This window comes from Sus scrofa, chromosome 16 (assembly GCF_054392235.1).
Source record: "Sus scrofa isolate SSC_HxYL_T2T_F1_AM1 chromosome 16, Sscrofa_HxYL_maternal_Yorkshire_Landrace_v2.0, whole genome shotgun sequence".
In the NCBI taxonomy this organism is placed as follows: Eukaryota; Metazoa; Chordata; class Mammalia; order Artiodactyla; family Suidae; genus Sus; species Sus scrofa.
Window position 1 is genome coordinate 29,228,746 of NC_139398.1, and position 487,587 is coordinate 29,716,332.

The window sequence follows — 487,587 nt, forward strand, 5'->3', positions numbered from 1 at the left end:
CCAAGCTGTTCTATCTCCTTCTTGCCTTTCCATCTGCCATCACTGACGATATATAAACATTGGTTCTACTACAATGAATTCAGGTGAATTCTGCTCTCTTACTATGAGAACTGACAGTTTCTTTACTTGAAAGTATAAATTCTTATTGATAATCTTCAACTATTCATGGTCTATTGAAAGTAAACTGAGGTAGGTAAAAATACAAATTGAATTCTACATTTTCAAACTAAAAAAATAATTTGTTAATTTTTTGTTGAGAAAAAGAATATATATATTCTTTGGGTCACTTTGCTGTATAGCGGAAATTGACGGAACATTGTAAATCAACTATAATAGAAAAAATAAATATCTTAGATAAATAAAAAATAAAATGAGCTTTGTGCATTTTTTAGGAACATGCAGTAGAGATCTAGAAATCAGTTGAATAACAGATCAAGGCACTATAAAGTATAAAATGTGGGAGAACTGGACAAGAACCAGCGAGTGTTGAACTGAATGAGAATCAGAAGCACAAGATTAAAAGAAGTTGTTTTAATAAGCTGTTTTAAGAAATTTAAAAAGAAGACTCCAAACCACACACACTAAAACTTTTTAAATGTTACTTTTGTAATCATGGTACCTCTCATCCATCGCAACTCTAAGTTCGTAAAGGAGACAACGCATATCTTTCTTTACACTATCCTCAGATCTACCATAGTTCAGCTACACCACACACCCAATTAGAATGCTCACTCTCTGATACCACCTACCAAAGGGAAACGGTAGGGTTCTTTCATTTCTAGCTCATTTTGTCGTGTTTCCTATGAACATAAGCCTGTGTGTTGTAAAATACCAGGGTAGGATAGTGGAAGGAGCGTAGATTGATACGTAGACTAATGAAATTTGGCTTGTTTCTGAAGACATGAAATAATAAAAACTCATTAAACCAAAAAGACTCTTGTAAATATTACCTATATTAAACACATACACCCTGGCACATTAAATACCTTGATGATTTGTAATACTAATAATTGTTTAAAGTCTACTCTTCCTTCAGCGTTGTTGCAGAGATTTACACAATTTTTCCATGAAGTATTACTATATCTCAAACCAAAGGTAAACAGCATGAGTCAAGAATCAATTGTTCAGGTTTAACAAATGTTCAAAAATGTTTATTGTCACTTTGAATTTATAGTCACTATTTGGAAGTGTTAGCAACGGAATCTAGCACTTTGAGCACTGCACCAAAATATAAGAGGGTTGGGAGTTCCTGTCGTGGCTCAGTGGTTAACGAATCCGACTAGGAACCATGAGGTTACGGGTTCGATCGCTGAGTTAAGGATCTGGCGTTGCCATGAGCTGTGGTGTAGGTAGTAGACGCAGCTCGGATCTGGCAGTGCTGTGGCTCTGACGCAGGCCGACAGCTACAGCTCCGATTCGACCCCCTAGCCTGGGAACCTCCACATGCCGCGGGTACGGCCCTAGAAAAGACAAAAAAATAAAGAAATTTAAAAAGTATATAAGAGGGTTGAAAGATGACAATTTTATGGAAATCCAGTCACTAAATCAGATTTACTAAAAGTGTACATACAGAAAAAGCTTATGATGATTAAAAAATTTTTAAAAATTTAATCCCTTTACGTTAATAATTAGTTTTAGATAGCACTCCAGCAATCCAGCGAGATGCACTATTTTAATAAAAATATTTTTAAATCTACATTTAAAGAAAACAGAAAATTCTATATTAAATGTAATTTGTTTGAGGATAGAGAGGGGAAAACACGTGGAGCGATGCCTCTTCCTTCATTTCATTATCAATTGATCTTTGACATTCATCTTTTCACTTAAATCTCTCTGGGCTAAAAGACAATCTGAGCTCTTTTCCTGCTTTCCCTCTAAGGTCTGTGGAAACTTGCCGCCTTGATAGCACATTATTGAATTTGCTTTCCCCCTTCACCTACAGAGTCACCATGCCTATTTTTGTGAACACCCACAGAATCGCTACAATCCAGTGTGCATGATTTGGTTACCTGACTCTTATGGCTATGCTCCTAACCTACTGAACTAGCTTTCAAGATACTATCTTTTCTTTTTAATGTCTATGTTCTTGAGGCAATGACTTTTTAAATTTATTTTCTAACCTTTCTTCCAAGTCTTATCATATCAAAGAGATGAAACTGTCTTTTTTCCACTGGAAGCTTTCTCAATAGATACCCAAAAATTTATGATTCCTAATCGATTAATCTGGCTCAACTCCATAGTGCCAAAAGCTAATAGAATAATGGTACTTAATTTTATATTATGTTTGATAGTTAACAAAGCAACTCTATAAACTTTATTTTATTTGATCATCACAAAAACCTTTGAGGTGGGCAGGTCAGATATGATCACTGCTTTATAAGTGAGTAGAATAAAATCACTGTGTTAGCACAGCTGATGTAATAGCAGAGTTGGAACTAGAAGCCAGTTCTCAAACCCTTGCTCTAGTTTTCTCTTCCCTAACACTCATAGTGCATATTATACATGGAAAACTGTGTAAATATCTCTCATCTTACTTTTATATGTTTATGCATTCTAGTACCAAGATAGAAGGATTCTCAGTTACGCAAATAAATTGACAAATAAAGATTCTATGTCTTCTGAAGTTGGTGATATATAAGGAATGAAAACTAATTTATATTTCCCCAATATAATTAATGTTTCAAACAGAAAATTTTGTGAGAATATTTATTTTCAAACTATAAATATTTAGTACGGGGCCTTATTCTCTAAATTCCAATTTTGCATTTACTTTCAATGCAATAAATTAATGTTATAAAAGCTTCATGTTATTGAAGATATATATTTAGTGAGTAATTTCACTGAAGGAAGATTGCTACACAACTTGTTAGTTTTTGATACTTTATATATTTGAACATTATACACAAGTATATTATATATGCTATTCATCCCTGATACCTTATCATGAATGTTGGGTATTAACATTATGAGAAAAATGATGCTTCAGTATAAATATTGTTGAAAAACTGAAGACAGCATAAATGGGCAATCACTGCTGGAACACTGTAGAGCCTTTTCAAATAAGGAGCAATCAGAAATCATGCATAATGCAGTGGTATACCAACTAACAACAGATCGCAAAGATCATTTAATCTAAAGTTGGACAAGACTCAGAAAAATCCACCTGGTAAACCAAACCCAATAGTTTGCAGTAATCCTTTAAGTCCAGACAAGTGTTAGTTGAAGCCAAGGATTCATATATAAATCTGAGACCAAAGAACAAACAGCCACCAGAAAAAAAAAAAAAAAAAAAAAAGTGCAATGTGGCTGCATTCTCCTAACTCAATGGGAATTTATTAGGGCAAAAGGATGGAGAAGTGAACAATTATCCAGTAAATTGGTCTTCATCAAGAGAGTCAATCTGGATAATTGAGGCTTTGTGATCCACTTCCACTTGAATTGTCCTCAGCTCACTCAAAATAATATGTAATTATGCAACTCAGTGCTTTAATTCTCAGTCATGAATTCATGGCTAAATGTGCATTAGGGGTGTGGGATTATATTAATATAAGATGATTATAGAAATCCTGAAAGTTAACTTCTTTTGTGATCTTTTTTTCTTTCTGAGTTTATGGTTTCCCACTGTCTTATCTGCCTCTATATTAAGGAAGAAACTCAAATGTTAACTAAGGACTAAAATTGAATTAAAATAGTCTTCTCCCTACCAAATATATCCAGATTGATTTTACATTGCTTTGATGTATCCAATTAATCATATCTTAAATACAGAAATGGAAAGATATTTAAGTTTAACAGACATCACACACCCCTCAAAAACTGAGTTCAGAAAGGATCTACTGACCTTGTATATATCTGGCCTTTATCATATTTACTTGGTCTGTTCTTAAAAATTACACCCCAAATAGCTTAGCATTTGTCCTCAGGAAAAGAAAAAGCAGAGCAAAGGAGGACTAAAAGTCTACTCTATTCATTTTGGGTGAGTCATAAGTCAACATTCCAAAATAAAGACTATTTTATGCTATTTCTCATGAGATAGAAAGAAGTGTTCAGAGGATATCCCAATAAGAATCAGTTTTTGCAGGTTTCATAACAATGCTGTTTACAATGCTGTAAATTTCATTATTTCTTCAGGTTTTCTCCTATACAAAAGTACTAAATACCTCAACTTGAAACATTTAATTATTAAGGTCAGAAAATGTTCGTTTTTAGTATTATCATTATTGGAATAGGTTCTTCGAAGCTGTGATAAAATTTTTCGAGCAGAATTTAAATTAATATAATTGAATAAATTACTTGTTTATAATCCATTTTCTTCTTCTGGGTCAATAAACATTGAACACATGACATGTATTAGGCCCAATGAAATGTATGCTAGATGTGAATATGAGCAAGATGTGGTCCCTAATCTCAAGGAAAAAAAACACATGACAACACAGACACACACACACACACACACACCCCTTTTCAATATAATACAACAGTAGTTTTTGTGCAAAAGATGCAAGTAGAAGACACACGAGGGATGATAACCCAGTTTGAAGTAGGGATAGGGAGATAGCACAATGTTTAGGCAGCCTCCTTAGAATAGATAAACCTGAGGTTTGTCTTGAAACATAAATCAATATGTTCAACAAACATAAGTGTGCAGTTGTCACCTGCATGCATCTGAGAATCAGTGCCTTGGATTTTGCACCCTGGCCACTTCCTTTGCTTCACCCTACTTTAGAGGCTCAAAAAGAACATAATTTATATCACCGTGTTAGGCATTCTGCTTAAAACAGATTTCATTGGAATTACAGAAATTGGCTAATTCCTAATTTGGATTGTTTTATGTGTGATGTGGTAGTCAAATTCAGAAAATTATAGACACAAAATTGCTGAATTTATTTTTGCTCCATTTATGGTCTTAAATAAACATGCATGCCAGAAGTCCTCTTTCCAATCAGGTCTTTAGAGACCCAATCATTCATCTCAGTGTTAAAAAAGACACTTGAATATATTGGTTGTTATTCTCATACATGGAATATCTATAATCTCAAAATTATAATTCTTAGAGAGACCATATAATTTATCATGCAAACCAGAACACGTTTTAGAATGAAAGAAAGCACTTTATAGTTGTGCTCCAACAGCAGGCATAAGCCAAAACTGTCACGGGAAAAGCAGGACATACAACTACCCTAATTATTCCCATAATTCTCATAAATTTGAGAATTATGAGAGAGGCAGCAGCATCTTTAAAAAGGGAGGAAGCTCCCTCTTCAAATCACCTCTCTAAGAGACCTAGAACCAAGCAGAGACTTCTTTTTGCTTTGCCCTCAAACAGCATGGATTCTCTGTAGTGTTTGTCTATGCATGGCTTTCCCAGATAAGGGAGCCATGACCGCAGACTTAGATGTATTTTGATTGTCCATCCTCAACCACTCATGTGAATCAAAGGCAGTCTGGGGAAAGTTAACCTCATATGAACAGACATATCTGAGTAGGTCATATAAGACCATGCTGTGGAGGGCAGCTTTCACTCAGCCTATTGGACAATATTGACTCTGAATTACTTCTTCACAAATTTTTTTCTTTCATTTGTCTCCCTGACCCATCTCAGCTGGGTCATTTTTTAAAGGTGACCAAGTTAAAAAGAAGGTCCTATTGCTTATATAAAAAAGAAAACAAAGACGGAAAAAAAGAAAAACAAGCCCAAAACTAAAAGTAGATTATTTGAAGTATCTCTTCCTTCTCTTCCTTCAGAATCTTGAGATATTTAAAGGGCAAAGTGGGGTCAAAGATGAGTGCAGTGTAAAGAAAAGAAGCAATTTAGAATGTACTTTGAGACTACTTCTTGCTACTTCTCTATTTTTTGCCCATTGACTGCCTCTTTGATATTTGTCTTCAATCTTCAATCAATCACTCTCTTTGGATAACAAGGCACTAACTCCATCTGATACAGAGAGCTCTAAGATTGACTATAAGACATTTTCTTCCTCTATTTCCAGAAGAACATGGAAGTAATGTACCCAAAGGCCCTCGTAAGTCATTAGGATTTCTCTGCTGCCTCCCAAAGGGCTCGCTGTACTGGTTTTACCTTGTGGTTGAATTACTACCTGCAGGATACCACATTTCACTACTGTTATTCACCATTAATTCAGAACCTTAGATATTTTATATACTGGGGAAATAAGAATGAATTAGGCATGCTTTATGTCATCAAAGAGACTTAATATAATCACTTCGGGGAATAAAATATCAAGATCAGGGGTTCCTACTTTCTGGACTTTCAAGGCTACAAAGCAGGAAAATCCCATCACATACAGTATTAGCTAGACATGAAAGTAGGAGTTCAATAGTTCTCAGCATTGGGAGACAATCCACCAAAGGCCAGACTATGGTCAAACAGTCACCATTTACTCTGCCAAATTTCATCAGCTATCATCGTTTCACTTTGTGTTTTTATGCTTAGGGTCTCACAGATACAACAGCTATGCTATTTATTACAACAGTGCATCATTAGCTGATTGTTTTGCAGTCCCCTTGTAAAGACATTTTCTTCTTCTCAAAATATGTTAGCATAAGTAACCCTGGAACTCAAATTTACAAAGCCAATTTTGCTTAATTAATAATTTTTCCTTTATCTACCCTTGGTTTTTTAAAATATTTTTAAAATAAGTGGTATATTCCACAAGGTTTAAAAATTAAAATATTTTAAAAATGAAAATAGCACAAAAGTATATAAGAAGATCCTCTGCACCTTGTCCTTTCACCCAATCTCCACATCTCCAGACACACACAATAATCACTATCATTAGTTTTGCATCTATACTTCTAGAACAATTTTTCGTTTGTTTGTTTGTTTGTTTGCCATTTCTTGGGCCGTCCCATGGCATATGGAGGTTCCCAGGCCAGGGGTCTAATTGGAGCTGTAGCCACTGGCCTACGTCAGAGCCACAGCAACGAGGGATCCGAGCCACGTCTGCAACCTACACCACAGCTCATGGCAACACCAGATCATTAACCCACTGAGCAAGGGCAGGGATCGAACCTGCAACTTCATGGTTCCTAGTCAGATTCGTTAACCACTGCGCCACGACGGGAACTCTCCCAGAATTATTTTATGTTTAATACAAGCAATTCAGGAGTTCCCGTCGTGGCGCGGTGGTTAACGAATCCGATTAGGAACCATGAGGTTTCGGGTACGATCCCTGGCCTCGCTCAGTGGATTAAGGATCCAGTATTGCCGTGAGCTGTGGCGTAGTTTGCAGACGCGGCTCGATCTGGCCTTGCTGTGGCTATGGTGTAGGCCAGCGGCTACAGCTCCAATTAGACCCCTGGCCTGGGAACCTCCATATGCCATGGGATGGCCCTAGAAAAGGCAAAAAGACAAAAAAAAAAAAAAAAAAAAAAAAAGTACAAGCAATTCAAACATATATTCTTAACTACTCATTCTTCTTTTAGCTTAGATAACATAATATACACATTTCATTGCTTTAGGAGTTTACTAATTAATTCTATAATTTTTTCTCTTTTCAAATTCATTAATCCTTGATTTTCATCTTTCTACATTCTTTTAAATTTTTATTAGATTATTTTGCTAACCCCTTTCTTACTTTTGAGTTGAAGGCTGTAGCAGACACTGTAGTGTTCATCAGTTGCGTTCTCCTCTTCTTCCTGAGCATCTAGCTCAACTCTACATGTCGCAGCCTTCCTCAAAGTTGGACATACCCAAAGAAGTAATTTCAAGTTAATGGAATGTGAAGGAAAGTGATGTGATCTTTCTTAAAGTTGGCTTTTAAGAAGGATTTGCATCTCCTCTGTGGTCCTTCCCTATTTCCTGGATGATGGCAAGTTATGGTGGAGACGACAGAACCACAAAATCAAAGGAGCATGGATGCCTGAATTACTGCACTTAGGTGAGCCCTCAAAAGCCAGTAGCATCTAACGTAGTGTGCTGCATGAATACGAAGTAAACTTCATTATTTGATTCATTTTATATTTGTATTACATGTTAAGTGTGTTTACCTCTTCTGATATATAGACAATACAGTATTTTTGATGAATTGTTTATCACTATAATTTATAATTTGTGCATACCCATTGTGCTCTATATTTTGTGATATCTATTTGCTCTCTATTATGAGCAGTGATAAAATTAGCATTTTTTATTCCTTGTCTTCTATCATAACACTTTCCAATAGAATTATATATTTTCCTTTTGCTATAACATATGCTTATAAGTTTTACCACATTTTACTGAATGGAAGAATCCAACTTTTCACATATTAGTATTCTAAAATTGAAATGTGACTTACAATCAAAGATAAGTTATAAATGTAATTGGTGATATGTTTTTCCTTACTCAGTGGCAGAGCTCAAAATAGAGCATTTTACAATTTAGAGTGTCTTAGATGTGATTTGAACTCTATAAGATTTCTGATATTCAGCTGTTTGGGGATTATAAAATGGCAATTCTATATTTTTGACCTAATATATTTTCCAACTTTAAATAAAAATTTGAGACTCAGTTATTATAAATGAAGCCATTATCAAACACAGTTCTTTCCACCTTCTTTCACCCTTCCTTTCCCAATGCTTCTAAGTGAAATCATTCTTCCTGTTATAATAAATGAGATTTTCATTCTATACCATCACTCTAATCCCCACATTTATTTTGATCTTTGTTCCAGAGTTAGATATATTCATTCAGTGCTCACTTCCAGCCTTTTGCTGATATTTCCCCAGTTGACTCTTGGTTGACCTACCAGACAAATCTGCAGCTGTTCCTTCCTCTGTTATCACAAACACAGACACACTGCTTCCTGAAAGCACTGCACGTTTCTGTGAGGGCCCACTTACTCTCCTCAGGGACAAACTGAGTCCAGAAAGGCTTCTGCCTCTAGATCTGCTCAGTCTAAGTTCAGGAACATTATTAAAACAAAGGCTAAAGCTTTTGCCACTTCAGGAAGTGTTTATTTGCTTCAATTTTCTGAAAATAGAAATAGGCCTCCTTTTCCTAGGCCTTCTCACCCTTTTTTGTGCTTCTTCCCTTTAATTCTTTCCTTTAACTTCTCTTCTTCCCTTTAATTCTTTCTTCTTTCATGGTTTCCACCAGATTTCAGATGCTCATGGCAGTTCCTACCTATATGATTGAGTGTGGCATTATTTCTGTCTCCCAGTTTAATTGCAAATAAAATTTGCAGCCTTCGTTTGTTAGTTTGTTTTCCATCCTTCTTATTGCTCCTTTTATGATTTGCAGGAGAAGCGTGAGAATGCCAACTTCTGAAGCCATGTTCAAACCGGAAGTCAACTTTATTTCAAAGCAATTCTCCATCTGCAAATGTGATGAGCCAAATGTAAAAGAAAACTGTATGATTTAGAAGTAAACTAAATTTGCTTGACAATAATTATTATAATTTGGAAAAGCAATTTACTTCTAATCAATCTCAAATCTTCATGTGTTAAAAGATAATTCTATGTGATATGCAACATATAACTTGATGCAACATTTGTACACAAAAACATTTGGTTATTTTCCCTTGGAGTTATTTAGTGCTTAATAAGCAAATCCAAGACACCCTTACTTCAAAGAAAAAAAAAGTAGTATTAAAAAAAGTCATATGGGAGTTCCCATCATGGCTCAGTGGAAACAAATCTGACTAGTTTCCATGAAGATGCAGGTTCCGCCTCTGGTTCAGTAGATTAAGGATCCAGTCTTGCTGTGAGCTCTGGTGTAGGTTGCAGACCCGGCTCAGATCCTGTGTTGCTGCGGCTGTGGCATAGGCCAGCAGCTACAGCTCCAATTAGACCCCTAGCCTGGGAACCTGTATATGCCATGGACGCAGTCCTAAAAAAGACAAAAAACAAAAACAAAAAAAAAAAAAAGCATATGTATTTTCTCAAAGGCTCAATATGTCTCTAAATTGAAATGCCACCTTAGCTTTTTTAATGATTTCTTTCTTTAACCCATCATTTAACATCTGAAACAATACATTTTCAGTTGATGTAAAGAACATTATCTGTACATTTGTTTTTTTTTTAAATGCTAATACCCAATTTGAGATACTCTGAAAAGAATATATCCACTTCTCTATTAAATATGGATCAATAACATTCAAGGTTAAGAACATATCAGTCAATGCAGAAATAAAATCCTCAAAAAGTCCCCACAGCATTAATCTTTACATCATTTAATATATTCCTGGGAAATGATCCATGAACAGTAAAATCAAAATAAAACACACAAATTTGAGAGCTCTTGATTGCAAAAATTAGTTTTATACAATTCTATATTCATGGGATGATTTTACCCAGTAGAATGTAGAAATATTGGCTCATTCTTCAAACCTATCGTCTAAACTATTAAAATGACCCTATTGTTGTTTCCATAATTTACTACCATTTCTTAAATATGTAGTTATATAGGTAATACATTGCAGATTCTAAAAGAAATTCCCAACACTCTTGAAAACAGATTAAAATAGATCCACTAGTGTGTGGGCATTTCTTCTCAGAAGCTAATTTTTGTTGCTTTTGGGCAGAATAATGCAGCTACTTGACCAAAGAAGAGTTATCATTTGCAAAGAGCATACATCTTCAAGAGGAGTACATAAAGATTAGTGAGGAAAGAAGGCCCACCTGAGCAGCAAGGAGGATTTGTAAAATTAATTCACGGATGATAAAAGTCATATTTAAACTGACTGCATATTTTGTTACTGCTTCTAGACCAGAAATGACAAAGAAGTAGTTTGCATGATACCAATATTCCTTTCCATAGCCCTGGCCGACATTGCTAATTGATGACAGCAGTCGCTCTGTCTTTGAATGCAGCCTCATCACTTTCTCAACATGGCATTACAAGTAGCCACCTCCAAGCAATCAGACTTGACCTCACTTGGAAACTATCCTCCAACCCTACCTATCGCAGCATTATCCACCACAGTTTTCTTAAACTAACCAAGTCAGACCTGCTATCTTTTGCAAGCCATACTTTAGATCTGCTTAAGAGTTACTCAGGTCTAAGAGCTTTAAAATGGATAATGAGCCTTTGGAAACACTAATCCTTGAACTCTAAAGTCTGGGTAGACTTCAGTTTATCAAAACCACTGTTAAGTGCAAGACAGACTATAGGACATTGCTAACTCTAAGTTCTGCCAAGAGTTTAGATAGTGTCTGGGACCTTAAAAAGGAGAGGGAAGAACAGAACATTGTAAATCAACTATAATAATAAAAAAAACAAAACAAAAAAAAAAAAAAACCAAGGCATTCCCTCTGTAGCTCAGCGGTTAACGAATCCGACTAGGATCCATGAGGATACAGGTTTGATCCCTGGCCTCACTCAGTGGGTTAAGGATCTGGCATTGTTGTGAGTTATGGTGTACCTTGCAGACAAGGCTCAGATCCTGCATTGCTGTGGCTGGCAGCTCTGATTCGACGCCTAACCTGGGGACCTCCATATGCCATAGGTGTGGCCCTAAAAAGCAAAAAAAAAAAGAAAAGAAAAAGGAGAGGTTAGAAAAGGAAGGGCTTCCATTTAATTCACATCTATTAATTCCATCCCTGAGTTGTCTCTGGATTATTGCTGCCTGGGGCTATCCTGCTGGAATAACTCTGACTGTAAGAGCACTTCTGGAGAGACTTGACATTCCAAGACTCCCGATGTATTGTGGAGCCATGACAAGTGGAAAGTGCGCTTGGGTCATGAAGTGGAAAGAACTTCACACAGCACATCTGGATTCAAACTCTTCTGCTAATATGTGTGAATTTTAATAACTTCAAACTCTTTGGGGGGAATTCCCATTTCAGCTCAGCGTGTTACCGAATCTGACTAGGATCCATGAGGATGCAGGTTCAATCCCGGGCCTTGTTCAATGGGTTAAGGTTCCGGTGTTGCCACAAGCTGTTGCATAGGTCGCAGATGTGGCTCAGAGTCCACACTGCTGTGTCTGTGGTATAGGCCAGCAGCTACAGCCTCTGATTTGACCCCTAGCCTGGGAACTTCCGTATGCCACCGATGTGGCCCTAAAAAAGCAAAAAAACAAACAAACAAACAAAAAAAAAACCCTCTTTGGGTCTTTTGCTCTAAATGGGTGAAAAAATATTCCTCACAGACTTAATATGAGGATTAACTGAAATAATACATTTTAAAAATATCAGGTGAATAGCAAACCCTCAACATATTTTAGCTTTCTTTTATATTTTCATTTTGGTTCAAGAGTGAAAAGGAGTCACAACTTCCCATTTTGTCTCCACCCAAGAATTTCCAAACTACCCCACTTCAAAGTGTCTGAACTGTGACCCAATGACATAATGTATAATAACAGCAAATAATAACATTTTGCACCAACTGAGCATTTACTACATGCGGGAGATGGGGGGGTGGAATGTATCTAATCCTCACAATAAACCTAGAAGCTGGGTGGAATTGTTATTCTCATGTTACAGATAAGGTCAATAAGGAGACAGAAAAGAGAAATACAGTTTCTATGATCTTGGGACTTGTAAATTACAAAGTCATTATTTGAATCCGGAAAATCTGTCTCTTCAATTTTAACTACTATAATTATTAATAAGTACACATTTCCAGTTTCACTCTTACTTCCCAAACTAAAACTTTTTATTGTTTCTATCAACATCCTGACTTTCTTTGAAGGAACAAATAATGTGAAAAATTGTAGTCTCTGCAAAGAAAAGGAATTCTCCAATAATTATGACTGCTAATATCACTCTTGTTGTTACTCATACTATTGGAATGTAGCCAAAACCAATAGAAATCTCTTGACCAGAATGTATCACCAGACACCAGGGTCCTTTCTGCCTCCAGAATCAAGGCAGGTTTTGGACAGGACAAGAAGTTTGAGCTGAAACAGAGAATTATTTATTGCACTTTATTTCTAGTGACTGATAATATTCTTCGGAAGTGGAAAAATTGGGAAATAGTTGAATCTAAAAATCTGCTCTCCTATATTTGGCTCAAATATTGGTAAATCTCATCATGTAAAAAATAAATGAACTCTTTGTCGTAGCTGAGTATCTTGTAGGTTACTTGTTTCTGCTTTTGTTAGTGAAAACCAAAGACAAAACTCTCCCTGTCTAAAATAATTGAAAATAAAACATCACAATCAGATGAGCCTTTTTTCTATTCTTCGTTATCTACAATACTAATAAGAATATGGTCCTTACAAGGTGCAAACAATTGGATTCTCTCTTTGTTTTATTCTTAGTGAAAAGTAAAAATTACAAGCTCTATGAATATTTTAAGACTTCTGCCATAAACTGAAAAGGGATTTTTATGGAATTATACCCATGCTTTTCTACTCTCAATACCTTAAATTATAGTGAAAATCATTCATATTTCTATTTTTCCATTTCCTAAAATAAAGGACTTGTATTTTGTTTGCTTATGGATTCTGTTTTTTTTTCATTGTTGTTGTCTTTTGCTTTTCAGAACCGCACCCGCAACGTATGGAAGTTCCCAGGCTAGGGGTTGAATTGGAGCCGCAACTGCTGGCTCCACCAGCCACAGCAACACAGGATCCGAGCTGCGATGGCAACCTACACCAAAGCTCACGGCCATGCCAGTCCCTGACCCACTGGGCAAGGCCAGGGATCGAAACCGTACCCTCATGGATACTAGTCAGATTCGTTTCCGCTGTGCCACAATAAGAACTCCTAGAGTTTGTTTTAAAGCTAGAGTTACAGCTTGCTTATAGTACAGCACCAGAAAAAAAAAAAAAAAAAAAAGAGAGAGAGAGACATGCTTCTCTGTGACTATACAAATAATATGGAACAGCTGAGCTCACCTCTGTGAACAGGTTCTACATTTAATATTCTCAATGCGAATGTGAGCAGTTACAATAGCTACAAATTGTCACTCCCATTTCATGTAATATTTGTACCCTACCCAACCTCTCCAGCATGAAAGATCTCATGGCCTGCGGTACATGAACCTATTGTTCGTTCGTTTTTAGTTTTTTCTCGAAAGGCAAAAAATGTTGAACATCACAGTGCATTCAGATGTTGAGACACCTGTTATGTTCTGATGTTTTGACATGAACAATCTGTAGAAATCTATTTTTTCCATTGCACAGGGAATAAATCACCCTTGTCAGAAAATTATTATTCTAGTTGTTCCAGCCCCTTCATATCAGAAATCTACTTACTTTATACAGCAGTTAATTTCTCTTAATAATTTTACTCAGGATTTCACTGCTGCTTTTGATATTGCTACTGCTGCTGCCCCAGCACTGTAAGTATAATCAATAGCTGAATGGACCCAAAATTAAATCATTTAATGGATTTCTGGTTGAGTTCATTTAGGTCACTAGGTTTCCAATCCTGCTGGCAGCCAGCATGATTTTATATCCCTCTATTGTCATAACAATACACGTTTCCACTTGGCTGCTATCCTATGGCATGTCGTGCCAGGTCCAGCTCAGCTGTGTTTTCTAGAACTATACAGAAAAATTTGAATTAGCTATAGTCAAAGATATCAACAAAAATGCTGGTGAAGAACATATTGTTTCCTTCCTCCAGAGAGTGCTATTCTAAGAAACCACCCTTACCCTATAAGCACATACTCAATGAAAGCCTTACAGTAAGAATGCATGTATAAAGCTGAGGCACAATGAAGACTTGCAGCCTCAAGTGAGCACTGTACAACTTAATTCTGTACAGCCTTTGTCTGCTGATCTATTCGGTATACAGGACTAGTCAGAAGAGAAATATGTCAAATAACATCACTAGTCACACACAAAAGTAAATTCAAACTGGAAGTTCATAATAACTTCTTTGGCCATTTAATACTAGACTTTCAAAGGAATTTTCATGCTCATGAAATGGCAGTTTCACTGCCGTTTTTTCAGATTGCTCTTTGTAAGTAATTTGACCTAAAGAGAAAGGAGTCAGTTAAATGGTAACTTTTAACCTCTAGAGTCCATCTCTGACCTATCTGCTAAGATATCTCACAAGGGTTCCACTGTCATCTTGTGAAAACCTTCTTTCATAAAACCTAGAAGACATAAATTAGGCACGCATGTGTGCCCCGGATGAGCCCCTGCTGGCTAGGAGACAACCCACAACTTCAAGCCCTGTCTCACTGCTCCTCCCTATATGTGCCATCAGCACCTGACTTGACCTGTGACTTAAGCCTCTGACCACAGGGTGACCAAGAGGCTCTTCTCTCACATGATCTGGAGACTAAGACCCTTCCATTCTCCTGGATATACATAGGGAGGACAAAAAGCCCTTAGAACAGCCAATATCTTTCAGGAAGGAAATGTTTCCTCATTCAATAAATCTCAACTGGGGGCCGTCTGGCTATCTCCCAACCTCCACATCCCCCTGGACATAGGGCAATATCTGAAGCTATTTTTGTTGTCTTAACTTGGGCAGAGGTGCTAATGTTAGTTAGCAATACACAGGACAGCACACAACACAGGACAGCACATAAGAAAGAATCTTTCAGCCAAAATGCCAATAGTGCCAAGGTAAAACAAACAAACAAACAAAAAAAAAAAAAAAACCTTGCAGTAATTACCCAATGCATGGAATCTTTTGTGCCAGGCGCTGGAAGGTGCAGGATTAGTCTTAGGCAAAACTGTGAAACAGTCTCATGTTTATTTTCTTAGCAGCTGCAGGATCACTGTGGTAACTTCTTTCTACAGATGCCCAGCCATAAAAATTCTGAAACTCTTCTACAGTCACCCTCCAAATTAGCCCCAAAGCCCATTGTCTCAGGACTCATTTTCGTAGTTCTGGAGACAGCTAAAAAATCTAATATTTTAAGTATTTCTGGTTCATTACAATAAACAATACTAATAAAACTGTGAAATTTTGATGGAAAAGGGCTAAAGACAAAGTAGAATAGATATTAAACACTCAGTTTAATACTCACACACACACACATACACCTTCCAATAGAAATAATCCATAGCTACCACAATCACTTGAAGGTATCAAATTATGGTTTTACTAAAAGATGACATTTCTTTTTCATAATGGTTCAGACAAAATATACTTTCAAAGTTATCATTTCTTTAATTCTTAATGGCAAGTCTAACAACTCTTAGGTCTCCAAGCTGAATAAAAAATCTTGACAATCATCAGTGACCAAGAGAGCTATCATGTATTTGCTTCCAAGTGAAAGTTGTTTAACTAGCTGATTTCAAACACAGCCAACTTGAACCAGGAAAAATAAAAACCACTCTCTGCAGAGCCTGCGGAGCCTTCCTTGACAAGCTCCACACTTAGCCTTAAGAGCCATCTAAAATTCCACTGACTTCCAAATGTACACCTTCTAGCTAGACCATTTCCCGGATCTTCAGCAAACAATCTACATAGTGTCAACTCAATCTCATTGTGCAGTTGCCTTAAAATCAGTTCAAACTCAGATCCAAAAGTAAATGCATGATCTATGCACTCTGTCCATCTAAACGGAAAAAAAAAAAATGCTGTCCTTTTGTCACACCCTACAGTTGTGTTTAATCTCAGTTGTATAATCCCAAAACCTAGAAAGAGATCTCCCTTCTCTTCTTCCCATAAAGCAAATCTTTATCATCAAATCCTATGAGTTCTCTCATCAATTTCTATCACAGCCCACCACTTCTCATTGTTTTTCCTGATCTGACTCAAAGCCAAGCACCATTATCTCTTGATGGTGCTGGCCTCCACAGTTCCCTCTGGCTTCCCAGTGCTCTTCAAGAAATGCCTCAATCTATCTCACCTTGCTGGGAGCTGCACCTCCCTAGCTTTAGATGCACCAACAGCCCAGGCTGGCTTTTTTCTTCTCAACTGAACATGCTTTTGCCTTCCTTATAGACATTGTACCCACTGCTGCTTCATTCTGAAATGTTCTCTTCTCACCCACACTTTCAACTAGTAATTCATATTCATGACCCAACTTAAACTAAAATGTTCCTTTCTTATATAAGACTCCCCTGATATGACTCTTGCCCACGACCACCCATAAAATCCACAACTTAGCCTAGGTTACTCAAAACATGCTCTTAAAACAATTTCAGCTTTTTCCATGTCATCTTATTGAAAAAGATAAGTTACTGTTTGATGTTTGGCTTCTCACACTAGACACCAAACTCAGCATTCTCGCCTTTGTTTTAGTTGCATAGTACACTGTAAATATCCACTTGTTGAAAAAAAAACTGAATATGCATTATTTAGATACAACATACTTATAACACAAAGTTAAATGTTTTGTGAAAAAAATGCAAATACAAGATCAAAAAATTATTACTGCCTCCTTTTCTAAAGATTAAACTTTAATTTTCATGCTATATAGTGAAATGGCATCATTTATTCATGGGATATTATAACTCAAGCATTCATAAATCAAGAACACATGGGCTGTAAGATGTTCACAAACAACTTTAAAATTGTATTCAAACCTTTTGTATAATGTACAGTTTCCTGTGAATAGAGTTCAAAGCTTTCATCAGATTGTCACTTTGATACAAGAAAGGTTTAAAAAAATGTTATTAGCATCTAACATTTTAACATTTGCTATTAAAATATCACTGTTACTGCAGTACTAAATGTGGTTGACAGTGTTAATGATAGATATTGTCTCTTTAAAATACATTTCTGACATTATTTGAACTGTATAAATACTTGGTTTGTGGAAAAGAAACACCATAGATCAATGAAATAAGAATGTTCTTTTCAATAAATGGTGTCAAGTAAATAAGATGTATATATTATATAAAAAGTAAAAAGTAAATCTTACACCACATTCAAAAATCATTCCCATATGAATTACATACTTAAATCTAAATAATAACAAAATTCTATGTGATAACTTAAAAGGATGTCTTCATGACTCTGAAGTGGCCAAAAGGTTTTAAAATAGGACACAAAAAGTATTCAATGAAAATGGAAAGACTGATAAATCAGACTACATTGAGAGTAAGAATTTCTCATTAAGAGAGCATTGAGTCAAAAAACGTAAGTAACAAATATGTTTATGATACACTTGGCTCATGAAGGATTTCTATGCAGAATGTATAAAGAACTTCTAAAATGTCAACCAAAAAAAAGACAAAAATCTAATTGGAATAATGAACAAGAGACTTGAGGAAGAACTTGAGAAATATAGGACATCCAAATGGTCAATGAATATATGAAAAGGCACTCAGTATCATTATGCACCAGGGATATATTCATTAAAACCACAGTAAGAATTCAATACATTCACACTTGAATGAATAAAACTGAAAATATGGACAATCCTGAGTATTGGAGAAGAACTTACAACTTACACACCAATTTACACTCCAACACTGCTATCAAAAGTACAAATTTGTATAATAACTTTAAAAATGGCTATGGCACTGTCCTCTAAAGTGCCCTGTGACCCAACATTTCTACTGGTATATAGCCAGAAAAGAGTACTTATGTGCCCTAAAAGACATGAATATGGATATTCATAGCATCATTGTTTATAGAAGCCAAAAACTAAAAAAAAAAAAAAAATTCCATAAACAGTAACATAAATAAATTATGGTACACTTGGAAACTCTCTAAAATAATCTCTAATGAAATGGAAAATATATTCAACTTCAAAGTAATAACTAGTGCTACATTCAAAAACATGGTTAATCTCATAAAGAAAATAGTGAGCAAAAGAAGTCAAAAAACATAAAAAAGTGCATAGTGTATGATTCTATTTATAAATAAAATTCAGAAGTAGAGAAAACTTATCCATGATATCAGAATCCAGGATTTTGTTTTCCTACATCAAGAAGGTAGCTAGCAAGGCTGGGAGGGAGTAAGAGAGGCGTGTTTTTAGTGCCTGTGATACTCTGTTTATTAATCTGGATGATAATTTCATGGATGTATTCACTTTGTGAAACTTTACTAAGAGGTACATTTTATATTTGTAAAGTTTTATTTTGTGTATGTTATACTTACATACATATTTATAATTTTAATATATTTTTAAAAGAAAGCATATTTAACTCAAGGGAAAATATCTGTATTAATAAAATAAATATATGATATGGTCTTATATGGGGTTGGCTGCTATTTTTTCTTTTTTATTTATTTATTTTTTTAAACTGAAGCAATGTTTTATTGTGACCACAAAGAACCAATTCACAGAGGCATTGACACACAGAGATTGAACAAATGTCTCTTTGAACAGAGAGGTAGCAAGCCCACTTTTTCAAGTTCTTAAAAACAAGCACTCAAATCAAACAAAGCATTGGAGCAATTTAAAAAAATATTATGCCATAATGAAGAAATATATATAAATATAGTCTATACTTGTAACAAGGCCTTTTGATCTATAACTCTTGGCAAAGTTCTTTGGAAATTATTATAAATACAAACCATAAAGTGAAAAAAATACTTTCTTCAGAAACAAAGAACAAATTTCAAAGCAGACAATACCATTAGGCCCGTGAGAGCTAGCTGAATATGGACAGATATTCCCCAATACCCAACAGAGCTTCTCTTTTCAGAGCTACAGTTCTGCTCCAAAAGGGGCCACGATGCATGAGGGGGCATAATATATTTCAAACATCGCAGCATATCCCCGTGAAACCTTAATAAGGTCAAATGAAGGACCCTCTATAAAAAAGGGTGTCAGCAATACCATCTAAATAACACAAGCTCGAAGGAGCAGAGGAATTCAAGGGCAGCACAACCCCTCTCTTTTATCCCCCTCCCCAAGTGTTCTTGGGTTTCATCTTCCTTCATCTGTAGCTGAAAGATGCTCATTCCTTTTGGTTCTTTGTTTCAGGAATTTGGAAAAGCAATCTATGAAGAAAATCCTCTTTTGGGGAGGGGTGCTATTTTTTATTTGAATCATAAAATGTAACAGTCAATTATCGGCCACTACAGAAAGTGATTGAATTAGAAAACTATTTTTCTTGCCCTAGGCACTTAGATCTAAAACTAGAGCATCTGTTATAAACAAAACCAAAAAAAGCAAACAAACAAAAAACACAGAGGGTAATCTTCAGGAAATGGGACTTTCTTCATTTGATTTGTCTTAACTGCTCCATATACAACTCTCATTGGATAATCAGCAAGTTAAAAATACTTAACTTATTCAACTTAAAAAGGAAATAGGGAGTTCCCGTCGTGGCTCAGTGGTTAACGAATCCGACTAGGAACCATGAGGTTGTGGGTTCGATCTCTGGCCTTGCTCAGTGGGTTAAGGATCTGGCGTTGCCATGAGCTGTGGTGTAGGTCACAGACACGGCTCGGATCTGGCATTGCTGTGGCTCTGGCGTAAGCAGGCAGCTATAGCTCCAATTGGACCCCTAGCCTGAGAACCTCCACATGCTGCAGGAGCAGCCCTGGAAAAGGCAAAAAGACCAAAAAAAAAAAAAAAAAATTTAAAAATAAATAAAATAAATAAAAGGAAATAATCATCTCCAATGAATATAAGAGCTAATTATATAATGAAAATACACACTCTCATATGCAGGAGAATTATAAAGCTAGATGGAAGTTATATAAATTTATGTGGAAGTATGTAGACTTCATTCATTGATAGGGACACTAAGGTATATCCATTTTTAGGTATAAATCAAGGGGGTTCTCGACTCACAGGTTCTGTCAATTTGGAACCCTTAGTAGAACTTGTCTCTCTTTTCTCATCTCTACCCTGATGTTGGATCTGTCACTAAAAGAAGGTGACAAGTATATATGAGTGACTACCATTATGCCTGGGAATTGTATATGAATTCTTAGCTGCTAGAAGGTCATGCATTCGTTGATTCACTCAAAAAGTATTTATAAGGACCTACCACATGCAGGCAGTCATGTGCAGGAATCCTTGCCTTCCAGGAGCTTGCATTCTAGCAACCAAAAGGAAAAAAAGAGAGAGGAAGAGACACAGAGTCAGAGAAGAAAGTAACCAAGTAAATAAAATATTTACATACTGTGTTAGGTCCTATAAAAGACATAAACGGGAAATGAAATATAGAAAATTACAAAGAGGGCTAGTTTTAGCCAAGATGTTCAAGAATTGCCTTTTCTAGGCAGATTATTTAATTTTATTTAATTTTTTTGCCACACCCAGAAATTCCCAGGCCAAGGATGAACCCACACCACAGCAGTGACAATGCCAGAACTTTAACCCACAATGCCACCAGGGAACTCTAGCAGATGATTTTAAAAGTGAGAGCTAAAAGATAAAAAGTGGGTGGAAGTGAGTGCTGGGCAATGCTACAGTAACAGAGTAAAAAGAACTCTTATTGAGCACTTAGGTATCACCCAGCACTATTCGAAACATTTCACATTTAGTCCTCAGAGAAACTGTGACATTGAAATTATTATTTTCATCATTTTCTATACAGATGAAGAAAATGAATTTAGGCATAGAGAAATTAGGTGATTCTTTTTCATGAATGAATAATATCCCATTGTATGTGCAGATATATATCTATATACGTTCTTAATCCATTCATCTTTTGATGGACACTTGGATTGCTTCTATATTATAAATAATGCTGCTATGAACATTTGGGTGTGCATATCTGTTCAAATTAGTGTTTCCTTTTTCTTCAAACCTTTATGCACTAGTGAATTGCTAGGTAAGATGTAAGTTCTATTCTTAGTTTTTTGAGAAATCTTTACAATGTTTTCCATAGTGGCTATACCAATTCACATTCCCACCAGTAATGCACAGGTATTCCCTTTTCTCTACATCCTCACCAACATTTGTTACTTGTGGTCTTTTTTGATGATAGCCATTCTGACAGGTTGAGGTGCTATCTCACTGTGGTTTTGATTTGCATTTTTCTGATGATTAGCAATGTTCAGCATCTGTATGTCTTCTTTGGAAAAATGTCTATTTAGGTCTTGTGCCCATATTTTGATTGAGTTGCTGGTTTTTTTGATTCTGAGCTATATGAGCTGAATATTTGGGATATTAACTCCTTATTGGTTATATCATTTGCAACTATCTATTTCCTATTCAGTAGTTGTCTTTTCCTTCTGTTGATGATTTCCTTTGCTATGCAAAAGCTTTTAAGTTTAATTAGGTCCCACTTGCTTATTTATTCTTTTGCCTTAGGAGATAGGTATAAAAATATTACTATGATTTATGTCAAAGAGAGTTCCACCTATGCTCTCTTCTGGGAGTTTTATGGCTTCCGGTCTTATAATTTGTCCTAGAGGAGAATCTTATTCTTACTGCTTTTGTGTGGAGAATAGATTATAAAATGTAGGAGAAGGGACAGAGGTCCATCAGGCCCAATTGCTATAGTTCAGGAGATAGATGATGGTAGCCTTAGTAAGGCAGAAGGAGATGAAAAATGGGAAGACAGGATGATTTCAAAGCATATTTTGAAAGCAGAATTGACAGACTTTGCCAAGAAATTGGAAAACTGATATGAAATAAGAGTCCATAATGTCTCACAGGAAGATTCTAGTTTGAACAGGAGGGTAGATAGAGTTTCCATTTATTGGAGTAGACGGATAAAAGACAGATTGTCTAACAAGAATCAGGACTTCTCTTTTTCAGTCTTTGTTTAGTTGAGGTATCTATAAGACATCTAAAAACAGATGTCAAGAGCAATTGAATATGCAAGTCCAGAGCTCAGGAGAGCTCTGGGTCAGAGCTATAAAGGGAGAAGTCATCAGACTATGTGAGGAATGTAAAGCCATGGAGGTTTCTATGGTCTGCCATGGAGAGAGGAGAGAAAGAAGAAAAGGTCCAGGTTGGTGGAAGAAAGATTTTAGTGTGGACTGAGAAGGAGGGTCTAAAAAGAAGGCTGAGAAAATGTCTTATGGGCAGACAGAAAACCAGGAGAGGGCCAGAAAAGGAGCACATTTAAGGAAAAAGAAAATGAACAGTTCTGTCAGTATTATGCCAGTATGAGGAAGAGATAAGAGTCTATTGGACTTGGCAGCATTTTGTGGAATGTTATGGTCAGAAGCAGATTAGAGTGTTGGAGAATGAGTGGGCATAGAGACAAGAGAAACTGACAATCTTTCTAGCTGAGAACAATCCTCAGTGTCCCTAGTGTAGATTTTCACAGCCCCTAGGCACTAGGAAACATTTTTCCCAGTAATAAATTTAGAAAGTTTTTTCACACTAGAAAATGGAAAGCATTATTCAAATAGCAAACAACATTAATCTGGTTTCTATGTAGTAAGAACTGAATAAGGAAAACTATTTAAGATAAATTACCAAAAATCACAAAAAAATTGTTCTTGTGGTCATTTTGACTGCTATGGTATTTGATGCAGTACAAAACCAGACACATATCACTCAAACCTAGCCATGGTGTACATAGGCATTCAATCATTCTACCAATATTTACATCCTACTGTGTTCTGGGTACTGGAGTGGACATTAGGATTCAAAGACACAGAAGCAAACAAAAAATAAACCCTCTTCACAAAAAGCTAAGAGTTTAGAGGGGGAAAGAAAAAAAATCACCCATACTGGGAAATTTAATTTCATATCAGAATAAGAGTATAAAAGCAGATGCAACAAAATGACAAGCTAAAAAACATATTATGATATGCCTTTAATTTGATATTTGAGCCCATTCCTTCACATTTTCAAAGCAGTTGTCAATCATGTGAAGTAGGACCATTTCTATAGCTATTCTGAACAATGAAGTAAATTATGCTAACAGTATGCCTACTGTATTCTAAATAATTATAGTCTTTGGACAGAGGTACTACTCTATACATAATCATGGCATTTTACAACATGCATTTTCTTGATCGCTAAAAATATATGGACACAAATCTGTATCTTTGCCTACCCTGATTCACTTAAACTTCTAAAACAAAAATAAATTAAAGCACATCAATAAATGGAATTTTTAATACTATTAAGTAGATTAGAGATATTTTATTTATGGATTAAGCATTTTAAAAATATTGTCCAAATACCTATAACCTATATAAACTACAATATCTGTACAAACTATACATTATCATTATAATTTTTCAAATATGCTTGTATTTATCATCTAAATATGAATTCTAATGAATATATTTCCTTTTAGAACAGTTTGACTATTCTAAGGCATTACTAGCCATAGCTAAATTCTTCATCAATGACAGACATGAGTTTTCCATCATTCATTTAAAATTACCCACCTTCTTCAGAAAAATGAACAGCTTTAGCTGCCCAGGTAGGAGAATAGCCAGGTAAAGAGTTTGTTCATTTCTATGAAGTGAAATTCCATAGAGAAGTTTGTGAAATTCCATAGAGAAGTTTTTGAAATTCCATAGAGAAGTTTTTGAAAGTGTAACTCAACTAAAACTGCTTTAATGCCCATGAGCAGGAAAACAGAAAAACAAATTATGTTCTGTCCACACAGTGGAATAATAATCAGCAATAAAAAGAAGCAGAATCTGTATAAAAAGATACAGATTATATTTCTTCTGTTACATGGATGTGTCTCAAGCATATTGTGTGAGTACATATTGTATATTTCGTTTGCATAAAGTTCTAGATCAGTTAAAACTAATCCATGGTGACAGGAGTAAGTAGTTGCACCTGGTGGCAATGAATGACTTAATAAAAAGAGCCATAAAAAAATTTCCTGGGATGATAAAACACTACATTTTCATACAAGTATGTGCAATTATCAAAACATTAAATTGAAACACTTAAGATCCATTCATTGTAGGAGTTCCCGTCGTGCCTCAGTGGTTAGCGAATCCAACTAGGAACCATGAGGTTGCAGGTTCAATCCATGGCCTTGCTCAGTGGGTTAAGGATCCGGTGTTGCCGTGAGCTGTGGTGTAGGTTGAAGATGCAGCTCCAATCCCTCGTTGCTGTGGCTCTGGTGTAGCCCAGCGGCTACAGCTCCGATTGGACCCCTAGCCTGAGAACCTCCATGTGCTATGGGAGCGGCCCTAGAAAAGGCAAAAAGATAAAAAAAAAAAAAAATCCATTCATTGTACTGTATGTATGTCATTCATAGATTATTTACATAATAAAAGGCTTTTTTTTAGTAACCTAAAAATAGAATGATTGGGATAGACTGACAAAAGGCAAAGTAACACACACCTATAACAATTTCTCTTTAGAATTTGTACATCATTATGTCTTCTGAAATTCCCTTTATTACTATTAGTCTTATGAAATTTAAAGGAACAAAAATTACTAACGATTTAATATCACGTCAAGTTTTAGTCTTTTCTTTTTATTGATGGAGGTGTTTAATATTCTTTTTTCAGAGAGATCAACTGGTCCTTTGATATTTCTTTTAGGGATGCAAAATTCCCTTACTTGAAAAAAATCCTGCATCAACAATTTTGGAAATAATGAAGAACACTGTTTCTCATTTTGACTTTTTCAATTCTTTTCATGGAACACTTAACTCAATTAAAGTTGTTGACATGCCAAAGTCCCATTTTTAATGTCACAATACAGTGATTGACCTCTTTTACTCCAGGGTGTTCTTTTATTAATCATGTTTATATGGTGTATGTTGGTGCAAGCCTCCAAATGACAGGGCCCTTGTGATTGACTGTTAATTAATTGATTTCACCAAAAACATCTCCTCAATATAGCAGGCTATGGAATGGTGAAACAAATACTAGGATGTAATGTTTTGAAATTCAGATGTGCTGTACTCATTACAAATTAAGTAATAGTGGGTAGCTCATTAAATTATCACCCAATGGATATGGGATTAATAAATGAAAGGGATGGAGGAAGCTAGACACCTCTGACAAGCTCCTATCTGAATGGAGAGTTCCAGAACAACTTTCTTTCCCATGAAAGTACCTCTCAAATTGGAGGCAGAAGGCCACCAGTAAGTAGTACCGTGATAAAATAGCCAGTTCCATTTCATTTAAAGTATTTTCAAAGAATTTACACATTTGTTGAAGATATGCATACAGTGTGGTATATCCAGAAGGGTTATTATAATTTTTTTCATCTCCAAAGACATTAGCACACCATGAATGCAGATTGACCTTTTGCCCCATACCAATTTGCTCATCTTCTCAACAGGACAGCAAGTCAATTGCTCAAGTTCCCTGATGGGAAGTGCCGACTTTAGCATGCCTGATATATGCTGTTTAAGTTATAGGTTGTAGAGCTCTGAGAAAAAGCTGGAAAATAAAGTTTGAGCTTTATAAGAGATAAAAAGAAGGATCACTGTCATAGCCCAATTGACTTTATAAATAATGCTGGAAGGGAGTCCAGCATTGTTACCACCGTGTTTACATTTTTAAAAAATATCTAGGATTTGCTTGCTTGTGAAGCTTTAACCTCAATCATAAATCCTATCCAATTATAACATGTGAAAAAGTGGTTGTTAGCTAAATAGTAGATCTCATTATACAGAACATGGTACTTTATCTTCGCATTACTATCATTGTTTTCCCCAACTTGGTTCCATTTAAAAATTGCTTTACTTTTGGGGGGAGGCGAGGCAAAGACCTAGCCTCCATGATATAGGCATTCATTAATTTTATGTAATATTGCTGATATATATGAAAATAAAAGTAAATCTACAGTAGGCAACCAAAGGAAAGTAAATCTGTAAACTAACATCTTCTTTTCCAAATGGTATGTTTTCTCACCTTATTGAACTGAATTAAAAACCAAAAAAGCTCAACCTATCCTTTATTTCAAATCTAGTTTATTAGCCATTGCCATATCAATACAATGTATTATGTTATAGATTATCATTCGTACATGGAAGAGCAATCTTACTAGTTGTATGGCAAAATCTCATTTCTGTGGATGGGGTCAAAATCAATGTCATGATGTAGAAAAAAATAATTTTTCTAAATATTTGAAGGACTTTACTACAAGAATACTTCAGGGAAAGAAGCTTAAAGATGCACCAACTATCTTCCAGGAACGAATTTAAACATGAGAAGATAAATTTATTTCATAGGAGTAGAAAATCTTAGTAGATGCCACCTACAAAGAGAATCTCTTCTGTTCTAAGGACCACAAATGAAAATATACATAGAGAGAGAAATTTTGGTCTTTACTTTTGATAAACTCTGAAGCTACTTGAAAAGATAAAATATGCAGCTTTAAAAATTAGGAAAACTTGGAGGACATATTTAGAATGGAAGAAACAGTATGGTAAAAAGCAAGTTTATGTATTTTTTTTTTTTTTTTGTCTTTTTGCTATTTCTTGGGCCGCTCCCGCGGCATATGGAGGTTCCCAGGCTAGGGGTCCAATCGGAGCTGTAGCCACCGGCCTACGCCAGAGCCACAGCAATGCGGGATCCGAGCCAAGTCTGCAACCCACACCACAGCTCACGGCAATGCCGGATCATTAACCCACTGAGCAAGGGCAGGGACCGAACCCGCAACCTCATGGTTCCTAGTCGGATTCGTTAACCACTGCGCCATGACGGGAACTCCAAGTTTACGTATCTTATGAAAAAAATATTGGTGGAGAAAAGATTGCTTCTTTTCGTACAGCAGATATCATAGAAGTGATAATGGTGACTTGACTCTTCAAGAGAATAGGAATTTCAACTAGGACATGAAGAAGGCAAAATATTCAGGCAGCAAGGAGAGCAAAAAATTAGCAGATGAGAGAATAAGCATGCACTGTGATGGTCTTTTGTAAATGTGAAAAACTTACGTAAAGTTGAAAGTTTACCACTATTGACCTACAAGTGATGATGGCAAAAGAGAGCAGTGTGGGTTGAAAAGAAATCACAGTTGAGGAGCAAGCAGTGGTGATGTGTTTGAATAAATAAGGTAGGATCGGAGGCACAAGGAAAGACAGATACATTTGATCATAAATATTCATGAAGTATTAGGAAACTTTTGTAGATCCTAAGGGAGAAGGAAAATCCTAAGAACACTGGAAGTTCCCATTGTGGCTCAGCTGTTACGACTCTGACTAGTATCCATGAGGATGTGGGTTTGATCCCTGGCCTTGCTCAGTGGGTTAAGGATCTGATGTTGCCATGAGCTGTGTTCTAGGTCGCAAACATGGCTCCAATCTCACATTGCTGTGGCTGTGGCATAGGGCTCCAATTCTACCCGTAGCCTGACAATTTTCATATGCCATGGGTGCAGCCCTAAAAAGAAAAAGAAAAAAAAAAAGTAAATCATAAGAACAGTATTTTATTTATATTCATCTATCAACAGTGTTTTATTGATATTCATCTATCAGCTAGTGAGAGTGCCTGGGAGACAGGGAGGTCAATTATAAAGCTCCCGCAGCACTTTTTTGTGATCATAAGAACCTGAAATATTCTGGTTCAGTTCAAATTTGTTGAGTACCAAGTGTGATCTAGACACTGCACTTGGCTCTGGGAGTGAAAGGATAGCAGAAATATGCCATGGAGAACCCCATACAATGAATACAATTCTCCTACAACTTCACAAGTGCTGTGAGAATGCTGTAATTATGTTTCTATAGAGCAAGAGAAGAGGCCCTTAGCCCTGGCAAAGGTTGCAGGAAGAAAACTCCTAGGAAGTGATAAGATAAAAGCCATAGCAGTAACTTTGGAAAAATTTGACAATTTCTAATAAAGTTAAATATTCAGTTACTGTATGGCCATGCAATCCCCTAGGTTTTTACACAATAAAAATAAAAATATATCTGCACACACACAAACAAAAGCCAAAGAAATAGAGAACATCTAGGAGACTAGCAAAGACAAAACTTGCTCCACATGACATAAGAGGTGACTGCCTTAATTCAGAGGTGATCTTGAAAAATTCAGTTACAATTCCTCACAAGGACTTGAGTCCAGGGACCTGGGACAAATATGCCAACATTGATAGAAAAAGAATTTGAGGTAGATGAGCTTAAGAGACATTTATGCGGTGTGAGCTTTTTGCCAGTCCTCATTTGCCAGCCGGCCAATCTATGTGGGCCTACAAAGTACTATATAGTTTTCAATTCAGTTGCATTAAAACTCAACTCCATCCCTATGTTCAAGGGCTGTTAGCCTCAATCAAGGAACTCTTAACAGTTGGTAGACTTCACAAATCAGAAGGAACAAGACAATTTCTACAAAAGACTGTGATTCTTGGAGTTGTTTCCTCTCCTCACTTTATAATGGTACCATTAGTTAGACTTCCAGACACTGCGTAAAGGGAAACCATTCACTCAGGCTGACATATATAAGGCTAGCCAAACGGCTAACTGTAGTACCTGAAATAAGTTGAAAACAAAATGTAAAATACACTCACAGTGTATCCTAAAAAGCCAACAAGGAAGGTTTTTCTCAACGAGACAGATTTGGAGAAAGGTAATTATGCAGGCGATTCAGTGCCTACTGAAGTATGTGCTCTGATAACCCGCCCTCTCCCTGCCATGAGAAAGACATTCTAAAGGGAAAAGTGAGCTTAAATCAGTGACAGTTTCAACACATGCTCCCCTTTCTTCCACGCTGCTGTGTGAAAGCCATTCTTTCTCACATTTTGCAAAGTTGAGAGAATGAGGATATCTTTGAAAGAGTCCTACAGAAGGAGAACATGGGAGGCAGGAAAATGCTATACCATTGAAAATGCTGCCCTCAGCATCACCTTTCCCTTCAGCCCGTTTCAAATGTAAGGGAAAGAAATTGCCACGTGCGTATGATTCACACAGGAACCTCCTAGTGGTCTTTTGTGGCTCATAAGTTATTCTGAGGATATCTCTAGGGCATTGACCTTTTTTTTTTTTTTTTCTTTAAATCACAGCTAGATCTCAAGATCCATGAAACAAAACAGATTCATGGAAAGTGAAGAAACACTGAATAATACAAAAAAGAATACCCTCAAAATCAGCATGAAATTTGTTATGTGTCATGGTGTTCTAACAATTTCATTTGGATCTTCTCTATTTCTTTCGTGTCAAGCAATCAGGAAAACCAAACACGAGAAGTGTTAAGTAAACTACACAAACCACTTTATTCTGCAGAGTTCAGGGGTGCAAGATGTTCAGTCACTTGAAAATAATACTTTGTACCTCACTAGTATCTTTAGGTCAAGGGTCTTGGAGTATTTACAAGCATGAAATACCTCTCTCAAACTCTGAATCTGCCCATGCTGGAGACCAGCAATTTTCAGGGAGATGCAGCAGCACAGCATGCCCCACTGCATTGCAAGTCACTTGTGGAGGCAGAAATAAATCCCAAGGCCTTCTGCTGCCTGCTCTCTGCTCAAAACATGATTTGACATTGCTGCCCTCATTTTGAATCACTGGTTCTTCAAATATTAGGAGAAGATGTAAGCTCAAAGATAAGAAATCTGTGGAAGTAAAACTTTGAAGCTGAAGACAAAAAATAAAAATAAAAATAAATAATGTAAAGATGCCCAAACTCTTCCCATTCAAAATATCACTTCAAGGTTGGTGTGGTCTCAAATCCCATGTGAGGTTTTCGCCTTAATTTATGCAGGAAAACCCATGTTTTATTTCTCTCTCTTTCTCTGTCACCCTCTCTGTCTCTCTTATATTTCAAGTTTTAAAAAAATTCAAATAAATGATCCCCTGGATATTTCTTTTCCAGAAACATGGGGGTGGGGGGGGACTTCCAGGAAATAAAATAGCACCTACACGCCACAATAAATGGCAAGAAGCCTATGTACCAAAATCATGCGCCTGCCCTCTTTCCAAAGAGTTCTTTAGACACTCACAACTCACAGTTCATTTAATTTAATGTTAAAAAGTCTAGCTAGGAAGTGCTATTTTACAGCAGATTGGAAGTAACAAATTAGAAGGAAAGAAGGTAGATGACTACTTTCAGGTAATTATAAATTATAAGCTAACTTTTTTTTGCAAAATATAAAACAACATACATCAAAAAAAAGTCAAGATCTTTTCCAGATGTTCTTATTTTGCTAATGATTTTTTTTAAAAAAACTGTATTGGTTATTTATTATTGCAGCTTAATATAGCACATATTCATTTTCTTACAGTTTCTATGGATGAAAAATCCAGGCACAGACCAACTGGTTCTCTGTTTAAGGGGGTCTCAGAAAGCTGCAATCAAGATTCAACTGGGCAAGATCTGCTTCCAAGCTCAGACAGTGCCTTTGGGGAGGTTCAGTCTACTGAATTGAGGGATGGACCATTTTAGTGGTTGGTGGACTTAGGCTCTCCTCAGTCCCCTGCCATGTGGACCTCTCTGAATTAGTCAGGGTTCCCTAGAGAAACAGAATACATAGGATTTATATAAGTATATATATAGAGAGAGACTATTTTATTTTAAGAAATTGGCTCAAGTCATTGTGCAGGCTGCCAAGTCCAAAATCTGCAGGGCAGGCTGGCAGGCAGGAGACCCAAAGAAGAGTTAATGTTTCAGCTCCTGTCCTGAGGCTGCCTACTGATAGAATTCCCCTTTCTTCTGGAGACCTCGATATTTTCTCTTAAGGCCTTCAACTGATTGGACAGGGCCCACTTGCATTATAGAAGGTAATCTGCTTTACTCAAAGTCTACTGATTTTAGATGTTAATCACATCTAAGAAATATTTTCACAGCAACATCTAGTCTGATATTTGACCAAACAGCTGGGTACCATAGCCTAGCCAAGTTGACAGATAAAATTAACCATCACACTTTCCAACATGACAGTTTGCTTCATCAAAGCCTAGAAACCAAGAAGTCAATAGAGAATCTGTTACAAAATTGGAAGTCAGGGTCTTAATATTTGAACCACAGAAAATCTGTCATATTCTGTTGGTTAGAAGCAAGTCACTAGGCCTACTCAAGGGGAAGGAATTATATGAGGGCATGAGCACCAGAAGACAGGGATAATAGGAAGCTATCTTGGAAGTCTGCTTCCCAACTGACCCAATTTTAAAATACTTATTTAAAATTTGTGTTGGAGTTCCTGTTGTGGCTCAGTGGTTAACAAATCCAACTAGGAACTATGAGGTTAGGGGTTCAATCCCTGGCCTTGCTTGGTGGGTTAAGGATCCGGTGTTGCCATGAGCTGTGTAGGTCGCAGATGCAGCTCAGATCCCATGTTGCTGTGGCTCTGGCGTAGGCCAGTGGCTACAGCTCCGATTAGACCCTTAGCCTGGGAACCTCCATATGCGTGAGAGCAGCCCTAGAAAAGGCAATAAATAAATAAATAAATAAAACTTTGTGTTAATAAAACATTTTTATCTATTTTAAAAATTATATATTTATTTAAAACTTGAGAAACAGAAAACTACTAAAATTCCACAATTTACAGGAAGCACTTTTTTTTTTTTTGTAATGGCCACATGTGCGGCATATGGAAGTTCAGGGCCAGGGATTGAATCCGAGCCACAGGTGAAACACCGGATGCTTTTAACCCTGTGCATCAGGCTGGGGATCATACTCGCACTTCTACAGTGACCTGAGCCTGCTACAGCTGGATTTTTAACCCACTGTGCCATGGCGCAAACTCCAGAAAGCTCTTTTAATATCCCTTCTTTATAATTTTTCCAGGAAGTTAGGATTATACTGCAAATATAATATTAATCATAGAATTTATCATCACTGAGCAGTAGTTTCTCTTGATCTTTCAATATAATGTGATATAGGCAAAAACCTTTGGCGTATTATTAAGCAGAAGCAGGTTAATAGCAACATACTAGAAGGACATAAAAATTAAGAAGCCATATGGTTCGGTAGTTTTCAGCTTTTTTTATTATGCTAAAATATACATAAGATTGTGTTTCTCATTTTAACCATTTGTAAGAGTACAATTCAGTGGTAGTAAATACATCCACAATACTATGCAACTTTCACTACTATTTATACTATTTATACCCACAATATTTCATGACCCCAAACAATAACTGCCTCTTCCTTCCTCCCTCTAACCCCAGGTAACCTCTATCCTACTTTCTATTTTTATGAATTTACTCTAAGTACCTCATTATCAGTGGGATCATACAGTACTTGTCCCTGTGGGTCTGACTTGTTTCACTAAGCATTCTATCCATATTGTAGCATATATCGAAAGTTCAGCCATATATCAAAATTGTATTCCTTTTTGTGGCTGAAAAATATTCCACTGTATCTGTATACCATATTTGGTTTGTCAGTTCATTTGCTGATGGATACTTGGGTTTTGTTCATCTTTATGCTACTGTGAATAACGGTGCTATAAAATGGATGTAGAAATATCTGTTTGGGTCCCTGTTTTCCATTTTTTTGAATATATATCTAGCGGTGGAACTACTGGGTCATATGATAGGTTTGTTTAACTTTCTGAGAAACTACCAAACTGTTTTCCAAAAAGTTTCTAGACTTCTGAATTTCAGTAATTTAAGAAACAAACACACAAAAATTTACACAGGCTTGTTCTTAATTTTGCCAGTTAAAAAGTAAAGACTTTAAAAATCTATAAATAAAACTTCTCTTTCATTACCATATAAAACAAAAAAAGGGTTATCACCAAAAAAGCAGGTAAATATAATCTCAGCATAAAGAATCATAGTTTAAACTTTCTCATTATTCTCTTATGTATTTTTTAATTTTTGTTATTATTTTTTATATTTTGGTTTTGTTTTAGGTCACTGGAAATTTTGTTAGGGACTGGCAATAGGCTATAGGGTAATAATTCTAAATCACTGATCTAACAGAACTTGTGTTTTAAATCAGGAAACAAGGCCCCGGAGAGATTGGAATTGAGATTATATAAATTGTTGCAAGCTAACCTGGGTACATTCCCCTTCATTTCAACCAAATAGCCAGAGACACCAGTGAAAATAACCAAAATAATAATATTAACAATAGTACTTGGATACCCAGTGGCTGGTAAAAGTGATTAAGTTAGTTGAGAATTAAAACCCAGAAATGCTCTGTACTTAATCTTCTGAAACCTGGCACTTATCTTTAAAATTTTGCCAAAATACCAAATTTCTACTAAGTCTTCCTCTTGCTTCTTTTGGCCGCCCGGCTAGTCCCTTCCATCCACACCTCAGCGTGACCTCCATCCACCGTGGCCAGAGAGGTGCTACAATGGCTCTCATCCCCTCTGTCACCACGCCTGTACCACGGTTCTCTCCACTCCCACAGCTCCATTCTGATGAAACTGTGGGTGATCCGGCCTTACAAAATCACTACCTCTTTCACACCTTTTGATTTGTTCTAACAATTCTTGGACCAGAAGCTTTTCCTCAAAACATTAAAGGTGCTTGAAGTGTAAAATAATTTCTTCCTATACTTTTTTTCAGAAGATGCATTGTTTGCCCAGTTAAAATTACATGTATGTGATTAGAATATTCCAGAACTCCTTAAGTTTTAGATTTTAAACATTATCCTCTTAAGTCATACTTGGCAAAAACATTAATAACTGTGAAATTATAGTTAAAATTTGCAAGTGCTTACCCCAACATGCCCCTCAAAATCACCCAGGAAGTTTTCTAAATGAAGTATTCCAGGAATATATGCCAGACCTCCTGAGTAAGAATCTCTGAGGGAGTGGCTAAGGAAAATGAATGTGATAAAAGATCTCCAAGGGATTTTGATATACAAGAAGATTTGGGAATCAATATTCTAACAAAGTGACCAAAAAAAGGTAAATACAGAAATCTGCATGAAATGACAGAAGTAATTTATTATTAAATTGCTTCTCTTGGCTGGAAATATAATAAAATATCCCCCTGTAATTCCTAGTGTATACATAAATGGATTAAACTGGTTAATGAATTTATCTGATATGCCACCTTTGCAAAGTTTCCCATTGAGTGATTGATGGCTGAGCGGTACTGAATTCCTGGGGGGAAAATAGCAACTTACCCAGGCTTCAGAAAATGAGACCTTTGGTTAACTGCTTAAAGTTATTTATTAAAAAAATTATGTCAAGAAAGGTACTTTGCTAGAGTACAGTATACATACAAAAGCTTAACCAGTGAAGAGGTGTTGCTCCTGAGAAAGGGTGGAATATTGGCAACTGAGGACATTGGAGAGCCAGCTCAAAACCTAAGAGACTTTGGGGAGGTAGCTCTCCAGGGTCTTTCACATTTCTGCATGTCTTCTGAGAAGATTAATTGATGGCTTTTGTTCTGGACTATCTTTTCAGTGATGTCTGCACAGTCAAGAGCCTTGGAAGATTGAAAAAAAGATTTCCATTTGCGGCAGAGGGCAGGTTAGTTTTCCTGAGCAAAATAATAAAGATAGTATCTCTCCCAGGGACAAAAGCTGGGCAGCTTTACTTGCCACAGTCTGTAATATTAAGATTTTGTTAAACTCCGGGGTTCCTCAGCTGTGACACGCACCCCTCAGAGTGGGATCATAGCATCCCCAAAGCCTCACCCCTGTGGGACTGATGGACAAGGTAGCCAATGCAGAGATGAAACCTGGGCCACCTGCTGTGTTGTGCTATGAGTAGTAATGACCTGTGTCTCTAATCCAGGAGTCTGTGTCTTCTGCCAGCATCCGTGAAGCTGTATCAGGCTAACTTTTTAACTTGCAATTAGAGTAAAATCTCTGATGTTTCACTGTTCTTGACAGATTCTTGCATTTCTAAGTTTTGCTTTATAACTTATGTCATATTTCTATGCCCTTCATGCCATTTCTGGTGTCTGTTGCTGCCTTCCAATAAAGAATTCTTATTCTACCTCCACTATACAACGTGAGAGCAGAAACTTCAAATGAAATTACTGAACCACTGAGCCAGTTTCTGACTGAATACAGGCATGTCCTATGGCAGTCCTCTGCTTCAGTAACTCTGAGAAAAACCCAAGTGCTGTCCTTTACTACATAAAAGTGAGGTGGTTGACTTTTCCAGCTTTTTGTATGATATTTATGGTTCTCTGCTGAAGGGAGAGAGCCAGATGCACTTCATATAGGTCATATAGAATTCTCTGTCCCCAGATAGTGGTCGTTTTAAATACAAAAGCTTTGACCAGTGCTTTACACTGGCAGCAGAATCATGGTGGCTTTTTAAAGTGCAAGGGGCATTAGGTAGCTAAGGACTGGGTGGAAGTATGTCAGGCTTAAAATAGCTCCACATGGGAGCCAAGTCATCCTGGCAGCTTTGCTTCACAGAGATGAAATTCACAACCATTGTTTCCCTCTTAATCTCCACCTCATCTCTATGAAAATCAAAGAAATAAATATTATTTTCCTGCTGTAGAAACTGATTGGCAAAGCAGTAATCTACTTGCTGTTTTATTCATCATTGGTTAGGCTGAAATTTACTTCAATTGTTTGAAACTATTGTTCTGATAGTTTGAAAGCTATTCATTTTAATGCTAAAGATTCAAAAAAGAATATATATAGCTTCCAAATCTTTAGAGACCAGCCTTGCAAAAACTACAGATGGGAGTTCTACCTGCCATAAAGAAATAAAGATTGTTTTCTCTTCATAAATCTATGGGGCATATTTTTTCAGAGCTAGAAGTGGAAAATCCATAAAGAATAGATTGGTCAAAAGTTAATTTCGATCCCTTGGGGAACTGTTTAATTAACAGAACAATTCACCATTCAACCCACAACTGTTTGCAAAGTGTCTGCACTGAGCCCTGCAGGGTTCGATGCTGGGGAATCAGTGTTATATAAGACACTCAGTGATAACCATCTGGGCAGCCTGGTAGAGAGGTGATGAAGTTTACTAAAGAAGTTAGCCAGGTACATGATGGATAGGCAGTGCATCTTCCAGAGGAAGAAATAGCAGTTTTCAAAACTTATAAGCCTGAGAATCTAAATAGAAGATGATGGTGGATTTGAAAATGATGGAGGAATTTGACTTTATCAAGTGAAAGTCTTATAGCCTTAAAGTCTTTCATTTAGCTTATCAAGTTAGAGACTTGATTATGCATAATGCATATCCCAAAACTGATTTTGATGTAATCACAATACCAGCAATGGGACTATTAACCAACATGTTTTATTTAAGACAGTTCATCTTATGCTAATAATTAGAAAATGTCAAAGGTACTAACTATATCTTACACTATATACATTCATTGGGCCTAATGTGGATTAAAATGTAATTTTAACAGACTCCTGGGATATTTTATACATAGGACTGTATAAAAACTGTCTGTGATTCATCAGAAAATCAATCAATCCCACAAGTTCAGGAAGGTGCCACACCAACACATCAAAATATTATTATTAAGCATATAAACTAGGATTTTAATTATGTATACGAAGTCCTAAAATGGATTTTATTACATTCAAAACTATTTTACTTGAACTAGAGAAGAACACCATGGATTGCCCAAGAACTACTGGTTTATTCTATGGGTAATATATGTCTATTCAGAGCTACATAAAGCCTTGATTCAAAGAGAATCTCTGCCTCTAGCTCATATATGGGAATAATTATGAGAAAGGTAAGATTTGAAAGCTGACTTCCAACCTTCCTTCTCTTTGCCCATCTCCTACTTTGTTCCCTTGTCAACTCAAGAACTAAAACTTCAAAGACAAGCCCTTCCTGTAATACCATCACACACTGTGCCAAGGCACCCAGGGACACCATCCAATCAGTACCCCGCATTCTGAAAATACCTACCTGTCCTCACACTCACTCATGTAACATTAGTTATTCCTATGGAATATAAATCATGCTTCACTGGTTAGTCCTGGCAGAAGACTTCCAAAGGATGAGACTCCAAACTGTGTCACAACTCAGTTGTTGGCTAAAGTCTGCCCCCAAAGGCTATGAATTCCAAGGCACTTCTACCTCCGTGCTGATCATGCAAAAAAAAATGTGTTCCCCAAATTCACATTCTTATTGAGGCCCTAACCCAAATGGGAAAGTATTTGGAGATGGTGCCTTTGGAACATAATTAGTTTGAATGAAGCTGTATGAGGCCATCACTATGGAATTAATACCCTTATAAAAAGAGACCAGGGAACTTGCTCTTCCCCAAGCCCCACCTGGCACCAAGTGAGGATACAGTGAGAAGGCAGAAATCTACAAGCCAGGAAGAAAGTTCTCACTAGAAAACAGCAATGGTCATCTTGAACTTCTAGCCTCCAGAACTGTCAGAAAATAAATTTCTGTTGTTTTAGCCAAGCAATCTCTTGTATTCCATTATGAATACTAGAGCATGAGCTGGTGAGAGTACTGCACGTGAGAAAAGTGGTGGCAGCACTCAAAGGTGGTCCTCCAAATGGATTTGCAGGTGCAGGTCATGAGAAGCAAAGGACGTGGAATCCAAGGGGTTCACAAGAAGAATCAGTAAAAGGGACCCATGGGGATCTGGGCAGAACTCCCATAGAATCTTGCTACAAGAGTTAAGAAGAAAAAGGGACTGAATGGAAAGCAATGATTCTGACTGATGACCCAGGACACCTTGTTTACTCAATGCAGGAGGGAGACAGAGTAGCCACTACCTTCATTTTAAAGAAAGACAGCCAGAGGGGGACTCCACTGTACCATGGTAATAGATATCTAAAATATAATGTAGTATAATGATTTCATAGTTAATACAAAGTTGTAGCAGACTCTTTGTGGCCTGGGCATTAACCTAAATATAAAGATAATCAGAGCTCAGTCATGTTAATACTTACTGCAGTCAGGCTGGTTTTATTACAGGCTGGGAACACTCCTCTTGTTTAATAAGGGATGGAAATAGATGAAATGATTCTCATCTTCCTATCATGAAGAATATGAAAATGATCTTGTGCTGTATTAGTCTATTTCCCTCTCCAAAATCAATTTATTCAATTTAATCAATATCATTTGCTTCACCCTTTTCTGACCTCAAAGGTTGATGTATATGAAAGTCATCAACAAGCCCCTTTATCCTCTTTCTTCCAGGTCTTTTTAAGTATTGAGAGGTACTGGTAGGCAATTTGAAGGGAGGAGGAGTATAAGCCAGGCTACTTATTCTTTCTGCTAGGTGTTTTTGAGTCAGGGGATGCCCTATAGTGAAGGACACTATTTATCTAAGGCAGCTTTCTCCATATAGCTGCCCACTTAGGGATGGCAAGAACCCTCTTCTTACTCGCCTTGGGGTATCTCAATCTCCTGTTGATTCCTTTAAACTCTGTTGACACCTCTGCAAGTTATCTTGAAATATCAAGTGTATATGTGTGTTTCAACTGACTAATAAAGACTTTCTATGATTGACACTGTCAAGCATCAAAAGAAAAGAATTTCATAGACTGGACTCATTTGTAACATATCACTAATACATAGTATATTTATAATAATTGTAGAGTAGCCAGTGCAGAAACAAAACAATTTTTTCCCACTTTCATGAGACTGGCATTATATATGTTTAAATGCCTAATAACTCAAACTACATACTATTCCAAAATCATTCCCACTAGGAAATTATTTCTGAGGATCATTTGGACAATGACAGCCATCACCAAAGAGGGATGATCTACCAACTTGCCATAACTATTATTTTCATTCACAAAATACAGTGGTTCATCTGATGTTGTCAAACCTCATGATACTTATACACCTTTTACTTTTTGATATCATTCAAATTCATTGCATGGTGTAAAGCACTTACTAAACTGGAATCAGAACTCAAGGTCAAAAATATTTTTGAAATACAGGGGAATTAAGTAGATTTGTATAATTTTTAATTCCTGTTGGAACTCCAATAACCTGCACTGCATTGTGCTATGCATTGTGAATGTCCAAGAGGAGATACACTGCTATACAGAACTCTCTCTATATATATATACAACCACAGAACTTTTCATTGTTTCCATAAAATACCTATTAATACCTCTCTTGCAAAATAAAGATTTGGTATAACCCTGTTTGAGAAATAGCACACTATTGAGTAGTGGCTCTCAGTCTACCTGTCTGAGCCATCCCCCGGGCTGCCAGCAATTTTAGGGCAGAGACTGCTTCTGTATTATTACCCTATGCCCTGCAGTTCTTTCTGTGTAAAGAAATCCCCCTGTGATTCTCTATCACAGACACCATTTATTAATTCTTAGCATTCATCACTCTCCACAATATTATTTGTATGTATCTATGCCATGGCCCCATGCTGGGCTTATGTAAACACCAAGTAGGAAGAGGCTTCATCTGTCTTTTACTCTGCTATACAGTGCCTGGAATTCAGTAAATATTCAAAAGAATAAATGACTCACGCAGAAGACATGGTCAATATTTTGTCAGTTGGGTACAATTCAACATGTGTATGTGTAAGCTGATGCACTCAAACTGCCAGACAGCCTACTGGTCTGGGGATTGAAAATGCTCTCCTTAATGTAGGGCAGGCTGCAAGTTGCACAATCATATTAATGAAGTTTTGTCTTTGGGCTTTGACTATGATTACAAATATAAATAGCTTAATTATGCAATGCAACTACTATGTCACATAGCATCTTTTTAGAGAAAGCAGAGGAGTGAATACATCTATAAGCTGAATGCAATCACTGTTACTATTTCTTCTGTAACCTGGGTCATTACATGTTGTTCAAGTACATGTCAAATGTATTGGTGACAAGATTGATTAAAAGATGCTAGATCAAAAGTTATGAGGCTTAGGAACAGAGAAGTGTGTATTAGTATTAGTTTTTATTTTTAGTAGGCCTATACTGGATAATTCTTTGTGAAGACCTTTCATAGTTATAATTATGTTGGATGATGTAGCAGATATAAGGGATATTAGGTATATTATATATGATATAGCATGCACACCACAATATTTCATCACAAATGGCATTCATATAGGCAAGTAAGTGCTGATTCCACTGAACAACAAAGTGGGTCTCATATGTTATCCACCAACCATCCAACAAACCCATATCTGCCAGGAAACCTGGATTTAAAATGCAGCCCTATTAGTAAACCAATTACTCTAACCAAGGTTTTGATTAAGTGTACTCAAAACAGAGAAGATTGGCCAGGGGACTTCCCATGCAAAGAGAAATACAGATCAGTGCTAATCTGATGTTTATGTGTAAAGACAGCCTTGCACATTGGACTTGTATTGACATCATAAAATACATTCTACCCTAAGAGATGTCAATACATGAATAAAGTTTCTGAAAGAGATTTTTTTAATACTGTTTTTTGATTCTGTTGAATCATTGTATATCTTTCCTCTTTTGCTTTACCTTCTCAACTCCTGAAAATGGAATATTTAATGTTTAATTCTATGAAAACAAGAGTAAGGACCTATACTTGTAAACACTAAGACATTGTTTCTATATAAGTACTTTGGTGAAAATTATCAATATTACTATGCTAAGCATTTTGCATAGGTATTGAAACTCCAAAAGATTAAATATCTACATTGACCAAGTCAGTATTTTTAATTTTACTGGTTGAATGGTAATTCTTAGAACTTCTCAATGAAGCACACAGCAGCAGACAGACCCTGAGAAGTAGGGCATCACTTTTCATGGAATGCCAGCCAAACCAAGGCGGCAACGTAGGAGCTCAGGGCAACAACTGTCTGTTTAGGGGTAGCTGCTCTGGGGTACAGGCTTGACCTTCTTTTTTGGTCTCATTGAGATTACCAGAAACAGTCTTTGAGCACCTTAATACTGTGTATCCATTTGAAACTGACAGGGACCACTGTTAGCCAGGATTTCCAGCAGATCTCCCCCATGACCAATGCTTTCACAGTAAAATAAGACCAAGAAAGAGGTCCTAAGGAAGGGAATACCTCATTCTGTTGGCCACAGAATGAATCAACCATTAGCAGAGAAGGAGAATGTACAAAAGAGGAATGCAATGGTTTCTTTCCTGCTGGTTTCCATGTCTTTGACTTCTGCCACATTGAAAAAACGAGCCACACAATGTATTCTTCCCTGCCCAGACCTACCTAAGTCATGACTGAGGCCCTCTGGATGTTTTTCCTCTAAATTAGCTCATCAGAGATAGGTCCACTTAGTGCTAAAACTACGCCCCCAAAGCCACATCTCTCCCACATCACTAAAGTTGACCTCCAATATAATTATGTGTTTCTTAAACTTAAAAATCAAGATCATCAATAAATTTGTACTATTATAAGGGTGTAACTTATGAAAAATAAGATGTCATTATTAACTTTCAAAAACAATATCACTAAAATATAATTGTATACCATGTAAACTAAGTTACAGATGAGTAAGTCCTTGGATAAATATTTGTGCTGTAGAGAAACTATCTTCATAAGTTAACCAATGGCTCAACAGCCCATTTGAGTTTCACCTTGGCTGGTGTAGATTTTACGAATTTTGCTTGAATGAAAAATTCTGTATGTCAGATGCTATCATGTGTACCCATCCATTTAAAATCCAATTTAATGAAGTTGTCGTCCATATGTATACTTACTATTTGAATTACCTGTGCAGGGCTATATATCCCTAATAAATTTTGACATCTAAAAATGGATTTTTTGATTACTTTAAGACATTTCAAAATAAAATAAAAATTTTGTAGCCTGTTTCCTTTTCATACCACTAAAACAAATGTGAATTATTTTACAAGGAGAGGGGAAAAAAGTGGGTCAAGTAGCAATAGGCACCTCTGGTACTTAGAAAAGGATTCCAGACACCCTGATTTTTGACAGACTGTACTTGTTGTCTAGGACTTGGTTATTCTTGACACCAAATGTTTTCTCTACAAGCACTTACAGGCAATGGATTTGAAAGTGCATTGTCTCAAGTGGAAATTCTTTCAAGAGCAGTATTTCAAAGATCTCTGTACAGCTTTGCAAATGGCCATATTAACAGTTTAGCTTATAAGGAGTATAGTAATTTATAAGCCATTGACATCATCTCACCATTTTTCTAAAGCTAAATATGAGCCAAACTCTTATGGAAACCAATAATAATTTTCTGCTTCACTGAAAAAAAGCTGTAGTACAATCATCTGCTGGAATCAATACATTTTGAAAAATCATAACTAATTTTTTAAAGAATCTGTTTGAAAACATTTTATTCCTGTACTAATATCTACTAAATACAGACATGACATTTATGAGCTAGACCCACAATTTCACAACCCTGGTACCAGGCTACTATTATTTGTCAATCTGATGTATGCATGCCCTGAAAACTTACAGAATCCAAGAGCCACTCCAGAGTGACAGTCCATGTTTATGTAGATTTGGGTATAAAAGGAATAGATTCATTTTATTTAAAAAGACAGGGGGTTCTATTTTTCTGTCAAGTGAATGAGTCCCTTACATTTAGTTAAAATATGTGGTTTCACTGGAAACTTCCAAAGAACTGGAGAGAACCAAGTTGTCGAAATGTAGCGTTGATAGAGGGTATTCCTGCTCAGCATTAAGAGAAGAGAGGGATAGGGAAAACATGGCAGGAAAAGTGCTCCATACATTTGAAACTTTAATATTTCCCTTCTCTCCACAACCTTCCAAAACACAGTTGCTTCTTCTTGCCTTTGTTTGTATCGTCTTTACAACATTTATGCTACAGTAAGTGCACAGTCTACCCTTTTGTCCTTTTTGCCTGTCAAAAGGGTCCCATGAATGTTCTTTGGCTCTAAGGACAGCCTATGAGATTAAAGAACTTAATGAACATGATCAGAAGGATCCCTGATATTCAGAAATGCTGGCTATAAAGCAAAAGGGCACGAAACTTTGCTTTTAGTAATAATAATAACTATTATTTGCTTAGAGCTCCTTAGGGTCTGTGTGCTAAGATTTTCTTTGAAATCTCACAACAATATAAGAGATAGAAACTATTCATACTTTCATTCATTCAAATAAATGAAGTCACGTACCCCTGACTCAACAGCATCACACTACATGCAGAGCGTACTATGATCACCCAAAGATACATGACCACTGCCCTTACTGCCTGTAGAGCAAAACAGTGTCACATATGAGGCAGTAGAGTTAACTTTATATCCTCCCAACTACTTGGATGTATAGACTTAACCATGTCTCCCATTATAACATACACAAAGCCTTTTTAGCTAAATAATTGATCAGATGTTGAGGCTTCAAGCCAAAGACCCTTATTCAAAGCCCTCCACTGGGCAGGTGTGAATTTGTTCCTCATGGTAAACTTGGGGAAATCATTTATTCTCGCAGAGACCCAATTTCCCAATTCTAAAATGACCTAGTATGATTAGGTGATCTTTGATTCCCTTTCAGCTATAGAATTTTAGATTTCTTGATGGAAATTATTTATACATAGCAGATGGGCTCGGCAAGATTTTTAGTTTAAGAAACCTATGAAATATGACATGTCCATTTACAACTAAGGATATGGACAAAGCAGAGTAGTTTACAGGGCAATGGGGTCAGTGAAAAAAGGAACTCATTCTGTAACATGATTTTCTTTCACAATTCAGTCCTGTCCTTGATATTGAGCATGCACTTTGAAGACCATTGCCTGCTACTGTCTCAGGTGGTGAGACTCCTCTACTATATTAAAGGTAGAGAAAGAGAGAGGGAGAATTAAGAAAGAGAGCGGTAGAGGGTGTGATGAAATAGAGGTGGGCCAAGGGACCCATTTATTGAACTATAAAACAAACAGAGGAATGCAGGAGTTTAGAGAACGGATAAAGGGAGAAGTGACACTGAAGAAAGTGTCACCAACATAAAAAAAACTTCTTCCTTAATCTTTTATGAAGGCTTTCTGGGCTGAAGGGTATTTGGGAGATTAGTAAGTATTATGGAAAAGCATAAACTTTGAATTCAAATAGACCTAGGTTTAGAACCAAGCTATTTGAACTTGAAGCTGTGTCTTAACAGAGCCTCCATTTCTTATTTAGAAAATAGGAATGAAAATATACATTTGAAGTCTAAATATTTAACATATAAAAAGATGATGATGTTCAGAGGCATTCATAAACTACATTTCTAGCTGATGTCTTTAGCCTAAAAAAGTACAAATTTGATGAGATTAAGTAATCTTCCCCAAATCTCAGGCTAGTTTGTGATAGAGTCAACCACCGGAAGAAAAAGAAATTCTTCCCCACTCCACACTGCCCCACTTCTTCCTATTTCCACCCATATTGAAACCCTGCTCCCACTGCAGAATACCAAGAACATTAAAAGGACTAATCTAAACCTGTACAGATACGTATTTTCTAAATAATGTGATTATTCAAATTTTTATGCACTACTATTGTTATCTTGCATACTTGCATTTCTTTCCCTGATATCTGTTTTGTATTCTTCATCAAGAGTGAAAAAACACATGTAGGATCAAATAACATATAATTTAACTTACTATATATTTGCACCGCCATTTCTTGGATGTACTTTATGACATTACTAGGGGTCAATTACTTTAATCAAACTCCTTTATGAACCTGATTATATCCACGAATACCAAGTCTTTTCTCACACAATAACTCCATTATTAAAGAATATAGTCCTATAACACACTGCTTAGAAACCTCAGCCAAACCCAACGACCATGTGATAGAGCAGTCTCATGGATTTGTTCGTTAAGACCAACCCTGACAAAAAGATTTTTCTTTCTGCATCTGAATTTACTACTGTAGCTCCTCTGTACCACAGCCTACCCCCTCCAACAAACACAGGAGCTACCAGAAATAAATGCCATTAACTCCCAACCTCCAATCTGACAAACAACTACATCTACCCTTCTTCATCATCAGATTAACACTGCATCTTGATGTAATGTGGATCCTTTCACCCATGATATCATAACCCTCTGTTGTCTCAGGCTAATGACTTGGCCACTTATAGCTTCTATCTCCAGTAGGGTCAACATCTTTTCCACTGTCTCCTTCATGTTAGCCTTCATGCACAGCCTCCTGCTGTCTTGGAAAATCTCTCTCCACCCCCCATGCTGCTACCTCCACATACTGCCTTATCTCTTTCCTTTCCTTGAGGGACAAATACCTTAAAATATTTTAAAATAAATTTTATTGTGGTATAAGTAACTTACAATGTTGTATTAATATCAGGTGTACAGCAAATTCAATCAGCCATAAATATACATATGTATCCATTATTTTTCAGATTCTTTCCTTATATAGGTTATCACAGAGTATTGAATAGATTTCCCCAAACTATAAAGTAGTTCCTTGTTACTGGTCCATGTTGCATATAATAGTGTCTATATGCCAGTCCCAATCTTCCAATCCGCCCCTCCCCCTCAATGTTTCCCCTTTGGTAACCATAAGTTTGGTTTCAAAATCTTTGACTCAGTTTCTGTTTTGTGAATACTCCCTTTTGTATCATTTTTATTAGATTCCGCATATTAGTGATCTCATACGATGTTTGTCTTTCTCTGTCTGCCTTACTTCACTTAGTATGATAATCTCTGGGTCCATCATGTTGCTGCAAATGGCATTATTTCACTCTTTTTTTTATCACCAAGTCCACTGTATATGTGTACTAGATCTTCATCTGATCCTCTGTTGATGGACATTTAGGTTGCTTCTTGGCTATTTCTATTTTCACTTTTATTTAATATTTGCTCTCAATTCATTTCATTCTTACTTCTCCCTTCACCAATTTATAAAACATTAGCCTATGTCTTCCTTTTACTAAATCTATTAGAGTCTTTTCAGTCCTTACGTGACCTAACTGCAGAATTTGTCACTAATTTTTACTTCCACTGTCTTAAAACAGTCTCCTTTCTACTACTTTTAGGACATCATAGTCTACAATTGCTATAGCTGTTATTCGGAATAATATCAGTAGTAATAGCAGTGGCATTTGATGACTTCCAAACCTCTCTCTCTCTGGCCCAAATACTTCTTTTGAGCAGGCACCTGGAACTTGGTTTCCACATCTACATTTAAATGAATCTGGTCCAGAAGTTTACACATCTTCTCTTCCACACTACCACTCTCCTCCTCTTATGCCTCTTAGTTCAATGAATGGTATCACAGTCCACCCCTTTGTGCAAATGTAAGTGATCACTCTTTTCACTTCACTTTCCACATCCAGTTAATCAAATTCCATGGACTATATTTCCTATTTACATTTGAAATTTACTTTATTTCTTTCCATACTCAACACCACCCTTCCAGGTCAATGCACTATCATCATGACATATTCAATAGTACCTTAATTGGACTCTGTACTCTCAGTCTTACCCCTTCTAAAACATACATTTGACTGTGTCACTCCTCTACTTAAAATAATCAATGCCCATAGGCTCAAGTCCAAACTCCACTACATGTTCATCTCCCCATAACTTCTTAGCCTGCTGTTTCCCTTTCATTCTTTTGATCTTATTTAGATGTCACATTCCAAAGTCTGAATCAGGTTCTACCCAAATCCATCATAGCATCCCAGGTTCAATGTCTGCTCTGTGTCAGAGTACATGACACGGTAATTGTCAGTTAACTTGTCTACAATGCTTATGAAAAAAGCAAGATCCAGAGTTCCTTCATGGCTCAGTGGTAACAAACCTGACTAGTATCCATGAGGATGCAGGTTTGATCCCTGGCCTCACTCAGTGAGTTAAGGATCTGGTGTTGCCACAAGCTGTGGTGTAGGTTTCAGACATGGCTTGGATCCTGAGTTGCTGTGGCTGTGGCTATGGCCAGCAGCTACAGCTCCAATTTGACCCCTAGCCTGGGAACCTCCATGTGCTATGGGTACAGCCCTAAAAAGACAAAAAAAAAAAGACCCAAAATAGTGGAGCTCTGGCTATATTGCCACTCCTTATCCCAGAGAATCAATTTTATTTTTATATAAACTGCCCAAGCTTATTACCCAAACCATATGCCCCTGACCCACTACTTGCTTTGCTGGCAATGGTCTAGTGCTCCAGGCCACTATGAACTCACTCTTCTGGACACAAATATTGGGACAAAAACTTGGACACAATGATATAGAACTCAGGTATGAGAAAAACACATAGGCACACACTCTCCACTGAGCTCTTTTCATTTAGCTGTTAGATCTTTTTCTTCCTCCCTCTAATTTTAGCATGTTTTAAGTCCTTAGAAAAGCTATCCTATTTTATCCAAATACACTCACAATGAACTCTCTCTCTAGACCTCAATAACACATGCATCTTCATGAATGACTCTATATCAATATATGAAGCTTGAAGTCATTTCTGTGTTCTGGATCTGCATCTCCATCTGCCTACTGAATACGTTCACTCAGATTTCACTTTCACCTCATACTCAAAATATCTCAAAGAAACTCAAATTTCTTTATCCAAACCAGCACTCTGTATCATGGCCTTCTGAATCCCTGTCTTCTACATGCAACATGCCAAGATGTACTTTCTCAGTTTTCTTCAATATTTCCTACTTCTTATTTGTTTCCCCTCTTTTTATAAACACAGTTTATGTTTGTCATATATCATTGTTTTTGGCTACCCAGTACCTGTGAACACTTGTATCAGTTTGCTAGGGCTGTCATAACAAAATACCATAGACTGGCAGTTGAAACAACAGAAATTTATTTTCTAATAATTGTGGAGGCTAAAAGTCCTAGAACAAGATGTTAAAAGGGTTGGTTTCTTCTGAGGCCTCTCTTTTTGGCTTGTAAATGGTTGTCATCTCCCTATGTCTTCACAAGGTCTTCCCTCTGTGCATGTCTATGTCCCAATCTCCTCTTCATATAAGGACACCAACACATGTTGGACCAGAGTTCATTCCCATGACTTCCCCTCACCCTAACCTTTTATTTTTTATCATTATTCTTATATTTATGTATTTATTTATTTATTTATTTATTTTGCTTTTTAGGGCTGCACCACAGCATATGGAAGTTCCTAGGCTAGGGATCGAATTGAAGCTACAGCCACTGGCCTCCACCACAGCCACAGCATTGTGGGATTTGAGCCTGACTGTGACCTACACCACAGCTCATGGCAATGCTGGATCCTTAACCCACTGACAAGGTCAGGGATCGAAACTGCATCCTCATGGATCCTAGTCGGGTTCGGGTTCATTTACCACTGAACCAGGGAGGGAACTCTCTACTTTTTTTTAATCTTTATTTTTTTGTCTTTTCTGGGCTGCACCTGCAGCATGTGGAGGTTCCCAGCGTAGGGGTCCAATCAGAGCTATAGCCACAAGCCTACCCCAGAGCCACAGCAATGCAGGATCCGAGCCACATCTGCAAACCACACCACAGCTCACAGCAACACTGGATCCTTAACACACTGAGCCAGACCAGGGATCGAACCTGCATTTTCAAGGATGCTAGTTGGGTTCTTTAACCACTGAGCCAAAATGGGAACTCCTACCTTTTAAAGTCTAGCCTTTTAAAGATTCATATCTCCAAATACCATCACATTCTGAGTTACTGGGTTTCAGGATTTCAGTGTATGAATTTTAAGGGCACACAATTCAGCCCATAAAAACATTCTTCTTTGTTTTTACATTTGGGAAATCTCCTACATTATGAATTTTTCTTACCACCATTGAAGCCAAATTCCCAGACTCCCTCGCATGTGACTTGCATGTGACTCACAATCTAGTGACACACAGAGTAAGGGATCTGATCAGTGTACTCTCGGAAAGACAAGGCTGATACATCTTGTTTCCAAGGGCACAGTACCAAGATTCTAGCCTTATATCTGGATGTCAAGCCATGGTATCAGTATTATCTCTCCTGGAAAAGTTTTGTGATATAATTTTGGGCATTGTTTCTGGAGAGGAAGCCCCCACAACTAGTTTTCAAAACCTCTCAGAGAACCTGTGAGTTACATTATATCTTTTTTAAATTTTTTAACCTAAACTAAGAATCTGTCTTTGCATTTGCAATTAAGGACGTCAATGGCTACTCTGAATTTCAGAGTGACTTATATAAGCCTTATTCTGGTTGAAGTATTATAAAAGACACTTATCAGAATCTATCAGTTATTAATATTAATCTCTCAAAACTATCTTCTTTATTCTTGCTTTCAGTGATTCTAAAAACAACTATAAGCATCATAATTTGGACTTTGTCAAATAAATCTTGCATCTGGTCTTTCTGACTTTTTCTCACTCACTAGTAACAAATCCTGCATATTATGACCAGGTGGATTTTTTTTCAAATGCACTACCCCACTTTAAAAGTTCCAAAATTATATCTACTACCTGTAAAATAATGTTGAAATGCTTTTTATATGTCATTTAAGTCTTCCAAAACCTAACTTAAATATATTCCACCTTTCATTATAAATCCTTGCCTTCTTCCAGAAAAATAAAATGGAGCAATCAAAATCCACTGAGCTGGAGTTCCCATGGCGCAGTGGAAACAAATCTGACTAGAAACCATGAAGTTGCGGGTTCGATCCCTGGCATCGCTCAGGGGATTAAGGATCTGGCATTGCTGTGAGCTGTGGTGCAGGTGGCAGACACAGCTTGGATCTGGCATTGCTGTGGCTGTGGCGTAGGCCGGCAGCGACAGCTCCAATTAGACCCCTAGCCTGGGAACCACCATATGCCGTAGGTGCCGCCCTAAAAAGACAAAAAAAAACAAAAAACAAAAAACAAAAAAAAATTCATTGAGCACATGGCATTTTGAAAAACCTGTTGATAAAACATTTTTTCTAACCACACATACAACTCTATGGGCTTATTACCCCCACTTACATGCATTTGAAAAATCTGAGACTAAGAAAATTAATTAAGTTGCATAAAGTCACACAATGAATAACACACTGGGTTTTGATACCAATCTCCTCATGTGATTCCCTCTGCTATTTCCCATACATTTTTCACCCTCTCAGCTTTTGCTTATGTTATACTTTGCTTACATTTGCTTAGAGTATTCCACCAATCTCTCCTTTGTCTGCCCAAATCTTACTCATTCAGAGCCCAGTCCAAACCCTGCACTCTCAATGAAGTTTCTTTTATGTCTCCAGCTGATTTTTCTCCTCAGAACCAGCGTAGTATTCATTATCTGTATTCATTATTTATTATTTGATGTCAACATATATTGTCTCATATTAACCACTTTATATGCATTTGCTTTCCTTCCTATTTGTGAAAATCCGAGCTTATGGGGGTGAGGTCGCCATACTCTGCATGTCCCTAAGTATTCTACATGGTTCTATGCACAAAGAGAGTGTTACTGTACAAATTGAATAGTCCGCATTCTTGGGCCATGATCAAGGATATTAAAATCATGTTTTACATTAATGTTGATCTTTAGATGAGATTACATCACGATTGCCTAAATGAGCATCTCTTTCATAGTACCTTCTTTAGAAAGGGGAAAAAATTCTCATGCATTTTTTATCATTTATTTTTAATTTGTCAAGCCAACTACATTCTCAAAAGTATTTTCAGTACCCAATTGAATAGATAATAAACCCTAATTTCACTAGTAAGCTAGGTGATTTTCGTTTGATTGAAAAAAGCAGCCTGTAGTCAAGCAGCGGAAGATGATGTGTCACAGTTTACAAAACATCATTTTTAAATATTTTAGAAAGCAAATCTTTTTGCCTTTGCATCCTAACCCACTGAAAGCAATGGAATTGCACAAAATTTTGAGATGGATTTTTTTTTTTTTTTTTTTTAGGCCACACGTTGCATGGCATGTGGCAGCTTCCAGGCTAGGGTTCAAATTGGAGCTGTAGCTGCCAGCCTAAGTCACAGCCATAGCAACGCCGCCGGATCCTTAACCCACTGAGTGAGACCAAATCTGCATCCTCATGGATACTAGTCAGATTCGTTTCTGCTGAGCGACAACAGGAACTCCCTGAGGTAGATTTTCTTAAATAGCTTTTAAGGCCAAACAAATAGAAGCATTCACTCACTAGAACTAGTTTACATTTCATGCTAATCTACAGAACACAACCATACGGAACAAGGCACTCGACTCCTGTAATTAGACCATCCATGGCCAAAGACATCAGAAATAAGATGTACAGAGATGTGTCGGTGCATGACAAAATCGAATTTGCTTTTTTAAATTTAAATGACAATATTAAGTGGTCCAATTAACTATCCTCATTTGTGTAAAAGTCCAAGCTCCATTTTATCCTTTGTGTGTGAATAAAGTATAAAAAGAATGACTATGGTAACTATAATTGTGTGTTTTTTCCTCAGGAATCTGAGTATCCTTCCCATCATTGAAATAAAATTCTAAATTTTAGTTTTCTAAATATCAGCAAAAATTAAAAATTATTTTAAATCTCCATACAAGGCTGGTTGAAACTAAACATCTTAATTGCACTAAAGTTTAAATTTTATTTTAAAGGGTACATCACAGAGCTCCTTAAAAAGAGAGTCAACAATATTCACTCCCCAGTGATTGTAGTATTGTTGCTTAGAAATGGAGGCTGGGAAATTTCAACAAATCTTCTCCTTTATTTACAGTGTAGCCCATGTCCACGTAAATATTTGCCTGGTGTCTTTCTGTGTCTAATTGATGTGAGTAGACTGTCTGTGAGAGTCAAATCATACATTCTGGAGAGTCTTTGTAAATAACTTGGCTCACAACTAACCATGGTATGATAGGATATGAAGATAAAAAAGCTGAAATGAATACATTAATTATGCCCCAATTCAATTATACTACCATATAGATCTAGCCATTTCTAGAAGCCTAGGTGTTCAGAAGAAATCATCTAGTAACCTAAATAACTACTCTTAGAATAATGATCATTTAAATTATATTTTTATTGCTCATCTCTTATTACAGAAATAGACTAATATAAGTTGGTAAAGATATAACCATATGTGCAGGTGACAGGGTTAAGTAATTAGGAAATGTTCCTCAAAGGACCCTAGCATATTCTCCATCATTGCTTTCTTTCAACCTGGACACGGAAAATTCAGGGTCCAAAGAACAGGAGCAAAAAAAGAGAAAAGATGGAAGGAGATAAGGTTTAATAACATGTGTAGGATGTCTAAGTCTCTCCTCACCTGGTATATCTTTGAACATCCAGAGTTACATATAGGAATTTCACTTGTTAGAGAGATTGAGCCCTGTAACTATTCCTTTTGCAAGAAAAATCAGTTCAGAGCCCCTATGTGCCAGGCACTCTTCTATACACTGAGAATTCAATGCTGTGGCCATAACCAGCAATGAGAGATTACAGCTCAGCAAAGAAGATATTCAACAAGCAAACTGTTTCACAAACTGCCAATTAATAATACTTATGCTAAATGGTGAAAAGGATAAGTAAAAAGTTTTACATAGTCATACACCAGTTACACTTAGGTATTCCGAAAAATTTTCCAAGAAGGTAATATTTAAGATGAGGTCTGACAAATAATTAAAATTTAGCTTTTCAGTGTTCCCACTGTAGCTCAGTGGTAACAAATCCAACTAGTATCCATGAGGATGTACATTTGATCCCTGGCCCCCTCAGTGGGTTAAGGATCCAGCGTTGCCGTGAGCTGCAGTATAGGTTGCAGAAACGACTCTGATCTGGTGTTGCTATGGCCATGGTGTAAGCTGCAACTGCAGCTCCGATTCAACCCCAAGCCTGGGAACTTCCATTAGCTGCGGGTGCGGCCCTAAAAAGCCCTAAGAATTTAGCTTATCAATGTTATATACGTTTATGTATTTGAGGTCACTTTATTGTTTTGTTTTATTTTAAACATGAAAGAGCCTCAAGATATCCAAAAGCTATTTAGAAGGACCCAGTCAGCAATAAGAGATTAAAGATAAGAGAAAGTTTCATGCCATTGTGGTCAGAGAAGATACTTGAAATAATTTCTATACTCTTAAATTTGTTGGCGTCAGCTTTGTGCCCCATTATGTGATCAATTCTTGAGAATGTTCCATGTGCACTTGAGAAGAATGCGTATTCTGGTTTTTTTGGATGTCGTGTCCTAAAAATGTCAATTAGGTCTAAGTTTTCTAATGTTTCCTTTAGGATCTCTGTTGCTTTATTGATTTTCTGTCTAGAGGATCTGTCTCTTGATGTGAGCGGGTGTTAAAGTCTCCTACTATGATTGTATTGCCATCAATTTCTCCTCTTATGTCTGTTAGTATTTGTTGTAGGTATCTTGGTGCTCCTATATTAGGGGCATATATATTGATGATTGTAATATCCTCTTCTTGAATGGATCCTTTAACCATTAAATAGTGTCCTTCTTTGTCTTTCTTTATGGCCTTCGTTTTAAAGTCTATTTTGTCTGACATGAGCATTGCTACGCCTGCTTTCCTGTCTTATCCATTGGCATGAAATATCTTTTCCCATCCCCTCACTTTCAATCTATATGTATCCTTTGCCTTAAGGTGAGTTCCTTGTAGGCAGCAGATTGAAGGTTTTTGCTTTTTTATCCAATTTTCCACTCTGTGTCTTTTGATTGGAGCATTCAATCCTTTGACATTTAAGGTGATTATTGATAGATATTTATTTATTGCCATTTTAAGCCTTGCTTTCCACGTGACCCTATGTTTCTCTTTTCTTCTTTTCTTTTTCTGGTTGGATGGTTTCATTTATTTTATACTTGAGTATTTTTCTTTTCAGTTTTTGTGAATGTAACGTTTGGCTTTGATCTCTGGTTGCCCTGTTTCTCTGATTTTGTTTTTAATTTATTTTTTATTGTTATTTCCCCCAACACACATTTTTTTCCACTGTACAGCATGGGGACCCAGTTACACACACATGTATACATAATTTTTTCTCCCATTGTTGTGCTGCGTTGTAAGTATCTAGACATAGTTCTCAGTGCTACAAAGCAGGATCTCATTGTTAGTCCATTCCAAAAGCAATAGTTTGCATCCATTAAACCCAAGCTCCCAATCCACCCCACTCCCTCCCTCTTCCCCCCAGGCAACCACAAGTCTATTCTCCAAGTCCATGATTTTCTTTTCTGTGGTAAGGTTCATTTATGCTGTATATTAGATTCCAGATGTGAATGATGTCATATGATATTTGTATTTCTCTTTCTGACTTACTTCACTCAGGATGAGAGTTTCCAGTCCCATCCGTGTTGCGGCAAATGGCAATATTTTGTTCTTTTCTATGGCTGAATAGTATTCCATTGTGTATATATACCACATCTTTCTAATCCAATCATCTATCAGTGGACATTTGGGTTGTTTCCATGTCTTGGCTATTGTGACTAGAGCTGCAGTGAACATGCGGGTGCATGTGTCTTTTTTAAGGAAAGATTTGTCTGGATACGTGCCCAAGAGTGGGATTGCTGGGCCATATGGTAGTTCTATGTATAGATTTCTAAAATACCTCCATATTGTTCTCCATAGTGGCTATACTAGCTTACATTCCCACCAATAGTGCAGGAAGGTTCCCTTTTCTCCACACCCCCTCCAGCACTTGTTATTTGTGGACTTATTAATGATGGCCATTCTGACTGGTGTGAGGTGGTATCTCTCATGGTAGTTTTGATTTGCATTTCTCTAATAATCAGTGATGTTGAGCATTTTTTCATGTGCTTGTTGGCCATCTGTATATCTTACAAAAACACAATACCTTTTAAAATTGCACTCCAAATAGTCAAATACCTGGGAATACACCTGACCAAGGAGGCAAAGGACCTGTATGCTGAGAACTATAAAACATTAATCAAGGAAATTAAAGAAGATGTAAAGAAATGGAATGATAGTCCATGTTCCTGGATTGGAAAAATTAATATTGGAAAAATGGCCATACTACCCAAAGCAATCTACAGATTCAGTGCAATCCCTATCAAATTACCCATGACATTTTTCACAGAACTAGAACAAACAATCCAAACATTTATATGGAACCACAAAAGACCCAGAATCGCCAAAGCAATTCTGAGAAACAAAAACCAAGCAGGAGGCAGAACTCTCCCAGACCTCAAGCAATTACAAAGCCACAGTAATTAAGACAGTGTGGTACTGGTACCAAAAGAGACATACAGACCAATGGAACAGAATAGAGAATGAAGAAATAAACCCTGATACCTATGGTCAATTAATCTTTGACAAGGGAGGCAAGAACATAAAATGGGAAGAAGAAAGTCTGTTCAGCAAGCATTGATGGAAAACCTGGACTGCTGTATGCAAATCAATGAAACTAGAACACACCCTCACACCATGCATGAAAATAAACTCAAAATGTCTGAAAGACTTAAATATAAGACAAGACACCATCAAACTCCTGGAAGAGAACATAGGCAAAACATTCTCTGACATCAACCTTATGAATATTTTCTCAGGTTGGTCTCCCAAAGTGACAGAAATAAGAGCAAAAATAAACTATGGGAACCTAATCAAACTGACAAGCTTTTGCACAGCAAAGGAAACCAAAAAGAAAACAAAAAGACAACTTTCACAATGGGAGAAAATAGTTTCAAACGATGCAATGGACAAGGGCTTAAACTCTAGAATACACAAACAACTTATATGACTCAACAGCAAAAAAGTCAACAACCCAAATGAAAAAAGGGCAAAAGACCTAAACAGACATTTTTGCCCTGTTTTTTAAGTATGTTAACACCTTCCTATATCTGCTTACTTTAGCCTGATAATCATATAGGCTCAAACACATCATTAAGATTAAAAAAGAGAATCTATTCTTTCTTACTTCCCTTACCCACATTGTATGATTTTTATGTCTTTTTTTTTTTTTTTTAATATCTTCATGTATGGACCTGCATGCTGGCTTTTTTAAATGAATGCCTTCCAATTGTGGTTTCCTCCATCCTAGTTCTTCTTTTTTTTTTTTTTTTTTTTTTTCCTAACTTAGAGAAGCCCTTTCAGTATTTCTTTTAGAATGGGTTTCATATTGCTGTACTATTCCAGCTTTCGTTTGTTGGAGAAATTTTTTTTTTTTTTTTTTTGTCTTTTGTTGTTGTTGTTGTTGTTGTTGTTGTTGTTGTTGCTATTTCTTGGGCCGCTCCCGCAGCATATGGAGGTTCCCAGGCTAGGGGTCCAATCGGAGCTGTAGCCACCGGCCTACGCCAGAGCCACAGCAACGCGGGATCCGAGCCGCGTCTGCAACCTACACCACAGCTCACGGCAATGCCGGATTGTTAACCCACTGAGCAGGGGCAGGGACCGAACCCGCAACCTCATGGTTCCTACTCGGATTCGTTAACCACTGCGCCACGACGGGAACTCCTGTTGGAGAAATTTTTTATTTCCCCTTCTTTTTTAAATGATATTCTTGCTGGATAGCGTATTCTAGGTTGCAGATTTTTTTCTTTTCAGTGCTTTAAATATATCTTGCCACTGCCTTCTGACCTGTAGTGTTTCTGTAGAGAAATCAGCCGATAGCCTTATTGGGTTTCCCTTATAACAAATGCTGGAGGGGGTGTGGAGAAAAGGAACCCTCTTGCACTGCTGGTGGGAATGTAAGCTGATACAACCACTACAGAGAACAGTATGTAGGTACCTTAGAAGTCTTTACATAGAACTACCATATGGGAGTTCCCGTTGTGGCTCAGAGGTTAATGAATCCGACTGGGAACCATGAGGTTGCGCGTTCGATTCCTGGCCTTGCTCAGTGGGTTAAGCATCCGGCATTGCCTTGAGCTGTGGTGTAGGTTGTAGACGAAGTTCGGATCCTGCATTGCTGTGGCTCTGGTGTAGGCCGGCAGGATTAGACCCCTAGCCTGGGAACCTCCATATGTTGCGGGTGCAGCCCTAGAAAAGGCAAAAAGACAAAAAGAAAACAAAACTACCACATGACCCAGCAATCCCGCTCTTGGGCACATATCCAGACAAATCTTTCCTTAAAAAAGACACATGCACCCACATGTTCACTGCAGCTCTAGTCACAATAGCCAAGACATGGAAACAACCCAAATGTCCACTGATAGATGATTGGATTAGAAAGATGTGGTATATATACACAATGGAATACTACTCAGCCATAGAAAAGAACAAAATAATGCCATTTTCAGCAACATGGATGGGACTGGAGACTCTCATCCTGAGTGAAGTAAGCCAGAAAGAGAAAAACAAATACTATATGATATCACTTATATCTGGAATCTAATATATGGCACACATGAACCTTACCACAGAAAAGAAAATCATGGACTTGGAGAATAGACTTGCGGTTGCCTGGGGGGAGGGGGAGGGAGTGGGGTGGATTGGGAGCTTGGGTTTAATGGATGCATACTATTGCTTTTGGAATGGATTAGCAATGAGATCCTGCTGTGTAGTAGCACTGGGAACTATGTCTAGTCACTTATGATGGAGCATGATAATGTGTGAAAATAGAATGTGTACATGTATGTGTAACTGGGTCATCATGCTGTATGGTAGAAAAAAAATTGTATTGGGGAAATAATTATAAAAATAAAATTAAATTTTGAAAAAAAGAGAGAGAAGAACTAATGGATGGTGTAAGTCTTCCGTGAAGTTCAATGGGAAGTAGAGTGACTGACTTTAGCTTGGAGAAGAGACAGCTCCTCTTACAGTTTGTGCCAAATAATTTACAATTTGAACTTCGCTATACTATTTTTTTCTTTTTACAACTGCACCTGCAGCATATGGAAGTTTCCAGGCTAGGGGCTGAATTGGAGCTGCAGCTGACAGCCTATGCCACAGCCATGGCAATAGCAGATCATGAGCCATCAAACCAGCATCCTCATGGACACTATGTCAGGTTCTTAACACGCCGAGCCATAATGGGAACTACTTCACTATAGTATTTTATTCATGTGTTAACTTCCTGATATGATTTTAAATGATTTTAAAAATTCTTTCATACAAGAGAATTAAACATATAGGAATCCACCTAGGAACATCTCTGGATATCTACCCTGTTGCAAAAGGTTGAATATACTCTTCTTGAGACTATTCTTTCACATAAAATCCACCTGCATAGTTTATAAAATTATTCTTTATGTATAATATAAGCATTCCACTCAGTTTCTGCTAGCTGATATGTACAAACTTTAGTCCTGACTGTGGCCCTTGAGCATCTGCATGAGCTAAAACTTCACTAAATGTCCACATATTAGTATTATTTTTTTGTTTTAGCTCTATTGGGATATAATTATATATTAAAAATTGCACACATTTAATGTATACATTTTGATGAGTTGGACATATGTATATACCCATGATACTATCATTAGAACCAAGGGTCTAAAATGTCTATCACCTGCAAAAATTTCCTTCTGCTCTTTTGGGGGTTTTGCTTTGTTTTATTTATTATTATTATTATTATTATTTTAAGAACATTTAATATGAGCTCTATCCTCTTAATAGATTTTAAAGTGCCCAATGCCATATCCAACCTTTTTAGGAGGGTCTATGTAGCATTTGTGGGTTCTCTTTATTCAGTTTTACATAGCTAGCTTCCATTCATATTACACATGTGGCTAATGAAACCAAGATATATCAAAGCATCTCTCCTTAATACACCACCTTTTTAATGCATAGCTCAAGAGCTAGTTTATTCATAAAGTCAAGGTACTGCAATTCACACTGGAGTTTCTTCTTGTGAATTTAACACTACACATTCTGTTCAAAGAATTTTAAGTTTGACTGTGAATTATCTTATATGGAATACTACTTCTGGTGCATGTAAATGTCACCTCTAAAATAATTCAGTGTGTTCTTCCTTTTTTTAAATGGCTTTGATTTTTCTCATCATACCTAGCACGATTTGGGCCACAAAATAAATGCTACCTAGATATATTCTGTTTCAACTTCATTATATTCCACCTATTCTGATGGACTGGTCAAAACTCTTGATGTTATTGCAGCTGTCTAGATGTTAAATGAGATTTACAAGTGAAGTTAATAAAATCTCTCAAAGAAATAAGGGCAAATTTTGTTGTACAGCCGTTTCAGAGTTTCACAACATATTGAGGTTGACCATTACTAAGAAGATCTTTAGCTTGTCTGCATGTAATTTGAAGTCACATTTAATGCCACTGTGGATGTGTCCCCTGTAAGCATAGACTGGATTTATAGATTTGTTTTCATCTTTTATCAGAGCATTGTTTTATATCATACTGCTGAGATGGCAGAATGGTAATGGTTTTCTCTTCTGTATAGTTAATGGAAAATTTTTACTGCTTTTAGATTCCTTATATAACTACATTTTCTTCAGGCCTACATCCATTTGACTGTCCCTAGTCTGAAAAATGACCTGTAATCTCTTGTGAGTATTTGTGTGGGAGCATTTCTAGATGACCGACTCAAGATCTTTTCAATGACACCACAGCATATTGAGTCATATGCGGTTTGCCAAGGCTTTGAAATGTAGCAGAACAAGAGTTGCTCTTATTCATTGTTGCATTCTTATCTAAGCTAAGGAATATGTATATAATCAATCTAAACTTACTGCACCACTTACTTCACTTGATTGTAATAAAAAATGGATCAGTAGAAAACAATCAAATAGGCTGCTACAAATTTGGGAAGTTTACTTAGAAACTCAGTGATATTCTTATGACAACCAAAGTTACCTCTCAATAATATTTCCAGGTGAAGTAATTTTGTGAAGCTGATTAAACCACATCATTATCATTGGGAGATATATATTGAAAACCCTTAATACTAGATTTTACTCAAAATTTTGAAATAGTTCTTGTTTCATATACTTACAGTCTACATGTAGAATAAAGTTCTTGAAACCTTATTTCTCATTAGTCCTTCTGTTAAAGAAAATACTATCCAAATGAGAAAAAGACTTAATGTAGAGACTGCACCACTAATAGCACCACCTACTAGATCTTTGAATAACAGCAATGGAATCCACACGGACCACCACAATTTGAGTCTTTGCCTTTCTTTCCAAAAAATGATAGTGAATGCGCCTTGGTTTAAAACACATGTTCACACAAAAATCTGCACATAGATGTTTAAAGCCACTTTATTCACAATTTCTAAAATTTAAAAGCAACTAAGATGTCCCACAGTAATCAAACAGAGAAATAAACTGTGGTACATCCAGACAATGGAATGTTACGCAATGCTATAAAGAAGCAAACCATCAACTCATGAAAATATATGGAGAAAACAAATGCATATTACTCAGTGAAAAAAGCCAATCTAAATGTCTACCTACTATATAAATCCAGTTACATGACATTCTGGAAAAGACAAAAAGACCAGAAACAATGTATCGGTGGTTGCATAGGTTAGTGGGAGACAGTGGAACGCAGATCATTTTTAGGACAGTAAAAGCACTCTGTATGATTCTAGAATTGTGGACATATGTCATTATACATATGTCTACATAATACATATGTCTACATTATACATAAATCTATAAAATGTACAAGAATGAACCCTAAGGTAAACTATGGAGTTTGGGTAATCATGATGTGTCAACATAGGTTCATCAGCTGTAACAAGTGTGCCATTCTAGTGGGGAATGTTGATGGTAGGGGAGGCTATGCATATGTGGGGGTGGGGTGTATATGTGAAAATCGCTATACTTCCCACTCAATTTTGCTGGTAACTTAAAACTTCTCAAAAATTTAATTTAATTAATTTAAAAATAAAATAAAAGTGATTCTGAAATGTTAAGTTTTTTCTCTCTATTGTATGTGTTGAAGACAACCTTTTGCAGGCATGGCACCAATCTCTACCTTGCCTTCTTAAAAGTCTCAGCAAGAAAGTTTTATGTTATTCTTCCATAACCCCTCAAAGCATTACAAAGCTTAATAAAAAGAAACACAAGTAGTAATCTTTAGAGGGATCAACATATCATTTTCAAAAAGATTTTATTAGAGTTCTGAGCACCAATAGCAAAAATGATGCTCCTTAAAAGTGAGTTGTATTATATCAAAACTTAAATTTTTTTTCTTTTTTTTGCCTTTTTTAGGGCTGCTCCCGTGGCATATGGAGGTTCCCAGGCTAGGGGTCTAATCGGAGCTGTAGCTGCCAGCCTTCGCCAGAGCCACAGCAACATGGGATCTGAGCTGCGTCTGTGACCTTCACCACAGCTCACGGCAATGCCAGATCCTTAAACCACTGAGCAAGGTCATGGATCAAACCTGCAACCTCATAGTTCCTACTCAGATTCGTTAACCACTGGGCCACAATGGGAACTCCTTAAATTCACTTTTTCCTTGCAAAGAATGAACACATAATAAAATCAATTTCTAAACAAATTATGAAATATAATTATTAGGATCAACAATAGGAATAAAGAATTAATATTCTTTATTTGCTCTTAAAGCTCAGGTCCTGTCAATAATAAAAAATTCAGTGAAGAAAAAGACTCATTCTTAACTAACTAAAGAAATACTCTAGCAAATATAACTAGAACAACATGTCCTACACTGGTAAGCAGCAAACAAGTGTTTACTAAGAACAATTATACTTGTGTTATTTGCAAGTAACTGTTCTATGATAATATCAGTACTTCAGAGAAAAATTTATTTACCAAAGTCTATACAGATCAAAACAATGGCATTACAAAATATTTTCTCAGAGTTCCCATAATGGCGCAGTGGAAGCAAATCTGACTAGGAACCATGAGGTTGCAGGTTCAATCCCTGGCCTTGCTCAGTGGGTTAAGGATCCAGTGTTGCCCTGAGCTGTGGTGTAGGTCACAGACATGGCTTGGATCTGGAGTTGCTATGGCTGTGGCATAGGCTGGCAGCTGTAGCTCCATGATTGGACCCCTAGCCTGGGAATCTCCATATGCCAGAGGTGCGGCCCTAAAAAGCAAAAACAAACAAAAAAATAAATAAACACAAAATATTTTGTCAAACAACTACCCAATAAAGTTATTTTGCTTAAAATAGGAAAATGTAAAAGAATGTCCTAACAAATGCTGTAAAGGATAAGAAAAGGGAACCCTCCTACACTGTTGGTAGGAATTGAAGTTGGTACAGACACTATGGAAAACAGTATGGAGGTTCCTCAGAAAACTAAGGATAGATTTACCATATGACCCAGCAATCCTACTTCTGGGCATATATACAGACAAAACTATAATTCAAAAAGATACATGCAGCCCTATGTTCAAAGCAGCACTATACACAATAGCCAAGACATGGATACAACTTAAATGTCCATGAACAGATTAATGGATAGAGAAGATGTGGTACATATATATAAAGGAATATTATTCAGCCTTTAAAAAGAATGGAATAATGCCACTCACAGCAACATGGATGCAATCAGAGATTTCTCACAGCAAGAGAAAGAAAAATACCATATGATATGACTTAGATGTGGAATCTAAAACATGACATAAATGAACCTATCTATGAAACAGAAACAGACTCAAGAGAACAAACTTGTGGTTGCCAAGGGGCAGGGTTTGAGGGAGGAATGGAGTGGGAAGTTGTAGTTAGAAGTGTAAGCTATAATACATGGAGGGAATAATCAATAAGATCCTACTATATAACATAGAGAACTCTATTCAATATCCTATGATAAACCATAATGGAAAAGACTATCTTTTAAAAAGAGTATATATAGGAGTTGCCATCGTGGCACAGTGGTTGACGAATCTGACTAGGAACCATGAGGTTGCGGGTTCGAATCCCTGGCCTTGCTCAATGAGTTAAGGATCCAGCATTGCTGTGAGCTGTGGTGTAGGTCGTAGACATGGCTTGGATCCCGCGTTGGTGTGGCTCTGGCATAGGCCGGTGGCTATGGCTCTGATTAGACCCCTAGCCTGGGAACCTCCATGTGCCGTGGGAGCGGCCCTAGAGAAGGCAAAAATACAAAAAAAAAAAAAAAAAGTGTGTGTGTGTGTGTGTATACACATATCTGAATCACTCAGTAGAAGTTAACATTGTAAATCAACAATACTTCAACTAAAAATGCAAAATATTTTTAAAAAGAAAAAACAGACAAAAAATGCCCTATGTCGTATTTGGGCTTCTTCAATTAGGAATGACCAATATCATCTCCAAAAACATTTCGTTTTATGGCTGCATCTGCAACAAAGGGAAGTTCCTAGTCCAGGGATGGAATCTGAGCCTCAGCTGTGACTCGAGACACAAATGTGGCAACACTGGATGCTTCTAACTCACTGCACCAGGCTGGAGATTGAACCCACACATCCTTAGAAACACGAGCAGTCAGATTCTTAACCTACTACGCCATGGCAGGAACTCCTCCAAGAACATTTTTGGAGTCGTTTTTTTTTACAGAAGTATTGTTGTCTATACTTGCATGTATATGTTGCTATTGATGTTGAGTCTGTGGTATGAATGGGAACATTGAAATGGCAGTCCTTGACACTCTTTCATTAACCTTGTTGAGTGCTGTGCCATGCCATGCTCAGATGGACTGTTTAAAAACTGCTGCTTGATGATGCTGATGATGATGATAATGATGATGATGATGACCATGACCACTGGTAGGTTAGTTGGGGACCTTCTGCTGTCCCCTAAATATGATTTCCTCCAGTTGGTCAATAATTTTCCTTGTCCTACTAATGATAAAGGGTAATTAAAGTATATACTAAAGATTTTAATACCTTTTAAAAATATTAGTCTTTGCAAAGCTGATAAAGTTAAATTGTCACTACAGTTAGAGAAGCTCATGTAAGCTACTATTTGCAAAAGGAAAAGGCATTTGTATTCAGGAAAATTTTTTTTAAACAACAGAAATAGTGTCTTTGTTGTACAAGAACATCGAAAAATATTAAATATATAAAGAAAAATCCATTTTTATTCCTCCTTCTCTCTCCAGATTTTTTTTTTCATTAAAAGAGTAATTAATAGTATAAGTTACCTGCAAACATTTTTCTGTACACTTAAACTGTCTGTGGATGCTGGTGAAAACTCCAGTTGGTAATCACGTACTTGGTTCCACCTGGAAGGAGGTGAAGATATTCTTGAACTATCATGTCCTTCTTGTTTTAAAATGCTGCGAATTATCTCTGAGGATAAAATAGCACACTAGCAAGACAGCCTCTCATATCTTCCTTGGTATCCCTCATTCGATACAAGACATTACATAACTCATAGAACTTGTTCCGTTGCTTAGACCTGAAATTAGGGAACGAGGCTTCCTGGTTATCAAATCCCATCTCTTGTCAGTTTACGATGTTTTTATCAATAAAAGTCTTGCTGCCTGAGCATTAAGTCAAGGTGGCCTGACTCTCAACGAGATAGAATGGCAGCCTATAGGGAGCAATTGAGCTGTTCATAAGATGCCCAGGTTGCCGCTGAAGGGCCACCTGCTGTTTCACAGCCTCAAGGAGGCTCGATTCACTGCTCATTCTTGAAATAATTTAGAGCAAGGGCACCTTAGCACTTGGCACTTCAGTCAATGGAAATAATTAAAATAGTACTATTAAAGGATTGGGAAAGATTTTTTCTGCCTTTTAAAGGTGTGTTTTATTAGTGTAGGGTAGTTCTAAAACATGTGTCCATAAAACTGTCCTTTTGCCTCTCTCTTTATTAGAGGTTCCATTTCTTTTACAAGTACAAGCCTGAAAGATGAGAATGTTGTTCTTTGCATCATGTAACCAAGGTCTTTGGTCTTTCATTATCCTTATTTAGAAGGAGATAATTTTTTAATTATTTGCTTGAATTTTTCCAGTTCATCATCAGATGAGTGTCAGGTGTTGAACACTAAATAAATGGTAATAAAAGATGACTTGATTGAAAATGCCCAACTCTGAGCATCTACAGCTGAGATGAATTGGTTTGCACTCCATGTCCCACTGGAAGGTCAGAAGAGCTCAGGGGGTTGGTCCTGAGTTCTCGTAATTCAGAAAAAAAAAAAAAAAAGAAAGAAAGAAACAATCCTGATGAGCAGAACATCATGATGTGATACAGAATTTCTTCTCATTATAATCAGAAGCAAAAAATGTTTGATTTTTATTTCCAGCGTCTTGGAAAGTAGAAACAAAATTTCTGACTACTCAAAAAAATAAACTAGATGCTCCATTGAAAGAAGCTAAGGATTGATTATGCGTTTTTATCATAGGGAAAAAAAAATCAGTAAACAATGAAGACCTATCAGTTAATAAATATGGAAGATAAAGATTTAAAGGGATAATGAATACAAAATTGAACAAAGAGTTGAAAACCAATTCTCTAGTTTTTATTTTTTTTTATTGTATTACTATTATCTTTTTGTCTTTTAAGTCCACAACTGCAGCATATGGAGGTTCCCAGGCTAGCGGTTGAATCAGAGCTGTAGGTGCCGCCTATACCATAGCCACAGCAATGCCAGATCTGAGCCACATCAGCGACCTACACCACAGCTCATGGTAACACTGGATCCTTAACCCACTGAGTGAAGCCAGGGATCAAACCTGTGTCCTCATGGACACTAGTCAGATTTATTTCCACGGAGCCAGGACAGAAACTCTCCTAATTTTCTAATTTTAAAACCTTAGGAGAAGCTGATATACTCAGAATTATGACCACCCAAATCTACATAATGCTATTTCTGCATAGATAATTCACTCTAGTTTGAATAAATTAATGTTTAAAAAATGCAAAAAATAAAAAGGTGAATGTTCAAAGAAAATAATAAAAAAATTTATAATTAAAATTACCAAAAAATATTGATTTGTAGATATTAGCTTTATAAAGAAAAGTCCATAAATGGCTCATTATTAATAAATTTTTAATAAAACTGGGATGCTAGAGAGTACTTCTCTCACTTGCACCTGAAGCACTGGAAAATACAGACTAAACCTTCAACACAGTAATTTGAGACACACCTTCATTCATTTATTCCACATTCAAAAACTGCTTAACGTGTGCCAGGCACTGTGCTAGGGACCCAGAAGCCACCTGGTATGAACACAATCCCTGTTCATCAGGATTGACAATGTTAAGAGAAACAGTGTCCTCTTTCTACAATCAGGTAATAAGATAAATGATTACAGAAATCTTCTAAGTGCTGTAATAGAGGCACACATGTAATAAAGTTCTTTGGTCTTTCTGAAACAAACAAAAAAAATGGCTAAACATTCAATTTTGAAGGTTGAGTTGAAATCTGCATAGTGAACAAAAGCTAAAAAGAGAGGGGGATGGGGAAAGATGCTTTCTAGAAAGCAGACACACAGCAAGTGCAAAGGCATGATATCAAATAAAGCACCATGATTTTGGGAACTGTACATAGATCTTAATTGTTAAATGCAAGACTCTTGTCTTGGCTATAGTCTGAAAGAAGAGCCAGATCATTAGGGCTTTCACATTATTCCAAAGTTCTTGGATTTTAGTGAAAAGCCAGGTCAGGGTTTCAATAAAAATAAAAAGTATGAGATCATATTTATGTTTTAGAGATTAACCCCTTGGTTTGAATGGCTAAATGAAAGTCCAAAACTTAGACTGAGTTTTTAAGAAACTTTCTTGCAATCCTTGAGTGTATGATTAAAGCGTGGTTTAAGATAAATTCTCCTTCAGGACTATCTTTGAATGGAAATGAAACAATGAATTTACCCAGTATCAAAGACTGCTCCAGATGGATGAAATCCTACAGATTATTTATCCTATCCCAACTCTTCTTACTAATTTATTCATCTATTAGTTCTCAAATACTTACTGAGCATCTACAAGGTACTAGACAAACCCTCCACTTTAATGAAGCCTATAACCTACACTATCTAGAGAATTTTAAAAATTGTTAAAATAAATTTACATTTATACAGGTAATAATGGTTATAATTCTATGAAATGCTATCCAGGAGTCCCATATAATTGGTGGATTTGGAAAAGACCTATTTGAGAAAATGATTTTGAATTGATAGCTAAGGAATGATTTTGAGATGATTAAGTAAAATGTAAAGAAAGGAAATAATGTGCAAAGGCAATGTTGCAGAAAAGGTCTTAGTATGTTACAGGAATGAAAGAAGCTGGACATTTTTAGGGAAGGTGAGCAAGCGAGATGGTGGCAAGGGAGATCCTGGGGAGTTTGGTGGCAGTGATCAAGGAAATAGAGCAGGGTGAAGGAATGCAGCCAAGAAAAAATCTGTATAAGTTCAGGTCTCATGATTTCTAGTCAACGTTCTTTACTTTAGAGCCTAGAAACAAAAAGATGTGGTGGGGATATATATACATATAGTATAATTTAGTATCATTTCATATCGCCTACATCAGGAAAAAAAAATCTTACTTCTAGCATGCAGCATTACATTTTTGGCACTTTTTTTCCCCTTAAGAAATATATTATACAATTTCATGGTCAGTTGTGACAAAAACTGGATCTACTCTGGCTGGCCATATCATTTCCCAGAACTCCCTAGTAAGAATTTAAATAAAAAAATCTTTGAAGACTATGACTTAAATATCAGAATCTCACTAAGATTATGAACAGGAAAAAACAAACAAACAATGTGACTAATAAGTCATTCATGGATTCAAACTATCTAAAATAATTAAAATTCCCCCTTTCAGCAAATAAATCATTAACTACAGTTTTGCTATTTTTTTAGCGATCTCATTCATATTGCTACATGAAGTTTCACTTAATATATGCATATGATTATGTAGATCAATGTTTACATTTTTGCATTCTTATAGAGATGCAGTGATAATAGGTGCATAAACAAATTATCCCCTTGTTACAGGAAATGTTTGTGTATGGATTGTAATAACACAGATGAATTGGTCAAAAAATCGCTATTCCCAATGTTCTTTTTCATTATTTGTGGGTGTGGTAGAACTAATATCCCAGGTATCCTTCCCATTAGAATGAATTTCCCAAGCTTCTTCTCAAGTAAGTAGAATGTTGTAAAGTGTTAAATTTCCATTATGCGAAGAGAAATGTGTGATTCCTTTTTAGACAGCTTTTTACTCAAGCAACTCAAAGAAGGAATTTATTTTTCACCACTCCAAACTTGTCATTTATTTAGTCCTCAGTGGGGAATAGTGTCTTTGCTTTGGTGGAACTGAGCAATTTGTAGAGGAAAGGATTAAAGTCCCTGTAGTAAGTTTTGAAGCCAATCTTTTATAGATCTCCGGCACATTCAATGATTAATTACCTCCAAAGATAAATACACTGTTTGTAATCTTTACATCTAAGTTAACTCAATTTTTATATCTGTCATTACCTTTTTTTTCTAAAATGATAATGTTAATTCTATTCTTGAAGAATATAAATTTTGATGGTAAGCACTGTAGACTATATGGTACTGACAGCATGCACAAATTTCTGCATGACTGTGAGTTTTAGATTTCAGGCATTTAATGGAAAAAGGATGATAAATTAGATTCAGGTGTTTTGATTGTATCTGGTATCTTTGGCCATGAGCACTGCATGATCTACTATACCTAAGAACAAAACAGAACAGATATATTGTAACTGTGAGCTTTTGGGATATGTTTTCTATTAAAATATTTGGGGCCCAAATTTGGCTTGAAATCATTCTGCTTTTCCTTGGGTGGGGGATGGGGTCCAGGAAAAAAATATTAAAAAATATTTCTTAGTGCTACCATAGACCTGTACAGATAGATGAATAGATGATATCTATATTCTGCAGAGAGATTATAGAGAAATAAATACTATTACAATGAAGGAATAATTCTAACACATAATTTCAAAAGTGGCTCTATGTTGTCTTAAGGCAGTTATTTACACACTCAGGGCCCTCAGTTTACCTACTTTGTAGGGTATGTGAGTTAATGAATTATCATATTACAAATGCCAGCATTAGTGAAAATTCTTTCCCTTTTCTCCTTACTTTCCCAGTGCATGAAGGAAGAAATAAAATTTAAGAATAATACAAGCCCCTAGAATCAGAAAGAAGGAAAAGAAAATCAAAATAAGTAGGAATTTTAAAGAGGAGAAGCAAAGCAGTGAACTATATGGTAAATACCTGAACACTACCACAAGTTTCTTAGGAAAAATTTCTCTTAAATTCGTGCTATGAATTGCTTATGCCAGATACATCAAGGGTAGTTAAACATAGAAGAATCCACACTATAGTAACAATTCAAGTTATTTCAAGCAGAACTTTTGAGTCTATTCACATACACCCTTCATCAATGAAACTGTTGTGTCTGGTTTCTAGTAAAAGATTTATTACATTAACTAAGGAGCTTTAAGATGACGACCACTCTTCTGAGCCTTTAGTGCTTTTTTTTCAGAAATTCAAATAATATCCTAAACTCAGGAGGACAGATTAAGCTCAATGGTGTATATCCATTTAAGAAGAAAGGAAAACATATTTCTTGGATCTACATAGCTTGAGACTCTTAAATCAATATCTAAGAATCTTCTAAACCTAGTCTGTACATAAACCATCAATCCACAAACTCCTAAAAACGAAAAAGTATGCTACTATGTGATTCTGTGTGAAAAATCACTCCAAACAATTTTAATCTCTTGCAGTAGGGGAATGCATTTGATTTTTCACTACTGGGAATCAGAGCTATTGGATATTTTTCTGTAAGGGACAAGTTAATGGACAAAAATGATCCCCTTGATTCACATTCAGGAAATAACTGATGTAAGGGAGCTTGATTTCAATCTGACCACCCCATGTGCAGGATTTAAAAATCTTTGTGCCTCAAATCAGTAGTCATCCAGATAATAATTATCCAGGTACAATCAGTTTCCATTACCATTTGCTAGAACTCAATTCTTTCACTTCTTTTTGCACTTTAATTTTTAAGAAACCTGATTTATAGAATGAGACAATAGTGTTTGGCCTTTTTAAAAAAAAAAAAAAAAAAAGGATCCCATTATTAACAAGTCAGTGACAAAATAATAACAGTTAATGCTAAAAAAAAGCAAAAGCATAAATTCAGGTCTAAGAAGAGAGTACTCATTTCTAAGTCATTCAAGTGATCTAGAATATGTACATATTATTATTCCATTATTAAAATTGAACTCTTCTAGAGAATTCCCAAACTTTTAAATGATATCTGTAGCTTATTTAATGACATCCATTTGATAAACATTGGCATAATGCTTTAAACATCCCAGGTACATCTGCATTCTAAGAAGAGACTTTTAAAACAGAAAAGACTTTAAGAGTAAAAAAAAAATTAATCTCCAAGGTTGAATAACAGATAGTGAGAGAAGTATTTGAGGCCTATGTGGCTTTCCAAAGGCTTTCTGAAGGCTTGGAGGAAGTCATTGATGGTATTCTCTTCCCATAAAACATGTTCGGAAAATAGTCTCTCTCTTAAGAGTTCTTAACATAAACAAAATACCTGAAGCAAAATTTAAATATAGTGCCCGGTTATTAAGATCTTACAAAATCTTAACTGGATATCATATCCAAGAATGTAATCTCTCACGTGTCTCTGTTAAAAATCATAAATTCCATTTTCTTTTGTAAAGTAATCTGGTATCTATAGCTTTGAGAGGTAGGGAGGGATTTCTTCCACCCAACTCAAAATTCATTTCCAGATAACAGAAATAAGATTGCCACCTGAAAGTTTAATTAAGCATCAACATCAAATAAACTGAAACACATTTGTGTAAAGCCAGGTTAAGTTCTAGAAGTTCTCCCTGGAATCAATAAGATTTGACTAATGAGTCAATGAGAAGGCAAATTGTTAGAAACCTAAGCGCTTATGAGACGAGGTAAAAATAAATGAATTTATAAATAGACATCGATAGTACTTACCCAGATTTTTCAATGCCCAAGGCCCTGACTCAGTTTATCAGCGTATTATGTATATATTTTGGATATGGATGCTCTATGCTAATTTACCAGATGCTACTGTGAACTTGAGTTTGGCACTTGCCATCTGCCTCTACATGGAATAAATCATAAGCCACTGTAACTGCTGACCCACAGCGCCCCCTGAGCAGAGCTCAGGATGGACCAGGAGTGAGGCACTCTGTGCTCTGGGGGAAAAAAAAAATGGAAGAGCAGGTCTTCAGATAGTTAGATATTTTTAGAAGATTTTATGAACCCACTTCTTGCATTTCCTCATCTTTAGAAAAACACTAAAACCCTTCCAGGTGGTGTCTGCACCTCATGACTAGTAGTAACCTTCAGGAGACCAGCAGCAAACTTTGTAAAATGTATGCATGGCTGCAGGCACCTCCCCCTTCAACTTCATCACTTATATCTTGATATTTCCCCTTTTCTCTCTGGGGCAGTATCTCAGAGCTATCTGAAATACCACCCAGGGTTAAGTGGACAAGACAAAAGACACCATGGTCCTCAGTGAGTGCCATCACTCCCAACGGTGGGCTGGTTAGCCCTGAGGGAACTCAGGAAAGAAACAAAGAAGACTGGCCCACAGCTGAGGTGCATATCAAAGGAGTGATTCCAAGGAGCTCAGACCTTCACAACTTCCCATAGAACCTGGTTTTCTGTAAATCTTTTTCTGTAAATCTGGTTATCTCTAAATCTTTTGTTTGTACTACAGTCCCTTTGTTGCAAAAACTCATATATTCTTGCTTCCTCCCTCACCTTCTAGGACTGGTTCCTCAGGGCTACTTAAGGTGCTGTCTCTTGGGCTTAAGTTCTAATTTTGCCCAAAATAAAAAAGTTGAGGTTCATTTCAACTTTCAGGTTGTGCATTTTTTTTTCAGTCAACACCATCAAACCTCAATGAATTGCTAATTCTTTCTGTTGCAGTGACTTAGTAATCACAGCAATTTTGTGATTATAATGTGGCTTCTTAAGACACATATCTACAGAGAATAAAATTATGGATCACAGGATATGAGTGTTCAGGACCTTGGCCAGTTTGCTTCTTGCTATAAATAAAATCAATAGATACTCTCCTTTTATGCATCAATGTGAGTGAATTTAACATAAGCCCAGCATGAGAAAGAGTCACTGTTGTTACTTCTGAAAACCAGATTTCTGAACCTCTAAAAGCAAAAGATTAAGTAGTACAGTGAATGCATCTAGGCAGAAGCAACCTGAGGTCTCCTCTAGACAACCAACAAACCTGACTAGATCAGTGACATTCTGATCTTGGCACATCTCCTTGAATTCTGGCTTGTGTAGGTTAAAGATGAGAGAATTGGCAGAAAAAGAAAGTACAGTCCAAGGAGTCTGAGATTACGAGTGATGTCAACAGGAGAGTTACCGCATGGCTCAGCGGAAATGAATCTGACTAGTATCCATGAGGATGCAGGTTCAATCCCTGGCCTTGCTCAGTGGGTTAAGAATCCAGCGTTTCTGTGAGCTGTGGTGTAGGTTGCAGACACGGCTTGAATCTAGTGTTGCTGTGGCTGTGGGGTAGGCCAGGGGTAGCTTCTATTTGACCCCTAGCCTGGGAACCTCCATATGCTGCAGGTGCAGCCCTTAAAAAAAAAAAAAAAAAGAGGAAAAATGTTGATAGAGATGGAGTAGGCACAGGTAGTTGTAGAAGTCAGATCATAGATAGAGAGGGAAATCTAGGGGATGTTGGGAGATCACTGTTAAGTTAATAATTGCCTGAGAAAGCCATCAGAACAAGGCAGCCTTGCTTGACTAGTGGAGGCGTGAGAATTGCCTCAGGTCATAGGGTGGGGCATGGGATGAGGCCTGCATTCGGACATAGGGCAGGAGTTGAGGACCACACTTCTGCCTATTTGAATACACACCTTCCCGGATACTAAGGAGGAGCTACTACTTAGAGGAAGAGGGGGTCTTTTCAGACCACCACTCCCCTTGGATAATAAAACTGTAGCCCACTGGATCCTGGGGGCAGAGCTTCCTTGCCTGCCCTCTTGCACCCCTCACAAGTGTCTTATCCTAATAAATCTACTTCTTGCCTATCACTTTGTCTCTCACTGAATTCCTTTTGTGTGGAGGCATAAAGAACCTGAACCTCAGTAAGTCCAGACATTGGGTGAGTGCTAATTTAAAACCTGGGTTCAAGTCCCAAACTGGGTTTAGGCTGGGTTAGAGTCCTGGAATGTGGGTTCATGTCCCAATCCGGATTCTGGATAGGTTTCTGGCCACTGTTAGTGCTGTCGGTTTCAATGTCAACAGTGAGATGCAGGAGAAGAGAAGGAAGATCCTAAGGCAAGGTTTGATAAAGTCTAAAAGAAAACAGACTTTGAGGGACCTTATCATTACTCAGTTGCTCTAGTCCTGATCCATTAGCTACAAAATAAGAACAGTAATACCTAATTCACAGAGTTGGTTTCCTTGGGGTAGGGAGAAGGGAATTAAATGAAATAGTAGATGTCAATTTCAGAGAATGACAAAGGTATATAATAGACAGTTTACTTTTTCTCCTTATCATAATTTCATTCAAGTGTATCTATATTAAAGCAGCCTGCACTGGTTTTGTAGAGAATTTGAAAACAAGCAACTCTAGTTTCCATATAGTCCTTTTCTGCCAAAGTGCCTGTTTTTCTCATAATTTTTGCCTTCTACCATGAATGGAGGAAAGAAATTTATTCTCAGGTGTTAGACCTTCTTAATCAGCATTTCACAGAATTGAAGGCCCTTTGAAATCTTTTTGTCCAACCTATCATTCAACTTGATAATTAGACTTAATCCATTGATAGTATAGTTGATTCACTATTTTGCAAGTGGTTTTAAAATTGTCAGCTAGAAGAGAGCTCTGTTTGACCCCAGACAATGGATGATTACTTTGGAAACCCAAGCATTTTAGAAAGGACACATCAACCCAGAGATTTCCCTCTTAAAGCAAACTTCCACACAGCACTTATCCAGTTTTCCCATAGATTCCTAGGAAGACAAATATTGCTAGAAGTAGCAAAAGGCTTTTGTTCTTCTCCTAATCTTTGGTTTCATCAGCCTTTTCCTAAGCAAAAAGAAAAGTGTACTTTAATTCTATGCCACTTAATTTTGGACATGTGTTTCCCAGTTTTAGCTGTGTTTATGATAGATCATTTTATTGATACAACATCTTGTTTCTATTACACTGTATCAGTTTCACATATAAGAAGGGAAGTGGCATAAAAGGTCATAATTTATCAAGAAAGAGAATAAAAGAAAATGTCAAATAAGAATAGTAACTATGTGACAACTTTACTGTATAGAGCACAAGTAACTGGAGGAAATCAGTTTTAAAGTTATAATTTAATTTAAACCGCAGTCTGGTGACTCTAGACAGAGGAAATTTAAAAAAACAGATTGTGGCAATAATGAATACAAATTCAAAAAAGGACCAGCTCCTAAAAATTCTACCAAGAACTATGAGTCAATCCTTAAGAGAATTTCTATACTAAGGTGCTAGTTATGAAACCATGCCATATCTCCACACAGCCGGGTAAACTCTCTTACATGGCTTAGTTGGGGAAAGAGATGCTTTACTTTATAACAATAATTAGCATTAGTGGAATGCCTACTGTGTGCCTGGCCCTTGTCTAAGCTTTCTATTAAATCAGTTCATGCACTACACAATAGCCCAATGAAGCAGATACTATTATTTCTCCTTTTCACCATTGTGGATGTGAACGTACAAAATATTTAGTGTCGTTACCTAAGTATAGTCAATTTGGAAATGGCAAAGGTGAAACTTACACCTAAGCAATTTGATTTTAGAGCCAAACTCTTAACCAAGTTACTATATTGCTTTTCTATTAAATACAAACATTCTTGTTATCATGCCATATGCATTTTATGGGGTGATGGGGGTGATATTTTCTGTAAGATCATATGCTGAAAACAACATTGGCTCTGAGAAAAAACTGGGTGGGAGCGGATCACTGAAAGACTACTATATCCAAAGAACTAACCAAAACAATATCAATCCTAATAAAAACACAAATGCATCTAAAATATGCTTGACATTGGCATCCAGTATCACAGTCAATTCTTTCCAACATGAAATGTGGCACTTATACATTTTCCTTTGAGATATACTTCTGGGAGGGCATTTGCCTACATGCATACAGACACATTTATCAACATCAAAAATCTCCTGCAGACCATAGTCTCTTTTTGTTAATCCTTTGTTTTAATAAGGGAGGAAATGCCAGCACCACCCCCTTCACATGCACTTGCATTTTGCTATAGCTTAACCTGTGGAGTACAAGTGTGGCTTGCACTAAAAGAAGACATGTTGGTAGAGTTTCAGATCTTTTTATAAGGGCTTTACAGGTTGCTAAGGCATTTAATTATGAGAGGTCACCTCAATCACTTAAAAAAATTAACACCCTGAGAAAAATCATGTGTAAATCAACATCTTTCACACTATACCAATATAATTTCCCTATTTACTAATCACCTAAGAAGTAATCGCTGTTAAGGAAACACAGGTCATGGAATAGACAAAACTGTGACTAGCTTTGATTGATTATTCTATATATAAAAAATGATAAAAGTATAGTCCTATTTAAATTATCCTAATTATAGTGTTCTTCATATTTTACAACAAATACGTTTGATTATCTACCATTTATGATGCACTATACAGGGGGCTGGGGGTATAGTGAGCATATGATGGGCCTGAACTCTCTCATCACAGAGACCAAAATATCTTTTGGGTTTTTCTTTTTTTTTTTGTCTTTTTGCCTTTTTGAGGGCCACTTCCCGAGGCATATGGAGCTTACCAGGCTAGGGGTCTAATCCGGTAACGCTGGATCCTTAACCCACTGAGCAAGGCCAGGGATCGAACCCGCAACCTCATGGTTCCTAGTCGGATTCGTTAACCACTGCGCCATGACAGGAGCTCCTCTTTTGGGTTTTTAAGAAGATATATACAAATCCTGCTGTGACTCTAAGCTATCATGACTTTACCAGAGAAGGATGAATTTTGGATTGTTGTACTAATGGATGAATTAACTTTTCATATTTTGGATTTTGCATCCAGTCAATGACAAAGCTCCCACAGCACACATCTACATGTATTTAAAAACACAGGAAACAGATGAGCACAATCCAAATATGCATTCCTCAACCTGCTGATTGTGTTTTTTTTAATATTATGGTGAAATACCTCATCCATCTGACATAATATGCAAACATGCTCTTCTGAGTGACTTAACTGTCCTAGAAACTAAAATACATTCCAATTTTGGAAATCCTATTTTGAAAGGAAAGAGTCCTTCTAATATGATAATATACTGCTTTTATTTCTTAAATAAAAATGCAGTCCCCAAAATGTTGCCATGCTTAGATAAAATCAAGGAATCTAACAATGCCATTTCCTTTTAAAATTTTTTTTCTTTCTTTCTTTCTTTTTTGGCTTTTTTTGTTGTTTGTTTTGGTTTTCTTTTTGGCTTTTTAGGGATGCATCATGGCCTATGGAGGTTCCTAGGCTAGGGGTTGTTCAGTGCTGGAGCTGCCAGCCTACGCCACAGACATAGCAGCATGGGATCTGAGCAGCATCTGTGACCTACACTACTGCTCACGGCAATGCCGGATCCTTAGTCCACTGAGCAAGACCAGGGATCGAACCTGCATCCTCACGGATACTAGCCAGATTCATTTCTGCTGAGCCACAAGGGGAACTCCTAACAATGCCGTTTCCAATCTTTTTCCTATCCTAACCTCTTCAAGTTGATTTCAGACACTGGGCTCGCTCATGAGAATAGTGTATAACATAACTCTCACTTTCAATGGTGATCTCACCTCCTGGGCCTGTTCAGATCCTTCAACACATTGACAACAAGATAGCATTAGGCATGTTCAGGAGATTTATTGTGTGAAATCACATACAGAGGGTGAAGGGTGAGGGAGCAGAAATAGGTGGGAAGAGATTTCAGGTCACCACGCAGGTCTGATAATTGTGAAAGGAGATACAGAAGTAAGGATTGAGTAGGAAGAACCTCCTATCACAGCACAGTACTAAGAAAATCTCGGCCAGGCTGAAGGAGAATCCCTGTCTATCAGAAGAGTCCAAAATCAGAGAGGAATAGCCCCACTCTTGTACCTCTGCCAGGCCCAGCCATTGGCTGGTAGCAGGCTAGGGGAACAGTGGCCTCAGCATGTAGGCCTTTAGTCAGCTACACCCCACCACAGCAGGCCCTTGAGAGCAGTGCACTTCCATCACCCCCATACCAACTACATTTTTGCAAGAATTAACTATTCCTTCCTCCATCTTAATGAGAAACAAACAGCAAGGGAGGTGGGGTACCCATCACTTAGAAAAGTAGGTCTAATTCCACTTTGGGGGAAGCAGCAGGAGCTGGCATTTGGCTGAGGTTTCTGAAACTCTACCCACTGACAGAGACAGTGTGGCCAGCTTCTCTGTGGTTCCAAAAGCAGGGGAAGCATCCTGGGAGGCAATCGGGTGACACCACTACTAATTTCTACCTGCTCTTATTGGAAGATGTCATTACTCTCAAGATGTCAATCACCACATATATACACATTCATCAATCAGAATAAAGTCGTTTATTGCTACCAACTATATCCTTAGAGTCTTGTCATTAAAAAAAAAAAAAATTGTGAAGAGTGCTGCTGAAATCAACTTTAAATAACACTGATATTTAAAAGATGCACAGCAGTCATCTCACCTCATGTTCCTTACTTAATGCTCACGATGGCTCCCAACACTATGCTTCCACTACCCTGCCCTCGTGACATCATAATATATGCTATCAGATTTTATGTATAAAACAGAACTTGCCATCTTCTGTCTATAGTCACATTTATTGCTATCACATAATTTCAAATAATTATTTTGTAAATAACCTGGTCTCTCAAGCTAGAAAATTTTAAATGGACTTCTCTTCTACTATCAGTCTTCATAACTGTTTAGTCACCAGAGTCCTTTGAGTAATCTGTAAGTTAGCACCTAAGAAAATGCCTAACAAAATGCCTAGCACATAGACAAATATTCAGTACATCTCTAGTTGATTCTAAATAAAGTGATACCAATTTATATTAGGTAAGTGAATTAATAATTATTTTGTAATAGAATATTTTTCTAATTTAATCAATCAGAGAACTTACAAGTTATAGTTAGTGCCAGATCATTAGAGAACTTTCCGACTTTTTATATTAGACCTTAAGCCAAGATAAACTATAACTTGTGACCTTTGTGCCACAAAAACACACTGGCTTTATGGTGCAAAGTCTGTAAAACTCCCTCTATCCACAATTGTTATACAAATCTCCCTAACTCTTTGGCAATATTTAGAACTTCTGAATGTATTATATCTTCTAAAGAATTGTCAGAGAAGGTAAAGTGGAGAGTCATAGCGGTGCTCTGGATAATCAAATTATTAGAATATGTTGGAATCTAAGGTCCAAGTACCTTTTGCAAACCAAATAATATAATTCAGACTTCTATCCATAACCTATGAAGCGCTATCTCGAAGTTTGTTTGTATTTTCAGGAAATACATATTTTCATGGATAATTCTATTTCAAAAGCCTGTTCCTCATGAATTTTGCATCATACTAAATGTGGAACTTAGTCCTTTCCTTAAACACACAGGCACACGCATACACACACACACCCAACCAAAACATCAACAAATACTCTGTGGTAGGTGACTTGTAAGTTGGCCTGCAATGACCTCTTGTACAATTCCCTCCCCTTGAGTATAAGCTAAACCTAGTGACTTGCTTTTGACCGACAAAATACTGAAAAGGTAATGGGATATGACGTCTATGTGTAGGTAATAAAATATTGTTTTTCATTATTTTAGCAGACTATAGCCTTTTGGACTGCAGACTTCAATGAAGCAAGCTACAATATTAGAGAATATTGGCAAGGAACTGAGGGTGGCCTTCTAACAGCCACTAAGGAACGGATGTCCTAAGTCTAACAACTTGAAAGCATATATTTCCTCTGTCAGCTTTCAGATGAGACCTTAGTCCTGGCCAATACTTTGCAACCCTGTGATAGACCTTGAAATAAAGGACTGAGCTAAATAAATCATGCTCATATTACTGAACTATAGAAACAGTGAGATAATCAATGTGTGTATATATATCTATATATATATTTTTTTTTTTTTGGTCTTTTTGCCATTTTTTTGGGCTGCTCCCACAGCATATGGAGGTTCCCAGGCTAAGGGTCGAATCAGAGCTGTAGCCACTGGCCTACTCCACAGCCACAACACGCAGGATCTGAGCCACATCTGCAGCCTACACCACAGCTCATGGCAGCGCCAGATCCTTAACCCACTGAGCAAGGCTAGGGATGGAACCCACAATCTCATGGTTCCTGGTCGGATTCGTTAACCACTGAGCCGTGATGGGAACTCCTCAATGTATATTTTGAGATACTAATTTTATGGTAATTTGTTATGCAAAAGTAGGTAACTAATACCCATAAAACACAAAGTCAAATATACATTTGTCATTTGTATTTAGCATACTTTTACAGAGACTTGGGAAGGCTAAGTAGGAGTTTACATGAAGATGTAAAAAAATTGCAAACTGAGTATTAGAAATTGTAATCACATATATGCACTATTATATGGCATTTGTCTTTTTCTTATTTGATTTAGTGTGAGAATCTCTAGTTGCACCCATGTTGCTGCAAATGGCCTTTTTTTTTTTTTTTTCCTTTGTCTTTTTGCCATTTCTTGGGCTGCTCCAGCAGCATATGGAGGTTCCCAGGCTAGGGGTCTAATCGGAGCTGGAGCTGTCAGCCTACGCCAGAGCCACAGCAACGCAGGATCCAAGCCGTGTCTGCGACCTACACCACAGCTCACAGCAACGCCGGATCCTCAACCCACCGAGCAAGGGCAGGGATCAAACCTGCAACCTCATGGTTCCTAGTCGGATTCGTTAACCACTGCACCATGACGGGAACTCCAAATGGCCTTATTTTGTTCTTTCTTATGGCTGAGTAGTATTCCATTGTATATATGTACCACTCTTAATCCATTCATCTGTCAATGGGCATTTAGGTCATTTACATGTCTTGTAATGTCAAACACAGCACAGGAGTTCCCTTCATGGCTCAGCAGAAACAAATCTGACTAATATACATGAGGACGCCAGTTTGATCCCTAGCCTCACTCAATGGGTTGAGGATCTGGCATTGCCCTGAGCTATGGTGTAGGTCACAGATGCATCTCAGATCTGGTGTTTCTGTGGCTGTGGCATCATAGGCCAGCAGCTGAAGCTCCAGTTTGACCCCTAGCCTGGAAAACTTCATATGCAGCAGGTGCAGTCCTAAAAAGACCAAAAAAATAAAAAATAAAAATAAATAAAATATGGCACAGTTGAGCCTATTTACAAAACAGAAACAGACTCACAGACATAGAGAACAGACTTGTGGTTGCCAAGGGGGAAGAGAGAGGAAGTGAGATGGACTGGGAGTTTGGAGTTAATAGATGCAAACTAAGACATTTAGAATGGATAAGCAATAATATCCTACTATAGAGCACAGGGAACTATATACAATCTCTTGGAAGAAAATATGACAAAAGAATGTATATATCTGTATGACTGGGTCAGTTTGTTGTACAGCAGAAATCTCACAACACTGTACATCAACTATAATTTTTTAAAAATCAAAAAATAAACAAATAAATAAATAAAAACCTAAAAAAAGAAACTGTAATCACTCCAGCACCCACAATGAGAGTTTTGTTTATAAGTCGCTTTATTCTTTTGTTTTTATTCATCTATCCAGCAGCTATTCCCTCACTCTCTTCCATTTCTCTTGCTTAACTCTTCACTCTCAGATTTAATTTCAACTCTTTTCGCCTCCCACTATTCGTTTATCTCTATGCTCTTTTTTTAAATATGCAAGCAAATCAGGAGCTCTTCTACAGAAGGGCATTCCAGAAACAGACCTACCTTCTTTATTATTCATTTATTTAATCAACGGTCATTTATTAAATTCTTAGTAAATGCCAGGCAGTATTCTCTGCACCAGGCGTGTGGTTCTATGTTAAAAAGACTGGGTTTGTGCTCACAAGGAGCTTATAGTCAAGTTGGTATGATAAATATTAACAGTAAATGAATAATTATAAATTATAGAAGTTCTTCGAAGGTAATAAGCATGTCGTTTGTCAAAGCATGAAGGGGACAGACCTGCTGATTTTTTTTATATGTAACTCTTAAAATCTCTATCTTTTAATATAACATTTGAGACTTGAAAAATGATAAGGAGTGAGGAAGGGACATCTTATATAGAAGCTCTACAGGGAAAAGATTGTGAATAGACACTCTGAGGTAGGACAAAGCTTAGGGTATTCTAAGAACTAAAAGGTGGACCATTAGCTGACACAACAGGCTCAAAAATAAGGGGGAAAAGTAAGCAGAAGTCAAAAATAGCCAGGCTCCTGTAACTCATGGTGTGGAGACTGCATCCAATCCTATGTACCATGGGAAGCCACTGAAGAACTTAAGGGGAGAAAAAGCAAGATTTAATTTATCTTTTTAAAGAATCATTCTGAGTGCTGTGTGAAGGATGGTTTGGAAGAGATGTAAAACACAGGCATATGGACAAGTCATGAAGGAACAACTAAAACAATAAGGAGAAAGTTGTGCCATAGATAAGAAAGTAGAGATGAAATTGGGAAGAAAGAGGCAAATTCAAAGATTCTGGTAGAATTAACCAGTTTGGTGAGGAAGGCAAAAGAATCAAAGATAACTCTCAGATCTCTAAACAATCCTGAAGACAGTTGAGATTATACACAGCACATTTTTTCCCTTTGATAGACAGGGACATGGAGTTCTTTGAAAGAAAAGAAGTGAAGTTCCCAGTGGCACCCCTATATTGCTATTTGGTATTTTATCAAACCCCTTCATTAAATTACTGGGTTTCCAGAGTTCCAGTCGAGTATCAGTGGAAACAAAGCTGACTAGGATCCATGAGGATGCAAGTTCAATTTGTGATTTCGTGTTGCCGTGACCTGTGGTATAGGTTACAGCCACAGCTCAGACCCCATGTTGCTGCGGCTGTGGTGCAGGCCGCTAGCTACAGCTCTGATTGGACCCTTAGCCTGGGAGCTTCCATATGCCACAGGTATGGCCCTAAAATAAATAAATAATAAATAAATAAATAAATACAATACTGGGTTTCAAACTGCATCAAAAACTATGGTGACACATCATTGCTGTCCTCTGTTCCTATTTTACATAAATGGTAAAAATTTTGGCTTTAATTATTTACATTATATCTTGTTGCTCCCTCATGTGCAGTGAAGCAATATGACATAATTTGTCAAGAAAAGAGAATCGCAAAAAAGGTCAGGTACCACAGATGTTCCAAAGAGAGCTTTAGCCCAGCGTATCACATAGCTGGTATTCAGCACTTTTTATGTGCTAAACAGTTGACTAATATCACTGCTGAATCTCAAAAACTTTTTCCAGGGCAGATAAACTCGATCTTCCTCACTTATAGAAGAAGAGAGATAAAGAGGTTAGGTGACATACATCCAAACAGTAGAAAGAATCAACCTCAGAGCTAGGGAAAGCCCTCAAAGCATCTTAATCTTAATTATACATTCAGTATTTTCAGAGGAAAGTAAATATCATTAATGGATGCCTATGAAGTGGCTGAAATACAGTGAGGAATTTTGAGAGAATAGGGTAGAAAGAGATCTAGCTTTATTTAGTGGTAACTGTTCACCAGGCCTTGCGCCGTGTGGCCTCAGTTCCTATTAGCCAACTGTAAGATCTTTCAGGTAAAAGCAGAATAGAAGTGTACCAGCTTGACAGAAAACCATGATGCTCTGCTTATTAATCAAGAGGAGAGAGCAAAATAATTTTACTGACGAAGCAGTATTAACTCCATGGATGCTTTGAAAGTAGAGCTCTAAGGACATTTCATTGCTGCAATGAGAAGACTGGCGTATAAAGGAACATGTAAAAGAGTGTGTATAAAAATCTGACAGCGGAGTTCATCTATGCTGAAATACACAGAAAAGCCTGCTTTTTTAGTGCTCTGTTAGTCTGACTTCAGTGTACATGCCAGTTACCTGCAGAGCTTATTAAATATGCTTATCCCACTGTTCTTATGCCTAGAGATTCTGTTCTGATGGGTCAGGTCTGGGTCAGGATTCAAGAATCTGGGCTTAGAAGAAACTCCTTGGAGCGGGGGCAGGGGAAGGGGGGAGGCAATGTAGGCAGATATGCTAGGTTGCTGTCCACCCTGAGGCTGGGCACACAGTCCAGAGATGGCGGCTGCCTGCTGAGGTGATACCAGCCCTCCTTCCCTCCTTCAGCAGTGTCCTCCCTGAATACCTCTGACTGGATGGGTTCCAAGTCTCACATGTAATACTTTAATAAGCCGTCCGTGTTATCTCCCATGTAAAGTATTTCCTGAGCTCCCCCAAGCTAAATGAGCTCCTTCATGCTTCCAAATCTCCTTTTTAAAGACTTCTATTATAGCATTTATCAAATTATATTATAATTATCTTCTTAAGTGAATGGGGGCAACTTGAGGCAACTTGAAAAAGGCTTGTTTATTTTTCTATCTCCGGGACTGGACATACTTCTTGGCATGAAGCAGGTACTGAATGCAATTTTTTTGCATGAAAGAATATAAGTGTATAGTGAATGAAAGAATGAAATTATAGCACACCGGGTAACGGTTAATGCTTCAAGTCACATGGGCACCCAGCCAATTAACAGCTAGCCGAAAGGGTGTCTTAGGCTGCTAAGGTTACCCAGCATAACAAAATACCATAGACTGGCTGCTTAAACTACAGACATTTATTTCTCATTGTTCTAGAGGCTGAGACGTCCAAAACCAAGGTGCCTGAAAGGGAGGTTTCATTCTGAGGTCTCTGCTCTTGGCTTCTAGACTGCTACCATCTCACCATGTGCTCCCATGACCTCTTCTTTGTGTGCTCAGAGAAAGTGAGAGAGGGGGTTTTCTAGTCCTTTCCTTATAAGAGAACTAATCTCATCTCGAGGGTCCTACCCTTATGACTTCATTTAAGTAGAATTACACTTTTATCGCCTCATCTCCAAATACCATTATATTGAGAGGTAGAGCTTTAACATAGGAAGTTGAGGAGGACACAAACACGTCATCTATAACAAAGGGTAATAAATGCACTGCCTAAAACTTGCCTTCTAGCTCCAGTTTCTTCCCCTTAGTATGAAACCACTTGGACTCCCAGATTCTGCATCATAAAACAAGGAGTTAATTTCCCTATTACTCTTTCCTCAATTATTTTTGAGAAAGTATACTGAAAATGGTAAAACATTACACACAGTGTGGTTAATATAAGGTGATTTTAATTTGGAGGCTGCTGCAGTCTGTAAAGAATATCTAAATTGCTAGCAGCATCACACAGTAACTCAGCAGGACTGGTGATCAGTAAAGCTTGTATTTTCTGTTTGGATGCTTAGAAATTTTTGCCACAGTGTAATTTTTATTAATTTATTTGATTAATTTGATAAACATAATTTAATCTGTACAAATAATTGTTATTAGCTTTGTAGGCAAACTCTTTAATGCGAATGCAGAGGGAAATTTTGTGTATTGCATTAGCTTTTGTTTGTATTTTTTGGCAGTAACAACACACGGCTCATTCCTTATTGTGGGGCTATACTGAACCAAAACCCCGTTCATCACTCCCTTGTATGCAAACAGCCAATCATACTCTATTTGCTCTCTGGAAAGAAATTTATACTGTCGTGTCATCCTCAGCCTTATGCAGGAAAGGGCATGACAAAGAGGACATATATTCGTGTAGGGTGGTAAGAAGAAGGAAGAGAGGAAAGGACTGGCTACTTGTCACCTGCATTCTCCTATTAGCCAGGTAAGAAGCCTGTCACCTTGGAAAACACATAGGAGAAAAAGGAAGAGAGATCAAACCATTAACTTGCAGTGAGGTCAACTATGGCAGCCATCATATTAGATGTCTTGGTGGAGTGGAAAGGGGAAAGGAAGAAAATGAGGCGGCCTTGAGGTGCTTACAGAAAGAGCACCATAGGAAAATCTCAGTTATTCATAACTGATAAAGTATGGCTGACCTCTTCCGTAAAATGTCAGGGACTTTTTCTCTTGCTTTCTCATGATTTCTGTCATGTATTGCTTGCTTTCTTGAAAGCTTGTATTCTTTTCCTTTGACCACTCTCTGTTATCAGTTGTGTATAAAGAAAGAGAAATAATGCTTTGGGAGAATTACACGAAAGTATTCCAATTTTATCATCTTGGCACAGAGTATATCCAGTCAACCCAGCTCTGAAAAAGTTCATGCTATAACATTTTGAACTAAAGTGACATGGAGAAAGCCAGTACAATGAGTACTCCTGTGTCTAAAGAACAAAGACAATTATGACCACTGACCCATGGGCCCAGCCACCTAAAAGAGCTGCATGCACAGATGTAAACAAATGCTTCCTAAAGACTTCTTGCTTACTGCTTAATGTGCTATTTTTTTTTTTACTTTTAATCCAATGTTATTCCATCACTTATAAGTTCGCCTGCTCTCAAACAAATAGCCAAACAAAATGGCAGTGACAGGAATGGGGAAGAAATGGAACAAAAGCTTTTTCTAAGCAAGAGCCCAGTACAAATGTTAAGGCAAATGGTATAATTATAGGTTCAGGATTTTTAACTGTTTCTGTAACTTTCACATGTATATGAAGCTCTGGAAAAGCAAGGTTCCCTAATTTAGGAAAGTGTGTTCCAGATTTAACCTGCCCTTGCTTGTCATTATGCACCTGAGTTTTTTAAGAATAATTAAAAACTAGAAAGCAGACAGCATTATTATCATTATTAGAGCTACTGCTTTTTAAAAATAATTTCAGAGGTTGTAAGAGTATTTCCAAATATACCTCCTTCTTTTTCTTCTCCCTCTAGAATGCACTTTCATGCCTGCATCTCTTTCAGAGCACTTATTTTCCGGGATGACTAAGAACCGCAGTTAGCCACTGGAGTACTCTAAAAGTCCCTCAGTGAGTCACTTTTCCTTGTCCTCATCTTGACCTCTTTTAGGCTCCGAGGCTCCTGATCTTAGAGACAAATAATCTTCTCTTCAGCTGTTACCTTGCTGAGTTTTGCGTCTTTGAAATATTTAAATGTAGAATGGAAAAAATTACCCTACTCTCTTAAGAATTTTCTGTCCACCGACCCCCTTCTACTTTGCTCCCTGGCTATAGAGTCCCATTTTTCCTTCTTATATTTGGAGTTGAACCCAGTTTCTCTCCCCTACTGAAAAATTCTCCTTTACCACTACAGGCTCACTTAATAAAATTTGCAGTTTCAATATATATCTAAATAATTGTTCAATACATAGTGAAAAACATACACAGAATCTCAAGAGTGAAATACGTGCAGTGTTCATCTGAAGGACTGAAAGGACCTCAGTACAGGGAAAAGAGACTGTCAAAGAGTAAGTGTTAAGCCATAAAGGAAAGTGAGGCCCAGATGATAAAGCATGCTCTATGTCATGCTAAAGACCAAGACAGCAGGTGGCAGCGCCAGAGAATATAGGAACTGCTGCCACAGCAAGGTGAGGGGGAAAAATAACTAAATAAGAAAGTGTGGCAATGAAAGGAAGTGAAAGAATTTGAGAGATACTAAGGACATAGAAAAGACAAATTGTGGGAATAATTTGATTGGTGGTTAGAGGTTTAGGAAGCAAGAAGGAAAAATAGAGAAAGAACCTCTGGTTTTAGGCCTACATAACAAGATAGAAGACAATGGTCCCATTTTCTGATATCATCTGGAAGAGAAGCTGTTTAGAGGAGGCATAAGGGAAGATTAGGAATTTCAGTCTGGGTCGTGCTGGTTTTGAGGCATCTGTAAGAAAGACATCATGTGGACCTGGTCACTAGAAAACATGAATATTGAGCTCAATAGTGCACATAAAACTGAATAAAAGACATCTCCCAATCTGAATTTTAGGGTAGAAAAAATATAGAGCAGAATACTTCAAATACTATCTGAAAATTATACTGTTCAATGATTCAAAATTACACTTTCCAGATATTTGTAAACCATGGATCCATATGTAATGACTGCAGTTTTAGTTGCTCATATCCATTCATTTAAAATTTAGATGCTAGACTTGAAACACGGAAAAAGACATAATCCTATTAAGTTTGTGTTCTCAAACTCATGATGAACAGAAATGTCATAGGAATTGCGTCTTGTCATAGAAACTGGGATGGTCTTCTCTCACTCTTACATGAGATATAAGACACCCTTGATCCAGATTCGGTGGTACTATAGATGGAAACTTTGTGTCCTCTCAAAATTAATATGCTGAGGAGTTTCCATCATGGCTCAGCAGGCTAAGAACCCAACTAGTTTCCATGAGGATACCAGTTCAACCCCTGGCCTCGCTCAGTGGGTTAAGGATCCTGTGTTGCCATGAGCTGTAGAATAGGTTACAGATGCAGCTTGATCCCATGTGTCTGTCGCTGTGGTATACGTCAGCAGTGACAGCTCTGTTTCAACCCCTAGCCTGGGAACCTCCATATGCCCTAAAAAGATGCAGCCCTAAAAAGACCAAAAAAAAAAAAAAAAAAAAAAAGGAATTAATATGCTGAAATTTAACCCCCAATGTTATGGTATTTGAGGTGGGATTTAGGGGAGATGATTAGGTCATGAGGGTAGTGCTCCCCCAAATGGGATTAGTACCCTTATAGAAGGGGCCCTAGAGGACAACCCCACCTTGTAGCCTTGTGAGGACAGAGCAAGATGGTTATCTATGAACCAGGAAGAGGGCACTCATCAGACACCAAGCTGCTGGCATCTTGATTTTGGATTTTCCAGCATCGAGAACCGGGAATAATATTCCTTTGTTTATAAATTACTCCATCTATGATATTGCAGCTGGTATAGCAAAGATGGTCAGGTTATAAATTATAGGTTCACAACTCATCAGCTAGATAAGGTTAGAAAGTTTCTCAAACTTTCTGTGTCACCCTTTTTTTTCCCCCACAGGGTTTGTTTGGTTTTCGGTTTTGCTCATATGGTTGTTATGAAGATTAAAACAGACAACTTGCAATAGTTTCTGTCACATAGTAAATCCAATAATAAGTATCAGTCATTATTGGTGCTACCCAAGTGCATTCAGGGCACATAAGCCAGAAATTAGAGTCTTGATGTTGTTTTTCATCTGTTTTTGAATTATATGGGGACATGCAGAAAGACTGAAAGACTGTGGTTACTTTGGCAAATCAAAGATAAGCAGTCACCAGACAATACTGCTGATATCTCTGGGTTTATATCTCTCAACATCTCACATGACTAATATCATTAAGTTCCTGTTGTATAAAACCGCGGATTCAATGGTAATAATAATAATAATGATAACATCTCATAAAAATATACTCAAAAACATCTTTTAAATACATGTAAGAATGAATGGCAGGCTAATAGAACCAGGTATGAAGCTTAGAACAGGCTTCAGTTGACCCAGAATAAGAGACTAAATTCAGAGTTGTGAAAATGGGGACTATAAATTCCAGAGACAAGTTCACTAAGAGAAATAAGGTTCAGGCAAAATAACAGATGAGTAGAGAGCAATATTGTAACTTCTATACTCTGGAGAAAAGTATTTATGGCCCAAGAAGCCAACTTAACCCCAATGAATTTCCCACCTGTGACTTAGGGAGCTGAGGTGAAGGGTAAGGGTAAGAAGAAATATTACCTCTTGAGCAAAGGCACATGAAGGAGAAACTTACCACATATCTTTTGCTGACTTTGGATAATTGCTTGCCAGCAGATGGCAGGCTGGAAGACCAAAAATCATCATTGAAACTGAAAAAGTTTATAAAATTTTGAGTAATTTCAGGTTAATTTCACCAATATTGCACCATGAAACATGAGGCATTATAAAAGACTCCTGATAAAGGAATGAAAGAGAAGAATAAATGCTGCATAATCACCTGATTTAAGCTGGAGTCAGGTTCTACAGTTACACATTAAACATGAAGTCTCTCATTACACCAGTTATACTACGTGAAAATCAGCATGACTGTATGACGTGAATTTCTCATCATGACGGCCACTTGAAAAATGTGGACACGCCTGCTCCGTAATGAGAGCTGCTTTAAACCATGCTGATCCAAAGACAGATGAGCTACATCATATGAAGCCCGCTAGATTTACGAACTTCTTTCAACCTGTACAGGAGTTGAGTACTTCCCACTGGTTTGGATGGCGCTCATCTTCTATACTTGATTTCTTCTTTGCTCTCTTCTGTAAATAGGGGTGCAGTGTGATTAATTCTATTCCGAAAGGACCCCTTCAGTGACAGCACAGGTCCAGAGTGTGAGTACAGCACTGGCTCTGGAAAATGAGCCTGCTACGGTCTGGCATGAGCTAATGCTGCCTATATCATTCAAAATGACTGGCTCACAGTCATGGATGTGTTGGCTCCAATTAACCTGTTCCATAAATACATTTTAGTGAAGTCAGAGTAAAGAGATTAATGGATTTCTATTTGGAAATATTATTTGAAATTGACTGGCCCTGGGGTAGATTAGAAATACTGCAATTGACCACAAGCACAGAGTCATGAACTAATTATTAAACTGGCAATGTAATAAAGAGAAACTATTCCTACCTTTCATTCCATCATCTATTGAAAGCCATTGCAGAGGCATAATAGGCTGTGTGTGTGTTGAAAAAAAGGAGGTCGCCACAATATCTTCATATACATATTTTATAAAAGATTTATGTACATTACAATCCCATAGTGATCCCAAGGTAGAAGTGACCTGGAAACCATATTTAGATTCTTCTTAGTTACCATGTTTTGAAAATGCAATGAAAAGATACATTGGATATTTGTTTCATGAGAGACACTGAATATTCAGGAAGTATGAAAACTGAAATTCAGTTTACTACTGATCTATCCATATAACATGGAATGGTTAGATAGGATTGAAAGATCTTGTATCTACAAAAATTAATATTTATGGGACCTAACAACTATCATGGTGCATATGAGACTAGTCTTAATGAACCAGAGTAAATTAAATTGAACAAAATATCTCAGCAGATTTAGTCAGAGTCCAAAATCAAGTAATATCATACTTTAGAGCCCAGTGTTAACATAGAAAAATGGCTGGTTCTAATCTCTTCATGCTTATGAATTAAAAAGAAAAACAGTATTTATTTGGCATCTCTGTTTGTCTGATCACAATGAGCTTTATCCCTACCCGATTACTATGAGATCGCTGTGTGCTACCCTCAAAGAGAATTCTGTTATTTTCACTTGGCAGCAACAGTCATAAATGAGAGAATTATTCTTATTTGATTTTTATTTGACTTCATAAACTCAATTTTTCCCTTTCTAGTCTTGAAATAATTGCATTATTGAACTCTATCTGACTGAGAATTGCTAGGAAGGTCATGGGTATCTGGGTTTGTCAGCCATTGCATACCACTTTCAAGTAACTCACTTTGCTGTTTACTAATTCAGAACTGAAATAAAACTATAAAGTCCTAAATCCATATAATAACTATGGAGGTTATTAAAATATAAAAGCACTTTGCTGTGCCCCCAGTGCACTGGAAACATCAACTGAGAAGACTAAAGAATTAAAATTAAGAAATGTCCAAAAAATTAAATCAGTTTGCATTGTGCATTCCCCTAAATTTATGCCATTTCTGTAGCTATTAATACAAGGAATTGAAAATACTTTGATAAAAATCAAATCACTTCTGCTTTATAAAGCAATAATAAAAAATATACATAACGATGAAAAGTCAAAGAATAAAAGCACTAGTACATACTACAGCTAATTGTAACAACTACAACACTGACTGTAGTTTTCAAGTTTATCTAAAGCTGCCATCCTTAACATATCCTTTTCTGACATACATGTTAGAGTCACAGTATGGGGCACTTTCAAATAAAATCACTTCATGTCTACACTGTATGGTAATACTATCTGTTATTATTGTCTCCAAGTCATTATCAAAGAAAAAAATTATGTTTTCCCTTTAGAAATACAGAGGTAATTGAGTTAGAATGAGGTCATTAGGGTGGGCCAAAATGCAACAATACTTGTGGCCTTATAAAAAGGGGAAATGTGGGCATAAAAGCAAACATGCACAAATAGAAGACTATGGGAAAGGACAAAGAGCATGATGTGGGGGTGGAGAATTGTCATGACTCATTGCCAAGCCAAGGAATTGCCAGGAAACTACCAGGAGCTAGAAAGAGGCAAGGAAACCTTCTCCTATAGGTTTCAGAGGGAACAGAACTATCCTGACACCGAGATTTCAGACTTCTCATCTCCAAAACTACCAGATAATGAATATCTATTGTTCTAAGCTCCCAGGGTAAGATACTTTTTGTTTGTTTGTTTGCTTGTTTGTTTTGCATATGGAAGTCCCCAGGCTAGGGGTCAAATCAGATCTACAATTGCCAGCCTAGCCACAGCCATGGCAATGCTGGATCCCTGACACACGGAGTTAAGGCCAGGGATAAAACCTGCATCCTCATGGATACTAGTGGGATTTGTTTCCACTGACGATACTTTGTTAATTCATAGACTTTTCAGTATAAAGCTAGCGTCCTTTATGTTATCAATTTCCTATAAAGAATGTTCTTTCTTTCAGAGAATTATACCATTTCCCTATAGTGAGGTGGTAACAAGGGAAAAAAAGAGGCAGAAATGTCACAACACCTAAAAACATATAAAAAGACTAATTAACTTTACATTTAAGTGCAATAATAGAATGCTTAATATATATGTCTTGAAAAAATTTGAAAGTTATTATATTTAAAAGTTCAAGCAGTTCAAATTACAGAATATTATTATCAAGATACAGCAAATTTCAAATCTTGAAGTTTTTACAAATTCAAGTTGCCAAGAAAGAATAAAACCTAGATCCACCCACAAGTGGAAAGATTATTTTTTTTTCTCTTTTAGAATATCATAAACATATTAAATAATAGGAAATTCTAATAAATAAACATGCATACAAAATGTCCTGCCGAGGCCTAGCAAAACCCCCTACATGAACATTTTCACTTTTAACAGACCTCTACCAGTAATTTCATAGAGGAGAGGAAGTGACAATTCTTTTTTATCAAAATAAATTTTACATGTTAGCATACCCCTCCTCCAACTTCCTTAAAACTTTCATGTTTGTAATAATTACCAGTCTGTTCAAGGAGACTGCTTGCATGCCAAATGCTAAAAACAAAGCTGGTGTGGGAACTATCATACCAGGATTTAATTCAGGCTATCACAAGTCAAGGTCATGCTTGATCCAAGCTCCCAGAGGTGCTAACAGGCAACTTTCAATGGATTCAAATTATGGGCCAGATCATTAAGCGAGCTGACTGACTCACTCATTCTTGCTATTAATAAAGAACTCATCTTGGAGATTTTCCGCACGGCTGTATGGATAACCTGAATTTATGTGGACCTCAGCAGTTCAAAGCCTGAATTCATTTTCTTGAAACAAGCAGAATCTGAAGTTTATTAGCATGGAAAAGAGTTCTCTTTTCATTAGATTATGCTGAAGTGCTGTCCATTACATAATATGCCACGCATGTGGAACCTTTAGAATAAAAATTGTGATTGCCACTCAATGGGGGAGTATTTCTAAGATGTGACAGATTTTATAACTGTGAAGAAGGAAATATCTGCCTGTCTGGGTCTCTTAGCCTTTCAAACATGCTCTTTAAATTAAAATTATAGCACATAGAAAACTTCATTACCTGTTTCACTTGCAGATAATTGTTTCTCCTCTTTGAATATGTGCCCTTTTCAGGATAAGTGTTCTGGACTACACAGAGCTGAACAAGTGGTAAATGAGATTCCTCTGCTTTCTGTTGGATGTCCCAAAGCAATTTACCTACAGTATTATAAATCAGGTAGAAGAAACATTGACCTAGATTTAACTAAGTTTTAAGTAATTTTTTACTTATGGCTTTAATAAATACAAAGATGATTAAGTGATTTAAAGTCTCTCCCTGCCAATTTTTATTTAAAAGACAGTGAAATTGAATCAAATGAAAATGCTAAATTTAAAAGAAAAATTATAGATAGGTTCATGGTCCTTAAAATTGTTTAAAAATTTAAAAATGACTCACGCATACACCGTCCTTTTTAATACTCTCATTTACTCATTTTTAATTCAATTATTAAGTAATTGTTTTTCTGAATATTAGTCATATCTCAGTCAATGTGGGTGATAAGAAAATCAGCCTGACTCCTCAAATAATTAACTCTAACGTCACAAGAATAGAGAATTATTTAATATCTTGTAGTAAATGTTAGAAAGGACATACAAAAATGTACACCGGCGATGTCAAAGAGGAAGTCTCAGCCTCTCAGTGAGAAGATGGCAAGAGGAAAGTTTTAACAGAACAAGACATAGTTGGTTGGCATCTTGAATGACAAAGCTTCAAAAAGTAAGCAAAAGTAAAGAAGGACACTTCATTCAAAATGAAACACCATGGCATGGGAGTTCCCATTGTGGCTTAACAGTAACAAACACAACTAATATCCATGAGGACACGGGTTCGATCCCTGGCCTCACTCAGTGGGTTAAGGATCTGGCTTTGCCATGACCTGTGGTGTAGGTCACAGACATGGCTCAAATCCCTCATTGCCATGGCTATGGCTGTGGCTGGCAGCTCCAGCTCTGATTCAACCGCTAGCCTGGGAGCCTGGGAATTTCCATATGCCACAGGTGCAGCCCTAAAAAGATCAAAAAAAAAAAAAAAAAAAGAAAGAAAGAAAGAAAGAAAGAAAAAGAAACATCATGGCATACAAAATGGAACTTCAAAGAGTTTGACATGATTAGAGCATAGATTTCAAATAGTATAATTGAGGAAAAGAAAAATTAGCAAGAGGACATAAGAAATAGGTGAATCATGGAAAAATGCATGCAGAAGACCTTCTTTTATTAGCAATGTGATGTCATCGAAGGGCTTTATTAGGGCCTAATATAATTTTATTATTAAAAGATAGTTCTATGAGTTTGTTTTTTTTTCTTTTTAGGGCCACATCTGTGGCATATCGAAGTTCCCAAGCTAGGGGTCAAATCAGAGCTGCAGCTACCAGCCACAGCCAATGCCAGATTGGAGCTCCGTCTGTGACCTATATCGCAGCTCACGGCAACGCCGGATCCTTAACCCAATGAGTGGGGCTAGGAATCGAACCTGCAACATCACGGATACTAGTTGGATTTGTTATCACTGAGCCACAAAAGGAACTCCAAGAGACCATGCTTTAAAGGTAAATTTACAAGTTTGCTAGGATTGCCATAATGTAAAACAACAAAAATGTAGTTTCTTACAATTCTAGAGGCAAGGAACCAAGATCAAGGTGTCTGCAGGTTTGGTTCTTCTGAAACATCTCTCTCGGCTTATAGATGGTGGCCTTTTCACTGTTGTCCTCATACGGCCTTTTCTTTGAGTGCGCATCCTTGGTTTCTCTCCCTCTTCTTATAAGGACACCAGTCATAACAGATTAGGGCCTACCATAATGACTTTATTTAACACTAAGTACTTCTCCAAAAGGCCCCTGTTCAAGTATAGTCACAATCTAAGGTACTAGGAGATGGGACTTCAACACATGAACTTGGAGGAACACAGTTCAGTCCACAACAGTAGAGTAGTACAGGAACCACTAGGAGGTACATCATCCCTTCCCCTTCTACAGTCAGTTTACACCATGAACTTCTAAGCAGCTACAAACAAATTAATGAAAGGGTATAGGTGCTAAAATCAAAGAGATCATTATATAAGGGCTATTATCTTCAAGAGGCATAAGGAAGCACCAGTCCAAGAAAGCAGGTTTTTAATGATTGGGCAAATACTAGAATACACATAGCTAAAGACTAAATCAATAAATGAAGATACTAAGCCAATAAGTTCTTCCAGAAATCACTGCAAACAGAGATGGAATGTATGAAAGGACAATTACGTGCCATGGCTCAACATCTGTCTAACAGGAGCTCTAGAAAGAACAGAGAAAATTATAGGGAAGAAATTGCCAGAGCAAGAAAATTTTTTCAATCTCAGAAATGAAGACAAATAGAATACTTAAATTAAAAAGAGGGGAGTTCCTGTCATGGCTCAGCAGTAATGAACCTAATATCCATGAAGACGCAGGTTCGATCCCTGGCCTTGCTCAGTGGGTTAAGGATCTGGCGCTGCCATGAGTTGTGGCTTAGGTAGAAGCAGCTCGGATCTGGTGTTGCTGTGGCTATAGCATAGGCCAACAGATGCAGCTCCAATTCCACCCCAGCCTAGGAACTTCCATATGCTGTGGACGCAGCCCTAAAATACAAATGAAAACAAAAAAAAAAGCTACTGAGTCCTGAAGAGAATGCAAATAAACATATCCATAATCAGACACATTGTGACTGTGGTGACATTTTAGAATCCCAAGAATAAAAAACACATTTCTTAAAATTTTTATAGATATACACTTCCTAAAATCTTCTAGAGAAAGAGAAAAAGAATAATCAAATTACATTAGATTTAGAAATGCCTAATAAAATATAAGATGCCCAGTTAATTTATAAATTTCAGATAAACAATAAATGGGGTTTTAATACAAGTATATCTCACAATGCATACTGCATGGGACATACTTTTATTTTAAAAAAGTATTTGTTGTTTATCTGCAATTCACATTTCACTGCATGCCCAATGTATTTATTAGATAAATCTGATAACCTTAATTAGATTCCTCATTTACAAAATAACATTGAATTGATATTGCCAATGTTCTAAAGAATATAGAATTTCACATCCAGTCAAATTATTATTCAAAAAAAGCAAATCATACAAAAATTACCCCCGAAATTGCTAAAGGATTTGTATAGCTCAATAGTTAAATGTAAATATTAGTAATTTTAAAATAATAATTTGGAGCTAAAGTACAAAGCTATTAATTTGGGAAGTAGATGAAGAGCTTGGACAGGAAATAAGGGCCAAAAGAACATAGTAAGTTTCTATCTCATTGATGAAGGGCGTATAAGAGACTCTAAAGTGCACAGAATAAGCACTGAATAAAATTTTGTTTGAGTTGTGACCAAGTACTGGAAGACTAATAATAAAACCAGTCTTCAGGTAAAGATTGCTAATATACAAGTAGAAATACAAGTCTACAACTAATGAAAATGTGCCATGCCAGAAATTTAGACTTGGGTGTCAAATACAGATGACAAATAAAAACACAGTTGGGTTAAGATTGCCTAATAAGAGTTTATAGACTAAAAAGAGGGCTAAGAAGAGAATCCCTGACACCAACAGTCTTTACCAGTTATGAGAGAGATAATCAAGGATTACCAAGTGTGATCAGAGTCAGAGGACAATGAAAGTCAGTGGAGCTGTGGAAGACATAAGGGTGAAGTTTCCAGAAAGAAGGAATATTCTTTTGTGTCAAAGGCTGCCACAAAATCAAGGAAAATGAAGAATGTAATTAGAGTTGATTTGGGGATTTTTGTTTGTTTGTTTTTAAAATTAATTGATTAATTAATTTTGGCTTTTGAGGGCTGCACCCATGGCACACGGATGTTTCCTGGCTAGAGGGTAGAATCAAAGCTACAGCTGTCAGCCTACACCACAGCTCACGGCAATGCAGGATCCCCAACCCGCTGAGCGAGGCTGGAGATCAAATCCTCATCCTCATGGATACTAGTCAGATTTGTTTCTGCTGTGCCACAACTAGAACTCCTAGAGCTGATTTTGAATATGCGATCATCAGTAATTTTACTACAATTGGGAGGTTGCTTGCAAAAAGGATGTGATCCTCTGCTTCTTACTGTATCAGCACCCTTTGCAACATGTCTTTCACCTCCTCCCATCGAGACATGGACTCTTGAATTTGGCTGGTCTTGTGACTTGTATTAGAAGCAGTGCTGTGCCAGTTCTAACCCTAGGCTTGAAAAGGCCTCCACTTCCACTTATTCTTTTGGTATCCTACATACCAGACACACAACTGACTAAACTGACTATGAATACATTCATGAACCCAGATAAGACTAGAATAATCACCCAGATGTTCCAAAGATTTGTGAATATTAATAAGCACATTATTTAAGCCATTGAATTCTGGGGTGGCTTGTTACATAGCAATAACTAACTGATATAAACAATTAAACTAGGACTAGTTGCTGAAAAATAATGCAATGGACTAATGGAATACAGATTTGAGGAAAAAGACACAGCTATTGTAAAATATTCTTGGAAAACTTCTGTATGAAAGAAAAGGGGAAAGCTAAAGTCAAAAAAGGGAATTTATATTTAATTAGTGTCTTGAACTGATGGAGAATGAAAGATTGGGGATAAAAGAAAGGTAAAGAAAAGAGTGGTGAAATACCTAGGAGGGATGAAATCTAAAACGCAGATGAACCAATTAGCCTTGGAAAGCAGAATGGGCTGCTTGCTCTTTTTCATGGCTGGGGGAATAAGGGTAAGTGCTTAAATGAAATGACTTAAAAGTGCAAATAAGTTTGTGAATGGACAGATGTTAAGGGAGGCATGGTTGCTAACCTTTATTTTTTCTGTGAAATAAGAGCAAATAGCATGATTTTCTTAAGAAAGCACAATGATGGAATTGGGCAGGGAGGGGTCTTGTAAAATAGGGATTAAGGCTGGGTTTCTCAAACTTTACAGACATTTCAGACTAGATAGTTCTTTGTCGCAGGAAGTGGTCACAAACACTGCAGAATATTTAGCAGTATCCCTGGCCTTTCAAACTCCATGCCAGTAGCACTTTTCCTGTCCAGCTGTGACAACTAAAAAGGTCTCCAGACATTGCCAAATGTGCTCTGGGGATAAAATCACCCCCAGTTGAGAAATGGGTTGAGAATGGCTCAAGGGAATGGAGAGTGAGCTAATCAAGGAAAAAATTGCAGATGTCTGGGGAACAAAAGTCAGGTCCTAATTGATCAACTTAATTACGAATATATTCTGCAACATTTTCAAAAATGCCCACTTGATGTCACTTGAAAACTCTCAAGCTTTATTTTAGTACTGTTTCCAAAGATTTTCATACTAAATTTTCTCTTTGTGCTTAAGAGCTGGACCGTGGGTTTTCTAAATAGAGAACCCTATAGCGAATACTTGGAATAAAATGCACTCTTCTCCAAAAATAAAATGTAAGTTTTTTTCTGTTTAAACCATCTCTCTTCATTCTACCTGTCAGTTACCAAACTCTTTGTTCTTTATAAGCAATAATGAGTCAAGGTTTTTTATCTTGGCCTCCTTACTAAAACTCTTTTTTGCTCAACCCCAAGAAAGTCCTTCAGAGTAATATAATCTGATGTGATTTGTTAGAGGTATAACTGTGGCTTCTGGAGCCTTTTCCAACAGCTTGTGTGCAAGGTGACAGGTCTGAATATTAAACAAGAGCAGGGGAGGTGATACCTACACTCATTGCTGTAAATTGTGCCTTCATTCATAAAACCACTTTACTTAGCTGTAATTACTCTGCTACCCATTCATGCAAGGGAGGCATTCCGGAAGCAAACTCGATTGGTGAATAAATGCAAATTAAATGACAGGGACAGAGGTAGGCATATCAAAACTGAGAGGAGGCATTCAGTATGCAAATTCCCAAGCCTGTATATACAACCATTTACAACTCCTGCCTTGGAATAAATTGAATAGCAGTAAAAGCTACTGACTTTCTCCACCATTCTGATTTTGAAAGCTTGGGTGGCAGAAGGATGGGAGTTGGTTCCCAGCAGAATTACAGAGCTCAATAGTATAACTGTCAAAATCTCTTTTAAAGGAAAAGGAGCTATCAGCACTATCTGTGTTAAGGAAAGTCTTTTCTTTGTTGATAGCGTCTATTTGAAGAACTGGCATTTAACAAATATGTTAATTAAAGCTCTAGACTACATGCAATAATGTTTGTCATGCATTTTGTGACAAGTTCTATTGTGTTTTTATGTTAATATTATTCTTCTGTAGATTACATCATTTCTCATTCAGTCAAATCAAAATGTTGAATCTAGGCACAGCATCTAAGTGAGAGAAAACCAGGGCTTTTTTTCCACTTAACTTTTGTTTGATTCTGAAGGGGACGACTACCAAAAAAGTAGAAGTATTTATTTTATCTAAAGCAAGCATGACCTCTGGTTAAGTATATTTTACTGAGAAAAAAATAAACTAAAAAGGAACGAGAGAAGAGAATAAACATGAAAATAAAAGGATAGAAAAAAAGAGAGAAGAAAACTATGTACTTGTTTCATTATTCTGGGGAGAAAAATGGAACTCTTAGCTACACTCACTCTTTGCAATAACACCTTGAATTGAGATTCTAGTCAAAGAGCAATTTCCATTTGTTATGTATATACATGCATTTTTCATCTAGTATAACACAGGCTCATACAGCACAAGATTAAGATAAATTGAGGTCTTTCTTTTTTCTTCTTAATTTCCTTCCTTATTTCATATACAAAAAATCTGCCTGAATATGAGAGGTTTGACCTAAATACCATTTTATCAAGAAGGGTGCCTGAAATTTACAATGTGAAAATAAAGGGGGTGCTTTTGATTTCCCAAAGTTCAAATCTGGGAAATATTAGCATAAGCACTTTGATGATCATGACAGTAAGTCTAGAGAATTAATCTCTAAAGCAATCAGAATTCAGATCTTCTACAGCTTTATAGATCAGAATGACCTATTTTAATTAATTATTCCAGATACAAAGAGATGGCTGCTTTACATAGAAGACTGGAGCTGTTACCTGCTTTCAGGACTGGGTTACCTTGAGTGAATTGCTCTCAAAACCTGACTTCATATGCAATTTTTTGAGTGATCTTTAAATTGGAGAAAAGTTACAACATGGCCCTGCTGGGCACAGCAACATGGATAAGAGTTACACTGCCTGGGTACCAACTCTGTCTGCTTTGCTTCTTAGCTACTTGATAGTGAACAAATTACTTAAACTCCTAGTGTCTCAGTTTTTCATATAAAATGTGAACAATCATACTATATTCATAAATAATCCATACAAATATGAACTGGAGATTGGCCCTTGCCATCTGCCTCTACAGGGATTGTTTCAAAAGCCACTGCAGCTGTGGACTCTTGACACCCCCTGAAAGGAGCACAGGGTGGCGATCAGGAGTGAGGTAGTCTGAGCTCTGGGAAAACTGGAAAAATAAGCTTTTGTATAGTTAGGTATTTTCAGAAAATTTTAGGAGCCCAATTCTTGCATCTCCTCCTATCTAGAAAAGCACTAAAATCCTTCATGACGGAATCTGCTCCTCATAACTAGCAGTAACATTCACGAGACTAGCAGCAACCTTCTGCAAAATGTGTGCTTGGGAAGTTCTCCTTGTTGCTCAGTGGGTTAAGAACCGACATGGTCTCCATGAGGATACAGGTCCGATCCCTGGCCTCACCAGTGGGTTAAGGATCCAATCTGGCATTGTGGCAAGCTATGTTTCACAGATACAGTTTGGATCTACTGCTGCTGTGGCTGTGCTGCAGGCCAGCAGCTGCAGTTCCGATCCGACCCCTAGCCTGGGAACTTCCATATGCTGTAGGTAAGGCTCTAAAAAGGAAAGGAAAAAAAAAAAATCTGTGCTTGGTTCCGTGTACCACCCCCATTCACTTTTCATATATACTGACACTGCCCTCTACTTCTTTGGGACGGTTTTTTGGAGTTATCTAAAATGCTGCCTCATGGGCTACAGTCCTCATTTTGCCCTAAATAAAACTTAACTCTCAACTTTATGTTGTGTATATTTTTTAAGTCAACACAAACCTATTATTACTTGTATAACTATTATTATTGTATATCTATTATTATCTGTAAGGACTTTCAGATATATTTCACAAATTAAAACAAAAAGATATCATACCATGGAAACTCAGTATTTTAACTCCTAAAGAAGCAATTATAATTTGTCTCATTTCACACAGTCTACTTGTTTCAACTGTATACGTGTATAAATATAGATTAGATGAAATAAAACAGTAAGTAATACTTGGTTTTTGTTAGTTTGTCTTGCTTGTGTTAGTTTGTCTTGTTGTCCCTTGGCATAAGGAAGTTCCCAGGTCAGGGGTCAAATCAGAGCTGGAGCTTGCCAGCCACAGCCACAGCCACAGCAACATCAGATCTGAGCCGCATCTGTGATCTGTACCACAGCTCACGGCAATGCCAGATTCTTAACCCACTGAGCAAGGCCAGGGATCTAACCAGAGTCCTCATGGATGCTTGTCAGTTTTGTTACTGCTAAGCCATGACAGGAACTCCCACTAATATATTAATACTCAATGACCACTTACCATGAGACATACACTGTTCAAAATGCTGTTTTAGACATTATTTAATCTCCACAATCAAATTATAGTGTGGATTCTTTTATTGTATTTCCATTTTACAGATAATAAAACTGAACTTGCCTGAGGTCAAATAGTAGGTTGCAGAGTAAGGATTCTAGCTCAGGATATAGGGGCTTGCTATCTCACCATTAATCAGTACCCTAGAATCCAAGATTCCCAGCTTAATAAATGTTACCTATTATTGTTGTTCTTTTTATTTATTAGCCTTATTTTTGTCTTTTTTGTTGTTGTTGTTGTCTATTTTTATCTTTTTAGGGCTGCACCTCTGGCATATGAAGGCTAGGCTAGGGGTCAAATCAAAGCTACAGCTGCCAGCCTATGCCACACCCACAGCAACGTCAGATCCGAACTACGTCTGCAACCTACACCACAGCTCACAGAAATGCTGGATCCTTAACCCACTGAGTGAGGCCAGGGATCAAACCCGAAACCTCATGGTTCCTAGTCAGATTTGCTTCCACTGTGCAACAACAGGAACTCCTAGCCTTATATTTTTAATCATCTACTTCAGCATGTGGTAGAGACACAAATATTTGTTGAGAATTGAAGGAATAAATAGGTGAATGAATGATAATATATAAAAACTGAATCAAATAAGTAAGTACTTTTTGCTTATTCAAATCTGAAGAGGGCTGGATGAAGAATCATTTTCATAAATATTCTAGATATTTTCATATATATTCCAATCATTAGTTTTTATTTGCCTCCAAAACTAAATCTTTAGTATAGTTAATAATGATGTATTCTTTTTATAGTGGCACTATTTTGCATGTTAATTAGCTTCAATTTTTCTAAAAGCCACCATTGGGAAAATATTTTTTCCCAAGCTTCTAGCAATAGAAATAGTTAAAAAAAAACTTAACTAAGCCAAAGAACTAATATTTCTATGTGAGAACTGGCATTTAATAACTTCTTTGGACCATTTTTTAAAGACGTATTAGAAACTAAAATCACTACCAAGTCTCAAAAAAAAAATCTATGAATGTGTAAGAATGTTGTTTTATCCAGCATTTTCAGCCATCATTAGCCAAACTGTCTTCATACTTTCTGAAGCTAAACCATGTCTAATGGTATCCCCACTAATAGCAGAAAGACATTTGAGTAAATTCATTTTTTAAAGGATCATTGAGTGCCGTAGCTAGTTAAGCCGGAAGCCCGAAGTAATCAGGAAGAGCCTTGCTTGCCTTCTCCTATGGCTTCTTCATTAGCTGTGGTAATAATGACAATAGTTAGTTCATAACTAGTACATTGTTAAGGCGATCCCTGGGGTGCTCTTATACACTCTATTTAATTTTGGCTTCCGGTTTGGTCAGTTTATTTTGGAAGCCAATTGCCTCCCTGCCATTCCCAGCTCTCCTGAGTTTGCCTAACTTATAGAAATCAAGCTGTTTTCTTTCTGCTTCATGCATCAGTGCTAACAACAGCTAAATATCTGAACACTGAATTCAGTCTTCAGTCTTAGGCTATGTGAGCATCTGAAAATTTACAACTTTTTTATTTATTTATTTCTTTGACTGTGCCAGAGGTATGCAGAAATTCCCGGGCCAGGGATCAAACCTGTGTCACAGCAGTGACAACACAAGATCCTTAAATGCTAGGCTACCAGGGAACTGGTACAACTTTATTTTAAAAATCAGTCTTTTAGCTTAAAAAGTTAAAAGAACAATCATACCCACTTCTATCCCACATCGATGTATTTATATTTTAATTCTTGCATTTGACTTTGTTGCTTTGTTACAAAATATTTGTTCTCAAGTCGTTCTGGAACTTTCTGATGAGCCATAAATACCTTCAGTACCTCACAATTTGTCTTAAATATTTTTTACACCCCCGCACCATCACATGTAGTACCTAGATAGTTATCTAGTAGGGCTTCAAACATACACAGTAGGCATCTACTAAATGCTCATTAATTAGCAGCAGCTTAACAATATGAGAGTGGCTGATACTGCTTAGCAAACGTAGATACTGAGAAATCTGCCTATAGTTGTATTGTTTTTAACGTTCACATTTTCCACACCCAAAATGTATTTATGGTCCTTGGGCAGACAAATTAGTTTAGTTTCCAGACTACACACAACATATTACATTACTGTAATTTCTCCAGTCATTCCTTTTCTGCGACAAATTTTCTTAACGTCCTAAACCTATGCATCTTCCACATATATCCTTCTAAGAAGGGTTACTATGAAAAATGGAAATGGAAAGAAGAGGTAAATCTTTTGAATAATTATGGAATAAAATGGAGTATTGTTTTTATGCTTGAATGGTCCAAATTAGTTGCACACATTGATTTATTATATTGATGATCAATACAAACTCTGTTTTATTTCTGCTCAGGGAAAAAATACTGGGAAATAAAAGAGTCTAATCCCTGCCCTACTGCAATTGATGTCAAAATTTTGGAACAAGTTTTCAGCTTAAAACTTTTGAATGATTATAGAAATTATTCTATAAAGTTAGAAGGAAATCAAAATCTGTATTCAGAGAGTCCAGTGATATTCCTATATGCTGCTATTAAAATTTTTAAAAGTAAATATTATTTTTGGCATTTGTTTTCATTTAGAAAAAGTTTTATAATGCTACTCTCCCCACTTAGAGCATGAAATGATTTCAGACTTTAAATGGGAGACTATGGAAGCCACAGACTCTTCTGTATTTTTTAAGCAATTTAATTTCCCCCTGTCCTGATTCAATTACAGTAACATAAATTATAACAAAAATTTAATAAAGTGGACAGTTAAGTGGATTTAATCTATTCTCTTCAGAATAAATAAGATTAACCAGATAAGATGCAGATTTGAAAAGTATTTTAACTGATAAGGTAAATCAGAAATCAAAAATAGTCCTCAAACTACATAGTCAGATAATTAAGGAAAATAATTTTAAGAAGAAAATAAAGGGTAACAAGCAATATAGTACCAATTTCTTTCCTTGTAAAATAATTAACCTTTGGAAAGGCTTTCTGTCAATGCAGTCTTTGTCAGCTAAGAGACTCACACATTCCTGAAAAGCAAATAATAGGCTGCAAACCTTGGTTGTATTTAGTCTCCAGGGAAGTAAGACTTAGTCAAATTTTTCTTCCCATTTTTGAAATCTGAAATTTCTTTTCGAGGGGTTATTACTTTTTTTTTTTATTAAAGTATAGTTGATTGACAATGTTGTACCAATTTGGTTATTACTTCTTATTGTTCTGCAGATTTATGCAACATATTAAAATCATGAAAATAAACAGATAGAATCACAGAGAATTTACAGCCATGCAAACATGTGGTAACAATAAGAGTTCTCCATTATACAACTGTCTGGGAGTAGATTTAAGTATGAAGAATATAGGTGGGAAAAAACATTATGGTTCATAAAATACTTTAAAAAAAATCTTTCTTACAGAAACTGAAACTTAAATCAGTACATTGAATCAGTATATTAGCACTTTTTTGGAAAAAAGAAAATATTCAATAGATAACTGATGAATAAAATTGTAGAACAGACTACATACAATACATTTAAAATTCACCTCTCTGGAAGAAATGTGACACAAATTAATTATTCCAAAGCACCTGACTTTTTTTCTTATTTAAGATAAAAACTCCTTTTCATTAATGAATGAGCTAATCATTTTGCTTACTGTGGTTAAGATTAACTTGGGATTCAAATTAAATATCATCACTTTGGAGTTTCCATCGTGGCTCAGTGGTTAATGAATCTGACTAGGAACCATGAGGTTGCCAGTTCGATCCCCGGCCTTGCTCAGTGGGTTAAGGATCCAGCATTGCCGTGAGCTGTGGTGTGGGTCGCAGATGTGGCTTGGATCCCGCATTGCTGTGGCTCTGGTATAGGCCGGTGGCTACACCTCTGATTGGACCCCTAGCTTGGGAACCTCCATATGCAGCAGGAGCGGCCTAGGAAATGTCAAAAAGACAAAAAAAAAAAAAAAAAAAAAATCATCACTTTTCAGGAATAACCCTGAGCCAATTTTGAACATTATTATCTATAAGCCAGTATTATCACCTATGACTGCATCTTTTATGGAAAGGAAAGTGATGAGCCACCTATTGCTAAAAAGTGTTTGGCCTCAAACTCCCAAATATACTGCTTCAGGTGTTACAATAGAGAAGACATGGGGACTATGGCAGCAATTGTTTCATTAGGTAGGAAGGGCTTTTAGAGTCAGTGATTATATACAGTTTATCAAAATCAAGATAACACCAAAAGCTCTTGATAACCAATGAAACTGCCCTCTAATAAGAGGTCACAACTTGAAGGACAGGAACATTAAAAACTTTGGGTGGTTCACTGAGGAATGATTCTGAGTCTGGTTAGCCCTTAAAAATGAGTAATCTTCAGTATTATGAAACAATAGGGAAAATACATCTGAATGATTCAACTTGAAATGAGTTGTCAACTGTTTTATGATAAAAGAACTAGGAGATTTCTTTAGTGTTAAACACTTAAAATTCCATGAAGTTTATTTTATTCAACTCAACTTAAAAAAATAGGGAAAACAGTCACAAATGTGAGTCACTGAGTATATCATTTTAGTTCTAAGGAAATTTAGGAAATTAATACATTTATTAATTTATCTAAAATCAAATTGCATATATTCATTGCATTATGAATGGTTATATCAAAGTGAAATAATCTCATTTCTCCATGGTGAAATTATTTTTCTCTTTTCCTAATTATCTCATAATGACTGAAATAAACTTCATGAACAGGAATGCTCATATACTATCTATATGTTTTCTAAACAATCTCACAACTTAAAGTTTTTAATGAGCATTTGAATTTCCTAAAATATGACATTTATAGTGAACCAAATTTCAAGAACATAAAAAATACTTAGTAATTGACTGCCTTGGATTTAGAGCCTCCCAGGAAATATAAATTTTCCTTCAGGAGTTCCCATCATAGTGCAGCAGAAATGAATCCCACTTGGAACCATGAGGTTGTGGGTTCAACCTCTGGCCTCTCTCAGTGGGTTAAGGATCCAGAGTGGCCATGAGCTGTGGTATAGGTAGCAGATGCAGCTCGGATCTGGCATTGCTGTGGCTGTAGCGTAAGCTAGTGGCAACAGCTCCTATGAGACCCCTAACCTGGGAACCTCAATGTGCCATGGTTGCAGCCCTAAAAAGACAAAAGATAAAAAAAAATAAAATAAAATAAATACATAAAATAAATAAATAAAAAATAAAAAAATTTTCCTTCATATAACATTTCTAAGTTAAACATGAATTGTCCTTGTTATCATTCTGAATTTAGGAGACGTCCCTTAGTAGGCATCATGATTGATTTAATAATAGTAATTTATATTATATAATACTCATCTTTCTTTCTTTCCTTTTTTCTTTCTTTCTTTTTATTTGGCTCTGTCTGTTTTATATAGAAGTTCCCGGGCCAGGGATCAAACCCGCACCACCACAGCAGTAACCTAAGACACAGCAGTGACGATGTCAAAGCCTTAACAAGGGAACCCCAATACTCACTTATTTTTCAAACAGTGCTGCTGGATATGTCAAAATTGACTGTGAACCCCAATAAGCAGATGTCCAGACTAGAACCTGAGGTCCAAGAGAATTATTATTCCAACTTCCCCCACTCTGGTTGTTATATAAAGATCAGTACCTGGAATCTCTCCGAAGATTTAAAAATATTGAAAGCCTCCTTTCTTTACATTTTAAACACAAATACACATCAGAATGCTCCAAAGCACTGCCTCTTCTTCTTCCTCCCCACCCCCCATACACCAAACCCCATAGTCATAGACGGATATAGTAGCCTTGACAGATTAAATAGGTTGTCCTTGACACTGAAGAGATCCTTTCTCCAACTGCATTTAGTCAACAGCTCTGAAGAGGTTATAAAAAAGATAGATTTGATAGATGATAGATAAAGAGATTATAATATATATTTATATACTCACATATATTTTTATATGTGTATGTAATAGGGGCTAGGTGGGCACATAGCGCTTAGCAAGGTGGTTAGCATGGGCAGTTAGCACAAGATTAGCGCTCGACCATTAGTGCTCCACCATTAGGGCAGGACCCTTTGAAAGCTTGCTCAGCCAGCAGTGCTCCTCCCAGCAAGGTGCAGTGAAGAAGAGGTCTCAGTCTTCTCTCTGGGTGTCCTCCAGGCCCTCCAGCCTGGAGGCCCTGCAGGTTAGCTGGAGGAGGGTTACCTGGAGGAGGAGGGTTGCCTGGGGAGAGGCTGAGGGCTATATCCTGTGGAGCTCCCCACTGGCTAGGCCAAGATCCCACCTCCACAGTCTAATGGTGGCAGCAGTCTCCTGGGCATCTCGCTCTCTCAGTGACATCAGGGCAGGGTGTAGGGACATGGCCCAGAGGGAGCCAATATAAGATCTGCCTATTCAGCTGGGCCTGGGCACTGGCCTGAGGACTCAGACTGGGTGTTTGATGAATGCTCCTGAGCATGATTACTAGTAACCAGTTACCCTGCACCCCACCCCCCAATTTAGACCCTGAAGGGCAAAAGTTGATGGTTGGGACCAAACCATGAACATGTAAGATGAGGGATAATTGTGTAGCTTTGCTTATGTGATTTTTTAATTGTTAAAAGCCACAAGGAGGCATGGCGATGGCATTTCCTTTCTTATATATTATACCTTTAGATAAAAAGTTGTAGAACAGAGAATAGCATTTGTTTTGATAGAGGATTAGAGGAATGCTGTGACCCGACCATGTCCTGACCTACATGGACAGCTACAAGGACAAAGCATCCAACACCAGGACGTTTGTAACAACTAACTACTTTTTCTCACCTTTCCTATAAAAGGGCTTTGTGGAAAGCCTTGGAGGAGTTCGGGTTTTTAAGGCATGAGCCACTTGTCTCCTTGCATGGCCCTGCAATAAACCTTTCCCTGCTCCAAACTCTGATGTTTTAGAATTATTTGGCCTCACTGTGCATCAGGGATAGAGACTTGCATCTGGTAAAATGTATATATGTAAACACATATAAATGGAGATACACATGTATGTATATCATGCGTGAAAGCAAACCACAAAGTATTATTTTTGAATGGTCCTTGAAAATGGTCTTGTCAGTAGGATAAGATAGACATTTCAGCAGGAGGACAACGGGCACTTGGGATTTGTTCCAGTCCTTCCTTGACACTGGGCAGATGGAAGGGCTAAAGAGCATGCAGTTTGCTTTACCATTACAGTGATGTAGGAAAGCAGTGGGTTCTGAGACCCATATATCTTCCTTTCTGATAGACATCGATGGTCCTGAGGCACACCAGGCTGACACGGTGTTTTATGCACACAATTCCATAGCAATTCTGCCTAGGGTATGAATCTGTTAGGTAACAATGGCTCTCAGATTCACAACAAAAGCATTGGCTTCAAAGACTCCTCAGCAGCAGTTTCCTATCATTTGCATTTTTTTCTTTTCTTTTTTTTTTTTTTTTTTTTTGGTACACAGATACTTTAATAACATGCTGCTGAAGTTTTGAAGGAATTTCAATTTACACAAATGAAGAAAGGGAGGAAAAAATAATACTGATAATGATACCAATATAGACCCATACTCAAAAGGCCTGTGGTGGCATTGTGTTTATTGTAGTGTTAGACATCTTATCAGTTATCCTTCTCAAGGGGTTTAAAAATGGGCTTGGAGAGTTTGAACTAAACTCTGTTGACATTTATCAGCTACAGTTTAAAATATATTGGTATATTTTTCTAGAGAGAAAGAAAGGAAGAAATTGAAAGTGATTTTTTTTTTTTTTTAGGACAGCAGTTTTACTGACCCTATGGAAAGCGATTTATTTTTAGAGAAATGCAGAGTCCAACCTTTTATGTTTCAAGACACCCTGGCATAGTGTAGACCTTCCTGTTATCTTTTGCTTTTGCTTGTCTCCTAGAGGCAAGTCCCTCCACTCAAGAGCTAAGAATAAGGGGAGTTTTGGAAGGAAAAGACAGGCAGGAACCAACTGGAACTAAAGCCTTTAACATCCATGAAGTGATTAAAATGCAGCCATGCCCACAAGACCACACTTCGGCTATCAAACAGACATTGACAACTTCTTTGAACTCAACGCAAAGGTATATGGGGGAACATAAAAATGTTTAGGTTTGGGGTGTCTCCACGAAATAGACTCAGATTTCTCAACACAAACTGGCAGTGTTCACATATTACCCAGAGCTAACAGCGATCCCACCCTTCATTTGTTCTCTGCCGAATCAAGTCGAGGGCAGCATCCAGGAAAGCAGCATGCTGCCCAGGTGTAAAGGATAACTGGTTACTTTATCAATTTGTGATGGTTCAAAACTGGCAAATCAAAAAAACACACTGTACTGCAGAGTACACACATTTTAAGCCACTGCTGTTACTGATCGGAAACACTGTTTCGCAAACTAGGTTGTTTCTTGAAACTAGTTTTCAAAGAAACTAGTAGAGAGAGGAAGTTTGCTCACATTTTACCTTTTGCCATTACACTAAAGAAATATTTAGTTTAATTATTTTTCTGTTTTATCTGGGGGGGGGGGTTCCAGCCAGGGCAATGGGGAGGTTAGGACAGGAACGTTCAAGTAAAATAAAAATAGCGCCTCACTGTCATGTTTGCTTTAGAAGTAAAAGGGCAAGGAAAAAAAGAAGAAAAGAGGAGACGGGAGGATACAGGAGGAAAGAGGAAGAGAAGGGAAAGGAGACAGGAAAAAGGAGGAGACGGAAGGAAAGGATGAGCTCTTATTCTACTTGACTTTCTCTTTGCTAAATTGCTAAAGAAACCACCACCAGACTCAAAACAGAACTAATAATTGCAACCAAATGTAAGAATATTTATATTTTTAAAGATTTACATTTCAGTTCCCCATCTAAGATTCCTTTCACATACTCCCGTGCAAACCCATCTCTTAAACTAGCAGTAATCTTAGTAGTTTGTTTGGCTGTTAAAGCATCAGAGAAATGCTTGACAGGGCATCCTAGGGCCACAGAGAAGCAGAGACGGGTGACATCACAAAGGATGATGTGCGATGCCCTTGGAACATCTAGCTTGGTGAGAGCAAGACTGCAGTGTGCTGTCACCAGCACAAAATGCAAAAGGTGCAAACATATGTCACTTACTATTGTAATCTAGCATTAATGAAAACATGCAAAAACTTGTCTATTAGAAAGTTTATTTGCTATCTCAAATGGCATGAGCTCTGCATCCTGAATAGTCCTTGGCACAATGTGTGGTGGCAGACAAGGTCATGCACGAAACTAGAGAACAGAAAAACTATTCTCTATGTGGTTGCCCTCATGTTATGTTCATCATCACCACACATTTCTAGCATCCATGATTTCCAAGTGTCAATATAATACCTAGAAATGCAGTTTTAAAAGATTCTTCCTTATGTGATAACTACTTAAAAGGTTATCAAGTTACTCAAAGGACTGAACTAAAATGTTCTCATTTTGCATTATCATGTCAGGTATAAAATGAAATGACTCAGTTAATGTTTATATTATTTGTACTATATCTGTTTTAAAACAAATAAATGTAATTCCCCAGAAGTCAATCGTCCAATTGTCACCATTCTCCCAAATACCCAGTGCGGGGAGGGATTGGTTAAGGACACTTGTTTTATACAATTCTAGAACTGAATTAAGAAGGAGAATAGGCCGACAAATAGTGTAGTTTATGTATAATTAATAACTGAATCTGCAAGGTCTTTGATATATATCATATTTTTATCATTCTACACAATGAAAAGAATTATCTATATAACTCACATATCTGTCTTCTTTTATTCCTATTTTTCAAAAAGGGATCCTATAATCTAAACTAAAAACATTCTTTATTACTCAAAAACCATTTAGACTATTGACAAAATATATGCAAAAAGGTCAATAAGATGCTTTTATCTTTCGTAATTGGAACAGTTATAAAATGGGGTGAATTTTCCAATGTGTTCATTATTTACATCATCTCCATTTCAAAACATATCTGCTCTTCGTTTCCTTTCTGGTTTCTCCTTGGCTATTTCCAGTCTGCCAAAGGCTGAGAAATCAGAAAACCCAGGTTCCTCATAAATAGGGTTAAAGAGCCCCTCAGTGAAATCCTGAGGGTCCTGTTAAGAACTCAGCCACCAAGCCCCAGCCCACAGATTTTTCTGGAAATTCATCATAAGCAACTGCTACAATCCAGAGGCCTTTTCCAGCATTTATTGAAACTTCAAACGGTTAAAGTTGTCAGATAAGTGACTCCACAATGAGTAAGCAGCTGTGTGTGTATTTCTTTTTTAACGTGTATATTTCTTCATTTAAATGAGTACTTGCCATAAGTGCTTCTTAGGCTACAAAGCATTCTTAAAGAAAAAGAAAAGGTCAGCACTAAGCCAACATGATTAAAAAGAAATATTCCATAATGAGAGGTTCTATTGCTACTTTACAAAGCATTAGGAAACCGCATTTGGGATATTAAAACAATCTGGGAAAAAGTGTGGAAAAGTACAGAGAAGTGCTTCTAAAAGTAATACAGGGTCTTAGTAACGTAAAGAGAGATTAAGTGAACAGATAACATTCATCTCATCAAAACCTACTTGTGCCGACAGAGAAGAATAACTTAATAGAAAATAAATAAACCATCTGAAGGAGAACCACCAAAGAGAGAAAACAACTAGAGATGCTACTAGTCAGAAACAAAACAAAAATGACAAACTTAACATCTTACAATAAATGTCAAATGAAGTAATATTTCTTAAGGAGTAAGTGCAAGGAAATCTTGCAACTGTACATGTAATAAGGTCACTTTTTCTTCCCTCTCCAGGAATGATCATAGAAGTTTATCTTGTCCTCTTTCACGATCAGTTAAATATCCATTTATTGGTTCAGAGGACGGCCTGAGGAACCAAGATATCCGTTGTATTTTTAACTCACAATAGTTAAAAATTGTCAACTCTTCTAAATTAAAATAATCCACATACATTTTTTGAAATGTTCTCCAACTGTTTTGAGAGTAAAATAAGACAGATTAAAGAAAGGAAAAGGAAAAGGAAAAATGGATCTGTGAACCTGACCACCAACTGAGTACATACGTACTAAATGCTCAGCATGTATCCTTTCTGAAGACAGAATCCATTAAACATTATTTCAAAAATTCTGACCCTCCTATGGGTCTGTGACTATGCAAAGACCCAAATTTCAGGACCAGAGAAAGTTTATTTATTTATCTCCAGAAATTACATAAACAATAACAGAAACATTTGCAATGCTTTCAGTAAGAATCCAGAAAAGAAGAGAATTTATAAAAATTGTATTCAGTCTGAGCATTTCCCACTAGGCATGTGACCTATGAATGCCCACTTAGGGAGAGCGCCACTTAGAGTCTTTCCAAATCATAAGGTTATTAGCGATTCCTTGAGTTAAACAATATAAATAAATCACAGCTCATGGTGGAATCTGGTCCAAGTACCTTTTTCTGCCTCCCAGAACCATCACTGTAAAGCTTCAATCTGCTTAATATTAGTAAAAGAAATCACCAGTGCATATCCAGATGATGCATAGCCCCATGTTTAATAACTTTTTAGATACTTAAAAATATAAAACATATCTCCCATTCTCAAGAAAGCTCCAATGTATAGGTGAAAGAGTAAAAAATCATGGAAGTTGAGAAAATAACAATGCTATTTAAACAATCAATCATCAAGAATGCTGGCATCTGAATTAACAAATATTTAGTTAAAATTTCTACTTGCCCTTCAGAATTTAACATGGTATACCTTCCAGAAAGGCTTTCCCCAATTCTCCTCTCCCTTGACTTAATAAAGTTAGGGACATTTAATATGTGGTCTTATTACATCCTCTGCTTACTGCAAACAAAGGACTGGTATTTAACATGCTCTTCTTTTTTTTTTTCTTTTTATGACTGCAGCATATGGAAGTTCCCATGCTAGGGGTCAAATCGGAGCTGCAGCTGCCAGCCTACGCCAGAGCCACAGCAACAGCAGGATCCAAGCTGCATCTGAGACCTATGCTGCAGCTTGCACCAACACCAGATCCTTAACCCACTTAGCGAGATCAGGGATCAAACCCAAATCCTCACGGATACTATGTCAGGTTCTTAACCTGCTGAGCCACGTTGGAAACTCCAACATGCTCTATTTTAAATTTCTCGTCCACATTATCTGTTCCTTGAAATAATGGATTGTGTCATTTTCATAGATAAATATCTGACAAGGAAAATACAACTTTATAGCTAGGAGGTAGGATGCAACCAATAACTGTTTATTGAATTAATAAATGATTTACAGTGTTCACTAAATACATGTTCCTTAATTTTGTTGAATTACCAAATACAAGAATAATAAGAAGTAGTATGATCTCAGAAAAATAGAATAATTTAAAAGGAATGGCGGGGAAGATATCACCTAAACTTTGTGGCCATATCACTTAACTGGTTTTATTATTTACTTTGAATACCATGTTAGTAAACAGACTTTACTCCAGGTGACACTTGGATCTCTCCAAACTCAAATCAATATATACAAAGTCAGAAATTTCTCACCATTTCAACAGTATTTTGACTTCTGAATTTAAAAATCATACATTTACAAATTCTGACTTTATTAAGAAAAGCTCATGTTTGCATTTAGAAGTTCTCTGACAAGAATTCATATGCACAGCATATAAAAGACAGAAAGAATTTTTAAATTTTAAATATAATAATTTAATTAGTAATTCCCAGGGAACTAACAATGAAAGAAAAAATTTCTAATAAATTTTTAATGTAGAGGACCCAAGATGACTTATTTTGAATTACTGCTTACAGCCACATCTACTACTTAAGCTCAGCAATTGGAACATTTGAGTGATGCAGAGATCAGATAACACAATAAATACTATTTAATAATTCACTTTTTGATACAACCAGTCAACTCACACATCTTAGGCACTTACTATGCACTGAGTGTCATGATAAATCATTTTGAACACAAAGATGAATCTTAAAAATAGACAGATAGGAGTTCCCGTCGTGGCGTAGTGGTTAACGAATCCGGCTAGGAACCATGAGGTTGCGGGTTCAATCCCTGCCCTTGCTCAGTGGGTTAACGATCCGGTGTTGCCGTGAGCTGTGGTGTAGGTCGCAGACACAGCTTGGATCCTGCGTTGCTGTGGCTCTGGCGTAAGCTGGCAGCTACAGCTCCGATTCGACCCCTAGCCTGGGAACCTCCATATACCGTGAGAGCAGCCCAACAAAATAGCAAAAAGACAAAAGACAGATATAGTCCAGTCCCCATGAAGCTCACCATCTTATCCAATCGAAAGAGATGGGTATTAATCACACAATTGGCAAAATGATTGTAAAATTACAGTGTGGTGTAAATGATACTAAGGAGATGTGTTAAAAGATCAGAGTCTGTCAGAGTCAGAGAAGGTTTTACTGAGAAACTCACAGCACAGCATGCTGGAGGAAGATGGGAGGTGCAAAGGAAATTGCAGATAGAGGGAGTGGTGCATACAACTGACCCCCGGTAGCAAAGAGTGAAAGCATCTGAGAAGCTGAAGGACCACTGGTATAGGAGTTCAGAACACAAATGTCCTGTAGATGGAGCTGGAGGGATAAGGGTGATTCAGCCCCAGTCTTACCAGGGGCAACTAAGAATTTTTTCTACTTTTTCCTAAGAGCAATGGCTTCTGCTGAACTTTCCTAAGCAGAGTGGTAACAAGATATCCATTTTGAGCTAATCACTCTAACTGCAGAGTGGTGAATAGACTTGAGTGGGGGTGGAGTGTGTGTGGAAAGACCATTTAGGAGGCTTCTAGAGTGGTCCAGCAAGAGACTATGGCAGCTTGAAGCATTGTATCTGTGGCAAAGAAAGCAGAGAAAGACATTCAGGCAAAAACCTCAACAGAACTCAATGATATACTGAATTTACTTAAGGTGAGTGAGAGGGAGCAAAAAATTACGGATAAGTACTCAGTTTATCTGACTCCTTTTCCTTAGAGATAGAAGTAGATAGATAGATAGATAGATAGATAGATAGATAGATCTATATACATGTATATTTTAAACATTTTTTAATGGCCACACCTGTGGGGTATTAACCCTAGCCACAGCTGCAACCTACTGTGTAGCCACAGCAACACCAGATCTTTTAACCCACTGCGCCAGACTTAGGATCCAACCCATGACCCCATGATGACCCAGGCCACTACAGTCAGGTTCTCAAGCCACTGGGCCACAGCAGGAACTCCAGAAGTTATATTTTGAAGGAAAGCATCTTGACAGTTTTTCAGCCCACTGTCCTCAGCAGGTACTGTGTGAACAAACCTTTCCTCTCCTCTCACATCACATTCAGGATAGGAGGTGATGGATAGACAGCTGTCACATCATACACACATGCACACATACACCAACACTGGACAACCCACATCTAATGGACTCTATTTATTAGCAACCAAAATACATTTAGTCTATTTAATCAAAATACAATATTAAAATAATCAAGGATTCTTAGCAGATGAACACAGATCAATTTGAAAAATCGTTGTCTCTCTTTGCCTCCTTTTCTACTGGGAATGCTGCTGCATGAATACCTGAGGCCAGAGCCAGAGCAGCATCTCACAACTACGCAACAATGTGCCAGAAAAAGAAACGCACACACAATGAAGAATGAAAGAGATCCTGGATCGTTGTGCCATTATTGAGCCATCCCTGAAGCCACAGACCTCAAGGTCACTTATATGAAATAATTATAATCATGATTTTTTAGAACAATTGTTAACATCCACCAGACAAAGCATACTTCTGAGGCTGAAGTGCAAGCAATATGTGACTCAAATAATTCAAATAAAAAGGAAAAAAACACATATTGGAAGGATACTTATGGGACACACTTGCAATTCTAGATAATAAATACTGGAGTTCTTGTCATGGCTCAGTGGTTAATGAATCCAACTAGGAACCATGAGGTTGCAGGTTTGATCCCTGGCCTTGCTTAGTGGGTTAAGGATCCGGCATTGCCATGAGCTGTGGTGTAATTTGCAGATGCAGCTTGGATCCCGCATTGCTGTGGCTGTGGCATAGGCCAGCAGCTACAGCTCTGATTGGAACCCTAGCCTGAGTACCTCCATATGCCGTGAGCGTGGCCCTATAAACCAAAAAAAAAAAAAAAAAAAAAAAAGGAATTCTAGATAATAAGTATTGTGTGTTCTCAATTAAAATATTTTACTAATCTATGTTTACGAAAACATGAATATAGAGTAAGAATTCCATAATCCACTCTTTGGAAAGTTTCTAAAATGCCTTTGCTAATATTATAAAGGAAAAATCTTAAAGAAATAGGAGTTTTATGAAAATTCTCATGACTCTAAAAAGAAAGAAGCAACCTTTCTTTGTTGACACTCTGTGTGTGCATCTGTTATACTTATTTGTACATCTGTTCTTTCATTAAAGGATGAGAGAGTTTTTTTTTCTCCAAGGCTATCAGAAATCCTACCAGAAACCTATTTATTGAATTTAAAAAGTGAAAAAAAGGATCCCTACATTAGGATCCAGGAGAACTTAACTCTGAATTTGGTTTTCCATGAAGTAGATGTGTGGTCTTGAACAAACCACTTAGTTTCTCTGGGGGCAAGTTTCCTCATCTGAAATGCAGGGGGCTGGTTAGTAGCATAATTACCTGTCACAGGAACCTTAAATATATGAAATGAAGTCAAAATTCCTTTCATCTAAGAAGAAATGGAGTGTGCAGGGCTGTATATGCTTAACTTCACCCTCATATTCTTACTACCCCATCATCTTATTACCTACTACCTATTTATTGCCCCAAAACCCAACCATGGGGAAAAATAAGATTTTTTTGCAACCATCTTTTATGTACCTTCCAGCTCTTAACAGTGAATGAAAATGGGGAAAAGGAGGGTGAGTATCTTTAATTAGATTCAGTGCAAGATCGAAGTCCCTGCAAAACAACAAAAACAAAAGCAGGATAAACTAATAACTTCATTATAGCCCATGAAAATTTAGTGATTATTAGACTATACTTTTCTGTGCCTTCATACTCCCTTGAGTAAAAATATCAGTTATGTCATTGGCTTCAAGATAAGAAACTCAGACCTCTCTGCATTTGGAGATATTCTAATCTTTGTATAAAGATAGAGTAACAGATTTTCTGGAATGCCAGGGACCTGAACCCATAGAAAAAATGGGAATTTAAACATTAAAATTCTGGTCCAATTCATATACTCAAGTAGATCTAGTCTGTAAAACCAAACAGCATACCTTTGAAGTGGAAAAGTAAAAGTAGAATATAATTTTATTTTGTTTAGTAATTTGCAGGCATGTAATTATAATTTATGTCCAGCTCTCAAAATTTAGCTTGAATACTACTGTTAATTATGATTCTGCTCAAATAGAGTGACACTTGAGTATCAGAGGCCCTGGTGATTTCCATGTAGAACACTGCCCCTGAAACACAAAATCCCAAGTAATTGCAATTACTCTGGTTAATCCTCACTCCAGCAAAGTTACTTAGTAGTCACTGTTGCATTTTTCTGGGAAACATTCACCACAGTAACCTAAAACCTTTCAGATAGTGTAAGAATTTATCAGAGGCCTAAAGCATTAAGCAATCCAGCAATAGCATACATATAAGAAAATGATAAACAAATGAGAAGATAAATGTCACAAATAATTTTTAAAAGGGAATTCTGTTATAAGGCATACGCTACATTATGCTCCCAAAGATGAATACTTATGTCAAAGATGATTTTTTTATTTTGGTCTGTTGAAGTGTCATCAGCAAGCAGCAAGCAGAATAACTCTGACACCATTATTTGGTTACCTGGATTGTGCACCCTCTATTGAACAACTTATACAACCTTTACTGTGGTTTTAAGGCTTAGTTGCCCATTCATTAGGTTGACAAACTTGTCAAAAGCCTCCAGGACTATGTCAGTTATGTCACAAACACTTACAGAAGTCACAGCACATTCCAGGGCTCTACTGAGTCCTGTCAACCATTGCCAAAATGACAAGAAACCCTCCTGGGGACGAAGAGCTGAGGAGAGAGATGAGCCCTCCCACTCAGATCCTGTTGACTTGCCAACCCATTTATATTGGTGCAGCTCTGAGCAATTCTGCCTCTGCTGCTTGAGTGCCTTAGTCTTCCTGGATGCATTTTATGATGCATTTTAAGAATGCCTAATTCATCTGAATGTTTTGGCAGACAAGATGAAAGCTGATCAGCCATAGTTTTTGATGTTGCAGCCAAATGCTTAAAACCATATTTTGACACAGGACAGTTAAAAACAAATGCATGTTTGTGAAAATCAGGAAAACAAAATGAAAAAATAAATCCAAATAAATAGGGCCAAGAAAATTTCAGATATAAGAATTAACTTATTTTGACCCCTATAAAGAAACCTGGAATTCAAATAGCTAAAATAAAAGAGAGCTGTATTAAGTATTTCCTTTATCAAAAAATAACCGGAAGATTGGCAAAAAACAGGTAGCTGGCAATAAAATAACCTAAAATATTTTTAGTTAGACACTATAAGTGACTCCTTGTAAGTGTTTTTGACATAACTGACATTGTTCCAGAGTTAGAAATATTTTAATAAAATGGAGTTCCCATCATGGTGCAGCGGAAACGAATCTGACTAGGAACCATGAGGTTGCAGGTTCGTTCCCTGGCCTCGCTCAGTGGGTTAAGGATCTGGCGTTTCTGAGAGCTGTGGTATAGGTGGTAGATGTGGCTCAGATCTGGTATTGCTATGCCTGTGGCGTAGGCCTGTGGCATAGGCCAGCGGCTATGGCTCCAATGAGACCCCTAGCCTGGGAACTTCCATATGCCATGAGCGCAGCCCTAAAAAGACAAAAAAAAAAAAAAAAAAAAAAAAGAAAGAAAGAAATATTGTTATAAAGTTCAAAATGTTTTAAAAATAGAATATTTAAGACGCATATATCACATGAAAGAAAGATGAACAAAGTGACCCAGAGTAATAAAATGGCTGAGGATAGAACTATATGCAGGAAAATATGTTCTTCTGTACTCGCCCCTGAACTACCATCACTAAAAGCCTAAAACTGCACTTCCCAGAACTCCTTGCCAGCTGTCTTCCAGGTAAGTTCTGAGAATAGGAAGCACTTGCATAAGATTAGGAGAAAAGGAAAGAACACAGTAGCAGTGTTAGTGAAAGCGGGGGCTCCTGGGGCCCCACGCAAAACAAGAGTTCTAACAATGTTGGCGGTGAGGACAGATTCCCTTTTACTTCTCCTACCCGTCCTTCAGTATGGTAACCAATTTACCACATCAAACCCCAGTAAAGTGCTTTCTTTTTACCTGATTTAAAATGGCTTATAGGAGTTCCCACCGTGGTGCAACAGGTTAAGGATCTGGTGTTGTTTCTGCAGCAGCTCAGGTTCAATCCTCAGCCTGGCACAGCAAGCTAAGGATCCCATGTTGCCACAGCTGTGGTGTAGGTCTCAGCTGCAGCTCAGATTTGATCCCTGGCCTGAGAACTTCCATATGCCTCAGTGTGGCCATAAAAAAATGGCTTAAACATCCTAAAAGTTGTCTCATTTACTTACCACTAAATTAAAAGGGAAAGAAATAAAGCCCTTTCATTCCACTAAACTCTTGAGTGGTTGATTATAAAATTTTCTCATACTCATGATATTAAATGATTCTAATAATATTCCCCAAGCACTCTATTAAGTCTACTGGGAATAAACTTTAGGAAGCTCACTGCTTCCAAATAGGTTAATTTATATTGGAGAAATTGTCTATTTTTCATGAGACACATAGAGTATGCGGTTGCTTTTTAGTATCATCTCACATAGCAATTTTAAATATATAAACAATTTCCTTTGGTGACCTAAAAAAGGCCAAATGGGCATAGGACACAAGGATGTTATGTTTAAAGACAAGCTAAAAATCAATTTGCAGCAATGCAATATACTTGAAGACATCTGGGAAATAACGTGACTGCAGAAACTTGTTGGAGTACTGCTATTGAAGATGACTGGATCAGTGAGTCCCTAAAGCTAAAAGTCAGAGCTGAAAATAAATGGAAGCTTGGAATGTCAGTAAAAAAGCAAACGTCACAGGAAATTCACACTGGAAAATAATTCATTTTATTGCTCATACTTGTCCATGTAAGATAGCTCACATACGTTTGTTTGCTCTCAGTTTATTTTTAGGGCCTGTATTGTTTCAAAGGGGAAGTGAAATGACTTGGAAAGGTGCACATAATGCAGCAAAATAAGAATAATCAAGAACAATTAAGAAATAAACAGAAAAATGAAGAGTAAGAAAAGAATGTGGAGGCAGGACAAAAAAAATGTATGTAATACATTTACTAAATCAATGCATCAAATTTGACATAAAACTTTCTAGCAACCAAGAGGAAGATGCAAATATGAGTCATAATAGGTTTCAGGAATTCCTGTTGTGGGTCAGCAGAAATGAATCTGACTAGCATCCATGAGGACACAGGTTCGATCCTTGGCCTCGCTCAGTGGGTTAAGGATCTGGTGTTGCCGTGAGCTATGGTATAGATCAAAGACTTGGTTTGGATCTCACATCGCTGTGGCTGTGGCATAGGCCAGCAGCTAGAGCTCTGATTCGACCCCTAGCCTGGAAACCTCCATATGCCATGGCTGTGGCCCTAAAATGCCAAAAAAATTAGGTTTCAGATTCTTACATATATATACATATATATATATTGCTGTACACCTGAAATTAACATTGTAAATCAATACAGTTCAATTTTTTTTAAAAGTAAAAAAAATAAGTTTCATATTTTCTATAAAATAGAAAAACATAATAACAAGTACAACTATTTCTAATTCTGGAACAGGAGGTAATAACAGTAATAGTATCGTATCAAATATTTGTCTATGCTAAGCAATGTCCTAAACATTTTACATGAATTAATATATTTAATCTTAGCAGAAATCCTAAAGAAGTGTGCTATCTACCTTTTACAGAAGAGGAAATTGAATCAAAACAAGATCAAATGCCAGGCCAAAGGTTTTCAGATGGGAAATGCAGGCGCTGGAATTGGATTCCAGTCAGTCTGGCTCCAGAGTCCATCTTTTTAATCACTATATTTATAAATTCCCCAAATAACAAACAAATATTCTTTTTTTTTTTGTCTTTTGTCTGTTGTTGTTGTTGCTATTTCTTGGGCCGCTCCCGCGGCATATGGAGATTCCCAGGCTAGGGGTTGAATCGGAGCTGCAGCCACCGGCCTACGCCAGAGCCACAGCAACGCGGGATCCGAGCCGCGTCTGCAACCTACACCACAGCTGGCGGCAATGCCGGATCGTTAACCCACTGAGCAAGGGCAGGGACCGAACCCGCAACCTCATGGTTCCTAGTCGGATTCGTTAACCACTGCGCCACAACGGGAACTCCCAAACAAATATTCTTAAAGTAAACTCTGGGATGAGTTCTATAGGGTCACTGCCTAATGTCACAAGGCCTATGGCATTAGGCTAAAACACAAATCCAAAAAATCACTTCTAGAAATTCACAGGCCAGTTATCCAGTTCTCTGTTCTTTTGCTTTAATCTAGGCTGTTACTCAAAGAATGTAAACTCCAGCATCTTCAGGGACCAGATAGGTAGCTTGAGTCAGCGATAAAAGCCAGAGGTAAGCAAAAAAAAAAAAAAAAAAAAAGAGAGAGAGAAATAAGGAAAGGGTTTTTGTTTGTTTGTTTGTTTGTTTTGTCTTTTTGCCATTTCTTGGGCCGCTTCCGCAGCACATGGAGTTCCCAGGCTAGGGGTCGAATCAGAGCTGTAGCCGCCGGCCTACACCACAGCCACAGCAATGCGGGATCTGAGCCTCCTCTGCAACCTACACCATAGCTCACGTAACCCACTGAGGGAGGCCAGGATGGAACCTGCAACCTCATGGTTCCTAGTCGGATTCGTTAACCACTGAGCCACAATGGGAACCCCATTTTTTTGTTTGTTTTTGTTTTTGGACAGGGTTTAAAGAAGGAACGCTTTCTCAATTCCAGGCGTTTGTTGCCATGTCAAGCACTGCCTGATTTTTTACTGTGTCCAGAGAAATCCAGATTTTATGAAAAATTCTGAGTCCCCTGTTAAATTGTGAGTGTGTATGTACACTGTATATACTAGACAGAAAGAATCTGCCTACCAGCTGGATTTGACCAAGGATCTCTAGTGTGTCACCTCCGCTTTAGCACCACTGGAGAAGAGGTTCTCAAATTTTATCTACATCAGTATCTGAGAGGAGTCTGGATGTCAGGAAAAGTGAACTTCAAAACCTGGTCCTCACCTCAGGAACTGGAGCCCCTTATGAAGAGAACATCAAGCCTCTGCTGTTTCCCCCTCCCCACTTCCCCTACCTCCCCACATTCCATTGAAAATCACTGATTCACAGAAATGAATTTACTGCTTTTCTCTCAGGCAGTCCTCCAAAAGCACTGCTTTTCTCTGCCAAGCTTTTAAAAATATTGAGAGGTTGGGAATTTGGCATTATACTCCCTGTTAAGTACCCAGAGTACCTACCATGCAGCTATTTTAGGCTGCCAGGTAAATGCAGTGTGAGTTAAGCCTCTCTTCCTATTCTCCTATGAAATTTGAGTTGCCTGACCAATCTCACTCAGGCAAACTAAGGTTTTCTTCAGAATGTAATTCAAGGTTCATTTAGTGATAACAGAGGATGAGAGGAGAGAGAATATGAATGAGTTTCAGTGGTTTTACATCTTAAAACAAATGTTAGTATGACAGTCCCTCCACTCATCCTACTTTTTTTTTCTTTTCTTTTCTTTTTTTTTTTTTTTGGTGTGAGGGTGCCCACATCTGTGGCATATGGAAGTTCCTAGACTAGGGGTTGAGTCACAGCTGCAGCTGCAGGCCTACGCCACAGCCACAGCAACACCAGATCAGAGAGCCTCATCTGTGACCTAGCCACAACTTGCGGGCAATGCCAGATCCTGAGCGAGGCCAGGGATTGAACCCGCATCCTCATGGGTTTTTAACACACTAAGCCACAATGGAAACTCCCTCATCTTACTTCTCTCAGTCACTATTTTACTAAATCAACCATGTAGCTGTTAGACTCAGGAAAAGTGATGATAATATATAAAACAATGTAGGAGTTGGGGTGTGTAATTTTTAGTGCATTCACAATATCCCCAAGTCCTAACAAAAAATACTGAAGGAACCAGAGAGGAGCTAATAGCCATGATATGATTAAAATACAATGCAGTTAAACTACATCTCCACTCTAACCTTAGTGTTACTAGTCCACACCATCACTTCCAATCATAATTTTTCTAAGATCTTTTTTATTTAGACATAGATTATGTAAAATATAAGCATAATAATCAACACCACAGCTCTCGTGCTATATTGCTTTCTACTGGGTGCCTAACATGGCATAAATCAAGGGAAACAATCTGGTGAATGTCAGAGGGCTGTGCAATAACATGTACACAGGTAGAACACTGAAGTCTTTAATGGGAGAGATCCCAACCAAGCAATGGATTAAAGAAATTAAAGTTTCTTTTAGAATAAGGTATGAAGCTACAAGAGACAGCTATATCCCATTCTCCGGTCTTTCATATCAGAGTACCTATAACAAAAGTGCACTAACTATTTTAACACATGATGAGCCCTACAAGAAATGAGGACCTCAACACATGTTAGAGCAAAATGGGGAAAGTATTTGTTCTCCCAAAGCACTCCTTGGTTTCATTATGCTCTTCTCATGTGGAAGGAAAAAGGTATTCATTGTAGCATTATACGTAATTATAGAAACTTATATATATATATATATATAAACAATAAGGCAAGGATGAAATACATTATATTACAGCAAATATTATTCAGCCTTATAAATAATACACTTCCAAAAGTTTCTCAATGATGAGAAGGAAATGCTTATCCTACCCCAGTAGGTGAAAATGACAGAAGATAAAACTGTTTACGGAGAAAGATCTCACAGATGCCAAACCAGATATGGAAAATATATTAACTGCAATTACTTCTAAGTGGTGGAGTGAAAGGTGTGGTTTTTTTTTTTTTTTCTGTTTAATACAAATTTTCTATAGTGAACGTGAAATTATTACTATAATTGGAACCCCCAAAATCCAATCTCTTAAAGAACAACTGGCCGTAAAAATATGGGTGATGAACAGACTGAGGTTCTTCTTGCCATGAAATTCTGCCTCCCACAGTTTAAAAGCAAAAGTACAGTCTGGTAGGGTAACCAATCAAAGTCCTTATTAGCCTCTGTCTACATGGGTCTGTTTTAGTCACACGCAAAGCACTGTCTATAAAGGCCTAGCCTAGCAATGCTAAATGACCACAAATACCATGAAGAAATAGCCTTCATTTCTCACAGGCTGCATTTTCTCCATTTACTCTCAGAAAAAGATAGCATCTACTCAATTTTTGTCAAGGCAATTTTGTGATGACAGGCTGATGAAGTTAAAGTCATTAGTATTTCTGCAGAACTATTATAAATGTAACTCACATACTTCTGTGCTTTTCACCAAATCAAGGTTATACTTGAAGGGTATAAGGGATATGAGAGGACTTAGAAGAGAATTGTATTTCTTTCGAATCAATGTTATAGAAATGAATTATGTCACTTGTAACTTCTTTTCCTGTAATATTAAAAAAGACAAAATCTTATACTGCAAAAAAACTTAAGTTGGCAATTTGCAATTATTAGTCATTGATTTTGTGCAAGCACTGCCTATTTCAGTATGTTTCTGTGGAGATAAGATATATTTAAATATTGAAACTAAAGTTGGCTAAGCCTACACTTCTCTGATTAAATAATACATCAATTTCATCTATGTTTTCTACTCCTTGCAACCAGGAAGTATTAGTCACTAAAACCATTATGATATAGAAAATCATCTTTTAAAGTCGTCTATGAGGAAACGAAGAGACCAAATTAAGGTTTAGACTAGTTTTATTATAAAGTCCATCTGATGACAAGTTATAGAATGTCAGTTGTGTATGTTTAAGCCATTTACGTTGGCACTGTTGGCCATATTTCACAGAATAGGTAAGTGTGGCTTAGAAAGTTTAACTTGTTCACGGTCACAAAAGTCCAAGCTTTGAAAATCAGCAGCAATGTCCACCCTGGACCCATATTCAAAGAACTTCAGAAAACGAAGGATTAGATATTCAGTTAATCTTAATTTACAATTGTGCCTTCACAGCTCTCTCCTTCACTTATCTTTACCTGGATTGTATACTGGCTTTCTTCTCTCCCTCACAGATGGTTTCTTAGACAGAACCCTCACATCTCCAAATGTCTACCATATTTTCTCTCTAAAAAAATTCCTACAAAACTTCTGATTAGTCCTGAACAAGTAAGACCTTACCCCATCAGACCAATCAAGTATGGTCAGTGAGTAGAGTATTGTAAGAAAATGGAAGCTCAATCTGAAGCCATATGGTTTGAGTGGAGAAAGAAATAGTTCTTGGAGGAGGGAAGGTATTCTAGGTAGCAAAATAACTGGTATCCATTCAAGTGCAATACATGATAAGTTATAAATAGACAGAGTAGGGTTTGTGATTTAAGCCATATTTTTAATTCATTTATCTTCACCTCTTTTTGCCACTTAACAGCAGAGACTTTACACCACTATACAGATACGAATGATATTGAAAGAAAATAAAGACAAATTTTTGGATTTTGAAATTGTTAGTACATTTTGGCATATAGCCAAGATAACAATCTTGACACCATGGCTTTTGAATGCCAGAGTTACCATGAATGAATAAGAATAAAATGTTCTTATGAATTCCAATGACTTGGCTTTAAATATCAAGAGCAAAATCACAGAGGAACCAGAATATAAAGATAATGCCGTAAAACAAAGTACTGAGGAATCATGATAATTTTCCCTTACAGGGAAGAAAAAAAGAAGATGAACAGGGGACTACTATAAAAAAAGAAGTAACAGGAGTTCCCATTGTGGCTCAGTGGTAATGAAACCAACTCGTATCCACGAGGACACGTGTTTGATCCTTGGCCTTGCTCAGTGGGTTAAGGATTCAGCATTGCCGTGAGCTGTGGTATAGGTTGCAGATGTGGCTCGGATCCCACGTCGCTGTAGCTGTGGTGTAGGCCAGCAGCTATAGCTCTGATTCAACCCCGGGCCTGGGAACTTCCATATGCCATGGGTATGGCCCTAAAAAGACAAAAAAAAAAAAAAAAAAAAAAAAAGAGAGAGAGAGAGAGAGAGAAGTAACAGAGTAAATTTCACTGAGGTTCAGATGCTGAGAATTTCCCAGTAAGTCTCTGGGCCTGAATAAATCCTTGGAAGGAGATATCAGGATAATAGACATTGTGATAGAACACTTCAGAGGGAGCAACCCCTGAACAGAGGGACAGGTGCTTTGCTTTCCCAAGTTTAACTGAGATTGATAACAAACCTTTCAGGAAAACCAGAGAGCCAATGGGAATTCCCAGGGGTTGATGCATGTGTCTAGGGTCCTGAAAGCAGAAAACATAGAGGATCCTTTCCACCCCACCATGGGTACAGAGAAATAACTGAGTCTCTTGAGTAGAAGAAGGTTAGTAAATGACCTCTCCGTCTCAGAGAAGAAGGTAAAGTTCCTGTAGCTAACTTCTGGAGACCAAGGTGGAAGGTGCAGTTGGGATACAAAGGTTATACCTAAAAACATAAGGGACAAGTTACACCTCAGCAGAGACCAATAAAGACCTAAAGCCTTTATAGACCAGAGGTATACCTCACATCCCATCCCCACTACCAAGAATATAGAGAAGTCAGCAAATGCAGTTGCTACCATGGAAAAAGGAATGCATGAAGAGGTTGAAATGGGGGTAATTCTGAATTGAGAGATTATTTAGCCCAAAATGACTGTTTAAAATTGGTTGTGATTGGAGTTCCCGTGGTGGTTCAGTGGTTAACGAATCTGACTAGGAACCATGAGGTTGTGGGTCTGATCCCTGGCCTTGCCGTAGGTTAAGGATCCGGCATTGCCGTAGGTTGCAGACGCGGCTCGGATCCCCCGTTGCTGTGGCTGTGGCGTAGGCCGGTGGCTACAGCTCCGATTAGACCCCTAGCCTGGGAACCTCCATATGCCACGGGAGCGGCCCAAGAAATGGCAAAAAGACAAAAAAATAATAATAATAATAAAATAAAATAAAAATAAAATTGGTTGTGATGGGCCAAAGACCTTAGCAGATACTTAACCAAAGAAAATATACATACATATGGCAAATAAGCATAGGTAAAAGATGCTCTACATAAAATGTCATCAGGGAAATACAAATTAAAACAACTATGAGATGCCACTGTACATCTATTAGAAGAGCCAAAATCCAGAACACTGAAAGCATCAAATGCTGGCAAGGATATTTTGAAGCAATAGAAACTCTCATTCATTGCTGGTGGGACTGCAAAATGCTACAGCCACTTTGGAAGACTATTTGGCAGTTTCTTACAAAGCTAAACCTGCTCTTACCATGAGATCTAGCAATCATGTTTCTTGATATTTACCCAAAAGAGCTGAAAATTTACATCCACACCAAAACCTGCACACAATGTTTACAGCAACTTTAGTCGCAATTACAAAAACTTGGAAGCAACCAAGTAGGTTGATATATAAATAAACTGTGGTTCATTCAGACAATGGAGTATTTAGTACTAAAAGAAATGAAATACCAAGCCATGAAAAGCCATGGAGAAAACTTAAAAGTATATATATACACATTTTTTTGTATGTTTGGCTGTGCCCACCAAGCCAGGGCAAGGGATTGAACCCGCACCACAACAGGGATCCAAGCCACTGCAGTGACAACGCCAGATCCTTAACCCACTGCGCCACAGGACAACTCCTAAATGTATGTCATTAAATGAAAGAAGCCAATCTGAAAAAGGCTATATACTGTATGATTCCAACTATATGACATTCTGAGAAAGGCAAAATTATCAAGATAGTAAAAAGATGAGTAGGTGCAGGGGGTAAGAAGATGAAAGGATGAATACACAGAACACAGGATTTTTAGGGCAGTGAAACTACTCTGAATGGTACTATAATGGTTGATTTATGTCATTGGACATTTGCCCAAATCCACAGAATATACCACACCATGAGCTGAATTCTAATGAAAACTATGGCCATGAAGTGGTAATGATATGTCAATGCAGGTTCATGAATTCTAGCAGTATACCACTACGGTGGGGTTGCTGACAATGGGGAGACTGTGCATGTGTGGAGGCAGGGGGCGTAGGAGAATCTCCATATCCTATGCTAAATTTTGCTGTGAATCTAAAACTATTCTAAAAATTATATTTAAAAATATATTTTATAAAATTGGATGTGACTGGGTTACCTTAAAATGGCTAGAATAAGTGCCCTACGATGAAGCAGAAATGAAAACCCATGAGTTTAGCTGGATTTAAAGAAATAAGCACATTACATTTTTGGCACAACCTAGATTGTGACTGTGTAAAATTAATAACAATATAAATACATAATTTATGCATATATATGCATTTATGTGCATATATAAAATCAAATATGGGGTATTTTATTTAGAGGTCTAAATTAATATAATTTTAATTATGAAAATACTTAAATGGATTGAATAGCTTCTTTCTTAACTAAGCATTACCCATCCATGAAATTTTTTTGAATTATGTGGTAATTGGCTGAATAATCTCCTTTACATTTCCTGAACAAAGGCTGGGATTCAGCATTTACTGAGGTAATGAGATAATGAATGTATGACTATGTACAGTTTGTAGCACAGCAATGAGCAAATACAAGAAGGAAAGTATTTTGGCAAGTTGATGATACCAGGTGTTTGTTCTGATTGAATTTTCACTACATTTTCTGGTAGTTTTGGTACCATATAAACAATTCTTTAATAGACTCTCAACTATTTTATATAAATTTTATTGTTTCTGCTCAATTTTCTGACTATTCCCTTTAGATGGTTCTCATCCATCTCCCTCTGTCATCACCCTTGAAGAGGCTCCCTCAGCAACAACTGTTGGTGATAATTATGCATAGACCATAAAATGATGACTAAATTTTATCCTACTTCCTTCACAATGAACCAAATTCAAAGTTAATGCAGATTTCATGATTTTTATTACTTACTAATAATACAATCATGAAATGCATTTACATAATACATTATATACTTAAATTCCATTCTTATTTATTCAAAATACTGGCAATATAAGGCATTTTAATTCTTTGAACATGATTTACGCAAACACACCATTAACATAGTGATAGAATGCAAACACAAGTTTAAAAAGCAGTAATAGAATAAAACAATTCTTAAGCATTTTAAAAATTAAAAGAATATGTCAAATAGAATGTAAGAGGGAAATATCTTGCTGTAATATGAAATACAATGAGATACTTTAAGATAAACTGATTAAAACAAGTGCCTCATAGACATTAATCTTATTTATAATGTGAATTATTACAGCAAATGTTACAACAAAAATCTGTAAGAAAAGTAAATTTCAGTTGAGAGCTTGCTGTCTTTAAACAGTGATTAATACATTAAAAGGTCAGTACTTTTTTAAAAGAAAGGAAAAAAAATTGTTTGTCTTAATGGTAGCATCTCTATAGTATATATCTTTTTCTATGTTCAAGCTGCCATATGAGTGAATAAAAAAGAGAAAGCACAATCTTGGGAAAGAAAAATAATATAGTCATATAATATTAGAGTTTGAAGTCTTTCTTCTTTAATTATTTCCTCAAGATAAACTCACAAAGAGGTGGCCCAAAACAGCAGTGAAGACATCCCTGTAGCTTTGTCTTTCTGCCTAGTGACAAAAAGTGTTTCAGAGAAATTTCCACCAAACTGATTAATGTCATTTACTACACAGTAGCCTCATCAAAAGGTAACCAAATTCAAAACATACCATACTGCTTACTTAATCAAAAGCTAAACTTAGAATTTTGGTTGGGTTTTTTCTAATACTGTGCAAACAGAAGAAAACTTTAAATGGAATACTTTATTACCACAGATTAATTCCTTATAAACAGTCCTAGCATATTACTTTATTTCTCATTAAAACTAAAACTTCCTGACAAGGAAATTGAGGCACCAGAAGAAACTTCCTAGTAAAAGATAATTGAAGATGGAATTGTGTCATCAGAAGAAAGAGAATAGACTACTTAATTCCTCATCTTTCTTTAAAGACCAAAGGGGTTTCTCCTTACTTTACATTCTATAACTCTGTAATTTTCAGTAAGTAGCAACAGTGAATATGTGAGGATAATGTAATTAATTTTTAAATTATTTTAATTATTTTTATCAAACACTTTTTTACATATGCCATAAAATGTTTAAAATACTTGATATTTATGAACCACTTTAATCCTCATAACAACACAAAAAGGATTGTGTTATTATGCTACTATGTTACACAGTGAGGATTGGGTCATTAATAAGGCGAGAAACCTGAGACACAGAGTGGTTGAGGGTCTTGCCCAAGGATACACAGTTAACAAGGGGCATGGCCAGTGTTCACCTTGGCAGTGTGAATCCACAGTCTGTACCCTCAAACATGCACATAGTCAGGAAAGTGTGCATGCATTAATTCTCTCTGACAGAGTAGTCCATCTTATTCAATCAAATCCTGCACTTAAAACTACCTTCATAGTTTCCATCAGAATTTTTCTAGGGTTCACAGTTAGGATACATTAGTGAAAAGAGTTATAAATATATTCTCTTTATGTTTCCAGACACCATGCAACCTATTTTCTAGCAACCTTAGTAATGCCCCCCCGCCAACACACACACACACACACACACACACACACACACACACACACGAGTGGAAGAAAGCGAATTCCTACACAAAAGATGCAATAGCCTTGACGTTTTGGATGACAATACTGTATGCACAGGATGTTTTTCTCCCCAGACAACAACTTCGCAAGTCAGGTCTGCACATATTTCCAACACGTATATCAGAGTCAAGTGTCTCAGAGTGAGATTTTGTAGATCTGCACAGCAGAACACAGTTGACACACTGATTTCAGAAGGACTTATATAGTGTGCATCTATCTCAGGGAGTGTGGCTTCCATTCATCATGCTGACTTTTCATAGAAAGAATTATAACTTAAAAAATAGTCATGGAACTTTCTATGCATTTAACTAGCTCAAAATTTTTTGTTCCTTGGGAATCTAAAGCCATTTCCTTTTTTGGCTGTGAAGAATCATCCTGTTGTGTTTTTCGTTCTCCATGTCACATTTCTGCTGCTGTAAAATGCAGACCTTGGAGAGGATGCTTTGTTTGCTTTTGATGGCGGGAGCACTATATTTAGAGTTAGAGACTGAAACTGGGTCTTAATTTTGTCACAGGCTGGCTGTGAGGTCTTGAGCCAATCACTCACCATCTCTGACCCACAGAACCCTTATCTGTAAGAAGGCAATAATATTGGCGTTTCCCACTCAGAAATGTTGCATAATTAAATAAAATCCTGTATGGCATGGGGCAATTTAAAATTAATTACTGGTATCTAAATACGCATTTTGTTAATAACTGCGAGAACAGCAACTAATAGTCAAAATTTGTAAGCATCTGAAATTTTGTTCCTAATTGACTAAGAGAGGAAGCAATAATGATTTAACATAAATAAGCTCCATGTTTATGATATGCAACTGGCTACAAGTGGCTTTCCACCATCATTGTTTTCTCCAAATAAATTCAAGCAAAGGCCTTTGGATATCCCAAGAAATTTAGACAACTAATTCATAGAAAGTTATGAAAATGCTATTCTTGCATACTTTATCTTCTTATTCTATTCAATTCCATTTTTTTTCTTTTTTAATTTTTATGGCTATTCTATTCTATTTTACTTTTTACAGCCACATCCGTGGCATGTGGAAGTTCCCAGGCTAGGGGTCAAATCTGAGCTACAGCTGCTGGCCTATGCCACAGTCATAGCAACATGGGACTGGAATTGCATCTGTGACCTATACACAGGTCAAGGCAACACCTGATCCCTGACCCACTGAGCGAGGCCAGGGATCTAACCAGCATCCTCATGGATACCAGTCAGATTCATTTCCACTGAGCCATGACAGGAACTCCCCATTCTTGCATTATTTTGAGACTATTACATCAAGAAACATTGTAGTGGAAATTTCACCTTTACCAACCCAATTTCTTTAAGCTTAGAGATCTAGGGAGGCAACTAAATTAGGTACTTCCTGAATATCCCTACTATATTTAGTATATGTGAGAATTGCATTCATAAGATCAAATGGTGCCCTTCCACAATGCAAGGGGAGAATTTGGCCTTCAGGAACTTTCCACAAGTTTGAGAGAAGAGAAATAAATTGTCATATATTTATGACATTTGGCAGGCCAGACATGCTACTTACATGAGCAGGCCAAGAAATTCTATTTGAATGAATTTAGCTGAAAAATAGACTCTAACAGAAATGAAACCCTTTGATGTGCCTCCTGGAAAGTCCATTTATAGTGCTTCCACATGAAAATGCCCCGTGTCAAAGGGCTTCTCAAGACAAGACTGCTTTGGCCACATGCAAAATGAAGAAGCAAGCAAAGGTTTTAGTGATAAAACCTAGCTCTACTTTCCAGCGATTTTTGGCCCACTCTTTAGGAAACGCTTTCTTATCCCTAACTAGCATCTTGTTTCCCACTCTATCGAATGAAGATTTATTTCTGAAAAATGTATTTCTAAAAGAAAACAGTCACTTATTGTTACTCCTCAAGAGATATTTATACTTAAAAAGGGAAGCAAGGCCTATCCAAGAGTAAGATAGTTTAGTCAGTGGATCTTTGATGTTTAGGACATAATATTGAACAAACACACATTTAGTCATCCTCCTTCTATTAAAATCTGATCTGGGTCTTAAGATCTCCTTTTGAGGAGGACCTACTCCTAACGACAGGGTATCCTAGAAACCCCCAGGTAGAAAACAGAACATGATACTGTTTTTTGTTTGTTTGTTTGTTTGTTTACCAAATTGAAAGCAGATAAGATCAGAGTCATGTTTAAATATCTCTTCTTTTCCCATAATAAATTATCACTAGAAGGAATTAGTTCCTTATGAAATATATACTTATTGGTACAGAAAATACTGATACTACCTTTTATTTCTTCAAATATATCTTGGTTTGACATTCTAGTCGTGAAAGACTGAGTAACAATTAAAAACTAGAGTTTAACTGGTAAATATGTAGACAACCTCTACTGGCATGCCATATACAACATCATACTTTTAGCGCTGAATGAGATTCTAGAAAAATCAACATTTTTTAAGGGAAAAAATGTAGATTTTTCTCCTCATCCTCCATGTTGCAATTATGTTTCGGGATTGAATTTCTTCTCAAATATCATCAAAATATGCTATTAAGTAGTCTTACTTTAAACAAAATCTCCTTAGGAAAAAAAAGTTAGCATAAACTCTTTATAGCATACAACAATCTAAAATGTTTTAGTTTCTACTGAATTTCATGAAGTATTTACCCATTATAACTTTTGCCTCCACTTGCTTTATTTTTGTTGCAGTTGTTTAAAACTGTTTAATTGGACTCAATTATTAATATATGATTGGATAAATGTAGCTAGGAAATACATAGATTTGTATGTTTTCTATTCACAAATATACATTTTAAAAAATAAAAGTCTAATATAATCTGTAAATCCTTTTCTTTTCAAAGAGGATGAATATCTGAGGAAGAAAGCACGGTAATTTGTAGGTAGTTATCATACCAAAAGAACATCAATTGCAAACGCCATGTTAAACAAATGAAATACAGTAAATTAAGTGAAACTACTTTCTGTAACACTTTATGCCTCTATCTGGTAATTTTGAAGAAGGCACCATAGTGAGGCTCATTTTAGTACAAAGCCATATTATGCAGATGTACTACATTTATTTATTTTTCTTTATGAAAAAAATATATAAAACTTTAGTCTGCCCTAGTTCTACACTAGGAATAGCACAAAAAGCTTTTCTCTGTCTAACCTGCCCATTCCTTTAGGTCTCTCTTCACATTTCCTCTTGCTCATGCTACCCAGTGTTTCAAACGTGCTTCTGAACCCTGGAAGCAAGGGGGGTGGGCAGAGGGATGCCCTTTGTTCAGCCCTTTCTATACGTCTACTTATCTCCTCCATCATCCTCCAAGATATTATTCTATCAAATCCCCTTCCTCTGCACCTTCAGGTGTTCCTTCTCCTGAGCCTTTGCATATAAACAAAATGATACATTTCTTTTCTATTTTAAGAAAAAAGAATCTTTTAGAATCTCTTTTTCTTCTGGTAGGGACCTATGTATGTTCTTTTCAACACTGATTTCCTCAGTGCTGCCGCCCTTTAGGCAGCAACTAACTATTCCACTCCCTCTCCTTACAATTCAATTCATTCCTCACCCTTCCTCCTCAGTTTTCACCCCACCATATAGCTAAAAGTGCACAGAACCAACTTAAGGCTTCTTTCATCCTCACATAACTTGACCTTTCACAGTCTGAGGCATTTACTTCAAGCATCCTTTTCTTCTCAAAACTCCTTTCCCATTTTCTGAATTCAGTTCTCCTTCTGAATTTCTGATCACTTAATATAAGTCCTCTGCTAGACGTCTCTCCTTACCCACTCCCACAAATGTTGTTGTACCTTAGGACTCTGTCTTTGGTCCTCTTCTTCTGTCCAGAGATTCTCTTCCTAGCTTTGCCCATTCCATTTCTGTTACATTCACTAATCCTTCTTCCTACACCCACCTCAGAAAATCTGTTGCTTCTCAAGATTCCTTAATGGACCTCTTTGGTACTCGGCTTTAAAATGTCATCAGTAAGAACAACTGCTCATTAAGTTGCTAGATGATTAAATTAGATGGTGCATGTGTAAAGCCCTTAATATGGTGCATGCTTCAATGCCAATAATCACTGGCTATGTTTTTACAGTCTCTTTATAGACGTGAACCTCTAGCCAATACCAACTGTAAATAATGACTATTCCAGTAACTCCCAAATCTCTCTATCAGATTCTACAATCTCCACTTACTACCATGCTAAGAGCTGTTCTCTCTTTACTTATGAAGCAAATCTTTATTAAGATTATGTTGTGTGTGAAGAACTCTTTTAGACTTACAAAGTTGAATGAGATAATAAAAATGTCTTTGAGATCAAGTTGCTGACAGCCTGTTGGGGAAGCTGGACAAGTAAATAGAGATATTATATTGTAGTGAGGTGACAAATAGGAAGGTATACAGGTGTAGAATTAGAGCATGGCCATTCTTCACCACAAGTTAAAAATCTGGCAATCATCTTCTACCCTTCACTATCACAGAAGAAAAGGGATCAATGAATAAGAAAGAAAAGAAATCAAGTCCTGAGATACTGCTTCCAAAATAACTCCTGAAACCTACCCACTCTTCTCCACTGTCACTTTTACTGCTTTATATCAGGAACCTCTCTTCTACACTATTTATCCATTGCTCCATCTTTCTAACATATAAGCCTAATCCATTTGCTCCTTTACTTAAGTTGTTCAATGGATCTCTACCATACACATACATATATAAAAAAAGTAAATCTGTAGATGGTAGAGAAGAACTAAATTTACGTCTCCAGTTTCATCTGACTTACACATATGCCATGCTCCAGACAAAAGATACTGCATTTCTGGAAACACCAACAATTCATCACTTTGCAGTACCTTTGCATATACTCTTTATCTGTGCAGTGACTCAATCTCTTCTCAGAGGGACCAGAGGTGGTCTGATTTCATGCTAGCCAAATAATTAATGGCGGGGGCTATGTGTTTAGAGAATCAAAAGAATTCAGAGAGAACAACAAGCCAGGATAGAGTCTCCATAGGCAACATTAAGTCTAACACCAAAGCTAGGGTAAAGTGGTATGGATACTGTATCCTGGCAATGATGATGTTCAGACATGGTGATGCATTCTATGGTAACTGGCAAAAATACCAAAGGGTGTTTACAGCCCATCTTTTTTTAACTAATATCTGACATGTGGATAAAGTAGGTGGTCTTATAAATATAGGAGCAAAGCATTCAATGATGCAAATTTAACTTCTGTCTAGGAAAATATTGCTAATGTTTTCTACATCTTATCTCTCCCCTTTTTTATAAATACTTCCCTAAATTCTCCCCATTCTTCCAGACAGAGTTTGTTCTCTCTTAGGTACTTTATTCTCTGAATAAAAGAACCCATAAATTCTTTTAGATCTTATCAAATTGTATGATTGTTTATTAGTTTCATGTTTGTCTTCTCAATTTGACTATCTCCAATAACAGTTCATATTGTTCATGACAGACACTTCATAAATCTTTGTTGAACAGATAAGGGAGTAAGTATACAATAAATACCATCCTTCCGCCCTGTGAAAAGGGTTAGTGTTGAGTAGATTGCTGAGTAGGTGTCTACACATGAAACTCTCTTCTGCAGTATATAACTGAGATGTAAATGCATGCCTAGTTTGAAGATGGAATGTCTGGCATAAGGCCACCTTCATGATTTGTCCTATCAGCTATATCTTAAGAGTACCAGTATGTCTTCTTTTTCAGGATACCATAAACAAGACTTCTACAGTGAGCTCTTCCTTTGGCTAAAAACTATCAAGCTTTCTGTTTCATCATTATAAATAAAAATATAAAGAAAATACACGTTGAAGGTAAATGTCTGAAGTTAACCAAATCTTGTGTCAGTTTTTTGTTATTGTTGTCATTGTGGATTGTTCCTTTTCCCCTTCTCACAGATTTGTGAACCTCCAAAGAATAGTTAGTTCTTGGTTGCAAAACTGCAATCACATCTCAGCCTTTCGCACATGCTTTGGGCATTCATTTACTGATCTTTATGATATCGTGTGAAACAACTGTGCTAAATTAGACTCAACTCTTCTGCAGAACTTCAGTAGGGAATTGTAATGCATCTGCATAATATGATGTTGGGACTGAATTGGGCCATCCTGCAGTACCTTTTTTAAAATTATAAGCAACGGGAACAAACTGTTAGGGAAATGTCCCTCAATTCCCTCAACTATGCATTTAACAGATTTCCACTATGTGGCTTTCTGTTCATTAACATTCATGCAGTTGACTGTAACCTCATTTGTTTCAGTGTTTGCTTTGGATTTGCCTGCTGAAATATTTGCCTTTCTTCTTTTTCTTACTGCTGCTTCTGTAGCTTTGACTATTCCTTTTGATTTTAGCAGAATATAATAGAAGGATAATTATTTATAGATACAATTTACAGAAATTTTTTTCTGAAAAGAAATATACATATAAGGCCACTCTTTACTAATCAGAAAAAATTTGTAAAAGATATACATATTGTAAAAGATATACATGCTGAATTCCCCAATCTCCCAGTTTTATTTCAAACAGAAAGAATTATCAGTACCTGCGTTTACTATTGTAAGTTGTTTATTCCTTAACAAAAAGTCTTCTCGGAGTTCCCGTCATGGCACAGTGGTTAACGAATCCAACTAAGAACCATGAGGTTGCGGGTATGATCCCTGGCCTTGCTCAGTGGGTTAACGATCCGGCGTTGCTGCGATCTGTGGTGTAGGTTGCAGACGCGGCTCTGATCCTGCGTTGCTGTGGCTCTGGCGTAGGCTGGCAGTTACAGCTCTGATTAGACCACTAGCCTGGGAACCTCCATATGCTGCAGGAACGGCCCAAGAAAAGACAAAAAGACGAAAAAAAAAAAAAAATAGTCTTCTCTCTGAATCTACCTATAATCTGAGTGATTAGTTGGTAGCGCATGGGCTTTATGTTTTTGTTTTTTCTACTTAAGATGATAACTTGCACAGAAATATCCAAACTATCTTTTTGGTTCCCTTTGTAATTAAATTGCACAAATTTCTGACAGCTCACACATGTTGAACTTGGGAATACAAGGTTAAAGTGTAGCAGTCTTTGCTTGAGAAAATTGGGCTGACCCAAATATGTATTTAATTTATGCCTTAGGTTCCATTATGATTATGCCCTAAATTATTTGATAAACACTATACAGCATCATAGACATTCTAAAACATTTTAATTTCATCCTGACATTCTGTCTTTTTCCTCTTTGTATCTATACAGATTTCCTAACATAAAATAGATGCAAAATTATTTTGTTTAAAAAGACAAAGATAGAAAGAAGGAAGGAAGGAAGGCAGGAAGGGAGGAAGGGGGGAGGGAGGAAAGACGGAGGGAGGGAAGAAGGGAGAGATTCAGATGAGGTGAGCAAAGACAAGAGGAATCTTTGCTTTTCCTTCCAACGTATTTCTGTACTATTTTTGGAAGTCAACAGAGAATGGCCCATAAATATTTCCATATAAATAATTCCCCAGATTTCTTCCACACTCTCCCACATCAAGATGAAAATGCATCAGGAAGCTTTACCATGACCACTGGTTCATAGCATCTCACCTACTGATACATTGCTCTCCATATTTATTCAAAGTTTTGAAAAGAAATATTTATGCAAAGGAGCATATATAAGAAATAGGAGGAAGAAAAAATCAATAGTTTCTGATGACTTATAAATTATGACAGGCAAAATGGAGAATAAAAGAGAAGAAGGTAATAGGAGGGATTTTGTAAAGGCCCTAGGTTTACACCATATAATGTGTACCAAATGGGAAATTCGGAAGAAAGAATTTTTGGAGAAAAAATGGTAAGTTTGATTTAGGCATGTATACAGGGAAAAGAAGAGTTAAATAAGAGCCTGGCGCTATTTTGACCTTGGATCACAGTAGAGACTATGAGCATTCTCCACATAATTATTACAGGAGACTGAAGAAAATCTACAAAGGAATCCAAAATTAAAACTCTGGAAGCCCATAGAAAATATTTGGACAGATTTGTTTTGGTACAAATAAATTCCCATTAATAGTCTAGAGGATTTGCCTTTAAAAAAAAAAGTACAAAGTTAATTTACTACAATGTCATTTAAATTAAAAGGACTAATGGCATTACTAATTATGCCAAACTAAACAGGTTCTATCACTCTTTAAACTAATTTCATTTCTAAATACCACTGTCATTTATCTATAAAAATCTATGGTTTTCAAAGGCAGAGGAGATATTAGAAGTTTCATTTAAAAGGTGAGGAAACCACAGTTCCCGTTGTGGCTCAGCAGAAACGAACCCAACTAGTATTCATGAGGATGCAGGTTAGATCCCTGGTCCTGCTCAGTGGGTTAAGGATCTGGCATTGCCATGAGCTGTGGTGTAGGTCACAGACTTGGCTCGGATCTGGAGTTGCTGTGGCTGTGGTGTAGGCCAGCAGCTGTAGCTGTCATTGGACCCCCAGCCTGGGAACCTCCATACATCACACCCATGGCCCTAAAAATAAATAAATAAATAAATAAACAAAAGGTGAGGGAACCAAATCTCAGAAAAATTCCATAATACCTGAGGACTGGGGGCCTATAAATGGTAAAGCAGGAAATAAAAACCAGGGCTTCTTAATTCTACTTTAATTTTTACCCATATTACTTCTATCCATTCATTTTTGGTAGACACAATAAATATTTGTGTAAAAAATAAAGAAGTTAGCCTCTCTGTCCATTACATCAAAGCAGATACAATTTCAAGGGGCAGTCTTCTAGCATCAGAGAAGTGTTAAAATACTGCTTTTATCAAAAGCTTTTGTAACAGGATGTTTGACAAACTGCACTTGTCCATCAAAATCACAAAATGCCATTTAGGCAAGAATAGTGGATGATATTACAAGCAGCCTAAAAGCAAAGAAAAGGGGACACCCAGCTGTGCCTCTCCCCCTTGTGAGCAATAGCTAGTTTGCTGTTTTTTCACAGACTATTCCTGGGAAATAAAAGTGGCGGTATTCTTGTTTTACTGAAAAAGAAACAAAAATCAGAAAAAGATAAAAGGATTTACCTAAAATTACGCAGATAGTCCATTAAGGAACAAACAGAATTCAATTGCTTTTGGCTATCCTTTCCAATAGGTTGTGCTACCACCTATTATATAAATGTAAACAATTAAATTGGAGAGTGGCTCAAAAGCAAATGAAATCTCCTTAATTTGCTTCTCTAACTATAAAAAGAACACATGTTGAAGCTTCACTATAATGTGATTCACTGTGGTGCAGCATTTAATACACTAAGTTCATCTTTAGAATTAACTTCAGGAGCTTGTCCACTAGACTTCTCAGATAAGCTGATAATGATACGAATTTGACTCACCATTGAGATTAAGCCTAAGAAAGCTGCCACAGCAAATTAGGGGCTCTTTAAAGAAGCTAGTAATCAACAATTCACTTCTGCTATAATTCTAAATCTGTCTACAGGACTCAAACATTTTGTCATTGCCATATAATCTTATCTAGTCACATCTATAGAATGGGATAATAATAGTATTCTGCCTCATTGGTTTATAAGAATTAAATGAGATAATATTTTAAAGCATTTAAAATATAAGTACTTGTTATATTTAAAAAAAAAAAGAAATAAAACAAAGAGTTCGTTTTCTTCCACACTGTACATTTAGTGTACTTAACTATAAAATTTGCCTTTTTTTTTTTCAAACTTAGGCTATTTTTTAACAACCAAAAGGCAAAGGAAAACATTAGACTAAAAAAGTATTTTTAACAAAGGTCACTTAAGGATCTTATCTCTGAAAAAGAAAAGCTTTCCTGTGCTGAAGTGATTTTTTTTTTTTTTTTTTTGACACAAAGGGGGAAGAAACAATTTTCTCTATAAATTTCCAGAAGTGTAAAGGAACATAATGAGTAATTAACTGGAATTCCTAATTAACTGTATATGGAGCAGTGGGTGCTTCTTGCTCTATTTTATCATCCAGTAGCATTTCCAAGAAGTGACATCCTCTTACACAAGGGTCTAAAATGCAAATTAATTATAATTCTGATGGCCTTGAATCTGAGCAGAAAATGACACAAAAGTGTGAAGTTTCCTTGAATGTCCCTGAGGGTTTAAAGGTGTAAAAGTATTAAATGTGTATAAATAGTATAAGGAGGCTGCTGCATCCCACTTTCCCAAGTTAGAAATTGACAGGACAAACCCAAAAAGTGGCCCTTGATGCTAATTGATATTCAAGGTATGTGGTGAGCTAAGCAGGCATGATTCAGAGCTGAAAAATCACTAGACCTACTGAACGCATTCAGATAAGGAAATAAGAGTAAAAAGCAGGGCTTTCTACTTAAAAACTTTGAGATCTCAGTGTGTTAGTCTATTCAGGCTGCCATTACAAAATACCACAGAGTGAGTGGTTTATAAACAACAGAAATGTATTTCTTACAGTTCTGGAGGATAGAAATATGAGCTCAGCAAGCCAGCATGGACAGGTGAGGTCTATTTTCTGGATCTCAGATTTCTCACTGTGTCCCCAAAGCAATGACGGGATGAGGAATCTCTGGGGTCTCCTTTATAAGGGCCTTAATTCCACACATGAGGCTTTATCCTCACAACCTGAACACCTCCCAAATGACCTACATCCTAATATAACATCATTTGGGGGAGGGTTAAGATTTTAAAATGTGAATTTAGGGAGGACACGAACACTCAGCCTATATAGCACTCAATCTAAAGTAAAACATTTTTTTTTAAACTATGGTATTAAGTTTCATCTGAGTTCTAAGTGGCTGAACCATGCTATGTAAAGATTGTCCTAAATATAAAGGGTTATTACTCCCACAATTACATTATTTTGTGAACAGAAAAACAAGTAGTAAAAGGAAAGAAACAACTGAGACTAAGTTAACCAGACCAAAAACAAGTAGATACTTTTCAGTTCATAGTGTTGTGTCATTTCTAACCCATAGTTTCATTCATCAAATTAAGTATCTGAAAAAGCAACTTAAAACTTACAAATTGAACTTTTCCTAATTCAGTTTCACATATTATGCTTCCGAACCTCACAGTTTTGTCCCCAATTTATAGGATACTGCTAAGGATGCAGTTGAAGCCCCATGCCAATGTTGATTCAAGGAACAGTTTAAAATGCCATTCCCACAGCAGATCCAAAGATATTTCATGACATTATAAAATGTGAAAAATAGTTCAAATTCTGAATTCACAGTAACCTGGATTCAAACACTGACTTTCATTAAAATGCCTGTAACTTTGGGGAGTTCTGTTGTGGCACAGGAGGTTGAGAATCTGGCAGTGTCACAGCAGCTTGGGAAGCTGCTATGGCATCAATTCAATCCCTGGCCCAGGAACTTCCATATGCAGCATGCATGGACAGAAATTAATTAATTAATTAATTAATTAACCAACTCTTGTAACTTTGGGAACATTTTTTAACATGTTTAATCACAGCTTCCTCATCTATAAAGTTAATATAATAATGTCAGCCACATAACTTTGTGGGAAATAAATAATTTATGTTAAGAATTTATAAAGTAAACACTAAGCATTTATAAGGTAAACAGCTTCCAAAAAAATAGAAGCTATTTTTATTGACCTAAAAAGGGAAAAATAGAATTTACATTAACCATGTTAGTCTCTTATCACAATGTGTACGAAATGATGAAAGCACTTCACAGATTCCGCTGAAATTAAATAAAAGTGCTTCTCTTTAATTAAAGGGAGAAGATATAAAGCCCTAGATTAAGGACTCCTACCTCCAGATATCTGTGTTTAATACCTATAAATGCTTCTAGTAGAATTTTCTCGGTTACCATCTCTACTGAATATGTTATCATACAGCAATAATTTCACTGCAGTTTAAAAGCCCTTTTGAGTTGCTTTTCTCTTACCATTTTTATAACAAGGGATTTCCCTTCGTATTTGAGGACAGTTAGCTTTAAGTTCAGGAAGAAATGATTTACCTTCGATGTTTTATTGCATGAGCTGTCTAGTTAAGGTCAGGTTCTCCAGCTTTCTGAAAAGATTAGAAAGCTGGGATGGTAGAGGTGAATCGAGGTCTTCCCTTTGGCTCAAGTAATACTCTCAGTTTATATACTGAAAGTTTCCCTGGGTAAATTAACATACATACCCAATGACAATATCTAGAAGTTCAGTTGGCATGATGAAGCAACCCTTATTTCACATTGTTTTGCTGTTTTCAAGGTGAGTAGCTATACTCCTGATTTTTCTATTGGAGACTGAATTAGGGATGTAGTTTCTATGTATGATGTTGGCTTATTTAGAGTACTAGCCTAACAGCTCAACATAGAGAGTCCACAGAAGTAGCTTCTAAAGTACAACTATACAATTTCTTCAAGGAAAATGTGGATGTTGGAATAAAATTTAAATTGTATATAACTTACCTGACCTAACTTTTATTGTCATAATCAAATTCTCCATGAATTTGGCTCTCCAAATTTTTTTAATGCTATTCGATATATCAAATGGACAGAAAGCTAAATGAGGAGCAAAGAATTAAAAGTATCACCCTCTGTGCCTCTGTATTTCTTTCTAATTAAGAGAGATGTTAATTGAAATTAGAGTGACACAGACTCTGCAGATCTCCTGAGTATCATAATTGGTTTGTGGAGCTGTCGCCCCAGGTCATTCACTGGAGTGATTCCTACCTGGGTTGGGAATGACTGAAAATCTTCACCTAAAAAGCAGCTTCACGCTTATGAAATAGGATTGCCAGTGGAAAAGCAAATATATCTACATCCAAATTAGATTTTCATTAAACATTTACAGAGAAAGTATTCGAGGTCAGATGCTTTTACTAATCAATTCACCCTAGTGGTTCTTTCCCCATGCAGTTTCCCTTAACTCAGTTTGATCACATCTAAACCTTTGAATGGCTTCACTTCACCCACAGAACCAAGCAGAACATTTCAAGACTTTGGCACTAGATTCCAACCACCCTTCATATTTCTCTTTTTACATCCACACTGTGTTTCAACCAAACTCTATTCCTCATACCCGCATACTCCTGTGCCTTCCCACCAAAGAGGTATGTTCACATTAACACATTTAGTTCACTGCTTGTTTTCTTTTCTCTGGAATAACAAATGTTTACCAAATCCAACCAAACCTCATCCTGCAAGACTCAGACCAAATACCATGTCCTCGAATAAATCCTTTATTGCTCCTCTTCACTGAAAATAATATCATCCCCTTTGAACTCTCCTACCTCTTTATCTATATCTCCCACTGACTCCTCCCTCTTTACCTAAGATGCTAAGATCCTTGAAGAAGAAGATTATTCTTAAAATTCCTAAGCCCCAATATTTATCCCATGTTAGTTACCAATTGAGTGGTCATGGAATAAATTGTGGATTTGAAATAAATTACAAATTAACAATTACAAATATGTTTTTAAAAGCTTTACTCAGGAGAGTTTTGAGGATAGTCTGTATATCTCTCTTTGCATTAATTTAGAAAGAATTTAAACAAGGATAATTTAAGTGAAACAAGACAATACAAAACACTGAGTATATCTTATAAAAATATACAATATATACATGATGTAATGTAATAAAACTAAATGCCACATTAAATGTACATTTGTCTTTCTTTAAAAATATCAAAATTCTAATAAAGTCTTTTGTCTTAAGTCTAACTTAAGTCAGTGAATATTAGCTTCTGCCAAGCAAGGCAGAATGTTAGGAATTAAGTATGATGCAATTCTTACCCTCAAGGATTCCATTAACAAAACACACATTCCAACAAACTAATACAAAAAAAAGAATATTCAGATTTCAAGAGGGTGTACAAAAAAAGTTATGATGGTTTAAAATTTGGAGAAGAAAGATGCTATCTTAGTGTATTTGAGCTGCTATAAAAAAAAAAATACCAGAGTCCAGGTGCGTTATAAATAACATTTATTTCTCATAGTTCTAGAGATGAAAAGTCCAAGATCATGGCATGCAGACAGATTCAGTGTCTGGTGAGAAGTTATTTCCTGGTGCATAGATTGTGGAAGAGGCAGGCTAGCTCTCTAGGAGTTCCCTTATAATGGTACTATTGGGCTGCATCCCACAGGCCAAGAAGGCGCTGTGCTTGCCCATCTTCAAGACTGAAGAAAGAAACCAGAGTCAGCAACAGAGAAATGAATGGCTTAATGGATGGGGGAGCTTACACGTCTGAAGAAGGTCCTGGAACAATACCCCACCATGTGTGGCAGGTGGAGGGCAGGGCATGGTGGCAGTCTTCGCTCCCCAGTGGAAAGGGAGATTGCCATTTATAGGGGGAATTATGTCAGGTTGGTTCATTAGCCACCAGCAGAGGGGCACACCCCCTCACTAGCCCTTTGATAAGCTGTCACTAGCTGGGGCCTGTGGCAGGTACATAGGAAGGTCAGCATGTGAAGCAGGCACTGGTCAAGCCAGAAATGTACAGAGAGCAAGAAAACAGCAACCTTGAGTGGCCTGACTGTACAGGCACTAATCCCACTCATGACAACCCCACCCTCATGACTTACGCACTCCCCAAAGGCTTCACCTAATACAGTCACATTGGACAATGTGAATTTTAGCAGAATTCAAACATTCAGTCCATTGCAGATGCCTTGCTTGAGAATTTGTGGAATTAAAACAAAATGGGGAAAATAGAAAAACAATGGGTCTAGACAGAGACTGAGGCAGATAGAGAATTTGATGCAGAAAAGAACATAACCTAAGATACCAAGGCAAGACATTTTCCAGAATTATTCCAGTTTGCCAGAAATGTAAGATGCAAGTGGTTAGTAATTACGCTAATAATACCTAACATCTTTTGAGCCGTTCTCAAGCGCTGCATATTGTTATTAGAATTTTACATACCTTAAATTCACTCATCTTTTATAACAACCATATCAAGTGAGGATGATGTTTTCTTTTAATAGATGTGGGGGTGGGGGAGAGGTGGAGTGGGTAGAAATGAGAATTACAATTTAGAAGATAAGTTGAAATCATCAGGTAATGCCTGATCCTGTTTGTAGAGAACTGGAATGCATTAGGTGTAGGAAGATGAAGATAGTGGAGGATATAACTGAGGGTGAAGAGATACCATGGAAAAGGCATGAGAAGGCTGTGTACATGTGTGATGGGAGAGGAGTACGAGAAAATTATGAAAAATTTGGGTTTATTGGAGAATGCCATGTAAATGGGTTACAGTTTGGCAAATAAATCGTGAAGAGCTTATATGCCAGGTTGAGTTTTTCTCCTATAGGGAGACGTAAGGGTTTTGGAAAAGAAATGATGGATAGATTGCCACTTTAAAAGGGTCACCTTTATGTTGCGTGGAGAGTGACTGTGAAGAGAACCAGGGTGCAGGCAGGGAAACCAGATAGAAGCCAATCAGCCCTAATGTTCCAGCAAAAGATGATGAGACATAGACCAAAAATGATGACCGTAAGTAAGGACAAGAGGAAAAATGTGGCAAACTGTATCACCCCAAAGTGTCTGCCATAACTCTCATCCCACAACTCCAAGTCCCAATGTGGCTTTAATACTTCCCTTGTAATTACAGTAGAAGAGACACTCCATGCCTCTGAGGTTAGGTCATAAAACATGATACAGCGTCCACCTGGTCATCTTAAAGTACTTGCTTTTAGAACCAGGCTGTCATCCTGTGGGGAGTCCCAGATTCACCTGATACACATAATCCACACAGAAAGCCCACATGTAAATGCCACCCAACAGCCTAGCTGGAGGTTCTAGCCATGCTATACCATTGACTGCCAGAGGTGAGTGAAGATGCCTTCTAATGATTTCATTCCCATCCTTCCAGTCTCCCTAGACACCATGAAGCAGAGACTAGCTGTCCACTATAGTTATTTCATGCTCACTGAGTTTGGAAATGGTCTGTATTGAAATAAAAGGGAATTGACAGATATTAGAAGATAAAATTAAAAGGCTTTAATAGTTCCTGAAAACTATAGCTTGAAGATTTGAAGGTTCTGAAGTTATAGAGGACAAAAGCCAGGAAAGAAAGGGATTTAAAGCAAATGTCTTCATCTTCGTCAAGTTGAATTCCTGATAAAATGGTCCAAAGAGAAATGAATCTGACTAGTAACCACGAAGATGCAGGTTCAATCCCTGGCCTCACTCAATGGGTTAAGGATCCAGCGTTGCTGTGAGCAGTGGTATAGTTTGCAGATGTGGCTCGGATCTGGCGTTGCTCTGGCTGTGGCATAGGCCAGCAACTACAGCTCCAATTCAACCCCTAGCCTAGGAATGTCCATATGCCGTGGTTGCAGCCCTAAAAAGACAAAAAAAAAAAAAAAAAAGAGAGAGAGAGAAAATTGAGTAATTTGGTGTCTCTTTAAAATATAAGAAATCTCATTAAAAATATTCATATATGTACCAATAAATTCCATTTCAATCTAAGAAAGTATCTGGAAATATATCAGTACAGACAGGTAACACAATTTCTTTCCTAGAAAACTAAAATATTTGAAAATATTTGGAACCTAATTTAGGGACATTTGAAGGAAGATTATCTCTTGCTTTCTTTTTCCTATTTTTCATGATTCCTATTCATTATGAAGAAATATATGTTATGTTTCCAAATAATCTGTCCAAACTTGCAACAGCCAAACTTTTATGATATATGACTTAGTAGGAATATGGCTAGATTGGTAGATTTTGAAAATTTATTCCTTAGAATGGCAGTCTTAAACAAATGGGCCCAACTGCTAAAACTGCTAAAGAAACACTTTTTAAAGTAATGATTTCATAAATCTTGATTTATTCTCAATATGTTTGGAGTTGGGGGGGTCAGTTCTGCTAGATGATTTCTCTTCCTTCATCAAAAGGTAATATCTAATTGTTTTCCTGAAGAAAATAAGAAAACAAGAGGATTATTTTCTCCTTGGTGCCAAATTACCTGCATGTGATAGCCAGCACATGACAAGCATCTCACTGAAAATGCGCTCAGTATTTTCCCTGCACAATTACTCTAATTCAAACCAAATATAAAAAAAAACATGGATGGCAGCATATCATCCAGATCCATGACACGTCACTTGCATCAGACTCTGATATTTACATGTCCTTTCTTTCTGTCCCTAAATACAGCTGATATGACTGATTGTTAAAGCTACATTTAGTAACCCTTAATGGCCAATAATTAAGTAATTACTGAGTAACAAAATGGATACACACTTAGCAAACAGAGAATAGTGCACTTGCTCACTTTAGTAAGCCTCCCGGGAATGTGATCCTGAACAATAAGAGAGGATGACAAAACACAAAATACCTCTCTGTCTTAGAACATCATTATCATGGTCTCTCTGCCTCACTCCCCCAGACCTCCCTCTTGCCAAAAACTATCTCTAAATAAATCCACTGCCAGGATTTGGGGATTAAATTGATGAGTCATGGCCAAAGAGATGTACTCATAGAAATGATTAAACTGGTAAATCCATAAAAAAGCAGTAAGGTCAATGTACACCATATCTAAAATAAAAACTGTTTTAATCATATACATTTTATGGAGGAAGCTCAATATGTACACACTCTGCATGTGTGTATGTATGTGTATGTGTTTTTAGGAGCTATCTCCTAATTTCTTAAATATATTACAGAGGTATGAGTTACTGTAGTTTCTATCTTCATGCTTATATTCAAAACCTTCAGTAACATACTTTTTAAAAGTAATTGATGGCCAATATTGTGTAATGTAATAGAAAATACCTCTTTGTTGCTAAGCTAAATGGACAATTTGGAGCATACATATTCATAAGGCTTTGGAATGTTTCCAATAAATGCTGCATCATGTAGGAAGAAGAATGGGCTTGCATTAAGCATATTTTGGTAATTGGTAATGCAACCTCCCAGCTCCCCTGGGTGTGCAACTCTTGAGAGATCATCTTCCAAGCCACAATGATTTCACAAGCTCTAATGCACTGGTTTTACATAATTAAATTTTAAAGTAAATTTAATGAAATTCTCAAGAATCTCAGAAAACAGGTGTTATTGCTGCAGAGTAGCAAAAATGAATTTTCACATGTTTCTTCCTTCTTCTTACAGCTGGACTTTGTACTTAAAGCAAATGCATATACACTTAGTTCCGTTGAAAGGGACCTCTATCGTAAATAAAACAAGAAAGAGAGAAAGAAAGAGATGTCAAGAAAAAATAAAGTGTATTAATTTCCTCAAACACAGCTGAAACCACAGCTTATTTGGGGGATTTTCACATATAAATAGATTTAATCTGCTAGTCCTTCTTTCCTCCTGGAAGAGAAAGGAATTGGAACTCTAAACTGTTATGGAAAGCCAGAAGTTCAGATGGTTTAACAAAACTGTCCTGCCAGTTCAATCAAATTTCTGTTAAAAAAAAATATTTTGAAGAATTTCATATAAAAGGCCTGAGTTAGGAATTGTATTTTTGGAATTCCCATTGTGGTGCAGCAGAAACAAATCCGACTAGTAACCATGAGGTTATGCGTTCAATCCCTGGCCTCGCTCAGTGGGTTAAGGATATGGTGTTCTGTGAGCTGTGGTATAGGTTGCAAACACAGCTTGGATTCTGTGTTGCTGTGGCTGTGGCCGGTGGCTGTGGCCAGCAGCTGCAGCTCTGATCCAGCCCCTAGCCTGGGAACCTCCATATGCCGCAGAGGTGCCCCTAAACAACAACAATAACAACAAAAGAATTGCATTTTTATTGCATTCATTCATGCAATACTGTGCTAAGCAAAGGTTACAAAAAAATTATTATGACTCTGTATTATAACAGAAGAGTGTTACCTGAAAGAGTCCAAATGAGGAGATGTTTATCCCTGCCCTTAAAGACAATTTTCTGATAAGCTTAAATATAGCTCATTTGGCCTGTGGTGTTCCCCTGGTGTTTCCATTGTTCCTGTCATTAGCCAAGGATTAACTAAGATAAAGGGATAGTGGCAAGCTTTGTCCAAAGTTTTCAAAATGCCCACATAAGAGCAAACTAAATACCTTTGTGTGTGACCTAGATTTGGTAACTTGCTTACAAAGGACAGAGGATGGAAAATGAAGAACAGAGTACATGTTTCCTAGGGCAGTTATACCAAAGTACTACAGATTAGGTAGCTTAAAATAACAGAAATGTACTGTCTCATAGTTATGGAGTCTAAAAGTCTGAAATCAAGGTGTCAATAAGGCCACGCTCCCTCTGAAACTTTAGGGGTGAATCCTCTCTTGCCTCTTCCTAGCTTCTGGGGTGGCCATCAATTTGTGGCTTGCAGCTGCATCACCCTGATCTCTCTCTCTGTTGTCACATAACATTCTCACATATGTCTCTGTGAACACAGGTGCTTCACATGACACTTTTCTTATAAGGATACCTGTCATATCAAGTTAGGTCTCAGCCTAATGATCTTATCCTAACTTGATTAAATATGCAAAGACACTATTTCCAAATAAGATCATATATACAAAGTCAACAAATAACAAATGCTGGAGAGGGTGTTGAGAAAAGGGTACTCTGCTTTGCTGTTGGTGGGAACACAAATTGGTACAACCACTATGGAAAACAGTATGGCAGTACCTCAAAAAATTAAATATGGAACCACCATATGATCCAGCAATCCCACTGCTAGGCACATATCCAGACAAAACTTTCATTCAAAAAGATACATGCAGTCCTATGTTCATTGCAGCACTATTCACAACAGCCAAGACATGGAAACAACCTAAATAGCCATGGACAGATGAATGGATTAAGAAGTTGTAGCACATATATACAATGGAATACTACTCATCCATAAAAAGAATAAAATAGGAGTTCCCATCGTGGCACAGTGGTTAACGAATCCGACTAGGAACCATGAGGTTGCGGGTTCAGTCCCTGCCCTTGCTCAGTGGGTTAATGATCCGGCGTTGCCGTGAGCTGTGGTGTAGGTTGCAGATGCGGCTCGGATCCTGCATTGCTGTGGCTCTGGTGTAGGCTGGTGGCTGCAGCTCCGATTCGACCCCTAGCCTGGGAACCTCCATATGCCGTGGCAGCGGCCCAAGAAATAGCAAAAAAGACAAAAAAAAAAAAAAAAGAATAAAATAATTTGCAGCAACATGAATGGAACTAGAGAGTCTAATACTAAGTGAAGTAAGTCAGAAAGAGAAAGACAAATACCACATGATATCACTTATACGTGGGATATAAAATATGGCACAGGCGATCATATCTACAAAACAGAAACTGATCACAGACATGGAGATCAGACTTGTGGTTGCCGGGGGAGAGGCGAGGAGGTGGGATGGATGGGGAGTTTGGGGTTGGTGGATGCAAACATTTGGAATGGATGGGCGATGGGCTTCTACTGTACAGCACAGGAAACTGTGTGATTGGGTCACTTTGCTGTACAACAGAAATTGAAGAAACATTGTAAATCAATTATACTTTTATTTTAAAAATCATGTATACAGGTACAGGGGCTAGGACTTCAAATTATCTTTTTTAGAGGACACAATTCAACATATAACAAATAGCAACTTTTCAATGAATAAACCTGGCAAACACAACTTTAGCCAAGTGATCAATGTTAATACTACTACTGGCAAGTCATGTTGATATTGACAGGAATCAGAACACACTACCCCCAAATATGGCACCTTGGCATACTGGATATTTTATTAAGTTAAAGGAGTTTGAGAAACAGCAAGTGCAGAAAGGATTTTTTGACCTTCCTCTGAAGTGGATCATAAATTCCTTATGCAAGATGTACCCTCCCTCTACTCAGAGTATCCAAGATGGAAGGACGCTGAAAGGAACCTGAATGAACAGGCCTTCCTGAAGTTTCCCCAAGTTTACTACATGTAACTCATACCTTCTTTGATCTATCACATTTTCCCACAACTTTTCCCTCTTCCTCAAACCTAACATAAAAATGGACAGATCTTCATTTCCTTAGAAAGACTCCCAAGTCATGTAAAATTTATATTAAACAAATGGGTATGCTTTTCTCTCTAATCTCTCTTTTGTTATAGAGACCCGCCCAAGAACTTAAAATGGGTAAATAAAAGATGTTTTTTCTTCCTCTGTAATATCATGCACTCCCCTGATGAGATGTCATGAGAAGGTACTTCACATCTGTGGTACTCTTCCCCCAAACTCTAAGCTACTCATGACAAACACCTCATAGAATCAAACTGAGGGACATTCTACCAAGCACCTGACCAGCATCTTCTACGCTATCAAGATCATGAAAAACAAGGTAAGATTTAGTAACCATCACAGACCAGAGGAGATTAAGGTGACATGAGGACTAAATGCAATGTGGAATCTTATACTGTATCCTGAAACAGAAGCAGGATATTCATGGAAAAATTAGTGAAGTCCAAAGAAAGTCTGTAGCATAATTAATAGCAATGCTGTTAATGTTACTTCCTTAGTTTTGACAAATGCTCCATGTAAGATTAACATTATAGGAAACTGAATGAGAGGTATTTGAACTCTCTGTGCCATATTTACAATTTTAGTGTAAGTCTAAACTTTTTCCAATTTTTAAAAAAGCTTTTTAGAAAAATAAAATAGTAACAGTATTTATGCCCCTTTCAGCATATCAGAAGTTATCAAGTTGTCCATTTATAGAGACGGTCTGTTCTAATTAGAATAATGGAGGATTTTTATCCCCTCTCTTTCTTCAATGGAGATGTTTCCTTCTATAAGAGAGATAAACCTGAAATAATGGAAAGATGATAATGTGCAAATATTTTTATGACAATATATGTATATTCAAAAGAGGGATTGCACAAGTAGTTGAAAACAATGGCCCCGGAGCACAGATTTGTGAACCAAACAAGCTATCTCTGGGATCTTCCCTCTACAGTGTATATGACTCCACAGTACTATGTCACTTTTCAAGTGGATTATTTTACTTGGCTCAGTTCTTTCCTCTATGAGACTAAAATATAATATGCCTATATGGAAGGGAAACAATAAAGATTAAAGAAAAATTTTATTCTTTCCAACTATACTATATATGTTGGTAATTTTTGGCACAACTTACAGAGAGAGAAAGGAAGAAAAATTGACTGTAACACTGCAACACTGGCAACAATATTTTTAACCCTTCAGTTCAATGCTGATGGTGCAGGAGTAATGACAAAGTCAAGAGGCAAATAACTAGACACTTTTCTTCAGAATGACAATAACTGAGCCACTAATGACCTTTCCAAACAATTATGTATCCATCTAGCACCTTCCTTAATACTTCCCAGTATTGTGAGAACTATTATATATTACATGTTTCCATATACATGATCTAATTTCAAAAAAAAGGAAGATGGAGTTCTTTTATTTGGTGCAAACAACAGTTGTTTCCAGTGATCAAAGCTAGTTTCATGGTTCCTTGCAAACTGCTTCTATTGATCTGTTTGAATACCTTTCTCAGGATAAATGTCAAAAATTGAAGAGCCTATGGGAAGAGAACAGAATCACTTCAGTCATTCCTATCATTAATAATAATATCTTGAATAGAATTCAAAACATAAGGTCCAAGCCAAGTCAATTACACACTTGAATTAATGTATGGATAAGCTATCAATGAATTTGATGACTGTGATAAGAGGTTAGAGCACTGGAATGGAGATCATATACAGCCATATGGAAATTACCTATTCATCTTACACACCTGCTTTTTCTAAGTCCTCCTGTGGACAAGTCTTTGCTCCTTCTCTCTGTAGGCACTTAGTTGACAATTACCATTCCTCACATTTCAGTTCAGAAATTTCATTATCAAGGATGTGTTTCCTGCACAACCAGATTTTACTCTACCCAGATGTCTTTGTCAACTGTAGCTCCTTGCAGGTGGAGACTGTTTCATTTCTCTCTAAAACTCAAGGACTAGCACTGACACATAGAGGTAATGGACTCATTTGGCCAATCTAAACTGAAACTTGTGAGGCACTGGTAATGCCAAGCACTAATTCCTTCTTCTTGGAGAATATTTTATGTTACCAATATTTCTTTTTGTCATTTTTTCCTCCTCTATCATATTCTTTTTGCTCTCTATTCATTTTATTCTTACAAGCACTGTAGGTAAACTTGACCCAATACTAGCTTTTGTAAGATATGTCCCCCCACTAAATAAAATACGTATCCATGTATTTATGTCTTCTCTCTGCTTATTTCACCTCCATTATGATAAAACAAATTTATTTATTTATTTATTTTGCTTTTTAGGGCCTCACCCATGGCATATGGAGGTTCCCAGGCTAGGGGTCAAATCGGAGCTACAGCTGCCAGTCTACATCACAGCCACAGCAAAGCAGGATCCAAGCTGCGTCTGCGACCTACATCACAGCTCACGGCAATGCCAGATCCTTAACCACTGATCAAGGCCAGGGATCAAACCCACAACCTCATGATTCCTATTCGGATTTGAGTGCAGCACAACGGGAACTCCTGATAAAACAAATTCAACCAAAGTAGTTCTAGCTCCCAAGATTACTCTATCAATTTATAGTTAACTTCACTAATTAAAATTTATCTTCAAATAGATGTGCAATGAGTACCTATAGGGGAAATGTATAGGCATGTGTAGTTAGTTGGGGAACTACCTTCATGTTCTGTATGAGCCCACACTCTCTTCACTAAGGCTTTTCTAGCCTCTCAAAGAAAATAAAAGCAAGTGGGGAAAATCAGAAGGAGAGCAGGCTTTTAAAGAATCTAGTGGGTCAAGGATGTGCTGGCCTTCCTGGAATGACATTTTCTTACTTTGCAAAGGGATGTGAGCTGTGGTAATTTGTAAATGAAAGCATCTGTAAATGAATGAATGCATCAAACACAATGAAAATATGGTATCCAAGATTATACCATATTGCTCATTGCAGCCACTTCCCCAGAATTTGTTTCTCTACCATCTGCACCAGTTCTATTCCACTATCAGACACAAGGCCCAGAAAAATGAAAGCCTCTAAGAATATCTTATGAAAGGGGCTGTGTGAACAGTTATTACGCTTGTGTTACTTCCTTTATACCCTTTTTTTAATGAAAAAGAAGAAACCTACATCAGAAGTAGTACTTAAAATTCAGTTTGGAGAGGCTTCTGGCCTCTACTGAGTAGCTTTTCCCCTTAATCCCATTCTTTTTTCTTGTTTGCTGTCTTAATAATGTGTTTGGGCTAAAGGAAAGCTAAATTCTCACACCCATGTCTGAGGGGAAAAGATTACTTTTAAGGGAGTAAATGGATAACTTCATCTAGATTTTACAATGGATATTTTATAAGCATGATCTAGTAATACCATTTTAATACTGATATGTATTATCCAAAATATACTTTTTTCACTGCAGATTATTCCTTCTAATTTTATTTATGAGTGATTTAATTCCACTTGCAATGTGTTAAAAGTTGTATTTATTTTATTATAAATATCTAATTTGATAACTATATGTCAAAATTCATCCTAAGGCAGCTAAAATAAGATTGAATTTCAATCTATTTTGCATAGCTGAGCCCAGATGAACTATATCAGCAAAATGGGAGGAAAGCACCATTAGATGCCATCACAACTCTCATTTTCAGAACTTTTAACATTTGTTTGCTACAGAGCAATGGATCTTACCTCAACAGACTCCTGGGCTTCAAATGCTGAACTTATATCCTGGGCCCTAAAGGTAAAATTTTTATGACATCTGTGCGTTTCTGTAATTAGATCCTTAGCATCTGCAACACATACTTTCCCCTTTGAAATGTGTCTTCAGAAGAATAAATAATACATTGAAAATTTTAAAAAGTATGCAACCATGTGTTGCCATTGCTCTGATGAAAATCCTCCAGGAGTCTGGGAAATGGGCTTAACCAATCTTTCCCACTGACCAATTAAGTCCATGGGCAGGCTAACTTTATAGAAATCTTTAAACATTTCAAGGGGGTTGATGATTTCTAATTGATGTTCCAAGTATCGCCACTGTTATTCACCCACTCATTCCTTGATGCTGTTAGAAGAATGGTTATGCAGTGTGCTAGCTGTATACAGTCATCACACTATCCAAATAGTGTGATTATCATGCATTCATTGAAGCATGATTTATGAAGATATCATCTCCATGAATTTACCCAAGAGAAGTTTAAGTTTCATTGTTATGTTACAACATGAACAGAGAAAACTTTTGTAAAAAAGCCTATCCAACAGAGACCAGGTCCTCTTTCAACATGTGTTTCCTTTCCTGTTGACAGGTTTATTTTTAACAATTTAATAGATGCTTTGCAATTTATGTGCCCCAGTTTGGGTACAAGATATTTCTCTAAATTTTTCCCAATTTGCTAAAACTTAAATGATTTACACAAGAAATAATAACAAAACAGAAAATACAGGTAAACACTATTCTTTTCTGCATTAATCTCAGTTAAGATTTTTTTTCTTTTAAAGTCAGTTCAAACTAGATTCCCATTTGTAAATTTCAACGACTCCATAAGAGTGAATAATTCTAACTACATGGAGGGAAAACAACCTAACAAAAACGTGATTTATCTTTGCAAAATTACCAGGGTGACATAATATTACTTTGTTTAAATTAAGCGATTATGACATAATGCCTAAAGAATGCTACAATGAAGAAGTCATTCATTCCTGCTATTTTGTAAACGTGCAGATGCTTTTAAATGCACCCAATATACAATGTTCTAAATCTGTCAAAAAAAACATTTGACACAATAATGAATTAATTTTTAAAATAATGTTATATACTTTGCAATAATGAGTTTACAGAGATAAACATGTGATTAAACAGAAAACAGTCTGCTAGTTTAGCTCAATTGAAAGAAATCACACTTGAATATCTTTTATGATAAGCAAGTTATTAAAAAACAGTGTTTTCTACCACATTAATAAAGCCTCTATTAACCAAATTTTTATTATTAATTGGTGGGAGGAGTTATATAAATTTTTCTTGAGAAATCAGGGATAATGTTAAAACAATATCATTTTTAACGTAGAAAACGTGATGAGTTTAAAATAGAGATTAATGGGAAAAAGGGGGGAAATTTACAATATAAATGTGATACTCATTTCTTACTTTTTCTGTCCATGAACCTAATAAATGAAAAGGTTAAATTCTCCTGAATACTTAGAAATTTTTATTTATTTATTTGTCTTTTTGTCTTTTCTAGGGCTACACCCACGACATATGGAGGTTCCCAGGCTAAGGGTCTAATCGGAGCTGTAGCTGCTGGCCTAGGACAGAGCCACAGCAATGTGGGATCCAAGCCACACCTGTGCCTGTGACCCACACCACAGCTCATGGCCACGCTGGATCCTTAATCCACTGAGCAAGGCCAGGGATCAAACCCGCAACCTCCTGGTTCCTACTCGGATTCGTTGATCACTGAGCCATGACAGGAACTCCAGAAATTATTTTTAAGTGAGTTAAAGGCTCATGTTTAAGGTAAAATTTATATTTCTTCCTTTAATGCTTAAAAATTCTTTTACTGACTGCTGTGAAATGAAATTAAATGTTTAGAAGCAAACCCTTTCTGAATTCCTAAATATCGAAAAGTTAAATTTGCTCTGGATTTTGAAAGGTGAAATATACTGCCCTGTATTTCCAACAGATGTTCTGTTGACTCATGTGGGAATGTGATCGCCACACTGCTGTGTGATCAACTTTACATGGAGATTTCTGACAGTCCAGTGGAGCTGCTGCTGGATTTCACTCTGGAGACATGGAGGCAGTCACACCATGCACTGTGATGAGTACAGTGTGTCCTGCAGTGTGGATGCTGGGACTCACAAGCACCCCGAACAAGACCAGAGATCTATCTAACAAGACCAGAGATCTAGAGATAGATCTCTGGTCTTGTTCTAGGTACTTGTGAGTTAAAGAACAAGGGGTGCTCTCAGTCAAAGAACAAGCCTGGTGTTGGGAGTACACACGTACACATTTGCATTTTAGCTCCTAAATGGAATGTTTCATTGTCATTTGCACTCTCTTTATATTAGTTTATATTATGTAAGGATTTGTCCTTTTTATGGTTTGATATGTTTTTGAAAAGTTTCCACCTCCTAATTTTTCAGGCATATAGAAGTTCCCAGGCTAGGGGTCAAATCAGAGCTATAGCTGTTAGCCTACACCACTGCCAGAGTAATGCCAGATCTGAGCCGTGTCTGCAACCTACCATAGTTCACTGCAACACCGGATCCTAAACCCACTGAGCGAGGCCAGGGATTGAACCCCTGTCGTCATGAATACTAGTCTGGTTTGTTATCACTGAGCCACCATGGGAACTCCAAACTATAAAGATTTTTAAGATAAAGATAATACTTCTTGATATCTAGTCCTTAATCCGATGTTGTTTTATTTTCAGTTTATTTTTTATTTATTTATTTATTTATTTATTTATTTATTTATTTTTTGTCTTTTTCCCAGGGCCGCTCCACAGCATATGGAGGTTCCTAGGCTAGGGATCAAACCAGAGCTTTAGCCGCTGACCTATGCCACAGCCACAGCAATGCCAGATCCAAGCCATGTCTGCGACCTACACCACAGCTCACGGTAATGCTGGATCTCTAATCCACTGAGCGAGGCCAGGGATTGAACCTGCGTCCTCATGGGTGCTAGTCAGATTCCTTTGCACTGAGCCAACAGGAACTCCTAATTTTAATTACTCTAAGTATGCTGAACAGAAAGTAGAGGGGCATGGGGTTCAGCTGTTAGAACAGTCTCCAACTGCACTTCTTAGTCAATCAATGGGGAAAGACCACATTTTTCCCCCAAATCTGTGCAGATTCATACTTCTGTTACTATAAGAAAAATGAATTTCTGGGAAAACAAAATGAAAAAATAAAAAAGCAAAATGCAAGCTTAAGTAATATTATTGTATTTAATGGATATAAAATTACTACTTCAAATTGTTTTAAAAGGTTCTGGACACTTACTCTAAGTTACTGAATATGTCTTATCACAATCTGGTGCAGAGAAGCCAGAAAATCAGCAAACCAGCACAAGTTTCTGGGTCTGATCTATGATTATAGCTCATGAGCTTGGCCTCTCTATCCAGTGAATCTTTCCTCTGCTGTGGATTAAATCTGGTTTTACTACTATATGTTCTCCTAGTTTTTTGTATTTCTCCATCCCACAATATAATTGAATAATGTGTTATATGACTAATCCCTTAATTGCATCTACCCTGTCCAGAGGATACAAGTAGGTTGATATTGTTTATACAAATGTAAACAGAGGTGGACTTACTTTGAAGCTAATGATATATCAGGTTGAGGTCTGTTTGCTTACAGAGGCCCCAGTAAGGGGTGGAAGCTACAGAAAGTTACAGTGTTCGAGGTGAGGAAAAGACCAAGGCTGCCGTCAGTAAGAATTACTGTATGAACATTTTTGGCAAATTGCCTAAAGGGATCATAGACAAAGGTACCTGACGCTTGAAGAATACCATGCACTACTTTTTTCATCATAAATAATCACTTTGGTACCTAATTTTATATTTGTAATTTTATATTCTTTTTCTTAAAGTAGGTACCCAAATTACATAAGTTTCAAAACCTCACAAACTCTGGATCTGCCTTATGTTGAATGCTTTCTACACAACAACTAGCACAGTGCCTTGCCTGGCTGGAGAAAGTAGTCCATAAATATACACTGGCTGAATGGGAAATGAATAAATGATCAACTAACTAGTTTAGAACTCCTCAGCAAGATTCCTGTGGGAAGACCCACGAGGGCCCTAATTAGTCTCCTAGAAACTCTTTGACACCAGCCTACTTTCAATAAAGGTATTACTAGTAGAATCCATCTTCATATAAGGTTCAGGAGGATATTTAAGGCAGAGTTTTTCAAACTATAGATTGTAGCCTCTTCGTAGTTTATAAAATCAATTGGGGGGCATTAAATCAGAATATATTTATTTTTACAGTGGAACAGAATGGAAAAAAAGAAACAATGAAATGGTATAAATGGAATGGAATGGAATGAAAAATACCAAGAATGCATCACAAGAAATAAGGGTGAGCGTTGTTTTATAAAACGTTCATGTCAGTGGTGTTGGTAGATGTGTGTAGGTACTAAAAATATATTTTTCACATTGGGAAAAAACTATAAATTCAGAGTGCAGGACTGCTCTGTAGAGTTCTCAGATTAAAAAGGATAAATCGAGGTTGTTTACAACAAAAACTATACCTAAGAATTTTGGCTTTTGGTGGTTTGTTGCTCTGTTTTGTGTTTTATATTTTACACATACACTCTTTTGTTGAATCATCAATATAAGAACACATCAGAAACCCTTAGTTTTTAAGATCTCTAAGAAAAGACACTACAATGGTCTCCAGGAATATCATATAGTAATGACTCCTAAGCCCATATCTCTAGCCTTGGCTACTCTCCTGAGATCCAAACACTAATAACAACTGCCTGCCAGGCACATCCACCTGGCTACAGACACCCCTAGAAACAGAAGTGGTTACTTTTCCTTAATAAAACTTATTTTTTCGCCTCTTCTCTCTACACCAATTAACATTCCCACTGCACCCAGTAATATGACTGAGATACATGGAAGTCATCCTAACACTCTTCATCACCTCTAGTCAATAACAATAACTGCCTATTATCAAACCATAACAGTTCCCAAATCTGTCCCTTTCTCTCTACCCTATGATTGCTTCTATACTGGTTCCCGGGCTAGGCTACAGCATCAGTCTCTCTCTTTTTTTTTTTTTTTTTTTTTTTATTTTCCCACTGTACAGCAAGGGGATCAAATTATCCTTACATGTATACATTACAATTACATTTTTTTCTTCCCACCCTCTCTTCTTTTTTTTTTTTTTTTTTTTTGTCTTTTGTCTTTTTTGTTGTTTCCCACCCTCTCTTCTGTTGCAACATGAGTATCTAGACAAAGTTCTCAATGCTATTCAGCAGGATCACCTTGTAAATCTATTCTAAGTTGTGTCTGATAAGCCCAAGCTCCCAATCCCTCCCACTCCCTCCCCCTCCCATCAGGCAGCCACAAGTCTCTTCTCCAAGTCCATGATTTTCTTTTCTGAGGAGATGTTCATTTGTGCTGGGTATTAGATTCCAGTTATAAGGGATATCATATGGTATTTGTCTTTGTCTTTCTGGCTCATTTCACGCAGGATGAGATTCTCTAGTTCCATCCATGTTGCTGCAAATGGCATTATGTCATTCTTTTTTATGGCTGAGTAGTATTCCATTGTGTATATATACCACCTCTTCCGAATCCAATCATCTGTTGATGGACATTTGGGTTGTTTCCATGTCCTGGCTATTGGGAATAGTGCTGCAATGAACATGCGGGTGCACGTGTCTCTTTTAAGTAGAGTTTTGTCCGGATAGATGCCCAAGAGTGGGATTGTGGGGTCATATGGAAGTTCTATGTATAGATTTCTAAGGTATCTCCAAACTGTTCTCCATAGTGGCTGTACCACAGTTTACATTCCCACCAACAGTGCAGGAGGGTTCCCTTTTCTCCACAACCCCTCCAGCACTTGTTATTTGTGGATTTATTAATGATGGCCATTCTGACTGGTGTGAGGTGGCATCTCATGGTAGTTTTGATTTGCATTTCTCTTATAATCAGCGATGTTGAGCATTTTTTCATGTGTTTGTTGGCCATCTGTATATCTCCCTTGGAGAAATGTCTATTCAGGTCTTTTGCCCATTTTTCCATTGGTTGATTGGCTTTTTGGCTGTTGGCTTGTTTAAGTTGTTTATATATTCTAGAGATTAAGCCCTTGTCGGTTGCATCATTTGAAACTATTTTCTCCCATTCTGAAAGTTGTCTTTTTGTTTTCTTTTGGGTTTCCTTTGCTGTGCAAAAGCTTTTCAGTTTGATGAGGTCCCATGGGTTTGATTTTTTTTTTTTTTTTTTTTTTTTTGGTTATTTCTTGGGCCGCTCTCGCGGAATATGGAGGTTCCCAGGCTAGGGGTCCAATCGGAGTTGTAGCCACCGGCCTACACCAGAGCCACAGCAACGCGGGATCCGAGCCGCGTCTGCAACCTACACCACAGCTCACGGCAACGCCGGATCATTAACCCACTGAGCAAGGGCAGGGACCGAACCTGCAACCTCATGGTTCCTAGTCAGATTCGTTAACCACTGCGTCACGACGGGAACTCCCCCATGGGTTTATTTTTGCTCTAATTTCTATTGCTTTGGGAGACTGACCTGAGAAGATATTCATGAGGTTGATGTCAGAGAGTGTTTTGCCTATGTTTTCTTCTAGGAGTTTGATGGTGTCCTGTCGTATATTTAAGTCTTCCAGCCATTTGGAGTTTATTTTTGTGCATGGTGTGAGGGTGTGTTCTAGTCTCATTGCTTTGCATGCAGCTGTCCAGGTTTCCCAGCAATGCTTGCTGAATAGACTTTCTTTTTCCCATTTTATGTTCTTGCCTCCCTTGTCAAAGATTAATTGACCATAGGTGTCAGGGTTTATTTCCGGGTTCTCTATTCTGTTCCATTGGTCTGTCTGTCTGTTTTGATACCAGTACCACAGTGTTTTGTTGACTGTGTCTTTGCAGTATTTCTTGAAGTCTGGGAGAGTTATGCCTCCTGCTTGGTTTTTGTTTCTCAGGATTGCTTTGGCGATTCTGGGTCTTTTGTGGTTCCATATAAATGTTTGGACTGTTTGTTCTAGTTCTGTGAAAAATGTCATGGGTAATTTGATAGGGATTGCATTGAATCTGTAGATTGCTTTGGGTAGGATGGCCATGTTTATAATAATGATTTTTCCAATCCAGGAGCATGGAATATCTTTCCATTTCTTTACATCTTCTTTGATTTCTTTGATTAAAGTTTTATAGTTCTCAGCATATAGGTCCTTTACCTCTTTGGTCAGGTGTATTCCGAGGTGTTTGATTTTGTGAGGTGCAATTTTAAAAGGTATAGTATTTTTGTATTCCTTTTCTAATATTTCATTGCTGGTATATAGAAATGCAACTGACTTCTGAATGTTAATCTTATATCCTGCTACTTTGCTGAATTTATTAATCGGTTCAAGGAGTTTTTAGGTTGAGTCCTTAGGGTTTTCTATGTATAGTATCATGTCATCTGCATACAGTGACAGTTTCATCTCTTCTCTTCCTATATGGATGCCTTTTATTTCTTTTGTTTGTCTAATTGCTGTGGCTAGGACTTCCAAAACTATGTTGAAGAGCAGTGGTGAGAGTGGGCATCCCTGTCTTGTTCCAGATTTGAGTGAGAAGGCTTTCAGTTAGCATCAGTCTTCTAACTGGTGTCTCATCCTGGCCCTCACCCTGCCAGTCTTTCTTTCCGTGGACTCCGGATTGATCTTCTCAAAATACACACTTGATCACATGACAAGCTTGTTTAAAATATTCAAGCTGATTAAGGAGTTTATTTCCAGAGGAGCCGAGCTCCAGCAGTGCGTGGCCCTAAGAGGAACTCATCTGACCCAAGTGATCTGGTAACCCAGTGATAAAACAGAAGGAAGCACAAAAAATACTTCATCCATTACAGACAGCGTGATGGGAACATGCACAGCACAGGCGCAATATAATCTGTCATCCAGAAGAAGTTCTGTCACGACCTAAGTTGCCCTTAAATAAACCTGTTTAATACCGTCAGGAACTAGGGGAGTGAAAATAGTGGGAACATCAGATTTTCTAACTGGATATTTCAAGTGTCAGCAGTTTAATGTTTTCTCTGAGTTTATTATGGTCCTTATTAAATCTGACAGATATAAAGAAATACTAGCCGAGGAAAAATGAAACCCATTGTGTGCCAGTGATCTCAATCTTTCTGAACAGTAAACTTAGATATGTTAAATAAAGCTTCATCAGTTTTTACTCTTAATTTTGTCACCTTGTGAAATAAAAAAACCATCTATTCATTCAAGAAATATTTGATGCACGCTAACTATGAATTTATAAAATGAATGACACAACCCCTGCCTTCAGAAAGCTTATTTTCCGTCCTCAAGGTAACGATGTGGATGATCCTGACTTCAGTCCCCCGTACAAGGAGACCAACTAGCAACTATCCATAGACACAACAACCAGGGATTCTTTAGTGCAGAGATAACATTCACCAGAATAGATCATATGTTAGGAATACCAAAAAAAAAATGTCTCGGTGAATTCAAGAAGACAGAAATTATATCGAGTAACTTTTATGACCATATTGGTATGAAATCAATAACAGAAGACAAGCTGGAAAACTGATAAAAATATGGAAATTAAACCACATACTCCTTAACAATAAATGAATAGAAAAAGAAATTAAAAATAGAACTACTGGAGTTCCCATCATGGCTCAGCAGTTAACAAACTCGACTTGTATCCATGAGGAGGTGGGTTCGATCCCTGGCCTTGCTCAGTGGGTTAAGGATCTGGTGTTGCTGTGAGCTGTGGTGTAGGTCACAGACGTGCCTTGGATCTGGCTTTGCTGTGGCTGTGGTGTAGGCCAGCAGCTACAGCTCTGATTCAACCCCTAGCCTGGGAACCTCCATATGCCATTGGGTGCAGCCCTAAAACAAGCAAACAAACAAAAAAATAGAACCACCATATAATCCAGCAATTCCACTTTGAAGTATATGTCTGAAAGAAATGAAGTCACTATCTCAAAGAGATATTTGCACTCCCATCCTGTTCACTGCAGCATTGTTTACAATAGCCAAAACATGAAAAAAACAACCCAAGGGTCCATTTGATGAGTAAATAAAAATAATGTGATATATATATATTTTTTAAAATATTTATTTATTTATTTCAACCATTAAAAAAAGAAGGAAATTCTGCCATTTCCAACATGGATAGACCTTGAGGGCATCATGCCAAGTGAAATAAGTCTGACTGAGAAAGATAAATACTGTAAGATACAACTTAATGTGGAGTCTAAAAGAATCAAACTCACAGAAACAATAGACTTTTGGTTGCCAGGGGTGGACTGTGTGCATATTGTCGGGGGCTGTGTACAGCAGAGCAGGGAGAAGAATTGGTAAAGTTGGTCAAAGGATACAAACTTCAAGTTATTAAGATGAAAAAGTTCTAAGGATGTATTTGCAACTTCGTGACTATAGTTAACAATGCCATATTGTGTATTTGAAAGTTGCTACAAGATCGTAAAGGTTCTCACCACACACACACAATTGTAACTATGTGAGGTGATAGATGTGTTAATTAACTTTATCGTCATAATTATTTCTCAATATATAGACATAAGCCATCATGTTGTACACCTTAAACTTATACAATGTTATATGTCAATTCTACCTCAATAAAGCTAGAGGGAAAAAGAAAGCTTACTTTCTGGTAGTTAAAAATGTATCTGGAAATATGTAATTAGCACAGCAAAGATGTCTATAATATTTACTACATTCCAGGCTCTGTCCTATGAGCTTAACATGCATTACTTCATTTATTCCTCACAACAATCTGTGAAATAGATTCCATATTATCTCTATTTTACTAGTGAGGAAAATGAAGCACAGAGAGGTTATTAACATTCTCAGGGCCATACAGCTAGCAAGTAGCAGAACTAAAATTGCAACCCATAGATTCTGGTGCCACAATTCTGTACTGCTTGTCAATGATAAGTCAAAAAATACAAACATGAGGAGGCATTATGGGAACACAGTGCAGATATATCTAACTCAGATTTATTAGAGAAGGTATGGAGAAGTTATTTTAATAGTAATAACTAAAATGTACTAATACACAGTGTGTTTACTATGTTCTAAGTATTTTGCATATGTTGACCCATTCCAATCTCACAAACTCCACAAGGTCAGTCCCATTATTATCCCTATTTTACTAATGAGGAAAATAAAGAGTTTAGTAACTTATCCAAGGCTGCACAGCAGTTAAGTGGTTGAATCTTCGATGGTAGAGAGAGTAGAGCTTAGCCTTAAAAAATTGCTTGGCATTGGAGTTCCCGTCGTGGTGCAGTGGTTAACGAATCTGACTAGGAACCATGAGGTTGCCAGTTCGATCCCTGGCCTTGCTCAGTGGATTAAGGATCCGGCATTGCTGTGAGCTGTGGTGTAGGTCGCAGACATGGCTTGGATCCCGAGTTGCTGTGGCTCTGGCATAGGCCAGCAGCTACAGCTCCAATTAGACCCCCTAGCCTGGGAACCTCCATATGCCGCGGGAGCGGCCCTAGAAATGGCAAAAAGACAAAAGAAAAAGAAATTGCTTGGCATTAGTCAAACAACCAGGTAAGTGACCAAGAGCATGGGCAATGAAAACAACCTGTGAAGGCATGTGGGGGAAAAGAGGAGTACGGGCCACGCAGAACAGGGCACATGCTCCCAGCAGAGGAGGCACTGAAGTATGAGGTATGGAGTGAGAAGCAACAGGACAAGCAGCCCACGGGGAGGAACAGTGTGCCATGTTTAGTTATTATCTGTGGCAATAAAGGGCTTCGAAGAGCTTTCAGACAATGGACTGAGAGGACAAAGTTTTTATATAGACTGGACCATGATAATTGTGGATTAATTTGAAAAAAAAAAACAGAAAACAAAAAACAAAAAAACAAAACTAAGAACAAAGCTGGAGGCCACATAAGCTGCCCAGAGGATATATTTCTAAAGTATAACAGTGGTAATGGACAAACTAGAAAACTAGCAAAGAAGTAAAACTAGAAAAAATTGCCACTCTCAGACCATAGCCTCTTGCCTTGTGAATGCTTGATTATTCTACACCACCACCCACCTGCAGCCCCCCTCTTCTCCTTCCTTTCTACTACATTAACAGAAGTCATTCAGCTTAAAGCTGATCTCCCCACCTTGAGCAGTTCTCTGCAACTCTTGGTTATCAGGAAACTTGCACTCAATTACTATCTTTTAGGGCTCCCACTAAAAATTATTATACTTTGTATCAAAAAAGATAACATAATCAAAAGTTTGAATAGTACAAATTTGGTGGACCTTTCCATGGATTCTGTACTTCCCAATTCTGTTTCTTATTCATATATAATGAATAGAGAACGAGTTCCTGCTTTTTTCCCATATGCTCGAGGTAGTTTGGGTAAAGGAGTAAGGGACTCAACCTCTGCACTTAAGGAGTTTTCATCAAAGTGAGACACTATGTTAATTAACAGCTAAAACATACAAAAACAAAGTAAAATATAAAAAATAAAAAATACTAGGAGTTCCCATCATGGCTCAGTGGAAACAAATCTGACTAGCATCCATGAGGACGCAGGTCCGATCCCTGGCCTCGCTCAGTGGGTTAAGGATTCAGCGTTGCCATGAGCTGTGGTGTAGGTTGCAGACGCGATTCAGATCTGGCATTGCTATAGCTGTGGTGTAGGCCAGCAGCTACAGCTCTGATTGGACACCCTAGCCTGGGAACCTCCATATGCCATAGGTGCGGCCCTAAAAAGACAAAAAAATCAAAATTAAAAAAATACTTAAAAAAAATTAAAATATTTTAAAAACACAATACATAGGCAAAGATTGGTATGATTTGCTTCAGGCTGCAAGTAAGCAAGAATCGTAGTAGCTTCACCAAAGAGGGATTTATTTTTATGACATAACAAGAAGTCCAGAGGAATACAGATCAAGAGATAAATAAAGAACGTATGATCTGTCTGGCTTTGTTTTTCTAAGTTTCCTTGGTTTCGCTTTTCACCCTCAGGGTCACAAACTGGCATGTCTACCTTGAGGCATCTGATGTCCATGCTTTGCAATCATGGCAAGAAAAATGATAAAAAGAAAAGGCAAATGTCCCTTTCCATCTAGAAAACAATAGTTTTTCCAGAAGTGCACATTTGAGGATTTTTTATTCCCTCTCATTGCCCAGAACTGCTCTCAAAAGAATTTGGAAAAGTGAGTACATTTACCTGTAGTATGGTTTGCCCCCATTAAAATCAGGAATCCACTGGTAAAGAAAAAGAAAAGAATGGATACTGAATAAGTAATTAGCAGGATCTACCACCATGAGAAACACATGCAGCTGAGGGATGGATAGTGAGATAGGAACACAAGGAGGGAGTAGAGAGGAGAGATACAAGAAGCATGTGAGAGGAGAATGTCACTGAAACATCAGATGCAGCCTAAAGTAACAGTAAGATGATGACAGAAACACATCCGCTGCATTTCACAATCAGGACATCCCAGAAATGTTTGAATATAAATGGAACTAACCTAATAAGGGAAGAATTCAAACAAGTTAGTGCATCCAAAACTATAGGCACCAAAATAAGCAGCATTAATATTCCTGATAGAAAGATGTAAAAGAGGTTAGGGTAATAGTTTATCCTAGGGGGAATGGCAAAAATAGCTTTATGGTCCATCTGGAGAGAGTCTGACAGGATGCTCCCTAGGCTACTCAAGTTTATCAAAATGGCCCCTGCTTATGGGGCTGATAAAAGAAAATAAAGGAGGCTTTATTTCCTTGACAGTTTCCTGTCCCTAAAGCAGTATTATCATCTACTGCAACGACAGAATGGGAAGAGGGCCTCCCTCAAACAATTACATATTCTCTAGCCATGTTCTCTTCCTTTTACATCTAGATTATAGCAATCATATTAACAGCTGCAATTGCAAGGCAGGTGGTCAACTGATCAGATAGGCTGCTTTTACAAAGTGCACATTCCATTTGAACTAAATTTTTATAAACTTTAAATTTATAACTAAATTTCATAATTTGTATCCTAAATAATTACTCATATTTTTAAATCAAAAGGCATTGATATAGTATCACTCTTAACTCATGAGAGCATACTGGGAACAAAAAATATGCTTTGAGTATTTTAACATCTCTTTTGTTGGAAAATGAGCAATCTTCTAACAAGGAGAAAAGCTGCAGAAATATTACAATGATTTCCTTGAAGTTATCCTGTATAAAGTGTCCTAGCTTCCAAAGCACAGACTACTTGTTATGTTAACCAATTATTCAAAGCCTAATTTGTCACCTCAAGTATATTTTGCACCTAGAAATCCTAATTAAGTTTCATGTTGAAGATAAAAGTAACTTCGCTTTTTCAGATTTTCCTTCAGTATAGAGGCTTAAGTATCTTCCCCAATATTACATCTATTAAATTTTACCAAATGTAGGGTATTGGTTTCTTTAGCCTCATATAGTAACTTAAAAAAAAAAAAAAAAAAAAAAAAAAACACCATGGTCAACCCACCATTTTAAGAAATGCCTATGATATGAATGATCTCAAATTTAAGTTCTTAGAATACCTCTATGCCCAGAATATATGTTCCCCTTTATCACATATAGAAACAGATATCACGTGGAGTTCCTGTCATGGCTCAACGGAAATGAATCTGACTAGCACCCATGAGGACACAGATTCAATCCCTGGCCTCACTCAATGGGTTAAGGATCTGGCGTGGCCGTGAGCTGTGGTGTAGGTCACAGACGTGGCTTGGATCTGGCATTGCTGCGGCTGTGGCAGAGGCTGGAAGTTACAGCTCTGATTCAACCCCTAGCCCGGGAACCTCCATATGCCGCAGGTGCGGTCTTAAAAAGCCAAAAAAAAAAAAGAAAGAAAAAAAGAAATATGAAATATAGTATAGTATCTTTATAGTATCACATTCAATGGAATTTAGTAGTCTTCCAGGTTAAACTAAATCCAGTTATGAGAAAACAGAGTTTTTTAATAAAATCTACTAGATTGAAATCTAGAGAAGTACATTCCTGATCTGTTTCAGCTCAAGGGGCATTTTAGAGGATCCAGATAACTCACTATGTGAGAAATAATAGATAAAAAAATGAACATCTATGATGATGTTCAGATCTTGTAGGGCAAAATGATTTATGATTTCTCTGAATATTTACAGTATTAAGTGGAAAAAGTAGGAACAAAAAAAGAAAGAAAGAAAGGAAAAGGATAGATTTCAATACACTGTAGGAAGATATTACTATCATTAGAAATATCCAATCTTGGAGTTTCCATTGTGGCTCAGTGGGTTAAGACCTGACTAGTATCTATGAGGATGCCAGTTTGATCCCTGGCCTCACTCAGTGGGTTAGGGGAGTGTTGCCACAAGCTTCCACATGGGCTGTAGATGTGGCTGGATCCCACATTGCTGTGGCCAGCAACTGCACCTCTGATTCAACCCTTAGTCCAGGAACTTCCATATGTTGCAGGGGTGGCCCTAAAAAGAAAAAAAGAAATATCCAACCTTAAAATGAATTAAATAGTGAATTCTTTTTCATTTGAAGGTTTCAAACACTTGGAAACCAACGCTAAATTGGTTGGTCAGATGATCCTCTAATAGGAGAACTACCTCTTCACACAGCCCATAGGGTGCCATTCACATTTTTTTCTTGTGTAAATGAAATCCCACTGTCCCACCTCTATAAAATAGTTAAGAAATTTAAGTCTTCATTGGGTAAGAAGATAAAAGTAATGTGAGTCGTAGGAACGCAAATGACAGGGTTTAAAAAAGAGAGTGAACCTTTAGCAGGGAGAAATACCACATGAAGACTTAGTAAACCCAGGGTATAAAAGAAAAGAGGTTAGCCAGGAATCCCAAGATATCACAAATGTGTAACCACACAAATAGTGGGCTTCTAACAGAAAGGGGTTTGGAACAGGGAATCAGTGTTTGGAAGAAGTCGAGAATAAATGCTATTGGATGATGGCATGAAGGCCCCATGAAAATGTGTTTAAGTTTTATCACCCCAGTAAGACTACATGTTATTGAAAGTTCTGACTCCCTCATACTTTTTACTCTATCCCCCACTAGTGCTGAAAAAAGGAGTTTTCACATATTAGAATTCAAAACACAGTTGCTGAATTGAACTCTTCATGTTTTACATCATGCATGAGTTTAATACAACATACGTCTAGCCAGATTCTCAGTGTGTAAATTGTACCACTGGCATGAGGAAGGGACTGGAAACCTGCATTTGCCAGCCACTAGGACACCATTCAGAAAAGTACAGCTTCTGTGGCTGAAATGAGTTAATATCCTGCCAAATAGAAAGAAATGTGTTCTCTCCATATTGCCAACAGATTAATTTGAATGCTTGTGGCAAAAACCACTGAGACCATTTGATCAGCATTATAATTGATCAATGTTGCAATTTCATCAAAGGATATTATAAACAAGAGCATAAGCAAAATTCCTATTAGATATAATTACAAGTATACTTAGAAATGAAACTTAGATTATACAAAAGAGAGAAAAAAGTATAACAGAATGTAAAGCTAGAGCTGAGTATGTAATAGCAGATGCTTCAAATTTTAATCAGAGAATTGTCGTCATTGATGATATCTAATAGATTTACAAAATATTACTATTGAAGTCAAGTTTGGGATCTAATATGTACCATAGTTAGTGCCCAAGAAGTATATACTGAATGGATGTCATGCACTCATTTATTTACAATACACAAATCACAGAGCGTACTACTTAGAGAGAGGGATAAAAAGCAATCCATTCATTCATAAATATGTATGTATAGTTACAAACTGTGAAAGGTTTATAGAGTTAGAAGGAGTGAGTAGTGGGAATCAAGTACATTTATATCAGGTTTCTGAGAAGGTAAGAGAGTAGAGTCTTATCTTTTCAGATCACCATCATATTCTAGATCACAGCAGAGTGCCACACACACAGTATATTGGGCTTTGGACTGAACAATTTGAAGAGTAAGTAGGAATTAACCAGGTTAAGTCTAGGGCTGGGAGTGGGTGCAGCTAAAGAAACTTCTAAGCCAAAGAAACACATGAAAGATTCCAAGATGAGAGGAAAGCGATGCATTTGAAGAAGTTGCTAAACACAAAAGCAGTTGAAAGAAAGCAAGAAGGAAAGCAGTGTGATGAAGGACATCATGCTTTAAAGCTCATGTTAAAGATTTTGATCATTTTCTTAAGAATAATGGGAAATGCTTGAACGTTTTTAAAGAGTAAGAAGCATTACTGGATTTGCTTCTGTAAAATACCACTCTAGTTGCAGGGCAGAAAAAACACATAAATTGAAAGGTAACTAAATGGATGCAATTAGGAAGATACTCTAGGCAAGAGATGATGGTAGCTCAGACTAGGGTGGTGGTAATGGCAATAAAGAGAAGTGAGGAAAAGGGGGACTAATAACTAAAACTGACTTACAGTATGTGGCAGACACTACTTTTGACAGTTATGAGCAATACAACAGAGTAACTTCCTTTTAGGAGCTTAGATCCTAGTTTGGGGGAAATGCAATACATTTATTAAATATGACATCATAATAGATACTTATAAGCATGAAAAAGCAAAACAGCAATATGCAAAGAACAGCAGGGGTGGGTGAGTCACTCCTTTAGATGGGGTGCTCAGGAAGAGCTTCTTTGAGAAGACACTATTGAAATGAGAAGTGCATAAAGAATAAGATACAGTCATGGAAAGCTTTAGAGGTAGGACAGTCCAGACAGAAGGAAAAGCAAATGCAGAAGTCTTCTGATAGAAATTATCTTGGCATATTCAAAGAACGGCAGGCAGGCTAATGTAGCTGGAGCACAGCACAGAAGAAAGTTGAATGAGATGTGGTAGAATTCAGTGTGATAGGAAACAGGAGAATAATTGAGTTTGGAACAGAAGGCAATGGATGCAATTTTAGACATGTTGAGTTGAAGGCACCTTTGAAACATCTAAAAAGAGATTTTAAGTAGGCACAATATGTATATGCAAAATTACAGCTAAGAGAAGCCTGAGATCAAAATACTAATTTCAGTGTCCTTATCATATAGATAGTAAATTAAACTGTGGATGTGAATAATATACTCTAGAGAAAATACAAAGAAAACAGAGGGAGCAAAGGAAACATTCTTGAGGAATTTCAGCATGGCCAGGTAGAGGGACATGAGCCTGTAAAGGAAAGGTATAGTCTGAAAGGTAAAAGGCAGAACCACATAGCTGAGGTCAAAGGGAGTATTTCAAGGAGAGAGGCAAAGAGTGTCTGTTGCTACTGAGAAGTGAAGTACATAGAAATGGATTTAGGGATAAGGATTTCACCAGTGGTCTTTAAAAAGACCTATTTTGCTGAAGTAAGGAAAGAAAACACCAGATTGGAATGGACTGAAGAGTGAATGGGAAGTGACAAAATGTTGCCACTTGGGTAAACAAGTCTTGAAGAATTCTGGATCTGAGGATAAAACTGAAAAAGGTAGAAGCTGACAGAAGAACTGATTTGGAGATCGTATTTTTGGTTGGTTTGGTTTGGTGTTTTATCTTTGATGGGAAAGATATTTAAGCATGTTTAGATGCTGAGAAAAAAATACCAGAATACATGGCTAGAAATTATAAGGAAAAGGTCTTATTGATATTGAATGTGGAGAGATTTTGGTCCTATCATTAATTAAGAGTTTTAGCAGTTGCTTATACTGAATATATACAAAATATAAGCAAAACAATATTTTAGATATAACAAATGGGTGTTTGTTTTCATCACTGTCATGATTTAATTTTCTTAGTCTTTTCAAAATATTCTACCAAAATAAATGAAAAATGTCTGTTCAGGTCTTCTGCTCATTTTTTAATCAAGCTGTTTGATTTTTTGATATTAAGTTGTATGAGCCATTTACATATTTTTGTATTAACCCCTTGTCAGTCACAACATCTGCAAATATATTTTAACCCATTTTGTACGTTGTCTTTTCATTGTGTCAGTGTTTTCCTTTGCTGTCTAAAAGCTTTAAAGTTTAATTATATCCTATTTGTTTATTTTGGTTTTTACTTCCTTTGCCTTGGGAGACAGAAAATATATTGCTACAATTTATGGTATATTCTGCCTATATTCCCTTACAGGAGTTTTACGGTTTCAGGTCTTACATTTAGGTCTTTAATCCATTTTGAGTTTATTTTTGTATATGATGTGAGGAAATGTTCTAATCTCATTGTTTTACATGTACCTGTCCAGTTTTCCCAGTACCACTTACTGAAGAGGCTGTCTTTTCACACTGTCTTGCCTCCTTTGTCATAGATTAACTGGCCATAAGCATATGGTTTTATTTCTGGTCTCTCTATTCTGTTCCATTGAGCTCTGTGTCCCTTTCTTACCATAATGTTTTGATTACAGTAGTCTTGTAGTATTCTCTGAAATCGGGGAGTGTGATACCTCCACCTTTGTTCTTTTTTCTCAAGACTACTTTGGCTATTCAGGGTCTTAGGTGATTCCATATAAATTTGGGAATTATTTATTCCAGTTCTGTGAAAACAGTCATGTATATTTGATAGAGACAGCATTAAATCTGTAGGTCACTTTGAGTAGCACGGACATTTTAACAATATTAGTTCTTCTAATCCAAGAAACACAGGATATCTTTCCATTTCTTTGTATCATTTTTAAGTTCCTTTATCAAAGTTTAATAGTTTTCAGAGTACAGATCTTTCACAATATTCAAATATTTAATATATGATGTTCATATACCTAAACTCATTCAAAAAACCCCACAAAGTTCTATATTATGACTATGTAAAAGTATATGACTTAATAGTAGCATTAATGTTTTTTTAATTTTCTCTCCTGCAAGGATACAATACAAGATAAGATTGAAAATATATATGATGCAAATTATTCTGAAAGTTGAATGACAAGATAAAGAGTTTGAATTTCAGACTATATTAAAGTGAAAAACCTCTGACATGTTTGACCAGCAAATGGAAGACATATGATAAGGTGTGAGGTTGCCTAGCACCATTAAAGATTAATTCAATGTTTAATCATTCATTTAAGAAATATTTATTGAGTGCTTCCCACATACCAGTCAGGGTTTAAAAAGGTGACTCATGGACCAAATGCCTGAAATACCTCTATTTCAAATCATGAAATTCAAGCCAATCCTTTGCATTCTGATTTCTCTATCCAAAAAGGAATGCTATAGGTATTTCTTGAAAGACCATAGGTATTTCTGTAAGACTTGGATTTAGCAGAAGTGAAAACAGCAGGGAGAAAATATAGTGTACTCGAAAATAAAGGAGTTAGTAAGGCACTGGAGATTCAAGAAGCAAATACAGGATACAAAGACAGCTAAGAATGTGTTCCCAAAAAAGACCTATCAGAGATTCTCTGTGATTATGTGTGTGCACTTACAAACTCACATGGCCATTGCTCTGGGTATGATAGCCAGATCTGACCAATTCAGAATTTTATTCATGTATTCCATGGATTGGCCAATGCTAATGGCAATCCAACTCTGTGGATATATACAGTGAGTGAGAAAAAACTTAACCAAGATACCTAAAACAACATACATAAAATGTTCTATAGTTGTAGGCTATCTCCTTCCAAGTCTGAACCAAGGCAATATACAAAGAGCAATAGAGAGAGATTATCTATCATTATATGCCATCGTGAAAATTTTCATTGCTTCAAAGTATTTTATGAATATTTCTGAAGAACTGAACTGCTTGTCACAGTGTTGACATGAAGTCATTCAAATGTTCTTCTACAGTAACGAATACTGGCAAAAGTTAAGCACAAAACAATGAAATGACAAGCATTGATATTTCTCCATACACTTTCTGTTAATCATTATTCACCAGGTTCATATATTTTATATAACTCATCAGTCCAAAAAAAAAAAAAAAATGCAAGCACACTCACAGACACTGATGATAAATGATAAGTTCAGACAAGTGTAAGGCTAGAGAACAAATGATTAACCACTTCATCATTGTCCCACTGATTTTGAGAACCATGTCAGTGCTCAGGATTCCCTGAAAACAAACAGACTAACGTATCATCAATTGGTTTCAGGCAAGCTGTGGTCCTAATTATTGATTTTTTAAAAGGTATCAGGTCTAACAAGTGACCTCCCAGGACTCAGTTACCATGAGCTACACTCTAATTCCCAGAGTGTCTCAAATCAGGGAAATGTCTAAATGCTTGGATAACCTCCAGTGACAAGAGTTGATTCTAAAGAGTGTACAAAGTGCCTGACCTCAGACAATGATTCTTGTTTATAATCTAAGTAATGCAGACGTGACAGTTTCTATGTCAGCATGTAAGCAAAAAAAGAAAATAGAACTTACTTTAAATGTACTGAGGTATAAGACAAAAAAAAAAGCACATTTTATGGAATTCTAAAAGCTAAATTGCACTATATGAGAACTTTATCATTCTTCCATATCAAAAATGCATCTGTCTTTGAAATAATCCCATATATTCATGATACCTTCACACATGACACTTTTGTACTAAATGCTACATATTTTGATTTCAACTGATTTCCTATTCTAAGCTCTTTGTGTTGAGGATTAAAAAAAATTTTTTAAATAACTGCTACAAGTACAAACCCTAGAAATTTCCCACAAAGTCATGCAAACTTTACCAGACGCTTATAATCATCTCTTTGGCTAAGATTCTAATCTAGTCTTTTAAAACACTCTAAATTTTAAAGCAACTAGTTGCTCACACCAAGTTAGTAATCTTCTTGGCTAATATATGCTAGATTTTTATAACAATTTTCCTCAAAAATATATAATACATACATAATTTTTCACCTTCTTCCAAGGCTCTATTCTGTCCAAAAAGTCAGATTTTATATGTCTCTCAGTTTCTTTAAAACAACTAAGTGTTTTTAGTTTAAAACTTTTATCTTACAAATAGTTCATCATAATAGTTAAGGAGCATAAGAAACAATTTTATTTATGTTTTTATTTCAGTATGTACTGCCACCTGGGAGCTCTGGCAGAAGAAAGGTGTTATAAAAATATAACTTATTAATAAAAATTTGTTTCATAACTGTTTACAGGAAAAAAAAAAAAAGAAAAAGAAAAGGAAAGGATCTGTGAAAAGCCATAAAATTTCCTGAGAAGATGACTCATTGATGGTATTAAGTATTCACAACAGAAACAAAAGGGCAGCTCTTATAATTGTTCTTATGACCAAAGAACCACATTGATAACTCACAGCTAAGAATGACAGTGTCTTCAGAGCAGACTACATAATTTTCCATTGTGCAAGTTTACCAGACAAAGTTTCAGCCTCAACCAACAAACAAATGCAAATTACCACAGGTCCTTCCTTATCTCCTAAATGCCTTACTTTCCCCTCCACCCCTTACTCATACAATTCCTTTAAAAAAAAAAAAAAAAAAAGGCAATCTGATACGAGGATGACTTAAAGACAGTAATTTGAACTTGAGCAACTCATTTATTTAAGTCATGCAAGGACCAGGAAATATTTTTTTTTTTTTACCATATCAGAAGTAAATCAGACCTTTGTTGCAGTAGGGTATTCAGACTAAAAAGGATATGAGGAAGCTCTCACTGGTCCATAGATAAATGACTAAGAGGTGAAAAATACTTCCTGTGGGAAAAATTTAAGAGAATTTTGGTTGTTCAGCTGAGAGAAGAAAATGTTAGGAATGTGCCAAATTTAAGCATAGAAATCATTTTAATTTCTGGGAGAGGAAAGGAGCGTTGCTGATTAATTTTTCTTATCTTTGTAGTATTAAATTAGAGATGTGTTTCTCAACCCTGACAGCACATCAGACTAACTAAGGAGATTTAAAACACCCCTGCCTAAAGTCCATTCCCACAGACTCACTTAAGTCTGTGGAAACAAGGTTTTCTCACCCATCTGCAGTTTTTAAAATCTCTCTAGATCTTTCCAATGTGTAGATAGGATTGAGAACCAATGTATCAGAGTACATTTACATAATTATTTACATAGTTAAAACCAACTGATATTTGTAGAGAATTAAGAAAGACACTTTAGGCCAGTTTTTCTTAAACCAGGGCATGAATTACTATCAAAATCATCTGTATTATTGAAATACACAGGATAGGCCCACTTTCCACACCTCTCACATAATCCCATAACATAACATTTTGACAAAAACTCTCCTTGACCAAAAGTTAGTCAGGCTCCTCTGAGCCTTCTTCTTGACTAGGCCTTGACCTTGGCCCTGCTGGGTCTACATAGCCCAATTTTAGCAAGAATCCTGTTAAGCCAGTTCAGAGAGAATCTGCCGATGTTCAATATCTGATCACCCTTACTCTCTGATCACCCCAGCCTATCTTCAGTAAGAATCGACTTAGGTCAGTTTAGCAAGAACTTACCTTACATTTGATGTCTCCTCTTAATAATTTTATATCCACTGATTCCCCCGCCTTACTGTTTGGCTAAAAAATCCCCACTTGTTCTCGTATTTGGAGTTAAGCTTCAGCTTTCTCTCTCATATGGCAATAGTCTTGACTCCTATCAAGACAGTCAAATGAAGTCTCCTTGCCACTTCAAGTATCAGTATGCCTTTTTCTATAACACATGACATTCTGAGGCAGTGTTCTTGGTAGCCTTCCTCCTCCTATGCCCAAATTGGGAACTAGTAGACCACTGAATAGACCACCAAGGTCACACCACTCTAAAATGGGCTACCACTGAAGTATTATGAACTTCAGCTCCATCAGGGTCCCAAGGGAAGGGTGCAGTATAGAAAATTGCTTATATAAAGAAAGGTTATATGATCCCCCCCCCCCAAAAAAAGATAAGCTGAATAAATGTGGCCCAGAAGTAAATATTGTAGGAATAAAATCCCTTTGGGAGAACAGAAATGCAGAACTGTAAAAATGTATGTAAAGGGTTTGATTGATGGTTTCGTTAGTAACAAGGTATGTATTAAAGAGAGAGGGGAAAAAAAGAGAGGCAACAAAATAAGAACAATAAATACAAGCCAGCACTTTTAAGAGAATATGATTTCAGAAAGGAAAAAGAATATTAAACACAGTTCCAAGCCAGAATATGATCTACAGAAAGGAGGCCAAGTGACAGATTCATGAATCAGGACATGCAGATACTAACAGCTTTAATGAAAGTGGATTGCTTTACTTTAAATATGTTAATGATTGACCTTGAAATTTAAGATGCAAACAAGCTGCAGCTGGTAAATACATTCACCTCTATGATAGACGCTAGATAGTGTTTCATTCTTCCCATATGATGCACACTTATAACACATGGAAATCACTTTTACTGTTTTCAATATAAAATTCCATAAAAAAAATTTGCTAAACATTTAAAATTTTTCAAGATTCAAATAGAGAAGGTGACTTTCTACCCTTATGAAATTAATGTGACTGAAAACTGAGGATTTAACCAGATAACCTTGCAAGGTTCTCTTTCATTTCTAAACCTGTCTTCTGTTAGTTCTTCAGCAAGTTTATAGAAAATCTATTTTTAGACTTATTTTATAGTTGGAAAAATAGAGGAAGTAATGGTAAATGGACTTCCCAAGGTGTTAGAGAGGATGTCTATTTGAGTTAAAATTATAATTTATGGTCCCTTAATTGCCCAGCTAATTACCGAGCCTGCTGTTAAAAGCACTAAGTTATATTATGAATATGAAGTTTGATGTACATTTCCTCTGATATCAAGAGAATTACATCAAATAGAAAGCCTGCTCTACTTTTTATGGGTATTTAGAATTGAATGTTGCATCAATTACATGTGGTTTTGAGAAATACGCTGCCCACAACATGTAGGATAACTTGTACAGGACTAATGGATGTAGTTGTGAAGCTCTTGACCTTTGACCTTTACATGCCATTCAAATTCTCTTTGGGATGCATTAAACATACAGAATATACATGCCTCAAGGTAAACCAAAAGCTCTGGAACATCAAGAGTTCCCATTGTGGCTCAGCAGTAACAAACCTCACTAGTATCCGTGAGGACACAAGTTCGGTCCCTGGTCTTGCTCAGTGGGCTCAGATCCTGCGTTGCTGTGCCTGTGGTGTAGGCTGGCAGCTGCAGCTTCGATTCAGCCCCTGGCTTGGGAGTTTCCACATGCCACAGGTGCAGACCTAAAAAGACAAAAAAAAAAAAGCCCTGGAACACAAAAACACATAGTTATTACATGCATAAGATGGAAGAAAGGGACAGAGCTACATTTTATTTGATATTGCAACAATTTGAAGTTCTGAAAGCACATTTAAAACATACATTCATTCAAGAAATAGGAATTGAGTGCTTTCCTCTATGAAGGCACCAGATGGGAAAATGCAAGAAGACAACTGTGAGCTGAGAAGCAACTCGGTCTGACTCATGTTCATCAGGGATCATTCTGCTGACCTGTAAATAGTTTTAGGGGGTAATATGAGCTACATTGTAGCCCCCCGAAATTCATATGCCAAAGTCTTAATTTCCTGAAGGGAAGCAGAATTTGCCACCCCAAAATAGGCCTCTTTGACACATTATTTTGTGCTGATTATTTTTAAGAAATAGTAGACATAGGAGAAGCTCTGATTAGAAGTTACCCTTTTGTAAGAGAAATTTATACTTATAAGGAAAATCTCTATTTAATGCAATCCCTATCAAATTACCCATGACATTTTTCACAGAACTAGACGAAATAATCCTAAAATTTATATGGAACCATATAAGACTCAGAATTGCCATAGCAATCCTGAGGAAAAAGAACAAACCTGGAGGTATAAACTTCCCAGAATTCAAACAGTACTACAAAGCTACAGTAATCAAAACAGCATGGTATTGTCATAAAAACACATATGAATCAACAGAACTATTCTGTTCTGAGAGCCCAGAAATAAACCCACATACCTATGGTCAATTAATCTCAAAAAGGAGGCAAGACTATACAATGGAGAAAAGCGTCTCTTCAGCAAGTGGTGCTGGGAAAGTTAAAAGAGCCACATATAAAGCACTGAAGTTAGAATGCTCCTTCACACCATACACAAAAATAAACTCAAAATGGCTTAAAGAGTTAAATAAATATAAGAATGAAACCATAGAACACCCGGAAGAAAACACAGGCAAAAATTCTCTGACATAAACCATGGCAATATTTTCTTAGATCAATATCCCGAGGCAATAGAAATAAAAATAAAATAAACGAATGTGACTTAATCAAACTTACAAGCTTTTGCAAGCAAAGGGACACCATAAACAAAACAAAAAGATAACCCACAGAATGGGAGAAAAATATTTGCAAACAATATGACCAATAACAACCTAATTTCCAAAGTATACAAAGAGCTCATACAACTCAATAACAAAAAAACAAACTCTAAAAATAGACAGAAGATCTAAATAGACATTTCTCAAAGAAAACATGCAGATGGTGAAAAAGATGTTCAACATCACTAATTATTAGAGAAATGCATGAAAAGAATACATGAAAATATGTTCATCACTAATTATTAGAGAAATGCAAATCAAAACTACAATGAGATACCACCTCACGCCAGTCAGAATGGCCATCATCAAAAAGTCTACAAACATTTAGAGTGGTGACTCCAGCATTTGCTGGAGGGGGTATGAAAAAAAGGGAACTTCTTACATTGTTGTAGTTGTAAATTGGTGCAGCCACTATGGAGAACAGTATAGAGTCTCTTTAAAAAACTAAAAATATAGATACCATAAGATCCAGCAATCCTACCCCTGGCCTATTTCAAGAGAAAACCATAATTTTAAAAGACACTTGTATCATTTGCGTAATAAAAAAAAAGAAAAAAAAAGAAAAATTAAAAAAAATAAAAGATACTTGTACCGCAATGTTCATTGTAGCACTATTCATAATAGCCAAGACATGGAAACAACCTAAATGTCCATCAACAGATGAATAAATAAATATGTGGTGTATATATTAATCAGCCATAAAAAAGTGAAATAATGCCATATACAAAAACATGGATGGACATTCAGATGATCATATTAAGTGAAGTAAGTCAGAAAAAGACAAATATCATACGATATCACTTATATATGGAATCTAAAATACTGCAAGGAGAGTTCCCACTGTAGTGCAGCACAAACAAATCAAACTAGTATTCATGAGGATGCAGGTTTGATCTCTGGCCTCACTCAGTGGGTCAGGGATCAGGCATTGTGGTGAGCTGTGGTGCAGTTCACAGACTCTGCTAGGATCCTGTGTTGCTGTGGCTGTGGCATAGGCCAGCAGCTATAGCTCAGATTCAACCCCTAGCCTGGGAACTTCCATATGCTGTGTGTGTGGTCCTAAAAAGCAAATGAAAAATTAAAAATAAGATAAAATAAAATAAAATAGGATGCAAATAACTTTTTACAAAACAGAAACAAACTCGCAGACACGGGAAACAGATTTATGGCTACCAAAGGAGAAAGGGGGAGAGAGATGAATTAATAGTTCTAGATTAGAAAAATAATAAATAATAAGGGCATCTCCCTCTCTGTACCAAGAAGAGAAGAATGACTGTATCTCTAGAAACACTTATCATAGAGAAGGCAAAGACTTAGACCTGCATAGCAAACTTGTTACTTGTTACTATGCATTTCCTCCCAATAATAGGTCTTCTTCTATCCCCCACCCCCACTATCTTTCTTCTGTCATTAACTGAAAATGGGATTTAGGTAATGGGTTGGGCCATTTGGAGAAGTTACTCAGTTTTTCTGGGTATCTCCCATGTAAACAGGAGATAAACATGTTATTAAACTTCTGGTTATTTTTTTCTAATTAATCTTTTATTAAAGGGGCAGGTCTCAGCCAAGAACCTGGAAGGGTAGAATGAAAATTATTTTTCCTCTCCTACACCCCAGTACCTCAGAACATGACTATATTTGGAGTCAGGATCAGAAAGAGATAAGTAAGACAAAATGAGGTCATATGGGTGCGCCCTACTCCAGTGTGACCAGGGTACTTATAGAAAGAGATTAGACATGAACATTCACAGAGGAAAGACCGCGTGAAGATGGGGAGATAACTGGCCAGGGAGAAAGACCTCAGAAGAAACCAACCCTGCAGACATCTTGATCTTAAAAGTTCCACAACCTCCAAACTGTTAGAAAATAACTTTCTTTTAAGAAACAGCCCTGAACTAATTCAGGAAGCAACCCAGTGAAGGCATAGAAAAAGTGAAACTGTTTAGGTATTCTAAATCCAGAAGGGTAAATGTCAACTGAGAATATGGCTTTCTTTCCATCATTTTCTTTACTTAAAACTCTCTCTTAAATTAAATGGTTACTATATTGCAGAGATGAAGCATACTGCCTAAATATATAAAAGAGTAACAAAGGACTCTATTTTGATTATTTTCTTAATCTGATGTATTTCATTTATGGGATTAAAAAAAATTTCCAGATAATAAACATATTTTTGAGTAAAATTTTAAAACCAAGGGAAGAAAATGAGTGGAAACAAAAGCCATGGGACAGAGAACTACACGGAGTTTAAAAGAAAAAGTCTAGAAAAGTAATTTCTAAGTAGGCCTTTCAAGTACCGTGTCCCAGACATGGTTAGTGAAGTTGTAGCTGGCGGGATTAGGTCATTGTTACTCTCATCTTGGGTACTTCAGAATCTATACTCATTTGGGGTCATGTCATTTGTTAATTTAAGGGGTTAGTGGAATACTGCAAAGAATGACTATCTCAGCAGTTGGCATGGCTCCCAATTTTCTCTCTTATCTTATTTGGGCTTAGTTTTTCCCCATGATCTTTTGTATTAGGAGTTTAAAATTTGGAGTCATGAGGGGAAGGACTGAGAAAGTGGGCCCCAGAATGAGCCTTCTCTTTGAAGAACCAAAAATTCAAAATATATGTCTCTTTTCTCATTGTTCGCATTCCTCTCAAATCAACTAATAAGGAAGCAACAGGATGGGGAAGACATCTCCCACACAGCTGGTTATATATTGATAAATAAATCCAATTTTTCTCACATGCCAGAATGTGACCACTGGGGATCTTCCCAGTAAAACGTTAACCAACTCTGTCCTTATTGAAACAAGGCAATGAATAACAAGGGAGGACTTTAGCTCTAATCTGAAGCCATAAAACAAAGTGTATGAGGCATGATAATTCAACAGGAAGGAGATTACTGACCCTTCATAAACTGGCAGCTCTTCAAATTAAGATGGCTCCTAAGAGAAAAGGTGAGGTTTTTACAGGTCAGGCAGCAGGCTGTCTTGTTAAAATTAAATTTGAATATTAGTCCACTGAGTTTATAAAGAAAACAAAGCAAATATAAATAAGAAAGAATAGAATTCTTAGAGTAGTGCAGTGGGGTATCACAAAATCAGAAAGACTTATGTATGAAGCTGAGCTTGATCACTCTTCAATTGTCAGACAATGGGAAATTAACATTTTTAAGCCTCAGTTCACTCTTTTTTAAATGGGATATTAATATCTATCTGCCAGAGAGATTATGAAGATAAAATAATACAACTTACATAAAATATCTATATATCTATAGATATATACAACTTGTATAAAATATCTATATAATATCTGGCATATAGAATATATAGTAAATACTAGTTTTCTTTCTTTCTTTCTGCCTTTGCTATGAATCTATTTATAGCATTGGCTGTTACCAACTAATAGATACTTCGTGAAAAATACTAAAGCCAGACACACTTTTAAGTTTGCCAAAGTCTTCTCTAAACTCTCCTTATGAAGCCAGAGTAACCTGGCAAAGATTTCTAATACATACACTTTCTTCTTCCCATTCTACCTTCACCATTTTTTCTCTTTCCTATTTGCTACTGCAGTTTTCTAGAGTGTGAGAATTGGGTCATTCGAGTGGCTGATGAGAAAGTATGGAAGAAAAAAGAAATGTTAGTGATAACATTTGATACATAGATATTAATTTTTTAAGAAATATGTCTAATAGTCCACTGGACATCAAAATAAATGAAATATAAATGGGATAAACATTATTTGTAGCTTAGTATTTTATATATTCTATAGTGGCCCTTTTGAAAAATTCTAAGGAGATAATTTTATATTTACATTGCCAGCCCCCAGCATTGGGCCTTATAGACTGTAGGTAATCATAAGTTATTTCAAATGAAACCTAAATTAACATCAGCAAGAATAAAGTGAATTAAAATAGATGTACTCTCAAATTTCATGGGACCCATATTTTGATTTAGGCAAAGCATCTAACAATAAACTCAAAGAACACATAGTGACATATGGAAAAATGCCAAAATGAAAAATGACTAGCAAGAATGTAAAATTCCACCAAGTCTTAGGTCTTACAGAAGATAAAGTTAAATCTTAACCAGTGGAGTAGGAATAAGGAAGAAAAAACTATGCAAGTAGGAAGAATAAAAGAGTGGATCTGGGAGACAGAAAAGCACAAACAAGGGTGTGGCCTAGAACAAAGGCAAAATGCCTGGAAATAAAAATGTTGAAAGAGATGAGTTAAATAAGAGAGAATCCACTGGGTGATTTGGAATTGGCCTGGCAGCAGAGGTAAGTGGAAAACCTTTTAAAGTTTACAGTAGTACAGTCACTATTTTGAAAGAAGAAAATATTATTGAGAATGAAAAGAAGACAGTAGTCTGGTTGCTATGGTTGTGCCAGGGGTACCAGCCTGAAGATCAACAAGAATTCCTGACATTCCATCATCTCCTGGCAATAGAAAAACAGAATTATGAGCTCAGTAGAAATAAGAGTGTATCCAAGGGCATGCTTGCCACTGTTTTACATGAAGTTGACTTCTAGGGATGACTACACAATTTGCAGGGCCTAGTACAAAATGAAAATTTATGGGTCTGGGAACCCTGGGCCTGCAGCTCCAGCCCACAGCAAGTAAGTGTACTCCAATATATTGCAATTTTCATGCTGTGTTGCACCTGGTACCTGCATGAAAAATGGGAAACCCTCTGTCCTAGTCAAGGGCTGCTATGACAAAATTCCATAAACTAAGTGGCTTAAGGAACAAACATTTATTTCTCACAGTTCTGGAGGATGGAAGTCTGATGTCAGGGGCCAGTGAGTTCAAGTTCTTGATGGGTACCCTCCTTCTGGTTTACAGAAGGCTGTCTTCTTGCAGTATCCTCTAAAGGTAGCTCTCTAGCCTCTTCTAATAAGGGTGCTTAATCCCATTCATGAGAGCTCTACCCTCATGACCTTTTTACCTCCCAAAGGCCCCACTTTCAAATGCCATCACCTTAAGGTTTCAATATAATAATTTTATTTTTTATGGCTGCACCTGTGGCAGGGATTGAATCCAAGCCACAGCTGTGACCTATGCCACAACTGTTGCAACACTAGATCCTTTAACCTGCTGCACTGGGCCAGGGATCGAACCTGTGCCTCTGCAGCAATCCAAACTGCTTCACTCGTATTCTTAACCTGTTGCACCACAGTGAGGAACTCCTCAACATGAGAATTTTGAGTAGGACAAATATTTAGTCTATTTCAGGCTCCCTGCCAAGTCATAGAGTGCAGCAAGGCCCTGCCAGCCTGGGACACAGATGGTCATACCTTTGGCCCACTTTAAGACACCAGAAAGCATTGCCTAACCACTGCCTTCCCTGTACCGATACTCAAGGACACCAAGAAGCAGAAAGCAACATAAGAACCTAAGACATCAGACCCAGAGGGCAGCAGTCTTGGTGAAGTAGGGAATGGGAAACCAAACGGAGCCCATAGCACCTACTGGCCAGGATCAGGAGGCCAAATGCCTGTCCTTGGAGGCGGGGAGGAGATGGGGGTGAAGAGGTGGAGAAGGGGGATCACACTTGAACCAAGACTCTGAGACTCTGAGGCTCAGAGCTCCCAGTTCACTCTACCATTGCACTGAACTTCATTTACAAAATACAGATTCAAAAACAAAATGATTAAACATTTTAAGACTGCATCCATAGAGCCTTAAATCCCAAGCACAAGATGCTCCAGTGTTCACAAGATGAACATGGGACCCTGAACAACTGCACTGGTCCTGCACTATGAAGCCCAGCCTGTTGGTCACATTCTCCTCAGTGCATACTCCATATGGTTTCTAACTCCTTCTAACCTAGAGCGCACTATGTGGTTAACCACTTCCATTCCCTAATAACAAATCTTTTTACCATTTTCCTTGATTGCTTTCGATTGTTTATGGAAAAAAATCTGAAAAATCTATAAAATCTTAAAAAGAGAGAACTCAAACTTGTTTTATGTGCTTTCTTTGACTCCATGTCAAAGAATATGAATTTTTTTCTTTTTAAAATGAGTTCTTTGTATCACACACCTGCATAGTAACAGCATCACTCCAATCCATCTACTCTTTCATGGAATTCCTCAAAATGAGTTTTGTTTTCCAATGAAGTTTTTATTTCATTCTTTCAAAAACATAATATCTATCATTGCAATGAGATTTTTAGCAGGAAGGAAGATGGATCCACATGCTCAAGTTTTGGTCTGAACCTCCAACTTCTTGATTTATTTTATTTTATTTTGTATTTTAGGGCCACAACTATGGCATATGGAAGCTCCCAGGCTAGGGGTCGAACTGGAGCTGTAGCTGCCACCCTATACCACAGCCACAGCAACACCAGATCCAAGACCTACAGCATCTATGACCTATGCATCTATGACCTACACCACAGCTCACAGCAATGCCGGATCCTTAACCCAATAAGTGAGGCCAGGGATCAAACCTGCATCCTCATGGTTACTAGTCAGATTCGTTTCTGCTGAGCCACGACGGGAACTCCCAATTAATTTTAATGTTAACTGGAATAACAATTGGCCTTAAATTAGTGCCCCTTTAACATTTGAGTTTTGTAGTTCCTACAAAATCCCTATCAAAATTTTCCTTCATTTCAGGCAAGGAAGGAGATCCATAATTGGCTGTGATTGAAATATTAAATTTACATTAGTACATTAGTATGTTGAAAATAGCTTGAAAGATTGCACAGTGAAGAAAACTATCAACAAACTGAAATGGGCACCTACTGAATGGGAGGAGATATTTGCAAATGACATATCTAATAATGGGTTAATAACCAAGATATGCAAGGAACTCATACAACTCAAATAGAAAAATAAATAAATAAATAAAAATAAAAAAATAAAAATAGGGGAAAGACAGGAATAGATATTTTTCCAAGAGTGACCTGCAGATGGCCAACAGGCATATGAAAAGATGCTCAGAATCACTATCAGGAAAATTCAAATCAAAACCACCTCACTCCTGTATGAATGACTACCATCAAAAAGGTAACAAATAATAAGTGCTGGTCCCTTGTGCACTATTGGTGGGAATATAAATTGGTGCGACCACTATGGAAAACAGCATGAAGAGTCCACAACAAAATAAAAATAGAACTACATATGATCCAGGAATTCCACACCTAAATATTTATCCAAAGAAAACAAAAATGCTAATTTGAAAATATGTATGCCCCGTGTTCATAGCATTATTTACAAAAGCCAAGATATTAAAGCAACTTGTGTCCATCAATAGATGAATTAATAAATAAAGAACATACATATGAAAATATTACTCAGCCATAAAAAAGAATGAAATTTTGCCATTTGCCACAACATGCATGGATCTAGAGGATATTATGCTAAGTGAAAATAAATCAGACAGCAAAAGACAAATACTGTATGATTTCACTTATTTATGGGATATTAAAAAAAAGAATAAACATAACAAAATAGAAACAGAGTCATAGATACAGAGAACAAGCAGGTAGTTGTCAGAGTGGGACAAGGTCTGAGAACGAAAGAAATATGTGAGGGAGATTAAGAGGTACAAACTTCTAGCTGTAAAATAAATGACTTATGGGTATAAAATGTACAGTACAGAGAATACAGTCAGTAACTATATAATATCTTTGTATGGTCACAGATCATATCTAGATTTATTGCGGTGATCATTTTAAAATGTGTAGAAATATCAAATAACTTCATTGTATACCAGAAACTAGCATAATGTTGTAGGTCAATTATATTTCAAAAACAGACTTATAGAAAAAGAGATCATATTTGTGGTGACTCGAGGTGGGGGATGGAGAAAGGAGAATTAGATGAAGGGCATCAAAAGGTACAAACTTCCAGTTATAAGATAAATAAGTACTAGGGATGTAATGTACAACATGATAAATGTAATTAACACTGTTGAACTTCACATGTGAAAATTGTTATGAGAATAAATCCAGAGTTCTTATCACAAGGATTTTTTTTCTATTTCTTTAATTTTGAATCTATATGAGATTACACATGTTCACTAAATTTTCTGTGGTAATCATTTCATGATGCATGTAAGTAAAATGATTATGCTGTGCATCTTATACAGTGTCAAATGTCAATTATATCTCAATAAAACTGGAAGGGAAAAAACTTTAAAAGGACATACAGGCAAACTCAAAAATCATCAAAATATCTCATTTTTTTGAAACAGGCAAAGATAGAATGTGGCCAACAAAAACCAGTGATGTTAACTAACTTGGGGGGAAAAACTCATCTTTCCTCAGAATGAAAATAGCAGAATAAAGTAATTACTGCAAGAAATGGAGAAACTTGACTCTAGATACAGAGAGCTAAACAGAGAGGTGGGTTAAGAATAAATTGTGGAGAGACAGTGATTAAAACTCTGTATATGTGAGGGTACTTTAATATCTGATTACTGTTTGAAATGCCAGACACTGGTATAGAGCAGTTACAATTAGACTGAGCTTTATTAATTAACAGCTTATATTTTCAAGGTGTCTCATTACTATAATTACTCACACAGAGAAAAAAATTTTCTCACATCTTACATTGAATCAGCATTAGAAACAGAAATTTGAATCCTCAATTCTGTATTTAGAACCTTGAACTATTTTGATCTCGTACTACTTGAATATGTTTCCTTAAAAAAAAAGAACCAACATATTTATGCTTTAGGCACAGAGTTTCTATTAATTTGAACATGGTTCACATAATACAATTTAACATTATAATTTCTAATGAATGAACTAATACATATATGTGAAAGAATACATAGCTTAAATAATAAATTAATAGATTAATAATTACCAACATTCTTAAGGAGCCTATTATTTACTGAGGTACCGTAAATCAATGAAATGACAAATATCAAGCTGTTAAGAAAGATAATGTCTTCTATTACAACATCATGGGAACTGGGTCTGTCAGTTTTCAAGTGTCTGTGAACTGAGAATTTTTAAAAAATATAGAACACTTCAGGTTTTGTTTTGTTTGCTTTAAGTCCAAAAGCAGAGCACCCTAATTTTTAACAGGGGGTATTCCTTAATAATGAGTACAGCATCTGGTCAGAACGTGATCTCCAACAAGAGACACCACGACTGGTAGAGAATGAAGCAAATCATACTTCTCAGTACCTTCTGCCCAAAAGAGTTTGATCTCATTTTTTTGTTGTTTAAATTGCTAATATCATACTTCCATATTTCTTTGATCATGTTCCCAGAGAATTCTGATGTATTTAAGCAAATAAATAATTTGCATCTGTTGTTTCAGAATGGAGAGGAAATGACAAAATTAGTCTTTTCTCTGGGTCAACAGGTGCTCTGTGAAAATGCAATAAACAGAAAATGACCTGAACAAAACTGGAGGCTAGCCAATGGAAAAAACATTTCTTTAAAGTCTTCTCTTTGATATATCTTAACACTCATTAAAGAGAAAAAAAAGAACAATAACTAAAAAGTAACTTATCCTGCTTCTTGAATACCATATTTTATTTATTAGGTCTAGATGAATTCTTCAGTGGTGAAAATGATGATTTCTCCCATGCCTGAAATGTGGAAATTTCTAAGGGATTCAAAATCTTCAGAAAACTCATTCTAATCTAGAACTGAAATATTCCTTGCCTCAACCATAATCATACATTTTTAATTGTGTTAACATCTCAGAAAGACCAGTTATATAAAATTTGCTATTTTTGGAAGATTGTTATACAAGTTTAGATTCACATTGCTCCATGATAGTGTAATTTTCTTTGTATTCTTTTCAGTTTGTTCCATGCCATTGAATATGGTTAGAGTGATGTAATTGTTCTACTGCTAATTTCTTATTTCTTTTAAGATGATAAAATAGAAATTATGTTTCCAGTGATATAGATCAATATTTCAAAGGGTTCTGGTCATTAACTAGAATTTTTTTTATAACAACTACTGTAATTTATTTAGGTGAAATTTTACATGGTGAGGAAGAGGAAAAATTTCAATATCAGCAGATAGTCCAAGTAATATACATACATCCACAATTGAGAATGATTCAGATGATGACTCAGAATTTAACCTTTTTGCTTGACACATGAGGAAAAGTGAGGACTAGAAAGAAACGCAACTTAATGTCACTAGCTATTTTATTTAGTTGTAGAACTGAGACTAAAATTCAGTTTTAGTTGATTAGCCTTTCCTTGATATCATACTATATGCCCTTAATTTACAAAGATTAAAAATATATATTGAGATGAAAAAAGAAATTCAAAGTAAATAAGAGTAACTAAGGAAGGAGTAGATTAGCTTTGAAAGGGAAGTGTTTTTTTCACACTATATTTTCTCATGGAGTCATATTTTGGATTTTAGCTTGGGTAATTATATTTCTATCTATAAAGGTTCATGACCAAATTGCTAGATATATTCTATATAGAATGATTAACTCCTAAAAGTCAAATTCCTTTGTTTTTGTTCATTGCTTACATTCTATTTTTTGTGGTGTTAACGCACTTTCCAAGTGGATGTTACTGTCATAAATAGATAAATGAACCCATTGCAATAAATATTATCAGGTTTTCTAAAAATACATTCTCAAAAGACTATAAATAGAAGGTAGTTCTTAAATAATTAGATATGAGAGCAGTAGAAAAAAGACAAGTCCCCTTTGGGGAATATTAAATTGTCATTGACACTGGCAGAACTGCTAGTTGATAGGTGATAACACATATTTAAGATAAAGTAAGATTCTGATGGGAATGAGATATTACCAGAGTCCAGATAAGTTTTCCAGTTACAGACAGAACAGGGGAACTTACTGGGATTCTAAGCAAAAGAAGTTCTTTGGATAAACAAGGGATATCTGAAAGACAGTTCAGAGAGCTCACAGAGAAAGGGGGTTAGATTAGGATGTAGCTTGTGACACCGGGTACCCCTGCTTTCCTCTCTAGAACCTCTTTAAAATTTCACATTCAAGCATCCTTGTTTCAGTTTTTCACTCTCTTCCACGAGATTTTTGAAGAACAGTGCTCTAATAAGTAAATAAATAATGCAGTGGCTGCAATAGAGATCAGCATGGAGAACAGGAAGCCACAGATTCACTGGAGGAAAAGCTAAGAGGGTCAGAGACCTTTTCCAGTTCAGAGAGTCTATTAGTTCAACTGCTGAAGTCAAGGGGAGATTTTATGAAATCTAGCAGAATTAATACCATGAGAAAAAAAAAAAAGAATAATCGCAGTAAAGGTATTTTATTTAGTTTGCCCTTATTGAAAAATCCAACAGTAAAGATACAACAGAAAAATTACAGTGGATTTCATTCAGAAAGTCTGTGTAAGAGAGAATATGGAAAATATGAAGACAACATCATAGAAAATTAAGTCTTGAAACAATAATTTTTTCTCATGTACCTATGATCTGAGGAAGAAAGTGTAATTTGTAATGATCCACCGGTATTTTTGTTTTATTTTTAACCATTGATTTATGATAGAAACATTGAGGGAGAACCTCAAATAGTATCTTTGTTCTTCAGGTTTCATTTGAGCAGAGAACTGTGACTTTAATCCCCCTCCCATATGTCTTTAAAATGTAAGTCAATAGAACTAAAATCAAAATTGCTTGAAATAACTGTCTGAACTGTCTAAAGCAGTGTTCACACACAGTATTCAGCCAAAATGTAAATTAAATCAATGCAATATCACCATTCTTTGAAATATATTCCTTATGAGACATAGTAACCAAGTAGAAAAGCATTTCCAGAATAAAAAATAAACACAGGAAAATAAAGCAACTTAAAGGAAGATTATTTTTCCCCAAAATAAATTTATTTTACAATATTAAAAAAATAGAAAGCAGTAGCTCCCAACACACATGAAAAAATAACTTTCATTACATAAAAATATACATAAAATAGTGTTCAATAATATAAAAATAAACACAAGAAATCACAGAAGTAGATATAGAAGAGGTATGAGAAAAACAAAACCAAGAATAAGGAGGAGAAAACTAAATGGAGTCAAAGGATAAGAAGGAAGATAATCAGCATGGAGAGAATATACGGATAACACAATGTGAAAATAATATACTTCCTTAGAGAAGTTTCAAGAGTAAATAATTCAGATATGATAGCCAAACACATAGGTAGAAATATTCCAGCTTAGAACAAAATAAAAAAATTTTTAAAAAAACCTGAATTTTTGCCTAGGTAAATTTAAAAACAGAAGTCAACAACAAGAAGTACCCCAATGAAATCATTTTTTTTCTTTATCACCACACCTGCACCATATGGAAGTTCCTGGGCTAGGGGTCAAGTTGGAGCTGCAGCTGAGGACTATGCCATAGCCATGGCGGGATTTGAGCCTCATCTGCCACCTACGTTGCAGCTCTGGCAACTCCGGACCCTTAACCCACTGAGCAAGGCCAGGTATAGAACTTGCATCCTCACAGAGACTACCTTGGGTCCTTAATGTGCTGAGCCACAACAGAAACTCCCCCAATGAGGCGTCCCTGTTGTGGTGCAGTGGAAACAAATCTGACTAGGGTCCATGAGGACACAGGTTTGATCCCTGGCCTCGCTCAGTGGGTTAAGGATCTGGTGTTGCCATGAGCTGTGGTGTAAGTCACAGACGAGGCTCAGATGTGGCATTGCTGTGGTTGTGGCATAGGCCAGCAGCTATAGCTGCAATTCGACCTCTAGCATGGGAACCTCCCTATGCCGCAGGGCCGGGCCTAAAAAAAAAACCGAAAAACAAAAAAAACCTCCCTCAATGAAATCTTAAATTTCAAGAATAAATAAGTAATTCAAGAAGCATCCTAGGACATCCCCATGGTGCCTCAGTGGTAATGAACACGACTAGTAACCATGAGGATGCAGGTTTGATCCCTGGCCTCGCTCAGTGGGTTAAGGATCCGTTGTTGCCTTGAGCTGCGGTGTAGCTGTGGCTGTGGCTGTGGCATAGGCTGGCTGGCAGCTGTAGCTCCGACTGGATCCCTAACCTGGGAAATTTCATATGCCAAGGGTGCAGCCCTAAAGAGCAAAAAAAAAAAAAAAAAAAAAAATCAAGCATCCTAGAAGGAAAATAATTAAAATAATTATTGCTAGCCTCAGCCTTCTCCTCTGCATAAACAAATGCCAGAATGTAATTATATGTACAAAACCTTCAATTTCAAAACAAGTATTTTACTGATTAATTTTATGCTAGCTAAACTACTCCTTACCTCCAAAAGGCAGCTGAAAGATATGCTTAAATGTGAAAGACTTAGGACATGAATTTAGGTTACTCTGTGCAAACTATCATGTCGAAGCCACCGTGGTGGGGTAGTACCATGCTGTGACCTCCTCTTAATTTCAAGACGTCTAAATTCTCACTATGGTTCTATTCTATCTGGAACTTCTGAACACTTACAGCTTTTCTGGCACACCCAGGGACTGATTAAAAGTATGTGAACCTTACTCTATGTCATAATCAGATACTTGGAGCCATGTTTGTAATTTGTTTTATTATCTACAGGATTTGGACTGCGTCTGCTTCATTTCAGACAAAATTCCTGAGAGAATATAGTCCTTTATCCGACAAATAAGACATCTTTACTCAAACAGTCCAAAGTAGAGCTTATACCTTCTTTTCAAATCAAATATTCCTGAGGTATTAATGCCTAGCTTAAAATTGAACTGATTCTGCATCACCTATTTCCCAAAGGACTAAAGTTTTTGGTATCTTTCTGTCTCCTGCAAACTCCCTCTCCCTAAGTTTGAATTCCCTTTATTCCCAGCTTTCACTGCAACACATTATTGGCTGGATGGAACAATTGCTAGACTATAGAAATAAGCAAATACAAACTCCAACCAACATCTCAACTACTGCAAAGCTCACTGAAGAATCCATGTCATAAAAATTTAGCATCAAGCATCAAGCATAATGGCAGTAGGGAGAGAAATTAGCAGTTAGGGAGTAGCATACACACACTACTATATATAAAATAGATAATCAACAAGGACCTACTGTATAGCACAGGAAACTACACTCAATATTTTGCAGTAACCTAAAAGGGAAAGGAATCAAAATAATATATACATATATGTATATACAGATACATAAGTGAATCACTTTGTTATATACCCGCTACAAACACAACACTGTAAATCAACTAGGCTTCAATTTCAAAAAAGATAACAACACACACACCAAAAAACAAAGAGTATTTCAAAGTGAAAAGCATAGAGGCAGCTATAAGTGTGCCTTAAATTAGGAAAGTAAACCAAAACTAAATTCCAAGAATATCATTTAACTGTTATAAAACTAGCCTCAGCATTCATATTTTGTTATACTGTAGGAGAAATAAAGCTCTAATATTAGTTGATATTTCTATGTTTATTTCAAGATTATGCTAAAATTATAACTTGAAGCTTTCTGAAGTTATAAGAGGATTCAAAAAAGCCTCAAGAAAATCAAATGATTTCTGTAATACTGAATACTACTAATTGATTTAATAATGATGATCCAGAAACTCTCTAAAATTTCGAAGTTTAATTCACTTGACACAATACTGATCAACTATACATAAAACTATGCTATCTTTGAGGATATCAGTACATGGCACCACAATATAATCTTAAAACTATAATCTAATTATCAAAATAAGAGTGTATTATATAATGCAAATTAAAAATGTTGAAATGTAAACTATTTTTGATGACAGTGGAACATTTCTAAATTTTTCAACTAACTTCAGCTCAATATCTCCAATTCATGTGATTAAAAGAAAAAGTGTTATATTAGAAAAATTAATTAAGGATAGAATTAAGAATTCAGCGACACACCTGCACCCTTCCATGCTTTCTGAGATAAGCTCTTCCTAATCCTGCTTATGCTTTTTTTCCTCTTGCCCCACTGCATAACTAGGTTTGCTCAAGCCATAATTACTGCAGAACTTGCTACAAAGCTGCTGTATCTGTAGGTACCTTTTTTTTTTTTTTTTTTTTTGCAACATCTCTCACCTTTTTACAGCTGATGAGTTTGTCTTCAAGTGTCTACATTGCCAATTCTGTCCTGTCAGGTTCAATTAACTACTGCTGGTAACAATATTGGATCCCATGACCTAGTTGTCTCTCCATCTCTTTAGCTACTGCCAAATGAAACAAATACACATAATCAGAAAATAAAGACTAAAGAAGCTATTTGAACAGAGGATAAATTAAGGAATAACTGACTACTAACAAGGTAAGGAAAGCATCAGCATGCAGAGAATACAATAATCATATATTAGAACTCCCTTAACCTTTTCTACACCTCACATGCCCTCCATGTGCCCATAAAGACAGACCGCCAAAATTTTCATGCTTATGAAGTTACTTTGAATCTTTCTTAAAATTGGGTGATTCTTTTGCCTCTATCACATTGTCTTCTACCCATACTATCCGCTCAGGGGTCTATAGACAATATTTTAATTAAAAAGCCTTCTAGAGGAAAAGGGCTATTGTGAATGAACTGAGTAATTTAATTCTTCGATTTCTGGAAAAGTTTTAAGGAGAAATGGAAATGTGCATAGGGTGTTTCATCATGGTGTGATAAAGGGATTCTTGCCTATGCCCCTCAAAAATACATTTTATAATTCAAAAAGAATGAAGTTTTTTATAGTTTACTTTTATTGCACTATTTCACTGTGCTCAAATCACACATTGATTGGTCCTTGTGTAAGTATTCATAGCCAGAAATCCACCTGTCAAGGTTAATATCCCAAATCAATTAACTATGAGTAAAACGCAGGCTATACCTTCCTGTGAAGCAGAAAAAGACAATAATTTAATGCAATAAAAGCTTCATACTTAGCTATAAAATTACAGAATTTTAAAGTGCTCTAGTTGTTTAATTAATGTAAATAATCAAACATAACTCAGGCCCAAGATCCTTCCTTACTCAACAGAAAGATTTTTGTCTAAATTATGGTATAACTGTCTCAGTTTTCACAGTGAGAAAATTTCTAAACTCCTTTGACCACATTTCAATGCAAAAAAAGTCAATCTTCCTTGAGAATAGCAGTTTTTTAAAATTTCATGTCTTTAAAATGATCATTTAATGTTCAGATACATTGACAGTATACCAACTTAAAGAAATCCACAGTTTTGTTAAAAAGCAAACAAAGAGAAGCAAAACCAAATAGTTTGCATATTTAAAAATTATTTTTATGAGAAATCTTATAATAGAGTCTAAGTTCTGGTCCAAGCTGACATAAAACACATGATGCAGATTTTTATGAAGAGGCAATAAATGCAAAATTTTCCATATAGGCCTTGTATTTATTATAGTAAAACCCATTTGGTATTTGTTTGTTTTTAATTTTATTGTCATACCTACAGCATATGGAAGTTCGCAGGCAAGGGTCTGAATCTGACCACAGCTGCAGTCTACACCGCAGCTATGGCAATGCCAGATCCTCTAACTTACTGCACCAGGCTGGGGATCAAACCATCATCTCTGCAGCAACCCAAGCTGTTGCAGCTGGATTCTTAAACCACTGCACCCCAGCGGGAACTCTAAAGACCAAGCGTTTTTTTTAAAAAGCAAATCCAGGATTCTCAATCAGTGAAACATTTCTGTTTTTGTAAATGTGACTTTTATTTATTTATTTTTTAATGATAGAACATTGCAAAGTTCATAGGAAGGAGTAAATGGTATTTAACTCCTAAACCTCTTTGAAAAAAGTCCCCAGGAGCAGGTAAGACAGGTGTCTGCAAGTTATCAATCAGGAAAACCATGCTACTGTGATGTTAATAAGATGAAAAGTACAAAAAGCCACTGTAATGATAGGAAGAGGTAATAAAAAATAAATAATTTTTTATTTCATGACTGCCTCTCCATATAGCCTGCATTTTTTTTTTTTTTTTTTTTTTTTTTGCTTTTTTAGGGCCACACACGCAGCACATTGGAAGCTCCCAGGTTAGGGGTCGAATAGGAGCTACAGCTGCTAGCCACAGCCACGGCAACACAGGATCTTACACCACAGCTCATGGCAACACCAGATCCTTAACCCACTGAGTGAGGCCAGGGATAGAACCTGCATCGTCATGGATAGTAGTTGGATTCGTTTCCATTGCATCACAACCAGAACTTCCCATAGAGCCTACATTTTAAGGCAAAAGCTTTTGTTATACAAATGCATATGCCAATTAAACATTTCTTTAGAATTTTGCAGTTAACTAACAGGTCAGAGAAGAGTTATGACAGGAACAAGCCACTGTCAATTGTATACGATATTAGAAAATGCCTGACCTCTAAACCTCCTAATTCTTTTCTTCTGCCTTTCAAGAAAGTTGTTTTGCCACCGATTTTTCAAACACCTATCACAGATGTCAATGCCAATTGGTTGTTAGAAACAGCTTGTAGATAAAGGGGTAATAGACTAGACCATTTTATATATAGCCGGAGTAAAATAAATAATATAGAAATAGAATATACCCATGGGATTCCTATAAAATTCATTTGGCTCTTCATTGATTCTCTTCTGCAGCAAACTCATATCAAAAAATAGACAACCCTGGCAACCAGCCAAGTATGAAATTCTGTAATTAGTTATTCTAAATTATCCCAATAATCACATGATTATTTAGCGCAATATGGTTTCCTAAATATATAATTGAAAAGGAAAGAACTGGATTCTGATTTGCTGAATCAGAGAATATCTGAAATTTTAAAGTGAAGTTCTTATGCAGAAGCTTGACATAAGTATATTTCCCTAAGTGTATCAAGTGAGATGCACAGGGCTTGTCAGGAAATAGGGATTTTTTTTTTTTTTTTTTGGCAAAAAGAGCAAGTGTATATTTAGATCCATAGTTGATATAACTAATTGATATGGAGTAAATTAGTGGCCCTAATGCAGATAGTTCAAAGCCTGACAGTATGGGAACATGCAGAGTATGATCTGATGCCACATAATAATAGCTATATCCTAGACACACATTCTGGAAAGAAGTTAAACAAAACAAGCATGTGTCCCTATCTGTAAGAAGAATCACTCTAGGATACTGTGAATCCTACTGCTTTAGGATTCAGCCCTCTGCATATATGATTTACTTACAGTTTGCCTGCTTTTCAGAGCTTAAAAAATAGGAGTTTTTTCTTCAATGATAGAAAAAAGTTCAGCCATAGAGATACAATCTGCTACAGATAATAAGTGAAAAGAAGTGCTAAATATGCCATAGACTTTCTCCCAAAATTCTTGAGGAATGTATTCTGTGATTCATAATGCTTCAGAGAGTTAAGTTCAAAGGAAAAATAGGGTATAGAGGGTTCATTCATTTAGGGGGAAGAGGTCAAAGGAAAAGACATTCTTATGGCAAGCTTCTTATTTCACTCATTATAAGGAAAGCACACACAGACTTAAGAGACATAAATAATGTCCTTAGAATAGGAAATCTGAGAATTGGAAAAGAAAGCAGTGGTCACCTAATCGAATCCCTAATATGAACAGAAAATGACCAGAAAACACCCAGGACTGTGTGTTAAGCACTCAACATTTCCAGTGATGAAGAGCTCTCTGCCATCAACAGACTCAAACCATTTTTGGACAACTGTGACTGTGAGAAAGTGCTACCTTTTACAGAACCAATGTTTGCATCCCTGTGGCTTCCCTCCATTGGTTTATTTCTTAGGACTTCACCCAAATTGCTGATGAAAGTATTGAACAGGGCAGGGTCCGTGGCTTCCCTCCAGATACGCAATGATCACTTGGTCAGCACCCGTTACTTAATCACCTAAGGCTCACCTAATTGTACTGTTCTCTGTAGGAAAGCGGCTCCCTGAAATTCCTGAGCTGCAGCGTAACAACCTGATCAAACTCAAAAGAAGGATTTGGCAAGACCATGCTGAGCAATTTCACTTTGGCTATGAGTTATTAGCACATTCCCTTTTAAGTACCAGCAGACCATCTTTTCTAGAATTTGGCAGGGGATAAAGGAAGGATGCCAAACCTGATTCATACACTTTCCAGTGCAGTCAGGGCTAACCCTAGGTCTACTTAAAACAAAACAAAACAAAAGTTCTAATCTCAGAATCCTTAAAAAGTTTTAATTATGCCATGGCTTGAATATTTGAGAGGAAAAAATGATTTGATACTCAACAGCTCCATGGGACGAAATCACTTACAAGATCATTTACGTTTTTAGTGATGTCTTAGAACTAACACCAATGCCAAAAAAACAAAAACAAAAATCATGCTGGAGGACCAACATTTTAGTATACTGCTTTATATATATTTCTCCAGATTATACACATCGACCACTTCTATTCTTCGAGCTCTTCCCTTAGTTTTAGCATCTCTGTTCTCACTATTAAACTTCTCTGATTTCTCTGTTAGTCCCCTTCACTATCTTCTCTTCCTCCAACTCTCCATTATTATTGGGGCTTTCCTCACTTTCTCTTCCCTTCAATTATGTCCTTCCATGGCTTCAGCAACTATCAAAAGCCAATAATTCCCCAAATTTATATTTCCAGCCAAGGCCTCTTGGAGCCCTGGCTTTATGAGTCTGAAATCCCATGCTCACTCTTCCCTGCCTTTGAGTCATGCTGATCATTGTGCTGATGATCTCTTTATGGAAGGCCCTTTCCTCCTACCTTTCCTGCCAACATCCATCATTTAACTCACTCTTCTAATGCAGCATAAAGGTACATTAACATATATTTATTGGCTAATACCTATCTGACTGTACTATATCTGCTATATGGATGCTTTTCTCATCCCTAAACCATAAACTCCTTGAGGGTCAAAAGTGTATCATATTCATTTTTATATTTCTAAGACTTATAGCAATAAATGTATTACACTAGGGGCTAAATAAAATATTTGTTGAGTGAAACAATATGAAGTGAGTTTCTCATGAAGCGGTTGAAGTACTGGTGCTTACAACTCAATCACTGAATACATAAAGCAAGTGCTTTTTCATATGAGTATTTGGTGTGCATGCCTACAAAGCATGCATGGTTTATCCTGTCAATGGCCTGTGCTTAATGCTCCCCAGGCCCCCTGAGGCATGGTAATCTGTGAAAGCACTGCACCAAAGTTAAAATCTTAGCAAGCATGCACAGATAATGGCATTTACAGCTAGACCTCCACCTTTCTTTTAGAATAACCTAACTACCACATTTTCACAGTAAAAAAAGAATATTTGTCAAAGTTCATATGATTTCTTAGGGACATATTCTGCAAACTACAAAATGTAGCCATCTCTAAATAAACAAATCCATTGCATAGCATTCCCAAGTAAAACTGAGGGAGACCAGCATCTTTTTAACAAAACTTAGCATAGAGCATCTTATGTCTTGCAGTGCTTACTGTCTTTTCTAAATCCCCAAGATTAAATGCCATGGGTGTTTGTTTAGAATGCTCTAGATGTTAGTGACAGTACTACAGCAACAGCCATGGCAGCTCACAGAGGTTTTTAGGTCCTAAAGGGGCCACAAAGAAATGTGTGATGAGAAGTTATAGGGACAAGCCATAAAGGCAGACATTGAAGTGATAAATGGCACAGACTTTCTAGTAAAAAGAATGAAAAGAGAGACCTGTAGTGAGAGGACAAGAATGAAAACTAAGGAAACCCATAGGGTATAATGGGAGAGAATATTCCTCCAGGGAGATACTATGTCATAATGGAAAATACATTTTATTTTAAAAGGATAAAAGGATCAGGAATCAAGAATGACCATGCTTCAGCTATATACTGAGCATGGGTTGGGTGCTCTACACACAGGTTCCATTTTTATTTTTTATTTCTTTTAACTCGCATATAGTTGCTTTACATGTTGTGTCAATTTCTTCTAGACAGCATAGGGATCCAGTCCTACATACATACATACATATATATATATATATATATATATATATATATATATATTCTTTTTCTCATACTATCTTCCATCATGTTCTATCCCAAGAGAATGGATATAGTTCCCTGTGTTATACAGCAGGACCTCATTGCTTATCCATTCGAAATAGTTTGCATCTACTAACCCCAAACTCCCAGTCCATCCCATTTCCTCCCCTGTTTCCCTTGGCATCCACAAGTCTCTTCTCTATGTCCATGAGTCTGTTCCTGTTTTGTAGATAGGTTTATTCATGCCATATTTTATATTCCACATATATGTGATATCACATACTATTTGTATTTATCTTTCTGACTTACTTCACTTAGTATGAGAATCTCTGTTTTTTTAATGAAAATACTTTGAGAATAACAGCTTTCTCTCCGATAAATTTGCTATGAACTGAAGTTTGTGTCCCATCAAAACTCCAATGTGATAGCATTTGAAGATGAGGTCTTTGGAAAATGATTATGTTTAAATGAAGCCATTAAGAGCGGAGGCCCCATGATAGATATGTGCTTTTATAAGAAGAGGCAGAGAGCAGAACTTGCTTTCTCTCCCCCATGTGGGGATACAGAGAGAAGGTGACCATCTGCAGGGCAAGAAAAGGGCTCTCACCAAGTATTTGACCATGCTGGTACCCTGATCTTTGGTTTTCCAGCCTATAGAATCATGTTCAACACAGTTAAGCAACCATCTATTGCTTAAGCCATCTATCTAATCTATGGCATTTTGTTATAGCAGCCTGAGCTGACTAAGACAAATCTTATGGAACTTTCTGTGTGAAGAGCATTCTTCTATAAATGAAAAGAGACAAACTAGTGTTTCTCTGCACCCCCATTTCCAACTTAGAAATTCTTGAAAATAATATTTAAATCCTACCATTACTTGTCTTTTCTTTAAATTATTCATATTTGGATACTGAGTATGGTAAGTAAATATGCATAACACATCAGAGGATGAACAAGGTTATATATGAGTAAAAAACATACTCAAGAAAAAAAGCTTATCATGTGTGATCATCACTATTATATGGGAAAGTAAAAATGAATATGTACCTCTATAATTAGAGGAAGTATTTCATATTTCTCCATTCCCTTTGGCACTTATGTACACAGGAAATATTCTTTGAAGTCAATAAGCATTGTCTATCAGATTTGGAGGACATGATGTTGAGAACAATTCTAAAGGAATTTCATTTTCTAAAGTACAGATGAGTGTCTTAAGAATGAACAATGTACCCACCCAAGAGGTGAAAATGAAGAGTGTAATAAAAACAAACTTGAATCTGCCATCACACAGCCTTGGATTTTGTACTTTCTTCAAACCTCCTTAGGGCTCAGGTACAATTAAAACAGTACTTACTGACAACAATAATATCTTCCATCCTAGACATAACAAATAACTAGCAGTAACAAAGATGAGGATAAATGTAAAGATTATATCTCAAAGTTTCACATGATGCCTCCTAGCAGGATAGCTTTTTAAAAAATAGATCTCAGAATATCTAATATGAAAGTACATAAACATAAAGCTTTCTGTTTAAGGATGCTTCAGGTGATGAGAGTGCTGCTGTCAGCTGTCTGCTCCACATGACATCAGTAACCCTCTGAAATATGATGGCAGTGGATTTTTTAAAACTTTATTTTTCCAGCTTTTAGTAGCCATAAGGGAAGGAAACCCATATGGGGCCAAACTCGTTAGACCACAGCCCCCTGGCAGCTTGTTCAGTCACTGGCACTGGTATAAGGTGATTAATCTGCTCCACTATATTTTCTCCACCCTACCCCTTTTCCACTACTAAAGGGAGACATAAATGTCTAAGACAAAAGTGAGCATTGTGGCCTGATTCTAATCAGGGTGTTTATTACTTTCCAAAAGAAAGAATGGCTCTGGTTTTCCCTTGAAAAGGACAACTTTCCTAAGCTGCTTGTCAATGTCGACAGCACCACCAGCCTCTACTCCCCACATCGTCCAGCACAGGTTGATACCATTTCACAGACAGCACAGCACCAAATCCTTCACGGATTTCCAACAAACATTAAAGAATAATATTCTCAGGGCTGCAAGCATAGTGAAGAACTGCAGATGCTAAATCTCCAGCCCATAGCCATTTCCTTTTATAACAACTTGCAGTTGTGCAAATTAATATAACTCCTGAATGCCTTGAAAGAAGCAGATATGAGTTTAGTGGGAGTTGTGGCTCATTGACTTTAGTGAGAGCGTATGACTCAAATCCTCTGAGTTTTATAAGGTGATGAGTTAGGTTAGGTTAAAGCAAACCATGGAGCATAATTTGATTGGTTTTCCTCCATCAGTGACGGATGCTTGATAATCACTTTCTGCCTATTAGATCAATAAATCAACTGCAATTCAATTTTAATCTGTAAATAAAGTTAAATCAGGGGTATGAGGCTATTATACGCCTGCATTAGCTACTTAGAGGTGTCATTACTGTCTGTGGTTATCAAGCTGAATGTAGTCATTTGAGTTTTAAAGTTCTAGCTTTAAAGAAGCTGAGACAAATTTGCTGAATGTTCATACAACAAACACCATACACTCTGAGAAATTTGTACCTGCCTGAAATTGCAAACATAAATTATATCATATCAGAACAAATAAGGACTTCTAGCTTCAAGCACCGAGTGATATTATCTTCAGATTGTCAATAGGCATACAGGGAACACAATACAGAATAAAGTGAAATGCTCCTCACAGAGGAAAGGGAAATTGGGCCAATATTCCCACCTCAGCCTGAGAAATTAAAGCTAGAAAAAAATCCAGTCTGTCACCCTGTCGTGCTGTACTGTGCTCACAGCTGGATCCCATCACACAGGCAGTATTACAGCACCTAGCCCCATATGGGTGCTCAATAAATATCATAGAATATCATTAACCAGTCTATACATGTGGCAAGGCACTGCAGGCTCTAAATCTCTGACATCATAGGACATGTCAATATGAATGCAAGGTGCATCAAAGCTGGATGAAGGCAAGTGTCAGCCCAGGCGACAGAAACAAAACTGGCCAAACATCTGTGAGGATGGTGAGAGAACAGCCCCAAGACAATGGAGACCTCTGCATTTAGCTCTGCTTGTGATGACAGATCAATTACACGGCCTCCTATGACCAAAATCAAGAAAAAAAACAGAGTATAATTTTATATCAGTCATGTTTGACTCACCACACTTTTGTGTCAAGTTACTGAGAGGTAAACATTCTGGAATGGTAAGTGTTTTCCATTCAAGCTGGGTTATAGAAAGTCATGTATGCATATGCTGAATAGGAATATATATATATATGTGTGTGTGTATGTGTATATATATATCCATACACACATATATATGCTATAATGTCCTATAATGTATATTACTATATATATAACTAATTACTAATTATATATATAACTAATTATAATGTTCTATAATATATATTACTATATACATTAATTACTAATTACTAATTATACTAATATATATATATATATTCCTATTCAGCATTATGCATGCATGACTTTTTTTGGATTTTATTTTTTTTTAATTTTATTATAGTTGATTTACAACATTCTGTCAATTTCTGCTACACAGCCAAGTGACCCAGTTATACATATATACACAGTCTTTTTCTCATACTATCTTCCATCATGTTCCATCACAAGTGATTAGATTTAGTTCCCTGTGCTATACAGCAGGACTTCATTGCTTAACCACTCCAAATGCAATCCTTTGCATCTATAACCCAGCTTGAATTAAAACACTATATATATTATGTATATATATTATACTTATTTATATAATCATGTGAATAAAAGCTATTAAAAGAAATCACCCGTAACACCTGTTAAAAAGCTGAACTTAGCACATTTATGCTCCAAATTAAACTTGAACAAGACTTCACAAAGATTTTAGGATATTAGTCAGAATTTACATTAAAAAGAAAAATAGATATGGACAGACATTAGAGCTTAAAGATAAGTGTAGTTTTCCTATCTCCTGTTTAACCCTTGTGTTGTCAAAACCACTTCCTCTCCGAATTAATTATTCAAATTAAATCCTCAAGCCTTAAACATTTTTCATACAAGTTTCTTTGGTTATATCATGAGAAAAAGTTGAGGAAAACAGAGCTCACCACCAGGACACTGGGCACTACTGTCACATACTGAATATCTAATTCCACTGTTAAAGCAGCAAAGAAATCACTGATTCTTCTGCAGAGCCCACAGCACAGGACAGGAGAGCTAAAGGAAATCAAGGAGTAAGCTTAAGAGGAATTCACGTTGTCTGCATCTCCTTTTCTAGATTATGTGTTAACATGGATTCATGAGTAAATCCTGAGTGCACCTGTTGGAGACAAGCGCTTTACATCTCGGTATGAAAATATAGCGGAAGGAAATGAAAAAATTATACATATAAAAATTTTAGTCCCTAGGGTTTTATGAATCAGTGAAAAAGGAGACAAAGAATGTCAAGATCAATTGATCTATCTATCCATCTATGAGAGGAAGAGGGAATACGTATATATATGCATACATATATATATATATAAAGTCTATATTTATATATATGGAGATACAGATACATAGAGATAAAGAAAGAGAGAACATAAGAATTTAGATATAATGATTGAACAAATTACAAAGTTCAAGTGGCCCACTTCACAGCATTCAGGACAGGGTATTAGAAATAGTTACACCCCACTTACTTCATAGAAATTCCTGGAGTTGATGCCATTAAGTTCATGTTCAGACTCAGTTATAAGCATGACCCCTCCTTTCAAAATTTAATCAAAATAAGCAAAAGCCCTCAAACAGCATTTTTTTTTTTAGGGTGCACCACCTGCGGCATATGGAGGTTCCCAGGCTATGGGTCGAATCTGAGCTGTAGCTGTTGGCCTACCCCACAACCACAGCCACAGCCATAGCAATGCAGGATCTGAGCCACACTGGCAACCTACACCACAGCTCACAGCAATGCTGGATCCTTAACCCCCTGAGCGAGGCCAGGGACCAAACCCACGTCCTCATGGATACTAGTCAGGTTCATTAACTGGTGAGCCATGACAGGAATTCCTCAAACAGCATTTTAAAAGTCAAATTTAAAACATAATCATAAAAAGCATACTGAAGCTACTACACCTTCTGAATTATCAAGATCACATTAGATTGTGAGTTGGTACTGTTTCTAGTATCAAGCATATTCAGTTTCACAGACTGGGACACATTATTAGTGCCCAAAACTCTACTAAGCCACTAGTAAGGCGTTATCGAACTTCTTAGTTGTCATTCATCAGTGAGAAGTAAAGCCCACCAACTGCAGAACCACTCCTTAGCTCTGCCCACTCCAAAAACAATCCAACAAATGCATATTGTGTGATTACCATGCCTCAGACTCAGTGCCCGGTGCTGTCCACACCTCCTCCACCCACGCAGTCTTAGCTGTCAAGCCCATTCCTTACATCCCACCTCTCAACACTGATGCCAAGTCGTGGGAAAATATACCATTCTTCAAAATAAGCTGGGGACCCTTTTCATATATGGTAATTTCAGTTAGCTAGGCTGGCAACTTTGCCAGAAAACTCCATAACTTTAACTAATTTTGGAAAACTGGTATTTAAGAAACTCATTCCTATTTTGCTTATCTGGCGTCCCTTACGCTTATGAGCAACCACAGCTTATATTCAAAATCTTCCATTCTCCTTCCTGGGAAGAATGCCATAGAAAAAGAATCAATATACAATCTCCTTTCAGGAGAAAGAATATGATAATGCCCTCTCTTTTGTGACACTAGCCACCAATCTTTGTCAGGTGGGGAACATTAATGAAAGTGGAAATGTCATATTCCATCTACATGATAGAACAAACTGAGAAAGCGTTCTAATTTCTCTCACCATTAGACATGTGGTCTCTGTCCTGATGTAAGAAAGGTAGTAAAGGACATGTCCAACTAAAGGACATGGAAATCTTTCCATGGGAGTCTCTCTGTTGCCCAGGTGTTCCAACACCACTAGAAATAGTGATTGCTTGCTTATAGCTAAGCTGGTATATATCATTCCATTACTTTTTCCTCAAAATAGCAACAGAAATAATTCATAGACTGGGTAATTGCATAAAATCTTAATTTTTACCAGTGTTGTAGAATTTAAGCATTGGAAGGGGCTGGAAAGGGCATCTTGTTCACTCTTACAACCTTAACAAGTTGTGGTTTTTGACTTGTGTATGGTAGGAAAATACTTCCCAGAAAAGTCAATGATACCACTGGACAGCTTTAATCATTAAAAGTTTTTTCCTTTAACCAAAATGTTACCAGTAGTTACACCTAGGGAGGTGACATGGGAAAGAGTTGTGAAGGGGCTTTCATTTCTACATTAATTGAATATTTTAGAATGACAGTATATTAGCTTGTAACTCAAGTAAGTAAAAAAAACAAATGATTCAAAATCTGACTTCATATTCACTTTCCACTCATTTATCCTTGTTTTACCTAATAACAAGGTTATCATAGCTCCAAGGAACACAGATGAGACTCTTTCCATTTGGTTGCATGAAGACAGAGATCCGGTTCTCCCTGTCTCCGCTTCTTTAGATAAATAGCCTCAGCCCCTCCACAAGACATTTTGCTGGGTACTGTTAAGAGACAGTTCTCTGAGGGTAGCTAACATTTCTGCACATTTTGTGAGCACAGGCACTTACTGCAACTGTTCCTGACAATATTTTTCAACAATGTTTGTATAATAGAAAGTCTTAGATGGTAGAAATAATGTTTCTCTCTGCAACAAAAGGCAAGCATCCTCACTACCCATTATAAAAGATTTGGGTTCCAGAGTTTCCACTGTGGCTCAGCAGTAACGAACCCAACTAGTATCCACGAGGACACAGGCTTGATCCCTGGCCTCAATCAGTGGGTTAAGAATTCAGCATTGCCATGGCTGTGGTGTAGGCCAGTAGCAATAGCTCAGATTCAACCCTTAGCCTGGGAGCTTCCAAATGCGTAGCGTGTGGCCCTAAAAAAAATGGGGGAGCACCAAAAAAAAAAAGATTTAGGTTCCTAAACCTAGAGTTCTTCTCCTACAAAGCAACCCACAGTAAGTGCAAGTGGTGTCTGATCCTCTTTGAATTGTCTTGTGGGAATTAGGCTTGGGGAACAGGTGCCAGAAAATCTGATATTCTCATACTACTATTACTTTTAGTAATAAAGTCCTTAACCTCTGGCCCAGGAATAGCATCCCTTCTGCCAGCATCCATGAAACTGTCAAGCTAACAAATGAGCTTGCAAAGATGGTAAAATTTCAGGGCTTTCCCAGGTTCTGACAGGTACTATACACGGTTGAACTGAAAATACGTTTATATTCTCCAGGAGATTATAATCTAAAAATGTCAGACTTGTAAAATTTTTAATAAAATAGAATTGAAGAAGCTTAAAACTATATTTGAGCATTTTAAAAATAAAGAATAAAGAAGGAGCAGAGTTTTGAGTGGTCAAAAAATCTATTCAGCAAAAAATAAAGCAGAATCATTGGATATATTAAGGAAAGATGGAGTGTTCTGTGACTGTGAAAGGGGCATTTTTATTTCAATTATTTAAGACAAACTTGAAGGGCTTTAGAAACAGTGATCATATTTTATCCCATAACCTGCAACTCAAAGATCCTAAACATCTCGCTTTTTATGTTTTCTATAGGATATTTATGAATCATACCATGAAAATCTCTTTCTCACCTGCTCTCTTGCTCCACAATCTAATTATTACATAGTGGACACCTCTGGTTTTCTGAATTTGCTTAGACAGCCCCCTCCAGAAGCCATTCCCTAGGGTCAATGTGGTAAGGAGGAGATACAGAAATAGCTGATTCCAGTGACTTGGAAGACTTAAATTTCAATCACACTTTGCCACTGCTGAGTCATTCCCCTTCTTCAGCCAGCACTCAGGGAGCTTAAATTTCTTAAACTAATTGAGCACTTAATATACAGCTATAAATTAATCACATTGAAATGGTGCTAATTATTTCATTAACTCTAAACCTAATTTAAATTGTCAACTTCTTTAGAGCACAACTGCTAAATTCTTTATTTTAACTATTTATTTAAAATGTGCACTGAATTATATACACAGATAAATAAGATTAAGTTTTTGTCTAACTTTTTAGAAATTCAGCTGAAGTATGTGTGTATTTCTGATCTTTTTTTTTTTTTTTCCTGGCAGCATGTATGGCAGTAACTGCAATTTGTAGCCGTGTGAATAAAGTGAGGTCAGAAAAACATTTTCATCCCACTGATCCCATGGCAGACTGATGAGCAAAAAAGCTCTTTGCTCTCTTTTTTTCCCCTTCCCCTGAACATCTTGACTGGCAGGCTGGTAGATAATCCTGTTCAGAGTTAATGTGTAGTAACAGGATAGAGGGGAACCGACTTAAGAGGCTTTCATCTGGGTCGGGACATATCGATGCCATATTTAAAGATGTTCTCTCTGTTCACCTCTGTGAAGATAAATGTCTGAACATTGAGCTTAAAAGCAAAAAGGAGAGAGGCACTCAGAGATGGGTGATGAATTGTCAAACTGTGGGAAGGAGCTTTCACCAAAGAGGCATGTTTGCTTTGTAAAGACATGCAGTAAAGGAGAAATGGAGAAAGTAATTAAAATGCTCTTCCTTCTCTGGGCTGTGTTAGCTGGAAACCAAATTCTTAACGGTGTAGAGAAAGCTCAGCTACTTTAACTCATGAAAAGGAGCCCCCTTGAGCAACAAGGATGATAGAATTCATCCTCCTATACCCAGTAAAATGGGCAAATATGAATTTCTGGGAATTCATTTAGCAACTCATAAGATACTATCCTGTGCAAAAATATCTACAATCATAAAATGCTATTTCAACCTTTTATCAGTATTTAACTTGATAGTTGATCTTAAGAGTCATAATATATGAATTTCAACAGTAAGAGACTCTCTAACACATCTTTGTTTTATTTCCCATCAAAAACAAGCTTGATATATTTTCATTAGGATGATCTCAACCAGTATATGTCCATGTGATTTTTCTAGTGTAATTTGAGAGTTTGCATGATAGCCCAATGGTGAGATTTAAGTAGGAAAATTTATAAGGTGAGAATATACCCTTCCTTTAAAAAAGCCAGTTTGCTATCAATTAACCACAGAAGCCTTCCTGGGAGACAGACAGAAAATGGGTGTTGTGGGTTGTGGAAATGAAAATGGAGAGGTACCAACATCAATATCCTCTAGTTTCATTGAGGTCTGGATTCCCCATTATTCTGGCAATATATTTTTCCTACTGAGTTGGAATGAAATATCCTTTTAAATCAGTAAATATATACATTAATGGTAATCTTAAGGTATTCCCCCATGCAATAACCTGATCTACGTCATAGTCAGAGATATATACAAACGCCTTGAATTCTCTGACTAAATCTATACTACCATTTTGCAGTTCTCTCACTACAAATATTTGCTCTTAACTTTGGGGACTCTTTTGACATTCCAAAGAGCTATCACTCTCCACTTTAGGAAGTGCATGGTAAGAGTGCTAAAATGCACAAAAGTGCAACATGCTGATGTGCAGCCAACAACATGAAATAACTTCACCATCTTTTTCCACAGGATATACATTGACTATACCATAAGCTTCATGAAAGCAGGCACTGTATGTCTTGTTCTCTCTTAAGAATCAAGCATCTAGAATTGTACTTGGAATCATATAAGGCACAATAAATATATACATGAACGGGTAAATGAATGAATGAGTTAAACTGATGAGATTATATGTGTGATTTTAAAAACCCTGAATTAATTTGTTTTACTCGATAGTCTTTTGCTGTACCTAAATCATCTTGGGAGCATTTCTGTATAAGGCATTTCCTTCCTGGAACTTCTCCAAAACACGAGCTCTCTGATTCTGACTACTTCAAATATCTTTAATGATTTCTTTAAAGAGCAATAAAACGGCAGGCTACTAAAAAGGAGATAACTGTACCATCCCTGCTCGTGAATGGACTTAGCAAGCATTTAAGGAAGCTTAACATCAATCTTCCACAGCTAGATTTATAACGCATCCATTTTATGAATCGCTTTGACTTGGATCCTAAAGCCCCTAGGCACAATTTTGTAGGGAGTTCCTATGACACACATACATTAAACTGAGAAGCAGGAAATATGATTCTCCTAGAGGCTGGTATTCACCTACTTTGATTATTCTGCATAGTAAGTCAGGCTAGGTTGGCAGGTCATTATTTGATGGATATTGCCAACTACAGGAGAAAAACAGGGCAAAGGGGACAACATTGAATAAACTCAAAACGCATCCAAGCCATGGGAAATATTTTATTAGACTTAAGCAAAAATTAGGGTTAGTGCCTTCAGCATTTACTCTAGCCTAAGCACTGCATATTAATTTGTGACTTTTTAGATTATTAAATGAATCCATGCTGTATGAAGAAAATAACACAGTAAAATGAAGTAATAGACTTTTCATTTTTGCCTTTGAGATTGCAGATTGATTTGTTGAGGTCCTTAGGTCTCCCTGAATAGGAAACAATTTCTAAAAGACACAGATGTATTGGCCAGATGTGACCTTAAATGAGTTACCTAGCACAGTTCATCTCTTAATAGTACACAAATCAAATATCTTTACCACATATGTACAATTTTTAAAACACTGTTTTGATATAAATTCCTTGATATGCATATTTAGAAAACCCATCACCACTCCTTCCAAAAATGCTTTACAATTAAATGTAATTGTAAATGAAATCAAAGGGTCATAGAGTTTATAGTTGGTAGATACCATGTAATCATCTTGCCAATCATCCCTCCACTGTATCTGTCATCATATAGTGCCTCTAACAATTTCTGTTTTAATTTCCTCATAAATAGGGACCTAGGTAGCTACCAAGATAGCCTACTCCATTACTAAATAGGAGATATAAAAAATAATTTCTTATTAAAAAAAACTTCCACTTCTGCACTTTATGCAGTTTACAAAGGGTTTTTACATCTATCATCCCGTTCTACCCTATGACACTAATGCCAAATAGGAATTATTAACCCCATTTTTCCATATAAGAAAATTGAAGCTCAAAAATATAAAAATATGAAAAAATAGGATGGTCTGACTTTTAAATTTCAAGCCATGTAATAAAACAGTGTACAGATCTGATAAATATATGACTTTGGGATCTGCCTTTATTCCCTCTAAAATGCACCCCTGGCTTGAGGCAAATATTGCTTATTTTGACCTTGATTAAGGTCCAGAATTAGCACATTCTTCTTCTAAAGAGTTCAGGGAATATAATTGGTACCCTGGAATAAGAATAGTGCCAGAAGAGGTATATCTGCAGAGACCAATATGGATTTAGCATGTGTATTTAAGATCCATAAAGAACATACTAAAGACTTATAATGTCTTCTCAACTAAGGATGTGACATACAAAATCGTAAGCTGAGTAAAAGAAAATGCCCTTTTGGGTGGATCTCTCCAATAACCTTTAAAGCAACAGGCAATACGAATTATCTCAAGTATAATCACCAACGTACAGTAAATTTTAAAGAGTAGATTCCATATTTTATAGTATTTTTCCATCACCATAGGTATTCTTGAATGTGTAAGTATTGTTTGTTCTGCCATTCAGTCAGGGGCCACATATACGGAGCCCAGTCACAAGCTTACTGATTTTCCATCTCAGGATACAAAAGAAGTCATTTCTTCAATTAGAGTACAATGACACTAATGAATGCACTTTGGTTGTTCCCTTTCTTACAAGACTTTCTCACCTGGCAGCTCCAGTGATGTGATGAGAAGACAATTTGCAAGTCTGATTTGGAAGTTTTTGATCACAAGAGAGTAGGGTGTATAAAGTTTCTGCTTACAGTCTTAGGGACATTACAGAAAATTAGCTCTGGTAATGTATCAAAATTATTCAAATAGAAAGACTCTTAACTTTGTGATCCTGCCTTCTTAACATGCCCAAGGACTGTGATATAAGGGAAAACTTTTATGGTTACTCTCTAGAGACTTCTGTTTAGTAATTGAATCTCCTCAAATTTTGCATTATTCAGCTCTCTGGTCAGTGGGCAGGAAGAGACACAGAGATATTTTCAGAGTTTCAAATATTCTATTCCTCCTCTTAATGAATTTGAATCAACAGTTCTAAACAAGTTTTAATAATCAATTGCAAGAATTCTTATGCAGGAAAATAAGCTCACTGATTTACTTTATCATTTTGTGCATGCACATAGCAGCTTCCGTCATTTTACTCTCCCATATTGTCTTGATTTTAAGACACTGAACATCCTGGAAGTAAAATAATCACTCACATCATTAAAAGAAATGTTACTTCTGGTCCACATACATTAGAAGATTTTTTAAAATCCTGCTTAAAATGCTGTATTAAGCAAGCTATAGCACTACAGTATTATTCATGAAAATAGACATGATGATAAAAGCAATCTACTGATAATATTATGGGTAAGTAAATGTGGAAACAGTCAGGAAAATATTTCTTTGCTTTATGGTGCAAAACAAGAATATATGCAGCCTATTGGTCCCTGAAAGACAGATGCATATAATGTAGACTGTTCCACTATAGAGCACATTCTATTAGACCAGTGGTGAAGCTGAACCTCATCAGTTTTTGGAGGGGTCACCTAAACTCCCTTTCCATCTGGGTGATTGAGAGCCCTGCCAGGTGGAGATTGGCCAGGTGCACTGAAGGAGAATAAGATGTCCAGAAAGGCAAAAGGTAATTTGTTTTCTCCTCTGGGGTAACCTGGATATGTTCTTTTTCTCCAAACTGTTAAGTTTCAAGGGAATATGTCTATGCCACATTTTGAATTATTAACAAGTTTAACATCCACATGCTGCCTAATGCGGATGCTTTTGGAGGTGGGTGAAGATCAATTTTCTGTTCCTAATTTTTAATTGAGTCTAATGACCAGAAATGACCTAGAAGGCCTTCAAGCTCGGAAGGAAAAGTATTAAGCAGATCTGGGGAATGACATACTTCTACTAGCATGAATATTTTTTATTTCAGACTCTGTCCCTGAATCTGCCAACATGACAATGCTCTTCAATAATAAAAAAGATGTGTCCCAGGCTTTTGCAAAGATGACACCTACTTGACTGACAGCATATTCCTGCACGCCAGTTCCTCAGCTCTAGTTACACAGCAATCTGTCAGCCACTTAGATGACATAAACTCTTTAAACCAATAAAGAGTTAACATATATGATTTTTTTAATCTCTCCATAATTCTTAGGGTGGCAAAATCGCTCTGCAAAATAAATAACACTATTTAAAGGTTAATTATATGATTAATGTGTGTCTTCCTATGACACTTGCTCTTTATTTACACAGGCAGAAGAATCTCCGCGTCTTATTTAAAATATCTTTATTCACTTCTTTTGTTTGGACCAAGAGATAATTTTTCATGGTTTCTTAATACAGAAGACAAAATATTACCCTGCTTTTCTGTTATTATTATTGTTTAAAATATCTGTTTTTATTATTAACATACAAAGAACTTGATGATTGAGAGTGGATGAGCCATTTTTTACTCCCTTCCAGGTGGGTAGAGCTGGAAATTACTTCTCATTATTAAGTAAAAAACATTTTACTTTTGGTTGGCATGACAATGACATAAGAGCTCTCCTTGGCTCTTTCTGAGGCAGCTGGAAAGTGAAAACATTTCAGCTCAAGACACAGAGTCAATCTTTTACACTCTCATTAACATTAAAGGAGGCCATGTGGGCAAATCCATATACACAAGAATGTGCTTCATTTAGAATTAAATTAATAACCAGTATTGTGTTGCTTTTCCAAAGCAAAAATAAAAGAATAAAATAATGCTACAAACTCAGATTGTATGTCTTAATGCACCTATGGGTATTAAGAGCACAGTATCACCTATTAATTCCATCTGAAGATTTTCACAAGATCAATGGTAACTCTATAGAAAGACTCAAGACTGACTATTGCATTGTAATCAATAGAATCCTTAAATAAAAGCAGTCTTCCTTTGCCTTTCTCCATCTCCAGAGGTTCTGAAACTTCCTAAAGAGACAGACACTTCGCATGCCAGCATGAGCAATAAAGGAGAAATTTCACTTTGTAGATTGTATTTCTATAAGAAAAAAATCCTATCATTTATATAGGATGAATCTTCCGACTAACTCTGGGGGATGGAATGGAATATGGTGGACTGGGGACAAAGGAAAAATGGATGGGGCAAAAGATAAGAGGGGAAAGAGAAAAATGAGCTAGAGGGTACTGGGTATATTTCTAAAGGAACCAAAAATGTGTCACTCATGAGAGTGATGCCTTCTCTGGTTTTCTAACATACCTACAGAGTTTTCTCTCAATCTAATAAATCCAGGAGAATATGTTTTTATTTGCCTAAAACTTTGATTTCCTTTTTTTATTCCTTTAAAAAATAAACAAAATATGTATGACTAAATCAACAGGAAGAAATGAGGGGGAAAAAATCTACCAGACAACTAAGAAACAGAAGACACTGAGAAACATCTTTTATAAATAAAGACAGAGAAAACTGAGGTAGCACATTAGCAGGTATTTTAGAGGGATATTACCTGGGAAACTTTAAATTCAACAAACTAACATAATTTGCATTCATTCATCCCGAGTCACTTTATAGAAAGAAAAAGATAGAAATAAAACCAAAAGAATAGGCCATTGATCCCATTAAATTAGTTTTCTCTTGGCATGTAACAACCACTTATCTTCTTATAGTCTCTGTGGATTAGTTCAGGCACAACTCAACTGATTCCTCTACTCAGGTGTCACAAAGTGTCCTCATTCAGAACTCAGGGCCTCTTCTAAGCTCATAGGGTTGTTGACAGAATTCAGTTCCTCTCAGCTATATGACTAAGTCCTTCAACTTTTAGAGGCCATCCATATTTTCCTTCCATATGACCCTATCTCAGTACGTTTGGGCTATATCAAAACACTATAGACTGGGTGGCTTATAAACAACAGAAATCTATTTCTCACAGTTCTTGAGGCTAAGAAGTCCAAGACAAAGGTGCCAGTAAATTTGGTGTCTGGTGAGAGCCTGCTTCTTGGCTCTTAGACACGGCCACCATCATAACTCTTTCCCTATGTCACTACACAGTAGAAGAGGCAACAGATCTCTCTGAGGTTTTTAAGAACATTAAAATCCATCTAATCACTTCCCAAAGGCCCCACCTTCTAACATTATTACCTTGAAGGTTAGGATTTCAACATAAGGATTTGAGGACAATATAAACATTCAGTCTACAACAAACTCTCTCCATATGCAGTTCCTATCATAGCAGCTTGTTTTTTCAGGGTCATCGGAAGAGTTTCTCTAGTGTAAGATAACAAAACAGAACTATATACGCAAGTAGATAGATAGATAGATAGATAGATAGATAGATAGATAGATAGATAGATAACCTAATTATAGGAATAGCATCCTATTACCTGTGCCATATTCTGCTGGTTAGAAACAAGTCAGAGGTCCTACCCACATTCAAAGGAGAGGGATTACATAGGGCATGACCATAGAGCTACCCTAAGGTCTATCTGCCATCTGCCACACTTGTGAAAATCATTTTCCACAAGCTCATACTACAGAGAGCATTCCTACATGTCCAAGGACTCTTTTCCTGGCAAGCATCATCCCATTCAAAGGCCAAATGAGTCCCACAAATATACTTATTTCTGTTTCTGACCACTTCTCCAAAACAAAATTAGAAAGAGTCTAGCGGTCAGTAGAATGTAGCTATTCGTCAATCCATAATATTACCAAACAATGGCATGAACCTAGGTGATGACTTTCCAAATCACTGCTGCTTGATGATATTCTGAGATAGCCTCAGAATGACTCCCTAATGTTTCCTTTCTCTGATATAAATGGTTTATTATGTGAAGAGAGCTGTAAACATGAGGTAGAATGGCCTTATGAGAAAGTTTATGTCTCTATGCAGTTCCAGGATGGTAAAGGCTAGAACCCAGTGGTGTGCTTGAACAGTTATTAAAGAATATCCATGCCTCTGTTTAAGTGCTGATGCAGACTTCCTTAATATATGTTACTCTCAAGAAAAACAGCAATGTCTCTCTTATCCAACTCACAGAAACTATCAAGTTGATGGACTGTGCAAGAATAAAACTGGCTAAAGCAGAGATTTTTTAAATGATGCACATTCTTTAAATATTTTAATCTAAAAATAAATAAATTTATATCTTTTCCTATTACTTTTTTTAACTTTATGATCATTTAAATTTATTTCTATCCTAATATTATATGATATTTTCTTTTTTTAATTTATTTTTTATTATTTCCAACACATAATTTCCTATTATTTTGATGTAAGACCAAGACAACTTTTACTGTGTATAAGTCTACCGATTGGATTTTCCTGTCATCTCTCATCAATATATTCATCTATAATGCATCACCTATGATTTCTAGTTTAGTCTTCTTTAAAGCAGAGTAAAAATACAAAAACACTAACAAAGTGTTTAACAAAGAACAGATTTAAAGTAAATATTTTAGATTTCACTATTTATTTTATATATGCTTTATTCATATCCATGTGGATAGTAATTTTTTGTAACTCACTTCTACTGAGTCTTTCAAAGCATTTGATGTAGTTTTCAAAGAAATCATCTCCCTTACATTTTATACTCATATTTTATTAGTGCAATGCAATTAGTTTTCAAAACCACCAAACCAGTTCACCACAACCAGTTTAAATAACATTAACGGGTTTAGGACCAAGCTTAACTAATTTTGGGAAGGGTTCTATGTGAGCAGGTGGACTAGAGTAGTATACTAGCCATAGAACTCAGAGTGCTTCGGGCAACAGTTGGCATGACTTAAGATGGAATAAAGAATGTCAGTTAATCCAGAAAATTGGTTAAGAAAAAGTCATTTAGAAGAGCTTCTGTTATTGATCGTCAAAAATGTAATCAATTTACACATTCAACAACATTAGTTGAATGCCTACCACATCCTAAATTATGGTGGTATGTGCTAGATACTCCACAAAGAAGAAAAAAATGTGATCATCGCCCTTGAAGATTCTAATACAATTACTTTGTGAGGTGCTATTACACTTAAGTAACATCTGTAGCATGAAGTGTTGCTATCTTCTTTAACCTTAAAAAACTTTGGATATTAGCCTGGATTCTGACAGGTATTGAAGAATGGTGAGAAATTCACCGAGGTCCTAAGGTTATTGCTTGATGATTTATGACTCATCAGTACTTAGATGAAAGTGCCCTGTCAAATTCATTTTTTAACACCAACAAATATGAGGTTGAATTGTAAAATAGGTTCCATTTACTCCAATTTCTTTTATGTAGTTATGCTCAAGGATGCATGAAGGGGCCTGTGTTATATGAGAAATTTTGCCAAAGAGTAGCGGAGATGGAAATTTACTCTAGAAAAAAAACCACAAGGGAATATTTAACTCTCCTCTCCTGCACCCCATATATAAAGTCACCAAGTCATGTCATTCAAAATTGTCCATTTCTCTCAACTTTACTGTGTTGCCAGATTAATATATTCCTCCTAATCTCCTGAAAAATTCTCTACCTCTTTCCTGACACCAATATTCCACCTCCATTCCATATCCATAGAGCTTCCAAAACTCACAAATCTGCTTGTAGGACTCTCACTTTTTAGAGCCCACTACAGATCTCCACAATCCAAAGAACAGTGCCTAAACTCCTTCAAATGGAACAAAACAGGACCCAAACAATCTAGATATACCATATATTAACAGTATCATCTACGATTGTTTCTATTCAGATAGTCTAGGACCAGCATCATAAATCCATCTTCATACCTTCTCCAAATACCCAAACATTATTGTGTAAGTTAGTATCATTGCAGTTCTGTGTTTCTGCAATACACTTTTTCCTTAAAATCTTGGCAAACTCCCACTCATCCTTCAAGATCAACCCTTAAAATCCTTACCCAAATCTTCCATGCAGAGTTTGTCCACAATATATCTCATAGCTCTCTTTTATTGTGCAAATTTTATTGCAATGTATTTACTGAATCCCAAACACCGAGTTGGGTCTATGGAGACAATGGTAAACAAGACCATGATAGCATACTCTTATTTTTTTATTCATTTACTTGTTGCCCTTATTATGCTGTGAACTCCTAGAGAGTGGACACCATATCTTATTCATTTCTCTCACTCCCAACTATCTGATGCAGTGCACTCAGGCTTCCAGGCATGAACTTAAGTTGGCTGAATGAACGACTGAACATCAATGCCATTAAATATAACAATAACAATAAAGTAGCTTCAGAAATTTTGTCAGAAAGTTTCCCATACACTATCATCAGGGTTTTAGGAAATAAATGGGGCAGCATTCTAAGTTGAATAGCCTTCTCACTACCCTGGACTTTTTGTTTTGATATAATTTTTTCTATTCTTACTGAATTAAAATGATATGGCTTTATTAATTTAAAAATCTACATGAATAAATATGTCTTCATGCTTATTCCCACAACCCATTGAAGATTAGAAACTATAGTAACCAGTGCACCATGTGGTACTGTATACACATAGTAAACAATCAGGTTGACATGGATTTCCAGTGAACTGCATATTTCTTTTTTAGTAAGCACTTTTATGAGTCACATTTACCCCTTCTAAATCTCCTATTTGAGTTGGGGTAAAGATAGATTAGTTCTATCTCCTAATATAAAAATGTGAAATTTTTCATATAAATTTAAATTCAAGAGCACACTTAACTTTTTTACTTTTATGCCATGTACCACTTTTACAATATTTGGTATACTAATGGTACACTTGATATGTGGTCACAATTTCTTCATTTTCCCTTTTAGTCAATTGAGGTTTACATCAAAGCTTTTAGAGATAATTGAAGATCAGAACTTTGTTTACTCAATTTCTTGAAAATCTAATTTACCTAATTGTTATCTGGCAAACCTTTAATGATAGGTGTTAATTTAATTGTATGTACTAATACCTTGCCATGAGTGCAGCCAGCAGTTTTAAGACAATTCTTTCTCTTTCAAAAGAGTAGAAATTAAAATCTGTAAAGAGCCAATAATCATAAATTAATCCATTATAAAATGAATTTTCTGTTATTTCTGAATAATTTAGCAGAAAACTGCAGTGAAACACTAGCTATGAACACTAAGATATTTTATTAACTTGGGAATATTCCATTCCCAAGACCAACTTGGCTAAAAATGTACAAATCTTAGGATGTATTTCTTAAGAATTTGCTGTGTGTTTGGTTATTCAGTTAAATTCCTAAAGATATTGGGACACTTTGATCATGAGAGTTTGCTATGGCTATTAATTTTCCAGCACTACATTCAAACAGTTGAATCAGTGTCATGTGAACACTTTGAGAATCAGGATTATAAGATCTAGGATTCTGTTGAAGACAAATGTAAGTAATTTGGGAACCTAAATAGCATATCATAACAGCTACTTGGCAACAAGGGATAGATAGGGTAATCTTTCTAAAAACTACTTTTACACTCATATTAATAGTGCAGTTATCTAAAAATTGAAATGCATAAAATTATCCTCGTTAAAAATCAAGAACTGGTGAATTGATGGTAGCAACTGAAAGGAACAATGGTAAAAATAAGCCCTAGATTATTCCCATAGCACAATGCATATGGTAGAGGAGCATGGAGAATGTACATATAAAGGAAGGATTGAGAGAAGTTGAGAGTTTCCACGGCAGACTGATTATTTTGTTGCATTTAACATCTATCCCAATCTGCCCCTTGGTAGAAATGCAAATATCTGTAGCATAGGTTTTTTTAAATGACCAAAAGAAGGCAGTACAAATAAAAGAGAAAGCTGCTATTGACTTTTGAGCAGAATATTGACAGAAAAAACAAAGCTGATTTAAAATAGTTACATTCTTTGCACTGTTTTAGCTTAGAAGTCTTACACATCAAATTAGTGACAAGTTACTGGAAGGATGTGCTAGGTGATTACTGATAATCATGAAGTTGATAATCATGATTATCTGAAATATGTCTTCAAAATCTTTTTAAATCAGAGACATTCATACATGGCTCTTCAAATCTCCACCCCTGCTTCTGCATATAAAGGGACAAAGAAGGAAACAAGAAGAAGCAGAAACCCTTGAGGCTATGGGGTTCCTGTTGTGGCTCAGCTGTAATGAACCCTACTACTATCCATGAGGACAGGGGTTCGATCCCTGGCCTCACTCCGTGAGTTAAAGGATCTGCCGTTGCCCTGAGCTGTGGCCTAAGTCGCAGACACGGCTCAGATCCTGCGTTGCTGTGGTTGTAGTATAGGCCAGCAGCTACAGCTTGGATTCAACCCCTAGCCTGGGAACATCCCTATGCCACAGATGCAGCCCTGAAAAAAGAAAAAAAAAAGACAACAACAACAAAAAAGAAACCACTGAGGCTGAGATGCTGCTATAAACAATGAAGATATCAGAAGAGAACAGAGCTAAATAAAATCTCACAGAATCTTATCATTCAAGTTCATTATCTGTCTTGGGATATTAAGTTGGAATAATAAAACTAAAATATTTTGTGTTCACATTTATTTAATAACTTGATCTATGTAACTAGTATGTTTCCAGGGTAGAGTTCAGGGATAATGCTTGAATGTCATTTCCCATATAAGAACACTATCTGAAGCATTGTTGACTACCACAAATCTGTCAGTGGCACTCCTTACATGAAAATCTGTGCTTCCAAAATCCTAAAAAGAAAAATTTTTAATGTATTTGATTTGGTTATTAAGTACCCTAAGCATTAGTCAGGACTTACTTGGTTGCAATTAACTGAAAGCCAGTTTGAATTAACTGAAGTCAAGAACTACTGGAAAGATAATGAGATGGCTTTCTGAACCAAAGGAAAAGCTAGCCAATAGAAGGACAGCCCTCACTTACGGGTACTCAGAATAGCACATCTGCCACCAAGTACAGTTCCCTAGGATCCTGGGAAGGACCATTAAAACTACTGTGAAGTGGGAAGCCACTCAGGCTGTGCCCACTGTACTCCTCTTGACATCTTAGTCCCACTATTTCCTGATGGCATTTTTCTTTGTTACCTCAAACTCTGGAGGGGCAGAAACTAAAAACATACACCAATTTAGGAGATACAGAAATAATCCTTCCTCCTCTCCATTCCCCTCCCCCAACAAACCATATATTGTGTGAAGTTAAACACTGGAAAAAATTTTGTCCAATTTAACACAAATACTGAAGACATGAAAAATCAATTTAATAAAACAATTAAACATGCTATGTATGCTCCATAAATGTACTCTTTCATGATTTTAGTCCTGGTAAATATCTTTTTCCATGTGTTTGAGTTAACTTCTTTCTTCAAACAATGCATATAATTATACCTATATAAAAATATACATATTATATATATTTGTATTTAGCACCTATCCATTATTCTCTAATTAAAAATCAAAATAATTTCAGTGAAGCCATTCTCCCTAACTTCTGCTTCATGTAGTAGCCTTGAACTGCATTCAAATGTTCAAAGAAGATATTACTTCTTTCCTTCTTCTAATATATTTGATCGTCCCCACAAGCTGATGGACAACTGGGTTTGGGGACAAACTTTAATTTGCCTACTGGAAATTTACGATACCTCAAAACAATCCCACTAGGATAAATACTTAGGCTTTTAGGTTTCTGTTCCTCTCCTTCACTTTCACCTATTCCTGTTTGATACATGGAGGTGGGGCAGGGGATGGTAACTGGATCTTCACTGGTCCCTGCTGGAGAATGACTAGTCAACTCTGTTTGCAAGACTAGTAGCCAGCAAAGTATCTGGTCCTACATGGGCAGGAACAACACATGTGTACCCACAGCCATCATTAGTCCAGAGTCCTGGCTGCTTGCCCCCATGCAAGCTGTCCACACTCTGGAATCTTAAGTCCTACCCCAGGTCTTGTTGGGACCATGGCTCTTCACCATCTCAGGCTCATCTAGTTCACTGTTCCCTGGCAGAAAACCAGTCTTGCCTTCTTGAGATTCTGGAGAACTGTGAGAAGCTGCTGTTGAGCAAGGACGCCAGTGGACTCTCCAACATTCAAGTGCCTCACTTTGCTCGTACTTTTGGAAGTAGTTTAAGCATCCTCATTAGTGAAAGAAAGTGGGGCTCTGTGAGCTTGAGATTGCCTTATTTTTGAGTTGTTTTCTCCACACAACTCTCAGAATCAAGTAGGGAAAAGACAAGCTTCTCCTTCCTCTTTGGTATCTTTAGTTCTTTCTACACTACAAAAGAAACTCTGTGATATGGACACACTACCTAAGAGAAACATGTTTTGGCTAGAAGAATAGATTCTTCTAAAATTGTTACAGTTATCATCTTCCAATCCCAATGCATGCCCTAAATTCTGGCTATCTTAACCCCTGTCTTCCTGTTCATTAGTCCCCCAACTTGGAACACACCTATGCAATACATTCCCTTACTTAAGTAACTCTTGTCTGTCCTCTGAGACACATCTGAAGGGGACCTCTCCCAGATAACTGTTCTTGCTTTATGCAGCCCAGAACAGCAGTTCCTGTCAAAGCACTCTGCACTTTGCTCTCACAGTACTAGGGGCTGCCATCTATAACAGTGGTAAGCAATAGTAATGTAACACAAGCCACAAATCCAAATCCAATTACTGCCTTTGTAATTTTAAATTTTCTAGTAGCCATTAAAAGGAAATTAATGAAATTAATTTTAATATTTTATTTAATCCAATATAACAAAAATATTATAATTTCAAGATGCAATCCATATGAAAATCATTAGTAATTTTTTATTGTTACAAATCTTCAAAAATCCAGTGTATATTTACATTTATAGCACACCTTTAGCCACATTTCAAGTGCTCAACAGCCACATGTGATTAGTGGCTACCACATTGGGCAGCTGGTCTCTATATGGTAAGAGTCTACATAAGTCTGCATAAGTAGGCATTTAGGACATGTTGATAGAATGAAGTGTTAAGAAAAGTTCCTCTTAACAAAGAATGACAAATCTGGGTGAATATTAAACACTTCTAGGAGTAGTTCAAGGAATGAAATCTGATTCAGTGTTAAGTCATTCATGAAAAAAAAAGAGAGAGATCCAAAAGAAAAATTGCAAAGTACAAAATGAGGCTAGTATGGTAGGTAGCCTTACCACTCAAGAAATTTTGTTGAAAAACATTCAGGACACCAATAGGGTTGGTCTGCTCAAAAGACACATAAGCCTGCATTGTTTTTCTTCATCTTTCTGTTCCGACTTGGAAGAGGAAGAAAATTTAGTGATGTGGCTGGCAAAAATATGTAGCAAATTAGAAATTAGTTCTGCTAGGAACTAGCAGAAGACAGTTCTCCAGAAAGGTGTTAGCTCCTGTGTTGGGGAAGCTCCTAATTACAGATCTGCTGCCAAAGGGAACAGACTGGAGCTAGTACAAGAGCCTTTGAAAGCTTGGGAGTTTTCAAGAAATGCATCAGGTCTCTCAAATTTAAAGTTGTTTGAGACTATCTTCTGCCCAAGTTACACGAGTCAAACTCTTTGAACCTCTGGACTTAGTAGTGAAAGGGATTCTGACACTGAAATAGATGTGTTCAGTTAAAGTTTAGTGACGTATGAATGCAAGGGAGATGTGATAAATAGAGAAGGTTCACTTGTATCCCGGTCTTTATTGTTCTCATTTTAAATTATTAATTTTTATAACATGTTCCTCTTAATGTTTTAAATACTTATGCTATCCAATAAAGTCATACTTTTGTATATGAAAAGCAAAAAAATGGTATCTTGGAGTGGTTTTGTCTGGAGGATTTTGAGTCTTTTATTTATTTTTATTTTTTATTTTTTTGCTTTTCAGGGACATGCCCGTGGCATATGGAAGTTCCCAGGCTAGGGGTCGAATCTAGCCGTAGCTGCTGGCCTACACCACAGCCACAGCAAGGCCAGATCAGAGCAATGTCTGCGACCTATACCACAGCTGACAGCAAAGCCAGATCCTTAACCCACTGAGTGAGGCCAGGTATCAAACCCACATCCTCATGGATACTAATCAGGTTTGTAACTTGCTGAGCCACAAAGGGAACTCCCAGTCTTTTATTTATTTATATAGGGAAAAATAAGCCAATAAAACCCTACTATCTGAAACTATAATTCTTCATAAGAATTTAAGAGAAGTCTTAACAAATTCAACCCATTTCATTTTTGGATAACATCACATAATTTTCTCTAGTAAATGCCATGCTAATTTTAGTAAGACCATTTGATTTATTTCATTCACCAAATGCCATTATTTATTCAATTCAATGGAAGGAAAAACAGGCCAGTGTTTGGGTATTATATATTCATGGAAAGTTTGATTAAAGTACCTTTATTATTTTCAAAATGCAACAAGGCTCTTATCTGTTTAAGAATCCACCTTTAAGTTGTTGAGAAAAAATGGGAACTAGAATAGCATAGTGATTGAAATCTACAAAAATCTAAAATTTCTCTCTGGCAAACTGTTTGCCATCACTACTTGAAGCAGCAAAAAGAACTGATTTAAATTCCACCATGGATTTCTTATGGACTGCACTGCCCTTATTATCACTGTCCCCATTAGCACGATAATTGAGAAATATGTGTATCTCACTACTAAATGATGAAATCTCATTCTTTACCTCCCACCCAGCACAAATTGCAGCTCATCCTTAGTAAACAGCTATTTACGAAAATGATTTACATGTTTATGCACAAAGTTCCATGCTCTATATTACGGTGATATTCTTTTAAATATGTTTTTTTAAAATTAGTGATATGGAAACTGAAGTAATAGGTTTCCTCCCAAACTAGAAGGTTAAATGTTTAATGGAGATGCTCCCTCAGAAACACATCAAGGGTTTATATTCCATAAAAATAAAATTTAAAAATCTGGGATGCAAGGTAACAAGGAATGCAAGACAAAGGAACAATATGTGTGTTCAAATAGAGTCCAAGGCAGCAAAGGGAAGAGAAAGAAGCAGTTAAGTAAGAAGGGCTCATCTTGCTATTTTACTACGTCGTTCATAATTTTGTCCTAAAAAATGGCCAACTTAAGTTGTCCTTTCACTCTGCACTAGATATTAGACGTGTGCTAGGAATGACAGTTTGTTGGAAGGTCAGGGAGAGTGCCAAAAGATCACCCCAAAAGAGAATGCCAAAAAGCCATCTTTGAGGAAGAGAGATGCCATAAGAGAGTGTGGCAGGTCACTGGGGGTTGACAAGACTCAGTTATGAATGTGTTTTAGAAAATCAATAACAGATGGAGAATTGATCATTAAGTTCATGCCTTTGGCATAATGAATAGATCCAGAGTATTACCACAAAACATAGAGCTGGAGCACAGGAAATAACTGAAGGAAAGTTTCCAAGAGACCAGCAAAATAAGATCTTGTGTAGAAATAGTTTAATTAATTCTTTTTCTGGTTAAATAATAGTTAAGGTCTGCAATCATGAAAAACATTAAAAATTTCTTTCAATATTTTATCTATGCACATTTTTTCTCTGATAATAATCTCCTTGGAGTTACACAATTGTTATGTCTAACTTTGCCAGAAAAGTTAGGTTTGTATGGTGAAATGAGGCTAGTCTTTGGAGTCAAATGACCTAGACTTCTGTCCCAGCTTTGCTACTTACTTGCTCTGTAGAGACTCATGGCCAGTACTGTCCTGTGTAAACTGGGGACACTAACATCAATCTCACAGAATTGCTAGTGGGATTAAATGAGATCATGCTTAAAAATCCCTAGCCTATAGTAGAGGACCCAGGAACTTTTTCTTCCCTCCCTTAATTGGTTTTATCTCTTTGATGCCCTCATCCTTGTTCTGAGTTGGCATTTTCTACTATTGCAATACCCTTCCAAGACTTGCCCTCCCATCTTTAAAGCAATCCTCCAAACTGTACTTATTCAGTTCATAAGGCTTTGCTCAATTAAGTAGATCAGGACCTAGGACTGCAGACATTCCCTTCTGAGAACAACCAGAGCCTCTGGGAACTACACTTTCACCTTTGAATCAAGTGGGATGGTGGTTCTTTCTCTCTGACTCCTCTCAACCCAATTAGGACCTTTAAACAAGTACACCTGGGGAGAAAGTGCTAAAGGCAGTAGACAGAGGCTGGGTAAAGGCCAAGACTTTTAATTTTCCCTCCCTCCATCTGCTTCCAGTTGTTGCCAGGGAACACTAGGGGAAGGACTTTACTCATGAAAATACAGTTTCCCTCTAATAGAATGTGATTTTTTTTTTTTCAGGGGTTGGGGGGAGTAGATAATTGAGCATGTTAACCCTTTTAGGAAGATCTCTCTGCTGTAAGAATTCTTGTCCAGCACTACATGTTCTTAGTGGAATTTCCAATGAATTAGTTCATTGAGTTTTTAGAAAATGCCTGTGAAGGTTTTAAGACTCACAATTTCCCATTCAGATGTTATGCTAGTTCTAACCTGTCAGGTTATAAATATCGAAGTGAGCTCTTCTCTATTTTTAAATGAAATTTTTTTTCAATCAGTTGCCCTAAAAATATAGTCAAGATACACAGCCAGAAAATCCAGTTAATTCTTCTAGTTACAGTTTTTCAGATAAGTCATCACTTTATAGCTTTTGTATTCATTGTGAATCTAAAATAATCATAAAATTAAATTTCTATAGGTTTTTACTGGATACTTTCTGTTGTTTCAAGGTTGTTCATTCTATTCCTGCTTTGCTAAAATATCTTTTTTCTTTGAATATTTTTGAATTTGCTTTGTTAATATCGAATCTTAAAATATTTCTTTAGCTAGACTTTTTATTTATTTTGAGTATTATTTGAATTTAATTAAATGCTTTTTGTGCATCCATGGAGAAGATCCCATGGTTTTTTCCCTTTATTAATGTGATGAGTTACAGACACTTATTTTTCTAATATTAATTTACCATTGCCTACCAATGTTCTATATTTTTTATATAAATTACTGGACTCTATTTGCTAACATGCTTTAAAGGAATTTAGTGTCTATGGTTATGAGTCAGATAACCCTGCAACTTTCCTTTTCCTTCTTGTCTTTGTCTTATTTTGTTATCAATGTTATATGAACTTCATCAAACAGTTACGGGAGATCCTTCTCTTTCAATGCTCCAGAAGAATTTTTGTAAGTTTGGAGTTGTTCATTTCTTAAAAATCAGGTGGAAATAACTTTCAAAACCATAAACTTTGTTTTACATATGTTATGGAATTGTTTTCTTAATGTTGATTTCTTTAGAAGTTATAAAACACTTCTGCTTTCCAAAAAAATAAAATAATCATAAATTCACATAAATGCTATGACCAATTAGATTCTTTGACATTTCATTCAGTACCATATGAAGCATCTTCACAAGAAATACTAGTTGCCTTCAGAACGTATGCTAAGAGCAAATGGCAAAGGTATAGCTGAAACTCATTGACAACAAAGATCCTAATCCTTCCTTCCCCACACCTGCAGCATCAGCCCTACCTGGGAACAGGTTAGAAATGCAAATTCTGAGGACCCTGCCCAGACCTACTGATTTAGAGAAACTCCAGTGGTGGGGTGGAGCAATCTGGTTTGACAAGGCCTCCAGGTGATCCTGATGAACACAGGAATTACAGCACCACTACTCTTCTACTCCTTTTTCTTAATATCCTTTTATCTACATGGTAACTGCACTTGCACACTTATCAGAACTGGACTACACAATAATTTTACATTTCTCTGACCTCCAGGTAGCACCAGCTTAACACCTTCTTCATGACTGTCTCGCCCCAGGGGCAGCTCTGTCACCTACCTAAATCCTGCCCACCTCTCAGGGAAGATTCAATGATATACACTTAGAACAAGAGTTTAGTAAAAGAATCAAAGTAAATGGTGAATATGAAATTGCTTTGCAAATCTGAAAGCACAATACAAGCAAGAGGCATTATTATTTGTTACCTTTTGGAAAATGATCTGGTTGGGCAAACCCAACTTAATTAGCTTATTAATCAGGAGATGATGTGGAGAGTCAAGACCTCATATGGTGAAAGACACATTTTCTCTGTGATGCAAGATCTCATCTAGTAAAATGTACATTTGAACTATTTATGTAGAAGATTCAGTACTTACCATGACTAATATGACTGGTTTTCCACAAAAATGACATTTTTTCCAAACTTCTAAGCATTAATGTTACCTAAAGTCTTCTAACAGCCTTTGATTAGTAACCATAACCCCCTGTGGAGTTTTTAATGAGAATTCTAAACTAAATAAGTGAGTTTTCATTATACTCTAATTTTTTATTTTTTTATTTTTTATTTATTTATTTATTTTGGTCTTTTTGCCTTTTTCTAGGGCCACTCCCACAGCATATGGAGGTTCCCAGGCTAGGGGTCTAATCGGAGCTGTAACTGCCAGCCTACACCAGAGCCACAGCAACATGGGATCCAAGCCAGGTCTGTGACCTACACCACAGCTCACGGCAACACCAGATCCTCAACCCACTGAGCAAGGCCAGGGATGGAAACCGCAACCTCATGGTTCCTAGTCGGATTCATTAACCATTGAGCCACAGTGGGAATGCCAATACTCTAATTTTTTAAACCAAGCAGTATACATAAAATTAGGAATCTGAACGTTATATAGAAATAAGAAAATAATCTGAAATTAAGTCAGAATTTAATTATATTTGGTCAAAAAATGACTAGAATCTTCTCTCTTTCACTATCTAAATTCTAACCTTATTTCAAGTTCAGTTTATGGCCCCATTTCTGCCATAAAGCTACCCCCAGCTTTGCCACCCTATATGGACATTTTCCATTCACTAAGTTCTTAATGTTTTACAGCTTGACATTGTTAATGTTCTCCCAACGCCAACATTCAACCCCATATTTCCAAACTTTCTTTGGAGTTATATGAACTCTAAGAAGTGATAAGTGGGATATTATGCTTCCTGCTCGTCCCTCCTCCTCTAATAAGTGACCTTGGAAGACACAGATGGAGTTTCCTCCAAATACAGAAGTAAAATATGCAGACTGGATTCTGGAAATCTGCGTGGCAGAGAGAAGCCTAGAAACCTACTCCAACATGAATGGAGTAGAAAATAATACTTCATCATGTAAAGTCACTAAACTTACAGATGTGTTTATTACCACAGCATAGCCTTGCCTATCTCTACTAATAGAAGTATATAATAGGCACTGTACATAACTGCAGTTAATTATGCATTATGCTGAAATGAACTCAGTTTCAAAACATGATAGTTCAGTATTTGTTCTCAAGGATCTATAGCCTAATAAAGGAAACATGTTTATAAATAAATGGATTGACCATACATGTTACATGTGACCATGAATGTCTACATATGATAATGAAAGGAGTACTATAAGAGAGCATTTAACTCTATCTATAGTGAGGAAAGGGAGAGAGTCCAGAAAAGCTTACTAAAAGGAGTAACACTAAGTAAATGTTCATTCCATTTAATGATAAAACATGATGCTCGTTTGCTCAATACTAAGCTAGTTGTTAAAATCTGAAGAAAAATGGTTACCAGGAGGAAAAAAAAAAGCATTTTAAGCACCAGTCAGTATGTATAAAAATCAGATCAGAAATAAGTGGGTTAATGACAAGAATTTAATTTCCAAAATATGCAAACAGCTCATACAACCCCATAACAAAAAGACAAACAATTCAATCAAAAAAATGGACATAAGACCCAAACAGACACTTCTCCAAAGAAGACATACAGATAGCCAATAGTCATATGAAAAGATGCTCAACATCACTAATTATTAGAGAAATGCAAATCAAAAGCACAATGAGATGCCACCTTACACTGGTCAGAGTGGCCATCATTAAAACTCTTACAAGCAACAAATGCTGGAGAGGATGTGGAGAAAATGGAACCCTCCCACACTGTTGGTGAATGTATAAATTGGTACAGCCACTATGGAAACCAGTATGGAGGTTCCTCAAAAACCTAAAAATAGGGTTGACATATGATCTAGCAATCCCAATACTAGGCATATACCTAAGCAAAACTATAATTCAAAAAGATACATGTATCCCAATGTTCGCAGCAGCACTATTCACAATAGCGAAGACATGGAAACAATCCAAATGTCCACTGACAGATGAATGGATAAAGAAGATGTGGTATATATGTATATACAACAGAATACTATTCAGCCATAAAAAAGAATGAGTAATGCCATTTTCAACAACATGGACGGACCTAGAGATGATCATCCTACATGAAATCAGAAAGAGAAAGACAAATACCATATGCTATCACTGTGGAATCTAAAATATGACACGAACACAGACTCGCAGACATTGATAACAGATTTATGGTTGCCAAGGCGAGGGGGTGTGTGTGATGAATTGGGAGTTAGGGATTAACAGATGCAAACTATTATATATCAAGTGGATAAACAACAAGGTCCAACTGTATTGCACAAGGAACTATATTCAATATCTTGTGCAAAACCATAATGGAAAAGAATACGAAAAAGAATGTGTGTATATATACATATATACACATATACACTGAATCACTTTTGCTGTATAGCAGAAATTAATACAACATTGTAAATCAACTATATTTCAATAAAATAAAAAATCAAAATTAAAAAAGAAATAAGTGGATTTACTCATATCTCTATACTATGTAGTAATGACAGTGTAAAATAGAATGGTAATAGGAAATGTATATGGAGAGGCAATTAGTTCAAGAAGGGTATCATGAACCACAATAAGGATTTTTTTTATTTTAAGCTGTTGATGATGGAAAAAATCAAAAGACATATCAGGTCTATATCTTAAAAAGATCACAGTCTTGTCTTTTGTGTTTAGGACGTGATCATGAAATGAGAGGTACAAGTAGGAGGCTATTCTGAGAGAATATGTGAGAGATTAAGAGATGTGAATAGGGTACAATATTGTACATCAACTATATTTTAATTTTTAAAAATTTTAAAGATATGTGAATGGTATGCTGGCAATATTCAACATCTGGCTCTCCAGAGAAAAGAAACTCTAATTTGTGGCCATTTTTAAGTTCCAATATGGCGTCACTAAACGTAACAAGGGAAGAGATTCTTAAAGTTGTACAAGCCAGCTTCAGAACATAGCTGGCCTTGAGATAGCACCATTGTATTACCTGGAGGTGTCTGGAACTTCCAGTACATAATAAATAAACATTTGTTGAATACATGAAGAAACAAATGCTTATGGGAACAGAAATAGAAAGGGAAAAGTAGATTATAGAAATATTTATAAGTAGAATCAGAAGTATATGGTAACTAGAGACACAAAAATGACTATTAAGATATTAAAAGGAAAGATATTTAACCTCATTAAGCCTCAATCTTCTTATCTATAAAGCGGGTATGATATTTTCCTTTAGCACAGTGCATGAAATATTTTTCCCACACAGAAGGAAAAGCATGTGCATGGGACATTATAAATAAAACTGTTTAACTTTTTAAGGTAATAGAGGACTGTTAATAAATAGCAAAGTATTGGGTAACACAACCAAATGTTCGTGTTTAGACCATTTTCAGTGAGATGGAGCAGGGAGGCCTAGTGAAATAATAAACATATTTCAGTAGCTCTATCAAGGTGCAAAAGGTTAAACTAAGGTAACTGTAGAAGGTTTTGAGAAAAAGAGACAGACTAGAAATAACCAGAAAATTTAATCAATAAGACTTGGTGATCTATTAGATAGGGAGGATTAAGAAGAAGTAATGAAAGTCATTCTGCATGCTTCTCCTTTGGAGATTAAGCAGATGTGGACACCATCCAACAAGAATGGCAGTAAAAGAAGAAGAGATGATTAGATAAGACTGCCCAGAAGTTCATCTTTGAATCTGTTGAACTTGACCTTCTCCCAGATACTCAGAGGGCAACTCAAGAAAGATCAGAATTGCAAGGAGTTATGGTGGAAGTTCTTTCAGTAAATCCTTCAAACACTCCTATTTCAGTGAGCTTCTTGGTTTTGTTTTTTGTTTTTTATTAAAGTATAGCTGATTTACAATGTTGTGCCAATTTCTGTCATACAGCAAAGTGACCCAATCATACATATATATGAATATATACACATTCCTGGGAGTTCCCATCATGGCTCAGTGGTTAACAAATCCGACTAGGAACCACGAGGTTGTGGGTTCAATCCCTGGCCTTACTCAGTGGGTTGGGAATCCGGCATTGCCGTGAGCTGTGGTGTAGGTCACAGACGTGGCTTGGATCCCATGTTGCTGTGGCTCTGGTGTAGGCCAGCAGCTACAGCTCCAATTAGACTCCTGACCTGGGAACCTCCATATGCTGAGGGAGCAGCCCTAAAAAAGGCAGAAAGACAAAAAAAAAAAAATATATATATATATATATATACACACACACACACACACACACACACACACACACATTCCCTTTCCTATATTATTTTTCATCATGGTCTATCCCAAGATACTGGATATAGTTCCCTGTGCTAAACAGCTGAGCTTCTTATAACCACTCTATAAAAATCTGTAAATTTATTACCAAGGAGTACTGAAAAACAGAAAAGTACCTCAGTCATCCTAAAATCCCAAGATGCTGAAAAGAGAAAAAAACATTAGAAATAAGAACATATTTCCTACTGTTTGTGAAATAAAACTCATGTTTTCTGGCAAGCCAAGAAAAACTTAAACATAAAAAATTTTCTCTGCCCTTTGGCCTCCTCCTGCTATTTGTGCATTGTGTGTCTGTATTACTGACCAAACCTCCCCCTTTGGTAGAAATACCTGTTCAATCATAAATAGCAACATTCTCCTAGCATCAACAAGACAACTCCTTAAAAGATAACATTCCATCTTAATCTTATAAAGGGCTAGTTTGGCACTTATATCTGAATTGTATAAACTGTCAATAATACATAATTTAATGTAAAGCCCTCTGTCACAAAAAAACTTATACAACTGCCTTTATTTCTAATGGGTGGAACAGTTCTCAGAGCTTTCTGAGAGGCTCTTCCCAGGTTATAATCCTCAAATTTGGCTTGAATAAAATTTTCCATTTCTTTCTTAGATCAACTAGTTAATTTTTCATCAACACATTAAAGAAAATAATCTCTCAGATTCAAGTGAGAAAGATGAAATTGGGTGAAAGTCCGAAAATGTCCCTTCATTCTTGTATTCTTCAATTCTAATCCTACCTTTAGAGGAGCCTAAGGGAGCCTTCTCATATTTGCCTTCTTCACATAAGAATAGAAACACTTTTAGAGATAATAGTTTCCTGGGTAGCTGTTCAAAACCAGAAAGTGGGGCAGTAGAGATCCAAGAGAGATTTTTTTTTTTAACTATGCTTATTATAGCCCACCAGGGATGTTATTGGAATGGTTGCAAAAAGTCTTTGGAAAGCAAAGAAATGTTCATTGCTTATTTTATAAATCTCCCCCAAAGTTCCTGAAGGCTAATTCTATTCTCACCCAGAGTTCAAAGTCTGACCACCAGACAGTACGGTTTGAAGTAAAAAAGTAGGATGGAACAATTTCTATACTTTGAAGACCAGAAAAAGAAGGATCATTTCAGGGCCTTGAAGCACACACACCAAACACTCTTTCCATCACCACTGCTATCAAAGAGTGAGGTTGAATGGAACTTTGAAAAGCTTAGAGAAAAATTATCTTGCAGCTTTCATATCTAGATTTGCTTCCTCTCATATTATAAATTCTTTCTCAATATGTAAGAACCATTTTCACTGCCCTGAAATTATTTGTCATAAAAATGAGTAACTCCAAAACATTGTTATTCCATATATCTAGAGAAGCTAAAATATTTTGTGTTGCTTTGTTTCCCAAGGAAAAGTAAATATTTATATTTTAAGCCCAAGAGATCTAGAAAGTCATAAGTTATAGGTTATGTTACAAAAGACCAAAATAATGTTATCGCCCTGCAGTTATCCTTCCTGTCCCCCTCCTCCGTACAATGCCTTGGATTGTGTGGTTCCCACCCACTATATTGCATGAGGTTATTAAGTTTTTTCTGCTTCTCCTCTTGCACTCCCCAACTCATTTTTTAAAGTCAGAATTACTTGAATTACACATCTTTATGATTAATAGTTATAAACTGACTACCAAGCAATTAATGGCTTTCTAGAAACTGAGAAACCATGGTGGGATTTCCAAAGAAAACTCACAATGTATTTGATTAACAGGATTGGTGTTTTACATGTAAACCTGTCTGATAGCAGGAATCTGATTGTAGTTTCTTGGCTCCATGATATCTTGAAGCCAAATGGTTTGCACAAAATTGACACTCGGTCTTTTAAAGAGATTTGAGATCACTACTCAAAATGTGACTATGCGTTCTGAATTAGTTATTCGGCCCCTTCAAGTGTCCCCTGCCTATTATTTCAAAGGGAAAAAAAGGGGGGGGAGGAAATGAGAAAAGTTGCTTTCGGCATTAGCATATATGGCTCCTAGGACCAGAAAATAAAGATGGACATTGCCTGAGTTAATAGGTAAGCTAGGAGAAATGTGAAACTAAAAGAGCTGTGAGATCAAGTGGACCATTAGCACACAACTTTAAAAGGAGAATGCATTTTTTAAGCTGCATGTGAGTGAGTTGTAAGTCTCTTGTGATACATGTCTCCAGAAACCCCACAGATCTCAGCATGATTGACATTTATGAGAATGACCTTAAGGTAGGTATGAGACTGATTTTTTGTTGTTGCTTGTTTGCTGTTTCCATGACTTAAAGGAAAGTAGTTTGAGGTGTCAGTTGCTGCACTGCTAATCTTCTCCAGGCCAGCATGAACAGAGCACTAAGCTTTAATTCCTACCTGTCTTTGACAAATGACTAAAATAGTCGGTCGCCCTCAGAACACTGGTGCTTTCGGGTATAACTTACTCATTTACTGTGTCCTCCACATTCCTCCCCAGATCTGCCACTTTGCTCATCAGGACTAGTGCCAGAATGTTAGCATCAGATCTGCTTAATGTCACCCTCCTGTAAATGGACCACAGTAAACATATTGGGCAGTCTACAAGAAACACTGGAGATGAACAATTTAGACTTACTATCTGTCAGCGAGAGCGGGGACCATCTGGACAGGCAGTTAATGATCAGCATTAGAGCAGCATGCACTGCTAGGCTTAACTATAATCTCTGGGCCTCAGTTTAACAAATGTAGGGGAACCAAGAGAGGATTTGAGCAATGTAGCAAAATATCCCCTGAGGTCCTGAAAGAATGAGATGCGACTGAGCCTTACCTGGTAGTAACTAAAATATCCACACGCTGTCACACTCAAAAAAAACAACCACAGACTAATTTTTAGGGCAAACATAAAAAAGGATTAAGGTAACTTCTCTGGAAATTTAAACACTCCTGTCCCTCCCACCAGAAGAGAAAGAGAAAGCAAGAGACAGTGTGCATGCTTTTGCCTGAGCTATTCAGATGCCATACACCATGGAGAATCCATAAATTCTTAGATGCTTCCTGTGGAGTAGGTTGGAAAAAAGAACCCCTATTTATTTATTCACCACAGCCTTTGGATCAGCTCTTGGAAGAAGAATGCAAGAGGGTAGAAGCTTTTATCCAGGCAAAAAGGAGAGACTGAGATTACTGCAAATATTCCTGTAAGTCAAAGGGAAGTGGACTCAAATCACAAAAATCCATTCCTAAAAAGTGAATTTAATATTTCTAAAAACTTGGAGTTCCCGTTGTGGCTTGGCAGAAACAAACCCTACTAGTATCCATGAGGATGCAAGTCCGATCCCTGACCTTACTCACTGGGTTAAGGATCCAGCACTGCCGTGAGTTGTAGTGTAGGACACAGATACGGCTCAGACCTAGCATTGCTGTGGCTGTGGTTCCTAGCCTGGGAACTTCCATATGCTGCACCTGCAGCCCTTAAAAAAAAAAATTCTAAAAACTTAATGCCATGATGGTATTTAGCAGTAAATAACTTTATTTATTATGTGGCAATTGAATTTCAAAAGCATTTACCATTTAGTTTCTTCAGGCTGAGGAACTGAAGAAGTAGAGAAAGCATATGTATATTTTGAAAAACAGAGTTCATCCTTCTATGGGTAATAACAATCCAATGTAGGCTTAATATGTTGGTGGTTTTGTTTGTTTTCTTGAAGATTTTAGTTATCAGTATCCTTAGTCTAAACAACAACAAAACCCCATAGTTTCAAAATTAGGCAAGCATCCTTGGACTTGAAATAAGACCATAATATCTGGTGCCTATATTTAACAGAGTGCTGCCTCTGAACCATTCCAGGAACATTTGTTTGAACTGAATAGCCACATGTCATCTACATACATCAAGGATGAAAAACACATTGCTTGCCTGCTGCCACTGTCCCCATGGCACTTCTATGGCAAATTTTATTAATTGGCTTTCCCAATAAGCTCACACAGAGCTTCACAATCTTTCTTAACACAGTCACTTCTAATCATTTTCTTGGGAGTCAAACTGAACACATTTGATATAGGATTTTTGTCAGACAGTTTAAGCTGGGAACCTATTTAAGTGCGAGGGAAGGAAAGAAGGAAGGAAAGAAAGAAGGAAGGAAGGAAAGAAGAAAGGGAAGGAGGGAGGGAGGAATTATTTAGTGCCTATTATGTACAGAATGTATACTTACTAAACGCTGACAAAGATTCTTTGTTTGTCCAAATTGTAATCAGACTCCTGAACCTTCTTCTAGGCCCATGTGGGTGGGTACTTCCTTATAAAATTCCAGTTTTAGGAAGAACACTGCCAAATCAGTATAATCAGAACCTTCCATTTTTCCATGATGAATACCCTGCTGCCAAAAATTGCTTCAAAATGAGAAACCCCAGTTCTAGGACTGGACTGAGAGCTGAAAACATTTCTTCAGAATACCAATGAAACTGTTTCTCCCTCGCATCATATGAGAATCCAAATCCTTTTCTTTTAAATTTCCTACAATTGTGCTGTCTAAAAGGAGTGATGTTTCACAGAATTGGTGCCTTTCAAAACAGACAAATCCTTACCAGTGGATTATTTACAGGGAGGAATGGACTCTCAAAGAAGTAAGATGGCTCAGCATCTTACTTTCTTTTAATGGTTGGCTCAGCATTTAAGCCCAGATTTTCCCACCTCCAAAAAACACAGGTTTTTACCTAACAGAGTGGTGGCAGCCAGATTTCTATGAACCTAGAGGTGGGCACTGCCCATTCAAAGATTCTTTGGACTGCTCTCTGCCATTTGTGCTTAAATCTACCCCTGAATAGTTCAACCAAAAGTTATTATTTCAATGTCCCTGCCCCACTAGGCCTTCAGAAATAGCTTTAGAATAATAACCATCTTCTGGTTCCACAAATACTAAAAAAAAAAAAAAAAAATCACACTCATAGCATTTCATAACTTAATAAGGAAATTTATCTACTTTATCCCTTAAAAGTGAATATATCCATTTCTTATTGATCAAGAAGACATTAGATATCCTGCCTAAGAACACAGATAAGGAAAAACTCAGACTTGAACCTAAACTTGTGATAACAATTCCGAACTTCCTTGTATTAAATTATACTATGAGGTAGAACTTGATACATGCCAGAAGAAAGAAAAGAAAAAGTTAATGACAGTTGAAAGGACAAGATTGGAAATAAGTTACTGATGTGGTAGCATTTGAACTGCCTTAAAGGATTGGATTTAATATGTGTGGAAAAGAAAATGAAGTAAAAATGAAGAAAAACAAAAAGATTTAACAGAAAACAATATATTTGAGAAGGGACTGGCAATTTCTAGGTGTCTAGCATACTTTACATGCTAATGTTAGATGGAAAATTAATAAAATAATTTGGGGCCAGTTTATAAAGAAGCACATAATCCATACCAAGAAATTTAAATATTTTTCTTTGAGTAAAGTGTTTTGAAAGAACAGTTTAATGAACAGACTTACGTTTTGGGAAGACGTTTTATTTGAGGCAATGCAAAGAATATGTTGACGATTACAGAAAGAATGAGATGTCTATGCTGTTAATTGGGTGAGAAATTAGAGAGTCTAAAGTGAACCAGAGTCCCTGTAAGAACAGAGACACTGGGAAAGATGAAGGGTAGTGAAGAAGAGAGGACCATAAATGAGTTTAAGATTCTCAGTTTGAGCATCAGAATGAATGACAATGTAATTAGCTGAAGTAGGAGATTTAAGCAATTAGGGGAGATAATTAATCAATTTGACCTTGTACTTACTGAATTAGGGGCCTTCATCCCAATCGGTTGTTCAAACCATCTGGATCAAATGAGAATAGATACATTCTGGGGTCATCACTTAGAGGTAATGAAGGTAAGAAGCAGTAATATACCTGGCTCTAAAAATGGTACACAGAGGGGAAATTTGTTGAAAACCTTGAATGTGAAGGTCTCTTTTGCCCTAAAGAGCTTGTATTTTTTTAATTATAGGGAGTCATAAGATTAGTATTTTGCAGAGTTCCCTGGTGGCTCAGTGGGAAAGATCTAGTGTTGTCACTACTGTGGCTTGGATCACTGCTGAGGTGTGGGTTTGATACCTGGCCCAAAACTTACATGTGCTGTGGGTGTGGCCAAAAAATAAAAATAAAAAATAGTATTTGGTCATGGTTGTTGGAGGCCAAGCCAGCACTAACAGCTGGATGAAAGTGGGTTTGGGAGAATTCTGCGAGTATGCATATTAAAACAAGTATAGAAGGTGCCATGGCTGCTGGTCTCCTGCACAGCCTGAGGGTTCCCCTTCTCAGTTATAACAGCAGCACTCAGCAATGTGGCACGTTTTCATTCTTGGAAAGAAGTTTATTTCCAAAATTAGGTTCTTCATCCGAAAGGTTTTGAGCCCCATGAAATAATTAGGAAGTCGTGCCTCACAACAGAATCTGTCGTAACCCACTTTGTTTTCACTTTCAAGGGCGGTTTTTCAGTTTGTCATATTTTCAAACTGTGAGGGCAAAAAACTATTTTTGAATAAATTAAAGAATGACAAGATGAAGTTGTGATAATGTCACAATTATGCCTTACTGTTGGTTCTGATGAGGGATGGGGGAATCTGAGATACCACTAGGCCTTAACAGGGAAACTATACACTGAAGGACTCCAGCCCACACAGCTTTTGTTGATACTGCAAAACGTCCAATTGCTAGAACGATTTTTTTTTCATCTATTTGAAGCAAATGCTAAGTGAAAAGTGACAGGATGCTACGCCTTCTAAGATAAGTCTGTGCCTGTTGGAGAAAAATCTGCTGTTACGGCTAAGACAGCACTTCACCAGCTGAGGCTGGCACAAAAGAGGAAAAGCTGGGTCCCACCTGGAAATGAAGAGTATGTTTCTCATGAGAATCTCAGAGAAGAGAAAATTACTGTGATGACCTGCCCTCCAATTAGATGATAAATGCACATTTTCAGCAGCAAAAATCAGGGCTCCTCTCAATCCTTGGCACACAATGTGCTCATAATTGCTGTTGATATCTCCTGGCATCTTAGACTTTCTCCTTTGTTTTCTTCACATTCTTAAATTCTCCCCATACTTCAAAATCTAACTCAACCCCATCTCATCTGGGAAGATTTGTTTCAACCTCTCTATCCATCTTTTCTTGCTTCTTTAACTTTTCATCATTCGATAGATATAAGACCACATGTACTTGTGCTTTATGAACCAATCTTTCCAAAGCATTTACATTTTGCCTCCTCAGTGAGATCTGAAATTATTTTAATGAAATAATAACATTCATCTTATTGTGTACAATACCAACACCCCCATCGAGTATAAGTGGTCGATTTATTAATCTCTTTCCTGAAAATACATCAATTTATAAAGAATCTGTAAAGTTTTTAAATTCAGCACCAATTTAAAGATAAATTAGGAGTTCCCGTCGTGGCTCAGTGGTTAACAAACCCGACTAGGAACCATGAGGTTGCGGGTTCGATCCCTGGCCTTGCTCAGTGGGTTAAGGATCCAGCGTTGGGGTGAGCTGTGTAGGTCAAAGACTCGGCTCGGATCCTGTGTTGCTGTGGCTCTGGTGTAGGCCAGTGGCTACAGCTCCAATTAGACCCCTAGCCTGGGAACCTCCATATGCCATGGGAGCAGCCCAAGAAAATGGCAAAAAGACAAAAAAAAAAAAAAAAAAAAAAAGATAAATTATTTTTCCCTTGGGCAGTAAATCATATAACCACTTTCCAGAATGAATATGTCCTAAAATCAGGTAGAAAAGGGAAACAGATCAACCTCCAATGGGCAGCAGGAGGGAGGACTACATACAAACGCAAAGTATTTATTGGAATCTGCATTTAAAATTTTGCAACCTTCAAAAGTTTATGAAAGGTATTCCTTCCAGGCTTAATAAAAACTGAAACCAGCTACAAGTAACAGGTACAATATAACCATAAGAATTTCAGGCTGATTCTTCAAAGAGTTCTGATGATGCACAGCAACAGGGTGTGGGATCTGTGTGTCCCACTAGCAAGTGATTGATCCTTTTTCCAGACTTATTATTCAAAGTCCTAGAAAATTCTAGGACTATTGTGTCTTTAAAAGTCCTATGCAGGTTGGCCCTGGCCAAGTCTAAAAAATACTCAATTATAAAATGGAATTTGGAGCTCCCGTCATGGCTCAGTGGTTAATGAATCCAACTAGGAACAATGGGGTTGTGGGTTCGATCCCTGGCCTTGCTCAGTGGGTTGAGGATCTGGCATTGCCATGAGCTGTGGTGTAGGTTGCAGATGTGGCTCGGATCCCGCCTTGCTGTGGCCCTGGTGTAGCCCAGCGGCTACAGCTCCGATTGGACCCCTAGCCTGAGAACCTCCATATGCCATGGGAGTGGACCTAGAAATGGCAAAAAGACAAAAAAAAGGAATTTAATTCTCATTTAATTCTCCTTTTAATAATTCAAATTCAAAAGCCACTTGAGTAAAGAGAAGGGGTGAAGAAGCTTACTATTTCCTGTTCTCTCTTCCAATTAATTTGTAACAAGATTTTTGTTTCCCTTGTTGTGTTTTGGCCCCTGGCCCCACCTCAGGCCATGCAGGTGAAATGGCCCTGGGAAAAAGAGGGACACTTTCTGTGCTTAATTGTAAGTGAGCCTACAACATACCCCTCCAAGCTCTGGTAGCAGTAGCTAATGGAGGCCAACTTCCATTTCCCCACCGTGTTCCTTAAAATTCATAGATAACAAGAAGAAAGTACAATACACTGAACAAACCACAGAGAATTCGTAACAACTGGAAGTCTAGTCTAAAATCAGTAGTACTTCTAAGAACTCGCAATTATCCAAAAAGGAAAAAAACAAAATGACAACATGAAACAAAATTTGTCCAGTTTTTTTAAGAAATAACTGACATACATCACTGTATAAGTCTGAGGTGTACAGCATAATGGCTTGAGTTACATAGATTGTGTAATGATTACTACAACAGGGTCAAATAAAATTCGTCTTCTCATATAGATACAGTAAAAAGACAAGAAAGAAGAAAACTAAAACTTTCTCCTTGTGATAAGAACTCTTAGGATTCACTCTCTTTTAACAACTTTCCTACACATCATGCAGCAGTGTTAGCTATAATCATGTTGTACATTATATTCCTAGCACTTATTTATTTTATAACTGGAAGTTTGTACCTTTTGACCACCTTCCTCTATTTCCTTCTCCCTCTACCCTCTGCTTCTGGTAACAAGTATAATTTCTTTTTCTATGAGTTTGTTTCTATTGTTGTTGTTTGTTGGTTTAGATTCCACACATAAGTGAAATAATACAGCACTTGTCTTTGACTTATTTCATTTAACATAGTACCCCCCAGGTCCATACATGTTGTTGCAAATGGCAAGATTCCATTCTTTTTGTGGCTGAATAATATTCCATTGTAAATATGTACTACAACCTCTTTATCCAGTCATCTATCTTTTTTTGGTTGTGTTTTTTTGTTTTTATTTTTTGTTTTGTATTTTTAGGGCTGCAACCAAGTCATATGGAGGTTCCCAGGCTAGGGATCAAATCAGAGCTGTAGCCGCTGGCCTATGCCACAGCCACAGGAATGCCAGATCCAGCCACACCTGTGGCCTATGCCACAGCTCATGGCAACACTGGATCCTTAACCTACCTAACAAGGCAGGGATAGAACCTGCATCCTAATGTATACTAGTCAGATTCGTTTCCACTGAGCCATGACAGGAACTCCCCTATTTTTAATTTTTTGAGAAATCCTCATACTATTTTTCATAGTGGCTGCACTAATTTACAATCCCACAAATAGTGCACAAAGTTTCCTTTTCTCCACACCCTAGATAGCATTCGTTACCTCCTGTCTTTTTAATGACAACCATTCTAACAGGTGTGAAGTGATATCTCATTATAGGTTTCATTTGCATTTCCCTGATGAGTATCTTTTCATGTACCTGTTGTCCTTTAGTATATTTTCTTTGGAGAAATGTCTATTCAGATAATTTGCTAATTTTTTTAATTGGGTAAACTATTTGATTTTTGCTATTGAATTAGATTAGTTCTTTATATATTTTGGATATTAATCTTTCTTTTTTTTTTTTGGTCTTTTTGTCTTTTTAGGGCCACATCCATGGCATATGGAGGTTCCCAGGCTAGGGGTCCTATTAGAGCTGTAGCTGCTGGCCTACGCCACAGCTCACCACAACAACGGATCCTTAACCCACTGAGCAAGGCCAGGGATCAAACCTGAGCCCCCATAGATGCTAGTCAGGTTTTCTAACCACTGAGCCATGACAAGAACTCCTGGATATTAATCCTTTATCAGATATACTGTTTGCAATTATTATTTGCAAATATTATTTCCCATTCTGTAGGTTGTCTTCTTACTTTGTTGATGGCTTTGGTTCACTATATAGAAACTTTGGTTTGATGTAGTCCCACTTGTTTATTTTTTATTTTCTTGCTAAAACAAAGGTATATTTTACTGAAACATGTATTCTTGCATTTGAGAAACAGAAGCTGGTTATTTCTTTTGTAGATACTCATTGAGAAATTAAAACTTGCCTGTATTCTTTGACAATTTAGGAAGGTAATTATAAAAATTTCCTATTGTTACTGCGACAAATTACCCAAATGTAGCAGCTTGAAACAACACAAATTCATACTCTTACTGTTCTGGAGGTCAGAAGTCTAAAATCAAAAATATCAAGCACTGGCAACGCTACATTTCTTCCGGAGGCTTTAGAACAAAAATCAGTTGCCTTATCTTTTTCAGCTTCTAGAGGTTCCCTGAATTCCTTGGCTCATGGTCTCTTTGTCCATCTTCAAAGCACATCTTTCCAACCTCTGGTTCTATCATTATATCTTTTTCTTTCTGGTTCTAACTCTACTACTACCTCCCTCTTCTGAGAACAATGGTGATCACACTGGAAACAACTGGATAGTCCAATATTTTCTCCCCTCCTTAAGAGCCTTCAGTCAATCACATCTGCAGTTTTTTCCATGTAAAATAATATATTCACAGGGATTAGGATATGGCTGCCTTTGAATGGTAATTATTCAGGATACCACAGTAACCAAACCGAATCTGTGATCAAGGATAGATACCAAGAATCCACAAAGTGTGCAAGTAATCAAGATTCGGCTATAATTAATAATCTAGGTCTTCAAGAAAGTAAACTAAATGGTACTTTAAGTTGCAAGATACATGCAGCTGAACTAAAGATTTCTAAAACATACTCCTCTTGGTATTTTTTCTCGTATGTAGAAAGAAAAAGAGTCTGAAATGTAAGGGAAAATGTTCACTTAAACTGATAGTTTGTATGTAGAAAAATTTTTTTAGTATAAAAAAAGAAAAGAAAGAAAAAACTTTTTAAAGAGTTTGATGAAATGTTTCAAACCACAAATACAAAACCTATTCTTTTTTTTTACAGAATTGAATTCTCATATCTTTATGTCCTTATTATTTCTTTTTCTAAATACACTGTTGTAGTGGAGATATGAGCTCAGGAAACACTAAGCGAATTCCAACAGATTAGCAAAGGTGATTTAGATATATTATGTTGATTTAGATATCAGCGTGCTATGAGAGATTACCTCCACTGATCACAGCAACTAAGAAGACTGAGTATTAATCAGCTAATGTTTGCAGATCTTGTGGAGGAAAAGGTGGTAGATAGAAACTAAGAATTATAAAGAGAACAAAAGGAGCATTACTCAGATAGGTGGGAATAAGTAAACATCATAAATTAGGTTAATAGCAGGACTCTACATCTTCCTTTTCCTCCTACCTTGAAAAAACCTTAAACTGTAGCTTAATACACTCTGTATATATTCACATATACTCATTTAACACCTGCTTTATTCAATATTAACTAAAATAAATTTCTATAGTCTTTAAATAAAGTCAGGAAACCTGTTTAAAATTCTTGGCCTAATCTTTGTGAACTTGTTCTAGCATTTGGAAGTCAAAGTACAATTATGGAAACAGAATGGGAATAGGTGGATGCCAGAAGACCAGGGTTGTAGGCCTAGCTCTTATGCAAATTTCCTCCAGGATTTCAAATAAATTTCTCATCTCAAAGTGTGTGATATCAATCTCTATTAGAATAAAAAAAATTACATTTGTTAAAAATCATTTAATAAATCAGAAACTGAATATTCATCATTCTCACTATATAGTAAATGTAATTTCTCCACTGATGCCAATTATACCACCTATTACACAGAAAGAATTAGAACATGGTAAAAAAACAAAACAAAACAAAAAAACAGAACTCACTTCTAAGAAAATATACTTGCTTGCTTTGGTCATGTAGGAAAATATAAGAGATGCCAATATAAACATACTAGGTCTCATAAATATGTTACCTAATAACAAAGGTTGGAAAATTACATACAATAGGCCAAACCAGGCCCACCACCTATTTTTGTAAATGAAACTTTATTGGAACACAGCCTTGCCCATTCATTTACATGTGTTAATTTCCAGCTAAAATGACAGAGTTAAGTGGTTGTGACAAAGATCAGAGGGCCAGCCTACCCTAAAATATTTACTATTAGTCCATATGTAGAAATTTCCTGGATTTCCCTGGTGGCCCAGCAGTTAAGGATTTGGCATTGTCACTCTTATAGCTCAGGTTTGATCCCTGGCCCAGGAACTTCTGTATGCCATCAGTGTGGCCAAAAAAAAAGAAGAAAATGGAAGTTTCTTAACTCTATCTCATAAAATAAAATGACACAAGACCACTGGAAATTTTCATATCACACATTAAAATCAAATAAAAAATTAAGTATAGTTCTAATGATTAATTTTTTCACCATATATATTTCTTCACATGTCACATAAAAAGTGATATCACCTTAAGCAAATAGTTCATGATTTATTTCTTTTAGTTTGTTTTCTTTTCTGGCATAGTAGCTAATTTGCTGTTACTTATATTATTGTTAAATTCAGTAAAGGTAGGCAACATTATGCTGCAGTAACAAACAACCCTCAAAATCTTAATGCCTTAGGAGTTGCCATGGTGGCTCAGTGGTAACGAACCTGACTAGTAGCCATGAGGACGCGGGTTCGATCCCTGGCCTTGCTCAGTGGGGTAAGCATCCTGCATTACTATGGCTGTGGCATAGGCTTACAGCTATAACTCCAATTCAATCCCTAGCCTGGGAACTTCCATATGCTGCAGATGTGGCCCTAAAAAGACAAAAAAAAAAAAAACAACAACAAAAAAAATCTTAATGCCTTATAACAGCAAGTCATATCCACTGGGTCAACCGAGGGATCCATGTGCCCTCTCTCTGGGAATCAAGCTGACAAAGACTCTTCCATTTAGAAAGGTGCCAATCACTATGACAGAGGGGAATAGAATACAGCAAATGGCACACTGCTTTTTAAAGCTTGCACCAGAAATAATATATCCCCTACTATCACATTTCCTTCTTCAAAGTAAAACACATGGTCATGCCTAATTCCAAAGGGAATGGGGCAGTATAATTCTACCAGAGGACCAGAAGAAGGAGAGTGAGAATATCTGAGAGACTCTTATGAGAGTCATGATAGTTGCCAAAAACAATGTGAGAGGGAGATGGGTTAAGGCCCCTTGCCTATGGAGACTGCATCAAATAAGACACCACCACAGAAAGTACAACAGTTTAATTCCACTGTAATTTACCAAAATCTAGACTTTCTGGCTCTAAGTTCATAAAGTATTGGTAAAAGTACTAAACCATCCTTGCAAATCCTATAACAAAGATTTCTTTCGCAATGTGAAGAAGTATTTCTTCAACTCAAATGTTAGTGTTAGTTTTCTGAACTCTTGGGTATTTCCAAATTCCATTTATTTGATATTCAGAATAATTCTGTGGTCCTTTACAACATTTAAAAATAGCAACTGGAAGTTTAGCTATGAATTCTCATAATGTCTATAGAAATTTACTTGCCACACTGAGTAAAATGTACTTTTAGAAAAATCATTTTCCCACTATTAAAAAGAGCATTTAAATCATGGTCTATTTTAGATTCTAAAATTACCTTCATGCATTTTTTAAAGAAAGCAAACAATCAAAATAGAACTCACAAACGATGTACCACATTCTTTTCACGTAAAACCTTATTAAAAGGGAATTAACTTGTTTTTATTTAACATATTCATTTACATACTAGCTGTTTAACAAAATTTTACTTTTTTGGAATGGTCAGACATAATTAAGGAATTTGTGCCAAGACTCCCTTTGAAAGCTACATCTTTAAATCACATTGACTAGTAAAACTCCCAGTGCTGCACATTTTTAAATCAGAAAAAAAAAGGGGAGGGGGGAGGTTTTCATTTAGTTAGCCAATTATGGGACATAGAATCCAGAACAAAATTTTCTTATATTTAACATACACTCTTAAACTCTTGTTACAACACAATTAATGATTAGTATGTAGGCATGGAACTATTCTGTACCTTCAGTACACAGTCTTTTTTGCAATAATGAAAAGGGTAAGGAAAAAGTGTATCTATAAAATATATACTGCTTTCTTGGTCAAATATATGTTGATTTTATTTAATGCAAGATTATTTTCAGTCTGAGTGTATTCACAATTGATAAAATAGACTGTGGATGGGCTCCTCTAGCTGGAGGGACCATATGCATAAGAAAATGCTTGCAGCAAAGATGACATATGTCATACCATGTGCCAAATACCATCCTAGATCTGGAAGTGACAATTTTCTCATATATACTGGCACTTGGAGCGCTCTAGCTTTAGATTTCTTTTCCGTAAGAACTCATGTGACATTATGTGTGCTTCTGAAAAGCTTGGTAGGAGGTTTCCTGGTGATTAGCTATATTATATTTTATATTTTTTAACCTATATCCTTTAATATGCTTTGTGAACTATTTTTATTGTGCCTCTTAAACATCAGACATAAGCTTGCATGATCTACTCTACAGTCTTCAGGTTTCTAAGGAACATGCAGTCATACCCTTGAGCATATAAGACATGAACCTTGTTCCTTTTTCTATGAAACTAAGTTAGTTTCTCTGGAAATGAGGGTAATTCTACTGTTGGAATAAACCTTACCATCCTAGTCAATTCACAAAAAAATAATATGCTGAATGACCAACCGCCATATTTATAATGTATCTATTTACCAAAATATTTGTTTTTAAAAAGCAACTAGTTATAAAACATATGGCAGGAGTTCCCACTGTGGCACAGTAGGTTAAGGACCTGACTGCAGCAGCTCAGATTGTTGCAGAGGTGCAGGTTTGATCCCTGGACTCGTGCAGTGGGTTAAAGGATCCAGTAGTGCCACAGCTGCTGTGTAACTCACAGCTGTGGCTCAGATTCAATCCCTGGTCCAGGAATTTTCATATACTGCAGATTTAACCATTAAAAAAAAAAGTATAGCAATTAATAGAGGATGGGATGGCTCCTGACAGTCTGAGGATTCCTGCAAAGTGTTAGTCAACTGATTGTTATTTCAGTTTCATATGGAAATTTTTCAGCTTATGCGATGTCTTTCCAATTCTTTTCTATGTCATTTCTGCTTTTCAAAAATTTTAAGGTTCCCTTATCAGTTTTTCAAGTAGCACTGCAACATTAGTACATGATTTCTAGCAATTAGTAGCCAAAATACAAGTAACATGGTCATTCTTGTCTCTGTCTTGTTCTAATATACCCATCTTTTAGCATGTTTAAGGTTTTAAGATTTTATGATTTAATCAAATGTATGCTTTTCTATTCTGTTCCTGTTTCTCATTTGAACTTACTATCTCATCAATGTTACCACACATGATAGTGATACCTTCCATGCATTCTCACTTCCTTTCCATCCCTTTGAATGATTTGCAGGTTTTGTGTTGAATTCCTTCTCAAAGCATTACCAGGTCAACATATTCCACTTATTAGACACCAAAAATTTCTGTGGTCACTAAATTATTTTGTCCACTTCTTATTCCTATCGTATGTGCTCTAAGTTACTCACTTCCCATTTTTTTAAATTTTAGATAAATTTAATATGTCTTACAAAATTCCTTAAATTAACACACAAGCCTTAATTTGTGTTTCTGGAAATACATTTTTAAATTTCAATATGATACGATTATTTTTAACCACTTTTTAATACCCATATTTCTAGTAAATGGATAAAACTATACTTCATCTTAGCCAAAAGTCCAAGCAGCGATAGGATAAAATTTTTAAAATTGGCAAACTGGCTATCTAAAGAATTGGTTATTCAGTTATAGGATCATTTATTGGACTGGTTTCGGGTGAGGTGGCTTGCTTCCCTATTTCATAGGTATTTGTAGTGATAAGTAAAATGGAGAACGCAAACATTTTATACACACACACACACACACACACACACACGAGTTATATTTTGTTGCCTATACAATTCAAGCATTCACCCCAAATCTCAAGTAATATCTTTCTCTAGTACATACTATGAAAGCAAATTTCTATCTCATTTTCCTACTAGTTGTTCCCTTGAAGTGGCTCCCATAACGAATGTACTTCCCCAACACACCCACCTTCACCTCAGATCATGGCTCACCTCAGTGTTAATGACCACTGCAAACTCCTAGATTCACGCATTCCAGTATGAGGCTTTTTCTTCTCTGAGAGCAACAGAGATGTTGTGTATGGAAGACAACATTTCTCTCTATAAGACCTGTCCTTCATCAATTAAAAGCAGGTGCAATTTAGGACGCAGAAATGTAATACTGGGCAACAGAGGGGACTATCCCTAAATTCTAGGGATAAAAGATAAAGTAAACCCTTCAGAGGAAGTACTCTCTGGGCATCACACAGTCCCAACCTGGCTCCTCATCTTCTAACCTCAGTCAAGTCCTATAACCCTATTCTAACTCCCTCTCAGGTATTTCTTTAGCCCACCCTCTACCTTAAATATCCATTCCTCTTGTCTACGTTCCAGTCCAGAGCAGTGTTATACAGCTCTAATGTCACATTCAAATCACCTTTGGAAACATTGTTTAAATGTCAATGCCCAGACTTCACCCAGAAATTCTCGCTTAATGATCTATAGGATTTTTTAAAAGATTTTTATGGCTGAGTAGTATTCCATTGTATCTAAATATACCACATCTTCCTAACCCAATCATCTGTCAATGGACATTTGGGTTGTTTCCATGTCTTGGCTATTGTGAATAGTGCTGCAATGAACATGTGGGTGCATGTGTCTTTTTTAAGGAAAGTTTTGTCCAAAACTATGATATCACTTATATCTGGAACCTAATATATGGCACAAATGAGCCTTTCCACAGAAAAGAAAATCATGAACTTGGAGAACAGACTTGTAGTTGCCAAGGGGGAGGGGGAGGGAATGGGATGGATTGAGAGCTTGGGCTTAATAGATGCAAACTATTGTCTTTGGAATGGATTAGCAATAAGATCCTGCTGTGTAGCACTGGGAACCATGTCTAGTCACTTATGATGGAGCATGGTAATGTGAGAAAATAGAATGTATACATGTATGTGCAACTGGGTCACCATGCTCTGCAGTAGGGAAAAAAAAATAGTGTATTGGGGAAATAAAAAAAAATAAAAAAATATTTTCAAATTTAAAGTTCCCAAAAGTGACCCCCAAGTTAAAGTTCCCAAAAGTTACCCCCAAGTACAGCCAAGCCTAGAACACTAAAAAGCTCTAAAAAGATTTTCACGAACATTTCACATCACTTTATATATGATATATGTGAAACACCCTGTGGTAAACCTGAAAGGCTGCTGGAGGTTGCAGATGACATGGTAGCATGGAGAGAGAGGAAACAGTGGGAAGCCCCTCCTTGACCAGATCCCATCCGGCCACCTAACCAACAAAAACATAAGGGCTCATGATTTCTACATATAAGCCATTTTTGCCATCCTCATTTATTGGCAGGAAAAGGGATGCTGTGATCCACAGCAATGATCAGGGCAGCTTCCACTGGGTGATAAATGATGGCTATAGGCAGCCTAAGTGCTGAGGACTGTCCAGCCCAGTACATGGCCCTCCTAGGATGTCTGATTTGAAAATCACTCAGTAGTATGAAGTACATGCACACACTTTCCAAGTTGTCCAAGGACTTATTATCAAAGTGAGAACAATCTAAGTTACTTACTATCAAAGGCAGGAATAATATAAGTGTTCTTTTTACGTATCCTAAAGACAGATCCACAGTACATATCTAATAAACGCTAGTGATCGGTTAAAGTCTATATATCTTGATTAGCTACCATCAGTAAAACTCCATAAACTCCTCAAGCAATGAAATTTGAATAACAGGCAAAAGACTAGAAGATCACAAATAACAAACAATTAATTTGGGGAGCTGCCTTCTGCTTGGATAGGCAAGTAAAGCTCAGTTAATCCTCCCCTCTGAGATCAGAAAAAGATGCAGGAATGAAGGTCCAACACTGGGAGCACGGACACCACCACGTCACCCCAGAGGAGGGTGAACTGACAGCTCGGTTGAGGAAGAATCTGTAGCAGATTGTCCTGGATTTAAATAAACTGGCTTCTTAAAGAGTGGGAACAGCACATGCTCACACATGTGCATGCCAGCACAAGCTGTAGAGCTTAAGGCAAGAAATCAAGAAATGATGGTGAACTGACCCAGTCATGTTCTTTTCCCTTAGCCAAGGTGGGAGGGCCACTTCCTTTCATATTAAGTTCTTATATGTGGTTTAGAAAATAACACATGCCAACTGTGTAAGCCAACTCAAAGATTCTTGGTACTAACAGTAACTTTGATTTCACCTTTTTTTTTTAATATGACCTATATTTTTACCTAGGATAATTAGAATACTCAAAAGATACCTATTTATGCGGAGAATCAGGATTTTTTTTCTAACAATGATAGCACTCTGCCTATAGGTGTAGACCTTCCTGCAAGGGAAATTGACAATGGGAAGCATATTCACCCTTGCTCCTCTGATAAATTCAGACTTTAGTGTCCAAATAGCATTACCTATACATGCCATCCTAACTCCTAAGTGGTGATTTAATCAGACTAGGTTTAGCTGATGAAAGCTCAAATGAAGACCATAACTTACCCGGAATAGGCAACACCACTGATCATTTTCCTGGACTCTAATGTTATATAGTTTTTGAAAGTTGGAGGGGTCATGAGTCCTGTTTGGTCAGGATATTGATCCAAGAAATTGATCCTCTCTGTTTGTTAATGTTGGCCCTTGCCCTGTTTTCTCTAATGGAAATAATGTAGCTCAGGTTGAAATTATTGGTGGACGATATGATAGAAGCAAAAAAACTTTGGTTATTCTGCTGCAAAAATATGGGAGTCCTTTGTGGGTTAGAAGTTGATAGCTCTATAGGATACAGAAAAAAAAGGGGGGGTAAAAAAAGAGACCATCTTAAAACAAACAAAAAAGTAGGTAAGAAGAGTGGTGGTCTATGCAGCCTGGCTTAGTCTGCATTTCACAAGTCATCAGAGTACAAAGAGGAGCAGAGTAATGTAAACCAGCATTCTTTCCCAATAGGAAGTAGTGAAGGTTGCAAAAGAAGCAAAATTGGATTTGTCTCTGCCCAAGTATAAGAAGCCAACTTGGGAAGATGGAAGCAATCCTTTGAGGCAGGAGGTGCCATGACTGACTCAAATTCTTAATGATATCACTTGAAAATGCAAAACTGTATATCCTAGCCTTTATGTTTACTCAATTGTTACAATTATTTGGTGTGGTAATAATTCCATATTATTATATAAAGAAATGAGCCCAAAGCAGAACTAGGACAAAGTGCAGCCCAATTCTGAGTGCAATTATTAGAAATGTGTAGTTGTGATTTCAATTTCATTAGGAGGAAGAGCAGCCCATCTTATGGAAAGTTGGAATAGTGATCTTAAACATTAAATCTCTGATTGCATTAGGAGGCTCACAATGCATGTATCTGAAAGACCCAACAGAAAAACCTCTTATCCTAGAGAGGTGTATAGAACAATCTCCTCTGAGCTCCAAGGGAAAGGAAGGTAAATTAGAGGTAACACTGGCTAAGTGGCATATCAGAAGTTACCTACTACAAAAGCAGTGCAAATTTACAGTTAAAGGAGCCAATGAATCACAAAGAGTTCATTCCACAGGCTGTTTTTATTCTAACCAGGTAGTTCAACCTCTTTTAATTGTCCTGGTCAGAACCTTACTATTGACACTTCTAGAGTGTACAGAAATGAAATGGAAACCAGGAAATTTGCCTTTCAGTCCCCTGATAGTAAACGGCAAGAAAAGTTTAATTTTGGAGGATTTGTTACACAACTGAAAATGCGTTAGGGACACAGGAAAAACTTCTTGCTTACACAAGAAGACAGGTACAGAAATGTTCATTGAAACACTGTCTATAATAATTCAAAACTGGAAACACACTAATTGTCTATCAACTGGCTAAACAGATTGTGTGAAAATTCAACAGGACATGATGTGGAAGTTAAAATACATACGTTTAAGCCATGCGTTTCAAAAATCTTGAAATTGAGCCCCCCAAAAAGTTACAGACTAGCACTTCATTAAATATCACTTGAATAAAGCATTTAATAATGACATATACATTTAACAATGTAGATATATACATTTAATAATGACTTTAAAAAAGCTTGAATGGGAATGATAATAAACCTAAGATAGTGCTTTTCTTAGAAGAGACCAGGAGGTGAATGAGATGAGAGAAAGAAGTACATAGTTGACATTACTTTTTCTGTAGTGTTTTATTTCCTCAAAATAAGTGAAGCAGGTTTGGGAAAATGTCAAGATTTGATTGAACTTATTGGAGAGCAGGTATTTACTACTATTTTCTATTTGTTCATCATGTTTGAAATATGCCGTATAACAGAACTAAAGGGAGAAACAGACAGCAGATGAGGACTTTAACACCCCACTTACATGAATGATTAGATCCATCCAGACAGAAAAATCAGTAAGGAAAAACATCAGCCTTAAACGATATGTTAGACCAGGTGGACTTAACAGATATTTTCAGGATATTCCATCCAAAGTTACAGAATATACATTCTTATCAAGTGCACATGGAATATTTTCCAAAATACATCACATGTTAGTCACAAAACAAGGCTTAATAAATTTTGGAGGGTTTAAATCAATCAAGAATCTTTTCCAACCATAATGATATGAAACTAGAAGTGAATTACACAAAGAAAACTGGAAATTCACAGTGAAGACTAAGCAACACGCAGGTGAACAACCTACTGATCAAAGAAGAAATCAGAAGACAAAACAAAAAATATCTGAGACAAATGAAAATGTATGTTACATTGAAATAATACGAAGTGTAGCATACCAAAATTTATGGGATACAGCACAAGCAGTTCTAAGGGGAAAGTCTATAGCAATAAATGTCTACCTCAAGAAATAATAAGTTTCAAATAAATAACCCACCTTTACACCCCAAGCAACTAGAGAAAAAAGAAAAAAACAAAGCCCAAAGTTAATTGAAGGAAGGAAAAGTGGCAAAGATTAAAGGAGAAATGAATGAAAGAAGACAATAGAAAATATTAATGAAACTAAGAGCTGGTTCCTTGAAAAAAAAAAACAGATAAACCCTAAGCTGACACATTAAAAAAAAAAGAGAGGTGGAGAGCTCATAAATAAAATGAGAAATGAAAGATGAGATATTAAAATTGATTCCACAGAAATGCAAAGAATCATAAGAGACTACTTTGAACAATGACATGCAAATAAACTATAAAATTTAGAAGCAATGGCTAAATCCTAGAAAAACACAACCTACCTAGACTGAATCAAGATGAAATAGAAAATCTGACAGACTAATTATTAGTAAGGAAATTAAATCAGTAATCAAAAATCTCCCAAAAGTCAAAAACGTCCAGGACCAGATGGCTTTACTGGTAAATTCTACCATGCATTCAACAAAGAATTAATACCAAGACTTCTCAAATTCTTTCACAAATTAGAAGAAGAAGGAACTCCTCCAAACTCATTTTATGAGGACAGCATTATCCTGATACCAAAACCAGACAAGGATGACACAAAAAAATATATATATTATTGGCCAATATGCCTTATAAACACAGATGCAAGACTCCTCAACAAAATATTACCAAACTGACTTCAACAATATATTAAAAGGATCATATGCCATGATCAAGTGGAATTTATGCAAGAATGTGTCAATATCTGCAAATAAATCATTATGACACATCCCATTAACAAAATGAAATATTAAAATCATATGATCATCTCACTAGATACAGAAAAGCCATCTGACAGAATTTGACATCGATTTAGGATAAAAAATTCTCAACAAAGCAGGTATAGAGGGAACATACCTCAACATAATAAAGACCACAAATGAAAAGTCCACAGATAACATCATACTTAATAGTGAAAGGTTGAAAGCATCTCCCTTAAGTTCAGGAAAAGAACAAAAGTATTCACTCTCACCACTCTTAGTTAGCATAGTATTGGAAGTCTTAGCCAGAGCAAATAGGCAAGAAAAATAAATAAATGGCATCCAAATTGAAAAGGAAGAAGTAAAACTGCACTATTTGCAGATGACATGAGAAGTATAATATCCCTATATGCAGATAATTATATACATATGTATTTATAACCCTAAAGACTCCATCAAAAACCTGTTAGAATTAATAAACAAATTGAGTAAACTTGCAGGATATAAACTATATTACAAAACTATAGTAATTAAAACAGCATGATATTGACATAAAAAGAGACTACATAGATCAATGGAATAGAATAGAGAGCCCAGAAACAAACCCATGCATATATGGTCAATTAATTTATTACAAAGAGGTGAAGAATATAAAAGGAGGAAAGGAAGTTTCTTCAAAAAGTGGTGTTAGAAAAACTGGATAGCCACACACAAAAGAATGAAACTGGACCACTATCTTACACTATATATAAAAATTAGCTCAAAATGAATTAAAGACTTGAAAGTAAGACCTGAAAACATAGAACTTCTAGAAGAAAACATGGTGGTAAGCTCCTTGACTTCGGTCTTGGTGATGATTTTCTGAATCTCACACTAAAAGCAAAAGCAACAGAAGTAAAAATAAACAATCAGGACTATGCCAAACTGAAAAGCTTCTGCACAACAAAGGAAACCATCAACAAAATGGAAAGATAGCATACCTAATGGAAGAAAATATTTATAAACCACATATCTGTTAAGAGGCTAATATCCAAAATACATAAAGAACTCATACAACTCAATAGTAAAAAACAACCTGATTTAAAAATGGACAGACGATGTGAATAGACATCTTTCCAAAGAAGACACAGAGACAATCAATAGGTACATGAAAAGATGCTCTACATCATTAATCATTAGGGAAATCCAAATCCAAACCACAATGAGAAGTTATATGACCTCACATCTGAGAATGGCTATTATCAGAGTTCCTGCTGTGGCATCTCTGGAGCACTAGGATGCAGGTTCAATTACTGGCCTGGCACAGTGGGTTAAGCATTGGTGTTGCCACAGCTGAAGCATAGATCATAACTGTGGCTTGGGAACTCCATATTCTATGGGGCAGGCAAAAAAGGAAAAAAAATAGAATGGATATTATCAAAAAGACAAAAGATATGGAGAAAAGGAACGCTTGTGCAGTGTTGGTGAAAATATAAATTGGTGCAGACACTATGGAAAACAGTATGGTTTCCTCAAAAAGTTAAAAATATAATTACCCTATGATCCAGCAATCTATCTGGATTTATCTAATGAATATTTATCTAATAAAAAGGAAAATACTAACTTGCAAAGATATCTGCACTCCCATGTTCATAGCAGCATTACTTACAATAGCCAAGATACAGAAACAGCCTAAGTATCCAACTGACTGATGAATGAATAAATTATGATACACACACACACACACACACAGTGGAATATTATTCAGCCATAAAAAAACAAAATGTTGCCATTTCCAATACATGGATGGATCTCAAAGGCATTATGTAAAGTGAAATATGTCAGAGAAAGACAAATACTGTATGATCTCTCTTATGTATGGAATCTTTAAAAATAAATAAATAAATGAAAACCCTAAGCTCACAAATACAGAGAACAGGTTGGTGATTGCCAGAGGTGGGGGATGGGAGAAATGGGTGAACTGCTTTTGTTTTGTTTTTATGTTTTAAAAAATCGACTGCTTTTTAAAATTTTTACTTAATCTAGTTCAGAAAATAGCAGAGGAAGAGCACGTCTCAATTCATTTTATGACTCCATTACTACCCTGATATCAAAACCAGACTAGAAAAGTATTAAAAAGAGAAAACTATAAATCATTATCTCCCATGAATTTAGATGCAAAAATCCTCGAAAAATATTGGCAATTTAATCTATCAATTGTAAAAAGAAAGATACACCATGACCAAGTTGGATTTATCCCAGGGATGCAAGGATGGTTCAACATTTGAAATAAATCAGTGCAAACCATCATAGCAACAAGCTAAAGGGAAAAAAAATCAGGATATTATCAATTGATGCAGAAAACACAACTGACCCCCCCAAAAAAAAAGGGATAAAAGAAAAAATATACTGTAAGAAATATAATAGGAGACTGTGTGTGTATTGGGGAGAGGAAGATTACAGTGGAAGACGGCAACATATTTTAAAAACGAAGCAAGAAGCAGAACAAAATTATTGATGATAGTCAAAGATACTATTTCTAGGTTCAGTAACTAGACCTGGTAGATAGATATCACTTTGAGAAGAACAAACTGGAAGAAATGCACTAATATAATAAAAATTCAATTTATTATTTTTATTATTATATGTAAAATGCATTATAAAATAAAAAACAAGGACCAATCAGAAAACATGGTAATGGCATCTTTTTTATAGAACAATTAAATCAGAAGACATAAAAAAGTTAGATGTTTGACAGGTAGGTTGATCAGAGAGGAAATTCAGATTAGAGAGAAATGTTTCAGAATCACTAGAATATGAATGTGTGAAATTAGTGAACTTAGATAAAAATATACAGACCACCAAGATCTTTTAAGGAAAATAAATATATGGATGGACAGCAAACAAAAGTATATGTTTTTTCAGTTGTGCAACCATAAAAATGAAGTGAGTCATGAAAGTAAGACAGGACAGTAGGAGTATAACCAAATCAGATTCTAGTTTCCCCAAAGGATGTACTTGTGCCTACATCCCTCCTGCTTGCTCTGGCTATACCTCTCTCCCCTTTTCCATTACATTTTACCAAGAAAGTACCTTGAAAGGCAGTAACTAGTTATTCAAGGCACAGAAGTACTTATTCTAGTTGGTGCCACCTTGGAGGAAGGTTAAAGAAACTATGAGTGGGGATTTGTGATGAAACAAAAACAGCGAGCAGACAGAAGAGCAGGGCCTGGGCTGTGGGTGCAGGTCATCACGGTGGTCAGCTTTGCTGTTGATAAGACTTTTGGCCTGGTAAGCAGCCACATGTTGGAATCCAGAACAGAATGAGGACTTAAGGTCAGCCTTTCCACAAGAATTCACATCAGTCCACATGCATGCACTCAGACACACATGGTTAGGAGGGACAGCCTGTATAGAAACACAGATACCAAATTAATCTCTAAGGAAGGGCTCATATCATGTCCCTTGTCATCTTCACCTACTTGGTTCTCGCTGTTCTTTTCTCAAGGAATAGAGAGAGTGTGAGACAAGAATTAAACATTCATCCCAGCTCCACCACTAACAATATGATCCTGAGACCCAGAAAGCCTGAGTAATGTGATGTCAATTTCACAGTTAATGGTGGGTCTCTTATTAGCGTGTGTGTGTGTGTGTGTGTACACACACATATATAAATACAGGCATAGATACAGATATATAGATATAACTAACACTACCTCTAGAAGCAACACTGGGTTTTGCTTTTTTTTTCTGACACAAATTGAATAACTAATGATCCACCTCTCTTAGGCTAACTAAACAAACTAAACAAAATAGGTTTTAAGATTTTTGTTTGCTTGCTTACTGAACTACCAAAGAGTCTTTGAGTATATTTTACCTTTTTTCCCCTGCTGAACAAATTCCATGACACCACCAAAAAAAAAAAAAAAAAGAGAGAGAGAGAGAGAATTTTCTAGAGCATAAATTTCATATTGAGTATATTTTTCAAATTAAAAAGGCTTCCTGAAAATGGCAATATTTTAATTGCATTCAACGCATACCACAATATGTTATCACACAGAAGAAGCCAAAGTAATTGGGATGGACTGAAACAGGATGCTTTCTCTAGTCTCCTAACAAAAGATATGCCACTGTTTTGTTTTGCTTTTTTTTTTTAAAAAAAAAAAAAAAGCTATCCTATTTGAGCATTTATTTATCAGTGGTCCTCAATGCTGACTGTATACTGAGGGAGCTTTTGAGATCCTGCTGTGTACCATTGGGAACTATATCTAGTCACTTATGATGGAGCATGATAATGTGAACAAAAAAAATGTATACATGTATGTGTAACTGGGTCACCATGCTGTACAGTAGAAAAGTGACAGAACACTGTAAACCAGCAGTAATGGAAAAAAGTTAAAATCATTAAAAAAAATAATAATAAATAAAATATTCTGATGCCAGGGCACTGTCACTAACCAATTAAAGCAGTCTCTCTTGAGGTGGGGACTAGGCATCTGCACATTTTAAAACCTCCCTAGATGATTCTAATATGTAGTCAGGGTTCAGAACCACTGATTTAGACATTGCTGTCCCAATTAATATTTAAACAGTCACAGCCCGTTGGCTTCACTAATCCAGTTGCATTACCACTGGCATATAAAAGATTATTTTTTAAATACCATATGAAAAGGAAGATCAATGGGCTCTTGAGAGACCAGTTACCCTGTTAATCCTTTTGATGCCCTGTCCATTCTGGTAGTCCTCTTCTATTTTAATTCATCACCTGTGCTTTTGTGGAACTGAAAGTGTTAATCCTATTTCACAGACTTTAGTGCAAACCTTAATATTGAATCCACTAAGTTGTGTGTTTAAGATCTTCACTTCATTAAGTCACCAGATATTCCTGGCAGCAGAAGAGTGGCAAGATGTCAACCAGAGCTTTGCTGAGCCAAAAGAATTAGCTTTTACCGTATTTCTAAAGATGAATATGCTCTTAGAGCATGTCCATTAGTCCCAATACTCTAATGAATGTATGGCTTGACAGACACAATAATTGGCATAGTTCAGAGTGTAAGAGAATCAATTTGATGAATCAGAATAAGGTCAAGTGAAAGAAGAAACAAGGATTTAGTTTGCACATATTTCCAAGCATAGCAACAAGAAAGATTAAACAGTGAAAAACAAGATTAGGTGGACACTGATAATCCATCAGTGTGGGGCGCCCTCATCTCATTAACACTAATCAATAAAAAGGTGACTTTGCTATAAAACGGTGGCCCTCAAGTTCCACTGAAGTCACTGTGGATCCTAGCAATGTCTTTCCTTTTTTTTTTTTTTTTTTTTTTAACAAGTCTGGGGATTTTATCTATTGTGGCTAATCTCTGGAATTTCTGGCCTTATCTCCTAGTTATGACCCAATGAGAAAGCTCACGTAGAATACTCTAGGATTTTATTTTCCCTGGGGTTTACCACCAACATTTTTTCCCTTAAAATATCAGCCCTGACCTTAAATGGTGCAGGGCTTTCTCTGTTGGCTCTGGAAGCATTTATAGTACTCAGGTATATTTCTTCTGATTGAAATATGTTTTGCTTCTACTCTTCAGTGAAACAATAAAGGCAGATTGCAGAGCAAGCCCTTTTATTCCTCCTAAAAAGACCTGCTGTGAACTACAAAAGCGAAATGCGAAAGTAAATTGCTTCAAACTAACATGAATGCTGCTCTCTCAAGCTGGGTCATACTAAGAGACTTCCCTCTGTCCCGGCAACAACCAAGGGGAGTTAATTCTTAACCAAGCTTGACTTGTGTCTGAGACAAGATGTTAGTCATGCTTGACTTCATCTTCTCAGGAATCTCTTGTTTAATTTAACTCAAAGACTCTGGATTGTGAAGGAGGAGTTGATCCAAAACCTGAGTTAGACAAAGGAATCTAAGTAGGAACCTGAAACCATTTCTACCTCTTCTATGTTCTGACCTTACCATAATGAAGAAAAACAAATCAAGCTGGGAGAATATGATCTCTTTCCTTGATAGACTCACAGATTTAAAGGTTAAAAAAAATGGAATGAATTGTAATGAGCTATCTGGAATTTTTGAAAGATATTTCTGATAACTATCATATGATATTTTTTAAAATATATTTTTCAAAAACTCAAAACAGATTTGTCTTGAAAACATGGGCAGATAGAAAATTGATACGTATACTTCTGACAGAGAGGGATGGTTGTAATGCTGGGCCAGTTAAAATCATGCAAATTATATTTGTCCATCTTTAGCTACATTTTTATTTTATGATGGGTCAATTAACAAAAAAAATTTTTTAATGTGACTACTATGTTTTCAGCATTATAAGACATATAGAAAAATTAATATGACCACTTCTACTTCAAGGAGCCTAACTTCTGTTTGGGGAGCTCAAAACACCACTAAACAACTTACGAATCAATTGTGGGCAAAGCAAGTGAAGGGATTTGAGGAAAACTATGAATTATCGAGTCTAACACATTCCGTTCTATATTTCAGCATTTTCTACTTCATGGAGTTCTGTGACAATTTGAGTTTGCCCTTATCTTGGGACTGGTCCTCATACCCCTGGGAAAATTCTCTCTAAATTTTTTTTCATTTTATGTTAAATGAACCCAATCAGTGCAATCCAATTCTCTTTGGTGGCTTTTCACAGATTTTTTTTTATCCCATTCACAGTGAAAAATGTATTTTACATGATGAAAGCATATACACTATAGTCATATAACTAATTGAAAATTTTATGTATCTGTTTTAAGCTTTACAATGTGAGATATCTTCTGATACTTTCTATTTGATTCAATTGTATTATATGCCCTTTAAAAAAAAAAAAAACTGCTGATCATGACCCACTGAAGTGATTTGACAACCATTTAATTAATCACCCTGTTACAGTTTGAATGATATCTCTTGAATCTCGATCTTTACTTTGAATGGACCTAGTGAAATGAATCATGCACTTAAGGTCGCATACTCCATATATAAATTACAACTGTTTTTCCAGCAGGGATTTTAAAAACACAATTTGGCTTCATAAGCACCTGTAAGAATGGGTGATAAATATTTGCTTGAATCGACCCTAAACCCATATATACCCCATACTTTCAGTTTGATTGGGTCAGAAATTTGTTTTCCCAGCCTCACCATATTCCGGCACTACCTCCAGTTTCTAATATTATACCTGAAGCTTCATTACACAAAATACATTTTGATATCTGACTTCTACCACAGTTCCAGTGCTGTTACTTTGGGTCAGTTTTTTTCAAGTGCCCCTCAGCATGAACAGGGCTGGCTTCCTTTCAGGCACCACAAATTCAAGGACAGAACTTTTCAATAAACTTCTCTGAAGTAAGAAGATCTTTAAAACATTTGGCCTTAGGATATGAAAATAATCACTATCTATGATTGAAACAAAAAATGGAGAGATAGAAGGGAAAGATAAGATAGTCTATTTGGATGCTGAAGACTGAACGCAATACTCAAATGCATAAAATCATAATGAAAAGATATCAAATTACTTTTAGTTTAAGAACAGTAGAAATGCATTGTTTTAAAAAATAGAAACATATTATAGAGATTGTATTACTTTAGGGAAGATACCTTTTATCACTATTTACATAGAGGACATGATCAATTTAATTAATTATAGACCTAAGTTTGTTATAATTTGTTTATACTCACATTTGACGTAGAAAATGTAAAGAAAGTTATGATTCCTTCAATAAATAATCATTTTATATAGCAAACACCATCCTATGCTCTAAGGAAACGGAAGAACAAGCTAGGCATGGCCCTTAGTTATGAAGACTTGCATTTTATTGGGTTCAGGTGGCCAAAACACAACAATAAATAAAAGAGATCAGCATCAAGGAATGGTAAATGTATGTAGAGAATTAAAAGAGGTAATATGAAAGCAATTCTGAGGAAAAAAACGAGCAGGAGGTATAACTCTCCCTGACTTTAGACAATATTATAAAGCTACAATCATCAAGACAGTGTGGTACTGGTGCAAAAACAGACTTACAGACCAATGGAACAGAATAGAGAGCTCAAAAATAAACCCAGACATCTAGGGTCAATTAATCTTGAACAAAGGAAGCAAGAATATAAAATGCGAAAAAAAAAAACAGTCTCCTCAGCAAGTGATGCTGGGAAAACTGGACAGCTGCATGTAAATCAAACTAGAACACACTCTCACACAATGCACAAAAAATAAACTCAAAATAGCTTAAACATAAGACAAAACACCATAAAACTCCTAGAAGAGAACATAGGCAAATACATTACAGATTTAAAGGTAGAAAAAAATGGAATGGATTCTCTGACATCAATCATACAAATGTTTTCTTAGGTCAATCTCCCAAGGCAATAGAAATAAAAACAAAAATAAACCAATGACACCTAATTAAACCTGTAAGCTTTTGCACAGCGAAAGAAACCACTAAAAAAAAAAAAAAAAAAAAAAAAAAAACCTACAAAATGGGAGAAAGTTGTTGCAAATGATGCAACCAAAAAGGGCTTCATCTCCAAAATATATAAACAACTCATACAACTCAACAGCAAAAAAAAAAAAACCACCCAATCAAAAAATGGGCAGAAAAGCTAAATAGACTTTTCTCCAAAGAAGACATACAGATGGCCAACAGGCATGTGAAAAATGCTCAATATCACTCATTATTAAAGAAATGCAAATCAAAACTACGATGAAGTACCACCTCACACCAGTCAGAATGGCCATTATTAACAAATCAAAAAATAACAAATGCTGGAGAGGATGTGGAGAAAAGAAAACCCTCCTTCGCTGTTGGTGAGAAGGTAATTTGGCACAACCACTGTGGAAAATAGTGTGGAGGTTCCTCAGAAAACTAAATATAGAACTACCATATCCAGCAATCCCATTCCTGGGCATATATCCAGACAAAACTTTCATTCAAAAAGATACATGCACCCCTATGTTGGTTGTAGCACTATTCACAATAGCCAAGACATGGAAACAACCCAAATGCCCACCAACAGATGAATGGATTAAGAAGATGTGATATATGTACACAACTGAATACAACTCAGCCGTAAAAATGAGCAAAATAATGCCATTTGCAGCAACATGGATGCAACTAAAGATTGTCATACTAAGTGAAGAAATACGAAAGATAAAGGCAGATACCATATCACTTATATATGGAATCTAAAATATGGCAAAGATGAACATGTCTACAGAACAGAAACAGACTCACAGACTTGGAGAACAGACGTGTGGTCGCCAAGGGGGAGGGGGAGGAAGTGGGATGGACTGGGAGTTTGGGGTTAGTAGATGCAAACTATTACATTTAGAATGGAGCAATGAGGTCCTGCTGTATAGCACAGGAAAATAAATCACTTGCGATAGAGCATGAAAGATAATATGAGAAAAAGAATGAGTGTATACACACACACACACATATACATATATGACTGGGTCACTGCTGTACAGCAGAAATTGACAGAACAGTGTAAATCAACTATAATAAAAAAATTTTTTTCAGGAGATGATACAATGGTACTGTTGTGGCTACTTCAGATAGATTAGTCAGGAAAAACTTTTCTGCAAATGAGACAATGTGACCAAGAGCTGAGTGGCTGTAAGTAGTAGTCCTGGGATGATCCGAGGAAAGAACACAGCCCACCAAGGAACAGGCCTACTGGAGGAACTGAAAGAAAGCTGGCAATCCTGAGGTGGGGTGGGCAAGAGGGGAAGAAGTGTGAGATGAGGTCAAGATGGAGGCAGGGACAAAATTATGTTTGGATTTTATTTTAAATACAATGGAAAAGCTTTGTGTTTTGAGCATATCTGACTCATGCTATTAATAGGCCATTCTGATTTTCCGGTGGATAGTGAGGAAAGAGTGGAAGCAAGGCAGCCCAATAAAAAAAACTATTTTGGTGTCCAGGAGAGAGATGACATTTGCTTAGGCTATGGTGACAGTGGTGATAGTTTGATTACTTTGATAATGGAGGGTGTACCTGGTCTTCAGATGAAGGTTACATGACACTGCATAAAAAGTGATAAGTGCAACATATCCTTGTGTAAATGCATTAGGAATAAAGCAAAAAACAAACACGGGGTAAAGGATATTTCACCTCTCTTTCCTGTGTACATCTTCAAGATGCAAATGACTAAAATTCAGACATTGCCTGCACACTGAAAGTGGAAATTCTCAGAAACCACCAGTGTTCTCGGGATCCTTGTTAAAATAGGGTACCATCCATGCTATGACTCAGGATAAGAATATTTCATGAAAGAGACTTGGCTCCATAAAGAACTCATTCAGCACCACGGACTAAGAGGTTAAAATGCTACAAAAAAACTGGGAAAACTAAGAGAGGAAAATAGCTTAAAAAAAAAAAAAAATTCAAGAAATGTTTCTACAACAACAACAACAACAACAATAACAACAACAACAACAACAAAAAAAAAAAAAAAAGGAGTTCCCGTCGTGGCGCAGTGGGTAACGAATCCGACTAGGAACCATGAGGTTGCGGGTTCGATCCCTGCCCTTGCTCAGTGGGTTAACGATCCGGCGTTGCCGTGAGCTGTGGTGTAGGTTGCAGACGCGGCTCGGATCCCGCGTTGCTGTGGCTCTGGCGTAGGCCGGTGGCTACAGCTCCGATTCAACCCCTAGCCTGGGAATCTCCATATGCCGCGGGAGCGGCCAAAGAAATAGCAACAACAACAACAACAAAAAAAAAAAAAAAAAAAAAAAAAAAAAGAAATGTTTCTAGAAAGTTGAGGGAGGTGCAGAAAGCAAGAGAAGGCAAGAAATAAAAAATGTATCTAAATGTACCAATCAAACCTCTTCTTAACCAAGTAGGCAGCAAATCAATCTATGAATTTTACAACTCAGGATGGTACCGTGAAAAGGCCTCAGAGATTAGTAAAAATGTTCGAGGAACTGAATTGAATTAAACTGAAATTTACAAAGACAGAATATTTGCCTTTATCCTCCCTAAGAGCTTTATTAGGGACCTCAAGTCCATGCTAATAATAAAAGTTGAAGTATTAAAATAATAATCTAATTTCAAAAATGCCTTTAAATATGTATCTGCCACCCACTTGTCCCTATGGATTTATGCTCTGAAAATTTGTGAATTTTTGGTTGGTCAATATATGGAAATACACATTCTTGTTATAAATTAAAACACATTCAGAGTTAAATTTTCACATTTGGAGGGTTCTGCACCTTAGGTTACTTTAGAAACCATTACTTAGATTATGTTTAAGTTTCATTAATGGTTAAATAAATCATCCCAATTCCCTTCCAATTTTATAGTCTAAACTGCTCTTCCTTAAGGCATATACTTCATTTTGCCCTTACTCTGGCTTCCTTTTACCTTCATAGTAAGAAGAATTAATTTTAATCGGAATTTCTCCTCTATAGGTTTTCATAACATCAACATTGCCATAATGTATCTTTTTATTCCAAAAAGGAATGTAGTGAAGGTTCCTTAGGCCATGTTGTACATAATTTCCTTAAAATAAGCTTTTATAAAAGGCAAAATATTTGATGTCTCTTTTCAGAACTCACTTGATCAAATTGTATAAATACTTTCAGGTCTAATACCATTGATACAACTACATATTTCCTGCCAGCTTCAGCCTGATTCATTGCTCTTGGCTTGTTCCTAGGAATCACATCAAAACTTTGAAGAAAGGCTTCTTGCAACACCAAGAGCTAACCTCTGGTTCTTCTCAAACTATGCTGTGATTATCTCAGTCAGTATCTCTGGAATTAAACAGACTAGTTTCATACCTCTATGCATGTAATTAGTCTTAGAAAAAAAATTTCCCCACCTGTTCTTTATGACTGGATCTTCAAAAGCTAAAATTAAGCAGGACAAGGATCATGTTCTATGTATAATTTAAAATAAAGGGGATTTGAGACCTACATTATCCAAGTAAATGCTTAATTATGCACTTTCAACTGGGGGGGGGGTTGGAAAAAAAAGAAGATGGAGGAGGGAAAGAGAGACATAAATAAAATACAGTATTTTTAAAAATCTGAACATTAAAAAATAAATACAATTTTTTTTTTTTTTTTTTTTTTTTGCTTTTTAGGGCCACACCTGTGGCATATGGAGGTTCTCAGGCTAGGGGTCAAATCAGAGCTACAGCTGCCGGCCTATGCCACAGCCACAGCAAAGACAGATCCGAGCCATGTCTGCAAATTACACCACAGCTCACAGCAACAATGGATCCTTAACCTACTGAGCGAGGCCGGGACTCAAACCCACAACCTCATGGTTTCTAGCCGGATTTGTTTCTGCTGTGTCACAATGGGAACTCCAATACAAAATTTTTAATTGTCTCAACATCTTGCCAAGAATATAACCCAAACAAAAATTTTGGAAAAGGCTTTCGTAGCTATCCCATGGTCATTCCCTTCCATTTCATAGTCAATAGGATCTTATCATCTTTGCATAGTTGACCAACAGTACAAAAAAGAAACCTAAAGGAAAACAAGCAAGCAAAAACAGATAAAGTCTAAACTTCTTGTGTACTATGTTTTTCAAAGTCATAATGCATAATGGAGATTTAGTCTTAAAAACAAAACAAAAAAAGACCCTACGCAAAACTCTGCTTCTTCCCTCTAGGGAAGGTTAACTCACATCAGGGAAAAATAATTCACCTGATTCCTTCTTTCCCTTTACATATCATAGAGGGGTAAATGGCAAGAGCCAGAGCTGATTGACGGTCCATCATCAAGCACAGGGTATGGGCGAGTTTTCCATATTCTGGGCTAGGCTTGAAGAGACCCAGAATTCTCCTCTTAATAAAGTGGAAGAGATTGGGGGCAAGAGGGAGAGAGATGTTTCTAGGGGCCAAGAGAAATGAGAGATTGGGTGAGAGGCAAATATCTTGGAGGCTCGAGAATGCAGAGGAGTTTAGAGGATGTATGAATGGTCTAAAAATCAATTACAACACGCTCTAAAACCATCAATAAAAGCAGGTAATAATAAATACAGGTAGACTTGTTAGTGGGGAAAGTGTAAGGGAATCAAGGAAAAAAAGCTTGTGACATTTGAAACACCAAGGCATACAACAGGATAGCACATGCAGAATGGTGAAATGACTCCTAAAATCGATGGCTGCAGATAAAGCCAAAGATGAATAAAGCAATATAAGTCATCTTTCATAATCCCCAGGAACCTGAGAAGAATGCCAGAACCCAATGACTTATGGTTTGGAGTTAACCAAGCCAACTTCACCTGAGTCTCTATATTAGAAAGGAAAGAAGGAAATGAGGGTGGGAGATGAAAAAGGAATGAGGGAAGAAGGGAGGGAGAAGTGTCAAAGTACCTCTCTGAAACATGGATGGTATTTGTCTCTAGAATCTCTAGATGAAGTTAGTCTACTTATAAAACATGACCTCTGTGGCACAACTATCTCTCTAATGCCCATACATTAGCCCAGAGGTTGAGTGGACCGGTCTTTTTTAATGAGTCCCACTTTAATAAGTATTATTTGGGCTAATACTATAATTATGAGTTTGAAATTGTTTTCCAATATACTATAAATGCATTTCTATTCCTTTCCACATATTTGTTGGTTTCATAACAAAAGTACTGTTCTTCCCATTTGGTTTTTGTTATAGGTGAACTCTGCATTGAGCTTTAAAAGTACATTAAAAACAAAGTCACTATTTCCATTCACCCTGTTTTTGCTATAAGAGAGTTGAAAGGACAAAAGATAAAATTCACAAATCCTACTGCAGAATGACTTTAATTTTTTAAGCCTTAATAAGTGATCTGTATATATAAAAGAAATGCACCACAGTTTTCATTTGTTTGTTCTTTATTGGCTTCTGGGGTTGGGGGATCAATGACTAGGCATAATTTAGTATATGTGATACAAAGTGTTATGTTTTCCTATAGTAGAGAGGTTGGCAAACTGCAGCACTTTGTACCAAAAAATATAAGAATAATTTTATTGGAATACAGCCAATTCATCCATTCATTTGCTCTGTAACAACAAGAGTTGAGTAGTTGCAATGGGGACCACAGGGCCCAGAGAGGCTGAAATATTTGCTATCTGGCCCTCTACAAGAAAAGTGTGAGCACACCTGCTAAAGCCCTGTTAAATTAATTAAACAAAGAGGCCACTAAACTGAAGTGGCTATAATACCGTGGAGGTCTACCTAAGCAAACCAAAATCCAAGCCTGTAAAAAGCCTCAAGATTGTGAAATCAAAACGCTAAGGACAACTAATCACAAATGGCCAACTAGTCTTTAAATTATCGCCAAGCAAATAACTTCCTTTCTTTGCTTCCACACATTCTCAATGTCAGTCTTTCCCCCTGGCTCCTGTTAGCAGCGTGCTCCTAACTACTTCCAGATCAACAGTAACAATTTCAAATGAATAAGTGTTCAAGTGTAACTCTTGAAACTTTCAATACACCTCAATTTATACTTAATAGCACATCATTACTACTAGGTATTGTCATGGTTTATTTAGGTGGTCAAAAATATTTCATAAATATCCTAACTATATAAAATTTCATTATGGTTAAAGAGACCTGGAAAATTTCCCTTTGCCTCTCAAAATTCACTCTCTTCTCTTTATCCAGCTCTGAGCCCTAGGAGCTGACCTCTGTCAATGCAACAGCCACAGGCTCCTTTGCCCCGTGGCTTCCTGTTGGATCTGGAAGTGAGCAGTGGGAGATCAAAAGGTGGGAGGTAGAGTGTGCCTTCCCGTCTGGCAGCTGTTGAGCTGGCTGAACCCACAGAGTTCCTGTCTGTCAGTCCTTCCAGAGCTACAGCCACTCTTCTGAGGTATGGCAACTACTTCCTCCTCGGTGGCTCCCTCAGACTGGTGTAAGGTCTGGTAAGTCTTGTTTGCACAGGAAACTTCACTGTTCCCTGTAGATGTCCTGCCCCATCTGTAAATGTGACCTCTGTTAGAGTCTCATCTGTCACCCCATTAGAGTGGGCCTTTTCCTACAAGGACTCTGACAAATTCACAAAGTAATCCTCCAAAGCTTGTGCCCAAGTAGATTTAGGTTTAAATGCTATTATATATCAATTGCTAACTGTGTGATTTCAAGCAAGACATTTTACTTTTCTAAGCCTTCTCTGAAAAATTAGAATAATAATACCAACTGCAAAGAGTTGCTAAGAGAATTCAGTGGAATGCTGATGAAGTGCTTAGGACAATGACTAGCACTCAGAAAGTCCTCAATAAATGGCAACTATTATTAGTTTTTATCATATTTACATATGTAAGCATTTATCATATTTACATATCAAGAAACAAATTGCCAAGATTTAAGAATTATGCCACATTCTCTGGCACAATGTGTAGGAGTGAGTATTTTAATAACTTTATGGCCAATTCTACCAACACTATTTTGTCCTAGGTCTTTGTTTCAAATTAGTACACTGTGTTATATTACAGCATTAATTCTTAATCTGGAGTAATTCTGCCTCCCCTCCCTGACAATGTCTTGAGATATTTTTTATGGTGACAAAACTGAAGGGTAGGGGGTACGCTATAGACATCTAGTGAGTAGAGGTTAGGGGAGCTAAATATAGTACAATGCACAGGGAAGTCCCTCCAAATAAAGAATTTTGGTGAACTTTTGGGGGGACTTAACAAGAGTGAGGAGTCCAGCTAACTTATATTCCACACACTCTTCCATTTATTTATTTATTTATTTGTCTTTTTGCCTTTTCTAGGGCCACTCCCTCAGCATATGTTGGTTCCCAGGCTAGGGGTCTAATCGGAGTATAGCCACCGGCCTACACCAGAGCCACAGCAACGTGGGATCCAAGTCGCGCCTGCAACCTACACCACAGCTCACGGCAATGCTGGAGCCTTAACTCACTGAGTGAGGGCAGGGATCCAACCCACAGCCTCATGGTTCCTAGTCGGATTCGTTAACCACTGAGCCATGACGGGAACTCCACACTCTTCCATTTAAAATAGATATTCAAGCAACAACAACAACAACAACAAAAAGACAAAAGACAAAAAAAAAAAAAAAATAGATATTCATGCCATGTAAGGGGTGAAGAAATGTATTTTCTATTATTCCAATACTGAGAAGAAAGATTTTTCATAAATAGGCACACCTTAAATAAATTTAAAAATTTAAAGCAAATAAGTCTTTTAATTTTCACCACCCACCAAACATGAAAGTGAACAAGTGGTTCTAATGACCATTTTAATAATGAAAAAACTGGAGGAGAGCAAGTAAGTACATTGTTCACCAACCCAGTAATTAATCATAATATAAGCAGCCTCAATGACTCACTTTCTCTTCTTCCCCACCTCCCATTCCTCTCCTAGTGGGCTTGTCCCCTAAATCCTATGACACAATGATGCACTTCTGCTGAACTACATCACTTCCCACATTGCCCACAATTTCACACATGGCTCCTTATAGCAGTCAGTCAAAACAGCAGCAATTTTGTTTTTGTGTGTTTTTTTGTTTGTTTTGTAGTGTCTGTTTTTTATTTTGCTTTGTCTTTTGCAAAACAGATGGATACTCCTCTTCCTACTTTCTGTATTATATCTATTAATGTTAGTACCAAAACAATGGTGTCTGAGAGAATCCTAGTCACTCAGCTCTTTCAGCTTTTATTCAGAGGTGTCCCTCCTCACACACCCACACAGGTGCCTTACACACACATTCCACAGGTCAGAAGCCACAGGAAGGAGTCCATAGGGGTCTATACTGGGAAATAAATCAGCTGCAAACAAGACTCAAAGCTGAACTCAAAATCCCTGCTTCTTTCTGAAGATTGTCTTTGTTATTGGGTCAAGCTTGACTACCTCCTTCCTTTCTTCCTTGGAAAGAAGGAATCCTATCTCAAGAAACTTCCTCAGTCCTTCATGCACTGAGTGGACAGTGCCCTGCTGGGCTTCAGACATGCCCAGACATGTCTGCATCCAAGAGGTTCTACACAAGCAAGACCCTAGCTATCACAGCATTTATAATACTTTCACCTGACATGTAATCAAAACCATTATCTGTAACCTTTCCTGAGCAGGAAAAATTGGGAAACAGTCCAACTCATTGCTTACCAAACCCTCTGTTAACTCTCAGTTCTTTTCAACTAATCAGTATACAAATATTTAATTATATGAAAATCAACACCAGACTAGAAACCTCCCAAGTGAACATATTCAGTACAAACTATGGAATATATTCAGAGAAACTAGTCAGATGATTTTGCAGGTAAATGCCTTTATGGAAGCTGATACTTATTATGCAACTTTAAGGGGAAATACAATAAAACCCTATTATGAGATACCTTCCTATATCACTAATGCAATTATACTTAGGACAAAATTGTATTTCTGTGTTAAAATGAAATATACTTTATTTCTCCTTCTGTGATATAGAAAGTATATCGAGTTATTTTCCGAGGTAAAAGTGACTTAATGGTGATGAATCACACTTGACTACTTTAAAATTAATTCCTGATATATTGCATTATTTTTAAATATGTGAAATAAAAGCAAAAACCTATTTTTTGTATTGAAAAACTCCTATTCCCTATTACCATGTTAATGTGCAGAGCAAGAGCAGTTTGTGTATTATAATTACATCTTTTTCTTCTGTAGATTCAGCAGAGGATATGCTAAATTTTAGAAGCTCAAACAGAAACACCTTTGAATAGGTTTAGAACTGCAAAGATGAAATGCAGAAGTGAATATACAAAGAAGTAAAACTCAGGGTCATTCTTGGGCTTTGTCTCCTGGGAGTCACTTCCAATGGCACCAGAAAGATATGTGTAAAGCAGTACATTGCACACAACAGCAGGGCGACTGTCTGTGATTGTGGAATCTTGGAGATAGCGTGCTGCCAAGGTTCAAAGAACGCAGACAGAGGACTGCACAATGGCCTATGGTCTAAGAAAGAATGCTCTGCTATATATAAATGTGGACTGAAAAGGAAAGTGGCATTTTAGCAATTTTATGAAAATAGGAAGTATTTAGTAAACTGAGCCCATGTTCTTCTCAGGGTCAGCTAATGTGACTCCAAAAACCATTCTCTTCAGTTAAACATGCATGAAGAAGTTATATTTTGTGTAAATGTACTTCCCAGCATGATTAGAGTTCTTTCAAGGAGATACCTTATTGAATAGGTTTTTCAACTTCACATGTTCACATTCTTGAAAGACTAATGGATCCTTCATTAAAGAGATCACAGCTTTTCAGGTGTCATGCTTGAACACACACAATGAATTGGTCATTAAGGAAATTCAGCCACGCAGAAAGGACAGGGGAACAACTGGTTGACTCTTCTAATGACTCAAACAATGTTGGCAGAGCAGTTTTCACTTACAAGCTGGTTTATAGTTGCAGAACAAGCATAATTTTTCAGACATAACAACTAGGTGAAAGAATCAACCACCTCAGGAGGAAGTGTCTACCTTCTGGAAAAACAGTTTGCATGCTTTTTTTTTTTCTTTTTGGTCTTTTTAGGACTGTACCTGTGGCATATGGAGGTTCCCAGGCTAAGGGTCTAATCAGAGCTACAGCTGCAGGCCTACGCCATAGCCACAGCAACTAAGGATCCAAGCCACGTCTTCGACCTACACCACAGCTCACAGCAATGCCAGATCCTTAACCCATTGAGCAGGGCCAGGAATCAAACCCGTGTCCTCATGGATGCTAGTTGGGTTTGCTAACTGCTGAGCCACGACAAGAACTCCTTTTTTTTTTTTTTTTTTTTTTTTAATCAAAACAGATTTATTTGCACCTTACTGCTTTCCCATTCTATTTGCCCATAAAATGTTATGCTAAATCTTAGGCATAAATCAAAGTAATCATACTTAGCTAACGAATTACTTTCTCATTAGATCATACGCATTCAAGAGATTATTACAACACCTTTAAGATTATTACAATATTTTGAAATAAAAATGCATTTTGCACTTTCTTAATTGCTTCATGTGGATTTGTTTACCATAGACTGAGTCAGTTTTGAATTTTTTACTAGTGATGAAAGACACTTGACTTGCCCATTGTGTACAGTTATTCAAGCCTTTTACCTTGAAACTCTAAGAAATGAGTAGATCTGTATTCTTTCATCTGAGATTATCCAAATATTTGAACTCAAGGTTTTTCTGTGCATGGCTGAAAGAGAGACAAGAATTAGGGAGGGAACCCAGTCTCTGGCAGCAATTTCACAATCCCCTTCTCTGCCCCTTTGCCACTGTCATAGGGAAAAAGAATCTGCTGGACGCTGTTCTTTCAAGGATAAGCTGACAATTTGCTAAGCCTGTGTAAAAGCACTCTGGTAACTTCTCGATTAATTCTGAGATTTTTTTTTTCACCTTGTGGTGCTTCAAGGCCAAATGAGCCTTCAAGGAGGTCATAGGAACGTAAGAACATAAGAAATGCCATAATAGGTCAAATTAATGAGCCAGTTACTCTGATATGCTTTCTCTGAGAGAGGCAACAAGGTACATTTTGTGCATGTTGTCAATTTCAAAATATTTGAGGCTACAAGCAGGAGTGTTTCTAAGAGCAGATATCTATTTCTAATGATCACAGTTCTCTTTATTAATGTGTTATAACATTTCACCCGTAAATTCATTTAAACCTATCTGAAGATATTTTAATCATGCACTGCTTTTTATATAATGAGCTCTATAAATCTGTTACCTTTAATTTGGCCTAAACTATTTGCTTCATGTTTCCAAAGCACTTCCTATTTGAAGTACTATATGCTGGCAGCTGGTACCAGTAACTGCGATTTTGTGCACTCCATCTGAGGTCTCTATATTGACTCGATCAGATATTTAAATCCTCTTCAACAAGCGGTCATCAATTGTTGGTCTACAACTCCTAGCACTCATTGCCAGCTTTTTATTGCCAGGGTCAATAAGTTCCTTTTAGAGTGCACTTAAATATTTTCTGTTGGTTACCCTATTTCGTTCTTTTTACCAGAATGAGCAAATGATCAGGATTCTTCTCACAAAAAGTAAATAAATATATAAGCATTGTTTCTTGGGGCTTAACAACAGGAGATTGACTGCCAAGGATGCAGGACTTGTAGCCGGCATGGGTCCACGAACAGCTGGGCTTGTGAAGATGTAATTTTAATTGACAACAAAAAAAAATTAGCAATCCAAAAACTCATTGAAAAGGCAAGAATAAGGAACAAAATCTGTATTGTATTCTTATATCCACAAGAGTAAAATAACTTTGGTATAAGATCTGTGGCATGTTCCCCATAAAAGAAAACACAATGAAACAAAATGACATTTTATCAGCTTGAAAGGAAGCAGTGTTTGCTATAAAATGGATGGGAGGGGCCATCCCTGTCTTGAGTTGCAGAAAGGTCCACATTATGGTCTCTCAACTCTTGCTGAACTGCCTTGTATCTTGCCTCACTGCCTTAATAATTTTTGGTTGGTCTAGAAGAGAATGGCTCAATCTTAGAGCTGGAAGGGACCTGAGAGAATTTTTTCTTGTTTTATAGATAAACTATGAGCCCAGAGAGTTTAAATGGTTCTTGTGCAGCCACAAAGCCTTTGTTGTTGTTGCTATTGCTGTTGTTGTTGGCAAAGCTAAGAGTTAGATGCAAATGTGACTGCCACCATGCAACTATGGACAGCAGGGCTGTCCCTGCTACAAGGGTATGGATGAGACCTGTTCTCTCTTGGGACTGCCTAAGGTCACCACCAGGATAACATGTTCTTTTCAATAATACTTTGTTTTCTTCTAAACTCATACAATACATGTACTTACTTAGTAATTAAAAAGAAAATGACAAACCAAATACACTCAAATCCTATCTTCATTTCTCAACCTACTAAGTAATCCAATAAATTATTTACTTTGGGATTACTTGGGTTAAACAGCATTCCCTGCGTGCTGTATGAGATGTCTTTGATTTCAAGTTTGTTTTAAATAAATAGACCTATCAAAATAGAAATGGCCTTAACTTTCAGCCCTGGGAATAAACAAATAGTCTCAATCAATGACGCTGAGACAACCATTTAACATTTTCAAGAGGCTAAGAAAAGAAATATTTTCATGCCTATAACATTAGTCAGAAATAGCCTTTGGCTCATATTTAGCTTGGTCTTTTCAAAGGTTGTGGGAAAATATGGGGGGAAAAATATAAGCAAAATTAGCAAGGCTACCATGACAACAAGCAAGTAAGTATTCAGAGGCAGAGTTTAAACTCTGGAAATCTCAGAAGGAAGGAGAGGAGGGTCCCTAGAACAGTTCATCAAAGAAGAATCAAGCATGAACAGAATTATTGCTAAATGGGCAGATACTAGAACAGATATTTATTGTAATAGATTTCATGTGGTGCAAAATTTTATCAAAAGGGAACTGTTACTGAGGAGAGAACATTTGCTTGAAATCATGTATTTTTTGCAGTATTGAATTCAATGTGGAAATATATGTCCTACATTTTTATTTCTATGAACCATCATTTGTTTTTATTTAATGGACCCAAGAAGCTGCATGTTTGGGAGTAAGGGGGAAAATACATGGAGAAGGGGGGTTTTGGGTTTTGTTTTTTAATTGAGTTTGCTGAAGTGGCTGAGTCAGGACCCAGGAGTGGTCACTGAGACTGCCAGTTGCTCTTTCTATCACAGCATGGTTGTTTTGGTTGTGTTTCTTATTTAAATTGTAAGCCCTAAATACTTATATTCTTTCATTCGATCAACCAATATTTACAGGCCGTTGTTGTGTACTGGTCTTCTATAGCTGTTGGGAATACACGCTAAACAGGAAAGAGAGTGAACATTATCTACATCCTAGTTGAAGGGAGAAAGAAAAGAGAAATAAGCCAATATACAAACAAGAAAATGTCTAGACAGGAGAACCAACAAGTGCAAAGATCTTAAGTGAGGAAAGAGTTTAGCATGCATCAAGAACAAGAGAAGGCAAGTCTACCTAGGACAGGGTCAGCCAAAGGGAGTGTACTTTGTGATGATGTTTGAGGCAGGCTTCAGTGCAGTGGAAATTTTCCATTCTTGTCCCCAACCATCTGTTTTTCATATGTCTGCCAGAATGGTATGAACACATAATCTCTCACCTGGATTATTGCAATAGAGACAGATTCTCTATTCACAATGAATAATGAAAATAAAACTGTTAGAACACAATATGGATGGTTCGGATATGGGATACAAGGGAAAGGGGGTGGTAACAACTAGATTTTTGGCCCAAGAGAGTGAGTGAATGATGGTGTTATTTACCAAAATGGACAAGGCAGGGAAAACAGATTTGAGAGAAAGCTACCTGATGGACATATTAACTTTGGGGAATCCATCAGACATTCAAACATTAACAATATGGTCAAGAAGACAACTAAGTACACAGTCCACAGCTCAAGGGAAGCATCAGGGCTGGTGATGATTTAAACTCAGAAGACATAAACCTACAAGTGACACAAAGCAAGGGACCCACATGCAGTCATGTGATTGCAGAAACGAGTCAGAACCCATAATTAGCACTGGGCAATTTCAATGAAGAAGTGAGGAGAGGAAGGGTCAACAAGGAGCCTGAAAAGAGATGTCACAGGAGAGAATGAAAATAAGGTTAATGGTGTCATAGAAACAAATACAGTAAAGTATTTTCAAAAAGATAGAATAATCAGCTGGGTCAGATACTGCTGAGAGGCTCAGTAAGAAGAAAACAGAGAAGTGTGTGTTGGATTTGGCAACTAGAAGGTCACTGGTGATATTTAAGACTTGTTTCCCTAGAGTGACAGGGGTGACCACGGTTTTGAGTGGATTGAATTGTGAACAACGGGTATAGAAGGAAAAGTGGCCAATCTAGGTAAATATTTTTTCGATGAGGAAGCACAGTTTTGTTCAACAAAGAAGTAGAAAAAACTGGATACCTACCAGAAGGGAATAGAGAAGCAAGGGACAAAATTTGAAACCACTAAATTGACCAAAAAAAGACACAAGGAAACTAATCATGACCAAATTATTTTTACCTCCCAGTCTTCTTTTAAGCTCTGTTTAAGGATTATTTCTCTTTTCCCTGCTTGAAAATGTAAATAATCTCACAACTTTTCTAATACCTCTTAGTGGTTCCAAATTCCTACCTTAAGTCACTAAACATAGTTTCAGCTTGGTAATTAGAATGTCCAGTACCATGTAAGAGTAAAGACCTCCAATTTCATTGCCGGACATATAAATTATAGGTTTATGAAAAATTTGTAGATGTCTAATTTTTTTTTTTTTTTGTCTATTTTTGTCTTTTTAGGGCCACACCCATGGCATATGGAAGTTTCCAGACTACGGGTTAAATCGGAGCTGTAACTGCTGGTCTACACCACAGCCACAGCAACTCAGGATCTGAGCCCCGTCTGCCACCTACACCACAGTTTATGGAAACACTGGATCCTTAACCCACTGAATAGGGCCAGAGATCCCACCCATGTCCTCATGAATACGTTGGATTCATTAAACACTGAACCACAACGGGAAATCCGATAGAGGTCTAATCTTAAATCCAACAATGCCCATAGAATTAACACCCTGTAAATTCCCTGGGTGACGTAAGAAATGTTAGGAATTTAGGTGAGGTCATTCTCTCTTTGTCACTCACTTCACCCATGGCTGGTTGCTCTTTCTCATCCTTTCTGGATTTAGAGGAGATGAGGGAGGAGGCAGAAAAGAAGGGAGGTAAGGAATACAAGAAAGGATTTACATGACTGGCACTTTTGTAAGGTGTCTTTGTGCTCTTTGGCTTGGTAGATATTTTAAGTTGACTTCTCTGTAGGACTTTGATTTCAGAGGTATCTTGGTGACCCCACAATACTGGTGGCCTTTTACCTGCATTTCCCTAACAAGATGAAGGATTCTATTCTAATGGAGAGAATAACAGTTCCTTAATCGCTCCTCAGACCAGCTCTAGCTTCTCTGTTGCAGCCTTTTCAGTCTTCTAAAGATTATCACAGTAGGTCAAAGCAACAGTGACCCCACAGCGGCCTTTTCTTATTGTTACCCTCAACAAACCCATAAGAAACACTACTGCATTCTTTGTCCAAACAGACCCTGAAAATATATAGTTAGACCTTAGGTAGCAGCAATTTTTCTTCACTTTGGTCTTATAAACTATTCTATCTCTGCCTGCTAAGCTTTTTCAATATGGGGCTGCACAGCCAGGTTCATCAAGACATAATCATGTTCTCCAAGTGCATGAAGGGCTTCTTGGAGAAGCTTCTTTGGAGGGCTTCTCACACACCTGAAATGAGAGGCAGTGGAGGAAGGAAGAAGGCTCATCTCACATGGGCTACTCAGTTCAAAGAAATCTCCGAACTCTGCTTTTTCTTCTGACCTTTTAATACTTACCACGTGAGTATAGAATTGAAGGGTCAGGTAACCACTTACCTTAAATGCCTTTGGAAATTCTGGATATGGTTTAGCACCTACTCTGAATGCAGCATATATTTTATTGTGGTGTTCAACTGAAATTGCAAATTTAAATCTTACTGCAGATTTTTTTTTAACACAGAATAATCTAAAACAAGCTCACAGGCTGATGTGAATGATCAAAAGGGAAAATGATACAAAATCATCCAAGAAAGAAATTAATTTTACAAAAAGAAAATTCCTGGAGTAGGAGAGGGGACAGGATCAAGAGAACCAGAGGATGGATGCAATTATGTATACATAATCAATGTCTCCAATGAAAATGTTTCAAAGTTCAAAATGCAATTTAATCTCATTTTTATAACAATTATAACAAATACTTATGCTTACATCTGTATAACTAGGTGTCAGTAATGTTTTATTGTCTTTATGTCAATAACACCAGGATAACAAAAGTTGACCAATATTTTAAGGATATTATAAGCCTTTAACTTAAAGTTTTAAAATAATTTTATAATGCTTCCCTTTATTGATAAATATCTAAAAGCTTCAAAGCCTACCAAGTTATACCAGAAAAACAAAATAGGTACAGACCTACAATCCCTTATCTGAAATTCCAAAATCCAAAAAGCTCTGAAAAATTTAAGATCCCACCTGAAGTGAAAACAGTCTATTGATCATCTCTATTTACCTTACTGACTGTGAACATTCATTTGTTTGCTGGGAAAATATCAATCTGTTTGATCACAGACTATCCTTGTTGAATGTACTATGTAATATACAGTATGTGCACAATATTATCTTTCTAAAGCTGAAGGAATCTGAAGACAGGTAGGAATCTGAATTCTTAAGTATTTTTGGCTCCAAGAGTTACGAATAGGATATTGTAAACTTTTCATATAAACTAAAATGTAATATTTTTGTGAATTTAAGACTACTGAAGCATATAAGGAAATGCAAATTTATGGAATTCAGCATAAAACAGAAACACTGCCTAGGAGAAAGAGAAAGAGCGGAAAGACCTTTTTTGTAACCGTGTCATATCTCTATCACCAATAGCATGCAAAGACTCCAAAGAGCAAATTAAGGCAAGACATAGGGCACTCTCTCCAAAGAAAGCTGGGCTTTTCTGCTAGCTTCCTTATATCATCTGGCTTACAATGTTAAGCATGTTTTGTTAATAACCAAAGCTCTTTTGAAAGTCATTTGACTAAGCCAGTCTTCAGATCCATAGAGTTCAAGTAAAACTACCCAGTAAATCTATTGTAGTAATTTGGAATCCATATTTGTAATCCATTTACAAATACAAAGGGAATCTACATTTAATCTATCTCTAAAAACTGTATCTTAAAATCATTGAAAAGGAGGATACAGTTTACAGGAACATAATCCTATCCTTGTGGAATTTTGGCTGACCATCAAAATACCTTTTGATACCACAAATCCGTTTTAATCTTTAAAAGTTCTGCACTTGACCAAAAAGGTTTTCAAGGGAGATGGTGCTGAAACCTATGGTGCAGTCAACCATTGTATCTGGAGTTCTACATCACTCACTAGGTTATCACCTAAGGAAAATAATGCATTCTACTCTCTGAGAATCATAACCACATAAATGTCTGACATCTTATGTGTTAAACCTGACTCACAATTAAAGAGTAAATACCACCAACATGCATAAATACTAGGTATTGTTTTTCAGCCTCAGGTGTGGAAAAAAATTTAAAACTTAAGGACAAATAACCTATTAAAGGACCTGAAAAAATGTATGTGATGCAACCCAGTTCTGCTTTATTCATCCCTTTGGAAGCTTAACTGTGGAAACAGGATTAAAAAATAATGCTCAGTAATAAAAATGCAGTAATTTTGACTAGAAATTATTAAAATTTCTAAATTGTATTAGAACTCATGCAAAAACATCAAATGTACTGTGGTCAGCCTGCCTTCTGAAATAAGCTCAGAGAACACAATATAAGCTTAGTAAAGGGTTTGACACAGGGACTAATTACATTCCCAGAAAAACAGGGTCATAGAGAGAGTTCCCCATGAGAATATTCTCTTGATGCTTGTATCGCTACCATGTTCAAAAAGAATATTATGAGGTAATTGATAGTCATTTAGGTTTTGTTCCTCAAATTTTTTCCGTATGAATGTCTAGCAATTATCATTACAGAGAAGAAAAGAGGGGAAGAGGGCAGAGGAGGAGGAGAGGAAATCAAGATGAAGAAAGAAAACCCATAAAACTCTCCCACTTACATACCCTAATTAACTGATGTAAACACTAATGACTGCTTTATCCTCAGATGTTGGAGTTTTTGTTTGTCTGTTTCCTTCACCTCATGTTCTGTTTTTCTTGGCTGTGCTGTTATTTAGTCTACATTTTAATTTTATTATAGACTCAACACCATCCTAAGAGTAAGCATTTCATCCTGTTGGGGTTTTTTGTTTTTTGTTTTAATTTCTGGTACTCAGATTCAATAAAAATAAATATCCAAAGAGGCTTAGGAAATAATTTCCTAAACATCCTTACCACATAAGGTTAAAAATAAACAAAGAAATAAACACATTAGTGTTAAGTTTTAGACTTTCGAACTCTTAATTCTTTTTTTTTTTAAAAAAAGGCATAAAAATGACCAAATATACTAGAGTAATATGAAGACCAGCAGAAGCTATTGTTCAGAGATTTATTTTTTCCTGGGAGATAAAATTTGCTCTCCTAGCCTCCTTCCCTTCCAGTGTCTTGACAAAATAATGATATGATTTAAGAACATAAAGCTTACAACTCCATTGTAGCAATTTCTGTTTTCACAGACCTGAGGTTAGATGGAGCTGCCCAAGTCTGCACTACAGATTATAAAGGATCGTGCCTCTAAGGTCAGAGCTATTGTTACAGTTTTGTTTTCCAAAATTTTAAGTGGGAAGTGCTTGTTTCAGTCAAGCCAACTAATTTTGGTTTCCAGTATACTGTCCTTCTTTCATAATTAGACATATAAAAATTTTTAAAATTTAAAAAGGGAGAATAAATGAAAATATCCTATTCAATGGTAATGCCCCTTTGTGGTTAACATGATAGAAAAGAACCTGGAGCTGTCAATACATAACTATATACCCATACATGTTTTTTACAGTTCTCAGGTGGGAATGGTAAGCAACCCTTCTCGTACCCTTTCTCCTTTTTTCTCTGACTATAATACTTTCCAATTCTACATAGGAGTGTGTCTAATTCATTTTTCCAGCTTACAACTCACCCCAAATCATTTCCTACTTCCTCTCTGACTGTGAGCAGAGACACATCTCTGTAGGAGCCCATTGGGCCCAGTTATCATCTCCTTGGACAGAGCATGTACAGGTCTAGCTCTGGGCAGCCAGGAAGCTATCTGGTCCTACCAGAGACAAGCCTGAATAGAGTAGTAATAAACAAACAGAGGAGGTAACTCAACAACATAAGAGAATACCTCCCAGACTTCAAAGTCCCTGAAAAACAAAGGCAGCATTTATGAGACCACCCTATTAGAAACTTTTTTGAAAATTTTTGGTGACATTTTATGAAAACAGAAGCCTACCCTGGTGCCCTTTGTCTACTGTTTAAAAATCTTTATTGTTGAAATTAAAAGAAATTGGAGAATAAAGGTCTGTTCTTTATTAAGAAAATAATTTGAGTACATCCATTTCTTGACCTTCCTACTCATTATACTTCCATTAAGGGCATTACTTTCCACGTGGTATATTAGTCACTTTAGTGCTAAACTTTTGCACAGAGATGCACACACCCACATTTTTTTAAAATTCATACTAAATGCAAATTATTTTATCTGGCTTAATTTCCCTAGATCAATTTTGAAAATACCCTTTTTTAGGTGTACTCAGTGCAATAAAACCTACCTACCACCCAGTGTCATTCTATTTTTTTTTTTTTTTTTTTTTTTTGTCTTTTTGCCATTTCTTCGGCCGCTCCCATGGCAAATGGAGGTTCCCAGGCTAGGGGTCTAATCGGAGCAGTAGCTGCCAGCCTATGCCAGAGCCACAGCAACTCAGGATCTGTGACCTACACCACAGCTCACGGCAACAACAAATCGTTAACCCACTGAGCAAGGGCAGGGATCGAACCCGCAACCTCATGGTTCCTAGTCGGATTCGTTAACCACTGCACCACGATGGGAACTCCACCCAGTGTCATTCTAATACTCTCCCCCCAGAAAACACTCTCTCAATTGTAGCTATGATAGTATCGTGTTTTCCATTTTTCTTTTCTTTTCTTTCTTTTTTAAAAAAGTTTTTGAAATCTGTCAGTGAATTGACTGACACCAGTGGAAAAATACAAATATATCAAGTGATTATTAAACACACTTGCAATGATGTGATTTTTGTTTGTTGTTATGATTTTTTAAATGTATACTCAGTTCAGAAGTGAATAAGTATATATGCCTTCAAAAGAAGTCAAGATAGCACATATGGAAGGGGGCTGTATCTCATTTATTATAACTGTGTTCAGGGAGTTCCCACTGGGCTCAGCTGGGTACAAACCCAACTAGTATCCATGAGGATGAGGGTTAGATCCTTGGCCTCACTCAGCAGGTTAAGGATCCAGTGTTGCTATGAGCTGTGGCGTAGGTTGGCAGCTGCAGCTCCAATTAGACCCCTAGCCTAGGAACTTCCATATGCCACAGGTGTGGCCCTAAAAACAAACCAAAAAACTGGGTTAGTATTATACTGTATCATTCTATCACAGACAATAAAAGCATAGGTACTGATATCACAAAAAAAATTACCTGTTGATTATCTTAATTTCACACATGTAATTAAACCGTTCACCCAAGGTACACAGAAATCTCACCATTCTGTATGCAATCAAATTATTGCCCTGAAAGTAGAGTTCAGCATTATTTAGACTTCCAGGTAGAACAAAGGGTTAGCTTGTAATAGGTAAAGCTTCTTTCTTAATATTCTCTATCAATCCCCTCAATTGAGGAAAAAAAGAAAAAAACACAGAAAAGTAAAAATTGTATGTTTTGCAAACACAGCTTCAGGAAATGGCTCCTAACTCTCCTTTCCAACCACATTTCCAGGTATCACAACCAAAGCTGATGGACTTTAGTCTCTATTCACAGAGACTCTATTTCTCCTTCCAGTCCTGTGGGAGGGTTGTATTTCCTGCCCATCTGGCGAAGGTTTGTCCTGTCATAAGCTTGCTTGGCCAATGAAAGATGAGCACAGAGAAAATGTGTCATTTCTCAGGATTAATTTTAAGATCCACATCTCTTTTCCCTAGGAAGTTCATGTCCAGATGGAGCCCTCATTGGCTTTGACTCCTGAATGATGGCAAGAACAGTGCCTCCCCTCTGTCAATCCACAATGAATATGTAGCCTGAACCAGAAATAAACGTGTGGTGTTAATTTACTGAGATTTTAGGATTTGTTTTTACTGCAACCTAACTTACTGTACCCTAATCTCATAGAGGAATAAGAGCACCCACAGGAGACAGCGAAGTCCGCCAACATTATAACAGGTTTATTCAAAATAACATAAATCAAATCTTAAAATCTATAAAAGGCCACTTGTTCTTTCATTTTAAATCCAAGCCTGTATATTTTAAAAGATGCACTGCTTTCCACTGAAAAAAAAAAAACTAGTTGTTAAAAATTATAGTAAGGTTTTCAGCAGTCATAAGGGTTTAAAATAAGAGTCAACAATAATGGTAATAACATTTACATTTATATAGCATGCTAAAACAGTTTAAACTCATGTTTTATGTTAATTTCATTATTATTGAGGGACGTCCAATTTGAAGTTTCTCAGTTTTATCTTGCATGTCATATAGGGAACAATATGGCAATTCAAATGTCAACACATCAGCACTTTGAAAAATAACAGCAGAATAAGTGAAAATATTAGACTTAAATATTTAAAAGGAAATTAAATATCTCTATCAAAGAGAGAAAATGGTTTTATTCTAGATGCTCAAACGCATTATCCATAAGAGAAAAAAAATAGCTGTGTGTTAGACTACTTGTCAGAATCCTAGAAATGTCTCAGAGAAATCATTTGAAAGTTAAAGAGCATTAGCTCAAGGTCTCAGTGTACACTCACAAGAGATGACAGCATTGCAAATCCCTGCTGAATGGTGTGGCTTCGTCAGGCCTCTCAGGAAAGTAAAATCACAAAAGAAGTCACCAAACACTATCACCTGTGAACCATGCAGTATGACAGTGTCATGAAGTGACTGAGCATTCTACAAAGCTGAACAAATGACACTTCTCAAGAAGGTTTCAGGCAACCTAATTAACATAAAAATGTGTGAGAGACACTAGGACACAGAAGCATCCAATACCAGTTAAAACTTCAATAGAGGCCAAAAAATCATATATTCTTTCGGCAAACATTAGTCTTACATAAATGTGTTTGTGTGGGTGTGTGTTTGAGAGCTGTGTGTTCTACCACATTTGACAAGTATTTCTTGAGGGTTTATTGCATAAAACTATCTTGACTTGGCAACATGGACAATACAAAGATGTTTGAAAAACAGCCCATGGTCTCCAAAACTTTATGATCTATACCTTGCCAAGGATTCTAAGTCTTGGTGGCATGATGTATATCCTCTAGAGCACTTTGAGACCCAGCCCATGCTTTGATTATTATAAAGTCTTAAAAATACATGGTTGAATGAATAAGCAATAGCTGAAAATAACTCCCCTGAATTTACTTTTCATACATAAACTTCAATTTCTGAAAACCTGCCTTTCTTCCTTTGTGATATTGAAAGTCCCATGAAATATAAGATTCCCTCTACCCTACAGCATGATGAATTTGTTACAGAAGTATTGCCACAACTTTATAATAATCATGATACTACAATTTAAAGCATTAACTAATGCCTTACATAATAGAAGAATGAATAGTTGAATTACAAATGGCCAAGAGGAAAAAAGGAATTAAGGGGATCATAATTCTAAGCAAGAACATTGAAATGAAATATCCAATAAGATTCTGATTTTATTGTTAATTTGAAACAGTGATGACAAATATTTGGAATTTTAGTCTTTAACTTGTACACTCTTTCTACCACTAAAAATACAACAGGGAAAGTAACATTTATCAAGACTCAATCCTTTGCATGCATATGTACGTATGTATGTATATTTATATATTTTTTTCTCCCATTTATTCCTAACATCAGCCTTATGGAAAATAAAGTATACTACCAGGCTGTTTTAGGTTGCAAATAACCACTCAAAGTGGCATAAAGGTTTATTGTCATTTTTATATCAAAGAGGCTTTGTTATTAATTCAGTTGTTCATTGATGTCCTTAAAAGCCTAGATTCTGTTCAAATGTTCCTTGAGGGACACTAAGCATATCCACTCTGTTTTCATGGTTTCAGAGGCCATCCCTACTGTCTGCTGCTCCAAGAAGGCACAAAATCAACAGAAAAGGAAAAGAGTTTTCTCTTCCTGTATGTTTTCTCATGAGCAGGAAAATCTCTCCCAGAAGCCTTGCAGCTCACTTCTCATTCCTCTTCATATCATTTAATCAGTGGGTCTCACACCCCTCCTCAAGCCTCTTGCTAGCAAAGTGATTGGTTTAGATGGTTATGAATTAGCAGCATTCCAGTCTTCCTCTCTGAGCACATGGCCCCAAAGGAAGCAGTAAACACAACTCCTTAAAAATTAGGAAATGAAAAAGTTGAGTAGGAAATCAAAAGAGCATCTGCTACAAACATACTCCTTTTCTTGCACAGGCAATCCTATATTCACAGCACCCTCATGTGCAAATTTTCATACTCACAAAAATTTATTTGAAACCCCAAAATCAATATTCATATTTCTTTTGTAGCTATTCACAGACGTGTGGAGCATAGAAAATGCTGAGTCACCTGATGTGAGCCCATTCCCAGCTGAGGTCAAAGAAGGTGACACTCTGCCTCTCATTTCAGCTCTCATACTATAAACAAGTGTTCATTTCTCAGTCTATTTAATGCCATGATTTTTGAGGTTTGTGCCTTTTGTTGGCAATTTCACTATTTTAAGTGACCCCTGCTCCCCCAAGAATAGTGCTGAAATGCTTTCTAGTGTCTAGTGCAAGAAGGCTGTGATATCACTTACAGAGAAAATGTGTATTAGATAAGCTTCATTTAGGCATGAGGTATAGTGCCATTAGCCATGAGTTCAATGTTAATGAATAAACAATATAATTAAGATGTCTTTAAACAGAAATATACATAAAAGAAGGTTGTGTTTCGACCTGTTGATGAAAATATCATGACCAGAGGCTCAAAGGAACCTAACTCTTTAATGCCCCTAGGAACAATGGTTCAGCATTCCCTAATTCAGTGTTCACAGCAACTTTCCAGAATATAACTACCACAAATAATGAGGACTGACAGGGTAATAAAAAAAAAAAAAAAAGATGTAACCAGATCAGGTCATACAACCATAAATAGCAGGCCAGTCTCAACTCAATGTCTTACACTGTTTCTAAGAACTTTGGAATTTATCCTGAGAGCAATAGGAAGACACTGAAAGGTTATGAGTCGGGGTAAACTTGAACAGACCTGTATTTTATAATAATTGCGCCATTCTGGATGCAATCTGAGAACAAATTAGAAAGAAGGCAGACCGCATTTAGGGAGATCAGGTAAGAGGGCTATTGCAGTAATCCAGGCAAGAAATTAATGATAGAGGCGTGAGAGTGGAGTAGGATGCCGTGGCCTAGTGTATAAATTGTCTTTCTCTGAGACCACAGAAAACAGAACCCCCAAGGAAGTAAAGACTGGTCACCAAGAGAGTAGGTAAAAGGAATATAGAAAAGAATGGTGAAGCTTGAGAGAGAAAAGCACGCAGACTAGAAATAAAAAGATGAGAGAAGATCCAATGTCAGAATATTGCTGAGTACCCACTAAGACCAGCTCACTTTCAGATTCTTATCCGAAAATCTCAGCAAGAACCTAGTTCATAGCTGCTATTAATATTAGAGCATTAAATTTTAATAAGTGGAAAATGGAATTCATAAGTTTTCTCAGTTGCATCCAATAGGGAGTTGACCAGTCATTTGTGATTTTACACTTCTTTTAGCTGAAAAAGAGATACAAATACAGAGCTGAATACTGGGTTATATCATGTAAATGTGTGCTTCTCCCTGGAGGACTTTGTGTCCCCAAAGTAATGATTGAATTGCAATTGAGTTATAAATATGATGGTCCCATCTGTGATCAACATTAAAATTTTCCTAATGCAGTATTTAAAGTAAATATATCCTAAACCTCCCAAAGCCTTCAGAACTATTCCAGAACTGAGCAGTTAAGTAAAATAGGAATTATGATTCTTAACTTTTACTATCAGGTCAGATTTCAGAAGGGACATTTTAGAATTTGAAGTTTTATCAAGTCTCCATGAAATTATATGAGAGAAATAAAGAGAAAAGAGAGAAAGACAAATGTCTATAAGGATGATGATGAACTTTATTTTTTATTTTTTTATCTTTTGTCTTTTTAGGGCCTCACCTGCAGCATATGGAGGTTCCCAGGCTAGGGGTCAAATCAGAGCTACAGCTGCCAGCCTACACCATAGCCACAGCAACGCCAGATCCTTAACCCACTGAGCGAGGCCAGGGATCAAACCTGCAACCTCACGGTTCCTGAACAGATTCGTTTCCACTGCGCCCTGATGGGAACTCCTATGATGGTCAACTTTAGAATGCTGGAGCATGTTTAATCCTTTCTCTATCAAGTATCAATGTCCAGAGCATTTTTGTCCCTAGTTCTTATGACATGTGAACGATCTTAATTATCTCACAATAAAAATACTGTAATACATTGTGCTGTACCATATCCAGATCATTAATGTGAATATATGGCCACAGGCAAATATTTACATGCTATGCATGTGAACCATGTGATAGATATATTATATAAATATACACACTTGGATAACCCATTGTACTATTAATCCTTTAAAGTAAATTGTCCTTTGAAATTCTTAGCCTTTCAGTAGATTCATTAAAACATTTCAGATGATGCTATCAGTTAGAAAGATGATCAATGAAATTAGAAAGAAGAGACTCATTTTAGAATATTTTCCAAGAATGGAAATTAAAAAGAGATATACAGTAAGCATTTATTCAACTTGATTCCTAATTTTTTTGATATTCTTTTTTTTTGATAGGCAAGAAATAGATTTATTAAGATAGGATGCTTGTGAGAGATGCAAGCAGGCAGGCAAGGAGGCTCTGCCCTAATTTTGTTGATATTCTGCACATGGTTTATGCTGAGTATCCCACACTAGAATATGGCATTTTTTCATATTATATTTATCAAGGTAAATGCTGGCTGTTGTAAGAGAAGTCTCAATTCTCTGTGGCTTAACACAGTAAAAGTTTACTTTTCACAGAAGAATTAACCAAGATGTTCAAGGCTGGATAGCATTCTACATGGTCACTCCAGGCCCATGCTTCTTCTCTCTTCCATAGGGCTCTGCCCTCCTCTAGGTCCTTGGAGTCCTCCTCATTCGGCCAACGGACGGTGAAAGAAATTATAGCCCAAGCCCACCTGTTTTTCAATCACACTGGTCTGGAAGTCACTTCTCTTTATACTCCCTTGGTGAGAACTAGCCACATAGCCCTGCCTGCAAGAGGAAAGAAGCTGGAGAAGGAAGCTGGAAAACACAGTTGCTGGCTGAGTAGCCACTGCCCAACATCACCTCTACACAGGATGGGGCCCAGACTGTTTAGCTAGGTATCTCTCCCACACATGTCATTCGCATTCCTTGTCAACAACCCACTACCTTTAAAAATCTATATTACAAAGAGAGTCAAATCATCACACACGTTCTGTATACACTGAATATTGTTATAAAACAGAAATATCTGTTATGTGTCTTCATAACACTAAATTAAACTTCAGTTGCATCTGGATATTTATATCAAATAGTGCTAATAATAATAATAACTTAAAACTGGGATGAGAAAAATTTCAGCATACACAAAGATAGTTATTCTTTCCTATCCCATTCTTTCTTCCAGTTTTATTGAGATATAATTCCCATATAGCACTGCATAGATTTAAGTTGTACAACATAATGATTTGACTGACTGACATATATTATGCAGCAATTAGCCTTATAAGTTTAGTGAACATCCATCAACTCATACAGATACAAAATTAAATAGAAAAAATATTTTTCCTTATTATGAAAACTCTTAGAATTTATTCTTTTAACACCTTTCACATATAATATATACCATTATTAATTATATTTACCATGTTGTACTTTACATCCCTAGTATTTATTTCTCTTATAATTGGAAGTTTGTACCTTTCAACTATCTTCATCCAATTTTCCCTCACCCTACTCCCACCTTTGATAACCACAAATCTGATCTCTTTCTATGAGTGTGTCTGTTTTTGAAGTATAATGGAACTAAAACACCATGTTCATTTCTGATATACAACAGACTAACATAATATTTCTATACACTTCGAAATAATTATCACAATAAGTCTAGTTACCATCTGTTGTCATATAAAGATATTACATAATTATTGAGTAGATTGCCCATATTATACATATCATGACTCATTTAGGTCATAACTAAAAGTTTATACTTCCTAATCTCCCGCACCTATTTCTCTTCTCCCCTTATTCCCTCTCTTCTGGCAACCACCTGTTCTTCCTCTGTATCTATGACTCTCTTTCTGTTTAGTTATGTTTTCTCATTTGTTGTCCCTTTTTAGATTTCACGTATGCGTGGAATCATACAGTATTTATCTTTCTCTAGCTGACTTATTTCACTTAGCACAATACCCTCCAGGTCCATCCTTATTGTCACAAATGGCAACATTTTCTTTTTTATCACCAAGTAATATTCCATTGTACATACATGTGTACGTGTGTGTGTGTGTGTGTGTGTGTGTGTGTGTGTACCCATATCACATCTTCTTTATCCATTCATTTATCAATGGGCACTTAGAATTACTTCCATATTTGGCTATTATAAATATGAACAAAGGGGTTCATATCTTTTTTAATTATTTTTGTTTGTTTTCTCTGGATAAATATGCAGGAGTAGAACTGCTGGATCATATGATGGTTTTATTTTTAATTTTTTGATGAATCTCCATACTGTTTTCCATAACGGCTGCACCAATTCCTGCCAACAGTGCACAAGGGTTCCCTTTCCTCCACATCCTCACCAACATCTGCTATTTTTTTGCCTTTTTGGTAACAGCCACTCTGACAGGTGTGTGGTGATATCTCTCCCTGATTTTTATTTGCATTTCCCTGATGGCTGGTGATGTTGAGTATCTTTTCATTGCCTGTTGGCCATCTACACGTCTTCTTTAAAAAAATGACTAGTCAGGTCCTCTGTCCATTTTTTCCCAACCCACACTTTACGCCTTATGATGAGATGTATTTCCTCATTAAACACAAAGCATCATGATTTTAGTTACTGCTAGAGGAGTCTTTAACCCACCAGGGTTTCAGTTAGCATCTTGTAGGCTAAAGTCCAATAGGATAATGACTTTATTTGCTTACATTTCTTTCAGAACTTACCAAATTGCTAACTAAGATTCACAGTGACATAGCCTGGCTCCACTGATCAAAACACTATCCTTTGCTCTAAATACTATTTTAAGCATGGAGTTCCCGTCATGGCGCAGTGGTTAACGAATCAGACTAGGAACCATGAGGTTGCGGGTTCGATCCCTGGCCTTGCTCAGTAGGTTAAGGATCCGGCGTTGCTGTAAGCTGTGGTGTAGGTTGCAGATGCAGCTTGGATCCCACGTTGCTGTGGCTCTGGCGTAGGCTGGCAGCTACAGCTCCCATTAGACCCCTAGCCTGGGAACCTCCATATGCCGCGGGAGCGGCCGAAGAAATGGCAAAAAGACAAAAAAAAAAAAAAAATACTATTTTAAGCACTTGTGGAATCTAAATCTTACTTTCTCTCCCCTCCCCACTTCTAGAGAAACTATTCATGAGTCAAGCAAAGTAGGTGTTTATAATTTGATTTCAAATAAACAAGGCAGTAAATAGAAGATCTATGTGAACTATAAATATAAAAATTATCTTGAAAAACTATTTAAGTAAAAAAAAAAAAAGGATCCTTTTTAACATGCGGCAGAGAACTCATAAAGGCATAGCAAAAAGGAAATAACATGCCTTTGGGTTCAAAAGAAATTATTCTAAACTTCAGCAGTGGGATCAGAAGAGAAGAAATAATGCAAAAATACCAATGACCAGGCTGTCATGCTTAATAAAAAAATGTTCTTGCTCCTGAGGGCCAATTAATGGACACAATAATAATTTTTTAAAAACATAATAAGGATTCAGTGAAGTTAGGGTATGTTTCTTATGAATCTTTTTAATAGACAGCTGGTAGATGACATCAGGTAAAGATTCTAGAACAGTTCTAAATACACAGATGGACAGACAACGTAACATCTAAGGATATGAAACAAAACATTTTTTCATGCTAACATAGAGGTTTATCTACATTCGAATGGAACTCAGATTTAACAGAAGAAAAGGGTCAACCTTTAAAACTATAATTTTGCCTCCTTTATATTGTCCTGAAATTATTTCAAGCTTTAGTTAGAAAATCTGGAAAAATAAGTTTCTACAATATAATGGAATTCTGCTCTTTTCAGTGGGGCCACCTTAAACATGGCACATATATTTCCTGACTAGCACACAACAAGCATGGAATAGAGTACTTTCAGGTTAAAAATGGCATTTATTGGATGCCAAGGTAACCTTTTTAACAGCACAGTTTGGCATGCATTTGTTTTTAATTTAAAATGAGTTAAGATTAATTTTGTCTTAAAATTTTCATACCATTTTTGAGATGACTGGAACTACCCTAGAGGGTGATGAAACTGGAATTGGGAATCACAGTTTTAGTCTTTAGAGAGAAAGAAGCAATTTCCATAATTTCAAAATCATTTCATTAGTGGGTATATATGGTCTGAATTTTCAAATCTAGGGAGCTGACCATATGTTTCCTCTCCTTTGAAAGAAATAGTGGCAAACTGCCACCATTCAACATGGAAAGAACTGGAAATGTAGAGTAACAAGGAATTATAAATAAGAGTATAAGGGTACTTCATTATGCATATTCCTTAATATAAATATGTAGTCTCTATGGTAATTACAATGCTTTTTTCCCCTAAAGTTATAGAGCAATATATCCTATCTTGGGGTTACCAACAGATCGTCAGAAGCTGAGTGCAAACCAAGAGAGAAAGACCAAGAAAATAAAATGCATTGCAAAATAAGTACTATAATCTACTGGAAAGAGTTGCTTCACAATACGGCAGCATTACCTGTGATTTCTATTGTGTGTGTTGTTAATAGGACATCAGGTTCCAGTGGTGGCAATATTCACTAGGGACCAGATTCACTCCCTAGGTTCAAATTAACAGCACAGTCTTACAGAGTTCTAGAGAAAGATGTATAAACGCTGTCAGAGGCACAGCATATTGTTAAATCATGTGTTAAAATAAGATCCAGAAGTCACAGTAAAAGTTCTTTAAACTGTAATTGTGCAAAGAAAATATTATTTTTTAAAATGTACATTGGTTTCCAAAACAAAAGATGCTCTCTCTTTAACATTTTTGTGGCAAGCCCCTCTAAGAGCATTCTTGCATGGAATTCACGGCATTCAAAGCAAATTTCACACCTGATCTGAAAGCTCACAGCATTCCTGGGAGTTCAGGAAGGTAAAATTATATTCTCTTTACTCTTTATAAAGAAGGAGGTAGTAAGCAGATAGATTGTGTGGGTTATCCAAAGTCACAAGGTAGAAAAGTGGCAGACCTAGGAATCAAGCCTCTAATGACCAATGTTGTCACAGAAAGGGGCTGTCGAGCATACAAGTAGTCTAATGCACACTTTCACCTTCCAACATGTCTAAAACATGCTTAGCCAGGGCAAACAGAGCTCTAATTCATTCTTACATTTGCAAGGTAATAAACCTAAAATGAATTAAAAGGCATATCATGCCATGGCCTTGGGAAAAACATCCTCTCTCATTGCCATTACAGAGAGAGACGAAATCATATCAAAGTAAGCTAGACAGTTAAAAGGGAATAGGAAATAAAAAGGAAGTGGCCAAGCGGTGCTGGTGGCAGCTGTCTGAAAGGGAACATCAGCAGGATCAAATAACAGAACTTTCTTAGTTGATTCTTAAAAGCACAAACTAAAAAAAAAAAAAAAAAAAAAAAAAAAAAAAAAAAAAAAAATACACACATCACTATGCTGAATCTAAATACACATCCATGCACACTCAGTTTAGTTTTAGAAGGTATAATGGTGAGCCTCTCACAGGCAGACCAGATTAAGTACCAAAACCAAATGTCTTTGAAGTCCACGTAGACAGTCACTTACATGGCCTAGTTTGAGATGAGTTGAAAGCTTGCACATCTTCATGCCTGGCATGGGGCCTGAAATCCCCTGAAGGAAAGCCATTTCTGAGGATTCAGATTCAAATGCAAATATGCAACAAAGGAGAGATAGTTTTAATCTGGATTTACCCATTAATACAATAGTTCATGGGACTATCTGGGAAAGAATCAGGCATTATAAAGATCATAGAAAGGAAAAAGGTGAGTAAAGGTCCAAAGGAATTTACTGTACCTAGAAAGGGTAATCCTTGCCACTGGGAAGCTCAGGAAATTGCTCTATTTGGTTGAAAGATTGTCAATTTATGAAGCCTGGAAAGCAGTCTGCTAGGTGGTATAATAATGAATTCTAAAGATCTCAAAGGGCTCCAAAGCAGCAAGTTAAGGAGTCAGTCAAACCGTTATGTAATTGGTTACTTGTCTAAAATCTTTCAGAGATTTTCTTCCCCTGCACGCTTGCCCTCCACCTTCTCATCTCCTTGGCAAAGCCATTATACTTCTGGAGCCTGCCTACTTGCCAGACTTCATCTCCTACCTTTTTCCTCTACACAATATCCCTTCCCTACACACATACCCTACATTCCAGCCACACTAAATTTCATGAATACATCAGAGTTTCTTATCTCTGGAGCCTTTCATCCACAGTTCCTTCTGCCTGGAATTGACGTGCAAAAAATGCACATTTGGCAGCTCGTACTGATTGTTAAAGACTCAGCTCACAGCATTCCTTCAGGTAGCCATCACCCAGGCTAGATAACATGCCCCTTTTATATGTTCCAAGTATATAAACCATATATAAACAGATCCAAATCAGAACTTTATTACACAGAATACTTCAGAAAAGTGAAAAAAAAACAACTGCAGACCATATACACTCTAACCACTGCACCAACTGACTTACATAGCTCAGGATGCACAAAAAGCAAAAAGTGGTCCAAAAAAAAAAAAAAAGGCAATACAGCATCCCATAATTCAGAAATGTGGCTGCCAAGAGGGAAGGGTAGGGAGTGGGAGGGACTGGGAATTTGTGATTAATAGATGCAAACTATTGCCTTTGGAATGGATAAGCAATGCGCTCCTTCTGTGTAACATGGGGAACTATGTCTGGTCACTTGTGATGGAGCATGACAATGTGAGAAAAAAAGACTGTATACATGTATGTGTGACTGGGTCACCTCGCTGTGCAGCAGAAAATTGACAGAACACTGTAAATGGAAAAAAATAAAAACCATTATAAAAAAAAGAAAATCAAAGTAGAAGAGTTCAGCCTTAAAAACAGAATCAAAATGCTTGCAAAGGATCCACATACAAGTGAGACCCTTCTTTTGTTCTTAGTCTATTTCTAGAACTCGCAATCTTGAGTTGTTAAAATAATAAAGTATAGTTAAAAGTAAGAGGGCTTTTTAATTCCTCACATAATGGCCCTAGTGACAACAGAAAGAAAAATACATGTAGTTTAAAGTTGGAAAAACATAAGGTTTTGTGTACCTATTGTTAAAAAAAAAAAAAAAAATCTTCTGTGGAAGAGCATATTTAGCCCACTAGTTTCTCAAAAAAAGGAGGAGGAGATTACTGTGACCTTTAAATTGAAGATATCGGCTTGAAGCTGGGCCTCTAACTTGAAAATAAATACACCAATAGAGTCAAGTGCAAATAGCAATTCATTTTGAAAATAATTAGCTAGAACAGCTGGGTTATCAAAGTGACCCCTTCTTCAGGAACAAATCTGAGAAAATATAAAATATAAATTGCTTAATTAGGCTTCTGGTTCTCTAAATAGTCATATGCTTTTTTTTATTTCAATTTGTTATGCTTCATGATGGGCAGTCTATTTTTTCTATACTTTGTAGAATATCTTATGTATCTAGAAAAAGACTGTTACTTGGAAATTAGTGAATAAATAATGATAATTCACTCATTATAATTGATTCTGATTATCAAGAATTATATAGAGAAGGAAAGCAGAGATACAATAACCTGACTTTAATTTCTGACTCTGAATTTGACCATGCACAGTCATTTGATTTAATTAACATTCCAGTTAATTGTTTTCGAAGTATAGAATGGATAGATCATGAACTGTAACCAACCACTGAAATAAAATTGTGTCAGGTCAAGGTGTAAGAAGACTCATTACTGATGGGTGCGGCATTTGAAATACACATGTAAGTATTATGTTTATTATTAGGTCTATTTTTAGAAGTATCAATAGACTTCTATAAAATAAAATATTTTATTTCCTTTTGACTGATAGTAAATGAAAGCGTCAATATATAAAAGCTTCCCCAAATTTTGTTATGAAGACTGAGGAGAATTGCCTATTGGATGACCTTCAGCCATGGGAGAGTCTGGATATCTCTGCTTTCCAAGTAGTTTTCTCTATCTATTGACCCCATTCGAGTTGGAATTAATAGCCTGAACATAGGCATGATTTAATCAAAATGTCCTTGGTGCCTAGTCCAGCATTTCAATTTAAGAACTGAAATCCAGTTTATGCATTTTAAAAATCAAATCCATTCTCTATGGAAAATTTTTATAAAACATCTTGGCACCTGCAATGCTGAGGATGGATCCTGCCCTATTTAAGAGAAAGTAACAGCAAATCAGGGATTTGTACAATGGCAGTAAAATGCAGTTAAGTGTGGTTGTGCCAGGTTTTAGTCTAGAGACAGGGAGTTTTTATAGCACATTATAACCTCCTGAAATGGGAGGTTATTAGAGGATCAGTTCCCTAACTATGTGGTTCTAGCAGGCTCTGCTCTGTTGCACTCTTTATTCTCCTGCTGGGAGCTCTGTCTTCTGAGGTGCAGAGCACATCCATCAGCCTTTTTCAGCTGTTAAAGGCACTTCATTTATTCTAGTGTTCCCTCATCTTATTCCCTTGCCTCTGCCCCCATGGACCTCAGAGATCTACAGTTCTCTTTGGCCTCTTAACAGGCATAATGGATCACCAGCTGAACCATCATCACATAGCCCTTCTTGCTAGGAAATTATTTCTCTCCTGCTTCAAATGTTCTTTCCTTTCACTTGGTGAATCCCTTTGCTGCTGTTCTTGCTGTGTAGTTGCCTATATGCAAAGAGATAAAACTTGGTCAAAAATGCTCACTTGCCTTTTGAAGTTGCCTCTAGAGTATTATAGTTCCTTTGATCTTTTCCAATAGAAAGGAGATATGTGTAACATGAAAATATTTCAAGAAAAGTTAAGTGCTAATATCATCAGGTCTTTATTATGTTGCCCCTAACAGATTATTATACAAATATTTGGAAAATGTTCTCTATTGCCTTATCAGTATTAGAATCCTCTCATGTTGAAAAGCACTTCCCTAAATACAATATTCTGTTTTTAGAAAACAAGAAACCTACTAAATTTTATGAACAACTAAAGAAAATAAAGGTAGGAAAATTCTCCAAAAGGGTCAATCTCAAACGCTTGAGATTGTTAATCATCTTGCTGTACTCAAGTTCATTTCTGTTCCACACTAATTTTATCAATTAATGAGGTACTGGATGGTCTAATGCCTCTTGGAAGAACTAAAGTACAACTGACTCTTGAACAGCATGGGGTTAGGAGCGCTAACCCTCTTCAGAATCGAAAATCCATATATTGCTTACAGTTTTCCCTCCCAATTACCAGTTCCTTCACATCTGATGTTCAGCATTTGTCAGTTCGACAAAGAGTGGATCAGGTAGAACTGCAGTATTTATTATTGAAAAAAAAAAATCTTCATATAAGTGGACCCATGTAGTTCAAACTTGTGTTGTTCAAGGGTCAACTGCATGTGCTAATGGATAGATCACTAGGTTGTTGGCTAGAAGACCTGAATTCCAGTCTCAGCTCTATGTTAACTCATCAAATACATTTGTGCAAGTCACTTAAATTCTTAGGGCCTCAGTTTCCCTATCAGTATTACGGGCAGGTTAGAGAAGATTACTCTGATTCATTCTAAGTCTAGTGCTCTAGGAGGAAATTTAGACTAGCTTCTCCCTTTTTCATTGTTCAACTATATCCTTTCTTCAGGGTCCTTTTGGTTCCTTACTATGTCCCAAAGTGAAGGTCCATCTGGTATCAAAATTAACCTAGTCCACAGAGTGGCCTCTGAGAATAAAGAAAGATCTCATGATAGAATAAAGAGCCCAACAATATCTTGACCTTTCTTTAGTCTTGACTCAATCCAGTATTATGAAATGGAGAGAATAAAAAAGATGTAGTTAATCAACTGCTATTGCAAACACACATGTAATAAATATCCAGGAATGATGGCTCCCACATTTAAGGGTCTTTTGGCATAGGAAAGGTAAGTTCCTCCTACTCCTTGCACCAAAAAATAGAGGACTAAATTGTCTTTGAAAAGGTATTCAAAGTTTTTGCCCCGAAACAAAAGAAATGAGGGTCCCAGAAATTAAGGAAGAGGGGATATGTAAGGCAGCTTCAGGAAAAGAATTTCTAAATGCTAATAATTTTAAGAAACATTTAGACTTCAGATTTAATGTTCCATATTGTTTTACTCATTGCACCACTCCCATCTTCTGCTGCAACATTCTAAAACTACAGTAAAAGCCTGCTGCTCATAGAAGGATTGTGTTGGTGATACCCAAGGCAGGAAAAGGGAGGTAGTGCCCAGTGTGGAGTGAAAGAGAAGAAAAACAGAGCCTCAGGAGCCAACAGGGACAGTTAGTAGGAGCCAGACTGTGGCATGGACCAATGAAGGAGTGGTATGATTGCTCTTACTCAGACACAGCCAACCTAACCAGATTTAAACATACTGAGATGTTCAAGGTCCCTATCAGTTTACAGCATGGATACTGCAATCATGTTTTTGGTTATTAAAGGTTAGAATGACCCCTGAAGCAGGAGAATGGGAGGCCTCAGCATCATAGTCATTGACCAATCCTGAATCCATTCCTTAACCCTTCCAACTGTCTTTCCCCAATGCCTTATCTTCTTCTATTTCCACGAAAACTGCCCTCCTGATCTACATTCTCCAAGTAAAGCAGTTCACTACCCAGTGATCAAGAGAAGGCTATTTATGGCTTCACAGGTGAATTCTATCAAACATTTAGAGAAGAGCTATCCTTCTGAAACTATTCCAAAAAAGTGAAGAGGAAGGGACACTCTCAAACTCGCTCTGTGAGGCCACCATTGCCCTGATACCAAAACCAAAGACACCACAAAAAAAAGAAAACTACAGGCCAATTTCACTGATGAACATAGATGCAAAAATCCTCAACAAAATACTAGCAAACCACATCCAAAAATACATTAAAAGGATTGTACATCATGATCAAGTGGGATTTATCCCAGGGATGCAAGAGTTCTTCAATATCCACAAATCAATCAGTGTGATACACCACATTAACAAACTGAAGAATAAAAACCATATGATCCTCTCAATAGATGCAGAAGAAGCCTTTAACAAAATCCAACAAGAGTTTCTGATAAAAAAAAAACCCTTCAGAAAGTGGGCATAGCAGGAAGCTACCTCAACATAATAAAGGCCATATAGACAAACTCACAGCTAACATCATTCTCAATGGTGAAAAGCCGAAAGAATTCCCGCTGAGATCAGGAACAAGACAAGGATGTCTGCTCTCACCACCACTATTCAACATAGTTTTGGAAGTCCTAGCCACGGCAATCAGAGAAGTAAAAGAAATAAAAGGAATCCAAATTGGAAAGGAAGAAGCAAAGCTATCACTACTTGTAGATGACAGGATACTATACCCAGAGAATACTAAAGACTCTACCAGAAAACTGTTAGAGCTCATTCATGAATTGGGCAAAGTTGCAGGATACAAAATCAATACACAGAAATCAACAGCATTTCTATATACTAACAATGAAAGACCAGAAAGAGAAATTAGGGAAGCAATCCTGTTTACCATCACATCCAAAAGATTAAAATACCTAAGAGTAAACCTACCTAAAGAGACAAAAGACCTGTACTCTGAAAACTATAAGACACTAATGAAAGAAATCAAAGATGACACAAATAGATGGAAAGACATACCATGCTCTTGGATTGGGAGAGTCAATATTATCAAAATGACTATACCACCCAAGGCAATCTACAGATTCAATGCAATCCCTATCAAATTACCAAGGACATTTTTCACAGAACTCAAAATATTTTAAAGTTTGTTTGGAAGCACAAAAGACCCAGAATAGCCAAAGACATCCTGAAAAAGAAAAATGGAGCTGGAGGAATCAAGTTCCCTGACTTCAGACTATACTACAAAGCAACAGTCATCAAAACCATATGTCACTGGCACAAAGATAGACATATAGATCAGTGGAACAGGATAGAAAGCCCAGAATTCAACCTATACACCTTCAGCCAACTAATCTATGACAAAGGAGGCAAGAATGTACAATGGAGAAAAGACAGTCTGTTCAACAAGTGGTGCTAGGAAAACTGGACAGCCACATGGAAAAGAATGAAATTAGAACACTCCCTAACACCATACACAGAAATAAACTCAAAATGTATTAGAGACCTAGATATAAGACCAGATACTATAAAACTCTTGGAGGAAAACATAGGCCAAACACTCTCTGACATAAACGACAGCAACATCTTCTCAGATCCACCTCTTAGAGTAATGAGAGTGAAAACAAAAATTAACAAGTGGGAATTAATTAAACATAAAAGTTTCTGCACAAGAAAACCCTAAACAAAACAAAGCAAAGGAAACCCTAAACAAAATGAAAAGACAACACACAGAATGGGAGAAAATCTTTGCAAATGAAGCGACTGACAAGGGATTCATCTCCAAAATTTATAAACACCTCCTACCACTCAGTACCAAAAAACAACCCCATCAAAAAATGGACAGAAGATATAAACAGACAGTTCTCCAAAGAAGACATATGGGTGGCAAAAAAACACATGAAAAGATGTTCAACATCACTCATTATTAGAGAAATGCAAGTCAAAACCACTATGAGGTACCACCTTACACCAGCCAGAATGGCCATCATCCAAAAGTCTACAAACAATAAGTGCTGGAGAGGGTGTGGAGAAAAAAGAACCCTATTACACTGTTGGGGGGATTGTAAATTGGTGCAGCCACTGTGGAAAACAATATGGAGATTCTTCAGAAAACTAAACATAGAACTACCATTTGATCCAGCAATCCCACTCCTGGGCATCTATCCAGAGAAAACCATGACTCTCAAAGACACACATACTCCAATGTTCATTGCAGCACTATATACAAAGCCAAGACATGGAAACAACCTAAATGTCCATCGACAGGAGTGGACTGAGAAGATGTGGTACATATGCACAATGGAATATTACTCAGCCATTAAAAGGAATGAAATACTGGCATTTTTAGCAACATGGATGGACCTAGAAATTATCATGCTAAGTGAAGTCAGTCAAACAATGAGACACCAACATCAAACGCTATCACTGACATGTGGAATCTGAAAAAAGGACACAATGAACTTCTCTGCAGAACAGATACTGACTCACAGACTGAAAAACTTATAGTTTCCAAAGGAAACAGTTTGGGGACTGGGTGCATGTGCTGGGGGTGTGGGATGGAAATCCTATAAAATTGGATTGTGATGATCATTGTACAACTATAAATGTAATGAATTCATTGAGTAATAAAAAAAAGAAATTAAAAAAATAGGAGGCTATCTAGCTTCTGATTTTCTCCTGCGCCTCTGCCTAATTTGAGGGTCTCTAGTCATCTCCATTGCATATCAACACTGCTATCAGAGAGAGGGCTATGGAGAAGACATGTGAGAGCCATAGTCTTCTAGACCAGATGAATATAAAGCTGTAAACAGGATTGGGAACAGCTCCTGATAAAAACGTAGGACTTAGGTGCAAGAATAGTCATCAATTCTTTCCCTCCACATCCTTTGAAGACTGCAAATTAGGACAAATCACTCTATATCCTCCATCTTTCTCTCTACTTTGCCTCTTCCTAACTTCTTATGACCCTCTTTCACACAAACACACACACACACACTTATACTAGAAAAATCATGTAAAAAAGAGAACATGAAAACTACTCTTTATACGTTGCTTAATGGTAATTTATATCTTTTACATGGATAAAAGAAAATAAAGGCCACTCAAGATGCTACTAGTCAGATAAAAATCACTGTTTACACTTTAAAGCATAATCTTCCCAGTTTTTTCTACACACAATCCTTTTTTTCTTACAAATATTACATATGTTACTCAAGGAATTTTATACCCTGATTTTTTTCAACTAAAAAATATATCATGGATCACTTTTGATATCACTAGACAGATATCAGCCTTCTCATGGCTAAGTAGTACTCCACTTCATAAATGTTACATAAGACAATTAGCATCCCCAGCTTATGAATATTTAGTAATTGTTTGCCTAATTTTTTTCTATTGCAAGTAACTGTGAAGTTAATTCCTGGGTTATTTATGTGTTTATTGTACTATTTCATGATGGAAAATTCCTGGAAGTGGCATTTTTTGGTCAAAGGGCATTTTAAAGAATTTTGGTATAAAATGCCAAATAACTCTCCAGAAAAATTAATCCAATTTTTATCCCAACCAGAATGGTATAAAATAACCCTCCTGTCATGTGCACACGCACACACACATGCACACACGCACACCCTGCCCTACCTTGGACACTGTTAATTTCTTTAATTTCTGCTAATTTTGTTGTAACATGAATCCACTTCATTACTACTACAAATGTGACTGAACATCCTTTCACTGTTAATAAGTCATTTTCAAGTCTCCTTCTATGGATTTATTTCTTTATATACTTAATACATTAGCCTTTTTATTTCACGTACTTTGTATTTCTCCAGGTAACTATTTGTCTATAGTGTTACTACTATGGCGACATTTTTATTTTTATGTACTTAATCTTGCAACAGTTTTTTTCTATCTTCCCTTCCTTTGGTGACATATTTAGACATGCTTTACACAGATTAAGAGTATATTCACCTACATTTACTTTTACTCTTTTTCATTTTTCATATTAAAATGTTTAATGCTTTGGAATTCAATTAGTATAAGATATGATTTTTTATATCAAACAGCAGATTTTTCCAACAAATTTATCATCTATATTTTCTTCTACTGCATTAATATTCTACTTTTATCACAAACTATTTGGATCTATTTCTGGAACTTCTAGTCTATTGTGTTAATCTGTATATCCCTATACCTCACCACACTATTTCAGTTACTACAGAAGCTATTATAGTTTAATACTCAGAAAGCAGATCTCCTCTCACTATTCCTTTTCTTTTCCCTTTTTGATGTTTTTTTCATACATTTCTCTATCCAAGTCAACTTTAGAATCATTTGCACCTTCAAAAAATATCCAGTGCTGTCTTAAAAAGAAAAATGCACTAAAGTGGAAATCAGATTGAATTATCTAAGAAACTAGAGAGAAATGTTGACATAGTAGAAGCAGCAAAAACCTACACTTGAGCTTTGACTCTCAACTAAAGCTATTAATTTGGCAAGATTTTTTAGCCTCCCTGAACCCCAGATCTTCATCTACAAAATGAAGCTAATAAAACCTATGGGTACTAGGCACCTGACATACTCTTTGGTCACCTATCACTAGAAACCCATTCCTAAATTTGGAGAATACCTTATGTAAAAATTCTCGTGAGAGGCACTGCCCTTCTATATACAATTAATACTGCCAGGTACTCGCTCTGCCACCATCAAAGCAAAGGTCAGTCAAAAGCTCCAGATTCTACTACTTATAGGCACCTGCCTCAGTTTTCAATCAGTAGCTGAAACAAGAGTCCATGAGGAAGAATCTCTGGCTGTGAAGCAGCAGCAGCAGTAGTGTGTATAACATAAACCCAGGGTAAGGAGCAGTGGAATCCTTCTGGAAGTGGGTTTTCCAGTTGTTCTGGGAATTCCAGAAGGCTCGCATTATCCTTTCCTGCTTAAGCCAGCTAAATTTGGTTTCTGTCATTTCAAAAAATCCTGCTGCATACTACCCACACTGGGCTGCTTGAGCAATGAAATGAGACAAAGCATACGTTCTCAGCATTCTCAGCCTATTCTTTTTCTTTTTGACTCCCTTCTACACCCTGATCTGTCTACCAAAACAAAGACCCATAATGAACTGCACAGAAAAGCTTACCTCTCTTCTGCTTTCCAATTGAGTTCAGCCAAGGGAAAGTATAAGATACTATGGAGGAAGGAAAGTTGGAGGACAGTGTCCAATTTATTCCCCTAGTTCTAAAGGCTTACTGTGCACTGTCTCCTGCTATTGAGCTGGAATTCCTAATAGTCATTCTTCTCTGAATTCTATCTGCCTCACAAGTTTGAGAGTTGTGAAGACATTCTAATTCTAATCTCGCTATCCCTGAGCTAACTCACAATTCCTTATGGTTTTTCTATACAATGTCCACACATTTTTTAATTATCCTATTACTTCCTTCTCATATTTCCACTTTTTATGTACCTTCTGTTTCTTGCTTTAGGCAAAAGCTCCTAGTACAGTGCCTGGCTCACAAAAGGACTCCAGAATTTTTTCCACAAATGAAAAGATCAAGTGTATTCATTTTTCCTTATTCCATTTAAGTGATAATGCAAGGGAGGCAAGAATGAAATGAGTTAATTTTATGGACATCTGTAGCCCTCTTGTGTTTTCAAACAAAGGTTAGTGAAGTCTTCAATACCCTAAGACTCAGAGTAGAAAAAATAGAGGCATGACCTTCAAAGCGAAGTTTTACCAGTTCATTATCCTTAACAGATACTCAATTAAAGTTTCTCAAATTTCGGCTCATGCCCATTCAGACCCTTCGTAGGTGTCAGAGTGCATACATATATATACAAATATCACCAGCATCTTCACCCATGGCCACCCTCAAATTTAATGTGTATCTCTTCTACCTCTCAAGAACCTCCCCTCCCCTCATTCCATTCACTGGTGTCAGATCTTGTTTTGAATGGATCACACCACTCTATCAAACTGTGTGCAAAATTCTATACAGGCTTTAGAGCAGAAAAACCCCCTTCAACTGTTCTTTCCATATCCATATAATAAATGATAGTAGATGCTACTCAACTGTCCAGGTTTGTATCAATATATGAGTGTAAAGTGCAATTAGCCATTGAAATAAAATTGGTAATGAATACTAATTACTTCATTCTGTGGGTTTTGGGGTAATGCATTCCAAGACTTTCCTCATTACTTTGAAAAATTGAGAAGTGGCTATATAGCAATCTACAGAAATTCTGAAAAGTACTTAAAGCGTCAGACATTAGCTAGAGCTCTGTATAATTGGATCTGTTCCGCACCCCTTGCATATAAGTTTTCTTGATGCAGAGCCCTGAATACATAAAGAAAGGAGAATGTAGAGGGAAGAGCAGCTTCAATCTGCTTTACTGTCATTTGAATCTCTCGAGTTCTGAATTCTTTTGGCAGCTCTAATATTAAAGAAGAGCTTTTCCTTCAGTGACTATAAAATCCCCATTTGGAATGTTTTTCTCACACATTTATGTGAACATTGCCAATGGCTACTTTTCTTAAAATTAATTCTCACCCTAGATAATGATTTACAGAAGTTTACTGGGTGCTGATAGTAAATACTAGGAACTGTAAAACAGATATTGCTGCCACAGAAGAAAAGTGCTTTCTCTACATACTCCTATACTCAAAAATCAAACATAGTTTCATTAGATTCTGAAATAAATATTGAAAAATGTAATTCCTTATAATTTATTATATGCTGTGCTATTATCAGAAATTCCTATTGTCACAACAAAAGCAAAATGAAATCACGCTATTAAGGACAGAAAATTTTTGCATAAAGAGAATGCTGGTCTTCGTGTATGCTGAGAAAACAGAAAATTTCTTTTTCTCTCAGGCTGGTTCTATATCTGAAGTAAAGCTAGATTCTGGTTTTAGCTCTGCCACTAACTGATACTGAAAAAAGTCACTTAACTGCTCTTGATTTCTGTCATCTGAGAATGAGTAAGTTAGCCTAAATTACCCCAAGGACCCCTCCCACATCCACAAAAGTACAAATTACTTTTGTAACTTCCCATAAATATCCAGTAAATTTCATCAGTGGGAAATCAAACAAGATAAAATCTAACCCCTCCCATTCTTTAGCAGTAGGAATTTTTTTAGAACTCCCTTTACTTGAAGGTTTACTTTAACTTTTTTTTTTTTTTTTTTTTTTTGTCTTTTTAGGCCGCATTTGCGGCATATGGAAGTTCCCAGGCTAGGAGTCGAATTGGAGCTGTACACCCTGGCCTATGCCATCGCCACAGCAACACTGGATCTGAGCCGCATCTGCAACTTACACTGCAGCTCACAGCAATGCTGGATCTTTAGCCCACTGTGCGAGGCCAGGGATCGAACCCATGTCCTCATGGACACTAACAGAGTTCATTAACCACTGAGCCACAATGGAAACTCCTACTTTAACTTTTAAGATAATAAATAACACTCCTTAAATTTGAAAGTCCTAGACAGAAACCATAGTTAGCATCAGGTAATGCATGTTTTGCTCTTATACCAAGAGTATCTGTCATAAAAGACACTTCTTAATACGAAGCTCCAGGTGATGTGCAATCTCCAGCAGGGAAAGTCTGCAAAAAATGCCCACATTTTTTTAAATCACATTCTAATCATAAGATGTTAAACTCAGAGTCCTGCCATCTCTCTATGGTGCTGCAAAGTTCACACAGATCCTCACAGAAGGGCTGAGGCAGGAGGCATGATGCTCATGCCCTGACTAGAGTCCTGCCCCCCATTATTTGACTCTGGAATGCCTGGGGCTATAGCTGAGAGATTGTGGAGAATGTAATGTGTGCCCCATCTGCAGCTGAGACACCAGCACAACTAGCTACTTCTGTGGGTCTTCAGGATCATCGGACAATGAATAGCACGATGTGGAGCCATATTCAGTTCTATTCTAGCCCATTTATTTCTGATGAGCTCAGGAGCAAGTGGACTGAATACATGAAGGTCAGCCAGCACTGTGGCAGGGTGAGAAATGAAGGAGCTAAACTTCAGCTCTCAGCACCGTTTAAGGGAAATAACAGAACCAGAAAAGATTGGTAGCAGTTTGCAATGAGTGACCTCACTACAAACTCATACATACATGTTTCTATTTCCATTTCTTTCATTTTCAACTACTGCTATTGATAAATACTTGAATGAATCCATTAATCCATTAATCTGCCTTTTTTAGAGCAACAACAACAAAAAAAGCCACAAGAGAAGGTGAATTTGTGTTCTCTCCGTCTACCCCCCCCTTTCCCTCCCTCCCTTTTATTCCCTTCTCTCTCTAAAAACAGAAAACAGCACCAGCAGGAACAGCAGTGGAAAGGCAAGGAAAATCTGCTCCAGAATAAATTGGTTGTGCTGAAACATTCGTAATTAAGCATGATAACCAATTACAGAAATACCTGGGGTAGTTCAGTGATTCGGTCTCCCACATCAGAGGTCTCCTAATCAATTTGAAATAACCAGACGCTTCTATAGAAAATAAGCAAGATCACAGCGCTTGCTAATGAGTCTCAAAAATGGATTTCACTGCATGAAAATGTTCATTGTCAGGAGAGAGACTGTTTTCAGAATCTTGCGGGTCATTTTCATTTGCATTTGATTGGAGAAAAGCCCTTTGTTCTTTTCTCCCATCACACATCCTTTACACTATCAATTTTTTTTCTCTCATGCTAGTATTTTGTATCAATGTGTTGTACCAAACCCTAAAAATATACCAAAATAAATCCTTTTGTGCTGAAGAAGCTAGTATCCACTTCAATTATTACTTAATTTCACTGTTTTGAAAGGGTTTTCTTGAATTTAAATTTGCAGATGTATGACATGGAGGGAAAGTGTCTCACAGAAGTTGAAGTCCTGGAACTCTAAAAGTGACACGAAAGCCCCATGGTGTATCATGTACAGCAGCTTCTCAACAGTTCTCAACTGCAGTGGGAAAGCATTCTGAAGGCCACCAATCAAAAATATGGGTAGGCCTTTAAAAATATGTGATAGCACATCATAGTCTGATGAGTATCTGGCCTTTTCATAGGAAAAAAAAAAAAAAAAAAAAAGCCAGGGAGGAGAGGATGCAGAAACTTGAGGAGGAGAGAACATGATTCATTTGATTTCTTAAAGGAATCCTTACTTAAGACATCTGCAGCTTTGCACTGGTCATCGCTACACCACATGCCACACGTTCATAAATCTCTTCATAAGATTATGGTGTATTCTTCCCCAGACTATACTACATGGGGCTCAGTATGTCTTTCTTGTCTCTCCTTTCTCTTCCGTCCTATCTTATTCTATCAGACTCTCCATTAACTCTACTTTGTCTCCCTCTATTCTCTGTTTTCTCACTTCTTCCTTTCCTCTTAGCTGTTCTAGCTCTCTGGGTGTTTTGGAAAGCCTGCAGGACAGAACATGTTTTATCTCCTCGCATCTCCCTCAGGACCACGAGAAGCAGAAGACATGTGTTCCCACATGTGCACAGTTTGGTCATTCCACAGGGCTCCTAACCATCACCTTTCCCGGTCACCTCTTTTAAGAGAAAAAATTGCCACACTCATGAATAAATATTCTACTCAAAGAAGTATACAGTGCCTGCTAGGCGCGTGCAACATTTTTTAAAATTCAAGGATCCGATATATTTTTATCCTAACTAGTATCACTACTAACTTGACAAAGTAATCCCATTTTTCCAGGTTAGTTAACAAAGTATTCCTCAGACTCATTAAAAAAAAAAATTTTTTTCCTCAGACTCATTAAGGCCCTTTGACATTTTCTAACTACATTCCAATTTGTTTGTATCTCTCTGAAAATAGAGAATCCAGAGTCGCACACAAAACTTTGGATGTGGTCTGACCAATGTCAATGGGGTCCATTCTTCTTTTTCCAAATAAGTCTATTACTCCATTGGCCTCTGGGACTGCCAGATCACAGATGATCCTTTCTGAGAATCCTCTATATGCAGTTGCTCAGTAGGGAGGGCTTTGTTGTTTTGTTGTTGTTTAAGATAGCCTTTTACTTTTAACTCTATTAAATTTCATTCTGTTAAAGGAAGCTTGTCAAAATGTCTTCAGATTTTGATTCTGTTATCTAATATATTTGCTAATCTATCTCAGCCTCAGGTCATTTACAAATCTGATAAGCATACATTCTATGTATTCATACATATCGTTGATACATGAATTTAACAAGATATGGCTAAAAGCAGAGCTCAGTAGGCCAGGGTGAAAATCACCTTCAGGCTGATATCTCCCAGTTAATCACCAACCACTGAGTAGCTCTGCAAAGCTCTAAGCTAAGCACTGCAAGGATGCAAAGCAGTCCAGTTTACCTCTCCTAAGGGAGAGGTTTTCAAGGATTTGAGCATAGAAAAGACATATTAGGAGAAGCATTTCTGAAAGATAAGCCTGACTGTGGTGTCCATTAAGAATTGAAGTACTAGAAGGAGTAACTTAGACATTATTATAATCTCATAAAACATGAAGAGGAAAGCCTGGATTACAATCTTTATTTAAGAAATTGGAGTTCCCGTCATGGCTCAGTGGTTAGTGAATCCAACTAGGAACCATGAGGTTGCGGGTTCAATCCCTGGCCTTGCTCAGTGGGTTAAGGATCCAGCGTTGCCGTGAGCTGTGTAGGTCAAAGACTCAGCTTGGATCCCGTGTTGCTGTGGCTGTGGCATAAGCTGGTGGCTACAGGTCAGGTTGGACCCCTAACCTGGAAACCTCCATATGCCGCGGTGCAGCCCTAGAAAAGACAAAAAAAAAAAAAAAAAAAAGACAATCTTTATTTGAGAAATTATTATTCATGAATTAGATCATTATATCAATTTACCTTCCATATTCCTAATAAAATTAAGTAATCATACTAAATTTTCAGATGAGACTAGGATTTATTTCTATTTACAATGGATGATGTGTTTCCTCTATACCAAGTTTGGAGTAGATAATAGACACAATCTACCATAACATAAGTGAAATGTAATTTTAATAAAGCACCATCCCGGGGGTATGGGGGGTGGGGAATGACACTGATATTCTATTGAATCAGACACTGGAAGGATAACATTTTGCTTAATGAATTAAGATTTTCACAGGTGGTATTCTGCACTGTAGATGTAGATCTACAACATCTACGGTGCTGTCTCAAATTCCAGATAGTAAAAAAACTCAAGCAGACATGGGGATCAAGTTGTTCCTCTATTAAATATAAGGATTTCTTGCCCATACGTTGACGGATGCTTAAAAATTTTAGTGAAAAGACGAAAGCAACTTAATACTCATAACAAAATAAAACTGAATTACTAACATTCTTAGGAGGAATTAAAGATAATAATGATAAATATTTGGCTAAAAATAGGAACCTAAATGTCAATGAATGAGTTCCTGCATTCCGTCTCTCTTGGAATCTCCTCTTTTCAATGTCTTGCCCTAGGCTAATTTGTGTGGAGCAAAGTTCATTTAGGATTTGCACAAAAGAACAAAGGGTGTCATCACCAAGCAGGAAGCTTCTGAATACTTTCCCTACATCCATAAAATCCAAAGGCTCTGGAATGTCTGTCCAGGCAAGTTGTAACTTTCACTTCCTGGGGAGTGCATTCAGAAGAAATGGGAAGAAAATCAGGGAAGGTGAGCCTTATAGGCAAGCAAGAAAGCAGTAACTCAGACTTGAAAGCTAACGAGTAAGGCATGCCACTGAGTCATCAAGGATTCAGAGACAAGCTTGTTATGACCTAAGCCATTCATAGACCATTCACTGCTTATCCTCAGCAGCTCCTCTCTTCTCATGCTGCCTTTATAAAAACTGGTTGGCTAAACTTCTCTAAATACTAAGCAATTAGCACTTAAGCCAGAGTACCAGAGCCCTTCTCCCACTGCTGCCCAAACTCACCATAAGATATTTAAACAAAGCTAGAGGAAACTTTTTCAAATGTTTTAACTATTTGACTCTCTTTGGTTTCATGAAGTTGTCATTCATCTCAGGCAGGCACTTTGAAATCTAGTCTAATGTTTTTCACTTTAATAAACTAATTTGATAAGCATCATTAAGACCAAAAAATTAATATAATCTGATCAAATACTTCTTTAGATAGCTATTAAATGTCAAAACATTGCTAAATAGCTTAATGCAATGGAGGGAAAAACCACAAGAACTGTGTATTAATCTCCTAGACCTTTATTGAGTTTTTCCTGAAATAATCCACAATTATAGAATTTTTAAAGAAATATGTAATATTTATCACCAAACCTACTGTTTCCTCTGCATAATGAATCTATAATCATTTTCTTCTAATCAAATTCTGTGTATTTTACACAATCCACGGTTAATTTGAATAGAATTATTCTAGACCATCTTTCACACATGAGCTCTAGTTAAGAAACATTTTTTTGAGAGCCTTTGATAGCACTAAGTACCTTTCTAGGCTCTAAGCTTAGAAATACAAAGGCAAAAGTCAAAAAATTTTGCTTTAAAGAAATTATTGTTTTCTGTATAGAAAAATATATAGTAACTATTCAATATGATTTATGAAAAATACAGGTAGTACTGAAGTAATATAAAACAAGGAATAATTAATTATCTATGGATAATGCTGAGGAAAAGGGGGCAGTTTTGAAAATTCAGAACACTGCCTTGGTCATTTCTGGGCATAATGCAGCATCCTTTTCCCTGGATATAAACCAAAGCCAGTCTGGCTAATATATTCTCTGGGTGACAAGCCAATCAAAGGTGATGCTATAGGATTCAAACTAGATTCTGGTTCAGCTGCCTGGATTCTTTTGTTAGACTCACAGATCTTAGATCACAAGAATAATGACCACTATACTCTAATGACCTTAGAACATAATGATAATGACCTCTATGAGTATTTCTACTGTGGCTTAGTGGGCTAAGGTTGGACATTTGAGGCTTCTATAAGTTTTATAATGATGCCCTATCTCTCTTTCACCTCCCATTTCTGGGTGAGAAGTCTGAGAGTAAGTAGAAAATGACTAAGGAAAGGTAAATTTGCTTGAAGAAGATAAAACAATTTTATGGCAGTGGAGAGAAAGCAACAACTCAAATACTTGGAAAAGGAGCATCTTAGATTCTGCAAACTCAGAGGAAGGAGGAGCTTCAAGTCTAGAACCTTCCTCAAGAAGGGAAGTGTCACAGTGGAGTTCTCCCAAACTTTGTAAGCACGTTAAATTTAGCTGAATGGCAATGCCTTCCACCCCTTGCAAGATAACTCTGACGATAATTTACTCACCATTCCCCTACTGTGAAGTCTATCGGAAATAGCAAAATTCCCCCAGATCCTGAACCTCCCAGGTGAAAAACCTGTTAGTATCTCCTAATATTTTCCCTCCTCCCCCCACCCTCAAATGCCACCTGGCTGTTGGTGTAGATCAACAGGAAATATTGAACCGACTGTCCTCAGTCATTCCTTCTGCAATCAAGGACTAGACTCTGTTGTTCAAACTGAACTGGGACCCCTAAGACTGAGCAACTAGCCAGAAATCCACATTGGAGGTCCTGTCAATCTGTTTTCTATGACCAATGTAAGTGTCCCTTGGAGGGAACATATAGAAATGGTACTTTCTTTCCAAAGATACTAAGTGTGCCCCAAAGACTGTACTGCTTATGAGGAAGACAAACATTTACTTGCCTCTCTCCCCAAAACACCCTGACTTGTACCTGAAGGGTGGGATAAGAGACATGCAAATGATAGGAAAACACCCCCAATGGATTATGAAGCCAAAGATGGCTGCGAAGATCTTTCCAAAATGAGGAGGGCCTTGGTGTTTTAGGAGAGCTTCCTAGAGGAATAACTGATTTGTCACTTAATGTGAACTTCTGGGCAGCTGTCCCTATGATGGGAGCCATCCAATTAGAAAATCTGTGCAAAATTTCTACTTGACTTAAGTGATCAATGACACCACCCCAGCCCTGGAGTGCATTCAGGTCAGCCTCATCTCACTGGCCAGGGTTGCTACAAATAACAAACTTGCCCTAACATACTCCTTGTGGGCCAAGCAAGAGGCCATGCAATCACTAATCATTCCTGCTGTACCTGGATTAATGCTTTTGGAAAAATGGAAAGTCAACATAAGCATACAAGAAGAAAGCAATTGGCTCCAGGTCCTAGTGGTTTATGGGATGTGCTCACCCAGAGCAGCTTTAATCTTGTGAATTGACAATTTCTATTTCAAACATTAATTTTCAACAGATAATTCTTTTAATCACTAGACTTTATTTTTTAGAGTAGTTTTAGGTTTACAGAAAAAGTGATGAGAAGAACGTTGTTCCCATATACCTACGTCTTCGCCAGCCCCTCTCTACATACGCACAGTTTCCCTTATCAACATCTTGCATAACTATGGTACATTTGTTACAACCCATGAACCTATATTAACATGGCATCATCACCCAAAGTCCATCGTTTACATTAAGGTCCACTCTTTGTATGGTACCTATGAGTTTTCCCAAATATATACTGTCATATATCCACATTACAGTATCATACAGAATAGTTTCACTGCCCTAAAAATCTCCTATTCTCCATCTATTCATTTCTCTCCTCTAACTTGCCTCCATCCCTGCCCCAATTCCTGGAAACCACTGATCTTTTTCTGTCTCCATAGTTATACTTCTCATGAAATGTCAAATGGTTGGAACTATACAGTGAATAGCCTTTTCAGACTTTTTTCACCGACAATATGCATTTCACTTTTCTCCATGTCTTTCTTTTCATGCACTTATAATACATTTATTTTTTTAATTTAATTTTTATTGTATATTGGAGTATAGTTGACTTATAGTGTTACATTCATTTCAGGTGTAAAGTTATTCAATTATATAAAAACAAATATCCATTCTTTTTGAGATTCCTTCCCCTATATGATACCACAGAATATTGCATAGAGTTCCCTGTGTTATACGGTAGGTCATTGTTGATTAACTGTTTTATATATAGTAGTGTGTATCTGTTAATCTCAAATTCCTAATTTATTCCTCCCACTTACCTTTTCCCTTTGGTAACCATAAGTTTGTCTTTGAAGTCTATGAGTCTACTTCTGCTTGGTAAATTAGTTCACTTTTATCATTCTTTAAGATTACACATATAAGTGACCGCATATGATATTTGTCTTTCTCTGACTTACTTCACTTAGTATGGATAATCTCTAGATCCATCTATGTTGCTGAAAATAGCATTATTTCATTCCTTTTTACAGCTTAATAATATTCTATTGTGCATATATACCACATCTTCTTTATCCTTTCCTCTGTCAATGGACATTTAGGATGCTTCCATGTTAGCTATTGTAAATAGTGCTTCAGTGAACTTTGGGGTGCATGTGTCTTTTTGAATTATGGTTTTCTCTGGATATATGCCCAGGAGTGGGATTGCTGGATCATGTGGTAGTTCAATTTTTAGTTTTTTAAGGAACCTCTATACTGTTGCCCATTTGACTGCACCAATTTACATTCCCAGCAATGGTGTAGGAGGATTCCCTTTTCTCCATAGCCACTCCAGAATTTATTGTTTGTAGACTTTTTGACTGGTTTGTAGACATCTGAACAGTGTGAGAGTGGTACCTCATTGTAGTTCTGATTTGTATTTCTCTAGTAATTAGAGATGTTCAACATGTTTTCATGTGCTTTTTGGCCATCTGTATGTGTTCCTTGGAGAAGAGTCTCTTTAGATCTTCTGCCCATTTTTTTCACTAGGTTGTTTGCTTTTTGATATTCAGCTACATGAGCTGTTTGTATATTTGGAAAGAAATCTCTTGTCATTTGCTACATTTCCAAATATTTTCTACCATTCTGTGGGTCGTCTTTTGTTTTTGCTTATTATTTCCTTTGTTATGCAAAAGATTTTAAGTTTAATTTAGGTCCCATATTTTTGGTTTTATTTTCATTACTCTAGGATGTGGATCAAAAAAATATTGCTGTGATTTATGTCAAAGAGTATTCTGCCTATATTTTCCTCTAGGAGTTTTATAGTATCTGGCTATAAACGTTTAGGTCTTTAATTCATTTTGAGTTTGTGTATGATGTTAGAGAATGTTCTAATTTCATTCTCTTACATGCAGCTGACTAGTTTTCCCAGCACTTAGTTTTCCCAGCCTTATTGAAGAGACTGTCTTTTCTCCATTATTTATGCTTGCCTCTTTTGGTACAGATTGACCCTATGTGCAAGGATTTATTTATGGGTTTTCTATGCTGTTTCACTGAACTATATTTCAGTTTTTCTGCCAATACCATACCATTTTGATTACCGTAGCTTTGGAGTATAGTCTGAAGTCAAGAAGCCTGATTCCTCTAGCTCTGTTTTTCTTTCTCATGATTCCTTTGGCTATTCAGGGTCTTTATGTTTCCATATAAATTTAAAAATTTTTTGTTTTACTTCAGTGAAAAATGCCATTGGTAATTTGATAAGGACAGTGTTGAATCTGTAGATTGCCTTGGGTAGTACACTACTTTTGACAATACTGATTTTTCCAATCCAAGATCATGATATATCCTTCCATGTGTTTGTGGGATCTTTGAATTCTTTCATCAGTGTCATAGTTTTCAGAGTATATGTCTTTTGCCTCCTTAGGTAGGCTTATCCTGAGATACATTATCCTTTTTGTTATGATGGTAAATGGGACTGTTTCCTTAATTTCTCTTTCTGATATTACATTGTTAGTATTTAAATGCAAGATAAATTGGTGTATTAATTTTGTATCTTGCAACATTGCCACACTCACTGATTAGCTCTAGTAGTTTTCTGTAAGCATCTTTAGGACTTTCTACGTATAGTATCATGTCACCTGCAAACAGTGACAGTTTTATTTCTTCCTTTTCCAATTTGGTTTCCTTTTATTTCTTTTTCTTCCCTGGTTGCCATGGCTAGGACTTCCAAAACTTGGTTGAATAGAGTGAGAGTAGACATCCTTGTCTTATTCCTCATCTTAGAGGAAATACTTTCAGGTTTTCAACATTAAGTATGATGTTAGCTGTGGGTTTGTCATATATGGTCTTTATTATGTTGAAGTAGATTCCCTCTATGTGCACTTTCTGGAAAATTCTTATCATAAATCAACATTAAAATTTTTCAAAAGCTTTTTCTGCATCTACTGAGATAATCATATAATTTTTATTCAATTTATTAATGTGGTGTATCATAGAGATTTTTTAGTAAATATTGAAAAATCCTTGCATTCTTGGGATAAATCCCTCTTGATCAGGGTGTATGATCCTTTTATGGTATTGTTAGAGCTGGTTTGCTGTATTTTGTTGAGGATTTTTGTATCTATGTTTTTCAGTGTAATTTTCTTCTTGTGTGTGTGGTAACTGTCTGATTTTGCTATCAGGGTGATGATGGCCTCATAAAATGAGTTTGGGAGTGCTGCTTCCTCTGAAAATTTTTGGAAGTGTTTCAGAAGGATAAGTGTTAACTCTTCTCTAAATGTTTGATAGAATTCACCTGTGAAGCCATCTATTCTGGACATTTGTTTGTTGGAAGTTTTTTAATCACAGTTTCAATTTCACTTTTTCAGAAAATGATTGGAGTATTTTCTGTTTCTTCCTGGTCCAGTCTTGAAAGATTTTACCTTTAGAAGAATTCATCCATTTCTTCTAGGTTGTCTATTTTACTGGCACATAGTTGCTTGCAGTAGTCTCTTAATGATCCTTTATTTTTCTGTGGCATTAGCTGTAATTTCTCCTTTTTAATTTCTAACTTGATTTACCTTATCCCTTTTTTTCTTGATAAGTCCACCTAAAGGTTTATCAATTTTCTTTATCTCTTCAAAGAATTAATTTTTAGTTTCATTGATCTTCTCTATTGTTTTGTCTCTATTTCATTTATTTCTACTCTGATCTTTATGATTTCTTTCCTTCGACTAACTTAAGGCTTTGTTTGTTCTTTTTTTCTCTATCTGCTTTAAATGTAAGTGTAGGTTGTTTATTTGAGGTTTTTCTTGTTTCCAAAGATAAGACTGTACTATATAAACTTCACTCTTGGAACTTCTTTTGCTGCATCCCAGAGGTTTCGGATTGTCATGTCTTCATTTTCATTTGTCTCCAGGGTTTTTTTTTTTAATTTCTTTGTTGATTTCTTCGGCAATCCAATGGTTGTTTAGTAGCATATTATTTAGTCTCCATATGTTTGTGTCTTCTACAGTTTTTCTTCTAGTTGATCTCTAATTTCATAGCATTGTGATCAGAAAAGATGCTTGATATGATTTCAACTTTCTTAAATATACTGAGGCTTGTTATATGGCCCAACATTTGATCTATCCTTGAGAATGTTCCATGTGTATTTGAGAAGAATGTGTACTCTGTTGTTTTCGATGGAATCTTCTATAAATATCTTCTATAAATATTTAAGTCCATCTGGTATAATGTGATTTTTTAGGCATGTTTTCTTATTGATTTTGTCTGGATGATCTCTTCATTGATGTAAGTAAGGTGTCAAAAGTCCACCACTATTATTGGTTTACTGTCAGTTCCTCCTTTTATGGCTATTAGTTGCCATATATATTTAGGTACTCCTGTGTTGGGTGCAGATTTTTACAGTTGTTATATCTTCTTAATTATTATAATTATCAATATTCATGTTCTTACTGCCATTTTGTTAATTGTTTCAGGTTTGTTTTTGTAGGTCTTTTTTTCTTCCCTTCCTCTTTTGCTCTCTTGTTATTTGATGATTATCATTAGTGTTCTGATTGGGTAATTTTTCCTCTGTATGTATCTATTGTAGATTTTTGCTTTGCAGTTAACAAACATAGCATTGCTTGGTTATAACATTAGCTTTTATATAGCAGTGTATATATATATGATTTTTTAAGATTCTGATCACTTAATTTCAAATCCTTGTTTTTGTTGTTATTGTTGTTTTTTATTTTCCCACTGTACAGCAAGGGGATCAAGTTATCCTTACATGTATACATTACAATTACATTTTTTTTTCCCCACCCTTTGTTCTGTTGCAACATGAGTATCTAGACAAAGTTCTCAATGCTGCTCAGCAGGATCTCCTTGTAAATCTATTCTAAATTGTGTCTGATAAGCCCAAGCTCCCCATCCCTCCCACGCCCTCCCCCTCCCATCAGGCAGCCACAAGTCTCTTCTCCAAGTCCATGATTTTCTTTTCTGAGGAGATGTTCATTTGTGGTGGATATTCCAGTTATAAGTGATATCATATGGTATTTGTCTTTGTCTTTCTGGCTCATTTCACTCAGTATGAGATTCTCTAGTTCCATCCATGTTGCTGCAAATGACATTATGTCATTTTTTTTTGTGGCTGAGTAGTGGTCCATCGTGTATCTATACCACATCTTCCGAATCCAATCATCTGTCGATGGACATTTGGGTTGTTTCCATGTCCTGGCTATTGTGAATAGTGCTGCAATGAACATGCGGGTGCACGTGTCTCTTTTAAGTAGAGTTTTGTCCGGATAGATGCCCAAGAGTGGGTTGTGGGGTCATACGGAAGTTCTATGTATAGATTTCTAAGGTATCTCCGAACTGTTCTCCATAGTGGCTGTACCAGTTTACATTCCCACCAACAGTGCAGGAGGGTTCCCTTTTCTCCACAACCCCTTCAGCACTTGTTATTTGTGGATTTATTAATGATGGCCATTCTGACTGGTGTGAGGTGGTATCTCATGGTAGTTTTGATTTGCATTTCTCTTATAATCAGCGATGTTGAGCATTTTTTCATGTGTTTGCTGGCCATCTGTATATCTCCCTTGGAGAAATGTCTATTCAGGTCTTTTGCCCATTTTTCCATTGGTTGATTGGCGTTTTTGCTGTTGGGTTGTATAAGTTGTTTATATATTCTAGAGATTAAGCCCTTGTCGGTTGCATCATTTGAAACTATTTTCTCCCATTCTGTAAGTTGTCTTTTTGTTTTCTTTTGGGTTTCCTTTGCTGTGCAAAAGCTTTTCAGTTTGATGAGGTCCCATGGGTTTGTTTTTGCTCTAATTTCTATTGCTTTGGGAGACTGACCTGAGACAATATTCATGATGTTGATGTCAGAGAGTGTTTTGCCTATGTCGTCTTCTAGGAGTTTGATGGTGTCCTGTCGTATGTTTAACTCTTTCAGCCATTTGGAGTTTATTTTTGTGCATGGTGTGAGGGTGTGTTCTAGTTTCATTGCTTTGCATGCTGCTGTCCAGGTTTCCCAGCAATGCTTGCTGAGTAGACTTTCTTTTTCCCATTATATGTTCTTGCCTCCCTTGTCAAAGATTAATTGACCATAGGTGTCAGGGTTTATTTCCGGATTCTCTCTTCTGTTCCATTGGTCTGTCTGTCTGTTTTGATACCAGTACCATACTGTTTTGATGAGTGTGTCTTTGCAGTATTTCTTGAAGTCTGGGAGAGTTATGCCTCCTGCTTGGTTTTTGTTTCTCAGGATTGCTTTGGCGATTCTGGGTCTTTTGTGGTTCCATATAAATGTTTGGATTGTTTGTTCTAGTTCTGTGAAAAATGTCATGGGTAATTTGATAGGGATTGCACTGAATCTGTAGATTGCTTTGGGTAGTATGGCCATTTTTACAATGTTGATTTTTCCAATCCGGGAACATGGAATATCTTTCCATTTCTTTACATCTTCTTTGATTTCTTTGATTAAAGTTTTATAGTTCTCGGCATATAGGTCCTTTACCTCCTTGGTCAGATGTATTCCAAGGTATTTGATTTTGTGAGGTGCAATTTTAAAAGGTATCATATTTTTGTATTCCTTTTCTAATATTTCATTGCTGGTATACAGAAATGCAACTGACTTCTGAATGTTAATCTTATATCCTGCTACTTTGCTGAATTTGTTAATCAGTTCAAGGAGTTTTTGGGTTGAGTCCTTAGGGTTGTCTATGTATAGTATCATGTCATCTGCATACAGTGACAGTTTCATCTCTTCTCTTCCTATATGGATGCCTTTTATTTCTTTTGTTTGTCTAATTGCTGTGGCTTTGATTATATTCAGGAATGTTCCCTCTATACCCACTTTGGCGAGGGTCTTCATCATGAATGGATGTTGGACTTTGTCAAATGCTTTTTCTGCGTCTATTGAGATGATCATATGATTTTTGACTTTTCTTTTGTTAATGTGGTGTATGGTGTTGATTGATTTGCGTATGTTGAACCATCCTTGTGAACCTGGGATGAACCCAACCTGGTCATGGTGTATAATTTTTTTGATATGTTGTTGGATTCAGTTAGCTAAATTTTGTTGAGAATTTTTGCTTCTATATTCATCAATGATATTGGCCGATAGTTTTCTTTTTTGGTGGTATCTCTGTCTGGTTTTGGAATGAGGGTGATGGTGGCATCACAGAATGTCTTTGGGAGTATTCCTTCTTCTTCAACCTTTTGAAAGAGTTTAAGGAGGATGGGCACCAATTCCTCTTTATATGTTTGATAGAATTCACCTGTGAAGCCATCTGGTCCTGGACTTTTATTTGTAGGGAGTGTTTTTATGACTTCTTCAATTTCATTTCTAGTGATCGGTCTGTTCAGTTGGTCTGTTTCTTCTTGATTCAGTTTTGGCAGGCTGTAAGATTCTAGAAAATTGTCCATTTCTTCCAGATTGTCAAACTTGTTGCCACATAGTTGTTCATAGTATTCTCTTATGGTTTTTTGTATTTCTGCTGAATCCCTTGTGATTTCTCCTTTTTCATTTATAGTTTTGGTTATTTGGGTTCTTTCTCTCCTCTTTTTAGTGAGTCTGGCCAGGGGTTTGTCAATTTTGTTTACCTTTTCAAAGAACCAGCTCTTGGTTTTATTAATTTTCTCTATTGTTTTCTGAATCTCTATTTTATTGATTTCTTCTTTGATCTTTATAATTTCCTTCCTTCTGCTGACTTTAGGTCTTTTTTGTTCTTTTTCTAATTTGTTTAGGTGGATGGTTGTCAATTTGGGATCTTTCTTCTTTTTTGAGAAAGGCCTGTATTGCTATAAATTTCCCTCTGAGCACTGCTTTCGCAGCATCCCATAGATTTTGAGAGCCTATGTCTTATCATTTGTTTCAAGGTAGTTTTTAATTTCCTTCTTGATTTCCTCATTGACCCATTGGTTTTTTTAGTAGCATGTTGTTTAGTCTCCACGTAGTAGGTTTTTTCTCTTTCCTTTTCCCATGGTTGATTTCTAATTTCATGGCATTGTGGTCAGAGAAGATACTTGAGATAATTTCTATGCTCCTGAATTTATTGAGGTTAGCTTTGTGTCCCAATATGTGGTCAATTCTTGAGAATGTTCCATGAGCATCAAATCCTTTTTTAATACTCTGCATTTGTATTCTCCTCACAATTGTTGGTTTTAATATCTTATTTGTCTAAGGATGATTTCCTACTTTTATTTTATGTTTTCCTTTACCAGTGAGCTTTCCCATTTGTAACTTTCTTGTTTATATTTGTGGCCTTTTATTTTCTACCTAGAGAAGTTCCTTTAGCATTTGTTGTAAAGCTGGTTTGGTGGTGCTGAATTCTCTCAGTCTTTTTTTCTTGTCTGTAAAGTGTTTGATTTCTCCATTAAGTCTGAGGGAGAGCCTTGCTGGGTAGAATATTCTTCATTTTCCTCTTTCATTTTTTTGGCCACATCTGCAGCATGAGGAAATTCTTGGCCCAAGCATCGAACCCATGCCACAGCAGCAACCCAAACTACAGCAGTAACAACAAGATATCCTTACCCTGAGCCACCAGGAAACTCCTTCCTTTCATCACTTTGAATATATCACACCATTCTCTCTGGCCTGCAGAGTTTCTGATGAAAAATAAGCTGATAACCTTATGGGGATTACTTTATATGTAATTTTTTTTGCTTTTTCCTCATTGCTTTTAGTATTTTCTCTTTGTCTTTATTTTTTGTCAATTTTATTAATATGTATCTCAGGGTATTCCTCCTTGAGTTTATCCTGTATGGGACTCTCTATGCTTCCTGGATTTGAATGAGTATTTCCTTCCCCCCTTGTTAGGGAAGTTTTCATCTGTTATCTCTTCAAATAGTTTTTTAGTTCCTTTCTCTCTCTCTTCTCCTTCTGAGACCCCTACAATGTAAATGGTGGTTATTTAGTATTGTCACAGAGGTCTTTTAGACTGTCTTCATTTCTTTTCATTCTTCTTTATTCTGCTCTATAGCAGGGATTTCCACCAATCTGTCTTCCAGCTCACTTAGTTGTTCTTCAGCCTAATTTATTCTATTAATCAATTACTTCCAGTGTATTTTTAATTTCAGCTATTGTATTGTACATCTCTGTTTGTTCTTTAGTTCTTCTACTCCTTTGTTAAATATTTCTTATATCTGTCTGTGCCTCCATTTTTTTTCTGAGATCTTGGATCATCTTTACTATCATTACTCTGAATTACTTTTCAGGCATATTGCCTATCTCCACTTCATTTAGTTGTTCTTCTGGTGTTTTATCTTGCTCCATCATTTGGAATGTATTCTTCTGCCATCTAATTTTGTCGAACTTTCTGTTTGTGGTCTCCACTCCACAGGCTGCAGGGTTGCAGTCTCTCTTGCTTCTGGTGTATGCCCCCTGGTGAATGAGGTTGATCCAGGGGCTTGAGCAGACTTCCTGATGGGAGGAACTGATGCTTTCCCACTGTTGGATATAGCTGGGTCTTGTCCCTCTGCTGGGCAGGGTCATGTCAAAGGGTGTGTTTAGAGGCAGCTCCAGGCTCAGGATGACCTCAGGCAGCCTGTCTACTGATGAGTTGGGTTGTGTTCCCACCTTCTTTGTTGATTGGACTGAGGCATCCCAGCACTGAAGTCTGCAGGCTGTTGGGTGGGGCCAGGTCTCAGTGCCAATATGGCACCCTCTAGGACAGCTCACACTGATCAGTATGACCTAGGACTTCTGTCACCAGTGCCCCTGTCCCCACAGTGAGCCACAGATGATACCCACCTACCCAAGAGACCCTTCAAGACTCAGAGGTAGATCTAGCCCAGCCTCCTATACAGTCACTGATTTGCCTTGGGTCCCAGTGATTGTGAATCTTATGTGTGCCCTCCAAGAATATGAAGTTTCTGTTTCCCCTAGTCCTGTGGAGATCCTGCACTCAAGCCCTGTGGTATTCAAGCCAAATGCTCTGGGGACTCCTCCTACCAATGCCAGACCCCCACTGGGGAGCCTGATGTGGAGCTCAGAACTCTTACTCCTGTGGGAGAACCTCTGCAATATAATTATTTTCTAGTTTATGAATCACTCAACTGACAGGTATGGGATTTGATTATACTGCAAAAGTGCCCATCCTACCATCTTGTTGTGGCTGCTTCTTTGTCTTTGGGTATAGAATATCTTTTTTTGGTAGGTTCCAATCCTTTTTATTAATCATTGTTCAGTTGTTAGTCGTGATTTTGGTGTTTTCATGAGATAAGGTGAGCTCAAGTCCTATTCAGCTATCTTGTCTTCATTCTACTCTTTTGAATTGATACTTCATTTATTTTTATCATTGAATGATATTTTATTACATGGATATTACCACAGTTTGTTTATCCACTCACCTACTGAAGGACATCTTGGCTGCTTACAAGTTTTGGCCATTATGAAAAAAACTTCAGAAGAGAGAGGTTTTTTAATTTACATTTTTATTGTAGTTGATTTACAATGTTGAGTTAGTTTCTGCCATATAACAACGTGATTCAGATATATTTTTTTCATATTTCATATTATTTTCTAGTTTGGTTTATTACAGAATATTGTAATATGCTAGACAGTAAGAGCTTGTTTTTTGCCATTCTATATATAATAGTTTGCATCTGCTAATCATAAACTCCCAACCCAGCCCTCATCCCCCACGTCCATTGGAAACTACAAGTCTGTTCTCTATGTCTATGAGTCTGTTTCTGTTTTGTAAATAAGTTAAGAAGAATTTTTAAAAATATATCTCTACTTCTCCCTTTCTAAGGATTTTAATTTTCCAGAAAAGCCAACCTAATGGAAAGCCCTTGGAGTTGTACTTTTGCTCTTGTATTTTAAGCCCTATCAAGGAAAAAAATATAAACTTTTAACCATGAGCTCATTTTCACAGAATACAAAATTTATTTTATTTTTGAACCAATACTGACAAATTGAGTGTCTTATATGAATTTAATTATCTATATGAATTGTATCAGATTGCCTGAGAAATTTATATTTCTTCTTTGTAAATTTATGATTCCCCATAAACTGAAAAAAAAAAGTCTCATATGCTCACATGCTCACACATCATATATGCATTTGCAGTGGTTCTGTTTGCAAAAAGGGAAAGGTATTTTTCTCTAAAAGTCTACCTGTGTGTAAAAGAAATTAATAAAATATGCTTGAATTCTCACATTCAAATTGTCACTCTTCTATAAATTAATTACATTAATGTCTAAGACTGGAATTCAAGCTAACAAGTTTACATAATTAGATTTTCATTTATAACCTATCGACAACATCAAGTGCTTGTTTGTTCAAGGAAGTTCAACCTAAGGCCTCATTATCCATTATTGATAGCTGTCAATAAGATAACATTATGTTATCTTGCAAGTCTTATATTGATTTTTTTAACCTCATGTCAGCTCCACTGAAAATACAAGTCCTAAATTAAACTAATAGATCATTTCCTGCCCAATAAACATGCAAACCAGACACAGGAGGTCTAATTCCTGAGCACACACAGTATGGATGGTGTGTGCCTTTGCTCTTTATCTAATCCCACCAGATTCACAGCAGTTTCTTTCCTCATGACTGTGTTGCTCCTCTGAATATCTGAGCCATTTAAGTTCACTTAATGCTGTGCAAAATCCAGTAAAGAGGCACGGGACTTGCCTTTGCATTAGTGGCTATCACCCTCAGTCCCTCCATAATGAGTGATTTAGCTATGCTTCCATTTGTCAATAGGCTGCTCTGGATGTACATCCCCTTAGCCTAGATCTAAATGCTTCCACAAACTTTTTTATACCATTTTGCTTTTCACAAAAAAGTCTGCATCATTCCACTATTAAATCCCCTATAAATTATTTTTATCTCAAGTCCACTCAGTTGTATCACTTTAATGTTATTCCAACAATTTTGTGGGTTTTCCTTCTCTCTTAAATTTTTGCCAAAAAAACTATTCCACTTGCAAAGCTGACATCAGGAAACTTCCTGCCTAGAATCTGAATTACTACTACTACATCTCATGAACTTATTCACAAAATACTTTTAAAATGGCTAATTTTTACTCCCATGTGCAAAATTCTTACACAAATACCCACTTATACATCAATATCTTTTGAAATCTACCTTGGTTTTGACCTCACTTTTGTTAGGTTTTTATGACTGTTTTTATCCTCTTCATGTTTTTAGGGGGACGATCAAGAATATTACTAATGTGGAATTCTTGTTGTGGCTCAGTGGTTAATGAATCCAACTAGGAACCATGAGATTGTGGGTTCGATCCCTGGCCTCACTCAGTAGGTTAAGGATCTGGTGTTGCCATGAGCTGTGGTATAGGTCACAGATGCGGCTCAGATCCGGCATTGCTATGGCTGTGGAGTACACTGGTGGCTACAGCTCCGATTAGACCCCTAGCCTGGGAACATCCATATGCCACAAGTGCGGCCCTAGAAAAAACAAAAAGAAAAAAAAAAGAATATTACTAATGTGAGACTCATTTTTCCTTGCAACTTCTCCTTGAGTAATAGGTTAGCTCTGTCAAGGCCTGTTCTCCTCATGGGCATCATTCTTCACCCCTTTCAGGCATGAAGGGGTGGAGACAAGGGCAGGCATATATATGTTTTATTTTACTCTCTGACAGCCAAGAGGTGCTACCGAATTAAAATGTTAAAGAATACAGAATAACACAACAACAACAACAACAACAAAAAGACAAAAAGACAAAAAAAAAAAAAAAAAAAAAGGAGTTCCCGTCGTGGCGCAGTGGTTAACGAATCCGACTAGGAACCATGAGGTTGCGGGTTCGGTCCCTGCCCCTGCTCAGTGGGTTAACGATCCGGCGTTGCCGTGAGCTGTGGTGTAGGTTGCAGACGCGGCTCGGATCCCACGTTGCTGTGGCTCTGGCTAGGCCGGTGGCTACAGCTCCGATTCGACCGCTAGCCTGGGAACCTCCATATGCCGCGGGAGCGGCCCAAGAAATAGCAGCAACAACAACAACAACAACAAAAAGACAAAAAAAAAAAAAAAAAGAATACAGAATAACAGAACAGCCAGTCAAAAGCAGAATTTCAGGGAAACTGATCTCCACAATTCTTCTGTTTAGATTTTATTACTAACTTAGTATAGGGCCAATGCCATAATCACTCCCCATCGCTGATCACTTAATTAAGATTTTATTTATGATTTTCCTATATAAAAGCAAATGTGTATCCAAGAAGAAATGACAACAGAAAAATGGTGCTAAAAACAGAAGAAAAGTTCACATCCAATCTGGCAATAAAACATCCCCCACATGGGAGAAATCACCTTGGCATAAATTAGGATATTAGTCATGGTAAGAAAAACAAAACTACATTTATATAAAAATATAAACGTCTAGTTTGATAAATGCTGCATGAAAGCAAAGAAGAAATCTGTTTCAAAAGCCAATAACTGACACAAAATACAGAAAAAAGAATATGAATGAGAAAGAGAGGTGAATTTAAAAAGAATTTGCCACTTTAAAAACTAACTTCTTACTCTAAGAAATTGGAAGACATATTTCCATGCTGTAGTAGAAAAACATGAGAAGGGAGAACAAATTCTGCATTTTAGAAATTGGAAATTTTGCCACATTTCTTTGATGGGGACACAGACTCTCCCCTTGATTTAAATGCCAATGTAACGAGAATTACTAAGACAATTTTGAAAAGAAAATGGAAAAAAAAAGAAGAAAAAAAAAGAAATGATTCTCCATATTTAAAAAAAATCCTTCCTAAATTATTAAAATACTGAATTAAAATCCTAAATATTTTATAAATATTGAAAATAATTTTGCAAAGTTGATATTGAGAGTTATTTTATGATAGGTATTACATATTAACAAAAAAGGAAACCAAAAGCAAATAACTTTGAATTAAGCAGCAGTGATAGGAAGTCAAATATTCTCCCAAACAGGCATTAAATAATCATTTTCCTTTTACCTATATCTGAGTACCTCAAAACCATGTTGGTGCTCTGTAAACTCACAACAGACTTCTTAGCCAGGTATGAATTGATTATTTGGCAAGCAGGCTAATGATCATTCTTGCTTTGACCTTACTGGAGAAGTGGGAGTTAACAAGGACATGCACCACGTGTAGCCATGCAAGCACAAATCTATCTAACTTAAAAGGCCGGAATTTCAAGTCCAGACAATTACCCATGTTCCCATCCTTTAAAACAAAGCTATTTAAGGAAGAAAAGTGTCCCATCTCAACTTCTCCAACCCTACTCATCCTTTCAACTACTTTAAAATTTTAGCCACTTTCAACAACAGGGGATACATACTTCTCAATATTTTCCTAAGATTATAGAAAAATACAGAAACACAAACACATTAAAGAATTGTCATCATACCCTTTATTTTCTCACTCAACATAACACCATTGTTTTTTCATGTTAGCAGGTATAACTCTACTCCATTGTTTTTAATGTTTACATAGAATCCAGCATAAAGATAGGATGTACTTATTGTACCATTTTCTTATTAATGAACGTGTTTGTGATAGGTGTCCACATATGCTTTTGAACCCATAGCTATAGATGAGATTCTTCAAAATGATATTTGTAGGTTATAGGAAATGTGCATCAATTTTTAATAGCTATTACAAAACTAGCCTCCAAAGGTTTTACAAATCCTCTTTAACATTATGTTGTATGAAAAGGGTGTTTTCATGCTATAGCATAGTCCCACATAGCACAACACACAGTGTTTTCAATTTTCTTTACATGGTCCCAAACTAAGAGCCAAAAGCGTATCCTATTTTAATTTTTATTTCTAAAGGATTATTGAGTGTTTAAGATGGACAACTTTTTATATATTTATCAATCCTTTCCAGCTCTTCATCTTAAATTACTTGTGGCACAGTGGGTTAAGGATCCGGCATTGTCACTGTAGCAGCTTGACTTGGGTTCAATCTCTGGTCCAAGAACTTTCACCTGCTTTGGGTGTGGCCAAAAATAATAATAATAATAAGTGGTGTTGGGAAAACTGGACAGCTACATGTAAAATAGTGAAATTGGAACATTCTCTAATACCATATACAAAAAAATTAACTCTTTCATATTCTTTGTCCACTTTTCTATTAAGTAGTTAAAATTAACATTTTTCCTCACTTTATTAGAACTTTCTAAATATTAGGAATATTTGCTATATACAGTACAAATATTTTCACATTAGCTGTTTCTTTTTAACTTTAGATTGAGAATTTTACTCAATCTGCCTGTGTATTCTTTATGGGTTCTGCTTTGCAAATCTTACTTGAGAGTGACACTCCAAACTTATAATCATTTTCTTTAAATCATTCTACATTTTTATATTTAGATTTCTGATCCATCTGTAGTTTATCTTTTGTATATGGTGTGAGGGGGTAATCCAATTTTGTGTTTTGCTTTGGGATACTCAATTGTCCAAACATCTTACAGATTTGAAATACCATGCTAAACAAATAGCAACTTCCCATATGTGGAGATGTGTATATGTGGCCACAGTCCAGTTGAATTCAATTAATCTGCTTGTCTATTTAACTTTGTCCCATATTATTTCATTAGAGTAACTCTTTTATGTCTTTCAATATTATTGTGCGCATCGCATTATTATTCATTCTCTTGGAATTCTTCCCAATGGGCTTTATCAACTTGTTGGATGCTGCTTGGTATTGAATTACATTTTTATATTCATTTAGCAAAGACTGTTATCTTTAATTCTTCCCATCCAGGGAAAATTTTTCTGGACTTATATAGGACAAAAATGGTAAAAACTATTCAATTTGGTCCTGAAGAACAAGCATTAATGAGAGTAAATTTTAAATCAACTCTCTGACACAGCAGCATATAACTATAAACTCTGAAGTTAATTCTGTAGATCTTTTAAATCTGGACTTTGTTCTAAATGAGCAGAAGCATATGTCATTTCAAGGGCTATTTTTCTTTTCTAACACTGCTTTTGCTTTTGTCCCCCCCCCCCAGGGGTGAAGGTGTTGAACAAAATTTGGCATGTATAAAGATTCTGTCACAGAGATAATCGAGAGAATTGAAGATATGTCATTCAAGGGAGCCTCAGTTTAACTCAGGTTGCAACAATGAATGGTTTCCTCCTCTCTGCCTGGCTGATGGTGACCGGATGCAATAAGCTCAGTAAATGAGCAATGGTGTTGAAAAGACAGAGCATTTTGTCACCCTTTCCTATGACCTCTTTAACCCTGTTTCTGAAACCATCAACCAGGGAGACAATTAGTACCGGTTACATTCTAGTCTTGTGACATGGACAGCTATTCACTAGGAAAGAGACCAATTCATTTCATCCAGGTCGCTGAACAATCGCTGGATCATAAAGACTTTTAGTCACTGCCAAAGTGAACTACATTTGAACCACCAGACCCAGTTGTGTGAGTCCATCTATCATTGCCATGCCAACTGGTCACCCATACAGACACTGCATTAAATGCAATAGCCTCCAAGATGATTTATAAGTTCTCCTTTAAATACAAGTCTATCCCTTGGATATGGAAAAAAATTACACAGAAGAGATGCATAGATATTTTTTTACGTCTGTTGCCTTCTCATTCTAATGTTTTATTGAATGCACTGTTATTTAATGTATGTGGTTATAAAGCTCAAATCACAGATAATTCTTTTTTTAATTTATTTTTTTCCCACTGTACAGCAAGGGGATCAAGTTATCCTTACATATATATATTTTTCCCCCACCCTTTGTTCTGTTGCAACATGAGTATCTAGACAAAGTTCTCAATGCTGCTCAGCAGGATCTCCTTGTAAATCTATTCTAAGTTGTGTCTGATAAGCCCAAGCTCCCCATCCCTCCCACTCCCTCCCCCTCCCATCAGACAGCCACAAGTCTCTTCTCCAAGTCCATGATTTTCTTTTCTGAGGAGATGTTCATTTGTGCTGGATATTCCAGTTATAAGTGATATCATATGGTATTTGTCTTTGTCTTTCTGGCTCATTTCACTCAGTATGAGATTCTCTAGCTCCATCCATGCTGCTGCAAATGACATTATGTCATTCTTTTTTATGGCTGAGTAGTATTCCATTGTGTATATATACCACCTCTTCCGAATCCAATCATCTGTCGATGGACATTTGGGTTGTTTCCATGTCCTGGCTATTGTGAACAGTGCTGCAATGAACATGCGGGTGCACGTGTCTCTTTTAAGTAGAGTTTTGTCCAGATAGATGCCCAAGAGTGGGATTGTGGGGTCATACGGAAGTTCTATGTATAGATTTCTAAGGTATCTCCAAACTGTTCTCCATAGTGGCTGTACCAGTTTACATTCCCACCAACAGTGCAGGAGGGTTCCCTTTTCTCCACAACCCCTTCAGCACTTGTTATTTGTGGATTTATTAATGATGGCCATTCTGACTGGTGTGAGGTGGTATCTCATGGTTGTTTAAATCACAGATAATTCTTACTTTTCCCTTCTGTCTCAGTTTCTCTTGGACCTTACACTGCTTACTTCAGGCATAGATAGGACATAGCAAAAAAAAAAAAAAAAGGGATTCTGAGTTAAAAAGCTTACCGTGACTGTCTTTAAAACGACAGAAGGTTCTAATACCCAAAGCTTCAAGTTACCAAAGCTTTTATAACTGGCTTTTTTTCTCTTCCTCAGACCTAGATAGAATTTCAGTTAATTGTCCATCCAGAGTAGACAGTAAAAGATGGAGGCTGTATAAAGGCTGTATAAAATAATAGAATCCTTGAATAATCTCAGACATTGTGCAGCACTGGCAGAGTATGTATTTGGGATATTGGCTGTGCTTCTAAATAAGATATGAGGTCTGAATGTAGTAAATTTTCTGAACCATTCCTAAGGAATATCTACCAGTGTTTCATCTTTCTGGGCATTGGGTTTTACTGCCAACCAACACAAATGAAGATAAACCGCTGTTCCAGGTAAAGGAAAAGAACAATATCTTCTGAGTTTTGGGGAGTTTGGGTTTTTTGTTTTTGGTAGCCAGACTTAATCTTTAATCTTGAATGGAGAACAAGTTCTGAAGTAGAAAAGACATATCATTTATCTTCTTCAGGATTTCTTTAGATTATTTGTATTTTTAACTCCAAACTAATTTCATTTGCTGATGAAATTAAAAGAGCTTATTACACTTGGTATAAGTTCTAAGTGAAATCATAAGTAGTAGTTTTCTGGTCTTCCCAGTTAATGCTATAATAGAAATGGCCAAAGTATCTGTGTATTAGCTGTCAATGTACCACCCATTCAAAGCAGTGAAGTGGATACACCAAGAGAATCAGAGCTGGTCAAGTGCACTACACAGAAGAAATGACTATCAACCTCTACCAGCCAGGAGCATCCCGATGAAATTCAATGTGCAGTCAGGCCTAGCACCAGACACTTCCAAGGAGTCTATGGCATTTTCTCCATTATGGTCATAGTCTTATAACAAATCACCCATTTAAAAATGTAGAACCAGGAGTTCCCATTGTAGCTCAGCAGGTTTAGAATTTGTCATAGTCTCCGTGAGGATGCAGGTTCAATCCCTGCCTGGCCTCTACCAGTGGGTTAAGGATCCAGTAATGCTACAAGCTGTGGCATAGGTCGCAGATGCAGCTGGGATCTGGGGTTGCCATGGCGGTGGCATAGGCCAGTAGCTGCAGTTCACATTCAACTCCTAGCCCAGGTGCGTCCATATGCCACCATAAAAAGAAAAATAAGAAAATACATTAAAAAAGTAGAACTATGTTTGTTATTTCCTTAGTTCTCAAAGAAGTCTTCTGAGATGACTGATATAATGCAGATAATCTTTCAAGAGGAAAAAAAAACAACAACAACAATGTGCCAGTGACAAGAAGGCCCAAATTTGAGAAAGAATCAGAGACTATACAAATAAATAATATCATGTATAAACCTAAGGTTTTCAAGGTTCTAAAATATTGCTTTATGTTGCTGCCATGAAAGGACTGAACAAGCCAACTGAAAGAAAGTTTCAGTGGCATATCAGGAGCATATTACACAGGGATATGAAAAACAGTCTTCAGTAACCATTGCTCAGTATAAGAAACAACATCTTCTGAAAAGAGCATAGAATTATAAATAAAATATAAGCCTCAAATACAAAGCTATGAAAATAGGAAAATAATTCTACCTGCTTAATAGGAAGTATATTCAGGACATTTATTGGTTTTACTCTTGCTCTGCAGAATACATTACCCATGCCTATGTTCCTGTTCCAGGAGAGAGAGATGACCCTCATCCTAGTGCTTTACATTTGTTTCCATCTTCCATCATATAAGAATAAATGCATAAAACGGAAATGAACTTGAATATGACACATTTTGGAAAAGAATGATTTGGAACTGCATGGCAGAACAAAAGATGTATTAATAAGTTGAATTAACTTTCATTGATCACTTCTCATGCCCAAGACACTGTAATAGGAACTTTATATAAATGACCTCAATTTAAATTTTTTACACAAAGGTTTAAAAAATTAACAACTAAATCAAGGTGATAAAAACATTGCTTAAGAATTTCAGGTATAAAATAGCATGTAAGGGTAGGACTAATCACATAGGCAAGAAAACAAGGTTTTTCTTTTTTCAGACAGGAATAAACTGGGGAGCAATTAATTTACAATGGTTATTAGAAACCTACAGCAATGAAAGTAAGCCAAAGCATCATATGATTAGGTGTTGTATTACTGTAATGGTGAATTCAGACAAAGTACGGAAAGGCTGCACTATCAGAACACATGAAAAATAGTATGAGGCATTTTTTTAACAAATTGTGATGGCAATGACATTAATATCAAGAGCACACTGATGTTTTATTTCTCAACTAGACCATATGTTCTTCGAAAGCAGGGGTCATGCCTTCTAAGTCTACTATTCTCAATACAGTCCTAGATACACTCGACAATGGCAAGTTTATTGAGTAGTGATATCAGAAACTAGGAGACTCTGGCACACTTGGATAATCAATGCTCAAGATGTTTTAAATTTAAGAAGATAATCTAATGGGATTTTTAGACACTCTTGTCACAGGGCATGATTTATCTTTCACTGTAAAGGGGTTATACACTCTTCCCAGTGCTAAACACCATCTCATAAGGACACAGTTACAGTGTGGCAAAGAGAATAAGAAGAGGTGTGGTACATTCTGTTTCTCTAGCACCTCCATCAAAGGGAGATCATTGTTTTAGGGCCGAATGGTACTCCTCAATGGACACCTAGACTTTAGGTCACAATTGTCCCATTTTATGTGGCAATCATTCAACACTCTTGTCTTCTTTGGCCTAGAGGGGAATTGTGGATTCTAGCCAGTTGAGAATTCACACTGCGCTACAGAGAAATAACACTGGAGTTAGACAGCTATGTCGCTGCCGGTCCTGTTAGCTAAGTCCTTCCTGGCTCAGCAATGTTCAGTCACAGTATACACAGCTGTAGGGAGAGATCATGCCAAAAAACAACATCCACGGGTGTTTTTAGAGCTAACATTTACCGAGTTTTCATAATGTGCCTGCGACTTTCCTAAGCTCTTTACACAGACTAATTCATACAATCCTTCTATCAATCCTGTTAGATGGATACTGCAGTATCCATTCCTAGTTTAAAAATGAAGAAACTGGAGTTTCCATTGTGGCTCAGTGGATTACATACCCGACTAGTATCCATGAAGATGAGGGTTTGATCCCCGGCCTCACTCATTGGGTTAAGGTCCAGCGTTGCCACAAGCTGTGGTATAGCTCACAGATGTGGCTCAGATCTGGCATTGCTGTGGCTGTGGCATAGGCTGACAGCTACAGCTCCAATTTGACCCCCTGCCTGGGAACATATGATGCAGGTACGGCCCTAAAAAAAAAAAAGCAAAAAATAAAATAAAATAAAGAAACTGAATCAGAGACATTAAGAAATTTGCTTAAAGTCACAGAGCTATTTGGGAGAGATGCTGGGGTTTCGATACAGAGTTCTCTACTATATGAGTCCTCAGAGCTCCTGGATACCACATTACTTGCTGAGCGCTCATGCCCTCCTCCTGCTTCCTGAAATGTCCAGAATACCAGCTAACCACTGTCCTCTTCATGCCTACCTCACAGTACTGGGGATCCCTTCACTTCCTTGTCCTGTCTTAAGTTCTTCTTTTCCTCCTCCCTCCTGCTTACACCTGACATGCTTCCATGCTTCTCTTAGCTATTTATACTAAGTCCTGTGTAATCCTCCTGTTTAATCCTCAAACTTTTGCTCAACAATATCCTCATGACAAAGACAAAAAAAAGAGCATGGATAAAGAAGATAATCAGACAGATGCCAAAACATAAGAAGATTTGGCTTGATTAGGTGAGATCAATACTCAGAAATTTCTTAATTGCCATATAGCAACATATTCCAAGAGCCAATGATAAAAAAAAATACTAACATTACATAAGAGAGTAAAATAAAGTTAGTAAGTAGGGATTTAACACCCTGAAAGAAACACCCTAAAAGCAACGCTGTGTGACTATTGAGAGGCAGGCCTTCATGTTGTTCTTGTTTATAAGGATATGTCCCTGATATAGAATACTGCCCCCAAAAGTCACGTTGAAAAATTCTGAAACTGCTTTCCAGACCCATTCATAAAGAATGTAAAAAATTTACTGTCCACTGCAGTCAGTATAAATGACCACCAAAGGATGATAAGTTCAATCTAATAACCTCCCCAGCTAGCAATGTGGGATGGACTGCCAGTGGTGGACCAGCACTCAGGCCAGATGCAGCAGGATGATAGTCTGGGAATATTAACATTCCTCTGCACATAACCTTAGGACTTCACTTTTTTTCCTCCAGTTCCTGGCTGATACACTATTGGATATAAACTTAGAAATGCAGCATTCTTTATATCTACACTTCTCATCCAAAATATTCGTCTTTGCCTAGTTATTATCAATTCCACAGTGAACACAGGTAACTCCATAAAACATAAAGGCAGTAGGGGGAGAAGGCTAAAGTTGCTGTAGGATTTGATGTTATTCTTTCCTGGGTAGGAAACTAGATTTATGGCTTTCAGGTTCGTTCTTCTTGTTTGTTTGTTTGTTTGTTTTTGCCTTTTCCAGGGCTGCTCCCGCAGCATTTGGAGGTTCCCAGGCTAGGGGGTCCAATCGGAGCTGTAGCTGCCGGCTTACACCACAGCCACAGTCACAGTAATGCCAGATCCGGGCCTCGTCTGTGACCTACACCACAGCTCACAGCAACGCCGGATCCTTAACCCACTGAGCAAGGCCAGGGATTAAACCTGCAACCTCATAGCTCCTAGTCGGATTCGTTAACCACTGCACCACGACGGGAACTCCCAGGTTCATTCTTATTATTTCACTTGTAAGGAGGTTGTAAGAGAGGTTATCTCTGATTAATCGGTTTCAAAATAGGCTTGTATTTTCTTCAACGTTTCACTTAAAATTAAGTACAGTATCCATGGAATTATTTAATGTCCAAGCCAGAACACATTTGACTGTAAAATAAGGCAATATTAATATTAAACCAGTACAAAGGCATATTCTGGAACTCTCCCAGACAAACTAGAATGGATAATTACCCTAAAACTAAGCAATCGTCTCATAAAATGTCTTCCTACTTGGAAGTGACATTGGTAGAGTTTACCACTGGTGTTTTCCCCAAACAAGGTGGGCCACCTGGCCAATGGTTTGCCTAATTCCCACACATGCTACAGCCACAGCTTCTCCTTCACCCCTTTTGTGGTCTCCATCTCTTCTTCTCTCCTGCGATTAATAACCAGAAGCATGGTTTCCCATATAGGTATATATTCACTGCAATTGCATACATTTATTATATCCCTTACTAACTTATATAACATCACCAGTCATTCTTGAGGTCTCCTTGCATATAAATAAATGCCACTTAATTGTAAAGTTTATTTTGCAATTGTACTATCATTTACTCAGTTAGGTTGTCATATAGTCAAAAAGAGTGATCGATCAATATATCAGCTACAGCTAGCACCATGGACAGAATTTTCCAGTGTGCATCAAGTTTGAAAGAGTCCTGTTCCCTGGGAAAGTGAAAATGAAAGTTGGGTAACCGCTTTATAGAACTGAAATAAACTGTTTGCTTTCAAAGTCTCTTTCTCAGTATCCAGAGTATGGAAATAGTTTGAGCTCAAGAAATGAATAATGCTTATCCTGCATAAAATTCTCACAGTTATCTAATGATGTAATATCCTAATAATAATCTAATAATGTAATATCCATGGATTACCAGGGTACAGTTTATGATCTATAGGCATTTTAACAGGAAGTTTGTAAAGATGAAAATGCCTTCAAAGCTCAAAGGAATGAATCTCCAAGTGAATAATTTCAGATATTTGACTCACACCAATATTTACTAAATTATTACTACCCACAGAGAGAGAGAGTGTTGATTTGACATGACCCAACTCAAATGTAGATACTTAATGAACTGCGTCTCTGGGATTCCACTGTTCCACAAAAATGAGTCTTCCATATAAGTGAGATTATTGACACACACCTATTCATTTGCCAAACTGCTTTGTTATTCATCGACTTCTTTTTTTTTTTTTTTTTTTTTTTTTGCTTCTTAGGGCCACACCTGCCGCATATGGAGGTTCCCAGGCTAGGTATTAAATCGGAGCTACAGCTGCCAGCCTACATCACAGCCACAGCAACTCAGGATCTGAGCCACGTCTGCGACCTACACCACAGCTCACAGCAACACCAGATCCTTAATCCACTGAGCGAGGCCCGGGACGAACCCGCAACCTCATGGTTCCTAGTTGGATTGTTTCTGCTGAGCCCCGATGAGAACTTCCATTCATCAACTTCTTAAGAAATCATTACCCACTTTCCAAGAGAAACTAACTATACTTTAACTTTTCCTGAACTGTAGGGTCATCTTTGTAAGAAGTCAACATGGTATTTCTGTTGTAACACCCTCAATGTCTACTTTTTCATTGTGGTTCTCTTGCCACTCAAGGTCAACTGTCACTTCCACTGTCATTAAACTTCCATCTAATCATGTCACCTCCTGTCCTTCTAATTTATTGCTGCAAAACTGCTAAGTGGTCAAAGTCTAGATATTGAATATAATTAAGGATGGTTTGTTAAGAAAGAGTTACTTGCATACTGAGTAAGACTTTACTTTTCTTGTTTTGGATTTGGAACTAAATTGCCAAGAGTTCAAAACAGATTTTCTACATGGAATATGACTATCATCCCTTACCAAGTCTTCCTTCCAACTCTTTCCATGAAAAGATGTGATTTTCTTCATTTCTTATTCATTGTCCATTGCCAACAGTTTTATGATTTTATGTTTCTCTTATTAGTTTATTAAATCCAAAAAACAGCTGGGTCTTTCCCCTTCTTTTTTTATATTATGTTTTAAGACCTTCACAAGTATAAGAAAGTCAAAACACCAAGCAGGTGAAAACCATTTACCATTTCCAAACAATGGTCTAGTCAAAAAAAACTACATACAATGAATTGTGTTTACCTGTGCTGGACTTTAAGATGGTTTGAGAGATGAACAGAAAACATGCACACTGCCGCCAAGTGCTCCATTTCACTCTCATGTTCCAAATTTTAAAATTCTTGTGCTTGAGGCAAAGTCATGCTAAATTCCCTAATGCCCTAATATTAGGCATTCCTGAGTTACATTTGTTAGTAAGTTACCCTGAAAATAGCATTACAGAAGGTCCAGAATACTAATCAAAATAAAATAATGATTGGCACCCCATGGCTGAGTTACACAGATCACAGGACCGCCATTCTATCACATGAACTTAGCTGTCACCATCATCTCTCCCAAAACACTCACACCAGAGTATTTTGTCATCAGCAAAACAAAGCAGAGTGAAGAAGTAATTACCTGACTAATTCGAACAGAAATAAATTTCTTTTGTTTTATCTGTGTTATTGGGGGAATCTAGGCAGAAGTGTCTCTGCTACCTGGATTATCTAAGCAATTACTCCAAACCTCCACTTCATTCCAAATCCTGTCAAAGAATATCCACTCTTCAAATTTATAAACAATAGTATCTCTAAGCAAATTACAGAGGTAACATTTAAATCCAGCTGTCGATCCCTCCAAGGTAAAATTCATAGCATTTTATTCTACAGCTAGCTATGCAGAGAAAGGAAATGGCTGAGAGAAATGCTAAAATCCCAAGCACAAATTTGCTATAGAATTAATATCACAATTTGTCACTGATAATGAAAGCATATAAAACAGGTCCTGACAGCATGTTATTTCTGTTGCGGATCATTCTTTATAAAATCCAAACGAGGTTTTCCTTTGCAACTGTGAAATGATTTTTCCCTAAATGTACAAAGCAAAATAATATTAATACTGTGGTTAGTAGCCATCTGCTTCATGAGAATTCTGTGCAGTCATTAGTCTAAACTGATGGCATCGTGGCAAGCTGCCATGTCCCAAGAGGGCAGCCTCTTAAAACCCATCAACATCTTTGCATCAGTCTCAACTCCAAGAGGGTGAACCACAAACCAGGAAATCTGCTCTATGGGAAGATTCAGATCGCCAAGCTCTGTTTTTAGGTCTTAAAGCCCCCAAATATTATCCCACCCAAGTCTATATATTGAGAGGCATACATCAGAAGGGCAATCAAATGGAGGTACCAGGCAGCAAGGAATAAACATGAGGGATTTGGGTCGAATGCCAAGTCCAGCAGAGCAACTAGCAACCTGTGTTCTACTCAACAACAGTGGTTTTCACTACAAAGTCAGGGAAGGATCAAGCTGTGAGGAGTTCAGCTTATCACAAAATCTCACTGAAGTCACTGTAACTTTTTAGTAAAACGCTGCAGAAGCAGCAACATGCAGAGGGATTCAAAGGAGGTGTGAACTAAGTAATATTTCTCACACGGTTTCCACCATAAAAACTAGCACCAGAAAAATCTGAATTTAAATGTTCCATCCAATAAGCTATGTACTCTCTTGCCATTTTTAATAGCCTGTTCTAATGATTTTCATTTAGAAATGCAAAAGGATGCTGTATTTTTAATGTTTAATCAATCTTCAAGAACTCTGTATGTTTGTAATCATGGGCTGTATGAATGCTAGCAGAATATGATATGTGCCCCAAAATGATTTAGTAAGACACACAGTAACTACTTTTCTCTGGTATCATAATCACATAATCATTTTCTTTTGGGGTAGCCTAGATGTTCCAAGCAGAGGGTGGAAAAGGGGAAGAAGAGGTAGAATGAAATGAAGAAGTCAAACTGGAATGGTAGATGCAGTCTTGCAATACTTACGCAGATAATTCAACTTCCCCCTACCATTTTGCCTTACTTTATGGGAAAGTCTTGAGTGCAGGAATAGAAAAGTGACATATGATGGGATTGGGGTCTGACTATATACATATACATAGGAAACAATTCACATTTCAAGAATCTACTAGTTTTCAGAGTTCCTGCTGCAGCAGAGCAAATTAAGGATCCAGCATTATCTCTGCAGTGGCTCTGGTTACTGCTGAGACATGGGTTCAACCCCTGGCTTGGTCCAGTGGGTTAAGGATCTGGCATTGCCACAGTTGTGGCATAGGTTGCAGATGTAGCTCAGATTCAATCCCTGGCCCAGGGAACTTTCACATATGGAGATGAGGGGAAGGTGACCAAAAAAAAAAAAAAAAAAAAAAAGGAATCTAATAGTTTTCAGTGCAAAAATGTTGTTTCAAGTAAGGTCTCATAAAAACTTAGATGAAGGCTGCATACATTTGCAAATAAATGGACAAATAAAGTAACAAATGAAATTACCTTCAAGCACATGTCATAACTTAAATGCACTTATTCAAATTCCCATGATTCATCTCTCAGAGCCAGTCCCTGAAGGACAACGGTCCCAATATGTCATATGATAGCATAGCTCTGCCTTCTGCTTCAGTAAAAAATGATTGTATTTTGTAAAATAAAGACCAGCAGAAACCTTACCCTCTTCTTCGACCGCATATACTTATTCACATCCAGTCTTCCTACCTCACCAGTTGCAACCTGAAGCACATTTATACCGAGGAATGGAAAATGTCACAACTATTTCAAACAAATATGATACATCAAACCTTATTAAGTATATTGATTTCAAGTCATATTCAAGATTGGGGTTCAGATCCAACTGTTTGCTGGCTATGTGACCTTGGATAAGTTATTTAATCTCTCTAAGTTTCTATTCCCCATCTGTAAAATGAGGTGAATATTGACCATAGAAGGTTGTCATGAGGAATCAAACACGCCCACTTACAAAGCGCTGATGGTAATTCCTGGCACCTAAGAGGCATTTGATAAATGGAATGATTATTAATGTTCAAAAATGGTAAATTTCAAGCTTTCTGAGAATTTTAGGGTCTTATCTTTGAATTAGAGACAACTAAACTATAAGCATAAGCTTTTCAAAACTAAAAGCTCAGAAAGTAAACAATTTCATCCCATTCCCAGATTCTGGTTCTAATAGTTGAAAATAAAATACTCTTGTTTCTAAATGCATTCTGATGAAGACAAACTGTAGATTTCTGGTCAGTATCCTGGACCTTTATGAGTTTTTCTCCCTGAAAACACAAAGGCTAATAATATACATATCCTCTACTAAAGAGAACTATAGTAAATACACACAAGGCAGTAATGAACATGAAGCATTTTACAGTCCAGAAGAGCAATATAGCATAGGCTGCTACCAGTGGGCAGCAAGAGAGCTGTGGATGAGTATCTCCATGCCAACGTGTTAGTGCCTGGGTTCAAAGCTCTACAGCCTGGGTTCAAAGCTGCTACAGGTCAGCAGTGAAGTAGGCAGAGTAATGAAATTCTCCAAATCTTCATTTGCTCATGAGCCTGAAAAAGTAACTACTTCATAGAGTTGCTGAGAGAATCAAAAGCTTTTTAACACACTGCATGGTATATAATAAGTGTTCAATAAATCTTAGCTACTAAATTTGCTTTTAAAGATTATTATGTATTTAAGGATCTTTTTCAGTTACAAAACATTCAGTTCCCTTTTAACTTTGTAATTAAAATTTTCCTATTTGTGATGCTTTAGTTTCTGAAAATATTATCTAATTATCACCAACTTTGATAATCACTAAAATTTTTCAAAATACCCTTAAATGTATTTATTTTCATTCTTTAAATATGGTGGTTTGTGATACTTTTCAAAAAGGCCCATATTCTTAAATGGGCTTAGTTAAATCTCCTACGCGGTAATGTTCAGGGAGAGATGTGATTATATTCATAAAGACTGTAGTGGGCATAGAAATAATAATAATCATTTTCCCCAAATTCTCAAATATTACAAAGAAGTACTAGTTTATATCACAGTTTAATATCAATTCATAAAAAGGTATTTTAAAATATTCAATGTCTCATTAAAAGAAACTGGCTTTCCCTATTATTGTTCTTCAAGATCATTATTCCAAATTAGTTATGAGAATCAAGTCTTCATAGAAAGGCTTTTCCTTTGTCCCCCTAGTGGCCACACACAAAATAGAAACATGTAAAGAAAAGACCCAGAAGAACCACTAGAGTAAAACATTATTTCGATGCCTTCATTTTACAGATAAATAAGCCAACACCAAGAGACAAGGGATTGATCAAGACTATACAATTTTTCAGTAAATCACCTGCATATGAAAATATTTCTTGATATTCTGAATATTGAGATGCCTAGAAAAGTACCCCCCCAAATAGACTTAACTAATATTCTTTTAAAATTTTCCCTGTAAATTGATACCCAGCAGATCTTTTTTTCCAGTTTTCTTTTTCCTTCTAAGAGAGATATTAAGTATAATTTCTTAGGGGCAAAGAGAGGACCTCAGCTGTGACCAAGAATTCTGCCTGCATCCTCTATGAAGAATTCCTTTTGGAGGAATAAAGACTGACCCCTGAGGGTTCAGAAATGCACAAAGATAGCTCTCCTCAGAAAAAAATCAGTAAGAGTCAATGCATCTTTACAGATGGCCAAGGGCCCACAATGAATAAAAAACAAAGGTCAGGAAATAAGTTAAACACCGATTTTTTTCAATTTTAGGGTAACTCTAGATAGGAAACAGTTTACACTTGATCTTAGCCAAAAGGCTGAGAAGCAACAGGAAACAGTTTAGAAGTAGGCATGAGTTAGGTACAAACACAACAGAGAATGAAATGGGAATTTTCTTTATTTGAAAGGTAAATTATTGGTTTATCAATAAGATTTCTCCTGGCCCTAAAACTTAACAAAAGCACGTAAGCTTCTGTTTGAGCATAAATGCAATAGAGAGCGGAAACCATTATCCAGGTATCTTGAGGCCAATAATAAAAACGACAGTAATGGAACATTCAAAGCATGTTCATCTTAAAATCAGGATTTCATACTATGGCAGTATTTATTTTCACAACATTGCATATAGATTTCAGAGTAAAGTCTCTGAATCTGTAAGCCCCTATACCATGATTAAGATGACAGGAATTCACTTCAAAGTGTGTTTGAATCTCAGCTCTGACTCAAACTAACTCTGTGACTTTGAACCAACTAGTTTATGTGCTATTCCTCAGTTTCCCTACCTGCAGACAAGAATAATAATAGTACCTAACACATAGGCTATAAGATGGACTGATGTGATTATACATGTAAAGAACAAGTAAATGACACATCGCATGCATGAGGTAAATATTAGTTATGGCTCTTATCCAAATATTCTATGTACCCATTCTTTTTTTTTTTTTTTCAATGGCCACACTCATGGCATATGGAAGTTCCTCAGACCAGGAACTGAATTTGAGCAGCAGCTGGGACCTAGGCTACAGCTGTGGAAAAGCTAGGTCCTTTAATCCACTGCACTGGGCTAGGGATTGAAACCAAACCTCTACAGTGACTCAAACTACTGCAGTTGGACTCTTTTTTTTTTTTTTTTTGGTATTTTAGGGCCGCACTCAAGGCATATGGAGGTTCCCAGTCTAGAGGTCTAATCAGAGCCATGGCTGCCAGCCTACACCACAGCCATGGCAATGCCAGATCCTTAACCCACTGAGCAAGGCCAGTGATGGAAGCCGCAACCTAATGGTTCCTAGTTGGATTTGTTTCCACTGCACCACCATGGGAACTCCTGCAGTTGGATTCTTAACCCAGTGTGCCACAGTGGGAACTTGTGTACCCATTTTCTATACTGCAACCTTGAAGAGAAAACAAAGATAAACAGTAAACGAGAGTAGCTTCTGACTGGGAAATGAGAGGCATGGACAAACCAGTCTTGGTCTCGAATGAAATGTGTGACTTTGGACAAAGCACTTCACCTGCATGATCCTTGTTTTCTAATCTTTAAAAAAAAAAAGAGGCTCAAAAGTCAAGAATCTCAAGTTTAACAAAGATGTAAAAGATCATTCAATCCCAAATTTGATGCTTGGGCTCTTTCATAAAAAGTGTTAGCCCAGTCTGTGATTGAATGTCTTCAGGAATGGGACCCATCTCTATGCTGATGCTGCCAGTACCTTTCATCTTAAATAGCACTAAGAATTTGAAAATTCGTCCATATGTCAAGCTGAAATCTACCATCTGAATGTCATCAGATCAAAAATGCCAATGGTAATAAGTTGCACAATTATTTTATGTCACTAAGAAAGAAGACACCACCAATTATACCATGACATGATCCTTTCTTATCACGTCAGTTGTAAGAGGCATCATAATTTCAGAGACGTGAAAATGGGAAAATATGGGTGTCTTAGAATTAATAAAATGCAGTATCTTCCAGTGGCCTCCTCAGTTGATACTAATTGAAACTTCTGTCACATTAAAAGCCAGTCTAATTTTCCTCCATATGACAGTTCATCAAGTATTTGAAAATGCTCATGGCCAACCTGAACCTTCTCTTTTCCAGTCTTGTCACCTTTGGTTCATCAACAGGATCTGAAGTCTATGAGCTATCTATGGATCCTGTCTACTGAATCAATTCTAGTTTATCTAGATCTCTACTTATTTATACATGTAAGCACCAAGCATTTTTTTTTTCAGGTATCAGGAGGTAAAATGACGACCAAAACAAATGTTCTACCTTCAGTAATTCAATGGATATAGTCTAATATATGAACAAGTAAAAAATGAAGTCTAAAGTACTATAGTATTTTACAATGTACAGTATAAACACAGAGAAGGCACAAATAAGAAAAAGATATTTAAATGTGGTACCTATAAAGGAACAGGAGGTTCTAGGTGAGGTCTGTTCTATTTTAAAGAGAACACATATGTATACAGAGGATAATCTTTTTCTTGTCTTTGTTGTATTTCTTTTTGAAAAAATTTTAATACTCTCACTATATATACATATATATATTCCTAAAATATTTTTGAACATGTGTTATTATATTGTCTTTCCCACCCCAACTTGCCATTATTCCCATCAAGTGCTTCTTCTATAATTGGGAAAGGGATTAGGAGGAGAAAGGAATTATTTCTCCTTCAGAATTAAAGTGTAGGATTTTTTGTTTATTCTGGTCCATATCGGTTACTTAAGAGAATGTGCAGATAACTTGCATATCCTCCTAACGGGCTGTTTCTTTTAAACTTAGACATGCTCCTTCACCGACATAGTACGATCCATCAAACTTGAGTTGTAGATCAGGCAAGTTTAGATTCTACCACTAAGCAGTGAATAAAAAGTAAAAGAATTCAGCAAAAACTAAAGTCCACCCTATCAGCCCAGAAATGCCCAGAGTACTAAAATGCCCTGTGCAGGTCAATAGCATTTTGCTGCTGTGCATTTATCTCATTTGGAAATCTCCCTGGCTATTGTAATGCACCTATGGTGATGAGTCAAATATAATGATCAAGAGGGAAATGCCTTAATGCATCCTGGGATCTAACCCATTTTAAATACAGTATTGGAAACTCTCCCAGGATTAGAAAATCTGGATAAGCACATAAAATTTGTGTGAACTTATTTTAGCTTGTATTGAGATGTCTATGGCTCTCACAAAAGAATTCCAGTGAGGTTTCCTGTCTCCTTTGTTTCAATTCAATTAACACCTAGAATGGTTAAACCTTCCCCCTCCCCCAAACACTGGTGTGTAAGTGTACATGTGTGTGTATACATGTGAGTCCATGTGCATACACACAAAGAGCAGAGGTGGGAAATAGGCATTCATTCCTCATTGAAATCTGTTCACTTGTGCACACCACGATAATTAAGTTATAAGCATTGTAACGTGTGTACTTTTTCCATTAGCAATACATTTAAGGTAAATTTTACACAGCAGATTTGGATTGGTTGAAGCAAAAAGACCCATATCAAGATTCTTACTTAGGCACATGGTTTTTAAAGTGAACTTTTTTCTCCTAATCAAGAATACTTGTTGATTATCATGAAAATGTTTTTAACAGATAATCATCGCATACAGATGTATATTACTGAAAAGAAAGTCAGAGAACTTGTAATCATTTATTTATATGCATCCCCATTATAAGGATAATATAGGCTCTTAATCATCTGAAGAGAGGTTTAGTGGAAGTTCAAAAATCCCTCATCAAAATTAATACCCCTACTAATGGTCTATGAAAGGAATTTTTTTAAAAATTGAAACTTTGCAAGCTGTAAAAGGAGAGAAGTACAAGTAATTTTGACTGAGGTATATAAAATAATGAAGTAGTCTAAAAACTGATGAGATACTTCCGCTGTACCAAATTACTAAACAAAAGAAGAGAATATGTGGAATGGAATATTTTTTGGAGTGTCTTCCCAGTTCACAAAGACATCCCATAGCTGCTGCCCCTCATTTGGGTCCTGAGTGGGGCTGGGGAGGTGGAGAGCGGGGTATGTGTGTGTATGTGTGCGTGTGTAAAACCCTGCTCCTCTCTGTCCCAGTCCCAGTCCTGAGACCCAGCAGAATGGTTCCGGGCAACATGTGACCAATCAAAGATGCTTTCCAAGAAACCGGAAATGGAGCAGAAAGAGAAACTCTCATTTCAACAGGTAAGCTCCAAAATCGTCAGTGATCGGAAGGTCTGACTGAATGACAGAGGAAGCCAGTATGAAGGCAGACAAAACAGAAGCAGAAGCACAGTGAGAAGAGGAAGGTAAATAGTACAGGAAGAGTTCTGGTGGCTTCTCAGTGTCTGCTTCCAGGTCTTTCCAGAAGCCCTGCAGAATTTCCACTCTTGAGTTTCATGAGAAGACCCTACATAATGATAACAAAGACCCCCTCATCTATTTAACTATCTCTAATTAGCTTCTGTTACCTGGCAGCATGTTTTGGGGTGCCAGAGAATGAACTGGATGGAAACAGTATTCACACGACACTGGGGAATCATTTACCCTTAGTAACTCCCCATTTTTTATCTCTGAAATGAGGATGAAGTAATTCTGGCTATTTATATCACTCGTGAAATTGAAAATTCAGAATGACTATAGTAAATATTACTAGGAATCCTCAAAACACACACACAAAAATTTTAGTATAAAAAAACAATTAGCACTTTACATAATTTAATGTTGCCACTTGAACTGTTCTGAAGCAAATTGTTTATCCATTCTTAATAAAAAGTAGTTGTTTTAACCACCTTTAATAAGTAGCTTAATGGCGCTGGAAGAATAGTATATTTTAAACAATTAGAGATTTCCTCTGTGAGATATAAACTTGTTCAATGGGTAGCATATCAACTCCACTATTACCCCACTTTTACCATAAACATCAGTTATTTTGTTTACCTTTCTGCAAAAGCTTGTCTTAGAATATGGCTTATTTTTATATATACACAGTCAGTTTTACCAGTAGTATTTCTGACTCTTCTGCTTACCAGTTTTATTGCCTTGGACATGTTACTTAACTTATGCAATCTCATCATCAATCTGTTTCCTTTGCACTAACAGGGAAAAATCATACCACTTGTTGAAAGATGAATTCAATAAAAGAGTCTTTGAAAGTACTTTGTAAGCAGTAAAGGACTATACAAACATAAAGAGCTAGTATTTCCAATTAAATGTATAAGAATTCATAATCTGAGGAATGTACTATGAATCAGTTGTAGCTTTCTTCTTGCCTATCCTTTTTCTGCAAGAGCTTAAGTAGCTGCATGAAGAGAAAATGTTCAGCCTCTTTTTGTAAGTTGGTGGCCATTCTTCATTAGAGGAAGATCTTTTCAAGAAACAAATTCAGAGTCTTTCCATCTTCCATGTGTGGAACATCTGTGCTAAAACCATTCCATGCACACTTTTTTGAAAAACTGACTGCCTAGAGGAAATACTTTGATTTTGGCTTTATTTAAATGCCTGAACTTCTGTTGGAGAAACAAAAAGTTTTCTACTAAGAACTCAGTTGGGAAGAAGACCAACCTCCAACTAGTTTAACCACTCAAAGACCAAAGTAGCCTGGGTTTTTTTGTTTTGTTTTGTTTTAAGAGCATCATGCAATGGAAATCTCCCCAGGAACTTACACAAACAACTGGTCTGGGATGCTACTGACCCTGGGTGCAATCACTGTGGTAATTAGATTTAATTTTTCTAATCCAACCATGCCTGGCTCCATCATGTCTACATCTTCAATGTAGAAAACCATTACTCTCACTTAATAATAACTTTAACATGCTTCTGATTTTTGCAGCTTGAAATTACTTTTTTTGTCACTGTAAATATAGCTATGCAAACTGCTATGTGTACCCAAGAGTTTAATTTGGAGGTTATCCTACTTCAGGAACTTTCATGAAAGATCTTAAACCATTAGCAGACCTATAATATCATTATATACTCTTCTTCTGCAAGTCTTCTGTGTCCCTGTATTAATTCATTTATAAAGATGGAATCAGCCATAAGTCACTGATAAGTCTCAAGGGTTTGGGTTTTGAATGTTTCTTTAAGCCCAGGGAAGCATGGCTTCATTTTACAACATCCTGGGGTTACTCACTCTGAAATAGTAACAGAGATCATAGGACTATGTGAAAACCTGTCTTCCTGGAAGGAGAGAAGAAAAGATGCGTCTGAATCTATGTCTGCTTGTGTCTTGAGAACGCCTGTTTATATTGTGAAGAAAAGCCGTCGGTATTGTTATCTCGGGAGACCGGGTTTGTTTTATTCGTGTGCATGTTATGCGTGCTATAACACGAAGCCGGCCAAATGATAGCGCAACGAGGTTCTGTGGTACTCTGTCCCTGGGAATTGTAATTGCTCTATTTAAAAAAAAAAGAAAACATCCAACCGTTGCTGACAATAGCACAAGGTGCATTTTGACAGTATAAAGGAGGGAACAGACAAAGTCACGCAACTTCTGAGTATTTCTTAACCCCCCAAAAAATAAGAAAGGAAAAGAAAGGAAAGCCTGGGGCTTAGGGAGTGTTACTGGGAGCGAAATGCTCAGGACTTCAAACACAGGGAGTCATTCTGTCAAGGGGAGGGGGCGGGCGGGGGCAGGCACTGGGCCTCTCTAACAAAGTCCTCCTCTCTTTGCTCCCTCCCACTTCATTCACTTGCAAATCAGTGTGTGCCCACAAGAGCCAGCTCTCCGGAGCCCGTAACCTTCCCATCCCAAGAGCTGCAGTTTCAGCAGCGGCAGCAAGAACGGCTGAGCCGGCGACCGCAGCGGTGGCGGCGGAGGCAGGAGCAGCCTGGGCGGGTCGCAGGGTCTCCCAGGCGCTTGAAGGCGAGCAGAGGTGGGTTAGGTCTCAGTTGGTGGTGGTGCATGCCTTTCCTTTTCTTTCTTTCTTTTTTTTTTTTTTTTTAATTCTGTAGCGTTGATGGAAGCCAATCAGAGAGAGAGCCCTCTCCCCCGAGTGGATGCCGCACGCAGGAGTTGGGAGGGATGTTCAGCCTACAAGCTGGGGTCTGGGTGGGCGCGCGGGTCCGGCTGTGCGGGCGGCGCTGCTGCTGCTGCCCAGAACCCGCGCCGGTTTCCGGGGAGCCTCGGCGCCGCTCCTCCGCCCTCTGGTAAGACCTAAGCGTGGCGGGGCTTGGTGGGGGCATATGCGACGGGGCCGCCAGGAAGAACCCGCTGTCTTTCTCTCAGCCGGCAGAGGCTGCCAAGGGAGCTCCGGCATTTGCAAAGTTGGCTGGTCAATTACCAAGGGCGCTGGTGCGTGCAGGACCCGCGAAGCCTTTGGGGGCTTGATTTATTTCCACCTGCCCACATCACAAGGGTCTGTACAGGAACTGCTTTGGCTGAGTTACATTTCTTGGCTTTGGGGCTAAAGCAGAAAATCAGGCAGCTTGAAAAACTCCCGAATACTCCCAATAAGGAAAACTTAGGCTAAAGACATGATTTGGCTAGAAGCAGCAGCTAAAGAAAACTGTTAGCTTGCACGTTGAGGGCAACGCCTGCCGCTCACATAGGACAGAAATGCTTAGGTTGCAAGGAAAGTCCAACATTGGACTCCGAAAATGGAGCACACTGTCCAGGGAAAAGTCATGTGGAAGACGAAGCTCGCTCGTGCTCTTCTAAGGCTGGCCAGGCACAAAATCCGGGGGATAATGCCTCCCCCGGATGGTTGGAGAGCAAACCAAGTGCGCCCGGTTTTAGGTGTCCGATGCAGGAAAAGTGGAGCCCCTAACGCGTTAATTCCGGGATTTAATAAGAGGAAGGTTGTTCTGTTGTGGGTTGCAGAATTTTCAGAGCTGGGATTACTTCTTCTGTAGTTATTCTTCTGCCAAGAGTTACCAGAGATCTCGAGATGGGAGATTCTGGAGAGGTCAATGTGGTGCTGAGCAGTGTTGTCATTGCTGCAATAAAATCCATATTTTATGGAGAGTTATATGCAGGTTCCCGTTAGTGGTAGGGGCTGCTCACCTGAGTTAACTACAAAGAACATCCAAGTACCAAGAAGTTTAATCATCTGGAATAGCCACACATTTCTCTTTCCGTCTTTTTTTTTTTTTTTTTTTTCGGTAAAGACATTTTATTTACGATAGTCACACTATGGAGGTGTATCGTCTCATTTTCATTTACTGAAGTACATAATGTGGAAGAGAAGAGGCTTTTTTTTTTCAATGTTACTGAAGTGGCTGATGTGTACATGTCTAGCTGCTCTTGAGGGGTGCACATGCAAAATATAGGCTTTCTCAGTGGTTATTATCTAGAGGGTGCAAAATTCTCCCTGTGTGGGAAAAGGAATACAGGGATATACCTAGTTAACGCATAACTCTTTTAAGAATGAAGAACAAATAAGCTTATACAAATAGTAGCCAAGGATTGCTTATTTCCCTTCCTTTCTTGCTGATGCCTTTACCTGAAAAAGAAAACCTTTAGGATTCTACTTTAGGAGGGAAAAAAAAAATCTCTTCCAGTTTGGCTTGAGCATCATCCTTTGTGTAAAAGCACTTGCACAGCTCTGGGTCTGCTATTTTTTTTAGAGAGCCAGAAAACAAGTTATGTGAAGAAAGGGGATATGATCAAGCAGATGTCTTCATTATGTTATAGGAGGAGGGCAAAGTTTATGCCAGAGGCCAGATTTTCAATGCAGAGCTCAGAAACTTAAAAGAAATCCAACAATTTACTGGAAAATACAATCACACAGGATTGTATCTCGACCCCTTTTGCTCCTTGGTGCGTTCTAATTAAAAAGGTACCGGGGGAAAATAAAAGACAGACCTTTTTCTACCTATTTTGATGGTTCATGGCATAATTTAGAAGCAGAGGAAGTAACCAATTTCTTCAGAAAAAAACATGAGAGGCAGCAGCACACTTCTTAAGGAAAATTGCAATGGTTTAGTTCTACTCTACTTGTCTACAATTATCTTTTGCTACCATTATATGTGACAGACTGGTATCTCTGTAGGGACTTTTAGTCCCTTTACTATCTGGCTTTTACATCAATTTATTGCAATTACATTTCTTAATGCTAACTCTGCAATGATAATATATAGAAACATAATCATTTTCTACCTAGTTGCCTACTATCAGAAAATGTGTATATTACCTCCTCCACCCACCACTTCCATCGGCTTTGCAAGTAAAAAGTTATTCTGAGGCACTCTTTCTTTTTAAGCAAAAGTCTATCTTGCAAAATACTGCTCTTAGATACTTGAAACAGCTAGTATCTCTAGAAAGCACAACCACAGTTCCAGGACATCAAATGACACTTCCTTTTTACAGATGTATCAATAACTTGGAACAACAGGTTCTGAATATCTAATCAGAGTTCACTGAATGATTGTCCCGCATAGGGATTAAAAAATGAGGTAAAATGTGAGAAATAAGCTGAATGAAACCATGTTTCTTCCTAAGTAAAATGTGTGGTTCCCCTCTTCTGGCCCTTACTTGCTTTGCAGTCATGAATGCCAACTTACTCAAGCTGCATCCTTTGAACTATGGAAACTTTTTTTAGTTGGAAGGGACCTCTAGTGGGTCACACCATGCATCTCGCCCTGCAACTCAGCTGCATCATGGATTTTGTTATCCAAAACAACAAGCGCAAAACAGCTTTCCCTTCTTAGGCACGTTAATATTCTCCAAGTCCTTTCTTGTCATTTACACCAGGTCAAAACCATTATTAATTGTTATCCTTTGTGTAGTTCCTCTAATTTAAGGAACTCAAGAGTATGTGCACAGTTTCTGGGTATCTTCTAGACTTTTGGTAAGTTTTCAATGATTCTAAATGAAAGCAATGGCCAATTAATAAAGAATTCACCCTATCAACATGATTTCCCTTATTTCTGACCTTGCCAAGACTGTACTTCCTTTGTTTAAATTTACCTAATAACAAGAATGGCATTATAATTATGACTCAATAAGTTCCCCATGAAGAACGCCCCCCCCCCCAATGAAGCAATATTTGCAGGGAAAATAATCAACCTTTCAGAGATCCATGAACATTCACAAGTTATACTAAATTAGAGGCTTCTAATTTAAAGAAGTCCTTATTTAAATAAGCATATATTAAAAGTCCAAAAAGATGTTTAGATATATGTGTCACTCTTATTTTAGGAAGTGGTTTTTATTTCTCTCTTTGCTTTATCACAACACATTTTAGGTAACCCACTCCTTAAAAAAAAAAACTGCCTGGAACTTAAAGTAAGATAAGTTCCGTGGGGGTGAATCAGCCTCTTCTGCTGACAGTCTGCAGGTTTCAACTCCAATTTAAAAATCTGTTCTAAAGTTTGAAATGTGTTCCAAATGAGATAACATCCGGCAGAAGCCTTAGTCACAGCAGCCCATTCTTTGGGGTCGATCAGAATTAGGGTCTCGCTTATAAAAATAACAAGCAATGACTCAGTCTGAATTGCATTTTTTAATCGTGTTTCAGCCTAGCTAGTATCTACTGAGCTTACCTTATTTGCTTCATAAAAAGGTGAAAACACAGATAATCAAACCTTCTCTGGTTTAAATTTTTTTCTGAATAATCATGCTAATAAGGAAATTGCTGAAAGGAGAAAATTAAAACTCATACACAGAGAGCACCCAGTTGTGACACTGTTCCAATAATATTAGAGAAGAAATATAGAAATGCAGGGCTTCGGTTGGGTTTTTTTCTTCATTCTTTTCTTTTTTGGCTATTAGGGATTCTTGTTTTAGTTTCAACACAGATGAGAATTTGAGGCACTTTCCTACATCTAAACAATATTTTTGTTTGAGCTTTACTCTGATGAAGATTAAACTGGTCTACATTTTTAAGAGTTCCTATTCCTACGGATTTTCAAAGCAACCATATGAGAAACTTCAGGTTCTCCTTAATTAAGGTATAGAACCAAATGTGTATAGTCTTTGTAACCTGATCACTCAAAGAGTAGGGAGATAAGGTAAGAGGGGAAAAAGGTATAAATAACCCTACAAAAAGGTGGTGCACCTTCATTTACTATAGAAATAAAAGGAGTAAAGCTCTTTAAGCCAAAATAATTGGTTAGAGGGCACTAGATACAGTCTGTATTCTAGCTGTTGAAGACAGAACTATCCAGGAAATTTTTAACTCTTCCAACAAAGAAAATTAACTGAAAAAAAACGGAATGTTGTGAACACATGCATAAATGTAAAACAGACACAAATGCAGAGGGTTCTGTGCCCCCTGTCCCCACAGAACATTAGGGATTATTTTACCTTGTTTCATCTATTTAATATCTTTACACTAACACTGTTGGGTGCTCCTCTACTACTCAAATCACCTTGCTGAGATTATAAGATGAAGAGTTTAATTAAAGCCAGAATGTTGTTATTAAATTTGATATGCAGTATAAATGGGCAGCACAGGTCCCAAGCTTTTGCTACCATATGCAGGGCTATCATGTGGAAGAGAACAACTTAGGAAGTAGATAAGGAATATAAAGCTAGCTACCACAGGGTATGATTTATCTTCATAGTTCATCAGTTGAAAGAGCACTGTGTTTTTTTCTAATTCCCTAATTTCGTAGATCTGCCCAAAAGATGTTCAGGAGACCTAATAAGTTATAAGAATGGAAAACAGCAAGAAAAAATTAAATTAAGGAGGTGTCCCAAGTGAGTAAAATAGAAAGATAAGGACGTGAATTTTTACATAAGGGGAAAACAAACAGAAGAATAGAAATAGAATCAAAATTGCCACTTTTACATAGGGTATATTGTCCACTTTATAAATACTGCTACTATTAAATATGACTTTATAAACATGATTACATCATTAATACATTTTTAAATACACCTCTCTACTATGGAATGCAAATTTGAAAGTTATCCTTTAAAAATCACTATCTAAAGGAACTGTTCCTGCATGGATCATAAAATAACCAGAAGAGTACTTTTTTTTAGAAGTAGTCTGAAATCTCAGGAGAATCAAAGAAAGAGGTTTTCTTGAAGAATATCAACTCTCTTCCTTCTATTATCTTTATTGTCCTGCAAACTAAATAGATATACTGTATATCCTGCAAACTAAATAGATATACTGTGTATACACCTACAACCCAAAGTATAGAAAAGTGATAAAGACCACATGTAAGTCACCTATTTGGATTCCATGTGTGGTATAGCATAAAGAAAGACTGAGCTACCGGGACAGCACACCTCCACTCCATACATGCTTGATAACAAATACAGCAAATATATTTTAAAATGTGTAAGCATATATGTATGTGTGTGTACATATATATATACACACATATATATGTACATACATAAATACACAGCCAAGATAAAAAATACTGACCAGTAGCCTCAGAATTTTTATGTATCCAAATAATAATGATGATAATTATGACATAAGTGATAATAAACCTTTACTGAGCTTTACTAAAATGTCCACACACTGTTCTAAGTATTTTACATGTATTCTGTATGTTAAAAATGACACAATTCATCAAAAGGAAAATGATATCCTTGTATTCCCTTTGTTTAGCTCTTTTTTGGTTTGAATTTCTAGGAAATTTGTTTCAACCAAGCACTTAATGAATATGCTGTTAACAAACACTTGTGATATCTTAGAAGTAAAAGTGTGACTCTGAGAAATACAGAGAAGCAGAGGACAGGTGAATGATTTGAGTATTCTGACCAGAGCAATGCAGATTTTTGATACTGAGGAAAATGTTTGTAGGTTATTCATTTTTGAAAACCCACCTGGAAGTATACATTAGAGTTTATAATTATTGAAAAAAGATTTTGTGGGCCATTTTTTCCTAGCATAATAATGATGCTTTTCATAAGAGAATAAATTACCTTCTCCTACTTCAGAGAGAGCTTCAAGTTGGAGAGGGTATTTCAGAAAGGTAGCTAAAAAAGAGAAATATTTATTTCATTTACAGGGGGCACCCCTAGCCTGGGAACCTCTACAGGCCGTGGGTGCAGCCCTAAAAAGACAAAAAAGACAAAAAAAAAAAAAGATATCTTTGGCTCCCTTACGTAAACATTACAGAGATTAATAATAACATTTGGAATACTAATACAATCTTTGACACTATTCTCCAAAAGTGTGCTATGCCAAGCTCATGAAATGAATTCACCTACTTGACTACATAGTGGAAATTTATTTAGTGGGAAAAGTTTAAATTTATATCAAATTTTTAAAAAGACCCAGCTCAATTTAACCATACATATTATAAAAGGGTTATCTTTTTTTTCCCCTAAAAGTGAAGTTTACATAATTGTAGACAAACAAATTTTCTAAGGTGTTGATTTACATTTTAAGGCATACATTGTTATGTCAAAAAGCAGTTGTCTTCTAGCTTATAGTATACATGTCAGTCATGAAAATGAGCTTATCTTTAGCTGCAAAGCTTAAACCTCCTTTGCGGCATTAAAAGTTTTATTAAAAAAAAAAGAATTATATTAACCTACTATTTTCCATTTCATAAAATGTTTGAAGCTGCTCAATTTCACATTCAACTAAAATATTCTAAGCACTTCTTAGCAACAGGTTCTAATTTAACGCGGCTCAAAACTTGTGGTGAGACTAAATAATCACCATGCAAAACGATAGAATTCTCACCAAAACTGGTATATTACTGCTGATCCTAATTTGAATCAAGTAGAGCCACCATATCTCCCAGCAATTATTTTCATAGTAAACTACTTGTTTAAAAGTATCTAGTTGGGATTTTGTCAGTGTTTCATAAAGAATTAATTCTATGGAGGAAGCCTTGTGAGAAATATCAGTGCCACAGTTTTACTCTCTTTCTGACTCATATCTGCCTTTTTATCAAAACAGAGATGTTCAGGGCAGATCCTAATTAAGACAGCAAAATGAAAGGGTCGCTTACTGGTTAGCGTCATCAAGAGGAGGTGGTCCTAAAACCTCCAGATCCAGAAAGTACCAGCTCTGCAATAATTTTGCATTCAAGTAAAATTGCCTTTGAAGTAAGTGCAAGCATGCCAAATACAGGCTCCATATTTTAAAATTTTGTTTCACAACACTTCCTTTTCTTCCTCAAATTTGCTTTTTCTCAGATGCAATATTCCAAGATATCTTTCCGAAGAGTACCATGGTTTATTTTTTAACTTTCCCCCTTGAATTCAAGCGTGTGTGTACTTTGTGTTCTTAAAAAAAAAAAAAAAAAAAAAAAAAAAAAATGCAATTAAGTTGAAGAGATGACCCAGTAGAGAAAGGATGATGCAAGATATTTAATGATCACATGAATATCCACTTTCTCACCAAAGAGAATGCTAAGTAGGACAGTTACTTTATTTAAAATATGAACTTGAAAGCTACATAAGAGTAAAATGCTCTCAAGGAACTGAGTTTAATGTGATGTAATGAAAGATTTTTATGTAGTGGACAGAGAGGGGGAAAATTATTGAAACTCTATGCTGAGTTAATTGGGCACCAAAAAACAAGAAATTTGCTTCATACTCTGGATTAACTGAACGTTAATAGAGCATATATTTAATTCACAATCTGTCACTAAATTGAAATAATTTGGGGGAGCTGCACCTGTAGCATTTGGAAATTCCCAGGCCAGGGATCAAACCTCCACCACAGAAGCAATCCAGGCCATTGCAATGAAAACACCAGAACCTTAACCCACCACGCCACAAGGGAACTCCAAAACAGATTTTAAAATGGCTTATTGTTTTCCTTTTTTCCTCATATGACAATCATAGTTATTTAGAGAAACCAATCACAGAAAACAAAAGCCAAACATGCCCTGCTTTGTAATTAGTAAATATGATTAATATGTTAAAAAAAAGAAATAGGCAATAATATCCATGATATTAACAAAGACTTAAAAAGCAAGGAGTAAAATTTGGGTTATGAGTTCAAAAACTCAGCAATCCAAAGAAGCAGCCACAAGGCTCTGATTTCTCAGAAGATGCTGCACTTGACAAATACTTTCCAATTTAGTTTTCACCTAATTGACAAGTGCTCATAAAAACAATGCCAAGACTTTTGGAAATTTGCTTGATTCCCTGCACATTGAAAGCTCACTTTAGACAAATATAAGATGCCTTGTGGAATGGGTAAATCCAGGTTGAGGAGAAAGGAGAAAATGGTTCTAAAACATCACTTCTTACATCTCAAGATCACAGTTTTAAGATCAAGGCAAAACTAGCAAATGTAAGCATATAGTGAGGGCTTCATAAATGCTTACTGTGTGAAATTCTTCCCATATAAGCTGTAAAAGATTCTCTCAAATAAGTATTTCTCCAATTTATTTCAAGTTTCTTCACACTGGTGAAAAAATAACTTTTCTATCCCATGCTATAGTTTTTAATAATTCTGACTCCTTTAAAAAGGAGTCAATTTCAAAGGAAACCCTATCAACGGTGCTCTGAGAGCTAGAGGGGTTAAGCATAAATAAAACTGCCCATATTTCAAAATCAGCCACCAGACCCCTTCTTCCTCCAGGCAGATTTTTATTAAAACTTGGTATTAAACAATGTTGCCTGGAGCCTGATTAACAATTTATGCCTGCCTAAGCAGATTAGCAGAAGTCTGTCATTTTGATTTTTTAATTCTTAATTTGGAAACAGGATTGTACTTCTGAGTTTACACTTTCAAATTACGTATTTTATTTTCAGAATTCAAACCTAAATTAAACATTGGTCTTTCTGAATTGTTTTTCTCTTACAGTTTTAGTATCCATGTGTGTTGCTATATATTTTCTATGATAAATAAAGCAATTACTTTTATGCTGAGTGATTTGTTTTTAACTTCTCATTCAAATAATCCTAAAGGTTTTTCTTAAATTATTTTCAGTCTGTTACTTGAGAAAAAGTAAGAAAGATTATTGGGAAAACTGAGTAGGATAATAATTAAAGCTAACACTTTGCACTTACAATATTTCAGGCACTATTCTAAGTGTCATATGAATTTAATATTCATAACAATATTCTGAAGTAAATACTGTCAATCTTCCAATCTGAAAACAAAACTGTGAGATAGAACAGTTAAGCAACTTGCCTAAGGTCACACAGCTAGAACCTATCAGAGCTAAAATTAAATCCTGGCAGCCTTGATAGTCCATACTCTAAAATATTAAATTCTTATGCCTTTTATGCTTAATATGTATGTATGTATCTATGTGTGTATACCCAGATAAAGAGTAGATAGATGGATAGATTCGAATGCTTGTCTCTCAAACCCAAAAATAATGTCAAAGGTGTAGGGATATATATTTTTTTTAAATATATATATGTATATACAATATATGTAACATGTACATATTTTTCAGTCCTCAAAAATATAATTAGAAAATAAGAAGCATCTTTCCTTCTCATGCCTCAATAAATTTATCAGTATATTCTGATAACAAGTTAGATCAATTAATTATAGCCCAAAGCAGCAGATATCAGCCTCACAAAAGCCTTTTAGCTTTAGGCCTGGCTTTTCACTTTAATTTGAGTCAGTCTTACAATCACTTACTGTTGGTCCCCAGGGGAACCTGGCAAGAGTTTTTGGACGGTTCAGACTCATCAGTCATTAATTTATTCATTCTATAATATTTACTGAGACCCTCCTGTGGTCATTGCTGGAGAGACACTGGATGACAAGACAACATACACTATACTTTGGGGGAAATAGATTATTTCCTCATATTCTATGCGAGATAAATCTCACAGTAGCTACAGATTACAAAATAAAAGCATAAAATAAAACTGTAACTTTACTGTCAATTAGATAAATATATATTTATACTCTTGGGATAGTAATGGACTTCCTAAGCATGAAGCCAGAATTTGAAAACAAAGTGAAGGAAGATTGCAAAGTGAAGGAATGCATGCTCCATTAATAACAGGCCAATAGTGCCAGCTTTGTACAAAATGAATAGGACATTCAGAGTTGATTACATTTTGTCTTCTCCCCATACTTACATCTCACATGAACACAGAAATTAGCTTTTAGTTTCAGGTTACGTTATGATTTATAGTCTCTATTCATTTAGTTTTCAACCTCCTGCCTCAGCTTAGAACCACCACATCTCTATTCACTACCAAAAGCTTATTACAGTTTTATTTTTAATAGTATGCCTTGGAATATTTTCATGTTGTTTCCTTCACTAATCCCTACAATTTCCCCAATGAGTTTGTTGTACAACATATAAAGTAGAAATACTTTTCAGCAAGAAATCATTTTACACAAGAAGTCTAGCTGAAATTTAAGATTTAGGTGATGGCTTTTCAATTTAATAACTACTTGACACTTAGGTGCAAGGCGTTGTGTTGGGTGTCATGGATAACATCATGCTTTGACATCAAGTTGGAAGCAAAATGTATTGAAAGCAGACATACCTCGGATATTGCGGATTTGGTTCTAGACCACTGCCATAAAGAAAGCCACATGAATTTTTTGGTTTCCTAGTGCATATAAAAAAGTATGTTTACACTGCACTGTATTAAGTGTAGGATAACATTGTCTAAAAAAAGTACATATCTTAATCAAAGAATATTTTATTGCTAAAAAATCGCTAATTATCCCCTGAGCCTTCAACAAGTCACTATCTTTCTGCTGGTGACGGGTTTAAAATATTGTGAGAATTAACTAAATGTGACAAAAAGATACAAAGTGAGCAAATGCTGTTGAGAAAATGGCACCAACAGACTAACCAAATGCACAGTTGCCACAAACCTTCAATTCGCAAAAAACACAGTATCTGAGAAGTGTAATAAAGTGAGGTACAATAAAAGGAGTTATGCCTATATTAAATATGACTGTTAGAAACTGCCATTTTAGAAATCCATTCAATGAATTGAGAGATATTCTGTCAGGATTAAGTCTTTCAATCATGGAATAGATTATGATCCACCATTGCTAAATCTAGCTAGTGTGAGATTTATCTCACATAGAATATGAGGAAATAATCTATTTCCCCCAAAGTATAGTGTATGTTGTCTTGTCATCCAGTGTCTCTCCAGCAATGACCACAGGAGGGTCTCAGTAAATATTATAGAATGAATAAATTAATGACTGATGAGTCTGAACCGTCCAAAAACTCTTGCCAGGTTCCCCTGGGGACCAACAGTAAGTGATTGTAAGACTGACTCAAATTAAAGTGAAAAGCCAGGCCTAAAGCTAAAAGGCTTTTGTGAGGCTGATATCTGCTGCTTTGTCAGGGTCAGGGAAAGTTTCCTGGAGAAATAGATTCTTGACCTTTTTCCTGAAGATCCAGTGAGACTTGGTCAGTGTAGTTGAGTGGGGACACTGCAGATAAGAGACTTGGACAGCTGTTCCAGTGTACACCAGCTGAATATTGGTTCTGGAGTTGGTGTACACTGGAATAGCTGTCCTGTCCCTGACCGCCACTCACCTGACCTGCCCTTGGCATAGATTTCTTATTGCATGATCCTGTAATAGCTTTTACTTAACCTCAATACAACTGTAAACACATTGTTTCAAAAGTCTCTACAAGACTGTTCTTACCTACCATACTGTTAACGTATCTAAGGACAATGCCTCTGGGTCTTATATTTACCACTAAGGCCTAGCACTGTTCTTGACAAATGGCAAGAAAACTTCAGATGTTTGTTGAAAGAAATGGAGAGTATTCATTATAAAATTCTGGGCTACATATACATGCCTTTACATTATTCATGCTGAATGTTAGTTTTCATTTCTTGTAATCCGATTTCCTTTGGACATATTATAGAAATACACTTAAAAAGCAAGAAAGGTCAGTGCCTGCATCCTAAACAGCCCAGACCAAAGGGGTACAACTCAACAGAAGGGTGGTATTCCTAGGATGACCTTGGTGCCTTTGACCAAATGTCTGAAATAAGATTACAGACCACATAACTGATGGGTCTCCTAATACAACACTTGACTTATTATTTGGGATGTTTTATCTAAAAGCTGGAATTTCTATGGTCACTCTATCCCAAGGCATAGAGTTGTCTAGAATTTTTGCTTAAGCATTTAAGTCAAAACTACAGCTGTATATTTTCTCTTTTTGGTATAGGCTAGTATGATAAACCTTGGTTATCTTCTGGTTTATTACCTACCTAGTAGATAGTACATCAAATGGAATCTACAATAAAATCTGTGGGACACGCTTATGTACATGTTTTATGAGCAAAATCACTGTTCCCTGATTCCTACTCCAAGAATGTTTCTTGAGGTTCTAGAGGAAGTCTAATACCAGATTCTACACACCTTGTTATAACCTTGAACATAACTGCACAAAATAGATTGAATTAAATTCAACTGATTATGTAGTCCTGTTTCATTCCTTAAGTGGCAGTCAATGCATGGAATAGAATCTTCATGAATATTATTTGGCAATGAAATATGCAGTTCAGCCCAACTCTACATGAGCATGCCAAATGTTTTATAAGGTCTGAAATAAAGTGGGAGAGGTTTGGATGATGTTCTTTATACTTTCCCTATTTAATGTGATATCCATCAGCCTGAAAGCAAAGGTATATGCAGAATTTTAAATTTACTAATCAACAGAAGTTAGTTTTAGATAAATGGATTTCCTAGAGTAGGACAGGTACCATGGTACATTTTGGCAAATTTGTCTAGTATATCTTACCACTACAGGAAATTGTAACTTCCAAGGAAAGGGAGTAGAACTATGGGTTCAGAAAAATTAGGAAAGTAATTCCCAGCAATGCTTTTCTGCCACTGCACCATTCCTTTGGTTAACACTTTCAATCAGTAACAATTTGCATTATCACAAGTAATCTAGGGAGTTCCCATCATGGCACAGCGGAAATGAATCTGACTAGGAACCATGAGGCTGCGGGTTCAATCCCTGGCCTTGCTTAGTGGGTTAAGGATCCGGGGTTACCATGAGCTGTGGTGTAGGTCGCAGAGGTGGCTAGGATCTGGCGTTGCTGTGGTTCTGATGTAGGCCGGCAGCAACAGCTCCGATTAGACCCCTAGCCTGGGAACCTCCATATGCCTTGGGTACAGCCCTAAAAGGACAAAAGGCAAAAAAAAAAAAAAAAAAAAAAAGGTAATCTAAATTGTGTAGGGGCAGCCTCTCCCATACTTCACATCCCCAACTTTAAAATGATAAGTAGAGACTTAAAGGACTTTCAGGGGCGATTAAGCTAGTGGAGGTAAAAGGGAAGCCAATAAATAAGCTTATTAGCAGAGGAAACGCAATCAGAAAAGTAAGCTATGGTAATTCATGTTCAATCCTAAAGATCTGATTACTTCTTTCTAAGTATTTTCAGCCTGTGTATTGGGAATGCTTTGGGCTATGGGTAAGAAAAAAAAAAAAAATCCCATTTCAAACTTGGAAATAAATAAAATTATATTTTACAAAAGAGACAATCCATAGAAAATCAGACTCCAAGTGATCCACAGATGAGTGGCATGATCAAAAACTCAGGATCTTTCTGTTTATCCCTCCTGCCATCTTCAGCATCAACAACATTTAACCAATGATTTCCTCAGACTTTAAGATGACTGCCAGTGGCTACTGAAGCTACACATTCTTATCTAGCAGAAGAAAGAGAAAAATCTCTCTCACAATCAAGGATTAAGGGTAGTGTCCTTGGTCAGACTGAGCCAGTTTAGGACATATGATTACTCTTAATATATTATTAATTGCTAAGAAATCCCACATGCTAATTGGCTTTTTATACTAAAGATCCATTTTTGGGATCAGCTTCCCTTGATCTGGTGTGTGTGTGTGTGTGTGTGTGTTGTGTGTGTCTGTGTGTAGGGAAGGAAAGACACCTGGACAGAACTGGGATTCTATCAGGAAGAAAGAACATGAGATATGATGTTGGATGGTTAACAAACCCTGCCTACTACAATTTAATCTCTGAGAATAAGTGTTGCTCTACGTGAAAATCTTAGTGTTACGTAGTGTTTCTGTTTCATAAACCACAGCTTTAGAGGTAATAAATAATAAGACAAAAACCTGCCTATTCCATGAAGTTCAAGTTACCTGCAAAATGGTAACTAGAATGATACTAAACCATTTGAATGACCTCTGTTCCTATCTTTTATTTTATTCTGTGTGTAAAGTAGGTTTTTGGTGTATTTGTTTTGGGAACAGACTGACTAGAAATACATCACTGTCCAAAACAAAAACATTTTTTTCATCTAGGGAGTTGAGGCTTAACTAGCTGGAAGGGAAATATAATTTCATTTTGTTCTCATAGTCTCATTTAGAAAATAACCTTAAGAGATTCAAAGGACATCATGCCATCTGAGCACTCTGCTTGCTCTCGAGGGGCTTGGCCTGGGCTTTAACTTTTCTAGCATTTTCTGAAGTGTTTTCTTAAGCAACATTTTTGCCTTTAGCACTGTCCTAACCACTGGAGCTTTAAGAAACCTTTAAAAAGTGTTGTTTAAAAATAGCATCACAAAACAATTTTCTTTCTCTGCATTACTAAAAATATCCCAAATCTTTAAGAAGTTTTTTCTTTTAGGTTTTTTTGAAAGGCAAATAAGCTGAAATGCAGATGTTAATCTAAATCCAAGCGGAAACAGTATGAGAAATAATTACAAAATATAAAAATGAAAACTCAGAGTGCTGCCCCTTTTATCTGGGTAATTTAAGGCAAAAGTGAGGTTCTGGGGGTTGCATTTTTCACATATGCATTTATGTGAATGTGATGTATGCCTCACAATAGGATGTTCCTGAAACATCCTGTAATAAAGTCTTACTTTTTTTTCTCATTTTGTGTTCCCTTATAACTGACATTGCCACAGTGTAAGTTGTTCACCTCTCTGCAAATGTTTAACTATCACAAAAATGTCTTTTTTTTTTTTTTTTTTTGTCCAAACAATTTAAGGGTGGAATTAAGGACCCATGACCATAGAAGCTTCAAATTTAATTAGGAGATAAGCTGTATGTGAAATTTTGAGGAAAGGGAGCATCTTTATCATTGAGCTCTTAAATGTCCTACTTTTGCATAACAAAGGGAGTCCCAGGTTGACTGCGTAGGTACATGGATTTTTCAGGTGGACATCCAGATGACCCTACAGGACATTTCTTAGTTTCTGAAAGTACCATGTTCTCCGATAAAATGAGGATAATGGTAGTTTCAACTTCAGAAGGGTGTTATGAAGAGTAGCTAAGATAATGTCAGGTATATAGGAAGTACCCTGGAAATGTTAGGTGTTCCTATTGCTACTGCTGTTGTTAGCATGATTTCTTACAGTTATTCAATTTGAGGGTCTTGGGTATTTTTTAACATGCTGTGAGTTTTGTTTTGTTGGGTTTTTTGTTTTTTGTTTTTAATTTCACTAATTGGAAAGAAGCACATTTTTATGTCTCCCATGTAATGTGCCACTGGGGGCAACATGCCCATAATTCTACTCACTGAAACGTGTTTTGGCTGACACAGTGAATGTGCCAAATGTGGCTTAAATTCTGAATTTCCTCAAAGCCTCTTCAGCACCATTCCCCAGAAAATTTGCAACTCGAGCTGGGCTCCTCATTTGGGTTTGCAAAGGTGTGAACTAGCTGCAGCCAAAACGAAGTAAAAATGGTAGATGCAAATTCTGCTCTGCACATTGTCGTCTTGGCCTGGGGATCTTATTCTAACCCCATGGCCTGCTTGCCCTCCTCGACGTGGCAATGAGTGGAGAAGAAAAAAAAAAAAAAAAAAAAAGAGAACACACCTATGGCGCGCTCGCATGCACACACACACACACACACACCCCACACACCAGCTCCACCACCAAAATACCTCAAACGAAACCGAGAATAATGAGTTCCCAGTCCAAGATGGCGACCGTCAGAAGGTCCCGACCTCACCTCCTCCCACAAACACCTGACCTACCTCTGCTTATGCAACTACTTCCTCTGAAAAAACCTAAAACTCCGCTGAGCGACTCCTACTAGAGCCGGCCTACAACCAAGCAGGTCAGAAAGGTGGGGGCTCCTTCCTGCCATAACTTCCAGACCCCCACCCGGCGAGCGTGCCTACAAAGCAGGAGGGAGCTCAAAACCGCAGCTTCTTTCTGAGACGGGAAGGGTTTGAACCCTGCCTCGGGGCACTTGCACCTGACAGAAGAGCACCCAAAACATCTTTGCAAACCAACCTGTCCACCAGACCCACAGGGCTGACCCATCAGAGACACAGCTTAGAGGGCTCACGCGGGGTACTCACCTGCTGCAGGCCCAGCGCGGGGCCGTGAGGGGCGCCGGCCTCTGCGTGAGAGACGCTCACTTGCTTGACTTGCGGCTTAGCTTTGGCCTGAGGGGCAGGTATCTGACTTAATCACATGGGGGGGGGGGCAGCTGGGGTGCCTCCCGGGGCAGGGAGGAGCCACCTCTAGGCTCTCTGCCACCGCAGCCAGGGCTCCAGCTTCCTGCGGTCTTCTCACGCTGGCCTCCTCTCCCCACCCCGTGCTCCCAGAGCGCATGTCCGCGCAAAGCTTCACGTGCACCTGGTGCCCTGGTTCCAGGCTGCTGTGCAGCAGTACCACCCGATTGCCTGCCTCGTGTGGCGGGGGTCTTGTGTTCCTGGGTCCTGGGGACAGAGACAGTTCTGGGCAGGCCACGACCTGAGCACTTAGGGGGAGACACCCACCTATTCTAAGAAACAGGCTCATTTGCTTGTCCTGGAGCTTGGCCTGAGAAGCAGCCACCAGATTTATCCTAGAACTAGAGGCCTAGGGCCTTGTTCTCAAGGAACAAAGGCCACTGCACTCGGTCTTTGCACTTGACCTCTGCTTCCTTACAACTGGCAGTCTCTCCCAGACAGGGTCTTATACCTTCTCTGGAGCCCAGATATCTGTGACTGTCACCCACAGGCCATCTCTGGATCACCTAGCTCTGGAAGCCAGCGGGGCTTATGCTTGCAGTCCCCTGGTGCTACATATATGTGCATGAGCCATGTAATGTTTACTTTTCTCTTTCCAAATATAATTATATAACTCTAAAAATTCACAGTGTAAGTTGCATTGTGTTATGAGAGTTATAGTAAAGTCTATTCAGAAAAATTATTATTAGAGACAGAACAATGTAAAATTCAAGAACTTTAATTCATATACATAATTTTTGCGAAGTATATGTGATCCGCATAAGACATTCAAGCATAAAAAATTACATTAGATTAAAATATGTGGGAGAAGTTGAATGGAAATGAGTTCATGAACAAAAAGAATGGTATAAAGTTTCTGACTGTTGCAGTGAAAGCATTCACATATTTTTAGATAAGGCATTGTGGCTATTGAACTGCTACTGTATTAAGATTCCATCGGAAAGTTTTTAGAGTGATTTGATAGCTTGTTTTAGTGTTAATATTTACACCTGGCCAGAAATTACATTATTTTCAAAAACTTAAACTTACAGTAAAAATTTTTTAACGGCTAACTTAACGTTGAAGAAATACGTAGATTTTTTCAGCATTATTTTGATTGATATGCAAATAAGTTTGAGGTCCCCTATGGTAGGCCATGGAAGGCTAATGTGTGTACATACTCCACCACTCATGTTGGTACAGTTGTAACTGATATGCTTTTGCTCCAACGCTCTGGTTCATCTCTAAATTACTCAGTTGGGGCCCTTCTGTAGCTGGCATTAGATTTCCCAGAAATCTAGTCCAGGTAGCTCTACACCAAGCCCACACCAATTCCTTTGCACAGCCATTCCCCTAACATGAGTGGAAAAAACACCAGACCTGCAGGTGTCCCCTGGCAGGTTTCCAATTTTAAGGTCTCCTGAAAACAATATATTTATCAAAATAAGACCCACAGACACAGAGCCAGATGAATCTAATTCTCTATTTTTCTAACTCTATAATGTGATTTTACTAATGATACACTCGATTCATGTTATTAAACATAATGCTGATTCTAGTTTTCAAATTATTAATCTAGATTTAAGGGGTTTTACTTTTTTTTTTCCCTTAAAAACAGTGAAATGAAAACATGTGGTCTGTTAGTATCAGGGGACTGTATCAGATACTGCTCATGCACTGTTTCACATCTCTTCACTTCCTCTGTCTCTCGTTCCAGCCACTGCCATGACAACCAATTCTACACATACTCTGACCCACTTTTTGCAAGTATACACCTTGCTTTCCGCCCTGGGGCTTCTCTGTTGACACCACAAAGTGAGACAGTAGGAATCTGTCCTTTGCTAGACCCTAAAAAACTCAGAAGTGCCGGCAATTTGTTCCAAGAGGAGAACCTTTGACAAATCAAAGATTGGAGCCTATGGATAAGTGTTTCCCCTTTTTTTCCCCAGGAGAGATGATCCTCAGATGCATTTCATAGGATTTCTAGAATGATCCATGAAGGAATGGGTAACTTGACAACACTTTCTTGTAATCTTCTTTCTCTCTTTGCTGCCCCAAAATTCTGCTCTCAGGAAAAATACTCCCCCAGAAAGTATTTGTATATGAAAAAAATGGGGGGGAGTGAGTTACAGTTCTAAAAATCGAGGCTACTAGCTGGTTGAAGCTGTTTTTCTATCCCTCCTACGTGCCCCTGAACACCTCCCATTGCTATTCCCAACGCCTATTCTTCTGATAGTCAATCATTCATTCATATCCACTGATTCATTTATCATTCTTACTTTCAGAAAACATCGATTGCTTGCCTACTATATCCTAATGACATCAAATGCAATGATGAATATAACCCCTCTTTCCTTCACTGAGGGCTTTACATCTCCAGGCAAATTCTCAAAAAGGACTGGTAGGGGACATTTGAATGCCTTTTCCTCAAATCCGAAAGCACAGATGCAAGCTACTTCACTGCCTGGAGAATAGGTGATAGGAAAGGACATCAGAACCCGAACAGTAACAGTACAAAAGGAAAGCTACAGTATACCCATTGGAAAATCACACAGAGATGAAGCAGTTTTAGGTGCAAGGATGGAAAGGCTAGAATGAAAGCTTCATCTCCAGACCACACACAAGGAAACTAGATGTTAGTGTCTCCATCCTCTCTGGAGCTCAGCCAGAAAACAGTCTGCTTAGCTGTTGGGTGAAGGGTTCTGGAGAATAGGTGGTGGGATGGTGGGTACTGGAAAACAACAGACTGTTAAGTGGAAGAAACCCAGCCTGTGAGCAGTAAACTGCTGCTTAAACAGGTTTACCAGAATGTGATTGTATGTCTTTTTAACAGCCTCTAAAAGTCTTTTTTTAAAGCCTTTTCAGAAGTAGTTTCTTCTTTTCCTGTTGTACTGTCAGTTGGCAGATGCCTCTGGGAAGGGGTGTGGTCTGCTTTCTAAAAGGTTTTTAAATAATGTTGGTAAAAAATTACCTTTAAAGCTATCTGCTATGTAGCACCTTGCCCTTTTCCTCTCACCCTCCTCAGCGCCTTTCTTTTTCTAGCCCTATCTGATTTGCCAGTTACTTTCTTCAGTAACCTCTCTTCTTCTTTTGACACCTGTGCTAACATAACATCCTATCTGGGCCAAGTCTCACTGGAAAATGATTGCCAAACATTTCAGCACCAGCCACAAGAAGAGTCCCCTCCTCTGCCTGTTGGCACCATAAAAACCACCATTGTTCCTCATAATTGTGAATCTAAGCCCTTCTCTTTGTAACTCTCTATCCCCGTGGCTTTCCTGGATTCTGCAGCAGCATTAATGGGGAGAGCTCATGTTCAAAAGATGATGGCTTACCAGAGGGCGCCTTGAGGGCCAGAAAGGTGCACAGAAGGAATCTGTGCCTTAACTAACTAACCAACTAACTAACTAAATAAATAAATAAATAAACAAACAAATGAAACAAAATCTGGACAGCATAGCAGGCTGGGAAAAATCCGCATGTACTAGGCAGTGCTAGTGATTTCAGTGAAAGGTCACAGGACATATCAAACAACTAAGCCATTCCTGTTTTTAACATTTTTCAGGATTAAATCCTGCAGGCTATTTTCATACATCTTAAGGGGAAGAAAATATCATCCATATATTTTTAAAAGGCATTAATTAAGTTTAGCTCTGACACCCAAGAATAATGGTCCCTGACCTAAGTCCTGACCTCCAACTAGGGATTTTGGATGAGGCTAATGGTTGTTGCACAATCAGATCTGTGTCATATATTGAATATAGGTCAAAGGATGACTGCTCCCTGCAGAAAACAAAAATAACCTTTCCAAGACACCATTTCACATTAGCATAGGCCCATACGCTAAGGATCAGAAAGAAATTTTGTTGTATCTAAAAGAAATCACTTTGGGAAGAAAATCACATTTGAAGCTAAGGCGTTTGGCAATGGAACTACATTTCTATAAGCCTTTATTTACTGATTGCAGATAAATCTTGACCTGGAATTAATGAAAAATGTGAGCATGTCCTAGTAAAGTTTTGCAAACTCATATGAACTGACAACTTTGAATGATTTTATATTATGATTTTCCTCTTGCTACTTTCAAAATGTTTAGCATCAAAAAGTTTGAAACGTTGATATAAAAAGCATTGCAATTCATATTAGCTCATTCCTGAAATCCAATGGACATAGATCAAGTCACACATATGAATGATTAGATTTAATTGTTTTTCATCTAGTCACTACAACTGAAATTATCATCCTACTGATGAGATATTTTACCCAATTTGGGATAAATTGGCCAAAATGAGAGCTATAAACTCCTTTCTATTATAATTGTCTCTGAATATTCTCTAAGAATGATATCTGTCATTAACTTTAATATATTTTAACTACAATTACAAGAAAAGTTCTTTGTTTTAAGCAACAATCAACTAGTTAGTGATGGTTTACATACTTTACCTTTTTACTGAAAATACTTAATGAATTTTTAAATCTTTTAAATAGAGCATCACATAGAATTAGATATTACATTTATTGAGCTATATATAACAAGCTGCTGCAGGTATCCATTCTTCTGGATCCCTGAAATAATTTAAAACATTTAACTTTGTTAATAGAAACATACCATTAAGAATGCAATAAGTGATAGGTTTGGGGGAGCCATCAATATTTAGGCAATAGAAAATGTAAAACTAAATAGCTTGGGGCCAATTTAGTTCCACCATGTAAAATAATGCTGATTAGAGCAAATCAATGCTTTAAAGATGTAGCCTAATCAAATATAACTCTAATAAAGTTAGGTAAATTGAGAATTCTACATTTGGTGTGCAGAAGACTCATTACTCATTCCAAAACAAGGATTTTAATGTTTCCAGATCTAAACTAAATAGTGTTGCCACATACAAGCAGATTCAGGGAGTGATGAAGTTTAGGAGTCAGTCTTAAGTGGATTCCCACTGTCCATGTGACCTTGAGTAAATCATTCAGTCACTATTGTTTTCCCTCAATGTCCTACTTTAAATTATTGTGAAGATTAAATGAGATATATTGTTAGGCCATCACACAGTTCTTGGCTCAAAATAAGCACTCATCTTGCTCACTTTGATTAGTAGTATCACTTGATGATGATTATTAATTGATTATTATTCTATACAAGTAAAAACCTGACTCCCCTCCCAATCTCTCTCTCTCCCTCCCTCCCTCTCTCTCTCTCACACACACACACATACACAAACTAGCCAGCTCTGTTCTTAAAATCAAACCTGTCATCAAATTAGACAGTCAAGAAAGAAGCTTCACATGGGTACCAGATGAGAGATGACCTATACACTCCATTTTGCCTAAAAGTCACTGTACCATGAAACACAGTTACCATTGTAAAGTCAGAGGTAGGTTTTTTGATTTTTTTCAAAATCTGTGCCCTCCTGGAGTTCCCGTGGTGGCTCAGTGGTTAATGAATCCGACTAGGAACCATGAGGTTGCGGGTTTGATCCCTGACCTCGCTCAGTGGGTTAAGGATCCGGCGTTGCTGTGAGCTGTGGTGTAGGTCGCAGATGTGGCTCGGATCCTGCGTTGCTGTGGCTCTGGCATAGGCTGGCGGCTACAGCCCCGATTGGACCCCTAGCCTGGGAACCTCCATAAGCCGCGGGAGCGGCCCTAGAAAAGGCAAAAAGACAAAAAAAAAAAAAAAAAAAAAAAAATCTGTTCTCTCCTACGTCAGAAGTATAAAGAGGTCTTACATGTTTGCAAATTCTGCCAAATAGCCTACATATTATTTGCATAATTCATTTATGCAACTTTCAATACATTTTTAAAACTTACAGTGGCTTTTTTTTTTTTAACTTGAGGTTTGAAAAAATAAATGAGACAGTTTCTGGGCCTAAGAAGTTTGTTTTCAATCTAATGCTTATTTTGTTGATTCAGTTGCACAAAACCATTACAGTAAATCTCTTGGGGGGAAAAAAATGCTGTTATTTTAATACAGGAGTCAGCAATCTAAGGCTCTCAGGCCACATCCAGTCACAGACTGTTTTTTTTGTTGTTGTTGTTGTTTTTGTCTTTTGTCTGTTGTTGTTGTTGTTGCTATTTCTTGGGCCGCTCCCGCGGCATATGGAGGTTCCCAGGCTAGGGGTCCAATCGGGGCTGTAGCCGCCAGCCTATGCCAGAGCCACAGCAACGCAGGATCCGAGCCACATCTGCGACCTACACCACAGCTCACAGCAACGCCGGATCGTTAACCCACTGAGAAAGGGCAGGGACCGAACCCGCAACCTCATGGTTCCTAGTCAGATTCGTTAACCACTGTGCCACGACGGGAACTCCCACAGACTGTTTTTGTGTGGCCTACAGGCTAAGGATGATTCTCACATTTCCAAATAGTCGAAAAAATCAAAAGAAGAATAGTATTTCATAATAATTATATAGAATTCAACTTTCAGTGCCCATAAATAAAATGGTATTGCAACAAATCATTTGCATATTATCTATGGCTACTTTTATACTGCCATAGCAGAATCGAATAGCTGCAGCAGAGATGATGTGTGGCCCGAAAAGCCTAAAATCTTTACTATCTGGCTCCTTAGGGGAAAGTCTGCCAACTCCTGCTCTAACATAGCAAGCCCTGCTACCAAAAAAAAAAAAAATTCTTTATTCAACCGCTGACTTAGGAACAGGTTTTATACTAAAAATTCACTTGGAAGTCAGCTGTCCCTGTGAATAATAAATGACAGTTTGATTCCTAGACTAACCCACAAATGCTGATTAACTTATAATTTATTTTAACTGTAGTACCAAGGGCCTGAGTTCTGAAGTTTGGAAATGGTAGCCGTAAGTTGCTGGGAAGGGGAGGAAAATATTTCCATAAACTGATTGCACGACTATAGCTAGATACACCCAGTCTTTGCTGGGTGAGCTCATGCTTTGCAGAGGGACCTTCGGCATTTTTATATCCCTCACAGTTCTTAAACAAAGACATTTATAAGTGTACAATATATACTTGTTAAATGAAACGGGATCCATTTACTTCTTAGTTATGCATGCTGAATAGTCGAAATGACCTCAATTTTCCCATATAGTCCCTACCTATGTTTTATTATTAGGAATAATCTTCATAAACTTGGATCTTTTTTGCAAAAAAAAAAAAATAGTGTTTTTGACTTTAAAAACCTAAACCAACTTTCCAACTTTTTCCATTGCAAAACTACATATAATAAGAAATACATTTTACAGCACAACAAAATGCACAGTCACATATATTTATAACCTAAGAGTTTCATCCAAAAAAGAAACATTGTACATGCAAAGCTGTCTTCTCTATTATATTCATTTAATTATTTTAAAATTCTCATCAGACTTAATAAATTGGTTTTATGATCAACTAATGGGTCACAATCCACAGTTTGAAAAGTTGAGTATATGATATTCAGAATAAATAGTTGAATACTCACAAGTGAATTGAAAGAATCAGTTCTTTCAGGACTGTTAATTGAGCACCTTGATAAGGGCCTGGTCCAGACACCATGCCAGGCACTGAGATGCTGCGATCAATAAGATATTGTCCCTCAACTTGAAGGACTGGGTATGTAGGTGGGAAGGTAAGAAGGAAAGAATAAAAGATGTGGAGATTGAACACTGCTTAGCTCCTCTAGGGCTATGCACAGGTTACACAGTATCAAGTTCCCAGCAGCAATTAAAGAATTCCCAGCCTGAGGTACAGCTCTTCCTCCTCTAAGTTAATATTTTAATTAACTTTGGATTTAAGACATGGCTTCTTCTTCTATTTGGGTAGATCTAATCACTTCCCCCAATTTTAAATCAGTTTTTGAAAGTTAAAAAAACCTTAAGATATATTTAGTTTAAACACAGATAGAAATTTAGTGTAAGTATAGATGATAACTAGAATTAGGCATTTAGCAGTTTCTTTGCTTAAGTAGAGAAGGCATTTGTTTTTCCATTGTCACTAAAGACTGTTCACTTTAATTCATTTTTTATAATCAAATTACCAAATACTGTTATTATTATTAAAATATATTTGAAATTGGGGAGCATTTACAATTGTGGAAATACTAACTGGAAATGTATTACAATAATCTTTTTGTAACCATTACTATTTTAAGCTTAATTATATTATCCAATGATGCAGGTAGACATTTTATAAGCAGAGAAATTCACAAAACAAAAAAAGTACACAATACCCAATTGTTTTTTATTTTAAATTATAGCTAAATAAAACTGTACCTGAAAGAAGTTTATCTCACATGTCTTCAAGATTTATAGTTAATTAAAGTAAAACATGGGTAGGTAATTCCAAATGTACTGCAATTTCATCAATTTAACAAAGAACCTATTTTACTGGTATAAATTATAGAAATGAGAAAACAGGTTTTTTTGGGGGGGTTAAAGATATTAAACCCTCTCCTATTTATTTCGAGAGAAAATTCGGAAATATGTACCTCTCACTGTCTCCCATCTACTGGCCCTCTTTGAGTTAGCTCACATCCAGTCATGTCTGCTTCCCAGATATGCCTGGAATCCATATCCTTTCCACTTTCTCCACTTGCAGAACCTAAGTCCAAACCACCATTTCCTTTTGTCTACACTACCACAGAAGCCACCAAACTTATTTCCCTAATTTCTCTCTCCTTTTCAGAAATCCAGGTTCTACACACAAAAAAACTCATCTGTAAAATTTAAACCAGAACAGGTTTACTCACGCTGCTTCATAAGCTTCAGTGGTTCCCACTGTACTTACCTGCCCTCATTGTCCACCACCCCTTTCCTTGTACACTGTACTTCAGCTATATTTAATTTCTTTTTCTTTCCTAACTGGGAGGGTTAATTTTATGTGTCGAATGGGCCAGGCCATCATGCCCAGATAGTTAGTCAAACGTTACTCTGGGTGTTTCTGTGAAGGCAGTTTTTGGATGAGACTAACTTTTAAAGTGGTGAACTTTGAGTAAAGCTGATTATTCTTTGTAATGTGGGTGGGCCTCATCCAATCAGTTGAAGGCCTTAAGAGAACAAAGAGTAACACCTCCTACTTTCTTCCCACCTCAACCCCACAGCAAAAAGGAATTCTGCCAGCACATGATCTTTGGACTTGAACTGCAACTCTTCCAAGTCTCCAGCCTACCGCATCAGATTTTTTAGACTCACCAAGCCTTCACAATTGCATGAGCCAATTCCTTAAAATAAAGCCAGCTAGATAAATAGGTAAATATCCTATCAAATCTGTTCCTTTTGAGAACCTTGACAGATACACAAAACCTGCTAAATCTGTCCTCACAACAACACCTTCAACACCTATAGCAGTAGAAAATCTTTGCTCCTACTATTCTCTGTCTCTGGTACTCCCTTCCCAGGTTCAACATATAACTGCTTTCTTCCTATCATTCAAGTCTCAACTCAAAGGAGCTCATCCAGGGACTCCATCACATCACTTCATTTCATTTCCTTCTTGGAACTACTCACCCTAAAATGATCTTTGCTCAAGTATTTGCTTGTGTATATTCCTCTGCCTGATTTTAAGTTCCTTAAGGGAAAACATCTCTTATATCTTGTTCCTTATTGAGTTTCCAGCATTGAGAACAATGTCTGGGACATAGTAAGTATTTAGTGAGTAAATGAATGAACAAATTAATAAAGAAAGCATTTTTGTTAAAGTTCAAATTTACTCCTTAAGCATGGTCTCTCAAGCCTCAGAATCTGTTTAGTCCAGGAGGTCATTCTCTGCTTATAATCCGTATAATGAAATAGAAAGCTGGTTAAATATTTCATGAAAAAGTCTAAGTTCCCCTGTTAGTTTCACACAAAATCATTGTACTTAAGTCTAAAATGGGAAACCTCAGATATATGCTAAAATTGCCCTAGATTTTTTTTCATAGTGTAGTCTGATAAATCTGATTAAATCAGAATGAGATCATTATTATTCCTTTGTAAACTTCCATGATTAAAAGGAGTTTATGATTCCTATGATAAATCATCCCCATTGGAGAGCACCAGAGGGTCTTGTCAGTGTGTGAACCTAATATCAAAGATTCTACCTATTAACTAGTTTCTTTTTTCATTATTGATTTAAGACAATATTGTCCATATTGCCTAAATCAAATACTGATTTTTTTTAATGTGAGAACTTAGGAAGCAGGACCAACTCCAACTGATAAGCTAAGTCCATTTAAAAGTGTTTGGAGTGTTCCCTGGTGGCTCAGTAGGTTAAGGAAACAGTGTTGTCACTTCTGTGGCTAGGGTCACAGCTGTGGTGCAGTTTCCACCCCTGGCCCAGGAAATTCCACATATTGCAGATGTGGCCAAAAAAAAAAAAAACTGTTTAAAATAGTCCATAAATACGTTCCAGCACAATCCTTGGATCTCATATTATCTCATGGAGTTAATGTAGTTGATTAAAGTGAGAGTGGCCAGGAGTTCCCATCATGGCACAGTGGTTAATGAATCCAACTAGGAACCATGAGGTTGTGGGTTCCATCCCTGGCCTTGCTCAGTGGGTTAAGGATCCGGCGTTGCCGTGAGCTGTGGTGTAGGTCGCAGATGTGGCTCGGATCCTGCGTTGCTGTGGCTCTGGCGTAGGCCAGTGGCTACAGCTCCGATTCAACCTCTAGCCTGGGAACCTCCATATGCCACAGGAGCGGCCCTAGAAAAGACAAAAAAAAATAATAAAAATTAAAAAAAATAAAGTGAGAATGGCCAAATTCTCTATTCATTTGCTCATCTATTCATGTATTTCTATTGTGAAGCATTACTAAGCACCACGTACTGAGCTAGACAAGTACACATTGGTGAATAAAGACATAGTCCCTGTCCCTGAGAAGTTTACAATGTAGAGGAAGCAAAAAGGGATAATCAAATAATTCAGTATATAGATATGTTCCTAAAAAACTATGAAGGAGACAGACAGAATAACTGAGGGAAAATACACTTTGATAGGGAAGTCATGAAAGGCCTCTTTTAAGTAGTGATTTTTTTTTTTTTGCGAATAAATTGCTCTATTTGATCATTTGTGGGGTTTTTCCAATTTTTTAAAAATTTCCCAATACATTATTTTTTTTTCCTACTGTACAGCATGGCGACCCAGTTACACATACAGTGATATTTGACTCATTCACCTGAAGGGTGAAAAGGAGGAAGCCCAGAGAAAACAGAGTGGGGAGCTGGAGCTGGATAGAGGGTACAGATAGAGTGGCAGTGTGGGTAAGGACTGAGGGGAGGAATGCACTTGAACTAGTTAAGAACTGAAAGGATCTTTTCCTAGAAAACCCCATCCTTAAAAATCTTTGGGATATTTTCTTTTCTTTAGCCTCTGGCTAAGATCTTACGCTGCCTTGTCTGAATTCTTGCCCTACCCTGGACAGGCAGTGTGCAGGGGGAAACATTTAAATGGAAACCATGTAGTTTGTCATGCAAATTGAATCTCTTGAACAGAATTCGATTTAATAGATGTCCTGGTTCTCATTATGCAAGCACAGCCTGGCTGCACTTTGACAAAGTCCTTTGTCAACTGCAGCAACTCAGTTTGTCCCCAGTCACTCCTCCTTCACTAGTCAAGCACTCGTGCTCACTGCCAGAACCCTTTCAAAAGTAAACACTTCTGATTGGATGAATTGAATCAATAGTTTTTCCCTTACATGCCAATAGTGTTGATTGTGTAGGCCAAAGTCAGAAACCTGTTATTGGTCTTGCACTCAGCCCACATACGTTTAGGTCATCTGAAATCAACTTTAATTCTGTTCTGAAAGAATCAACCCATGACATCTCCAAGTCATAGAACCTTGGAATTAAGTGGGAATAGTCCTCCAGATTTTTAGAAAATTCATCTCACTGATGAAGACTTTAAATATACTTTTGAATGTACTTTTATTGACCTTTATTAAATATACTTTTGAATGCACTTTTTTTGCTCTTTATTAACCATTTTCTTAAACACACTTGAGAGAAGGCAGTCATCAAAGACTGATGACTTGTGGAAAGGACTGGGAAGGAATCAGAAAACTCAACTGAGTCATGGTAGAATTTGATAACTATGTGGTATCTTGCACTTGGTTTCTTCATCATTTGTTCATCTATAAAATAGAATAAATGCCATCTTTTATAAAAAACATGAGTTAACAGATTCAGGAACATTAATCAGTTAATCAATAGGGATGCTTGTCGTTGGAGGTATTGGGAGAAGGGTTATTAAGGAAAGGCAGCATGATGTGGTAGGAAAAGTTTGGGTTGTAGAGTATTATACAACTAACTGTTAAACTTCCAAATTGGCCAATATTAGTTATGAGTCTTTGAGACAGGTGGCTCCTCAAGTTCTTTAAACTTGGGTATTTTCATCTATAAAAGTAGAGATCACCACTGACTTTTCATGCATTATATGTAAAACTATATGCAAATCCATCAAAGATACTTTCTCTCAGATTGTAAGCTGTTAGTATATGTAATTTGCCTTTCATTTTCAATAAAATGATTAAATAACTTTTCCTGATATATTTTTAAGAATAGAAAAGACCTTCCAAACCAGATTTTTTATAGAACTCCTTACAAGAGAAATAAATCTTAAAATGACCTAAATAACAACTTTTGGGGGGGGAATAGGAATATTCACTATTTCTAGGGATGTTTTAGTATTTGAAATATATAGCTTTTAAGATATTATAAACAGGAACCAAACTCTGACATCAAGCAAATATTCTTTAAAACCAATTTTTCCTTACTCTAAGAATGTAATCCTGCCGTCTTGTAAAAGTGATTGATACAGATATAAAAGTTAGCTCTGAACATAAATCAGAAAGAGCGAATTAGATATTAAGTCCCCTGTTTTTTTCTGTTGTTATTCACGTTAAACTTTATGCATTTTTACTTTGCCTGGGATGATGCCACAGAAAGTTTCTTGATTAGAAAAATTTTGAAAGAGTACATTAAATTGGACTTAATATAAAAAAGTTTTCTTTTGATGACTCAGATAATGGTATAATCACCTCCTGCATGCCAAGTTCAATGCTAAGACTTTAGTACACTTTATCTTCTCAATATTTATAAGATACAAATATATAAACATTGAGATTTATTATACAGATGAGAAAATTGAGACATAAGTTAAGAACCTTACTTAAGGTGGGACAACTAGGTGACAATAGTTTTATAACCTTAATCAAAGTCTGTCTAATTCCACATAGTCTCTATTCATTAACTGCATATAACAAAAATAAAATTAAGCCAATCTAAGTTATAGGTCTTTTTTTTTATGCATTATCCTGATTAATGCCAGGATCATTATATATTTGAGAGATCATATTCTCTAGCAAAGTCCTGATTTTTTTTTTTTGAGATGGTCCTTATGCAACCCCCTCCTCTCTCTCTGTCTCTCTCTCTCTCTGTTGCTCTTTTGCTCTCTCTCTCACACACACACAGCTTCCTTTCTAGCAATCTCTTCACTCCCTTAACCTATATAGTATCATTCAGCACCTGAAAAAAAATTCCTCCCATTTTCTTTCCCATTTGACTTTCTGCAGGCTCATTGAGAACATTTTTATCTTTTGAGTAGTAGAGGTTGTTTAGAAGCATTTCTGAAAATGAACCAGATTTTAAGGACATAGTCTCATAGTGGGGGATAAACATTGCTCTTAAGGCTTCCTTGATGTATTTTCATCTCCTTTTCCTTAACTGCTTTACTCACATGGGTCTGGCTTAGTATTTATTTCTCCTTGAAGAATTTGTTGTCACAAAAATTAATTACTTTGCTGCTAATAAAATTAGGATTTCGGAAAAACGGAAGCTTTGTAACATTATCCCTCCTTCTGGGAAACATACTTGTGCTCTCTAATGTGGAACTTAGGAGTTTTGTAAATCCAGTACTTTGTTTAAATAGTTTAATGAGATTCTTACTTTATTCTTTTTTGTAATTATTTGTAGAATGTACAGCCTCGGTGATTTAATTCTTAAAAAACTAATTAGTGTGCTATGGAATGATTTGTCTTTTGTTAATTTCCATTAACATTACATTTTGGTTTTGGTGGTGTATGTTGCATTGGGTTCCCTGTGGGCATCTCTGGATGAAATGCATATTTAACTGTGTCCAATATAATGATTACTAATGAATGAATGAGTCCAAAGAAAAAAGGATGGATATTTTGATGAGCCTTTCACTTAGAAGGCTGAAGTTTGTAATCCTGAAAAGGAGTTAAGATGTTTTATTCACAAATAATTCTTTTTTAAAGCTATGCTCAGTTGTTGATACATACGGCAGTGCTGCATAGTGAAATATCTAGCAGTGATGATGATAATGGCGGTCATGGCCATAGTGGTGATAAATAATAACAAAAGCACAATTACCGAAATATATTACGTGCTTCAGCGGGCCCAACATCTAGACTGTATCTCATTTAATCTTGACAGTGACCTGTTAGACATGTGTGATTATTATCCCCATTTCACAAATGGGATAACTTGAACTTTGAGGGGGTAAAGAAATTATGTAAAGTCTCATGAAGAGCTAGCGGTAGAGTGAAATTCCAAGTTTCCAGAGACAAGCTTTTAACTATTCTCACAAGCATTTTTAGTCTTTGTGAGTGTAAGTAATCTCACAATATTTACATTTTAGTCTAGTTCTCTGTATTCTTTAGCTTATCATTTTAAGGCAGTAGTTCTCCACCTGCAGTGATTTTGCCCCCCCAGGGAATATTTGGCCATGTCTGGAGGCATTTTTAGCTGTCACAACTGGGATGTGAGTGCTACTAGCATCTGGTGGGTAGAAGGCAGGGATGCTGCTAAACATCCTCCAATTCACAGGACCCCCCCCCCCGAAGAGAGAATTATCTGGCCCAAAATTCAGTAGTGCTGAGGCTGTGAAGCCCTGTTTTAAGGAGCTGTCCAATGAATGGTTTTCTAGTAATCATGTCTTTAAATGGCTTGATTTCTGTTCTAATTACTCTGTCTTGAGGCATAAATGACTGGGGGCCTTTTGTTTATAGCAGAGACTGCATAAAACAAATGCAGAGGGCTTACATCATCCCTTAGAGTTATGGAGGATATAAGTGATGTATCCTCTGGCTTGATGATATTATTACTGCTATGGACACAACAAGAGAGCCCATCCTAGACATAGACTATACTATGTTACATATTCATATGGTCATGATGATAATGCATAGTAGGTATGATTTTTCTCCATATGGTGCGTAAGAGTCTGAAGAGTACAGAGGCTAAATAGCTTTCCTAGAATTGTTTAGCCTCTAAGTAGTAACCAACACTTATGTCCTAAATACTAACTCTGTTCGCCATACCCCAGAGATAATTTATTAGCAAGAGAAATTTACAGCCCTGAGTTCTGCTCTAATTCTTTATTGTTCTAAAGTAGGGTTTTTCCTCAAAGTGTAACACTGTTTGGCTTAGATATAATTGAAGTAGCCCATTGGATAGGGAGTTTGAAAAGAAATATTCTCATTTCACAGAAAAATACACTCTGGTATCTCATAAACAGTATATGATTATTAAATAGATTACTCCTCAAGGGTGGGATATGAGTGGTCTTCTCATCCAATCAGATGCTTCTCTTCTTGGAAAGAGAAAGCAGGAGTTCCCATTGTGGGGCAGTGGTTAACGAATCCGACTAGGAACCATGAGGTTGCGGGTTCGGTCCCCGCCCTTGCTCAGTGGGTTAACGATCCGGCGTTGCCGTGAGCTGTGGTGTAGGTTGCAGACGCGGCTCAGATCCTGCGTTGCTGTGGCTCTGGCGTAGGCCGGTGGCTACAGCTCCGATTCGACCCCTAGCCTGGGAACCTCCATATGCCGCGGGAGTGGCCCAAAGAAATAGCAAAAAGACAAAAAAAAAAAAAAGTGGAAAGAGAAAGCAAGGCACAGAGAGTTTGTGTAACTTGACTGTGTTCACACAGCCAGTTAGAGGGAGTGTGTGAACAGGGCCATTTTTCCTACATCGAGTCCCTTTTCGCTTCTCCCCACAGAGCACCCACTCCTTGACCTGACGGATTCTCCCTGCAGGGAGGCGATGCTACCAAAACTGTGGGTTCATCCTCCCCCTGAACTGATGAAATGCTTTTACAAATTAGGGACACAAACTCATTATCTTTGTTATTTTCAGAAATTATTTAGGACCGCAAATATGTTGTGGAAAATTAGTCCTTTGAAGAAAAAAAATGAGAATGGTGAAATCCCACAATCCTCATTATTATGCAGTCAAATCACTCTGTAAAACTAATTAAGGATTTTGCAGTATTTTATGCTCCTCAGAATCAAATGTGAAGAAATATGATCTCATGACTTTTGTAAGAAAATGATGATTTTTTTCAAACCACACAATCTCAAAGCCTGAAAATTACTCCTGGAAACTGCGCCCTTTCTCCTGGCACAGTATGTTATGTGCAGACATGCTTCCCTTAAAGCAGGGCTTCTCAATCATCAGAGGTCACACTCTCTCTACCTAGGCCATGTGCTAACTCAGAAGAGTACAGATTTCTTCTCACCCTTTCTTACTTCACCCCCTTTCTTAAAGTAAAGTGGGCAAGAGGCAAGGAAAGGAAAATATGAAGGGAGTCACCCTTACCCATCAAATCATGTTTTTCCTCATCTCTTCCATGCTCCACACCACTCTGTGGTAAATGCGAAAGATAATCTATTGGGGGCTGGGAAGAAAACATTTGAACTTCTGAATTAATTATTTTTTGTCACATACACTTTCCTCCTTTTTTTTTTTTGGCTTTTTTAACACGGCCATACCCGCAGCATATGGAAGTTACTGGCTAGGGGTCAAATCAGAACTGCAGCTGCAGGCCTACACCACAGCCACAGTAATGCAAGATTTGTGCCAACTCTGCAACCTATGCCACAGCTTCCAGAAGTACCAGATCCTTAACCCGCTGAGCAAGCCCAGGGGTCGAACCCACATCCTCACGAGCACTATGTCAGGTTCTTAACCTGCTGAGCCACTACCGGAACTCCTATGGGAGTTCTAAGGCCATCAGCATTCCTTAGCTCCCCTTCTTTCATCTTCAAAGCCCGCAATGTAGCATCTTCAAACCTCTTTCTCTCTGACTTGTGCCCCATAATCGCAACTCTTTTTTTTTTTTTAATCTTCCTGCCTCCCTCTTATAATCCCCTGTGATTATAATGAATCTAGCCAGATAATCTAAAATAATCTCCCTATCTCAAGATTTTTAATTTAATCAATCTGCAAAGTGCCTTTGCCTCATAAAGAACATATTCCCTGGTTCTGGGGATTGGAACATAGACATCTTTAAGAGACCATTATCTTGATGAACATATATATCTTCTGTGCCAGGACCCAGGAGTTGAATCAGCTTAAGAAGGAAACTGCACTTACCTTGATTCCAAACTTGGAGGAACGAAAAAAAAAATGTGACTCCAGGGCTACACATACCTAGATTCCCATCCCGACTTTGGCAATAACAAAGCCGTATGAACTTAGGCATGTTCTTTAACTTCTTTATGAATGTTTCCTCACCTGAAACATGGAGAAAATCATCTTTCAGATGAGAGCATAAAAAATGCAAAAGTACCTAGTTAATGACAGACCCTTAGTAGGTGTTGAATTAGGGTTAATTCTTCTCCCATTCTGATGCTATAGCTCCAATCTCAAGTAATACCAAATTGCAATTACGTGGCATTTCCAAGGTTATCAACTGTCCTAGCCATGTTATCTTTCTTAATCTACATGGCTACCTGTAAGCTCCATTCAGTCTCTAAAAATTGAGTCTAACAAAGAAGATTAAGGGATTTAGTGATAAAGAAAGAAGGGGCAAAAGAAGACTGCAAACAAAGTATTTTGACTCCAACTCCAGTGTTTTTCTTCTCTATATTACAGATCGCTTATTCTTCACTTCTGGTCACCCTACTGATGAGAAATTAAATGTTTGGCCAGAATAGATTGGTGTATGGGAAATGAGGCACATTGCCTGTTATCTTTGTGAAGTTTGTGGAAAAGTAAAACAGATGAGGAACCGTAGGCTCAGGAAAATATTTTCTCTCTGGAGCTGTTAGACATTTGTAACAAGTTGTTAAGGCAGTTTGGCTCTTATGACTGTATGGCTGGTGCCAATTTGGAAGCTTTTATAGGTCTCTAGTTCCCCTGATATTATTGGCTAAACCAATAAGTGTGGTTAATTTTTTGTATACAAAGAATTGTAACTCTGAAAATATTTGTGAGAATTAAAGAAACCCCAGATTTCCAACTAAGGGTTTCTTCGTGAAAGAATTAACTATGAGAGAAAAATCCAATTGCCTACAATCATAGTAACTGAATAAATATTTCCCAGGACTAAGTGGTACAGAATATAAAAAGAAGTTTCTATTTGTTTGTGTTGTGGTGGTTCCTAATTGGAATTATTAAGGTGCAGTGTAATTATGGCATGATGCTTTTTGCCCTTGGTGACGTAAGGTGCTTTGCTACCCATTCTCCTGGCTGGTGATTAACAGCCCCTCAACTTGGATCCTGGTATGACAATTAGGATTGAGTGGTGTCATCTGTTTCATAATTAAATTCTGTCTCCCATATCCTTTGAACACTGTATTGGAGTTTAATTGGCTGATGTTATCTCTGCTGCCACTGTGGCTTGTCTCCACAACAAAGTCAAGATAACAATGATCTCACTCATCGCAGAATACCCCAGTTGAAGAGAATTTGCTTTCTCTTTTGCACAGCCCTGAAGTCCTCATTTAGGAGCAGTAGTTAAGAAGCCTAGGACCTCTGTATTCCTTCAAGTACTCATTCAGGGTAATGTTTAGGGTCTACCATGGCAAATCCTCTCTGTCCAGTTGATAACTTCTCCAAAAAGACAAAGAAGATGCCCTAAAGGATGATGGATATTGTGTAAACAGATTGTACACAGGCTTGTAAGTGTAGCAATCATAGACACAGAAAATATTCAAAGTCTGGCTCATTTCCACTTGCTTGAGAAACAGCCTCTCTGAGAATATATTAAATTCTTTATGTTAAACACCATTAAAATATGCTTCCAATTTATTTACTTACTTACTTTATTTATTTATTTATTCATTTATCTTTTTAGGGCCATACCCACAGCATATGGACGTTCCCAGGCTAGGGGTGAAAACGGAGCTGTAGCTGTCAGCCTACACCACAGCTCATGGCAACGCCAGATCCTTAACCCACTGAGCAAGGCCAGGGATCGAACCTGTCCTCATGGACACTAGTTGGGTTCATTACCACTGAGCCACGACAAGAACTTCCTCCAATTTATTTTTTAAGAGACACTACAGAAGCATTAGGCTGACTTAACAGGCCTGTCATCTTGTTTAATCTTTAAGAAAGCAACAGAAGGTGTTTAAGACCATGAGGTAATATATACAAATGAAAAATGAAAGAAGAAACTTACAGGCAAAGCAAAAAGAAAAAAATGCCCCATGAAAAATGGAAATGACCAAAAAAAAAAAAAAATCCAAAATGATTTAAAAAACCATTTGCAGGATAATCCTGAAATCCTGATTCTGTTCTGAAGTAGCACAACAAATGCATTCAATTTTGTCAAAATCAAGATAACATTGAAGGAAAATTTAAGATTCATACAAAAGTGGCCTGAAACAATATCATGCAGGTAACAATATTGTATCTTAATTAATAATGAAACAATTGTAGGAGATTTCACCAAGTGTGAATGAAAAGACTGACACGAATTTTTGTGCAAAGTGCTTAAAGCTCTTAAGACAAGCTCTTTAAAATTTAAGATCTAAGCATATAAAGAATATACTGGAAGCCTGATGTGCTCTTTTTTAATTTACTTCTAATCACATGATTATATTTAATTATAGTTTTCATTTGTTGGAAGTATATTCTAATGCAATTTTTTCCTTTTCTTCTGGGCGGCAATCCTTATTGTGTTATTTTCATCTTTAGATGACTCAGCCTACAGTGATTTGGGGGCCAAATGTTCAAACTCTTTTTAACAGTTCACTCATGATGCAATTAAAATTAAAATACACTGAATGAAATTGATACTTTAAGCATATCATTGTGTCTTTATGTAGTGGTTTAGAAATAAGGAGAAAAAGAGTGGCCTAGGGCCCTGGGATTGTGTCTTCATTGGGCTTTGGGATTTTCTTTTTTTTTTTTTTTTTTTTGTCTTTTTGCCATTTCTTGGGCTGCTCCCGTGGCATATGAAGGTTCCCAGGCTAGGGGTCTAATCAGAACTATAGCCGCTGGCCTATGCCACAGCCACAGCAATGACAGATCCGAGCCGCGTCTGCGACCTACACCACAGCTCATGGCAACGCCGGATCCTTAACCCACTGAGCAAGGCCAGGGATAGAACCCACAACCTCATGGTTCCTAGTCGGATTCGTTAACTAACCACTGAGCCACGACGGGAACTCCTTCTTTCTTTTTTGATATCCTTAATGGATGGCTGTTCTCTGGACCAGAATTCCCATGACTCATATTTAAAGTGATCCCAGTTTATTCTGGATATTGCATATATGCTTCCTTTGTAGCTGAACCACTTACATAAGACAAAAGGGTACTTTCATGTTCAGTTTTAGAACTCTGCCCTAAGAGGAAAAATATTCATTTAGGAAGGAATGTAGTAAGTCTATCATAAGTATGCTTCTTTTTCAGTCACTCTGGTTTGCTTCTCTTGTTCCACGGGAATTCTTTTGTATCTTTCCATTCTTGACCCTTAATGTCAAATGACTTTTTCACACTTCATGATTTAGACATTCCCATTTAGCTCCTACTTCTGGTCTCACACGCTTTTGTTTCCAACTCTTTAATTAGAAATGGTTAATTTGACTTCTTATCTTAAGGCAAGGAGAAGATAAGTCTTAAACAGTATTAAGCGCCCATAAATATTTCACTTTATGATAATTCCTGTGCTTCCAACTGAGCTGTTTGAAGTTCTCCAAAAAGTGTTTCTGTTCCCCTCAATTAAATACATAACTGGAAAACAGCAAAATAATTATCAGTTTTACGACCCAGTACTTTTCTTCCAAACTTTAACTCTGGACATTTACAGTTTTCCTTCCATTGTATGCAACCCAAATCCTATGTCTTACATGCACTGGCCCAGGACTGCAAAGAGGGAAAAGACCAGGACTGTGGAGAAATCTTGGAGCTCCCTCAAGTGGACACATATTTAATGCACCCTTAACCTCTAGAAAACATTTTTGGCTGCACCTTCTTTCTGGTACTGAAACATTTAATCGTTCCAATTTAGAAGCAGAAGTATCCACTTCAAGCTTTAAATATTCTAAAAATAAATCAAAGTTCAAACTCGTTTTCCAGGTAAATGAATGCGAGTAGTCAATGAAAAAATATCAAGTCAAGCTTTTTGATTATTGGTTTTGCCTGTGGGAGTATAAATTGAAATTAAAATTATAATATATTCTGATCATTTGGATAAAATGCTACTTGTTGAGAAAAATTATAAAAGTAACATAGCACTTGTGCTATTCTATTTGCCACATACAATATGTGCCAGCCACTCTTCTAAGAGCTTTACGTATATTAATTCATTTAATCCTTGCAAGATCTCTCCAAAGTAGGTACTTAATAATCCCCATTGTACAGATGAAGAAACTGAGGCACACAGGGTGTTAAATAACCTTTGAAAGGTCAGAGCTAGAACATGGTATTCATACCTAAGTAATTTGAAGTCCACTTTTAACATGCAATGAACAATTGAGCATAATATACATACGCACGCACACACATATACATACACATATGCATGTTACATATCCATACATATCCACATGTATATATACATACACACACATGCACACATATATAGATATACACATACACGCAGAGAGTGTATTTTATGAGGAGCATATTATACCAAATAAGTAATCTTTTAAAGTATAAAAATTGAGGAGAAATATAGGTGTTTAGGGAGTTCCCATCCTGGCTCAGTGGTTAAGGAATCCGACTAGGAACCATGAGGTTGTGGGTTCGATCCCTGGCCTTGCTCAGTGGGTTAAGGATCCAGCGTTGCCCTGAGCTGTGGTGTAGGTCGCAGATGCGGCTCAGATTCCGCGTTGCTGTGGCTCTGGCATAGGCCAGCAACAACAGCTCGGATTCGACCCCTAGACTGGGAACCTCCATATGCCATGGGAGCGGCCCAAGAAATGGCAAAAAGACAAAAAAAAAAAAAAGAAAGAAAGAAAAAAAGAAATATAAGTGTTTAAATTGCCAAACTTTGCTTATTTTTTTTTTCTTATTATTTATCATTACTGATTACATTCTCTGGTTATCTCACCCCCTACTTTACTTTAGTTACTCTGGCCTTGCTCTATTAAGACCACTGAAAGTTCTTCTCCCCCCCAACACCCCTGTGGCCATGGCATGTACTGTTTCCTTTACTAGAAGTTGCACCAGTTCTTCCCATGACTGGCTCATACATGATTCCAGTTTCTTCATGGAGAGAACCTCCTTGACCCTGTATAAAATAGCTGCCCCGCACTCTGTAACTCGGTATCCCTTTACCCTGTCCATTTTATCTCCATAGTCCTCATCAGTGATTCAAAAGTATGTTACTTACCTATCCATTTGCTTGTTCATAGTCCCTTTCCTCTCCTAAAATGTAAATTCCATGAGCCAGGATTTCGTGTCTGGGGCATATTAGGAACTCAGAAATAATTCTCAATGAATGACCAAATTACTGATTTTCAATTCTGATTGAAAACATTTAGAACATTAGGATGATGGTCAGTATCTTGAGATTTCTTTTTTCATAATTCTATTCTGCTTAAACTGTGTTCTTAATAAATATTTTGATAAAACACTATGTTTTAAGGTCTTGAAATTTATAAACCTCCAGCCTAATAATAAATTGTATTTAAAGATATATTTTTATTCTTTATTAATATGCTACTCTCGTCCGATGCTGTAACAAAAACTTTTGACACACTAGGTTTTTAAATACATGCAAAGATTATGCTAAAATAATGCAAGAAAAGAAAATATGTAGATTTGTGAATTTCTATTCACTGGAATAAAATTTCAAAAAAGATTCTGTGTTTTTTAATGGATCTTTTTGGGACTTCAGAGTCTTATTGCATATATTGAGTGTATGTGTGTCTGCCAATTAAGTCCTATCTTTAAAGGTAGCAAAGCAATCACAGATTGAGAATGGGAAAGGATCCATAGAGTAATGACACCAAAAGAAAGTTATGAATTGCTGAGCTATATTCCTAGTGTCTGCCATTCAGAATCCAATTCAGCTTGAAGGAAAGGGAAGGTCAGTGGGGAGTCACACCTCCAGTCCCTGCACTGGGCTCCCTTTCTACTTGGGGCTCTCACTGTAAATCACTGAATATCAGCATTCTTTCTCTTACACTCTTTGTTTTACTTCTGTTAGACACCACACACACACAAACACACACACACACACACACACACACACACCCCTCCCATCCAGGTATTTGGTCAGAGTTCATAAATTAGTCTTCTTTTCTAAACTCCAGGCCTTTTTTCTCAGGCTTCTATTATTATAATGATGATTAACCCAAATTTCATATGCATTACATTTAACCCAAATTATACGTGTAAACAAATCTATATATATATACATTTGGATATAGATTTATACACATCCATGTATATACTCTTTATGTACACTTATAACTATACATATAGTTATGTATATATGCCTTGTGGTTTTGCTGCTACATAGGAATCATTTTCTTGTTCTATTAGGCTAAGTAACCCGAAGTATCCTGTATCCAAGCGCTCCATTATCCATAGGTGTGCAATACCAAGGCCTTCTCAGATCACCGTGGAATGACTCATTGATTGATTGCTTGCTCACTTCAATCTATTTAGACTTTGAGATGATGGGTAAGCTGTCAAGTGTCAGAAACCAGTTGAGGGGACAAAATGGTGGGAAAAAAAATGTTCCAACTACCTAGTCAGTTCAAGGTCTTACTCCTTGGTAATCTCTTTCATAAGGTTTAAAGATATTTTTATAATACTCTATCCTTCATCTTTTTTTTTTTTTTTTTTTTACTGTATGTGTGCCATTATTTCAAGCAAAAAGTTAGAAAATTTCTACAGTTTCAGTTAATACATTATATAAGAGCCAACAACAACAAAAAGATAATTCTGTGATTTGAGTGACTCCTCTGTGCCCATATATTTGTAAGGAAATATTGTCCCTGTGATTTCATTTCAAAGTCGACAGTTTTATTGCTGCCCGCCATCCTGGTACATTTAGAGTTTTCCTCTATTTGATTTCTATGATTCTCCCTTATTCTTCTGTCTCCAGTTTGCCGTAATGACAGTGAAAACTAACGACTCATACAGTTTCTCTTCGAGCAGCTACTGGATTAAGTGGGGGAAAATAGCAAATTTTATGCATGATTTATTGCATAAACCCTCATTTTGGAGAAACAAGCCTCAAATGAGCAATTTATTTATAGCAATGAAAACCAAATAAATAATTTCTTGTATTTAAGGAACAAATGAAAGACAATCCCATTTCCAAACATATCTTCTGTTTTAGCCCAAAAGGAAGGGCCAGTAACTGAGTATACTGTAACACATGTAAGAAGCTAAACTTCAGTCACATTTTGGGATTTAAGAAAATTATGTAATTTAAATTTATTATAAAATACCTGTTTTATAGTCTTCATTATTCTTCTATCAAAAGAAGGGAGCTGTGGCCTTTTGGGTACATTAATTCACCTTATTTGTATTACTTTATGCCTGTTGTTTGTACTAACGGAATTGATAGTTGCAGTGTTTCTTGCTTTTAATTGCTAAGAATTTATTCTTTTGTTGCCATTCATGACTTAAACTATGGAAAACATTTGTCAGGTGTTTTAATAAGAAGAAAATGTCTAAAAATATGTAACAATTTATTATGAAGTATAAATTTTATTAATGGTTTAGTTATAAATAGAAACTTTATACTTTGGCAAACCATTTTTCTTTTCTATATTCAATTGGCTAAATGTAAGTCATTTTCTTTAATCACGGGAAAATTTCAAGACATCACTAAATAATGATAGCATTCACACCAACTATCCTCATTGTACTTTATCATTTACTAATAACCACCTCAATCAAGGTGTCTTCTGCTGAAACAAGTCACTCAACTTTATTTCGGTTACACTTTGTAATGACCCATTGAAGTATCATAATATACTCCTCTAATTAAGAATGATGTGACCACAATATGAATGAAGGTAATGAGAAGCAGAGGAGGGGCGAAAAGAGGAAAATTTCTTTTTCTTTTTTGCCTTTTTTAGGGCCGCTCCCATGGCAGATGGAGGTTCTCAGGCTAGGGGTCAAATCAGAGCTGTAGCTGCTGGCCTACGCCAGAGCCACAGCAACTCTGGGGGCTACCGCTGCGTCTGCGACCTACACCACAGCTCACGGCAACGCCAGATCCTTAACCCACTGAGCAAGGCCAGGGATTAAACCTGCAACCTAATGGTTCCTAGTCGGATTCGTTAACCACTGAGCCACGATGGGAACTCCAAAGAGACAAATTTCTATTTGATCTACTTGGTTCCCAAGGATACACAGCCCTTCCTGGGCTCAGCCATGTGGTGAATTCTGGCAGTGTTCATTGCCATGTGCTCTGTCCTACGGCAAACACCATTAAATCCCCTCCAACTCTGGCTAGCTTTGTTGTTTTTAGTCTATTGGAACAATTAGGGGATAAAAAGGAAGAAGGCTCTGCTTAGAAGGAATTCCCCTCCCCTCTCTCCCATCTCCTAGTGTGATTTTGTCCTCTCTCTGAACTTCAGTGTGCTAGCTATGAACCTGTTTTGATCAGCAGAATTTGAAAATCTAGCTCCTCATGCTGGGATTTCATGTCAATATTTGTGCCCAACATCTGAATAGAAAGAGGGTCCCTATGCTCCATTCTCCCCCCTAACTGTCTTTCATTACAAGTTAGTGCCTTACTCAATGTGATTTCTGATGCTAGGGGAGTACTGTGGAATCATGCTGATAAGACAGTAAAGAGCAAAATTTATCTCATTTTGGAAGGAAATCCTCATAGATTTGTGTATTTAAGAATACATTGCCATTTAGCCACCTTATATTTTTAAACATGCAGAAAAATAGCTGTTTGGCAAGATAGCATGTTTAAGAATGAATGAACCCAGTTTGTTTATTTAAATCTTGCCTTGTTCCAGAGCAGAGTTAAGGCAGCTGCACAAGGTAGGTAAGCAAAAGGAAAAATGTTTAATAAATGGTTAGCAATCGCAGACATGTCATTTGGAAAAGAATCAATCAGGCATAGGGTTTAGGGTTTATGTTATCACAAGACAAAAAGGAGCCCTTTGTAGGCTTCTAAGAATGTTATATGACCTGAGCAAATCTGTGCCCCCAAAAGGATGGAAGTGTCAATAGATGGTGATAGCCACATCATCTCCCACATCTCTGGGGTCCAAATATGCACTCCAGAATATATGGCATACATCGTGGGACATGCTATCCACTGGTTCTTTATTTATCATTCCAAGAGAGCATACTTCACACTGCTCACCTTAAGGTCAAGGGCAGGCTAGAGGCAAAGAGATTCCACTCTATTTTTCATGTATGGTTGTTTATTTCTCCCAAATAGTAATAAATTGAGCCTCTCTCCATATTTAATCTTCAACCCTGAACTCAGCATTTTTGATAAGTTAGCCCCTGGTCCACCTTACCCATATAATTAAAAATTGACTTTTCATTCCTGAGACAGAAGTAAAAGAATAGATTTGACCTTTTTCCCTGATACTTCTTTGTGTGTGAAGTATGTTTCACACCAGCAATTCTTCTTTTCCACGCATTGTTCTTCCTCTCACATTTTCCCTGGGCAACAATGCAGAAGCAGCAGCAAGGTTAAATGGACTTTTAAGTTGCAAGATACCAAATCCATTTCTGACCTCATATTGCTCACTGTGCAAACATGAGAAGCTGATGCAACTTCTTAGAAAACCCTGAATCTGTTTCCTCTCAGTCAATGGAGATGATAATGTCCACTCCACAGGATTGTTGTGAGATTTAAAAATTCCGAAGATTTTTAATTGTCTCTCAGCGCCTGATGCAGACAAGATGCTCAAAAGATTCTTTTTTTTTTTTTTTTGGCTCTCCCCCTCAGTGAAAACTTGAAACCAAATTATATTCTGAAATTAAGACTACATAAATCTTTATTCAGATATTCCTGTATTTGATTTTTTTAATTAGTAACAAATTAATTTCTTTAATGAAGGCTTTATTACATAAATTGTCGTTCGATAGTCAGTCATGGGAGATGGCTTTTTTTGGAGATGTTTTAAATTATCTTAAACATAACATTTAAGATTTTTTCAGTCTGGGATATAGCTGTCAGATGTTGGCCATTGGCTTTAAGGTAGTTTGGTTCTAATGTACATTTTAAGTATTCTAAAAGACAATCAGGAGTTCCCTGATGGTGAAGTGAGTTAAGGATCTGGCATTGTCACTGCTATGGCTTGGGTTGCAGCTGTGGCACATGTTTGATCCCTGGCTCCAGAACTTCCTTATGCTGTTGGGGCAGTAAATAAATAAATAAATAAATAAATAAATAAATAAATAAATAAATAACTGACAATGAAATGGGGAAATTATATTGCTATTATAGAATCCTGTGCTCTCAGGCTAAGAACAGAAAGGTGCCCATTGAAAGTACTATTTCAAAGAAAGTCGTGGCCTTCAATCCCTCTCTGTCCCCACAGCCTCCCACCCCAAAGCTATTCTCCTTTCCCTCAGTTCACTTATCTCCTTGTAAGTAGAGGGGAAGAAGTCTTTCTCAATTTTTCCTCTCTTTCCCTTCGTCTTCAGTGCTGCAGGTCAAAAGAATTACTGTAATCCTGGCAATAATAAGGTAGTGAAAGAATCACATATGTCTTAAAGAGAATGAAAACTCTAAGTTTGAAGTGATAATAGACATAAAAGACTTAAATCTTTGAAATTGTGCCAAAGTCCTCTGAAGGGCCGTTTTGAAGGTTCCATCTCCGTATATTTCTTTTTTGAGCAGAATTAACTCAAATATAAATAATTAAAACAAACAAACCAAAAGATTTATTCTTTTATTTTGTTAAATTACTATTATACCAATAGTAATTGGTTTCTACTGTTTTCATTGCTTATACATAATATGTAAGCTTTAAAGGTTAAAAAAACTTTAGCGCCGAACTGGGAAACCAACCAGTCTCTCATAATATTGTTTTGATGTTAAAAAAAAAAAAATGAGAGAGGTAACATAACAATTTAGAACAGAGCCTGGAGTTCCCATCATGACTCATTGGTTAATGAATCCAACTAGGAACCATGAGGTTGCAGGTTCAATCCCTGGCCTCGCTCAGTGGGTTAAGGATCTGGCGATGCCATGAGCTGCAGTGTAGGTTGCAGATGCGGCTCAGATCCCGAGTTGCTGTGGCTCTGGCATAGGCTGGCGGCTACAGCTCCTATTAGACCCCCAGCCTGGGAGCCTCCATATGCCGTGGGAGCAGCCCAAGAAATGGCAAAAAGACAAAAAAAAAAAAAAAAAGTTTGGAGCTACTTATCTTGATTAATTTTCCTATGGGGATAAAGCAGAATTCAGTGTTGATATCTAGTGTTCATTAGCCTGACAGAATCCCTTAGAAGAGTACTGTCCAATAGAAATATAAGAACCACATATGTAATATTAGATTTCTATTAGCCATATTTTTTAAAGTATAAAGAAATGAGATTAGTTTTAACAGCACATTTCAGTTAGTCTAATATATCTAAAATATTATCATTCCAACAAGTAATCAGTATATTAGAAATAGCTAATAATACATTTTACACCTTTTGTGTACTAAGTCTTCAAAATCTGGTATGAATTTTACCCACATCTCACAATTCAGACTAGCAACATCCCAAGTGCCCCATAGACACACAGAGCTGGTGGCTACTGTATTGGACAGCACGACTCCAGAAAATTTTGCTGCTTCTCTATGCTACACATATATCAGCTTTTTCCTAATTTTGTTCTTAATTACACTGTAGGATATTCAGAAGTTAAAAGTTAATCTGAATTTGGGGTCATACATTTATTTCTCCACATAAATTTAGGGGATAAGTGACACAGTCAAGTAGCCAAACGCCCAAACACAATTTAGACTGATGACTAGGGGAGTTCCCGTCGTGGCGCAGTGGTTAACGAATCCGACTAGGAACCATGAGGTTGCGGGTTCGGTCCCTGCCCTTGCTCAGTGGGTTAACGATCCGGCGTTGCCGTGAGCTGTGGTGTAGGTTGCAGACGCGGCTCGGATCCTGCGTTGCTGTGGCTCTGGTGTAGGCCGGTGGCTATGGCTCCGATTCAACCCCTAGCCTGGGAACCTTCATATGCCGCAGCGGCGGCCCAAGAAATAGCAAAAAGACAAAAAAAAAAAAAAAAATAGACTGATGACTAGAAGAACAATGCTGGTTCATCCTTTATAAAATAATGGGGTATAATATTGCCAGTTAGGTCATCTATTTCAGCGTACCATCAATGTGTGGTTCTAAAATCATAACTGTTTCACTGCAGGGCATCACCATGACAGATACGTATTGAAATCTGCTAAATGTGGAAATTTAGGAAAAAATAATAGTTTGAGAATCATAGAATTTTATGGCTTCAAAGGACCCTAGAGGATATCATTTCCAGCCATTTCATTTTATAGTTGAAGAAACTGAGGCCTAAAGAAGTGAAGAAATTTGCCAACAGCCACAAAACTTATTAGAAACACAGAAGAAACAGAACCTGGATTTCCTGACTCCAAGTTTCAGACTTTATTTTAACGAATAATGAGAATTGATTTAGTTATTGCTCACATACTTTAGATGATTACAAAATCCATATTTTTAATCCATACTATTGCAGTGGAAGATTATTTCTCCATTTATGTTATGAATTTTTAAAAAATAAAATTTAGCTCATTAGAAATCATTGATATAAAGATGTGAAATGGTAAAAAAGGAGAATTCTTGGAAGTATATGAAAACAAACGTTTATAAATGAATGGTTAATAAACCCAGCTTTAGATGAAAGGTGAATTTAGGGTCTGCTCTGATTAGAACAAAATGTGTAACATACAAGTTCTGCTTCTCCTATCCACATGGGCAGTTTAAAGGTGATGCATGTGATGAAAAGTGGAAAATCTGACAAGGCAAAAGCGTAGTATTCATTTTAAAACTCACTTGCACGAAAATTATATATTAGAAGAGTCACAGAGGAATTCATAGCTCTTTGGCTTTAGGATGAAACATGCATTCTTGTTTCATTGGCCTTCACTTCATCAAGGGATAATCTTCCCTCTCTCTAGTCCAGGAATAAAGCACATAATGTTAACACAGACAAATCTTCAAATGGGCCTTTTAGATAAATGAATAGGATTTTATTACTAACTTTCTCTTTTTACTCACATCAATTCATTACTTGTGAATTTTTCTGCAAAAAGGGAAATGAATTGAACCAGCAGGTCTCAAAGTATGGGCTGATGAGCACTCAGTCCTCTAAGACAATCTGGGGTAAAAAGAGGGTATGTGGACTCAGAAGTCTGTGAAATTCTGCTCTCTGTATCTCTGCCATGAGCTCCACCACACACTTTAGCATAATAAAGGCTGTGAGAAGTTCTCTGGTAAAGAAAAAAATCTTCTGCTTTGTTTAGTCCAGATTTACCCAAGTTATTTGATCAAAAAGATTTATTTTTTCTCTACAGCATCTATAAATAGCCCATGGGACTACATTCCTGTGAAACACACTTTAGGAAACGCTAATTTTGTGTATTTCTTTCTGCAATTTGGAGAAAAGAGGTAGAAGCAACTGCAGTGGCTCCTGGAGGGCAGTGAAGGAATATTTGCACTACCATCAATGCCTGAGGTATCTTGACCACCACTCAGAGACAAAGCGTGGTAGGACACAGCCAGATCACTTGGGTCATTCTTGGAGCTGAAACTAGGACACGGGATAATTGACTTCATCACCTTAATCCCATGAGTGGCAGGTCCATCAAGAGTTCCTCCATCCCTCCCTTATGAAAACCTTGCTCTTCTTAGCCCACCAACTGCCAAGAAGAAACACAGCAATGTTTATTTATTAATATGAATTGCTTTTTCCCACAACTAGAAAAAACATAATGGTAGGATTCATTCTGACTCTCCTCTATGCTCATCTGGCAACACAGAGTGAAAAGGAGAGGGCGTGTGACTATGGTGTCACGCGAAGTTGTGTTAAACAGAGTCAAACAGCATGAAATGAGTTTCTTTTTCTTCAACTGCCACAGTCTTTCATGCTCTCTTGAATCTTCCCTTCCCACCCTATTTGCCTTGGAAAAATTCCAGAGCTTTCTGGTTGCCTGGTTATTTTTATAGTTGACTCCAGTCCTGTCCAATTGAAGTTCTGATGTCAAATCTGAGCTAAACCTGTCTCACTTCCTTGGCCTCTGTCGGGCTGCAGTACCAGAAAGTTGTTTTGGAGACCAGCTGTTTCCCTCCTGCTCCTTTCCATCAACCTTCTAGTCATTGATCCTCATTAGCAGGTGTAGATAAAGGAAAGATGGACAAAGCAAGTGTCTCTTGTCTTACTGGTCATGGGGTCCCTTGGTCATCAGCACTGTATGGCAGGCATTCAAATAAAGCTCTGACATGTGAACAAGTGTGAGAGTTCCAGGCATCCCACGAGGGCCCCTGAACTGCTCCTTTTCCTAAGGTGAGAGATCCGGCCCAACCTCTTCCAGCTGTTGTGTTTGGATCTCCTTGCTGTCTCTTGTTGTTTGGATCTCCTCATCCAGAAAGTATCTGTATTCTGTCCAAGAGGGGTCTTGGACAGAATACAGACCTAAAGTTCTGTAGGCAGGCTCTCTTCTGACCTATGCCATTGACTCAAGGGAAATTCATGTTTTTAAGGGGTTTGTAATTAGTGGGGGAATGCCAGTTGATACAGCAAACAAACCTGAAATTTTCTGTGGTTTAACCCAGTAGACATTTATTCCTCTTTCAAATAAAGCCCAGAGAATGTCTTTGGTCAGATGATGGTGGCCATCTGATACCCTAGCTGCATTTATCTTATATGCTATGACTGTGAGTATCTTATAGTGCTTCCCTCACAATCCCTTGACACACATGCTCACATCGAGCTGCAAGGCAGGCTGGGAGTTATAGTTTAGCCTTGTGCATACGAGGAAAAGGGAAATGTGTTTTGGTGAATATATTGCAGTCTCTTCCATAGAGTTGTTCCACTCTTCTCATAACTTTTACCATCTTACATGGCAATTCTAAGTGTCATTCAAGAGGGTCTCTGGCCCGCTCTTAACTCCTATTATACAGTACAAACCTTATTTCCTTCTTGATAAACAGGGTCAGTCCTACAAGGTGGTGACATCCTTTTTCCCTGGTGGCCCAGGGGCACGCAGAAGCCAGTAACAAGGGGGCAGTCTCAACATTCAGTTAAATGGGCCCATTGTTAGGGCCCCTAGTGGAGGCAGTTTTCCTCTGCATCATGTGATCTTTAAACCATCAAAGCCTAAATCTGTGGGACTGAGAAATAAAATATTTACAAGTGAAATTTAGATGTAATAATGAGAGTTGCCATTCTACCCTGGGAATTCTGTTATGGAGAAATTGCACCATATGTTGTTCACTAGATCAGAGCATCGCGTGGGACGGTAACCCAATCTCAGTGTTGTTTCCCAACTGTTGCTGTAACTGAATTTTTTTTTTAAATTATAGTTGATTTACAATGTTGTGCCAATGTCTGCTGTACAGCAAAGTGACCCACTCATACATATGGTAACTGAGTTTTCAACAGGCCAATGCATTCCTTAAGGCCAGCTGCTTCAGGGTAATAAGGTACCTGGTAAAAAATCAGAGAATCCCATGGGCACTCACCTACTGCTTTGTTTTTATTTGCTGGAAAAATTTCCTGTTCAAAGCATTGATGGGTGGCTTATTACAACAGTGGTTATGACAACTTAAGTCCATGGAAGGTAGAAGTGGTAAAATCCTGGCATTCAGAACACAAATTGATATCAAGGATACGTGTCTATTCTAGGAGGGAAGAGATCGGGTAGAACTGATCTGCACCCAAGCTGCTGCCTTGTCCTCCCTACAGAATAGTCAGAATTTCTTTGGATTTGGTACACAATACATACCGTGTTTGAACATGAGAATTTTCTCTATTCTGTGCCTAAGCTGTAAGGCTTTGAAGAAGTTCCAGGCAAGTAGAGGCCCCCTAATCCTCAGGGTGACTTTGCAGGGCGACTCAATTTTGCCACCACCACCCCCCCCCCCCACTGAGAAAATAACCACACTATGTTACTGGGCCCACTGAGAGGTGGTCTGGACCACAAATTCCATTTTCCTCTTGAATTCCAAAACTCCCACTGTGACCAGTGTACCACAGTGGTGTCTATATCCTAGGATTATCCTCGCTCAGAGCCACTGTCTACGTACCTACCATAACTCAGTTACTGAGTATGCAGTTGGAATAGATAAACCCAGGAACTGAATTTATACATTAGCTCCCTAATTCCTGCAATGTGAACATTGTAAGAGAAACAGTCAAGGGGAAGTTAACAAAGATCCTTCTCTCTAACAAAGTAAATCAAAAGCAATACCATATCAGTAGAGTTTCAGAGATATGCCACCATCGAGAGTACGAAGAATTTAGGGTCTCCCTTTCCATGTACACTAGAATTCTGGTAAATGGCTGCAAGTCCCCTGGGTGAGGTTAGGGGTCTCTAAAAGATCTGCTCTCAAAGATTCCATACCTCTTCTTCATTCACAGTTACTAGATCTAGGGAGTGCCTCAAGTCTTAGAATTTGGTTGGTGGCTTGGTCTCTGTGTAGGGTGACTTTGCTCTTTCAGCTCTTCAGATCAAGAAGGACCTAAGATCTCTATGATCCATTAGCCATGACCAAAGATTTCTGCAGGTCATCCCTCTTTGATCACCATTCTGGCCTGAGTGTCTCTTATGATGGCATGCCCTCCTTGCCTCCTAAGGTCCCATGCTGCATGTTGCCTCTGTCATCCTGGCAGCATATAGTCACTATGGCAACTAAGAAGCCCATTTCAATGGTAGCATCACCATATTCATCACCAGCCTACAGAGAACAACTCTTTGGCTTGCATTTGCAAGAATGCTAGTATATTTTCTCAATATATATAAATGAAAGGAGTGTTCTCTGGGGGCACAAGGAGGTGGCCAGGAGACTGGCTAGTTAAGGTGGATAAACAATAACAAGAGATAAGTTCAGTTCAACTTCCTATCTTCCTAGGCCTCTGGAGTCCTACTAAGTCATGCCAAAGAATCTCTGGCCTCTTAAATTCATTCAGTGTGGGCCATTGCCTAGGCCTCTTTGAGTCAACCAACAAAATAAACAGAACCAAGACTATCTGGGAAGTACACATACACCCAACCTAAAATCATGTTCCTCCCTGCCTGGGACAATATCCTTAGAATCCACTCCAATACATATTCCTCAAAATCTTACAGTCCTTTTCATGTGAGAACCTTCTTCTCATGGATCTGTTTTTGTAATTGGCCCCATGGAGCCTGCTGAGGTCCGCTGCTAAATACAGATCTAGAGGAAGTGAGGGGGTTAGTAAGGTGGGGACATGAGGAGAATTGACATCCTCTTGCAAGGTAGCTATCCCAGGGGTTACTAGGCTGTCTTCAAGCAAGACCATATCAATCTCAACAGACAGAGAAGGAGCTGCTTCTTTCAGCCAGGAAGGCACAGGGAGTGATTGGGATTTTAGGATATTTAGGTCATCTGAATCTTCAGTGTCTCAGCAGGCTTGAATGAAAATAGTTCTTTCAGTTTCTACTTGCAGCCCCCTCCTCCTTAGGACTCAGACCTGCATCCCCCAGGGAACAAATTCAAATGGCAGCATCATACTGTGCTCAGAATTGTCCTTCCTGTGTGATGGCTGAGGCTTCATTACAGGTTTAAGCTTGTCTGCTTGACACTTCCCTCCCTGAGGACGCTCTCCCTCCTGGGAGGCGTCATGGTGTCTCATGCTTACAGACTCTGGGCAGGTTGACCCCAAGAGTCTGCCAGGCACATCTAGACCCACTGGAATCCCAGAGGTAAGCACCACGCATGCCCAAACATGGAACCTTGCTACATAGCCCTAAAACAAACCAGTATCCTATCCACTCTCTTGTCAACATAAAGGCATCACATGAAAATGTACAAAGGAAATGTTTGCTTCAGATTTTACTTACAGAATTGGCACCAACCCTATAAACATCACTTTTAAAGGAAAAGTTCATGATATGAATTTGGTACAGTATTAAAGCTTGCTTCTTTTTATGACAGTTTCAGACTAATTTTGTACAGACTGGTTTTTATGGTCAAATCAAACTCTAAGTGCTGGAATTACCAGAAGAGAAGCTAAATGCATTGCAGTGACTTAATTTCAGTACCAAGTTCATATATTTTTAAATTTTAGTTATCATGAGATTTTTCTTATTTTTTCTAAGTGAATTAAGCCAGATTTGTGAATAACAAGGATGAAGACTCTTCCTAACTCTGTTGAAACTCAGTTACCAAGATAATATGGGCAACAAGGATGTGGATTCAAGGTCCACCGTGTGCAGAATTTATAAATGACATGAAGGGCAACCTCACTAGATGAGAAGATAAAAGAGGGTCAGAGTGAGAATTTTGAGATGAGATTACTGAAGGGCTCTGTTGTTGCCAAGTCCCCACCCTCTTTTGTAAATCCTAAACCTAATCAAAGGAGATTTAGATATTAAAGGAGACATCACTGGGTCCACGCAAACAACTGAGAGATGTTTCTCCTGTAGTTGGAAGACACAGGGGGACTAGACCCTAACTCTCCCTGGCTGTGAACTAGGGTAGGAGAGAGGAACTGACTCACAAGTTAGGTGATAGAGCCAGGGGTGGTCTGCCTCACTGGGATGGGCTGGAGTTTGTCAGGATGTGGATGTATGAGTGCTTCCTGGAAACACATGTGGGCCAAATGGTAAAGAACTGACAGGGGGTCATCTTAGGCTCTATGCAATAGGCCTGCCTGGAAGAGCATGGTGACTTCAGCAGAAAGTCTAAAATTGTCCAGGTGTTGCAGAAGGTGTCCTCTTAGGCCATTTTGGGTAGAATCATGTATGCCTGGAACAAGGGAATTGTAGAAGAGGGGCCGGAGGTAGGGAAACTCTGAGGAGTCCATCAAAGTGTTCCAAAAGAGGAAGGTTCTTGTTAGTCATATAGATGACTGAGCCACCCAGAAACATCAGCTTGAACAATTTGACTGGCATGGAAAGCAGAAAGAATCGCCCCCTAACCTGTCCCTTCCTCCCTACTAAAAACTTCAACACTGACAGGGAGCAGAGGGTGAAGGTACTGAAGCTGGGGCCTAGGAGGGAGGGGGCAGAGGACCACACCCCTTTCCAGCAGGAAGGAAGCCCCAGCTGAGGAGGGGAGTCCAGTTTGGTTTGACCATTTTATGTGTATGACACAGTCCAATCACCAAATTGAGACAATAGCGCATCTATGAAATAAGAAAGGCCTAAGACGTCATGGCCCCAGGAACAAGTAAATATTATATAAATATTACACACATGTTGTATAAATAGTATATACAACACTTAATAAAATGTAAACAGAGAGCGGGAAATAAGTTTACATTTGCCCTCATTCTTCCTATCTTTCCCTCTCTTTTCCTCCCTCTCTCCCATCTACCTGTTGGCCTTTGTCGGATAATGGTAACAAACACCATCCTACCCCTGTAATGTCCTCAACCTGTGTGTCCCAGCTCATAGGGTTACAGGGCTGATGGTGAACAGAGGCTATTAGGAGGTTTTAAGTTGAATAATTGTTTAACCTATCAGAGTGATAGAAGATTGAGAACCAAGAGAAACAATGATTTTTATTATTTATACCATGGATTATATGTTATTTATGCCTTAAGCAGTGAGTTACTATCATCATAGGTTTTTACTTACAAGCAATGTTATTGAGCCTAAGCAAAGAACCCAGCCACCCCAAGCATGTTTTTAATCTTCCTTCTCACTTAATCTGAAAAGTTATCTACAAATTTTCCATGGTTCATAGGATGAGATTCAACCTCTACTGAGCATATGCCATAATTTCTAAAGCTGATTATAAGTCTATTCTAGTGTTTTCTTAATAGACTCCAAAATAGGGATGTGTAGGGGGCAACATAGAATGGCATATGTTTTACCATTTATTACCTTCCTTGATTTTTTTCACTGAGGGATAGAAATTTATTCTCCCCATCCTCTTCCTCTGCCCCATCGCACCTCATTTCTCAGCCAAGTCAGCTAAAAAATTTTACCTAAAATAGTGAGGACAATGCATAAAGGAGAACTTACACTGCCTGTTCCATTTTGGAATGAGATGGAGTGGTCAGAGAGAGGTACAAAGGTCCTACAAAGCAGAATTTAGGAAAGTCTAAGTTTCCTTATCTTTCTCCAAGGTGCCCCAGACTGGCCATTCTTATTCCTGGCATGGTGTCAGAGGTCAGGCCCTCCCACATTCTGAACGTTAATACCAGAACATCAGATTTACAAGAAGATTGAAGGGGCAAACATGACTTTACTAATAAAACAGCTTAGATCTATTATTGAGTAGAACACAAAAGATGCATAAGTGTTTGAGATAAAACTGAAAACGTCAATCAATTTCATATATTGTGTCCTGCCTCTATTCCTACCGGGATGTTTACTCAGGACATCTCTGCAGAAAAGACTGAGAGTTGGCTAGCTACAATATCTGAAAAGCTATTATAATGACAAAAATGTCTCGAAAGTCATCAATTCATCAGACCTTCACCCCACAAAATGACCTAATAATAGCTACTATGTATCTGCCCCTTCTGTTCACCTGTCATTCAAGCTCCACATTAATAATCTGGGATGGGGATATAATCATCCTCAGTTTAAGGTGAAAAGGCTAAAACTTTAAAAGGTCGTATAACTTGTCCAAAGTCACACAAGTAAATCAAATTTTCACCCTATAATCTGGCTGATTCCAAAGCCCATTCTCTTAGCTAGAATGCTCCAGATACTTCTATCTGGTGGCATACTGGTTTCCTCTCCCCATGCTGACTGGAGAGGGTTGCCTTGTACAAAAAAACACCCAGGGATGTGGTGGCAGGTGGCTTGAAATCTCATAGGGCAATTGCAGTAACAATCTCTCATCAAACAGATAAAGGACCAAAGTCATTTTTCTTTAGTTATAGCAGTGGGAAATGTGCATGCAGACAGCAATCTGTTGAGCTCTGAAAAGTAGCGATGCATTCAATATTTTTTAACTTTTCTTGAAAACAAATATTTTTCAGTTTAGGAGAGCACTTCAAGACATGATAAATTTCAAAGTGCTTATCTTACAGAATTTATGACCAAAGTTTCATAGTGATCCCTATCTTGTTTTCAGGAGTTTCTCACTACATGATGTGGCCTACTCTAATTGTATGAGCAAAATTAACGATGCTGTAAAACTGACCTGCAACCTAAAGCTCTATGAGAGATTATTTGCTAAAATCTTATTCTAGAGATTTTTCCGTATGGTTCAATGTAGTTTAGTTTTTAAAAAACTAAAAGTCTATCTTATATACACAAAAGTGCCTAGCCAAGATAAGGAAGTTGTTTGAAAGGTTTTTATTGAATATGTATGCTATATATTTCTTCTTTTAAGCAATTACACTATTCACTCTGGCCTGGGAGGCTTTCTTCCTAATGATATTAAAACAAGAAAAAGGATTCATTGCCATGAATATGATATTTAACTGTTCAAATTAAAAGCAGAACCTCAAAGCAGTCTTTCAAAGCGAGTATTTGAAATAACTTTTCTGTGAACTAAAGCTGGTAATGACTTGGGGGAAAAGAAACACCTCTCTGTCCTTTCTATATGAAATCCAACTACTCTGAGCCAAGGTATTCCCTGCTAATCATACATATTTTATTTTCATCCAACTTGCCAGGCACCTTAATTTAAAAAAGAATCCCATAGTAAAGTACTTACTCCTCACGATGAAAGTACCCTTGCTTGCACAATTTCTATTTCATGACAGCCCTCCCTTTATATGGTTCTTTTCATCTCTTTACTTTAAGGACTTGTTTTAGACTATAATTATTCTTGAGACTCTGGGTTAACACAACCATTAAATCTTGTATAGGTAGATGATAAATTGGGAAGCTAACAAGTTGTACTGATCTTTTTTTCAGAATTCTTCTTGTTTGAACTCAACCACCATAAAGCAACATGAAGAAATATCTACATTTCAGAAAGTGAAATGTACACACACACACACACAATTATTGCCAGAAAAATCTAGATATTGTGAAAGATTATGGATAATATCTTGAAAATAATTCATTTCTGTTATCCTCTTGGCAAGCGATTTGAGGAAAACTTCTAAACAATTTATGTCAGTTTATAAATTTCATATCTAGAAGCTTTAACCATTTTTAAAAGATCTTAGTCTTCCCCCTCCATCTCTCCAATGGGAAGTCATTGAATTGGTGTTCCTCTTTTAAGAGAGGGAGAAGGAAATAATGCCATTTGCGGCATCATGAATGGATCTAGAAATTATCATACTAAATGAAGTAAGCCAGAGAAAAACAACTCACTTACATGTGGAATCTAATAAAAGTGACACAAAAGAACTTAGTTACAAAACAGTTTGAAATAAAACTTACGATTACTGAAGGGGAAATTTGGGGGAAAGCATAAATTGGGAGTTTAGGATTAACATATACACACTGCCATATATAAAATAGATAACTAACAAGGACCTAGTATATAGCAGAGGAAAATCTACTCAATATTCTCCAATAACCTATATGAGAAAAGAATCTGAGAAAGAATGAATATACATTTAACTGACTCACTTTGCTATACATGTGAAATTAATATAACATTATAAATCAATTATACTTCATTAAAATTAATTTTTTAAATAAAGAGACAGTGACATGGAACGCAAGGGTTTTTTTTCCTATAAATAAAAATCCCGAAGTGAGAAAAATCTCTTCTTCATTTTCAAAAATGACACTTCAGAACTTTATCAAAAATTCCAGAGCAAGCAAAATAAAGATTCTACCCAATACCCTCTTTTTCCATATAGCTGAAGCTGCATTTTATAGATATTTCAGTCCATAACTATCAAAAGAAAAATTCTGGGGCAAAACTCTGTATTTGGGGCCTCTAATGCTGATCCTTTGCATCTTAATTAATGGTTGCCCATGACCTGGAGCACCAAGTATTGCACTTCTGGCATTATTTGTGGTTGGCTGAAATTCAATTAATTGAATTTTTTTGCTGTTGCTGAGGAAAAGGTGAAATGGAGTATTTATAACCATGGATGCCTGATTTTTATTTACAGTCATCTGAAAGAAATTTTACATCAGTGACAGAGTTGCAACATTCTCTAAAGTTCAGAATGTCAGAAACACTTGACTTTCAGATGCTTTTAAGATGTTTAAAAAACAAATTATATATATATAGTATATATATATATATATATACATATATATATATATATCTTCATATGAAGAAAAATGCCCACTTAACAAAAACTTTCTTCTGTGTTATGGAAAAAAATTAAGTCAGGTTAAAGTCCACTAATCAATTGCTAATTAAATAACCATTCCTGATGCTCCAAATGGAGCTATAGCTGAGTTTGACAGAATTTTATAGGACGAAATTATATTTTGGCTTAGTTTTAATATCCAAGGAAACTCATTTCATAATTGGTAGGTGTGTAAATATGCTGGCACTTCAAGTTCTTTATTTTATTAGGAAAAATACATTAGGAAATTCTATTTCCCCTGCCAGCCAAAATTACAGAGCAAGTCAGTAGCATGCTTAAGTACCAAACATGCCTTTTTTCTAAGTGCAAAGAAAAATAATAGAAGGAAAAGAGTTTTTTTGTTTTGTCTTTTATGTATGCTGCATTTTATTTTTTGCTTTTTGGTTTTTTTGGTGTTTTGGTTTTTTACTAATATTAAGTATCCCAAAGACTGCACATTGTTATATGTACCCTTGTTGCACTGCCTAAGATCCACTCTTGGTAACCAATGATATCAAAAGCAATACTGGCTTCTCTTTGTTGCCTGCTTACATAGCAGTGTGGTAAGTGTTTTACATACTGTATCATATTTAATTTTTATAACAAATCAGTGAGACTTAACTCAACTGTCTCAACTGGCCTGGCCAGACTCATCAGTGGAATTTCAAACAGGACACTTAAGGGAGGCATGTTCCTAATTAATATCATTTCCTAGACCTGCACAGGTTGTGGCTCCTTAGAAGATTTAAGAAATTTGGTAATCAGCTTCAACAATACAGGAACAAACTGTAATATGACTAATGTAGGACATGCTGATTAAGAAAATGATTTCCTTAAAAATAGTAGTGACCATTAATGGGATATGTGCATATTCTTTCTCCAAAAGATTTCAAAATTATTTTGGATCATTTTTTCTTCTGATGTTTCATAAAGCTACCGAGATAACAGAGCATATCCCAGAAAGATTGATTTCATTTTTGTTTTTCCAGTAGATTTTTTTTTTTTTTTTTTTTGTCTTTTGTCTTGTTGTTGTTGTTGTTGCTATTTCTTGGGCCGCTCCCGCGGCATATGGAGGTTCCCAGGCTAGGGGTCGAATCGGAGCTGTAGCCACCGGCCTACGCCAGAGCCACAGCAACGCGGGATCCGAGCCGCGTCTGTGACCTACACCACAGCTCACGGCAACGCCGGATCGTTAACCCACTGAGCAAGGGCAGGGACCGAACCCGCGACCTCATGGTTCCTAGTCGGATTCGTTAACCACTGCGCCACGACGGGAACTCCTCTAGTAGATTATTAACTGTTTTCCAATATCTGTGTTTACTAATTATGTTTACTAACAAAAGCAGTCGTGGTTTACATTAACAGATAGGGGAAATGGGGATTTTGAAAAGATAAAGCTGAAAAGTCAGTGGCATTTTAAAATCAGAACTAAAAATATCATCAAAAGACCTCCTTTTCTACATATTATGCTTTCTCTATTAAAAAAATATTTTTGTAGCATTAAATAAGTAAAGGGCTGTATTACTGACCTATTAAAAAAGTAATATGTGAACACTCTGATTTTCTACCATAGAATAATTAATAGATGAATGAAATTGAAAAGCGCTTGATTTGATGACTACAGAACATCCAGTAACAATGCACAGCTATTTTGAACAGCACCTTCCAGGGGGAATTAGCTTTCTGCTGGCCTTCATTGTGTTCGGGTGCCCCATTGTTTATAATTACACATGTACACTGTGATAGTGCAGTTGTTAAATTAGAAATTGAACTTCTTTGACAACTGCAGTAAAACTTGACAAAAGATGAATGTGATTTTTTTTTTGGTTTCCCTTCTTCTTCTTTCACTTATTTAAACATGTATTAATTAACTTGTTCTGGCAAGTGTTTAGTAAACATTGAGCAAGGGCATTTCTTTAGTGGTATAATTAAAATTCCCTTTTAAAATGTTTTGCATGATATTTTATGCACAATTTGACTCAAGTAAACAGAGGTTCTAATTAAAGTTTTTAAATGAAGGCAATCAAAATTGATAGAACATCCAGCAACCCATTCAAGCACATTGTCTTCCTGTCTAGTTCAAGTCTAATTTGATGGTCAGTTAACATTAGCCGGAATCAGTTAAGATGTCCCCATCTTCACAGGCCCCCTTCTACTTTAGTTAGTTTCAGGGAATAAACCTTTAAATGTTGCAGTGCCCCTTGAAGTTGTTATACAATATTAATTCAATTAAATTTCTTCAAAGGTATTACACCAGGATATTATGAGAAGGATCTAATTTAGGTTGTGGATCCTCCCCAAATAAAGCGTTACATAAAACACTCTGAATGAATGAAGCTACCCAAATATCAAGTGGGGCTTCAGTTATTTTTCCCCATTATAACTTGCTGTAAAGGGTTACACCTCTATAAATAGTGCTATCCTTTTGGCTGAGAATAACCCCTGTAGCTTTTCAGCGTTAACAGGTAAATGTCCAAAGCACATCATCCCTTTTTGCTGCATTTCTCCCTATGTGTTTGGGAAATGAGGGTGGTGAGAAAGGTGAGGAGAGATGGAAAGGAATTCATTTTGCCTGTAATGCATTGATTGACCTGAAATGAAAGATATTTTAAGGGAAGCTTTAAACACCCAGTCTCTTTAAATTATTCATACTTTTTTTCCTTTTAGTGATGCTATAAACAACTCCAAAAAGGCAAAGCTTTAAAAGTACAAGAATTGTTGGTAAATTAATAAGTGATTTACTGTCTCTCAGGATCACTGATACCTCAAATGATCTTTTTTTTAATTCATGGAGATTAAAACAGATTCTGCCCCATCACTTTCTTCAGACCTTGGGGTTCTGTACCTGAGCAGGTCAGGGGTGGGAGCAGAAAGTCTTTCCCTCTGGCTCTGAACTGTAGAACTTGAGCCTGCTACGCAGAGGTAGCAACCACTTTTGTTTTTGTGAAAGAAAAGCAAAATAAAACGTAACCCAACCCCAGGGAAGTCTGCCTGATTCTTACTTAGCCAGCCCACTATGCTCTCTGACTAAACCACCTTTCCAACCTGGTTTTTGTTTGTTTGTTTTTTAGTAATAAAGGTGATATTTGGGTGACCATCTAACACTCTTTCGTGGCTGTTGTTGTTTTCTTAATTTCTTCAAAGTTTGCAAGAGGAAGAGAAATGCTGTTTATCAGGTACCTCCACTAAGACCCTAAAACTTTACTACTCCCAGTTCAAAGACAGGGAAATTGTAGCACATTCAAGGCACTTGCCAACTTCTCAAGACTAAGTATTGACCCTGGGATACATGTGGGTGAATTGGCTCAGAGCGTGCAAAATTTTAACCACAGTGATGTTCTGTCTGTGGGTATCAGCACACCAGCCATAATTTCACACGAGAAACAAAAAGCTCAGAGAGGTGGAAGAGCTTGGCTGAGATAAATGACACGGGAAGTAAGAGAAAGACAGTGAGGCCTACCACCCAGCACTTCGAAATACTGCTATTGTAACATTTGGTATCATGTTGCTTGTGTTTATTCTACATATCCGTGTTTCTCAAACCAAACATTCAAGAACACTTGGAACTCTTCGTAATGATTCAAGGTCATCAGCATGAATATTCATGCGCTGGATTTCCTCAAGTGCTGTGAAGGATTCAGATGTCCACGCTTGCAGTCATTAGTCATATCATCAATTCAGGCGTTTAGTCATTCTTACTTTCAGTTGCTCACACATTCATCCAAACACTCGCTTATTTTACAAATATTTATCTGGTGTCGCTATGCACAGACAGTATTCTTGGCATAGGGAAACAGTGCCACCTGTCCCTCTGGGCCAGCCCCTGACCCTGTTCCATCTTTAGTTTTCTACCTGCCTTTTGAAGCCACTCTCTGTGCCTTTCAACCACTCTCTGCTCCTAATATTGGGACTCCAGCCTCCAGCACTCCTTACACTGTCTCTTTAATTTGCTGGGGATTTAGAAACCTGATGATAAATTTGTTCAAATTCTGTCTGAAATGAGAGTAAATAAAACCTAGATGCTGTTTCCATGAGCAAAATACAAATGAGATAGTGAATGTTATGGTTGAGAAAGAGCCTCTAGATTAGCTGGGTTTGATCCAAGTTCTGCCAACCACTGCCTATGCACCCTTGGGCAAAGCATCCAGTCTCCTCCCCACCGCCACTCCCCACCCCCAGCAACTCTGTGTTTCTTGTCTCTAGAGTGGAAGATAAGGGGGATGGTGTCCATCTCAAAGAACGGCTATATAAGACTGCATGTTCACAGAGCATTTATCCCATTCTATGGCACAAAGCAAACTTTGTTTACTGTTCTTACATACATTTTGTGACAGTGATTTTTACCTCTCAGAGACCTGTATTGTTGTATTATATTTTTAGGGGAGTTGTGAAGACTCAATTCTAAGGTCACAGCTACAGTGAGCTCTTTTTTTTTGGGGGGGGGGGCCTTGCTTACCCACAGCATGTGGAAGTTCCCAGGCTAGGGGTAGAATTGGAGCTACAGCTGCCAACCTACACCACAGCCACAGCAACACAGGATCTGAGCCGAGTCTACAACCTATGCCACCGTTCTCGGCCACACCAGATCCTTAACCCACTGATCGAGGCCAGGGATCAAACCCACATCCTTATGGATCCTAGTTGGGTTCATTACCATTAAGTCATGACGGGAACTCCTACACTGAGCTCTTATCACGAGCAGCCGTCTGGCCTGTGATGCCTCAGAGTGAGTTCAGAAAGAGGACTCCAGAGTCTAGGGTTTGACTTTATCACATACTCATTGCATGACCTTAAACAAATTATTCAATCTTTCTAAGCTTCATTTTCCCAACTGCAGAAATGTTGAGAATATTATCCACCTCACAGATTATCATGAGATTGAAATGAAGACATATTTGTGATGTGCTTAGCACAGTGCCTAGCTAGTTCAGGGATAGAACAGAGAAAATTTAGCTAGTATTGAGAGCTAGACTTCATATAATTGGTAAAGTCTTAGACATTATATCAGCAAGAATAAACACATCACCACTCCGCATAACACTATAACACTTTACGTGACCATGAGCCTTTAAAAGTCTTCTGTGATGTGCCACGTTTCACAATAACTTAATGGTAAATCCAATCATGTGACTCCCTTTGCAGTTTAATCAAGTTAAATCTGTTTTGAATTTCCCACACCCGTTAAAGTGCCCTTGTAGCTCCCCACCAGTACACCCAGGTTGCCCTTTCATGGAGCTATTGAAAGAAGACTAAACTCAAACTCACTGAAATCATTCACACTAATATGTGCAAGTGGGTTTTGACATCTTGTAGTCTTGGTCAAGCTTCATTGTCTTAAATAACTATGCATCCAAAAAAATCAACAAAGCTACCGGGGAGAGCCTAATGTACAAGCAAGGAGTAATATGAAACCAAGTCTTGTAAACATTCCTTCAACTCAAACTACAGTTTGCTACAGAAATGTTTAAGGGAGTTCCTGTCATGGCTCAGTGGTTAATGAATCTGACTAGGAACCATGAGGTTGCAGGTTCGATCCCTGGCCTTGCTTGTGGGTTAAGGATCTGGCGTTGCCAGGAGCTGTGGTGTAGGTTGCAGATGTGGCTCGATCCCGAGTTGCTGTGGCTCTGGCATAGGCTGGTGGCTACAGCTCCGATTCAGCCCTTAGCCTGGGAACCTCCATATGCCGCAGGAGCGGCCCTAGAAAAGACAAAAAAAAAAAAAAAAAAAAAAAGAAATGTTTAAAATTCATGCCATGGAGCTCCTGTCGTGGCTCAGAGGAAATGAATCCAACTAGTATCCATGAGGAGACAGGTTCGATTCCTGGCCTCACTCAGTGGGTTAAGGATGCAGCGTTGCTGTGAGCTGTGGTATAGGTCACAGATGCAGCTTGGATCTGGTGTTGCTGTGGCTGTGGTATAGGCCAGAGGCTATAGCTCTGATTCAACCGCTAGCCTGGGAACTTCTGTATGTTGCAAGTGTGTCCCTAAAAAGACAAAAAAAAATTTTAAAATAAAAATTCATGCCATGAATAGATCAATAAAAGCATAAAATACTTTCTGTTCTTCTTTGTTCACACAAGTACATCTTTTGGGAAAACAAAACAGCACCTCCAAGCCCAAAGTCCCTTAGGAGCCAGGAAGTACACATAAAGAAACGAAGCAAGTAGGTTTAAGAAAACCACAGAGAATGCAAGATGGCAAAAGGCAATTGAATTGCAGTTGAACACAGTGGGCAGGCATCAGTAAGGGTCATGGGGAAGTGCCACCCCTGCTTTGGGAAACAGCTTCCTCAACTCCAGAAATGAAAATGTCACCAGATCTTCTGAGGTTTTGAGTTAATTCAGAAGTGATCATGTACTGATCTTTAAAGATTAGTGACTGACCACAGTTTCTCAACTCTAAAAGGCAAACCAAGAAATGGGCAAGAGGCAAGGTGTGTCCTCTGCTAAATTGTATTCTCTGACAATTTAGGTAATTGTGACCATCTTAATAGCTAAGACCTTACATGGATTCATTCATTTTATCCTCACAGCCATCCTATGAGGTAAGTCCTTTAATAGCATTCTATTTTATAGATTAAAAAATTGAGACCCACATTGGTCCACTTCTTGCCTAGCCAATGTGGGGTGGGCCTGAGCTTCTAACCCAGACATGCGGTGTGCCAGAGTCTGTTGTTAACCATATTCTGACACTTCCTCCCATGATAAAATAGTTTGGATTCCCCACCAGCTCTATGTGGAAAAAGAACTGTCTTTTTGATTCAAGTTTTTTGGGGTTTTGTCCCAAGTGAGTACTTCAAATCAGCAAATATTTCTTGAGCCTCAGCTACATATAAAACACCATTTTATGTGCTGTAACACATTTAACTTTTTCATCATTAACGCAATGTGTGGAATATAATTTTAGAACAAGGGTGATACTGTTGAAATAGCTTCATCTGGAAACACATCAGTTTGCAAACAGATTGGCATATTATCCACAAATATAAACATTTACAAAAAAATTCGGGCATCATTTGATGGCTGTTGCCATAATGATTCATTGGCACAAGAGAAATGCTACGTGATGAAAGATGCCAAGGCTGTTTGACACATTTCAGTGGAGTTCATTACACACACGAAACGGAACCAATTTTACTCAACAGTGACTTTGACATTTACAGAAAAATGAAATGGAGGTTTAGAAATGAAGACTTCATGTGAAATCTCTACCAAAAATTTTAAATTGGTTCTATCCTTATGTTACCACTTTTAGGAGATCAGCCATGTTCTAAGACTTATTTTTATTCACAGCAGGTGGCAACCTATTCAAACAGTTTCTTGAGTGATCAAAAGATTGATGGTGAACAAACTTAATTGGCTGTAAAACTCTTCTCTCAGAATAAAGAACATATAGGTTTTTTTTAAAGATTTACTTGTAGGAAGATATTTGTACCACTGGCTTCACTCTATTTATTTCATCCTAATACCACAGTTCTGTTTCTTTGATTGATTAGGTTTTAATTGAGTAAATACCATCCACGTTCCCCTTGTACCCAGCCACAGTGTGGGGCTGGAGAGATTTCAGGCTCAGAGTTGGTAAACAATACGGTGGGGGAGAAATGTTAAATAATTGTCAATAACCAGCTGTTTTCTACTTCATTGATGATAGAATGTGAGATGTACAAAAAATTAGTAAGGGATTTATGATACACATGCTAAAAGCCTTACTAATGGATTATGCCAGTGGGTTAGGATGACTTATGGGTAGACAATATTTTTAGAAATGTTTTCTGTGAGCTGCATGATGCAAAGTGCTATGCTACACTATTTATGTGCAACACCATTTATTTGAAGAAACAATTTCATGACAGATTTTAAAACATTCTCTTACTAGGGTAAATGGTTCAAGTATATTAATAATGTTGCCTTATTGAATGCTTACTATGTTTTCAATGCCAAAGTGAATGCTCTGCATACCAAAGAATGAATGTACTTGGTATAATTTGTAAAGCCTAGATAGCACTGTAGTAATATTACACTGAGTAGAATTAAGAACACCAGAACAAAGGTATGCTAAATCTGAATTATAAAACTTTAATTATATTGCTTTTAAATCTATCTAATATTTACTTGTTTGTCTGTAAATAGCATCATAAAATCAGCATCTCAAAACCAGATAATATAGTTGAATCATTCAGACAGTTATCAAACCTAAGTCACTGGAGAAGCCATTCGATCAATAGAGATGTTTTCTAATTAGCATATTAATTATTTGCAAACAAAAGGTGATTCTAAAGTACTCCAGAGAACTGAAGACATTATAGTTTGTCTTATTCTATATATTCTATGGAATACTTTTAATTATTAATTTCCAATAATCTAGGGGGAAAGATTTTGCTAATCAAAGGAAAACTTCAGGCCAGCTTCTGCATTAATTATCACATATTCTAAATTGATAGAACCTGAATTAATGAGGCTCAGGCTCCTCCTAACTGGCATGCATTAAATAAAAGCTGGACTTGACTGTGTACTCTTGTGAAAATTGAAGTATTTATGCATATTGGCTGCCAGGCAAATAAATTTTCAAAGTATGCAATTATCAGTGCTATGTGGGTTTTACCCCACTATCCATAAACATCTTAATTACCTTTCACATATTACTGAAAAAAAGGTTTCTGCAAAGATTCAAACTATTTTTCTGAAGTAACCACTTTTACAAATCAAATTTCTGAGCATACAATTGCCTATAAGAAATAGATATGCTCCCCCCCCAAAAAAAAACAGATTCCAGCAAAAAGAAAATAAAAAGTAGAGATATGATCTATTAATTAATCTTTTAAAGTTCATTGCTAAACTGTCAATGGGCTGTAATTAGGCAGTTCAAGTTTTATTTTTATAGAATTTTTGATACTTCTGATTTGCTTTAATGCTATGAAGGGATGGGACAAAATGTACAATATCCACATTGTTTTGTATTCTTTCCCCTCCCACTGTCTAACCTGGTTCTTTCCTAAGTGAATAATCATACTCTCCTATTTCATGTCCCTTTCTCTTTCTCTTCTCCTTCTGGCACCCCTATAATACAGATGTTAGGTGCATTTAATGTTGTCCCAGAGTTCTCGGAGACTCTCTTCATTTCTTTTCAATCTTTTTTTCTCTTCTCTGTTCTGCATCAGTGATTTCCACTAATCTGTCCTCCACCTCACCTATTCGTTCTTCTGCCTCCTGTATTCTGCTGTTGGCTGCTTCTAATGAATTTTTTATTTCAGTTGTTGTATTTTGCATCTCTGCTTGCTTAAGTTTTATATCTTGTAATTTATTTGCTCAGTGTTTCCTGTAAATTATCCATCTTTGCCTCCAGTTTATTTCCAATGTCTTGCATCATCTTGCATCATCTTCAGCATCAATAGTCTAAGTCTTTTTTCCTGGAGGCTGAGAATCTCCTGATCACTTAGCTGTTTTCTTGGGTTTTTCTTTCTCCCTTATCTGAGTTACAGTTCTCTGTCTTTTCGTTTTTATAGGTTTTTGGTGTGGTGACCCTTTTGCAGATAATAGAGTTGTAGCCTCTCTTACTTCTGGTGTCTGCCCCCTTTGTGGCTGAAGTTGGTATGGGGGCTTGTTGTAGGCTTCCTGATGGGAGGCACTGCCCACTGGTAGGTGGGGCTGATTCCTATCCCTCTGGTGGGCGGGGCTTTGTCTCTGGGTGAGTTTAGAGGTGGCTGTGTGCCTGGGGGGGTCTTTAGGCAGACAATTTACTGAGGGGTGGGGCTGTAATCCCACCTGGATTGTTGTTTTGCCTGGGGCTTCTCAGGCTGATGGGTGGGGCCAGATCTTCCCAAAATGGCCACCTCCAGAAAAAGGCACGCTGATGAATATTCCCAAGAGCTTTGCCTCCAGTGCCCTCCCCCCACAACAAGCCACATTCGCTGCCTGTTTTCCCAGGAGATCCTCCAAGAACTGCAGTCAGGTTTGACCCAGATTCCTATGGAGGCTTTGCTTTGCCTTGGGACCCAGTGCATGTTAAAATCTGTGTGTGCCTTTCAAGAATGGGGTCTCCACCTCCTCCAGTCCTGTGGAGCTTCTGTGCACAAGCCCCACTGGCCTTCAATGCCAGATGCTCTGGGGGCTCTTTCTCCCAGTGCCAGATCCCCAGGGGTGGGGATTTGATGTGGGGCTCAGAACTCTCACTCCTGTATGTGAGTCTCTGTGAACCAGCTAGTTTCCAGTCTGTGGGGCTTCCCACCCAGGATGTATGGGGTTGCTTATATCATCTAATTGCCCCTTCTACCTCTTGATGTGGCCTCCTCTTTGTCTTCTGGAGTAGGATACCTTTTTGAAAGTTTCCAGTCCATTTGGTTGAAGGTTGCTCAGCATTTGGTCATAATTTTGTTGTTTTTAGGAGAGAAGTTGAGTTCCAGTCCTTTTATTCTGCCATCTTAATCCTGTCTCCTTTTTTTGTTGTTGTTGTTTTTTTCACTCATACCTCCTGTTTTAAAATTCCGTATCTCTGTATGCCCTTACTTTGTTGTCATTTTAGATTACTTCCTGACACCTACAAAATGAGCCAGCACATCTTATTACTACTTGCCATGTGGTTCTCCTGTATTTTGACTGCTCAGAAGTCAGAAGGGTTCCCACATTTCTCAAAGTTGGGCTACACCAGACCCTTTCTTTCTTATCTTGAACTTATGGCCATTTATTTAGCACCTTAAGAATCCTGGTTTTTTTTGCATCTAAGGTCATGTTTGGAATATGGGGGGGGGGTTTGTTTCATATTTGTAGATTAAAATTTAAAATATATATATATATATATCACATTCATTTTAACTATATCAAATTCTTATCTGGTATAATATAAGCATGTTAAATTACAAGACAATATGTTTGTCCTGTTTTTTGCAAGGGCAGAATTACTACACTGAAGCTAGTTCTGATTTTTTTCCACCTGAATAAAGCAAAAGTGATTTTCAAAACCTTAAGGAAATGGAAAGGGGCGGGAGGAAACACATAGATTCTATGAGTTTATCCTCCAGTGAACTTTCCTTTTGCCCATATTCTTCTGGAGCCAGGGAATGGGCATAAAGCTTCTGCCTTCTCTGTTTGTATCCCATCAATATAAAGTCCTGAACTGCAGTCCACACAAAGGGAAACAATTAGCAAATGGACTAATACTGATTTTTAAAGTACTTCTATTCTTTAAGAGAATTTGACTTGCTTGGAAACACCTCTTGAAAAATGAAAAGGTATTTAAGCCTAAAAGGGAACTTTGCTATCTTTTGCAGACATTGCAGGCTGCTGTAGATGGATGCTACACTTGAAATGCAAATAACAGTAACAATAACAGCAGTAGTAGTAGTAATAATAACCGCTAATACTTATTAATACCCAACTAAGTGCCAGGCACTGTCTTAAGTGCATGTAATGACTTATTTAATGCTTACAACACCCTGTGAGATAGTTACTGTAATTATCCCTATTTACAGAGGAAGAAACTAAGGTGCAGTGAGATTAAGCATTTTTTCCAAATTCACAGCACTTTAAACCCAGGCAGTCTGGCTCTAACATTGATCATCTTAACAACTATGCAGTCCTGACTATTAAGAAGTATTATATAAGAATTGCTAAGTTATATATTCAGCAATTTAGAATTTATTGGTTTTTTTTTTTAACTATGGAATTTCACAGAGAAATCTGTAAAAAGCTAACACCAAACGTGAGTGGGTCATAGTAATTTGAGTAATTATTCATATTGAGTTTTAACAAGGACACACCCTGCCAAGTTGATACAAAAAGAGCTGGGTTCTAGCAAAACTAGATGTTCTACTTTGAAAGACTGCTTAAATTTGTACCACTTTAAAAGCTTTATTACCAGCTAAGCAGAAAAAATATATGAAATACTTGACATTTTGGTATCTGTGATATTAAAAAGAACTAATATTTAATATTCAAGTGGCAACAGCTTGTAGAGTTTGCACACAACACCCACAGGGATCGATTTTTCTTTAAAATGGCCTTTCGGAATCTGCCTTTTAAACAGCTGACACCTCCATTCTCGGCATCCCTCTTTCCTGCCAGCACCGTGGGGCACACACTGAGTGCAGCAGCAGACGTGTAATTCTTCACTGCAGGATTTGTCTATGCAAATAATGGAGGATGTGGGAAATTAAGAAAAATGTAATTTCCACTGAATCAACCTCAGTGTAATCTCTACCGCTAGAAATGAATAGATGTCTTCAGAGGGCTTTTTTCCATATGCTCTCTTGGTCCCCTTTATATACCCTCCCTGAGAAGAGAGAAGAACTGTCATTACCTAATTGGTCATCAGTCATTCCACACTTGCACAAGGCCACGTGACAAATATACTGTTACCTGGCATTTTTCCAGCGTGACTAATTGTCACAGTACTAATTCACTCACCTGTGGAATTTTCAACTTCCCCAGCCTGCTGTCAAGAAGATGCATAATAATGGGATAAAGGTTTAAAAATGCTGAACACAATGAAATATTTCACTTATATTCCTACAGAAAGTTTCCACTAAACCTCATGTTGGGTAGCTATAATTATTCATTGCTGAGGTTTAAAAGAACTGGTCACATATACATTCATCTGGTAGAATAATAGGAGACAAGGGAACAAATCCTTTCTGACATAGAAGGAAAAAAAATACTGATCAGATTACCTAAAACATGTTTCTTTTTATCTTTCTGCATTTATTCAGTATCTGTACCGGTTTAATTACTACTGTGTTCTACATTATAAAGCACTTCACATTTTGGTTAGTATTATTTAAGAAAGTTTTTTTCTATATCAAATAGGAAGATTCAGGAGTAATTTGCTGAATTTAAAAAAACCTATGGAAAAGTTTAGGAGGGAGATATAGCATGTATTATTTTAATTCCATAGACTCATGAACCAAATTGGGACATCATTGCTAATCACTGTGTCCCAAGGATTTTTTAAATGCTAGACTGTGTTCTTGAAAATTAATATTTGCTATAGAAAACTATTACCCACAAGTATTATAGATGACTTTTCTGACAATCTTGCCCTCACTGTGGTACTGAGGTATATTTGAGGTACCTGTGAAAATTACATAGAAACTGTTGGACCAGTTTTGATGTATATGTTTTGTTGCTTATGATACAAGTAAAATTTGAAGATAAAAGCCCACCAGAATTTCCTAAAGAAATTTGAATAGAATTTATCATTTTATTCTTATATTCTATTAATTATAAACCCTGTTATTAATATGTCCTATAGTGTTCTCGGCTTGTAAGAGGAAAAAAAATTCTCCTGGTCGAGTTGGGAAATACTGGATTAAATGTAGGCTTAAATCATTACTACAAAATTCCACTTCAGAAACTTCAATATGCTAATGAGTATTCTGAAGAGAAGGCATAAGGTCTTTTCCAACCTTATTTGACCCAGGCTGTTCCATCACAACACATTCCCGAAGCCAAGAGTCTGCAGAACAGGCTTCTGCCTCCACAATGCAGGTGCTCAATACACTCTAGTGAGATTTCAGCATTACCCACTTTCAATTGAATTGAAATTGTCTGTGATATTCTTTGCCTCAGACTTGTTTGTGAGGATAAATATGCAAATAGAATCAGAAACACAAACTCATCTCTTCTAACCAGATCTCAGCCCACATACTCAGAGGTAAAAGAGTAGTGAAATCATCCACTCTGGCATGTTGACCTACAGCAATGCTAGTACTTAAAATAGGATTTCGAAGTGATAGAAAAGGAAAGAGGAAAACAGCAGCTTCCTCCTTGGCACTCGCCTTCCATTTAGCATATCTGAAAGACCGTTTTCCTCATTTCGAAATTGATAGCCAACTTATTTTTTTTGTTGTTGTTTTGCTATTCAAATTTCTGTCCTCTTTTTTCCAGAGCTTATTTGCTCTAACACTGAATTTTAAGCATCTCTAAAAATGCTTGATATGTTATTATTCTTTCCAGATATCCTCTGAGAGCCAAGCCAAGAACATTAAGGAAGAAAGGAGGAATGAGGCTGGATAAAGTGCGGTGAAAAAAGATACTTCAAGCGGAGGAGTACCCACTACTCAGAGACCGGACTGTGTCATCAGAATGAGAACTTACCGGTACTTCTTGCTACTCTTTTGGGTTGGTCAGCCCTACCCGACTTTCTCAACGCCATTGTCTAAGAGGACTAGTGGTTTCCCAGCCAAGAAAAGAGCCGTGGAGCTCTCTGGAAGCAGCAAAAATGAGCTGAACCGTTCAAAAAGGAGCTGGATGTGGAATCAGTTCTTTCTCCTGGAGGAATACACAGGATCCGATTATCAGTATGTGGGCAAGGTAGGATTCCATCGGGCTCTTTGACATTAGGGGGTTAAAAGCCTCCAGAAGTTACTTCTCATAAATAGACAAGGAGGATGTGAATTATCCCCCCAATACAGTAAGAATTGTTGCTTATCTGTTAAGACTTTTTTTTTTCACTTGAGTAGTTTCAGGAAGAAGACTGTAGCAAGAAGCTGAGAAATGTTAGCACTACAACAAAGAAAGAGAAATGCTTCAGTTGAAAACGAAACGCCCACAACCATCCACATAGGATTATCATAAATCCTATAATTTTTACTTTAGCTTGAAAAATGTAGTCCAGCTATTCTATAAAGTAGGATGTATTAAAAATAGGAATAGAGCGATTAAGCTGCAAGGAAAGGAAGTTTCCCTTTTCTCATTTTGAAAGCAAACATTCTGAGCTTTAGTCCTTTGGCCAGGTTCAAGTTAACTACCTCTTAGCTCTGCTACCTACTGTGCCATCCACTCTCTGACCAAACGGAGCCCTTTGTCCTCAGAACCCACCACTGCCTTAGATCTGGTCCTTTCTGCTCTTGCTGCTGTTTCATCTCATCTCCAATAACTGGCAAGAGCCAAGCATTTCAGAAGCTTGTGATTTAATTGCGGCAAGGTTCACAAAGGAGAAAAATGGTTATGTAAAAGTGCTATTTCCAAATATCATCTGACCATTTTATTGACTCCAGAAAGTAGAATGAGGAAGTATCACTTATTCCACTCCTTACGTATTACTGGAGCTGAGTCAGGGAACCAGCTTGGTTATTCTGTCTTCAAGAGTTTCACTGACATTTTATCATCAGCTAGATTCCCGCTGCAGAATATCTGCATACTGCAAAGAAGTAAAAAAGCAGGGATACAGGTTTGTACTTTGCAGGTACTCTGTTTCAGAACATGGTATTGATAAGAAAAACAATTGTCACATCCTTTATATAAGCAAACTGGGAACAAACGTAAAAGTGATGATTAAATGTCTTCCTTCATGATTATACAAATTTAAGACATCTATATTAGGATATTACACAAATAGCATAAATTTTACAGATTCCAAGGGCTGCATGTTCACATTTCAATCTGTTATCAAATATCCCTGAATTAACCATGTGCAAATATTCTCTTCAAGCATTTGCCACGTTCACTGAAGGAAAGCCATCCATGGCTTGGGCTGAGGTAACCAGGCATTGTTCCAGTGAAGTGAATTATTAATGTGGAATAAAGTAAGAGAGGAAGTATTCAGTGAAGGGGTGAACATCAACACAGATCCCCAAGGGTCTAGTCTTGTATTTGCCATGAAATTCACACGGTCTGTGACAGCTAAAGAAAGACAGTCCACTTTCTTGTACTTCACTCCATTTCCTTTGTGAAATTTGAATAGCACTACATTAATAGGGTAATTATTGTAATAAAATGTAATAATAATCTTACTATCTTTAAAGCACTTTCTACAATACAAATAATGTTATTGCCATCGAAGATTAAGTTTTTTAAAGTGCTTTCTTTAAATAATTGACCCCCTTTTTCCTCTTCTTCTTTTTCTTCTCAAATTGCGACGCTATTTTACATCAAAAATACTATGTATTTCTAAAGAAAAACCAGATATTTCAAACTACTAGAAACAGCAGTGGATAAAACCTCAGAAGAATCAGTTTTATGATTATCACTGTGAGAGATAATATTGCCACTGGGACAAGTTGGGAGCTGTGGGCGCAAACAGATCTGAGGCTGAATCACTGTGCTGTCAGTTGCTAGTTGCGGGGCCCAGCGCAGGTTATTAACATTTCCAGGCTTGTTTCTTCATCTAGAAAATGCAAGGAGCAATACCTGCCTGCCTCATGCAGTTGCAGTGTAAAGTGAGGCAAGAACCTACAGGTGTGTAAAGAAGTTATTGTTATTGATGAAAACTCCATTGTATACACCAATCTATCTGTAAAGCATGGAAAGGGAAAACTGGCTTTTATATCATTGCAAAAGTAAAATGATCCAATTAACAGCTCTCTCAGCGGCTGGCAAATGTAGAGGATTGTGGAAAAACTCCTTCACAATCACAGCTTCAAGGTGACTCATTGGATTTGGATATTTTATTGGCAGTGAGGTAAATTTCCTAACCTCACCAACATCTGCCCCTCCTCCATCTTCTTGAAATTATAACACATAAAAAAATATCCCCTGGAAAAAAGAATAAAGGGGAATAGTTGAATTTTTCATAGTTGCCAAGGTTGCTAATCAGATGTGTGTAAGAGATTTTCCTGAAATACTGATAATGAATTTTCCTGAATCTGTCTTCGGATTTTATATATGTATTTTTTTGTTTGGGTTTTTTTTTTTTTTTCGTTTTTTTGTTTGTTTGGTGTGGGGGGAGCGGGTTTGACTGCACTCATGGCATGAGGAAGATCCCTGGGCCAGGGATCAAATCTACACTGCAGCAGTGATAATGCCAAATCCTTAACCACCAGACCACCAGGAAACTTCTTGGGCTTTATGTTTAATAAACAGACAAAAGGAAGAGACTACAATTTGTTTTTTTGGTTTTTTTTTAACCACAATTAAAAGTAAACAGAAACAAAATTTTTGTTTTGTTTTTTTGTCTTTTTAGGGCTGCACCCGCAGCATATGGAGGTTCCCAGGCTAGGAGTCTAATCGGAGCTACAGCTGCCAGCCTACACCACAGGCATGCCGGATCCAAGCCTCGTCTGCGACCTACACCACAGCTCATGGCAACACTGGATCCTTAACCCACTGAGCAAAGTCAGGGATCGAACCCGCAACCTCATGGTTCCCAAGCGGATTCATTTCCACTGCTCCACGATGGGAACTCCCCAAAATAAATTTTTTTTAAATAAAAAAAAAGTTTGTCATGTGGCAACAAGTTGGCCTACTTTTAGTAGATTTGGAATAAACAGATACCTAATGAGATATTCAGATGCACAAGGTCAAGAAATTTGGGAGAAAAAAAATTAGACTATTAGCAGAGGTTCCAAAACTTTCTTGGTTCACAACGTCCTTAATGCCTCAATTTTTTCATAATGCCCTTAGGCCAAAAGAAATAGTTAAGCCCAAACAACTTACTAAGTATTTATGATCTAACAGATAAGTAACCAAAAAAATCAAGTAACAGAAAAAAAAATATATATATATATATGTGTATATATATATATATATATATATATATTTTATTCTTAAATAACTACAGTTACTTCCTAATGGACCCTTATTTGGCACTGCACAGCCTCTCGGGTTGGACACCAAGCCCTGGTTTCCTTTTCCACATTGATTTTTACAGGATACTAGCTTTTCAACCTGAGCACTGTGGGAAACCCAGCTTCAAAAATGTAGGACATCATCAAAGGAATGTAGCGCCACCTATGGTTGAAACTGTGAATACTCTGTGCTAGTAATTCACAAGCTGTGTGACAGCCCAAGTGTTGCAGTATTTCCCTCGGAATTTTAAAACATTTCCTAGTGCTGCAGTGAGATCCCTGCTGTTCCCCAGGGTGCTTTGGTGCATACTCTGGGAACCATAGGACTGTAGTCAGATTGGCATAGAAAGGCAGACAACGGCTAATAGAACCTTAAATTGTGCCATTAACCCGACTAATAGTGACTTAGAACCTATTCTTGAGGCCTAAAACTGAAAAGATTGATCTGAACATGTAATATATAGAAACATTAACTCAGGAAAAGTAATAATTCCATTGAGCAAATAGCACTTAAAGTAGAAGAGAGAAGTTTTACCTTATAAACATCTGTTTATATTTATATGTGTATTCCTTGGTTATTTCGGGTTGAGTTTCGGGTCCAGTTATTTCGGGTGAGTCAATAGGAATGACAGACAGTGATGATGGTAGGGTGAGGAAAATCGTGAAATGGCATGGAAGCAAAGGGCCATCAGGTGTCGAAGGAGAAAAAAGAAAGTCACTAAAGCATCTAAGAAGCAGCAGAAGATGGAGGTTGGAGGCCGGAGTGACAATGGAGTGAATACACAAGATGGTACTTAAAAACTGAAGCACAAGCAAAGGAAGCAAGACCTTCCTTCTTGTGTTAGCTTCAGGCTCCTCAGCATGTGTGGCCAGTAAGATTCTTGAAGAACAGGGACACAGCAGGGCTAGGGAGGGATGCTCTTACTGTGAATAGAATTTAGGAAGGCCAGTTCCCCCCGAAATATTAACAACCTGAACTCTGATTTAAGAGAAAATTCTTGACGTCTCTACTCTCCTGAAAAGGTGGTGGTATGTAGGGGTATCAGGATAGAAAGATGCAGTCCAAAGTGGGTAAAAGTTTGTGAGCTTAAGATACAGGTAAGAACAGATACGGATAATGAATGTGATATTTTTAAAAGTATGCAAGTATTGAGGGGGTACTTTTAGCTGATTTAGCATAAGCAGCATCTCTATCACCTAGGAACTTGTTAGAAATGTAGCCACTTGGGCCCCACCTGAGATCCACTGAATCAGAATCTGCTTTTCAACAAGATCCCTAGGAGAATTTTATGCAGAGTAAAAGTGTGTGTGTTGGCCTGGGTCTCAGTTCCCCAGAGATCCTGAGCTAGGTGGTTTTTAATTAGGTATTTATGATTCTAATATGTGGCAAAATTTAAGAATCACGGCCCTAGGAGAATATTATTGGCAATAATTATAACAAGATGGGGTGAGCTCAGTGTTAAAATGGGCATCCACAAAGTACTGTAGAAATATAAAGGAGAGGAGCCAACTGGGCTTGGGGGTTCAGCAGAGCTTCCTAGATGAGGTGATGATGTTGGGATCATGTTTTAAAGGAAGAACAAGTGTTAGCCCACAACGCAGGGGGAGAACCACCAGGGCTTCCTGGTTAACAGGATCAGAACCCAAAGGGGAGAAAGCAGGAGGCTTAAATAGTCAGAGGTTTAAAGATAGAATAATCAGGACAGTGAAACTGTCACTGACGCCAGCACAGAAAAAGAAAGAGGTGCGTCAAGGGCTAAAGAAAAGAGTATTTGATTTTATGCAAAATCTACTTAGAATATCTTTGGCTTTATGTAAACTGAATAGAAAAATAAGAGGGAAGCAATGTAATTCCACATTTTCAGAAAACCCCACACCCCTCCTTCCAGCTTTGCATAATGCAGCAATTCCTTGACAATGATTGGTATATAGTCTAAGATTAAATTCAGTAAGAAAAGAACAGAGGCAGCTATAGATTAGATTTTGAAGACATGGTTATTCATTAATACAATGATGACTATATTTAAAATCTCAGAACTGTGCACAATTTTAGGCAAAATATTCATGTGTTGTCATTAAACAGCCCACAGTGACACTTAATTCCCTGTCTCCCCCATTAGATCCTTTACAATGTTCTTAATCCTCCCCTTCCACACAATGTATATATAAAACTAGTCTCAGGAGCATTGGAGATGCTTCTGTTTTTAGCAGAATATCAGGAGATTTGTTTTTGTGGAATTTGATCAACCGTATATTTCATAGATATTTTCTAATGATAGCTTTTTGGAAGTTAGTGATGGTTTTCTTTGGGGAAGTTCTTCCAAAGACTGATAGACTGAACTTTTTTTTTTTTTTTTTTTTTTTGGTCATTTTCTTGGGCCACTCCTGCGGCATATGGAGGTTCCCAGGCTAGGGGTCAAATCGGAGCTATAGCCACCAGCCTACACCAGAACCACAGCAACTCAGGATCCAAGCCGCATCTGCAACCTACACCACAGCTCACGGCAATGCCAGATCCTCAACCCACCGAGCAAGGCCAGGGATCGAACCCACAACCTCATGGTCCCTAGTCGGATTCATTAACCATTGAGCCATGACGGGAACTCCAGATAGGCTGTACTTTTTTAAAATATCATGAAAATTTGAGTTTTGTTTGAGGCTCTAATGTACAGGTCCTGCTAGTATGCCTTTCTCTTGAGTCTTTAATGTTTACCCAATTCAATGAGGCCACTAATCTCAGGATAATTAGACAGTAACGTTTTAACCGCCCATAAAAATAAAAGTTGCCAGCCACATACACCTTTAAAATTAGGAGTGAACAGGTATTTGTTCTTATAATTACACGATCCAAATTCAGAAAACATGAAGCAATATTTTTATTCATTCAAAAAGGTCATTTAAAAGATGCTGTCATTAAAAGACTGCTTTCTTTTAGTTCCTTTTTTTTTTTTTTTTTTTTAGAAGTAGGGACCTCCTGGTGCTGATCTGACTAGTAATTCAGAGACTCATTTAACCACCTTTGCTTCCAACAGTAGCATCAGATTGAAGCATCATCATAGCTAACACTTACTGAGCATTGCTTTGTTCTAAACACTCTGCTCAATGCTTCAGGTGTACTGTCTCATTGGATCCTCACCATGGAGGATCAATCCTAATGCCTAGATAGTATTTTTATCCCCATTTTACAGAATACTAAGCTCAGAGAGGTCAAGTACTTTAGCCCAGGGTCTCAGACTGCTAGAACCTGGCAGTCAGCATCTGTCTGACCTCATGGTAACTCAGTTCTCGCCCCTACCCTGTATGTCCACAACTTCACAGAGCCATTTTGAGGCACAAGTGGGGGGAGGGAGAGTCTGTTCAGTGATTACCTTCAGCTGAATACTTCCTGAGGCTCTGCTGGGTGAAACCCAAGGGTAGAGAGAAAAAGAAAAAAATTTTAGACTACATTTAAAGAGCTGCACATATGTATTTACATTATTATTACACACACTTCTTTTAATTTTTCTTGATTTTAACTTCCAGAACACATCAGTGCTATTCAAAATAGTTATAGTGCACATTTTTAAATTAGATATGCAATTAGTGCTGTTCTGGTCATCATGATGAAAAAAGGGACTTTTTATTTCCCTTGATAACCTTCTCTACACTTCTGTTCTGGTTCAGTCACCTGCAATAATCTTTTCTCCTCATGTCAGAGCAACTGCCTTGGGCACATCTTTCTTCTTCGTCATTTAAATTTAATGCTCGGCCATTTAACATTTTCATATTTCAACTGGTTAGTGTATTTAAGAGAACGTGCCTTCACTTGCTCCTTGAACATCCTTTTTAAAAATGTTTCAAGAAGTAACTTCCCAACTGCCAATAATTTGCAGTAATCCTCATTTCGTTTCCACTGTCCGTCAACTGACTTCGCTTTCTTAATGACAAAAGCATCAGTTTGCTAGTTTATGCTTAGGACAATGTCCTGTGTAACAGCAGTTCTCTTTCTGAGTCTTAAACTTCCCTCCCTGGAGTCACTCATGTGGAGAGAACAGTTAGAAGTCCTGACCTTGGTCATAAACCCAAAGGCACTGTTTGGCTGCCAGGGTCAGATGAGCAGAATAAAGTACAGAAAGCCAAACAAGGACCCAATCCCAAATCCTCCAACTTCCATGTTATTACGCCTGTGGAATCCTATATCCTTCTGGTTATAATTCAATTTGTTGAAGAAAATGGAGGGATCAAGCTGAATAAAAGAGAGCTAAAGGTTCAAATCCTTTTCGTTCCCACTGAGCTATTTCACCTCCATGCTCCACAAGCCAAACAGAGCTAGAGGTTGTCGGAAGGTTATACGCTACACGCTCATTATAACAAATCCCCTAGAATCTAGCTTATAGACATTGTTAAGTATTTCTTTGCTCATCACCTTAACTTGTTTGTACTCTTCTGGAAACATGTAAACACTGGATTTGCACCAGAGTTCTTCATTTTTTGTCATATTGTGGGTGTACTCTAGCAGATGGGAATGTAAATTTGCCGACATCCTGGTTTGCATGTCTTTTAAAACTAAAATCCCTAGTTATCATCTTGATTGGCTCATTTCAAAAATCAGGTAGAAATCCCTGATATATTGGTAGTCAACAGTCAATAGATTCTTAAATCACTGATTTTTTTTTCATTTCCGTTGATACGAATGACATCATTAGTATATAAATTTTAATATGAGAAACCAAGAAAATACTGTAACCAGAATTATAAATTTAAGTTTCAGAGGGCCCTGCCTCTCTGGTCAAAATTAAAAGCCATCTTTCTAAGGCTCTACCTTTTCCTACCAAAAATAGTAGTAGGAAAATAAAAATAAATAAATAAAATAAAATAAACATGTTTTGGAAAGGGGTCCTGCCTTTAACAACCTTCATCGAATTTAGAGATTATGTTTAGATGTTAATGTATCATTGGAACCTTAAGGAGTCAAATCTTTTGTGTAGATGTAGGCTACTTGTTGCAAGGTCCACTCTCCTACAAGCTTTTATGTTGTCATTTATTAAGATGACAATGTATATGACATTGCCATCATATAGATATATATATCATATCCTTATAATCATGCAAAGAATATATCAGTATTCTTTGCAAACCCATCTTTCCATCTAGAATTGAAGAAGAGATTGAAAGAAAGTGAAGAATTCTCCATAAGAGAATAAGATCTTTTTTCCTTACTGCCATTATTGATAAATAAGTAAAAGTAATGATAGCTATTCTCAAAGGTCAGTGTGAGAATCCAATTCGAAATTTTGCAACCTGGGATAAGAAAAAAAGCAGCATGCTGAAGTATTTCACAGTAAAAATATTTATAGTTTCTTCCAGCTTTCCATTCTCAGAGAATATGTATGCATGAGAAAAGGGAGGCATTTTAAAAGATTAAAATGTATACATGTGTGAAATATATGGATAAATATTTTAGGTGAATTGGTGTGTTTCAGAAGACCTGAGGCCAGTAATGAAAGCATAACAAAAAGTCTGAAATATCAGTCTGGATGTAGGATTTAATGCTGACTAGAGGGAACGGCGTTAAGAAAGCAGTTGTAGAAGTTATCTCGGCTCTGGCATTTTCAAATAGATTTGGAGAGAAAACACTTTTCATTCATTCAGCAATTATTCACCAGAGGCGGTAAAGCGAATAGCATGGGCAGCTTGCCTGTGTTTGAGCCTCAGCTATGCGGTGACTACCTGGGTGATATTGGGCAAGTTCTTTAACACCTCTCTGCCCTCCATTGCTTCACCTGTCAAACGAGGGGAGTAATGAAGTCGCTGAGGTGAGGCTTAATTATTACACAGAAAGAGCTTAGAATGGGGCCAGCATAGGTACTCACTAGTAAGGTGCTAAGGGAGGACTGGTATAAGGAGGGAGGGCATCCTACTGTCAAATGTGCCTTCAGAAAACAGGAAAGGTGAAGAGGAGAAAGACCCAAAGGTGCCTAGGTGATGATTCCGCTACTGTTCAGTTATGGGCCAGAAGATGATGCCACAGCAGCTAAGGCAGCTGCAGACGAGACTCATCAACTGCAATTTGGAGGGCCAAGTGGGTATCACAGTATAAAGTTTTCTTTATTATCCCAACCAAACTAAAGATAAAATGAGCACTACATTTTGTGTAATTTGATGATCCTGGTAACTTTTATAGATGCTCCTGTTAAGGCTATTTATGATTTCACTTTAAAACATCATCCCTTAACACCACAATCTGGAGTCTGTATTATTTAAACTACTGTGAGATGTTAAGAGTCTGGTTAGGTCTTGTTATATTTTCAATAAAACTTCAGTGCATGTAGCAATTCAAAGAAATGACTGTTGTTGGAGTTCCCTGGTGGCTCAGCAGGTTAAGGATCTGGCACTGGCACTGCTGTGGCACAGGTTTGATTCGATCCTCAGTCCAGGAACTTCTTCACGCCAAGGGTGCAGCCAAAAAATAAAAATAAAAAAAAAGACTGTTGTACTTTGGATATAATGATATTTTATTTTATTTTACTTTATTTTATTTTATTTTAGCTTTTTAGAGCCTCACTCATGGCATATGGAGGTTCCCAGGCTAGGGGTCTAATCAGAGCTACAGCTGCCAGCCTACACCACAGCCACAGCAATGTCAGATCTGAGCCACATCTGCGACCCACACCACAGTTCACGGCAACCCCAGATCCTTAACCCACTGAGCAAGGCCAGGGATCAAACCTGCAACCAATGGTTTCTAGTCAGATTTGTTTCTGCTGGGCCATGACGGGAGCTCCTAATGATATTTTAAATTGTAATTATTATAGTTAAGCTGTATTTAATATCATAAGAGCCTTATATTATTGAATTTTGAATTAAAGTTTATTATTATGGGAAGATTACTTTTGATTTAATTGTTTAATTACCTTGAATGCTTCTCCTTTTTAAGAGCAAAATAATTAATTCCTTGTTTAAGTTTAAACTTTGACCTTTAACATATTGAGTAGTGTTTGATATTGGGTTCCAGGGCTTGTCTTTCATTCAGTACTTTGGATAATGAATTTAAACCTTTGAAAACTTATATCTTTATAAACTCTGCAAGACCCTAGACTACACATCTTACTCATCTTTGTATCCTTAAAGGTACCAAGCACAGATTTTGCACATTAGAGGCAGTCAAATATTACTTCAATTAAGCTGTAATAACCACAAAAGATAAAAAACCTGCCATGTTATCTAAAAACTGCCTCCTAGTTTATTGATGTGGATGATTTGATATGGATATCACTGACAGTGTTTTGTGTCATTGACGACTAAAAATCTCAAGTCTTTAAATCTCAAGGATATATTAGATGGTAAACATATAAACCAAATTCATTATGAAAGTCTTTCCATAGAACTTACCTCTGGAAATTTCACATCAAAATGACACAGATGATTTATGGTATAATCAGAGAGAATGCAAGCTTCCTTAGTGCAAACCAGAAAAATTAAAAACAACGCAGTTGTATGTGCATAAACTAACAGGGAAGATAAAATAAAAGTATGTAGCATTTAATATCATAAAAATTGGTTCCTCTAAAACTTTTACAAATGAAAAATCAGACATCATTTAGGGTCTCAGTAGAAGAAAATTTGAAACAAAATGGGAAAAAGCCAGAGTTCACTCATAGAAAACAATTTTTTTTTCTTAAAATTCTTAAGAGGCTACACTGTGCAGACAATTCAAATGCTCAGTAAAAGAGAACTCATTCAAGACCTGAGAATGTTGATTGCAGTGATTCACAAAAAAATCAACTACAGAGAAAAATGGGATAATACAGGGAGAGAAAAATTCTATATAATGACTAATTCTTTTTTACCAACTCTGTATTCTTCTAATCAACATATTTTGAGTTCTCACAGGAAAAATGATCATTTATGGAAAATAACCTCATCTTAAAACTTTCTACTATTTATGTTATGAGTACAATTCAGAAAAGAAACATGAAATAGGAGATGCAAAGAAAGTTCTGCTTTAAAACAGCTATGCAGAACTTTAACCTGCTTTATTGTTTTCTTTTCATAAGTCACAGAGCATAAGAATCTGGCTCATTTACTTAATCTACAGCCTAGGGTTTCTTTTTTTTTCCCAATGAAGGTAAATACTCCCCAGGAAGCAAATTTCCCCTTTAGAAATCAAATAAAGCAATTTTTATTTTTTCATCTTCTCTAAGTTTGAGATTATTTCCAAATAAAATTTCTTAAAAATAAAAAAAAGAAATCAACAAAGCAGAACGGATTACAAGAAATTACTTTATTATCCTACCTACCAACTATATCTACCTACCCTTCCAACTGTCTGCTTTCTGTAACAAGAACAAAACAGGAGAGCTATTTACCTTGTGTGAAAACTATGAATTAGGCGATTACCAATCTCCCTGCTTCGAAACACAGTTTTAAAATCAAATCAAGAAAATTAGGCGTTCCCATCGTGGCTCATCAGTTCACAAACCCAGCTAGGACCCATGAGGACTCAGGTCTGATCCCTGGTCTCGCTCTGGCATTGCCATGAGCTGTGGTTTAGGTCACAGACATGGCTTGGATCCCGTGTTGCTGTGGTATAGGCCGGCAGCTACAGCTCCCATTGGATCCCTAGCTTGCCTTGGGTGCCACCCTAAAAAGACAGACAGACGAAAGAAAGAAAGAAAGAAAGAAAGAAAGAAAGAAAGAAAGAAAGAAAGAAAGAGAAAGAGAGAGAGAGAGAAGGAAGGAAGGAAGGAAGAAAGAAAATTAGGTGACTTGGGCAGACTTGAGCAGCAGCACTTTATTCAGTTTTATCTCCTTTTCAACAGTCTAGACATCACTGACTTGCCTTTCAAAATGATGATGAGGCCACCAGAATCTTTACCACAACTCAAATCATCAAATAACTTCAAAGATGGATCCGGTCTTGGATGGGGAGGGACAGAACAGAGATCACCCCCCAACTCACTCTGCAGCTGAAGAGGCGTCCATCTCACATTGTTTTTCAGCAGTTTTATTGCAGAAACTTTGTAATCAGACAGGAGCAATGATAATATGTTTCCACATTTTATCAAGTGCTGCAGTTTATGGAGTGCTAGCACACGTAGAAGCTGTTCCTCAAATGGTCTGCCCAAGCACCCTTCCAGCTGAGCGGGATCCCATCCTTTTGGGGTGAAGAAACAGCGTCCCAGAGGGCCTGAGAGACCACAGTGCCATTGCCAGCAGAGGGCCAGAGCTGGGGCTGGAATCCAGCTTTTTTAATGTGGTTTAGTCTAAACTCTAACCTTATTCCACACAACTGCTATATTAAAGTAGTTGAGAGTATTTCAGACATGGGGGCAAGTGGAACAGTAGCATAAGGGCTTAGGAGCTGGAGCACTTACGTTTATGGCACTAACTGTACAGTAACACTTTCCCTTGTACAGCCATCCAGATAATACACATTTCTCTTCACTGATTGTTTCCCAGTGATTCCCTTAAAGCAGGAAAAACAAAAACAAACTGTTCAAATTATGTACGAATTTACAAGCTGTCCCCATGCCAGAAAAACTAAAACTAATAAATGAACTCATAATCTTTTCTCCTAGAATTGCTCACCAGTATTTCCTTGACTACATGAGTAGGTTACAGAATTCATTTTAATCATCATGTATTGGACAAGTTTGGAATGCTAGAGAGTTAGGAATTTAAATAAGAAATAGTCTCTCCCTAAAGCAAGCTACTTGTTTTATGAAGATATGACTTTAACTTTTTACATCCTAGGTAAGAGTCAACATTAAGAATATTATATCCACTCTGTTTTCTACCTTTGAAGAAAAACACATTTGGGGAAAAGTCCATTAGTGAGGAACATGATTTTTTTAAAATTTCTGCTTCTCGGAGTTCCCATCGTGGCTCAGTGGTTAACGAATCCGATTAGGAACCATGAGGTTGCGGATTTGACCCCTGGCCTTGCTCGGTGGGTTAAGGATCCCGCATTGCTGTGGCTGTGGTGTAGGCCGGCAGCTACAGCTCCAATTAGACCCCTAGCCTGGGAACCTCCATATGCCATGGGTGCAGCCCTCAAAAGACAAAAAGACAAAAAAATAAAAATAAAAAAATGTCTGCTTCTTGAATCATCATGTCTCAAATGTCTGCATTTATCCGTTAAAATTTTCTTCCAAAGTGTATTTGTCAGAGAGAGAGGGAGAGGGGGGGCAGGGAGTATGTGTGTTTACATGTGTGTGTCCTTTGATTTGACTGTTGCTGAAGAGATTACACTGTAAAGCAAAAAGTAGGATTGTAACTGGTGAGTTATAATGCCTTACTAAATCAATTTTTGACTGGGTATCTGGCTCTCAGCTTGATTTACCACTAGCTTTTTGAAAATGAAAATGTTAGACTAAGCAGGAGCTGAGACTAATGTCTCAGTCTGCCAAAGACCTTGGACTTCCAGAGCTAAGCAAAAGGCAGTAAACAATGCCATTTTAGGGAAATAACCTCATGCAGTGAATAAACCAAAATGCATTTTTTAATTGATAAATCCCAAATGAACAATAACATCTATTACAGTCTGTATCATTTGTGCCAATAGTATTTATAAATAATTTAGCCTGGCTTCTAATATAATAAATATAATGAGTCCAGAAACATTTATGGTCATGGTTGGTAGGGAGTACTGTTTGGTAGTATGCTCTGATGTGAATGAACAGACTTTGGAGTCAGGCAGATCTTGGTAACCTCCCTGGCTCTGCCCTTAACTTTGGGTAAGTTACCTAACCTCTCTGACCTCAGTGTTTCTGGGGTTAAAAAAGTTAAAAAATTTTTTTTAAAAAATGGAGAAAATAAAGCTTATCTCCTGGACTCGTGGTGAGAATTAATAGATGAAACACACAAAGTAAACCTAAAGTACCTAATGCATAATAAGTGCTCACCAAGAGTTAGTTTTCTTTCTTCCTTCCTCACTGAAATTCTTGAAGGACCATGTGCAATTACAGCTCACCTTGAATTCCAAAGATGAAGAACTACTGCCTTAGTTTCCTGTTGCTGCTGTGATGGTGAACCACAAACTTAGTGGTTTAAAACAGTACAAGTTTATTATCTTACAGCTTTGGAGGTCAAAAGTCTGAAATGGGTTTCAGTGGGCTAAAATCAAGGTGCCTGGAAGGTGTCTTTCTAGGGGCTGTAGGGGAGGATCTATTTCCTTGCCTTTACAAGCTGCTAGGGGCTGCCTGCATTCTATAGTTTATGGCTCTTTCCTCCATCTTCAAAGATAGCAGCCTAGCATCTTCAAATCACTCTCTCTGTACACCCCCCCACCACCCCTCAACCCCTCAACCCCTCTGCCCCTCTGCCCCTCTGCCCCTGACCCCCGGCACCATCTCTGCTCCATCCTCACATTTCCTTTGCTAGCTCCAACTCTCCCTGACTTCTTTCCCTTATAAGGACCCTGGTGATTACATTGAGCTCACCTGGATAATCCATGCTAATCTCCCTACTTCAAAATCTTCATCTTAATCACACCTGTGAAGCCCTTTTTGCCATGTAAGGTAACATAGTCACTGGTTTTGGGAATTAGCACATGAGCATCTTTGGGAGAGCCATTATTCTGCCTACCACAGCTATTATAGCACTAAAGTTTTGTTCACTTAATAGGTACTCTGGTACTTTTGACTTTAAATTCAAGGTATTGAGTGTAAAAGATAAATGTCAAGGGAATTAATACATTTCTCCTGAGTTTAGATTTAAAATCCTTTTGCTTTTAGCACTTTTGTCAAAAATTCTCCTTCACACAACACAAGGTCTGTTTCAGTGGTTATTAAATCTAACAAAGGATAAAAGACTGAATTGAGTGGGGTCGTGTGGAATCTCTCTGCAAATGCAGAACACTTTATGGCATTATGTGAACATATTTTTAAAGTTACAAGGTACACAATGAGAAAAAATATGGAAGGATAGATAGATGATAGACAGGTAGATAGATAGATAGATAGATAGATAGATAGATAGACAGACAGACAGACAGACAGACAGGCAGAGAAAGACAGATACAGGATTTAGTGGTTCTTGAAGGAGGTGGTTTTGTCCCCCAGAAGACATTTGGAATGTCTGGAGATATTTTTGATGATCACAACTTAAAAGATGCTACAGATATCTAGTGGGTAGAAATTAGGAATGCTGCTAAACATCTTATAATGCACAGCATAGAGTTAGCCAGCCCAAAATGTTTCGTGCCGAAGTCAAAAAATCCTGAATTAGATATATTTTTATAACTCAGCACATTTTAAATTGTTTGGTACAGAATAAGCCTTTCGTTCATAAAACTGAATGTAAACATTCAGAGAAAACATTTATGATTTATGATGTAGTTCATAGAATAGACTGTGGTGTCAGGCCGACTGCTCCTATTGGTTGTACGGTGCAGAGAAGTTACTGAATTCCTACCTTGTCTCCGTTTCCTCACGTGTTGATGTGAGAAGAGGATCTTAATAAATAACACATTATAGACTCTGTGAAACGAGTTCAGCACACTTCCCGACTCATAGTGTGGGCTTAATCAATGTCTGCTATTATTACTTTCCCAAACCCCAGACAGACCCATTGCCAAAGGATTGATCAGATAAGAGAAAGCTTTAAGGACAAAATGTTTCCCTTATTATAAAAATGAAATTATTTATATTGCATAGAAGAATAGAATTTTCCTGGTCATGATAAAAGACAACATGGGGTAACAGAAAAAGAACATAAGATATGGAGGCAGCCTGATCCTAGGTTTTGTCAGAGGTAAAGAGGTTTTTCTAGATTCTTTTAGAGCCCACTTAACATATCAAGAGCCGGGCTTGGCTAACTTGAATAAAACTCGCGGATCCCATTTATAAATGCAGTTACCATAAATTATCAGTGCCAGGCTCTGGGCTACAGGTCATTCTTTCACCCCAGTTACCTTCTCCATTTTTTTATAGTGGGAATTGGTTCTTCCTTCCACCAAAACTCAAGTGGTGAAGTATTCCTGAAAGCATCCAAGGGAGGGGTTTCACATTCCTGGCTATTAAATACACAAACACACAGCCCTGCGTATCCAAAGTCATTTCTACCACCCTGAGACAGTGGGTCTGAAGTCCAGAAAAGGGGGCAGAGGGGAGCAGTGGCAAGTTTTCGGGTAAAGGTGAAAACCAAGTAGGTTTTTGCCCATTTCCTTTTGAGGCAATCATGGTGGGGGAGAATCTCCTTTTAGCTCCCAGAAGACTTCCTGGGCTTCTCCAGGGCTAGAAAGAGTGAATGGTCTCATGGATGCTACCTACCAAGGACAAAGCAACCCTGTAGCTAGGCACACGTTTGCCAAGGGCAGTGGAGGGGTAACAGTCAGTTCTCAGGGCATGTGTGAGGGCAATGAGGCAGGCAGAGTGAGGCTAATCACCTCAGACCCTGAAGAGCTGAGATCCTGACTCCACTTGCCAAAACCTCAGATGCCTCTGGGGAAAGAAATGGGGAGAGCTACAGTCTAGAGACCAGTGGACCAGAGGCAGCAAAGGACTGCCCTTGGTTCCAAAAGCCCTGAGTTTCCCTCTGATTTGGGTCATATCAGTCTCTCCTCTTCATCCACCCAGATATCTTCTTGGCCTGAATCAGGGGCAAAGGGAAGAAGCAGAAACCAGAAAGACTGGGATTGATTTATAAGAATTATCTAGAGACTGTATTATTGAATCAGGCAGACTTTATTGAATTGCACTAAATTATTGACTGAATATTCAACCTAATTTTGAGTTGCTAATACTCAATGGGATTAGAGCTTGAAGGATAATCTATTAAAAAAAAAAAAAAAGAAAAAGAAAAAAAGAAAGAAAGAAAGAAAGAAGCCGGCATCTTCCCGTGCACATCCAAGTGCAGTGTGAGAAAATATGTGACCCTGCAGCTCCAGGGAAGGATGCTTCTATTTTGCTGACTTGATTGCTTTTATTACTCCAGGCACATACTCCCACACTGAGCCTTAAAACCATGCCATGGGCTCATCCTGGTTGCTAAGCCATTTTTCTCCCTCCAGTGATGTGATCTAACCTTCCCCAAGCAGTCCTCCTAAACCATCAGGGCTTATATGCTCCCTCACTCCACTGCATCCAACTCAGAATTTCCCTCTTTGTTGTTCTCCAGCTTTTCCCTGACTTTGTTATTCCTAATATTTAATAAGAGTACCCAGGTGTCTAATTTCTGCTTTGATGAGGTTTCTTTTATATATGAGTCAATATTTCAAAGCCTAATTGGCAAATTTGTAGAAGTCAGGTATTAGATGCTTTTTATTCATTGCCTTATGCAGCTCTTCAGGCCAATAAGTGTTTTTAAATGGTCTTGGTTGACAGTTAAATTATATTTTAATAGAACCATGTTTCTACGAAATGGGACATTTTCCTTTCAGTTTCCGTCAGTTTCAGCAACATGATGATACTTGAAATATGGTTCAGTAAAATCTTTTTTTTTTTTTTTTTTTTTTGGCTTCTTAGGGCCGCATTCGTGGCGTATGGAGGTTGCCAAACTAGGGATCTAATCAGAGCTGTTGCTGCCGGCCTACACCAGAGCCACAGCAACGCCAGATCTGAGCCATATCTGCGACCTACACCACAGCTCACGGTAACACTGGATCCTTAACCCACTGAGCGAGGCCCAGGGATTGAACCCTCAACCTCATGGTTCCTAGTCGGATTCATTTCTGCTGTGCCAAGATGGGAACTCCCTAGTTCAGTAAAATCTTGAGCTTCTTCACCCTTAATCATGACTTCTGTCCCAGCACTTATAATGGTCTGGGTACTCAAGGTACTTACAACTTATCTGCTCTTTTCAACAAATCCAATACAAGTTGGCTTTTTTATTGAGATTTAGTTGGTTATTAAAGAAGGTTTTTTGGATCTGAGGCAATAACTTGAACTCCCCCCTCTGATTGTTCAGATTAGGCAATGCAATTAGTGTCTGGTAGCAATTACTAAATTATCTGACAACTTCAGAAGTATATGTTCTTGATACATAGAGTTATCCTAAAATCAAATGAGAAAAGTATAGAGGTCATTAATATTTATTGATCACCTTCTATGATCCAGAGACATTAATTATGGATATTTTATCCAATTTTATCTTTACAATATTCATTCCTTCTTTCTTTGCAATCATTAATTACAGAAGATCTAGAATGTGCCACTGTTTTGGGTGCTGAGAATACAGAAGTGAACCAGACAAATTTAGTGCCTGTTTCATGAAACTTGCAATCTGGCTGTTTGCTGCTTGAAACATGAAAATGGCTGTGAAATTCTCAAAAAAAAAAAAAATTGAGAATGTGCTGATGGCTAAGTGGGGGATAAATTAGGAGTTTATAGCAGGAGAATGTAACGTAGACTAGCAGTTTGGGAAAGAATTCCCTGAGGCAATCAAGATTACAAAGACCTGATGTATGAATTGGATTCACCAGATGTAGATGCTCAAAAGGACTTGACGCCAAGGGGACCACATGCAAGGAGGCCTAGATAAGAGAGTCTAAGGTATCTTTGAGAAACTGCAAAAAGTAGAGTACCCTGGAATAAGGAGCATCAAGGAGAGAATGGTGCATGATGAAGCTCAAGAGAGGGGCAGAGACTGGTTGGGCATTGGGAGCCATATTAAGCTGTGGGGATGGGGACTTTATCCCGAGAGTAAAGAGAAAACACTGAAGGACTTTAATTAGAAGAGAGCAGCATGTTCGGAGTTGGTAGTGGTATTAAGTTGGTCTAGTTACAGAAAGAAAAACAGATGGAAAGGAAGCAAGATTGAGTGTGTTAAGAGAGCATCATTGCAATAGACCAAGGAGAAATGGTGGTGACCTGGACCAGGGTGGCACCAGTGGGAATGCAGTTAAGTAGGTGGTGAGTCAAGATATAGGTAAAAAGTAGACTTGGCAGGGGTTGGTGGCTTAATGAATGTGGAGGTGGAGACAGAAGAGAGGTTCTAGGATGACTTTCTGGTGGTCTTTACAGAGATGGGACATAAAGGGGAGAGAAGGTGATGAGGTCAGTTGGGGAGTACTGAGTGTCTAAAAGACTTGCCTGGGAATCAGCTGTATCCTTGACTCTGGATCTCAAGAAAATGTCCACCCTTAGGCTATATAGAGATCTGGACATGAATGGTGCATAGATAATAGTGGAATCCATTTAAAATAGCCAATCTCATTTGGGGAGAGGTATGTGAAATGAGGAAAAACAAGGACCTAAGACATAGGCTTAAGGACTATCAAGACTTAAGGAACCAGAGGAGGAATGCCTGGCAAAGTTAATTATTTTGAGTTTTGTCTTATAGACGACAGCATGAAAACTAAGATAATTTAATTAATTTAATTGGTTGATAGAAAAGTCAGAATTCAGAACAAATATTTCCACTTCAAACCCCATCTTCTGAATACTTCATGTTTACGATGAAAGAAGAATTTACTGAAGCATATCTCTGAGCTAGGTCTTTGGTTAAGCACTTTATATGCATTGTTTCAGTAATTTTCAGAAAAACCTTCCTGTAAACTAAATATTAATCAGTATTATTGTCATCATGTAGATGAGGAAAATAAGACTTGGGGAAATTAACTAAGTTCCTCAAGGTTACATGACTACTACATAGCATAAATTACACCCATTTCTTTCCCTTGCCCAAGACCATGTTTTTAACATTATGATTGTACTAATCATACTTGAACACTCATCAGAATTACCTAGAGCGGAGTTTTCTGGTGGTTCAGTGGGTTGACGACCCAACCTTGTCACTGCTGTGGTTCAGATCACTGCTGTGGTTGTGGGTTCAGTCCCTAGTCTGGGAGCTTCTGCATGCCATAGATGTGGCCAAAAAATTTTTTTTCTTAAGTTTTTTTAAAAAAGAATTACCTGAGATTTCCCATTGTGGCACAGTGGTTAACGAATCCAACTAGGTACCATGAGGTTTCGGGTTCGATCCCTGACCTTGCTCAGTGGATTAAGGATCTGGCGTTGCTGTGAGCTGTGGTGTAGGTCGCAGACACAGCTGGGATCTGGCATAGGCTGGTGGCTACCGCTCAGATTAGACCCCTAGCCTAGGAACCTCCATATGCCTCGGGAGCGGCACTAGAAAAGGCAAAACAACAACAACAACAAAAAAGAATTACCTGGAAGGCATCTTAAAATATAGATTGCTGGACAACACTCTGAGTTTCTGATTCTAGAGGAAGATGGGGCATGTCTAACTAGTTCCAGCAACCTGCCACAATAATATGCTGCCATAAGTATGTTAATAAAATGATCATCAGATATAAATTAACTCATACTAAATCATTAACATTCAAATATAGCATATTAAAATATGTAATATAAAATTTCATTAAAAGATATTTTTTATTTACCTATGATCTCTGCAATAGAATTTACTCCTAATTCCTGTCATGTACTTCAAGAAATTTCTACCTGGGAATTCCCATTGTGGCTCAGCAGGTTAAGAGCCCTGACTAATATCCAGGCCTCAATCCCTGGCCTCACTCAGTGGGTTAAGGATCCAACGTTGCCATGATCTATGGCATAGGTCACAGACGCAGCAAATAACATTCAATCTACTTAGCATAAAGGTGTTCTCACTGCTGTAACTCTAGTTTCTACACTTCAGTCCCAATCAGACAACATCTTTTCATCATAGCTATTCTCTGATTGTCTTATGACATCTCAGATCAGCGATCATTACGTTCCTTAAAGGGCCACATTACACTCTATGACCATTTTAGCTATAATCCAATTTTTTATTTCAGAAAAAAAAAATCACATAATCCCTTCCCTAAGCCCTTTTCAAGCTTCCGTATGTGCCATATGTGCCATAGAGGTAAACTTCTGTTTAGACTCTGCTTTCTTGTCTCAATGATGCATAGGTTCAGAAGATTGTTCAATTACTGACTCAGATAAGTGACTCAGTGACCCAGGGTGATGGGAGGAATGGGGCAGCAGTAACTAGCTCCACAAACCACAGAGCACTAAAAACCTGTACAATTAGCATTACACCTTTGAATTAGAGTTAAAATCAATGTGGGAAATGGCACAATAGCAGATAAAAAGATACTGGCACTGCTTTGGTGACGCCTGCCATAGGGCCATGTCTACAACCCCAATCCCTGTATTTATTTGTCAAGGTGCTACACTTTAAAAAGTAACAGTAAGTTAATAGAAAAACAAGCAAAGACCGAGAGCTCCTTCTGCAACAAAATGCTACAGGTACAGTAGTAAAAGGCCCTGCCAACCCCAGATGAAATGTGATTTCCAAGAGAAGAGGATAATTTTTACTTGATGGTGAATCGTTAAAAGTGAACCAGATGATTAAACTTAATGGAAAAGCCACATTAAACTGAAATTAGTAAAAACATGCCTTGGGCAGCCTGCAACCTTTTATTTGTTGTTGTTTAACTTCTGCCTTTTACAGTGGCCATGATGAATGACATCACAAAAGAAAAATCCAATTAAAATCTAAGAGCTCAATAAACCCCTAATGTCTACTTGTCACCACCACTTTCACTTGCACTGATGTCTTATGTTTCCTCTTTTCCCCCAAGAAGAGAGAAAAGAACTGGCCCCAGGGGAGTTCTTTGGAAGGGGTGCAAAGTGGGGAAAGAGCACGCAAAGACTTCTGGAGGTTTCTATTCCATTCACTCAATCAGACGTGAAGGATGCACTGGAGGGGGATGAGGTTAAATTGCTTATTATCATGCAATGCCTGAGTGAAGAGATGCACTTTCCCACTAGTTTTCAAATATTGATAAATCAGAATTGGGATCTTCAGAGCCATCCCTGTTCACACTCTTAGTTGGCATCTCTGCTGCCCTTTTATATCGTCTCTGTTTGCTCGATAAGTCATCCAAATGGTCTCTCTTGACAGCTAAAAATAAGTTTCTGATTGCTTTTACCTGAATAAATCTTGTGACCAGATGTGGTATTCACCTACTAAATGTGCAACAATTACATATTAAAAGTGATGAAAGAACTGGCCAAGAGGAGTCTATAATCTAGTGGCATGCAGAATATAATAAATCACGTGGAAATGCGGCAGTTGCCACCCAGTAGAAGAATACTGGCTTTTGGAAACAGATTTTACCTTAGAGATACCAAGTTTTTGTAAAATTGGGTTTTCGAAGTCCTCAAAACAAAGTTCTCAAAGTCAAAAGAAAAGCAAAAATGTGTTTATTGGGAACTAAGAACCAATAATAGTAACACTATCTTAAATGTGGAGGGCACTTTATAAAACACGTGCTTTTATCGTGTGTTTACGCAAGAATTAACATAGTATTTGTATATAGTCTCTATTTAGTTCTTCACAACAGCCTTATTCTGTGGCTCTATTAGCCTCATTTCCTGATAAGGATACTGGTGCGGGGAGGTTAACTGAGTCTCATGTGATCTTATATTGGGTGAGTGAGAGAGAAGGATCAAGGCCCACACTTGGCATCCTGGTATGGTGCCCCCTGCACTGTGCCAGGCAGCTAACCATGGCTGCCCTGGAGCAGATTGGATGGGCAGTGACACTGGTTTTGCTACTCATGAGTTAATGAAATAGCTTTTTAAGAGCTCTCTTCAGTCATTAGAATTTGCCAATGGAGAGTTAAAACTTTCCCCAGTGGCTCTTTCTGTGTAATCAGGGTTTCAACGTTTTCTTAGCATATCACATTACACAAATCATGGAGTGCTCTTGTTTTACACTTCTTACTGCGTTTGTCTCACTTCTAAGCAATTTCCTCCTCATTTGCATTCATCTTGTATTATTTCTGTCAAATTGCTTTCAAGGCTACTAATTGTATAAATAATATTCTCTTCCTCAAACTCTATTAACTAGCGTTAGCTGTGTGGCACTGGACAGAGTTTATCTCTCAAAACAAGGAGGTTGCACAGAATAATCTATACACCTCTTCTCGAGAAACACTACAAACTCTGGAGCCTCAGTTTTCTTGACTCTGCAGTGATGGATTGATTCTGTTAGCTCATGTTTCCCAAAATGTGTTTCTTGGAAAACTGTTTTGGGGAATATCAATATGAATCACACTCAAAAAAGTATTCATTACATAAGAAAGTTCTAGAAGGCCAGATTAAATGATATTTGGTACAGATTTGGACGATAGGCACTCATATCCTTTCCTATGTTAGTGGGCACTGGGCAACTCCAAGAAAGAAGGAAATATAAAATATTTCCCCAAACTCTTGGGCCAGGGAACTCTTTTTCCTTAGCATTTTAAAGAAATGATATTCCATGGGACACTTTTAGAAAGGGTGGGTTACATATTTTAAAAGTACCTTTTTGTCCTATTTTCAGTTGTGTTTGTGGCACTACTCCGAACATTCCATGCAGTATTAAATCACTTATATCTGGAATCTAATATACAGCACAAATGAGCCTTTCCACAGAAAAGAAAATCATGGACTTGGAGAATAGACTTGTGGTTGCCAAGGGGGAGGGAATGGGATGGATGGGGTGCTTGGGGTTAGTAGATGCAGACTGTTGCCTTTGGAGTGGATTAGCAATGAGATTCTGCTGTGTAGTACTGGGAACTATGTCACATCACTTATGATGGAGCATGATAATGTGACAAAAAAGAATGTATATATCTATGTGTAATTGGGTCACCAAGCTGCACAGTAGAAAATTGACAGAACACTGTAAACCAGCTATACTGGAAAAAAATAAAAATCATTATACCAAAAAAAAAAAAAAAAAAAAAAGAGGATATGGAGTTGGTTTACCTGTTGCTATATTGCCATTACTGTGGTAACATGGCCCATACTCTGCTCAGAGAGAGTTGAAATTAGGTAGAAATTGTTACCAAGCAGAACTTGGTTCTGCTCACCTGCTGCACAACAAAGACAATTTAATGACACTGGGTTGTAATGAAGGAAAGTACAGCATTTATTGCAGGCACCAAGCAAGGAGAGCAGGCACCTCATGCTCAAAAGACCCAAACTCCCCACTGGCTTTCAGAGAGTTTTTAAAGGCAACATTTTGGGTGAGGATTGCAGCTCATGGACTGTCTTTTGATTGGTTGGTGGAAACAGGGTGATGTTTTGGGAATCTTAAGTCAACCTTCTGATTCCAACCAATCTGGGGTCTACATGCTTGTGTAGCATGTAATTGCCATCCTCCACCTTGTATTTCTGCAGAACTCAAAAATATGTGTCCAATTGTTACATATTTTCCTTCAGGAGGAACTTGGACTCTTCTATCACTGAGCTATTTGCTTTTCCTTTGTTTCTGCATTCCCTCACTTCCTTAATTAGTAACTGCTTGAGTCTGCTCTTTGGAACTCAGTAAAGGCCTAGGAAACTAAAGCCTTTCTCTACAAACAAGAAACAGGGGATACAGTGGGGCTTTTGTACCCAGGAGGCCACGCAGGGTCCCTGCATGGTTTCAAGAGTAGCAGCCTTCCCACTAAAACTAACTTGTCTGGATGTGGATGATGCTTACAACTGAGGTCTAAAAATAGGTCTCTTTGATAAAAAGCACTTTTTTACAAACATTTGTGAATAAGGTTAGATTATCTGAAGACCTGTGAGATACTGACTAAACATTTGCTATGGTGGAAAAAAAGAGAACTAAGGAAACAAGAGGGAAATCAACAGGGTAGAAATAAAGTTCAGGATAAGTAACATGGGCTACTTTTCCAAGTTAGGATCATCCTCTTCACCTCAGTGGTATCTTCACATTCCATAATTCAACCTTTACTCCAGACCCATTTCCCTGGCTATTTGTCTTATCAGGGCCTCTGCTTGATTACCTTCAGGAGCAGGGAATCTACTACTTTTTAAGATGAGCTTTTCTCATATTAAACTAAAATATGTGTTGAATATTCTTATTTCAAGTGATCTTGTAAATTACCCAGTCGGGGGATTTCAAGGCATTGTCTTTGGCAGCACTCAATATATTTCTCAAACAAAAGTTCTTCCCATTGTGGCTCATTGTGGCAAGGACCTGACATAGTCTCCATGAGGATGCAGGTTTGATCCCTGGCCTTGCTCACTGGGTTAAGGATCTGGCATTGCTGCCAGCTATGGCATAAATCAGAGATGCCTCTCGGATCTATGGTCTGTGGCTGTGGTGTAGGCTGGTAGCTACAGCTCCGATTCGACTCCTAGCCTGGGAACTTCCATAAAAAGAAAAAGAAAAAAAAAATATTTCTCAAACATTTCCAGTTGAAGTTCATAAGGAAACAAAAAAAATTCACATTATCCTGGAAAATTGATTACAATCTCCATCACATTAGAAGCAAGCAGATTGACTTGCTTCCCTAAAGTCACCAAGATGGTTAAGTGTAGAGGCAGAATGCACTCAGGTCTCTCCGATTCAAAAATCAAACTCCTTTTCTCAATAGTATACTGCTTCTCTAGTGTGTCTGTGTACATAAAAGTGAAGAGGAGAGTATATTATAGAATCTGAAAGCTGTAGTGAAGATAGGAAAATAGTGAAAAGAGTTTCATTCTTGCCAGGCTAATACATCCTGGAGCATCTTGCTATTGCCCTGAACTTTCTTTTTACATTCTTCAAAATAAGGACTACTAAATTTTATTCAAACTCTGTTCCAGTTCTGGAAATTTCTGTGATTATAAGGAAATGTGGTCATTAACGAATGGCATTTACTATCAAAAATTTAAGTAAATAGTAAAAGGAAAAAATCTGCAACCCTTAGAAAGATTTGAATGAAAGTTAAGAAAGCATTGCATCATAAAAACAAAGTTTAATATCAGATGCTTGACTTTTACTTTCTTTAATTTTTTTTCTACCCCAGTTACACTCAGACCAGGATAGAGGGGATGGATCACTTAAATACATCCTTTCAGGAGATGGAGCAGGAGATCTCTTCATTATCAATGAAAACACAGGGGATATACAGGCCACAAGGAGGCTGGACAGGGAAGAAAAACCTGTTTACATCCTTCGAGCTCAGGCTATAAACAGAAAAACAGGGAGACCGGTGGAGCCCGAGTCTGAATTCATCATCAAGATCCATGACATCAACGACAATGAACCAATATTCACCAAGGAGGTTTACACAGCCACTGTTCCCGAAATGTCTGATGTCGGTGAGTGAAATGTGATTCAACCATTTCCTCTGGTGCATCCACTGGGTAATGAATCCTATGAATGAAATTTACTGAGTTGAATGAACTTGGATGCCAAATTCTAAAAGCGTTGTATTTCAAACAATCCATGTATGTCCTTTTTGTCAGTGCCCCATTGTCTCCTAATATTACGCCAGTCTTATTATTTTTAGGAAAACAGCATTTCCTCTAGTGATTAGGATATGAAAAGTGGCAGAGTGAGAGGGGAAGGGAGGATTTACTATTTCTTCTACTGCCTCTCCCACTCTAAATTCCCACTTTATTTCTTGGACTGAAAGAGAGCTCTCTCTACTTCTCTTAGCCCATACTGGTAATAGGCTCCGGGTAAGGATCTCCCCAATGGAAAACAAGAGCTTGAATTTACAGTCCAGACTGAAGAGTAATTATATTTGAGAGAAAGAGAGAAACTCAAAACTTTTTTAAAATCCATAAAAAATATGCAGATGATATCTAGAGGATATATTCTTTACAAAGTGGTGGAAATTAATGAGACCTTCATGACATTAATATGGTAAGTTAATATTTTATGCACAATTCTACTACCAATTTTAAAGTTATTATGTGCCCTTTAATTTGCTTAGATTAGGAAAAGGTAAATAGGGTTTAAATTAAGAAAAAAAAATCCTACCGACATCTCTGTTAGCCACATTAAAACACTTCAGGGGAGATAGCGACAAATTTTAAACTACTTCTATAAAGGGTTATTTTAAGTTTCATTCAGTGTCAAATTCAAAGGAACTAAATTACATAATAAAAACATTTCTATAATTCTTTGAGTCAGATATCAGAGACATTTCAGTTCAGTTTTTTAAGACTTGGAAAATACCTAATCCACGGAAGTGATTATGAAACATCCAAATTTTTCTCATAAAGAAGTTGCCGTCACATTACTTGAAGTCATTTTGTTTTGTTACAAAAATCACAAACCATTACCAAAGTTAAGAGGAGGATTAGAATTTTTTTTGGAAGAAGATTTTTCAAGAAAAATATTTCTGGAAAAATATTTCAGGAAAAATATTTACAAAGTGGTGGAAATTATGAGAACTTCATGACATTAATGTGGTAAGTGAATATTTAAAGGGTAAAGGGTGGGAATTAATAAAGGATGGTCTCTTCCTGAGCAGCACACAGGGCAAGTGTAATCTGATGTGCAACGAGTAACTGCATGACCATAGGGGGCGCCATTTACTTTTGAAGCTATTGTAGGTTTAAATATGTTTTATAAATATTTGGGAGTAGCTGGCAATAACACGTCTTGAGAAAGAGAAGATTTTTTTCTAATTGGTACACAGGCACTGTTATGTTGATATTCATCATTATCATAAATTCACATCATTATTGTGATAGTAAAGGCATCTCAAAGGAATTACATAAAGGTAATGGGACAACAGCAGGGTGGTATAAATGAACTTTGGTGTCAAAGAGACCTGAGTTTGTCTCTACTAATAAACACCAATGTGGCTTTGGGCAAATAAATGTCTTGTTCTCTCTGATCTCCCAGTTCCATATCTATAAAAAAGAAATAATAAATATCAACTCCTAAATCTTTATTAGAAGGATGAAAGGAGAGGGAGATCCCATTGCAGTGCAGCGGGAATGAATCCAGCTAGTATCCATGAGGATTCAGGTTCAAGCCCTGACCTTGCTCAGTGGGTAGGGGATCCAGTGTTGCTGTGAGCTGTGGTGTGGGTTGCAGACATGCCTTGGATCCTGTGGCTGTGATGTAGGCTGGTGGCTGTAGCTCCGATTCAGTCCCTAGCCTGGGAACTTCCATATGCCCCAGTTCTGTGTGGACCTAAAAAGTAAAAAAAAAAAAAAAAAAAAAGAAGGATAAAAGGAGAAAACAAGTGCAGAGCCCCCAGTACCGCATCTGGCAACTAATAGGCACTTGAAATATCCAGATAATCATATTCTAAAAGCAATCAAATTCCATATTGATGTCCCTTCCCAAATTACAAGGATGAGTGCTCTATCGCTGCATCAACATGCTACATCCAGAACATTCAATCTAACACAGTACAGTTTATTTGTTCAATAATTGGAACTGGTTAGATATTTCTAAAGCAATGTAAAATTCTAATATTCCCTAAATGTGACTTCTCTGCCCTGTTTATGGACAGCAGAATCCTAGCAGTATGCTCACTCTTGATCTAATATGAATACCAAAAGTCAGCCATAAAATGATCTTCCCGTCTTGGAAGTCACAGACCCCTTAAAGAATCAGATAAAATCTACAGACCACCTCCTCAGTGTAATATGCACATTGGCATACACATAAAAATTTGCATAGAATTTCACAGTGGTTAGGGATACCTTGAAGGTCGTTATCAACAGTGGTCTCTAAAATAAGAATGCCCATCTAAAAACGTCATAGCTTTCTTTGTACATTTAATTACAGTCATCTTCTGGAATTAAAAATTCCAGATATTTATCCTGTGTTGTTCCAATTAATTCTTTTTTTTTTTTTTTTTTTTTTGTCTTTTTAGGGCCACACCTGTGGCATATGGAGGTTCCCAGTTTAGGGGTTGAATCGGAGCTGTAGCCTCTGGCCTACACCACAGCAACATCAGATCCTTGCCACATCTGACTGTGACCTATGGCACAGCTCATGGCAACAGCAGATCCTTAACCCATGATCGAGGCCAGGGATCAAACCTGTGTCCTCATGGATGCTAGTCAGATTCTGCTGAGCCATGGTGGGAACTCCCAATCAATTCTTTATTTAATTCAAAACCACTTCTCTGGAGTTCCCGTTGTGACTTAGTGCTTAACGAATCTGACTAGGAACCATGGGGTTGCAGGTTCAATCCCTGGCCTCGATCAGTGGGTTAAGGATCCAGCATTGCCATGAGCTGTGGTGGAGGTTGCAGACGTGGCTCAGATCCCACGTTGCTGTGACTCTGGCATAGGCTGGCAGCTACAGCTCTGATTAGACCCCCTAGCCTGGGAACTTCCATATGTCACAGGTGCAGCCCTAAAAAGACCAAAAAAAAAAAAAAAAAGAAAAACCACTTCTCTTAAAGTTCAAAGTCTTTCAACCTCTTAGAATTATCAGATAGATTTATCTCTTAGGATGCTTTTATTTGCAAGTAACAGAAAATCCAATTCAGATTACTTCAAACAGTAGAAGTGTTTATTGGTCACATTCCTTAGGTCTACAAATAAAACGGACTTTGAACATGGTTTGATCTGGGTTCTTGCTATTTCTCTGTAATTTTCTGTCCTATGCCGCTTTGTCTTCAGGCTGGCATTGCTAAGACCACAAAATAGCTACTGCATTTTCAGGCTCTGCATCGGCACATTATAGTCCAAGAATAAAAGCACCTAGGACACAGCAAATTTCCAGCAAAATCACAAAAGACCCTCTGATCAAACTAATCCTTATAGAAAAGATAGTGCGAGATGCCAATGGATGTAGGCCTAGATAACTTGAATCACCATAGCAAGAATCCAGTCAAATTTCATCCTTGGAGATGGGGTGGAATCAGTTCTACCCAAAGTCATGGTCATTCCTGTACTTGCTTTAACCTAATCCTTACGATATTTATGTATGTTGATCACGTTCCTTCAGAGTGAGGTATCCAAGGCTTCTTAGCCTAGCATCCTACTGTTTCTCCACTTTCTTGCCGTGACAGTTTTGTGTAGAAGTCAGATTGTGTTTTCTCCTCATGTGTGTGTATCAAGGATCTGCAATGAACCTTTAATTTCTTTTCAATTCATGCTTCTCTCATTACAGGCACATTTGTTGTCCAAGTCACTGCAACCGATGCTGATGACCCGACATACGGGAACAGTGCTAAAGTTGTCTATAGCATCCTCCAGGGACAGCCCTATTTTTCAGTTGAATCAGAAACAGGTTAGAATTCCTTTTGCATCTTCTTCTTACAATCTGTAATTTTAGTTGACATGCTCAGCTGAGCTAGCATATTTTTAAATAAAACAATCAGTGTGATTGAATGTTCTTAGATTCGTCTCCCAAACACCAGTGATATATTTGTAAACATGACATCCAGATCGTTTTAATCAAGAAATCTGACAATGGCTCTTTTATCCACCCATGTTTTCACAAGGCAGATTCAGAAAAATCACGCATTGCTTTATTTTTTTTTTTTTCCTCCAGTTGGAGGTAAAGCTGAAAGGCCAACCCCTTCTGATAGCCAGCAGGGCTGTTGACACATATTCTGATTCTTCTTTTTTCTAGTTATTTGGTAGGATGGCATTTCTCTACCCTGCCCTGAAGCTATATGGAACCACATGATTTATTTGGGACAATAAAATGTGACAGTGAGATGAGTCATTTCCAAGCAGAACTTCTAGACCTGGTGGACAATCTTGCACCATGTTCCCTTCCTCTTGCCACAGTGGTCAGGATGGAAACCAGTATTGAGTAGGTCTCCAGCCTGAATGTCTAAGGATTGTCCTGAGCAGGGCTTCTTACTGGCCTGCACAGAGCACTTTAGCTGCGTTAAGCCACTTAGCTTTTCCATTGCCTAGCTTATCCTGATACTGCCCTAAAAAACAAAGTGGATTGCCTGAGTGGAATCCTTTTCTCAACATCTCATTTTTCTGCCCTGTCTCCACAATGTAGCATTGTGTCTTATGATGAATTGTTTTTTAGTAAATATCATGGACACTGTGCAGTAAATTCTACACATATTTTTGCTATCACCACAGGAGTCAAGTTCCTTTTATACAAATTTCAAGTATCCATTATTGTTAGTAGAAATCAAAACTTTCTAGGTTACTATATCCAGTTAGAAATCATGTAAGAGGTGCAGTGAACTTGGAAAGAATCCCAAGGAGAAAGAAAATGTTGAGTTTAAAAACAATGAGGATGAAAAATTAGAATTATTCAACTTAAAGGACAAAAGGCTAAGGTGATCTCCCATATTTAAATACAGAAGTACTATTATTTGGAGAACAGAAAGCAGCCTCACTTTCACTGAAGCCGGCACTAGAGTAATAAAATTGACCTGTTGTCTGAGGTATTCTTGTTAAAAATTTAAAAAAAGATATTTTCAGCTTCATTAGTTGTTCAGCACTGGACTGTGATACCAGAGAAGGTTATAAAGGCCTTCTCTAGGGATTTTTGAAAGAATGTTGTTAATTTAAGCATAAGGCTTACATAAAAATTAGGCAAACTTTCAGAAGTCCTTTCAATTATTATTTTATAACTACTTAACAATAGAGATAAATTTTACCTAACTTAAGCATGTCGGTCAACTGCTGGGAACTCTTAAACTAATGTTCACATCAGCTTTAGGGAAAAATTCTCTAGGATCATACAGGATGATCATTATAAGAGAACTGATGCTGTGTTTTCACATAAGGCCATAGTTTTGTGGTTTTGAAGATCCTCAGAACATTCACTATGTTGGGTATATTAGATGAGCAATTAGCCAATTTAGTAAAGTGAAACTCAAGAGTCAGTTTAAAAAAAAAAAAAAAAAAAAAAAAGGAGTTCTTGTTGTAGCTACATTTTCTCTTGTGAGGATGCAAGTCAGATCCCTGGCCTTGCTCAATGGGTTACTGGGTTAAGGATCCAGCATTGCTGCAAGCTACAGCATAGGTCACAGATGTGGCTTGGATCCAGTGTTGCCATGGCTGTGGGGTAGGCCTGCAGCTGCAGCTAGTGTTCAACCTCTAGCCCTGGAAATTCTGTGTGCTATAGGTGTGGCCATAAAAAGGAAAAAAGAAAAAAAAAAAAGAGTCAGTTCAAGCCTATGACTTTCTTAACAATTTTCTCGTAATACACCTTAGTGTCTTTTATCAAGCAGCTATAGTAGTATACCATTGTGCTCCACACCAAGTTATACTTTGTTGTATCATCTTATAACACTTAATATTTATCATACTAACAGTCTGCACTATTGCAGGGTGTGACTCATACTTACTTTCATTCTCCTTGCTTCATAAGTGTGTATTTTAATGTATCTACCTCCCCTATGTGGTTTTAATTTCCTTCAGTACAAAGACTACCTATAATCAGTCATCTTTATGGTCAACCATGACGTGTGCATAGTGTTATGCATATTGCGGGTGACAGTCTATGTTTGCATAAATAAATGATTCTATAAAGTATTTTTATTACATCCCTTTCCACTTCTGAAATTTACATCCATAGGTATCATCAAGACAGCCTTGCTCAACATGGATCGAGAAAACAGGGAGCAGTACCAAGTGGTGATTCAAGCCAAGGATATGGGCGGCCAGATGGGGGGATTATCTGGGACCACCACAGTGAACATCACGCTGACAGACGTCAATGACAACCCTCCCCGGTTCCCCCAGAGTAGGCACACCTGATTGACTGTGTTTACTTTTGTAAAACTATAACTTTAAGAATGATATTTATTTTCTGCTGTTGTTATTAATTGGCAAAGTTATTTAGCTTAGTAAGAACTGGCACTTTTGTTAAAAATAAGTTGAAAACACTTGTGCTCGGTAGATCTGGTGATTAGCTTATTGGTGATTAGCTGAGTGATGGTCCAATGTGGCTGCTATTGTTAAGCAACAGCATTGTTTTATTTTTCCTTTTTTTAAAAAAGACTACCACACACATAAATATGCTTGGGCAGAACATATGTATACAAGCATGCTGCTATTTGTTAGGAAAAATGTGATTTTGTATTTTCCGAATTTAATCAGGCATGTAATCTCTTTTAAGTCCTCAGAGGCTTTGTAAGGGGAGGGTTTATCATTTTACTGTTTCTAAAAATATAACCATGGAAATAACTCTACACTCCATCCATTTGTAGTCATAAATAGTTTTCTACATTATGGTTAATCGAGATACCAAAAGTTGTCTCTACAATCTTTAATACTCATGATTAGTTAAGAAGGAAGACAAAGGAGAAACCACCTTTACAAATGCCCACTCTGTCTCAAGCAGGCCACTGGACCCTTTCACGTAGAGACATCAAGTGGGTACAGGTTTTAGTGGAATTTTTCTTCTAGGATCAAAATTCCTTTTTGACCATGATCCCTTAAGAAAAAAAACGACTTGAATCCTGTCTTGCAGGAGAAAAGAGCTACCATCATTAAAGAGAAAACCCACTTATTCAAGCTTGGCCTTTTTTAAAGGTCTTCTTTTATAATGGAGATACACATGGATTAACATAGTTTTATTTTCTCTACTTTTTTCAAGTATTTCGTCACAGTTAGCTAAATGCAAAAACAGAATAGCTAACTAATTTCTGGTTTAAGAGGTAGAAGAAAGGCTTTATGAACCCCAAAATATCCCCCACAAAGGATATTTTGGGGGATGAAAATATCAGAATCACCAACACTTTTCACCAAAATCTCCTGTTCCATTTAAGGATGCCTTGGGAAAGGATAAGAAAAGGATTTATGAGCGTTCCCTCTGGGCTCAGTGGGTTAAGAACCTGATATAGTATCCATGAAGATGTGGGCTCCATCCCTGGCCTCACTCAGTGGGGTGCTGCAAGCTGCTGTCTAGGTCGTAGATGTGGGTCAGATCTGGCAATGTTTTGGCTGTGGTAGGCCAGCAGCTGCAGTTCCGATTCGACCCTTAGCCTAGAAACTTCCATATGCTGCAGGTTTAGCTGTAAAAAGAAAAAAGAAAGAAAAGGATTTACATGTATCACAGGAACTTTCCCCTCTCTGCCCTCTCCTAGGAGAGACTGTAATCACTCCGACAAGGGAAGGGAGGAGAGGATATGGACAGGGGTTGGAGGCACCCAAAATGGAAGCGGGATACACTAGAGAAAAATTTGACCTGTTTATCATTTTCCCAAGGATGAGTCCATCCTTTAATGGACTAAAGATGACTGAAGGACTGTATTTTAGTAGTGTCAGTCTAAATTTTTTTTCAAAACAATTTGTGTGAGTGGTTGGCAAAATGTAATGGATGAGAGAGAATAAGTTTTGTTTTTACTGTTTTATTTATTTATTTATTTATTTATTTATTTATTTGGTCCTAAGCACCTGCTGGCCTGGCAGACCTAAATGGAAACTCACATGTGATCTCCTTAAACAAATTTTCCAATGAGGATATAAGAAGAGTGTACGTCTATGAAATATGCTTTTGTTTTGCTTTTTTTTTTAGGCCTGCGCCCACGGCATATGGAGGTTCCTAGGCTAGGCGTTGAATCAGAACTACAGCTGCCAGGCCTATGCCACAGCCACAGCAACACCAGATTCGAACGCATCTTCGACCTACACCACAGCTCACAGCAATACTGGATCCTTAACCCACTGAGCAAGGCCAGGGATCGAACTCACAACCTCACAGTTCCTAGACAGAGTCATTCATTTCTGCTGCGCCACAATGGGAACTCAAAATGTGCTTTTAAAATTAGCAAAATAAATACAAGAATAGGAGAAATATATGCATAGAAAAAACTGTGATACAATTTCAAAGGAAAAAAAATGGTCAAAATTAGAAAAATTTAAGAGCTTTGTTTCTCAGTGTATTTATCTACATCCATAACTGCAGCTAGACCAGTTCTATGTACAAGTGAAAGAATCTCTACTTGGATACATTCTCCTAATTCCTGTAATATGTTTTAATCTTCAATTATTATCAGCAATGACAGAAAGAATTTATTTATTTATCTATCTATTTATCTTTTTAGGGCCACACCCTTGGCATATGGAGATTCCCAGGCTAGGGGTCCAATCATGGAGCTACAGCTGCCAGCCTATGCCGCGGCCACAGCAACACCAGCTGCATCTGCGACCTACACCACAGTTCATGGCAACATGGGGTCGTTAACCCCCCGATGGAGGCCATGGATCAAACCTGAGTCCTCATGGATACTTGTCAGCTTCGTTACCACTGAGCCACAATGGGAACTCCAGAAGAAAAAACTCTTTTAAAGAATACCTAGTAATCATCTTAAAGTCACAATTTCGGTTAGACTCTTTTCTGTTCTTTATGCTAGAATACGTTAACAGGGGGCTTCAATACCTTCTGCACCCTCCTCTAACAGTTCAGACTTTCTCACAATCACACCATAAACTTGGAAGCCTAGTTACAGGACAAGAAAAGTGTTTTCTGTTTGCCAAGCGACAGGTCATGAAATAGAAGAAATATTCTTAACAGTCATGCAAATGAAAACATAAGGAGACTAGGGCACCATTAATTATTTTAAAGAAAGCACAAATCTGGCTGCATCTGTGGTAATGTCTGAACGAACTGCTAGAAAATGGGTTTTGCTTTTATGATGATGGAGTGTAATTAGTCTGTGTTTGACTTATATCTGTCTGGTGATTAATAGGTACCTACCAGTTTAAAACCCCCGAATCCTCTCCACCGGGTACACCAATTGGCAGGATCAAAGCCAGTGATGCTGACATGGGAGAAAATGCTGAAATTGAGTACAGCATTACAGAGGGAGAGGGGCTGGACATGTTTGATGTCATCACCGATCAGGAAACCCAGGAAGGGATTATAACTGTCAAAAAGGTAATGCATTTTTTAAATACCATACAAATCAAGGCATTTACTTTGCTCTGGTCCTCAAGCAACTGGGGGCAATTACATCTCACAGGAACATTCCTCTCAAGCCCTGATTTATTAATTTTTTTTAAAGACCTAGCCTAATTATATTGAGAGCTCTCTGGTTGGCTTTCAGGGGTCCTCAATAATCTTATGCATTCATTAATTCCATGCTTTCAATAAATTTTTATTAAGAACTTCCTAAGTAAATAAATAACATAAACTAATGATACACATTAAAGTGCATGAACTAAATGCTGTAAATGAACAATAAATTAGAAAAACAGAGCCAGACACTGTTCCAGATGCTGGAGGTGCAATAGTACATTCAAAATGATGGTCTCTGCTCTGGTAGAACTGCTCTCAGAGACAAGAAAGCAAAGAAAGAGAGAAACATGTATAATTACAAATTCAGTTACATACTTTGAAGGAAAAGAGTAATACAAGCAGTGATAAAGATAGTTTGAATTAGAGAGAGAGATAGAAAGATCACAAAAATAAAGTACCAAAATTTCCTGCAAGCTCTAGGTACTTTTCGGAACACAACAAAGTTTTTATACTTTGAATTCCTATTTTCCCCCTATGTACTCATTCACTATTAACCCCCAAAATTGCCTGGCCCCATGGATCATTATACTAAAATATAGCAAAAATCAAAAGCCGTGGAGTTCCCATGATGGCTCAGCTGAAATGAACCCAACTGGTATCCATGAGGTTTCGGGTGTGATCCTTGGCCTTGTTCAGTGGGTTAAGGAGGCAGTGTTGCCATAAGCTGTGGTGTAGGTTGCAGCTCAGATCTGGTGTTGCTGGGGTTGTGGTGTAGGCAGGCAGCTGTAGCTCCGACTTAACCCCTAGCCTGGGAACTTGCATATACCATACCTGCAGCCCTTAAAAAAAAAAACCACCACTAACCTGTGTGTTTCAAAGCTAAAAATAATATTAATTTTGGTTACTTTTTTGAATTATTTCACTTTTATCATGTATGGTATAATATTTTCTCTCTCTTTTAGCATATTGTTATATTTGCTGGTAAATATAAGCATAGGTGGATGTAAATAAGAAAAATTTTCCTCGTAAGCTTTGGATTACATGTCTTAATATCTGGAAACACAATAAAACATGTTTAAGTGACATTCAGATCAATGTTTTATACTATAATATAATTAGAAAGCCCATTAGTGTGCATTAACCTTTTTAATTTTCTTGGTGCCTTATCAGATTCAAACTGAAATTTTGCCTAGCTGACTAAATCACATTCACTAACATCTTGATTAATTGTGTTTCTAGTGAGCCTTGTCATATTATCATCTAAAACTAAAAGTCAGCAATAAGCATTTGGGTTCACTATGTCTCCAGAAGCAGAAATACTTCTCCTCAAGACCTCTGACAACAATGATCATTACCTTCTTTGGCAAGTAGTTAGCTGGATGCCCTTATCAAGATATTACTTAGAATATTTTATCGCCTCATGCAAAAAAAAAAAAAAAAAAAAAAAAAAAAAAAAAAAAAAACCTGCCCTATTTTATTTTACCCCATTTTAATATATTTTGTCTGAATGAGGAGGAGGGAATTATGCTGCCAAGTTGTGGTTCTCCATCCTGGCTGCACAGTGGGGCGGTGTTTAAAAGTATCCATTGCCACCTCCACCCTGGATATTTTGGTTGAATATGGACAAATTTGAAACACTCATTTAGGTGTTCAGTTAAAGGTAGATGTGACAACATCTGACTCAATACGATTCACAGCATATTTGTCAACCTGCCCCTGATGTGGCTCCCTCTAGTCAAGTATGAAGACTTCCTCTTATTTTTGCTTTCTTAGGGCCACCCTCGTAGCATATGGAGGTTCCCAGGCTAGGGGTCTAATCAGAGCCATAGCTGCCTGCCTACACCACAGCCACAGCCATGCCAGATCCGAGCTGTGTCTGCGACCTACACCACAGCTCATGGCAACACCGGATTCTTAACCCACTGAGCAAGGCCAGGGATTGAGCCCGCAACCTCATGGTTGGTTCCTGGTTGGATTCGTTTCCACTGTGCCACAATGGGAACTCCCATGTGAGAATTTCTTTAAAGGGGTCCTGTAACAGACTCCTGCTTCTAGATTCCCTTCTCCTGCCCATCATAACCTGCATTCCAAGTGCATGATGTCAACTCACACTTTCATCAGGATTGTGGGGCATCTGAACTCCCATGTCTTTGCCCAATATCATGCTGTGTATCCATATCTCAGAGCAATATGATCACATTCATTTATCAGTGATTTGCACTAAAAATCGTTCATGTCTTGGCTTTCTGTGACTTGGCTGCTTTAAATATGTCACTTCTTCCTCCCCTCCTTCCCCTACAAGATCTTAGACTTTGAAAAGAAGAAAGTGTACACCCTCAAAGTGGAAGCCTCCAATCCTCACGTTGAACCCCGCTTTCTCTACCTGGGTCCATTCAAAGATTCAGCCACGGTTAGAATTATGGTGGAAGATGTAGACGAGCCCCCTGTCTTCAGCAAACTGGCCTACATCCTACAAATAAGAGAAGATGCTCAGATAAACACGACGATAGGTTCGGTCACAGCCCAAGATCCAGATGCTGCCAGGAATCCTGTCAAGTAAGTACACATCTGTGACCTGTCTCTTCCATAAGGTTGCTGGTTTATAGTCATATATTCACTTGTAAGTTGAAAAAGATGAATCCTTTTTTCCAATTAGTTGTATCTTCTTGAAAAACTAAAGTACCTTCACTCCCTTTATTCTCCTTGCTCAACATAGAATATTATTTTAGCAACTATATCAACCTAAAAAACTCAAAATTGGGGGGGGGGACATAAAATGTGCTAGAAATTCACTGCTTACATAGAAATGGCACAAAGTAATGCAGCTGAATGACCCGCGTCTTTTTTTTTTTTTAAGTTCTTAGACTTGTCAAAGATTAGAATGGAGAAAACATTGTGATTTTTAACAAACAAGGCACTGGACTTGAATGTCTATTATTCAAGTATGGAAGAACCTACTATGTAACAGGCAGAATTATGCTCCATTTGGATGCATAATTTTTTTCTTTTGCAGACATGGATAAAAACAACTGTCTCATGAGATACATCTGCAAAATCCTGGGGAAATTAATAGAGCTGAATCCAAATATATACTGTGTATGCAAGCTCTATTTTCCCTGTACTTTCCATAGTTGTAATCATGTTGTAAGAAAGCTTTGCTGCTCTTAGAGACCATCGATGCATAGATATGCTAGAATCTTACCATGAAAGCACTGTAGTCAACAGCTTCAAGCCTTTACCACTAGCTTAGTTGACTCACTGAGAAAATTGCTAAACCAGAATGTTTTTTGTTTAACATACTCCCCATAAAGAAAGTAAGCCGAACGAGAAGCTCTGCCATGTGCCAGACATGTTCTAGGCACCCGGGAGAGGACAGAGAACAGTATCAAGTCCTCACCTCATGGTGTTTACCTTCTAACTGGGGGAGACAGAAATAAGCAAAGGACAAATACCTGATATGCCAGGTGAAACCAAAGTATAAGCGGTAAAATAAGACAGAGTATTGGAGTTCCCATCGTGGCGCAGTGGAAAAGAATCCAACTAGGAACCATGAGGTTGCAGGTTCAATCCCTGGCCTCACTCACTGAGTTAGGATCTGGCGTTGCTGTGAGGTGAGCTGTGGTATAAGTCGCACAGATGTGGCTCAGATCTGGTGTGGCTGTGGCGTAGGCCGGCAGCTGTAGCTCTGAATAGACCCCTAGCCTGGGAACCTCCATGTGCCATGGGTGCAGCCCTGAAAAGACAAAAGACTGAATAAATAAATAAGACATAGTATGGAAACAAAGTACATCTGGGGTGCTATTTCAGACAGTGCAGTCAGGTAGAAAATCATTTGCGTAAGGTTTGGATGAAGTGAAGGGATGAACTATACAGCTCTCTGGGGGAAGAATGTGCAAGAAGAGGGAAAAGCAAGGGTAAGATCTGGTGTCAGAGTTTACTTGGGCTGCAGGAGTAGAGGCAGGTGGGACAAGACAGGGCTATTACATAGGTGGTGAGGGAGACAGGTCCTGCTGGGGCTTGTAGGCCCTGGTAACCTCAGGATTTTATTCTGATTGAGGCAAAAAGCCCCTGGAGAGCTTTGAGTGGAAGAGTTAACTAACCCAAAACTACTTTTTTAAGTGGTCACACTGACTGCTGCATGTTATTGCAGATGAAAGAGTTTGAGGCTCTAAGACAGTCTTTTTCTAGCTCTTTAGCCATCGAGGCCTTTGTTTAAAGGAAACCTCATGGCAGGTCCCACATCCAAAACACAAAAATGCCTGGCTTATCTTCAGGGAATAATTTTAAGCCTTTGGGAAAACAGACTCTGTTGTTTTATCATCCTATTGGAATATCTGTAGGCTTCTTCTTGAATTGGATGAGGGGCAACTCCAAAGAGCCACATGAGAGCTCTGTGGGTCAAGTGTTCTTCCATAGACATTTAACATTGTTTTTGTTTGTTTGTTTGTTTTGTGGTTGACAGAGTGAACCCAACCCACAGCAGTAACCCAAGCCACTGTGCTGACAGTACTGGGTCCTTAGCCCACTGTGCCTAACACTGTTAATATGGAAAATGAACGATGGCCTTTGTACATATAACACAAATAATCTTAAGTACTTTCACAACATTCTCTCACTCAGAGTTTCTTCTACTGTATAAGAAAAAAATCTTAGCAAGTCAATATCGAGCCTAATTTTAAAGGGTTTAACACTGAAGTTTATAAATATGAGCCTTGGTTACCTCTTTGATCAGTCAACATGTTTTTAATTGAAAGAGATAATGTCTTCTGGGAATTTAGGCTGTATTTTTATGTCTATTTTACTTGTTTTACCAAATACCACTTTTAACCATGGCATTTATTTTAAGTAGTTAGCTTGTCAGACTAGGTTGGCTGTCAGATAATTTTGAAGTTTTTTCTGCCAGCCTTCACTTGTACACATGGATTTCATATACAGATATAGATTTAAGGATAAAAATACACATAGATATATTGGTAAATAAGTGCATATTCCAGTGGTTTCTTTTATAGGATAAAACTGATTCTTATATTAGGAAAGTACAACCATGCCTAGTTTTTGGTTATTCAAGGCACAAATATTGAATAGCTGGGGCTAGACACCAGGTTAGGTGCACAACTAATACTAGAGAATTCTTCCCCCAAATATTGATTTGCCATTATGCAATCACAAGTCTTTAATTCTTTAACCACATAAAATAATTTTCCCAATAACTTTATATCACAAGTATCCTTTGATTTCCATGGAAGTCTTATAAAATGTTACTCTGATACTTATTTTGAAAAATTTACATGCAAACACTCTTCCTTTCCTGACCCATAAATCTCCCTTCACGATACATTAGAAGACAAATTATTGAATCGCAGAAAACAAGAAAGTTCTAGAGGGAAAAACAAGAGCTACCCAGCAGAATGATCTGCTATAATTCTGATCGATTGATTACCATTTTCCTTATCAATTACTATTACAATTAATGTGACTGGACAGTGAATTTTTAGATATAAATTGGAATCACTCTGGAAAGAAGAACAAAAAAAATGCAACTTTGTGTGCCTCAAATGAGGCATCTTTGCTAAACAATGTACACATTTTAGGTTTTCTGTTAATTTTTAAATCTTTCAATTAAGAAAAGAAAATAATATACAATTTTCATATTTCCAAAATAGTTACATTCTCTTTAAAATTGAAAGCTGCCTTTAACTAAAAATTCCTCACCTCTTACCCTTTATGTCAAAGTTTCGTGAAAAAATATGACTACTTGTAAAACTTAAAACTATAGCAGGAAGAAGAAACGAAAGAAGATTGCTACCATGTATAATTGTAACATCTTATAAAGGCAATAAGCAGCATGTCTTAGGCTTGACATTTTTCATGAGAGAAAAGATATATTTCTGGAAAATTATTAAATTCCTTATAAAGTCTATGAATACGGGAGATTTCCTCTTTGGTAATTATGTCCTATAAATATTTATCAGTCTCAATTTAAAAATGAAGAAAGATTATCAAGAAAGTTCAATGCTATTGGCTAAATTATTAGTTATGTATTTATTTATTTTTGCTTTTTAGGTCCACACCTGTGGCATATGTAAGTTCCCAGGCTAGGGATCAAATCAGAGCTGCAGCTGCCAGCCTACAACACAGCCATAGCAACATAGAATCCGAGCCATGTCTGCAATCTACACCACAGCTCATGGCAACACTGGAACCTTAACCCACTGGGCAAGGCCAGGGATCAAACCCAAGTCCCCATGGATACTAGTCAGGTTCATTACTGCTGAACCACAACAGAAACTCCTGGCTAAATTCTTAATAAATGTGGATTCATGACATAAATGGCAAAACAGTAGCTATTTCATCTGTTTCAACCTTTTTGATAATAAAACACTAGATTTATATAAACTGAAACTAATATTCTAATCCAGCTTGACATATATGTATCCATTGTGAACTTCATTAATTCTCTTTAAAATCAGGTTTAAATAGCCTATAATAATGGAATATCTTTTATTTAGACACATGTTAGATGACAAAATAGATTTTATTAAGATAACATATATTGTTTATTATTATTTAAGAGTAGTACTTTGAAACAAAATAATTAATTGAAATAAAATCTTGGAACATGGTACACTATTGCAAGTTAGTAATAAGAGTTTAAAGCATTCATGACTCCACCTGTGTATGACTAGTTAGGACATTTACTTAAAATGTATTTCTACTGAGCTGACCCTTTAAAATCCCCTATCATGGTATACATGTTATGCTGAAATGGGCAAGTGTTTGTTCCTTATGGCCCTAGCATATCAACTCTCTTTTGAGTTTTCTCTTTAATGCTTCCCTCTCTAAAACAGAGTGTATATATTTTCCCCTTACATATAGCTATTCCAAAAACTAGTAATAAATTATAAAAAATAGCAATTATCAAAAATATACTGGTCTTCCATCAGTTTCAGTGTTAAACATTTTATCCTTCTTGGGTTCTAAAACACCTCTTTGTGTTACTTGAATTCTCCAAAGTCTCTTTTTTAAATATTTATCAAATTCCCACTCTGCTCTGGACACTGTTCTAGTCCCTATGTGTCTCCGTTCTCCTCACTCATCCTTCAAGTGACTCTGTTCTTAGCAAGCATTTTTCTCCCTCCTCTTCCTAGATGGTTGAAGAGGAATCTAGGTTGTCAGTCCAAATGTTCATCTTGAGCTTCCTGGATTTTCCTTAGGCACCTCAGCCTCCACATATCAAAACTGGAATTTTATGATCGTCTTCAAATCCTGTTTTTCACGTTTGTGACAGCACCATCCAATGGTTCTCCTAAATTCAGCCAGTGTTCTTTGTTAAACATGGGTTTAACATGGGTGACACTCCGCCCCTTAAAATCCATTGGTAGATCCACACTGAGTTAGAATAAACTCCCACTCCTCCCCATGGCCAGCCCATCCTTCTACAGTCCAGAATGTGGCTCTCTCCCCAAGCTCATCCTCTCTCTCCCTCTCCTGCCTCACTAACCTCAGCCACATAACCATCTTTTGCTTTTTCAATATAATCAGTTTTAAGATAAAATGAATAGGGAGTCTCATTGTGGCTCAGCGGGTTAAGGACTTGATGTTGTCTCCCTGAGGATGTGGGTTTGATATCTGGCCTCGATCAGTGGGTTAAGGATCTAGGGTTTCTGTGGCTGTGGCGCAGGCCTAAGCTGCAGCTCTGATTCGATGCCTGGCTCGGGAACTTCCACATGCCACCGATGTGGCTGTAAAAAGAAAAGAAAAAATAAGATGAATTATAAAAAAATAACCAATAACCCTACTTAAACACACAGACACACACACACACACACACTAAAGTTCTAAAGGTCATATATCAATCACTATATAAACTTGATCCAAATTACATTTTAAAAAAGAAACTTTATAAAGTGATGATACTCAAAATCATGCAACCTGTCTAGTGGGTTTACTATTAAAACCTCAATGGTAAAGAAATAATTTTTCAGAATATGTTGCTTAATGTTAAGTTACAGATATTCAAGTGTGTGCTCCAAGTAGGAAAAAAAAGTCATGAAACAGATATTCTGGGAATAGTCTTAGGATGTGAGAGTAGCAAATACAAAGAAAACCTTTCCAAATTCTGCTCTGCATTTTTCAGGTATTCTGTCGATCGACACACAGATATGGACAGAATATTCAACATCGATTCTGGAAATGGTTCGATTTTTACATCGAAACTTCTTGACCGAGAAACATTGCTGTGGCACAACATTACAGTGATAGCAACAGAGATCAGTAAGTCCAGCCTTTCATGACTGCTGTCCCCTATTGATGGAGAGAGTGTTATCTCAGCAAGGGCTGGGACAGGCAGCTGAAACTCGTCACCTCATCACCATGTACTGATCATCCTGCTTGATACATAGTGAGGGAAAGAGCCCTATAACGATTTGCACTAATGTTTCTTCTAGACACGTGTTTGTTCATTCGTAAACACAGAAGGACTGTGGAGGGTCTGCCATTTGAGAACTAAAATGGGAATGCCTCTCTCAACCTAGATTGAATTGCTACATGTTGGATTTGATTCCAAAAAGCTTACAAATCAGAACTTTACAGAAGCAGCTGAAAGAAATGGGCTCACCATTAGACGTTGTGTGTGTGGTGGGGGGGGAGGTAGGGATTGAGTATATTCTAAAATGTAGGCACTGTTTAGAAATCTTTTGGATATTTATCCTCTAGCTTTCTGTAAGATGTCTATTTCAAAATCCTTGCAGAATTAAGAGAGATAAATTTTAACTTTTCCATGGTACACCAAAGTGAACAACGTTAACCACCATCCATACGATGTTGAGAATGAATTTCATGGCAGTCCCCAAGAAATTTAAGGCAAAGAAAAATTGTGCCAAAGGAATACGTCAAATAAAATGATTACACCCAGTAAAAATTGTGTAATGTAAACACAATGTGTAGACCTAAGGAGATGAAAGGAAAAGAATCTTTAAAATAGCTTTTAAATGTTTAAAAATAGACCTGTAAATTATAGCTCATTTTTTAGTTTTTGGTTTTGATTTTAAAAGTTTGAACATTTTTAGCTTAGTTGGGAATCTGGTGTGAAATATTCCATATTGAATGGCATATTACAGTAATATTCTTTATCAACATAACTCATGAGATTTGAAGTGAATGAAAGGTAATGGGTTGAATAATAAATAACCAGTGTGGACAAGATGAAGCATTGCTTTTTGATAGTGATAAGAACTCCTCATTATAAATTTGTTAGGTAAGAATTTGATCTTCAGAATTTATGTTGAGGGACCAATGTGGACACCAATGACAGAGCATACTCAAAGCTCTAAAATTACAAAATTATTTCCCACTGAAAAGGATCATTTTTTATAACACCATGAAATTTTATTATTTACTGAAGCAGTCTTTCCTATGTATTTTAAGCTTTGTACATAAAAATTTCTGTTCTTAAGATTTAATGTTTCTATGACATATTTGAAAGTACTAGTGATAAAGACCTTTTAAAACTTCATCTTCAGGAGCTCTAACTTTGGAAGAATAATGTGAAAATTTTAGATGCACAGGAGCCTAAGAACCTTATTCTCTAAATTTCTTAACTACCTTTGAGGCAGAGAGCCAAGAGCTTTATAAAACCTGCTCTCTCCCACTGCAGATCATTACACTTGCTGCTGCCTCTACCTCAAGAGCCGGAAATATTCACATGGCTTAATCCTTCTCTTTCTTCATGTCTCTGTGCAAATGGCATCTCATCAGAGAAACCATCCCTGGTCATTCCACCCAAAGTAGCACCTCCATCTCTCTCCAGTTCCTTTTTCCTGTTTAATTTTTTCCTTAGCATTTGCCATCTGGCACATTAGGTGTTTATGTGTTTATACTTTGTCCACTCCCATTTGAACAAAGCTTCAGGAAGCAGGATCTTTGTTATGTTCCCCATGTCTCCCAGCACCCCAAATACTGGCTGGCACGAATTAGATGTTAGATGCTCACTCAGTATCTATGAAGTGAGCTAAAAATAGACAGGAATGAAGCGAATGAAGAGAGCTGGGGTGAGGGACTCCAGCTCCTGATTCTAAGGACAAGAGTCTGTCTTCCATACTACTCATGGATGTTGTCAGAGACGACAGTGAAAATACTGCATTTATCTCAGGTCCTCAAACACTGACTCTGCTCTATCATTAGCCTAAGATGAACAGCCTAGGCTTTGGAATCAGACCCAAGTTTGAATCCAGGCTCCACTCTTATCTCTGTGAACATGGACAAATTGCCTAACTTCTTTGTGCCTCAGTTTCCTCATCTATAAAATGGGGGCAATAATTATATCTATCTCAGAAGTTTGTAAGGATTAAATAAGGTAATATAACAAAGTGCTTAACACGATGTCTAGTTCTAAAACTAAAAACTAAGACCATTAACAATTATTATTGCCCCATCCTTTTTCCTTCTATGTTTTTCCCATCTGCCTACTTCCTTGGCTTCCTTTAAAACCTGCCTCTAAACTGTCTTCCCTGAATAGCTTTTCTTTATTTCTTAGTACTCTGGGGTTTATTATACAGTTGCACTGTATCAATAGAAGTAGCTTTTTCTCCTAGGTATCCATCAGGGGTACCCAACTCCAGAAGTACCAAACGATCTAATTCTACTTTTTTGTGTGACTAGGATACATAGTGCTCTGTGGTACTCACAGAAGCCTTGGGGAATCCATGTATGAGTGAGAAGGGAGTGAGTGACCATCATCTAAAGCAGACTGGCCATCACCATATAAATGCCCATTCCTTTCTTTTTGGCATTTTGCAGATAATCCAAAGCAAAGCAGCCGCGTACCTCTATATATTAAAGTTCTAGATGTTAATGACAACCCCCCAGAATTTGCTGAATTCTATGAAACCTTTGTCTGTGAAAAAGCAAAAGCAGATCAGGTGAGTTTCATAAGTAAATTAACTCAGATTAACTTGGATCTCCTAATAATTCAGATGATACACAGAGCTGAAGGCTAGTTTTGAATTATCTATGACATAAATGCTAACAAAAATAATACAATAAATAAGAGCCAGAATGAATGCTTAACTTGCACACGGGAACAGTTTTTAAGTAAAGCAAGTTCATCAGTCTCGAAGACTAATGCTGATCCCAAATCAGTCTCAAGCTTTCATTAAAACAGATTAGTCACAGCTTTATTGGAAAATCTTTATTGGTGAGCAGATACTTTTAATTATCATATATACTGGAAAATAAAAGCTAGAACATATTTTATAATTGCCTGTAATTCAGTTTCACTTATTTACAATGCCCATCTGTACAAGTAATACAAATTCATGAATATTTTACTGTTTCATACATTTATCCCCACCTGAAATAAGTCTTTTCTGCCAGTGATATAAGAATTATGTTACATTTTGTCAAAATGGAAGTGTACCGTTAAAATACATGTTAAAATGAGAAGCTGAAGCTGTGTGTTTCACATACAAACTAGCTTTTTTGCAAGTTGATGGTTTATGTCAAGATTGCATTTCTAGGCAGGCTGTCCAAAGAGTGCTTCCATTTACTTAAGTTGCAATGTTGTCATAGATCATTGTGATATTTTATAGCTTGGTATCACTCTAGGACCATGTTTCTCAACCTGGGTGATTTTTCCCCCCAGGGGACAGTTGGCAATGTCTGGAGACATTTTTTTTTTCTTTTTTTTTCCTCATTTATTTTTATTTATAATGATTTTTTATTTTTTCCATTATAGCTGGTTTACAGTGTTCTGTCAATTTTCTACTATACAGCAAGGTGACCCAGTTACACACACATGTATACATTATTTTTTCTCACATTATCATGCTCCATCATAAGTGGCCAGACATAGTTCCCAGTGCTACACAGCAGGATCTCATTGCTTATCCATTCCAAAGGCAACAGTTTGCATCTATTAACCCCAAATTTCCAATCCATCCCACTCCTTCCCTTCTCCCCCTTGGCAACCACAAGTCTCTTCTGCATGTCTGTGATTTTCTTTTCTGTGGAAAGGTTCATTTGTGCCACATATTAGATTACAGATATAAATGATATCATATAGTATTTGTCTTTCTCTTTCTGACTGACTTCACTTAGTATGAGAGTCTCTGGCTCCACCCATGTTGCTGCAAATGGCATCATTTTGTTCTTTTTAATGGCTAAGTAATATTCCATTGTGTATATATACATCTTCTTAACCCTGGAGACATTTCTGATTGTCACAAGGAAGAGGGTGCTATTGGTTTCAGGCAAGGAGGGCAGGCTTGCTGCTAAAAATCCTACAGTGCACAGGATAGCCCCACAAGAAAGTACTATCCCCAGCTCTATTTCTAATCCATCAATTCTTTGCATTGAGTGGATTCATTGTAAACTTTTTAGAGGTTATCATTTTAAATTAAAATTAGAAATCATTTTGTCAAGCAATTTACTGCAAAACTGTAAGAAACACTTCTGAGTTAGCAAACATTATGGCAGCTTTATGGTTTTGATTTTAGTTGATTCAGACCCTACGAGCCGTTGACAAGGATGACCCTTACAGCGGGCACCAGTTCTCATTCTCTTTGGCCCCCGAAGCAGCCAGTGGCTCAAACTTTACCATTCAAGACAACAAAGGTAAATGAGCCCCAGGGGCCTTGTCTGTCTCTCTATTTATATCTGTATCCATACCTACCTACTCCCATCACAGTTGATCCAACACATAACATGGTTTCCACTTCCATTCATCACTTTGCTTTCCGGTTCCAGACAACACCGCGGGAATCTTAACTCGGAAAAATGGCTATAATAGACATGAGATGAGCATCTATCTCCTGCCTGTGGTCATATCAGACAACGACTACCCAGTTCAAAGCAGCACTGGGACAGTGACTGTCCGGGTCTGTGCATGTGACCACCAAGGGAACATGCAGTCCTGCCATGCGGAGGCCCTCGTCCACCCCACGGGACTGAGCACGGGGGCTCTGATTGCCATCCTTCTGTGCATCGTGACCCTACTAGGTAAACTGCTTCTCCCTGCATCCTATCTCCCCATGCTGAGGGGCACACACTGTTACTGTGGCTCTCTAGATTTATCCGCCTCCCCCATTAAGGCATACAGTCCGATCTAGGTGAGTAGAGTTATGTGCTGGCAATCTATGTTTTTCACCCATGAACTAGTTTTTCCTTGAAAATGGCTTTGTGAAACTTGCCCATGTCTTTCCACATCTTTCCCTACCCACCAAAAAAATCTCTTGTCTATCTGACTGGGAATGGGTCTCGGGGATTTGAGGGCAATATAAATATGCCCTTTTCATTTCATTGGGTGTTTAATATTTAACCGGGCAAATGTTAAAGTTTCAAAGAGTGAACGTTGCTGGGCATGGAGTATATGATAAAGGCCCTTTCTACGAAGGTAAAGTTTAAAGATCAATGGGAAAGTAGAGAGAGAAATGTGATGACTTTTTCTTTCTAAAACAGAAAAATAAATAGCAGTTAAATTTTCTTTAAGTCCAAACTATTACATTTAGAATGGATAAACCATAAAGTCCTACTGTATAGCACAAGGAACTATATCCAATCTCCTGGGATAGACCGTGACCGAAAATAATATTTTAAAAAAGAACACATGTATATGTATGACTGAGTCACTTTGCTGTATAGCAGAAATTAGCACAACGTTGTAAATGAACTATAATAAAAAAAAAATCCCCCCAATCCAAAAATAAAAATAAAAATAAATTTTCTTTAACTCAGCGAACTTATTTGGATCATCCACCCACTTAAACAATTACCTTCTTAACATAGTTCTCTGGCTGCCACATACACAATATCTATTATTTCTCAGACTCTCAATAATAAATAACTTACGTGACTATGGAAATAAATTTGGGACCCAGAAGAAATGAATGTAATAAAAGTGAAAATCAAAGTCTAAGAGTGATTCAGACCAAATTTTTACCCCCAGCCCACTAATTAAGCACACAAGTTGAGCTCAAAATGTTCAAAAGTCCCTTGACCTCTGCGAACTAAGAGGTCAAATGTTGGCTAATGCAGCCCTTTGAAAAATAAAAGTTAAGATTGGTAAAACTTACCTACACCATAGGGGAAATAAATAAGAAGTCAGAGTTAACCTGGTTTCCAAAGAGAGAGAGAAACTTTTAAAAAATGACAATCTAGTGACTTTGAGAAAAGGGAAAAAAAGACCCACATTTTCCCCAGAACAGTGCACCTAGGGATCCCTGCTTGAGAATTTCACGTTCCAGATCAACTTTGCTAATTATAACAGAGCCTTAAAACTCAGCTACAGAACTGTGATTCTCTTTGTCGACTAAGACTTGGAGGAAGTATTTTAAGATATGAGAATAAATAAAAACTGACAGTATGCAAAGACAAAGCAGTGTTCTAATGGTGTGAGTCTGTAAAAATTGTTTTCCCAGAGAAAGATATGAATATTCTTTGTGATTAAAAAGAAGAGGTTATTTTTAGAAGGGCTGGGCTGGCAGGGGGCCCGCGGGTAGAATTCCAGGGCCTCCTGGTCTATGGAGGAAGAGCTGGCCCTCACCTCATAGAGGGGATACTTCCCTTCCCTCATCATCTACCCACTTTCTCCGCCCCCTTATTTTCTTCTAACCCGTCTCTATGTCCTCTCTTTTCATTTCCTTCCTGCAATGAATACACTGTCTTTTTACTCCCAATTTGCCTCAGTGCTTCCCACATCTTGTCTAGTCTCTTCGGAATTCTATACCTAATTAAAAAGGAGAAAAATGTCATCTAACCTTTACTAGGCTCACATCATTGGCTAGACACTGGGCAAGATGCTTTATGAATGTTTTGCTCACTTAATCCTCAGAGCCATCTGGTCTATATGTATCTGCATTGTACATATGAAAACTGAGGCTCCAGGATGTGAAGCCAGGTCACATAGCTCACAGGTGGTAGAACTTTGCCCCCTGACCTCTGGTGCTTCCACATTGTCCGCTACTTTCTTCATGAGCTTACAGAACGCAGTGCAACTTCCAGACTGAAAGAGAGCTTGAACTGAAAACAAGATGACTGAAGAAAGTGCAGCAAACCTGAGTGTCTGTAAGAGAAGGAAAGCCACATTGATACAGGAGGAAATCTGCTGTCAATAAAGTGCATCATGTGGCATCTGTTGTTTTTGTCAATAAAGCAATAGTAAAAACAACTGCTATATCTCATGCTTCTTGGTACCTTAGAGCTGGCATAACTTTCACACTGGGCACTGTGTTATTGCTTCTCTTTTACAGAGAAGGAAACAGAAAGGTCAGGTCGTTTAAGTGAACCTACATTGGCTGATCTTTAATGCCCTGCTACCTTCTAGTTTTAGGATGAGACTTGAGCACAAATTGGTCCAAATGCCTCAGCCCCAAAAATCTCACTGCTGTCCTCTGGCCACAAGAGGGTAGAGAAACGGGAAGGGCTCAGTTACTGGGAAGAATGCATATTATTGCCTCAGAATTTTTTTTTTTTTTTATGTGCTTAGAAACTCACATTCTTGGTTTATAAAAGTTAGCTTTGAAAAAGTTCTCCTTTTTAAGCAGTTATGCTCCCAAGAAATTCTGTTCAGGTGTGCACTGGGCCAGTAAGAAAAGATACAGGCAGTTGTAGCAGTAGGAGAATCAGGCGGTACACAAATGCCTTTGAATTACCGAATGTGCCCTCTCTCTTCTACTCAGTTGCACTTTCAGGTAGGTGTAGGTCTGAAAGACTAGATATAGGCAACCTAAGCTGAGGAAGAATTAGGAAGTGATAAATGCCTGCTATCTTGTCTTAAATGGTGCAATGAATTTAGGTCTTTGGGGAGTTCCCGTCATGGTGCAGCGGAAACCAATCCGACTAGGAACCATGAGGTTGCAGGTTCAATCCCTGGCCTCGCTCAGTGGGTTAAGGATCTGGCATTGCTGTGGCTGTGGTGTAGGCTGGCCGCTGTAGCTCCAATTTGACCCCTAGCCTGGAAACCTCAATATGCCATGGGTGCGGCCCTAAAAAGACAAAAGACAAAAAAAAAAAAAAAGAATTTAGTTCGAGAGAGAGCTCGATTCTATTCTCTAATGCCAAAGGCTGTCTTACAACCCTCCATTTTGCAAATTCATGTCACAATGGAGACCTGCTTAGAAGGTGGAGTAAGAGCATCCTTCCACCCAAAGCCCTGCAATTTTCCACCCACCTGGACCCCAGGGTAAAGTGAAGGTGTACAGAGCATCCACAGCCCCACCTGACATGGCCCTTCCTCCTCCTCTCCTCTCTCCCGCTTCCTCTAGTCTAGCACCTCAAACACTTGAGGCACACCCCCTCTCCATGGCCTTTCTTCTAGCTTTGTCCTCTTGCGTTTTCTGCCCTAGATGGCTGTTTTTCTCCAGGTAGCTCCTTGGATGACTCCTCATCTCTTTGCTCAAGTGTCACTTCCTCAATGATGCATTCCCCCAAAGACAAACATAGACAGGCCCTCAAACATACACAGAAGCCCTTCACATCTTCCTAACTCTGCCCTAGTCTTTCATGTTTACATTGCACTTACCACCTTTTAATAATTTCCTCATTTATTACACATTTTTTTCTGTCTTCATGCACCACCACCACCACCATCATCACCCTATCTACCTTATTATTCAGACAGGGCTCTTGATGAATTGTTTTTCATTGATAGTGCCTAGACCTATACCTGGCACAGAGTTGGCACTAAATAAATATTTATTGAATGAACAAATAAATACTGTGAATGAAAGGGACAAATGACACCTCAAGATACTCTCTGGCAACAAAGGAGTATGTGACTTATACAACCACATGCTTGAAAACGGCAAAACTATATATCCTTTAGAAGTACTCTATAACACAAACATGCTTCAAAGCACAGTAATTAAGAGTGCAGCCTTTTTAGTTTGACTGACCTAGATTTCAATTGTTTGTACACATGACACTTCTAAACTTCAATTTCCTCTTATGTAAAAGGGAGTTATAATGATGGCACCTACTTTGTAGGGCTATTATGATAATTAAATCTGATTTGGTATGCAAATCACCTACCACTGTGCTTGGCACATAGAACCATCTCAATATATAACTGGTTATTAATACTATCAACATGTGAAATGTTAAATAGGTGTGCACAGATCCATTACTAGAGAGAGAGAGAGATACATATCCACCAAAAGCCGTTATTCTGTAACTTTTAACATGATAATTCAATTTTCATGGTTCATCAAAACTGGACCATATAGATGGTTATAGATGAGAGAGTAAAGAGATGTTACTGGTTCTTCCATACTAATCTCCTCTGGATAAGCCCAGGATAACAATGCATTTTCTGCCCTAGATGGCTGTTTTTCTCTCTCAGCTTTCACTATGTTTTTACTTTCCCACCCATATGTCCACTCGTAGATGTGTCTCTTTACAGGGAGCCAGCTGTGTTCTAAGTAGCCAGCTGTGAAAAAACATCAGGAGCTATTTAAACACAGTTCTTGTTTTGCCTCTAATCTGAATTAGGAAAAATCCAACAACAACGAACATTCCGGTCAGCGAATTTACAGAATATAAACCTCTGAGAGGTTTTTCTGTTTTTATTTTTTAAGTTACCACTTCACTGTGTTTATATCGTTCAGCCTAAACAGAAATAATCTGGCAAGCTGGCTGAATTTGAAGCCCAAAATGGCTTTCTGAATTGTATTTGGGTCTCTTCAGGTAGTACCTGCAATAATATTTCCTCTATGTAAGAAAAGTATGCAAATATTCATATCTCTACTTTGAGTTTTAAACTAACTTCACACTTTTTTCGGGGGGGAAAAAAAAGGAGGCATCGTGCAAAAGTTATTTTAGAGCTGGAGTTATGCAAACCCTTCAACACATCCCCGAAGGTGCCAGCCTTGTGCTTATAAGTAGTTTCAGAGCATTTCAGGTGTTCAGCATAATTTTCACTCTTATTGCAGTACTCTCAACTGTGGCTGAGCTCTTTTATATTATTTTTTTTCCCTCACCTGGAAACTAGTTTGCCATTTCAAAGCAAAAAGGAACTTTTGACAAAATATGAAGGTGTTTTACACTCTACTTAAGTCATAACTTTCTCTCAAACGGTTACTCCATTTGGGGTGGGGGTGGGTGGGTCCTGGGTTTGATTATGCGTGGAGGCAAGTGCCACCTTAAAGAAACAAAAGTTGAATCTGTAGTTTCTTCGAGAATTTTTGAAAACTTCACTTTGGAGCAGTATTTCTTCCTGACGTTAATTGGGCGGCAAATTAATTTTCCCTTCCCTTTCGGTTTTGTTTCTGCTTCCAGTGACAGTGGTGTTGTTTGCAGCTCTGAGGCGGCAGCGGAAAAAAGAACCTTTGATCATTTCCAAAGAGGACATCAGAGACAACATTGTCAGTTACAACGACGAAGGTGGCGGAGAAGAGGACACGCAGGCCTTTGATATTGGCACCCTGAGGAATCCTGAAGCCATAGAGGACAGCAAATTACGCAGGGACATCGTGCCCGAAGCCCTTTTTCTACCCCGACGGACTCCAGCGGCGCGTGACAACACCGACGTCCGAGATTTCATTAACCAAAGGTTAAAGGAAAATGACACAGACCCCACCGCCCCGCCCTACGACTCCTTGGCCACCTACGCCTACGAGGGCACCGGCTCGGTGGCCGAGTCCCTGAGCTCGCTGGAGTCGGCGACCACGGATGGAGATCAAGACTACGATTACCTGAGTGACTGGGGGCCTCGGTTCAAAAAGCTTGCAGATATGTACGGAGGGGTGGACAGTGACAAGGACTCCTAATATGTTGCCTTTTTCATTTTCCAGTACAACACTGAAACATGTGAAGTGGCTATTTCTTTCTATTTATCCACTGCTCCGTGAAGGGGTCTCTGTTCTAGCCGTTCCAACAGTCAATGGCTGCAGTCCGTGTGGATCCAGTGTTAGAGACGTTTTTCTAGTACAGTTTTACGAGCTTCCGAGAGGCAAATGTTTATTTTTTAGTGCATCTGGTTAACCATGTCAGCTCAACAGGCGCCGTGCTGGGGGAGAGGATGGGGAGTCATCTTCTCCTGTGCTCTCTTAGGGCAAGTTTGGAATCTGCTTAATTCCACGGACCTGGTCTCTTAGGGCATCGCATTGACTCATGTTCCCGCTGACTGCTCTGTACATTTCACTTGCTAACGGGATGAGGGATTGTGCTTTAATTATAAAAATATAGTTTTAGTAAAAGAAATAAGGGAGGAACCACTGTTCCTGGTACATCAGCTCACAAGGAGATGATGAACTGTGGATGGGTGTGTTTTTCTATCACAAAGAATTTAAAATGATATTTGCCAGTCTTTGCCCTTCACATCTTTTTCTGGCACCAATGACTATTCAAAACATCAGATCTACCAACGTTTTGAGATTCTCCTTCCTTTTTAGGAAATGATGCCAATTAAGTGGTAACATTCAAAAATAACAACCAAAAAAAAAAACAAAAACAAAAACACACACTTAATAAGACCTCATTCCTTGCCACTGACTTATAATTTGTTATATAGTAGACATGCGAAAGTTTGCCCTTGCACCATATAAAGGGAACGGGAAAATAGCTAATAATGTTAACAAAGAAAATATTTAGCATATTTTAAACTTTGGGCCACCAAATGTATCATGGATCACTTGAAATTATTTCAGCCAGCAGTAGGCTAATTACAAATAAGTCTAACTGTTTAAAACATTCTTAAAGGAACTTTTCTGAGACAAAGTTTAACTCCTTGTCTATAGTCGTCAGTATTACTTGAATATACTTGAAAGTAGCAGTGTGAAGTACAATAATTCATATTCTTCAGATACTTCTTACACAATTAAGTTGCATTAGTAAAAGTAGGTTAAATAAAACTCAAATCCCTCTCTCAAAGAGTTTAATGGGGAGGTAAGAGCCAGTCACACTTAAACTTGACACCCTGTCTTTCACATCCGGAAACATCTTTCACATCCGGAAACATCCGTATATTTATATAATGTGATAGATGTAGATGAACATTGAAATCTACATTTCAATGATGATTTTCAATGGTGAAAAACTACATATCAAAGTTTGGAAGACGCTTTGCAGAGGGAAAACTTGGATTCCCTTCAACAGGGGTGTTTAAGACTTAATTAAAATGATAGTTGACTTTCAAAAGCATTAATATTTTTCATTGTTTTTAACTTCATTTCCATGGCAACCCTGCCATCCTTGTCTTTGAACTAATGATAAAGTAATGGTCTCAAACTACAACAGAAAAGTAATGTACAATCCATCCAATCCATTATTTCTCTAATTATGCAATTAGCGTCATAGTTATTATCCAGAGGACTCAACTGAACTGAACTAATCCTTTTGGCAGGTTCAAATCATTTATTTCATATGATGATTTTTATCATTAGAATCTTCCATTTTGCAGTCATCAGAAATTTCCAAAGTACTGTAATAAAAACATCCTCATTTTAAAAACTTAAAAAAAAAAGGCTCTGTATGTATATAATATGTATGCTGACTTCAATTATTAGTCTTAGGGATTTATTTTCAATTAATGTTAATTTTCTACAGATAATCATTTCCATTTGGGGATAATGTCATATTAGCACATATTTTCTATTTGGAAACACATTGTTGTTAAGTTATAAATAGGTGTGGTCACCCAGAAAGTAAAGACAGCACCTTTAAAATAAGAGAAATATCATCTTTTGGGGTTATCCAATTAGAGTGAAAAATTTTACAACCATATTATTCCTTAGGTTTCCTGAATGGTTGGACTTCCCTGTATACTAACAGGTATTACATGCTTGGGCCCTTTTTTGCTTACAAGGTTTTCTTTTGCTAGTTCTTCACATACACACACACACACAGAGAAATGCAAACAAAATATTATAAGAGATGTCCACTCTAATGAACTGATATATACCATAGTCACAGGTAAGTGTTGGAAAAAAGATAGCTCAGTAAAGTTAATTAGTAAGAACTAGTTATTTATAGCAATAGAACAGCACCTTAATCACACGACTTACTGTAAAATTAAAGCTCTCTCTATCCTTATGTTTCATGCCATGTAATAAATTGTATCAAAAAAGATAGTCCTGTAAAAAGAAAAGAATCATCAAAAGTCTTCCTTTTGAACTTCTGGCATTAATTGGAACGTCTAAGGGTCGACGCTAGCAACTTCAATGTTTAAGAGTAAGGTTTACTCTCTCCTAATAAGTGAAAGTAAGAAATTCTGTAGTGGAATATCTGAGATGTAATTGGCAAGGTATCTTATCCTACCCTAACGATGGGACAGTCATACCAAGAACAGGTTCATACAACTAAATATTGAAATAACCATTTAATCTCTTGTCACAAAACCTGATGACGAGGTGAATCTCCAAGAAACTGGATAATATGAGACTAGAGCTAAAGATTTTGCACTAGGGCCCTATAAGTATCAAAGCTGAATAATCTTTTCCTAAAATGAAGGCTGTCTGACATCATGGAAACAGTAAGAGCCATGGTTCCATCATTCTGTGCTGGTCTCACTTCCTTCTCACCAAGACATCAGGTCAAGAACCTGGGTCGACATGAATGATGACTGGAGAAAAAAATTAGTTTTCAGCTCAGTTTTCACATGGTCTCTATCCTGATATTGTATGTTTGTTATTGAGAAAGACAGAAGGAGAGTGGAAAGGAGTAAAACTAATATTTGCTTTAATCACTGAGAAACTGAAATTCATTAAATATAGGGAGATTCCTTTTGTGGGTTATTTCAAGGACTTTGAGGCCTTTCTGATAATTTTTTTTTCTCCCTATATTTGAAGGAAAGAATTTCTTCAAGCCATTGAGATATTCCCTGGAATAAGCTGAAATTTTAAAAACATTAAATTAAAGCCCATTCACTAAATAGCACTTTCTGCTAAAAGGCCTGGAAAACATTCATCCTCAAATAAAAAACTAAATCTAATGGGAGAGAAACAAAGATGGTTCCATAGAGTCATAAAAGAGGGGAACTGAGCCCAGCAAATATACGTTTTTTATAAGAGCTTTCTTAGCTTTACAGTTTAGGTGCATAAAGGGTAGGTGGGGTTGGACACAAATTGACTTCATTTTCAGATGGAACAAAACCTAGTGATTCAATTCTAACTCAGTATAAAAACTTTTGGTTTATCATTCATTTTAAGCTCCCCAAAAGTTGTATAAAAAGTTCTTAAAAGTTGAATCTCTACTTTAGAAGCATCCAAATTTTATGGATCCAGATTAACTTTAGAATGTTTCCATTACTTTCATTTTTAGGCAGTTTTTATTTTTTATTTATTTTATTTTATTTTATTTTATTTTATTTTTGTCTTTTTAGGGCCGCACCCTCGGCTTATAGAGGTTCCCAGGCTCTGGGTCTAATCGGAGCTGTAGCTACTGGCCTACACCACAGCCACAGCAATACCAGATCCGAGCTGCATCTTTGACCTACACCACAGTTCAAGGCAATGCCAGATCCTTAACCCACTGAGCAAGGCCAGGAATCGAACCTGCAACCTCATGGTTCCTAGTCGGATTTGTTAACCACTAAGCCATGGCGGGAACTCCGGTAATCTTTAAATTTAAATTTTTTAACTTCATTTCAAATTTTAATTTTAAAAATTTTAAGTAATCCATATATTTGAGATGTTCTGATTTGCTGAGCAATACCTTATGTCAAGGGCTTTGCTTTGAAATAGGTATTTCATTGGAGATAATAAGGTATAAACTACAAATTGGGCATTCTTCAATTCAGTATACTTGAGGACCATTTAAAAACATACAGTTGAAAAGAAAGAACAAAGCTGATGCCTGGGCACAAACCAAATATTTAAATCAGGTTCAGCTAAATTCATTTTTCCCAGAAACTAAACGAACCACCAATGAAATATTTTATCCTAGTTACTCCTGTTGAAACAATGCAATTACTTTGGAAGAGCACTCTGAAAAGTCATGATCACCACTATTTTGAAGGGTAGCCTCTGGAAAAGAAGGTATCTTCCAAATCATTGTCGTGTAATTTTATTTTTTTTGTTTTTATCGAGATGAAATCTTTTTTGAATTGTGACAAGAGATTAAAAATCCAAGCAGTCTACCATGTTTACATTAACACTACAACCCAGCCTCCTTTATCAGAGGATAAGAGTGGAAAGATTAAGACTTAGTGTGTGGGGGTCTTCAGAAAGATCAACTATTTCCTAAGGTCTGACAAGCAGCTTTCTTTTCCAGAGGATGCAGAATTACAGTATGGGCTCCTTAAAAGTTCAGTGATTCTTACGGTTGCAGCATTTTTAATCTCCCTTTGGCATCTTTATGGAATAATTTTCTAAAGGGATAATTCTCTACTAAAAAATATCAGACCCCGACCATATTTAATGTGCAGAGCAATACACTGACTCACACACTTGTTAAAAGTTAATAAAGAAATAGTTCATTTTTAAAGCCAGAAGTTTATGGTCTCTGCATCCTCAATTTAATTTAAGCATTGCTGAGACAATCTTTAATCTACTCTCCATTTGGTAATACCTTATTTATGATGCATTTTCATTTTTTAATTTGGGGGGAACGTTTCCCCGACAGAGCCAGCAGATGAAAGTGCCGAAAGGAGGTCAAATGGAAACAAAGCCTATTACCCACTGTATTTTAGACAGGACCAGGCACTTAGCCGAAGAGCCACTGGGTTATTAGATTAATTTCAAAAGAGCTTTTACAAGTTGCTTAATTCCATTTTTTTTAAAAAACCCATGGACCACAAACTCAAATTTCTCTTCAAATGGGGTTAATTTGACAAATGAGGCATGGACCCAGCGTTGTGGAAAAAGCATTCCACTATAATGAGATCTTGGTCTTTCTTGAAAGACTATGCTATTTATGTAAATATGTCTAGAGGCACCTACTATATAAGCTTTTAGTTTTCTATGATCTATTAGTTTAGCGTTTATTAAGGAATCATATGTATAGAATTATTAGGCATTCGGGGGGAATGCTATGCAGCAGAAGTAAAACTGATCTGCTCGGGAGAAACACAGGAGCGCTTCAAAACCACTGTCCTGTTTTATTTGTGATTATTTTCATTGCTTTGAAAGTAAACTGCATAAGAAGAGGACTTATAATAAATGCTATGGGCGTCTTCAGTAGTACCAAGCTAAACAATTCGGCAGTCTCCTACTGTGATTTGTGATTTTAAACCCAGAAAATAAAAGCTTTTTGGTATTGATTGTTTTTTAATTAAAAATACTCCCAAGTATGAGGCTGATGCCACCCCTGAAGATTTACTGGCTGGAGTGCTCAGTTCATATGGTTTTTCTTGGTATCGCTCGTGGCTTTGGCAAGGAGAACACCTGATGGAAAAAAAATCACTGCTCAGCTTTCATCCACCTCTCTAGCTAGGGAGATTTCCATATCTTCACAGTTTACCTGAGAAAGTTTTCTGTATTAGAAGAATGGGGTTGAGACTATTACCTTTTAGCTCAGTGTGGCCGGGCCTTTTGTAGTAGTCAAATGGCAAATACACGCTTCTTGAAATGGCTTATTTTATTTTCCTTTGTTTTCTTAGACATATAAATTTGAAAAGAATGCAATTTAAAAAGTGATTTCTCACAAGAGTAAATATGCCTTTTGCAAATCAATTTTTGTAACAAGTTATTTATATGATATTACTTAATAAACTGGTTTTTTTCTAACCTGTTTTTTTTTTTCCGCTTCTCTCCATTGCATGTAATCAGAGATCTTTAAAATGTACGTAATGATATACACATCATCTTTCCAGATCTGCTATTTTAACCTCCCAGATCGCTAACTAAAGCCAACTGGTTATACAATAATTAGTTTGTAAACAACAGTTTCTCCCAACCAGCAATAAATATCCTTGGTGCTGCCCTGCAGGCTTCTGACCACTGGGACATGAAGAATTCTACTGTTATTTATGGAATTGCTACATTAAGAAGAAAGGTGTTTATCCTCATGGTAATTGCTTTAGATTAAAGAAGACAGTTCTATATTTTTGCCCATCCCAAATCTCCATCCTTTATTTCATTCCCATAAAAACAATTGTCTATGGATCTCTGATTTAAAAAAGAAAAGAGACCAGAGGGAAATAAGAATAAAATCCCTTCATCATTCTGCTACTATGAGTAAATAAATATTTTTAGCATATTCAGAGCTATGATATTTTACATACTTATTCTTTTTTCAGCTACTTCCTATTTCTACAGAAGCAATTTCATAATTTTTTAACTTGGGAGAATTGCATTCATAGCTTTGCAAAGGGGATTTTCTTTTATTCATTCATTTGCTTGATATACAGTAGGCACTCCACCGTGTGCTGTGGAATATTCAATAGTAAGGCAGGGTGTTCCCTGCTGGTCTAGCGGTTAGGACATGGCACTTACACTGCTACAGCCTGGGTTCAATCCCTGGTCTGAGAACTGAGATCCCACATCAAGCCACTGCACCACACTGCAACCAAAATAAAATAAAATAAAAGATGTTTCTTTAAAAAATGAAACAAAGTAAAACACAAAACAGTAAGCCAGATATATTTTTCCCTTCTCTTTAGAAGCTCATGATCCAGGAGGAAGGGCTGCCTTAAACTCATAACTGGAATACCTACCAGAAGCTGGCATGGAGATGTTTTCAGAGAGGTACATATGGAAATGTTCACAGGATTTGGTAGGATGAAGAAACCCTTTCTGCCCAAGTGGAGGGGTGTGTGGGAGGTTTAGGAAGTAGTGGGACTGAGATAAATGGAGATAAGAAATCAAAAAGAATAGCAGAAGAAAGAGAGAAAAGAAAGGGATATTTAAGCAACATCATTGATCTCAGCTGAGGTTCCCTGAAGGGGACTAGACTTGGAAAAGTCACATGTCATCAGAACACAGAGGCTCACCAATGCCACAGCAGCTAATTTTTGCTGTTGCTTTGTGTTTTTGGTTTTTGCCATTTGATTTAAAGTTAGCTTGGTGGGAAACAGAAAACCATGGAAAGGAATGCTTCTATTAGAAAAACACTTGTTCAAAGATATGTACACTGTATAGTAGGATGCACAGTACACCAGAGTTAAGCCACTTCCACTCTGCTACCCCATCCCCAGCTCTGGACACCCCAGGGCAAGAACAGTCTGCAGGATCTAGGAAACCTCCCTGACCTAACAATAACAGAGGCAGGAAATGGAATTTGCTTTCTCAAGGACAGGCTTCAGAAAGCAGATTCCTACAAACATTCCAATGGACTAAGCTGTTTTCCCATCGCCATAATAAACCACCCCCCATAATAATTATTAGTAATTCACTCTAGCTGTGGAATAGATAATATCCAAAATCTCTATAAAATTTATGTCTCACTCTGGTGAATGTCAGGGCAGCTGTGGGCCTTTCTTCCCCTTGTAGCCAGGCCACCTGGAGCACATTGCCTCCAAGATCTAACGCGGCAGGGGAGGAAAGAGAACTGGAAGATCATATGTGCTGTTCCTAAGGGTGAGGCTGACGCATGGCTTAGACTATTCTGCTTAGATCTCATTAGCCAGAACTCAATCATATGGCCCAATCATAGGCCTCCATCAGACAGGACAGAGGCTAGGAGACGTGGACAGATAAGCACATGTGTATCTGGTTAGCACGCTTATAAGTATTTGCCACATATAAGCTCAGTCTCTGTCAATCTTGCAATATCTTTTCCAATTCTCACCCCAATTTCAGTTACCATGATAAGCTATATCCCATAACAATCTTGAGTGTGTCATCAGAAAAGTAGGTAGAAAGTCATTTATAAATTCAATCTTCAAGCTGAAAACCCTTTCAAGAGGTGTCTGCCCACCATCCCTGGCAGGCATTACTAATCAACTGACACCCATGGCAGGCATTACTAATCAACTGACTCACGCATCTTTGGACATAGCCTTAGCATCTCTAACAGGAATGCCCCAGAAGCCATAAACAATAGAACAATGTTGACCTATGTGCCATCCCAAACCTAGAGATTAAGTTCTCCAGTAAAAAAAAACTTTTTTTTTTTTTCATTCTCAGTGTTGTTGACTGCTCATCACTGACATTTGGGAAGAGCATTCTGGTCTTGAGAGGTTGTCAAAAATTGGGAATAATTAAGGAAGCTAAAAGGCTCAGCCTGTCATTATAATTAGCTCACATCTTTATGTCATAAATCTGAACCAACAAGCATTCTCTTTCGACAATTCAGATGTTAATTTCAGCCTTGTTGCTGCATCTCCCTGTGGTGAAGCTCATGAACCTTTACATTCATTCTTGCCAAATCATTTGAGAATCTACTGATCAAGGTGATGGGGATACAAGGGTAAAAAGACAGACACACACCCTGCTCTGTGCATACCCTTCCCTCAAGGACTGACATGATTTAATCTATTATTAATCTTTGTTTGCCCAACTAAACATTTTGTACTGAATGACACCCTGGTTCTTTAGATCACTTTTCTGGGTCTTATATTCCTGAATTCAATACTTTTCTAAATATGCTATGAATAGATAAGGTTCCTTAAAAGAAGTAGATTGTCTCCTGCTTCTGTCTATAATATACTTCTTCCTTTTTGAAAATGTCTCCCTTGACATATTAGATCATTTTTATTGCTTCCTGAGCCATTTAGTCTCAAAAACTTAACTTTTAACAGTGAATATGTCTTGTTTGCACATTGGTAAAAAAATGTCTCCTTATAGTCAGTAAAGGATAGGTTTTATTGAGGCTTTTAAATTTGCTCAGCTGCCTGATAATAATGCCTTACTTTTATGTAGCACTTTAGGGATAACCATCATGTATATGACTTAGTAACTCTCACAAAACCCTATACACTAGGCTGCATTGTTCCCATTTCACAAACAAAGTGGGGCCATTAGTCCATAGGTCCCATCGGAGGAATTAGGATTAAACTCAATTGTTTTAAACTCAGGCTCTGCAATCCTGCCACTGAATCCCCCATTTTCCCCTTTGTATGCATAATCCAATCTTATCCATTTGAGAGTCTTATTTATTGGCAGAACAAAAAGGATTCTTTTTTCCTTTATACAAATTCCAGATGAGGCTGGACTCTACTGATGCCTACGGTTCAAAAAATGTTCCTCTCGGAGTTCCCATTGTGGCACAGGGGAAACAAATCCGACTAGGAACCATGAGGTTGGGGGTTTGATCCCTGGCCTCGCTCAGTGAGTTAAGGATCTGGGGTTGCCATGAGCTGTGGTATAGGTCACAGACATGGCTCGGATCTGGTATTGCTGTGGCTGTGGTGTAGGCCAGCAGCTGTAGCTCCATTTAGACCCCTAGCCTGGGAACCTACATATGCCACAGGTATGGCCCTACAAACAAACAAACAAACAAAAAAAAGAGTTCCTCTCCATAACATCAGTCCAAATGCTCTGTGACGAAAAAAGTGCCTGAGAAGCAAAATTCTGCCTATTAACCCCAATTACCCAAGTGAATCCTATTATCAAACACTATTGGAACAGTACTGCCAAGAAAAAATATTCCCCCAAATGTAAAATTTCACCAAAGACTGTAAAAACTCTAGTCATTTATATAACCATCATCTTGACAATATTGATATTTCACACAATCGGATTGTGGTAAGCTCTCTGTAGAGTAGCCATGCCCTATCAGAGGTGGGAAAGAAGGAAAAGAATTATGACTTCCAGTCACAATTCACATTCAATGACTTAAGGGGTTTGGAGGGAGAAAGATTTGCTCTAGCTAGGAGCATTCATTGACTCCAAGTACCCACCCTAGGAGCAAGGTGTCCGTTATATCCCCAGAAAACCCAACTGCGAAGTTAAATGGTACCATGTGCCAGAGCAGTAACTACGAATCTTTGTTTCCATACTTTTCTATCACTGAACTTCATTTCTGTTTGAACCCTGATTCCTGTGAGCAACTGAAAGTCAACGTTAGTCATTTATGGTTTCTTTCACATCCTTTCACTGATATTACAGCTAAGTTCTAAGGGGCCAAGGTAACATTAAAGTGGAGGTCAGGGAGTTCCTGTCGTGGCACAGTGGTTAACGAATCCAACTAGGAACCATGAGGTTGCAGGTTCATTCCCTGGCCTTGCTCAGTGGGTTAAGGATCTGGCTTTGCCATGAGCTGTGGTGTAGGTTACAGACGCAGCTTGGATCCCGCATTGCTGTGTCTCTGGCATAGGCTGGTGGCTACAGCTCCGATTTGACCCCTAGCCTTGGACCCTCCATATGCCTTGGGAACAGCTCAAGAAAAGACGAAAAGACTAAATAAATAAATAAATAAAGTGGAGGTCAGTAGGAAGATGAGCCATTGTCAATGCTTAAAGCTAACCTGCTAAGGGAGAGGAAGAGTAGATGAATTCCAGAAAAAAAAAATGCTAATTCTCTTAATCCTCCCTGTCTGTCCTCCCACCTATCACAAAACAGGGAAGCTGAAGTTTATTGATCAGGAACACTTTTTATGTTATTGTCATTTCTCATTTTCAGAAGGTCAGGCTCAAAAGCTTAAGAAAGACACCCGATTCTTTCCTGACTTATGGCTTTGGCAGAAATTCAGAAAGATCTGAAAGTTACCTCAGAATGTCACCATTTCAAATTGAATGCTAATTTATAACAGTTTTCTTATGCTTTACTATCTCAAGCGTTATAAAAAGTATTCACAATAGTATTAAAATATAATAATATATTAAATAATCAAGCCCATCTTTAATGATTTCTCATATGTGAAGAGAACGTTACTACTTTATGTATGGATCAAAAACATCATGATAGGTGGGATTAAAATGATGGAGTAGAAGGACTGAAGCTCACCTTCTCTCATAAAAACAACGAAATTACAACCAAATGCTGAACAACCTTCAACCAAATGGAGTGGAAACTTTCAAAAAGATATCCCACTCC

The 487,587-nt window shown here is 37.2% G+C and overlaps 1 protein-coding gene across 7 annotated transcripts; it reads left to right on the forward strand.

Annotated features, from left to right (window-relative positions):
- The first annotated feature begins 236,407 nt into the window (after positions 1–236,407).
- Positions 236,408–482,397, forward strand: CDH6 (cadherin 6). Of its 7 annotated transcripts, none has more exons than XM_085002025.1 (14): positions 236,408–236,497; positions 270,961–271,217; positions 348,011–348,118; positions 421,620–421,976; positions 447,897–448,191; positions 451,967–452,086; positions 454,355–454,522; positions 457,473–457,660; positions 460,044–460,297; positions 465,879–466,015; positions 468,539–468,660; positions 470,236–470,353; positions 470,486–470,737; positions 476,012–482,397. In XM_085002025.1, the coding sequence occupies exons 4-14, from the start codon at positions 421,749–421,751 to the stop codon at positions 476,500–476,502; spliced, it is 2,373 nt and encodes a 790-aa protein (XP_084858151.1). In that variant the 5' UTR covers positions 236,408–236,497; positions 270,961–271,217; positions 348,011–348,118; positions 421,620–421,748; the 3' UTR covers positions 476,503–482,397. The 7 variants fall into 7 exon arrangements, with proteins under 7 accessions (XP_084858151.1, XP_084858150.1, XP_084858154.1 ...); XM_085002024.1 differs by having other exon boundaries at positions 270,961–271,165; XM_085002028.1 differs by lacking the exons at positions 470,236–470,353; positions 470,486–470,737 and having other exon boundaries at positions 270,961–271,165; positions 476,012–477,016.
- Positions 482,398–487,587: the final 5,190 nt, after the last annotated feature.

Excerpts from the sequence above, each read along its gene's own strand:
- CDH6 (XM_085002025.1), top strand. The coding sequence starts at position 421,749 with ATGAGAACTTACCGGTACTTCTTGCTACTCTTTTGGGTTGGTCAGCCC. Across the intron at positions 421,977-447,896 it reads ATTATCAGTATGTGGGCAAG|TTACACTCAGACCAGGATAG; the intron begins GTAGGATTCCAT and ends TTTCTACCCCAG. Across the intron at positions 452,087-454,354 it reads TTCAGTTGAATCAGAAACAG|GTATCATCAAGACAGCCTTG; the intron begins GTTAGAATTCCT and ends TTACATCCATAG.